Here is a 566,811-nt window from a genome sequence, read left to right as displayed (position 1 = left end):
AAGTCTTTGCTAGACCAAATAGTTGCTAGGTTAGACCCTTCTGGTGGGAATGATATAACGAGGACTATAGAAAGGGCTAATTGCTTCTGAATGCCATGGAGAGTCTATCCAGCAAAATGACAGATCAGGGGCTTCCCTGGCAGTTCCAGTGGTTAAGACTTCACTTTCCAGTGCACAGGGTGCAGGTTCAATCCCTAGACAGAGAGCTAGCATCATACCAAAAAAAAAAAAAGAAGCAATATTGTAACAAATTCAATGAAGACTTTAAAAAATTATTTTTAATTTAAAAAATGAAATAACTTCTCAGAGAACTAGAGAATTTCAAGCTCTATAACTTCTGTAGCTTCAGGGAGAAAGTGAGTGAAGTTGCTCAGTTGTGTCTGACTCTTTGCAACCCCATAGACTGTAGCCTACCAGGCTCCTCCATCCATGGGATTCTCCAGGAAAGAGTACTGGAGTGGGCTGCCATTTCCTTCTCCAGGGGATCTTCCCGACCCAGGGATTGAACCCGAGTCTCTCACGTTGCAGGCAAACGCTTTACCCTCTGAGCCACCACAAATCAGACTCACTGTTTGATCCTCCTGATTACCAAATTATCATAAAAGTTGAATTCACAGCTTTATTAGGGCTCATATGTGAAAGTTTGGGATTAATTTAAAACCCCAAGATTTGGAATGGGGACATCGTGGTAATTTGGGTTGAATTTGATTATCTTAAACCCTCAAATCCCACTGAGTCCCCTTTGCCACCTGAAACACTCCCTTCTCCCCTCTTTGAGATGCTGGCAATTCCTTGCCTCCCTTGCCTTCCCTTGCTTGAAGATTCTGTAATGGCTTCAGTAAAAAATCAACCTTACAGAGGTATGCCAATGCTTCTTTACCTCTAGATCCACAGGGAGAGTCAGATTGCAACATACTCTAGGAAGGTGAGTAAGGTGTCTGACACCAGAGGAGACACTTACGCAGGGAAACAGTCGTAAGACATTGCCAAAGTACATTAGTGTTGGAGGATTTCTCTGTAGCGGTGAGTTCTAGACCAAAGAAGAAGGAATATAAAATCTAAATTATTCGTGTGTTTGCAGCACTAGATATCCTGGATTTAGTGTATTAATTCAATCAGTTAGGAGTGGCTCTAAGGGTCTGCTGAGTTCATTGACTGAAATCGGGCTCAAATTATTATTGTTGTTGTTTAGTCGATGAGTCGATGTCCAACTCTTTTGCAACCCCAGGGATGGTAGGACTCAACACTCCTCTGTCCATGGGATTTCCCAGGCAAGAATACTGGACTGGGTTGCCATTTTCTTCCCTAAGGGATCTTCCTGACCCAAGGATCTAACCTGAGCCTCCTGCATCAGTAGGCAGGTGTTTTTTTTGTTTGTTTTTTGTTTTTTTTTTTTTACCATTGAGCCACCAAGGAACTCAATTATGGCCTTCATTAAATTGGATTAAGATACTAGAACTTTCTTGGCTTAATAGAGAAGAAAGGATCCAAAGACATCAGAAAAGGGAACTCCCTGGCGGTCCTGTAATTAGGACACTGCGCTTTCACTGCTGAGGATGTAGGTTCAGTCCCTGGTTGGGGAATTAAGATCCCACAAGCTTCATGGCCAAAAAAGAAAAACTGGATAACTACATGTAAAAGAATGAAATTAGAATACTCCCTAACACCATACACAAAAATACCCCCCCCCCAAAATAAATAAACCCAAACGAATTAAAAATCTAAATGTGAGGCTGGTCACTATAAAACTCTAAAAGGAAAATATAGGCAGAACATTCTTTGACATAAATTGTAGCAAGATCTTTTTTGACTCATCTCTTATAGTAATGAAAATAAAAACAAAGATAAACAAATGGGACTTAATTAAACTTAAGAACTTTTGCACAGCAAAGGAAACCATAAACAAGATGAAAAGACAACCCTCAGAATGTGAGAAAATATTTGCAAATGAAGCAGCAGACAAGGGATTAATCTACAAAATATACAAACAACTCACGCAGCTCAAAAAAAAAAAAAACACACAATCAAAAAATGGGCAGAAGACCTAACTACACATTTCTCTGAAGAGGACATACAGATGACTAAGAGGCACCTGAGAAGATGCTCAATATCACTAATTATTATTGTTCAGTCACTAGGTCATGTCTGACTCTGCGACCCCGTGGACTGCAGCATGCTAACAACCTTCCTGTTCTTCACTATCTCCCAGAGTTTGCTCAACTCCATTGAGTCGGTGATGCCATCCAACCATCTCATCCTCTGTCATCCCCTTCTCCCCTTGCCCTCAATCTTTCCCAGCATTAAGGTCTTTTCCAATGAGTCAGTTCTTCACATCAGGTGGCCAAAGTATTGGAACTTCAGCTTCAGCATCAGTCCTTCCAATGAATACTCAGGGTTGATTTCCTCTAGGATTAACTAGTCTGATCTCCTTGATGTCCAAGGGACTCTCAAGAGTCTTCTCCAACACCACAGTTCAAAAGCATCAGTTATTTGGCGCTCAGCTTTCTTCACAGTCCAACTCTCACATCCATACATGACTACTGGAAAAACCATAGCTTTGACTAAATGGACCTTTGTCGGCAAAGTAATATTTCTGCTTTTTAATATGTTATCTAGGTTTGTCATAGCTTTTCTTGCAAACAGCAAGTGTGTTTTAATTTCATGGCTGCAGTCACCATCTGTGGTGATTTTGGAGCCCCGTCTGCCACCGTTCCCACTGTTTCCCCATCTATTTGCCATGAAGTGATGGGACCGAATGCCAAGATCTTAGTTTTTTGAATGCTGAGTTTTAAGCCAGCTTTTTCACTCTCCTCTTTCACCTTCATCAAGAGGCTCTTTAGTTCTTCTTTGCTTTTGGCCATAAGGGTGGTGTCATCTGCACATCTGAGGTTATTGATATTTCTCCTGGCAATCTTGATTCCAGCTTGTGATTCATCCAGCCTGGCATTTCACATGATATACTCTGCATATAAATTAAATACGCAGGATGATAGTATACAGCCTTGACATACTTCTTTCCCAATTTGGAACCAGTAAATTGTTCTGTGTCCGGTTCTAACTGTTGCTTATTGGCCTGCACCCTGGTTTCTCAGGAGACAGGTAAAGTGGTCTGGTATTTTCATCTCTTAGGGAAATGCAAATCAAAACTACAATGAAGTATCACCCCACATGGGTGAATAGCCATCATTTAAGAAAAAAAATCTGCAAACAATAAATGCTGGAGAGGGTGTGGAGAATTGGGAACCCTCTTGCACTGTTGATTGGACTGTAAATTGATACATCCACTATGGAGAACAGAATGTAGGTTTCTTAAAAAACTAAAACTAGAACTACCATATGACCCAGCAATGCCACTCCTGGGCATACACCTGGAGAAAACCATAATTCCAATATACATACACCCCAATGTTTATTGCAGCAATATTTACTATCATAGCCCAGACTTTGAAGCACCCTAAATGTCCATCAGCAGAGGCATGGATAAAAAAGATGTGGAACATGTATACAATGGAAAATTACTCGGTCATTAAAAGGAACAAAACTGCCATTTGCAGAGACATGGATGTACCTAGAGACTGTCATATAGAGTGAGATAAGTCAGAAAGAGAAAAATCTCATATATTAATGCATACATGTGGAATCTGGAAAAATGGTACAGATGAACTTATTTGCAAAGCAGGGACGAAGATGTAGAGAACAAACATATGAACCTAACATGGAGAAGGGAAAGGGAGGGTGGGATGATGAATTGGGAGACTGGGACTGACATATATACACTACTGTGTATAAAACAGGCTTCCCAACAGATAACTAATGAATACCTGCCATATAGCACAGGGAACTCAGTGCTCAGTGGAGACCTAAATGGGAAGGAAATCCAAAAAAGAGGGGATATATGTATATGTACATCTGATTCACTCCACTGTACAGCATAAAATAACACAACATTGTAAAGCAATTCTACTCCAATAAAAATTCAAACAAAAACAAAGACTTGGTGAGATAAGAGTGTTGGATTCATCAAGTGCAATGTACTCTTCAACCCTTTCAGTGTACTCCTCAGTAAGGCATAGGGGACAATAACTTTACCTAAAGAAATCCATTGGTTCAAGAGGAGCAGCCTTATTCTTGAAAAGTTCTGTACTTCCTGTGTCCGCACATCTTGAGATGATGGTGGAAGATGTCACTTTTGAAATGGGCCCCCTGACTTCAATGATAATGATGGAGGTAGAGAGCTAATCAGACTTGGTCCACAGGGATCTTTGGTGTTCACTAATTAATGAGCAGTCTATGAAAATCTTAATCTGGTGAACCAAAATTTGATATGTCACCCAAATAAGCAACCTAGACTCTCAACTAGTTCTCTTACTTTAGTTGGTTTTGTAGACCCAGAGCATCTTAGATGATGAGGATCTTAAGAAAGAATCCTTGAGAAAAGACTTTCTGACCCTGCTATAAGTATATACTGTAAGTCTTCCTCCTAAACTCCTCCAAAGATAGCTGTGGCCGTTTTCCAAGTGTAATGGTTAATCTTATATACGAATTTTTCCTGGGCCACAGTGCCCAGATATGTGGTCAAACATTATTCTAGATGTTTCCATGAGAATGCTTTTGGATAAGTTAATGATTTAAATCAACTGACTGCGTAAAGCAGATTGCCTGCCATAAAGTGAGTGGGCATAAACTAATCAGCTGAAACCCTGAACAGAATGTAAGATGTATCTCTCTGAGCAAGGGGGAATTATGCAGAAGACAGCCTTTGGATTTGAACTGCAACATTGGCTCCATCCTGATAGCCTTTGGACTTGAGCAGTGGCTCTTCCCTAAGTCAGCAGCCTACAAGCCTGCTAGGGCAGATTTTGGACTCACCAGCCTCTGTAATATCATGAACCATTCCTGGTTATATATATATATATTCTCTTCCTCTCTCTCTCTTTCTCTCTCTCTCTCTCTCTATATATATATATATATAGATAGATAGATAGATAGATAGATATTCAATGGGCATGAACTTGGGCAAACTCCAGGAGATGGTGAGAGACAGGGAGGCCTGGCATGCTGCAGTCAATGACGTAGCGAAGAACTGGACACAACTGGGTGACTGAAGAACATCAATGTGTATATACATGCATATGAAATTGATTCTGTTTCTCCAGAGAACTCTGACTAATAAGTCAAAGAATGGAAAATCCCCAGACTTTGGGTGGATTATAAGAACTTTGTTCTAAGATAATGCTAAGCCTTGCAGTGGAGAAGGAAATGGTAACCCACTCCAGTATTCTTGCCTAGGAAATCCCATGGACAGAGGGGCCTGGTGGGCTACTTTTTGCCTGGGGTTGCAAAAAGTCGGACATGACTTAGTGACTAAACAACAACAACAAACCTTACAGATCCAAACCAAATCACTCTAGTTCACACATCACAGTGAGATGTTATGAAAGTTAGATTATAAATGGAGATTTGGGATTTCCGGTTTCAGTTCCACTGTATAAAGAGCACGGAAGTCAAGCCTCCTGTTCTTACAACAAGAAAAAGGTAAACAAACTAACTTTTGGACACATCTGAAAACTGACACTTCAGGGCAAAAATGCCACTGTGAAATCTGATGAGCAGACTCATACAGAGAAACACAGCCAAGATCTGATTACCTGGAGCAGAAGCCACCGGAACTTTAAACTGGTAGAAACATGTAATGGCAATTATCATGAATTGTTGAAGGCTAAGTGTGGATTGATTTAAAAGGGACTAATTTAAAACTCTTGGGAACTACAGTCTTAGTGGAGCTCTCACACTTTCATAGGTTTTACTTCCAGGAGTCCCACCACCATGTGTATGGTGGAAATCAAAGAAATATCTCCTCATAGCACTGGTAGGGGAAAAGGAAGAGTAATCAGTGTGCCATATACCTAGATCCACCTTTATGACGAAGACCTACTCTCCAAAGTAAAGGACTTTACTAGAGCTTTTATCCTGGCTGGGGAAGGGAATTCCTTCCACTCCAGCCCCCTCCAGCCTTCTGGCCTTACAAAATGAGAGGGGGAGAAAAAAGTCAAAAGAGTTTACTGCTTCAAGGAAATAGACTTGAAGGCTACAACCCGGGGAAGAAGTATGGGGCAGGGGCATGAGTGAGGAAGCTTTATCACTGGAGAAACACTTGGAAGTTCACAGCCTGAGACACAGGCCTATACAAACACTAATATTTAAGTTTTTTAAATGTTGAGTTTCAAGCTTTTTCACTCTCCCCTTTCACCTCCATCGGCTCTTCAATATGTAGGTAGGTTTGTATTCTTTGCCAAATTTAGGAAATTTTCTGACACTATTTTCTTTCTGTGGCCCTTCCCTCTTTTTATCTTCCCCTTTTGGGACTTCAGTGATGTGAATGTTGGATCTTTTGTTATAGTCTCACCTGTCCCTGAGGCTCTGTTCTTTATATCTCTCATTCAGGTTGAGGATATTCCTTGTTCTTGATGTGACAAGGCATTCTGCATTGTATCCAATACATTTTGAATATTATGAGACTCTGGCTCCTATTTAGATCTTCCATTTTAGAAGACGGCCAAACTGTTTAGGTTCAAAATGCATGTCCTGGCCCAGTTTTGTGGGCTGTGTTTCAAATGTCAATTCATTTTCAAAGCCTTTGCAGTGCTATTCTGGTCTGTCCCACTTGGGTGCAACCCAGAAGCCAATCTGAAACCTGGGCAGTAGTCCACACATAGTTCAGTGTGCTGTGTTGATTATGGTCAACTTCATAGATGGTTTGCTCAAAGGTCTGCCCAGGACTTCATACACAAATTTAAAGACTCCTGCTTTCCAGTTCTCTTTTCTGCTTCTCACCCCATCACCAGTTGTGCAGGAGCAGCACGCTGCCCTTTTTGCAGCTGTTTACTTAGTGTACTGCAGCAATAGTTAACAACGCACACCCTCACAGTCTGTGCAGTGCCAGGTTAGGGGACAGCTGCCTCTGCTGGTGTCAGTGCAGGTGTTGTAGGAGCTCCAGCCCATAGTCTTGGCCAGAAATAGTGACAATGGGGATAGGTGTGTCTTTTTTCATGGTGCTCACCTGGAGTAGGATGGATTTTGTCCCGCTTCTCCCATCCGTTTGGCTAGTGAGAGTAGGATTCTCTTGCACTGAGGCCTGGATACACAGGAGGGAAAATAAAACCTCTTGAAACTCACTGCTGGGCCATTTTTCAAGTCCCAAAGAGCTTGGTCAGGCCACCTTCTTTTCCCCAGCTCTCAGAGTCTTATGATAGTTGCTTTATGTATTTCAGCCAAGGATTTTAGTTATAATTAGAAGAAGAAATAGGTAAAGTACATCCAAATCCATTTTTTTCCAGAAGCATGAGTCTGATACATTTCTCTTTCAAGTCTTCTGCTTGATCTGTGCAGAAAACATAAATTTAGAGATTGATAATTGATTATGAAAATTTATTCAAGCAGAGATTCCAATTAGATCTGCTTTTACTGATTACTAGAGCAGATTAGCATAGCTCCTTGCAACTGGTGAACTGCTGTTAATCTGGGCAGACTATTTTTTCTCTATACCAATTAGTAAAGACCACCAGAAGCACGCTACTTCACCTGTCGGCAGCAGCAGTACATCTACGTCTTCCTACAGGGCTATGTCAGCTCCTCAGCTTTGTATCATGTTCTGATCTGCTAGGACTTTGGTTGTCTTGCTCTTCCATAGGACAAGGTACTTGAAGGACCCAGTAAGGAGCATGTAACAAGTTTGCTTAATGCCTCAGAAGACACATACCAGAAAGTGGGAGATAAACCTCATGAAAATTCAGGAATGCACTACTTCAGTAAAGTTCCTAGGGCTCTAGTGAGGTCAGGAATAATTGCTTTTTCACTGCTGTATCGCTAGTGCTTAGAATGCTGCCTGGCTCCTAGTATGTGCATGTTATATTATATAGACTACAAATTCTGGTAATCAATCTAAAGAGAAACAAAAGTGTTCTGAGAGATATGACAAGGGCAACCTAATTTAGATAGACAATGCAAGAAAGGCTTTGCTGAGGAAGAGATATGTAAACTGAAATCTGAATATCAAATCAGATGACAAGTAGAGGGAAAGGCATTTTCCAGGCAGAGAGAGAACGGCATGGACAAAGGTTCAAAAATTGAAAGAACAGCCATAAATAAGCAGCTAAAAGACTGATATGCCTGGAGCATAGTGAGGGTCGGGAGCAAGACCAGGGAAGCTCATTTAAAATGGCAGGGAACTTTAAATGTTGATTTATAAACAAGTGATTTATTTAAGTCCTTTGGTTCACAGAAGTTACTGAGGGCAAAGAGTGGACTGTTGGATAATTTGTTACAGTAGAAACAGGGCTAAAATACAAGTCTTCTGGTCCTAACTCCTAGGTCCTCTCTATTGGAGGAGGTGGCTTCGTCACTAAACTAGCATATCAAGTCTTGTCAAACCAGTCAAACCAAATCAAACCAGTAGATCCTAAAGGAAATTAATCCCGGCTAGTCACTGGAAGGACAGACACTAAAGCTCCAATACTTTGTCCACCTGATGAGAAAAGCCAACTCATTAGAAAAGACCCTGATGCTGGGAAAGACTGAAGGCAGGAGGAAAAGGCGATGACAGATGATGAGATGATTGGATGGCATTACTGACTCAACAGACATGTGTTTGAGCAAGCTCCAGGAGATGGTGAAGTACAGGAAAGCCTGGGGTGCTGCAGTCCATGGGGTCGCAAAGAGTCTGACACAACCAAGTGACTGAACAACATCATCAAGTCTTGTAAATAGAAAAGATCTTTTAATCACTGCAGTGAATAGCTGAAGTTCCTACCTGAACCACTCTTCTGCTTCTGGTAAGAATATGATGGTTTTCTTTGGGAAAGCATTTCCCCACATTATCAGGCCATGTATTTGGATGGGTTGACCCCACTCCAGGACACAGGTGTGGGTATGGGAGACAGGCCTTGCAAAGAGGAATAGTAAACCCCCTCCAGCCACCCAGCCACATTCATTAGTTTCCATTATCATGTTAGTTTATCAAGCTAAGCTAAGTGAATCAGCCTAGGACTCTGAGAACTGGAGCTGCACATCCGATAGGATTTAGCCTTGGAATACGGAATGAAGCAGGGCAAAGGCTAACAGAATTTAGCCAAGAGAACGCACTGGTCATAGTAAACACCCTCTTCCAACAACACAAGAGAAGACTCTACACAAGGACATCACCAGATGGTCAACACCAAAATCAGATTGATTATATACTTTGCAGCCAAAGATGGAGAAGCTCTATACAGTCAGCAAAAAACAAGACTGGAAGCTGACTATGGCTCAGATCATGAACTCCTTATTGCCAAATTCAGACTTAAATTGAAAAAAGTAGGGAAAACCACTAGACCATTCAGGTATGACCTAAATCAAATCCCTTATATTATACAATGGAAGTGAGAAATAGATTTAAGGGACTAGATCTGATAGAGTGCTTGATGAACTATGGATGAAGGTTCGTGACATTGTACAGGAGACAGGGATCAAGACCATCCCCATGGAAAAGAAATGCAAAAAAGCAAAATGGCTGTCTGGGGAGGCCTCACAAATAGCTGTGAAAAGAAGAGAAGTGAAAAGCAAAGGAGAAAAGGAAAGAGATAAGCATCTGAATGCAGAGTTTCAAAGAATAGCAAGAAGAGATAAGAAAGCCTTCTTCAGTGATCAATGCAAAGAAATAGAGGAAAACAACAGAATGGGAAAGACTAGAGATCTCTTCAAGAAAATCAGAGATACCAAGGGAACATATCATGCAAAGATGGGCTTGATAAAGGACAGAAATGGTATGGACCTAACAGAAGCAGAAGATATTAAGAAGAGGTGGCAAGAATACACAGAAGAACTGTATAAAAAAGATCTTCAAGACCAAGATAATCATGACGGTGTGATCACTCACCTAGAGCCAGACATCCTGGAATGTGAAGTCAAGTGGGCCTTAGAAAGCATCGCTATGAACAAAGCTAGTGGAGGTGATGGAATTCCAGTGGAGCTATTTCAAATCCTGAAAGATGATGCTGTGAAAGTGTTGCACTCAATATGCCAGCAAATTTGGAAAACTCAGCAGTGGCCACAGGACCGGAAAGGGTCAGTTTTCATTCCAATCCCAAAGAAAGGCAATGCCAAAGAATGCTCAAACCGCCGCACAATTGTACTCATCTCACATGCTAGTAAAGTAATGCTCAAAATTCTCCAAGCCAGCCTTCAGCAATACATGAACCGTGCTAACTTCCAGATGTTCAAGCAGATTTTAGAAAAGGCAGAGAAACCAGAGATCAAATTGCCAACATCCTCTGGATCATGGAAAAAGCAAGAGAGTTCCAGAAAAACATCTATTTCTGCTTTATTGCCTATGCCAAAGCCTTTGTGTGGATCACAATAAACTGTGGAAAATTCTGAAAGAGATGGGAATATCAGACCACCTGACCTGCCTCTTGAGAAACCCTATATGCAGGTCAGGAAGCAACAGTTAGAACTGGACATGGAACAACAGACTGGTTCCAAATAGGAAAAGGAGTACGTCAGGCTGTATATTGTCACTGTGCTTATTTAACGTATATGCAGAGTACATCATGAGAAACGCTGTGCTGGGAGAAGCACAAGCTGGAATCAAGATTGCCAGGAGAAATATCAATAACCTCAGATATGCAGATGACACCACCCTTATGGCAGAAAGTGAAGAGGAACATAAAGCCTCTTGATAAAAGTGAAAATGGCATCTGGTCCCATCACTTCATGGCAAATAGATGGGGAAACAGTTGAAACAGTGTCAGACTTTATTTTCTTGGGCTCCAAAATCACTGCAGATGGTGACTGCAGCCATGAAATTAAAAGACGCTTACTCCTTGCAAGGAAAGTTATGACCAACTTAGATAGCATATTGAAAAGCAGAGACATTACTTTGCCAACAAAGGTCCGTCTAGTAAAGGCTATGGTTTTTCCACTGGTCATGTATGGAAGCGAGAGTTGGACTGTGAAGAAAGCTGAGTGCCGAAGAATTGATGCTTCTGAACTGTGGTGTTGGAGAAGACTCTTGAGAGTCCCTTGGACTGCAAGGACATCCAACCAGTCCATTCTGAAGGAGATCAGCCCTGGGATTTCTTTGGAAGGAATGATGCTAAAGCTGAAACTCCAGTACTTTGGCCACCTCATGCAAAGAGTTGACTCATTGGAAAAGACTCTGATGCTGGGAGGGATTGGGGGCAGGAGGAGAAGGGGACGACAGAGGATGAGATGGCTGGATGGCATCACTGACTCGATGGATGTGAGTCTGAGTGAACTGTGGGAGTTGGTGATGGACAGGGAGGCCTGGCGTGCTGCGATTCATGGGGTCACAAAGAGTCGGACATGACTGAGCGACTGAACTGAACTGAACTGATACACCAACCTCCTCCAAAGTGGTTTAATCACACAGAAATGAACATATAAAAGGAAATATCCAGTTCTAATTACATAATTTGGGAACCTGGGACCGTCATGGTCACCTGAGGGCATCCATGTAGAAATAGAAAAGGAGTGCACTGCTTAGGCTTGAGGGGTTTACAGAGAAGCATCTGGGGAAATGCTTTTAAAATGTTTCTTTTCCTCCTTTCATCCACCGCATTATACTTTTTTCTCAAATCCATAGAAACCATAAAGCAGAATAAATGCAGAGCAGAATCTTAAACATGCCTAATCTGGAGCCTGGCACATGATCAACATTCAGTAAACATCCTTCAAGCCCTAAGGATGCTTAAACTACAAATATCATATGTTTGGACCATGTTCTGGATTTGCTCTGCAACCAGAACTAAATGACATCCAGGTTTAGCAACTAATATCTTGTTTGAAACTACCCCCAAATCTCCGCCTTTTGCAATATGTTGCTGCTGCTTCTGCTAAGTCGCTTCAGTCGTGTCCGACTCTGTGCAACCCCAGAGACGGCACCCCACCAGGCTCCCCCGTCCCTGGGGTTCTCCAGGCAAGAATACTGGAGTGGGTTGCCATTTCCTTTGCAATACAGAGAGATCTTATTATTTAGGATTAGATTAGGTCATGAAAAGAAAAGTGAAAGTGGTCTCTCACTAGTGTCCGACTCTTTGCGACCCCAGGCTCCTCTGTCCATGTGATTCTCCAGGCGAGAATCCTGGAGTCCAGGGGATCTTCTAACCTGGCTCTCCCACATTGTAGGCAGATGCTTTAACCTCTGAGCCACCAGGGAGACACATTAGGTCATAAGTGACAGGAAACCTGTGGCGTATTTCTGTCATCTAAACAAGGTCTAGATAATGGCACTGTGAATGCTGACATTGTGGTATTGGGTTTAATGCTGTGCTGTGAAATCCAAGGCTCTTTTACTTAAGATAGGATTAGGACATATATATTCTACTGATAGATTCCCAGTAAGAAAGCCAAGCAGGCCTCGCTCACAAGATCCCAGGAGATGCTTGCTTTGTGTGCTGGCCCCACCCCCACCCCCACCCCCACCACATGATGCTTTGTTGTCCAAGAGAAGCAGAAATGACAATGGATTTAGATGCAAAGTTAGCACCTGAATTTTCTTTCCTGGCTGACTAAACGTGGGGTGGAGGAACAGAGGACAGAGGAATACTGGTGGCCCCTGTCCAAAAATAACCCTTCCCACTATACACCAACTAGGGATACATCTGCGTAAAGGAGTTTCTCCTTTAAAAGCAATTACTGCCATGCCAAGCCTCATTAACAACCCAGTGTGAATTCCTTTTAACAGAAAATCCACTCAGCTCTCAGCTGAGGTCCTGCAAGTGTCCGGAAGTGATTTTTCTGGACAAACTGCTGAAATTCCTCTTTATCATTACTACACAAGCCAGAACAGTGGGAATTTTATTTTTAATGATTAAAAACAGCTATAAAACAATGAACTTTTATGTTTGTATCAAATAACTAACTTTATTCATATGTATTTTATGTCTGCCTTCATAATAATGGAAATCTTTCTATGACAGGCTTTCCCTAAGTTACAATGATCTGCTTTCCTTTTCTCTAGGGTCTGATGTGAGGCCAGTCCATTTCACACTCAGTGGTGACTGACCCTCTGTGACCTCATGGACTATAGCCTGCCAGGCTCCTCTGTCCCTGGGATTTCCTAGGCAAGAATACTGGAGTGGGTTGCCATTTCCTTCTCCAGGGTATCTTCCGGACCCCTAAGTAAAACATGGGAGAGGAGCAACAAAAAGGGTGGAGAATTCCTGGTTTTCATCAGTTTGTGACTCACGTAGCTACACGCCACTGCTGCACCATTGCCCATCCCTCCTCTTCCTGGGGAGAACAAGCAGGGCAGGATGATGTTTCTTCTAGTGGGACGCAGTTTTGTTTTTTTTATTTGGCTGTGCTGGGTCTTCGTAGCTTTGCAGAAGCTTTCTCTAGTTGTGGTAAGCAGGGCCTACTCTTTGATGGAGCGCATGTTGTAGGTGCATGGGCTTCAGTCATTGCAGCATGGGGTCTTGGGTAGTTGCGGCTCGAGGGAACTAGAACTCTGGCTCAGTAGTTGTGGCATATGGGCTTAGCTGCTCTGCAGCACGTGGAATCTTCCTGGACCAGGGATCAAACTTGTGTCCCCTGCATTGGTAGGCAGATTCTTATCCACTGCATCACCAGGAAAGTCCAGAGACTCTTTTTCTTTTTCTTTTGATTGAGATAAAGTTCACATAACATAAAATTAACCATTTTAACGTGAACAATTCAGTGGCATTGAGTACACTCACAATGTTTACAAATGCTACCACCAAGTAGATCCAAAACATGGTTATCGCTTCAAAAGGAGAATCCATACCCTTGAAGCAGCTACTTCTCCTTCCCACCTCCCCTGCTTGAGGATATTATGTTAAGTGAAATAAGTCAGAGAAAGACAAATGCCATATAATCTCACTAATAAGGGGAATCCTCAAAAAACTGGACTCATAGATACAGAGAATAGATTGGTGGTTGCCAGAAGTGGGGGTAGGTAAGTGGGAGAAATGGGTAAAGGTGGTCAAAAGACATAAACTTCCAGTTATAAGACAAGTAAGTCTTGGGGATATAATGTAAAGCATGGTGATGATAGTTAACAATTTGTATATTTTAAAATTTCTAAGAAAGTAGATCTTAAAGTTTCTCATCATAAGAAAAAAAAGTATAATTATGTCTGGTGATAGATCTTAGCTAAATTTATTGTGGTGATTGCTTCACAGTATATACATATACCAAGTCATTATGTTGTACAATTAAAATTAATATAATGTATGTCATTACACCTCAATTAAAAAAAAAGAAAATCTGGAAATTGGATTACGAAATTGAGTCATCATATATTTAAAGCCGTACCTAATAGATGAGTCAGCAGACTTCCTCTTAAATCTTATTGGTCAGACTCAATCTCATGGCACTTCTGCATACTGGGAAGGCACTGCTTTTCCAGCTTTGTGTTTGTAGAAAAGAAGAGAAGAGATTTGAGACATCCTTACAGTCAAAATAAAAAGTACATAAGGTTATATTTAAATGCTAATAATCCAATCATTGAAAAAGGAGACATTGACCCTGTAATAAAGTAAGTACATATAATTGTACCTAATATTAGTGTAGGGGGATTATGGTGGCAAAACACACTTTTGAAAATATTTAAACCTTTTTCTAACACAAAAATAGTATTTGATATCATTAAGATATAAGGAAGTCCCTTACAATTTGTAGGTAAGGGACAGGAGAAAAAGAATAAAAGGTTGCTCCCAAGTTTTGGGTCTAGAAAATGGGAGGATGTTGGCAGACATAATGGGAAAAGGGCTGTTCAAGGGAAAAGCGAGTTCAGGGGCTAGGAAGCTGACTTTGCCTTTAAGTTTGAGGGGTGGGGGGTACTCAAGAAAAGGACACAGCAGGTCAGTGATAATGTAGGATCAGAGGTCACATCTAGGGATCTGGACCTACTTCAGGTGCAGGGGGATATATTAAAATATCATGTCCAAGTAAGCTCTCTGGGAAGAGGTTTTACCAAGATTGTTTTACCAAACAAATCTTGAGGGTCATATTTGAGGAAAGAAAGCAAAGACTCTGAAGGAAGCAAGGAAATGTCTTGAGAAAGAGGAAGGAGACACAGGTTGGCCTAGTCTTGGAGACCAGAGAGGAAAAAACATTAGACACATCAGGGGTACTGTGCTTAGATGCCCCAGGGAGGTCAGGGGCGAGGGAACGGGAGAAAGATCCGCTGGAGCTGGCACAGAGGAGACCCCTGTGACCGCTGAGAGGCAGTTACCCCATGTTGAGAGCCTGTCTATGCAGGGCTGAAGTTGGGAGGTACATGGGAAGGTATGGCACAGATTCCAATCATCTGCTTGAGATCTTTGAGGATAAAGGGGAGGAAAAATCCCAGGGTGGCTTTAGGGAACAGTGACAGAGAAAGTTTTAAAAGTCAGCTGACTTTGACCCTTCTGGCACCGAATGACACATTCACATGGGTTTCCCTGGCCACTGCTGACCTCAGTGGTGCAATCCAGCACTCTCTGTTCAGAGTTTTACACCAACAGGTATCACAGAGTCAATTCCAAAGTCCACTTGGTGGTCAGCTTAGCTTGTGAAAAGAGCAAATAAATCATGGGTCATTTTCTTTTTTTCCCCTCAAATCTCAGTATCTCCAGAGAAAATGACCAGAGATAGTATATAGAATCTCCTCTATCCATTTTGAAAAGCAAGTACAACGGATATATAAAGATACTATATTTGGAGATTAACAGCTCATCCATAGGTCTGAAGAAGTTAGAGCCCATACAAATACAGTTCTCAGAAAAAAGAAAAGGTGGGGGTGGTATTGGAGACTGGGACCAGCTGCTGGTGGGTGGTAGTGCTTCCCGAGGAGGGGACTTGGAGAACTTGTGGGATGGGAAGGGTCAGGGGTCAGTTCACAGTTCAGGGGGTGACACAGAATGGGAATGCAGAGCCTTCAGGAGATTGGAATCTGAGAGGTTCAGCTGTTTAGCAATAGCCACTGTGGGGTGGGGAGAGGATCTTTCACCACCAGCAGCCAGAGCTTGACCTCAATTAACTTTTTTTGTTTTAAGGCTATTAGCAGGCAGAAGTTCTAGCAAGCAGTAACTCCAAAGAAAGGCCCAGTCACTTAGATTTGAGGATAAACTCCAATAATGCAAGGAATCAGCGAGGCCATAGAAACACTGAGGTGAGGTGAGGTGAAGTCGCTCAGTCGTGTCCGACTCTTTGTGACCCCATAGATTGTAGCCTACCAGGCTCCTCCGTCCATGGGATTTTCCAGGCAAGAGTACTGGAGTGGGGTGCCATTTCCTTCTCCAGAGGATCTTCCCAACCCAGGGATCGAACCCGGGTCTCCCACATTGTAGGCAGACGCTTCACCGTCTGAGCCACCAGGGAAGCCTATATAGGCACCAGGGGAACAAAAAAATCGACTTAGAACTTAAGGTAGTTTGGGTGTCATGGTCATTGAATGATACAGAGTGCCTGTTACTAAAACTCCAGTTAAAATCCCAATTACTAAAACCAGGGAATAAGATCCAGGTAAATCACCACCCATACCCACCCTAGGCCGAGCAGAAAACTAACCTGCTGAGTATTTTCCCATTTTAGAGACCAGAGCAGTGAATTACTCCAGAATCTGGGCTAGGTCAAGGCCTGTAGCAGGGGATGAGGTGAGAGGGACTTGGGGCCAGAGCCAGGTCAATCATTGCCAAAGCTCCGTGATCAGTTCAGCTATGGCCATTGACTCCGACAGTGTTTTCCAATACCATCAAGCAATTCTCCAATCTTCAGGGGATACCAACTGAATGTCCTACAATTTAATTCTGGGAGTATCTACCTGAAGATAGCATCATATCCCACAAGTTAAGGGCTCAGCCCCCACAAGACTGCCTCCACTTCAGATGCCAATTGCAAGTCCAGGTTATCTATCTCCTGTGTTTCTGACTGACCAGCTATATGGTGAAGGTTCCCATGACCCCCTCCTCGAGTTCAATTAGTTTGCTAGAGTAGCTCACAGAACTCAAGAGAAACATAAATTATAAGAAAATGATACATATGTATTACTGGTATTTAGGAAATACACTAATAGCATACTTATATTTGTTGTTTAGTCACGAAGTTGTGTCTGACTCTTATGACCGCATGGACTATAGCCCAACCAGGCTTCTCTGTCCATGGAACTTCCCAAGCAAGAATACTGGAGTGGGTTGCCATATCCTTCTGCAGGGGAAATTCCTGACTCAGGGATTGAACTTGAGTCTCCTGCGTTGGCAGGTGGGTTCTTTACCACTGAGCCACCTGGGAAGCCCTGATATTTATATTAAACATTTTTTAAGTGCTTTATTAAAGTCCTGTTTGGCACTGTTTTATTTATTTTTTTGGCCATAACACATGGCATGTGGGATTTAACTTCCTCAACCAGGGATCGAAACCACACCCCCTGCAGTAGAGGAGCAGAGTCTTAACCACTAGACCATCAGGGTCTAGTTTGGTAGTGTTTAATACAATTAGCAGATGTATTGAAATATGTCAGATTATACCACTCCTCAACTCAGAACCTTCAGTAGGACTACATATTTAGGACAAAACCTGCTGAGGACAACTAGAAAAATGGGAGAAAAATATTTTTGGAATGTGCTTTAAGGTTTTGGAGAGCTAACAAAACAGGTTAGGGGAGGGCAGAAATTCAGTGAGCTAAAAGCCCAGTGTTCGACATGAGAATGAGCATGAACAAACAAGTCTGTATGGAACAACATGGATGAATCTCACAAACATGTTTAGTGGAAGCAGCTAGACACAAAAACTATGTACTATGATTCTATTTTACATAAAATTGAAGGAAAACTGAAAACTAGGCAGTTCTGAATTAGAGTTTGTATGAATGCATGTTTAAGTGTTAATGGTTTAAAGTAAAGGAAGGAAGTGATTACCAAGTCTGGATATTGGTTACTTTTACGGCAGGGGTGAGGGCATATTGATCAGGAGAGACCTGTTGAGGACTTTTGGTACTGATACTTTCTAACTGAGTGGTAAATTTCCCAAATGTTTAACTTTGTGATATTATTGTGATGAGCATTTTTGGTTTTGGTATTTCTCTCTAATGTATGATAATTCATAATGTGCATGTGTGTTGCTCAGTTTTGTCTGACTCTTTGTGACCACAGGGATTTCAGCTTGTCAGGCTCTGTCTGTGGGATTTTTCCTGGAAAGAATACTGAAGTATTCTACTCCAGTAGGTTGCCATTTCCTACTCCAGGGGATCTTCCCAATCCAGGGACTGAACCCATGTCTCTCAAGTCTCCTGCGTTGCAGGCAAATTCTTTGTCCCCAGGGAAAACCATAATTCATAACAGAAAGGGTTAAAAAAATTTAAGACTTTCTAGATGACTCCACATACATGAATTGGTGAAAATGCCAGAGTCTTCATGGTGGTTTTCAAAGCCCTATAAATCTGACCTCCTATTTCATCTGTTACCATCTTTACCACTTCTTCCCCCATTCCACTCCATTCCATCTGCACAAGTTTCTTCGATGTTCTTTGAACATGCCAGAAATGCTGCTAGGACAGGGTCTTTCTATTGCTCTGTTTCCTTCAATACTTTTCTCAAGAAGCACAGGGAAAACTGTTTAATACTACATCCTTTCCCCATATACCCTCTTCTCTGTAATTGCTTTCTTACTTATTTGTAGCACTTACCAACTTTCAATGTAATATTATACAATTTTTTAAACTTGTCAGTCTTTTAACCCTTGGACTGCAAGGAGATCCAACCAGTCCATTCTGAAGGAGATCAACCCTGGGATTTCTTTGGAAGGAATTATGCTGAAGCTGAAACTCCAGTACTTTGGCCACCCCATGAGAAGAGTTGACTCATTGGAAAAGACTGATGCTGGGAGGGATTGGGGGCAGGAGGAGAAGGGGACGACAGAGGATGAGATGGCTAGATGGCATCACTGACTCGATGGACGTGAGTCTGAGTGAACTCCGGGAGATGGTGACGAACAGGGAGGCCTGGCGTGCTGCGATTCATGGGGTCGCAAAGAGTCGGACACAACTGAGCGACTGAACTGAACTGAAGGCAGGGATACAGCTGGGGATTTGGGCATGTTTCAGTACCTGCAGTAACCTCAGTGCCTAGAGCAGTATCTGGTGAATAGTGGGTGCCTGAAAGACTTTTGAGATAGGGATGAATGAATGAATTTCAGTCTAGACAATCGGTCAGTCAGCTCAGTCGTGTCTGACTATTTTCAATACCACGGACTGCAGCACGCTAGCCTTCCTTGTCCATCACAATTCCCGGGGCTTGCTCAAACTCATGTCCATCCAGTTGGTGATACCATCCAACCATCTCATCCTCTGTCATCCCCTTCTCCTGCCTTCAATCTTTCCCAGCATCAGGGGTTTTCCAATGAGTCAGCTCTTCACATCAGGTGGCCAAAGTATTGGAACTTCAGCTTTAGCATCAGTTCTTTCAATGAATATTCAGGACTGACTTCCTTCAGGATTGACTGGTTTGATCTCCTTGCAGTCCAAGGGACTTTCAAGAGTCTTCTCCAACACCACAGTTCAAAAACATCAACTCTTTGGCGCTCAAGTTTCTTTACAGTCCAACTCTCACATACATATATGACTACTGGAAAAATCATAGCTTTGACTAGATGGGCCTTTGTTGGCAAAGTAATATTTCTGCTTTTAATATGCTGTCTAGGTTTGTCATAGCTTTTCTTCCAAGGGGCAAGTGTCTTTTGATTTCATGGCTGCAGTCATCATCTGCAGTGATTGTAGAGCCCAAGAAAATAAAGTTTCTCACTGTTGCCACTGTTTCCCCATTTATTTGCCATGAAGTGATGAGACCAGATGCCAAGATCTTAGTTTTTTGAATGTTGAGTTTTAAGCCCAGCTTTTTCACTCTTCTTTCTCACATTCATCAAAAGGCTCTTTAGTTCTTCTTCACTTTCTGCCATAAGGGTGGTGTCATCTGTGTATCAGAGGTCACTGATATTTCTCTTGACAATCTTGATTCCAGCTGGAGCTTCATCCAGCCCGAGCTTCATCCAGCCCAGGATTTTGCTTAATGTACTGTGCATGTAAGTTAAATAAGCAGGGAGACAGTATACAGCCTTAATATACTCCTTTCCCAATTTTGACCCAGGCTGTTGTTCCATGACCGGTTCTAACTGTTGCTTCTTGACCTGCATACAGATTTCTCAGGAGGTAGGTCAGGTGGTCTCGGATTTCCATCTCTTTAAGAATTTTCCAGTTTGTCATGATCCATATAGTCAAAGGCTTTGGCGCAGTCAATAAAGCAGAAATAGGTGTTTTTCTGGAACTCTCTTGCTTTTTTGATGATCCAGTGGATGCTGGCAACTTGATCTCTGGTTCCTCTGTCTTTTCTAAATCCAGCTTGAACATCAGGAAGTTCATAGTTCACATACTGTTGAAGCCTGGCTTAGAAAATTTTGAGTATTACTTTGCTAGCATGTGAGATGAGTACAATTGTGCAGTAGCTTGAACACTCTTTGGCATTACCTTTTTTTGGGATTTGAATGAAAACTGACCTTTTCCAGTCCTGTGGCCACTGCTGAGTTTTCCAATTTGCTGGCATATTGACAGCAACACTTTAACAGCCTCATCTTTTAGGATTTGAAAGAGCTCAACTGGAATTCCATCTCCTCCACTGGCTTCATTTGTACTGATGCTTCCTAAGGCCCACTTGACTTCACATTCCAGGATGTCTGGCTCTAGGTGAGTGATCACACCATTGTGATTATCTGGGTCATTAAGATCTTTTCTGATAGTTCTTCTGTGTATTCTTGCCACCTTTTCTTTTAATATCTTCTGCTTCTACTAGGTTCAAACCATTTCTGTCCTTTATTGTGCCCATCTTTGCATGAAATGTTTCCTTGGTATCTCTAATTTCTTGAAGGAATCTCTAGTCTTTCCCATTCTATTGTTTTTCTCCACTTTTTTTGCATTGATCACTGAGGAAGGCTTTCTTATCTCTCCTTGATATTCTTTAGAACTCTGCATTTTAGTAGGTATATCTTTCCTTTGCTCCTTTGCCTTTTGCTTCTCTTCTTTTTAAAGCTATTTTAAGGCCTCCTCAGACAATCATTTTGCCTTTTTGTGTTTCTCTTCCTTGGGGATGGTCTTGATCACTACCTCTTGTACAATGTCATGAACCTCTGTCTATAGTTCATCAGGCACTCTATCAGATCTAATCCCTTGAATTTATTTGACATTTCCATTGTATAATCATAAGGGATTTGATTTAGGTCATACCTGAATGGTCTAGTGGCTTTTCCTACTTTCTTCAAGTCTGAATTTGGCAATAAGGCATTCATGATCTGAGCCACAGTCAGCTCCCGGTCTTGTTTTTTGCTGACTGTATAGAACTTCTCCATCTTCGGCTGCAATGAATATAATTAATTTTGATATTGACCAGCTGGTGGTATTCATGTGTAGAGTCTTCTCTTGTATTGTTGGAAGAGGGTGTTTGCTATGACCAGTGAGTTCTCTTGACAAAATTCTATTAGCCTTTGCCCTGTTTCATTTGCCTTTGCCTTCACTTCATGTGATCAGTTTGATTAGTTTTCTGTGATTGTGACTTTCATTCTGTCTGCCTTCTGATGGATAAGGATAAATGGCTTATGGAAGCTTCCTGATGGGAGAGACTCACTGTGGGGGAGAGTCTAGACAGCAGTCCAAAGAAATAATGATCATTGCTATCTATCTTTGCCATTTCTTTGTTATCTAAAATAATGTCTAGTTTGATTACTAAAACTGAAGAATAAACAGAATTCCTGATTATCTAGCTTATTTAGGAGAAAAATAAAATCTGTAGTATAATATTGATATTTCAAACAGTTTAATTATTAATACTTCATATGTTTACCAGCTTATTATAAAGGATATTATAAAAGATACAGATGAACACCCAGATGAAAGGGTCCACAGGGCAAGGTCCAGAAGGGCTCTGAGCACAGAAGTTTCTGTCCCTGGAACCACGGGGCACCCTTCTCCCTGCACATGAATGCGTTCACCAACCCAGAAGCTCACCAAACCAAATAAAAATTCAAGAATTTTCATAGAGCTTAATCTATAGCTTCCCTCTGCCTTCCCCTCCTGAAGGTCAGTGGGTGGGGTTGAAAGTTTCCGCCCTCTAATCACTTGGTCTTTCTGGTGACTAACCCCATCCCAGGGCTATCTAGGAACTCCACCTTAGGTTAGCATTAACTCTGGTATGAATAACTTTAAAAAGACACTCCTCCAAAGTTTTAAGAGCTTTATGCCAGTAACTGAGGCATATTTCTTAATATATCACAGCTCCTCACATGGAATCCGAGTGGGCCATGTCACAGGTGGCCCTGTGACTCAACATTCTGACTCAACATCTTGCTGGGAGTCCTTGGAGAGCCCTGGCCTCTGATTGTCCTCATCCTGTTACTGAGTCCAAGCTTGCTCTGCTCACCACATGACAGGCCAAATAAATGTGACAGTCGAGGTGTTGAGGCAAGGAGTACCACTTTATTCAGAAAGCAGGCAGACTGTGAAGAGAGCGGACAAATGGTTCAAAATTACCATCTTGTTGAGGTCTGGATGCCAGGTTCTTTTATAGAACCTCAGAGAAAAGTGGTGAGGAACTAAAGTCAAAAGGCAAAATAGAGAGGAAGAGGCAATTGTTAGGCAGGGTGGTCGGCTCAATGAAGTGCATAACAGCGCCGGGGACCTGAGTCATGTTTCCTGTTTTCTTGAAGAACATTCCTTAACCAAATAAGGAAAATTTTCTATATGCGATAGCATAAGGAAGGCGTTGCATGAGCTCATTCTGCCTGTCCAATCAGGTATCGCCAAGTACCCTGTAACTGAGACAAAGAACTGACTGTATATAAACCGCCATACTGCTTTGTTCGAGGCTCTCGTCTGATTCCGCTGCGTCGGATGAGGCTTGAGCCCTAGCACACTAGAAATAAAAATTCCCTTCTTGCCTTTGCATTACCACGGTGGACTTGTTCACTCTCTCGGTTGGTTTGGAGATACGGGCTCGGTGCATAACATTTGGGGGCTCGTCCGGGATCTCCGGCCTACCGGGGAGGACAACTCTCCTGGTAGAAGGGAATAATCTCGTTAGGAGTTGAGAGCTCTGAGCACCGGTGCTAGCAGTGCAGAGGCCTAGATTAAGTCCGGGGCCCTGTATCGCACTGGGGAGGCATCTAGGTGTAAGGTGAAGAGGCAAGCCCAGCGTAAGACCGGGTCCCTGGTAGCGAACCGGGAGGGCAGCTGGCACTGAGGACGTCCTGACGGTAAGAAACTTGCAAGTAGAGAAGGGGTCTCTAGTGCTATAAAGGAGACTGAAAGTAATATCGAGAGTTGGAATCTGTTTGTTGTGTCATTTTTGTGACTCTGTGTGCTGGCACTGTCCGTGTGAGTCTTGTTGTCATTGTCCATGTTCTCTGTACCCATGGGGCAATCTACTTCTACTCCGCTGTCTCTGATGACTGACCATTTTTCTGATTTTAAGTCTAGAGCTCAGAATCTTTCGTTACTGGTAAAGAAGAGCAAACTGGTGACTTTCTGTTCCACCGAGTGGCCCACCTTTGACGTCAGATGGCCACAAGAGGGAACCTTCAATCCCCAAATTATCCAGGCAGTTAAAGAGAGGGTGCTTACCCCTAGTCCTGCCAAGCACCCAGACCAGACTCCCTACATTCTGGTCTGGCAGGATCTAGTGAGAAACCCGCCGGAATGGCTTAAACCCTTTGTTCTCACTCCTTCTAAACCTCCTAAACCTCCCCGTCCCTCTTCCCCGACTCCAACCTCGCTAAACCCACAGGTGCTAGTCATGAAAGCTTCTGAAGAAAAAGAAGAAAAACAGGATGAAAAATGACCTAAGCCGGTGTTCCAGGAATCTTCTCTGTATCCTAATCTGATTGACCTGGAAACCGAGTTGTTCCCACCCCCATACACGGATCCACATCCACCCTTGCTTCCACAGGTTCCACAAGTTTCATCGGGAGAAGCCTGGAGGAGGGCCAAGCCCTCGGCTCCTCCTAGAGAAGGGGGCCCCGCCCAGGGAACTCGGGGAAGAGCAAGGGAAATGGCCAGCGCAGCGGAAGAAGAAGGCCTGGAAATTCCCTCCTCCACTGTTCACGCGTTTCCGGTCCGGGCGGGGCCAGCCAGAGAGGGCGGGGAACGGACAAATCAGTACTGGCCCTTTTCCACTAGTGATTTGTACAATTGGAAAAACTCAGACTCCCTCTTTCTCTGAGAAACCACAGGGTCTTATTGATCTTTTAGAATCTATCCTCTTTACTCACAACCCCACTTGGGATGATTGTCAGCAACTGTTACAGGTGCTTTTTACTACAGAAGGCCGCGAATGGATCCTGTCAGAAGCCCGGAAAAATGTGCCAGGGGTGGATGGGAGGCCCACAATACAGCCTCACCTCACTGAAGAGGGGTACTCCTTGGTGCGACCCAACTGGGACTTCGAACGCGCTGAAGGTAGGGATTGTCTCCGAGTGTACCATCAGACTCTCATGGCTGGCCTTAGAGCGGCCGCCAGAAAGCCAACTAATTTGGCCAAGGTAAATTCAGTGAGGCAAGAGCCAAATGAGAGCCCGGCAGCCTTCCTTGAAAGGATAATGGAAGCTTTTAGACAGTATACTCCTATGGACCCGCAGGCAGATGAGTCTCGAGCAGCAGTCATGCTAGCATTTGTGAATCAGGCAGCCCCTGATATTAGCAGAAAGTTACAAAAGATAGAGAGGCTGGGTGACCAGTCCCTGCAAGATCTAGTGAGGGCGGCAGAGAGAGTTTTCAATCATAGGGAGACCCCAGAGGAGAGGGAGGACCGCATTAGAGGGAAGAAAGAGAATTTAGAGCTGAAGAAAACCGTAAGAACCAAAAAGAGCTGGCTCAGATATTTTTCACCAGAGTTGAAAACAAAAATAGGTTCCAGAAAGGGAAAAAGCTAGACTCAAAGACTGAGGAAAAACCTGCAAGGCGCAAGCTTGAAAAAAACCAATGTGCATTTTGTAAGGAGATTGGACATTGGAAAGATAAATGCCCCAAGAAAAACCTAAAAGGGGGCCCCCAAATCCCAAGAATGAGACTCCCTCTCCAGACCGTCATATCCTCTACGCGGGTGAGGACAGTGACTAGGGGGGTCAGGGCTTGACGCCCCTCCCCGAGTCCTGGGTAACTATAAATGTGGAGGGGAAACTGGTTGGCTTCATGGTGGATACGGGAGCTCAATACTCCGTCTTAAACCAAAGAGATGGACCCATGTCTAAGAAAAGTAGCTGGGTGCAGGGAGCAACCAGGACTAAGCGATATGGATGGACTACAAAACGGCATGTGAACTTGGGGGTCCACCAAGTGACCCATTCCTTTCTGGTGATACCTGAGTGTCCAGCGTCCTTGCTGGGAAGAGATTTACTGTCTAAAGTAAATGCCCAAATTCATTTCAACCACGGGCAAGTGTCAGTTTTAGATGGAATCGGGCATCCTCTTCAGGTCTTGTCTCTGGCATTAAAGGATGAATACAGACTGTACTTGCCAGAGGCCCCAGCGACAATAAGTCCCGAAGTACAGCCATGGGTTCGGAGATACCCCCAGGCCTGGGCTGAAACAGCAGGAATGGGACTGGCCAAACAGAGGCCCCCTGTTATTGTGGAACTGAAAGCCAGTGCCACACCGGTGAGAGTGCGGCAGTATCCCATGAGTCAAGAGGCTCGGCAAGGAATTACTCCTCACACACAACGCCTCATAGACGCTGGGGTCTTGAGAAAGTGCCGGTCCCCATGGAACACTCCCCTGCTTCCCGTAAAGAAGCCTGGGGGAACTGATTTTAGACCAGTTCAAGACCTGCGAGAAGTCAACAAACGGGTGAGTGACATTCATCCTATGGTTCCTAACCCTTATACATTGCTAAGCAGCTTGCCACCAAGCTATGTTTGGTATACTGTTTTAGATTTAAAAGATGCCTTTTTCAGTCTGCCTCTTGCCCTTGCAAGCCAAGAGATCTTCGCCTTCGAATGGCAGGAAGACGGTGGTCAGACTCCTGTGCAGCTGACGTGGACTTGCTTACCACAGGGTTTCAAAAACTCACCCACGTTGTTCAACGAGGCCTTGGATGAAGACCTCCGTGAGTATCGGGTTGAACACCCTACCATTGTTTTATTACAATATGTTGATGACCTTATGCTGGCAGCTACTACGGAAAAAGAGTGCCAAGAGGCAACAGGTGAGCTTCTCCAAACCTTGGGGACTTTAGGTTACAGGTCCAGTGCCAAAAAGGCCCAGATTGCCAAGCAAGAGGTTACATACCTCCGTTATAAGATAAAACAGGGCCAGAGGTGGCTAACACAGGCTATGAAAGAAACCATCCTCCAGATCCCTGAGCCGGCCAACCCTAGACAAGTGAGAGAATTTCTGGAACTGTGGGATATTGCCGATTATGGATCTTGGGGTTTGCAGAAAAGGCCAGGCCCCTGTATGAAGGGACCAAAGAAAACAAAGACTGGAAATGGACTGAGTCAATGAAAATGGCCTTTCAGGAGCTCAGGCGTGCCTTGCTGGAAGCTCCTGCCCTTGCCCTTCCTGACCCATCTAAGCCTTTCCAATTATTTATAGATGAAAGGTGAGGGATAGGAAAAGGGGTACTAACACAGAAGTGGGGACCTTGGAAGCGTCCCATAGCTTACCTTTCCAAGAAATTGGACCCAGTGGCAGCCGGACGGCCACCTTGCCTCCAAATCATTGCGGCCACCGCGCTCCTAGTCCATGATGCTGATAAGCTGACTTATGGACAGAGACTCTTGGTCTACACTCCTCATGCTATAGAGAGAGTTCTGAAACAACCCCCGGGTAAATGGATTTCCAATGCCCGCTTGACACACTACCAGGCCTTGCTACTTGACACCTCACGGATTCATTTTCAAATGCCCTGCACTCTAAACCCGGCTACTCTTTTGCCCAACCCGGAGGGGAATAGCCCCCTCCACGATTGCGATGAGATACTGGCCGGGGTAACGGCAATACGGAAGGACTTAACAGATACGCCACTGGATAACAGTGAGCTAATATGGTTTACAGATGGAAGCAGTTATGTAAAAGATGGAGAGAGACAGGCGGGGGCCGCAGTGGTAGATGATTCTGGACGGACGATATGGGCGGAGACTCTTTCCCCAGACACCTCACCACAAAGAGCAGAGTTAATTGCCCTGATTCAAGCATTAGAGAGAGCTAAAGGAAAAAGAATAACTATTTTTACTGACAGTCGCTATGCTTTTGGCACGGTACACATCCAGGGCCCGATATATCGGGAACGGGGGTTTTTGACAGCTGAAGGAAAAGAGATTAAAACTTGCCAGAAATCCGTCGACTTCTGGAGGCTGTGCAGTTGCCTCGGGCTGTGTCAATAGTACATGTACCTGGACATCTAAAAGGGGACAGCCCCACGGCACGAGGAAATCGTGCCGCAAATCTGGCGGCTCGAAAAGCGGCTAATGAAGATTTTATCGCTCCGGTGTTGGCGATCGGACTTCCACCCCCAGGTATGGGAACTTTGCCCCCAACCCCTGAGTATTCATCCACAGACCTTGCCTGGATCCAGGAACGTCCCAACCTCCAACAAGGAGAGGATGGATGGTACCGAGACTCCGATGGTTACTTGATACTCCCTGCTCAATTGGGACGGCAACTGTGTGAGCATCTACACTCGTCTACTCATCTGGGAGAGAAAAAGACTCTGATGCTTTTTCATACTGCGTGCCTGAAATTCCCCCGGCACCAAACAACTGTGAAGAACATAGTACATGCTTGTAAGGCATGTCAACAGATGAGGCCAGGAAAGAGGCAACACGCAGGACTGAGGTATCGGGGAGAAGGGCCAGGGCAGCACTGGGAAATAGATTTCACCGAGGTAAGGTCAGGCAAGTATGGTTACCGGTACTTGTTAGTGTTGGTAGATACCTTCTCAGGGTGGGTAGAAGCTTTTCCTACTAAGGGAGAAACTGCAATGGTAGTGGCTAAAAAGATTTTAGAAGAAATAGTTCCCAGGTTTGGCCTGCCGGTGACTATTGGCTCTGATAATGGACCTGCTTTTGTGAGCCAAATAGTTCAGAACCTTGCCCGGGCTCTAGCGACCAAATGGAAATTACATTGTGAATACAGCCCACAGAGCTTGGGGCAAGTTGAAAGAATGAATTGGCCCCTAAAAGAAACTTTGACTCTCCTTCCCTTCACCCTCTTTCGCGCACGTAATACTCCTTATCAGCTTAATCTGACCCCATTTGAAATTCTGTATGGGCGATCTCCCCCTGTATGTCCAATATTTGAAGGAAAGAAACTTCCACCTCCTACTTTGGAACAATTCCAGGAGGCTTTGATGGCTTTGGGCAAAGTGCATTCTTGCGTCTGGAAACTGCTCCGGGAAATACATGAGGGTCGAAACAAGGGGACTATCCCCTCACATAACATCGGCCCCAGAGATTGGGTGTGGGTCAAAAGGCACCACACCAAGGCACTAGAACCTAAATGGAAGGGTCCTTATGTTGTTCTTCTTACCACCCCAACTGCCCTAAAGGTCGACGGTATCGGGCCTTGGGTGCATTGCAACCACGTACACCCAGCTACTTCAGCAGAGCAGGAAGACGCTAAAAAAGAATGGGAAGCGTCTCTGCACCCGACCAACCCCCTGAGGCTGAAGCTCCGGCGTCGTCAACAGGACCAAGGCAACTCGTCTGGACCATCTTATGGATGACCATGTTACTCTGCTGCGAAGCTGCCAGCGTGAACCCACACCAATCCGTCAAAATCACCTGGAAACTGCAAAATGGACTAACACGTGAGATGCTTAACTCCACCACCGCAATACATCCACCAAATACTTGGTGGCCAGACTTATACTTTGACCTTAAGCCAGTGGTAAATGTACCTTGGAAAAGGGGCTACCTCTGGAATCATGCATTCTGGGCATGTCCAGGTGCACCCAGGCACAACTGGAAGATCTGTGGGGGGATACAGGACTCTTATTGTAAATCTTGGGACTGCATAACTTCTAATGATGGGTCGGAGACTCCAGGGTATAGACGGTGGGATGTAGGAAATCGGGACTTGTTAACTTCTCATTTGTAGGACCCGTACCTCCGTACTCCGATTGGGAAAAGGATCATAACTTTGCCCAGGTAAAAATAAGGTTTAACATTGACAAAGCAAAAAAAAGAGAAGGCCTGGGTCAACGGGATATCATGGGGACTTCAGACCAGAAATGACCTGACTACTTATAATGGGATCATTGTTGTGAGTCAAGTTTTAGAAACAGTACAAATGTATAGTATCGGTCCAAACCCCGTTGAACAGGTCCATGCAACTCTCTACCCGACAACCTCCCTACCTACATCCCAAGGACCAACAAAAGACCCAGAGACGGGCCCCCTTGCTAAACTTGGACAAACAGATCCACTATGGAAATTAGTAAGGCAGCTTATGCTACCTTAAATCAAACCCATCCTGAGGCAACTAAATCCTGTTGGGAATTACAACTTAATTCCCCCTTATTATGAGGCAGTAGGCCTCAACGCCTCTTACGACCTGGCCAACGGCACTGATCCTCCCCAATGTCGATGGGGAGAACGAAAAGTAGGCCTTACAGTGAGAGAAGTGTGGGGAAAGGGACTATGTATGGGCAAAGTGCCGCCAGACAGATCCTCATTGTGTGCCCTTACTGTTGAACTCATGAGTTTGCCGGTAGCCAGGTGGTCGGTTCCACAGATGGGAGGATGGTGGGTGTGCTCTCACACTGGGTTGACTCCCTGTGTACATAGCTCCATTTTTGATCCTAAAAAAGAATTTTGTGTTATGGTGGCTGTGATACCAAAGATACTATATTGACCAGAAGAAGCTGTATATGATTATTGGGCCCACAAATTGACTCTTAATCAACAAGAAAGAGCTTATAAAGTTAAGAGAGAGCCCATTACTGCCATAACCATAGCAACTATGTTTGGTCTGGGAATAGCCGGGGCCGGAACTGGAATAACAGCTTTGTCCATGCAAAGTCAAGGATTTAACTCTTTAAGAGCAGCCATAGATGAAGACATCACTCGTATAGAACAGTCTATTAGCCATTTAGAGTCATCTTTAACTTCCCTGTCTGAAGTAGTTTTGCAAAATAGAAGAGGGCTAGATCTGCTATTTTTGCAACAGGGGGGGACTTTGTGCTGCCCTAGGAGAAGAATGTTGTTTTTATGCAGACCATACTGGAATAGTTAGGGAATCCATGGCCAAAGTGAGAGACGGGCTAGCCCAGCGTAAACGAGAGCGTGAGGCTCAACAGGGGTGGTTTGAGTCCTGGTTTCAACAATCCCCCTGGCTGACTACTTTAATCTCTACCTTGCTAGGACCCCTGATAATCCTTCTAATAATGCTTATGTTCGGCCCTTGTATTATCAATAGACTTGTAGCCTTTGTAAAAGAGCGCATTAATACAGTACAGCTGTTCGTGCTTCGGCAGCAATATCAAACAGTATCTCAGGACCCAGAGGAGGATTCCTCTGTATGATCTAAGAACAGGGGGGAAAGTTAGGCAGGGTGGTCGGCTCAATGAGGTGCATAACAGCGCCGGGGACCTGAGTCATGTTTCCTGTTTTCTTGAAGAACATTCCTTAACCAAATAAGGAAAATTTTCTATATGCAATAGCATAAGGAAGGCGTTGCATGAGCTCATTCTGCCTGTCCAAACAGGTATCGCCAAGTACCCTGTAACTGAGACAAAGAACTGACTGTATATAAACCGCCATACTGCTTTGTTCGAGGCTCTCATCTGATTCCGCTGCGTCGGATGAGGCTTGAGCCCTAGCGCGCTAGAAATAAAAATTCCCTTCTTGCCTTTGCATTACCACGGTGGACTTGTTCACTCTCTCAGTTGGTTTGGAGATATGGGCTCGGTGCATAACAGCAATGAGGGCCATCAGTCTTGCAAAACATCTCTAGGAATGGCCAGCACCAGGGAAGTGAAAAGTGAAAATGAGTGAAACCACTCAGTTGTGTCTATGACAAACCTAGACAGCATATTAAAAAGCAGAGATGACACTTTGCTGACAAAGGTTTGTATAGTCAAAGCTATGGTTTTTCCAATAGTCATGTATGGATGTGAGAGTAGGACCATAAAGCAGACTGAACACTGAAGAATTGATGCTTTTGAACTGTGGTGTTGGAGAAGACTCTTGAGAGTTCCCTGGACAGCAAGGAGATCCAGCCAGTCCATCCTAAAAGCAATCAACCCTAAATATTCATTGGAAGGACTGATGCTGAAACTGAAGTTCCAATACTTTGGCCACCTGAGGCAAAAAGCCAACTCATTGGAAAAGACCCTGATGCTGGGAAAGATTGAGGACAGCAGTAGAAGAGGGCACAGAGGATGAGATGGTTGGATGGCATCACTGACTTGATGGGAATGAGTTTGAGCAAACTCTGGGAGATGGTGAAGGACAGGGAAGCCTGGCGTGCTGCAGTTCATGGGGTCGCAAAGTGTCGGACACGAGTTAGTAACTGAACAACAACAAGAGGGGCAGGGTCCTCTGAGGAAGGCCATTACGTGTGTTTAACAAAATCAGTGAAAAACAAGTCAAAGAAAAAGTTCCAACATGGAGTTAGAATTGGTCCTTCTTTATAACAAGCTCACGGTTCAGATTCTACTTTAGTTCTATAAAGTGGGTCTCAAAGGCAGATGGTGGTTTGGAGGAGAATTGGGCCTGGCTTGGGTTCTCTCCCCCTCAGCTTGGAGGAAAGTGAAAGTGAAGTCGCTCAGTCGTGTCCGACTCTTTGCAACCCCGTGGACTGTAGCCCACTATGCTCCTCTGTCCATGGGATTTTCCAGGCAAGAGTACTGGAGTGGGTTGCCATTTCCCTCTCCAGAGGATCTTCCCTACCCAGGGATCGAACCCAGGTCTCCCACATTGTAAGCAAGACACTTTACCGTCTGAGCCACTAATATGCAAATCTTTGAGGAACTAACGCAAGCCTCCAAGATCACCTCCCCAAGGTCTTCCCTCTGCAGAAACATAGTGAATGTTAGCCTCTGACCTGAGGACAAGGATGACCAGAGCCTGGACACTACAGATCATATCTTCCCTTTTAATTAACATTTCCACGTCCATGCTGCCCAATTTCATTCACTCCTGAGCAGAGTCCTGCTCCTGTAACTTTTTTATTGCCAAGGACTTCATGACTTCCTTATTCAGGGCATACAGTCTTCCCTTTAACCACTCACTCTCCTCTATCTTCTTTGTGTTTATCAACCCAGCATGAAAACAGATTGTGTGAGGGTCAGAGAAACCCAAGGTCAGGAGGAGTTAGGCACTAGTCAGAGGCTGAAGACGGTCCAGAGGAGCCAGAGGCGGAGACCCTGTGCCTTTAGGGGCTTAAGCAGCCTGAGGACTGCTGCTGTTGTTTAGTTGCTCCATTGTGTCTGACTCTGTGACTCCATGGCATGCAGCATGCCAGGCTTCCCTGTCCTTCACCAACTCCTGGAGTTTGCTCAGACTCATGTCCATTGAGTTGATGATGCCATCCAACCATCTCATCCTCTCTTGCCTTCTTGTCCTCCTGCCCTTAATCCTTCCCAGCCTGGGGGTGGGCCCCCATATTTCCCAAAGGACATAGAGACTAAGAAAACCCACAGCACAATGTTGCTGACAACTTGAGCACTTGCCTCTTCAGAGTCTGGGCTCTACTGCTAGGATTTTCACTTTTCTCCTACCTCGTTTCATCAAAGGTGGATCTGAGTCTAAAGTCTATACTTTAACCACTCTGAATGTGCAAGAAAATATAAAGGGAGGAGCCCAATTATGCCCTACCATGCTCTAGGATCTGCCAGTCTAACAGGATTTGGAGGTGAGGACCTGAGGCAGGGACCCAGCATAAGTGCATCTGCACATTCACCTTTCAGGCCAGTGCTTGGCATGAAGGTGGCTTTAGAATGAAGAGATATGTATTGTTGTGAAAAAAGTCAAAACTATTCAAGTGTGGGGACACCAGAATTGATGTCCCTCACCAACCTGAGTTGTGTGGATAAGAATGAGGAAGGCAACAGGGAAAACAAAAACTAGAGCAGAGGTGCTGGGTCAAATAGAGGACTCTCCTAAATGATCCATTTCACTGGTAACTTCCATCCCAGGGCAGATTTCTAAATTCCTTCTTTTCTCCTTCAAAACTGGCACTGTTTATAATCATTCCTATCAGACGGATTATCTGCTATTCCAGCTCCAAATCCTCCAGCTCCTCTGTCTTTGTCCATTCTATTCCTTCAGTTCAGTTCAGTTCAGTCGCTCAGTCCTGTCCAACTCTTTGCAACCCCATGAATCGAAGCACGCCAGGTCTCCCTGTCCATCACCAACTCCTGGAGTTCACTCAGACTCATGTCCATCGAGTCAGTGATGCCATCCAGCCATCTCATCCTCTGTGGTTCCCTTTTCCTCCTGCCCCCAATCCCTCCCAGCATCAGAGTCTTTTCCAATGAGTCATCTCTTCCATGAGGTGGCCAAAGTACTGGAGTTTCAGCTTTAGCATCATTCCTTCCAAAGAAATCCCAGGGTTGATCTCCTTCAGAATGGACTGGTTGGATCTCCTTGCAGTCCAAGGGACTCTCAATAGTCTTCTTCAACACCATAGTTCAAAAGCATCAATTCTTCAGTGCTTGGCTTTCTTCACAGTCCAACTCTCGCATCCATGCATGACCACTGGAAAAACCATAGCCTTGACTAGATGGACCTTTGTTGGCAAAGTAATGTCTCTGCTTTTCAATATGTTATTTAAGTTGGTCATAACTTTCCTTCCAAGGAGTAAGCATCTTTTAATTTCATGGCTGCAGTCACCATCTGCAGTGATTTTGGAGCCCCCAAAAATAAAGTCTGCCAGTTTCCACTGTTTCCCCATCTAGTGATGGGACCAGATGCCATGACGTTTGTTTTCTGAATGTTGAGCTTTAAGCCAACTTTTTCACTCTCCACTTTCACTTTCATCAAGAGGCTTTTTAGTTCCTCTTCACTTTCTGCCATAAGGGTAGTGTCATCTGCATATCTGAGGTTATTGATATTTCTCCCAGCAATCTTGATTCCAGCTTGTGCTTCATCCAGCACAGTGTTTCTCATGATGTACTCTGCATATAAGTTAAATAAGCACGGTGACAATATACAGCCTGATGTACTCCTTTTCCTATTTGGAACCAGTCTGTTGTTCCATGTCCAGTTCTAACTGTTGCTTCCTGACCTGCATATAGGTTTCTCAAGAGGCAGGTCAGGTGGTCTGGTATTCCCATCTCTTTCAGAATTTTCCACAGTTTATTGTGATCCACACAGTCAAAGGCTTTGGCATAGTCAATAAAGCAGAAACAGATCTTTTTCTGGAACTCTCTTGCTTTTTCCATGTTCCAGCAGATGTTGGCAATTTGATCTCTGGTTCCTCTGCCTTTTCTAAAATCTGCTTGAACATCTGGAAGTTAGCACGGTTCATGTATTGCTGAAGGCTGGCTTGGAGAATTTTGAGCATTACTTTACTAGTGTGTGAGATGAGTGCAATTGTGCTGTAGTTTGAGCATTCTTTGGCATTGCCTTTCTTTGGGATTGGAATGAAAACTGACCTTTTCCAGCCCTGTGGCCACTGCTGAGTGTTCCAAATTTGCTGGCGTATTGAGTGCAGCACTTTCACAGCATCATCTTTCAGGATTTGAAATAGTTCCACTGGAATTCCATCACCTCCACTAGCTTTGTTCATAGTGATGCTTTCTAAGGCCCACTTGACTTCACATTCCAGGATATCTGGCTCTAGGTGAGTGATCACACCGTTGTGATTATCTTGGTCTTGAAGATCTTTTTTGTACAGTTCTTCTGTGTATTCTTGCCACATCTTCTTAATATCTTCTGCTTCTGTTAGGTCCATACCATTTCTGTCCTTTATCGAGCCCATCTTTGCATGAAATGTTTCCTTGGTATCTCTAATTTTCTTGAAGAGATCTCTAGTCTTTCCCATTCTGTTGTTTTCCTCTATTTCTTTGCATTGATCGCTGAGGAAGGCTTTCTTCTCTCTCCTTGATATTCTTTGGAACTCTGCATTCAGATGCTTATATCTTTCCTTTTCTCCTTTGCTTTTCACTTCTCTTCTTTTCACAGCTATTTGTGAGGCCTCCCCAGACAGCCATTTTGCTTTTTTGCATTTCTTTTCCATGGGGATGGTCTTGATCCCTGTCTCCTATATAATGTCAGGAACCTCCGTCCATAGTTCATCAGGCACTCTATCAGATCTAGTCCCTTAAATCTATTTCTCACTTCCACTGTATAATCAAAAGGGATTTGATTTAGGTCATACCTGAATGGTCTAGTGGTTTTCCCTACTTTCTTCAATTTAAGTCTGAATTTGGCAATAAGGAGTTCATGATCTGAGCCACAGTCAGCTCCTGGTCTTGTTTTTGTTGACTGTATAGAGCTTCTCCATCTTTGGCTGCAAAGAATATAATCAGTCTGATTTTGGTGTTGACCATCTGGTGATGTCCATGTCTTCTCTTGTGTTGTTGGAAGAGGGTGTTTGCTATGACCAGTGCATTTTCTTGGCAAAACTCTATTAGTTTTTGCCTTGCTTCATTCCATATTCCAAGGCCAAATTTGCCTGTTACTCCAGATGTTTCTTGACTTCCTACTTTTGCATTCCAGTCCCCTATAATGAAAAGGACATCTTTTTTGGGTATTAGTTCTAAAAGGTCTTGTAGGTCTTCATAGAACCGTTCAACTGCAGCTTCTTCAGCGTTACTGGTTGGGGCACAGACTTGGATTACTGTGATACTGAGCAGTGGCTGCACAGACGCAGAAGGGCCTAGAGGAGCTATTCCACGTTCAAGGTCAGGAGGGCCGGCAGTAAGGAGATACCTCTTGTCCAAGGTAAGGAGCAGGGGCTGCACTTTGCTGGAGCAGCCATGAAGAGATACCCCACATCCAAGGTAAGAGAAACCCAAGTAAGACAGTAGTTGTTGCAAGAGGGCATCAGAGGGCAGACACACTGAAACCATAATCACAGAAAACTAGTCAATCTAATCACACTAGGACCACAGCCTTGTCTAACTCAATGAAACTAAGCCATGCCTATGGGGCCCCTCAGGACGGGCGGGTCATGGTGGAGAGGTCTGAGAGAATGTGGTCCACTGGAGAAGGGAATGGCAAACCACTTCAGTATTCTTGCTTTGAGAACCCCATGAACAGTATGAAAAGGCAAAATGATAGGACACTGAAAGAGGAACTCCCCAGGTCAGTAGGTGCCCAATATGCTACTGGAGATCAGTGAAGAAATAACTCCAGAAAGAATGAAGGGATGGAGCCAAAGCAAAAACAACACCAAGTTGTGGATGTGACTGGTGATAGAAGCAAGGTCCAATGCTGTAAAGAGCAATATTGCATAAGAACCTGGAATGTCAGGTCCATGAATCAAGGTAAATTGGAAGTGGTCAAACAAGAGATGGCAAGAGTGAACGTCGACATTCTAGGAATCAGCGAACTAAAATGGACTGGAATGGGTGAATTTAACTCAGACGACCATTATACTTACTACTGTGGACAGGAATCCCTTAGAAGAAATGGACTAGCCATCATGGTCAACAAGAGTCCGAAATGCAGTACTTGGATGCAATCTCAAAAACAACAAAATGATCTCTGTTCGTTTCTAAGGCAAACCATTCTATTCCTAGACCTTCTTCAATCTCCACTTGGCCTGTTAAAACTCTATCATCCTGTAATGCATATCTATCACTTTATACCCTGAAAGATACATCTGTATTCTCTTTTTAAATTGAAACAAACAGCAGCAACTGTTAATTCATTCAAGATGCCTTATTTTATCACTTCCTTTGTGCCCTGGAGGCAGGTTACTTACCCAGCTTAAGACTCAATGTCCTCATCCAAAAATGGAAATATTAACAACCACTTATAAATTAAAAACAAATGGAAGTAAATGTTCATAACTGAAACACTGTATATAAAGTGCCTATCAAGGTCCTGGCATATAGTGTGCTATCAGTAAATATTAATTCTCTGTTTAGCTCTATGCTTATCCCAGTATAAAATGAATCATAGTTCCTTTGCTGCACACTCCACCTTGTTCAGGTGGCGCGAGTGGTAAAGAATCGACCTGACAATGCAGGAGATGAAGAGACAGGGGTTTGATCCCTGAGTTGGGAAGAGCTGTTGGAGAAGGAAAAGGCAACTCATTCCAGTATTCTTACCTGGAAAATCTCACGGACAGAGGAGCCTGGTCCAAGGGATCACAAAGAGATGGACACGACAGCATGCATGCACACACACCACCTTCTTCTACAGTATCAATATACCTGTGTGCTTTCCTTTTCAGTTGGCAGTGCCCTTAAGGGTTAGAGGCTTAATCTTATATGAATTATTTTTCCTTCTTATTTCTGCTGCAAACTGACGCACTTAGTACCTTAAAAACAACATATAAGAAATACTTGTTTTATTATGAGATTTAAATTTTTAAAAGTAATTTTATTTTTAAGCTATTTTTTAAAGTTGACATAAAACTGATTTACAATGTTGTGAGAAATACTTATTTTGTTAAAAACATGAATGAAAGTGATAAAGGAGGAAGGAAGAGACTGATAGAAAACCTACCTGCCCATTACTTTTTCTAAGAAGTTTAAAGGTGGGAGGGGCTTATGGGCTAGAGTTTTGTTTGCCAATTTATTTACTCTTTGTTTTACCTTAAGTGCTTAGAACAGTACCTGGCACAAGTAAATACTATGATGGTGGTGCGGTGGTTTAGTCTCTAAGTTGTGTCCAACTCTTGTGACTCCAAGGACTGTAGCCTACCAGGCTCCTCTGTCCATGGAATTCTCCAGGCAAAAATACTGGAGTGGGTTGCCATTCCGTTTTCTAGAGGATTTTCCCAACCTATGAATCCAACCCGAGTCTGCTGCATTGCAGGGGGATTCTTTACCACTGAGCCACCAGGGAAGTCCAAATACTAAAATAACCTTTTAGTATTGTCAATCCTAAAGGAAATCATTTCTGAATATTCACTGGAAGGACTGATGCTGAAGCTGAAACTCCAATACTTTGACCACCTGATTTGAAGAACTGACTCACTGGAAAAGCCCCTGATGCTGGAAAAGATTGAAGGCAGGAGGAGAAGGGGACAACAGAGGATGAGATGGTTGGATGGTATTACCGACTGAATGGACATGAGTTTGAATAAGCTCCAGGAGTTGGTGATGGACAGGGAAGTATGGCGTGCTGAGGTTCATGGGGTCACAAAGAGTCGGATACAACTAAGCGACTGAACTGAACTGATTATTCCCCTCTCCCAATTCCCCTTCTTTTAATTTAGCTACTGACAAACGACATTCTCAAATACTGTCCCTAGCTAAGGCAAGCTGGAAGATCACTGGGCTTTGGGGTTTTTTAAAGTAATGCTCAAAATTCTCCAAGCCAGACTTCAGCAATACATGAACCGTGAACTCCCTGATGTTCAAGCTGGTTTTAGAAAAGGCAGAGGAACCATAGATCAAATTGCCAACATCCGCTGGATCATGGAAAAAGCAAGAGAGTTCCCGAAAAACATCTATTTCTGCTTTATTGACTATGCCAAAGCCTTTGACTGTGTGGATCACAACAAACTACGGAAAATTCTGAAAGAGATGGGAATACCAGACCACCTATCCTGCCTCTTGAGAAATCTGTATGCAGGTCAGGAATCAACAGTTAGAACTGGATATGGAACAGACTGGTTCCAAATAAGAAAAGGAGTACATCAAGGCTGTATATTGTCACCCTGCTTACTTAACTTCTATGCAGAGTACATCATGAGAAACACTGGACTGGAAGAAACACAAGCTGGAATCAAGATTGCTGGGAGAAATATCAATAACCTCAGATATGCAGATGACACCACCCTTATGGCAGAAAGTGAAGAGGAACTAAAAAGCTTCTTGATGAAAGTGAAAGAGGAGAGTGAAAAAGTTGGCTTAAAGCTCAACATTCAGAAAACGAAGGTGATGGCATCTGGTCCCATCACTTCATGGCAAATAGATGGGGAAACAGTGGAAAGAGTGTCAGACTTTATTTTGGGGGGCTCCAAAATCACTGCAGATGGTGACTGCAGCCATGAAATTAAAAGACGCTTACTCCTTGGAAGGAAAGTTATGATCAACCTAGATAGTATATTCAAAAGCAGAGACATTACTCTGCCGACTAAGGTCAAGGCTATGGTTTTTCCTGTGGTCATGTATGGATGTGAGAGTTGGACTGTGAAGAAGGCTGAGCGCCGAAGAATTGATGCTTTTGAACTGTGGTGTTGGAGAAGACTCTTGAGAGTCCCTTGGACTGCAAGGAGATCCAACCAGTGCATTCTGAAGGAGATCAACCCTGGGATTTCTTTGGAAGGAATGATGCTAAAGCTGAAGCTCTAGTTTGGACACCTAATGCGAAGAGTTGACTCACTGGTGACGACACAGGATGAGATGGTTGGATGGCATCACGGACTCGATGGACGTGAGTCTGCGTGAACTCTGGGAGATGGTGATGGACAGGGAGGCCTGGCGTTTTGCGATCATGGGGTCGCAGAGTTGGACACGACTGAGCGACTGAACTGAACTGAAAATCCTGCTTAAATGCTGCCATCTAGTGTTCACTAGGAGAAGGCAAATGCACCCCACTCCAGTACTCTTGCCTGGAAAATCCATGAACGGAGGAGCCTGGTAGACTGCAGTCCATGGGGTCGATAAGAGTCAGACATGACTGAGCGACTTCACTTTCACTTTTTACTTTCATGTATTGGAGAAGGAAATGGCAACCCACTCCAGTGTTCTTGCCTAGAGAATCCCAGGGACGGGGAAGCCTGGTGGGCTGCCATCTACGGGGTCGCACAGAGTCGGACACAACTGAAGTGACTTAGCAGCAGCGACTGAACTAGTGCCATCTAGTGTTCACTAATGACTCAACTGAACTGAAGTGAGTGTTCACTTTGAAAAGTTAGATGCGGTTCTAGTTAACCCTATCCCCCCTCTTAGCAAAGATCATTGTAACACTGTTTTGTTATTGGAACTCAAGCTTTGGGAAATTATGGTTACCAAAAGTCCAACAGAGCTTTTGGCAGTAATGAGGAGTTAGTTGAGAAACTGGAAAATTTCCTAAAATTCTAACAGAAATGATCCCATAGCAAAGTGATATGATAACAACGAAAATCAAACAAATGAGAGATCTGGGTTATCCTGTGAATAGTCCTTGCTGACACATGTGGTTTCTTTTGCAGAGGGCAGTGAGGAGAACACAACTGTTTATCTGAGTACTTTTCATGCATTAGACTCTTTATACAGGGATACTCTAATTTAGGTTACTCTAATTCATAGCCCTCTGAATTAACATGGCTATTGCTATTTTAAAGGCAGGAAAATAGAGGCCCAGACAATTTTCACTTGTTTTCTTTTCCAAAGCTAGTTGATCAGAGAATTAGGATATGTACCCATGTCTATCAATTTTCAACTCTATGCTTTTTCATCTGTACCCCAGTGCCCCAGGGTTGAGAATGACAAACCAAAAGCTTACACAAAGAAAACCAACAGAAACCAAGTAGTATTTCTAGATTGGGCTTGCAAACACAGGCGGAGGTTAAGAATCTAAAGTAAAGCTGAGAGACTAAACCAGAGTCACAGCACCTCACGAAGTTAGAGTTCTGGACTAGGCCAGTGTTAGAACCAGAGATCTGCTGGTCACAGCAACTGTGAACTTGGGCTGGTCCCTTACACTCCTTGACCCTCAGTTTCCACATTTTACTCATCTTTAACACGGAAAGAGCAATAATGCTTCTCCCTCAAAGTTGTCAGGATTAAATGACTTAATGTAGCTTCCATGCAGAGTAAAGAGAATGGATAGAATGGATGCAAGTAACTGGTAGTTACTGACCAGGAAACCGAGTTTTGTCTAACCAGGGTAGACAGTCGCTGTGCTTTAGCTTCAGACGCTGGAACTAGATAGAGCTCCATCCAAATGGTGGAAAGTGTCTAAATCACACATGGACAGTGTTGACAGTGGTGAGAACCAGAGCATGGAGGTCGGATCACAGAAACCAGGATGACACTTGGGGTCTGTGAAGGGTAAGGGAAAGCACGTAGGAGCAGCCAGGGTCTGAGTCCAGAAAGCAGGTACCCAGACGGAACTCCTTTAACTCCTCTGACTTCCCTAAGCGTCCCCAAAGCTGCATATCTTTTGCTTAGCTCCTTTTACATGATTTTCTTCTCTTTCCTCTCTGACTCTGTGTTTGCCTCTGTTAAGTTTCACAAACACTTTCAATCAGTGTTTACCACTTTCTGGCTAGTAAAGCCTTATCCCAGAGGGAGAATATAAATCTTTGCTTTCCTGGGAGAAGGCAGAGGAATCTAGTTTTCAAGAAAAGCTTGGCAGCTCTCTTGATCATCTCATCACAATTAATACATCCCCATCCCCTAAGGATTCTTCATTTTGAATTTTTGTGTGAGTACATCTCCTTAGATCTTTACTATCACCACGATAGTTTGAAATGTCTTCATCTTATCTTGGACTTCTACAGTCATCTGCTAACCAGAGCTTTCATTTCTACTTGTGTCTGTGCCCATTCTCCATTTGCAGCTAGAATAACACTGTATTCTAAAAGCAAAAATATGATCAAATCTCTTTTCTAGCTTAAAAAAACTTCTACTAGTTCTGTCTACTATCAGGATGAAATCACAATTCTTTAACATTGTCCACAAAACCTTTGTGGCTTCCCAGGTGGCTCAGTGGTAAAGAATCGCCTGACGATGCAGGAAAAGCAGGCTCAATCTCTGGTCCAGGAAGATCCTACATGCTGTGGAGCAACTAAGCCTATGTGCCACAACTATTAAGCCTGTGCTCTAGAGCCCGGGAACCACAACCACTGAGCCCACGAGCCGCAACTACTGAAGCTCACATAAGGCAAGAGCCTGTGCTCCACAAGAGAAGCCGTGGCAATGAGAAGCCTGTGCGAGGCAACTGGAGTACCCCCTGCTTGCAGAACTAGAGAAAAGCCTGGGCAGGAAGAAAGACCCAGCAAAGCCAATAAACACATAAATAAAATTATATATATACGTATAAAAGAATGTAACATTTAGCAAGGTGTCCTGAGATATAAAAGCAAGAAACTAAGGAATGTAATGAAATCTTAAATTTCTACTTCCGGTTATGATGGACTTGGTTATTCATACTAATACACACAGATAATGACTAAAGATGATGGATAAACTATATAAAAAAAGAATCTCAAAAGCATCAAATTACTGAAAGAAGGTAAGGAATTATTGGACCAAAAGGTAAGAGAAATTGGAACCCTAAAGAAGCAAATAAGGCACCAGAGCACAAAAGCTACTTTTGCCCTGAGGACACTTTCTACTCAGGGGATATTTAGCCTTTTTTTTTCCTTTCATTTTTTAGTTGCTTCATTGGACACAGAATAAGGAGCCAAGGTCCAGGACTATTTAAGGGGAAATGGTATTAAGTGATTCTCTGCATATTAAGCTGTAATTTCATAGGCGATACTCTAAGGGGAAGTGTAAACTAGTTCCCTTGAATTTTAGGAGTTTGCTTTTACCTTGACTATAATAGGAGGGAAAAAAAGAAGAGAAAAAAATCCCATCTGTGAGTAGAGGAGGCCATTGGGCAGTTCTTGCTCAGATTTGTAGCCTGGGTTAGCAATGGCCCAAGAAATGTCCACCCAGGAAAACTGGTCTGAGATTAAGACAGCCTCAAGGCACACAGCAGAAACAAACAAAAGTCCTCTTTGAAATAAGCCACAAATACTTTTTCCTCAAATGTGCCCCCCCACCCCCGCCATGGTTATAAAGCAAAGAGACAGAGAAACTAGACACCACAGACCATACACAGCAGACAGTATCAGGCAGCAGCAAAGAATCTGAAAATAATTCAGACATTAAAACTATCATGATACAGGTTACAAAATCACTATGACTACTATGTTTCAAGACATAAAATAATCCAGCTCCAATCAGCAAGATGGGAAGCCCAGGTGGCTCAGTGGTTAAAGCCTGACAATGCAGGAGATGCATATTAAATCCTTGAGTTGGGAAGATCCCCTGGAGGAGGCAATGGCAACTCACTCCAATATTTCTTGCTGGGAGAATCCCATGGACAAAGGAGCCTAGTGGGCTACAGCCTATGGGGTTGCAGAGTCAGACAGGACTGAGCAGGCATGTGTGCACAATTAGCAGGCAACAGAGAGGACAGAGAAATATGCTTAAATGCTCATGTATATGGAATCAGCAAGATCCAGAGTCAAAGGTCCCAGGTTCATCAACAGAACAATGAAAGGAATATAAAGCTTTAAATGTTTTGCAGCTAAAATAGGATGTTTAGTATATGATTTACTGCAGATACCTTTTATTAATTTCCTTTCCATCACTGGCTTTCCATGAGCATTTATCAGGGAGTGTTTGATTCAAATATTTATTCTACAATTACTGAGATATTATCTCCATTAATAAATTAATACTTGAATCCTGATGTTAAAACAATCTAACATGCACATAATGTGTTATTCTCCTTATGTAATTAGGAGCCCAATACTAAATTAGGCTAATATTTAGCTTATCAGTTTTCAAACCTACATTTCTGAGTAAAACTGAAACTGTTATTTTCCTTCAATTTGTTTTCCTTGTCAAGTTTTCCTATCAGAGTTATACTAACCCTCATAAAAAGTATTCCCAGTTTTTGCCCATTTTTCTAGAATTATTTGATTAATGTGGGAGTCAAAGCTATAACAAACTTAGGGTTACCAAAGAGGATGGAGGGGGAGATAAATTAGGAGTCTGGAATTCACATTACCATACATAAAATATATAAACAATAAGGACCTACTGTACGGCACAGCAAACTATTCAATAGTATATAACAATGTACAATTCTTTTCAGAAGCATAGATATAGATGTATAACTGAATCACTTTGCTGGACACCTGAAACTAACACAACATTGTAAATTGACTGTAATTCAATTAAAAAAATTTTTTTATAAAGAAAGAAAACGGGAAATAATTGGGAATTATGTTTTCCTTATAATGTTTGGTTTAACTTGACAAGGAAGCCTGGGTGGGCTGGAGTCTTCTTAGAGGGAAGGCTTTGGACTACTCTTTCAATCTGTTCACTATTTTTTCCCTGCATATGGACAAAGCGGTACCTCCGGAGGACTTCTGTATTCCGGGAAGTAGTCTGCATTCCGGGAAGCAGTCTGCATTCCGGGAAGCAGACTGCGGAGGCCCTCGGCCACAGAACTGAAGCAAAAGCGCACAATATGTGGTCACTGCCGGCCATGGGAGAAACAACATACCACTCGGGGCAGAGTCGGGCCCCCATATCCCCTGCCCTGGAAGCGTGTTCCGAGGTCACCACAAGGCAGCGTCCCCGCAGGACCGCAGCGGAGCCTATTGCACTGTGGGACACGCGTGGCTACTCTCTGGTCATAGAGTGTGGGTGCGGGCTTCCGCTCGCTGCCCTATGCACCTGTTTCTCCCGCCTGCTCAAACATCGTTCCCATTTAGGAAGAGGGGGCATCCCCATCTCCCAGGGGCAAGGAGGATTGAGAGGACGGCGCCAGTTCAGGTACACCTAAAGGTAATGGAAGCTGACCTGAGAACCATCGGAGGCTCATGTGACCGTCTAAGTGTAACTACTGTCCGCCGCCGCCAAGGGATCACGTGCCAGACGGCTGGCTCGGGTGTCACGTGATACCGCGTAGCGCGGACTTTGCGATGGAGAGTGCTACCTCAGGGGTATTTGTGCCTCTGTCTCCGCGCGGCTTTGGGTCCCTTGCTTTGCCGCACGCGCAGCGCAGGATTACGTCCTACGCAGCACACACCAGTCGCCTGCGTTGTCACCCGAACCACACTTCCAGTTCTTTCTCCAGGGTGCAGAGACGGGCGCCCGCCTGTCTGCCTCTCTTGAGCTGCGGAGAAGGTTGTCATGGAACTGGAGGTCAGGGAATCGAATAAGACGTCCTCGCCCGCATCTGCTAAGAGACTATCGTGATCTCCATCCTGAGGGTGGAAGGAAGAGTGCCCTAGGCGGGAGGCACTCCCAGGGTTTCGGGCTTCTGTTCCGTGTTCTCAAGAGAAATGGAGCGGGGAGCGCGCATCCTAGTGACTCCATGCATTCGGCCACGTCACTGTTACTTTCTCTCTCTTTTGGGACTTCCTAGGAGTGAGTCAGAGTCCTAGACACCCTAGGTGTCCCGGGGGCTTACCTCATTCGAAGAACAACCATCTCCCTCTCCTCCGCTAATGTGTTTTGGACTTCACGGGACTTCTTTCTGGATTTCTATCAGTTTCTGCATCCCCCGAGACTTAATTCTAAGCTGATCTTTCACCCGTACTGGACCTGCCCCATGGCCGTTATGTGTATATAAAGTATAAACATAAATTGATCTTTTAGATTTTTAGCTGCTAAGTTTAAAAACAAAAACAAAAAACCCCTGCATAGTCCTTGATTTCCATCCCCACACCATGTTAATAGGACTGATCTTTCACTACCGTCCACTGTTACTTACCGACCCTGGATGCTTATTATTGGACCTGTCACATCCCATCTGCTCCTTTCATGGTATTTGACATAATATTCTCCAGTTATATCTAAATGAATGCTTCCAAAATCTCAAAAAAAAATTATCCTCTGGTTATTAGGTTTGCTGTTTTATTGAAACATATATTAATCTCTATGTTACCTTGGCATTACCAACCGAACAATTCAAACCTGATCCTTCAAGAAGAGTATTTTTTATTAGTAGTAGTCAGCAGACCATTTTAAAGTGAAGTTATCTCTGCTTCAGACATGCAACAGCAAAACTGCTGTTTTAGCAAATAACCATTGAGGCTGTTTGATCATTTCAAATGTCATGAAAAATATTTTTAAGAAAATGCTTAAAAATAAACAAATAATTTCCTGTTTGTCTTTATCTTGTTGCAAATCCTTTTTTGAACCAGTCTAGTTCAGTTCAGTTCAGTTCAGTCGCTCAGTCATGTCCGACTCTTTGCGACCCCATGAATTGCAGCACACCAGGCCTCCCTGTCCCTCACCAACTCCCGGAGTTCACCCAAACTCATGTCCATCGAGTTGGTGATGCCATCCAGCCATCTCATCCTCGGTCGTCCCCTTTTCCTTCTGCCCCCAATCCCTCCCAGCATCAGAGTCTTCCAATGAGTCATCTCTTCGTATGAGGTGGCCAAAGTACTGGAGTTTCAGCCTTAGCATCATTCCTTCCAAAGAAATCCCAGGGCTGATCTCCTTCAGAATGCACTGGTTGGATGTCCTTGCAGTCCAAGGGAGCCTCAAGAGTCTTCTCCAACACCACAGTTCAAAAGCATCAATTCTTCGGCGCTCAGCCTTCTTCACAGTCCAACTCTCTCATCCGTACATGACCACAGGAAAAACCATAGCCTTGACTAGACGGACCTTAGTCGGCAAAGTAATGTCTCTGCTTTTGAATATGCTATCTAGGTTGATCGTAACTTTCCTTCCAAGGAGTAAGCGTCTTTTAATTTCATGGCTGCAGTCACCATCTGCAGTGATTTTGGAGCCCTCCCCCAAATAAAGTCTGACACTTCTTCCACTGTTTCCCCATCTATTTCCCATGAAGTGATGGGACCAGATGCCATGGTCTTAGTTTTCTCAATGTTGAGCTTTAAGCCAACTTTTTCACTCTCCTCTTTCACTTTCATCAAGAGGCTTTTTAGCTCCTCTTCACTTTCTGCCATAAGGGTAGTGTCATCTGCATATCTGAGTGAAGTCGCTTAGTCGTGTCCGACTCTCTGCGACTCCATGGACTGTAGCCTACCAGGCTCCTCTGTCCATGGGATTTTCCAGGCAATAGTACTGGAGTGGATTGCCATTTCCTTCCCCAGGAGATCTTCCCAACCCAGGGATCGAACCCAGGTCTCCCGCATTGTAGACAGACGCTTTATTGTCTGAGCCACCAGGGAAGTTATTGATATTTCTCCCGGCAATCTTGATTCCAGCTTGTGCTTCTTCCAGCCCAGCGTTTCTCATGATGTACTCTGCATATAAGTTAAATAAGCAGGGTGACAATATACAGCCTATGGTGGAATATGTTTTACTGACTGAATGAGTGACTCCTCTATATATGGTTAAAAGATAAAATACACGATTTATCTGTCCAGTACACAGGTTGGTAGCCCTGTGCTCATGCTGTTTGTAGGGCTGCAGTTCAGTGTTCTTCTGTCACTCTGAATCATGGAATAATGTGTTCAATGTACTTCTTATCACATTATTGGAAGATGTTGTAAACGAACCTCCTGCTTTTTCTTCATTGTTGCTGCTGCTGCTGCTGCTAAGTCGCTTCAGTTGTGTCCGACTCTGTGTGATCCCATAGATGGCAGCCCACCAGGCTCCTCCGTCCCTGGGATTCTCCAGGCAAGAACACTGGAGTGGGTTGCCATTTCCTTCTCCAATGCATGAAAGTGAAAGTGAAGTTGCTCAGTCATGTCCGACTCTTAGCGACCCCATGGACTGCAGCCTACCAGGCTCCTCCGTCCATGGGATTTTCCAGGCAAGAGTACTGGAGTGAGGTGCCATTGCCTTCTCTGTTTCTTCATTGTTAAGTGAACTTTATTCTAAGGAATTGCTCTCAGAACTTCTGCTACTAAAGGTAAGAATTATAATGATTTTTAAAAATTTAATCTATTTTTAACCTTTTTGGTAAAAGGTTTTATATTCACATGATTCAAATCTTGAAATGTAAAAATGCATATAGTGAAAAATCTCTTTCACATCCTTATAACCTATTTGCTCTGTTCCCAAGGCACTCTATCCCAGGGATAACTAGTTGGGAAGAAATATAAATACATTTATTTTCCTTTTTCTCCATTTTACACATACAGTACATTTTACACAATGTTCTGTATCCTGCTTTTTTCATTTAAAAACATTTTTGGGATTCATATGAGTATATAATGTTATAATTTTTTGTATTTTTGTATAGTATTCCACGGTATGGATTATGCTATAATTTTTTTTTTTGACAGGAAGTAGGATTTATTTTGGTGAGCATGATTAAGGAGGAGACAGAACCAATGCTCTCATGAATGCAGGGCCTGCCATTTGTCCGTGGAACCACGATTAGGGATGTATTTGACCCCACAGCTATCCAGGCAGAGTAAGCCAATTTTCTGCCACCATGTTTTCAAATTCATCCTCATTAAACTTAGTAAATCCCCACTTCTTGGAGATGTGGATCTTCTGGCAGCCAGGGAATTGAACTTGGCCCTGTAGAGGGCCCCATCACGTGCTCTTTGTTCCATAGGTTGGTGCAAATGGACATTATGACTTGGCCAATGTGGACCCTGGCCATTGTACCCTGGAGCTTTCCAAAGGCACCATGCATACCTGTCTGGAGCCTACCCTGGGGACAGCAGGCCAGTCATGAACGCCCACTAGAAAGAGTTGTCTCCAAGGTCATTTAGGGAAAACTGTACAGGCAACAGGTTGCTTATACTATGAGGAGGCTCATAATTTTTTTTAACCAGTCCCCTATTGATGGGCATTTGGAATCTTTTCAGTCTTTTGCCCATAATGAACAATGCTATAGTGAAAAATAAATTGTTTTTTAACAAGTGTATGATGATATAAATTTCTAGACATTAGTTTCTATGTCAAAAGTTATATACATTTGAGATGTTGATAGGCAAGTGTCAAACTGCTTTCTGTAAGGGTTGTACTAATTTAACTTCCACCAGCAATGAATATATATTTCCCCAGAAACTTATCAACAAAATACTAGCATACTTTTTTTGTCTTTAATGGTTTGATAATATTGTTATCATATCACATAGCAGTTTTAATTTTCATTCATGTTGGGAAATGAGCATCTTATATTTAGCAGCAATTTATATTTTCTTCTCTGGGAACATACTGCAAATCCTTGCTCACTTTCCTATTGATTAATTGTATTCATTAGTTTTAATATCAGTTCAGTTCAGTTCAGTCACTCAGTCATGTCCGATTCTTTGTGACCCCATGAATCGCAGCACACCAGGCCTCCCTGTCCATCACCAACTCTGCTCAACTTTGAGCAGAGTTTACTCAAACTCACATCTATCGAGTCAGTGATACCATCCAGCCATCTCATCCTCTGTCATCCCCTTCTCCTCCTGCCCCCAATCCCTCGCAGCATCAGAGTCTTTCCAATGAGTCAACTCTTCGCATGAGGTGGCCAAAGTATTGGAGTTTTAACATACATCTTTATTAAAAGGACTTGCGGCAGGCAGAAATGTCTTCAGTATGGTTGGGAAAATTGAAAGGAAAATTTTCTTCCAAGTTTAATTCATTTGCTGTGATGGAGTGTATTTCACTGTTGATTTCTGTCAGCCATGGGAAATAAAAGGTGGGTGGTGGGAAGGTTATTTGGCAAAAGGAAATAAATAAGACAGAAAGAGAACCTTAGTGATTGCTAAAAATTCTAAAAGAACTGTAAATCTTAGGGGAAAAAAAATACATCCTTACCCTGATTTTGTTGTGTTTTGTTTTCCCTAGAACAAGAGAAATTGGTAGCAAAATGGAGACAGAATTTCTGATGTTTTGCCCTTGATTTCACCAATGTAACTGTAATTCAAGAGTCCTCTTGTCAGAATGGTAAGAAATGTATCCTCCAAACCAACACAACATACTTATAAGGTTCATTCTCACTTAGATGGCTGGAAAGCTTCTCTAACAAGTCACCTAAAGTACAAATGCTTGTTGTTGTTGTTTAGTTGCTCAGTTGTGTCTGACTCTTTGCGACTCCATGGACTGTAGCCCACCAGGTTCCTCTATCCATGGGATTGTCCAGGCAAGAATACTGGAATGGGCTGCCATTTCCTCCTTCAGAGGATCTTCCCAGTGCAGGGACTGAACCCATGACTTCTGCATTAGCAGGGGGATTCTTTACCACTGAGCCACCTGGGAAGTCCAAGTTAGGTATATAAGCCTCTAACTAGAACCTTTCACTAAGCTGACTACTTCCTTAGCTAGCTCCATTTGTGTATAAATAAACCTTTTACTCTTAGGAATGGTCTTTTGTCGATTTAATTCTCAGGTTCCTCTTCGGAATTTAGGAGGTTTGGTTGAAGGAAAAGTTTTTTCTCACCAGTGGTGGTCAAAGGGACAGCAATTTTTTCAATGAGAAAAACACAAAAAGAGTGGTGAGGGGAACCTCTAACATTTTCTAAAAAGAAGAAATCCATTATCCAAATGGATTTCTTTGTATAAAATAAATTTTAAAAAGTCCTTCAATCTCATAAATATCCAGGAAAACGCAAGTTTAAATCACCCCTTTGATTGACAAATATTAGGAATCTGACAGTAACCAACATTGGTGTGTATGATGAACAATAAGAACACTCAAACACTGCTAGGGAGAGTGTAAATAGATGTATCAACTTACTAAACAGTTTCATGTTGTCTAGAACATTGAAGATCCAGAAACCCTATGACCACCACATTCACTCCCAGCTGTCCACTGAGCCTTGTTACTCAGTTGTGGCCTCTAGACTAGAAACATTATCCTCTCCCAGCAGTTTGTCACTACAGACCTTAAGAACCAGATTTTGCCACTTAACAAAATCCATCAATGATCTATAAGCACCTATTCTCCTGGATATATGGACAAGAACGTTACTGATAGCCCCAGACAGAAACAATCTCATTTTCTGTGAACATGAGATGGGAAAGTATGCTGTAGTCATACAATAGAAAACCATATGTCAATGAATAGGAACAGATTACAGATAAACGCAACATGGATAAATATCACAATGTTGAGGGAAAGAATCAAAACATAAATAAAATATGTAGCATATAAATTTAGGTAGGTAACCCTTGATAACCGGAGAAGGCAATGGCAACCCACTCTAGTACTCTTGCCTGGAAAATCCCATGGACGGAGGGGCCTGGTAGGCTGCAGTCCATGGGGTCGCTAAGAGTCAGGCACGACTGAGCGACTTCCCTTTCACTTTTCACTTTCATGCATTGGAGAAGGAAATGGCAACCCACTCCAGTGTTCTTGCCTGGAGAATCCCAGGGACGGGGGAGCCTGGTGGGCTGTTGTCTATGGGGACACACAGAGTCGGACACGACTGAAGCAACTTAGCAGCAACAGCAGCAACAGCAACCCTTGATAACAGTCAAAACCAAATGTACTGTTAGACATGCATGTTAAGGTAGTGATACTAGAAGTGAAGAGGAGAGGAAAGTAAAACAGGAAAATCAGAGGAAATCAGAGTGGAATTTTTCTCTGGAGGAGAGATGATTGTGATCTTAGGGGGAGTGGGGCAGTTGTGGGACGTTTGCAAAACTAATATAGTTGTGGATACTGTTTAAGGGGTTTTGTTTATGATTCTTTTATTGTTTTATGAATGATTATTTTAATGCTGTATGATGTTCTCTGTAGTTTTTCACATGTGTGTTGTATCTCACATTAGATAAGTAAATGCTATAGACTTATTTCCAATTAGGAAGAAATTACCTATGTTAGAAATCAGTTCTGTAAGTTAACATATGGAAAACTACAGATAGAATTTCTTCTAACCAACACATAGATGAGAAAAATCAAAAAGCAGGAAATAACAGCAAAGTAAATTGGGTCTGACTAGAGAAAAACCAGGGAGGATCCCCTGGAAGAGGACATGGCAACCCACTTCAGTATTCTTGCCTGGAGAATCCCCAAGGACATAGGAGCCTGGTGGGCTGAGTCAGACACGACTGAAGTGACTGAGCTGCAAAGAAAAACCAAGGGCTCCCAGTTTCTATTCTATTAAAAATAAGTCCTTTTCCTTTCCAGTAAAGCTATCTCTATCTCTGCTGTCCATGAGGCAAGTTTAGGCTCAGTGTCCCAGGCCCTTGGAGTGGAAGTGCTCCAGGAGTAGTAGGGCAGGGGAATCAGGAGAGTTGTAGGAAAGAAGGCGATGGCACCCCACTCCAGGACTCCTGCCTGGAGAATCCCATGGACGGAGGAGCCTGGTAGGCTGCGGTCCATGGGGTCGCTAGGAGTCGGACAGGACTGAGCGGCTTCACTTTCACTTTTCACTTTCATGCATTGGAGAAGGAAATGGCAACCCACTCCAGTATTCTTGCTTGGAGAATCCCAGGGACGGGGGAGCCTGGTGGGCTGCTGTCTATGGAGTCACACAGAGTTGGACACGACTGAAGTGACTTGGCAACAGCAGCAGCAGCAGGGAAGAGGCTGTAGGCCATGCCAGGTAGAAGGGAGGTAGGGGCGAAGGAGGCCTAGGCACTTAGAAATCAAAGAAGTGGGCCATATCCTGCAGATCATAGCCTGCCCCCTCTTCTTTCTGCCTACCTCTTTACCTTTGACCCTGAACCCTCACAGGAGTAGAAGTTTTGGAATTCTTTTATGCATCAGACAGTGCGTGGAGAGAAAGGGTGTTTCATGTTAGAATTCACTGTCAAAGCCGCATACCCCAAATTGAGGGTTAAAGTAGATTTGGCCACTAGGGCACCTACACAGAAGTTCAGTCAGTCCAGCTCAGTTCAGTAGCTCAGTCGTGTCTGACTCTTTGCGACTGCATGGACTGCAGCACGCCAGGCTTCCCTGTCTATCACCAACTTCCAGAGCCTACTCAAACTCATGTCCATTGAGTTGGTGATGCCATCCAACCATCTCATCCTCTGTCATCCCCTTCTCTTCATGCCTTCAATCTTTCCCAGCATCAGGGTCCTTTCAAAAGAGTCAGTTCTTCACATCAGGGGGCCAAATTATTGGAGTTTCAGCTTCAGCATCAGTCCTTCCAATGAATATTCAGGAATGATTTCCTTTAGGATGGACTGGTTGGATCCCCTTGCTGTCCAAGGGACTCAAGAGTCTTCTCCAACACTACAGTTCAAAAGCATCAATTCGGTGCTCAGCTTTCTTTAGAGTCCAACTCTCACATCCATACATGCCTACTGGAAAAACCATAGCCTTGATTAGATGGACCTTTTTTGGCAAAGTAATGTCTCTGCTTTTTAATATGCTGTTTAAGTTGGTCATAACTTTTCTTCCAAGGAGCAAGCCTCTTTTAATTTTATGGCTGCAGTCAGCATCTGCAGTGATTTTGTAACACAGAAGTTAGTTGAGGTGAAAAATCCCCAAGAGGGAAACAACTAAGGCTGAGCTTCCTGTAACACTTAACAGCTGGGCCTGACATTCCTGGAGTGGCCTTGAAGCCTCTTGTTACTATGGCTTTATTGCGGTTTGGTGCATATATTATTTTAGTCAGGAGGAAGTTCCTTTCTGTAAAAAGTAGAATATACAAGATAGTGAAACCTCAAATTGTTGAAAATAAACCTCACTTGAAAAAAAAAAAGCAACCAGAAATTCCCAAGGCTGTGTCCAAACATTAGCAGAAGATAACAGGAGCTGAGGAATCTTTCAATTCATGGTCACTTTAGAACACAACTCACTATTCAGAAGGTGGGGCTTAAAATTACAATTAGGGCTCTAATAAAATAGGCAGAAGGCGAAGGGAAATGAATTTAAGATGGACTTTGAGAAAGAAGTAGTGAAGAGATAGGAAAAATATTACAAGTTTCTGAGAAGATAAAACATAAGAAATCAGTACAAATTTGCAGAAATAAAAAGGGTCATTAATGGTCTTAGTCCATTCAGGCTGCCATAACAAAATGCTTCAGATTGGCTAGCTTATAAACAACAGAACTTTATTTCTCACCATTCTGGAGGTTGGGAAGTCCAAGATCAAGGTGCTAAAATGGTTTCTTGGTTCATAGTTATGTCTTCTTATTTTGTTCTCACATAGTTGAGGTAGACAAGCCCTCTGGGGTCTCTCTCTCTCCCCTTGTAAAATACTTATTTATCTGGCCGTGCCAGGTCTTAGTTGCAACATGCAGGATCTTCGATCTTCCTTGCTGCATGTGGGATCTTTCGTTGCAGCATTTGAACTCTTAGTTGCGGCATGTGGGATCTCGTTCCCTGACAGGGTTTGAACCCAGACATCCTGCGTTGGGAGTGTGGAGTCTGAGCCATTGGACCACTTTTATAAGACTAATCTCCTGTCATGCATAAGGGCTCTATCCTCATGACCCAAGCACCTGCCAAGGCTTTCCCTCCTAATACCATCACATCAGGCATTGGGATTTCAACATAGGAATTTTGGCAGGGGACACAAACATTAATACATTAATGAGGCAAAAGTCATTAAGGAGACTACCAGTATGAGCTCTGTTAAGTGCTAGGGAAAAAATTTAGACTTTGGAAAATAGAGCAGTTGCTATAGAAAGTACTATAGAAAGTATAGAGAACCAGAATGAGCTAGCCACATTGAGCTGAGTAAAACTTTTGAATATACTTAAGAGATCTGCAAAAGAAAATGGATAAATCTGTTGATTACAAAGAGAATACCACTTGATATGACTTTGTTTGTGCTGTGGTACCAAAAGTGTGCCTGCCAGAAATTGTACCTTATGTTGATATTTATGTCAATGTCTTATTTCTCCAATGACTGTAGTGGTCTGAAGGATAGGGGGTTGACCTTATCCAAATATATTTTATAATCTACCACCCTCAGCAACAGACTGATGCAAATACCAAGTTGTACACTATAAATATTTAATAAATACTGTAAGATATGAATGAAAGAAAAATAGGTAGAGGGTAGAGAGTTGTTTTTTTTTTAAAGAAAACAATCTGAAAAAAATTACTTGCTGTTGTTACTAAGAACTACATAATGAGTTCTTTAGAACTGATTCAAGAATCTTCCTTACTCACCCTGCTCCACCCTCTACATCACTACAGAAATGAAATCACTTTGTGTTTATTCCTTTAAAAGTCAAGTAAAACATAACAGAGGGAAAGGCTGGCAGGTTAGTTCATGTTGTGGTTTCTCTTTAAAAATTTAATCTTCTCTCTCCAGAAAACTCTACAGATGCTTTCTTTTCTAGATTAGTAACTACTGCTCTGATGGAGGCAAGTAAGAGGGTCCATGGGGAAGTGGGATCCACTGGGGAATAAAGAAATTTGGAAAAGACTTGGCTTGGGTTTTGTCTGGAGGGGAAAGAAAAGAGGGCCATTGACCCAGACGATCTTGTCTGAAAGCTGCCATCTAGTGTTCATTTCTGAGAATACATCCTGAGGTACTAATTCTGTGGTTCTCTATCTCAAGGACTGTTTTTGCTGATATTTTATTATTATGCACCAGATTTTAAGATGATTTGGTTACCAAAAGAAACACAATATAAAAAGAATTATGTTTTTTATCTGTTTAATTGTATACATATAATACTGCCAAACCAAGACTTTGAATAAATATTTCTAAAACAAATGATCCCAAACTGAACTGAGGTAATAGCAGTTAAAAAATAAAAATAATATGCAGGTTATCTTTTCCATCCTATTGTTAGTAAAAGTTACCAGTAGTTTTTATTGCAGAGAGTACAAGGAGAAAATAGCCATTTATTGTGTATCACCAATGTGCCCAATTCTACAAATATTATCTTACATACGTCTTAAAACAGTCCTTTTAGTTAAGTATATTCCCCCTCTCCTTTATCTAGGTATAATTAACAATTAAAACTTGAGTTAAGTCAAATTGCCAACATCCGCTGGATCATTGAAAAAGCAAGAGCATTCCAGAAAAACATCTATTTCTGCTTTATTGATTATGCCAAAGCCTTTGACTGTGTGGATCACAATAAACTGTGGGAAATTCTTCAAGAGATTGGACTACCAGACCACCTGACCTGCCTCTTGAGAAACCTATATGCAGGTCAGGAAGCAACAGTTAGAACTGGACTTGGAACAACAGACTGGTTCCAAATAAGAAAAGGAGTACATTGAGGCTGTATATTGTCACCCTGCTTATTTAACTTACATGCAGAGTACATCATGAGAAACAATGGGCTGGATGAAGCACAAGCTGGAATCAAGATTGCCGGGAGAAATATCAATAACCTCAGATATGCAGATGACACCACCCTTATGGCAGAAAGTGAAGAAGAACCAAAGGGCCTCTTGATGAAAGTTAAAGGAGAGTGAAAAAGTTGGCTTAAAGCTCAACATTCATAAAACTAAGATCATGGCATCTGGTCCCATCACTTCATGACAAATAGATGGGGAAACAGTGGAAACAGTAGTTGACTTTATTTTTTGGGGCTCCAAAATCACTGCAGATGGTGATTGCAGCCATGAAATTAAAAGATGCTTACTCCTTGGAAGAAAAGTTATGACCAACCTAGACAGCATATTAAAAAGCAGAGACATTACTTTGCCAACAAAGACATTACTTTGTCTAGTCAAGGCTATGGTTTTTCCGATAGTCATGTATGGATGAGAGAGTTGGACTGTGAAGAAAGCTGAGCACCGAAGAATTGATGCTTTTGAACTGTGGAGTTGGAGAAGACTCTTGAGAGTCCCTTGGACTGCAAGGAGATCCAACCAGTCCATCCTAAAGGAGATCAGTCCTGGGTGTTCATTGGAAGGACTGATGTTGAAGCTGAAACTCCAATACTTTGGCCACCTGATGTGAAGAGCTGACTCATTTGAAAAGACCCTGATTCTGGGAAAGATTGAAGGCTTGAGGAGAAGGGGACGACAGAGGATGAGATGGTTGGATGGCATCACCGACTCAATGGACATGAGTTTGGGTAAACTCGGAGTTGGTGATGGACGGGGAGGCCTGGCATGCTGCGGTTCATGGGGTTGCAAAGAGTTGGACATGACTGAGTGATTGAACTGAACACTATTTTACAGATGTAAAGTTGAGATGAAGTAACTGGCTTTTATAACAGAGCAAGTTGGATACAGAGTTCACATCTGTCATACTCTCAGTTTATGCACTTTCATCTAAGCGACAGTGCCTAGGAAACTTTTCGAACAGGGGAAGGTTTGCACCCCTACCCCTCTTTACTGTTTTGTAAGCTGTTAGAAGGCCTAGAAGGCCCAAACAACTTCGTTTGGAAATCACTGCCTTAAAAGGACCCTCCAAACCTATTGCTCTGCAGGACCATTTCCTTAAAGCAAATTGTAGTTTTTAAAATTTCTTTTTTTGATTGGAAAGAGATGGATTTATTTAGAGAGAAACACACTCCACAGACAGGACCATCTCAGAAGATGAGAGGCCAAACTGTACTCTTGAGATCTGAACCAAAATATTAAAAATTCTAAGTTAAAAACACTAGAGTAGTTTTATTCTTGAGTTTTACTACAGCAAATATTTAAAATATATGAGATATTTTAGTTATAATCTAATTGTAATACATTTCAACTAAAACTAAACAGGGTTTACATTCAGTTCAGTCTATCACTCAGTCCTGTCCAACTCTTTGTGACCCTGTGGCCAGGCTTCCTCGTCCATCACCAATTCCCAGAGCTTATTCACACTCATGTCCATCGAGTCGGTAATGCCATTCAACCATCTCATCCTCTGTCATCCCCTTCTCCTCCCACCTTCAGTCTTTCCCAGCATCAGTCTTTTTAAATGAGTGAGTTTTTCGCATCAAGAGGCCAAAGTATTGGAGCTTCAGCTTCAGCATCACTCCTTCCAATGAATATTCAGGACTGATTTCCTTTAGGATGGACTGGTTGGATCTCCTTTCAGTCCAAGGGACTCTCACATCTACATTATGTTCATTTACATATATAACATTTACATTATGTTTATTTAAACTTTTAGCTCTGCTTTATTACATCAGGAATTCAAATTCTTATATGGATTCAATAAAATAAGCTAAGCCCCCAAATATCCCAGTTTTGTGTCTAAATAGTATTCATCACAATAGAAAAACATGCATACAATTAATTTCTTAAAGAAAAATATTAAATTTCCTTGGTTCACTATGTAATATATTTAATTACCTCTTTAAGTTGGACAAGTATTTTAATGCAAAATTCCCTAGTTTAGAATAAATATTTTAGAACACCAATATGATTCATTAATGAATCATTTATCAAAGAAAGAACTATTGATTTGACACCTGTCTTCGAGTTCCTGAGCTTTTGTTCTTAGCCAAGATTTTTTTTTTAACTCCTAAGAACAATTCTATAAAGTCTGTAATAATTGTATGCTATCCAGGCAAACTAGTGTTGCAAATAACCCTAAATTTTATGGAATTCAACACAATAAAGTTTGTGGTGTGGGTGTGCAGGCTTCTCATTGTGGTGGCTTTTCTTGTTGCAGAGCATGGGTTCTAGGGTGTGTGGACTTCAGCAGTTGTGTCTCATGGACTTTAGAGCACAGGCTCAGTAGTTAGGGCACATGGGCTTCGTTGCCCTGTAGCATGTGTGATCTTACCAGGCCAGGGATGAAAGTCATGTCCGCTGCATTGGCAGGCTGATTCTTATCCACTGGACCACCAGGGAAGCCCAGGCACGTTAAGATCTTTAAATCCCAACTTTTCCCCCTTTAGCAGTCTGGCTTCAGGTCCCAACGTCTTACCCATTTCTTGCCTGTGATTTGTTCTTATCAATCCAGAGTTAGGTTTCTTTTTTAACTCCTAAGATGTACTTTTATAAAGTTGACTTTAAAAATAATTTAATTTATAGAATGCTCAACATCAGACACAGTTATTCACACTGTCAGGTTGTCTTCTGGCTAATACTCCACGAATACATTCAGGCAAAATATTCAGCAATAAATTCTTCACATTTCATACATTTTTATTAATTGAAACTTCATGAGGGCACTTTTGAAAATATGTGCAAGTGTATATATATGCACACATAGAGAGAGACATATAGATATAAAGATATAGATGTATCTGTATATAAGTGTTTTAATTGATTGACAAATGGGCAGTTGTTCTTGAGACCTTAAATACACACACATATGTATTTATTTTTTCACACATTTATTTGTAATTTAGCAAGCTGTAATACATTTATAGCATTCTGCAATCTTTTCTTTGAGGGGAAAATTTTATTCTCTCATGTTAAAACAGATGTGCTTTCAGTTACACATATTTAAATGTTAATATTTATTCACTGCCTCCAGCTAGACTAGGATTCTTTATTTCAGATACTGTGCTCCCTAACCTTTGGTTTAGGCTTCTTTTGAATAGTGTGAAATTACACTATTATAAGCTTTCCAGGTGTCACTAATTGGTAAAGAACTTGCCTGTCAATGCAGGAGACATAAGAGACTCGGGTTCAATCCCCTGGGTCAGGAAAATCCCTTGGAGGAGGGTGTGGCAACCCACTCCAGTGTTCTTGCCTGGAGAATTCCATGGAGAAAGGAGCCTGGTGGGCTACAGTCCATAGGGTCACAGAGTTGGACACGACAAAGTGATTTAGCATGCAGGCACACGCACACTATTGTAATATATTTACAATTATTGAAAAGTTAGAAAGAAGTTAAATTCATTAAACCACGTGTGGGGAGCAGTCTTGGGTTCATTTAACATGAAGATATGTCTTTCTTTGGAGCACAGATCTTTTGGGGAGTAGCTGATTACTCTAAATATGTCCTTCTTATGGTGTGCCCTCTTAAAGGCTATAGGCTTTTGATGATAATATATCAAGTACTTAGTCATAATTGGTAGAAGATTCCTGCCATCAAATAGTTACTGGCATTCCCAGAGGAAGGAAATATACAGTCTTGTGAGTCCGTACAGGGTGACTTTAAACTAACAGCAGCATAAGGGTTTCCTTTTTTCCCCAATGGCCACGTCTTTACCATGGTCACATTTGTACTCCATGGTCTGTTGGAAAGATGTGGCCTGCTTAGGGCTTTCATAGGTACCCAGCAAGGCAGTATTTATTCTTTGACCTGGGCAAGAGGACCCTGCACTATAGAGGTCACCACATAATCACAAACATGCTAAATTGCTAAGGCCTACAGTGTTCTAGCCTGGAGAATCCCAGGGACGGGGGAGCCTGGTGGGCTGCCGTCTATGGCGTTGCACAGAGTTGGACACAACTGAGGTGACTTAGCAGCAGCAGCAGCAGCAGCAGCATAGAGGAGGGAAGATTTTTCTTTTCCTTCTAGTCATCTGAGGTTCTCTTGCTGGGGCCCTGTAACTTAGACGAGACAGGCTAAGAAGAGAAAAATAGTTTAGTAACATGTGTATTGTGCATACTCAAAGAAATGGTTAAAACTCAGTCTATATAATGTCTTAACCAAAGAACAATAAATTTTAGGTAAATGACAAAGGAAAAGATTTTTAGTTTCTAGGACAACAGATTGTGGGAAGGCTAATGGAAGGTAAAATGTGTTTATGGAGATTCCTCTGGTGCCGTCTCTGGAGCTGAAAAGCATCTAGAGTTGTCTCCAGTAATTAGCTTTTGCCCTTCCTGGTAGAGAGAAGAGGGGCGACACGTTAATGAATTTATGTCCTGCTTTTAGGTACATAGGAGGACAGAAGAAAACCTTCCTTATATCTGCTTCTTCTAAGTTGTCTTAGGCGAAAAGCAGTCCTGATGCCAAAGTGACATATTTTAGGATGGTACATTCTGCTACCTTTCAGGCCCCAGGAGATAAACAACCCAGCATATCTCTAGCTGTTCGTCCTCAAAAGAAAATACAACTCTGTCCAAATGCTATGAAGGCTCCTTGGTTGTATATGACCAACATCGGAGATGGATATTGCTTCAGAGAATGGAAAGGCTTTGAGTAGAAGAAGCACTTAAGTCGGAGCATGTAACAAATTACTTTGTCAAATCCTTTCAGATATCATGAATGCAAGGGATTCTTACAAAGCACAGCTACCTAACAGTGTGGAGCACTGATTTCTTGCTTCTCTTCCTGTTTCAATGAGTGGTTCCAGAATTACTCATGATTTAGCTTATTAGCACACTATTCGAAACTGCTGTGGCTGAGAAACTCTTAGGAGTATCAAACAATTCATATTCTCTTTAAAGTCTTATATATGAATGTCAAGACCTAATATTCATGAAATATGCTAATGACGAAAATTGGCAACTGGATGGACTATGAACACTAAAATCATGTTAGTTTTATTTCCAGGACAATATTTAGTAAGATTTAATTACATTTTCCAAAAATTCTAAAGTCTAAAATCAAAAGTCTAAATAATTTTGACTTAAAGTCTTTATAATCTTTATATTCTTTAATTATAACATATTTTGCCTTTTGATTTTGGAAGATAATTATGAAACTTAGAAGGAAAAATAACTTTTCAAAAGTGCATGACAATAATTTTAAAAGTTTATATAGTAATTTAATTTACTCTTGGGGAAAATATATTACAATCTATACACCTTAGTACACAATTATTAGATTTTATATTTTTAATCATTTAGATCGGGGTTGGCCTAAATGATTAAAATGTTAAGGAATAGACAATAAATAGTATTTTAAACTTTGTGGGTCAGTCTCTAGGACAACTGCTCAACTCTGCTGTTAGAGTTCAAAAGCAACTAAAAACAATACATAAATAAATGGACACAGCTGTACTGCAATAAAACTTTATATTCAAAGAGTAGTAAACCAGATTTGGCCCATGGCTGTTATTTGCTGACCCCTGATTTATATGATTACTGTCAACAAGACCTAAGTAATAGCAAAGTATTAATTATAAATACATAATTAGTAATTTGCTTAAGTTAGGGCAAGAAAAATAATGTTATGGAATAAAAAAATTTATGAATTATGTGTCAGTTGTATGACCCCCTCCAGACATCAGAGGTCCATCAATAGAATACTTAAACAGGTGCAATATTAAAGAAAGTCAGCAAAAATAGACTGAGAAGGAGTAGGAAGTGAAATAGGAGAAAACCAAGAGAATGAGTGTCCTGGAGGTCAAGAAAGCATGTCAGGAAGAAGAAATTGATTTTTTGGATTGATGGAGGGAAAAACCCAGTGAAATGGCTTTGAGGGATCTTGGAAGATGAGTCATTTAGTCAGTGATTGTAGATAATTTATCCATGCTAGCCTCATTATGTTTATCACTCATGTTGCTTTGCCTCCTGAGTTAGAAGCCTGATATTGTACACTGTCTTAGGAATATACCCAATTGTGTGCTAGTCTAGGGCAAATTCAAAAGTTTTGTGTATAAATAATGGTTTTGTCTTAACAGCCATCAATATCATGTTCCTTTATCCTCACTGTACCCTTCAAAACAAAGAAAACATCTGGGACTAGAACCACAGAGGTTTTCAAATAAGCTGAGTTTTGTAGCATTGAAATTGAGTCTTTTCACCAATCAAAGTATAGAATAGCATAGTTTGAAATAGGAAACAGCAATTAAGACTTTGCCCAAGTCCATTGACCAGCATTTAGATTGGGCTAATCCTTCTCAGTTGGCAACACTATAGAAGAACGTCCCACTGGGACTGGCAATGAGATCCTTTCAGGCAGTTAAGAAAATTCAGTTTTCCTTTGCTGAACGTTTGCACATCGTGCCACCTGCCTCTGGCAGCACAGAAGACCTAAACTTGACACCTTGGAGGATGTTGTAAGTGCAGAAACAGGCTGACTTTGATACAGTGAATGGAACAAGGAGGCACCTGCACTTCGAAATTTCTCAATTTCAGCCCAAGATGGGCTTGGTCCAAGTGTTCCTGTAAAAGTTCCTGTTCAGGTTTCCCATCTGAAGGTTCACACCTGTATAGACAGAACATGCTCCACACAGGTGCTTCCAAAACACACCACTTGTGCACCCTGAAGCTCAGGACACAGTCTTTGCTTAAGGGGCCTAGGCAAGTATGTTTGGGCTTTCCTGGTGACTTCGATGGTAAAGAATCTTCCTGCAATGCAGGAGAAGAGGGTTCGATCCCTAGGTCGGTAAGATCCCCTGAGAAGGGAATGGCATCCCACTCCAGTATTCTTGCCTGGAAAATTCCATGGACATAGGAGCCTGGCTGTATAGTCCATGGGTTCGCAAAGAATCGGACATGACTGAGTGACTCACACAACAGGACCTTCCCACTTCACAGAGGCTGTAGGACTTTGAGCTTAGTTAAGGGTGTCCCTTTGCACAGTGCAACCTCTCAGATCCAGTTGAGCACAGAGGCCATGCCTCTGATGTCACTGCTTCAGAGGGCCTGTGGATGGGCGCAGAAACCTATTTCTGAGTGGGCACCCTGACTCCGGAGAGCTCTCTCTAAAGGCATCTCTCGGGTAACTGGGCATTGGTTCCTCCTTCCTGTGAATAGCTCCCCTTTCTGTGAGGATTGAGTCAGTCCTGCTCCAAAGGTGCAAGAAAATCTTAGGCTGTGGATTTAGTCCCTGTGCTGTGCAGAGCGGGCCCGGAAGAACCTGAGTCATGCAGGCAGTCAGTTGACCCAGGTCACTCGCTAGGGCTGGGCTTACTGGTGCTTGCTTTCCTCGGTGGATGCACAATCACAGGAGGCTGTAGGCAGTTCTCTGGAGGTCAGAAGTTGATGGCCCTGCCCAGTGGAGCATTGGTATGGAGGTCTTTCAGTGCCAGACTCGGTCCTGTCCCTCGCCCATTCTGTCCTTTTTCTGAAACCACCATCTCTGGAGTTAGTTCCCCCAGAATATTCTCCAGACCCTGTGACCAGTTTTTTCATTTTCCCCTCCTGTGGCCAATAATCTCTACAGTGTCTATAGCCAAAATATCTCACTACCAGGAGGACCTTCACCACCAAGTGGTCATTGAGAACTCTTCTTCATTTGTGGAAATCCACCGACCTTTTTTCCACTTCTCTTTTCTAGTAGGCTCTCTCTCAGGCTTAAGACAGTGCAGGCCTCCCACCTGTGAAAAATGGGTCATCCAAATGACCCTTGAGACAATACACATTGAACTGACCCCCATGTTTTTTTAGCCCTTTAACCCTTCAGTTTAGCTTGTACTTTCCTCATGGTCCTTGATTACCAATGCATCTTAGGGCCAGAATTAATTCACCTTCATATTTAAAAGGTGAAGTTTGGTTGGCATTCTTTCCTCAGGCTGCCTTGTTAAAACATGTTTCAAAATCAGGTGTAACTTCTCCTGTGGTATTTAGGTTTAACAGTTTTATCAAATAATATTTTTCTCTTTGAGCTGCCCTGGCATCATGCACTTCTGAACAAACAATTCATATCTGATGCTTAGAGCAAAGGAATAGGCTTGCATTAGCTACAGTGTAAGACTACCTCAAAGCCTGTCCTTTTTGAATGTTCCTCCTTGGACTTCAGTTGCTGCTACAAGGAAGTCCAAATAAACCCAGACGGGGAGAACTGAGGCTTTTGGCCAGCAGCCCAAGCTGAGCTTCCAGCTGGCATCTACCAACAGCTGTCAGCCTTGAGATGGAGGTCTGTTGGGCTTTCTTTCTTCTACACTTCTGAGAATGGAGTTATTTTCAAGGTATAGTCTGTGAGTGAGGTTTGGGAAAAACATATTTGTTGGTATGTTGCAGTGGGATGAGAATGAATGGCAAGCATGAGTTGGCAGAAAGGGTAGAAAGACAATGGGATACCCATGATGTAGGCTTCAGACAGTGAGAGGGGTAGGTGTTCCAAGACTTGTGGGGAACAGAGACCCATTATGATAATGTGACAATAAGCACAAATATTGAACTGAGAAGTACTGGAAGGAATAAAGAGCAGGTGACTAAAGTGCAGACCAAATAGAGATGTTTTGTGTCAGAAAAATGAATGCTATCACTTGTAGGTGATTGGTTTAGAAAGATATGCGTCATCTAGATACTGTAATTATATCTTGCCATCTACAAGACAGCAAATAAAAGAATGGTAAACAACACTATTATTAAATTAAAAACAGAGGCTGGAATTCCCTGGTGGTCCAGTGGTTAGGACTCTGCACTTTCATTGCCGAGGGCCCAGTTCAGTCCCTAGACAGGGAACTAAGATTCTGCATGCCTCGAGGTGCAGCCAAAACAAAAACAAAAACAAACAAACGAACTCTTTTATATTAAAAAGTGTGCTTTTCAAAAGTTTACATCATTCACCAAACAGATTCATTCACTCACGGGTAATTTTAATAATTCTAAATTTCCAGTATACGGTTTTTAATATATATATAATTTTATTTATCTATTTATTCTTGCCTGTGCTAGGTCTTCCTTACTGCTTGCAGACTTTTTCTAGTTGTGGCGAGTGGGGGCTACTCTCTAGCTGCGGTGCACAGGCTTCTCACAGCAGTGGCTTTTCTTGTGGAGCACAGGCTCTAGGCTCTTGGCTTCAGCAGGTACAGAGTGTGGGCTCGGTAGTTGCAGTTCCTGGGCTCCAGAGCACAGGCTCAGTAGATGTGGTGCATGGGCTAAGTTGCTCCATGGCATGTGGGATCTTTCCAGATCACGGATTGAACCCATGTGTCTTGCATCGGCAGGCGGATTCTTAATCCACCTAGCCACCAGGGAAGCCCTAAGTATACAGTCTGATATATCATTACCCAGAAATCACACAGAAAAACACACGGAAGTTTAAAGTAAAAGTGAAAAAAAAAAAGTAAAAGTGGCAGCAATGTTTAGGGGATAATTTGGATCATGTTCAAATAGAGCTCTGCAGATTTTTTATTGGACTTTCCTTCACCTATTTGAGAAAGAAACTAGTTAGATGAACGTGAAACAAACCAAAAAACTTGAGCTTCATATAACTTTCACTGGCCCAAATAAATGCATTTAAGAAATTATTCTCAGCACTTTACCTCAATAAATTTTGGTTTATACAAAATAATTTTCTGAATGGCTCCAATGTAGCAGTTATTTCTGAGCATTTACTCCTGGAAATTAACAGAAATGAACAAACTTATTTTGCATGTTGTAGGACTATTGAAAACCATCTTGGCAAAAATGTATAACATAAAATAAAAATGAGTGAGGTAATAATTTCACTATATATACATCAAAATATTGTGTTGTACACCTTAAACCAATACAATGTTATATGTTAACTATGTCTCAATAAAACTAGGGGAAAAATAGGGCTTTGAAGTATAGTTGAAAAACACCAGGAAGATACACAGAATTTTCGGAGCTAGGAGTTGAATCTGTCACAGCATAGGTTGAAACCTCAGTAAAGAGTCGGACACGACTGAGCGACTGAACTGAACTGAACTGAACCTCAGTAAATCATATTCCAAGAATATGGGAGCTAATGGTAAACTGGACTACAAGGAGTTTCCTTACAGATTTTTACCACACCCATTAAAGAGCATCAAACAATTCTGTTTTTCTGGAAATAACAAAAAGTACCATGATGTGTTGAATTTCAATGGAGATTCTTGAAGGCATTTAGAATTTAAATGCACTGGGTCTTTAATGTATTTACATGTATGGAGTTAATGAAGATCATCTCCTCGCGCGAAGGAGACAGTAGGACTCCTCGAGTCCAGAATAAATTACCGCGAGCACTGCACACATCGCGGGCTCTGACGTCGCGCCTCTGACGTCACACGTCACCTCTCTGGGTCGAGGTAGCTATGAGGACGCGTCAGGTCCAGCCCCACGGGAGGCGCCTCCCACAGCTCCCTTCATGTCTGTCCCTCCCTTCTCTTCAGCTCACCTGGTCAGGGCTTCCTGGGCCTCAGGGTGCCGGAAATTAGGCCAAGGGGAGTGCTTGTTTCAGTGAAGCGGAAAGGAGGGAATTGGACGGAGGAACGTGACTGTACCACTCTCTCGGTCATGGACATTCACGTGGCGCCAAGTGTCGGGGTAAGGCACTCTCTGTGGCCGTTGACGGTCAAGTGATTCACCTTTATGCACCTTTCTAGTACACGTCACGTGACGCACAGAACGCTGGGCCTCTGGGGAACGTTTCTGGAACTGACAGCGGTCTGGCGGTTGACACCTTCATTGCCTGTACAATGGTCCACCCACTTTGTTTTAGCTGGGGTCATGATTTGTTCGCCCAGAGAATTGCCACTGCCCTTCACCCCTGTTGGGACTGTCAGCCTGGTGGAGTGAGCTGCCAGCTGAACTTTGCTACTCCTGCTAAGACTTTTTCTGCAGTGCTTCCCGCATGTGATCTTACCACCATCATCTGGTCCGTTTGGCCCACCTCTCAACTAAAGCGGAAACCCCTTTACACTCCCTTTTTTTATTGGGCCCCCTTCAGGCTGATAACTGGTAGGTCCTTCAAATCAGGTGAAAAAGCTGAACTCAAAATTATATTTGGAATATTTCAAGTGTGGTAAAAAATACTAAAGCAATGCAGACAATTTGTGTTGTGAGTGATGGTATTGTTGGTCTTGGTATGCCATACAACAAATATTAATGTCTGAATATATGCTGTGGTTTCCTGATAACTATGCAGTCACAGTTACTAGTGAAAGCTATACACTTATGGACTTTTTGATCCTGCACGGCAAAAAATATTTGGCAGAACAACACCTCAGTTATCCACAAACATATATTTCTAGTCTTTTTCAGTGGTCTTCAGCCTTTATTTGAAAAATGTGAGAGAAAAGTGGATACCTGAGATAATTCACCATTGTTTGAAGACTATTTGTTGGAACCAAAATTGATCTCAGAAATGGGATACCCTCTATTATCGAGAAACTTTTCAAAAACAGAAATGTCTCACTCCTCAGACTGCTGAAATGCCTTTCTGTGACCTGAAGATGCTATCAAATACATGGAGTGTTTCACATTCACACAGAAAAACCTAAAGGATGCATTTGACAAAGCACTAGTGACTGCCTCGGAGACCGTGGAACCAAAGAAAAGCCATAGGTGAGTGTGGCTTCGAACATACCTCCAGAGCTCTTTCTGCATTAGTGGTGGTGTCATCAGAGTAAAAGCAATGTTTAAATTAAATTAAAATCAATTTTTGTAGTTGTAGGGGGAACTGCTCCATGCTAATTCCCCAGTGACCTTGCACCTTGTTACTCTGTCAGCGTTACTTGGCATTCATTCTGGAAGTGGTAAGATTAGGAAGTCTTTCTGGAAGAAAGACGGATAGAGTACATGGGACAGGTTAAGGGCTATAATAAGACTGTCTAGGATCTGGTAGTGCATGCTCTTGCCTAAGTGGTGGACAAGAAGGAGAAGTAAGGTTCTTCCTACTGTCATACTGGAAAACAGACTGTATAGGTTGGCTTAAGTGATCTGAGAAAACTCCTTAGGATCTGATAGTGTATGCTTCTTATTAGTGGATATTTGGGGGCTTACAGAGGTAGGATTGAAGCCAGTTTCCTGAATGGTATCTTAGCTGTTTGTTGAAATTGACCAGACAGCTTCATAAATCTAAAAGTAAGTACAAACCTGTGCTTTCTGTGTGGAGCTGCTCCCATCATACCCTCTGACCTGTCCCTCCCTCCCTGTTAACCTTGACCTCTACAGCTTTAAGAAACTTGCATCCTGCTACTGCTGACCTCCTCTGCTCTGCCCTGAACTCCCTGAAGAAATGACTTGGTCTCTGGGCAGCTGTTATAATCCCTGAAGTATCTGTGTTCAACTCCTCAGTCTTTGTTTCTCTAACCAGTGTCTGAATGGAGTTTAGGCCAAACCAATGAGTGAAGGCTCTGAGCCAAGTTAATGTTACCATTGTAAAAATGTAGAAACTAAATGATATGTTACTTTTTTATGCTATGAATGCTTATAAAGTGTTAGGGGAAAAGTTTTTTCAATGTCCAAAGTGTCCCCTGTGTAAATCGTGTCTGCTGGTTGACAAATCAAAAGTTTCTGATTTGATGTCTTTATTGCAGTGTTAGCAGATGCTTGCCAGCAGGTGTGACTAATAAACATTGACAAAATTTAGAGCCTTCTTGGCAAAAAAAAACTGGGGGCAATGAAAATGAATTTACCACACTGAAGTCCTCCAGCAGTCATAGAAAAAATAATGCCTTTGCTAAGTAAAGGACTATGTTTCTTATAAAGCTACCATGCCCTCTCGGATGTGTAACTCCTGTCAAGAGTTGGCCTGCTTATCTATGGTAAAAGAGGCCCTGGAAACTTACCTGTATTATCTTTTATTCACTGGAAAGCTAACACACCAAAGTGGTTGTACCTGATACCCATGAATGTAATGCGGGAACAGATAGATGTGTTGTGAACATACACTTCTCTTGATTGTTAGGAATGTTCCCAGTGAGGAGACGCCACAAATTAAACAGTGCTATTGGGATGACTACAACTAGGAGCCTCCCTGGCTCTTTCAGCGCAGTTATGTGAAACCAGTAGAGCTGTACAGGCAATTGGAAGAGAGGGGATGAACAGGTTAAGGAAGTGGTAGTAAGAGGATACATAGAAAACCATCTGGTAGGCTATACAGCCTGCCCTCCTGTTGCGACTGGTTAGTTCTAATGAGCCTTTTGAGCTTCAGGTATTGGTGCTTGACAGTTACTAGACTCTTATCTGTGCACTAGGCAGAGATGCCCACTGGGGTTTTGGACACAGCATTTTCCGAACATCACTGCCTGGTATACTCTATTTGAGGGGCTACTATCAGCCTGTTATTGAGTGCTGGTGGACACTGAGAAGCCAACTGAGTAATAACACGATATGTTATTCTCTGACATGCCCATTCTGGAATAGGTCAAAAACTAAAAAATGCCAACAAAGTGGGTATTGCCCAGCAAGCATGCATTAACTGGAAATGGTATTTCCAGAAAAGAAGCAAGATTTGGTGTATTCTTTTCTATTCTGTAACAAAATATCACAAACTTAGTGACTTAAAACAATCTTGTCTTACAGTTCTGAAAGCTAGAAGTTCAAAATGGTGTTCAGTAGACTGGAATAAAGGTGTTAGCATAGTTGCCCTCCCTCTAGAGGGTCTAAGGAAGAATCAGGTTCCTTGTGTTTTCCATTTTCTGGCGGGTTTCCCTAGTCCTTGGCTCATGACCCCTTCCTCAATCATTTCAGCCTCTTGCTTCCATCATTACCTCTCCTGCTTCCTCTTCTAGTCACATCTCCCTCAGGGCTCCTTCTAAAAGGATACCTGTGATTATATTTAGGCCCAGATGGATAATCTTCATCTCAAGATCCCTAACTAAATCACATCTGCAAAATCCCTTTTATCACATAAATTAACATTCACAAATTCCAGGGATTAGGACCTGGAAATCTCTGGGGGCTGTTATTCAACCTATCACACTGGGCATTAATGGAATCTTGTAGGCAGGTAATTACTGTGAAGATGTGGCTATCTTAGATGTGGGGGCTGTGGTGTCACCTTAGGCTTCTTGGGGGCCTGGGTACACTACATCGCCTAAGGATGCCTAAGCCTTATGGATACGCCAGCTAAGTTAAAGGTCAGTGGGGTTGTGTAGGAAAGAGGTAACACAGCAGATCTGAGCCTGCTTATCCTTAGGAAATCCTGCTTACAAGGTTGGCCTTTTGCTGGTGTCTGAGATATGATTGGGGAGGGTTCCCACCATCCACAGAGCTGATGAGTGGCTCACTGTACCTAAAATCTTTGTACAACCAATGTGGATCATGCTGAATACCTTCTTTCCTCCCGGGAGTCTGGATTTGGGTATGTGTTAGGTAGAAGGTGCCTAATGACCAGTGGCCACCCCCCTTCCCTGCCCAGTAAAGTCCTGGCCTCTAATATTCTTGCTCCACGTGCCTTTTCTGTCTGCTGACTTTGTTTTGTATAATTTCGCAGTAATAAATCTTAGCTGTGAGTACAACTATATGCTGAACATTGTCATTCGTCCTAATTAAATCATCAAACCTTGGAGGAGAGTTGTCTCAAGGACCCCTAACTCAGTTGATGTCAGAAATAGGATTTGCTAGCCCAACTCTCAGAGAAGGCAATGGCACCCCACTCCAGTGATCTTGCCTGGTAAATCCCATGGACGGAGGAGCCCGGTAGGCTGCAGTCCGTGGGGTCGCTAGGAGTCGGACACGACTGAGTGACTTCACTTTCACTTTTCACTTTCCTCCATTGGAGAAGGAAATGGCAACCCACTCCAATGTTCTTGCCTGGAGAATCCCAGGGACGGGGGAGCCTGGTGGGCTGCCGTCTCTGGGGTCGCACGGAGTCGGACACGACTGAAGCGACTTAGCAGCAACAGCAGCAGCAGCCCAACTCTGACTCACTGAAGTATGGCAAAAACTATTTGAGAAAAGTAAAGGTGAAAGAGTGAGGGGTAATACAGCTTTAGTATTAGGCTGGCTCTTGAGTCATGCATGGGATGAAACAGCAGTATTTTTTGAGAGGTAGAAGTTACCTACGGAATTTGAAAATGATAGATTCAACTCTAGGAGAGTTGGCTTGCTAAAGCTCCTGGCTATTTTGGGTTGTGCTGGCTAAAGTGAGGGCAGAAAGTGCAGGCTGTATTAAAAAGTGTGGAAGTGCAGCAGTGGGGAAGGGTGATGCCTTTTTGTTCTTCCCTTCATGTGGGAGGAGGAAGGGCCCCCAAATCCCCAAAGGTGAGTTTGGATGACCCAGAAATATTACAAATTCATATGCCTCTTTTTTCCAAGTAGAAGGAACAAATGTTAGCTCAGTTCCAATGGCTAGAGCAAAGTGAACCAGAGAGGGAAAAGGGACAAAATCACTCCGGCCGTTTCTTCAGCCTAGTTACCATCACTGTTACCGTAGTCCTGTCCTTCCTCCCCTGTCCAATTCTAGCTGAGAGTCCTCCTTGGTAGTGCAGATGTTAACCCTGTAAATGTTAAATTTACTGGTAGAGGGTTGAGTAAATTTCTGTTTAAAGGTGAATGGGGGGCATTTAAATTGCTTTATATTTTGTGGCTATTACATCTGGATGTAGGATAAAAATCGATGGAAAAAGTTATATGTTTACATGCTTGGGGCTTCCCAGGTGCCGCTAGGGGTAAAGAACCCCCCTGCCTATGGAGGAGACTTAAGAGATGTGGGTTTGACCCTGGCTCGGGAAGATCCCCTGGAGAAGGAAATAGCAACTAACTCCAGAAAATTCCATGGTCAGAGGAGACTAACCCAGTCCATAGGGTCACAGAGTTGGATATGACTGAAGCAACTTAGCACACATGCATGTTTTTATATGCTTGTAATTTCACAAATGCTAGATGGATCATCCCAGTCAGGGAAAGCTGCAAAGAAAAAGTGTTAGTGGGACACACAAATAAATAATTGCCTTTTGCCACTAGTAGGTGGATTGAATTTTTTTCCCTTTGAGTATTGAAAATAAAATGTCTCTGTTACTAATGGTATTTATTATACATTTTGCTTACTGTAACTTCTGGAAAAAAAGGAAACAACATGAAAAGAGAGGCACTCTTCAGATTGAAATACACTTTTGGAGTTTTACAAAGTGGATTTGAGTAGCTAATGAGTGTTTGTAAAATCAGATGTCTGACCCATTAAGGCTGATGTACCACCAGCCTGATGGGCATATTTGGATGGGTCTTTTTGGACTCCAAGGCTGACAAGATAGAAAGGGTGTCAGAAGTCTCACTTGTCAGTTGGACTTGGAACAGGCTATCTGGCCTTGAGGTATCTGGGCTTTGAATATGCGCTAAAGAAAAGCTGCTGGCTTTTTTGGAATCCTGATGCTTAATTGCCTACACCTGACTCTGAAACCTGGTCTGGGCTATTTCACCCTCAGTAACTGTGACAAGAAGAAGGCAATGGCACCCCACTCCAGTACTCTTGCCTGGAAAATCCCATGGATGGAGGAGCCTGGTGGGCTGCGGTCCATGGGGTCGCTAAGAGTCGGATATAACTGAGTGACTTCACTTTCACTTTTCACTTTCATGCATTGGGGAAGGAAATGGCAACCCACTCCAGTGTTCTTGCCTGGAGAATCCCAGGGATGGGGGAGCCTGGTGGGCTTCCGTCTATGGGGTCGCACAGAGTTGGACACGACTGAAGCGACTTAGCAGCAGCAGCAGCAGCAACTGTGACAGACTAAAAGCTGACAAAGTTCTGCTCAGAAAAGAAAACTCAGATCTGGAATAGTTACACATTTAGGACACTTCTCTGTAGGCTAAATTGTGGAAACATCATGGATCCTTGCTAGACCTTTTCTGTCCACAGAAAAGGGCTTATTTCTGATGGGGCCATCTGAAATTGAGCTGCTGATCAGCTCTATATTTCTGATACAGAGATTCAATGCATTCTTAACATGATTCCTGCAAAAGCTACAAGTTGGGGAAGGGTACATCATAGGGAGTGTGACACCTCCACCCACTACTAAAGGTCAGACTGTGGACCCCATTTCAGCCTGTCTCACTGCTGTTGACTTGTGTTCAGCTTTCTAAATTAGTTGCAGTTTGCAGTGGCAGTCTGATAGCCTGACTCTACTTCCCTCACCTTTCTCCTGGTAAGGAGAAAGGCAGTTTGATTATTAAAAGCAGCTGTCCCCAGAAAGGGATTGACCTTTTCTAGAGTGCTCCCTGGATAAATGATTAGGACAAAAGAAGTGTGAAAGTCACTCAGTTGTGTCCAGCTCTTTGCGAACTCATGGGCTTAACAGTCCATGAAATTTTCCAGGCCAGAATACTGGAGTGGGTAGCCTTTCCCTTCTCCAGGGGATCTTCCCAACCCAGGGATCAAACCCAGGTCTCCTGCATTGCAGGCGGATTCTTTACCCGCTGAGCCATAAAGGATGCCCAAGAATACTGGAGTGAGTAGCCTATCCCTTCTCCAGCAGATCTTCCTGACTCAGGAATCCAACCAGGGTCTCGTGCATCGCAGGCAGATTCTTTACCAACTGAACCACCAGGGAAGCCCATTATAATTATTTTTTAAAAATTCGGGGTTTCAGTCTGACCAATTTGGAGTATGTTGTGCCTTTCTGGTTAAGTTATACAAAAATGTTTTCTGTGAAAATGCTTCTATACCTCTTGCATACAACTGTTCCAGACAAATGGTCTAGCTGAGAGTAGGGGAGAATTGAAAAAATGTTGTTACTCTTGCTGAATAGGACACAATTGATTTTGTAATGATGGAGGGAAAAGTAAAAGCCCAGGCCCTGGGAACAGGGGAGAAGGAAGGGTATTAATGATCTTTGCTTTTCAGAGCTGTTCCTGGAAGTCTTGCCCTTTTCCTAAAGGAATAATTATGTGCTTTTTCAAATATGAACTCTGAATTAAACTGGTTGCTGAGCCAAGGCACTGAACATGAGATGACCCCATGGGGTGACCCCATTGGGGTCACAGGGGGTGACCCCAATGCCAGCACTTTCCTGCAGAACACCTGTAGATGTTGTCCACACTTGTGAAGCTGTTGAACTGATATTATAGACAAGTAAAACTGGAACTGACTGCCTCAGGCCGTCCCTCTGAAACCAAGGACTGAACCGCATCATTTGAACTGGATTGAGAACCCAGAGTGGGAGGTCTTACAGTACAAAGCCACATGGGGGCCCTGATAACCTGTGCTGCCTAACTAATGTATGTCTTGCTCCGCGTGCCCCAGTATTTGTGAACTCCTTGTTCCTCTGGTTACTACGTGCGATCTCTGGGGTTGTGCTTGTCTGTGTGTCCTATCACACTCCCTCAGCTCTGGAAGGACTTCAGGTCAGCTTCAACTTACTAGCTGTGCCTGTATTGCTGCCTTGCACTAGGCAAAAAAAAAAAAAAAGGTTAATTAGAAACTTAGAAACTTAAGGATGAAGTCATCTGGCTTTTTTATGTAGGTCTGTGTGGCTAATGGGACCTGTTTTAACTGGCTAAGTAAAGGTCCCCTAAGGGTGTAACTGAGATCAGTATGGCAGATTGCCCTCACCCTGTTGCAGGAGGTCCTACTGATAATTTTACTATAAAGATGCCTTGGGCAAGGGCCAAGAACTGGCGTATCCTTGGAAAGTCCTACTTATGAGGATATGTTTTGGGGAGAGTTCCCACCATTCACAGAACTGATAAAAGTGGCTCATTGTACTTAAACTGTTTGTAAACCAGTGTGGTTTATGCTGAATACCTGCTTTCCTCCTGGGAGTCTGGAATTTTGGTATGTGTTGGGCAGAAGGTGCCTACATGACCAGCTCCCAGTAACAGCCTTGGACACCATCTCTAACAAGCTTCCTCAGTAGACAATATTCCACCTATACTGGCACAACCTGTCGAGGGGAAATTAAGTGTGTCCTGTATGACTCTATTGGAAGAGGACTCTTGGAAGCTTGTGTCTGGTTTTCTCTACGCTTTGCACCATGCACTTTTTCCATTTGCTGACTTAGTTTTATATCCTTTCACTGTAATAAATCTTAGCTGAGAGAACAACTATGTGCTGAATGTTGTTGTCAGTCTGCCTAGTGAATCATTGAACCCTGGGTGTGGTCTTGGGGCCCCTTACACAGGAGTGTAATAGAATGGCACAGCTGTATGGCTCTAAAGAAAGGTGTGTAAAACTATGCATGGAAAAGGGAACTCTGCCCATTGGGCATAATTGTAAGGAGGGATCTAAAAATGCCTCCCCAGATATGCCTTATTATATTTTCATTGACTCATGGCATTGGGCTATGGGCTAGCAGTGTAGTCTGGTACCTGGCAACAGGAAAACTGGATAATCAAGTCTCAGCTCGGAGGGGCCAAACATGGCATAAGATTGCAGAAGACTCATGCCCTCTGTTTGTGAGCCATATAAATGCCTGTGGAAAAGGACTTTCGGAGGATGAGCATCAATGGAAACAAGCTGATTTGACCTGAGCTTCCCAGGTAAGGACCAGGGCCACCCAAATGCAGTATTGTGCAGGGCATAGCAATTCATCTACAAGTCAGAACTGGGCCTAAAAATAAGCTCCAGTGATTCCAGCATCTGATACCAAGGAAGCCTGGCACACATACCCAAACTGCTAACAATATAGTCAAGTAGCAAAGGGAACTTGGGACACAGTCTGGGGCACTGGACCAGGCTGGTCTTGGCAAATAGACTGTGTAATTAACTCATTCACTCTTTTCCTTCCATGTCTTCCCTCTGGGACTGTGGGCTACTGGAATTTGTGAGTATCAAAGATAAGCCAGGAGGTGGGAGAGTTAACTTGATGTTCTTTTGCTGCCCAGCTAAGCTTTCTAGATTTGGGCCATTACAGATAATGATGATAATGATCAGGGATCTGGGATGACAACTCTTCAGTGCTCCTAGTGTTGTCCGTTTATCAGAGGACCGTAGATTTTCTAGGTGGTAGAAGTTGTATAAGGAAGACTCTACTGAGCCACCTTGGAACAAGTCTGAGTGTGTGGTGTGAATAAGGCAGGGGGAGGACTGGTAAAAGGGTGACATGATTTCTACAGGGACTGATACCAAGCACAGGACAACCTTAACTGCTGGGAAGGGATGGAACTGGGGAAGGTCCATTCATCTCCCTCAGCTCCGGTCTGCAGAGCAGCATCTGGCCAATTTTTAGTGCAGACTGACACCTCCAACTTGACCATTGACCAAAAGGGAATCTTAATCTAAGAATTCTCAGATAACTTTTTAGCAGCTGCTGACTCCAGAAGTTAACAGCTAACACTCCAGACAATAGAACAAGATCAAGTTTCTGGAACCCAATCCAATTTCCTTCTACCTATTCACAGTCCTATTCACAGAGTATAGCAACTGCTGTAAGTTTAACCGATTGTAGTATCTCTGTTGCCTAGGACAGATTAAAAGGATTTGTATAATTAGGATATCTGATTGGGTGGCCTCTGTTTCTGAAGAGAGTTCTTGACTGGTGATGTGAAAGGTAGGGGGTGAAGTTGCAGGGAAACTGCTCTGTGCAGATGTACTTGCAAACATCCATATAGGCCTCATGGACAAGACTTAACCTCAGGAGATCTAAGTCTTGGTAAAAAGCCCCATACTCCTCTCAGAATGTGAGAGAATGGGAGGGTTGGAAGAAGCTGCTACAAGGCCATTTTTCACCCTCTTTATTATCCCTACTGGAGGCTGTTACAAGACATTTTCTTATTGCCTTCCAGGTTCAGGTAAGATGTAAGGGCTTCTGCCTTGAAATGCCCCTCTTCCCCACACTTGAGGGTACAGCTCCATGGTATAAAATTGCTTAGCATGAAATACTCAAAACTGCTTAGTATAAAACTGGATACTCAGAACCAGAGCTCCTTATCACACATGTTGAATTGTTATTGAACCTCTTGCTTTAGTGTGGTCTGGTGGGGCAGAGGACACAGGGAGCTGGCACCTTTGTGGATCTTGCTGTTGTTGCTGGCTATGGAAATAATAAATTGTCTGACCTAAAGAGGACTGTTTCTTTACCAGCTGAATGTCTCAGCCTTGCATGGCAGCAAGGACAAAGTCTCTGCACCCACCCTTGGTCCATACATGTGGATTCCTGCCCTTCTCCACCCAATTCAGTTTAAATATTAGTTAAACTTGAATAACTATGTTAGAAAAGTGATCAGAACTAGTTTTTTTTAATCATTACAAAATTTTTGTGTTTGGAAGTAAGTTGTGCTCATGATGATTCTGTAACAGACATTAATTCTAGGCTTGAACTGTTGAGTCCAGAACCACTGGTTCCTGTCTGGAGAGTAATCTGCTACATCTTAGTGTTTTATTTTTCATTTTTGGCAGTGTGTGAAATTTTTGTTGTTTTTTTAATATGGTTTTTTGGTTACTATTTTTTTTAATTCATTAAAAAGTGAACAGCTTTTGGTGGGATGGGGAGGACAGACTGATTCCACATTCTATTTCCTAGGTCTAGTCTAGAAAACATTGTCCCCACCTGGTGCTCTATAGGAATTTCAAATGCTTCATTTAATAACATACATTTCTTTTAAAATTTTGCCTTTTCTCTTCTACCCCCAAATAGGTCTGGTATTTGATGAAACTCATGAAAATAGGTGGAACCTAAGTCGCCCCTCTTTTGAAGGATGCAGTGAGTACATATCTGACTATGACTTTTCAGTTAATTTCTTTGTCATTTCCTCATTTCTTTAAAGTTAATTTCTAACTCCTTTTATTGATAATGAAGAAAAATAATATACCTTTTGAAATACACCAATGAATTGCGTTCCTAATTTTAAAAGTTTTTCATTATTAAGGAAAATTAGATGTAGCAACCAATTCATATTTCCCATAGATACTTATATTATCATTATCTCCAATTGATAAAGAAGGAATCTGAGGCTTATAGAAGCTCTGTGTGATCACATTTTCATGACTCATAACGGCAGAACTGGGACTTGAACTCAGGTCTGTCTGACATCAAGTCATTCCCTTAACCAGTCTGGTCTACTACAGGAAATTACAAAATGAACTTTAATGGAGCTCATAATTTGACAGGGAATTAGAGGCATAACTATGAAGCAGGGCCTCCTTTTGATTTATATTGGCAATTATGGCCTAGGGCAGGCTTACAGTAGGGGCTCAAAAACTATGTGCTGAAAATAAATGATAGGCATTAGTAACAGTGTTCTGAGGAGCTGGTACATTCACGTCTGAGTGGAGTGGATGTATCCTATGTAGAGGCAGCAGGGAAATCCATAACAGAGGCTCAGGAGAAGCAGGGCACCAAGGTCAGAGAGGGAAATCCTAGAAATAATCTCCTGCACAGGTTGGGTCCCTGTGCAGATTTAAATGCCGTTCCTATCTTTTAAAAATATTTTTAGGTCTGAGAACTTAAGATCAGTCGACAGGTAGCCCTATTCTAGTCTAGTCAGCCTGAGTGCCTAGCATTTCTCTCCCTCCAGCGTCTATGTCTGCGTTGATGCTCTATCTTGCCGGGGTCCAGCCCCCGCAGGATCCAGGGGAACCTGAAGGAAAAACGGCATCGGCGGATGATTTAGAGAGAGATAAGGAAAGAATATTGTAGATAAGAAAATAGAGGAGAGAAAGAGGCTGATATTCCTTGGTTTACATAGAAAGCCAATAAAACTTCGAGACAAGAAGTTTGCCCTGTTCACGGAGGCCACAGGTGCCTTCCTGGTCTCCCAAGGGATTGAAGACGCAGAACGTCTTCCCATTCAGGTCTTAGAAACCCGGGCAGATAAGTGAATGCAGGGAGCCTCTATGCTCCAAGGGATCAGCCTGAAAAAGAAAGTGAGAGAGAAAAAAGAGAAAAAAGAAAAACACGGGGTGACCAAGCTTCTTCAAGTGAGGCCCATTGTTTTTATTTTCAAAAGGGTCTTTTATACCTTTACTTGTACATAGAGGGAAATGAAAGATGCAAAGTCATACAGAGTCAGCCCAAACATTACATCTGTTTTGTCTTTATCGAAACCAGAATTTTTTCTGCAAACCTTTCCCATAAACAATATTGTGTACATTATCTTCTGGCCTTGGGGGCCTGTGAACATTTTATGACCCTCTTTTGATAAAGGCTTCTCAACCAGAAAACGTATTTTCCCTTGAAATGTTTTTTCTTATATTTCTAATCTATGTCAGCCTCAAAAAGTATTAAACAGAGTTACATTCTCAGGAAGCAAAGGTGCAGTGAGTTACAAGAAAGAACCAATTAGCTCAAAAGTCTTATGTAGTTAATTTCAAGGCTACACTTGTTTTTCTTACTTTCCAACTATGTTAACTAATGTACTCCCAGGTACACAGTGGATAAGAGATATGGGAACTTAGCAACAAGCATTGGCCCAATAATGAAATCCTATGCCTAGCACTACTCTAATAACTTTTAACTCTTTGAAAGGCTCTATGTTTTAGGTTTTCCTTGCCTCTCACAGTTGGGAGGCTGTAAATAATCACATGTGTATCTGCAAGAGTCTGGATATATCTGCCAAGCAAGCTAAAATGCTAACAGAGGGGTTTTGATTGGAAATATTCTTCTCATGTCCAGGAGACTTACTAGCTATAGCCCTAAGTTGATTTTCTCCAGAGAAAGGTGGTCAGGAATAGCCCCCTGTTAATGTCAGAGGAGTTGGTGAAAGTCATGAAATAGTAAAACAGACAGATTCTGGTTTTGAGGTAGATGTTCGAGAAAGCCTAGGGAGCCTGTTGAGTTCTGAAGCCTTGCTTAACAGTTCTCTTGCACATGACCTTGTCATGGGTAGGATCTCCCGTGGTGGCTCCCAGCACTACCTGAATGTCTGTTTTCTGCTTTCCAATCTCTTACAGTTCTTCTATCCTGCAGTCCAGAAACATAAAAGTTTCTATTTCTTAAAAGGAAAATAAATCACTTTCAAAACTAAAAGTAGTAACAGATTCTACTTTCTCCCACGTGCTGTCTTTAGAGGCAAACAGACCTGGATTCAGTCCTAGATTTTGCCTGCTTGATGTCTGGAATCTTGCCTTGGTTACTTATCCTCCTTAAGACTCCTTAACTCTCCTGAAAAATGGGTATTTTTTTTTTTAAATCTAACAAGGTAAAAAGTTATATGAAATTAAATCATGCATATTGAGACTTCCTTGGCCATCCAGTAATTAAGACACTGAGCTTCTACTGCAGAGGGTATGGATCAGGGAACTAAGATCCTGTAAGCTGTGAAGTATGGAGAAACAAAACAAAACAAAAAGTAATACATATTGTAAAAGTGGATCTAGATGTTTGAGTTTTAGTGATTGGTATTTGTTCACTCCTTTTGCTTACCTTTCCTAATTTGTCTACCTGGCAACAAGGTTCCCAAATATCTCAACTACCAATATAACTGAACTGTCACCCACAAAGAGGAAATCAGAAGTAAGTATCAAGGACAGCTAAGGACTGTAGAAGAAACTTAGTAATTAGTGACCTAGAAAATCCTGCCTAAAATCTGCCATCTAGTGTGGACTTTATAAAATTACACATTATTGGGCGCATTAATGCTATGATTACCACTAAGGCGTCCCTCAATGGACACTAAGTTGAAATTTTAAATTATCAAACAGAATGATCAAAAGTAGCATTAAATCTGATTTCCCATTTGGTTTTAATCATAGCTAGATACATAGAGAGGTAAAGAGATAAATGCTAGATAGATAAAAAGATATTGATAAGTAAAACAGCTTTTGCTCAGCATGCTAAGGTGGTATTGGAAACCTTTACATATAAGAGCTATCTAATAATGAATTTATATAATTGGCAATAAAAACAAAGAAACATATTCCCCTTGTTTATCCTTATTGTTGGTAGATGTCATTCCTGATAGGAGAGAGTAAGCAAGTATCATTTGCTGGGCACAATCTCTATGCTGGGCTCTTAACCTACTTTGGTGGTATTAGTCGCTAAGTCATGTTCGACTCTTGTGACCCCATGGACTGTAGCCTTCCAGGCTCCTCTGTCCCTGGAATTCTCCAGGCAAGAATAGTGGAGTGTGTTGCTATTTCCTTCTCCAGGGGATCTTCCCAGGGATCTGACCCAGGAATCAAAGTTGGGTCTCCTGCATTGCAGGCAGATTCTTTACTGACTGAGCTATGGAACCTACTTTAATCTCATTTAAATCTTATCTTTTGCTCTTTGAGTTAAAATATTACAGGCTTCCCAGGTGGCTCGGTGGTAAAGAACTCATACAGGAGACACTGGTTTGATCCTGGGTGGGGAAGAGAAGGAAATGGCAACCCACTCCAGTATTCTTGCCTAGAAAACTCATGGACAGAGGAGCCTGGCAGGCTATAGTCCATAGGGTCGCAAAGAGTTGGACACGACTTAGTGACTAAAACAACGACATTTACCAGCCTCATTTTGTATATGAAAGATGAAGGAATTGACTTTCTATCACAACTGGTTAGTAAAGGCACCCAGATTTGTACCCATGTCTGTCAGCTCCAAAGCTCACGCTCTTTCCTCTCCATTCTGCCTTTTATACTTTGAGAGATGCTGGAAATCGTATACCAGCATCTATGGTGGTATTAATACACTATGTAGTATTAATCCCCTCTTTCATTTCTGATATTGGTAATTGATATGTCTTCTCTCTCTTCTCTCTCTTTTTATTGGCCAAGCTGTGCCATATGAGGGATCTTAGTTCACTGACCAAGGATGAAAGCCAGGGCCCCTTCAGTAGAAGCTCAGAGTTGTAACCCCTGGAATGACAGGGAATTCTTTCTTTTTCTTTTCAATCTTGCTAGAGATTTATTAGTGTTTTTTTTTTTAATCTTTTCGAAGACCTACCACCTTTTAGTTTCATTAATTTTCTGTTTTCTTCTGTTTTCAATTTTATCTCTGCTGTTATTATTTCTTCTGATTGTTTTGGTTTTATTTTGTTCTTTTTCTCGTTCCTTTAAGTTTCTTGAGTCTTAGATTGTTGATATGAAAGCTTTCTTCTTTTCTAATATAGGTATTTAATGCTATAAAATTCCCCCTAAACATTACTGTAGCTGAATTTCATCAATTTTGTAATATATTTAGATTTTCATTCAGTTTAAAGTGTTTCCTTCCCAGTTTTATTCAGATTTCATTTTCATTGAAATTAAAATCTTTTCTAATTTGGGATTTCCTTTTTGACGTATGAATTATTTAGAATTATGTTGTTTATATCCATCTGATATTACTTCCCTCACATCTGAATGTTCTTTAGCAATTTTTTAGAGCAGATTTTTTTTTTTTTTTGCAAAAAAATTCTCTAAGTTTCCTTTTATCTGAGCATGTTTTTATTTCATCTCCATTTCTGAACGATTTTTTTTTACTGGATATAGAATTTTGAAATTCTGAGTTGACATCTCTTTTTATTTGGTACTTTAAAATGTTATCCTTCCTTCTGCCTCCACAGTCATTTGAATCTGTTATTCAAATGCATTGTTATTCTCTGGCTGTTTCCAAGATTGTGTTTTGTCTTTTATTTTTGCTTTTTACTTTACTTTATTTTCAGCAATTTGATTGTAATGTATTTTGATTCAAGTTCATTTGTGTTTCTATTTCATGTTTGCTGACCTTCTTAAATCTATAGCTTATTGTTTCTTGCCAAATTTGGTAAATTTTTAGCCATTTTTCAAATATATATATGTGTGTGTGTGTGTGTGTGTGTGTGCGCGCACATACAATAATGCACTCTTTCCTCTCTTTCTGAAACTCCAGTGATGTGAATGTTAGCCCTTATGTATTGTTCACAGATGCATGAGGCTCTGTTCATTTTTGGCAGGGGGAGAATCTTTTTTTTCCTCTGTTCAACTTAGATTGTATCTATCGATCTGCCCTCAAGTTCATGACTCTTCTGTTACATTCTTCTGTAAGGTATTTTTTTGTGTTGTTGTTATATTTTCAGTTCTAAATTTAAAAAAAACACTTTTGCCTAATTTATTTAAAGAACGATACTATATTCTAGCATTTTTTTCTTTTACATTAGTAACTGGGTTGGAAATGCTAATTATTCTTTTTCCCTATATTTTAGAGTCATCTTCACTCCCCAGCTGGGCTGATGGGCAGTTGTTTGCCAGTCACAGCTGGTTTTAGCTATGAAGTTATACACATGTACTTAAACAAAACATCAAATGTAGTAAATAATCTATCTCAGGTTCCCTTTAGTTGTTTAAAATTTCAGTTCTTTTGAGATGCCTACTGGGATATGTTTCTTCTCAAAGTTTAAATCTCCCTTCTAAGATGTTTAAATATATGCATCCCACAAGGGCAATTTAAACTTTAGGGGAAAATGTTTCACTTTTACTTCAGATTTCATTATACATTCTCAGAAGCCTTTAGCTTCATCTTTTTCATATATTATAATTCTTTTTTTTTCTTTTTTTTTAATTTTATTTTTTGTATGCCTTTTTTTTTCAGTTCAGTTCTTTTTGTTTGAATGTTTGGACTGTTGCTCTCTGGGAAATAACTGCTCCCCAAGAGAACCTGATAAAAAGAGCATCTAAAAGTGTCCTCTTCACTTTTTTCTTTCCTTTTTTTTTTTCATAGAGCTATAATTGACACATAACATTGTATTAGTTTAAGGTGTAGATTTGATACACTTAAATATTGCAATATGATTACCACTGTAGCATTAGCTAATACCTCCTTAATGCCACATGATATTCATTTCTTTTTTCTGGGAGAACACCTAAGATCTCGTTCTTAGAAACTTTCAAGTGTGTAATACAGTATTGTTAACTATCGTCACAATGCTGTGTATTCAGTTCCCAGAATTTATCCATCTTCTACCTGCACATTTATGCCCTTTGACCAACATCTTACCGACTGCCTCACCGTCTTCCTAATTTCCCCACCCTAAAACTTCTCTTGGGGTTTTCTTTATATTTTCTATTTCTTTGCTAAGTTTCTATCTTTCCAGTCATTTCAGAGTATTTGCCTTTACTTGGAACTTTTTATTAACAGCTGCTTTAGATTTTTTATCAGACAATTTCAACATCTGTGTGATCTCTGTTTTGACATCTGTTCATTCCCATGTAAACTGGGATTTTCATGTCACCATTTGTGACATAATTTAAATTGTATCCTAGGCATTGGGAATATAATATTGTGAGACTGAATTAAATCCTATGAAGTATTTTGTCTTTGTTGCTTTAGGAGGCAATTAACCCCATTTGATTTTATAGAACGTCCCTCAGTTTGAGCCTGTGTGATATTCTCCAATAGTTTATGCAAAGTCTAGGTATTAAAAAAAGGAAAACAAAGCTGAAATAGCATCAAACGTTAGATATAGATTTCATGAAAATATATTCTTGTGGAAAACATGGTGCTGACAAAAGATTTCCTAATATGAAAATAAAGGATCAAGAAGACTAAACAGTACAGCTGCTAGATAATTAATCCTCTTAAGTACAGCTAATGAAATTAGGTCAATAGAAATCATCGGTGGGGACTCTGGCCTTCTCAGAGGCATCACTGAGGCACTTTATGTAGACAAAGCCATACCTACCTTGTACACAACTATTACCAGCATCTCTGACATTTCAGGGTATGAAGTAGGCACTCAATGAATATCCATTTACTGAGTTACTGAACTACAAGGATTACACACAGTTTGCACCTTTAGTCTCATGGTTATTTTATTTTGTTCTTTTGTTTGCTGTTGTTAAATTACAGGAAGTTAGAACAAGGGAAAATTTTTTCTGCCTTCTATATAGAATCTGCAGCTTATCTTTTTTTTTTTTTTTAAATTGTGCGAGTGGAACTAGTAGCTAAAAGACTCAGTGATGTGAAATCCTTTCCAAGTTTGATCATGTAAAAAAAATAATAATGTCACCTCCAAGAGGAGGGGTAGAGTCGGGCAGGGTGAGGAGGTAGGCTGACTTCTGCAGTCTCATTATGGACAGTCTTTGGAAGAACTTATTTCCAAGCCTGGAAGAACCCAGAATCTAGTTCACACGTGACCTCCTTAAAAAAGTAGTGGGAGTTTAAGGTCTGCCAAGCAACAGGTGAATGGAGAATCTTTGGCAAAAGATATGGCAAATATGAAAAGGGGTGTGGGAAAATGGAAGTAAACTAATGTTAGTCTCTTCTGTAACTGTGGTGTTTCCTTAACAAGAATTAGCTCATAAGCCATTGATAAATAGGCCTATGCCAGTATAACAGTGGAAATATTGCGGGTTCAAGTAGAATTTTCCTCTGTACGTTAATGTTTGGGAGCAGTTGCAGCAGCAGTTTGGGACCCTTCTGCTGGATCAAATGCCCTAAGGAAGGAAAGGGAGTCACAGGAGGGACTTGTCAAAGGAGCATCCCAAGAACTGACAGTTAAGGAAAATTCAGCCTTTCTTAACGGTATGTTCTTTCATACTGTTCTTAAATGTTTTGGTCCTATCACCACCTTAATACTCTTGAAAATTGTCTTTGTGGGTCTACCCACTGTCATTTATTGCTTTTACATCAGGTTTTAAAACAAAAATATTGAAATACAATAATATAGTTGCCTTTCCATTAGCCTTCAGAGCAGTGATGAAATCACTCCTAGTTGTAGCCTCAGAAAACTCCATTGTGAATGACAGCAGAAAAGGCCAATTAAATTTCTGTATTATAATGAAAACAATTTTAACCTTGCCAATTCCTGGAACAAACTTTGAGAACCACTGGTCCAAAAAAAATCACAGCTTAGAAATAGGGACTTCATTTTCTGGAAGGATTTAGACAGGTGCCCTAGGGAACCTAGACCAGGACCTGTGCTGCTGTAGTAAACTAGACAATGACCTGAAGGATTTACAGGGGATGTCCTGGGATGCTGTGCTATTTCCAAAAAGGAACAGAATATACCAAGTAACTAAACATGAATTGCTGAGAAGGATACACTTATTTGAAAGGAAAAAAACCAGAAGCTTCTGAAAAGATACTGGAACATCAATAGTCTCACAAGCTAAGGACTCACTTGAAGAGGACAGCCAACAAAATAGGAATGAAGGGGCTAGATAAAATCAGGAAACATTTAGCAAGTAATCTAAATCCAGTGAACAATATGCTTGTTATGGTGTAAACTAAGACAAAAATATAAAGAAATCTGTACAAAAGTTTTAAATTTATAGAAAAATGCCGAGGAAGAATTTAGTATGCCTTTTAGAGGAGAACTTCCTTGGTGCCTCAGCAGTAAAGAATCTGCCTGCAATGCAAGAGACACAGGAGATGTGGGTTTGATGCCTGGGTTGGGAAAATCTCCTGGAGAAGGAAACGGCAACCCACGCCAGTTTTCTTGCCTGGGGAATCCCATGGACAGAGGAGCCTGGTTTGGCTACGGTTCCTGGAGTGACAGAGTCAGATATGACTAAGCACAAGCTACTTTTAGAAGAGATAAGATATCTCTTAATGAAGGAAAACTACTTAAAGAGAAAGTTAAGTGTATTCTGTCATGTGACAGGAAGAATAAGTTGAAATGAGCAAAGCAGGAAAAACTGAAAGTACATCAGAGGTCTCCAAAAGAGAGGAAAGGATCTCTTGATCAAAAAAGTGACGATGCTAAAGTTTTGAATAATTGTTTTGCACATATCAATTATGTGCCTATCAGTTCTGAAACTGAAGCCAAAAAAAAAGAAAATAAATTGTATTTTCTAAATTAAATAATGGAGGGGCAGAGGATCACCAAGGTGAGAGATTGAAAGAAAAAAATATATACTATCAATTATCTATTGTGGCATAATAAATAACTTCAAAAGTTAGTAGCTTAAAGCAGCAATGATTTAATATTATTTTTAAATGATACTCTGGATGGGTTGACAGTTTATCTGCTGGTTTTACCTGAGTTAATTGGTACAGAAACATTCAGCTGAAAGATGGTTGAACCGAAAGATAATAGGGCTGGAAGATCAAGGTAGCTTCATTTACGTGTCTGACATTTGGTGGTGTCCACTGGGAGCTTAGTTTCTTTCCCTTGTGACCATTATTCTCTAAAAGGTTAGACTGGCTTCTTTTTTTTGATGGTCTCAGGGTAGCAGCATAATAAGGTGAAAGCAGAAGCTGCATTGTCTCTTAAGATCTGGTTTTGGAAGTCACAGAACATCATTTTTGCCACATTCTGCAGATTAAATCAAGTCACAATAAGGGTCCAGATGCAAAGAGTGGGGAAATAGATAACCTCTTGATGGAAGGAAGAGTAGTCATTGCATAGATGCATGGGAGAAATCTGTGGTCATATTTTACAGCTTATTGTAACAGAGAATGAATATGACAAAGATCCAAGCCTCTTTTTTTGAGAGTTGAAGCAATTTCTTTAATTTTGTTGGAATCCAGGACACAACAAGAAAAACACCCAAAAACTATATAGAGACAGAAGACTCCTCCCCAGCTCCCCCAGATCTAGAGTGGGGACAATGTGGGGTGAAGCAGCTGGGGGAGACCTCGAGCCTCAGTCCAGCCCTGCACGCTCCAGGCCTTCGGGAGCGGAGGGTAATGGTGAGGCAGGGCCCAGCCCCCACATCAGAACAGCTGAGGTGAGGCTTCCTCGAGAAAGACTCGTCCCCCTCACCCACACTCCTGCGCGGGGGCAGGGAGCCCACAGCAGCCAGAGGTCGGGCCATGGACACACTCATGATTGAGAAGCAGCTGGAGAGGAGGCAGGAGACAGGATTATCTGGGCAGAATCAGTTGCAGTGGGTGGGAGGTGGGGCCTGGGAGGGCCCCATGGGCCAAACCCTGAGGTCACCAGAGAGGGCCCAAAGCGGTGCTACTGAGTGAGGTCCTGAGTGAGTGGGTCAGCGGCTGGGCCCCTTTCTCCTGCTGCCTATAGCCCCTCCAGTACTGCTGCCGCGGGGAGGGCCCCACCTCCAGGGAAATGGGATAAGAAAGCAGCCCACCCCCTGCGGCAGACAGCCAGGGGGCGGAAACCAGGAAGGAGGGCCTGGCCAGGCTTTGACTTGTCTGCCCCAGAGACCTGTGGGAAGAGGATTGGTCCAGAAAGGTGAGAAAGGGGCTCAACTGGCTCAGATCCAAGATGGTGCCATGCATGCTGAGTCACCCGTTAGCAGGGGGACTGTGCTGGGGGACAGCAACTCTGGTTAGACAGGAGGCAGCAGCTTCTCGAGAAACTCCTTCACAGCTGCCATCTCCTGAGGACAGGGGCTATGCATGACACCTGGGTACGTCTTGAACCGGACCCTGGCAGGTGTGACAATGGACCAGAGCTTCTCGGCTGTCAGGGCCCCAAACCGCACAGGAACCATGGGGTCCAGCTCCCCTTGGCACTGAAGGATGGTCAGGTCCTTGGCACTACCATTGGCTGCCTGGGGGAAGGCCCGATACAAAGGTAGCCAACAGCTCAATGCCAAAATGCCAGCCAGAGGGTGTGGGCAGGTGAGGGCTGTGTAGAGGGATGAAGCTCCACCCTGTGAAAAGCCCAGGAGGATCCGATTGGCAGGGATCCCATTCTTCATCTCATGCTCAATCAAGGCCTTGATGTTCTCTGCTGCTTTCTTGATGCCAGCCTCATCCTCTGGTGTGTCTGGATTCAGCCCCATCAGGTCAAACCAGGAGTGCATGGGGGCAGATGTACTTGAGGTGAGGGAGCCGGATGGTGGAGAGGGCATCAGCCCAGCTGTGCCGTGTCTCCAAGTCCATGTAAAAAAATAACCGCAGCTGTTTCCTGCTCAGCTCCAGACACAGTGGCAGAGTTGGTGAGCAGGGGCACAGACATGGTGTTACCACACATATACTGCAGGGCTCCACGGCTGGGGCCTCCACTCCCTGGGGGTTTCAAGACCTCTAGGGAGATTTTCCTCTTTTTCCAGCACAGACACACAGTCTTTCCCTGTTGGCTGACCCTGCCGGGACCCAAGCGATTTTAACATTAGTTTAAGAAGAGAAACCATTTACAACTTTATCTGAGTTATGAGACATCAGTTATGCATGATTGGAAGAGCACTTAAGGAAGGTGAACAGGATACTTGATCACTGTAGACTGTGCAAAGTCCCTAGGAAATATAAAGCTTCAAGCCAAAAACTGAACTCATTGATCAGACAGAATTTCTTGCTGGAAATATTTGAACATAAAAGAAAGATTAGGAGCAGTCAGGTTCAGAGGAACAGAAATATTAAAATTTAATATTTTAAGTTCAGTGAATTTGATAAAATAGAGGGAAACTATAGAATATGAAAATCCCTTATAAGGCAGAATTTTCTTCTGCAGAAAAAAAGCCTAGGACTTTTTTATCTTTGTGATACTGAAAGCTCTATTGCTGGAGAGATGAAGCAAACCACCTTTCTGAGAGAGAACTTAATAGAGGAATGAGTTTTTAAAAGATTGGTAATGCTAGTAGAAGTGATAGAATTCCAGCTGAGGTATTTAAAATCCTGAAGGATGATGCTGTTAAAGTGCTGCATTCAATACGTGCAGATTTAGAAAACTCATCAGTGGTCACAGGACTGGAAAAGTCAGTTTTCATTTCAGTCACCAAGAAGAGCAATGACAAAGAATGTTCAAACTACTGTACAGTTGTGCTCCTTTCACATCCTGTCTAGGTTATGCTCAAAAACCTTTAAGCTCAGCTTCAGCAGTATGTGAACTGAGAACTTCCAGATGTACCAGGTGAATTTAGAAAAGGCAGAGGAACTGGAGATCAAATGGCTAATATGTATTTCTCCAGAAAAACATCTATTTCTGCTTCATTGACTATGTGAAAGCCTTTGATTATGTGGTTCACAGCAAACTATAGAAAATTCTTACAGAGATGGGAGTACTAGACAACCTTACCTATCTCCTGAGAAACCTGTATGCAGGTCAAGAAGCAACAATTAGAACCAGAGGTGGAACAACTGACTGGTTCCAAATTGGGAAAGGAGTATGACAAGGCTGTATATTGTCACCCTACTTATTTAACGTCTATGCAGAGTTCATCATACAAAATGCCAGATCACAAGCTGGAATCAAGATTGCCAGGAAAAATATCAACAACCTCAGATATGCAGACAATACTGCTCTAATGGCAAAAAGTGAAGAGGAACTAAAGAGCCTCTTTATAAGGGTGAAAGAGGAGAGTGAAAAAGCTGGCTTGAAACTCAGCATTCAAAAAGCTAAGATCATGGCATCCAGTCCTGTCACTTCATGGCAAATAGAAGGGGAAAAGGTGGAAGCAGTGACAGATTTTATTTTCCTGGGCTCCAGAATCACTGTGGACAGTGACTGCAGTCATGAAATTAAAAGATGCTTGCTCCTGAAGAAAAGTTAAAACAAACCTAGACAACATATTGAAAAGCAGAGACATCACTTTGCCAATGAAGGTCCACATAGTCAAAAAGCTATGGTTTTTCCAGTAGTCATGTACAGATGTGAGAGTTGGAGGATAAAGAAGGTTGAGCACTGAAGAATTGATTCTTCTGAATTATGGGGCTGGAGAAGACTCTTGAGAGTTCCTTAGACTTCAAGGAGATATCAAACCAGTCAATCCTAAAGGAAATCAACCCTGAATATTCATTGGAAGAACTGATGCTGAAGCTGAATATCCAACACTTTGGCCACCTGATGTGAAGAGCTGACACATTAGGAAAGACGGAAGGCGTGGTGCTGGGAAAGATGGAAGGCAAAAGGAGAAAGGGGCTTGAGGTTGAGACGGTTAGACAGCATCACCAACTCAATCGACATGAGTTTGAGCAAGCTCTGGGAGATAGTGGAGGACAAAGAAGCCTGGCGTGCTGCAGCCCACAGAGTGGCAAAGAGTTGGACACGACTTAGTGAACAGCAACAATGCTGTGAAAACCAGGGATTGTTAAAGCAACATTTTGTGGTCTCTTCCAAATTAATACACACATTTCATTTCTAAGATGCAGAGCCCTTTAATTTCTATTATAATCAGAGACAGTAGCAGTAGCATATCTGATGTCTCTCTCAATGAAAGGATCTTATAAGTTTATGCCTGAGGGTGGAGGAATACAGTACTCCTTAGTGATTCAGGATATCCTGTGAAATTACAAGTACTTTATGATCATTATGGAAGAGGTGTACTTAGACTGGGACCCTGATATGGTGTCAGTTAATATCCCCCTAAATTCCTCCCCTTTTACCACAGTGATGTCTTTGTTGACTCTGGTACAAATCTTAACCCTTCTCAGGTTCACCCATCACAAGCTTACTACTAGCAGAACTTTTGTCTTTTCCTGGTCGATTTTGACCACATTTTCCCACCACAGGGACTTTATGGGCCTAAAACTTTTCTTCCACCTTTTATTTCTGGCTCCACCTGAGGCCTAGAAGTGTCTTACCTGGCCTCTACATGAAATATATAGCTTGTTCTATGGTTATTAAACCTATAAATCCTGACCTTTACCTTTTATCTTTAGTAATATGATTTTGCTAATTACAAATAATGCTCCTCTTAACATGTATTTTGATCTATATATAGATGCAGACTTAGGGGAGGAGAAATTGCTGGGTCACAGGGTATGCATATGTTCAACTTTAGCAGGCAATGCCAGTTTTCCACAGTGGGAGTGAGCACTTAAAAATATATATAAACAAAAGTCTTTCAATTAAAATTAACTTGCTGAAGATCCCCAAGCATTTTTTTTTTGGTGGAAAGTTAAGTATTAACTTATGATGATACTTAGATCAAATATGTACATGTATTTTTAAAAAAGCAGAATTTGTTTCTGATTTTGTCAGGAATAATTTCTCCATCAAATAGGACATTTTGTTTGTATAATTCATACCAGAGTGCCATTTCCTATAAAGCTTGAATGAGTGAATTAATAGTTCTTCTCCAAGGATTGATTTAATAAATCAGATGCACTCCAGTACATTGGAAATTATATAGTATTTAATGGCTAGATATAAGATAGACTTATTACTCCACATAATTTTTGCTGGGGTTTACAATGTAAAGCAATACACCTTCTTCCATTAAACCTCTGGCTTATACACAAAGCAGTTGATTGACATGCACATGGTATTGTCATATGCTATCAGAAATGGACCTGCTGTTTTCCTTATTAACCAGAAGTGATGTCAACAAACTTAGGAGAAAAAATTTTTAAAATTTTTTTATTTTTAAATCATCCCCCTTTATATTTAAAAATAATTAAAAACACATACCTTGTTCTATTGTGCTTTGTAGATATGCAGTTTTTACAAATTGAAGGTTTGTGGAAACTCTGCATTGAACAAGTCTATGGGTACCATTTTTCCAACAAAATTTGCTCCCTTTGTACCTCTGTGTTGCATGTTGGTGATTCTGACAATATTTTGAATTTTTTTATTTTTGTATTTGTTATGATGATCTGTGATAAGTGATCTTTGATGTTACTGTTATAATTGTTTGGGGGTACCACAAACCACATCCCCATACAGGATGGCAAACAGTTGATAAATGTGTGTGTTCTGACTACTTCACTGTCCTCCCTTCTCTCTTCCTCTCCTTGGGCCTCCCTACTTCCTGAGACAAAACACTGTTCAGATTAGACCAATTAATAACCCTACAATGGCCTTTAAGTATTCAAGTGAAAGGAATAACTGTGTGTCTCTTTAAATAAAAAATTAGAAAAGACTAAGCTCAATGAGGAAGGCATGTCAAAAGCCAAGACAGGCCAAAAGGTAGGACTCTCAAGCAAAGTAGTTAGCCAAGTTGTGAATGCGAAGAAAAAGTTCTTGAAGGAAATTAAAAGTGCTATGCTAGTGAACATGCACATGATAAAGTGAAGTAGCCTTTTCGCTGATATGGAGAAAGTTTGAGTGGTCTGGAAGGAAGATCAAACCAGCCACAATATTCCATTAAACCAGAGCCTAATCCAGAGCAAGGCCCCAACTCTCTTCAATTCCATGAAAGCTGAGAGAGGTGAGAAAGTTATAGCAGAAAAATTTGAAACTAGCAGAGGTTGATTCATGAGGTTTAAGGAAAGAAGTCATCTCATAAAAGTACAAAGTGAAGCAGTAAGTGCTGATGTAGAATCTGCAGCAAGTTACCCAGATCTAGCTAAGATGAAGGTGGTTACACTAAACAACAAATTTTCAAGGTAGATGAAACAGCCTTACAATGGAAAATACCGTCTAGACTTTTATAGCTAATAAGCAGAAGTCAATGGCTGGCTTCAAAGCTTCAAAGGAGAGAATGACTCCCTTAGTAGGAGCTAATGTGGCTGGTAACTTGAACTTAAAGCCAATGCTCAGTTCAGTTCAGTTCAGTCGCTCAGTCGGGTTCGACTCTTTGCGACCCCATGAATCACAGCACGCCAGGCTTCCATGTAGAAAATCCTAGAGCCCTTAAGAATAATGCAAAATCTACTCTGCCTGTGCTGTATAAATGGAAAAGAAAGCCTGGTTGGCAGCCTGTCTGTTTACAAGATGGTTGACTAAATGTTTTAAGCCCACTGTGGAGACCTACTGCTCAGAAAACAGATTACTTTCAGAATATTGTTGCTCATGGACAATGTACCTGAGCACCCAAGAGCTCTGATCCAGGTGTACAACAGGATTAGTGTTGTTTTCATGCCTGCTGACATGACATCTGTCCTGTAGCCCATGGATGAAAGAGTCATTTTGGAGTCATAAGACTTTCAAGTCTTATTATTTAAGAAATACATTTCATAAGCTATTGTGGTAATAGTTATCCTACGATGGATCTGGACAAAGTCCATTGAAAACCTTCTGGAAAAGTTCAAGCATTCTAGATGCCATCAAGAACATTTGAGATTCATGCAAAGAGGTCAAACTATCAGCATTAAGGGAATTTGGAAGAATTTTATTCCACTCCTCATGGATGCCTCTGAGAGGCTCAAGACTTCAGTGGAAGAAGGAGCTGCAGGTGTAGGGAAATAGTAAAGGAACTGAATTAGAAGTGGAGCCTGAAGATGTGGGTGAATTGCTGTGACCTCATGATGAAACTTGAATGGATAAGGAGTCACTTCTTACAGATGGACAAAGAAAGTGGGTTGTTGAGATGGAATCTACTCTGGAGAAAGGTGCTGTGAAGATTGTTAAAATGACAACAAAGGATTTATATTAGTACATCAACTTAGTTGGTAAAGCATTTGTGAGGATTGACTCTAATTTTGAAAGAAGTTCTACTGTGGGTAAAATGCTATCAAAGAGGCTTGCATGCTACAGAGAAATTATTTGTGAAAGGAAGAATCATTTGATCTGGCAAAGTTTATTGTTGTCTTATTTAAAGGAAACACCACAGCCACCCCAACCTTCAGCACTCACCACTCTGATCGGTCAGCAGACATCAACACTGAGGCAAGACCTTCTACCAGTAAAAATTTTACAACTTACTAAAGGCTCAGATGATGGGTACCATTTTTTAGCAATAAAGTATTTTAAAATTAAAGTCTGTACATTTTAAAGACATAATGACATTGCACATTTAATAGACTACAGTATAGTGTAAACATAACTTTTATATACACTAGGAAACCAAAAAATTCATTTGACTCACTTTATTGCAGGCTCTGGAACAGTCCCCACATTTTCTCCAAGGTATGCCTGCATATTGTTTGCCTGCAACTAAAAAGGGTTTGAAATATCAGTATATATAGGGCTGAGATATAATATGGTTGAGAAAACTTAAAAAATTAACATAATTATTGTAATGGAGTATTACATTTCCTAGTGAGTTACTGACAACCTTGATAAAACTACCCGAGTAAAGGAAACAAAAAAAGAGAGAAAACTCCTTCAGTTACAGAGATTCTTAAGGGTCAACTGGACCAAAGGAAAAAGTAGCTCAGTCTCCTTTTCATTTGTTTTTCCCTTCACGTTTTCCTCTTTCTAATCAACAAAAAATTTCATTCAATAGGAAGGGGAAGGTTCAGAAGTTTTACCCTTTGTTTAGCAAGTTAAATCAACCTGGGAAGTCCATTTGTGAAAATGAGCAAGAAAATTGCTATAATAAATACACAAAAATTAAAAAAAATATAAAAATTAACATACTAAATATTTGAAAATATTTACTTTAAATGTCACATATAAAATGCATAAAACAAACCATAAGTGTACAGGTTGATGCATTATACAATTATTATCATCCAGATTAAAAAACAGAACATAAGCAGCACCCCAGAGGTTCCTTTCCCCTCCTCAATTGTTCCACCCCTTTCTTCTCAAAGGTAACCCTTATTTTAACTTCTAACACCATAGAATAGTTTTATCTACTTTTAAATGTTATATAAACACATTTAAAACTAGATGGATGCTTAAAAGTAGAATACATGCTGGAATAACACAGCATGTATTCTTTTGGGTCTGGCTTCTTTCATTTACAATTTTATTTGTGAGATTTAGCCATTCAATTATAGGTAGCAATAATTCATTTATTTTCATTGCTGTATAGTTTTCCATTGTAGAACTGTACTGACATTTATATCTCTACTTAACTGCCAATAGATTTTTGGGTCCCTGCTTGAGCCTCAGGGGTAATGCTATAAAACTTTCTGTGTATGTGTCTGATGCATGAAAGTGAAAGTGAAGTCGCTCATTCATGTCTTGTTCTGTGTGACCCCACAGACTGTAGCCTACCGGGCTCCTCTGTCCATGGGATTTTCCAGGCAAGAATACTGGAGTGGGTTGCCATTTCTTTCTCCAGGGGATCTTCCCAACCCAGGGATCAAACCCAGGTCTCCCGCATTACAGGCAGACGCTTTACCCTCTGAGCCACCGGAGAAGCCAATATGTATGTGTATTTCTACTGGTGTTTCTGTTCCCCCACACTGTTGCCAGTGTTTGTCAGTTTTTATTTTTAGCCATTTTTGTAGATGCATGTTGGTGGTATCTCACTGGCTTTATTGTGTGTTCCATGAGAGGAAGGTCACTTCTGTCCTATTCATAGCTGTATCATTATCCAAAGCCTGTACAAATAACATAGAACAGTACACACAGCAATAATAACAATAATACATAATAAAAAGGATTGACTGAAACTGACAACTATATATATTGAGTTTGCAACTTCAGTTTAGGTATGTAGTTTTATTTTTATTTGGAAAAAGAAATATTTAATTTTTTAATTGTGTTATGATTAGATGTCATAAAATAAGTTCCAGTGTTTTGCTTATTTGTTCCCGCAGTTCCCCACCTTATGAAACACACACAGAACTGGAGGCCTAGGGGAAAAAATGACATATCACCCCCAAACTTTAATTTTATTCAAATATTTAAAAGGAAAATTAAATATTTTAAGTGGTAATTTTAGGTGTCTTTTATTAAGACCTAATGGTATCTGAACTGATGGAATATTTAGCTTATACAGAGGTTTGACTCACTTCAGTGTCTATCCCCACATCCTTGGTCACCGTATTCTTTTTGGCCATTGCGACTCAAGACTGCAAAGCTTTGGTAGTGATGAGAAATTAGTGACGTGTTTCAGCTGGGTGGAATCATGATCCAGTTTTTATTTTAGGAGGATAATTTTGACTTGCAGTACAGAAGATGGGTTGCAGGGGTACGGGATGGGTGGAGAATTCATTGGAAGTAGGGAGATCATTAGGAGACTTCTATAATAATCCTCGTAAGAGATAAATTGGTCTGAGCTTCAGAACACAGGACACAGAGAACAGCTACCAAGATTTCTAATTTTATTAGGTACTCAGGAGCCTGGTAGGCTGCAGTCCATGGGGTTGCAAAGAGTCAGACAGGACTGAGCGACTTCTTTCACTTTTCACTTTCCTGCACTGGAGAAGGAAATGGCAACCCACTCCAGTGTTCTTGCCTGGAGAATCCCAGGGATGGCGGAGCCTGGTGGGCTGCCATCTCTGGGGTCTCACAGGGTCCGACACGACTGAAGGGACTTAGCAGCAGCAGCAGCACTATCATATTCTCTGTAACACTTTAAAAAATCATCTAAACATCTAGTATTGGTTGGTTTGTATTGTACCTGTATAAGTAACTGGCATGTATGTGATAAATAGAAACATTAATGTGTAGTAATTTAATACTTTATATTTTCAAAGGTCTAATGGACTTCAATATATTCAAAATTAGACTATATTATTTAGTAGTGTATCAATTTATCAATTTGCTGCATTATACATATTTTAAAAATTTACTAGTAGTGTCTGAGGTGAACAGTAGTTTACATAACATAAGCTTCAAAGAAAATCTATGTATCCATTATACAAACCCCATCTTATAACTGGCATTTTTAATTTCACCCAAATAAATTAACCTACTATATGGCTAAAATTTTAATATTCATTATAATTTACAATAGAAGTATTTCAGTATAATAAGGATACAACATTGTCTTCTGTGACATGAATCCAGTTGATTTTCTAGTAGGCTGAATTCAATTTCCAAAACTAAAGCGCTTAATATTAATAGATTCAATGCTTTACAGCTTTTGAAGTGTTCTGACATTGTACATTACCTTCTTTAATGTTCAAAAATTCCCAAAATTAGCAAAGCTGGTATGTCACCCTCATTTTTCAGATTAAAAATAGCAGTCTTGATTTACTGTGTTCACCAAATGTTATTTGTGCAATATTACCTGTCTGCAAATTGTGAATGGACTGGAATTCAGGTTTTCAGACTTTTAATTTGGTGTACTAGGTTCCTAGTCCAATGCAGCATATGGCTTCCAAGGACCCCCGGTGTTTAGTAGCTATTTCTTAATCTCAGTTCAGTTTTCATATCTGTAACAAGGAGATAATACCTATTCACTGCATGATTATAAAAATTAATTTTGTTAATATATGTGAAGCTCTTCAAACAAATATGAAGTTCACAGTAAGCCCTAAATGACTGTTATTGTTTTAGCATATACAGTTGACTTTTAAGGAAGGTTGTGGTCCTCATAGTATACACAGTTGGAGAAGTCCCAGTTGAGTTTACATGTTAGGGAAGTTCAGACATGTATCTAGGTGGGTAATGGAGCCTAAACCTTGTTTCTAATTTAATGATTAAACAAACGTGGTAACCCAATAATCCCATTAGCTTTACTTAATCACCCATATTTCACTTGTCTTTGCAGTGCTCCTTCCGGTGAGAAAAAAACTTCCAGGGTGCAGTAAATGCACCTGTTCAGATATTTTAAGAAGCAAAAATCAGTGGATTGCAGTAGAAAACACAGCATATAAGACAGCCCAAGTGTGCTCAGAAGTGTAAGGTTCTGCCCAATCTTAGCTGAGACGTTAGGGGAAACGCCACAAGGGACCCAGCTGGAGTCTCTACAGGAAGTTAAAAAAAAAAAAGTTCAGCTTTGCAAAACACCTGGTACTCAGCCATCTGTCTTTGGTAGTGCAAAGGCTTAAGTAAGGTCTGTGTGGTTCTTCCGCACATTTTGTAAGGCAGAGGTACAGCTCAGGAGTAACAAGTTGTAGCAAGCTAGTTTAACTACTTTCTGAGGGGTCCGGAGGCGCTTGAACTTCCTGTTACAATTCAGGCCATATTGCTGTCATCCCATGTTTTTGAGTGACCTCAGGGACGGGGGAGTCTGGTGGCCTGCCGTCTATGGGGTCGCACAGGGTCGGACACGACTGAAGCGACTTAGCAGCAGCAGCAGCAGCCAGTCCTAATTCCTATTGGGGTCACCTCGGGACTCTTCAACTCAAGAGCACACCTGCGCCGGGTGGGACTTGTTCCGCGTAGGTGACTGAATTACGGGACAGTTTGACTCCTCTCGGCTAATAACAAGCTTCTTGCTTGAGTTACTTGTTAAGGGGTTGGCAGGCAGACACGTTTAGCCTACTTGGACCTCCCATGTCGGTCTAGAGGCTCAGAAGTCTCAGCCATAAAACACTGTCATTGCTGCCCAGCAGGAAGCCGAGACATCCTAGCCAGGCTCCGCTGGGCACTGAGAGACCCCACCCATGGCAACGCCACTCTGACGTCTGCGCGCCGGGGACCGCCATAGGCCCGCGTCGGAGCCCTGGGCGACGTGTGGCGCGTGGACTTCATCAGGTCCAACCCTGCGGGAACCCGGTACGCGCTCCCAGACAAGGTTTTGTGCACCTGTCTCTTCCTTCTGCTCAAGTATCTTCCCCTTCTGGGCAAAAGAGGACGTATCCCTTTCCAGAAAACACGAAGCGCGGCGGCGAGCGAGCCTAGCCTAAGAACTGTGCGAAAGATTAAGCCAAAGCAAGAAGGTGCTTGGCACCTTTAAGCTGTTTGGAAGTTCACGTGACCCACCAAGTGCCAGGCCCCAGCGGTCACGTGACGGCGCGCGCGCCCTCGCGCAGGGAGAGCCGGCTGGCCCCGTGCGCGCGCCTTCGCCGCTGCCTCCCAGCCCTAGACGGGAGGGTGAGGAGCTGCGGAGTGATCGGGCGACTGGGGCCGGGTGCGCGTGCGCAGCGAACAGCTGTCACCCAGTGCGGAACAAGTCTTCCAAATTTCCCAAATCTCCCTGGGCCGGAGGCCACCGTTTTCCTTCTCATCTTCCTCCTCGGGGTCGTGTCCTCGCCCCCGCCCGCGCGCCAGGTAACCGCTTTTCCGGAGTCCGGGGGATGGGGCCGGTGGGGGAGGGGCCCGGGCGGTCTTCCCGGCACTGTCCCGCTCCGCGCGGGGCAGCAGGGGGTGCCGGCGTCTGGCAGAGCGGAGACGCCGGGCCGGAGACGCTCGGTCCGTGGACGCCGTGGCTGTCACGCTGGCGAGAGAGTGGCCGGCCATGGTCGCAGGGCTGGGAAGCGGGAGCCAGTGACAGCCCGCTCCGGCCCTCGCGGAGGTTCGGTCCCCGGGCTCGCCGTTCTCCCGGGGACCGGAGTCGGGGTCGCGCTCGGTGGAGCAGAGGAGCGCGCGGTGGTTCGGGAATGCCGACTCCTTACCTTTCCCCTTCCAGCCCGGTCTGCGGCGGACTCCGGGGAGGCCGGGCCTGGCGCGCCCCTTGGGGCCATTTCTTCCTGGGACTATCTCTACCCGCGACGTGAGGGTGAAGGCTCCTCTCCAGACCACCCCACCGTAGGCAGCTAACCCCTCTCCTGGGTTCGTCCTTAGCCCCTGTGGCTGTCCTTTTGGTTTTTCCGGTGTGGGGCCATTTCTTCCTGCAGTGCTTCTTGCCGTGATGCGTTGTAGACAGTGGGTGCTTAATAAATATAAGTCGGTTCGGGTCGCGTGGAATGCTAGGCATGGCACGTGGCGAGGAGTGGGAATGTGAAGAAAGGAGCCAGGTAGGCTGGGGCTCCCGGCTCGAGCTTGGGGTTTTCCTCTGGGCTCAGCCAATGAAACCAGCAGGGCTCGATTCGGATGCTTTCCGGGTGAACTCGGAGCCAGTCTTCCCTTGAGCTGCAACCACGCACGTCTGCACGGTCTGGCTTTGGTTGTGGGCGATGCCTGGGAGGTTTTTTGTCTGGTTCCTTCTCACTAGAGAAGAGGGGACAAACTTTTTTTTTTAAGCAGTTGGCAAATTACCCTGCGGGATGATTTATCAACCGCTGCTTCGGAAGTATAGGTTAAGTTGCAATCGTTCCGCCCTTATCCTCGTGGAAGTTTCTTGGTAGGGTCGGTTCACCTACGTTCAGACCAAACTTTGTTCCATTTCACCCACTTGAATTTGCAGTATTTTTTTTTTTTTTAATCTCAGGAAACTCAGCTTCACTGTTTCTTTGGCAACAGTTACAAATATTCTACTTTCAAAATGTCGTGGTTGAAAATTAGTGGCTTTAAATATTGAAGATCCATTTTTACTTTTTAGCACTCAGTTCTTTCTGATTTTTAGTCAGTTTCTCCCACCTTGCTAAGTCTTCTCCCAACCCCCCAGGCTTTGTTTTGGAATGTATTTCATGGTAATTCGGGTTTTAAAGGCCCTCTTTCTTCCAATTTAAGGTGCTATGAAAAGTTTGCACATTAGAGCACCCTCACGAACTTGACAGTACAATTTAAATAGTAGAGTTGTTTCATCTTATTAACATACTATAATCTGTTGCTTTTGTAAAGTTAAAAACATACTTTAACATTGCACGTGCACAGATATTTACAACAGGTACAGTCCATTGCTGTCAGTAACATTCTGTGAGAATGCAGATTTTAAGAGACAGGGAACAGGTACTTAAAATTTCTTAGACTTAAATTTTCAATTTAAGGACGAAAATCTGGTATATTGAGTTCCCTTCTGGACATCTTAATCACCCAGGAGTAGGTTAGGTGTCCCTGGGGCACAGTCGGAATTCTTTGCTTTTCTCATTGTTTTCTAATTGCTTGTTGACTGACTTTTCTACTCTAGTAGAAAGGTATAGTCTGAGCACAGGTTTTGTGTGCGATTGAATGTATTTTCTTTGTTCTGTTTCCAGCAGTTTGCCATAGTGCCCCAGGTGCTGCAAATATCCTCTTTCTTATTAAAAGCTTTATTGAGATATAATTCACATACTGTGAAATCCACCTATTTAAAAGTGGATTTTTTTTCCCTTGGTTTTTAGTATTTGCATAGAATTGAGCAACCATTAGCACAATCCATTTTAGACCTTTTTTTTTTTTAAAATCACCTCAGAATTCGTTTCCAATTAGCAGTTATTGTCCATTTCTTCCAAATCCAGTCTCCACCCCAGCCCCTAGGCATTGACTTGTCTGCTTTGTGTCTCAATGACTTGCCTATTCTGGACTTTACATATAAATGTTAGCATATGATACTTGGTCTTTTCTGGCTAGATTTTTTTCGCTTAGCCAAATATTTTCAAAGTTCATCCATGTTATAGCATGTTTCAATACTTTATTCATTTTTATGGCTAATATTCCATTGTATGGATATGTCACATTTTGTCTGTTCATTGGTTGATGGGCATTTGGGTTGTTTCTACATTTTGTCTGTGATAATTAATGCTGTGAACATCCACGAACTGGTTTTTGTATGGATGCATTTTTAAAAAAATTTGTTATTTTACTCTTGGGTATATAGCTAGTAGTGGAATTGCTGGACTAAACATTTTCTCTTGAATGAGTGAATGAGCAGGTAGGGATAGTAGTATTGAGAGCTGCTTTCTCCAAGTCTCTGAGGGTCCTGTTTTGGCTCTTTCCTGTTCTGCCAAGGAAAGACCACTTCTTAAAGGCAGAATTCTCTGTGTGTGGCATCTCCTGAGCTTAGTGCTATGTTTTTCTTGTGTGGATGTCATTAAGATCGTCCCTTTCTGTTAGCCCAGTGTTTTTTTTTTTTTTTTCTATGTAATAGTCATAATGATTATTTCATTGATACTGATGTATTTATAGTATGTTTATTAGAGATATGATAAAATATGTATATCCCATTCTCTTTAAACTCAGTGTCTGATGCAGGGCTTTCAATCTTTTAAAGTTTGTATTTTCTCTTTTTGGTAATATGAATATTTAATGCTTCTTTCCCTGCCTTCATTTCTTTTCTTTTCTATAGACCCTTTTTTATTTCTATGTGAGTTTCTTGGGAGCTGTGACATAGTTAAAGTCACTATATTTTCTTTATCTTTACCAATCCAGAAAGTTTTATGGAGCCTAAAGGATACATTAAAAATGTTGGATTATTATCTTTTTCTCCTTGCAGCTTCACCCGCCTCTCCACTCTTCAAGATTCCCCTGTGTCCCTACCCTTAATACCCTTTGGGAGAAGATGCTGGTCCTCTAAGTCCACACTTGGAGGGCCTAATCCTTTCCCTACCTGAGTAATTGTGACAGTTACTTTGAGAAGTCTATCTACTTTGCTTCCCTTTCAGTGGCCTCACCTGTTCTTTCCCCAGGGATCAAGTCCTCTCCGCTCTAACCAGGCTTTGCCCGGCCAGTCCCCTCCCTCTCCACAGTTCTTGGCTGGCTGGGGCTCATGTTCCCTCTGCTTCCACTATGACTGTAACAGCCCGTGTTCTTTGTCTTCTTAGTTACATCTTATCCTTCAGATAGCTCAGCTCAGTTGTCCCTTTAAGTTAGTCTTTCTTCAGTCCCATACCAGTCATAGCAGTGTTCTGTAATCTCATTTATAGACTTAAACAGTTACACCATTAGTTGTGTATCACTCTTTACTTTCTGTCCCCATGTATGTTAAGAAAAAGTTGCACATGAAATACTGAAAGTGGTTACTTTTGGGCAATGGGAGTATGGTTAATTTGTCTTCTTTGTGTACATGTGCATCTTTGGATTTTTCTCCTATGTATCAATAGGACCTTTATTAATAGAAAAAACCAAATCCATGTTTTTAAGAAAATCTGTTCTCTAATAAACCATGTTCATTATTAGACTTAAGAGGAAAAAGAAAAAGCATCAATAATTGCCATTTTAACTTTTTTTTGATAACCTCGATGAGATTTTACTATAGCTTTTCAACATAGAGCTTTTATTACATTTTGATTCTTTCTATATCTAGGGACATTTAGGGATTGGTGAGGTTGCCTGGGGATGATCTTCCCTAGAAGATTGAAATTAAACTGATTCTTATGAATAGAATCTAGCATCTGTTTGAATATGAGAGCTAAGTTTGTGTTAAAATAACTAATTTCCCTTTTTTCTCCTGAGAAATGCCCTTAATTATACATTTGTATGTTCCATAGTAGTTTTCCCTTGCAGAATTGCTTATTATCTGTGCCATTTGCCTTATTTCTGCTGGATGGTTTATTTTGCCTAGGAGTGGGTGCTTGTCTTCAATAGATAACCTGTATTGTGTGCCATTCACTGTGTTAGATAATGGGCATATTGTAAACACAGTAGAAAAATGATTCCTTACTAATTCATGAAAGAGGATTATTTTGGATGTGACTCTTTAGTTACATTGTTGCTCTATGTTTTCAGATACACAGTGGCTTCAACTACGGTGGTTTTTATGAATTGCTCTTCCATAGAAACTTTAAAACTTTTTAAATCTAATTTTTGCTTTATATTGGATGAACTTGGGCAAACTCTGGGAGGTAGTGAGGGACAGGGAGGCCTGGTGTGCTTGGAGTCCATGGGGTCACAAAGAGTTGGACATGACTTATTGACTGACAACAACAATAAATAGTTGATTTACAGTGTTGTGCTAGTTTCAGGGGTACCGCGAAGTGATTCAGTTATATACATTTATTCTTTTTCAGATTATTTTCACATGTAGGTTATTACAGACTGTTGAGTAGAGTTCTCTGTGCTGTACAGTCATATTCGTATGTGCTCAATTGTGTCCAGCTCTTTGCAACTCTGTGGACTGTAGCCCACCAGGCCCCTCTGTCCATGGAATTCTCCAGTCAAGAATACTGGAGTGGGTTGCATTTCCTACTCAAGTGGAACTTCTGACTCAGGGATTGGACCCAGTCTCTTATGTCTTCTGCATTGGCAGGCAGATTGTTTACCAGCGTGCCACCCGGGAGGCCCTTAAGTCCTTGTTGATCATCTAGTTGATGTATAATAGTGCATGTATGTTAATCCGAACCTCTTAATTCCCATCCCCCCCCCCCGCCCCCGCTCCACTTTCCACCTTTATAAGTTTGTTTTCTAAGGCTGTGAGTCTATTTCTGTGAGTCTTTAAAGTATATTCTAGATTCTTCTAGTTTGTATTATAAGTTACTGTGGGAAAATAAGGAGCAGAATAATGTATCCTCAAATCCTTTTTGGTGATGACTTTATTTTTGTATATTTCTGTCCGGTTTTAGTTGTTAATTTGGTATCTCTACTTGTTCACGACAACAGGCCAAACTGTGATCAGTGATCTTTTCTCTCAGCTCTGCTCCTCTGAGTTTTTCATCCTTCCCACCACATTTTAGCAGTTAACTTGGGAAACCTGAGAGTTATCCCAGACACCTCATGGCTTACTCCTTGCTTTTTTTTTTTTCTCAGTCCTTGGTTTTGTACCATCACCAAACCTTGTCACCTCTGCTTAGATCTTCTAGGGTCTACCTGGTACCACTTCTATATTCACTCCAGCTCCCTTGATATCTCTTCTCTACTCTGTAATCTTTTAAAATGCAAATTGTATCATTCTAATGGCCCTCAGGACATTTAAAATTCCTGCATTATCTCTTCCTGCTCCAAGCTCCTCCCTAAGCCTTATTTAGATGGTTCTGCCTTTCAGCCCACTAGCTTTTCATTTCCCCATTGTACACAGACCTTTGCTGAAAGTGCCATTTTCTTAAAGATTTAGTTAATTAATCAGTTTGGCTGTGGTGCGTGTTTGTTGCTGCACGTGGCTTTCTCTGGTTGCAGAGGGTGGGAGCTCCTCTTCGCTGTGGTTGTGTGGGCTTCTCGTTGGAGTGGCTTCTTGGAGGCACACGGGTTTCACTAGTTGTGGTGCAGTCTTAGTTGCCCTGCAGCATGTGGGATCTTTCCAGACTAGGGATTGAACTGATGTCTCTTGCATTGCAAGGCAGATTCTTATGTGCTGCACCACCAGGGATGTCCCTGATAGTGCCATTTTCTGCCAGACAGATTTTTCCTTCCCACTTCCTTTCCAAGTACATCTTTCTGGGCTGCTTGAGTACAGTTTCTTAAACAGTCCTGACCGGTCACCCTACCTCTTGCTCAATCTAAATCAGCTTCCCTAATGACAACCAATCTTAATTTACTTACCTTTTTCCTTCCATAACATTTAGCAGTATATAATTTTATATTTATGCAATTATTTGATAATTTGATTCTAAACTGAAAGAATTCTACAAGGGCAAGGACCAGGTATTTTTATTTAACTTATATCACACCAGCACTTTGTTGTCTCACAGGCATTATAGTACAGGTGCTCAGTAAACCTTTGTTATACAAATTAATGGTATTTACATATATGACAAAATTCAGGAAATTAAAATCAGGCACATGGTAGGACATACATTTTACCCATCCTGACCCCCTCCGCACGTGTAAAACTGAAACAGAAATTTCCCAGGATAGTACTTTGCCACCTGTACTGTACTCTGATATTTTCTGTTGTTCTGTTTCACATGTAAAAATACTGATAGATATCATCTACTAACTCAGGTAGGCCTGCAGACTGCAGTTTGAATAGCAGAAGTTTAACGCAATCCTAGGGAAATGCTTCATTTCCATTAGCCCCTCCCCACCTTTAAAACACAATTAAGTATTTTCTCAGTCTTGTCTGATGAAGTATAGCTTTAAATACTACCTCCCAACCCCCTCCACACATTTAAAATTAGCTATTGCTGAAAGCTAGTTTTTCTTAGAAGTTCTGGCCTCCCTCATTCTCAGAGGAGGGTTGCTTACGGTCAGATTGAGAACAATCTACACCTGACTTACTTTGGTCTTCTCTTCCAAGTTTTTTCTGGGCCACTAATAGCCAGCACTCTTTCACCCTGCTTCCCTGAGCTCATTAGAGGTGTGTTTTAAGACTGGCCGCTCATTAATTTTGTTTTCTGAATTTCTCACAAACCAACAAAAAAAGATTCCAGAAATGAAAACACAAGGATCAAGGCAAACCAGTAAGTATTTGTGAACGTATGAATTAAGGAGCCTGGCTGGGCACCTGTGTCGCATTCAGCCTATCACTCTTGCTGATTCCTAGGGCTGTGATTCTCGTCTGCTCACTTTTCAAAACCGTGTGGAAAAGGCTTGGTGCTGTTTAGCCCCACCATGAAGTGTTGATCTCCACTCTCTTTTGCTAACTACATACTGGAAATAACCTAAGTGCCAAGCACAGGGATATTTTAACTGAACTCTATGCTGTGACAGCACTTTTGGGGGATTTCATATTCCTGTTCTCATTTGCAGCATTGCAGGTTCAGGAATCTGAACTTTTCCCAGTGATCCAGAGTATGTCAGACATTGGAGGACTAAAGTCCTCAGTGTCACTCCCTTATCAAACTCACAAGAACCGGAACTCAAACCCAAGGCATACATGTTCTTTGTTCTTCAGGGCTCTTTCTGGAAAGTCTGGCCTGTAGGAAACACATTATTTGATGACAGGCAGGTCCTGAAGGTGGATGTGGCAAGGAGGCCTCATCTGGATGGGGTATTTTCTACCTGCTGGGCTTCTCTTGACCCTTAGAAGTACTCACTTCTGTTCATCAGAGCATTCTTCCTGTGGGTCCATTTTTGCTGTTGAAGGAGGTTAAAGAAGAAAGCAAATTCCTTCACTTTGGCTCTCTTTTTATCTCCATCTTTTAACTCTTTTTTTCCACGAGACATTTAACTTATAGTCCTGAGGATATCCCTTTGTTTCTCTGATTGGATGTCAGTCTCTCTGCTTTGATTCTGTTCAGGGAGTCCATCAAGTACTCAGCAAGGTCACAGGCATCCCTTTGACTGGTACTGTTGAGGCTTATTTTTTTTCACCTGCTGGTAGCATATCTCATTCATTTTGCTTTTAATTTTCAAAAGGAAGCCTTATCTAAAATTTGGCCACTTTACTGAGAACTCTCAGTCTACAACATTCAGGCAGCTCTCATTTAGCAGGAAGAATCAGGCTCTGAGATAGGGAAATTCATTTTTCATGCCTTTTTGATAACTTTGTTTTTTTTATTTTTTAAAAATTATTATTTATACTTATGTGTCAAATATTTATTATTTTAATAATAATGCAATGCAAGATATACAACAGTGTATAAAATTAAGAAGGTATAAATGGGTAAAATGTACATATTCTCACCTTTGGCCATCAGATAGGCAGTTTCTTTTTATTGGTTAACCATCGTTAAAACTGTTTCTTTTAGGGCTTTTTAGACATAGTCTAAATATTCTTTATAAGGTATTCTATACAACCATATGGGGCTTCCCAGGTGGCTCAGTAGGTAAAGGATCTACCTGCAGTGCAGAAGACGAAGGAGATGCAGGTTCGATCCCTGGGTCAGGAAGATCCCCTGGAGGAGGGCTTGGCAACCCGCTCCAGTATTTTCGCCTAGGAAATCCCTGGTGAGTTACAGTCCATGGGGTTACAGAGAGTCAGACACAACTTACCGACTAAATAATACAAGCATATATGCATATGTATATCTTTTAATACAAATGGTAGTATCTATACTTATTGTTTTGAATATTTTTCTTTTCATTTAACTGTATACCTTGGATGTGACCATCCCCTCCCACCCAGTTTTATTAAGATATGATTGACATAGAGCGCTGTATAAATTTAAGGTGTACAGCATAATGATTTGACTTAACATACATCATGAAATGATTACAACTATAAATTTGGTGAAATTCTGTCATTTCATACTGATACAACATTAAAAAAATAGAAAAAGAATTTTCCCTGTGGTGAGACTCTTAGGATTTACTCCCTTATCAACTTTCTTATACAATGTATATCAGTGTTAATTATCTTTATCATGTTGTTTGTAATATCCCTAGTACTTATTTATCTTGTAACTGAAAACTTGTACCTTTTGATTATTTTTATCTAATTTCCCCTATCGATCCCCTTGGGAGAGATTTTAAAAACATGAAAAAGCAAAATGGCTGTCTGGGGAGGCCTTACAAATAGCTGTGAAAAGGAGAGAGGCAAAAAGCAAAGGAGAAAAGGAAAGATATAAGCATCTGAATGCAGAGTTCCAAAGAATAGCAAGAAGAGATAAGAAAGCCTTCTTCAGTGATCAATGCAAAGAAATCGAGGAAAACAACAGAATGGGAAAGACTAGAGCTCTCTTCAAGAAAATTAGAGATACCAAGGGAACATTTCATGCAAAGATGGGCTTGATAAAATACAGAAATGGTATGGACCTAACAGAAGCAGAAGATATTAAGAAGAGGTAGCAAGAATACACGGAAGAATGTACAAAAAAGATCTTCATGACCCAGATAATCATGATGATGTGATCACTCATCTAGAGCCAGACATCCTGGAATGTGAAGTCAAGTGGGCCTTAGAAAGCATCACTATGAACAAAGCTAGTGGAGGTGATGGAATTCCAGTGGAGCTATTTCAAATCCTGAAAGATGATGCTGTGAAAGTGCTGCACTCAATATGCCAGCAAATTTGGAAAACTCAGCAGTGGCCACAGGACTGGAAAAGGTCAGTTTTCATTCCAATCCCAAAGAAAGGCAACGCCAAAGAATGCTCAAACTACCACACAATTGCACTCATCTCACATGCTAGTAAAGTAATGCTCAAAATTCTCCAAGCCAGCCTTCAGCAATACGTGAACCGTGAACTTCCTGATGTTCAAGCTGGTTTTAGAAAAGGCAGAGGAACCAGAGATCAAATTGCCAACATCTGCTGGATCATGGAAAAAGGAAGAGAGTTCCAGAAAAACATCTATTTCTGCTTTATTGACTATGCCAAAGCCCTTGACTGTGTGGATCACAAGAAACTGTGGAAAATTCTGAAAGAGATGGGAATACCAGACCACCTAACCTGCCTCTTGAGAAATCTGTATGCAGGTCAGGAAGCAACAGTTAGAACTGGACATGGAACAACAGACTGGTTCCAAATAGGAAAAGGTGTATGTCAAGGCTGTATATGTTGTCACCCTGCTTATTTAACTTCTATGCAGAGTACATCATGAGAAACGCTGGACTGGAAGAAACACAAGCTGGAATCAAGATTGCCGGGAGAAATATCAATAACCTCAGATATGCAGATGACACCATCCTGATGGCAGAAAGTGAAGAGGAGCTACGAAGCCTCTTGATGAAAGTGAAAGAGGAGAGTGAAAAAGTTGGCTTAAAGCTCAACATTCAGAATATGAAGATCATGGCATCCGGTCCCATCACTTCATGGGAAATAGATGGGGAAACAGTGGAAACAGTGTCCGACTTTATTTTTTTGGGCTCCAAAATCACCATAGATGGTGACTGCAGCCATGAAATTAAAAGATGCTTACTCCGTGGAAGAAAAGTTATGACCAACCTAGATAGCATATTCAAAAGCAGGGATATTACTTTGCTGACTAAGGTCCGTCTAGTCAAGGCTATGGTTTTTCCAGTAGTCATGTATGGGTGTGAGAGTTGGACTATGAAGAAGGCTGAGCGCCGAAGAATTGATGCTTTTGAACTGTGGTGTTGGAGAAGACTCTTGAGAGTCCCTTGGACTGCAAGGAGATCGACCTTGGGATTTCTTTGGAGGGAATGATGATGAAGCTGAAACTCCAGTACTTTGGCCACCTCATGCGAAGAGTTGACTCATTGGAAAAGACTCTGATGCTGGGAGGGATTGGGGGCAGTAGGAGAAAGGGACGACCAAGGATGAGATGGCTGGATGGCATCACAGACTCGATGGACGTGAGTCTGAGTGAACTCTGGGAGATGGTGATGAACAGGGAGGCCTGGCGTGCTGCGATTCATGGGGTTGCAGGAAGTCGGACACGACTGAGCAACTGAACTGATATGTTATTGTTCAGTTGCCTGCTGCTGCTAAGTCACTTCAGTCGTGACCGACTCTGTGTGACCCCATAGACAGCAGCCCACCAGGCTCCCTGGTCCCTGGGATTCTCCAGGCAAGAACACTGGAGTGGGTTGCCATTTCCTGCTCCAATGCATGAAAGTGAAAAGTGAAAGTGAAGTCGCTCAGTCGTGTCTGACTCTTTGGGACTGCATAGACTGCAGCACACCAGGCCTCCCTGTTCCTCACCATCTCCTGAAGTTTGCCCAAGTTCATGACCGTTACATTGGTGATGCCATCCAACCATCTTATCCTCTAATGCCCTCTTGTCCTTCTGCCCTCAATCTTTCCCAGCATCAGGAACTTTTCCAGTGAGTTGGTTATTGGCATCAGATGACCAAAATACTGGAGCTTCAGCTTCAGCATCAGTCCTTCCAGTGAGAGTATTCAGTGTTGATTTCATTTAAGATTTACTGGTTTGGTCTCCTTGTTGTCCAAGGGACTCATAGAAGTCTTCTGCAGCTCCACAGTTCGAAGGCATCAATTCTTCGGCATTCTGTCTTGTTTATGGTCCAGCTCTCACAAACGTACATGACCACTGGGAAGACCACAGCCTTGACGATATCGACCTTTGTTGGCAGAGTAATGTTTCTGCGTTTCAACACACTGTCTAGGTTTGTCATAGCTTTCCTGCTGAGAAGCAATCGTCTTCTGATTTCATGGCTACAGTCACCATCTGTGGTGATTTTAGAGCCCAAGAAGAGGAAACCTGTCACTACTTCCACCTTTTCTCCTTCTATGAATATGTATAGAGCTTCTTTTTAAAAATGACTATACAATATTGCATTGTATAATGATAATTGTATATATGATAATTTAACCAGTGCAGTATTGAAAGTCATTTAGGTTCTTATACAATGATCTATTTATGTACCATTACCTCCGTTTAAAAATAAAAAAAACTGATTCGTTTGATTGTGTTGGGTCTTAGTTGCATCATGCAGGATCTTTTCTTGTGGCGCATGAACTCTAGATGTGGCTCGCAGGCTTAGTTACCCTTTGGCATGTGGGATCTTAGTTCCTGGAGCAAGGATTAAACTTGTGTCCTCTCCATTGCAAGGCAGATTCTTAACCACTGGACCACCAGGGAAGTCCCACATCAATGTTTTAATTGTCATAGCTTTATAATATGTGTATATATAAAAGAATCAGATTTTACAGAATATTTTTTAAAATTAATTTTATTTCTTTATTTATGGTTGCACTGGTCTTTGTTGCTGCTCAGACTTTTCTCTAGTTTTGACAAGTGAGGCTATTCTCTAACTAGGTGCTCAGGGTTCTCATTGTGGTGACTTCTCTTGTGAAAGAATTGATGCTTTTGAATTTTGTTGCTGGGGAAGGCTCTTGAGAGTCCCTTGGACTTCAAGGAGATCAAACTGGTTAGTCCTAAAGGAAATCAACCCTGAATATTCATTGGAAGAAGTGATGCTGAAGCTGAATATCCAACACTTTGGCCACCTTATGTGAAGAGCTGACTCATTGGGAAAGACCCTGGTGCTGGGAAAGATGGAAGGCAAAAGGACAAGAGGGTGGCAGAGGATGAGAGGGTTGGATAGCATCCCTAACTCAATGGACATGAGTTTGAGCAAACTCTGGGAGATAGTGAAGGACAGGGAAGTCTGGCCTGTTGCAGTCCATGCAGTGGCAAAGAGTCAGACATGACTTACCCACTGAACAACAAAATTACCCATTTTAGCCTTGTGTCTTAAGGATTTTAAAGCTTGTCCCCCCTACCCCCCACATTGCAATCAGGAGCAGTTTAAGTAACATTGGGTTATGTTTCTTAAAAATTGAGCATAATTCTGTGAAAACATCTGGGCTTGGTGTTGCAGATTTATTCTTAATCTAGTGGGCTTTGTTTGTTTTTGTGGTAGCAGGAGAGCTGAGTGAAGACATCAGTTATGTTTCAGGTCTGAGTCTGGGGTATACTATATGTGCAATCATTGTACCTACTTGCTGTTGGGTTTTAGGATAGGAATTTTTATTTCTGAGCCTTAGTCTCACAATTTCACAGAAAACTTTAAAGAATGGAAATGAGATACTGTATGAAAAAGCACAGTAAAGAACCAAAAAATGCAGGGCTTTTTTGATTTTTCCTTTTAAAGGTTCATTTTAATAAGACAGTGGTATTTAAAGAGTTGTCAGTGAGCATAGTTCTCAGTATCATACTGTTGAGAAGCAGATAGACTGTGCCTCTGCCTCCCCCGAAAGACCAGGCAAATGGAGAAAGACTGGGCACATGGAGACATTTGTTTTGCTGTTAAACAACAAAAATTATGAGTCCAACAACCAAAGGTGGCTCAGCTGAAGTTCTTTTTTTGTAAACATTAATGAAGGTTTGGCCTTATTTATTAAACCATATTTTATAATCAGTAAGAAGCATTGGGTAGCAGATTATGATTTCTTTGTGCTTGTATCATGATTGTGTTTATTATGATTTAAAGATTTGTTATCTTGAAAATTAAACTCATCTAAGACACATGGGAAATATTTTTAGATGCATTTGCATGTCAAGGCAGCCCTGTGCTGGTATCAAGATTAAGAGAATAAATGATTGATAAATATCTGGGCAAGGTACTGTGCCAGACCTGGCGTATAGGATGAAGATCTAGCAAATCCTTCTCCATAGAGGTTGATCTTTCGGATGGGAGTTGCTCCAAAGTGTGCAGATTACCGTAACTCTTTACAGTAGTGTTTCTTCTGCTCATTAACAAATGAAACAAGCAAGGACCATCAGGCTACTGTTTCTGATGTTTTCCAAACTGTTCTCCTCCCACCCCCAGTACAGCCGATATTGCGTGTGGCTTATGTGATTGTGAGTCTTAGGGACTATAATTTCAAAGTTTGCATATGAATATATTTTCAAAAGTTTGCATATAGATATGTTCTCACAATAGTTTAAAATTTGACTTTCATTTTAATATTTGAAATTAAGAACGTAAGAGTAATTTACATGGCCTCCGATGAGTCCTTTTCATAGGCAGTCTCAGATGTAAAGATTACTCGGGCTTCACTGTAGAGTTGGCTGCAACATGTGTTTCACCCGGTGTGTCTACCAGGCTCTGGGATCTGGGCTGGGGCATTGTGGAGGGTGGTGAGGGGCTGGCTCACCTGCTGGCCTGCAGAGGGCGCCAAGAAGCCACAGCAGGTGTGGGGGTCCTAGGCACCCCTGGCCCTTCCTCTCAAGTGGCCCCTCCTCCCTAATTCCCAACGAAGACAATCCAAGCCTAGTCAGCTTTTAGTCAGAGCTCACAATCACATGAAATACAAGTTTTAGAAACTATTGAAATCTCTTAGACAATTATGCTTGTCAATCCTTGTCACCCTGCTGCATAGAAATAGAGATTTAGAAAGTACATCAAGTTTCTAAATTCTTCTTATTCATAGGAGAACAATCCTTTTTTCCCCTTTCAAGCAGAAATATTGGTTGGCATAGATTGCCTAATTTTGGGGGTTTGTCAGGACCTAAATTTTAGTGTAATTTTCCTAAAAATTGGAATTAACAGAGAATTAAGGTTTTTCCCTTAATTCATATGTGTTGAAAATTGCTCAGAATTTCTTTGTTTAGCCTTTTTCATGACAGTCACCGATCTCTCATAATCAGATAGAAGGTCAAGTTTCTATGTTTTAAAAATGGTTTTTCTCCTTAGAAACTTTAAAACACTTTCGTTCCATGTTTAAAGGTTTTATTGATATGCCGATAAGAGATTACTTTGGCTTCAAATTAAAAATAGGTTTGGAAGGAGAGTCCAACAGTAAAGAAAACATTGGTCACTTAATATTTTCTAAATTCTTAAGATAAATTTAATGCTACAATGATACTTTATTTGTCTTGTGATCAGTTTATCATGTACTCTCCTGTTGAAAGAATTTAATTTTTTGCTTTCTTCTAAAAGAGTGTTTAGTACCAAGTCTGCATTTATTGAATATATTTACTGATTTTTTTTCTTTTCTTTGTCTTCTCTGTACCTTTGACAAATTGAATCATAAAATCTGATGACACTTTCCTGCACTGCAGTATAAGAAACTGCTGGCTTTTATGAAACACTGCAAACAACTTCCTAGATAAACAGATTTCTTACTTTGATTTACTGCTGTTTGTAAACTTTCTTTTCCCTTGTCATGATACATTTATGTCAGAATTTCTTACCAGGTTAAAGGGTATTGATACGTGTATACTTCTCATAACTAGAAAATTCTTGTGTTAGCTGCCTCTGCTGTTAACAATGCAGTCTTCTGCTTGTTCCATATTTGGGCATTGCTGAGAGGAATCTTAAGGTGACTTTGTGGTCTGCTTCCATTAACTTTTCTATAGTGGATATGGCTCTTTCAGTAGTCATTGCTTGTGTTTTGCATTTTTGAGATTGCTCTCTTATTTTACCTATCTAACACAAAGTTTTTTCTTCCTTATTATCTCCAGGTCCTTGAAGTTAAATAATTTAAGCAGGCAGATTCTTTGACTAATCTTATTTAGCTATAGAAAGAGTTGTCTTTTGAATAAATAAATGAATGATTTAGGGGGGATAGTTAGAAAAGTCTGAACATTTGTGTGCTTTAGAGGAAAGTAAGATTACTTATCTTAAATGTCAAACTCAAGAATTGGAAATTAAAGTGGTTTGCCAAGCTCAGTCCAGTTGTGTGGCCACGATCTTGTCTAGTGGTTCTTAACTACTTTTTAGTCATGTGTGATGTATTTTGAAAGTGATGGGATCCTCATCTTGGAAGAAAAAATGGAAAAAAACAGTGTTAGGAGTGAAAAGAATACTAAACTATAGATGAGTCCATAAAAACTTCTGCTAATACATTCAAGTGCACAGTTTTCCAGAAAAATATAGATGCTGAAATAGATTCAAGTTATATCATTTAAGAGTTTTTATTCTGTAGTTATATGTCTTACCACAAAGAAATATCAGGTTCAGATAGCTTTTCAAGCTAGTTCTACAAAGCATTTAAATAATATTTAATTTCAGCCCTTAGAAACTCATAGTTTCCCTCTTTCAGGAACATATCCCAACTCATTTTTTCAGGCTAACAGGTCTTCCTACCAGCTTCATTACTAGCCTCACTTATGAAAATAGATAATATTAAATATATTATTAACATAAATAATTCCACAGTGTGCATTCTGACAATACTTCATCATTAGATCAGGTGCAGTCCAGAAATACAGGTTGGCTCAACATTAAAATATTAATCTCAATTGTAAATAAAGGAGAAAACCCATCGTAATAGATGTTGAAAAAGTATTTGATAGAATTCTTTTAAAAGCAAATGAGCCCCACCCAGATAAAATTTAAAAAAAAAACTAGAGAAAGCAATAGAACAGAACTTTTCTAACCCATTAAAGGGTACCTATACTTAGTAAACATTCTGAAGAGGAACGGTTAGAAGCATTCCCTTTATAATAAGACATTTCACTGCCACTCCTCTTTAGCTCTAGGGTGTCTTAGGTCAGGAAGGTGAGAAAGAGAAATAAAAGGAATAAGTATTGTGAAGGAAACAGGGAAAAAAATACTATTCTCAGATAATTTTCACATGATCTATATAGAATCGTAATCTATAGGCGCATTTTCAGAAATGAGATTATTGGCAAGGTAGTCATATGTGAAATCATTAAAAAGTTAACACAAACTGGGGCTGTGGTAACAACCTAGAGGGGTGGGATGGGGAGAGAGGTTGGAGGGAGGTTCAAGAGAGAGGGACCATTGTATATCTATGGCTGATTCATGCTGATATTTGGCAGAAACCAATACAGTACTGTAAAGCAATTATCCTTCAATTAAGAGTAAATAAATTTTAAAAAAGTTAATGGCATTTTTATTTACCAGCAGCAAAAGAAAAAATATACTAAAATGAGAAATGTATTTAAAACATGTTCAAATGTTTAAAATGAAGTGACTGTACTCTTCAAAAATGACAATGTCATTGAAGACAAAGACAGACTCTGGAAGTATTCCAGTTTTAGGGATACTGAGGAGACATGACAGCTACACGCAATACCTAATCCTAGACTGAATTCCCTACTGGAGGGGAAAAATGCTATAAGGGATATTTTTTGGTCACTTGACAAAATTGGAACACAGAAATTAGACATAAATATTATATCTTTGTTAAACTTACTGGAGTTGAGAACTGTTGTATCTGTGTGTAAGAGAAGACTTCGATTCTTAGGAAACGCACACTGAAGTTTTAAGGTGTAAAGGGTCATGATTTATGTAGATTACTTTCAAATAACTCAGAAAAAATACATATATTTGTGAGTGTGTGGAGAGAAGGAAAGCATAAATTTATAAAGCAAACAGGGTAAAATACTGATTTGATGAATCTGACTTAAGTGTATACAGGGCTTCCACATCCCCCCACCCTTTCCTGTAAATTTAGAATTACCTCTAAAGCAGAAGTTAAAGAAATAGTGTTGAGAGAATAAATATGAGAATAAATCCACAGAGCTTTGTGTTTTTCTTTTTTGGACTTCCCTGGTGGCTTAGAGGTTAAAGTGTCTTCCTGGAATGCAGGAGACCTGGGTTCGATCCCTGGGTTGGGAAGATCCCCTGGAGAAAGAAATGGCAACCCACTCCAGTACTCTTGCCTGGAGAATCCCATGGAGGGAGGAGCCTCGTAGGCTACAGTCCATGGGGTCCAAAGAGTCGGACACGACTGAGTGACTTCACTTTAATTCAAATTAAGTTTTCTCATTGATAGGACTTTTTCCTAAGTCAGGGTTGAAGGGCTTGGCACTATGGAAGGGACAAGGGAAAGAGCTGTTTAGCCATAAGGAGAGGCTTTGACAGGTTTTGATCTTGCTTGATTTTTATACCTGTATTATAAAGGCACAGAGTGATTCCCACCCCCCCCCCCCCGCCAACAAGTTATTGTTTTTATTTTAGTTAAGGATGTAAATCAGGAATAAAGATACGGCTATTATTTTATTTCTACTTAAAGCATAAATATACATTCATTTGCTTATCTTTTGTTGTAGGGTAAATCCTTTTCTTTGAGTAAAGGTTCAGTTCAGTCACTCAGTCGTGTCCGACTCTTTGTGACCCCATGAATCGCAGCATGCCAGGCCTCCCTGTCCATCACCAACTCCTGGAATTCAATCAAACTCATGTCCATTGAGTCGGTGATGCCATCCAGCCATCTATCCTCGGTCGTCCCCTTCTCCTCCTGCCCCCAATCCCTCCCAGCATCAGAGTCGTTTCCAAAGTCAACTCTTCGCATGAGGTGGCCAAGGTTGGAGTCCTGCATTTGCTCATTTGCATAAACTGTACACTCCCAACACGGCTTGTACCACTTTCAGTGTCTGGGTTTTTTTTTTTTAACAAGTGAAAGTTAAGACACTTGAAATAATATAAGCTACAATCTGTTTAGATTTTACAAATTCCTTTACCTTCTAGCCTTTTACTGTTAACATTTCTCACTTTTCCTTTGACATTCCTTTGTTTGTTTGTTTTTAAAAATTATCTTTATACTGGTTCTTTCCAAAATACTCAACTTAAATTTTGTAGAAACAATATCATTTTTGTATATCTATTAAAATAATATTTAATCACATCACACAATGGCACAGTTTACATAAACTGGGTTGGGAATAAGCACTGTTTGTTGATTGCTAAGTATGCCTTTTAGTTGATATTTAGAATAGATATAGTCTACAAGTCTTGCCTATGTTGTGGGCAGCAGTGGTGTGTTTTGCAGACACTGCATAATATTTGGTGAATTGGTTTAGCCAAAGGCTATTGAGAGTTTCTACTGTGGAAGACCAGTAAGAGTGAGTAGCTGTAGTGGCTGGCTAGTTTGTTGAATGGCTCAGTAATTTTACTCAACACTGCAAAATGAATTTTGAGTAATTTGAGTTAATTTCTTTAAGATACAGAACTGATTATTATATAGGATTACTGGCAAAAGGCAAATAGGTATGCATAAAACCTTCATTTGATTTATATCTGATATTTTTATTCCATGTTTCTTTCCCAGTTACCATTTTTAGGTTATATTTGATGATTTTATTGGTCATGATTCAAGTACAGTGGACATGTTCTTGGTTAACTTAAGCAGAAAGAAATTTGATACTGGAGTTGTTAAAGGTTGGAGAACAGGTTATTGGCTGGACCACCAGGGACTTAATCTTCTGGGATGTCTCACAAAACACCCTTGCTGATGGGGTCATCGTAGGAACTGCCATTTTTGCCACAAACAGAAAACTGAAGAACCGGTACAGGATCACAGCATCTGGGCTGAGGTCTGAGAGGCAGGAAGTTGCTGCTGCATCTGTTTGTCTGGTGGACCCACCATTCAAGTTGTGGTCCAGGGGTGAGGAGTCATGGCAGAGCTGTTAGATCCAGACTACCTGTGCTAGATCTGATCCAGAGAGAAGGATGCCTTGTGGGTTTCCATCTATTTCCCTTTGCTGCTCAGTTCTGAATTCAAGTGTCTTAATACTGAAATAATTTAAATCATATCTGGAGTACCTATTGCAGTGTAGTCTCTTGAAGATGGAGACTCTTCAGGCATTTCCCTTATGACATATTTTGCCTCAGTGATCAGGCTTAATTTCTTCCCTTTCTTTTATCCCCACCTCAAATCAGTCCATCTGTCTCTCTGCTTCCCCCCACCTTCCTCCCCTCCTCTTCTTTCTGTCATTCTCTGTTAATGCCAAGGGAGGACAGTGGCTGCTACAGCCCCTCATGGCTTCCTCTGTCTCCTAGTTCTGAGTTCTGGGGGCGTGGTTGAGCTAGTTAGGGTCAGTTGTAGTCTGCAGGATTGGCTGCCTGGCTCACTCATAGGTGGGAAAAATTCTTGAGGGGAAAGGAGGAGGATGGTTTCCATGGGCTGGGGGTAGATAAGGGCTTTTTCTGAATGATCTAATTAAAAGGGGTTAGGTACAGACAGTTCTCACTGTTTGTGGTAGATATGTTAAAAGTCACTGTGAATACTGAATTAGTGAATTCTGAACTGTTACTCCTAGGGGAAATGTAAGAATTCTGTGTCTCTAATCTCAGTGCTTGTCAGTTAGTCAGTTTATCACCTTGTGTTGTGTGTGATTTGTTTAAAGACACCTTATTTGATATATAAGTATTCATTCATTAACAATGAACTCATGCCAACAGTGTAACTGATGGCAGAATGAAGCCATGTAATATGTATTTTCATCATAAGGCACATCCTAACTTTCTTGGACTTATAAAATTGTGCTTGGGGACTATTTTAAGTAGCTAGATCACCAGTAAGAAGCACAAAAATATGAAAAACACTGGCCATAAATAGGCTGCAAAAAGGATTGTTTACAATATGGGAACTGAAACAAGAAGGCAAAGCATTGCCCCATTTGACCACAGATGGGAGAGCACATTCACATTTGGGTGATTCACATATTTCACCACTTAGTTCATGTCTGCAAATGGCCATAGGAGTGCCATAATCATTGATTTGAAGGTTAAAATGTTAGCAGATAGGTGAATTTGCAAATGCAGAATGCAGGACAAATGAGGGTTGAGTATAGATTTGGAGTGGGAATCAGGAGAGCATTAAAAAAAAAGTCATTGGTAGTTGGTGGGGAATGTTGTCAGAAAAGACTTCATCATGCAGTCTGCATTTGAGATAAACTTTGAAAGATAGATTATAATCAGAAAGCCAACCAAGGAGAGGCAGAGGACATAGCATAGTAGTTGTGAATGTGATAATAGAATTTTAGATAAGGCTCAGATCACATCCTTAGCTCTTAACTATGGGACTTTGGGCAAGCATTTTAATTTCCATCATTGGTGAAATAGAGATAGTTGTGATCACTCAATGGGGTTAACTTTGGGGTTGAAATAGGAGAGTGCGCATTAATACACTTTGCAGATGTCTAGCTCACAGGAAGTCCTCAGTCATGTCATCTAGGAGATGCTTTTCTGTGTATAGTGCAGCAGAGGAGAGAAATGGCCTGGCACCTATGGGAACTTTAGAATGAAGCAAAGGGTTCAAGTAGGCGAAATGGCTCTTTGAGGCTGTGGGAGAAGGCAGTAGCTGGATTATTGGAAGTAGTTTTCATGCTGAAATGGTTCTGAGCTATTCAAGTGTTTAAAATAAGGATGGCATGATCAGTTTCATTCTTAGCAAGTTTGTCCTGTATTTTTATAGTGTATAGAGGAGAATTGAGGGGTAACTCAGCAGACTCTTGGAGTAGTTTAGGAAAAAAGGGACCAAAATTTCACTTAGGATACTAACACTGGGAATGGAGATTAGAGAACTGACATGAAAGATCAGATGGTTTAAGAAGTCCAAAAGGCAACAGTTGGCATCCATGTAGAAGTGGAGAATGAGGGAGGGCTCAGGATGGCTCCTTGGATTCTGATGTCATTGCAGTGGAGGGTAGGGCTTGTGTAGGAGATGCTCTCCCTTTTCCCTTCCCTCTCTACTCTTGAGCCTGATAAAGATTGGATCCGCCTGTTCTTGTACTAAAGGCTCTCCTGATGCTCTGTGTATCCCTTTTATTGCAGTACCCAGTCTGTGGTATTTTAACCACTTGTATTCCGTTTTACATATAAGCTCTGTTGGTCACTGTTGGTGACCAACAACTATAGGTGGATTGAATGAACGATGATGAAGACTATGGGATAGAGGAGCAAATTTGGGAGGAAAAATTTTTTTTTATCTCTGTTAAGTTTTAGATTCAGTTTTGTGTCTCTGTTGAGTGTGAGAATCATCTCTGAATGGCTATGCCCAGGAGCCACTTTGATTTACTGAGCTTGGATTCAGCTCAGTAAAAGAGGTTCTTGCTGTGTATTTCTGAGGCATTGGTATGGACAGCTGAGGCCGTGTGCACGCACTCATCCATAGTGTCTGTGTCTGGTGGAGAGGGAAGACAACCACAGAAGGAACCTTGCAGTCTATCAGTTATGAGGAGTTTGGCCAAAGAAGAACACAGAAAGGAGTTCCAGAAAGTGGAGTGACCGTAAAAGAGTGAAAAGGGTTTGGTATATGTTGTACCATACCCAGAAGCTGTGGCAGGAGAGGACTTGTCCAGTTTTAAAGACTGCAGAGAGGCTGCTAAGAGGACTAAAAACAACATATTGGAAATGGCAATTGTAAAGTCACTGGTCACTTTCCAGAATGATTTCAGTGTACTAGTGGATGAAGATGTCACATCGCAGTGGGCCTGAAGATTGATTAGATGAATCAGACACATGAGTGTAGACTATTTTCTGCTGAGTTTAATCTGTGAGGGTTGGGGAAAGAATGCTGAAGGTTGTAGCTGAGATCTGTGTAGGAGGGGCCATGGTGAACAGGGAGCCTTTAAAAATTATATGGAAGAGATCTGAGCATGGTTGTGGGCAGTGGTGAAGAAGCTAATAGAAGAGATTGAATAGGTTGGTTTTTGGTTTGTTTTTTTTTTTTTTTTTTTTTGAAGCCAACATCTCTGCCTACTGTAGCCTGGCAGTATGGTATTGTTTTTTGTAACTTTGAATCCCCATTTACAGTGCTATAGGGGAGGTAGTGTTTTCTCATTTGAATGATGGGGAAGCAGGCCTAGTTTTTAAGTAATTTTCTTTCTTTCTTTTTTTTTTTTAATTTTAAAATCTTTAATTCTTACATGTGTTCCCAAACATGAACCCCCCTCCCACCTCCCTCCCCATAACATCTCTGTGGGTCATCCCCATGCACCAGCCCCAAGCATGCTGTATCCTGCGTCAGACATAGACTGGCGATTCAATTCTTACATGATAGTATACATGATAGAATGCCATTCTCCCAAATCATCCCACCCTCTCCCTCTCCCTCTGAGTCCAAAAGTCCGTTATACACAGCTGTGTCTTTTTTCCTGTCTTGCATACAGGGTCGTCATTGCCATCTTTCTAAATTCCATATATATGTGTTAGTATACTGTATTGGTGTTTTTCTTTGTGGCTTACTTCACTCTGTATAATCGGCTCCAGTTTCATCCATCTCATCAGAACTGATTCAAATGAATTCTTTTTAACGGCTGAGTAATACTCCATTAAGTAGTTTTCTTGATGCAGCTGTTAAGTGGAGGAGGTGTGTGCAAGGAATTAGAATCTGGCTGGTTTGGCTCTAAGGTCTGGCCTTGCTTCTTGGTTGCCTTTGAAGTGAAGTCACTCAGTCATGTCCGACTCTTTGTGACCCCATGGACTGTAGCCTACAAGGCTCCTCTGTCCATGGAATTTTCCAGGCAAGAGTACTGGAGTGGGTTGCCATTTCCTTCTCCAGGGGATCTTCCCGACCCAGGGATTGAACCCAGGTCTCCCACATTGCAGGCAGATGCTTTACCATCTGAGCCACCAGGGAAGCCCCACCTTTTAAGTGAAGACAGTCACAATTTGAAAGAAACATACAAAATGATTTAGATCAACTCCCATTGTTACGGTAATTTTTATAAGATGCCATTTTCTTTGGTTGAGATTACCACTGTGATGTCTGTTTAGCTGAATTGTTAGAAGGCAGAGAAACTGTCCCTTGTTATGGTAAACTTTGTGTTTAGTCTGCGTGCTTCCACCTAAGGATTTGGACATGGCCAAATTTGCAGCCATGAAATTAAAAGACGCTTACTCCTTGGAAGGAAAATTATGACCAACCTAGATAGCATATTAAAAAGCAGAGATATTACTTTGCCAACAAAGGTCTGTCTAGTCAAGGCTATGGTTTTTCCAGTGGTCATGTATGGATGTGAGAGTTGGACTGTGAAGAAAGCTGAGTGCTGAAGAATTGATGCTTTTGAACTGTGGTGATGGAGAAGATTCTTGAGAGTCCCATGGAATGCAAGGAGATCCAACTAGTCCCTTCTAAAGGAGATCAGTCCTGAGTGTTCTTTGGAAGGAATGATGCTAAAGCTGAAACTCCAGTACTTTGGCCAACTCAAGCGAAGAGTTGACTCACTGGAAAAGACTGTGATGCTGGGAGGGATTGGGGGCAGGAGGAGAAGGGACGACAGAGGATGAAGATGGCTAGATGGCATCACTGACTCGATGGACGTGAGTCTGAGTGAACTCTGGGAGTTGGTGATGGACAGGGAGGCCTGGCGTGCTGCAATTCATGGGGTTGCAAAGAGTTGGACATGACTGAGCGACTGAACCGAATTTAAATTAATCAACATGGTTCTTGGTCATTGTATTGTTAGCATGAATGGAAACTTTATCCCAAGGGAAAAGGATAATAGGGTTTCTAACAATTAGGTTGTTACTATGTTGCACAACCTGTAACTGAATGGAAGTTTGCCTCCCCTCTCCCATCCATTTTCTAATAATTGCCTACTTAGTGGAATGTGATTGGTGGGTGATAAAGGGTCTCATACTCACTCATCGAACACTGTATAAGTTCAAAGTTACAGGACAGTCAGAAAAAGTATAAGTACTGAATCTAAAAAAAGTGCGTTTTTCTAATTATGCCTTTTAAAAGAGGAATTTTCTAAGGTATTTTCTGGTTTATAACAGAACAGAATGTGTGCATTCTGTAAACATACAAAAGACCCTTTTTGTTCCAGTTGTGCTGTTTCTCTTTTAATCCTATTTTTTCCCCTTAATTCCATCATTCTATTGCTTTTCTATGTGACTGTCTGGTGACCAATATAGTTGATACATACAGTTTTTAAAAAAAATTGTTAGGTTAATTAATGGTTTTTGTTCTAATTTTTATTGGGGTTTAATTGATATACAGTGTTGTATTAATTTCAGGTATACAGCAAAGTGAATCTGATATACACATACATATATCCACTCTTTTTTAGATTCTTTTCCCATATAGGTCATTACAGAGTATTGAGCAGAGTTCCCTGTGCTGTGCAGTAGGTCCTTATTAGTTATGTTTTATACATAGTAGTATAGTGTATATGTGTCAATCCCAATCTTCCAATTTATCCCTACCCCTGTAACCATAAGTTTGTTTTCTACATCTGTAACTATTTGGTTTAAACCAAAATAAGTTAATTTTAGCCTTTTTAAAGATTCCACAAAAAAGTGATATTATGTGATATTTGTGTTTCTCTGTCTTTTTACTTTACTCAGTGTGAGAATCTCTAGGTCCATTCCTCTGTTGATGGACATTTAGGTTGCTTCCACGTCCTGACTATCGTAAATAGTAGTTGCATATAGTTTTTTTCTTTTTTTTTTAAATTTTGTTAGGGTGTGCCGAATCTTAGTTGCTACTTGCAAGATCTTTAGTTGTGGCATGTGAACTCATAGTTGCAGCATGTGGGATCTAGTTTCCTGACAAGGGATCAAATCCGGGCCACCTGCGTTGGGAACATGGTGTCTTAGCCACTAGGCCACCGGGAAGTCCTTAGATGCATATAGTTTTAATTCATATCCATCATGTCTTTTTAATGCTGTAACAGTCCCCTGTTCCCACCCCTGCCACCACCCCTCCTCCCACATTAGCTTTTGGAATATAGACTATCCCACATTCAGTGTTTGACATATTGCTTTCTTACGGTGGTGTTTAGTTTGTTCCACTAGTCCCTGTATTTCCTGACCACTGGTAGTTAAGAGTTAATAGCTCAGTTTAGGTTCAGATTTATTTTCTAGGGAAGTATGATTACTGGGTAATGTTGTGTTTTCCATTGCTTTATATCATGTCTACTTAGTCCACTGATTGTTAGGCTGATTCCTTCATTATAAAGCTTCCTATTGTCACCTCTTGATTTTAACATCTGTTGATGATGTTTCCTCAGATTCTTTATTAGGAATAAAAAAAAAGGCAAATGGTGATCATAGAATTCTGTTTTTTTTTCTACTTTTATTTGTTGAAATGTTTCTATAAAGAACTTTCTACCATCAATTCTTTCCCTACCTTATGTAGGGGCAGAAGAAGTTTCCCTTCTTCCCATCTGGATTCTTTGTTCTAATAATTAATTGATATAAGACAGATTAATGAGAGAAAAGCAATTTTGAAAAATAATAGATTTAATTTTGTAGGTACAGGAACCCCAAAGATATGAGATCCAGGGGCAATTTGGGCAGTTGAGGCTTAAATGAAGCTTGAGCTAAGGGATAGAATTGGGGCCTGGGGTTCATAGGGGAGGAGGGTAAATCACCAGATGAGAAGAAGAACAGATGTTTGATAAGCAGATGTTTGCCCAGTTGTACGGGTAGGTTTTTCAGATAAAAAAAGTTTTCTCTCTGGTAATAGCTCTCTTTCCAGGCTCCCTACGTAAATTCTTCAGGTAGGTAAGGGAGAGGTGGAAGTTTTTCTTGAGTCTGCTGGGTCTTGATTGCCTTCAGCTCAAAATAATTCACCTACCGAAGAGATACATTTTGAGGTCACAGATTCTCCTCCTCACCAAAAATATCATTTGTTCAGGAAAGACAAGGACTTGATTCTTCCTTTTATTTTAAACCTTTGGAGTATTACGTTGAGTATTCCAGTGGTGATTGATTTTTTTTTTAATAAAGGAGTATTATAGACTTACACATTTGCAAATATTTTATAGTTTATTCATTTCACTATAGACTCATGATTTCTTTATTGGCCAATTATGTTATTGCTCAGTCTCTAAGGGTGTCTGACTCTTTGCGACCCCATGGACTCCAGCATGCCAGGCTTCCCTGTCCTTCACTGTCCACTTTGTTCCAGAGTTTGTTCAAATTCATGTCCATTGAGTCAGTGATGCTGTCTAACCATCTCATCCTGTAAGGGTTGATTATGGTCCATTATTGTTGTTTATTTTGATGGCACACTTGCCTCCAGATTTAGTCAGTGGAAGCCCCTTCAAGTTGGCTTTTCTGTCCTTTTGACATGTTACCCTCATTTTTTGAGTATTTCCTTACTTTCTAGCAAGGAAGATATTCCAAGCCTGCTACTGCTGCTAAGTCACTACAGTCGTGTCCGACTCTGTGTGACCCCATAGACGGCAGCCCACCAGGCTCCCCCGTCCCTGGGATTCTCCAGGCAAGAACACTGGAGTGGGTTGCCATTTCCTTCTCCAATGCGTGAAAAGTGAAAGTGAAGTTGCTCAGTCCTGTCCGACTCTTCGTGACCCCATGGACTGCAGCCCACCAGGCTCCTTGTCCATGGGAGTTTCCAGGCAAGAGTACTGGAGTGAGGTGCCATCGCCTTCTCCGATTCCAAGCCTACCTTGTAGTTTTTTTCCCACTTGTCTTGGAATCAGACTTTTATCCAAGAAGTCTTGGTTCCTTTTAGTGGAGAATGGTAATATTTAGCATTGATCAGCTAGGGCTGCAGTAACAAATGACCACAAACTTACGTGGCTCAAAATAAGATTTATTCACTCACAGTTCTGGAGGCTAGAGGGCCAAAATCAAGGTGAGACGGGCCACACGTTCTTTAAAGGATCTGGGAAGAATCTTTCTCATTTCATGTTGTGCTTGCTGGCATCTCTTGATTGCAGCTGCGTGACTCCATTGGTCTTCGTCTTTACATGGTGTTCTTCGCTCTGGGCCTGTCTCCTCCCCTTTTGTAAGGAGATACCAGTCATATTGGACTTGGGTCCCCCCTAATAGAATATGACCTTATCTTAACTTGATTATATGTATAGAAGACCCAGTTTCCAAATAAGGTCTCATTCACAGGTATTGGGGGTTAGTTTTCCACTTGTCTTTTGGGGGATACAGTTCAACCCATAACAGTGTCTGACCAAGGCTGTCCGCAAACAGAAGCTTACATGGCTCCCTGTGGGGTCAAGTTGGTGAGCTGCCACGGTGGGACTGAAAGGCCAGACTTCCAGCTGTCTCAGGTGGCCCCTGTGCCCTGCCTTTCTCCAACCTGGCTCACAGGGGCTGGAGTAGAGCAGAGAGGTAGAACCTGCCCTGTCCAGGCCTTGGCTGCTCAGTTTCTTTTTAAAATCTCACTGTAGGAAAGGAGACAGGAGGACTGGTAAGTATGGCCTCCAGGGTTTGGGCAGGTCCTCGTAAGGAACCAAGGGGAGGCTGGAATAGAGGTCTCTCCAGACACTAACACAGCTGGTAGTTGTCTCTTGGTTCCTTTTCTTTCTAGCCTAAGGCATTACCTGCTTAACTAGTGAGTGCTGTGTCTCCCAGGGGGTGGTGCTTTATAGTAGATCCTCAAGTGTTCTCTTCATTGTAGACCAGTTCTGTGGCAGGCATTGTCTAAGAAACTAGTACTTCGTGGTGAGAGCCATCGGTTTTTACTCTTTTCATAGTAATTGTTTCAACAGCAGGACACAAGTCAGAAATACAGGTGTATATATCAAAAGCAATATGGGCTACAGATTGACATTTAGCAGGAAAACATCAGCTTTAGTTTCTTTTTTTATTAACAAATAGAGATATAGTATGAGAATAAGGAGAGTGGATGTTAAGGTAAAATTTTTCAGGAAAGAGGCTTGGGCCAATTATCCAAGTATGAATTAGTGTTAGAGTTGTTTTTTACTTGATGAGAAGGATCTTTATTTCTTTAAAAAAGTTCTCAGGGTACTTACTATAAATGTGATTATTTGGTTTGATTGATCTTAAAAACAGTGAAGACCAGCTTTGTAGAAGCAAAATAGCAAAGTTATCACAGATACTGTAGTCACTCACTTTGGGGACTCAGTCTCTATAGAGATGTAGCATAAAAAAATGACTATTGCGTCACCTTCAGCAGAAAACCATAGAGATGTTTTTGTAAAATATAAGTCATTCTCCAACTAGGAAGCATTATTGCAAGAGCATTTTAAACCTTTTCTGCCTGGCTCAGAGAAATAAAGGTAAAAGAGAAGAGGGGATTATTTGGTCAATAATATCATGATTTGATTAATAACATTGATTAATAATAACATGATTTAGTTCTAGTAACAATAAGTTTAATAATTATAAAGATGGATTAGAAAAAACTCAAGGAACAGAATATTTATGAACTAACTTTTAAGCTTAATGAATGTATGTAGGCAATCCAAAAATCAACTGAAAATGGTTATACATGTCCAAAAATGATCAATATCACTAGTAATCAAAGAAATGAAACTTAGCAGCAGACTTTTTTAACTGTCATATTAGTAAAAATTTGGGTGGTGAGATTAACATCAAATCTTAAAATAGTTTAATGTTTTAAAGTTTGTCACATCGTATATTTACTCTGTAGACTGAAGAGGTCTAAATGTAGGCTGACTAGGTCTTCTGTATATGTACCTGATTTAGAGGTAGAACTAGTTTTGTGAAGTCAGGAGTAGTGACATTAGAAGGAAGCAAAGTTTATTTCACAGACCAATTAGCAAACTAGGTCAAGGCGGAGGTTTGATTCTGATTGTTACAAACTTGCTGCGCATCTTAACAGTCTCATCGCTTCAGTTTCTTGTCAGAGTCATTCTGTCAAAAATCTTGATTCCTCTGTTTCTTACGTCACGAATTTTGTTCAGAACAGCTCTGCAGTCGAACCACTCCTCACTGCCCACCCCTGGTCCAAGTCACCGTTTTAGTTTGCCTGGGTTCGTGTAAATTGCCTCCATGCTTCCAACCTTGTCCTTTTTTGATACAGCAGCCAGACTCACCTTCTCTGCTTAACATCCTCCAGAGCAGTTATCTTAGAAAGCAGCGTCGTCGTCTTGGTGGGAAAAGCGTGTTAGAGTACCCAGAACATGAGGTATGAGAAGGGGAAGAAGCTCAAGATTACTTTTCATCTCACTTAGTAAACACCAAACTCCTTTTCTCCCCTCTCACGCTTGCCCCCACCACCTCTCTTACCATCTTCTTCCTTGCTTACCACACTCAATTCTTCTTTTTTTAAAACATATTTATTCATTTGGCTGCATAGGAGTCTTAATTGTGGCATGCAGGATCTTTAGTTGCAGCATGTGGTTTCCTGACCAGAGATTGAACCCTGGCCCCCTCCACTGGGAGTGTGGAGTCTTAGCCATTGGGTCACCAGGGGAGTCTCGCCAGGCTACTTCTTGCTGTTCTTTGATGAGCCCAAGAGGCTTCTTACACTTGCCTCAGCCTTAAATGCTCTTCTTCCAGATATCTCATGGTTTATTCCCTCCTTCAGGCCTCTGAAAGGCTTCCCTTGCCCACCCCGTGTGAAGCAGCTACCTCTCCTCTCTGCACTCTGTGCCCCTGCCCTGGTTTACTTCTTCATAGCACTATTACTTATTTATCGTCTGTTTCTCCCCTCTACTACTGTTACGTGTTTTGTTTTGTTTCATTCTATCTTGAATGTCTGCCCACCAGTCAGGCACTTAGTACCTAGTTGAATGATCAGTTGAATTTCCAGTTTCTTCTTTAGCGGTTTCTCAAGCTCTTTGCCTAGAGAAAGAGGCAGGGCTTGTTCTTCATCTGTGGGAAAGTAAGGCTGCCTTCCAAGTGCCAGACGTTTCTACAGAGGTGCTCTAGGGGCTTCTCCTTTCTCACTGCTCAGATTTTTATATTCTATTACTCTTTACCAGTTAAATGATTTCTGTTTTCTAAGTAACTTTTCCACATTAGGGACCAGTGCTTTCCTTTTTCGCACATTTGGTATCATTTAGTGTGAATCCTTTAGTAACATGTTGACATTTATTCCGTCATTCAGCTAGCAAATAGTTATTGCAGCAGATATTACGAGCCAGGCCAGGTACCAGACTAAACGCCAGGGCTTAAAGAGACGGAGAACCTGCCTTCCCCTTGAGGAGCTTGGAGTTCAGTGTGTGGTTGCAGGTGCCATTGGGACAGGCAGCTGATATAAGAGGAATGCTGAGAGGGAGGTCCAGACACACAGGGTTGCTCACCTAGGCCTGCCCCAGAGGGTTGGGAATCTCAGCAGTGGACAGGAGTTTGCCAGGTGCGGAAATAGGTAAACACTGCTCCAACAGGAGGGAATAATTTGGGCAAGGGCATAGCGAGCTGTACTTGTTTCAGTTCAGTTGCTCAGTCGTGTTTGACTCTTTGCGACCTCATGAATCGCAGCACGCCAGGCCTCCCTGTCCATCACCAACTCCCAGAGTTCACTCAAACTCAACATCCATCGAGTTGGTGATGCCATCCAGCCATCTCATCCTCGGTCGTCCCCTTCTCCTCCTGCCCCCACTCCCTCCCAGCATCAGAGTCTTTTCCACTGAGTCAGCTCTTCGCATGAGGTGTCCAAAGTACTGGAGTTTCAGCATTAGCATCATTCCTTCCAAAGAAATCCCAGGGCTGATCTCCTTTAGAATGGACTAGTTGGATCTCCTTGCAATCCAAGGGACTCTCAAGAGTCTTCTCCAACACCACAGTTCAGAAGCATCAATTCTTCGGCACTCAGCTTTCTTCACAGTCCAACTCTCACATCCATACATGACTACTGGAAAAACCACAGCCTTGACTAGACGGACCTTTGTTGGCAAAGTGATGTCTCTGCTTTTCAATATGCTATCTAGGTTTAAGCACAAATCACTGAGTCTTACTGAAGCATACAGTAAAACGTGAGTCTTCCCAAGTGGCTACTGAGCAGGTAAGGAACCCGCCTGCTTATGCAGGAGATGGTAGGTTTGATCCCTGGGTCAAGAAGATCCCCTGGAGAAGGGCATGGCAACCCACTCCATTATCTGTGTCTGGAAAATCCCATGGGCAGAGGAGCCTGACAGGCTACATGGGACTGCATGTAGCCCGTGTAGGCTGCAAAGAGTCAGATATGACTGAAGTGACTTAGCACGCATGCACTGTATAATGCAGGCTGTGACAGTGGACACAGCCATGATAGTTCTTGCAAGGGGCCTGATCTGGATGCTTCTAAAGGGTTCTATGTATCCTATGTAGAGGTGGGACTTTGATCCTGCAGCCCAGGGATTTGGGCCTGTGCACCTGAAGGGATGGGGCTGGTGAGGTGGCCTGAAAGTGAAGTGAAGTCGCTCAGTTGTGTCCAGCTCTTTGTGACCGCATGGACTTTAGCTTGCCAGGCTCCTCTGTCCGTGGGATTCTCCAGGCAATAATACTGGAGTGGGTTGCCACTTCCTTCTCCAGATGAGGTGGCCTGGAAGGCTTTTAAATTGCATGCCTCCTTCCTGGGGCAGGGAGAATACAGGGTATTTTCTGTTAGGTATTAATATATCTCCATGCAGATTATTTTCTAGTTTAGAATATAAATTCCTGAAGGGTGACAGGGTTTAATTCTGGAGTAGCTCATTTCCGTCACATACACTTTGTGAGATGGAGGCTGATTTAAACCTTCAGTGCATGATGATAGTGGAGCCCTGAACTGTTACCACCTCCTGTCCCCTTGCATGCTTCCCCTTTATCTACTGCATCCCTCATTTCCCACCTTCTCTTTTTGTCAGGCAAATTGAATTTATTATAAAAAAAAATGAGAAAAGGAAACTTTTGTTCTGAGAGGATTAGGTGTTTGAGCTGTCAGATGCCAGGCGCTGTCACTGTGTATAGGTGGGATGTGCGGGACTCCTTCCTGAGGCATGCGTGCCCATGCTCCTCATCTCGGCACGTGGTGGGCACATGGTGTTCCCTTGCCCAGCACACAGTAGGTGTTCAGTAGATGTTTGTGGAAGGACTCACCCTGTTCTTTGACAGCAGGATTAAGTCTGCGTTTTCACAGCGTTACTACTACCTACGTTTCTACTTTGATCTCCTGAATCTTTTCTTCCTGAGCTCTAGACTAGCTAACCTCCCTTCTCCGTCCCTGCAGACTTCAAATATTTCCACCACCTCAGACATTCTTTCTCTCATCTGACAAACTTCTCTGCACCTTCTCATAAGGCCCAATTCTGCCCCTTTCCAGGGAAGTCATTGCTGAGTAACTCAGATGAAGTCAGTTACCTCTTCCTGTGTATAGTTTTGTATTGAAGTTTGCGGCCTCCAGACAGTCAGCTTGGAAGACAGCTTTTCTTTACTCTTGTGCTGTATAACCTCCTATACTGTGCCTCCAGCAATTTAGCCTGGTGTCTGGTGGTTTCGCAGATGGGGGCTGGTTTGTAAGTTATTACAGGAAGGCATGTCATGGTGACTAGAAGCACGCCTGAGTAGGCTCTGTGCTGGGGATGTGGAATAGTATCCATTTACCTCTCAGCCTGCACCAGGCCTTTCCATAGGTACATAGATGACCATCTGTTTTAGAGCTGGTTCCGGAAACTTGCAAAGTTAGAAAGTTCATTCTTTCTAGGAAGGACTCTGAGGAGGAGACCAATGTAATTAGGTCAGCAATTTCATGCCAGCAGTAGGAGCTTGGGAGGAGTAACTAGAGGCAGTTTTTCTTTTCAGGAGTCCAGGGAGAGATGAGGGAGTCTCGCTAACAGGGTGGTAGAAAGGAATGGTAAGTAACTAAAAGAGTTTTTGCTGGGGAAGCTTACCCACTATTTGGGAGGAATGACCACTGACCTTACCACACAGAAACTCAGCACTGATGCCCACATCATCTTTTCTGTAGAGACTGCTTCAGCCATCATGGAGGTGGCCGAGGTGGAGAGTCCGCTCAACCCCAGCTGTAAGATCATGACCTTCAGACCCACCATGGAGGAATTCCGGGAGTTCAACAGATACCTCGCATACATGGAATCTAAAGGAGCCCATCGAGCGGGTCTTGCAAAGGTGATTATCTTCAGATGTTTTTAAACCAGAAAATGATCATTTGGCCTTTCAGTTATACTCTTAGTCTTCTTGATGTGGGAACTTGTTTTTTCCAAAGGAAGATACTTGCAAAATCTTTGTTCTTATTAATCCATGTGGAATATTTGATTTCTTCAAAAAATAATTATCTTATTTTTCTTTCAACTATTTGTACTAGGTTACATTCTAGGGCTTTAAGAAAATAACCATACTGAACCAAGAGTGATTCCCAGAAACCAGAGAGACCCATGTAAGGGTTTCAGAAGTGAGAGCATGTTCATAGAGTTCATTAGTTGCTCACAGAGTGCAGGTATTAACCTGAAGCCTGAGTACTGCTCTGCTCCCTCTACCCTTCTCTTCCTCTTTGTCCCTGCTGCTCCCTGCTTTCTCTTCCTCCCTCCCTTCTTCATTCTTTCTGTTTTAAAATGTAACAGATTTATTAGACATGATTCATGTACCATACAATTCACGTACCATATAATTCACCCATTTAAAGTGTGCAATTCAGTGTTGGTGTTTTTTTTTGGAGTGGGGGGTATATTCACAGAGTTGTGCAACTATCATCACTACCTAATTCCAGAACATTTTCACCACTTCTCCCTAAATAAACTGTACCCTTCAGCAGCCATTCTCTATTCCCTGCTATCCCCTACCCCCTGCCTCTTGGCAATCACTAATCCGCTTCCTTTCTCTTTGGATTTGCCTCTTCTATTTTCTTTTTAGTTATTTGTTCATCACATGTGGAGAATGCATACTCTGTGCCAGGCCCTATGTCAGATGCTGGGGTGTGTGTGTGTGTGTGTGTGTGTGTGTGTGTGTGTGTGTGTGTGTGGTGTGTGGTGTGGGGAGGTGAGGGGACAGAACAACTGGAAGCTAATATACTAGTGATAGCATTTTAGGGGTGAGATGGGGGACATCCAAGCAGAGATCTGAAGGATATAAATGAAAGTCTTTTTAAGATGTAGAGTTAGAACGAATATTAAGTCCAGAGCCCTGGAAGCTGACCCGAGCTTCATTACGGCTTGTCCAGTCACAGGAAGGCATGGGTCATTCTATTCCAAGTGCAGTGGGGAGCATTAACAGGCTTAAAGCAGAGGCAGGAGGACCCGGTGGCTGCTTGTTTGCTGGCCGCTCTGTGTGGCTTGCGGGCTCTTAATTCCCTGACCAAGGATGGAACCCAGGATCCTAGCAGTTAAAGTTCTGAGTCCTAACCATTGGACTGCCAGGGAATTCCCTGTTTATTTGTTTTGTTTTGTTATATTATTTTGATAAGATTACAATGGCTTCTACATGAAGAATGAATTTGAGGGGGAGTAGAGCAGAAGCAAGGAGTGCTGTCGGGGGTAGTTGTGACTACCTCAGGATCATAGGCAATGAGGGCTAAGGCACCGAGGATTGCATTGCAGGGTTGCCCTGTAGCTGCAGAGTTAGAACTTCGAAAGAGAGGTTGTCTAGGTTTGACCTTAACCTGAAATTAGTGTATCTTTCTGTGATGGAAATCTATTTCAATGTAAAAATTTCTTCGGAAGAATAGATTTTCTTGGTACTTACTTAATTTTATTATTGTTCTAAACGTTATGTTTATTATTAATGGATTTCTGCGGACTTGTCGACATCACCACATGAATTCCTGAGCTCCAGCAGAGCCTTCCCTGCTGTGGCTCATCGCGGTTCTCCTTGAAGCCCCATCTCCGTGGTGGGCCCAGGAGCGCTGAGAGGGGCTGCAGAACGAGCTTCCAGGCTTGCACGGCTCGGTGTTCAAGTCCTCTTCCTGTATCTGGATGCAGCTGTTTGTAATGCTGGACTGTTCTGGCGTCTGTGCCTTGCAGTCTGTTATTTTTTTCTGTGTAGTTCAAGTCACTGCTGGATAAGGTTTAAAATTCAGGGATATTAAGCTGAGTGGATTAGGGGTGGGTGAGACAGACAAAAAGAAGATAAAAGTTTATAGTGAATTTCTCAGATATGTTATCCTTAGTTTAATCTTTTCATTAGGTTAGCTCTCAAAGATCCCACTTTTGGAACCTTAACACTTGTAGGTTATCTTTGAGGAGAAAAAAAACATGTTTAAGTTGAAGAGAAGAGAATGGTATTTCAGAATCATTTGGCACACAAAATTTTGATCATAAACTTAAAATGAACCAGCTAGCAAGGTTTGGGCTTTATTTGGGCAGCAGGGAGCTGGGGTGGCTGTCCTCTTCTCAGGGCTCTGAATCCAGCCCTTTGTCCTGTAGCTCTCCCTCTTTGTTCCCTGAAAACATATACCTTACTGGGTTTCCTTGGGATTAGTGAACATCCCATGGCTAGGGGCACGTTTAGTAACGTTAGAAAAGAAATTGGCAGCTACCCCCATGAGGGTGCTGGAGTACAGAGAGGACGTCTGTGCCCCTGTGGACATTCTCTGACAGAGCAGGGTTAATGAGAACTACAGTTAATTTTCTGAGTGTTGAACCAGACACCAACCTGAGTCCAGATTCTCTTTATCAAGTGAGATTCATAGACAAAGATGGAGATAGTGATTTGATATTCAGTAATTTCCTTTTTCTTATACTAGGAATACAGTGAACTGTTTTTTAGTCACTTTTGCCATCTTTTACATCAGGTCACAAAGACTCAGTTTCACCTACTTTTTTCACCTCAGTTTCACCCTTCTTTTTCTGGAAGTTGAAGCAATAGCAAATATATAAAACTGCACCAAATAAAATCAAATTGTATACATTAAAACTCCATTAATGTTGCTATTTGTTTTGAGGGCTAGCGCTGGGGAAGAGAGCCGTCTGTGAAATTCTTTGTTAATGCATCATTTAATGAGTTGGTCTTAATTTTTGATTAAGATCAATTTGATTGGTTTGAAGAAAGTGGTTGAATAATAGTGACTTTGACCTCAGATTACAGTCTGCCTTAGTTGGTAACATTTTTTAGATTTATACTTATTTAATGTCCTCCCGACCACCCCCTCACCCCCGAGTGAGAGGTTTGATACTGTGACTTTGTACCTAGAGTTGTTGGTCTAATTGGGAAAGTGAAAAAATGACAGTGTCCTTAAATGTAAGGCTTGTACTTTTTTGTGGAGAAAGGTTATAATGAAACATTATTACATGAGGAATGGCCAAATTCTTCCACAGCAGTATTATGGACATACTCTGTCCTGGACCTGAGGTTATCATCTAGAGTAGAGAGCTTCAAGAGTAGCGTAGAGGTGGCAGATAGCTGTCTGTGTCCACAGGTGCCCAAAGATGGGAGAAGCACTGCCCTTCCTCCTCGTGCTCCTTTCTCAGTTGGTCGGTGGTAGTAATGGCAACAGAGTTCAAGATCAGTAATGCAAATACAGATTTCAGTTAGATAATTTTTACTTGTATAGGGCCCAAGCTGGGGTTGGGGAAATATTAATATAAAACATATATTTCTATTTAGATATAGTCAGGAAGGTAAACTTCAGGAGAAATGGGTTTCCTTTCTTTAGAGTCCTTACAAGTAAAAGTTTAACTTTTGAGTATTTTAAAGTCCTAAGTATTATATATTGTGCTTCCATTTCCTATGTGAGAAAATACAGTGTGTTAAGATTTAAAATTACAGTTGAAAAATAAAAATTTTGTCATAGGCCTGAACTTTCAGATTTTTAAAGTTTTGTCTGAACACTTTAAACTTTAATTGGAGTAAATGAATACAAGTTCAGAATAATTATGAAGATAATATTTAGATTTTTGTAAATGTATTGTGTTATTTAACTTTAGAGAAGAAAATTTGCTACAAAATGTTTTTTGGATGAACAACTGCCTGTTTTTCACAACGCTGGAAAATATTTAACTCTAAACATGATGTTGGTTTTGATTGTAGATATATTTCCAAGCAGGAGCCTGAATAAATATGTGCTTTATTTTTTTGAATAATCACATTCATTTCTGATGAAGAAAAAGTATTTATAAAATTCTTCATTACTATCCTTTGCCCTTTCAGAATATGATCAAGACAGTGTAAGTACGTTTATCCATTTGGTACGGTTGTCCACACTCTTAAAATATTGAGTATGTGTTCTCAGTAGTGTAAAGTGTGAATGTCTCTGGTGCCATTTTAAACCAACATACCTTAGAGAAAAATCAAATGTGTAATATAACCTTATTGCTGATGAAAATTAAATTAAGTTTAGAGTTTAAAGATCCCCCAATCTCTTTTTTGAGTTAATATTCATTTATTGGCAGAAAGTGAAGAGGAACTAAAGAGTCTCTTGATGAAGATGAAAGAGGAGAGTGAGGAAAGTGAAAAAGCTGGCTTAAAACTCAACATTCAGAAAACTAAGGTCATGGCACACAGTCTTATCCCTTCATGGCACAAAGATGGGGAAAATGTGGAAACAGTGTCAGATTTCATTTTCTTGGGCTCCAAAATCAATGTGTATGGTGACTGCAGCCGCGATATTAAAAGACGCTTGCATTTTGGATGAATAGCTATGACAAACCTAGACAGTGTATTAAAAAGCAGAGACATCACTTTGCAGACAAAGGTCTGTATAGTCCAAGCTGTGGTTTTTCCATTAGTCAAGTATGGATGTGAGAGTTGGACCATAAAGAAGGCTGAACACTGAAGAATTGATGCTTTCAAACCATGGTGCTGTAGAAGACTCCTGAGAGTCCCTTGGACTGCAAGGAGATTCAACCAGTCCACCCTAAAGGAAATCAGTCTTGAACATTCATTGAAAGGACTGATGGTAAAACTGAAACTCCAATACTTTGGCCACCTGATGTGTATAGCTGACTCATTGGAAAAGACCCTGATGCTGGGAAAAATTGAGGGCAAGAGGAGAAGGGTGACAGAGCTTGAGATTGTTGGATGACATCACCGACTCAATGGATATGAGTTTGAGCAAACTCAGGGAGGTAGTGTTGGACAGAGAAGCTTACCATGCTGCACTTCATGGGATCACAAAGAGTTGGATCTGACTTAGTGACTGAACAATAACAACAACAAGTCTTTTATCGATTGTGTAACATTGGCCAAGTCACACATTCCCTGACTCCAGGTTTTCTTATCTGATGAAGCCTGACTCAGAACCTTTCACAAAAGTCAGTTGCAGGTGCAGTGTAGATATAAATGTGAAAGACAAAAAATAAAGCTCTTAGAATACAAAATAGAATGTATGCATTCTCTCAAGTAGGGAATTATATTTTTTTAAACAGAAGATCAAGGCAAAAATGAAGAAATTGGATTATATTAAAATGTATGACTCTTTGTGATCCCATGGACTATACAGACCATGGAATTCTCCAGGCCAGAATATTGGAGTGGGTAGCCTTTCCCTTCTCCAAGGGAATCTTCCCAACCCAGGGATCGAACCCAGGTCTCCCGCTTTGCAGGGGGATTCTTACCAGCTGAGCCACGAAGGAAGCCGAAGAATACTGGAGTGGGTAGCCTATCCCTTCTCCAGTGGATCTTCCTGACCCAGGAATTGAACCAGGATCTCCTGCATTGCAGGCAGATTGTTTACCAACTGAGCTATCAGGGAAGCCCATATTAAAATGAAGAACTTATATTTATCAAAAGATACAGTTAAGGAGAACTAAACTAAAGAACTAAAGAGCCTCTTGATGAAGGTGAAAGAGGAGAGTGAAAAAGTTGGCTTAAAACTCAACATTCAGAAAACTAAGATCATGGCATCTTGCCCCATCACTTCGTGGCAAATAGATGGGGAACCAGTGGAAACAGTGACAGACTTTATTTTCTTGGGCTCCAGAATCACTGTAAATGGTGACTGTAGCCATGAAGTTAAAAGGCATTTGCTCCTGGAAAGAAAAGTTATGACCAACCTAGACAGCATATTCAAAAGCAGAGACATTACTTTGCCAACAAAGGTCCGTCTAGTCAAGGCTATGGTTTTTCCAGTAGTCACGTATGGATGTGAGAGTTGGACTATAAAGAAAGCTGAGCGCTGAAGAATTGATGCTTTTTGGAGAAGACTTTTTAGAGTCCCTTGGACTGCAAGGAGATCCAACCAGTCCATCCTAAAGGAAATCAGTCCTGAATATTCATTGGAAGGACTGATGGTGAAACTGAAACTCCAATACTTTGGCCACCTGATATGAAGAACTGACTCACTGGAAAAGACCCTGATGCTGGGAAAGATTGAAGGCAGGAGGAGAAGGGGACGACAAAGGATGAGATGGCTGGATGGCATCACTGACTCAATGGACATGAGTTTGCGTAAACTCTGGCATTTGGTGATGGTCAGGGAGGCCTGGTGTGCTGCAGTCCATGGAGTAGTCACAGAGTCGGACACAACTGAGCGACTGAACTGAACGGAACAGTTAAGGAGGTTGAAGGGCAAGTTTCAGGGTAAGAAAAGATATTTGATATATGTACACACACACATATATATATATAGATACTTGCAAATGTACATACCCAAGAATAACCAGACTCTATGCAGAAGTCTATACATTAATAAAAAAAGGCTGACAATGCAATAGTAAAATGGGCAAGAGGCTTAAATAAATACTTTTTGAAAAAGGGTTTCTATAGGGTCAATGAATATATGAAGAGATTTCTTTAGTTATCGGAAGATGCTAATCAAATACCTACTTGAGTACCTTTACACATCTACCAGATCAGCACTACAAAGCGATGCTGAAGATGTGGAGCAATAGGGACTTCTCACACGTTGCTGGTGGGACTGTGAAATGGTACAGCCACTTTGGCAGGAGTTTGGTAGTAATGATTAAATTTGATCTGTGCATATCCTGTGTCACAGCAATTTCACTGTTAGGATCTCTGCATGGGTGTGTATTTTAGAGAACTGTGTGCTCACATGCTGCAGAAGGTGCATACATCTATATTAATAGCAGTGTTGTTTGCAGTTGCCGATAATTAGAAAAAAACAAGTGATCACGAAATAGTTATCTCTTAACATAAATATTCATACAAAGGCATACTAAATAGGAATGAAAACCAACAAACTTCAGCAACCTCGGTCATTGTGTTTGAATCTCACAAAAACATCGAGTAAAATAGAAAAGATAAGGAGTGTGTGTGTATATATATATACACACACACACATATATATATATGTTTGCTTACATTTCTATACATTTAAAAAACTTGTTAGGGTTGCATACACAGACATCAAACTATAAAACCCAATAAGGAAATGAATACCATAAGTGCCATGATAGTGAACACTGTGAGCAAGAGGGGGATGTGTGTAGAAAAGGGTACCAGGATCTCTGGGGTACAAGCAGTATCCTATTTCTCACATGTGACAGTGGATACTCTGGTGTTTGCTTCATAATAACTCACAGAGATACATATTTGTGATACATATTGTGTACATTTTCTGTATGTGTGCTATCTGTATTTTGCAATTAAATTTTTAAAAACTTTGTCTTAAAAAATTAAGACAACTTCTAAAGGTAGGTAAAAGCTATAAACCATTACTCAATTCAAAACTTTGTTCTTTCTAATTTTTAATCATAGGAATATGTATTTTTGGTCTTATTGTTGATGCTCTTTTCATTGTTAATAATTAAGTGTTTAAATACTCTGGGAAAATGGTGTGCTGAGCTGCTTCATACAGGCACATGAGAATTGAGGGAGCATGTCTCTTTTCAACCTCATATTCAGTGATGTCACATTGCTGAGCTCAAATTTGCCATGGCAGGAGTAGTTACACCATGGAAATAGGCCAAAGCTACAAATCAGGGTTTCCCCCACCTCCCCAGAAAGTTAGTTGTTAAACATTTACTAGCATTCCATTCTCATTTGCTATATTGTATGAGAGGTATTTAAAGAAATGATATTGACTAAGCCCTGCTACTATGCTGTGCTTAGTCACTCAATTGTGACTCTTTGCGACTCCATGGACTGTAGTCTCCCAGCCTGCCATGTGGATTCTCTGGGCAAGAATACTGGAGTGGGTTGCCATGCCTTCCTTCAGGGGATCTTCCCAACCCAGGGATCAAACCCAGGTCTCCTGCATTGCAGGGAAGCCGAAGAATACTGACGTGGGTAGCCTATCCCTTCTTCAGGGGATCTTCCCAACCCAGGAATCAAACTGGGGTCTCCTGCATTGCATGTGGATTCTTTACCAGCTGAACTACTAAGCACAGTACTTATTTTTCTCATGATAATATAAACATCATTTGAACTTTGGCAAGTTATTTTATTTCTGTGTATCTCTCCGTTTTAGCTTGAAAATAGAGAGGTTAACTGTATCAAGTAAAAATAAGTTAATTAATGCAAGTTCAGTATTTGGTATAGTGAGTATTCAGTAAATTTTGTTTAAAAATGTCATAAGGTAAATGTTTGGGAGAGTGAAATCATTTCCTTTAATGTAAATCTCCACAATTCTTTTACACATTTGTCATAGAAAAGATGAGGAATTCTTGTATTCTGCTGGAACATGAGAGCTAAATAACAATGTGGAATGTTTTCCAAATAATTTTGTATTTTACGTTTAGGTGATTCCTCCTAAGGAGTGGAAGCCAAGGCAGTGCTATGATGACATTGACAACTTGCTTATTCCAGCACCAATTCAGCAGATGGTCACAGGGCAGTCAGGACTGTTCACTCAGTACAACATCCAGAAAAAAGCCATGACAGTGAAGGAGTTCAGGCAGCTGGCCAACAGTGGCAAGTGAGTAGATTCAGTGTGCTGTTTTTACTTCTTTCGAAGATGTGGATGAATATGGTAAGAAACCAAGGAGATGGAAGCTTGTGAAGAGCGGGAGCCTTCTGCATAGTCTATTTCGTTTCCCATTTAGCTGTTTCTGTTTTTTAGGTGGTTGTCTGCCTTCTAGAAAAATTGTTCCTCATTTTATCATCTCATTCATAATGTCTGTAAATGAATTTTTGTCCCTGTCTTTTACCTTGAGTTTTTGTTTCTACGCTTGACTCCTCTTTGTTAGGCAGTTTCTTCTGTGTGTGATAATGTTTAAGTCTTGAATGATAAGTTACAGATATTAGAAGAATAATTTAAAAAGAAAGTCCGTGGGGATTTTCCTCCTGGTCTAACGGCTAAGACTGTGCTCTCAATGCTGGGGCCTGGGTTCAATCCCTGGTCAGGGAAGTAGATCCTACATGCTGTAACTAAGGCTGGGCACAGCCAAATAAATGAATAAAATAAATAAATGAAATAGTAAAAAAAAAAAAGAAAGGAAAATCCTTGAATGACTTGAATGGCCACCATTATTGTAGTAGTCACCTGTTCCTATGTAATGAATGACCCCAAACCTTAGTATCTTAGATCAGTAAACATTTAACATCAGTTTCTGAAGGCTGGGAGGCTAAGAGTGGCTTAGCGGGTAGCTGTGGTTTAGGACCTTGCATGAGGTTATAGTCAGGTTGGGTGGGGTTGCTGTCACCTGAAGACTTGACTGTGTCTAGAGGATTTTCTTCCAATATTCCTTCCCTTATGTGGCTGTTGGCTGGAGTCCTGAGTTCCTTGCTGCAATAGCTATTCCTTGTGTTGTGTGGCATCTAACTTCTTCCAAAGCAAGTGATCCAGAAGTTCAGTTCAGTTCAGTCGCTCAGTCGTGTCCGACTCTTTGCGACCCCATGAATTACAGCATGCCAGGCCTCCCTGTCCATCACCAACTCCCGGAGTTCACTCAGACTCGCCTCCATCAAGTCAGTGATTCCATCTAGCCATCTCATCCTCGGTCGTCCCCTTCTCCTCCTGCCCCCAATCCCTGAGTTACCAAGATGGAAAACAGACTGTCTTTTCATTACCTGTTTCTTGACTATCATTTCTGCCATGTTCTATTTGTTATATGCCAAGTGCAGCCCATACTTAAGGGGAGGAGAATTAAGCTGTATATCTTGAAGGGAGATGTATCAAAGAATTTGTGGATATATTTAGAAACTGTCACAGTTATTAAATTACCTTTTAAAAAGACTGTTTTTGATATGGTAGTTAAGGTCTTAGATCAAAACATTAATCTAGAAACACCCCTTCCCCACCAAACCAATCACTATCCAACCTAAAAACATCATTGTTTAAATTCCCTGGATGGGTATGCATGAGATTGAGTCCTTTGGATGATCTTAAAAAAAAAAAACAAACCTGTATTTGACATAGTAAGCACTCGATGGTAGTTGAAGAATCTTTTATTCTATATGAAGTTCCTCTTATGGAGCATAATTGCTATTCCAAAGGAATTAAACATTTGATAGTTAATTCAAGTTTCTCTCGAGTTTTTTTTTGTTGTTGTTGTTAGGCATTGATAAAACCTCATTGTTTCAGATCTCAATTGAGAATGTAAAACTTTAATCATAGACTGGATTGGTTTGCTTTCATATTCTGTAAGAACTCTAATAAAAAGTTCAATGCCAAAACAAGATTGCAGAAGCAGTTTTATCCAATTTCATATAAACTGTTTATTGTATTCTGTTCTCTGTCTTCTAGTGCCTATTTCCAGAGTCATTCTTTTTTTTCTCCTAATTTTTCTTTCCATAGTCATCCTTAAAGTATTAAATAGCTTATTTCATTTATACTAAATTTTAGTGGAATCTCTACTTCATACATTTTAAGTTGTTCAAGTATAGTATAATTGGTTAAAGAGTTTAGAAAATGTTTTGAAAGATAAAATAATGAGTTTTAAGTAATTTTTTGCTTCTGTTGTTGGTACTTTCATGGAAGTATATTTCTTAGTCAAAAAATGAAGTTTTCATATAGAGTTATTTAGGAGAGTTTTGAGAGATCTATGATAAATACATTTACATATTTACTTGTTAGATTTGACAGCATGAGGATGCAGTATTTTCATTTCGATGGAATTTTGTTTAGAAAGTGATGGGCAGGGAAAACCTTAAAATTGTCTTTACTGTTTGTGCTTTGTTTCCTCTCTCTTTTCCAGGTACTGTACCCCGAGATACTTGGATTATGAAGATTTAGAGCGCAAGTACTGGAAGAACTTAACCTTTGTGGCACCTATTTATGGTGCAGACATTAATGGGAGCATATATGATGAGGTACATTTCTATTATAGTGGGTTTTATAAGGTATCATTTCATATCATTGTTTTTGTTACCATTTTAGGTGGTTGAGAAGCAGTTATTTGTTGTGCTTTGTGTGACCCATAACTCCTCATAGGACAAGAGGAAATAAAGACACATCGGTATGATTGCTGCTGCTGCTGAGTTTTAAATTGAAACCAGCTAGTTGTACAAATACCTTAGACTGTTCAACAATAAAATAGTATGTAGTTATCTGGCTAGTCTTTCAGTTACACTCAAAATTTTTAAAAGCAAAAGCACATTATAAAAATACTTGGAAAACAGGAAATATTCATAATAAAGTAAAGTTGCTCAGTCGTGTCTGACTCTTTGCGACCCCATAGCCTGTAGCCTACCAGGCTCTTCTGCCCATGGGATTTTCCAGATGAGAGTACTGGAGTGGGTTGCCATTTCCTTCTCCAGAGGATCTTCCTGACCCAGGGATCGAAACCAGGTCTCCCACATTGTAGGCAGACGCTTTACTGTCTGAGCCACCAGGGAATTAATATGTATTGTGGCTCAGATGGTAAAATGTCTGCAATGCGGGAGACCCAGGTTTCCTTTCCTTTCCTCTAACATGCTTATATTCTCTTTTTTTACTGCCCCCAAATTGTGAGGATTTTTTTTCTTAAAATACACATTGCAGTCTTTCTAGTTATTTTTCCTGAGAACATAATCTGCTTGATATAATGTTATCCTTCTTGCCTCCCCCATACTTAAAATCCTATTAATTTTTTTTACTTTTGAAACCTTTTTTACATTTTCCATTGTTTTATTTCGAAAAATTTCTTGCCTACCAGAAAGTTGAAGTAATGCAGTGAACACTGGATGCCTTCATGTGGATTCATGGGTTGTGAATTTTGCCGCATTTGCTTTTGGTTTCTCTGTCACTCTCTCTTTGTTTCTGTCTCTCTGTCCTTCTGCTGTAACATTTGAAAGTGAGTTACAAACATTATGACAATTCACCCTTAATTATTTCAGCATGAATCTTTCAGTTATAAGGCAATTTAAAATTTATATTGGGCTTCCCTTGTGGCTCAGCTTGTAAGAATCTGCCTGCAATGTGGGAGACCTAGGTTTGATCCCTGGGTTGGGAAGATCCCCTGGAGAAGGGAAAGGCCACTCACTCCAGTATTCTGGCCTGGAGAAATCCATGGACTGTATGGTCCATGGGGTTGCAAAGAGTCGGACACGACCGAGCGACTTCCAACATTTATACAATAGTATCTAATATAGAGACTATTTTCATAGATCCCTAAGTTTCCCAGTAATGTTCTTTATAAACTGCTTTTTCCCCCATATGAAGGATCCAGTCAAGAGTTTCCCTTTGTTTTTTAAAAAATGAATATATTTTTGGCTGTGCTGGGCCTTCTTTGCTGTGTAGGGCTTTCCGTGGTTGCAGAGTGGGGGCTCCTGTCTAGCTGTGGCGCATGGGCCTCTCAATGTGGTGGCTCCTCTTGTTGCAGGGCACAGACTCTTAGCACACAGGCGTCAGTAGCTGGAGCACGCTGGCTCAGTAGCTGTGCTCGTGGGCCCTGCCTAGAGCATGCAGGCTTCAGTAGCTGTGACTCGCAGGCTCTACGAGCGCAGCCTTAGAAGTTGTGGTGCAGGGGCTTAGTTGCTCTGCGCCAGGTGAATCTTTCCAGACTAGGGAGCGAACTCATGTTCCTTGCATTGGCAGGCAGACTCTTGTCCACTGTGCCACCAGGGAAGTCCGAAAGAACCATTGTTATTTTTGAAAATGGGCTGGGTATTAGGTGATACTGTGGAAGTACTGATGTCATATTCAGTGTGATGATGGCATGATGGTTTTGTCATTACTAAAGAATAAATCAATAAGAATATACTTGGAGTACAAATGAATCACTTTGCCATACAGCAGAATTTAACACAACATTGCAAATCAAATATACTTCAATTTTTTAAAAGGAGGGAAAGGGAATATACTTTTTGTATATGTTTTTATTTATGTGTATGTTTTTTTATTTTGTATATGTTTTTATTTTGTGTCTTCTCTGTGGCTTCTTCCCTGTGGTATCCTGGCAAGTTTGCAGGTTTCTGCAAACACACACACACACACACACACACACACACACAAACACTTACATTAATATATATACATAGATATATATACACATGCACATGGACACATATATTTTTCCTTATAAATTGAGAATATACACTGAAAAATATATAGGTGAAATAATATGCACTCTGGAATTTAAAATATCTCAGGAAATAAAGTGGAATGGATATAGTTGAATGAAGACTGGCCAAGTATTGGTAAATGAAGCTAGATGATGGATACATGATGTTTAAAATATGTATGTTTGGAATATTACAAGTTAAAAAAGGGAAAACATTCTTTCTCTTTCTCCCTTTTAGATTTTCACCAGTGTAAATAAACTCCATATTGATAATGTATTGTTAAGTTAGTACATACTTGTATAGAAAAATTTAAAAATAGAGAAAAATATGAAGAAAAGGTTACTTATAAGCTTACCAAACAAGCATAACCTCTGTGATTTCCTTTTGGCCTTTTATGTTAGTGTATATATATGCTTGCATGTGTGTTTGTGTTTCCCCACCTCGAAGGCTGAGGTGCGTTGCTTTAGGAGCATTTTCAGTATTGCTCTCCGGAGGATCATTTTAATATATTCTAGCTCCAGCGGTTTCAGATTGTACCTTATATTAAGTCTTTGCTATGTTTTTTGGTATTTCAATTATATTCTTTTTCCCTCCGTTTAAAAAATTGAAGTATATTTGATTTATAATGTTGTGTTAAATTCTGCTGTATAGCAAAGTGATTCATTTGTATTCCAAGTATATTCTTATTGATTTATTCTTTAGTAACGACAAATCTCTTTTAAGTGTGCGTGTTTTGGTTACTGACATTTAAGAAAATGGGTGCCGTTAGTACTAAATCTTCCTTACAGAAGATAGCATCTTGAAATGGGTGAGGCCAAGCAAATACTGTTGGTATTTTCAGTTGAGGCCCAGTAGTGTTTTCTCAAAGTTACGAGGCTGGTAGGCTGCTAGGTGCCCTTATTCTCCACACCAGTTTTAAGGAAGTAATTATGTAGAGTCAGTCTCACAGTTGTGGAAGTGTATAAAGCTAGGTCTGTGTCACCTACGAATGTCCCCTGAGCTCATGGTTTGTTTTGTGTCTTCTCTGTGGTTTCTTCCCTGTGGTATCCTGGCAAGTTTTCAGGTTTCTGAAAGGAAGATGGCTGAGGAATCATCTGGATTTTGGGCTGAGAGGTTGCGTGTCTTAAGGCTCAAAAATAAAAAACTTAGTCAAGATTTGTTTCTAACCATACCTTGGGATCATTGAGCTCTTTGTTCCTTTTTTGTGAATATAATTAAGGAGTAGAAACAGCATATGATTTTTAGAACAGTTGACATAAAGCTGCCCTGAACTAGCTTTTCATATTTGATAGTAAAATTATATAATTGTTGACATCACGGATGAGGCTGATGGGCTTAGTTTTGTAGTGCTTATTAATTTACTGCTTGTGTTTGAAAACCAGTTACACAATGGCATTGCTTCAAGGGAACATTGACTTTAGACTTCAGATTTGAGTAACTTTAGTTATTAAAATTCGATGAACAAAATTCACTGGTTTGTAAACATGCAGTTTTTAAAGTACCCTTATTATTTACAAGTTTTGGAGACAGAAATCTGTCATTTTGGTAGGATCTACAAGGCATAGTATTTTATGGAATTTCTATAGGGGCATTTAGTAACTCCAGAACTGAGCTGACATTTTCAGCGCTTTTGTAGCATAAAGACAGACATGAGAGATATTGTGAACTGGTACTGGTAAACAAAACCAATCACACTCAAGACAACTAAATTCAAGCAAATGAAAAGTAACTTGTATTTGCCCCCTTGAGGTAGATGGAAAGCAACAAGAGAAAGAGTGCATTAAAGAGAGTAATGAAGAGTGAGCGTAATAATAACTTGTGTCAGGAACATTTGAAGTCATTGTAATGTATGTGCATTGGAAAAAGCTTGTGTGTTGTTTTGCTCTTTCCTATTGTATCTTTGTATTGTTTAACTGCGCAGTTCATTATTTAAATTGTATTGGATGTTGGTTTGTTATGGTTCATGGCATTATTTTGAAAGGGATTATAGTCATCAAGTTGTAGTTCACTTTCCTGCCTAATTTCTAGTTATGGCTATTCCCTTTAATGTTAAAAGAAGGATTCAAAATTCATAACCTTTTATTGGTGGGGATAGGAGTTCCTAGAGAGGGTGGGGGGAAGGTAAGAGAAACAGTTTGTGCAGGGTGCAAAGGTGAATAAAGATCCTGGTTCTCAGGTAATTCACAGACTTGGGGGACAGCTGTGGGGTTCCAGGGAGCCCAGAGAGGCACTTTGAGTAGCTTGGTGTAGAAGGAAGAATTTTTTTTTTTTTTGTAGGAGAGATGAGCTTGGCCTAGATGAGCAAGTTCAAGACAGGTAGAAGGAGGGAGAGAAGAATGGAACAGAAGCTAGGTAAATTGGAGGATAAGATTGCACTTAATAATTTGTCTCTCCCCCTCTTTCTTTTTTTAAAAACTGAATTTGAAGGCTTTTTGGTGAGCTTGGGCTTAAGGAGAGTGAGGCAGACCTGGAATAGTGGCTGTGGGATCTGAGGGAGAGGATCAGCCTGGCGGGAGATGGATTGTATGGGCCCCTCCTGCTTGGATATTTATCTTGTAGCACCAAGCAAGTCTGTTAAGGGACAAAAACGGGTGCCATTGTATTGTTGATCCAGTTGCGGATACAGCATAGGAATTAGGGGTGAGGGTGTTCGTGAAGGACTGGTTGAGGACCATCAGTCTTATAGGAAAGGGACTAGGGTCTGGAGATTCCAGGGGAGAAGTCTTGGTCCCTCTTTCATTCGACTGATGCTTTCAGAGCTTGATTTCCTTAGGATATACTTGAAAATCTGAGCACCATGGGCAGCGGCCTCTGGCACCAGTAACAGTAACATGATTTAAGGAAGCTGCTGTTGTTTAGTTGCTCAGTCATGTCTGACTCTTGTGACCCCATGGACTGTAGCCCGCCAGGCTCCTCTGTCCACGGGATTTCTTAGGCAAGACTACTAGAGTGGGTTGCCATTTCCTTCTCCAGGGGATCTTTCCGATCCAGGGATCAAGTCCTTGTCTCCTGCATTGGCAGGTGGAGTCTTTTACCACTGAGCCACCAGGGAAGCCCTTGAGGTAGTTACTACTTGTTAAACCAAAATGCCAAGCCTATCAAAGGCATGACATGACAAGGCCCAGTCTTTGAATGTATGATGCAAAGCCTTACTTGTCTTTGTAAATGAAGTTTTATTGGAGCATAGCCTTATTGTCCATCTACATATGCTCAAAATTCTCCAAGCCAGACTTCAGCAATACCTGAACTGTGAACTCCCTGACGTTCAAGCTGGTTTTAGAAAAGGCAGAGGAACCAGAGATCAAATTGCCAACATCCGCTGGATCATGGAAAAAGCAAGAGAGTTCCCGAAAAACATCTATTTCTACTTTATTGACTATGCCAAAGCCTTTGACTGTGTGGATCACAATACACTGTGGAAAATTCTGAAAGAGATGGGAATACCCGACCACCTAACCTGCCTCTTGAGAAATCTGTATGCAGGTCAGGAAGCAACAGTTGGACATGGAACAACAGACTGGTTCCAAATAGGAAAAGGAGTATGTCAAGGCTGTATGTTGTCACTCTGCTTATTTAACTTCTATGCAGAGTACATCATGAGAAACGCTGGACTGGAAGAAACACAAGCTGGAATCAAGATTGCTGGGAGAAATATCAATAACCTCAGATATGCGGATGACACCTTATGGCAGCACGCCGTAAGGCAGAAAGTGAAGAGGAGCTAAAAAGCCTCTTGATGAAAGTAAAAGAGGAGAGTGAAAAAGTTGGCTTAAAGCTCAACATTCAGAAAACGAACATCATGGCATGTGGTCCCATCACTTCATGGGAAGTAGATGGGGGAACAGTAGAAACAGTGTCCGACTTTATTTTTTTGGGCTCCAAAATCACTGCAGATGGTGATTGCAGCCATGAAATTAAAAGACGCTTACTCCTTGGAAGAAAAGTGATGACCAACCTAGATAGTATATTCAAAAGCAGAGACGTTACTTTGCCGACTAAGGTCCGTCTAGTCAAGGCTGTGGTTTTTCCTGTGGTCATGTATGGATGTGAGAGTTGGACTGTGAAGAAGGCTGAGCGCCGAAGAATTGATGCGTTTGACCTGTGGTGTTGGAGAAGACTCTTGAGAGTCCCTTGGACTGCAAGGAGATCCAACCAGTCCATTTTGAAGGAGATCAACCCTGGGATTTCTTTGGAAGGAATGATGCTAAAGCTGAAGCTCTAGTACTTTGGCCACCTCATGCGAAGAGTTGACTCATTGGACAAGACTCTGATGCTGGGAGAGATTGGGGGCAGGAGAAGGGGACGACCCAGGATGAGATGGCTGGATGGCATCATGGACTTGATGGACGTGAGTCTGAGTGAACTCCGGGAGATGGTGATGGACAGGAAGGCCTGGCGTGCTGCTGTTCATGGGGTCGCAAAGAGTCGGACACGACTGAGCGATTGAACTGAACTGAGCATATTATATTTGGCTTTTTTGCACTACAGTGGGAGAGTTGAGTCATAGTGACAGATTGTATGGCCCCTTAAAGCTAAGCCCTTTGCAGAAAAGGTTTGCTAACTCCTAATATAGCGGTACAAATTATTTGCTTTTGGGGAAGGATTCTCAAAACTTTTTTAAGATATAGATAAAATTCTGAATGTTTTTAGTTATGACTATGTTGATATTTTGATTATGACTATATTTATATTGATTATGTAAAGATCCTGAAATGAAATTTGGTAATGTCAGGGACCTTCTGTAAGTAAAGAAGTTCCTGAACTTAGAAATAGAGCCACCTGTGTTTTTAGGTGGCCTTTGATGAGTCCTTGGAAACACTAACAGAAACATAAGAGTCCCAGGATCTGAAACTCTTATTTTGGTTATATTTTACTAAGGACTGGTATACTGATAAAGAACGTTTTAATTAGGAAATTCCCTGGTGGTCCAGTGGTTAGGACTCTGTGCTTTCACTGACACAGGTCTGTGTTCGATCCCTGGTTGGGGAACTAAGATCCTGCAAACTGTGCAGCATAGAAGGAAAAGGAAAAAGTTTTAATTAACCTTTGTGCACTGTTCATTTAAAAAAATCAGTTCTCTGTTTATAGAAATATGAGAGTTACTTCACGAAACAAACACAAAAACAACAGATAAAGAGAAAAGATGAACAGGGAGAAAAAGGTGCCATAACTATGTGGGATGATTCATCTTGACTAAGGGACATTAAAATAAACCCATATCTTAAGGGAAAAAAAGAAGATATAATATTTCTGGAATAGCCAATAGCCGTACTTCCACAGACGTTTGAAGACAGAGTGCATCTCTTTGTTCTGTATGTGAGGGCTTAGACTAGGCATTAACATTTTTCACTAACATTAGTACAGTGTTCTGTGCTCATTTGGGCTGTATTTCTACAATTATCATATGTACAGTGGTGATTCTCTTATTGATGATCATTGTTCTTTAAATAGAGGTTTAAAAATGAAGTTCCACGTACTTTCCTTAAGCTGGCTATTATCTTCTTGATAACACTAGAAGGATCTCCAGTAGTATTAATCTGTTTTCAAAACAGTCTTCTTTGCAAGGTTTTCCCTTGGTTGAGTGGTGACAGACACTTCCTTCCCTAAGTTTCACCTGTCTCCTCCATCATCTGGGCTTTCTGATTTGAATACTTCATTCATATCCTAACAGGCGTTGCTGTCAGCAGTGGCCCCTTTGAGATGATGTTTTTCACAGAAGTGCACCAGCAAGGTTCCTATCTCACGGGAGTTTAGCCTTCTTTGGATGCTTAATGTCTAGGTACTTCTTTCTTTTGAATAACCCTGTGGGATGACATGGCGTTATAATTGACTGTTTCCCTTCTGGGGCACTGTCTTTGATGATAGTTTTCAGCAGTTCATTGGCGGAAGATAGCACTTCTCACTGTGAGGGGAGGCCACTTCACCCGTGACCCACAGCGTGCACTGTTTTATCACTGTTCTCCCAGTCTTGCTTTGAAACTCACCTGCTTTGCTGACATCATGTTCCTCCACTTTGCAACTGCCTTGGGCTTCCCCGGTGGCTCAGTGGTAAAGAATCCGCCTGTGATGTGGGTTTGATCCCTGGGTCAGGACAATCCCCCGGAGGAGGAATGGCAACCCACTCCAGTATTCTTGCTTGGGAAAGCCCATGGACAGAGGAGCCTGACAGGCTACAGTCCATGGGGTCACAAAGAGTCGGACACGACTGAGTGACTGAGCATCATATCATTGAAGGTGTCTGTCATCTTCTCCTGTACCAGCCTGGTACTCAGTGGTCTCCTACACTGCGAATGACTTATCAGTCTACTGCACGGGGAGTTTCTCTAGTTTTTTATGTATGGTGTTTGTTTAAGTAACACAGTTCAGCTTCCCAGGAGCAACTTGGGTGTGCTGTGAGGTGTGGACATGCTGAGATCACGTCTTATGCACTTCTCTCCAACACTGTGTGCCATCACCTTCAACTCTCTATGCTCACTTTCTTTCTTCTCAGGTTTTTCCACATTTGAAGAACACATTTTCACCAACAGTGCTTGGAAGATGGTAGCAGTGATGCCCAGTACATTTATGCTGGGCACAAAGCATAATCTTTTAGGGACAAGAACTGAGATAATAACTGAATTGCCGTCTTTGTTACCTTACATAGATTTGTATGCAACTGAAAGCTTTCTGCTGGTGGATGTTCACAGGTCATTATAGAGTTTTTGATTTGGTCAGTGAATTTAGGGTAAAAAAAATATGTTACTGCAGCAGATATTTTGAAAATGAGGACAGAAAATGAAGGATACTTGCATAATTTCTGTTTCTTTCACATAAACTCTTGAGTCCAGTGATGGCAGGTATCATTTCTCATAGACTCTCTTGTAACATCTGCTTCCAAGAACGCACCTAAATAATAGTAGGGTTGATGCATATATGACATTGGTAAAATAGCCTGAGGCCAGATCATGGAGTTTTCTGAAATTTTTTCGTTATCACTCTCTACATCTTGAAGAACTGTTTGAGGTTATTTAATAGGGAAGGGGTAGGATCAGAATCATGCTTTAGAAAGTGTGATCATATAATGGCTTACAAGAGGAACTGGTCATAGCAAGAGGCTTGGAGAGTGCTTTTAGGAAGGAGGGACGAGGGTGGGGTCAGAGTGATCTTGACCCCAGAGTGGTCATGATCCCCATTGGGTGTTTTTCTGAACTAACTGAGATAGCAGTTCTCAAATTTTGGCCTTTTCAGCACCTACAATTACAATTATTCTTGTAATAATTTATTGTGGATCTCAAAGAGCTGTTGTTCATGTGGGTTGTATCTATCCTTGTTTATTGTATTAGAAATGAAAACTGAGAAGGTTTAAAAATATTTAAATCATTAAAAAGAATCTGTTATGTAATATTCATATTTTTCTTAAAAAAATTACTGTATTTTCCTAAACACAAAATTTAGTGAGAGAAGTGGCGTTTTTTAATGGGTTTTTCAAGTCACTAGTGTCTCAGGGTTAACAGTCACTTAGTCATATCCAAGTGACTGTCCTCTTTGTGGCCCATGGACTATATAGCTTGCCAGGCTCCTCTGCCCATGCAGTTCTCACTAATGTCTAGCTTAAATAGAAACCCCTTTCCAGAATCTTGTATCTGCTTTTTGTGTTTAATCTGTTGTGATATCATGTAGCCTTCTGCACACTCTACCTTACACACATGGGAGAATGAGAGTGAACAAGGAGAATAATGTCTTGGTATAGTTGTGATAGTGGCTTTGATGCCACAGACCCAGTGGCCTTTGGACAGCATTGTGAAAGCCTCTGTTGTAAGACATTTAGCAGGAGACTCCTTCCCTGATCTCACTCTATGTAAATGATGCGGGCATCTTAAGGCAAGGTAACAGTTTTCCATTCTTGTTCATATTAGACCTTCGTGTCACTGTGTCCCTGATAGGAACCTCCGAGACCTAATGACATTACGAGACAGTGGTTCTCCAAGAAGTCATGGAGTTATTTGGGGGAGCATCAACCATAAATTCTGACATAAAACTCTGGCAAGATTTTTTAAGCAGAAAATAGACTTGGGGTGTAAACTTAAGTTCCTGCATCTTAAGACATATAAAATATTTTAAAGTGTGTTTGTAAGATTTTCCTTTCATATTAATTTGCTAGTCTATTGTCATCCATGTATTTATTAATAGATAATTGATAGAAAATTCAAAGCTGTTTGAAAAATACGGTGACAAACCTTAAAAAGACAAAAAATTACATCTTTTACTGCATATTTCTTCATGAGAGCTGGGGAATTTTTTCTTTTTTCTGCTATGGATGTACTGGATAGATGGATGTGTGTTTATGTACTCTTTCTAGTTTCCCATTTTTTTTTTAATAGTCTATGATTATAAGTGCATAACTTTTTTAGGTAAAAATTACCTTTTTGTTAATACAAGTATTATAAAAATGATGAAAAGCATCAAATGTCAGAGAAGATTGAAATCACTCATAATCCTGGCATTAGGAAACAAGAGCTGTCCAAAGAGTTTAGTGTCTTCCCTTCCAGTGCCTTTTCTCTGTTTAGTGCTCAGTAGTTCTATTGTTTTGAACAGGTGTGGTATCCTGGTGAACACAGTTTGGTTTTGTCTCTTCTCCCTCTCACTTTAGCACATAGTGAATGCTTTGCCATGATTACAGATGTTCTTCAACGGGATGATTTAACGTTCATTGTATCTCTCATTTTTATTGGTAGGATGATTTTCTTGAGCAGAGGAAGCAGATAAATCTAAGGTGGAGAGGGATGCTGGGGGCCGCAGAGCAAGGAGGGTACGACAGTTCCTAGGGTTAGGGTAGGGTTGGCCCATGATGCACTGAGGGGTGACCAGCTCATCACTAAACCATGAGGCACTTTAACCTCTGTTAACCCACTGCTAACAGAGGCACTTTGCCACCAACATTGCCTCATTTCCTGCCTTTTCTCCACAGAAAAACAGAAAGCGGTATTAAATAGAATAGAATATTTGGCCTATTTACTTATATAATAATCCATGTCTGCCATCCCTAGCTGTGACTTTCAGGAAAACTGTTGTTGCCTTAGAGGCTGTAAAGGGAAAGAATTGAATTAACAGCTCTCTGAGGTTCCTCTCAGCTTAAACGTGTTTGCTTTAAGTAACATTTCTTCAAGAAGGTGAACCAAAGTCTTAGATAAGGAATTTTTTTGAGTTCTAGATTTCTTTTATATTATAACTTTGTCAAGAACCCCTTTAGAAGAATACTAGCTGAAGCATAGGAATCTTTTTATACTAAGATTTTAGTGTTACTGGCATTTAACCTTGCAGATGACTCTTTTATCTTCCTGCAATTCAGTTAATTTGCTCAGTCATGTCCAACTCTCTGCAACCCCATGGACTGCAGCAAGCCAGCCTTCCCTGTCCATCACCAAATCCTGGAGCTTGCTCAAACTCATGTCCACTGAGTCCATGATGGCATCCAACCATCTCATCCTCTGTCGTCCCCTTCTCCTCCTGGCTTCAATCTTTCCCAGATCAGGGTCTTTTCCAATGAGTCAGTTCTTTGCATCAGGTGGCCAAAGTATTGGAGTTTCAGCTTCAGCTTCAGTCCTTCCAATGAATATTCAGGACTGATTTCCTTTAGGATGGACTGGTTGGATCTCCTTGCAGTCCAAGGGATTCTCAAGAGTCTTCTCCAACACCACAGTTCAAAAGGATCAACTCTTCAACGCTCAGCTTTGTGGTCCAGCTCTCAAATGCATACATGACTACTGGAAAAATCATACCTTTGACTAGATGGACCTTTGTCAACCAAGTTATGTCTCTGCTTTTTAATATGCTGTCTAGGTTGGTCATAACTTTTCTTCTAAAGGAGCAAGCATCTTTTAATTTCATGGCTGCAGTCACCATCTCCAGTGATTCTGGAGCCTAAGAAAAGAAAGTCTGTCACTGTTTCCATTGTTTACCCATCTGTTTGCCATGAAGTGATGGGACTGGATGCCATGATCTTAGTTTTTTATATGTTGAGTTTTAAGCCAACTTTTTCACTCTCTTCTTTCACTTTCATCAAGAGGCTCTTTAGTTCTTCACTTTCTGCCATAAGGGTGGTATCATCTGCATATCTGAGGTTATTGATATTTCTCTTGGCAGTTTTGATTCCAGCTTGTTCTTCATCCAGCACGGCATTTCGCATGATGTACTATGCATATAAGTTACATAAGGAGGGTGACAATATACAGCCTTGATGTACTCCTTTCCCAGTTTTGAACCAGTCTGTGGTTCCATGTCCAGTTCTAGCTGCTGAATCTTGACTTGCATACAAATTTCTCAAGAGGCAGGTCAGGTGGTCTGGTATTCCCAGCTCTTTCAGAATTTTCTGCGGTTTGTTGTGCTCCACACAGTCAAAGGCTTTGGTGTAGTCAATAAAGCAGAAGTAGATGTTTTTTTTAGAACTCTCTTGCTTTTTAGTTAATCCGCAGATGTTGGCAATTTGATCTGTGGTTCCTCTGCCTTTTCTAAATCGAGCTTGAACATCTGGAAATTCTCGGTTCATGTGCTGTTGAAGCCTTGCTTGGAGAATTTTGAGCATTACTTTGCTAGCGTGTGAGATGAGTTCAATTGTGCAGTAGTTTGAGCATTCTTTGGCATTGCCTTTCTTTGAGATTGGAATGAAAGCTGACTTTTTCCAGTCGTGTGGCCACTGCTGAGTTTTCCAAATTTGCTGGCATATTGAGAGCAGCACTTTAATAGCATCATCCTTTAGGACTTGAAATAGCTGAGCTGGAATTCTGTCACCTCCACTAGCTTTGTTTGTAGTGATGCTTCCTAAGACCCACTTGACCTCGCACTCCAGGATATCTGGCTCTAGGTGAGTGGTTACACCATTGTGGTTATCTGGGTCATTTAGATCTTTTTTTTTTGTATAGTTCTGTAGTGCCACCTCTTAATATCTTCTGCTTCTGTTAGGTCCATACCATTTCTGTCCTTTATTGTGCCCATCTTTGAATGAAATGTTCCCTTGGTATCACTAATTTTCTTAAAGAGATCTCTAGTCTTTCCCATTCTATTGTTTTCCTCTGTCTTTGCATTGATCACTGAGGAAGCCTTTCTTACCTCTACTTGCTATTCTTTGGAACTCTGCATTCAGATAGGTATATCTTTCCTTTTTTCCTTTGCCTTTAGCTGCTTTTTTTTTTCACAGCTATTTATAAGGCCTCCTCAGACAACTATTTTACAATCGTTTTGCCTTTTTTGCATTTCTTTTTCTTGAAAATGGTCTTGATCACTGCCTCTTTACAATGTCACGAACCTGCAGTGGGGTGGCTTAAATATGTTCATCCACCAGATGGTGCTGTTGGACAACAGATTTTTCTAAGGCTGCAGGTTTCTAAAATATTAAATATTTTAGATAAAATATTTAAACTGAGTCACCAGTGTCCTTTCCATTTTGTATTTTTATCATGTTAGGATATGAATTATTCTGAAATAAGGACTATTTTGAAGCCAAAACACTAGCAGTATGTGTAATTTTCACATCCAAGGGAAAATACTGTCATTCGAGACATGCCTTCATGCTAAGAGAGAGCTGTTGGCCTTGGATTATACCTTTTAGGTTTTCATTTTGTGTTAAAGCTTCTATTTAATAAGAAATCATTATCTTCCAGCATATTATGGCTTATCTTTAGTGAATGAAGTCTTAGCCTGATGATCTCAAGTTATGCCATCCAGATGGGGGGGGTGTGTGTGTGTGTGTGTATGTGTAAAACAGTACTTCTATTCATTTGTCACATTGCATGTAGAATGTTCTATCAGTTGTGGAAGCTGTATTTTAAGAAGAGTATTGGTAGAGAATTGTTGATAGAAGAAGATTGAGCTGATTTGCCGGCTGACCTCAGAGTATGTGACTGCTGACTCAAAGTGTCTGTCTTGCACATGAGAGAGTTAGGTGGGATCACTGTGGGGAGAAGCAGTTTTGGCTGTGGAAGTGCTAAATTGATGGAGACACACATGAGTCCCACATAGAGTTCCATGCCTGAGGGGGAAAAGGGTGACAAGTCTGGTTGAGATGGAGAGTTTGGGTAGTTGCTTGCCCTTGCCAGCTTCTTAGGATTGGTTTCTCAAAATAAATCACCACCTGTCCGTGGGCTTTTGGTGTCACTGGGACAGTTTGTGTCATGAGTCCCAGGAGTATGATTCTAATTATGTTCTAAATAGGATTTTTTTTAAAAAAGAGCTATCACTAAAATTATAAAATGATTTTATTTAGTTTCTAGGTTTATACATTTAATTTTTTAAAAAACTATGTTTTGTATTTTCTAAATTAGAAAATATAGTTTAATATTCTGGCAAATTGTTAGTATTTTCTTTTTCGTTGAAGGAATAATGTTGAGCTTATGTATATGATATAGATTTTTTTTCACTTACGAAAATGAAAATGAGACCATTGGCAATACCTTAGGTTGTTTTTCTTCATGAAGAATAGAAGGGTGTTATTTGAGCCCTCTGCCAGGTGTTATTCGAGCGTGTAAAATTTAAGATTGCTTTAAGTGCGAAACAGCATTATAACAGCTAGAAGAAACAGGAAAAAGTAGATAAAGTCCTGTTGGAATAGGGAGAAACAGATATATTCTTTATGTTAATTGTAATTGTCCTGGCATTAATAGTTGTGAAGAGGCTCAAGCCCTGCCCACATTTTGGTACTTTTCAGAAGCTAAGTGGCTTAACTACTTCTTTAGTAGGATCACATTAACATCACAGACTCTGATAATGATATTACTTTCTTTCTTAGATCCATCAGAGAATGGGACAAGTTGGGGACCTGTGCATTTGATTACTAAGGAGGAAACGTATTAGACATTATTTTACTGTCAGTAGTAGTTCAGTTCAGTTGCTCAGTCAAGTCCGACTCTTTGCAACCCCATGGACTGCAGCACACCAGGCTTCCCTGTCCATCACCAAATCCTGGAGCTTACTCAAACTCATGTCTGTCAAGTGGGTGATGCCATCCAACCATCTCATCCTCTGTCATCCCCTTCTCCTCCTGGCGTCAGTCTTTCCCAGCATCAGGGTCTTTTCCAATGAGTCAGTTCTTCACATCAGGTGGTCAAAGTATTGGAGTTTCAGCTTCAGCTTCAGTCCTTCCAATGAATAGTCAGAACTGATTGCCTTTAGGGTGGACTGGTTGGATCTCCTTGCAGTCCAAGGGATTCTCAAGAGTCTTCTCCAACACCACAGTTCAAAAGGATCAGTTCTTCAATGCTCAGCTTTCTTTATAGTCCAGCTCTCAAATCCGTACATGACTACTGGAAACACCATAGCCTTGACTAGACGGACCTTTGTGGACAAAGTAATGTCTCTGCTTTTTTGTTTGTTTGTTTTTAAAACAAGCTCTGGCCAGTTTTATTAAAGAAAAATTGTACATGATTTACTTTTCACCAGTCTGGTCTGGCATGCTTCGGATAATATCAGAATCACCTGGATCAATGAGAGCCAGTGTGCATACTCTGTAGTATTTTCCACATGCTGTGCCCAATTCAATATTATTGCCACTGTAGTGATGGACACCAGTTTTGGCCAACATGGCGTAATACTCTATTTCAGATTTCCTCAAGGCTGGGCAGTTGTTGGCGAGGATGACCAGTTTCGTTTTGCTTTGTCTGATCATTTTCAGAGTCTGTTTGTACCCCAGCACATACTTTCCACTTTTCATAACCAGCTGGAGCCTAGAGTTGATCGACTCCAGTGACTTTTTCGTCTTCTTTTCGGCCACCATCTTCCTGCCTTAGATGCGGGACGCCCCCAACCAAGAGCAGCCGCCAAGATGGCCGGGGAGCGAGAAAGGAAAGAATCTGTCTCTGCTTTTTAATATGCTGTCTAGGTTGGTCATAACTTTCCTTCCAAGGAGGAAGCATCTTTTAATTTCATGTCCGCAGTTACTATCTGCAGTGATTTTTGGAGCCCAAGAAAATAAAGTCTCTCATGGTTTCCATTGTTTTCCCATCTGTTTGCCATGAAGTGATCAGACCGGATGTCATGATCTTAGTTTTCTGAATGTTGAGCTTTAAGCCAGCTTTTCACTCTCACTTTCATCAAGAGGCTCTTTAGTTCTTCTTTGCTTTCTGCCATAAGGGTGGTGTCATCTGCGTATCTGAGATTATTGATATTTCTCCCAGAGATCTTGAGATTCCAGCTTGTGCTTCATCCAGCCCAGCGTTTCTCATGATGTACTTTGCATAGAAGTTAAATAATCAGGGTGACAGTATACAGCCTTGACGTACTCCTTTCCAGATTTGGAAATAGTCTGTTGTTCCATGTCTAGTTGTAACCGTTGCTTGTTGATTTCTCAGGAGGCAGGTCAGGTGGTCTGGTATTCCCATCTCTTTCAGAATTTTCCACAGTTTATTGTGATCCACACAGTTAGAGGCTTTGGCATAGTCAATAAAGTAGAAATAGATGTTTTTCTGGAACTCTCTTGCTTTTTCGATGATCCAGTGGATGTTGGTAATTTGATTTCTGGTTCTTCTGCCTTTTGTAAATCCAGCTTGAACATCTGGAAGTTCATAGTTGATGTACTGTTGAAGCCTTGCTTGGAGAATTTTGAGCATTACTTTGCTAGTGTGTGAGATGAGTTCAATTGTGTGGTAGTTTCAGCATTCTTTGGCATTGCCTTTCTTTGGGATTGGAATCAAAACAGACCTTTCTGAGTCCTGTGGCCACTGCTCAATTTTCCAAATTTGCTGGTGTATTGAGTGCAGCACTTTCACAGCATCATCTTTTAGGATTTGAAATAGCTCAACTGAAATTGCATCACCTCTACAAGCTTTGTTTGTAGTGATGCTTCCTAAGGCCCACTTGACCTCACATTCCTGAATGTCTGACTCTAGGTAAGTGATCACATCATCATAGTTATCTGGGTTCTGAAGATCTGTTTTGTATAGTTCTTATGTGCATTCTTGCCACCTCCTCTTAATAGCTTGTGCTTCTGTTAAGTCCATGCCATTTCTGTCCTTTATTGTGCCCATCTTTGCATGAAATATTCCCTTGGTATGTTTAATTTTCTTGAAGAGATCCTAGACTTTCCCATTCTATTGTTTTCCTCTGTTTCTTTGCATTGATCACTGAGGAACGCTTTCTTATCTCTCCTTGCTGTTCTTTCAAACTCTGCCTCCATATCGGTATCGTTTTATTCTTTGCCTTTTGCATTAGGCAAAGGAGTCAGTAGTAGAGACCTTACCACAAATGGCGAACAAATTGTTTAGTTTTCATTAAAAATTTGAGGCAGGTGGTCTAGGGCCATGTTGCTTCTGTGATGCCATCAGAGACATGCACTCCTAGCAGTTACTTTTGCCACCTTCACTGTGACATACTTACCCTCGTGCTCTTGTGGTTGCTGCTCATTGTGTCTGAATGTCTGGTGAGGGAAAAAGGGCACAGGATTTGAGCCTGCTTAGACAGCCTCCTCAAAGCTTTCTCCTGGAACTCCTGCCCTGTTATTACCAGTTACATCTCATTGGCCAGAACCATGCATAACTAGCCTTAGTTGTAACTACTTTGTTCTTTCAGTTAAGTGAGGTTCTATTAGTAAAGAAGGTAAAAATAGATACTACAAACATAGGCAATCTCTGTTGTAAAAGTGTATTAAGACAATGATTTTGAAGTACTGTGTTACACTGCAGTATAATACACTTCCAAGAGTTGAATTAGACAAAGGGCTTAGTAGTCTAGAAAATATGAATGAAAGTGAAAGTGTTAGTTTCTCAGTTGTGTCTAACTCTTTGCAGTCCTATGGAGTGTAGCCACTAGGCTCCTCTGTCCATGGGGCTCTCTAGGCAAGAATGCTGGAGTGGGTTGCCATTTCCTTCTCCAGGGGATCTTCCCAACCCAGATCTTCAGCACTGCAGACAGATTTGCTGTCTGAGCCACCTCGGAAACCTTAGTCTAGAAAATATGAATACATCAGTAAAAGTTGTAGAGTTTTAAATTTCCTGTATTTACAAAGAACTTGTCAGTGTCTGGGTTTGGAATTTTAGTATTTTCTTAAATGTTGAGATAATTGATCCTCTTTAAAGGAGAACAAGGCTTTTATGGTTCAGATTCCTTTTAGGATTTTCTGCAAGAGTCCTGTGTAGATGTATAAAATAAAGTCAACAAGTTATATTTATTATTTCTGTAAGTTTCTTTCTTTTTTTTTTTTAATAGAATGCATGTCTGAGTGAATCCCTGAATCCTGCTCTTGGCCTCATGCCGTTTTTTTTGAAATAATCTTTTAGATTGGTAGTCCTTAAAAAAAAAAAGGGAAATAGCAAATATAATGAACAAATTATTAACTTTCCCTTCCAGTCATTGGGGGATTGAGGGAAGTCTTTCCCTCCTTGATTATATAAAAGTTTAGAATTGATTTTCTGGCTCATTGATTGGCTGTGAGGCTTCGGGCACAGTAATGCCAGCTCGGGTTAGAGTTTTCCATTGTCACCCTTGAATTCTGGTTACCCAGTAGTGAGCTGTGAGATCTTGGGTGAGTTATCTGACTTCTCCCAGGGCAGCTGTCTCATCTATAAAATGGCACTAATAATAGATCGTAGTTCTATTTATCACCTCATAGGGTAAAATGAGATGAATAAGTAAAACACCCAGGGCAAGGCCTGCTCTGTATTATGTGCTGAAGAACAGCTGCAGCTGGCGGCAATAGTAAAGCAAAATGGGACAAAAATCCTGAAGCCCTAATGAAATGTTCACTAGCTGTTTCTACCAAGAGAATTATGAAGAATGCTGTTCTGCAATATTCATTTACTTAGAAGTCCAACCCACGGCCCAGCAGTTTATTCTTTCTACCATCTGTCGAAGCCTGTCATTTCAGAGCAGTGAAGGATATTTGTTTAGGGGTTACTACTAAAGAAAATGTGCCTGCTCTTTTCACGAGATACACTGCTATCCTCTTATCACTAAGACAAGGTGCCAGGGCAGAAATGGTACCTGGGATGTGACTCAGGACGTGTTCTCTTTTTCATGACTTTTTCTTTATCATATTTTTAGAATGTATTATCTCATTTTATATGTGAAACTTACATTTTAAAGCACAGTGATACATTGAGTACCCCAAACCCACTATGCAGTCCCATAGCTAAAACATTACTGTTGTGCTGCTCATGGGATGCTCAGTCTACAGTCCGTCTTTGCTATCCCATCCCATCACCATGAGTGGCCCTAACTTTGTGTTTGGTATCTTGCCTAAAAAAAAACCCAAAAGCAAATTTTGTTGTTGTTGAAATAGTTGATTTAGAATGTTTTTTTAGTTTCAGGTGTACAGCAGAGTGATTCAGTTATATATGTATCTATTCTTTTCCAAATTCTTTTGCATTTAATTGGTTACAGAATACTGAGCAGAGTTTCCTGTGCTCCACAGTAGGTCCTTGTTGGTTGTCTGTTTTATTGGTAAATATAGCACTGTGTACATGTCAATCCCAAACTTCCTAATTACCTCTCCCACCCACCCTTGCCCTCTAGTAACCATAAGTTTGTTCTCTAAGTCTCTGAATCTGTTTCTGTTTTGTAAATAAGTTCATTTGTATCATTTTTTTTTTAAGATTCCACATGTAAGTGGTACTGTATATTTGTCTTTCTCAGTCTTACTTCACTCGGTATGACAGTCTGTAAGTCCATCCACGTTGCTGCAAATAAGATTTTATTCTTTTTGATGGCTGAGTAGTATTCCATTTAATGTATGTATGACATTTTAGAAAATAATTCGTTAAATATACTTTTGGCTGTGTTGGGTCTGTGTTGCTGTGCGTGTGGGCTTTCTCTAGTTGCAGGGAGAGGGGTTTGCCCTCTGGTTGTGGTACATGGGCTTCTCACTGTGGTGGCTTTTCTTGTTGTGAAGCATGGGTTCTCGGTGCACGGGGTTCAGTAATTGTGACACGGGAGCTCAGTAGTTGTGGCTCCTGGGCTCTAGGACGCAAGCTCAGTAGTTGTGGTGCATGGGCTTAGTTGCTTTGCAGCACGACGGATCTTCCCTGCTCAGGTAGCCCATGTCTCCTGGATTGGCAGGTGGATTCTTTATCAGGGAACCACCAGGGAAGCCCCCTCATCGTCCTTATCTATTCCTCTGTTGATGGACATGTGGATTGCTTCCATGTCTTGGCTATTGGAAACAGTGCTGCAGTGAACATGGGGTGCATGTATCCTTTGGACCATGTTTTTCTCCAGTTGTATACCCAGGAGTGGGATTGCAGGATCATCTGGTAGCTCTGTTTTTAGACAGATGCATATTTGTAAACAACATATTTAGTTTAGCTTATTTTTGACTGTGTTAAAAGTAGTATCACTTTGTTAGTCTTCTGAGACTATCCCAAACACTAAGTTTTCTGAGTTTATTCATGTTATTTGTGTGCTATTGTTCAGTCATTTCCATTGCTGAATGGCATTCCATTTTGTGAGTATATATTTTATTTTTTATTATCCTGTTGGGATATTTTCTTTTTCTTTCGTCTTAAATATTGCTTCTATGAACCCATTCCTGTATATGATTTCTGGTGTACTATATATAGGTACTCTGAAGCACTTATCTAGGAATGAAAGTGCTGCCTCAGAGAGTATTCAGCTTGGTCAGATATTGTTGCCTTGTTTCTCAAAATCTTTGTAGCAAAGTCTCCCCTTGCACTGTATAAGACAGCTTTACTGAGGTATAACTTGCATACCACAAAATCCACCCATGTTGAATGAATAATTCAATGATTTTTGTGTAACCATCACCACAGTCCAGGTTTAGAACACTTCTGTCACCTTCAAAAGCTTCCTCATGCTGACAGTATTCACTTGATCCTGTTCATCTTATTACTTACCAACCTTTGACTTTGTAAGTCTTGTGGCTTTACAATATCTTGTTTGTGAATTTGCCTTTCTCTGACTATAAATAACTTAGAATATCTTGTCTTGTCTTTATTGATCATTTGTCTTCTTGTTTTTTCCTCTACTTATTTTTCTGTTAGATTGTTTGATTTTTATTTTCTTTTTATATGGAGTTTTTAATGTATTCTGGATACCAAAACCATGCCAGTTACATTTGTGGAATTATTTGCTTATTTGCTTCAATTTTGTCTTGATCTTCCCAGACTTTTTTGTTTCTTTCATTTTTCCCTCTCTCTCTCTCTCTCTCTCTCTCTCTCTCTCTCTGTGTGTGTGTGTGTGTGAGAGAGAGAGAGAGAGAAAGAGAGAGAGAGAGAGGTAACAGGTTAATAATTTTAATTCTGCCATCTAAAGCTATATAATGGTATATCAGATTCATGGAACTATTGTAGACATTCAGTAAAGTGATAACTGTGCAATACCACTTAGTATCTCAGAATCAGGAATATACAATTTTGAATAGTTTAAACACAATCCACAGTCTTTAAAATCAGAAACCATCTGAAGTTATATAATTGTCAATTAAATGTTACCACTTAATAGTTGATATAGTAGTCTATATCTAGTAGGGAATGTTGAAAGCAATTTTAGAGTCTCATCTTGTTGGACTCTGTTGGGAATGTTTCTTGAATAGATATGTGACTGGCCAAGATGGATAAACACAAGACAAGAACAAGTAAAGTTCTACCACGATTTCAGTAGTGTTCACTGTTTTCTTTGTCAGTTAAAAGTGAACAGCCAGAATTACCAACTTTACATATGTACAAGGTGTGCTGTAAAAGGATGTTTGTTTACAGGCATGTAAAAGTACTTTGTAACTAGTGTGATAAAATAATGTATAAAGATAAATAGCAGAAACAGTAATCGTCTGTGAATTTGCAGAATCAATTCCCTATTTTATATTACATGAAATAAAAGCAGTTTTAGTTTTCTTGAACTGCTTTTCTAGAAATACTTGAAAAGGAATACAGACAGAAATTATTATTTTTACCCTTGGACATGGCTGTAAAAATAGTTAGAAAATAAACCAAGGGGATTTCTCTGGTGGTCCAGTGGTTAGGAATCTGCCTTGCAATTTGGAGGATGCAGGCTTGGAATCTGGCCTGGGAACTAAGATCCCACATGCCACCGAGCAGCTAAGTTTGTGCCTCCACAACTAGAGAATCCGTGTGCCACAACGGAAGATCCTTCATTATGCAACTAAGACCTGATGCAGCCAAATAAATAAGTAAATATTCAAGGGGAAAAGAAAACCACAACCAAGAATACTGGAATGCCTGAGTCCAGAATGAACCCAAATATTTGGCCATATAGAATATTATTGACTTCAAGAGTAGGAATAATAATGAAGGATTTATAAGCAGTTGTTAACCAATAAACATAAGAGGCATTTTGATGATTTTGCCACCGGAAAACAAAAGCTGTAGCATCACTAAAAGTTCTGAGAAGTCTGTTTTATATAGCTTCAACTCAGTTGAAAGTGTATTTATTTATATTTATTTAAGGTAACTAAAATTGGCATCAAATATATTTATAGATGGTATTTATAGTGTCTTAATGAACAGAGATTTAAATTTTAATGTCATTGGTTTCATCAGTGTTCTCTTTTAGTGACTTTATTTAGTTTTGTATTTTTCTCACTCCTGGGACTCTGAATACATGAACTATAGATGTTCCGTCCTAAGTATTGCTTAACTTTAGTTTGCAGATACTTGGTCTCATCTTTCTGTGCTGTACTGTGTGTTTATGTCTTAAATTTTCTCTTCTAGATAAGTACTTCTCTTGTTTAATCCCTTCAGTCAGTTTTTAGTTTAATGATATATAAATGAAATGGTGTATCAGTGATATACTAGTGAAATGATATATTTCATTTGTAGAAGTCTGCCGTGTCTTTGTGATTCCATTTTTAAATTTCTTTAAGCATTTCAAGTTCTTAAGCCTGTGAAAATTCTGATACCAGCAGTCCTTGGGGTGTGGAAGGGCCAGTTGTTTTTGTTAGCTTTCTCCCATGAGGTCTTACCTCCCTGTATTTGTGGTGATCTTCAGTTTTATGCTTTGGCTTGATCCTGATTTGTGGAAAATCTGTAAGTCAAAATGGAGGATGCTTTTCTCCCAGAAGGACTGGAGTTGTTTTTGCCTGGAACCAGAGATTTAAATAACTTCAAGGTCTCAGTGGTCCAAACTCAAGGCAGGGGCCCCAAGCTCTCTATAATCTTTTATTTGGTTGAGCACTTTCCTTCTTTTCTTCTCCATATTCTTTCTTGTCATACTCATAGTTACATTTTTAAAGTGAGAGTCTTTTTTTTTATTATCATGTAGTACTTTTTGTTGCAGAAATTTTTTGTTTCTTCAAAACTTGTTCTACATTGGTTATTGACTAGACTTTCAGAAAGAAAAGAAAGCACTGCTGTAAAATTTTGTAGGTATTTTGGTGTATAAAAATGCAAAAAGGAAAAGAGGTCTGTTTTTAAAGTAAAAAGTTTGGAGAATGTGAGATATTTTCATGGAAAGGAAGCAGCAAAAAGAGCTATCGTGTCACACATTGTAATTAACTTTAAAGCAAAATGAATTTCACATGAGTCTAATTTTGTTCTTTTGTGTAAAGATCCTAAGGAAACCCTCTATTTTAAATGTGACCAAGGCTCTCATTTTAGTTATTGAAAGATTCAGTTTTCCCACATTACTGTGTGAAATGGATTGAATTTTGAAGTCTTTAGAACAACCAAGTTTTATTTTTCTTTCCTCACGTGTATTACCTTTGAAACTTCAAGGGCTTATTGCAGCGTTATGAATTGGTGGCAGTAATTTACATTAGCCTATCTTTAAAGTAAGTTGAAATTTGGAAGAAGGTCTCCTATTTGGATCATGTTACTCTATTAGGTGTTAGCTGGGCTGCAGGAAGGGTCATAGAAAGGGATGGTGAAAGCCAAATGAGGACAAGCGTAATCTTGTAAAAAGTGATAAATAAAAGTATCTGAAAATTTTAGTGAGAAACTTTAATAATTTCTTTTAGTGTTTTCTCAGAGTTTTATAACACCTGGGAGGTGACTCTTTTTCTTATTAATGATTAGCTTTTTAAATGAAAATTTTTTCATAAATTTATTTATTTCAGAAATTTTTTGGGGGTCACTTTGGGTCCAGCTTAGAGCTGGGCATGTGGCAGTGAAACTCAGGAGAGAGATGAAGGCTCAAAGCATTGTTTGGAAAGAGCTGTGTGGGGATAACGTTGTAGGTGCTGAGGATGATGGCAGGTGGGGTGGGGAGGAGAAACATGTGGGTTGGATGGGGACATTGTTGAGGAAAGATATTAATGTCTTATGTAAACAAGGTCTTGTGATCAAGTAACATTTGGGAAATCTAGAGTTAAAGCAGAGTTAAACAGGCTTCCTTATAGCATGACCTCTTAGAAACTTCAGAGTACCTGCTGGCACTGTGACTTTATAAGAGGAGGAGAAAAGGAGACCAACATTTTTTGACCATAGCCTCTTGTAGGAGTAATGTTCATTAGAAATATTTTAGGGAGAACTAGTTTGCTGTGATTTTTGCAATATTTCTCTGTATTAGATGGGAGGGCTCCTTACTGATTTGGTTTCTAATGTGGCATATTGCTTCCCTGTGTTGCTTCAATTTCCTAGTGACCTAGCACAGTCATTGTAGAGCATTCTAGATGCTCATAGTCCCAAAAAGAAGGACCTCCTTGGCCTGGATGTGCCCTGTGTAGTGACCCAGGCCCAGAGCTCAAGGGTGTGAATTCAGACTTAGCACGGTCTTTCTATGTAGGTTTATAGAGGCATCGTTCATGCTAATGCTAGCATGGGGGTACTTACTTCCTCTGTGAAGTCCAAAACCTGATCCTAAAACAGATCCTGAGTGGCTATCAGTTCAGTTCCGTTCAGTTTAGTCGCTCAGTCGTGTCCGACTCTTTGCGACCCCATGAATCACAGCACGCCAGGCCTCCCTGTCCATCACCAACTCCCGGAGTTCATTCAGACTCGCGTCCATTGAGTCAGTGATGCCATCCAGCCATCTCATCCTTGGTCGTCCCCTTTTTCTTCTGCCCCCAATCCCTCCCAGCATCAAAGTCTTTTCCAGTGAGTCAACTCTTTGCATGAGGTGGCCAAAATACTGGCGTTTCAGCTTTATCATCATTCCTTCCAAAGAAATCCCAGGGTTGATCTCTTTCAGAATGGGCTGGTTGGATGTCCTTGCAGTCCAAGGGACTCTCAAGAGTCTTCTCCAACACCACAGTTCAAAAGCATCAACTATTTGGTGCTCAGCCTTCTTCACAGTCCAACTCTCACATCCATACATGACTACTGGAAAAACCATAGCCTTGACTAGATGGACCTTAGTCGGCAAAGTAATGTCTCTGCTTTTGAATATGCTATCTAGGTTGCTCATAACTTTTCTTCCAAGGAGTAAGCATCTTTTAATTTCATGGCTGCAATCACCATGGTAATGAAAATTTAGGAGTTCTTTCAGATTACTGTCTGATTCTTGTTAAATTGATGATACAGAGATGGAAAAGAAGGATCCTTGATAAACTTCTCATTTACACATATGTGCACAGATTATGGTCCAATGGTGAATTATTTCAGTAAACCAGGCAGAGACAGGGTAAATAGACACAACAGAGCAGGGCATGTCTAGAATGCACTGGGTTATTGGGGTGAAGGGAAATGGGGACCAGGGAGGAAACATTTGCTCAGTGGAGGTCAGGTGAGTTGCAAATACTGCTCAAGCACCTGTTGGACATTGTATGCTGCTGCTGCTAAGTTGCTGCCGTCGTGTCCGACTCTGTGCAACCCCATAGAGCCAGCCCACCAGGCTCCCCCGTCCCTGGGATTCTCCAGGCAAGAACACTGGAGTGGGTTGCCATTTCCTTTTCCAGTGCATGAAAGTGAAAAGTGAAAGTGAAGTTGCTCAGTCATGTCCGACTCTTCGTGACCCCATGGACTGCAGCCAGCAGGCTTCTCCGTCCATGGGATTTTCCAGGCAAGAGTACTGGAGTGGGGTGCCATTGCCTTCTCCATGGACACTGTATGGAAGAGCCTTATTCGAGGGGATGGAGTCTGGGAAGAGGCATTTTTCTGTGAACGTGCATTGGTGTATAGACTTTCTGAAGAGACTTGATGGCTTTAAGCTTTGAATGGTTTGGCAGATTTCCAGCCTGTCATTGTGGGGCTTGTTTGTAGTTGGTGTCTTTCTGGAGACTACTTTTACACTAAATCAGTTCTGTCCCCAACCCTGAAGTGAAGCAACTTTTATTAGAAGCTTTGCCAGTGTTTGTGTAGGGTGACTGTATGCCTGGGTGGGAAGAATGTAGCAGTTTTATATGTTTGCCTGTCATAAATTTTAGCTCCTTGGATCTTTGTTGATTTTTAGTGCTGAGAGAAGAGGATGGTATATTGCATTTTCACATGATCAGAACTGAAAGCATAGAGTTGATAAGTGAAGGCCTAGAGTCAGAAAGATTCAGGCTTATCTTTGCCACCCACTGCTCTAGGAGTACTAGGTTTTCCATTTGTTCATTTGGGTATGACATTGCTTATGTTACAGGATTATTTTGAGTTGATGTAGGCTGCCGTCTCTGGGGTTGCACAGAGTCGGACACGACTAAAGCGACTTAGCAGCAGTGTACATGTATGTGCAGTATAATGAGATAGACTGTGGTGTCACACTTCTCCCCAGTGACAAATGAGGTGTCCTCCTCGTCTGAATCTCTGAAGGAGACCTGGTGCTCTTTAGAGTTTGAGTAGAACCTGTCCTTCTAGGCAGCTAGCGAGTTCAGTCAGTAGTAGAGAGCAGACATTGGAGAAGGAATTTGGAAACACTAGGATTTATTCTCAGCCCCTTGTTATACCTGTTATTCTTAATATTTTAATAACCTCTTTTATTGAAATTATGTGACTTTTTATTTTAGCAAAAGAAATTAAGTTTTTACATCATGGCAACCTTGGCCCTTGCCCCTTGCCCAGAAGAAACTGATGCCAACATATTATTAATATTTGCCCATTAATGGGAAGAATTTCAGTAGTGAATTTCATAGGACCTTTTTTTTTTTTTCTATCAGTTTATCACGTGTTTGGCTTTTGTTTTGTTTCCAGTAAGATTTACTGGAGAATAGTGGAAACATTTATTTTGTCAGTTCTAAAATATAAGTTTTATTTTCTAAAGGTTTTTATGTCTTTTATCCTATTTAGTCCTCTTAGCAGCTCTGGGTGGGTACCTCATGCTTTCCCAAAGAAAGAATGGGAGCTCTGGAAATCGCAGTGATTTTTGCCCTCGGCAGTGGCAGAGCTGGAGCCATAATCTGGGTCATCTGCCATCACTCTTTATTCTCTTCCCTCATCCCTTTAGACCCACAGGTCTAGTCATGTCAAGGGATTCAGCCTGAGCTATTTCTGAAAGGTAATATCAGTCAGAAACAAAGATGAGACTTCTTCAAATGTAGGAATTTCAGAAGAATAGTTTGTTCCTAAATTTGCAAGCTCATTCAATTTAAAAATGATTCCTATAATATGGTGCTCATTTATTACTTCAGATTCATTGCCTCAATAATGACTTTTAAATAGGAGGACTCTATTATTAGAGTGATTGGACTGAAGTCTGATTGGACTAGGGTTAAGAGATTGCATCACTATAAATAGAGAGATAAAATATTTTACATAACTTGAACTTTTATGAGGTCTCATAAGTTGGGACCTAGGATCTTTTCTAGAAGGATACTTAACTTTGAACAATTTCCAAATAGCAAGCTTCCTGCTGTAGGTTTTAAGTTATAGAATGGCTGTCTTGGGGAGTTTTGGAATTAAGTGATTTCCCCCGATACTTTTCAGTTATATTACCTGAGGCACAACTTCATTAACTGCCCCATCAAAAATTTTCCTGACCCAAAAGCTCAAGTAAGTAAACGATCAGTACATTGATTATATTGTCATCTAAAGACTATAATGAAAACAGAATAATGAAAATACTAGGCATGGTTATCTATGAGGCCTTGGCATAATTACTGGGGAGGGCCTTTTTGGTATACATAAATAAATTTAATGTCCCATGAGGAAGTTGAAATGGATTTAAAGACACTGCCATTTCATCGTGATTGCAAAAATGTGGGTCCAATCACTGATATTTAGTATTTTATTATGAGAAAAGTTCATGAGAAATAGTTTGTAAAAATTATAAACAGTTGTGAATTAGACTGCCTTAATAAGTGATTGGTAAGTTTTAATAAAACTGGAATCTTTTCCTGTCATTTTAACTTTTATCCCAGTGACTCAACTTTTTCTGTTTCTGTTACCAGCCATGTGGTGTTACTGTTATAAAACTATATTATTCCAACAATTTTACCAAAGTTTGGATAAATATTTTTAGCTGTTATTCTTTGTTTAAAATTCCCCATCAGCATAAGAGGTTGATATTTAGTTGAAGAAGCAGTAGAAGCACAATGATCTGTGACTTAGAATAACGCTAAGGATTTTTCCAAAATTAGAGTTGGGTTTTCAGGAAATGATGTATCACATGCCAAAACTGAATGGGGCTGAAAGAGGGATGACAGAAGATACATTTTGTTAGTGGTGTCTTGAGATGATGGCTGATGTTTAATGACTTAAGTAATGTGCAAATAAACAAGCTAAAAACCAGAAACCCCCCCAAACTAAATAGTGTTCCAAGGATGGAAAGCATGCTGCAGATCATATGCTTTGAATCAATGATGTTTTTTTTTCACTAACAGCTGATGGGAGTAGGTCCTTAATTCTCTGTCATTTGGCATAATTTTATACTAATATTTATATAGAACCACATTTTGCTGGTATTAATCTTGGATAATTAATCATGGATCTGTATAAATATATCTATGTGTGTGTGTATGTGCCTTGGATACTTATTGCTTTATTTTTTTAATTTCTAAGCGAGTTAAAATATACAGTAATAATTTTGGCAGATGATGGTTTGATCAGTAGATGTTATCTTTATGAGTTTATTAATGTTTGTCTTTTTTCCCCCTTCTCTCTCTTCCCTGTTTTTAGGGTGTGGATGAATGGAACATAGCTCGCCTAAACACGGTCTTGGATGTGGTTGAGGAAGAGTGTGGTATTTCTATTGAGGGTGTAAACACCCCTTATCTATATTTTGGCATGTGGAAAACCACATTTGCATGGCACACCGAGGATATGGACCTCTACAGCATTAATTATCTCCACTTTGGAGAGCCCAAGTCTTGGCAAGTTGCATGTTTAATATTCATTTGCTTTGGAATTGTGAGATCTGGGCAATAGGAACCCGTTGAAGATGATTTTTTTTCCCCCTTTTCTGGCAGATTCAGATTTATATGAGCTGTAAGAAAGTTCTTGACCATAACAATTAATTATTGAAGAGTCTTCCACTCTGCCTAGGGTTTTGCTCAAAACCATAAAGCTAATGGTGATTTGTATATCCAAATTTGGCCTACAGACGATTTTGTGGGTCATGGATTGATATGTATTTTAGTCTCAAAGAATTTGGCATCTTGAACTTCTCTGAGCATTTGCTGGAAGGTATGGGGAACCTAAGTTAGGAGTGAAAATTCACTTCCTGGATGTACCTAGTGATTTTCTGGTCTAATCTCTGAATCAATGACAGATTCCATTTAGTATGTGGTGAGTAGAGGGATAGGAGGCATGAATCAGGAGACCTGTTACCACTTTTTTGGTGGTGGAAATGGGGAGAAAAATAAGAATGTGAATGTGTGTTCTTAACTTGCAATTACCTGTGTCATCTTTCTGAGCAATGATTTTAAGATTTATTGTTCTGTAGAATGCATCATATAGTACTCAGCACAAATTTGTGATTGTTATTCTGTCAGTCACCCTGGAGTTCTTTGTGGTCAGCCAGTTTCATATTTGAACTTATTTTTGTCAGTTTTAGTCTTAGGAAGGGCTTTCCAGGTGGCTCAGTGGTAAAGAATCCACCTGCCAATGCAGGAGACACGGGTTCAATCCCTGGGTTAGGAAGATCCCTGGAGAAGGAAATGGCAACCCACTCCTGTATTCTTGCTTGGGAAATTGCGTGGCCAGAGGAGCCTGGAGGGCTATGTTTCATGGGGTCACAAGAGTCAGACACGCCTGAGTGACTGAGCACAGTCTTAGGAGAGCTTAAATATCAGTTCTATTTTTTTTTATAATACACATATGTGGAGAATAATTCACAGACAAAAGCATACGAGGTATCAACTTGACAAGCCAGGAAATACTGAATATGCTCTTTCTGCTGGTTACGAACATGATAGGATGCTCTTCAGGTGCTTGTGTCAGCCCAGTAGCTTTCTCGCCTCCAATTTAAAGGTAATGGCCTCTTTTTAAGTTCTCCTGCTGATCAGGTTTTGAGTGCAATGTATAATTTCTGTCTGCATCTTGCTATTACTTGCCCTTGAGGTTTCATCATTTGGTGAAGTGTGAAGTTGTAAGCTTTCTCCAGCAAATTCAAATACAGCAAAAGTTCATAATGATCAAAAATGACATTTAATCAGCAGGAAAGCTTTTGGTGGAAGGGCAAAGCTCTTAGGACCCAGAAAAAAAATCCAGACGTTTTCTGGTTTGCGATGGAGTTTTATGATCTGAGAAAAATTTAGTGATAAGTTTTGTAACTCATTTTTAATAGTGCTTTACTTACACATTTTGTTTGGAAAATTTTTAGCATTCTGCTCTCTTAATGGAATAAATAAAATGTAAACATTTCTAATAGGTGGTCTAGGAACTAGACTTTGACAGAATGGGATGGAAAGGTGATTTCTTACACAAGTGTTTGTTGGGGACCAGCTTGTGAGCACACGCTCTAGGCCTGTGTCTCTCGTCTTTCTTCAGCACCACGGTAGAGTCTTTTGGAGTGTCATCTTTCAGTACTTTTGGGAATCAACTTTGAGAGACTCAGAGAAATATTTTAAACAATGTGTAGGCTCCTGGGCAGTTTCTTAGCTGCATAGTTATTCCCATGATCTTTCTTTTACTCACTTTTGTTGTGAGTAAAATAGGCAAAATTGGTAAATTCAGCGTGTTGTATATAAGGCAATTATATACTTCCCTTAAGAAATCTGGTTAGGGGTTTCCTTGGTGGTCCAGTGGTTAGGACTCTGTGCTTCCACTGCAGGGGGCACAGATTGCGTCCCTGGTTAGGGAACTAAGATCTTGCAAGCCTCATGGTATGGCAGAAAAACAAAAAACAAAAAACAAAAAAAACCCCAACAAACCCTGAAAAGTTAGTAAAAGTTAGCAAAACTTTTCCGTAGATTTGGAGAAATTCATAACAATCATGACAATGCCTGGGACATTTTAGTATTCGAGGAGTTGAAATGAAGTCTCTGCTTTCTTATTAAGAAAAGGGGTTTTTTTCCCCTTCTCTCTTGGGCCAAGACTTATCTCCTAAAGATTGCTTGGGCATCTTTGGTGGCTCAGATGATAAAGAATCTGCCTGCAATGCAGGAGATGCAGGTTTGCTCCCTGAGTTAGGAAGATCCCCTGGAGAAGGAAATGGTGACCCACTTCAGTATCCTTGCCTGGGAAATTCCATGGATAGAGGAGTCTGGTGGGTTATAGTGCATGGGTAGCAAAGAGTCGGACACAGTGGTGATTAAACAACAACAAAGATTTCTTAGAGTAGAATATTCTGTTAGGGATATGACTGATTCTAGAGTCTTGTCTTTGGGAGAGGGCCACGCTCTTCATGAGTGAGGATAAGTATACTGGATTCCAAAGTATTTCTCTCAGAATATCTCTTTCTCTCTAAATACAGAAAAGGTATTTTCTGTATTAAGTTATTCTATTTGTTTGTAACATATAGACTCCATTATATGCATTAAGAATAGATTTATACTCTCACTATTACCTTTAACCTTGGCCATTATTTATAATGGTAAAATAATAAAACATAGCAGTGAATTATGACAGTTAATCTACATTCCATTTTCTAAGATAGCTACTGTAGGAAAAGAGCGATATAAATGACTCTAAGGATATTCCCCAGTATGCTTATGAATGGTTATATTAGCTCGGCATAAATAATTTTGAGGTAAACTTTATTATTATCATAAAGTTTCCCTGGTGGCTCAGATGGTAAAGAGTCTGCCTGCAATGCAGGAGACCCAGGTTTGGTCCCTGGGTTGGGAAAATCCCCTGGAGAAGGAAATGGCAGCCCACTCCAGTATCCTTGCCTGGAGAATATTTTGGACAGAAGAGCCTGGCGGGTTACAGTCTACGGGGTCACAAAGAGTCCAACACAATTGAGCTGCTAACACTTTCACTTTTCTTATTATTAACATTCACCTCAGTAACCATCATAATATATTTAAAGTAAGCTTTGAAAGGTGATAGAAGCATACAAATTCATGTAAATATTGGAAGTGGGCAGTTGTGTGGCAGACTCAGACTCAAGCAACAGCAGACAGGGCTGTGGTCCTCACTCTGCTACTGATACGTGTGGCTTTGGGCAAAGAGCTTACTTCTGTGGACCAATTTCCTCACCTAGAAAATGACAAGGCTAATCAGGATGCACTCCAGTGCTCTAATTCTGTAATTTGTGATAAAAAGGACACGGGTATTTTTACCCAACGTACAGAACGAGAGGATGCGGAGGTGACATGAAGTTGGGGGTGTGTGTGTGCACGTGCACGTGCATGCACGTACCCTCGCTGGTTTCCTTCTCTGGTGTCCTCCCCTTGTTGGGTTGCCTTTCCTCTCCTTCAGGGGTGCCCTGTTCACGCTTGACATCTCTGCTCCGGGCAGTGTGTCTTCCTCCTGTCTGGTCTTATTGCCTGGCGTTCAGTTTCAGTGACCTTCTCTTCTTCAGTTTTTTCCTTAGGCACCAAGTTCTGGTTAGAGGTATTATAAAGACTGCCTAAAATTCTCTCCTTACTTCCATGACTGTGCTTGCTACTCTTCTTTGCCCTTGTGTTCCTTAAATTTTGCCTCAAGGCTTTCTGGACCATGTGTTGCCCCACCTTAGGCTTCTGTCTTTGCACCTTTCAAGTGATTGTGTGACCATTTCTGCTGCCCCTTTCCTATGCTTGCTTTGAAGTTTGGGGGCTGTGTTTTTCTCTTTGAAATGGTCAGCACTTAACACAGATCTGGCTAGAGGTTTGATGCTCTGTCAAGTAGTTCTCATTTTGAATCAAGAGAGTATTAAATTGTTTTGGATCAGTCTGTTCAAGAGTAGACAGGATAATATGTAAAATGTTTTATAAAGATTCTTGACTCCAGTGTAATTATTAAGAACACCAAGCTTCCAGAGATTTCTGAGTAGCTGCTGATAGGCCTGGCTCCAGGTAGAAGCCATGAGACATGGTTTACTGGGTACAACATGTAGCAGATTTTGCTGAGTAAGTGTTCATGAACACAAGTATGTACTGAAGAGACTTTAGAGGAGCTAATTATTTATTTAAACATTTCTAGCATGAAGGTTTAAGGAAAAAGAGAAAGCTTAAAGTAGGCAGATAGAAAACTGCTATGGCAGTCAGTGGTAGCGTATTTATTTTCTTGGAATTAATATTGACTTTGGAGCCAGAAGACCTGTTTTAAAAATCCCAATTTGTCACTTGCCAGCAGAATGACTTAGGGCAAATCACCATACTCTATTCATCATGAATTTCTCTAACTGCCAAACAGAGACGTGATTTATTTTCTGTCTTAATAGTATTGCTTAGAGGGTCCTGGGAAATACATTGTATAAAGGTGTCTTACAAATTGTAAAAGAACTATTCAAATATTAGTAGTTAGTGTTATCTTAATAACTTTATAAAAATAAGTAATTTTTTGGTCATAGTAATTACTTAGAGCTTGAACTTGGAGTGATGTGTTTCTGTGTATGATTGAGTGGGCATTTCAAGGATCAGTAAAATAAAAGTTTCTTTCCCAAGCATCATGTATGATAGTGGTTAATTCCTGTGAGATACAGAATTTAGATGGTGACTTGAATCTCTGTCTTTGAGAAACTGTGTCCAAATACAGCAAATAAGATAGTTTCAGATTTACTCTGTTGAGAATGAGAGAGGTAAAGTTTAGGGGGGCTTGCCTTAAACTATGAAAAGTTCTCAAGTCAGGAGAGAAGTTTCTCTTGGAAGTTTTTTGAAAAATTAAGGATGGGCTGAAGCATTTTGGACTTGGCTAAATTTTACTCAGTAAACTGTGCAGTTTTGTTAAATGTAGCAATAAGAAAGTGTCAGATTATTCAGTGTGATATATCTTAATTCCTTGCTTTTTCTTTAGATCAATTTGTTTAGTGCTGTGTAGTATTTTAAGTACGCAGATTTTTGCCCCAGAGTCTTGTGTTTTGAGTTCTGGCATTGCTTTTTACTGAGAATATCACCAAGGGAAATTATTGCATAACCCTATGCCTCCTTTTTCTTATTTTATTTTAAAATTTTATTTATTTATTTGATTGCCCTAGTTCTTAGTTATGTTACATGGGATCTTTGATCTTCGTTGCAGCATAAGAGATCTTCAGTTGTGGCATGTGGGATCTTTATAAGTATTTATAAATTGAAGTGTTAATAAAATTAACTGCATAAGTTTATTCTGATCATTTAGGCATATCTATGTTATATATTTTTAGATAATATTTTAAAAGATTTAAAGAATTGGAACTATACCCCCCAGATATGGTATTAATTTTGTACTCAGCTGCTATCTGTATTTGTAGAGAGTCAGAGATAACAGGAAGCAAATATTTTTATTGGTCAAAAGGATGATATTTTAGTTAAACCTCAGCCTGACTTGGAGATAAACATAGCCACACTGGTGTACACACATACATCTCTGCAGTCCAGACAGTGAGTCCCAAAGACCCCTGCTTAACATCGAGTTCTCTGAGGAGAGTGTCAAGGAGGTCTGGTGCTTGTGATTTTGAAGGTAGATCTCAACGCGTTTTCCTGAAGTGATGAGATGCAGTGTCTTGTCACTCACTGACTGATGACTGTGGGTTCTCATACAGGAACTCTAAACTTGTATTAAGTACCTTTGATACCCCTGATAAGCATAGCAGGAGCTTGTAAATTCCTTCAGGATTCTTATTTCCTTGTAACTACTTTTTCACTTAAAGCCACCACCATCACCACCTACAAGATCTCCAGTAAACCATTTAAATGAAAAGAGACTGTTGAATCAAATCCTAACTCTTAGGGAAAAATCAAAAGGTTAATGCAAATTTATTTACTGTGTAGTTCATGGAAAACAAGGATTAGTGATGCTGCTGCTGCTGCTGCTAAGTCGCTTCAGTCGTGTCCGACTCTGTGTGAACCCATAGACGGCAGCCCACTGGGCTCCCCCATCCCTGGAACTTTCCAGGCAAGAACACTGGAGTGGGTTGCCGTTTCCTTCTCCAGTGCATGAAAGTGAAAAGTCAAAGGGAAGTCGCTCAGTCGTGTCCGACTCTCAGTGACCCCATGGACTGTGGCCTACCAGACACCTCCGTCCATGGGATTCTCCAGGCAAGAGCACTGGAGTGGGGTGCCATTGCCTTCTCCATTAGTGATGCTAGCCTTGCTAATTACTCTACCGGATATAGTGGTTCACAAATGTTACCTAACTTACTTATCTTTATTCCTCTGTATTTCTCTTCATCCTCTTCAGACTGTTTAGTTTAGAAACCACTTTGTAGAAAATATATGTTACTTAATATTTGTGTAATAAAAATTTTTCTTTGACTTGAGCATATAGGAAAGCAGCTTTTTTTTTTTAAATTGCACTTCTGCAAGTAGGCTGGCAAATAACTGTTACTTCTGTGACACCGAATGTGTTCATTGCTTGTAAGCTTACTTTTTAAGGTGTAGAGCTTGACTAGGATGATGAAGTATGTTCTCTATCTTTGGTGACTGCAGTTCATTTCATGTGTGCCTCTTTTTGTGTGCCAGGAATTGTGCTAATCAGTTTAAGAAATCATCTCAGGTAAGCCAGACAACAGGTGTTTCAGGTAGGTGTTTTTTTGCCCCATTTTTAAACTGAGGACTCTCAAACTGACTTTCAGAGCCTTAACTTCTTTATCTGGGGGACTAGTGAGTCTTGCAGCTGGGATTTTAACTTGATTTAATAAAATCTTCCCATTGATTTAAAGTGAAAAGTGAACAGTGAAGATGAAGGAATATGCAAGAAGAAAGAGTACTTGTTTATTTTTTATTTTTTATTTTATAGCACCAGCTTTCTTTTAATGGGATTTTCTGCAGAACCAAAAGAGAAACCAGCCTCTTACATTTTGGGAGAAAACTATGGCATAAGAGAGATTTTCAGAAGGGTAAAATGTGGCTGGATTCCAATCATGTGATAATTCGTAGCAGTTATTCAGTTGGGAGGACCATTGTAGGTGAGAGTGGGAGAAGCCACTGGCCCAGCTTTATTTGCTTCAGATTTGTTCTCTAGATAGCTTTTGGAAATCTGCTTGAAATTAGAAAATCCCACATTTTAGAAAGAATGTGTTTTACCTTGAGGATTTTGTCTTCCTCAGGGAATGAGTGATAATTTTTATTTAAATGTCTGTTCACATTCAGTTCCCTCAAATGAAGCTTTGGAAAAAAAGCTAGTTTGTCCCTGTTGAGAGCTAAGAGTGCTTTGTCTATCAGACCTTTCCAGTGAAGTGGATGAACTTAGAGTCTGTTTTACAGAGTGAAGTAAGTCAGGAAGAGAAAAACAAATACCATATGTTAAAGTATATACATGGAATCTAGAAAAATGGTACTGATGAACCTGTTTGTAGGGCAGCAGTAGAGATGCAGACATAGAAAACAGATTTGTAGACATGGGGTGGGAGTGGGAAAGAGAGGGTGGAACGAATGGAGAGAGTAGCATGGAAACATCTACATTACCGTATGTAACATAGATAGCTATATGAGGCAGGGAGCTCAACTTGGCGCAGTGTGACAACCTGGAGGGGTGGGATGAGGTAGGAGGGGGGTTCAAGAGGGAGGGGACATATGTATACCTATGACTGATTCATCCTGATGTATGGCAGAAACCAGTACAACAGTGTAAAGCAGTTATCCTACAATTAAAAATAAATGGAAAAATAAAGCCTATCGGATAAGAACTGCCAGGATGAGGACCAGCCTAACTCCTGAAGGCTATAACACGGTCCTCTTTACTCTTTCTAGTACTCTTGGTCAGCTAGTTTTTATACTTCATAAATTTCTTCATGTTGTTTGGATTCCTTTTTACATAAAAATATAGTAATGTCTGCATTGAATTTCTTTGGATTGAGAAGGTTTTGTTGAAATTGTCTTGGCTACTAGAAATATAAACTAAAAGTTAGGTTAGCCAAAAAGGAGAATTTAGTTGACTCATGCATTCACGAATGGACAGAAACAGCTGGAACCCTTAGAAGTTGCCAGGCTATGTTGGATCCTGGGCCCCACTTCTCCTTGTGTGTTGCCTTCAGTTTTCTCCCTGGCTTCTGTATTCCTCCCTGTGTCACCAGGCATGAAAGCTGCCCCATCGGGGAGGGCCGTGAATTTTCCTGGCATGGATTCTCTTCCAGTCTCTTGTGTAATCACTGAGGCTCAGGCCAAGGGTTGGAAAGTATTATGATTGTCCTGGCTTGGTCACAGGCCTGCCTCTGTGGTGGTGAGGGCAGAGACATGAAAAATGGCAGCCCCCATCAGAATTCCATGTTTGTGTTTGGAGGAGAGGGTGGATGCTCTTACCTGAATTTTGCTGCACAACGGGAGTAAAACCCAGTCTCCTACAGTTAACAGACAAAGAAAAGTCCCAAATAACTTCAGATATTTGCTTAAAAATCTTAGGAAAACTGGTTCAATTAACTTCAGTTCAGTTCAGTTCAGTCGCGTCTGACTCTTTGCAACCCTATGAATTGCAGCACACCAGGCCTCCCTGTCCATCACCAACTCCCAGAGTTCACTCAGACTCACGTCCATCGAGTCGGTGATGCCATCCAGTCATCTCATCCTCTGTCATCCCCTTCTCCTCCTGCCCCCAATCCCTCCCAGCATGAGAGTCTTTTCAACTCTTCACATGAGGTGGCCAAAGTACTGGAGTTTCAGCTTTAGCATCATTCCTTCCAAAGAACACCCAGGACTGATGGAGCTCTTAATTTATTTTCTATGAGATTTGAAAAGATGTCCTTTGGGGTATTTCCTTAAGATGAAATAATATATATATATTTAGGATATTAAAGTTATTAAAATGTATGCTTGTTTAACTTATTGTAAAAGCTTTCTAGCAATTGATCACTGACTTTTACTTGAAGCAGAGGCAGTTGATACAGTCCTCTTTATATACACTGAACTGAAAACTAAAGAATATATAGTTTATAAGTTTCTTTTTCTGATGACTTGAACCAACGTTGCCCTCTTTTCTTATGATTTATATATTAAATATCTTAACAGTCAGTTTTACCACTTTGTTATGTCCTGTTCTTTTAGAACTTTTTTTTTTTCATTGATTTGTGTGTTTTGATCTAGTCTCTTCAAGGAGACTTTTGGCTTCTTGAGAGCAGCCCCACAGCACCTTGGTAAGGCTCATCACCACAGGCTCTTCAGTTCAGTTCAGTTCAGTCGCTCAGACTCTTTGCGACCCCATGAATCGCAGCACGCCAGGCCTCCCTGTCCATCACCAACTCCTGGAGTTCACTCAGACTCACGTCCATTGAGTCAGTGATGCCATCCAGCCATCTCATCCTCTGTCATCCCCTTCTCCTCCTGCCCCCAATTCCTCCCAGCATCAGAGTCTTGTCCAATGAGTCAACTCTTTGCATGAGGTGGCCAGAGTACTGGAGTTTCAGCTTTAGCATCATCCCTCCAAAGAAATCCCAGGGCTGATCTCCTTCAGAGTGGACTGATTGGATCTCCTTGTAGTCCAAGGGACTCTCAAGAGTCTTCTCCAGCACCACAGTTCAAAAGCATCAATTCTTTGGCGCTCAGCTTTCTTCACAGTCCAACTCTCGCTTCCATACATGACCAGTGGAAAAACCATAGCCTTGACTAGACTGACCTTTGTTGGCAAAGTAATGTCTCTGCTTTTGAATATACTATCTAGGTTGGTCATAACTTTTCTTCCAAGGAGTAAGCGTCTGTTAATTTCATGGCTGCAGTCACCATCTGCAGTGATTTTGGAGCCCCCCAAAATAAAGTCTGACACTGTTTCCACTGTTTCCTCATTTATTTCCCATGAAGTGATGGGACCGGATGTCATGATATTTGTTTTCTGAGTGTTGAGCTTTAAGCCAACTTTTTCACTCTCCTCTTCCACTTTCATCCACAGGCTCATAGACATGTTTAATTGCTGAAGCAGGTTTTTTGGGGGATCTGCTCCCTTGTGTGTCATACGTGTACAGCACCATGCTGCTTTCAGGCTTTATTGATCTTTTTATAATATTCTTTTTGGTTTCTTATGGGTAAATATTATAAAATTAACCTATAAAATAATGCAGTCATGTATCCTGTGTGATGTCTTGAATACAGTCAACCTGATACATAGGAAATTTTTAGACAGTAACAAAAAACTGTTAGAAACTTTTAGACATTTTACTACATTTTGATTTTCAGTGATAATAACAGATTTGATAGCTTACCAGAGAGAAATCCACAGATAGTACACACCAAGTTTAATACAGCTAGTTACAAATCCAGCCTCCTTTCCTTCCTCGAAGTGACTAATATGAGGCTTCATGCATGATGCTTCCAGAATGTTATTTTATAATGTATATTTCTGAGTGTACAATGCATGTAGTCATGTGATGTTTGAAATGATCTGACCAGAGACAAAATAGGCCCATTTAACAATCTTCCTTGAAGTGTGGTTAAAAAACAGTGAATGTTCTTTGAGAAGGCATTATACATCAACAAGGGCTTGAGTTAGATGAGTTGCTGTCCTCTAAGTTACTTGCTCCTCTAAGTTACCTCTCAGCCCACTTGAGTGAAGAAGGTTAATATAATATAGGGAATGTCAGGTGTTGGCAGAAACATGTGGCCATTTGCTATCCCTCTTTTCCTAATTTTACTGAGACACAATTGACATACATCATTCTGTAGGTTTAAATCATTCAATGCAATGGTTTGATTTACATATATTGTGACGTGATTGCCACAGTCAATTCAGGTCAATTCAGTCGTTCAGTCATGTCTAACTCTTTGTGACCCCATGGACTGCAGCATGCCAGGCCTCCCTGTCTATTACCACCTCCTGGAGTTTACTCAAACTTACGTCTGTTGAGTTGGTGATGCCATCCAACAATCTCATCCTTTGTTGTCCCCTTCTCCTTCCGTCTTCAATCTTTCCCAGCATCAGGATCTTTTCAAATGAGTCAGCTCTTCGCATCAGGTGGCCAAAGTATTGGAGTTTCAGCTTCAACAACAGTCCTTCCAGTAAATATTCAGGACTGATCTCCTTTAGGATGGACTGGTTGGATCTCCTTGTAGTCCAAGGGACTCTCAAGGGTCTTCTCCAACAACACAGTTCAGAAGCATCAATTCTTTGGCGCTCAGCTTTCTTCACAGTCCAACTCTCGCATCCATACATGACTACTGGAAAAACCATAGCCGTGACTAGACGGACCTCTGTTGGCAAAGTAATGTCTCTGCTTTTTAATATGCTGTGTAGGTTGGTCATAACTTTCCTTCCAAGGAGCAAGCGTCTTTTAATTTCATGGCTGCCGTCACCATCTGCTGTGATTTTGGAGCCCCCCAAAATAAAGTCTGACACTGTTTCAACTGTTTCCCCATCTATTTCCCATGAGGTGATGGAACCAGATGCCATGATCTTAGTTTTCTGAATGTTGAGTTTTAAGCCAACTTTTTCAATCCTCTTTCACTTTCATCAAGAGGCTCTTTATTTCTTCTTCACTTTCTGCCATAAGGGTGGTGTCATCTGCATATCTGAGGTTATTGATATTTCTCCCAGAAATCTTGATTCTTGGTTGTGCTTCATCCAGCGTGGCATTTCACATGATGTACTCTGCATATAAGTTAAATAAGCAGGGTGACAATATATAGCCTTGCTGTACTCCTTTCCTGATTTGGAAGCAGTCTCTTGTTCCATGTCCAGTTCTAACTGTTGCTTCCTGACCTGCATACAGATTTCTCAAGAGGCAGGTCAGGTGGTCTGGTGTTCCCATCTCTTTAAGGATTTTCCACAATTTGTTGTGATCCACACAGTCAAAGGTGTGGACTTAGTCAATAAAGCAGAAGTAGATGTTTTTCTGGAACTCTCTTGCTTTTTCCATGATCCAGCAGATGTTGGCAATTTGATCTCTGGTTCCTCTGCCTTTTCTAAATCCAGCTTGAACATCTAGAAGTTCATGGTTTACGTATTGTTGAAGCCTGGCTTGGAAAATTTTGAGCATTACTTTACTAGCGTGTGAGAGGAGTGCAGTTGTGCGGTAGTTTGAGCATTCTTTGGCATTGCCTTTCTTTGGGATTGGAATGAAAACTGGCCTTTTCCAGTCCCGTAGCCACTGCTGAGTTTTCCAAATTTGCTTGCATATTGAGTGCAGCACCTTCACAGCATCACCTTTTAGGACTTGAAATAGCTCAACTGGAATTCCATCACCTCCACTAGCTTTGTCCATAGTGATTGCCACAGTAGGTTCAGCTAATATTTGTTTTCGCATATAGATACAATAAAAAGAAAAAAGGAAAAAGAAAAATAATTCTTCTTACACTCTAATAAGAACTCTTAGGATTAACTCTCTTAACTTTCCTGTATATCATACAGCATTGTTGTTACAGTTGTCATGTTGTTCATTGCATCCCATGTACTTATTTATCTTATAACTGAAAGTTTGTATCTTTGGACCATTTTCCTCCAATTCTGCCTCTCCTCACCTTCTGCCTCTGGTAACCACAAGTCTGATCTCCTTTTCTGTGAACTGGTGTCTTTTAAAAAAAAGAAAAAAAAATCCCCATGTAAGTGAATACTTCTTTTTTTGAAATTTAAGGCTGTGTACTTTTTTTTGGTTTGTTTGTTTTAAATATTACTTGAGTTATCGTTGGGTAGCTTGGTTGCTTTGGGTAATGTGCACTTTTGAAAGCCTCTCAATTTTCAAAGACGTTTCCAACTGTAAAGTAGCTGTGTAGGTAATTTTCCCTTGAAGATTAAACTTCAATCACAAGAAATCTCCTTGAAAATGCTTCAGTACTTTGTTGGAGTTAATTGTGTTAAAACTCTTTAAGCCAATTGTAGTGAAACTCTTTAAGCTAGTGATACTTTTTCTTATGGATGAAATAATTATCCTTTGAATAAATGATCACTTCCAAAATATACCATCCTCTGAAGATTTCCATATATGGTAAGATTGTTTTTCCTTGGGAAAACACTGGTTTTGGTAAATTTTTGATAGGAACAAATAATTTCATGTCGGCATGTTTTTTATTACCAATTTTTGAAGTTACTATTTTTTTATTCTTCTTGAAATGGCATTTTGTTTCTGTTATATTAATGCTTGATTCTGCAAAACACTACATCTGTGTTTGGTGATTTTTGGTTTTGTTTGTTGGTTTGTTTCCTGTTTGTTCGTTAAATATTTATGGAGTCACCCACTGGTCAGATACTGGTTTTGGTGAATAAGACAGAATGGTCTTTAGGAAACTTAACAGTTTATAAGCATAGCTTTTAGTACCCCCACACTCCATTTTATTTTCCAGCAGTAGCATAACACTTGTTCTTAGGAAAATTTTATTGCATTCCTAGTCTTACGTGAATCAAATTCTTACTCTTGAGTATTCATGTGTAAACCAGAAAGAATTTTCCTGTGATGAGTTCTCACTTTGGAAAACACTGGCCTAGCATGGAGGTTCTCAAACTTTCCATAAATGAAAATTTCTTCAGAAGGTCAAATTATATAAAATTTGAAAATAAAGGCAGAGATGACCTGCCTGAAATGTGTGTCATGAAACTCTCCCTCAGCAACTCCTTCCTTCAGGTCCCCTTGGGAAACCCTGATGCCCTGTGGGATGCCGCAGAAAACAGGAAATCAGTCATCTCGTACTCAAAATCCACATCACTACTGAATGTATTGTTTGTTGAGTACTTTGAAGAGATCAGTATTAAAACGTAAAGATTTCTTTACTATTGTCTATAGTTGATATCAACTAATACTTTTTAATACCTTTTTCTCGATGCAGTTGTCTCACTTATGACGGCCTACACATGTGGCTGCTAGATATTATTTTTTCTATCTAATTGTTCTGTCAGGAAATGGGCCACAGATGGCATAGGGTGAGACGAAGCTCTGGCTGAATTCCTTTCCTCAGGGGCTTTATATCTTGTCCCTTAGGGCCTCAGGTCAAACACCTCATCCTCCAGGTCATAGTTAGAGATGCCCAGCTTGCATTTGCAGGTCGAATGCTTAAGTGACACCTCCTTAGAAACACGTGCATTGTAATTGTTTGTTGTAGCTTGTGTTGCTCAGGAAACCCATTTTGAGACTCATGTGTGTGTGCTGGCGGTGTCTAGGATAGTGCTCTGTAAGCAGCCGCTGTGGAGAGGGAGGACGGCAGGACTGGGCAGAAGGGAAAGTTGACTGCCTTCAAACCCTGGGCAGATTCCAGAGGCAGCTCTGGCCCTGACAGGGCCTCAGGGTCCCAAATGGAGGCAAGAGGGTCAGGGCGCAATACTCCGGCTAGGAGCATTCATTACGTATGGGCTACCATTCCCTCCCTCTCCGGGGAGCATGGTCATGAAGAAGGGAACTAGACCCTCGGTGAGTGTCATGTGGGGACAAGGAGCATCCCTTTGCTGAAGGTGCTGAGGGCCTCGTCCAGCAGTGGGGGTAGGGCGTGGTTACCACCAAAGCACCCCTTGTAGTCACACTTTCTGTTTCTCACATTTGTCTATTTTCATTTAAGAACTGCAAAGAAGTAAGCAGTGTTCTGTTTTCCACAGGTAGCTAACGAGATTTCATAATAAAAAATATTAATGCTTAAACTTTAATAAATGAATAAATGGTGAATCTTGTTAACATCATCAGTAATGTGAAAATGTAACATAATCACACATATAAAAATCTATAGTTCAACCTTCTTTTTGACACAATTAGGAATAGGCCTTAATTAAAAAGTATACTATAAATTACTTCAGAAATATTGAGTTTTGTGAAATATAATTTAGGCACTTTTTGATTCATGAAGCTTTTTGTAACAAGAACCAAAGAAAAGTTTTGAGTAGTGATTTGATGGCTTTGTTTTTTGTAATTGCACTTTATTTAAAATGTCATTATCATTTGCCTGGTATATACTATTACTTTAGTTTCAAAGGTAGTGATTTTTTTCAATTGCGAATTTTAAAAGTGGGTAATCTAAGAAAGGTAGCGGGGAGAAGTATTCTGTGTGAATATTGGATTTTGGCCTGTTAGCAGGCATAAAACTTTTACTTCCAAAAGTTGGCTCACTCTGCAGTAATTGCAGTGATCATTGAAAATGGTGTGGGTTTTCCTTGGGAGGGATGGGCTAGGTAGCCCCTGTCACTTCCTTCCTCTTGGCATGTTGGTGTGACTGATCAGGAAACAGGATTGGATATGGGGCTGGAGAGCACATCCTGGGCTCTAGACTCAGATCTCAGCTTGGGTACCAGTCTATCATCAATCTTGCCTAACAAAATTAATCCCTCTAAGCCTTAGTTTCATCATCAGTTAAAATGGAGGTGTTAGTAAGAGAACTTTGATCAGAGGATCTTAGCACGAGGTTTGGCATATTATAAGTGCTTGATAATGGTAGCTGTGATGAGCGATATAATTTTATTGGTCAGTTTTTCTTTTCACTCAGCTTTCAACACTTTAGTAACTATTGAAAGTATAACTTGCTTATGGTCGTAAAAGAAGGAAGGGCAATTTAGAGTTGTCTGTTAGAAAACTAATCTTTGGGGACTTGAGCCTGAATCTTCATGTGAGATGACAGAGTGAAACAGCAGGAAGAAGAGGAAATATATGCAAAGGGCAGGGCGACTTCACCCATAGCCTCCATCAGGGGAAGGGAGCTGAGGTCTGTGCTGTTTCAGGACTGACCTGCCTGAGTGTGGCCTGGACCTGGAAATGGAGCTCCTCTTGGTGGCCTTTGGCTTGGTGAAACTGCCCTTGATGGTTTCCTGAGAGAAATTAGGGGGACATCGGGGATTATCAGAGAAATGGGAGTTACCCTCTGAGTAGTGCTGGTAACCATTTCTGATGGACTAACAGTGTGAACATATCTTGAAATGAGCAATACAGAGACCACTTCATAGAGAAAGCCTAAATCAAAGAAATAGATCTAGTACCAATTGAAAAACAGTTTCACCTGCTGACAGTTTGAAATGTCAGCCTGATACTATTCAGTTAAAGATAATGTGTGTAAGTTACAGCCACCAAGATAACATCACTTTAGGTCTATTCTTTGAGTAAACCACCCAAAGACGTGCTTAGAAGGATTATTCTGTTTTCCTTGGCCTTCAGATTAGATCTCTCCTTCTTCCAATTCATAAAAGATGCTAATTTTAAACAAAATATCTAATTAGTATGTCACTAGTTTGTTAGTGATTCATGGTTTCTTAATGTTAGCAGAACTGTTTGTCATACTCACTATGTCTGAAACAAATACACTGTTCTAAAGGTTAAATGGACAGTTAGTAATTTCAGCAAACCAATATGCATGTGTGGGTATGCATTGGTAGACATCATATATGGTGGTTTCCAAAGGATACAGAGAAGTATAAAACATACTTATATCTTCAAAGAATTAAGAATTAGTTGCCTAACTGAGCAGTGGTGGCACAAAGTACCCAGTTGTGAAGCCGGCACTCTCACTGTACTAGGTAGGTTAAAAGAGATAATTTATTTGAAAATTTCTGTGTGGTGATAGGTGTTCTGTCAGAGAACATGGTGCCTATCCACACAAAAGTGATTTATTCACACCGCACAACAGCTAGCTGTGGAAAGCAGTAGATGATAAACACTATGTAAGAAGTATAATGGAAGGTCTCTGGAAGGTGTCAAAGAAGTAGCATTGCTGAGGTTTCCACTGGTCAAAGAAAGCTTCATCAAGGAGGTGGAATCTGGGCAGGGATTGGGTGGTTGAGTTTTGAAGCAGAAAGGAGGGGCCGTTTGTGGTGAGAAGTGAGGTCAAAACCCCTGCGAGGGAGGGAATAATTCATAGTCCAGACTGTTGGGAGTGGACTGCTGATATTTGTGGCTGTGGCTAAATTGTGTTTGGGGGTCGGCATCTTGAAAGCCAAGCAGTAAGGAAGAAAGGTTTTTATGCTAAGATAGTGATAACAGGTCTGTAGCTGCCCAAGGAGATATTTTAGTGATGGTAATGGTCTACTGAGGGCAGACTCAGCTATTTCCATGCCATTTAAGTGGAAATTAGGTCCCCCAGTCTTGCCTACCTACTGTGAGCACACTTTGTCCTTCACAGTCCATGGATTTTCTATGCACTAGAGCCCTGGATGAGATCCATAGGGGATGAAGAAAAGGGAAGGCAAAATGGGGAGTCCACACTGAAAGTACAGAGTCCTGGGAGAAAGATTTGATTGAATTAGACATTTGAATGAATTGGGAAATTGAAACTGGTAGAGTTGTCCTGAGTATGCCAGGCTGATCCTGTATTTAGGAAATGATGTATTGGCTTATATAATTTCTTACCTGTTCTTCTAGTTTCTCACTTTGATGATTTTTTTCTTCTTCCTGTATTCTTCCTCTCCTTCCACATCTTCCATCCTTCTGCATCTTCCATCCTACCTTCCACATGTTTCATCAGGAACATGATTCATCATTTGAGAGCCCACAAAAGTCAGCAAACACTTTCTGAGCATCTGCTTTTCTGGTGCTCTGTTCCAGAAGAGACACTGGTCCTTGCCCCTAGTGAGTTTGAAGGGAGAAAAGGAGACAGAAAAGTAAAAAAACATTAAATTCTGAGTTCCGTGATGGAAGGCTATCTGCTGTGTGGTTGATAGAGTGAAAGGAGGAGTGTGGGTCTCTCCCTGGGGGTGACTAAAGCTGGGTGAGAAAAATAAGTGGTGGTTTTGTTGGCTGGACAGGGATAGTAAGGGTATACAAAGCCCAGAAATAGGGTATGGAAAGTAGTGGAGGTATGAAGTAACAAAGGCACTAGAAGTGGCTTCTTTGGTAAAGCCAAAGGCCAGGATTTGATTGGGACATTGATCAGTAGATGCAGCTGAAGAGGTGTTAGGACTGCAGCAGGTCTGTGCGCCCTGCAAAATGCTCAGCTTCTGTCCTTCAGGTAAGTCAGCCATGGAAGACCCATGGCTTTGTCGTGGTCATATCTGTAGTTTGCAGAGATGACTTGGGCACATCACGGAGGGTAGGTTTGGAAGGGTACATCACAAACTGAGGTTCCACCTGTAATGGTCAATTATACCTTAGTGACCCAAGCTGCATTGAGGAGACATACTCAGTGTGTGTCTAATTTAAAGAATTTTTGATACATGTATAGTATATGGCAAAAATCTTTCTGGTGATTAACCTCCAGAGAATTTTTACTATAATCCTTTTTAGAGATGTGATGGCTGTGTGTCGGCCATGTGATTTTTGTCAGAGTTGTGAGGACCAATTGAAAGACTATGTCAAGGGTATTTTTTATCCTTATATTTATGTTTATATATACATTTATATTTACTTATACTTAACATTTTCTGGGAGCAGATGGTTGAATTTTAGACTAATGAACTGTAACTTTGATATCATTTTTTAGGAAGAGTGAATCTGGATATATAAATATAAATATCTCCATGTCCAACCCTTACATGAGTGCATGCCTATGTGTGTATACATGTGCATGTCTTAGCATGTATGTTTTGCTTGTCTGTGGTGTGTGTGTCCCCCTTTCTGGGTATATTTGATAGTGTAAACCAGGGATTAAACATTGTTAAGAAATGACTACTGTATAAATATATTGAGTGATTATCATTTAGTTATGCTAAAATTTTTATCTTCCAGTTCAGTTGGAATACTTTTATTAACAGTGCCTTAAGCAATAGGATATATGGTTGAATTTTCTTTTAGAGAATTGCCTAGTTACATCAGATCCAATTAAGTTTTGCATATGTTATCAGTGGCATTAAATGCAACCAAGTGTGGTGTTAAGTAAAATGAGAAAAGTTATTTTAGTAAAAACCTAACTTGTACTTAATATATCTTGAGCTAGTAAACAGCAAATGTAGGTCTGAAGAATAACATTTTTATTTAAAACATGAAATGATCATTTAACTTAAGATTATTATTTTAAAATTTGTTAGTAAGTTCACAGTAAAAAAACTCAAGTATTTAACTTTTTAAAACACCAAACTAGAAATGAGTAATACTTGAAGAATTTCTGTTCTCCAAGGATGAACAATTCCTTTTTTTCAAACAGGGATCCTTCTTGTACTCTGGCAGTGAGAGTGCCGAGTCCCAACCGTTGGAGTGCCAGGGAATTCCCAACGATTCTTTTTCTATATATCAAGACTTTAAAAGTCACATAATTGTGAAGTAAATAAAAGCAACCTTTTTTATGGTTGGTAAACTTGTATTTAAAAACTATTTGTAAAGTACAATATTCTTAGAAAGGTTTGGTGGAGATACAAACATTGCTGTAATAGTTTATTTTCTGTCCTGCTTGTCAGTAAAAGTTTTTAAAAAAGAACTCTGCTTAAAAATGAAGGCCAAACTAATCAACCTTGAAACAAAAAACATAAAACCCAAAATAGCCCTGGATTGCTATGGTGTTGTGATTGTTACAAGGGAGGTTCTAATCTCCATGTTGTGGCCAGGTGCCGCCTTGTCCAAGTTGTTTGGTGGCTTGGGGCCTTTGTTCCCTAATGTGTAAAATGTGGTTGGAATGGTGATCTGGAGCATTGAAATAGATGATTTAAGTTTATTTTTCCTCTGATTAGTGTTCAAGAGATACAACTCTGTGTTTGGTTCTCTAATATCTGCTTAGTTCATCTATGTGGAGTTTGGGGTTGACTTTTTTTTTGCATGAAATTATTTAGAAATACACATCCTTAGGATACGAGTTGAACAATTACAAACCTAAAGCTGTTATTTGTGTTTAAAATTTTAGGTATGCAATACCCCCGGAACATGGGAAACGACTGGAAAGACTAGCTCAAGGTAAGCTTGCTATCTGTTATCTACACGATAGGTTCTCTGTTTCTGAGGTATTTTTACCTCAGAGTAGAATATCACTATATTAATGTTATTCTTTTCAAGTTATTGGCTTCTAAGTATTTTTCTCATTGAGTAATTTTAATTTTTTCCATATTGCATAATCATCATGATTATTTTAGTTGGCTGCTTTGTTTTTTGTCAGCTGATTTCACTTAACCTATTTTAGTTATTTCTAGTTTTTTTCTCCTTTATATAATGTACTTAACATCACTGTGTCAATAAAATTTTTATTTCCTTTAGTTGTACCATTGAGATAAATTCCGAGAAGTACTGATACTGGATCTTGGGCTTCTAGGATGTTTTATGGGTACTTTTCATGTTGCCATATCATTTCACCAGAGAGTTGTGTTAAATCCCCCTCCCCTGGGCCTGAGAGTGCTTGAAGTATGAAGTTGAATGTTTCTAGGTGATGGGACAGGCATAATATTGTATGCCTTCTTAGACTAGTAAAATTAAGCGTACTTTACGGATCTTGAAATTTGTTTTTTTTTTTTAAGACTTTGTCCCTCTTTGTTTTCTTTATTCTTCCAGTTTAATTGAGATGCACTTGACATACAACATGTTATAAGTTTAAGCTGTTCAGCATAATGATTTGACTTGCATCATGAAATGATTGTCACAGTAGGTTTAGTGAACATCCATTATCTCATATGAATATCAAAATAAATAGAAAAACATCTCCCCTTATGATGAAAACTCTTAGAATTTACTCTTTTAACAGCTTTCACATATAACACTCAGCAATGTTAATTATATTTATCATGTTATTTGTTATATTTCTAGTACTTATTTATCTTATAATTAGAAGTTTGTACCTTTTGACTACCTACCTTCATTCAGTTGTGCCTCCCTTGACCTTGTCCATCTTCTTCTTCTCTCACTTTTTTAGTTTTAGCTGCCATTTTTATTAATTTTTTAAAATTAATTTTAAAAATTAATATACTGGAATATAGATGCTTTACAATTTGTGTTCCTGCTATATTGCAAAGTGAATCAGCTATAGGTATACATATATCCACTCTGTTTCGGATTGCCTTCCTGTTTACGTCACCATGGAGATTGAGTAGAGTTCCCTCTGCTATATAGTAGGTTCTCATTACCTGCCCGTCTACCAGTATATCTACTACTGTGGACAAGAATTCCTTAGAAGAAACGGAGTAGCCATCATAGTCAACAAAAGAGTCTGAAATGCAGTACTTGGATGCAATTCCAAAAACACAGAATGGTCTGTGTTGATTTCCAAAGCAAACCTTTCAATATCACAGTAATCTAAGTCTATATCTGGACCAGTAATGCTGAAGAAGCTGAAGTTGAATGGTTCTATGAAGACCTACAAGACCTTTTAGATCTAACACCCAAAAAAGATGTCCTTTTCATTATAAGGGACTGGAATGCAAAATTAGGAAATCAAGAGATACCTCAAGTAACAGGCAAATTTGGCCTTGGAGTACAAAAAAAAGTAGGACAAAGGCAAACAGAGTTTTGTCAAGAGAACAGACTAGTCATAGCAAACACTCTCTTCCAACAACACAAGAGAAGACTCTACACATGGACATCACCAGATGGTCAATACCAAAATCAGATTGATTATATTCTTTGCAGCCAAAGATGGAGAAGCTGTATACAGTCAGCAAAAACAAGACGGGAGCTGACTTTGGCTCAGATCATGAACTCCTTATTGCCAATCAAACTTAAATTGAAGAAAGTAGGGAAAACCACTAGACCATTCAGGTATGACCGAAATAAAATCCCTTATGATTATACAGTGGAAGTGAGAAATAGATTCAAGGAATTAGATCTGATAGAGTACCTGAAGAACTATGGATGGAGGATCGTGACATTGTACAGGAGGCAGTGAGGAAGACCATCCCCAACAAAAAGAAATGCAAAAAGGCAAATGGTTGTCTGAAGAGGGCTTACAAATAGCTGGGAAAAGAAGAGAAGCGAAAGGCAAAGGAGAAAAGGAAAGATACACCCATTTGATTGCAGAGTTCCCAAGAATAGCAAGGAGAGATAAGAAAGCCTTCCTCAGTGATCAGTGCAAAGAAATAGAGGAATACAATAGAATGGGAAAGACTAGAGATTTCTTCTGGAGAAGGCAATGGCACCCCACTCCAGTACTCTTGCCTGGCAAATCCCATGGACAAAGGAGCCTGGTGGGCTGCAGTCCATAGGGTCGCGTGAGCGACTTCACTTTCACTTTTCACTTTGATGCATTGGAGAAGGAAATGGCAACCCACTCCAGTGTTCTTGCCTGGAGAATCCCAGGGATGGGGTAGCCTGGTGGGCTGCCATCTATGGGGTCGCACAGAGTTGGACATGACTGAAGCAACTTAGCCGCAGCAGCAGCAGAGATGTCTTCAAGAAAATTAGAGATACCAAGGGAACATTTCATGCAAAGATGGGCACAATAAAGGACAGAAATGATATGGACCTAAAAGAAGCAGAAGATATTAAGAAGACGTGGCAAGAATACATAGAAGAACTATATAAAAAAGATCTTCATGACCCAGATAACCATGATGGTGTGATCACTCACCTAGAGCCAGATATCCTGGAATGCAAAGTCAATTGGGCCTTAGGAAGCATCACTATGAACAAAGCTAGTGGAGGCAATGGAATTCTAGTTATTTCAAATCCTAAAAGATGATGCTGTGAAAGTGCTGCACTCAGTATGCTAGCAAATTGGAAAAACTCAGCAGTGGCAACAGGACTGGAAAAGGTCAGTTTTCATTAATCCCAAAGAAAGGCAATGCCTAAGAATGTTCAAACTACCGCACAATTGAATTCATCTCACATGCTAGCCAAGTAATTCTCAAAATTCTCCAAGCCAGGCTTCAGTAGTACATGAATGTGAACTTCCAGGTGTTCAAACTGGATTTAGAAAAGGCAGAGGAACCAGAGATCAAATTGCCAACATCTGCTGGATCATTGAAAAAGCAAGAGAATTCCAGAAGAACATCTGCTTTATCGAGCATACCAAAGCCATTGACTGTGTGGATCACAACAAATTGTGGAAAATTCTGAAAGAAAAGAGAATACCAGACCACTTGACCTGCCTCCTGAGAAATCTGTATGCAGGTCAAGAAGCAACAGTTTGAACTGGTCATGGAACAACAGACTGGTTCCAAATTGGGAAAGGAGTATGTCAAGGCTTTATATGTCACCTTGTCTCTTTAACTTACATGCAGAGTATATCATACAAAATGCTGGGCTGGATGAAGCACAAACTGGAATCAAGATTGCTGGGAAAAGTATCAATAACCTCAGATATGCAGGTGATACCACCCTTATTGCAGAAAGTGAAAAAGAACTAAAGAGCCTGTAGATGAAAGTGAGAAAGGAGAGTGAAAAAGCTGGGCTTAAAATTCACCATTCTAAAAACTAAGATCATGGCATCCATCTGGTCCCATCACCTCGTGGCAGTAGACGGGGAAACAATGGAAACAGTACAGACTTTATTTTGGGGGGCTCCAAAATCACTGCAGATGGTGACTTCAGCCATGAAATTAAAAGATGCTTGCTCCTTGGAAGAAAAGCTATTACCAACCTAGACAACATATTTAAAAGCAGAGCGATTACTTTGCCAACAAAGGTCCATCTAGTCAAAGCTGTAGTTTTTCCCATAGTTGTGTATGGATGTGAGAGTTGGACTATAAAGAAAGCTGAACACCAAAGAACTGACGCTTTTGAACTGTGTTGTTGGAGAAGACTCTTGAGAGTTCCTTGGACTGCAAGGAGATCTGACCAGTCCATCCTAAAGGAAATCAATCCTGGATATTCACTGTAAGGACTGATGCTGAAGCTGAAACTCCAATACTTTTTGCCACCTGATGTGAAGAGCTGACTCATTTGAAAAGACCCTGATGCTGGGAAAGATTGAAGGCAGCAGGAGTAGGGGACGACAGAGGATGAGATGGTTGGATGGCATCACTGACTCGATGGACATGAGTTTGGGTAAGCTCCAAGAGTTGGTGTGGACAGGGAAGCCTGGTGTGCTGCAGTCCATGGGGTCGCAAAGAATTGGAAATGATTGAGTGACCGAACTGAGCTTGTCCATCTTTAAGGGCCAGATTGAGCCATTCTTTTGGGAAATTCTATCAGTATCTTTCACTCTGTGCCCACTTGTATCTACTGAGAGTGCCATTTACTTTTATTCCTTCCCTTAAAGATATGCCAGGCAACCTTACTCTTATTTCTCTCACACGGGGGGAGAATCATATTCACCCCCTTCTGTTTTGCTAATCACCCTAACTTAGGATGATGTAGACTACTAGTGACTTATTTCCAGAGGAAAGTGGAGTTCCGTTGAGTGACAACTAGAGATAAGACATTCTGCTTTTATTCTCAATTGAATCCTCAGGGAGCACTGTTCTTTCAATCAGGTGCCAATCTAAGATTCATTGGTATGTTAGATTTGCCTTCTAGTAGAAAAGGGATTTTGTCCCCGCATTATGTATGCTTTCATTTAATAATAAAATGGGGACACTGACTTGACAGCTCTGAACAGATATTGTTAAAGACATCTAAAAGTTGCTTTCCTCCAAATTATGGAAGAATATTAGAAAGAATAGTTAGGGTATCATGTTTGTTAAAAGCATTATTATAATTTTGGCAGCCTAATAACTATAAAGCCTTGGTGTTTTTATAATGTAATACATTACAGTAATAATAGCAATGTAATTGTAATCTTGAACTTCGTTATGGACTATTTTCATGAATATTAAGTGGATGGATCCTTGTTCTGGATAATAGATTATAGCACAGCTTAGAATATGATTACCATAATCCTTAAATACACAGGCAGTGAACTTTGTGCTAAATCTATATGCTGTGGACTCTTCTGTTCTCTGTGATAATAATTCTACCATTTTCTGTTCACCTCACTGCCCCAGAATTTTTAAACTGGAGCAATGTAAACTTTGCTATACGGAATCACATGTTAAATTTTTTGCTATAAACTGTCTGTATACACTTTGATATAAACTGCCTGAAAATGACATTCAGGAAAAATGGATGCCATTAGCTTAATCAGTAAGAGATTAATAAACTTGAAGGTTGAAAAGGAACTTTAAACTCAGTTGCGTGTTTATTGAAAATTTTTTGCAGCATTATTTTGAGAAATGATTCAAGGGAAAGACCCTATAAGACAGTGGAGGATTTCTATCTTCTGAGCAGATGTCAGGCAAATTAATTGAATTCTGCTAAACAATTAAAATGATAAAATAATGCAGTAAATGTGAGGGAGCCTTATAGGATGTCTAGGTCAAGGCAGCACTTGATACATAATATGAAAAGCAGCCTCGGATATTTTCCATTATCTTGTCTGCACATCATAATTATCACAGTTGCCTTTTATGCATGAATGCTTTCATCTTTGGTTTCTATTGAAATCTTGATTGACGGTGGCACCTGCAAATATTTTATCTGAAAACCGTTAGGTCTGCATCTAATAAAGCCAGGAGTTCGATTTTGCCCTTCAGTTGCTTTCTCATTTATACAGTTTTTTTCTAATATCATGTAGATATAAAAGTAATAAAAAATCTCAAGTGAATTGTTGCAGTTTTTATACTTGTTATGTTTGCCTATAATGCCATTGCATTCTTTTTAATTTTTGACCCGATACAATTGAATGGGAAGTAAAAAGGATACTAGAGATACATCATGAATGACAGTTTTGAAGATTTTCAGTTTTAAGAATGTCTAAATCTCATCTATTTTAGAAATTAGACAATATCTTAGTGGTTCTATTAAGTTAAGCAAAATATGGATTAAAGTAAGTTGGGAGCAGCTGATGTGTATATGTGTGTGTGTATGTGTGAATGACTTTTTCATTGGTCTCTCATTGTGAATAAAGTGCTAATAGTTTTTAAAAAATTAAAGAGGACTCACTTTGGTCAAAATTTTGGTTACTGGAAAAAGAATATGTGAGTTAGGACTTTATGCAGCAGATTTTGTAAGTGTGAATGATTAGCAGGAATTTTGTTTTAAGTGACAGTATGGTAGAGTTCAGTATACTGGTTCTTTTGTAGTCTTATATTTACTTGTAGCAAGTGTTTTTGTTTTTACCTATTAAAGTGACACTCAAAAAGGAATGAATGAATCATTGTTATGAGGGATTAATTTAGTTCAGATTTCTTTAAGCAGTCAATTTTGGTGTGTGTGTGTCTTTAAATGACTAGTCATCTTGAGTTTAAGCCTGTGAAGCAGAATCTTAGCCTGATTAGCAGGGATCCCTGTTCCAGGAGGAGGGCATGGCAGTTCCAGGGCACTCGAGTATACTTGCCTGAAGAATCCCCATGGACAGGGAAGCCTGGTGAACTACAGTTCGTGAAGTTGCAAAGAGTTGGACACAATTGAGCAACTAAGTACATTCTGTTCAAGGAGGTGGACAAAGGGTCTGTAGGCTGGATGCAGGCAGCGTGTGGACTTTCTGAAATTATGTTCAATATTGGGCATATATGTGGATTTCTGGGAAGCTAACCCATCATCAGATCCATCAAGGTGGTTTGGTCCAAAAGCGATTATGAACCACTGCTGTTTAAAGACTGAAAGAGTAGCAATAAATAACAAGTCATTTCAATTTTATAAATGTTCCAAATTGACCCTTTCTCTTACCTTTGACTTGAAATTAGGAAAGTGAACTTTTATTAGCTCTCAAAATGATAAATACATAATTCCCTTAAACATTCATTTACATGATGGCCTGAAAATATTACATTAAAATGCTTGGTTTTGAAAGGCTAATAAATTAAATGCCCTTGATTATGAACAATCAATTTTAAGTGACTCCCTAAGACAAAAAATGAAGAAGTTCAGTGATACATCCTCTGCCTTCATTCCTAACTCATGCTTTAGGAATGGAGATCAATGTATGATGTGTCATGGTATGTTTATTTTCATCATACTATCACTTGTTATATTAGAATTGGTGAAGCAGTCCCTGAATTTAATTTCCTCGTGTGTGTGTGTTAGTCACTCAGTCATGTCTGACTCTTTGCAACCCCATGGACCATAGCTGCCAGGCTCCTCTGTCCATGGGGATTCTCCAGGCAGGAATACTGTAATGGGTTGCCATGCTTGTCTCCAGGGGACCTTTTTGATGTCAAATATCCCAATTTGTTCGACATGAATTTGAGCAATCTCTGGGAGATAGTGGAGTACAGAGGAGTCTGGCATGCTGTTGTCCATGGATTGTAGAGTTGGATATGACTTAGTGATTGAATAACAGTCACAGTCTGTGTTGAATTTTAAAACTGTGTACCCAGCCATGTTCCTAGTAGGATTTTAAACATTGAACCATAATACATAACATACACATGCTACAATAATTAGAATGTGGGGTGAAAGACAATTCTGAGAAATGAGAGGTAGGGAATGGGAGGAAGAATTCAGGAAAGGAATGCCAGCGAGCAGGGAAAAATTACTATGGAGGAGAATTAAGAATTCTTTGATTCTGTCGGGTGGAAGTTGAGCCAGAAAACCTGGTTAGCTTGACTGACTAACTTGTGCCAAAGTCCTTGGCCTGAGGAGTCCTGGTGACCTGTGCATGTGTGATCCATATGTCGTGTCAAGGTGGGAAAAAGCTGGAGCTGAAACAAAGTGGTCTCAAGAATGCAGTAAAAAACTATGTGTAATGGTCTATATACCTGTTAAATTAGGTGAAAGTTTTATAAGTGTTCTGCAAGCCAGTTTAAAATAGAAAAGCTTTCCTGTTATTTGCTGCACTATGTTCAGGAGATAAAAATAAGGCAATTATTCAGGAGAACTACCATGCTCCTCTATATAATCAGTATGAATTTCTTCTGGCTCTCCTCTTGGAGAGCTCCATGAGGCTTTGTCTCTACAGTAGAGATGTTGATGGATTATTGGACATGTGGAGCAGAGTGAAACCTGCAATGTGATAACTTTCTACCCAACCATTAATTGCTCAAAATGGGGTAGGAAGAACAGAGAGGTCAACTATAGCCTAAACCTCTAATGTTGACCTCTTAACTAAGAATGTGGGTAAAAATGATCAAGTGTCACCCCACATAATATAGTTCATTGGTTCTTTTCACTAATAAGCATGTTAAGAAATTTCACACGTGAATCAAATTGCTGTTCATTGTTCATTCGCTGTCATGTCTACAGCATTTTCTACAGAAACATACTTGTATATCCTTTTCCTTTGTCCTTTTCCTTACCATCTGTTTATATGGCTGTTGTACTTTTAAAGCATCATGTCAGTCATATGAATATTGTAAAAGCCATTACAAGCCTACATCATTTTGTTGTGCTTCACTTTATTGTGAGTTGCAGAAAATGCATTTTTTTTTCTTGCAAATTGATTGTGGCAGCCCTATGTTGAGCAAGTCTGTTGGTACCATTTTCCCAATAGTATTTGCTCACTTATCATCTCTCTGTCACATTTTGGTAATTCTCACATCTCAAACTTTTTCACTATTATGTTTGTTTTATGATCTGTGAATTGCAACAATTACAGCTCATGGAAGGGTTAGATGATGATTAGCATTTCTAGCAATAAAGTATTTTAAAATTAAGGTATGTACTTTTGGGGGGCACAATTCTATTGCACACTTAAGAGATTATAGTATAGTATAAACATAATTATAAATGCACTAGGAAACCAAAAATTCTTGTGACTTGCTTTACTGTAATGCTTGCTTTATTGTAGTCATCTAGAAGAGAGCCTGCAACATCTCTGAGGTATGCTTGTATAAAACTCTGTCAAAGCATACTTGGGTAAATTTCAGTTAAGTTGTCTTAATCAAATCTATTGCTAGTGTGAACATACAGTCTATAGGTCTGGTTTCTCATCTTTCCCCTCTCCTTCCCTTTCTTATTTCTTTCTTTCCTAAGTGATTAATAACTAATGTCAGTTTCTTCAGACTAGTGTTTGTATATAGGAAATTTGATGTTTTTAAGCTTTGATTTTTAAATTTTTACCATGGCTAAAACTTCGTTGATTTAATAGTAGCAGCATGTGTTTGTCATGTGAGATTGGGATTTAGAGTACATCTGCTCTGTTTCTAAAACAATTTAAAAACATCTAATGATATTTTAGGTCAGATAGAGGTAAAATGCACTTATAGTAAAAGCCACCTGTTAAAACATAAAGTTTAGTGAGTTTTGACAGATATATACAGTGGTGTAATTACGACTACTCTCAAGATAGAGAACATTTCCAGTAGGCCCCAGAAATTCTCTTGTGCCCTTTTCTAATTACTTCTCCCTACCAGCAACCACTAACCAGATTTCTGTCTCTAGAATGTTATTAACATGGAATTGTGCAATGTGTAGACTCTTCTCTGTTAGAATAGTGCTTCTCGCATCTGATCACTTTTATGTTGTACAGGGTGTCCTTGGATGTGTATAGCACCTGGGAAATCCCATGAACAGAGGAGCCTGGCAGGTTACATTCCATTGGGTCACCAAGAGTCAGACATGACTTCGCGACTAAATAACAGAAACGATATTCACAAAACATAAGCCATTAACCATTTTGAAGTGTACAATATGGTTACTTTTAATATATTTGTATTGTGTAACCATCACCTCTGTCTAGTTCCAATAGATTTTCATCATCCTGTAAGGAAACCTTGTATTTTTTATTCAGTCATACTGTATTTCCCCTTACCCCTTCTTAGCCCCTGGAAATTAATAGTCTGCTTTCTGTCTAGGTATTTACATATTCTGGATGTCTCATATGCATGAAATCATTTAAATGTGACTTTTGTGCCTGACATCTTTTATGTAGCATGTTTTCTATGTTATATCTTATATCTGTACCTCACTCTTTTTTATAGCTAAGTAATATTTCATTGTGAAGATATACTACATTTTGCACTTCCGTTTACCAGTTGATGGACATTAGGTTGTTTCCATTTTCTTATAATGGCTTAAGATTTTTGTGCCTTATATCACTGGCTTCCCATAAGGATCCACCCAGCAAGTATAGCCACTATGGAAAACAGTATGAATGTTCCTCAAAAAATTGAAAATAGAACTAATATATTATACAGCAGTTCTGCTTCTAGGTATGTATTTGAGGGAAATGAAATCACTGTCTTCAAGATATATCTATTACCTCAAATGTTCATTGCAGCATTATTTACAGTAGCCACGATATGGAAACCACCTGTGTGTCCATTGACAGGTGAACGAATAAAGCAAAGTGTTATATGCATACAGTAGACTATCATTCAGGCATAAGAAAGCAGGAAATCCTGTCATTTCCTTCAACATGGAAGAATCTTGAGTCCATTATGCTAAGTTAAAAAAGTCAGGCAGAAACAAACAAATGCTGTATGATCTTATTTATATGTGAGAATTATAAAAACCAAACCTACAGGTAGAAACAACAGTTTGGTGACTGCCAGAGGCAGGGGGTGGTGGAATTGGGTGAAGATTGTCCCAAAGTTTTGACTTCAGTATGAGTAGGTTCTGGGGATGTACTGTATTATATGGTAACTACAGTGAACAATACTGTATTGAAAGTTTCTAAGAGAGTAGATCTTAAAACTTCTCATCACCCAAAAAGTAACTATTTTTAGGTGATGAATGTGCACTAAACTTACTGTGGTAATCATTTCACAATATGTACATATAGGCAACCATTACCCTGTGTATTTTAAACTTATGCAATGTTATTTGTCAATTATATCTTGATATTGGGGGAAAAAAAGAACCCACTGAGGAAGATAAAATAGCATCCTGATTATGTGGATGGGGAAATTGAGGAGCTGAGAGATTGTGGAAATAGTTGAGGCTATATGAGTTGTTGGACTTGTGTTAGAAATCAGTGTGTCTGTTCTGTTAACTATATGGATAAGATAAGAGTGACTTCAAATAATTCAAACAATTAGGTTTTTGATCTAAAATTTATTTCTTCTATTAATAGCACTGTTAAAGTATGTGTTTATTGTGAGCAGTGATGGAGAGAGGAAAGTTGGTCCTCAGGTAATCTTGTGTTAAGTGCCTATAAGAGGAGATTAAAATTTATCAAAATCCCATAGCATAGTTTATACCTCACCGTATGCTGTCTCTCAAGTGAGGGGAGTGAAACGCTAGGACTCCACAATACGCATGCAGATTTTGCATCTTGCTCCCTTATTATGTTTGTTTGTATGCAAACATAAACTAAATGATCTAACGTGACAAAAGTAAGTGCTGCAGAAAGATGTGCCAGTTTTATTCTGTGTGTTGTTCTACGCCTGTCATATTTCCTAATGGTCATGGGATATGTGAGATGCTAGCTGCTATTTCCACTACTAGGTACTTGAGGGGTCAGTGTAGCTCTGTTTCTTTATTGGAACTTCTTGGTCTTCAAGACTGTGAAAGACTGGACCTCTCCCATTGTGTGACTGGTAAGTTGGAAAATCTTATGGAATGCTGCAGTAGTAACATTCAAATATGGTAACTTTTGGAGAAGAATTCTTCCAAATATATTATTGAAAACTTGGAATAAACTGATCAAGAAAGTAAACATAAGAATAGAAAATAAAAAGATTCTGAAAGGCATGTATTAAAGAACTTACTTCCAAAACTTTGAACACATACCTTGTTTTCTGTTTGTTTAGTGACTTTCAGAAAACTCTGATAGTCTTCAGTTGAATTTTTAGTTAAATATTTTCTTTTCTATCAGATCTATTTTGGTATATTTCATACATGTGATTGTTTCTAAATTTATTTTCTTCACTTACTATGTAGATAGCCCAGGGCTGAAATAGTTCTGAGTTTTTTTAAAAATTACCATTTTGTATCAAATAGTATTCTGGTTATGTTGGCTGGCTTAAATATTGAATAAAATATTTTTCATAAATGCTGGAGTGAGGGGTGAGTGTGAACCATGTACTCCTGCAGGTATTTTGAGGTAAAATTCATTTTGAAATAGGTACTTTGTGTCATAACTTGTGGTTTATCAGGTGTTTTCCAGGGCAATGTAAAATATAATTCTGATAGCCTATTGAAAATATAAATTCTGAACCAGCATGAAGTTCTTAATATATTACAAATTGCCTTCCTTCAGTGGTTTTCCAATTTAAATTAACTTATGACCAGTCACCACATTGTTCAAGTCCTGATTACAAATCCATATCAAAAGGAAATTAAATAGACTCCTCTTTCTTCATTGATTTTAATTTAAAGTTTAATTTGTGCAGTGCTGAGCAGAGGTACAGATTTGAAAAGTTTGATAGATCCATTTAATTTGTATTGTTAAAACTTTTCCATGGGTTGTGTGTTTGGGGATCTCTGCTGTGCTCTACTGAGTGGTGTAGGTTCAGGACAGCTTATTATGTAGACTCATCATTTTCATTACATTATGTGGTTCTTTCTCACCATTCACTGGAGTCTGCATTTTTTTCACAGGTTGTTTATTTCTATTTATGTATTATGAATACTAACCGTAGACAGAGAGCTGTATCAGATGACCAGATAGGGCATGATTATTCCTTTTATTCCCACAGGTATTGTAGAGAATGATGGTATTTCTGATGTTTCTGTTGGATGTATGTTTTCAGTTCAATTCAGTTCCTTTCAGTCACTTAGTTGTGCCCGACTCTTTGCAACCCCATGAACTGCAGCATGCCAGGTCTCCCTGTCCATCACCAACTCCCAGAGTTTATCCAGACTCATGTCCATTGAGTCTGTGATGCCATTCAACCATCTCATCCTCTTTCGTCCCCTTCTCCTCCTGCCATCAATCTTTGCCAGCATCAGGGTCTTTTCAAAGGAGTCAGCTCTTCACATCATGTGGCCAAAGTATTGGAGTTTCAGCTTCAACATCAGTCCTTCCAATGAACACTCAGGACTTAGCTCCTTTAGGATGGACTGGTTGGATCTCCTGCAGTCCAAGGGACTCTCAAGAGTCTTCTCCAACACCACAGTTCAAAAACACCAATTCTTTGGCACTCAGCTTTCTTTATAGTCCAACTCTCACATCCATACATGACTACTGGAAAAACCATAGCCGTGACTAGATGGACCTTTGTTGGCAAAGTAACGTGTCTGCTTTTTAATATGCTGTCTAGGTTGGTCATAACTTTTCTTCACAGGAGCAAGCATCTTTTAATTTCATGGCTGCAGTCACCATCTGCAGTGATTTTTGAGACTGAAAAAAATAAAGTCTGTCACTGTTTCCACTGTTTCCCCGTATATTTGCCATTAAGTAATGGGACCAGATACCATGATCTTAGTTTTCTGAATGTTGGGCTTTAAGTCAACTTTTTCACTGTCCTCTTTCACTTTCATCAAAAGGCTGTTTAGTTCTTCTTCACTTTCTGCCATAAGGGTGGGTGTCATCTGCATATCTGAGGTTATTGATATTTCTCCCAGCAATCTTGATTTCAGCTTGTGCTTCATCCAGCCTGGCATTTCGCATGATGTACTCCGCATAGAAGTTAAATAAGCAGGGTGGCAGTATACAGCCTCGACGTACTCCTTTTCCAATTTGGAATCAGTCTGTTGTTCCATGTCCAGTTCTAACTGTTGCTTCCTGACCTGGATACAGATTTCTCAGGAGGCAGTTCAGGTGGTCTGGTATTCCCATCTCTTTCAGAATTTTCCACGGTTTATTGTGATCCACACAGTCAAAGGCTTTGGCATAGTCAATAAAGCAGAAATAGCTGTTTTTCTGGAACTCTCTTGCTTTTTCCATGATCCAGCAGATGTTGGCAATTTGATCTCTGGTTCCTCTGCCTTTTCTAAATCCAGCTTGAACATCTGGAAATTCATCATTCACGTACTGTTGAAACTTGGCTTGGAGAATTTTGAGCATTACTGTACTAGCATGTGAGATGAGAGCAAATGTGTGGTAGTTTGAGCATTCTTTGGCATTGCCTTTCTTTGGGATTGGAGTGAAAACTGACCTTTTCCAGTCCTGTGGCCACTGCTGAGTTTTCCAAGTTTGTTGGCATATTGAGTGCAGCACTTTCACAGCATCATCTTTCAGGATTTGAAACAGCTCAACTGGAATTCCATCACCTCCACTAGCTTTGTTCATAGTGATGCTTCCTAAGGCCCACTTGACTTCACCTTCCAGGATGTCTGGCTCTAGGTGAGTGATCATAGCATCATGATTATCTGGGTCATGAAGATCTTTTTGTATAGTTCTCTGAATTCTTGCCACTTCTATTTAATACCATCTGCTTCTGTTAGATCTATAGCATTTATTTCTTTTATTGAGCCCATCTTTGCATGAAATGTTCCCTTGGTATCTCTAATTTTCTTGAAGAGATCTCTAGTCTTTCCCATTCTGTTGTTTTCCTCTAATTCTTTGCACTGATCACTGAGGAAGGCTTTCTTATCTCTTCTTGCTATTCTTTGGAACTTTGCTTTCAAATGGGTATAATCTTTCCTTTTCTCCTTTGCTTTTTGCTTCTCTTCTTTTCACAGGTATTTGTAAGGCCTCCTCAGACAGCCATTTTGCTTTTTTGCATGTCTTTTTCTTGGGGATGGTCTTGATCCTGGTCTCCTGTACAGTGTCACGAATTTCCATCCATAGTTCATCAGGCACTTTGTCTTTCAGATCTAGTCCCTTAAATCTATTTATCACTTCCACTTTATATTTGTAAGGGATTTGATTTAGGTCATACCTGAATGGTCTAGTGGTTTTAAAATATTTCTGTTTTTAACAATCCAGGTGTAGGTGCTTAAGCAGATGTGCTGTTCTTTGCAGGTAGTTCTTTATATCCTAATAGCTTCTTTTTTTTGTTTTTAGATGTCTGCTTTTTCTCCTTCTGATGATCTATGGCCTCACATGCTCCATGGTGGCATCCATAAAGGCTTATTTGCTTTAAAACTATTATTGTAAAACTCTCTATTCTATGAGGTTAAAGTTATTCTCAGTTAGGTAATGAGTGTTGATAATTCTTTCGTCAGATTGGTCCTGTTCTTGAGCTGTTTATATGTAGTGAGCCACAGAGTGAGATAAGTAACGTTTCCAATGGCCTTATCTTCATTTTGGCCATGGAGTTAAAGAACATCTGTGCTTTTTTCTGCTTTACCCAGATACACAGCACATGCTTTCCCGGTGAGTTCTCTGTTCAGGGCTTGTCTCTGTGGTTCTCCTCTGTCCCATCCACATTTCTCTTGACTTTCTCATCTTGCTTTCCTGCTCTCAGTGTGGTGGTTTTTCCCTCTGAGTGCGGAAGGTGAAGACTAGGACATCAAGTACGTGTGTTTTTTCTAGCTTATATAACCGAGTTAATGAGAGTTTTTCTCAGACAGACTGCAGTGTTGAAGGCAGAGATGGAGAGAAACAACTGGGTTTCAGTGCATCATGTACTGTTGAATGAATAAGTTGCTGTGTGTTTAACTTCTTCACCTAAAGGCCTCTTCAAGACACTGGTCCCATATAGGCTGGTGAGACAGACAGGTTTCCATGCTCTTGAGTGGTCCTGGCTGGGAGTTAGTTCCAGGAATGAGTAGCAGTTAAAGTCCTGAATATTCATTGGAAGGACTGAAACTCCAATATTTGGCCACCTGATGCGAAGAACTGACTCTTGAAAAGACCCTGATCCTGGGAACGATTGAAGGTGGGAGGAGAAGGGGATGACAGAGAATGAGATGGTTGGATGGCATCACCAACTCAATGGACATGAGTCTGAGTAAACTCTGTGAGTTGGTGATGGACAGGGAAGCCTGGTATGCTGCAGTCCATGGGGTTGCAAAGAGTTGGACATGACTGAGTGACTGAACTGAGCTGAAACTATATGAAATTGATCAGAAAGAAACAGATAGGAAATAGCTGTGTGTCTACTGTATGTTGGGCATTGGGACAAGTGCTTCTAGAATGGTTGCTTTTAGGAGTCTAAAGTAAGAGATTTCTGTGTTAAAATTGCAGATTTTCCTCTTCTAACCTCCCTTAATATTTTATCCACTTATCAGATAATAGGTAGACTGAGTTTAACTTTGTTGCAAATTTTTAAAGTTGCAGTTCAGTCGCTCAGTCGTGTCCAGCTCTTTGTGACCCCATGAATTGCAGCACGTCAGGCCTCCCTGTCCATCAGCAACTCCCGGAGTCTACTGAAACTCATGTCTATCGAGTCGGTGATGCCATCCAGCCATCTCATCCTTTGTCATCCCCTTCTCCTCCTGCCCCCAATCCCTCCCAGCATTAGGGTCTTTTCCAATGAGTCAACTCTTCACATGAGATGGCCAAAGTATTTGAGTTTTAAGGTTTAGTCATTTTGTATTATGCAGACAACTCTTGGCAGATCTTTTTGTAAAAAAGATCAGCCTTTGGTGATAAAAATATGTATTGTTTAGTTTTTAAGAATTCTGACTCTAGTTTTTAGCACCATGATTTTTGATGATGGACTTGGTCTATAGTTGTATAAAGCCGTCATTATATAAGAATACTAGAACATAAACTTAAAAATTGATTTGAAATTATATCTTAATTAATGCATTACTGCTTGTATTTACTGTTTCCATTTAGGTTTTTTCCCAAGCAGTTCTCAAGGGTGTGATGCATTTCTTCGCCACAAGATGACACTGATATCTCCCTCAGTATTAAAGAAATATGGCATTCCCTTTGACAAGGTACATTAGTGTTACTCTTTAACAGAATCATTTCATATGTGTAAAATTTGTGTTTAAGACAAATTCAGCCTAAACTAATATATCTTTGACTTCCAGTAGGATTTTTAGGGTATGAGGAGAAATATTCAGATTCATGCTTTACTTAAGGTAACAATTATTTACCTACGTACTGATTTGAAATTACTTTTATTTGTTGTTGTTTTTTTAAAGACCCAATTGACTTTAATTCCACTTTTGTTAAAATTATAGTTAAAATAGTTAACTGTATTAGAAAAGTACTAATGAAAGTATGAATTAGAAATTAGAAAAGTACTAATTAGAAAAGTACTAATGAAAGATGTGAAGTAAGAAAAGCTCTTGACATGTGTTTTTTTTCCTTTTTTTTCATTTGCATGTATCTATTCTTTTTCAAATTCTGAAATTGCATATTTTTTTGAAATTAATTTCAGGTTATATTTACTTGAGAGTTCATGCACTTCTAGTTCACTTGTAACAATACTGAAAGTAAAATGTAGCACATTCGACATGTAGTAATTCTCTTTCACTGACGTCTTTTGTGTGAGCAACAGAATTTATGTTAACGCCATCTATTTTTTTTTTTAAATAAATCAGAGCAGCTTTTATTAGCAGTTTGATTGGTTAGAATCAGTGATTATGGTGTCAGTATGTTATTTCTAAACACATTCAGACATAATACAATTGAGATTTCATTATGGATAGAATTGCCTGATGATTTAATAATCAGATATTGCTTCTTTGGAATATTTCTGAAGATTAAGTTTTGTAAGACTCTTTACATGCTAGATCACTCTTTCTTTGTGTCCATGGATCAGTATTGGGTCAGAATTATTACAGAGGATGAGTGTTTTTATGTGAAGAAGCTGAAATGAAAAAAAACTTTCGACCAGATAAATAAGAGCTCTCTCTCAGTTGGAGGAGGATTAAGTCTTTAGTTGCAGAAAAATTAAAAAATATCTCTGCTCTCTTTATCACTTTTTATTTGACTGTCTTCCCATAATCCTCTCTGTTTTCCACTTTAAAAACTTTTCACTTGTGACTAAGTCTTTCCCTCTTCTTTATTTCAGGCCCTTAAAATCCGGTCTTCCACCTATCTTCCCCAACCCCTCACCCCTGGGGCCCCGTTCCCACCAGTCTAGGCTTTGTTGGAAGTAGAATTTTTGCAAGGACTGGGAAACATTCTCCACCTTGGGGTGGTCCTGCTCACTCTTGAACAGTCTCTGTGGCAGTCACGCATGAGACACACTGTCTCATGTCCATGATGAGAACACTCTCACTACTTGTTGAGTTACATACTTCTCCCCATGACAGAAAGTGTGCCTTCGCGCACTATGGATAATGTCCACAGGTGTGGGTGGGCTGCAGCACTGCCGCAGGTACAGAAGTCACAGGCTGTGCCCCGCCCCCAGTGGGGCCACTCCTTCTGGGGGCATTGTCTTCCTTGCAGACGCCTCTAAGCACCAGGCTTTCCAGTCTCAGACCTGTGTCATCAGTGCACTTTCTCTGAGGTGGTTGTCATAAGCCTGATTAAGTCCTTTTATTTAAGTTGGAATATTAGAAGGTAGAGAAGGAGCAGAATAGAGTCCTCCAAGACAGGAAAAGCTCTGAGAGTTTAGGGCTGGTGATGGCAATTGTTGTTCTTTGGAGGGGGGTTATGTGAAATAGCAGGGCTGCAGGATTGGCTCATTCACCCAAGATGGAGGTTGTAGTAGCTTCTAGCTTCTTTGTAATATTTGGGGAACAGGTGCCTCGCACCCTTTTCTGGGCTGAGGCTCTCCAGGTACTATTTGGTAGCTCACCAGATGCACCATGTTCTTATCCAGTCTTTTGAGGATGGGACATTTTGTGGCTCCTGTGGGAAGTAGAATGGTGAGTGCTTGTCCACAGCTGGTGAGACACCAGCCATTTAGAGGGCTGATTGGTGGCTGCAGTTTTCATATGAAATATTGCCATCTCCCCTTCTACCTTGATGAAGGATGTGTGATGACAGTGTGCTCCTCGAGGAGCTTATTCTCCAGTGATGATAATGTAACCTTGGACAGAGTAGCAGACTTTGGAATGACATTGATTCTTCCCAAGTTCATTTCTGATTCTGCCACTTGGGTAAATTACATCATTTTTGTGAGCTTCAATCTCTTCAACTGGAAAATGGAGATAATAAGAGTACCATTTAATAGGGCCATTATGAGGATGAAAAGAGATTATCTATTTGAAGCACTTTGCATAGTATAGGTAATATAATAATGCACTCTTCCTCCTCAGTTCAACCTTTACTCTTTAGGCAATCATTTCCCAGTTGGACTAACATTTATTTCTTTTTCTTTCAGTATATTTATGCATATTCTCATATGTGTATATGTATATGTATGTATGAAAAAGTATGTTTGCCAAATAGCTACTGTCTGCTTTTCAATTATGTGCACTACCCTTTCCACCATTTTTTGCTGTGTGGAATTATGATGCTTGGTTAGTCTTAAAAATAACTTGTACTTTTCTGTCTCTATACCCTTCTTTTAAAAAAAAATCAGTTTATTTCATTGAGGCAGTAAATTAGCCTTATAATTTAGCTAATTGGGACTGACCTGTTTCTAGAAACTATATATAGGCATAATATTTAGGGTCCCATTTAATGGGAATAGGTACTTTTCAGCATGGCAAGAAAGGAGTTTTCCAGATAGAGTAAGGAAGAACTATAGTTGGGATTCAGTGGAGCTATGAAGCTTGCTTCCTTATCCCAATGACAGCAGTCTTACCCTCTTTCCCCCAACTCCCCTTTATAGTGCTAGTGACAGCTGAGCAAAGTAAGTTTTATTTTATCACATGGTGCAAGGAAATGCCTTATTTCCAAGCACAGTTATAATTAATGAGATTCAGTGAGACTAGAAAAGGAGAGAATCAGGCTATATTCTCACGTGGCTTGAACTGATGGAACTGGAACCATGTTGAACCCTGATAAGCCATTCTCTGCCTGCCAGGTGGCAGCTGAATTGCTGCTCATTGCAATGGAACACCTGCTGGGGTGTCACAGGGGCAGGGGTGATGAGCTAAATTTTAGAATTGTTGGGAAGGAAAGTACTTCCACACACAACATTTTAGCATTCCTGTAATGGTTACTGAGTGCAGTGTGTGCACATGTATTTATGCAATGTGTCTCTTATATGTGTCCACATAGGTGCGTACTTACATATTTATTTCTCGAACCAAGGTGACTGAACGAATCAGTGAGTTACAGATTTGATACTCTAGTATTGAGCAGACAAGTTTTAAAAAACATTGATATATTTAGCTTCACTATTCTTCCATAGTTCCTGGTGTGTTTTGTATGTTTTGGTGATTGTAGGAAAAAAAAAAGCAGATTTCTTTAAAAGATAGGAATGGACTGAATACATTTTTATCTTTGCTTTTAGGTTGATGGCTGATTGACCCAAGCTATTTTAATTATATTTGCAAATGCACTCACTCACACATACATACCTACATGCTGTAGATATATTTGAATAATTATTTGATAGAAATTTTACTGTTAAATGAAATAGTTAATTGAATGTTTTCTAAGTATAATGAAAGGACAATTTATTGAATACAGTCAACTCTTAAGCAACAAGAATCCATAACATTCAGTGTGTGTTGCCAAAATTTTTATAACTATAACTTGAAAAATATCAGTTGTGATATGTCCTGTTTTATAATTACAGTAATGTGAATTTTTAAGTATTAAAATGTATTGAATGCTATTATGAACACTTTTTTGAATAGCATAAAGCAGACATCTTCAAATAAAATGTAATTTCTCTGCTAATGGGCTAAATGATTGACTATTGGCAGAGGGTCATCTGTTTAGAAAAGTTTTTAAAGTCTCCTGAAAAACTATTAAAGAATTAAGTGAAGAATCTGGGGGCACTTCTTTTATACTAGTATAGCTTGGACATCATAACATTTTTTTTTCTTTTTTTAAATAGGAAATATATTTTAACTGTATTTGCAATTTGGGATGCCTTATAATTGGGAAATATTATATGTCCTCTACCCTGCAGATCACCCAGGAAGCTGGAGAATTTATGATCACTTTCCCATATGGCTACCATGCTGGTTTTAATCATGGTTTCAACTGTGCAGAATCTACAAATTTTGCTACTGTCAGATGGATTGACTATGGGAAAGTTGCTAAATTGGTAAGTTATGCTTCAAAAAATAAAGCATAAATTAAACGTGTATACTGGTTATTATAGTGGGAAAGCTAAGATCACATGCAGCATTTATTTTTCTCCTCAGTGATGTTGTGTGCCTGTGACTGTAGTAATTTATTCGAGACAGATATATTTATTTTATATAGGCTATGTTAATATTTGTAGCAACATTTGTTTGTTTTGAAATTAATGTGGAGCAGTTTACTTTGAGAGGTAATTTTATGCAACCGAGGCTTGCTTGCTTTCTTAAGGCCATCTTGCATGATTGTATTTCTGTGAGATTTTACAGTGGCTTCCTGTGATTCCAGATTAGGTAGACTTGGCACCTTCCATGTTAGAGTTCAGTCCATGGCTTAGAAAACAGCTATTTACAGAGGAAAGTGTCTGGTAAAATTGTAACAAGATGTTAAGGAAAGATGGTAAGAAGAAATGATTAAAACTGCCCTTAGCACAGAAATGAATTTCTTGAAAGTAATAATATAGAACATACTTTAACAAGAAATAGATCTTCATGTTAAATTTGGTATAAAAATTTGTGTCTCTTAGTATATTTAATTTAGTTCATAAACTGTGTATTTTCATTCACAAGCAACTGGGTTAAATTTTATTAATTGCCCTCCTGCAGAGTTAAATAGAGGGCATTTTCAAAGTGACAATAGCTTCTTTTAGGTTGCTTCGTTTCCTGTGGATTTTAAGGCAGAGGTGCATGCTGGCAGAGGGTAGGTTCTTAATGAAACTATGTGTTTTACAGAGTATGCAGAATTGCCCTATAATTAGTAGATAATAGCACGTATAGTCTATGTGGCCTATTGTTGGCCCCTGCATGGTCCAGGCAAATATTATTCATTCTACATGATAAAACTTGCGTGTGGAACCATTGAGTGAACGTGGATAGAAATATATTCAGGGAGGACAACTCTAGGTTTATTTTACATGCACATTTAGAAAATTGCATAATATTTTAAAATAAGAATATAGCCCTTTGGCAGCTCAAGCTTTTGAGTGAATTCATAACATAAAAGAAAGCTCCTGCTATTAGAAGACTTTCTCTGTTCTGAGTAATTTTTATTTATGAGGGGTAATTTAGAAAGGAGTAGAACTGAACTACTTCTTTCACATCCTTCTTATTACAATAAACCTAATTAAAAAAAAAAAAAAACAGAAAGCTCAGTGTATGTACCTTGGCCAGCTACTGCCGTTATTTTGCAGAAAAGTAATGCCTATGTCTACATCGAAATAGTGTCATAACCCTGAGGTTATAAAAAGGTATGCTCTTTTATGGTTTGCATCTTTAATCATTGACATAATAAGTCAACTATCCCAGCTGTTCAATCACCAGCAAAATCAGTTTGTGCTTGTTTACTGAAGCTTTCAGTTTCATCAGTAGTTCTGAGTATTGGCTTCTCCCCAAGTCTAAAATATCCTGCGTGTGTTTCCGCTTTTCCATGTGGAGAGAGTAGGAGTGGAGTGTGACCTCGTAAGAGAAGTTGATAGTGAACCTCTCTGAAGTCTCAGCTGATAAGCCCAGAGCTGTATGGGATTGTTCAGGAAGCAGAGCGCCATAGTGGGGGAGGCAGGGATCTGAAGCCCAGCCTCCCCCACTATCAGGAAAGTCATTTCTTCTTTTTGTTTCTATCTATAAACTAAAAATACCTCTTTACCCCGTAGATTTGTTGTGGGGGTGGGGGTGCAAAGCTTAGGTATGTAGATAGCCACTCATGCTGTGTTGATTTATATCATTCAGTGTAGTCAGAGGATATGACAAAATGTTCAGTGGCTATAATGCAGTGTTGGACAGTTAATTTAAAACTCGTCATAGTTACATGTGTTGGAGATGATTTTAGATGTTGTCTCCACCCTTTTCTTACTCTTGGTGAGGTGGTGCTACTCACCTAAATAATAATAATGTATTAATTTTTTATTGCAGCTGTAGTAAGTTCCCATAAAATTACCATAAAATTAGTGGCTTAAAACAATACTCTTTTTACTGTTTTGAAGTCCTGTAGGTTGTATGTTTAACATTGGTTTCACCAGCAAAGTCAATGTGTTTGCACGGCTGCATTCCTTATTGGAGATTCTGGTGGAGAATCTGCTTCTTACTCAGTGGGATTGTTGGCCGTTAGTTCCTTGTGGTTGTAGGACTGAGTTCCTATTTCCTTGTTGTTGTCAGCTGGGTCTTTGCTCCTAGAGGCCTCTCTCAGGTCCCTTGTTGTGGTCCCCTACATTTCAGAGCAAACAACTTTTGTCATAAAAGATAGCATATTCACAGATTGCAGGGTCTAGGATACAGATATCTTTGCTGTTAGGGGTGGGACCAAATGGGGTGTGGGAGTGTGGGGGCCAGCATTCTGCCTACATCAGAGATTTTCAGTTAATAATTGACATGGTGATATATATTGATTTTTTTCAAGTATATTTCTATAGGCAACCTTACAGATTTACTGTGGTGTATGTGTGGGTATGTGTATGAACGTGTAATTTCCTAAGATTAGGAAAATTTGTAAACAGTTTTTGTGTTTTGTTGGAGAAAAATATAATGTATAGTAAATTAATTGTGAATTGTATTAAAAGACAAATTTTAGCTTTGAGAGTGACCATATTTGTTTGTCTTAATCCTTTGTGTTTTTTTATTCATTCTAAATGATAACTGTTTAAAAAACAGTTCACAAGTGATAATGAGTTATACATTTAGGGGGATAATTTTTTTTTAAATGGCGTACTTTTTTGTAGTTGAAGCACTGGGAAATGACTGCTGCTTTACCTGTCACATGTTGATTTGTCTGTGTAAAAGCATCTGATAAAGTGTCTGGTGCAGCACTAATTAACATGGGGTAGAGTGAAGAATCTCAACTGATAATATTTTGTATGTTACAAACCAATGTTTCTGTTTCCATAACTTAGAAAAGAGCTGTTACAGGAGGTTACTTTTTAATTAAAAAAATAATTTTGAAAAGATAACCCCACATTCACCAATAATTTTGGTGGTCTTTGTTTAGCAGCCAACAGGCTTTGGTTAGGGACCTTTTAAGCCATTCAAGTGACTTAATATGGATGGGGAGAGAGTTCTGTTTTTTCAGGTAGAGCTTGTCTGTTGTCTGCCAGGCCCTGTGTATGTTTCTGTGAATTCATCCCTTGGAGGCTGAATTGTTTGATGGGAGCCAGAGGTGAGAGTAATGTTAGCACTGTGGAGCATCCAGGACTGCTTCCTTTGCTCTTGGCTGCTTCACCACTGGTGGCATCGCTGGAGCAGGATGGGAGATGGGGTTTCTGTGGATTTCCTTTGAATGTATTACTGATCTCTTGGTATGTGGTATTTGTTCATGAAACCTTCCTTGCATTTAAGATATAGCTAACATTGACTAAAAAGAACATCCATCCCAGTATTTGTGCTGTTCGCAAATACTCATCTTCCAAATTTCAGCAGATTCTTTAACCTTTGATGTTCTCAACTAAATAATAATAGCAACAACAATAGTTATTTTATGTGGATATTCCATTGCCTGTCAGTGTATTCCCCATTTTTCAGCACTTAATTCACATGGCCCTTTATTATAGTATCTACTCAAACTCCCTCATCTCTTATATAAGACTTCTTTTGTGCATAGATTGTAGAACAGGTCTTCAGAAAATGGGTATAGGTGTGAGCAATGACAGTAACTTAATTTGACTATCCTTGTTTCTAAAAATTTTTGCTAATGCCCCCAACTTTGGCGTTCCTCTTGTTCCTGTCTTTCCATCTCTTTTCACGATCATTCAGCTCTTTTTTGCCTTGACCTGCCAAATATAGCAAACCAAATCCTGCATAATACTGCAGAAAACAGCCTTGCCTTAAGAGGACCCACCTACCTAAGAAAGTGGTTCTGTAATTCTTTCTCCTCATTTCATTTATCAGAATTAAGGTTTTCATTGAAGAAAAAAAAGGAATGTTCTAGGTGGCCTTGTGCCCATATGCCTGCTGTCAGGCAGAGTTCAGCTTTGGTGAGTGCCCCGTGAGTTTCTTCTCTGAAATATGAATTGTGCTACACGCTTGTACGAAAGGAATTGTTTCTTTGTCTTCAAAGAGCTTTCATAATGAGCAGAAGGGCTTTTAATAAACCTCTTTTGCAGAGCTGTAATATGAGTGGAACAAATCATCCAGTTATTTTAGGCATCTTTCTAGCTTTGAATCTCAGAGTAATCTAGAGTGGAATACTGTATACTTTTTTTCTAGTAGAGATTTAAAAATGTCCACCAGATTGCACAGCAGTTGAACTAAGATATTTGTGCATATTCGAGGTGAATGTTTTCTGCTTCTGGAGCGTTCTTTCTTTCTGTGGTGAGACGGAGTCCGTGGTTACTTATGCTCAGCAGCTGTGGTGGCATTCACAGGTCTGCTTCCTGGCTAGGTTGGATCAAAGAGCTGGCCTGCAGGTTGTATTTCATTTTTCCGTTTGGTGGGATGAAGTGCAGTTGTTTTGATGTTAGGTTTGATGGATTTGTTTGCCACTGCATTCATTAGCTTCACATCAAAAAACTGACAGGCTGTTAAATGAAACTTTGGCTTAGATTTTCAGCTTGACTGTTTGGAGACATTTGTGAGGATATTTTGTTTTTGTGTTGCAGCAGCCTCCAGCACTGTGATTGTCTCTAAGGGAAGAAAAGTTATTTACTGTACTGATTTTCTTGAGTTAAAAAGAATCATTGTCTGGGGGACAGTCATATCTAGGCTACACCATCAGAAGCAGTGTATTTATGACAGTATGTGCAATGTGAGAGACTTATCTACAGCACAGTAAATAACGTTATCTTCTTGGAAGGAAAGGTAATAGTTGGTGACTCCAGAATGATATCTCTTATTTTGCATTAATTTTACTTTAAGTGATAATCTATTAACATGATATGCTAGAAAGTTGAAAAATTGCACTGCAAAGCTGAGAATGTTCTCTTATGAACTCCAAGAGAGTTACTTCACCATCTTAACTTGAAAGCATTCTGATATTTGAATCCTCAAACTTTTGAACAAGTTTAAAAAGAGACGGTAGAATGTTGAAATTGATTTCTTTTTAATCTGATAGGAATTTCAACTATTAAATTGTCTTGCATATAAGAACCATGATATGGGTTTATCTTTTTTAATATTTCAATCATTTTCTAAAATTAAATTTGTTTTTTCCTAAATTAGGTAGCATTCATCCAAAAAACTCTTTAATCTTGGGGTGGTCTTTGTTAAAACAATCAGGAACCATTTTAACAGTGAGTCTCTAGGTTATATTTTAATATGCCTTAGATCACAGCATACTGGTACAGTGACATTTCTCTATTCTTACAGCTTGTGAAGTAAAGTAAATGTGGACTGTTGAACATTGCGCATTTAACAGTTCTTGGCACTCTAATTTTAATTTCTGGTATGGCACATAAAATATGAACTTCGAGAGTTAAGTGGTTTCATATTCTTCATTTTATCTTTTTACCTTCACTTGGCTTCTGTTACTTGGATCCTGGTGCTACAACACAGCAGTGCTGATCAGTGGTTGTCCTCTGCCTTTTTTTTTTTTTTAAACAAGAGTGTAAAGGGAAGAAGAAAAAATACCATATAGAGAAAAAGAAGCATATGAAGTCATGTCCTTAGGAGTTTGTACTCAAACTGGGGAGTTTGTATTTATGTATTTAGAAGAGATTAGGGTTAGGTTCACATTATGTCCCCATTTTATTCTAATAAAGTATTGTTGGATTCAGAAAATCTGAGACGTCAAGTAGTGTACCAGGAAAGCCAAGTGACTAATATAGATTGTGTCTGCAGGAGAGACGTTTGGGGTTTGAGTCCTCAGGAATGGGGAGCCTGATTTCATTTAGTGCTAATTTATTAATAAATTTGCTGGACTGTAGGATTTGAGTGGAACTAGGTAAATAATCGGAGAAGGCAATGGCACCCCACTCCAGTACTCTTGCTTGGAAAATCCTATGGACAGAGGAGCCTGGAAGGCTGTAGTCCATGGGGTCGCTGAGGGTCGGACATGACTGAGCGGCTTCACTTTCACTTTTCACTTTCATGCATTGGAGAAGGAAATGGCAACCCACTCCAGTGTTCTTGCCTGGAGAATCCCAGGGATGGGGGAGCCTGGTGGACTGCCGTCTATGGGGTCGCACAGAGTCGGACACAACTGAAGTGACTTAGCAGCAGCAGCAGCAGGTAAATAATTTCAGAGAAGGCAATGGCAACCCACTCCAGTACTCTTGCCTGGAAAATCCCATGGACGGAGGAGCCTGGTAGGCTGCAGTCCATGGGGTCGCGAAGAGTTGGACACCACTGAAGCGACTTAGCAGCAGCAGCAAGTATATAATTTATGATACTGATTTCTAATCACTAACTCGAAATCAAAGTAATATCTGTTTTTGAGGCTTTAGTTAACTGTATACCTTAAAAAGTAAGTTGACATTTTGAATAACATATTCACTGTACTGAGAAAAATTAGTTTTTAAATCATTCTACTATCATATGGTCTGATAGTAGTAGGATCAGACATTGATTGTTCACAGTGTCCCAGTCCTGATGTAGGGCACTTTATATATGTTACTTCTTGCCATCTGTGCTGGTCCAGAGATAACTGGATATCTTCTGTCCTCTACTGGGCTTCCCCAGTGGCTCAGTGGTAAAAGAATCCACCTGCAGTGCAAGAGATGCAGGAGACATGGGTTCATTCCCTAGGTCGGGAAAATCCCCTGGAGGAGGACCTGGTAACCCAGTGCAATATTCTTCCTGTGAAAATACTGTGGACAGAGGAGCCTGGCGGGCTACAATCCATGTGGTCATAAAGAGTCAGACACACCTGAAGCGACTCAGCATGCACTGTCCTCTGCTAGCCCCCTTTCTCAAACCAAGTAGTTGGGATGATGCATAAAATGAGAATGGTGAGGCTGAGATTGGATGCAGAAGGTTGGCCCCCTAGTACCCTGTACCCTTCTGGACTCATTTCATTGGATGTGGTGGATTATTTAGGTGCCAGCCACATAGTGCTTTTTCTTTCTCAGTGAAAGAGCTAAGTGTGAATTTTCAGACTTCTTAAATAAGGCATGCCAACCAAGGTTACTGTTCCCTTTCCTTCAGGATATACATTCTTTGCTGACAGAACAAAGGTGACATGTATATGCCCAGTTTGAAGTTTGTTGTGCGAATCTTGCTTCTATGATCATTTGATATGACCTCTTTGAATCAAAAGAAAGCTTTAATGGAATTTCTCTGAGGTCAGTGGCTATAATTAGACTTAAATCTGTGGATCCATAGCCTGTCCTCCCTCTGCTCCGAGCAAGATGATAGGAAGTGTGAACACACCCCTCTTCGTAACTGCTTGTCAGAGTTATAGCCCGAAAATTCTCATGGGGTCTGTAGCCCTGGAGCTCTCTCTCATGCCAGGACCCCTCCTTAAGCAGAAGGTTGAAAGTAGTGAAGGTAACAGCTGAATAGGGTGTTGATGTTTAAATATCAAAGGTAATAAAGAATGGGTGAAGAAACCCTTGATCTCTTAAGATTAAGAAACCCTTAATCTCTATTACTGTTTTAATAATTCTACACCTTGGCAATTATAAGAATCAGAGTGTTAGCCAATTCGAAGAGGAAGGATGTCCCTGTTTGGCAGATCCTGAAAACGTCCGATACAATAAAGAAGCCCAGTGCTTGGTTCTCTCCCTCTTTCAGCCATGCTTAGTATTTTAAATTTACTCTGCTTTTATTCCCTACAAACTGTGCCTAGTAATATATTTTTTTGCCTCTTTTTAAAACAAAAAAGGTAAAACCAGAGTGTCTTCTGAACTGTCCAGATACTCTGGAGGGATGATTTCCAACGTGATAGCTTAGAGCACTGATTGATTCTCTGTGGCGCTGTTTGTGAAAGTTAGTGCTCACAGCTAATTCTGTCCATTATTTTTGTTTTTCATTTGTATTGATCTGTTTGCATTTTTCCAAGTGCTGTCCTTAAGTGAGAACAGTGTCAATATTTGTATGCCTCTTGCTTATAATGCTGAGTGTAGTTTTTATGATTGCCTTATGTCTCCCTTATTGTTTGATATTTTGATTTTTATCACACTTGAGTATGACAAATGAGTAAGTAGTTGAGTAAGGGAAGTTTCAACTTCATGTTGTAATGTCATTAAACATATAAAGAAATGTTAATCTTGGGGAGTGTCTTTTTTGTAATCATAAATAAGTATTTATGTTAAATAAGAGCCAAGGATTGTATGTATGTATTTTACCATTATTGCTGTTATTTTGTAGTCTTTTTGGAAAAGGCTAGAAAAACATTAAGGATGAAAAATTTAGCATGCTTAATATTCCATTTGTAATATCAAAGTTAGTCTTATAAAATTAATTATATCTTGCATTTCCCTTCAAGATGCTTCATGAGAAATAAAGCTCAAGTAGTTACTGAGGTTCCATGGTCTGCTTAGTGTTTGGGTCACTCAAGGGATGACACAGGGTGATGGAGGTGGTTGATGCTCCAGAGAGTAACAGACTGTCTTGAGTCCCTTTCAGGTTGCCTGCCATTCTGCTGAGCTTCATTTTCCTCATGTACTAGGGAAGCATTGTTGTGCAGCGGTAAAGGCGGATAAGTTCAAGGGTTGGCCAGGCTCTGACTTGAATTCTTCCTTTTCCTTTTACTAACTGTGTGATTGGAGCAAGTACTTAATTGACCTCCTTGAGGAAGACAGAGGATGAGATGGTTGGATGGCATCACTGACTCGATGGACATGAGTTTGGGTAAACTCTGGGAGTTGGTGATGGACAGGGAGGCCTGGCATGCTGTGGTCTATGGGGTCGCAAAGAGTTGAACACAACTGAGCGACTGAACTGAATTGAATGTTAAAAATACCTTTTCCCCATATGTAAAATGGAGATTATAGCTTCTTCAGAGTTGTGCTGAAGAATAACTGAAGTTAAATCTATAAGGAGTCTGGCACAGTTGGGGTGGGGACTGGAGAGATGTGTGGTGGGTTAGGTTGTGCATCTTTCTTTCAGAATTCCAGTTTGGGGAACTGACCTTTGCTCAGAGGTGGGCCTGGCAGGTCTAAGAGAACTCCCACTTCCTTTTCCAGCGATGATGGATCAGATTAGTGGGCCGATCTTGGCCACATAGAAAGGAGGGTATGGTTAGTGGAACCATAGAGGAAAACTCCAGCTTGCCCTCAGAGAGTAACAGGAGGCTTGTCTCTCTAGAAGCGGACAAGGAAGCAATGAGGTCACCAGCCTATGATCATAAGGGGACCAGACCTAGTTTAAAGCCCATGCTTTGGACACAGAGACCAGATTAGAGATCAGAAGTATTCTGTTCAAATTCAAAGCCTAGAGAAAAGCCAGTGTTTTATTTTTCATAACTCTGTCAGAAATACAAGTGTTCATTGCTCCATTTCCAGAGTATTTCTTTCCTTTCTAAAAGTGTTTTGGTGGCTAATTTGAGTGCAAGCAAGCAAAAACCCAATCACATAGGCCTGTATTAGAATTCTGGTTCTGTGTGGGGTGCTTGGATAACCTGCCTCTGTAGCCATAGTTTCCTACCTGTAGAGAAGGCTTTAACTGGTGCCTCACCAGGATGGGGGCCACAGGGGGTCAGGCACCTAGCAGCATGCCTCTCTCACTGGGCACATTTTGAAAGCCATTCCTCGTGGGCCATTTCTAAGTCAGGGAACTCTTTGACACTGTGTGGGGAAGCCTGGTGGAGTTCAGGCCCGAGGTGCTCAGCAGCAGTGGCTGTGGGGATAGTATTTGTAGCAGACGTGCTCACAGCAGGCCTGGCAGATGGATTGCTTTATATATTACCACTGAATTCTCACATCCGTTCACTTTTACTTTCTGCCAAACTGAGGGCATCTGAAAAGAAGTGACATCAACTGATAGTATTTGGGGTTCTGTAGGCCAGATTGCTGGGAGGAGGAATTTGAAGGAGCTGTTGCTTATGTGTTCACAGACATACTGTGGCTCTCAGGCTCTGTGTTGAATTTGAAAGACCATGTGTTATAAATCCTTGGAAAGAAAACCATCATGAGTGTTGTAGATTCCTATGCTAAGTTTGACTCCAGTTCACATGTGACTTTTACATACTTCTTACGTACTTGAATTAAGATAAAAGAATAGGTTGTTTCCAGCAGTATTCTAAATTTTCATCAACTATACTTTTTATAGCCTAAAAATAAATTTTCAGTGTTTCTTGTATTCCTTGTATTCTCTCAGTAGTGTATATTCTGTCCTTTAATTTTAAGCATTAATTAACATAAAATTGGACGATTCTGATGATTGTTGAAATAGTGTGAGAACCTGTTTCTTTGGAAATTGAAAAATCCTTCAGACTTCAGTAGTATTCCAAGTAATAGTGAAAGATTTCTTTTTCTTATCATATTAGTAAAGACCAAAGGACAATTTTTATTACTCATGAGAATGTACTTGTTAGAGTGAGCACTCTGCTTTTCTGCTGGCTGTGGTATGATTGTGATATGCATCCTGAAAAGCAGGTAGGTGATGTTTATCAGTAACCTTTAACGTCTTTAAGCCCTTTGAGCCATTTCTTACACTCCTAAGAAATAATTGGGAAAAGTACGTTTACAAAAACAAAAGTACACTTACTGAGGTGATTGTTGCAGTGCTAGATTTATCAGCAAAAATTGAATTATAACTAATATGTCCAATGATGGGGAAATCATTGAGAAAATTATGATGTGCCCATGTACTAAAATCCTTTCACAGAAAATTATTTGAAAGGAAATCACAATGGCTCTTAAGTATGTTATCCCTTGTGGAAATGTATTAAAAATTAATGTATGTCCATGGCTAAAAAAATTAAAGCACAGAAAAATATGTAATGGCACCCTTTTCAGTCCTTTCCTTAAAGGTAAAACCTTTTTTAACTCCTTATATATACTTTCAAAACTATTAGCATATGTCTGCATCTTTTAAAAAATCTACACAGTTAATATTGTTCACATTGTTTTTCAGTGTCTTTTTTTTAAAAAAAACATCTTTCCTTTTAATGCATCTTTCGTTTATGGTAAGTAAAACAGTTTTACAGTATAGATTTTTACTAGAAACATCTCTCTTATCCCAATGGAGTATGACAGGTGGTTGCCATGGATTTTTTCTGAGGGTCTCCATAGAACCACAGTAGTACGTACGAGTTCATTGCACAGATCTTGTTAACAAGTTAGGACTTAGAAAACAAACACCTTAGTTCACTGCTGTGTTTCTCTTCCCCCTACACCGAGCAGATGGCTAGGTGGACCTGGTGCACTCGCACGTTTCCAGTCCTGTCTTTGTTGACAGGCCCTGCATGCACCAGCATCTCGGCTTATTCCACCCCAGTCAATACTGGAAGATAATGCCATCGAAGTTTCTGTTTTATTGAATGACAGCATTTCTAACCGTGTCCTCATATTTGAAGGATTGGATTGGTTAAATAAATTTTAATAAGTTCCTTTAGAATTGCATTTCTCTGTCCTCATAAAGGATTAGCCCAGTGAATTTGGACGACATGACAGAAAAAAGTAACAGAATGACTTTTGTCAACAGTTCTGTGATAATGGGAAATTGAAATAGGAATGGCACAAAGAGGGGATAAAACCAAGCCTGGTTGCTCAGTACAGATATAGGCAAGAAGGGCTACATAAAATAAGAAAATGCCAACTGCAATAATCATAAAGGATACTCTAGATTTAAAACACGTACATGAAGTAAGACAATCAGGAAATTATTGCCCATTGTTGCAAGAGAGCAGATGGTGCTTAAAATATCCCTTAATTTTATGTCATTCTTAAAATCAAACAACCAAAGAGCATATACCATCTATGTTAAAAAAGTTAACTTGCAAACTTTTCTATTTTGGGAGGATGCTAGAGTAGAGTTGAAAAAGAATACAAACAGCATTACTCTGCCAGTAAAGAAACAAACTGGAGGCTGTCTTTGCAGGGGATTGAAGGCATAGACGAGAGATTTATCAAGAAAGCGGTGTTCCAAACCCCGCTCAACTTCTGTGTGAGACTCTTCTTTGTTACTCATTTTCCTCCTCATTGGTTCTAGAAGTGACTTGATGGTAAATGTTTAATTTTTGAAGTGTCTAGATTATGTCTCTAAAACCACATCCATTTAGGTACATGGTCATAATTTTTGGAAAGTGTAGCTTCATGCTTTAGTATTTCACATTTGATTAGAGAAAATTTTAGAGAAGTTTTTTGCATGTTGATACTATTTACACTCAGGACCTTCCAAATTACAGCTGGATCCTAGATACTAAAACATTTAATTTGAATAAGCATGACTAAGACCTCTTAATAGATTAACTGCTGATCTCAGATTTGTGCACAGGTTTACACTATAGCAATGTGTCTTAAAACGCATTTCTGTAGTGTAGGTGCCTTATGGTCAATTCATGGTACTTTTTCTCTCAGTTACTACACAGATGTATTTGCTGGTGTTATTGCAAGGGACTATGTCTGTGGCAAAGTCAAGTCAGTCTGTGATGTCCTCGGCCAATCGGGGCTGGACTGAGAAGCGTTGGTGCTGAACACAGATTCCTTTACAGGTCCTATTAGCACTTTACCGTTTGTTTTTATTGGTGATCTCACCTAGTAGATGGAGAAGGCAATGGCACCCCACTGGTGAACTCTTGCCTGGAAAATCCCATGGATGGAGGAGCCTGGTAGGCTGCAGTCCATGAGGTCACTAAGAGTTGGACACGACTGAGCAACTTCACTTTCACTTTTCACTTTCCTGCATTGGAGAAGGAAATGGCAACCCACTCCAGTGTTCTTGCCTGGAGAATCCCAGGGACAGGGGAGCCTGGTGGGCTGCCATGGGTGGGGTTGCACAGAGTCGGACATGCCTGAAGTGACTTAGCAGCAGCAGCAGCAGCACCTGGTAGAGCAGCCTAAGTGAACATGGAGACAGGGAATTGGAAACTCAGGTCCGTATTTCTAGAAGGATCTGCTCTTTGAGTTGTGCAGTGGGGAACTTGAAGTCCATCCTCAGTCACTGAATAACTGATGTAGCTACTTACCAGGAAAATTGGGGTGATGCAATTCACTGTGTTTTAGAAGAAACATTTTGAGGTCGGGTAGTTTACAAAACCTAGAATTTCAATAGGCATATGTATAGTTAAATATTTTTTAGATTGGTAAGATGCAATTTGGGTTGATTACATTATGTGAGCATCCCTTCTACCCCTGTCTTACCTTTTGGAAATGATTGACATAATAGTGGATTGATTGAATCAGACTTTATGAATCTTGTTGTTGTTCAGTCACTCAGTTGTGTCCAACTCTTTGTGAACCCATTGATTACAGCATGCTAGGCTTCCGTGTCCTTCCCTTACCTCCAGGAATTTGTTCAAGGCATGACTATTGAGTTGATGATGCCATCCAACCATCTCATCCTCTGTCGCCCCCTTCTCCTCCTGCTCTCAATCTTTCTCAGCATCAGAGTCTTTTCCAATGAGTCAACTATTCGCATCAAAGTCTTAGAGCTTCAGCATTAGTCCCTCCAATGAATAGTCAGGGTTGATTTCCTTTAGGATTGACCGGTTTGATCTCCTTGCAGTCCAAGGGACTCTCAAGAGTCTTCTCCAACACCTCAGTTTGAAAAGCATCACTTCTTTGGCACTCAGGCATCTCTATGGTCCAGCTCTCATATCCATACGTTACTACTGGAAAAACCATCAGTTCAGTTCAGTCGCTCAGTCGTGTCCAACTCTTTGCGACCCCATGGACTGCAGCATGCCAGGCCTCCCTGTCCATCACCAACTCCCGGAGTTTAGTCAAACTCATGTCCTTTGAGTTGGTGATGCCATCCAACCATCTCATCCTCTGTTGTCCCCTTCTCCTCTTGCCTTCAATCTTTCCCAGCATCAGGGTCTTTTCAAATGAGTCAGTTCTTCACATCAGGTGACGAAAGTATTGGAGTTTCAGCTTCAGAATCAGTCCTTCCAATGAATATTCAGGACTGATTTCCTTTAGGATGGACTGGTTGGATCTCCTTGCTGTCCAAGGGACTCTCAAGAGTCTTCTCCAACACCACAGTTCAAAAGCATCAATTCTTCGGCACTTGGCTTTCTTTATAGTCCAACTCTTACATCCATATATGACTGCTGGAAAGACCATAGCTTTGACTATATGGCCCTTTATCGACAAAGTGATGTTTCTGTTTTTTAATGACACTGTCTAGGTTTGTCATAGCTTTTCCTCCATGGAGCAAGGGTCCTTTCAATTTCATGGCTGCAGTAACCATCCACAGTGGTTTTGGAGGCCAAGAAAATAAAGTCTGTCACTGTTTCCATTGTTTCTCGTTTATTGCCATGAATAGACCAAATGCCATGATTTTCATTTTTTCAGTGTTGGGTTTTAATCCAGTTTTTCACTGTCCTCTTTCATCTTCATCAAGAGGATCTTTAGTTCTTCTTTGCTTACTGCCATTAGGGTGGTGTCCATCTGCATATCTGAGGTTATTGATACTTCTCCTGGCAGTCTTGATTCCAGCTTGAGTTTTATCCAGCCCGGCATTTCGCATGATGTACTCTGCATTTAAGTTAAATAAGCAGGGAGACAGTATACAGCTTTGACACTTGACTCTCCCAATTTGGACCAGTCTGTTGTTCCATATCTGGTTTGAACTGTTGCTTCTTGACCTGCATGCAGGTTTCTCAGTAGGCAGGTAAAGTGGTCGGTATTCCCATCTCTGTAAGAATTTTCCACAGTTTGTTGTGATCCACACAGTGAAAGGCCTTAGCATTGTCAGTGCAGCAGAAGTAGATGTTTTTCTGAAATTTCCTTGCTTTTTCTGTGATCCAACGGATGTTGGCAATTTGATCTTTGATTCCTCTGCCTTGTCTAAATCCCGAAGCTTGTACATCCGGAAGTTCTTGGCTCATGTATCGTTGAAGCCTAGCTTGAAGCATTTAGAGCACTACCTTGGAAGCATGTGAAACGAGCGCAGTTGTACAGTAGTTTGAACACTCTTTGGCATTGTCCTTCTTTGAGATTGGAATGGAAACTGACCTTTTCCAGTCCCATGGCCAGTGATGGGTTTTCCAAATTTGCTGACATATTGAATGCAGCACTTTAACAGTATTATCTTTTAGGATTTGAATTCCAGCTCAGCTGGAATTCTGTCACTTCCACTAGCTTTGCTTGTAGTGATGCTTCCTAAGGCCCACTTGACTTCACACTCCAGGATGTTAGCTCTAGATGAATGACCACACCATTGTGGTTATCTGGGTTATTAAAGACCTTTTTTGTACAGTTCTTCTGTGTATTCCTGCCACCTCTTCTTAATCTTTTCTGCTTCTTTTAGGTTAATACCATTTCTGTCCTTTATTGTGCCCATCATTGCATGAAATGCCTCCTTTAGACTATGTTTATTAAGGTTTTAAGTAAATGGTATTTCTTATTTAAGGAAATTCCACAAGATAAAGCCAAACAGGTGTCACTATGGGAGGAGTTGTCTTCAGTGGATGTCGTGTGTCCACCTCCCAGCTGCTTATTGTCTCAGTCACTCAATAGGATCTGTGGACAAAGATGCCAGTGTAACAGTGGATCTGGCCCCTCGGCTCCAGTGCATTTGTGTCTGAAACAGAATCGTTGTCCACCAGATTTATTAAGAGACTGGCGTTCAGTTTAATTCAACATCTGTTAGTTACTTGCTGTGGAATGACCTGTGATGGACTTTTGGGAGGAGGCACCAGACCTGTTTTCTAGTTTATCTTGAACTGTGGATGCAGAGTTGATTTGATGAGATCTTGGACCCACTGCCCTAAGCTAAGCTTTTTGTCATGCATATAAGAATATGTTTTAAAAAATGGAGTATTATCAGATATATAATTTTACATTTTGCCTGTATCTTTATCATTTCTAAATATTTTCTCATACCACTTCAGAATTCTCAAAAATACAGTTTAAAATAGCTGAGCATTTAATCATATGAATGTACCCTAACTTAACTGTTTGCTTGTTGTTGTGAAGTTGGGTTATTTACTAGTTGCAGTATTACAGATTATACTGTAGTAAAGAGCTTTATGCATGAACTGCTGTTCAACTTCCTTTTTTCTCAAGACATATGATTTTAGAAGTGTAATTATTGAATCAAATAGTATTTGTATACATGGTGTCAGATTGTTTTCAGAATTTGTATTCACTCAAGTAACACAAAAATGATTTTTTGCCAACACTGAGATTGTTATTAAAATAATTTTCCTTTTTTAAAGAAGTAGTATAATCTTATTTTTTATTTTCATTTTAAAAATTACCAAAGAATTTGAATAATTTTAATTGCTTATATTTTCTGAAAATATTATTAGGACTGTTATTATAAATTAAGGACAAAAACTTTGGCTTTATTTTCCCCAAATGTTATTCCCAGTTTGTTTGCTTTTAAATTGTACTGGAGTGTTTTTTGTGTTTTTATTTACAGGAGTCAGTGTTTGCTAATGACCAAAGATTGAGCCTGTGTCCTTTTTTTCTTCTTAGCTGCCACTATGCACTGGCCTGCTTTTCTTCCAGATACTGACCATGAAACAGATGTAACCTTCCTCATTCCCACTGTTCTACAGGAAACTGTAGATGTCCTTTTCATCGAGACTTACACTGCTAGTGACTTCAGGGAAACGAGACTGAGAGTCACACTCTGTGGGAGTCTCAGAGGTTTTAGGTGGGATGAGTTTGAGTGAACTCTGGGAGTTGGTGATGGACAGGGAGGCCTGGCATGCTGCAGTTCATGGGGTTGCAAAGAGTTGGACACGACTGAGCGACTGAACTGAACTGAACTGACGTCATATCTGCCTTGTCAGGGGATAAGGATATTTTGCCCCTGGTGCCTCTGTCCAGGCAGTTGAACAAGGAGGCCTTTACTGTTTCCAGATTCTTGACCTGTTCTTTTGCCCACTGTTTACCCTCTTATGCTTCAGTTTTACTTTATTGTGTTGTTCCCTAAACAGGTTTACATTCTGTATGTTATTGATTACATGTATGTAAAGGAACTGAACTGAAAAATGTCTTGAGAAAGCTTCAGAAAGAAACTAGCATCCTTCAAAGTTCAGCTTAGTTCCCTTCTCTCCCATGAAACCCTATCTTTCTTGGGGCAGCTGTATTCCTTTAATTGTGTCCTTGCTTATCTCTGTTCCCTGGACCTACTACAGTTAAATTGATGCTTTTTATTGGATTCATCTTTGCAGAACAGGACATGTTATCATGTCTGAAGGTGTTCCTTTGCCTACTGTTCCCAGATTCAGTGACTATGAAACCAAACCCAGTCCAAACAATGGTATTGACTTGAGATAAAAGCTGGGAAAGCGAACAGTGACGAAATTACAGTTTGGGGGAATCAGAAATAGGACATAGAAGGAAATGGATATTGAGTGTAGTCAAAACACAATTATAAATGTTCCTGCATTCACTAAGCTGTACAGTTAACAGAGGATGATAAACTCTTTGGGACTGGGCAGTTTGCAAGAGGGGAAAACTTGTTAAAGATCAGTTCCAGTCTCTAGACGTGTGGTTTTACAAAGCCTATATAGTGTTTCTGTAAATTTAATAGGAGTAGCCTGATGACAGCTTGGGTATTTGTGACTGTGCTATTGACTAATAAACCTTCAAAGTAAATTTATAGCTAAGTGAAAGGAGGCGAAAGCTAGCCTATTTTATGCCGTTTGTATGTTTTGATGTAAGTTGCAGAGCAGAACTAATGACTGGAGTTGTATGGATTACTGAATAAAGATAAGGAAGTTTGAACTTCAAGGAAAGATGATATTTATAGAGTTACTTGTGTTTTCAGTTGGGGATTTTAGCTGTGGTGTAAAATGAAGGCATATAATGAAGAAAGATCATTGGGATGCTATATGGTTATAAAAGAATATTATTCTTAGGCTCATTATTTTTATGAGATTTTGATAGTTCTAAGTGCTGGGCTTAGTTGCCCAGTTGTGTCTGACTCTTTGTGATCCCATGGATTGTAGCCCATCAGGCTTCTCTGTCCATGGGGATTCTCCAGGCAAGAGTACTGGAATGGGTTGCCATGCCTTCCTCCAGGGGATCTTCCCAACCCAGGGATTGAACCCAGGTCTCCCACATTGCAGGTGGATTCTTTACCATCTGAGCCACTAGGGAAGCCTGAATACTTTTCAAAATAATTATATTTATTTATTTTTAATTGATTGATGATTGCTTTACAATATTGGTTTGATTTCTGCCGTACATCAACATGAATTAGCCACAGGTATATATATGTCCCCTCCCTCCAACTTAATACCCTTTCTCACCCCTCTAGGTTTTACAGAGCCCAGTTTGAGTCCCCTGAGAAATACAGTAAATTTCCATTGGCTATCTATTTTACATATGATATGCTTCCACGCTACTCTCTCCATTCAGTTCACCCTCTCCTTCCTTTCCGTGCTGCAATTTCATCAGTATCATCTTTATAGATTCCATATGTATGCGTTAATATACGATATTTGTTTTTCTCTTTCTGACTTATTCACTCTATATAATAGGCTCTAGGTTCATCCACCTCATTAGAACTGACAAATGCATTCCTTTTTATGGCTGAGTAGTATTTCATTTTATATATATATATACACACACACACACACATACATAGACATATATACCACAGCTTCTTTATCCATTCATCTGTCAGTGGACATCTGGTTGCCTTCATATCCTAGCTTTTGTATATAGTTCTGCAGTGAACATTGGGGTATATGTGTCTTTTTCAGTTTTGGTTTCCTCAGGATATATGTGTAAGGCAAATACTTATAAATAGTAAAAAAATTAAAAAAAAAAAACAAGAACCATGAATACTTGGTGTCATTCACAAAAGAATGATGTGCATTTGCCCTCTGTATTGGTACACCTTTTGGTTTTAAAGATTTTTCCTTGAGTCACTGAAAAGGGTTGGCATTCCAAGTTTTCATGTAGATAGTTGTGTACAGTTGTAGGCTCAAATGAGTTTTAAAATAAGGTTGCTTCTACATGTTTGGCAAAAATACAAAGTGCCCTGCATTTGTACTATGCCCCTGCTAAACGCAGTGGAATACCTCTGTATGTAGTGATATGACTAAGAACTTCAAAATATATCATTAAGTAAAAAGCAGAAAGCTAGTTAATGTGTACTTGGTATAGTATGAAGCTATAAAAGAAATGAAAGGATTCATATGGTTAATTATAGGGGCCTTTGGCCTGTGGAATGAATTTGAGGTGTGAATGGTCAGGGACCTTCATCTTTTATGTGCTCTACTTCTGTGTTTTTGGAGATTTTTTCCCCTCTATTTTTTAAACAAGGCTGCTTTCATATATTATTTTGTGCTATTTACAAAATATCCAATACAGTTATTTCTTACAGATTTCAGAGGTATCTTAATATGGAGAGCCATAATGTTTAAAGTAATGTCTAAATGTGTCTCATAGGTGCATAGTAGAGATGTTCTGAAATCTGTGTGTTTCAGGATATTTAGCTTGTGACCAAAATTTCACTGTGAAGGAGGAAGTGATAAATATATGTGTCTCTGCATGCTCCTAGTAATTTTAAAATGTTTAAAACTTTATCCTATAGTTACTGATTAGGATGATATTCCTCATTGATTGAAAAATGTAAATAAACAACATTGATACACATTATTTAAACAGTTGTTGAAAGAAAGTAGAATTTGCTCAGAGACTTATTTTCAGATAGTGTTCTGTATTTGTTGTTGTAAAAAAGCCTGAAATTGCATAGACTTTTTCTAAGACATATAGCTTGAGTGTATTTGTCATTCCCATATAATCCAAACTCACTAGTATATTCTGTAAATTGTATCTTGGACAATGGTGCTTAAAAATAATACTGTATTTATTTCCTTTTGTTTTCTAAGAGTTGTGGACAGTGTGTATCATTCACCAGCAGAGGGCAGTGTCTCGCCACAATTTTTTTTTTCTGGAAGTCCTTTGAAATGAATGGATTTCCCTTGTAGTATTTCACCCAGTTTGACATATAGAGACAAAGAAGATATTTACTGCTTATGAATTTGTAATGAATATATTTTATATGGATGAGAAGATGATTAAAGAAATGTAACTTTATATTGTTGTTAAGTTGCTAAGTCATGTCCAGCTGTTTGCAGCTTCATGGACTGCAGGCTTCCCTGTCCTTCAGCATCTCCTGGAGCTTTCTCAAACTCAGGTCCACAGAGTCTGTGATGCCATCCAACCATCTCATCCTCTGTTGTCCCCTTCTCCTCCTGCCTTAAGTCTTTTCCAGCCTCAGGGTCTTTTCTGATGAGTTGGCTCTTTGCAGGAAAGAATATTTATAATCTTGTTTATATACCTTCTAGATTAGTTGGTCCTTAAAAGAAATGCTCATTTTATGTGTAGGAAGCATTTAGCTTAAAATGTCATAAAATTGAAGTGCTTTCTTTTGTGAAATGAGGTTATAATTCCTCCAAATCTGTTGTGAGCTGTTCACGGATTTGGTCCCTATGTGTTGTTGGCTGCTGTGCAAAGGGGTAGTGCTTGACCCCCTCTCCCCAACACTCAGTATAAACATATTTATTATTTGGAGGAAACGTATGTGGTAATTTGTGGGGGAAAATGGGGGGAAAGTTACATCAGGATATATTTTTATGTTTTAAAATAAATTACAGAAATTTACATTACATTTTAACATCATCCTCTTTGATGGCATTTTGTTGCTGTTGCTGTTGTTTGTTTGATTTTTTGGGGCCACTCTGTGGGGCATGCAGAATTTTATCTCCTTAAGCAGTGATCACACCCATATTCCCTGCAATAGAAGCATGAAATCCTAATCACTGGACTGCCAGGAAATTCCCAGGTGGTATTGTAATTTTCTTTATTATGTTTCCAAAGCAGTCAATTATTATATGTGCAATTAAAAAAATTAAAGTTTGTTTTTAAAAAGAACTACCTCATTGTATTTTATATATAAAAATAGACTTTAAAATATTCAACTTATTTAAAAACTAAATATTGGTAAAGTACTTTTAAAAATGGAAGTGTAAAGACAAGAATGGTAGCTTAAGAAAATATCAGAAATGAAGAAACTGGTAAATCAGTGGTTACATCACTTGCTAGATTTGAGGCTTTGGGTAAGTTACTTGTTTTCAGTTTCAAACAGAAATATAAATATAAAGAATCCCTGAGTGCATTTAACTGTATCTAATATTTCTAGAGATAACTGTGAGCTGGTAGTTAGTGATTTTGATGTATTGCATACCCTGGTAAAGGAAGCAAGCAAGTACATTAGGAACTGATGAAATTAATAGTGTTAAATAGTGGAAATTCATCCCCACCTTTCTCAGGGTGTATTTCACTTCCTACATGTGCTAGGTAAATCAGGCTTGTTTAATAATGTTAGCAGTTTTATACAAATGTTTATATTTCATGCAAAAGGGAGGGATTTGACTAATCTCTGGGATCTCTAAAATTGATTTTATCTGGAATCCTAATTTTTTTTTGGTTGTGGAACTTTTTTGGAGATATTTGAAAGGGGTGTTTGTGAACCTGTATTTATGGATGTAGCTGGCTGCCTCTGGTCCTGCAGTGGATCCTAGGTGCCGAGGGACGGAGGTGGCAGGGGCCAGACACTCTCCACTGAGAGAAGTGCAGAGCCCACCCATCTCTTGGGTCTTAGTAATGAGACTCTTCTTCAGGTTCTCACCCTTGCTTACGTCTGGAATTCTGGGTTAGGTTCCTAGTTTAAATGTCTGTGTGTGAGTAAGTTAGGAACCTATTTCTGAAACTTGTTGCCAGTCATTCCATCTCTAAGGTTTCTCCCTGGAAGTTGCATCAGACAGGTAGATGGAAGGTGACTTTTGAAAACAGGTTTTTTCAAGGTGCAGGCAGAGCCAAGGAGGGGCCTGCAAGGGGCCCTCCTGCGACGTGACCTGCCTGCCCTGTTCTTCCTCCACTGCACTCCAGCTCTTCCATTCTTGCCATCCTGTACTGCTTTACAGCCGCTTTGTGGGAATGGTACTGCTCCCTCCCTGTCTAATGAACCCTCACTGCAAGTCTCAACGTTGCTGTCACTTCTTGCAGGCGGAAGTCCTGACCTCGGGAGCAGGATAATAGGGCTTCTGTCTGTCTATAGCGTTGTTCTGCAGGTTACATGAGAAAGTGTGTGCGCAGAGCTGTGTTTCTGGCGGTTCTTACTTACAGGAGCCCTCTCAGTCCTGCAGAAGGAACTCAGCCAAACACAGTGGATCAAAAGAAAGGTGCTGTAACACATGTGAAATAAAGTAAGTCTAAGGTACAGAAATTGATCAGTGCAAAGAAATGGAGAATAGGAAAACAGTAGAATGGGGAAGACTATAGAGATCTCTTCAAAAAAATTAGAGATACCAAGGGAACATTTCATGCAAAGATGGGTGCAGTAAAGGACAGAAATGGTATGGACCTAACAGAAGCAGAAGATATTAAGAAAAGGTGGTAAAAATACACAGAAGAACTATGCAAAAAAGATCTTCATGACCCAGATAACTGTGATGATGTGATCACTCACCTAGAACCCGACATCCTGGAGTGCAAGGTCAAGTAGTCCTTAGGAAGTACCACTGCAAACAAAACTAATGGAGGTGATGAAATTCCAGCTGAACTATTTCAAAGCCTAGAAGATGACACTGTGAAAGTGCTGAAGTCAATATGCCAGCACATTTTGAAAACGCCACAGTGACCACAGGACTGTAAAAAGTCACTTTTCATTCTAATCCCAAAGAAAGGCAATGCCAAAGAATGTTCAAACTGCCACACAGTTATACTCATCTCAAAAGTAAAGTAATGAGTAAAGTAATGCTCAAAATTCTCCAAGCCTGGCTTCAGCAGTACATGAACCGAGAACATCCAGCTGTTCAAGCTGGATTTAGAAAAGGCAGAGAGGAACCAGAGATCAAATTGCCGACATCCGTTGGATTATCAAAAAGGCAAGATAATTCCAGAAGAACATCTACTTCTGCTTTACTGACTACGCTAAAGCCTTTGACTCTGTGGATCACAACAAACTGTGGAAAATTCTGAAAGAAATGGGAATCCCAGACCACCTTATCTGCCTCCTGAGAAATCTGTATGCAGATCAAGAAACAACAGTTAGAACTGGTCATGGAACAAACTGGTTGTAATTGGTTCCAAATTGGGAAAGGAGTACATCAAGGCTCCTTGCTTATGATCACCTTGCTTATTTAACTTCTATGTAGAGTACATCATGTGAAATGCCAGGCTGGATGAAGCACAAGCTGAAATCAAGACTGCCAGGAGAACTATCAATAACGTCAGATATGCAGATGACACCACCCTTATGGCAGAAAGCAAAGGGGAACTAAAGAGCCTCTTGATGAAAGTGAAGGAGGAGAGTGAAAAAGTTGGCTTACTCAACATTCAGAAAAGGAAGATCATGGTATCTGGTCCCTTCAGTTCATGGCAAATAGATGGAAACAGGGGAGACAATGGAAACAGTGAGAGACTTTATTTTCTTGGGCTCCAAAAATCACTGAAGATGGTGACTGCAGCCATGGAATTTAAAGACACTTGCTCCTTGGAAGAAAAGCTGTGACAAACCTATTAAAAGCAGATATATTGCTTTACTGACAAAGGTCTGTCTAGTCAAAGCATGGTTTTTCCGGTAGTCGTGTATGGATGTGAGAGTTGGTCCATAAAGAAAGCTGAGCACTGAAGAATGGATGCTTTTTAACTGTGGTGTTGGAGAAGACTCTTGAGAGTCCCTTGGACTGCAAGGGAATTCAACCAGTCAATCCTAAGGGAAATCAATTGTGAATATTTGTTGGAAGGACTGATGCTGAAGCTGAAGTTCTAATACTTTGGCCACCTGATTTGAAGAACTGACTCATTTGAAAAGACCCTGATGCTGGGAAAGATTGAGGGCAGGGTGAGAAGGGAACAACAGAGGATGAGATGGTTGGATAACGTCACCAACTCGATGGACATGAATTTGAGCAGGCTCTGGAAATTGGTGATGGACAGGGAAGCCTGGCGTGCTGCAGTCCATGGGTTTGCAAAGTGTTGGACACAAGTAAGTGACTGAATTGAAGGTATAGACAACTTATTTACAAAATTGTTCATTTTTCTGTCTGAAGGGCAGTATGCCTGGACTTAACATTTTCAGTAGTGTGTGGTGAGATTCACAGCTTCATGTGTTAACTGATTTTTATGTTGTATTCTGAAGACATTTCCTTTTGTTTTATACATATATATGTTTCCTTTTTCAGATTCTTCCCATTATAGATTATTACAAGATATTGAATATAGTTCCCTGTTTTATACAGTAGCTCCCTGTTTTATATCTTTTTAGTGTATAGTTGTGTGTATCTATTAATTCCAAACTCCTAATTTATTCCGCGCTGCCCCCCCACCCCCCCCACACCCGCCCCCAGCATCCCCTTGTAACTGTAAGTTTACTTTCTGTGTCTGTGAATCTGCTTGTAAAGAAGTTCGTTTGTATCATGTTTCAAGATTCCACATATAATTGATAGCATATGATATTGGTCTTTCTCTGACTTAACTTCCCTAGACATTTCTGTTTAGATTAAGAGGTATTTCTTTCTCCAGTTACTGGATTCCAGCCAGAACAGCAGGTACTAGTGTCTTCTGAACCTCCAGTTGCTCCCAGAGAAGTGTGTGCTTCCTGTGAGTTTCAACAGGATGTTTTCCCTTTCTTTTCATACTTATTTTGTTGTTGAGAAAAGAAGGAAAAGAATACATTTTCTCAGTAATGTTTCTACTGTTGATGTTTCAAGAATTGTGATATTCTATTCTTGGAGTTTTCTTCATATGGTAACTTTTCCATATTACTGCAGACCAGTGGGTATTTACCGTATGTTGAGAAAGTTAACAGAACAAAAATACACAGCGAGCAGAAACACTGACTGCTTCTGTGCTTCCTCTTGAAAGAAATGGGACATGAAGACTGAAGCGCTTGAGACACAGCCTTACTTCAGCCACTGGCAGTTTCGGTTCTGTCAGGTGTTTGTTTTCAGATAGACAAACACCAGCCCTCACACGGGGAAAGACAATGTTCAGTTGTTATTTTTTTTCTAGGTGATATAATTTGATTGTATTCTTTTAAAATTAGCTGCCCAGGGATAGGGATTGAAAAATAAAATTCCTGCATAAAAATGTTTCCCCAGTATTAAAATTTAAATGCAGGCAAATGAGTTTAAAACTTAAACAAAACAGGTTGAGGTGTTCTTGAAGCATATGGTGAAGCAAACACATTTGTTGTAATGTAATGCACCATTTAGGGAACCTAATACACTGTTGTAGGCTCAGGTTTGTAAAATGGATTTTTATGGAGTATATCTTTCTTTAGTCCCCGCCTAGTGCCCGCTGAGGAAGAATCCACGTCACATTCTCAGTGCTTCCCCAGTGGGATTGGGGAGAGGCAGAGAGAGGAATGTGACTGGCCACCTCCTCTTGGAGGTATGGGGCCCTGGGCTTTACCTTCCTTCCTGCCCTGGGGCTGGGCTTGGCCAAGGCCCCTCTGGAGTGCTTTCAGCTCTGCAGGATGCCTGGACAGCCCGTCCGCTTGCCTGCTTTGCGTCTCTTGCTTTATTCTCTTCTCTTCTTATCAGCAAAGCTAGCACTTGGGAAAAATTGAACAGGCTTTACTTTATTATGAGAATACATATAAGCAGAATTGAAACCTCTCAGATAAAAGTTCATACAGTTACTAAAAACAAACAGCTGTATTTGATATCTCTTGAGGCCAACTGATGTCAGAGTTTCTGACACTTTGTGCAATTTTAATTGAAACATACTACTTTTAATATAGAAGAAAAAGATCTCATGACAAGTGTCTTGTGTGCAGGTAGTAAATTAAGAATTACAACTCTAAAACTCTTTTAGGAGCATCATGCTTTCTGCTTTCCTTTCCATTTGAGTTTCGTTCCATTGTCCTGGTTTGTGGTTTAGAGCCCAGTTCTGATCTTTGTTGATATGACTTCTTATTTTTCCATTCAAACTAGGATTGTTATTTCCTGGCCACTTGTGGAAATACCGTTTTGTTATGCTGCATACTTTTGGTAAAATGAGTGTGTATAATGAAGGATGCAGAAGTATAGGGCCCATTTATGATATTCCTTGACATGAAAAAAAATTTCTTCCTGTGACTTTTTTATTTTGCTACTGATTTTTCTGTTTTAAGGATTGTGTTAGGCACCTTACAGGAATGGGCTACAAATATGAAATTCTGGAGTTAATTTAACTTTGTTTTCAGAATGAATATTCTGAAAGCATCTCAGTCAGTTCAGTTCAGTCACTCAGTCGTGTCCGACTCTTTGTGACCCCATGAATCGCAGCACGCCAGGCCTCCCTGTCCATCACCACCTCCCAGAGTTCACTCAGAATGATACTTTTTTTTTTTTAATGAGGTGCTTTTTAGCTTGGGAAAGTTTCTTCACCACTTTTAAGATTTATCATCTTATTAATTTGCTAGAAGGCATCATACTTTTATTTTTTTCTCATGGTAGAAATTTGTAGGAAGCAAATCTGTACCTGCTGTTTAGATATGCAAAATGGTTGTTTCATGTACCTACTAGCATTTGTCTTAGGGTCTTCACATTTCCTTGAGGAGGTTAGGGGGTTGCATGGTAAAAAAGATAGAAAACAAAAAGAAATTGACCTTTCTCTGAAGCAGTCATGTTCCGTGCATTCTTTTCTAACTACCACCATGATGAGAAATTGGAGATGCCTGACATTTTGATATTGGAGGTTAAATTCCCTTTCAATTCAAAAGAGACAAAAATGATTGTTATAGTCCAGTCATTAAGAAGTCATTGTCCTTCTTGTACTTGGCACTTTTTATACTATTCCACTGCCAAGATTTGATTGTTTTTAACCCCTTAGAAAGAGAATAAGAGTTTGAGGGGAATATCCATTTGTCTGTCTCAAGAATAAAGAGACATCTTGGTTTGGTTTTCCTTTCCTTGAATGGTCTAGCAATTTATACATCTTCGACTTGGACCTTGTAGCTTTAATCCTGGTGAGTATACATTTCATCTAAGGTATAGTTTTAGAAAAACAAGGAAAGGGCCATTTAAATGCTTTCAGTTTTCATTGAATTTAGTCCCTTGATAGAATTAACATCAGCTTGTGGTAGTGGAAGGACCTATGCTGGGTATGAAAAGTTCACTAAGAGAGTTTTCTTTGGCACTTTAATATGTAAGAGGCTAGTCTATTATCACTGATAAATACTGTAGCAAAGGTACAAGATAATACAGGAGTATAGGATGGGGAGAGATTAATTCCAACTCGGCAGGGATCAGAAACTTTTTTTTTTTGTTTGAGAAGTCTGATACTTGAGCTAGTGAAGGTTAGATGGGATTTTGGTGGTTTGAAAGTGTGTGTCTGAAAGGGGATCAGCAGCAGCATGAGAGAAGTCTTGGAGGCAAGATGTGGAAGGAAGTTTTTGACAATTATCTCTGTGTGCTTCGAGAGTACGTTTAAAATGGTGGGTAGAACCAGGCTACGGAACACCTTGAATGTTAGGCAGAGGCATTTGGACGTTTTAATTCTGTGTGATGGGCAGCCAGTGACCATTTTAGAAAAGAGTTTCAATATAAACTTTTTATAAGGCACAGAAGTGGAAATACAGTAGATATGTTTGCAATTTAAATTTTGATCGCCTTTTAATATTTTCATTTTGGGCAAGCGACTTTCAGAGCAGCAGAACTGTGCTTGTGTGGATGGCCAAGTGACTGCAGGATCACAGTGGAAACAACCTAGTTCCACTTTTTTCTCTGAATTTTAAGAAAGATATAATTGGAGAGGGGTTCATTGTCCATCCCTTAAAGATTATTCAGGTCATCAGGTTTTTTAATTTAAGTGCAAGAGTGAAAAAGATTAAATCATTTACACAAGTATGAATTATTTTCATTGGCAGGCTTAGAGCAGGGGTCCCCAACCTCTGGGCCATGGACCAGAAGAATGTCAGATCAGTGGTGGCATTAGATTCTCACAGGAGCATAAACCCTACTGTGAACTTTGCTTGTGAGGGATCTAGGTTGTGGGCTCCTTAGGAGATTCTAATGCCTGATGATCTGAGGTGGAACTGAGGTGGTGCTAGCACTGGGGAGTGACTGCAAATATAGATTATCATTAGCAGAGAGGTTTCACTGTACAGAGACAATGATAAATCAGTTGCTTGCAGACTCATATCAAAACCCTATCAGTGAGTGGCAAGTGACAATTAACCGCATCGTGTGGCAGGCTCTGTAGTGGTAAATGAGATGATACACTTCAGTTGTACAGCTGCATCTGGCGTTGGGCTTTACGTCAGAATCTGACGCTTACTTTAGTCTATGTGTAGCCCACTCAGTATTGTATTTACCTCTAGGTCTTGTAACTTTAAATGTCATCTATATACTGCTGACTGCTAACTAATAAGTTTCTATCTTTAGCTGGGACTTCTCTTTGAACCTGCAAACTCCTGCTGGGTAATCCAGACTGATTATTTGGCATCTTCACTTGGATGTCTGATAAGTTTTGCAAACTTTTAACAAGTTCAGTAACTGCTCTTCCAGGTTTCTTCATCTCGTTTAATAGCAGTTCTGTTACTACAGTTGTGCAGACCAAAAACTCTGGAGTTTTCCTTGATATCTCTCTTTCTCTTTAATTACACATCAGTTCTGTCCACAGTTCTCCACTTTCCAAATCTATCTGAAGTGACCACTTCTCACCACACTCACTATTGCTACTCGGGTTCAACCAGTGTCTCTGGTCTGAATTATCCTAATGCTTCCCAAAGTCTCCCTGCTTCTGTCTATTCTTTATTCAGAGGCCAGAGTGATGCTTTAAAAACCTTCATTCAGAGTGTACACTTCCCTGCCCCAAATACCCCTTCTGTGGCGTCCCATCTCACTCATTACAATCTAACGTTCTTCCTAGGTATGCAAATGCTGCATGGCCACTCTGTAGCCAACACCCACCATCTCCAGACATAGAGACTCCACCCCTCTGGCTTCCTCTGCTGCCTCCATGCTCCTGACCCACTTGGCTACAACATGTGCCCCGACCCTTATGTCCCAATAACCCTGGATTCCACGATCCCTTTGCTGCATTCCCCTCACCCCGGCCCACCTCCTGTAGCTTGTTCTCTCACTTCCTCTCTTGTGTCACCTTTTCACTGAGACTTTTCCTTAATTTAAATTGGAACCTTTTCCACAATGCCTGGGTCAGAAAGATCCCTTGGTGAAGGAAATGGCAACCCACTCCAGTATTCTTGCCTGGGAAATCCCATGCACAGAGGAGCATGGTGGCCTACAGTCCGTGGGATTGCAAAAGAGTTGGTCATGACTTAGCAACTAAACAGTAGCAGCAACTACCACAACCCTACAGTCCCTTCCCAGTGTAATTTTTTCCCATAGTGCTGACCATTTGACATGTCCTTCAGCTTGACTTCCCTGGTGGCTCAGACACTAAGGCGTCTGCCTGCAATGCAGGAGACCCGGGTTCAATCCCTGGGTCGGGAATGTCTCCTGGAGTAGAAAATGGCAGCCCACTCCAGTATTTTTGCCTGGAAAATCCCTTGGACGGAGGAACCTGGTAGGCTACAGTCCATGGGGTCGCAAAGAGTCAGACACGACTGAGCGACTTCACTTTCACTTTCAGCTTGTTTATTGTCTATCTTCTCCAAATTGCAAGTAAGCTCTATTAAAATAGGAATTTTTGTGTAACTTATTCCCACCTGTATCCCCAGTACCTAGTGTCATAATTTGTACGTAAGTATTACTTCATAAATGGCTATGGAATGAGTGAGTACAGTGACAGAATGAAGAATATAAACTTAAATCTGGCACAGTTTAGCCCAAGCTTAGCTGATGTTGGTAAGTTTTTGTGAATTTCTATCCAGTCTTCACTTTTACTTTTTATTTTATAGCTATTAATAACACTGAACATTTCTCATTTCTGAGTGCCCTTTGCCAGTGTCCAGGTTCATATTACTGTAGTTGTAATCATAAATAAGACAACTCTTTTAACACTGTTCCCTACAAGTTCCACATTACATTTATCAAAGTACAGCTCCCACTTTCCATGAAAAAAAGAGGTGGAATTCCTGGAAATAGCTCACATCTAAAACAAACAGCTTCCCCTACTTCCAGAGGAGTGAAATTAAAAATGATCGCTGGATCATTTCATCGGCAGTAATCACTGAAGTTCAGCCTGAAGTCAGTGATGGGATGCTTGGCTCTCCCTCCCTGCCTCTAATGTTTTAACTGTGCATTTGCTACAGAAATGAATGGCATGTTGGATTTATTTCCACAGTGATATTTAATTTTAACTTGACAGTTTCATAAGGAGTTTTCTCAATAAATTGCATTATTTCTTGGTTTGTCATATGCTTTAGCTTCTCAGGTGTGAATTTTCTTCTTTCTGAATGTGTCTTTTTTAGGATATTTATTTGATAAAGCCTGTATGATTTAATATTTGTACTCTACTGGATTTGGCAGACCCCTCCCTTTCTACCTTTTGGCCCAGACTATGGTTACATGCTAGCTCTTTTATTGTCATAGAGCATTTGAATTAGATAGATTCTTATACTGTTCAAAAAATTCTCCTTTAAAAATGTTGCACTGGTGTTGCACCTGACTCTCCTTTCTGATTAACGTGACTGAAAGTTGGGCCACTAATATGGTTCATGTTTGTGGTTTTTCTTGGAGTGTTTTTTTTTTTTTTTCCTTTGTGATGCTGAATCATTTTATACTGACCTTATGTTTTTTTGTTTTTCTTTTCTTGAGTGGCTAGCTTACAAATGCAGTTGAGATCTTTAGAGTCCATAGTGACCACAGTTTAAGTTTAGTGTGAATGTACATTGCAAGTGAATTATATTCTTCTGTTTATTTGAATGAGTGAATGAATGAATGAACAATTGCTGTGACAGAAGAAAGGATGAAAATGTTAACCTTCCACTGAATCCAAGAAATGTCTTCTTAAATGTATGTGCTTAGGCCCATTGAGTGACAGAATATGGAATAGCCAAATGTAGTAAGCAAGTTCTGAGTCTGTGGGGTTTGATATCTGGCCTACTTGTTTATAATTAAATGATCAAAGACAAAGATTATGTTTTTAGGGGCAGAGAATCAAAGGGGTACCACTTTGTGGGCATATCAGTTTCTGTCTTCACCAGTAGTTAAAGGAGCAGAGTCTGAGGAGATACTGGCGCTTCTGGGAGCTCTAGCCTTGCAGGTGGGGCATCTGACTCCTTTTTTTCCTCTGATATTTGGAAATTCCTTGGTAATTTTGGGAAACATTTCTCAGCCTGTCTCTCTGAGGTGCTTTAGGCAAGAAAGTATTTACTTCTTAAAAACCTGAAGTATGGTAATCCAGAATCTTCTTTCACACAGCTGCTGACATTCTCTCTCTCTCTTTTTTTGGTTTCAGCTCACTGAGAGTGTGGGCTAGTTAACTATACTGTAACAGGATTCCTGCCTCCAGGTGTGCTTTGCCCAGGTAGCCACCCTGCTGGCAAGTGTGGCCCACAACAGACTCAAATTCCAAGAGCCCTTTGGTTCCTAGTTGGAGGCAGGCAGTGGGAGCAGGCAGGAGACTGGGGCGAGGGGAGGCGAGGGTGGCCCCCACTCAGCGTTGCCTCAGGCCCTCCTCTAGGGACTCTCCTGGATTCTGAAAATTGCTCCCTCAGGCCTTTTAGACTGAACTTCAGTGAAAACTTGGCTGTTAGCAGGCCCAGGGTACTACTCTTGTCTCTCTTGTTCCTTTATACCCTGCCTCTACCTGTAATGTCCGTTCATTCAAATTCTTCCAAAGTTTCATTTTAGTCTATTTTCTGCTGGGACCCAGACTTACACAGGAAACTCCTGTGGATTTTGGCTGAGGAGTTTTTATTAAATTAAACATAAAAACTGTAAATGTTGAAGGTCATTCTTCATAAAAATCTGTTCTTTCCTTTGGTCTCTGGATTCCGCTTTGCTATTGATATGGACACAGAATAGGTTCCTGTATGTATTTGTTTAATTTAAAAATTAAGGATGGTAGAAAATCCTGTTGCCTTCAGATATAATAATATATTCTTTCTTTCTTTCTTAAAAACACGTTTTGGTACGAAAGCTAGACTGTTGACACTTTGCGGTTAGTAAGGCTTAATCTTCTTGATTTGAGGTTTTGAAAGGAACCGTGTATATGACAGAGAACATTCAGGGAAACTTATATCCTTTTAACTGTTTAACATTCTAAACCATTTTTGAGAGCTCAGTATGCCATTTGAAGCTTGCAAAGCATGGGTTCTTAATTTTGGATGCTTTTGTGGGTGCCTAAGGTGTGCTTTGTTGGGACTTGTTAAGATCATATGAAAATATTCCAGGGCTGCCACTGCTGCTGACAGGTCTCAGCCAACATTGTGGAGGAGCTTCTGATGGAATAATTATTATATGAACAACGTTGTAGGTGGCTGTTACCATAGAAAAACATGGTATGGATCAAATAAAAGAGTCACAAACTTTGATAAATTGATTGATCTTGCTTGCTTTTTTTTTTTGCCCAGGATAAAGGAATTGTCCTGGCCTGGTGTAGTGCAATGATGGTTTACATTCTTCACAGGCTTCTTCACTGTTTTTGAAAAATACTGTTATGAACAGATTTTTAAGGAGTTTTTTTTTTTTTACAGTGAGTTATCAGTTTCATTTCTCTGTCCATCTTTACCACCATCCCCATCGGCCTCAATTAGCATGTTAGTTACTTAAATTTTTAGATTTGATGTTCAGGAGAATGAATGAAGTTCAAATCTCAATCAAGATTCAAGTGTTTTTCTCTTGAGATTCAGTTCAAAGACAAGTTTTGTTTTTGTTTTTGATGGTAGCTGAAATGATGTAGTATGCCACCTTTTGAGAAGTCTAAAGTTATATTTTAAAAGAGCATTGGGATATGAAAAGGTGCCGTTTTGTGTGTGTGTGTATTGAGCTGCAGTTTAGCCTAGGTTCCTGGGATTACCAGAGATCTGGAGCAGATCTTTGCAGATGGATCCTTCAGTTCGGTTCAGTTAGGTCTCTCAGACATGTTCGACTCTTTGCGACTCTGTGGACTGCAGCAAGCCAGGCTTCCCTGTCCGTCAGCAACTCCTGGAGCTTTCTCAAATTCATGTACATTGAATCAGTGATACCATCCAACCATCTCATCTTCTGTTGCCCCCTTCTCCTGTCTTCAGTCTTTCCCAGCATCAGAGTCTTTTCCAAGGAGTCAGTTCTTCACATCAGGTGGCCAGAGTATTAGAGTTTCAGCCTCAGCATCAGTCTTTCCAGTTCAGGACTGGCTTCCTTTAGGATTGACTGGTTTGATCTCCTTGCACACCAAGGGCCTGTCAGTAGTCTTCTCCAATACCACAGTTCAAAAGCATTGATTCTTTGGTGCTCAGCTTTCTTTATAGTCCAACTGTCACATCCATACATGAGTACCTTAATGGACCCTAAATTCCCCTTCCTTGCATTACTAGAGAACAGCTTTCTGAGAACAGCCATTGTGAGCAACAAAAGCTGTGGTCAGAGACATCCTATATGGGTATCATGACTTCAGTTTGCTCTTAGTGACTAGCTGGTGACAGTGAAAATACAGCCCTCCTCCCCACTTTTGGATGGTGCTTTGTTGATGAACCAGATTTCTCCTCTTGGTGAGCAGATTATCCAGTGCATTGGTAAGTGGGTGTCAGGCATTGGATCTTATGAGAAAACATTGCTGAAGCCATGGGCTCAGTGGGAGAGGCATCTATGGTGCTAATGACAAGGAAATAAAACTGGCCTTCTTGGAATTTGATCGATTGTCCCACTCAGGTCTTTGTGCTTCGTTCAGTTTTACCATTGCTCGTATGAGAATGTCTGTAAAATGTGTTGGTATGAGGATTAAACTCTAAGGGAGTTTGTAAATGTAAACAAGTATGACATGGTGTTAGAGAAGCAAATGTAAAGAGAAAATCTGCAACTGAGAGATGAAAATAAAAACGAAGGAGAGAGAAATATTAGGTGAAGGTAGAATATTATTCTCTGAGAGCTTGTTTTGATTTTTGCCTTGATAAGATTTTGTAGCCATATTCAGTTCTTTTTACATAATCCAAATTATTTCCTGTGACTGCCAGTTACAATATAAAACTGATTATATTGTGAAAAGAACTGACTCATTTGAAAAGACCCTTATGCTAGGAAGGATTGAAGGCGGGAGGAGAAGGGAACGACAGAGGATAAGATGGTTGGATGGTATCACTGACTCAGTGGACATGAATTTGAATAAACTCCGGGAGTTGGTGATGGACACGGAGGCCTGGTGTGCCTGCAGTCCATGGGATCACAGAGTCGGACATGACTGAGCAACTGAACTGAATTGATTGTGAGAAGCCACAGGAACTTTCTCTTATCTCATTTTACACTCTCGGTTGAATAAGACTGTTGCTAAGAATGTACACTGGGGAAAACAAATGCCTCCCAATGCTGCTTATCACAGATATGGAATGCAGAAATGAGTGTTCAAAATTCCAAAATGACAAGAATATATTCAGTAGTTTACAAATTATTAAAAGGTCTTCCTGATGTTTTGACTTGTCGTGGAGACTCTGTATTATGGGGGTTTAAAACTTGTAGTTTGGCATTGCAGATTCTATTCTGATGATCTGATCATTCTCAGTGGCATTGCTGCCTTTAAACTACTGCTCTCTTTAATATTCATAATTGTACCAATATTATTGATATGTGCAAAAAAATATAGGTGTTCAGTTGTCTTAATGCTTGTTTATGTGATTGGTAAAAAAATGTATTAAATGACTATAGCTTTTTGGTAAAAATTAGTGTAGACTTTTTACCATTGTTACTAGAAGAAAGTAAATTATTTAGGGCTTTATACTTAGTGATGTCTTTGATCATTTTGACCTAGACTCTAAAGTGATGGCAGTAAAGGAACTGATGAGAAACAGCTTTAATTAAAGTATTAGCTGTATCATATTTACCTCCCAAGTCAAGAAGCTTCCCTTTAAGGTGATCATCTGTTCTGTGTGTATAGGCTTCTGGTCCTTTCAGGGCACTCATCATCCTTTAGTCTGTCTACTCCAATTGCTTGCAGCATTGGCCTGTACCTTGAAAGTGAAAAGTATTAGTAAAAGTGAAAAGTCATGTCTGACTCTTTGTGACCCCATGGTCTGTCCATGAATTCTCCAGGCAAGGATACTGGACTGAGTTGCCATTCCCTTCTCCAGGGGATCTTCCCAATCCAGGGATAGAACCCGGGTTTCCTGCGTGGCCTGGATCTTATCACACCTCAACAATTCAGCCTTTTTTTAAAAAAATCTTATTTGAGCTTTTGGTAGCAGGGGGCTCTTCTTGAAAAACTTTTTAATCTTGTCTCCTACCCTCTCACACTCTTGGAAGGAGTCACACTGTCTAATTGCTTCTTTAGCACACTCATACTGAACTGTCACAACACCCTCTTTGAAGGTCATCTCTGGGCCAAAGCCAGTAGCAGTGTTCCATCCTCACTTTGCTTAGCCCCTCAGCCTCTCCAGTCTTGAACCACTGTCTTCTTTTCTACCCATATCACCATACTCACCTGTTTTTCTTCTAACTCTATGTCTGTTTCTCAGCCTTCTTCATCAGCCTTCCAAATATTAGAAGGCCATAGAGCTGTCTGCTTGGCCCTCTTCTCTGTCTTCAGGTTCTTTATCAATTTGGTTTTGTCTTCCCTACCCAAGGATGTAAGTCCCTTGGGAGCAGGCACTTTGATCTGTCTTGTTTGTGCTGGTGCCCAGAGCAGAGCTCTGCAGGTGCTGCTGACAGCACGGCCCTTAGCCATTCTTCTCATTACTTGGATCTGTGTGTCCTCGTTCCCAGTAGTTTTACAGAGATTGTAGTCAGTGGTTCTGTGATCACCTTGAACTTTACTTTAGTGTCATGGGATACAGTTTATATAGTTTATTACTTCACTTGACCTATGTCTTCTTTTTCCAATAATGGTACTGCCACTTTGTGACAGGTTAAAGTTGAGGCCTTTTGCTGTGTTATTGATGCCGCTCTCATTTTTTATCCCCTGTGGTCAATTCCTTTACTTACTGCATTGTTACCCACATGTTTCTTTTCAAACTTTTATTTTTTAACAACCTTAGAGGTTGATGGTTAGTTACACTTTGTCTCTGCTGCTGCTGCTGCTGCTAAGCCGCTTCAGTTGTGTCTGACTCTGTGCAACCCTATAGACGGCAGCCCACCAAACTCCTCTGTCCCTTGGATTCTCCAGGCAAGAACACTGGTGTGGGTTGCCATTTCCTTCTCCAGTGCATGAAAGTGAAAAGTGAAAGTGAAGTTGCTCAGTCATGTCCAACTCTCAGCGACCCCATGGGCTGTGGCCCACCAGGCTCCTCCGTCCACGGGATCTTCTAGGCAAGAGCACTGGAGTGGGGTGCCATTGCCTTCTCCACTTTGTCTCTACGCTCCCTACTAAGATCTGTCAGATTATCCCCGAATGCAAAACTCTGAAATTCCTTTAGGAAAGAAAGAATTTTGAGCAGGAGCGGCAGTTGCCAGTGTTCTGAGTCTCAGCTTCCTTACACAGATATTCAGTTGCCCTCTATAGCTTGTCTGTACCATGTTTTCCAGTCTGTCAGCCCAGCACTACCTATATCCTGTGCTTTAGCAAGACTGAGTTACCTTGTACCTCACACCTGTGTTTCTTCATTTCTCTGCTTTGCCTTGTGCTGTTACCTGGAATATGATCTTTATCCAAACTCCATACATACTGCAAAGCCATTTCAACTGTTTTCTCCTTTGTGAAGATCTGTCTGCTCATCCTAAGCTTGAAATATTCTCTCTCTATTGTGAACTCTCTAGGTATCTTTACCTTAATTATAGTGCTTAGACTTCTCTTTTTCTGTGTTTGCTTATGTTTCATATCTTGTAGGTCACTGAAGACAAATGCTTAGCTCTTGCCTTTTGTTCAATAAATATTGAAGGAATAAAAGAGACTTGAACTCATGTAAAGAAAACTAAGTGCCCTTTTGCTATTTACTTACCTATCCTGGGTGTCAGTTCTCTTTAAATTATGTTTATTCTTCCATTTCCAAGTTAATAACAGCTAACATTGAGTGAAGTGCTTCACTTTTCACAAAACTTTGCACATTTATCCTGCCTGACTACTCCCCGCCTCCAGTAGTTCAGTAAGGAGATGGCGTATGTAAACCGTAAAGTGAGGTACAGATGCTCTTTCTCTGGTTAAGTGTTACTGTTCTCCAGTCACTGGTCTGTGAACTTTTCCTCTGCTGTTGAGCAGCCCATTTCCCCCTCTAATTATTGAGGTGTAACTGATTAATGATATTATCGAAGTTTCAGGTGTACATCAAAGTGATTCACGATTTTAAAAGATTATGCTCCTTTTATAGTTGTAAAATATTGGCTATATTCCCTGTGCCGTACAGTATACCCTTGTAGCTTTTTTATTTTATACACAGTAGTATAGCTGCCCTAACTGGTTCTTCAGTCAGGTTTCCAACTCAGGTATATTCTCTTGGGATATGGGAGAAAGAGAAATATTTTGTGCCAGAAGAGAATATTTAAGAAGGAGAAATTGTAGAGATTTTCTCTCAGATGTTTTCTTTGATTCTTAAGGATTAAAATAGACTTGATTTCTACAACCCTCTGCCACTTCTTTCTTTTATGGCTCATAAGAGTCTCATTTCTGAAATGTCATTAATTTTATTGGTCCCTGAAGGATGTTACTCATGCTTGATGAGTCCTGAGGGTCTTTGGGATATTAGTCTCATTTTAACTCTTCCTGGTGTAATTGGATCAGTGTGGTGCTTTTGACTTACTTGGTTAGAGTTTGTCAGAGGAGAAAGACATTCTCCTTGGTGCAGTGCTAAAGTGTCTGTGTTCCCAAGACTCCCGACAGAAATGACATTGTTCAGTGTCAGCAGCTCTTGGGATTCTTGAGGTGAGATGCAGCCACTGATGGGAGATTCCTCGGGCAGCCACAGGTAGGTTTTTAGGGGTATGCGTATTGAACTCTCACATCCTCAAAATAACTTCTGTCCCATCTGTCAATATTTATAGAATTATCAGTACGAGTTGCTTTGCTTTGACATCCCAGGTGGCAATAGTGGTAAAGAATCTGCCTGCCAGTGCAGGTTAGATGTAAGAGACACAGGTTTGATCCTTGGGTTGGGAAGATCCCCTGGAGGAGAGCATGGCAACCACCAACTCCAGCATTCCTGCCTGGAGAATCCCATGGACAGAGGAGCCTGGCAGGCTGCAGTCCATAGCATCATACAGAGTTGGACACGACTGAAGTAACTTAGCATACATGCAAACATTTTGCTTTTATAAATTCCCTCTGTAATCTTTTCATATAAATCCCATTTTTTAAATTTAGCAACTACTATGGAGAATGCATAAAAAATAAAGCAGTTGTTGAACTTATTTAAAAGTATATTTTCAAAGGCTCTCCATGGCATACTTCCTTCTTAGCTCTTAACTAAATCAGTATTTCTCTGAATAATCTCTTGGACTTTCCTGGCAGTCCAGTGGTTAAAACTCCAGGTTTCCAATGCAGGAAGCATGGGTTTGATCTACAGGAGACATGGGTTTGGTCCCTGGACAAGGAACTGAGATTCTACATGCTATGCAGTGCAGCTAAAAAAAAACAAACAAAACCAGAATGATCTCACTAACCATGTAGTCCTCTCACTTTGGTGTACATAGGAAAGCTGGAGAACTTGTGAAAAATATGGAGGCTGGTTTTACTCTTCCTCCATTTTGCAGGAAGCACCTCAGAGAATTCTGATGCCTGTGCTCCTCCGAGTACATGTTGAAGGTACAGTACTAAAGTCTCACCTTTCTTTGCCTGTGACTACTGTTTTCTTTTGCCAGCATCCTTCGGGACAACACTGACATTTACGTAGAATTGCTTCACTTCTTGACGCTTGGGTGTTTGAAGGACTGTGTCTCCCACATCCCCACGCACACCTTAGGCATTGATCCCTTGTCATGAGTGCAGCAGGCATTGTTGAATATTCCCCTTGTTTTTTCACCTGGGGAACCCTCACCCCACTGGCATACACACTGTGTAAAACTACCATCACCTCACTTCAGTAGGTTTATAGTTGTTTAAAGGGATGAATATTGAACAAAATAATTTAGTGAGAAATATTAGTTAACTACTACGTGCACAACAAATAGAGTTGCTAAATTTAAAAGTTTTAAGGTCGCAGTGATAGTGTTTTCTTAATATTCTTTGATTAGTAGGGGTACTTTCTGTACTCAATTGATGGCTCTCAACTAAAAGTCATGCTTAATAATAATTCCCTCCACATTTGTGTGAATATTATTCTTGAACTTTAGTCTTCTTGGGGCTGTGGTTGTCAGTAAGCACTGGTCATATCTTAATGGCCATGTTATCTGAGAAAGGAGCTTACTGTGTAGCTCTGTGTAAGACGTATACCAACTTATAAGAACATTGATTTCCATTCTCTAAGCTAGCTGTACAGTTAAAAAGAAATCTTAAGTAATAATGTGACTGGGTCTCTGGCTAGGCCCTGCAGGATAGACAGAGGAGCAAGAATAGAAAAGGCACCAGAGGTTTAGTAGGGAAATGAGTCTGATGGACTGTATCCATCATGGAGTCATTCATGCCCTGAAGAGTGCACGTACTAGGAGAGAGATTTCACCATAATGCGTAGTGAGAGAGAGAGATGATTCAGGTGCCATCAGGAAAATGCTTTATGAAAAATGCTGGAATCTAGCAGGTGTGTATGTACACCTGTGATGGAGTTATATTCCCCATCAGACAAGTCAGAGCTGGCGTACAGAGCAGGGAAGGTATGTGATGTGTTTCAGTGACCAAGAGATCATCCTTGTTCTCTGATGCATAGATTATGGTAGGTAGTAGGATTTGGGATCATATACTTGAGTCAGCAAGCCTGAGCTTTTAGGAGAGCTCTTTAAGTAATCCATAAACCTAGTAATGCCCTTCCCCCTTAAAAATTCCTTAGTTTTATATCATAAAGAAAACTTTCTTTGGAAAGTACATATTTGTAGCTTAGGGAGTCAGAAGTAGTGTTCTTGTGTGTGCGCTCGGTTGTGTCTGAGTCTTTGAGGCCCCCTGACCTGTAGCCTGCCAGACTCCTCTGTCTGTGGAATTTTCCAGGCAAGAATATTGGAGTGGGTAGCCATTCCCTGCTCCAGGGGATCTTTCCAACCCAGGAATCAAACCTTATCTCCTGCATCGGCGGGCAAATTCTTTACCTGGGAAGCCTAAGAAGTAGAGAGAGATGCTACAAAATATACAGTCAAAACAGTCCTAGCAGTGGTCAGTTCTTTTCTCCTTTAATCCTTACCAGTTATTTGAGGGAGGATAGATTGAGGCAGAGGTGACATGTCTCTCCTTAGTGCACACAAAGGAGCACAGACTGCACCCTGCATGTGGCCATCTCCACTAGTCTTTCAGTTCTGAACTCTGGGATGATCTTGGCCCCAGGGAACATTTGACAGTGTCCGGGGACATTTTTGATTGTCATGATTGGGCTGCTTGCATCTAGTGAATGGCAGTCATAGGTGCTGCTGATGCACAATGCATAGGACAGTGCCCCACAAAGAATTACCTGCACTCAAATGTCAGTTGTGTGGAGATGGCACTAACGATACTACCAGAGAGATGGTCATCACTGTTTGTGTAGGCCTCTGTCAAGTTTTCCTTTAAGCTGCAGAGCTAATTTAAGAGAAAAAGTTTGTTTTTTGATTGTGCAAGAGGAATAGTGAGTTCATACATACGCCTGTGGTAGTAAAATCTTAAAGTGTTTTAGTTCCGTGAGAATTTGTATCTCCTTTACTAACTAATATTGTATTTTAATGGCATCAAATAGATGATCAGCATACATTGAATCAGCTTTTCTAAAGCACATTCTGGAATTCTCCTGTGGGGGCAGTAAGTATTAGGGTGTTAACTTTAGAAAGCTTCTAGTAGATTCTGACAGGTAATTATGCCTACAGTTTTCAAATCCCTTGGTTTCTTTAATTCTGCATGAGATGCTGTTTGCTAAGGGAAAGATAAATACCAGCATTTCCTGCCTATCTGAAGCAGATCCTAGTTATCTGCTGCATGCACTGCTGGTTGAGGAGCATTGCTCCCAGTGGTTGAAATGAAACGGATTTAGGGAAGGAATGTCTTGGGCCACATTCAGGGTTGACTTTCCTTATGGAAAAAAGCAATCCTGATGATCAGTGATGTTCCCCTGGGAATCTGACTCTACAAATAACTTTCAGGCTAAAATTTTATATATAATTTAAGACAATATTATATAGTAAACTTAAAAAGGGCAAATAAAAGACCCGACAGTACAATTGAATTTGGTGGTAATTTGATTAAGATTTTCCCTATATATATAATTTTAATATACATCTAAGACAATGTAAATAAAAAAGAATAAACATTTTAAATTTTTCATATTTTTATTTTATAAAAATAAAAATGTTTATTCAAAAAGAATAAACATTGGAGTTAAGAACATAAGAGGCTTGACAGTCAAATAAGGAATACAATATGATGGTAAGGATTTTGGGATGTTTGTTTCTGAAATGAAAAAAAATAGTTGTTTGAATTATAATTTTTCTATATCTTCCACATTGTAGAGTTTATTATCAACATTAGAGTTGGATAATTTTTCCAACTGACAGAATTAAATTTCTAAAGTATCTTATACAAGATGATTCTTTTTTTAAAACTTAAAGTCTTGGATATACACTGTTTGTTGTTGTTTAGTTGCTAAGTCATGTCTGACTTTTTGTGACCCCATGGACTGTAGCCTGCCAGGCTCCTCTGCGCATGGGATTTCCCAGGCAAGAATAGTAGTGTGGGTTGCTATTTCCTTCTCCAAGGGATCTTTCCGACTCAGGGATCAAACCCACGCCTCTTGCAGTGGCAGGTGGATTCCTTACCAGAGTCACCTGGGAAGTCCATATATACACTCTGCTGTGGTGTGCTTAGTTGCTCAGTCATGTCTGACTCTTTGTGACCCCATGGACTATAGCCTGCCAGTCTCCTCTGTTCATGGGGATTCTCTAGGCAAGAATACTGGAGTGGGTTGCCATGCCCTTTACTACATACAAAATAGATAACTAATGAGAACCTACTGCATAGCATGCTCTGTGGTGACCTAAATGGTAAGCACATCTGAAAAAGAGCAGATATATGTTTATGTATACCTGATTCACTTTGCTGCACAGCAGAAACCAACACAACGTTATATAGCAACTATACCCCAATAAAAATTAATTAAAAAATAGAACATTAGGAGAATGGTGTAAGGGATACAAGAGATTTTTTTTTTTGCTATTTTTGCAACTTTTCTTCAGACTAGTTTAAAATGAAAAGCTAAGAAAAGAGCAATATGGAAGATCACTGATCACAGATCACCATAACAAACATGTTAATAATAATAATAATAATAAAGTTTGAAATATTATGAGAATCACCAAAATGTGAAACAGACATGACACAAGTAAATGATGTTCGAAAAATGGTGCCAGTAAACTTGCTCAAGGCAGGATTGCCGCAAATCTTCCATGTGTAAAAAGTGAAGCGCAATAAAATGAGGCATGTGTATATAAATATTGTTGCTTTATTTGGACTTGATTTGCCTAGCAAATCAGTACATAGATACATTTATCCACAGATAACAGGGCTTGAGCAAAGAACTTTGACATTGTATATTTAATATTTTCACTCTTCATTTCAATGAAGCCATCATCTCTTTTGATAGTCCAGTAAATTAGATAATACTATCTTATGATAAATGAAGGTTTCCCAGTGGAAATTGTTCAGTCCATTGGTTGAGCTTTCTGGGTTGCTCCTGGTGCTATAGTTGACTGGTTCAGGTTGACTACTCAAGCATTCTGATAAGAGAGAATGACCTTTGCTTTAATTATTTATAAAATGGAAGTGTTTGTTCTCTGGGAGCCAATGTGTAGAATGGATCCCATGTGGGAATAGTATTTTGAGAGGTACTAAGTATAGTGGTTATAAGCAAAGGAAATGGAGTAACAGCCTTTAACTCTTATTTCTGCCAATTAATAACTGTATGCTCTCATTCAAGGTCCTTACCTCCTCTGTTCTTTAGTTTCCTCATCTGAGATAATACCTACCTGGTAAAGTTATTCTGAAAGTTACCTTATGTAAGGATTTTAGCACAGTGCCTAGTGCTTAACACTGAGGAAATGTTAGTTAAATGTTTGTTATTATTGACCTGGTTTCAGGTACTGATTCTAAAACCAGAAACATGTAATTTCTTAACATCGTTTGGCTGTTGTACTATGAAGACTGTGTGGAAATCATAGACACTTTTGTCAGAGAAATAGAAGAAGGAGAAAATTACAACTACTTTATTGTTGCAGTCAATAGGTAAGACCCAAAGGAAAAGTTCATTGGTATTTCCCTTGTTCATCATATTTACGAGACTTAACGGTCTCTTTACATTACTTTATAGCAGATAGATGCGGAAACAGTGGAAACAGGGATGGACTATTTTTGGGGGCTCCAAAATCACAGCAGATTGTGATTGCACCCATGAAATTAAAAGATGCTTACTCCTTGGGAGAAAAGCTATGACTAACCTAGACAGCATATTTAAAAGCAGAGACATTACTTTGCCAACAAAGGTCCATCTAGTCAAGGCTATGGTTTTTCCAGTAATCATGTACGGATGTGAGAGTTGGACTATAATGAAAGCTGAGCACCGAAGAAGTGATGCTTTTGAACTGTGGTGTTGGTGAAGACTCTTGAGAGTCTCTTGGACTACAAGGAGATCCAACCAGTCCATCCTAAAGGAAATCAGTCCTGAATATTCATTGGAAGGACTGATTCTGAAGCTGAAACTCCAGTACTTTGGCTACCTGATGTGAAGAACTGACTCATTGGAAAAGACCCTGATGCTGGGAGGGATTGGGGGCAGGAGGAAAAGGGGACGACAGAGGATGAGATGGTTGGGTGGCATCACCAACTCGATGGACATGAGTTTGAGTAAGCTCCAGGAGTTGGTGATGGACAGGAAGGTCTGGTGTGCTGCAGTCCATGGGGTTGTAGAGAGTCGGACATGACTGAGTGACCGAACTGAATGGTCACTTTACTATATAGCTTAAATGATTTTAAAAAAGGAACTGTACAGCTTTCCAGGTTTTAAAAACAAAACATCATCATTATCATTAAAAGTTATTCATATAAAAGCAGTAGCATCTATAATTTCTATCAAAGACTTTTGCTAGCTTCATGGTTCAGCACCTTGTAGAAGGATACTCTTTATAGCTATATTGTAAGCTCCATGTACTTTCAGGATTTAAACGCTGATCAGTAAAAATAGATTTTAAGTGGAAGAATGTAACCCTGATTTTGTGTTTCTAATGTTAAAATGCATTTGTTTTACTTAGAAATTCTGTATTAGTAATTGAGAATATCACTTGTGTGTATATGTTTGTGTGTGCGTATGTATTGAATCTTAACATGAGAGTTCCAATTAGACTGCTGTCATGGAGGAATAACTTTAGAGCCTGAGATGTTGATGTGAGGTGAGTAGGAAAGACTCCATAAAAAAGAGCAAAAAAGGATCAGATCAGGATGTATAGTATAGTTTTCTAAGGAAGTTAGAACTGGCCATCTATACACAGCCTTTCCTATTTCCTCTCATTGTTTTTCTTGCAAAACTAAAGTTTAAGAGTGAAAGTTAAAAGTTAAACTCTGCAAACAGAAAATATGGATCAGATTTTTTAAATGGATGGCTGTGTGGTTTGATTAGTTGAAAGGTGCATGTTAGATCCTCCTGTGGATTGTATGGGGCAGTGTACCCTTTAGGAGACCATTTCCCTTAGAAGTGTCTTCATCCTATTAGCGTGAGCTTTGGGGATAATGCCATGTGTTCAGTCTTTGTATTCATAAATAGTAAAGTGATTCTTGTGACTGAAAACAATCTTTTCTGCAATACTGTATATTACTGGGTATTGACCTCTCTTGCAGCAGAGGGAGCAGTTCTTGCCTCTTGTGCCTGTGTAGCTCTCCCTTGCTAAGAGTCTTCCTGGCCAACTGAGATACAGGATAGTATACATTGTCTCCTCAGCTCTGGGAACACCCCTCCCCACCTTTCTTCTCTTCTACAGAATACATGTTTTAAATTTATTAATGTCATCTTAGACAATTTCTTTCAACATTACCAGCAATTGATGACATATCTAAATTGGACAAAACAGAGTAATATAATATTTATATACAAAGGTATTCTCCAGATCTCCTCCACTTCTTTTCTCAGTCAACAGTTTCCATGTTTGCACACATGTTGTGTACATGTGTGTATATATATATAATTTAATATGTATTGCTATATCACATTGAATATGTCATATTTATATATTTGATATATGTATTAGATATATTTATTTCATAGCTTCATTCCCATGTCATAACACCCTCTTTAAGAGGGTTGCTTGTGATCATCCAGAGAATATTCCATCTGGATAAGTAAGGTGATGGATTTACAAAATGAGTAAACTCAGGTCTAAAACTTTTTTTCAGGAAAACACAAAGAAACAGTAAATCTTTTGTTTTCTTTTAAAGGGATTAATATTTTCTTTGCTACTCCTGTGTAAAGGCTGAAAAGGTAGCTTAATAGTGTGAAAGAAAGAGACAGTTGAAACCAAGCATATAAATCTGTTTTTGGAAGATGCCTTATTTTACTAATCATTATATTTTAATCAGTTAAAGAAATGCAAAAAAGCAAAATGGCTGTCTGAGGAGGCCTTACAAATATCTGCGAAAAAAAGAAGTGAAAAGCAAAGGAGAAAAGGAAAGATAAATCCATTTGAATGCAAAGTTCCAAAGAACAGGGAAGAGATAAGAAAGCCTTCCTCAGTGATCAGTGCAAAGAAATAGAGGAGAACAATAGAATGAGAAAGACTAGAGATGTCTTCAAGAAAATTAGATTCCAAGAAAACATTTCATGCAAAGATGGGCACAGTAAAGGACAGAAATGGTACGCACCTAACAGAAGCAGATGGTATTAAGAAGAGATGGCAAGAATACACAGAAGAACTATCCAAAAAAGATCTTCATTACACAGATAACCACAATGGTATGATCACTCACCTAGAGCCAGACATACTGGGATGCGAAGTCAAGTGGGTCTTGCTGCTACTGCTAAGTCACTTCAGTCGTGTCCGACTCTGTGCGACCCCAGAGATGACAGCCCACCAGACTCCGCCGTCCCTGGGGTTCTGCAGGCAAGAACACTGGAGTGGGTTGCCATTTCCTTCTCCAATGCATGAAAGTGAAAAGTGAAAGTGAAGTCGCTCAGTTGTGCGCGACTCTTAGTGACCCTGTGGACTGCAGCCTACCAGGCTCCTTCATCCGTGGGATTTTCCAGGCAAGAGTACTGGAGAGGGTTGCCATTGCCTTCTCTGAAGTGGGCCTTAGGAAGCATCATATGAACAAAACTAGGGGAGGTGATGGAATTCCAGTTGAGCTATTTCAAATCCTAAAAGATGATGCTGTGGAAGTGCTGCACTCAATATGCCAGCAAATTTGGAAAACTCAGCAGTGGCCACCAGACTGGAAAAGGTCAGTTTTTCATTCTAATCCCAAAGAAAGGCAGTGCCAAAGAATGTTCACACTACTGCACAATTGCACTCATCTCACAAGCTAGTTAAGTAATGCTCAAAATTCTGCAAGCAAGGCTTCAACAGTACGCGAACTGTGAACTTCCGGATGTTCAAACTGGATTTAGAAAAGGCAGAGGAACTGGAGATCAAATTGCCAACATTGATTGGATCATCGAAAGTGCAAGAGAATTCCAGAAAAACATCTATTTCTGCTTTATTGACTATGCCAAAGCTTTTGACTGTGTGGGTCACAACAAACTGTGGGAAATTCTTAAAGAGATGGGAATACCAGGCCTCCTGAGAAATCTGTATGCAGGTCAGGAAGCAACAATTAGAACTGGACATGGAACAACAGACTGGTTCAGATTGGGAAAGGAGTACGTCAAGGCTGTATATTGTCACCCTGCTTATTTAACTTCTATGCAGAGTACATCATGCAAAATGCTGGGCTGGATGAAGCACAAGCTAGAATCAAGATTGCTGGGAGATACATCAATAATCTCAGATATGCAGGTGACACCACCCTAATGGCAGAAAGTGAAGAACTAAAGAGCCTCTTGATGAAAGTGAAAGAAGAGAGTGAAAAAGTTGGCTTAAAACTCAACATTCAGAAAACTAAGATCGTGGCATCTGATCCCATCACTTCATGGCAAATAGATGGAGAAACAGAGACTTTATTTTGTGAGGCTCCAAAATCACTGCAGATAGTGACTGCAGCCATGATATTAAACGACGCTTGCTTCTTGAAAGAAAAGCTATGACCAACCTAGACAGAGACATTAAAAAGCAGAGACATTAAAAAGCAGAGACATTACTTTGCGAATAAAGGTCTCTCTAGTAAAAGCTATGGTTTTTCCAGTATCATGTATGGATGTGAGAGTTGGCCTATAAAGAGAGATGAGTGCCAAAGAAGTGATACTTTTGAACTGTAGAGTTGGAGAAGACTCTTGAGAGTCCCTTGGACAGCAAGGAGATCCAACCAGTCCATCCTAAAGAAAATCAGTCCTGAATGTTCATTGGAAGGACTGATGTTGAAACTGAAACTCCAATACTTTGGCCACCTGATGCGAAGAGGTGACTCATTTGAAAAGACAGTGATGCTGGGAAAGATTGAAGGTAGGATAAGGGGATGACAGAGGATGGTTGGATGGCATCACCGACTCAAAGGACATGAGTTTGATTAAACTCCTGGAGTTAGTGATGGACAGGGAGGCTTGGTGTGCTGCATTCCATGTGGTTATAAAGAGTTGGGCTCTACTGAGTGAATGAACTGAACTGGATCAGTTATATGTAACACATCCCCTCCCTCTTCAGCATCCCCCCACAATCCCACCCCTCTAGGTCATCACAGAGCACTAAGCTGCATGCCCTGTTATACAGAAGCTGCTTCCCACCAGCGGTCTGTTTTACAGGATAGTGGATACATGTCAGTGCTACTCTGTCAGTTTGGCCACACCCCGCTCCCTGCCGCCCCCCCACCCATCTCGAAGATACTTTAAATGAGAACAGTCTTTGGAAACAGCTGGCTATTTCGTTGACTAAGCTATCTGTTTGGTCTTTCAGCTGGTACTGTCTTCAGCCTCTGTGACTTTTATAGCTTCCCCTTGGGAAACCACTCATCACAGCATTGCAGCGCCCTTCAAAGAGCTGTGTGTGACTTCAGAAGATTGTGTGTTAGTCTTCCTTTATAAATTCTGAATGGCTTTTACTTCTGTGAAATTTGTGGTTTTGTGAATTTTGGCAAGAAAGAGATTCTGAGGAAAGAAGTATAGCTTTTCTTATATAAGCATTTATTGTTCAGATATACCAGTAATAAAATGGTAACTCTTTCATTGAGGTTAACACACTCATGTTTCATTTAATGCAGATGCATAAATCTGTTAATCCAAGTAAAATTATTTTAGATTTTTCAGTTCAACTATTTAGTTATTTTCATTCTTAGCTGAGATTCAGTGATTTTATAGTTTTATTGCAAACATTCCTTAAAGGGTGTTGATGTTAAATTTCTTTCTACCTCATTACATTGATTACAGTTTCTTAGAACTACAGAATGGATTGTAAAAAATTGGTGCATAGGCATCAGTGTGTTTTTAATGAATGCGTTTGTTTTAAAAGTTAATCATATCTGTAAGGATACATTTTAATGTCATCATACGGTGATCAACAAGTGACTTCCACCATCTCTTGTAGCTCACTTTCTCTCTCATATGTGTGTGTATGTGTAGATATATGGATACATACACAGGTAATGTATTTTGACAGAGAAAATAATTGGCAAAGAGTTACATGTTATCCTGTGTGTAGAGATCACATTTCTTGTTCATGTCACACATGCTCTAAGCAGAGATAACAGTTTTCAACCTATTTTCATTTGAGCTTCCAAATATGAACAGTTCCTACACATTATCGTCACTACTGTAGAGAGCAAGACGAGTACAGTTTTTCAGAAGTCTTTGTGGAAATCATGACCATTCTCAATTCCAGTTACAAAGTGGAAGTGGAAGTGATGTCACTCGTCGTGTCCGACTCTTTGCGACCCCATGGACTGTAGCCCACCAGGCTCCTCTGTCCATGGGATTTCCCAGGCAAGAATACTGGAGTGGGTTGCCATTTCCTTCTCCAGGGGATCTTCCCAACCCGGGGATCGAACCCAAGTCTCTTATGTTGCAGGCAGACAGTTTAACCTCTGAGCCACCAGGAAAGCCCTAATAGGCCTGAAATGTTAGGGGATTAATACTAATGCAGATAAATACTTGAATTTGAAGGACTCACAATCATCCACAAGGCAGCAATAGTCTTTAAAGTCATGTCAGCTCTAAAATTTCATACTTATATTGAAATATTGGGAGAAAACATTTACACAATTTAAGTTTTCATTTCCATTATATATTTCATTTGCTTTGTATTTGAACCAAATGCTCATATCAGTAGATACCACCTTCCATCCCCAGTAACTAATTGCTTCATAGGGTGAGCTTTATAAAATATTTATTGTTTTACTTGGTTGTGAAACCTCAAAGTGTCCTTCCTTCTTAGATGGCTCTTGCTATCTCCTCACAGAAATTAGATTGCCAAATAAAAACTTTTTAGACAAATGTTATAGACTATCTTGATATATCGAGGGTAAAAGTGCTTTTCCTTTCTCTTTTGAAAAACAGTGCTCAATAACTCGTAAGACTTAATAAAAAGTAAAATCTAGTAAAGATGTGAATATTGATTTTATTCTTCTTTCCTTGATAAATGGTGTCATGGGCAGCTAAGAAAATACATTTTTCTTAGATGAGACTAATGGCTGGTGAAGGATGAAATTACTGTATTTGTACAAATTTTATCCTAAAATATAGGTTGGGTGTAATTTTCTGTTCCATGAACAGACTCTTAAAGAAGGAATCTTATTTATTTTGTTGTAAGTCAACATATGTGAAATTTTACTATTTTGGTCTATCATGGACCAAGCATAGGATATTGGATGCATTTTGTTTATTCCATTTGCAATTTCTGCTGTTAGAAATTAACTTGTTTTGTTTGGCAGTAATTATTATTTTTTTTAATTGAAGTATAGTTGATTTACAATGTGGTCTTAGTTTCACATGTACAGCAGAGTGATTCAGTTATACGTACATACCTCTGTATATCTGTTCTTTTTTAAAGATTCTTTTCCCTTATAGATTATTACAAAACATTGAATATAGTTCTCTGTGCCATATAGTAGGTCTTTATTGGTTATCTGTTTTATAGACAGGGGTTCAGTTCAGTCGCTCAGTCGTGTGTGACTCTTTGCGACCCCATGAATTGTAGCATTCCAGGCCTCCCTGTCCATCACCAACTCCCGGAGTTCACTCAAACTCACGTCCGAGTCAGTGATGCCATCCAGCCATCTCATCCTATGTCGTCCCCTTCTCCTCCTGCCCCTAATCCCTCCCAGCATGAGTCTTTACCAATGAATCAACTCTTCGCATGAAGTGGCCAAAGTATTGGAGTTTCAACTTTAGCATCAGTCCTTCCAAAGAACACCCAGGACTGATCTCCTTTAGAATGGACTGGTTGGATCTATTTGCAGCCCGAGGGACTCTAAAGAGTCTTCTCTAACACCACAGTTCAAATGCATCAATTCTTCAGCACTCAGCTTTCTTCATAGTCCAGCTCTCACATGCATATATGACCAACTGGAAAAACCGTAGCCTTGACTAGATGGACCTTTGTTGGCAAAGTAATGTCTCTGCTTATGAATATGTTATCTAGGATGGTCATAACTTTCCTTCTAAGAAGTAAGCGTCTTTTAATTTCATGGCTGCAATCACCATCTGCAGTTATTTTGGAGCCCCCCAAAATAAAGTCTGACACTATTTTCACTGTTTCCCCATCTATTTCTATTTCCCATGAAGTGATGGGACCAGATGCCATGATCTTAGTTTTCTGAATGTTGAGCTTTAAGCCAACTTTTTCATTCTCCTCTTTCATTTTCATCAAGAGGCTTTTTAGTTCCTCTTCACTTTCTGCCATAAGGGTGGTCTCATCTGCATATTTGAGATTATTGATATTTCTCCCAGCAGTCTTGATTCCAGCTTGTGCTTCTTCCAGCACAGCGTTTCTCATGATGTACTCTGCATAGAAGTTAAATAAGCAGGGTGACAATATACAGCCTTGACGTACTCCTTTTCCTATTTGGAACCAGTCTGTTGTTCCATGTCCCATTCTAACTGCTGCTTCCTGACCTGCATATAGGTTTCTCAAGAGGCAGGCCAGGTGATCTGGTATTCCCATCTCTTTCAGAATTTTCCACAGTTTATTGTGATCCACACAGTCAAAGGCTTTGGCATAGTCAATAAAGCAGAAATAGATGTTTTTCTGGAACTCTCTTGCTTTTTCCATGATCCAGCGGATGTTGGCAATTTGATCTCTGGTTCCTCTGCCTTTTCTAAAACCAGCTTGAAAATGTGGAATTTGAGAATTTTGAGCATTACTTCACTAGCGTGTGAGATGAGTGCAATTGTGCAGTAGTTTGAGCATTCTTTGGCATTGCGTTTTTTGGGGATTGGAATGAAAACTGATCTTTTCCAGTCCTGTGGCCACTGCTGAGTTTTCCAAATTTGCTGGCATATTGAGTGCAGCACTTTCACAGCATCATCTTTCAGGATTTGAAATAGCTCAACTGGAATTCCATCACCTCCACTAGCATTGTTCATAGTGATGCTTTCTAAGGCCCACTTGACTTCACATTCCAGGATGTCTGGCTCTAGGTGAGTGATCACACCATCGTGATTGCCTTGGTCGTGAGGATATTTTTTGTACAGTTCTTCTGTGTATTCTTGCCACCTCTCCTTAATATCTTCTGCTTCTGTTAGGTCCATGCCATTTCTGTCCTTTATCGAGCCTATCTTTGCATGAAATGTTCCCTTGATGTCTCTAATTTTCTTGAAGAGATCTCTAGCCTTTCCCATTCTGTTGTTTACCTAGATAGTGATATGTATATGTTAACCCTAAACCCTTCCCTGCCTTTCCACCTTTGGTAATCGTTAAGTTTGTTTTCTATGTCTGTGGGTCTATTTCTGTTTTGTATACAAGTTCGCTTGTGTACTTTTGTGTTATTTTTTCGATTCCACATATAAATGCTATCATGTGGTAATTGTCTTTGTCTGGCTTATTTCACTTTGTGTTATTATCTCTAGGTCCTTCCATGTTGCTGCAAAAGGTATTATTTTACTCTTTGATGCCTGAGTAATACTCCATTGTGTATTTGTATAGCATATCTTCTTTATCCATTGCTCTGTTGATCGACATTTAGGTTGCTTTCACATCTTGGCTGTTGTAAATAGTGCTGCAGTGAATTTGGGGTCCATATACCTTTTTGAATCATGGTTTTCTCCAGATAGATGCCCAGGAGTGGGATTGTAGGATCATATAGCAGGTCTAGTTTTAGTTTTTTAAGGAACCTCCTTAATGTTCTCTGTGGCTATACCAATTTACATTACCAGTGTAGGAGGGTTCCTTTGGCAATTAATTTTGCCTCTGCTTATAAAATTATAATTTTGCCTCTGTGTATAAAATATCTTTATTCTGTCTTCTGGAATAGGTTTTCTCTGATTCCTGTGGCTTACTATCATAAAGGATTATTTTCTAAAGCATTATATTTTTAGAAGTGAATGCACAATAGCCCTCAAATTATATGAAACAAATTTATTCTGAGATTATTAATAGAATATATTCATGAAACAATGCAATGTAAAAGCTAAAAAACAAAAATACACCTGTTTCCCTTGAGTGTTACCAGAACAGAGCATGCTTGTAGCCAGAGAAGCAAGAGAAAGAAAATGGAATGACTTGTTTGTTATCACATGCATCATCAATATCTTCGTACTTTTCTTCATAGCAACAGAGCCAGTGATGACTGTCAACTCCATCACCCTGCTTTAAAAAAAAAAAAATTATTTTCGGTTGCACTGTGTCTTTGTTGCTGAGGGCTTTCTCCAGTTTCTGTGAGAAGGGGCTACTCTCTAGTTGTGATGCGTGGGCTTCTCATTGCGGTGGCTTTTCTTGTTTCAGAGCACAGGCTCTTGGTCCTGGGTTCAATAGTCGTGGTGCACAGGCCTAGCCACCTCGGGGGAATGTGGGATCTTCCTGGACCAGGGATCAAACCTGTGTCCCCTGCATTGCAAGGTGGATTCTCAGCCATTTGACCACCAGGGAAGCCCACAAGGAGCCCTTTGAAGGGGATTGTGGATGTTAATTGACAATACAGTTGTTCTGCTTCTGTCTTCTTTAGGAGAGGTTTTACCATATTGAGTTTGGAGGAAAATGTAATTGCCTAAGAGTTTCAGGGAAGCAGTAGAGTGATTCTTTAAGGTGAAAACTGGTTTATCTTTTACTTTTTTAGAAGTACGTTTGATGTACCATGTTATGTTAATTTCCTCTGTATAGCAATGTGATTCAGTTTTACATATATACATATATATTTTTAAAAAATATTCTTTTCCATTATGGTTTATCACAGGAGATTGACTATAGTTCTCTGTGTTTTCTTTAGGACTTTGTTGTTTATCCATTCTATATTTAATAGTTTGTATCTGCTATCCCAGTCTCCCAATGCATCCATCCCCTCCCGACCCTACCCCTTGGCAACCACAAGTCTTTTCTCTGTGTCTGTGAGTGTGAAACTGGTTTGTTTAAATTATCAAATGCATACATCCATTTGGTTTCCTTTGCTCTTCTTTTTTATTGTCTGTTTTGCCGTGTCTGTGTTTCTGTTTCAGTCATCAGAACATTTTTTCCCTCTCTGTAATTATTCTCAAACCTAGTAGCCACTAACACTTGTTATTTAAGTGGTTATGTTCTGAATCTTATGGCTATTGCTTTTACACGAGACGGCGCCCACTAGTGTTCTATAGCATGTCAGGAACAAAGCTAGTGGAAGTGATGGAATTCCCGCTGATCTATTTCAAATCCTGAAAGATAATGCTGTTGAAGTGCTGAACTCAATATGCCAGAAAATTTGGAAAACTCAGCAGTGGCCATGGGACAGGAAAAAGGTCAGTTTTCATTCCCGTCCCAAAGAAGGGCAATGCCAAAGAATGTCCAAACTACCGCCCAGTTGTACTCATTTCACATGCTCAAAATTCTCCAAGCTTGGCTTCAACAGTACGTGAACTGAGAACTCCCAGATGTTCAAGCTGGTTTTAGAAAAGGCAGAGAAACCAGAGATCAAATTTCCAACATCCATTGGATCACTGAAAAAGGAAGAGAATTCCAGAAAAACATTTACTTCTGCTTCATTGTCTACGCTAAAGCCTTTAACTGTGTGGATCACAACGAACTGTGGGAAAGTCTTAAAGAGATGGGAATACCAGCCACATTACCTACTTCCTGAGAAACGTGTATGGAGGTCAAGAAACAGCTGTTAGAACTGGACATAGAATGATGGACTGGTTCCAAAGTGGGAAAGGAGTACGTCAAGGCTGTATATTTTCACCCTGCTTATTTAACTTATATGCACAGTACATCATGAGCAATGCTGGGCTGGAAGACGCACAAGCTGGAATTAGGATTGCCAGGAGAAATATCAGTAACTTCACATATGCAGATGAGACCACCCTTACGGCAGAAAGTGAAGAGGAACTAAAAAGCCTCTTGACGAAAGTGAAAGAGGAGAGTGAAAAAGTTGGCTTAAAGCTCAACATTCAGAAAACTAAGATCATGGCATCTGGTCCCATCACTTCATGGGAAATAGATGGGGAAACAGTGAAAATAGTGTCAGACTTTATTTTTGGGAGCTCCAAAATCACTGCAGATGGTGATTGCAGCCATGAAATTAAAAGACGCTTACTCCTTAGAAGGAAATTTATGACCAACCTAGATAGCATATTCAAAAGCAGAGACATTACTTTGCCCAGAAAGGTCTGTCTAGTCAAGGCTGTGGTTTTTCCAGTGGTCATATGTGCATGTGAGAGTTGGACTATGAAGAAAGCTGAGCGCCGAAGAGTTGATGCTTTTGAACTGTGGTGTTTGAGAAGGCTTTTGAGAGTCCCTTGGACTGCAAGGAGATCCAACCAGTCCATCTTAAAGGAGATCAGTCCTGGGTGTTCACTGGAAGGACTGATGCTGAAGCTGAAACTCCAGTACTTTGGCTGCTTCATGTGAAGAGTTGACTCATTGGAAAAGACCCTGATGCTGTGAGGGATTGGGGGCAGGAGGAGAAGGGGACAGCAGAGGATGAGATGGCTGGATGGCGTCACTGACTTGAAGGACGCGAGTCTGAGTGAACTCCAGGAGTTGGTGATGGACAGGGAGGCCTAGCGTGCTGAGACTCATGGGGTCGCAAGGGGTCGCAAGAGTCGGACACGACGGAGCGACTGAACTGAACTGAACTGGGTGTGTGAACTGTTTATTTGTATTTTTCCCAAGCTTGTCAGAAAATTGTAATATGTATGAGATCTGAGAGGGTAATATGTATCAGATTTGAGATGATAATATTTATCAGATCTGAGAGGGTAATATGTATCAGCACTGAGATGGTATTGTGTATTAGATCTAATAGGGTAATATGTATCAGATCTGAGAAGGTAATATTATCAGCTCTGAGAGGTAATAGTATCAGATCTGAAAGGGTAATATATATCAGATCTGAGAGGGTAATATATATCAGATCTGAGAGGCACTGCTGTAAACACTCAGAATCATTTGCATTTGTCCCTGAGTTTTCATTTTGTTTTTATTGGTCTCTTCATCACATAGTTGTTTCTTATTCATATAGCTTTGCTCATTAATAGGCCTCCAAATGTAACTTGATTTTCTTTTTATTCTGGGAGAGATGCTGTATTTCCTTTATTCAGTTGAGTTTCAGTCTAGCAGTATAAATTGAATTCTCATTTTGTTTACTTCTGAAAGGAAATAAAGTTACCTTATATTAACTGTAATATCACTCTTTTTAATTTGTAGTTTTAAGAGTTATTAACTAGTTGCTAACTAGTTACTAGAACTAGTAACTAGTTAATAACTAGTTGTTTACCACTGAACCACTTGGGACGCCCTAAAAATTGACAATCTTTTCTGATACTTTGGAGAAGGCAATGTTACCCCACTCCTGTACTCTTGCCTGGAAAATCCCATGGACGGAGGAGCCTGGTAGGCTGCAGTCCATGGGGTCACTAAGAGTTGGACACGACCGAAGAACTTCACTTTCACTTTTCACTTTCATGCATTGGAGAAGGAAATGGCAACCCACTCCAGTGTTCTTGCCTGCAGAATCCCAGGGGCGGGGGAGCCTGCTGGGCTGCCGTCTATGGGGTCGCACAGTTGGACACAACTGAAGCCACTTAGCAGCAGCAACTAGTTGCATTAAAGCAAAAGTTTACTTTTTTGTGGTTTATGCAAAAATTGATTTTTTTCTGCCTAAAGTATTAAAAAATTTCTTCCATTTTTATTGAGATGTAATTAACTTTAAACACTACATAAGCTTAAGGTATTCACATGATGATTTGATTAGCATACATCATGAAATGCTTACCATAATAAATTTAGTGAACATCTATTACATCATGCAGATATAAAATTAAAGATATAGAAAAAAAAGTTTCTCCTCATGGTGAGAATTCTTAGGATTTACTCTTCAGATGTGATGGCAGTGTTAGTTATATTTATCATACATAGTTCACGTTACATCCATAGTACTTACTTATCTTATAACTGGAAGTTTGTACTTTTTAATTACCTTCACCTAATTCCGCTTGCCTAAACCTTGGCTCTGGTAACCACAAATCTTATCTCTTATTTTTCATGAGTTGTTTCTGAAGTGTAACTGAATTAACTATGTTAATTCTTTTTGCACTGCATAATGGTTCAGTATTTCTATACATTTCAAAATGATCAACCACAGTAAGTCTATATAAGATCAAAGATATTACATAATTTGATTTCTTTTTAATATGAATAACTTTGCAAAGCTGCCTAAATTCTACAGGAATTATTAGGTAGCATTTATTAGTTTCAGTTAACTCCTTAGCAGAGACACAGCAGTAGTGGTAATTCATTGTACCAGATATTTGATACATGTGAACAAAAGAATTAGGGTCTGAGATACATATATATATAATTTCATATAGATATAAATATATATCATGCATATCATGTATCATATATAATATACAATAAACCTTGTAGAAACATAAATGGTAATAATAATGGAGATGGTATATATGACTTTTCCATTTTTTTCAATCCTAACTTTTTTAGAGTGAAGGAGTGAGATCAGTGTTATAAACTGCTGTTCTTTTTGGATTTTGAGATATTGTATTCAACTCTGTATTAATGGGTTAAAGGGAAAGCAGAGGTATTTTGTACTTTTATTCTCTCAGTATATTACATTTCAGTTAACATGCCATTCTCAAACAGGTTCTAGGTATGTTTGGCTTTTTCTAGCGTAGAGGATTCACATTTCTTGATAGTTAATTTTTCAACTTCCAAGGCCGCCTTTGAGCTATAAATTAAAAACCCACAATGTAACCTGTTTTTTGGACTCAGAAGTCCTATAGTAGTTCCTTGCAGCTACAGTCTTACTATATTCAGTTTCTCATAGGGAGATTGATACAGCCTGACATTTGGGCAGCACTTATTGCATCTTGTTTGTTCTTGGGAGTTGCCTTTCTAAGCAATTGAGGAATGTCTTATGAACTGGCATCAAGAATGCCTACATATGATGGAGGCTGTTAAGTATTTCCTTTAACTAGAATTGACTTATTGACTATTTTAGCTATGCAACTTATAGATCAGTATAATAGGACAGCAGCTTATAGGTATAATGACATTGAGAAAAATACTACATTGAGAATTTGACTATTATTTACATATTTTTAAATACATTTAAGTATAAAATAAGTATGCAGCACAGAGATATTCAAATTAACTATCAAATAAGAGAAATCTGTGTGATTTAATTTAGTACTTTGTTAGTAAATTGGGTGTAAAATCATACTAGCAGTAACTAGCAATACTATTTAAAGACTTGTGTTATTCATATACAGTTTATGAAAATTGAGATGTTTTTGTCAATTTCAGTGTATTTAGATGTCTTCTCCTCTGCGTTCTTTTTATTTTATTTTTTTAACGTGGGCAAACTTTTTTATAAAAAGGATTTATTTTTGGCTGTGCTGGGTCTTCATTGCTACTCTCTAGTTGCGGCAAGCAGGGCTTGCTCTCGAGTTGCCAGGAGTGGGCTTTTCAGCGTGGTGGCTTCTCCTGTTGGGAGCATGGGCTCTAGGGCCCCTGGGCTTCAGCAGATGCAGCGCACCGGCTCCGTAACTGTGCCTTCCGGGCTCTAGAGCACAGGCTCAGTAGTTGCGGCGTACGGGCCTATTCGCTCCGCAGCATGCAGGATCTTCCTGAACCAGGGATTGAACCCATTTCTCCTGCATTAGCAGGCACATTCTTTACCACTGAGCCACCAGAGAAGCTCTCTTTGTTCTTTAAATATTAGGAGCAGAATAATAAAAATTTTGAAAATTTGCCTTGCTTTGCTGTCATTTCGTTCATAATTTAAGAAATATAACAACTAGAGATTATAAGAATGAACTTGACTTGACTTCAGACATATTGCTGGTGACACATAATGTGTCTTTATGAAAGAAAAGTCACAAAAATGTCTGAAAAACTTTAAAAAGTTTGCATATCCCATGATCTGGCATTTTACTTCTAAGAATTTTATCTAGGGAAATAATTACACATGCAAGATTTTATTTGTAAAGATGTTCAGCTCATCTTTATTTGTAACAGTAAAATAAAACAGAAACCTGACAGCACTGCTGCAGGTAACGGTAGAGGATTAGTAACATAAAGCAGGGCTTTGTTACTTAAAATACAGCTGGCCCTCCCTATCTGTGGCTTCAGCATCCATGGGTTCAACTCACTACAAGTCAAAAATATTTGGAAAAAGAACCCAGAAATTTCCAAAAGCAAAACTTGAATTTGCTGGGGCATTTACATTGTGTTAGGTATTATTAGTAATCTAGACATGGTTTAAACTATATAGGAGGATGTGTGTAAGTTATATGTAAGTACTTTAAGAAAAAATACCCCATTTTTAAAAAGGGACTTGCACTTCTGTGAATTTTGATACCCATGGTGTTGGAGGTGGGGTGGGGTTCCTGGAAGGAGAGAGTACAGTGGAGACTGAGAGATGTACTGTGGAACTGTTGTAAAAGAAGCACCAGATGCGATATTATTCTAGTGACATAAGTGCTTTTGTAAAGGTGAATGCAAGAAAACCACATTCAGTGGTTATATAGTTCTCGCCAGGTATTTACTGTTTTCCTTATGGTATTTTTTGTCACTTTTCAGCATTACTCCAGTGAGTTTTAACCTTGCAGTTGGTGTGGGGAGGCCCAACACATATTTTTTTAAAGGTTTTACTTCTTGAGAAGACTAGTACTTGCATTTTTATGTGATTTTTTTTTTAAATGGCTGAAGATATGACTATGATAATATGTAATGAAATTTAACATGTTATCTGAGCCATTTTCATGATTAATTGATACTTTTCTATTTTAGGTGTTACAAAGTTTCTTGCCAACTTTTCTCTGTGAAATAGCTGGACTTGGCAATAGATCTTTTTTATTCATTTCAGCACATTTTGTGAATGGATATTTATTATGAAAAGCATCAAGCATCTTCCTTTCACTAAGACAACCAAAGAGTTCTCACTTGAATGAGCTGATGGCTTATAATAGTCTGTTTATTTAATCACTTTTGCTTGCTCAGTAACTTTGATCCACAATGGAGTAAAGGCTCTCCCAGCCTTTATTTTTTGAAGATAAAATTGAAAGATTTCAACATGATTTATTCTGCTTTGACCTATGGTTTGAATTAACTTGGCTGTTTGCATTCATTTTTAAGAGAAACAGTTAATCCTTCCAAAGCAATAATCTAATCAGCTCCTTTGTTTTTCAAATTGCTCTGGAGACAGTCCTAAGATGCCTAGATTACAAAGCATTCTTTTATTAGAGTATGAAATACAAAATTGACTTTGATAGCTCATTTGGAAAACTGTGTTTAAGAGAGTAACAAATAAGTCTCACTGTACGATGCTGTACAAACATTTCCCCAATTCATGCTGACCTTTTCCTGCTGATCCTCAGGTATGAATAGTGAACTTTGAGAGAACTAAGGATTTTTTTTTTCCCAAGTGCTGTTATGGAATTAATTCTGGGTGATAGTAGTAAATACATTGATTTTCCTAATGTTCTACTATCTCATTGGGTATCACATCACATACTTTCAAGTGTAGTTGTTGGGGTATCAGTAAACAAGATTTCCCACAGAGGCTGTCTGTGCTCTTTAACTCCATTCTCAAATATTATCTTTTATTCTGTATCCACATTGACGGACCAGGCAGTACCCTTTCTCACTGAACCTCCCTACCCTTCCATCCTTTCACTGTCTAGCAGTTTTGATCCTGTGTATCTTTCAGTGTCTGCTTCAGCTCAAATGAGCCCCCTTCCCCATGAAGTATGACTTGTTCCTGGGACTGTTTGAGTATGTACAGTAATTAGTTATATAAATGCCTTTGTTGTTCATTAGTTTTTATGCTCTTAGAAGAATGGGGCTGTGCTTCTATTAACTCTGGGCTTTCTTAGAACCCTGCAGAATTCCTCCACATATAAGCCCTCAATGTTTGTTATATTGAGTACAATTATAGATTTTATGTGATAATGAACTATTCTGGCAGCCACACTTGCCAAGTAAGTTAGACAAAATGCACAGGACATGATCTTCACTCTTCCTTTCAGAAGCATTTACCCTGGGGTCCAAGGAGAGACCTTAGCGTTTTGTGAAACCTATAAAATTCTATGAAAAATCCTTGTATAGCTCCTATGTATATTTTTCTAAAGTTCAGATTCATAGCTTTTTATCTCATTGTAAACAATAACTTTTACCAGGTTAAGAACAGCTACTTTAAATGATTTAGACTTCTAAGTAATTTCTCAAAAGCATATGAGCCCCACAAGGAAAATCAAAGCCAGCGATTCTTGTTAGGTAGTTCATTCAAAATCTCATATATATTCTCCATATTTCATAGATTTTAGAACTTGAAAAAAATTAAAAAATTCTTACTCAGTTCAGTTTGAGGTTAAGTAAGTTGATCAGGAACAGAATATGGCAGCTTAAGAATTGAAGGCTGAATTCTGGTTCTAATCACTTTACTTCCATCTCTAGTAACTCCAGAGGCATCAGGGAATTTCTCTTGAAAGCATGGGAACTCTTGGTTAATGTGAGCAATCATACACTCGTGGTGGTTCAGCACTTGATCACTGGGCCTCCTCTTTATAAACAGGTGAGTATAGTAGGAGTTTAAAGGGCACAGTGCTGGTAACTGGATGATCAGTGTGTCAGGACTTACAGTGTAGAGCTTATGTCTGGGTGCCTCTCTATGTTTTAGCAGAAATTCTAGTATGGGTTGAAAGGAGTGGATACAACTTTAAGGAGATAATTTTTTGATCAGTGTTGTGTCTGAACATCATTGATTACAAGAGCAATCAATCATTAGGTGGGATAAAGCATCCATGTGCAGCTGTCCTTGTCAGTAGGTTTTTGCTGTTCATTTCGAATGGAGACAGAGCTGTTGGCTATTTTGTTCCTTGCCCTTGGTTCGCTCTTTCTTCCTCATGGAGGGCAGTGGACCATGGGGGATGTCCCTGGTGGCTCAGTGGTAAAGAGCCTGCCTGCCAGTGCAGGAGATGTGGATTTGATCCCTGGTTGGGAAGTCCCCTGGAGATGGAAATGGCAACACACTCCAGTATTCTTGTCTGGGAAATCTCATGCACAGAGGAGCCTAGTGGACTACCGTCCATGGGATTGCAAAGAGTTGGACACAATGACTAAACACCAACACTGGACCATGACTCAGGCCCCACAGAGCCAGTGTAGTGGCTTCTTCTCCAGGAGCTGAGCAGGAATTCCTTGACTCGGATTCAGGTAAACTTTTGGCTCTCCCATATTTGGAGATGACATGCTGGCATGTTTGCATGGAATTTGTGCTGCAGCCTTATCAAGTGTGCCTCCTGGAAAGGAAGTGTGACCAGTTTGTAGTTAATGGCATGATCACGATGACTTTCAAAACTGGGAACTTGGAAAATTTTCAGCTTCCTTCGTTTTGATTTGTGAGATAGTTACAGTCTTTTGGCTTTCCACATTTACCTTACCAGTCAGTAACAAGTTGGTTAACTCAGTTGTAGAGAAAATTACTGTTTTTATATCAAAGTGTCTCATAATTTGATGTATTAACTTTAATTTCCATGGCAAGTCATTAGCCTCAGATGGCATATATGGCTACATTATTATCTAATACAAAATTATTCTCAGTCTTTATGACATGACTAAAAGAGCACCTGGCAGCCAGTTGCCTGTAGCTCAGGTTGGAATAGACCAGAGCTGTACCACCTCACCTCTCTCTGTGCCTCATTTCTAGAGCCTTCTTTAGTTCTTTCAGAAATGGCGATGTGGGAGCTGATAACTCCCTGTCTCTTGATTATGTGTTGGCTGCCCATTCAAAGAGTCAAGTGCCACCTCATCTGTTTCTCTGAAACTCCATTTTTTTCCCAAGTCAAAGGTTGGCAACCTATGATCTCCTGCCATTTTTGTGATGCAGTTGTGTTGGAACACAGCCGTGCTCATTTGTTTGTGTATTACCTGTGGCTGCTTTTGTATGACAATGGCAGACTTGAGCAGTGTGACCAAGATCATATGGTTTACAGAGCTTAAAATAGTTACTGCCTGGAATTTTTCAGAAAACGATGGCTGTCCCCTTCTCTGTGGGATCTGATTGGGTTCAAATCTTGCATATTCAGATGTTGTCTACATAGCTCAGGTAAAGTACCTTCTGGCCTGCTTTATGTTATTGGTAGCAGGGCATGCATAGTGGTATCCTGTTAGTTGGCCTAAGAATCCAGCTGGGGCTCTGTAATGCTCTGTGGCAGTGTTCCTCATCTAGCCACAGCCTTTCCCGACACAGTCAAGCTTGGCTGTGTTTCTGAAAAGGTATCTTAAGGGCCAGGCTGTTTTGAGGGACACTTCCTCACCATGAACTTTGCACTCTTACACTTGCTTAAGACAGAGAAGGGACCTGCTGGCTTTGCTGACTCATTTCACCTTAAGGCTGATCAGCATGAAGCATAACTCTTGTTCGTGATATTTTTCAGGCTGCAGCGTACAGAGGTAGAAAATAATGGCCTTGGCACAAGCCCTTTTATTTGTACTACCCTGCAAACACGTGTACAATTCTCCCTGGCACACAGCTGCTGAGAAAGATTATACTCTACCTAATGCCACCCGTCATCACCTTTGATACTTGTTTCTATCATAAATCCTTTACTGTGTTTTATAATAAACCTATCACTCATTTTCTTTACCAAATGAGTACTTGGAAGACTGAAGTGTCTTAGCTTTCATGGAGGTTTTTGCCATTTGCCTCTCCATTCTTCGTTGAAACCTTTCTTAGGGGACTTTATTCCCTCCAGGCAAAAGAGAGCTGCATTATGGCCCATTTGCTGCTGCTGCTGCTGCTTAGTCGCTTCAGTCGTGTCCAACTCTGTGCAACCCCATAGACAGCAGCCCACCAGGCTCCCTGTCCCTGGGATTCTCCAGGCGAGAACACTGGAGTGAGTTGCCATTTCCTTCAATGCATGAAAGTGAAAAGTGAAAGGGAAGTCACTCAGTCGTGTCCGACTCTTAGTGACCCCATGGACTGCAGCCTACCAGGCTCCTCTGTCCATGGGATTTTCCAGGCAAGAGTACTGGAGTGGGGTGCCATTGCCTTCTCCACGGCCCATTTAGACCTGGTCAAAACCGTAATGAAATTAGAGGAAACTTTTTTCCTTGGTGGTAATGGCACCCGTGTAGCAGTGGTAGTCATGTCATCAAAGAATGTTTGTGGATGTTTATCCTACCACCATAATAAGAGATGAAGCACAGACACTGTTGATTCTCAAAAGGGTATACCATTCCATTTTTCTGTGCACAGAGCCACTGTTCCCTCCTGGAAGGATGGTATTTGCAGAGGATCCCTGTCGTACGTACCTCTGTGCCCCAGTGTTCAGTCTCACAAACTTGGTGCTGTGGGGTGGGTATTGTCTAACAGAGATACAACTTTATTGTCTGTGCAGTGGAACCAGAAGTGGGTAGGGCCCCTGTTACAGAGGAGACATGTCATGCAAGGCAGGGTAATGACAGGGTGCTGTGTGCTCATGTTTGGAGTCAGAGCTCAGCCTCCACACTGGCTCCACTATTTATTAGCTACATTACCTTGCACAAACCACCTACCCCTTCTCACTCTCACATTCATCTACAGTAAAGTGCATACAATCAGTATATATGTTCATGGTGGCAATAGTAAAAAGTACTACCATCGGAAACTTACAGAATCCATGTTCTGGGTCACAGAGATGTTGGATGGTGTAACTTTCAAGTATATCACTCATCCTAGGAAAAGAGAACAGTGGTAAAAACACAAGCATTAGTGGCATTCAGCTAAACCTGATTTTGCAACCACCATTTGGGCCTTTGCTTTATCAGAGTAGCCATTTGGTTTCTTTTTACTTGTTTGTAGAGTTTCCTTTCATTGTAGAGCAAAGCATGATTTTGTCCATCTGGGTGTTTCCAAAACTGATTCATAATGCTGTCCTTACCCTGTCAGGTCCATAGTCTTGCCAGACGATTAACAATAACAACAAAATAACTAGAAAAAAAATAAAAGTGTGTTTTTAGTAGAAATCATTTATTGTGACAGCAGTCAGGGACAAATAATAATATTGCTCTGAGTAAGAAATCATTATTTCTTTTCCTGATTGGTTCAGCTATGAAGTTTAGGATACATTTACCTTCCTCCATGTGTAAGTTTATGATAACATGTTCGTAGGAGAGAGGAAATGATAGGGATTTAGTAGAAGATTTTGTAGAGTCCCAAAGGGAAATCATAGGATCCCTCTGATGCCTTGCTTTCAAAGCCTAGAGCCTGGAATAAAACATTTACAGTCATTCTCATACTTTGTCTTCCCTTTCTTGAGATATCTAGGAATGCAAAGACCAGATGAGTCAGCTTGATATAGTCCTACCCTAAAGTCTTTCTCTAAGAGAAGAAAGTGAGACAAGAGCTGGGGAGCCCCAAGCTTTCTTCCTGGTTTTACAGTCCTTTAAAATACTCTCCTGTCTCGGACTGTTCCTCCTGATGGGGGCACAGACAGAGGACAGGGTGTCAATTGCCTCTTCTTTATTCAAAATGTTGGTCTGTTTGTTTGCATCATTGTCATTTTCTCTTGGATTTTAGGCTATAATGTCTGTCAGGGGTTTTTGGAGACTGTTGTGTATTGTTATTTTTTAACTTTTCTTTGCTTAATAAATGTTAAGTGTTGTGACTATAACTTGCCTGTGGTTACCGTAGCACAGTTGGACCTGATGTAACATCTCTACTTTGAACAACTTGAAAAACCATTTAGTGTTGTTTTTTTTTTTTTAATACTGGTCAGATTTACTGAGGATGTATGCAGCTTCTATCGTTCTTTAGATTTGTTTCAATTTATGAGTTTCTATTATAGTTCATAAGACAAGCTCAGAGAGTGTATGTGATATGTAATTTATAGCTATGATATGTTAATTCTGTGAAATTGTAGTCAAGCTATGCTTTACGAATTATGATGGCACTTATAAGTTGTTTACATGAAACAACAGGATAGATATGTGTCTTCCTTTGAATAGTAATAAAAAGAAATGCCTGTCAATTTAATTTATCACCAGACATGTTCATGTTTAAAGCCCTTTATAGTGAAATAAAAGCTTGACCTAAAGATTATGGCTACTGCAGACTTGCCAGCAGCTGTGACTGTGGCATAAAATACTGTAAGGGCCTCAACTGCCATAATAAAAGCTGGGTAGCTTCGTGTGAAAAGCTGTTACAGGAGGTGAATGTTCTTGGATAGAGAAACAATCAAAGTAATCCTTCCAGTCGGAGATTTTAAAGGTCATCTGGTTCGAGTCCCAGGAGGTCCACATCAGGTGCAGAGCTTCCCTGCTGCGGCCACCCCCCCTCAGCCCAACCTCTCTGTTTCAGGGCAGAACTGCAGACCTGACATTCTCACAGATGATCACTGCCTCATTCTATACCTCTCTGAGGCAGTAGAAGGAAGAAAAAATGCCAGAAGGTCTTTAAAGAGTTTCATAGGGTGAAAGTTAGCTTTAAATTCACACTGACATGAATTTTCATGTACACAGTAGTTCATTTGTCCCATACTTGGCCGCCTGCCTGGTGCCCAGCAGCAGGGTGAAGCAGAATGATGCAGGCACCATTCTCACATAGCTTAGACTTGGGCACGGTTTCTTGTGCAGGGTTTTGAGTATTACCTTACAAGTTTATCACCTAGTATTTATTATTAATGACATACTAGGTTTATCTATTGAAAGTTATCCACCTACTTTTCATAAGAGATAGAAGTGATTGTACAAACTGTCAACAAAAAAAAGTTTCTTTTTCTGTAAGAAATCACATTTTAACTATTATCAGAAAGAATGTAACATTTATAGATAGCATAATTCATTGTTATTTCATTAACTGTCTTCTCATATCTTCTTATATCTTAAACTGTTACTTAAGTGAAAAGTTATAGTAGTGATGTTCATCATTAGAATTCAAATTTGCAGTTGTTATGTGCAAAGATTTGTGTCCCTCTCAAACCAAAATAGAAATAAAAACTAGTAACCTCTTTGGTGATATTTAACATTGTTATTTTCTGTTATCTGTTCACTGCCATAGTTATTTTTCCATGTAATTGCTTTTCCCACGTAGAAGTTGCTGTCATATGCTTTTTCCCCTACTGGCCCATGGTGTTTGAAGGCTGTTGTAGATGCAGCGTTTGTGCAGTACTGAATGCATGCATTAATCAGAGAATATGAAATACTCATTCTCTCAAGTTCATTTTATAAATCATCATAAATCATAACCAACCTACTGGCTAGGTTTTGTTTGCTAATATTCACTTAGTTAATATACTTACGTCTGTGTGGTGGGGAACTGTGGAGTCAAGGTGGGATACATGACAAGCGTGGGTAGCTCCATGGGATATGATTTTGAAGAAAATGAAATAAATTGATGAAAACAAGAATAGGACCGATGGTGATGAAATGTCTTGTACCCAGTAAACACTCAGCGGAACCTGTGTCAGCTGACTCTGAATTGGAGGCCTTTACATCATAGCCTAAGCGCCTTTCCTATGGCACTGTTTGCTCCAGTTAGAAGTGTTACCCCCTAAACGTCATTCTACTCGCCTGACTGCAGTAAAACCAACGTAGTGATGCCAGGCTGTGGTGAAGAGAAGTGTAGCATTTCCTGCAGGGTGCTGAGTCAGGAGTCCAGGTGGCTGATGTTCAGAAAGCCAGAACTCCCCCATGGCCTTCAGGGCAAGGTTCTTAAAGACAGGGTGAGAGCAGGGGAGTGTGAGCTATGTGATCAACCTGGGGACATTCTTCTGACTGGTTGGTGGTGAGGTGATCCAGAGTCAACAACGTCAACATTCTAGTTCCAGCTGGTCTGGAGTCTACGTGCCCGTGGGCAGCATACCGTTAACCTCTTCTGGTAGGGGTTTCAGTATCTGCAGACAACTCAAAGGATATGGCTACAAATGTTATCTGTAGTTGTTGAGGAGGAACTAAATGTCTTTAAATTTGTGTAATGGCTAACCTGTCTTACTTGACTGTTTCCCTTTTCACATTTTTCTCACTTCACTAATATATTCTTTGGAACTTGGGAAAGACCTGGGAGCTAAAGTTTTTGTACAAACAAGAGACAGGCGGAGGATGGGATGTTGTAGGAGTGAGGGTGAGGGGGTGGAGGGGTGGAGCAGTCGGGAGTGGATAGGGAAGGTCTGTCCCAGGAAATCTCCTTGGAGTCCTGCACAGTTAGAGAAGTAAAGTAAAATTTGTATTTAATGCATTTGAAGACCAGATGTTGATAACCCATTCAGTTTTCTAGTTTCAGAAATACAAACTGACCTTTAGGTACCAAACCTAAGTTCAGATGATTTAAGGATAATTGAGATTTTTCAACTTTCGTGGTAATCACGTAGACAATATGAAGCCTTCTTTTTAAGAGGTGTGGTTTCTTTTTTAAACAAAGTATGTACAATTATCACTTTAATTGGTCTGATTTTATTAAAGGAAAAAGATGTACTATAAATGCTTTTAGCATTTACCTTTTGGCATAATAAATCTTTGATAGTCAGCATGAGAGATTCAGTAAAATAAGATGATTATTTCTTTGTTCCATTAAAGAGGTGGGGGAAAAAAGGACTTCAACATAAACAACTATCTCAGCCCTGATGTAGATTTATTTCTAGTTCAGTGAATCCTCTGGGCATTAGCATTGTACTATGTACAAAGGAGTAGATAATGTGAAGAATTTATGTTTCTTAAAATCTGGAGTAATATTTTCATTACTAAAAACAAGGAAGAGCTCAGCATTGAGAATCAGTTACTTATATTTTCCTAATTCACTGTACATATAAGAGACTTTCAGAGCTAAAACGTGAAATCCCAGACCACTTATATATTTTACAGGATACAAGTAGCCTTTAACAGGCACTGTTTTCCTAGCAGTGTCTTGAAATTAATTAGCAATGGTGTGGTGAACCGGGCTGTTTGAGTTTGAATCTTGACTTCACTAAAGACCTTGGGCAGACTAAACTTCTGTGTGTTGGTTTTCTCATTAGTTAAATGGGCAAAATAAGTATGCCAGCCTTGTGCTTAGAACAGTGCCTGACACTCTGCAAGTACCAAATAAGTAAATAAGTGTAGACAAATGCTTTTTTTTAGTGTTAATTTATTGTTGAAAATATATCTAAAGACGCATTTTTTTCTTTCAGTTTATTAATTCATGCAAAAAGTATTTATTGACTCCTGCCCCCTCAACCCCTTGGTTGAAAGGCGCAGTTTTAAGCAAGATAAACATGATCTTTGTCCTCTTACAAATAAGACTTAGAGACTGACTTTTATAAAATAATTACACAACTACTTAATTATGTCATTTGTGTCACATATTCAGGGTGTGGAGTTATTTTGTAGCAGGGGGAACTGACCTAGTCTGTGTGCAATTAAGGTAAAATAGGAAGGATATTACCTAGGTAAGTATGCTTGGTTATAGCTGGAGAATGAGATTGTTTCTAGTATGGGCAGCAGTCCATGGGGAGATTCATAATGTAACATAGGAATAACAGTAAGAGCAAAATGATAAAACCAGAGTTGACAAAGGTGTTTTCATTGCGTCTTAAATTCGTAAGATCTGCTCTTTGCCCTGTTAGGTGCCCTGCTGTCTGTCCGCCTGCATGTTCTTCCAGAGCTGCATCCTCTTTTCTGCCTTCAGTCTTTCTCGCTGGCTCAAGACTTCCCCCTCCCCCAAGCAGAGTCTGTACATTCTTCTATTTCATGGTGCTGCCATCATCCTGTTCTTTCCTTTTTTATCCTGCTGTTCTTGCTCTCACTTTTTTAGCTATTTCTAGGTCAGCTACTTACTCCTCAGTCCAAAAGAGTATTTGAATGTTTGAAAAATGGGTAAAAAGAAGCTTCTTTTGCAATCTATTGGAGCTAATAATATAGACTCTTTGGACAACAAGAACATAAATCTGATGGTATTTTATTGACTGAGGAAGTCTTAGTTTTTTGCTTATGACCTAAGAAATACTGTAGTTCAGAATTTTTTATTTTTTTTTTATTCCTGGTCATTGAAGGACTAGCTTAAGTTAACTTCTGCTTGCATTATTCTTCTAAATGGGTTTTTAAAAAAGAATGTCTATCTACATTTATGGGGCTTCCTTGGTGGCTCAGTGGTAAAGAAACCGCCTGCCAGTGTAGGAGATGTGAGTTTGATCCCTAAATCATTCCCCTGGAGAAGGAAGTGGCAACCCACTCCAGTGTTTTTGTCTGGAAAATCCCATGGACAGAGGAGCCTGGCAGGCTACAGTCCATGGGGTTGCAAAAGAGTCAGATATAACTTAGCAACTGAACAACAACAGTCCACATTTTTTAATCTTTTGATCATTGTTTCTCAAATGACAAATCTCAGAAAAATGGGGATTTTTAAGAGACTTTTTTATATGGTTTGTTTCTCCATTGCTGCATCTTAGGAATTATTTTAATGAAATAAGATTATTTCCTAATTATTTTAGGAAATAAAAGAAAAAGGTGGTTCTGACTATGTAAGCCTAGGAATGTGTGAACTTCATTAAAGGCAATTTGCAGGGAAATACCTAAAACCACGTACCAGTTTCATGTTTCTTTTTTGGTGGGGGTGGGGAGGATTGAGGTGGAGAAATGAAAAACCAAGAGTCTAAAGGCTCAGAGTACCATAGCTTCTCTAGTTGGAGTTTGTAAATAGAGAATAGGTTGAATTTAGGCAATCCAAATATGAGAGTAAAAAGGCATCCACACTAGGCTTTTAATCTGCCAGCTTCGAGATCTTCATGGGTTTTTAAGTCTTTAAATTATGTGCTAAAATAGCCATACTTCAAAGAGCAATAAGGCAAATTGTATAATCATTATTCCAAAAGTTGGAATGATGGTGTAGGCATGCATAGTATAATTTAGTTACAATGTGTGATACTGTTCCTATTATATAAACATATTAACTTATTCTTTCCTACCTATCTATATACTCAACCAAGTTTTAGTTGAAAAAGAAACCATTCTTGTACCACTGCTGGTAGTTGACAATAGCCCTTGATAGTAGTTTTTATTCTGCTGTAGAAATTATCCTTGAACTGGAAAAATAAGTCCACAATACAGTGTCTAGTCATTAAACACTATCATATTTGTGAAGAGCCTCTTCCAACCAGTTTTACATTTCTTAACAGATACGTGTTATAGCTGAACTCTGGTAAAGTGAGGTAATTGATGACTAAGTGTTATTTATCTCTAGAACGCAGGTGTACTACTCAGGTTTCTACAGAGCCAATGGGAGATGTATATATTTATTATAAGCAATTGGTTCTAATTAATGGAAGCTGAAGTATCCCAGGATCTGTAGTCAGCAATCTGGACACCCAAGAAGAGCTGATGTTTTGGTTCTAGTGCAGAGGCAGTACAAAACCCTTGTCCCAGCTCAATCGGACAAGCAGCGGGAGTTCCCTCTTCTTTGTTCTATTCAGGCTTTCCGCTGATTGGACTGAGCCTGCCCACATTAGGGACAGTAGTCTGCTTTATTCATTGTACTGATTCAGATGGTCATTTTATCATAGAAACACTCTCACAGACACACCCAGAATAATGTTTGACCAAATATCTGAGCATCCCATGGCCAAATCAAGTTGATATGTGAAGGCAACTATCAGGAATAATTTTGGTTTAACTTTTAAAAATCAATCAATTTAATCCTTCACATTAACAGAATAAAAGAGAAAATATTATTTTACCAAATATAGAAAAAGCAACACTTATTTCAGATACAAATGCTCAGAGGGAAGTTTGTCAATAAAGTAACTATAAGAAACCTGTAGTGAATATCAAACAGTGTGGTGAAATATTAAACAGTTCCTCCCTAAGATTTTATGCAAAGTGAGAGCTTTCATTCTTAACCACTGCTGTTTGTTACTTCACTGAAGACTCTGGCCTCTGAAGTAAGTCAAGAAAAAGAAGTCAGGGGTATGAAGAATAGAAAAGAAGTAAAACTTTGGAGATGATTGTTTATGAAGACTATACCTACCTGAAGATCTAGATATTCTTCAGTAGAAGAGAAGAGAGAACCCAGAATATACCCGCACTTACATGGCATTTAATTTTTGTCAATGGAATCAAAGTGATCCAGTGGGGGAGAAAAGGAGTCTTCTATATTTGTGGGGGGAAAAAAAATGAACCTTGAGCCCCACCACATAAAAATGCTAATTCAAGATAGATCCTAAACCTGAAAGAGAAGATTGAAGTATGAAGCATTTGGAAGAAAGTACAGGAGAATATATTTATAACTTGAAGATAGCAAAAGGTTCCTTAAGTCATAGAAAGCAATGATTATAAAAGACAGTTATTGGTGAGTTAGACTTCATTAAAGTTAAAAACCTCCACTCAGTAAAAGACATCATTAAAAAGACACCAGTTAGGAGAAGCATATATATGTTGCAAAACATATAATATCTGAAAAATGACTGGTATCTGGGATATGTAAAGAACTGGGACAACTCAATAACAAAACAAAACTATGTCAATAAAGAGTGGGCCAAAAATGTAACAGACTCTTGGCAAAGGGACGATATATAAAATTAAAGCATGTTCATCATGAATGTACAGTTAATTGTTCCCAATAGTTTCACTCCTTATAGGAGCTAGGCTGCAACACTGTTAAAGGACAGGAGGAGTGAATGGTTGTCTAGGGAAGCTTTGTTGCCCCAGTGTTCCTCAGCCCAGGCCTGGTGCTGCTGCTTTCCCAGCAGCCTGCTGCTGAAGTCTTTCCTGCCTTGTAATCTGCATGTCTCCTTAATATCAGAACCAAGTCAGAACTCTTTTGGCACAGGACAGCTCCATACAGGGAAGCAGTCAGAAGGACTGGGATGGTGGGGAGCATCAGTGCTCTGTATTCTTTTCTCTACATAGAGTCTGTTTTTAGGAGCACTGATATGGATGACAAAATGATAGAGGCTCAGGTCATTATTCTGTCACTTAATTAATTCATGACCTTTGGCAGATTATTGATTCTCTGTATCTTACATTAGTAAAACAGGGATATTAATAGTTTCTCATAGGGCTGTGAAGATTGAGTAAGAGAATACAAGCACTGATGCAGTGAGAAAATGCTTTGCTTTTAGCACTGTGCCTGGCACATAGTAAGCACACAGGAAGTGAGAGATGTTTGCTATTATAACCATCAGCTTGAATTCTTTTTAATGATAATCAATTAAAACCTTTTTTAAAAAAACAAGAAATGGTATTTAAGATGTCTTATACTCAAGAACTTAGGAGACTAGACAAAATGAAAAAAATATCACAAGTAACTTGCCCTTGGACACAGAAAGCCATGTGTACCATTGCTGTATTTAACTGATCATGCTCTTGGTGAGACAGTTCTTCCTGCGGGATCCACTGTAGGAACTTCATGCTGTGTTCAGGCAGGCCTTCTCAGGGTCAGGACCTCTGCTCTGTGATTGACAAGATTCTCGGATTTTGCTATTTGCCAAATGATAATTAAGTTAAACTGTTTCATTAAAAATATAAAAAGAAAGTAGTTGAATATTAAAAAAGAAAGGAAAAAAATTACACATTTACTTTGAACTGCTGGAAGAAGTCGAGAGTAAAATTTCTTTTTTAAATTTGGTATTCCAATAACCTTTGCAGTTCAATACCAATAAATTAGTATTATCTTTTGAAATATATCATTCATTTTCAGGCAGCTAGTAATTTTATATCTTTATGGTTACAGGCTGCCTTATTTCTGATGTTTTATTATTAGATCTTTATTTTATTATTATTTATCTTTATTATTAGATCTGAGTATTAAAGTGAAGTTTTATATTAGACTAGGCTTTTTTTTTTTTTTTAGTTTTTTGAATGTTGAGTTTATTTATTTATTTTTCCTTTAAAAAAAAATTTTTTTTTTTTTAGTTTATTTTACTTTACAATACTGTACTGGTTTTGCCATACATTGACATGAATCCACCACGGGTGTACATGCGTTCCCAAACATGAACCCCCCTCCCACCTCCCTACCCATAACATCTCTCTGGGTCATCACCATGCACCAGCCCCAAGCATGCTGTATCCAGCGTCGGAAATAGACTGGCGATTCGATTCTTAAATGATAGTATACCTGTTACAATGCTATTCTAGACTAGGCTTTTAAAATAATATATTTTACATTGGGTTTTGAAAATTTTACATTGGTCCTGGAACATTGGAATATGTAACTTCTGTTGGTTGAACAATACTTAATTGCTATTTTGGTGTTTCTTGATGTTACAGAGACAGAAATGTATTTATACAAGTATAAACTTTTCCTGTTGAAGGCTCTTTTGTGAATTGTGACTGGCATTTAAAATCTTAACTGGTTTTAATAGCCATATGGATTCAAGTCTCCAGATTAAAAACATGGGGCTAATTTATCTGTTTATCCCTTAGGCCTGATATTCTAAACATGCTAATTGACCTTAATTGTTTTGAACATATGTAAAAGTGGAAATTTGAACTAGTCTTCTCCTCTGGCAAGTTCTTATATATATATATATATATATATAATTTTCTGTACTAATTTTCTTGTTAATTTGAATTTTATGATTTGTTTCTGGTTCATAGTATATGTCTGTCTTATCTGATAACCCATGTCATTTCATTCTGACTGTAAAATCATTTTCTTGTAAGTCAGATTAATCACTAATGCTCTGGTTTCAACTGTAAATACATTTCCAGCAACAATCTAGAAAAGATTCAAAAATTCTTCCTATGCTCATAAGTAATTTTTACTTTTCTTCCGAGTGCATCATGTATTTAGTTAAGTGTGTATATTCTGTCTTAAGATAGTCTCAATGAGTCAGCATTCTCAAAAGTTACAGCCTTCTACCTCCTTTTGGTGCAGAAAGAAAAATAGACTGCCTCCTTGATGTGTATCTCCAGATATCTGTCTGATTCCTCTTACCCCACTTTCTTCTGTCTGGTTCTTCTATCATACTTGACTTCCTTCTGAGGCTTTTGTTTTCCATGTTGTGGTATAGAGGACTGTTGGCTTTTCTAGGCTAATAGACTAGGACCAAGTCCTGGGAATTAGTCCTCTCTGCCTACCTGGGTCACATGCCCAACCCTGACCCAGTCACTGTTGTCTTTGGAATGAAATGTTTGATTGGCTAGTCCAGCCTCACCTAAAACACAAGGCCTGGGCCTGGGAGAGAATCGTTTCCAGAATTCCTTTTAGTCTGAAATTATCCTTGTGAAGAAAAGTCTTAGCAGTGCATCATGTAATAAAAATATAGTGGTTTAATTCTGCTACATCAATTTCAATAAAATATTTGAACAAACTAATAAATAGTAAATTATAAATAAAAACAGTCCTGTTCAGTTCCACAAAACTTAACCAATGTTGAGAATTGCAAACTTTTCTCAAATTTCTGCCTTCCTTCATGTAGCTGCTTATTTATGAAGTCTGGTCACTATAGTCATACCTCTTTGCTCATGTTAGACATCAGAATGTTTGTAGAATGAATGGTGTCATAGCTTGTTACTCTGACATTATTGCAGGAGCACAAGCATTGGATTGAGAATAGATGTAATTTAATATTTGATTAAAGGACTGGGCCTTCTGTTAGTTTTCTTTTCCATATATGTTTCACAGAGAGGGAAAACAAAAACCTGTGGTGGGATAGGCTTCATGATTTTGCACTTGAAAGGGAAATCTTGCCAGTTACAATCTTGGGCCAGAGATTGTATAGATCAGGTGGTCTATTTGTAGCAGAATGGATTTCCCAAAGAGGATAGTGGGAAGCCATTTTCAACTTATTTCTTAGTCCTTGGACAAAGTAAAAAGGCAACGGATGAGCAGATATGGTATATGAAAATTATTTATTGCTATAAAAATTCCTCTCTGACTGTTACCCTACTCTGTCTTCTAGAAGACCTCAGCAGTAGTTCTTGAAATGCAAAATGGACCAAAACTGAAGTGATTACTATTGTTTTTAACTATGCTGTCCCTAGGGCTTTACCTTCCTCCTCCATTTAGTCAGATCACTCCAACCCCATGAGGTTTTCCCATTTTGATTTAAAGGATCACTGCTCCAGCTTGTGTTTATTTACTAGTGAAGGAGGAACATTCCTGATTTTTTTATTTCTTGACAGTTGATGGATTGTAGTAGGCAATCACATCTGAGGAAATAAGTGAAACTACTACCCTGAAATTTCTTATTACACATACGGATGCTGCTGGTGCTCCTGCTGCTGCTAAGTCACTTTAGTTGTGTCCGACTCTGTGGGAACCCATAGACAGCAGCCCACCAGGCTCCTCTGTCCCTGGGATTCTCCAGGCAAGAATACTGGAGTGATTTGCCATTTCCTTTTCCAATGCATGAATGCATGCGAAGTTGCTTCCGTCGTGTCCAACTCTGTGCGACCCCACAGACAGCAGCCCACCAGGCTCCTCTGTCCATGGAATTCCCTAGGCAGAAATACTGGGATGGGTTGCCATTTCCTTCTCCTCGCATCTGGATGAGTAATCTTTATTCTGATTATTGTATAAGTTGTGTAAGTAGGGGATAAGGGGCTGTTTGTTCTTGTTCTTGTTTTTTTTTTTTTTGGCACCAGAAACATTGTTGGATGGAAGTGTTTTAAAGTGGTCTTGATTAGTTGGCAGGATTTGAGGCTGATATCGGCTATATTTATGATTACTTTCTGGACTCAATCCAGTTTGAATTTAAATACATTAAAAGTGTACGTGAATGTGAGGGAATGTAGATCATTAAAACTGTATTTATTATGTAGCCTTTTTTTTTCAATGTCTAGAGTGATTTATGAGTTTCTTTAGAGTAAAAATAGAGCATACCCTACCCAATCACTTTCTAGATTTTATTCAGTGGACCCATTGCCCCTGGGTTAGTGTAGGACTTCTCTTGTCCAGAGCTTGTTAATGATTGTTACAACAATGACAGTTCTACATTTTATTTGTAATAACTAAATTCTTAGCAAGTGGGTATGAATTTAGAAATCTAAGTTGTAGTTTGTACCTGTGTGTCATTTGCTAGACCAAAAAAAAAGCATTCCTTAATGTTTGTGACATGTTTCCATTAATTAAAGTAGAATCCCCATATTTGCCAGTGAAAGACTTGCTGCTGCTGCTGCTAAGTGACTTCAGTCGTGTCCGACTCTGTGCGACCCCATAGATGGCAGCCCACCAGGCTCCCCCGTCCCTGGGATTCTCCAGGCAAGAGTACTGGAGTGGGACTTTGAGGTCTTCTAATCAAAGGCTCTACGTAGTGAAAGTTGGGCTTCCCTTGTGGCTCAACTGGTAAAGAATCTGCCTGCAATGTGAGAAACCTGGGTTTGATCCATGGGTTGGGAAGATCCCCTGGAGAAGGGAAAGGCTACCCACTCTGGTATTCTGGCCTAGAGAATTTCATGGATTGTATAGTCCATGGAGTTGCATGGGATCCATGGGGTCTTCTAATCAAAGGTTCTGCATAATGATCAAGTAATTCAGTTTTTAAATAAATTAGGTAAATAGAAATAAAGCAAGTAAACAATTCAGATACAGTAAGGTCAACATTAGATTGCATTTTCATTTTCATCTTACTTTACAGGCAATATTCTAGTGTTTGGTAGTAATTCAGTTAGTATTTATGGAGTACGTGCTATGTGTTGGTAAAAACAGATCTGAGCCCTGTCCTCACAGAATGTAGGTTCTAGGGCAGGAAATCGACATTAACCAAGTAGACATATAAACATATGACTAAAATTTTTATAAGTGACCTGAGAGAAAAGAACTAGGTGCTTGGGATGAAACACTTTTGGTTTGGATAAATATAGAGAGATCAAGAGTTGAGAGAGAGAAATTGCCTCTTAAGGAAGGGATTCATCTGTTTATGGATATTTCCACTAGAGTATAGGGCTTTAGTCCAAGTAACCTTCTCATGCCATGCCCACTTCTAGTTGTGCCCACCACCTCCATCCCCACAGCTCTCCCCAAAATCAGATTTAAGGAACTGGATCTGTCTCTCACATGTGTATGTGTATTATATGTAGATAAACCATATATGTTACATGTATAATCACATATAACCTGTTTTATCCACCTATAGAGTGTACTTTCCCATATCTCTATAAATGCTTTCCCATAAGTTATACTATGTGTTTTTAAAGCAATACTCTATTGTTTCTAGAATTTTTTTTAATATTTTTTAGATCTTTGATGAACATTCTTAAATATAAGCTAGTACTTTAATAATTTATTTTCTTAGGATAATTTCTTAGTTGTTAATTTACTGGCACAGATTATTCATATTTTAAAAGGTTTATTACATATTTAAAAGTTCTGTGTTGCTAAGTTTTTGGCTTGATTTATTCTTAACATGTCACAGATTGATTTAATACAGCTTCATTTTTGCTATTTTGAGTCTAAAGTCAAGCAACTAATAGTAACAGTCATGGAAGTTAGTTCTGCATGTTGGATCCTTGTTGGCCTTAAACTGATTTAAATCCTGTTTTCCCCATCTTAATTTCTTAAAGAATAATAAATCCTCTTATAGGAAATGTTTTTCCATTGATTTCCCTATTTATGGTGTTCTAAATTTGGCCAGAGAGAAATTGAAGAAATACTTAAAAAATGCATGGTTGTTTTTCTATCTTCTATTTGTTTTCCTACTTGTTCATATAGAATATATATCTACCTTTTCCCCTTGCTTTAAATAATTTCACAAGATTAATAACAGAGGAAAGATAGTAGCCATGCCAGACATATTCTCACACTTGAGTGGGAATGCAGGAATTGCCAGACAAAATGAATCTGAGATGCTGCATTATTTACTTATAGTGCTGTGGGGTTTTCTAAGGAAGTGTTGCTGAAAAGCTATCTGTTGTTAATCAGTTGAAAAACTTATTTCCTCAAAATTGTTTTTCTTTTATTATGTAATGTTAAATTTCTGACCATATTGTTAGTATTAGAAAGCCTGAAATAAATTATACTTCTTCCTAAAGGCATTGATTGTTTTTATCTAGTTAGCTTTCATCTGGTTGTCTCGTGTTTTAGGAATAGTGCCAGAGGATTTTTTATGTGGCAAGAGATGTGTGATCAGATTGCCATGAGTGTGGGATACTGTTTATGACAGGACTGTTGAATAAATAAAGGTTTTATTTTTTTCTTAAAAAATAGATTAAAAATTCAGTATGGCATATAAGATTTATAATATGTTAACTTAGAATTTATTTGAAAAATAGCAAGTTATTTTTGTTTCTATCAAGTATGAGCACCCTTAATATATATAGTCAGCTCTCTGATTCCTTGGGTTCTACATCTGTGGGTTCAACCAACTGTGAATTGAAAAGATAAGGAAAAAAAAATTCTATAAGTTTCTTTTTTGGCAACTATTTATATAACATTTATATTATAACTATTTCCAGAGTATCTACATTGTTTTAGGTATTATAAGTAATCTACAAATAATTTAAAGTGTGTGGGAAGATGTGCATAGGTTATATGCAAATACCACCCCATTTTATACTAGGGACTTGAGCATCTATACATTTTGGTATCTGAGGGCAGTCCTGGAGCCAGTCCACTAAGGATACTGAGGAACGATGAAACTCTATAGTGCTTCCATTCTGGGGATTACATTATGCATACATGGCTGTTTCATTGATATTTTTCCTAAGTTGTTCCTGTCTTTCCCCTTTAGAAAAATGATAGTACTTTTGAAATCATATTTCCTACATTGGTATTAATGTTTGAACTATACAGAAAGAGATGGAAGAGGGTTAGAGGTTGTTGGCTTCATCTCCAGCTCCTCAGAAGTGAGGAGGTGAACATCTCCAGCATTAGTCAGATGCTGTTTTACCACGGCTAGTAGTCTATCATGAAACCTGGGAAATGGCTAATTTCACAATCAGCCCCTTGAATTACTCAGTGTGTTCCTGTGAGCTTAGTAGTTGCTCAGTGAATGGGAAGTTGAAAATACCAGAGATGATGGTTGGTAGGATATTGAAATCTTGCATCACTTGGAACTTTTTTCCCACTCACTGTCCTTGTGACTGGCCTCCCTGGTGGTGCTAGTTGTAAAGAATCCACCTGCCAGTGCAGGAGATGTAAGAGATGTAGGTTTGATCCCTGGGTCAGGAAGATTCCCAGGAGAAAGGAATGGCAAGCCACTCCAGTATTCTTGCCTGGAAAATCCCATGGACAGACGAGCCTGCTGGGTGACAGTCTGTTGGGTCACAAAGAGTTGGATGTGACTGAAGTGACTTAGCACTCATGCATTCTTATGACATCTTGCAAGTCACTTAGTGTTTTTGTGCCTCAGTTTGTCATGCATGAATTATGATGATTGGAGTGGAAGATTTATTTCCTAAGGTTCATTCCACTCCAGTCATCATAATTCATACATGACAAACTGAGGCACAAAAACACTAAGTGACTTGCAAGATGTCATAAGAACGCATGAGAGAACTTCTAATTGTGTCCAATTAGTCATTAAAAATATTTAAAATATTCAAAAGTCAGTGTATCTGAACATCATAGAAAGGTTATCTGCTGTATACTTCCATGTCATTTCTGTCGGCTCTCTCACGTATGATTTTATAGACTCTTAGGAGCAAATCTTTATATTCATAAAATACTTAGATCCCTAAGATTTTGCAGAGCCCTATTTTTATCTCATCTTGCCCACATTTATCCCCCATATAAAGTGTGACATACAACGCATGAATTCAGAACAAAGTAATTTCATCTCTTCCCCAGTACTAAAGAGTTCAGTTTCATGCTGTGTTTTACATGGCACAGTGAAAGTGGATTGTTTAATATCTGTAACTCTGCACTTCCTTAACCTTTCTATGAGAATACTTAGGTAAGTGTTGAGAAACAGAGATTCTAAAAATAATTCCTACAGAATTTTTGAGAGACCCCTGGAGCAAGCTATTTGAATCCATTTCCCTTCTTTCTATATAGTTTTTCTTTGTTTGAGCAGTGTTCCCATAGGTCAGAAAGATAGAGTTTCTAGCCCCATACCTTAAATTGCTTTATAATTGCCTTACTTTATAAGGGAGACATATCCTGGCATGGTAGAGCCTGAAAATATTCAGAAGAAATGAATCTGAACCTATTAAAAGCAGACGGAGAAGAGGAAACATATTTGGGAAAGTTGTTAGCTAGACTGGATATACTGTGTTAACACGGCATGATGTCATGCATAAAAAGCAAAAATAATGGGACCCAGGCATTTGTTCTCAACTGTAATTTCAACTTGGTTATGGGTCATAGAAAAAGAAGTTTAGAATGGAAAAATATGGCCCACATTTAAATTAAAAACTATTTAAAATGTGTTAAATATGGTTTGGTTTTGAATATCCACAGTAGATTGGTTAAGAGTATGGGACTTTTTCTAGATTGGAATCTGGTAAGCATCACATTACTTGTTAGTAGTTTGACATTGGGCACATTGAATGCTCTGAGCCTCTGTTTCCTCATATATTTATAAAAGGTTATTTATTAAAAAAATATTTTTAGGTGCCTCTAATCCTCTAGGCACCTAGAATGTACTTCTTGAAAAGATACAATGTATATTTTCATAATTTAAAATAGACTGTAAGAGGAAGGTCAGATATGGCAAAGGTATCTGAAACAGTTCACAATAATGATTTATTAAAATGAGAATAAGAAATTCAGTTCTGGTATCCTACTTTCTTACTATGGACTATGATTATCTTTTTGGCCTTTAAGGGTATTTTAGAGCTACTTTCTTTCCCATGTCCATGAAAACAGAACATTTAGACTTTTTCTCTGGGTATGTATGCTAGGATTCCCAGAGCCTCTTAGTGTTTTGTACAGTTTGACAAAATCAGAGTTCTGGAAACTCTGCAGACCAGTATGGGGAAAACAAGGAATGTTCAGGTCTTCTGCAGCACTTGCTTCATTAATGGATATTAAGGACAAAGGAAATGACCTTTGCATTCTTTTTATAGTGGGTTTGCTGATTAATATTGATCTCAAAGTTATTTCTTTTCTCTCCCTGCTCAGTCAGTATAAATGTAATTATATAGTTTACTTTTCATGTGATCTGGTGAAATGGCCTTTTACTTTGTCTTTGACTAATATTAAAAGAAATGTTACTCAAAAAATCAAAATCAAAGTGCTGTTCAAATATTACTTTTATCTTTAGTTCAGTTCAGTCTCTCAGTTATGTCCGACTCTTTGTGACCCCATGAATCACAGCATGCCAGGCCTCCTTGTCCATCACCAGCTCCTGGAGTTCACTCAAACTCATGTCCATCGAGTCCGTGATGCCATCTAGCCATCTCATCCTCTGTCGTCCCTTTCTTCTCCTGCCCCCAATCCTTCCCAGCATCAGGGTCTTTTCCAATGAGTCAACTCTTCGCATGAGGTGGCCAAAATATTGGAGTTTCAGCTTCAACATCAGTCCTTCCAATGAACTCCTTTAGGATGGACTGATCTCCTTTAGGATGGACTGGTTGGATGTCCTTGTAGTCCAAGGGACTCTCAAGAGTCTTCTCCAACACCACAGTTCAAAAGCATCAATTCTTCGGCACTCAGCTTTCTTCACAGTCCAACTCTCACATCCATACATGACCACAGGAAAAACCATAGCCTTGACTAGACGGACCTTTATTGGCAAAGTAATATCTCTGCTTTTTAATATGCTATCTATCTTTTATCTTAATTAATTCTAAATATTTAAAAACTTTCTTATATTGAAATAATAAATTATAAAGTAATTATAATAATTTTCTCCAAAAATTATTTGTTAAAAGGGTACATGTACAAATGAGCAATGAGTGAATAAGTGTACAGATGAAGTAAATCCGTATTATAATGGATATTACATATGACCAAGGGGAGAAGCCCATTTGGGTATATAGTGATGGGTACCTAAAGATTTCCATAGATAGAAACGGGCAGGAGGCCTTTTCTGTGCTACTCTTACGTTGGTTTCATGCATTTGAAGAATGAGCTCAAGAATCATGTGGCTCTACTATCTTTGAAAATCTGTTCTGTAAAACATAAGTGTTTGAGTCCAGACTTAAACTTTAAAACATTACATTGCTTTACAACAGCATTTTGAGTCTTTTAGTTTTTTTGCGGGGAAGAGAGTTGGGGAGATCATAATCATAATCTTTTTTTAAAGAGCTCAAGTTGATCCTAGTGTATTAACACACTTAAAAATTTTTGAACCCCCTGTGAGAGAGCCAGGAGAACATTTTTATGTGAGAGAGATGATGCAGAGCTCAAGGTTTACCCAGTTTTACTCAGCTAATAAACAGAAGAGCTATAGTTAGTTTCAACAACTCTAGCTGTAGTCAGTTAGAGCAGTGTGGCTACTCCTTATCCATTATATTAAACACAGTTCTATTCATTAATCAGGTGGAATAATCACCAGTGTGAACTTTTTAAATACCTGATTTCTTTAGCTTAGCATAATGTATATTATATTTATCTGTATTTGTTATACTGATTCTGAATTCCCCCTTTTCTAATGTAATTCAGTTTTGAGCTAGCTAATAGTTGGTCTGTTTGGAGTACTCCAAGAAGGGTGAAATTCTGTTAAGATTTGTAACTGTCAATGAAAATTTTATGATAATAGAAAGAATGGACTACAGAAGAAGAAGATTTTACTTATTTTTGAAATTTATTTGGAATAATTTCAATGTAAATAGGTTCCATTACATTTTTACAGTTAATCAGCCCATTAAATACAATAAAAGTATGTAACTGTAAATAATAAATACATATATGCTCTTAACTTTATGGTGAACATAAAAAGAACAAAACTTCCTTCAGAAATTTTTGTTGTATCTCAATAGGCTAGATACTTCTACAAATAGCAGAATAATATCCTGTCAATAGACATTGGCTTCATTAACTGTATAATTCATGTGTTTTCTAAAATTATTGTATTTAATGATTAACAGCCATTTAAATTCACCATCTTTCTGTTAAAATAATCAGTTGGTTTCATAAGAACTGAGTGACTGTTCTTATGTTCATTATGTTTGGAACGTAATGCCAGAAAATACTGATCAGAAGTACTGTCTTAAAAATTTGAGTGGATATTGGAAAATATTGCTCTCCATTCCTATTTGAAATGAGAAAAAACTAAGCATAAGTGTACAGGAAAAAGTCTGGGGTTCCTGGAATCCTGCAAATATAATGAGTTAGTATTGTGACAGTTTTACAAAGAGCTGGCCTTTCTCTCCTTTAAGTTTGGTATGATTCAGTGGAAACCCACTTCATTTGTATTGATGGGTATATGTTTATGTAGTTGTGAGATGAAGGTGAAGATTCTGGAGTGCTAGTGGATTGATAGAAGCGTAGTTTGTTTCAATGATGGCTATTTTTTACATGTAGGGGGATTGGAGAGTTTTTAGGCTTTGGACATGACTAAGTTGAAAACAGATAAAAGGGTTAAAAACAGAAAAGAAAAAAGATAAAAGCATTAAAAAATAGGAAGGAATGAAAGAGGTATAAGCCTAGTAGAATGAAGGATAAATTTTTGATCAGCTGGTTAAAATATTTGGTTAAGAAAGATTCTCCCTTTCCATTGTATACCCACGTTCTATAGTTCAGGATTTCTCTTAATACTCTAGCCTTAAAATTGTCTGAATTAAAAAAAAAATTTAAATACACTTTTTATTTAACCTAAAACATATATGAAAAAAAAATATATATATATATTAATTTATATATGGTGGTGGTGGTGAAGTTGCTCTGTTGTATCCAACTCTGCGACCCCGTGGACTGTAACCTACTAGGCTTCTCCATCCATGGGATTCTCCAGGCAAGAATACTGGCGTGGATAAATAGATTCATTTGTACATTTCAATATGTAATGTGAAAAATTATTGACATACCTTATATCCTTTTTTTTCCTTTTAAGTCTTTGAAATCTGGTGTATAATTTTAACACACAACACATCTTGATTCATACTAGGCATATTTCCAGTGCTCATGGCCACGTTACCTAATGACAGCAGAGACTTGGATGTGAGGTTACACCAATCTCAGTTACTCATTTCTGTGATAATGTTTGGCACTCACTAAATGGACGGTAAATGTTTAAAGAAAAAACAGGAAGCAAAGAAATGTAATAGCATGCATTTGTAGTCAGACCTGTGTGTATTGTATATTCACTTACTAGTTGGATGATCTTTGTTGGCCCCAGTGTCCTTTTATGGGAATGAGATACTTGTTTCTACCTTTCAGAATTATTGTGACGAGTTGATAAACATTTTCCCCCCAATGAATTATATGAACATACTGAGTATTAAATTATCTGTTACTATAAAAGGTAGTTTTGTGGTTTCGAATATAATTGTTTCAGGCTAGTTACTGGTTTTAACTCTAAATTAGTTATTGTCATCTGTTACTTTCTTGGTTAAAAAGAGGTCGTTATCCCTAATACTTTACTCTAAGTAGTATCTTTGTGACTACTTAAACAGTAATGAATTGTTGTATCTCATTATGTTAATAACATTCTTAATTCTTATTGTCATGACTAAGCACAGTGTGTTGTTAGAAATCAACGAAATTGAGACTGTTTCTCTTCCCTTTATTCTTTATTTATGAAGTTCTTTTAAACGGCAAGTTGTAGTGTACAAACTTCAGGGCTCTCAAAGTAAGTTAATGGTGATTCCACTGAATGTTTGGCACTTTCCCATTTGAAACACAGTCCCCTATTTTCAGAGCTTCTGTGTTTGGAGATGTAAGACAGTTTTGCTGAATGTTGTAAACTAAATTAAAAGATGCTTACTCCTTGGAAGATAAGTGATGACCAACCTAGATAGTATATTCAAAAGCAGAGACATTACTTTGCCGACTAAGGTCCGTCTGATCAAGGCTGTGGTTTTTCCTGTGGTCATGTATGGATGTGAGAGTTGGACTGTGAAGAAGGCTGAGCGCCGAAGAATTGATGCGTTTGAACTGTGGTATTGGAGAAAACTCTTGAGAGTCCCTTGGACTGCAAGGAGATCCAACCAGTCCATTCTGAAGGAGATCAACCCTGGGATTTCTTTGGAAGGAATGATGCTAAAGCTGAAGCTCCAGTACTTTGGCCACCTCATGTGAAGAGTTGACTCATTGAAAAGACTCTGATGCTGGGAGGGATTGGGGGCAGGAGGTGAAGGGGACGACCGAGGATGAGATGGCTGGATGGCATCACGGACTCAATGGATGTGAGTCTGAGTGAACTCCAGGAATTGGTGATGGACAGGGAGGCCTGGCGTGCTGTGATTCATGGGGTCTCAAAGAGTCGGACACAACTGAGCAACTGAAATGAATGAATGAATGAATGTAGTAATTTGGTTGTGCCTTGAAGATAACCATTAACCTTCAAAAACATTAATTTTCTGGGGGAGACTAGATTTTGATGAAAACCTAACTTTTCCAGTTGTTGATTTGAATTTTTGAAGGAAATAAGTATTGATGTGCTATTTGTGTTTTTAAAATATGAGTCATTTTCAATTCTCACGGGCACATGTTACTATAATGACTGCACCGACCGGGATTTGTAGTTGTTCAGTGCAATCAGACAGTTTCTTACAGTGCTCTTTGGTTTTAAGATACACCAACTACTCATGTGTCAGTAGAAGACTGCAATATATGAGTCAGTTCTTCATACCAGGTGGCCAAAATATTGGCATTTCAGCTTCAGCATCAGTCCTTCCAATGCATATTCAGGATTGATTTCCTTTAGTATGGACTGGTTGGATCTCCTTCCAGTTCAAGGGATTCTCCCAAGAGTAGATTCTCTCTGGTGTAGTCAATAAAGCAGAAGTAGATGTTTCTCTGGAACTCTCTTGCTTTTTCAGTGATTCAGTGGATGTTGGCAATTTGATCTCTGGTTCCTCTGACTTTTTGAAATCCAGCTTGAACATCTGGAAGTTCACAGTACACATACTGTTGAAGCCTGGTTTGGAGAATTTTGAGCATTACTTTGCTAGTGTTTGAGATGATTGCAATTGTGTGGTATTTTGACCATTCTTTGGCATTACCTTTCTTTGGGATTGGAATGAAAACTGACCTTTTCAAGTCCTGTGGCCAGTGCTGAGTTTTCCAAATTTGCTGGCGTATTGAGTGCAGCACTTTCACAGCATTATCTTCCAGGATTTGAAATAGTTCAAATGAAATTCCATCACCTCCACTAGCTTTGTTCGTAGTGATGCTTCCTAAGGCCCAGTTGACTTTACATTCCTGGATGTCTGGCTGTAGGTGAGTGATCACACCATTGTGGTTATCTGGGTCATCAAGATCTTTTTTATATAGTTCTTCTGTGTATTCTTGCCACCTCTTCTTAATATCTTCTGCTTCTATTAGGTCCATACCATTTCTGTCCTTTATTATGCTCATCTTTGCATGAATTGTTCCCTGGGTATCTCTAATTTTCTTGAAGATAGTTCTACTCTTTCCCATCCTGTTGTTTTCCTCTATTTCCTTGCATTGATCACAGAGGAAGGCTTTCTTATCTCTCTTTGCTATTCTTTGGAACTCTGCATTCAAATGGGTGTATCTTTCCTTTTCTCCTTTGCCTTTAGCTTCTCTTCTTTTCTCAGCTATTCGTAAGGCCTCCCCAGACAGCCATTTTGCCTTTTTGCATTTCTTTCTCTTGGGGATGATCTTGATCACTGTCTGCTGTACAATGTCAGGAACCTCTGTCCATAGTTCTTCAGGCACTCTGTCGATCAGATCTAATCCCTTGAATCTGTTTGTTACTTCCACTGTACGGGATTTGATTTAGGTCATACCTGAATGGTCTAGTGGTTTTCCCTACTTTCTTCAATTTAAGTCTGAATTTGGCAATAAGGAGTTCATGATCTGAGCCACAGTCAACTTCTGGTCTTGTCTTTGCTGACTGTATAGAGCTTCTCCATCTTTGACTGCAAATAATATAATCAGTCTGATTTTGGTATTGGCCATCTGTAGAGTCTTCTGTGGTGTCCATGTGTAGAGTCTTCTCTTGTGTTGGTGGAAGAGGGTGTTGGCTATGACTAGTGCATTCTCTTGGCAAAACTCTGCTAACCTTTGCCCTACTTTATTTTGTACTCCAAGGCCAAGTTTGCCTGTTACTCCAGGTATCTCTTGACTTCCTACTTATACATTCCAGTCCCCTGTAATGAAAAGGACATCTTTTTTGGGTGTTGGTTCTATAAAGTCTTGTAGGTCTTCATAGAACCATTCAACTTCAACTTCTTTGGCATTACTGGTCGGGTCATAGACTTGGATTACTGTGATATTGCATGGTTTGCATTGGAAACAGAGGTCATTTTGTCATTTTTGAGACTGCATCCAAGTACTGCATTTCGGACTCTTCTGTTGACCATGTTGGCTACTCCATTTCTTCTAAGGGATTCTTTCCCACAGTAGTAGATATAATGGTCATCTGAGGTAAATTCGCCCATTCCAGTCCACTTTAGTTCACTGATTCCTAAAATGTCAGTGTTTATTTTTGCCATCACCTGTTTGACCACTTTCAATTTGCCTTGATTTATGTAGCTAAGATTCCAGTCTCCTATGCAATATTGTTCTTTACAGCATCAGACTTTATTTGCATCACCAGTCACATCCACTGCTGGGCGTTGTTTTCGCTTTGGCTCCGTCTCTTCATTCTTCCTGGTATTATGTCTCCACTCTTCTCCAGTGGCATATTGGACACCTACTGGCCTGGGGAATTCATCTTTCAGTGTCCTATCTTTTTGCCTTTTCATATTCTTCATGGGGTTGTCAAGGCAAGGTACTAAAGTGGCAAGGCTCTTGGTAAGTGCAAACTTGTACCTGACAATAGTCTATTTTACAGATACAAAAAGCTAAGTCCTTGTGAGGTAGTTACCATTATTATGCTCTGTTTTTCAAATGAGAAAGTTTTTCAAATGAGATAGCTGAGGCACAGAGACATTTAATAATTTTATCCAGGTTACATGGCTGGTTAGTGTTGAAGCTGGAATTTGGTCCAAGTTTTAAGTGTCAGAGTATGCTGCATTGTGGGTTTGTAGTTTCTCAACAAACTGTTGTCATATTTCCTTTTTCTCCTCTTCCAAGGCATTATAATCCCATGTAGAATTTTAAAAGAAATAATGTTATTTTTATGTATTATCTAGCATATTGTTGGTTGGATAGTAATAATTTGTGGGTTTATGTCATTCAGAAAAATTTAACATGAATGGGTTTACTGCTTTATTGAATACTTCCATTATGCATGCTTAGTTGCTCAGTTGTATCTGACTCTGTGTGACCCCATGGACTGTAGCCCACCAGGCTCCTCTGTCCATGGAATTTTTGAGGCAAGAATACTTGAGTGGGGGGAGCGAGGGTTAAAAAAGAAAAAGGAAAGAATACTGGAGTGTGTTGCCATTTCCTCCCCAGGGGATCTTCCCAATGCAGGGATCGAACCCCTATCTCCTGTGTCTCCTCCATTGCAGGTGGGCCTCCATTAATATATCTTAAATAAAACATATGGCAGCATTTTTCTATATGTTCCATATAAGAGGTTTTCTGCAGCTGTAACAGATGTTACAGAGGACTGTTGGCTCAGTCCTCTTCCTTGTGAGTTGTCCTGTTAGTCATTATTCATTCATTTCATCCTGTCTTTGTCATTTTCAATTCAGGCTGGCATTATTTCTTCTAACATAAAGCCCTCACAAACTTGGTTGATCTTCTTTGCACCTCAGGGGTATCCAAGCCATCACACAAGAGTATCCTCCACAGGCCTTTCCTGGATAATCACATCTCCATTCCTGGCTTCTGCTGAGATGGCTGATCTGATCCATGACTCACATGCCTAATCTCTTTATTTATTTATTTTTAATTTAAATTTATTTGTTTTAATTGGGGGCTAATTGCTTTACAATATTGTATTGGTTTTGCCATACATCAACATGAATCTGTCATGGGTGTACATGTGTTCCCCATTGTGAACCCCCCTCCCACCTCCCTCTCCCTACCATCCCTCTGGGTCATCCCAGTGCACCAGCACAGAGCATCCTGTATCTTGCATCTAACCTGGACTGGCGATTCATTTCTTATATGATATTATACATGTTTCAGTGTCATTCTCCCAAATCATCCCACCCTCTCCCTCTCCCACAGAGTCCAAAGACTGTTCTATACATCTCAAATGTTTAACCAGCCAAACCACTGGCCCAGTGTCCAGAATATACTCTGTGGATAGGCTGAGAGTTTTCCAAACTGGTTTTTTTCTTGCTTAGCAGTTCCTTCCTCAGTTTCTTTCTTTCTTCTCCTGTCTTACAGTAAGCAGACAAGGCAAGCAAAGCTGAACTTTCCATACTTTCATTGGAAATCTCAATTTCCAAGTTTGTAATTTTTAAGTTCTACCTTTCACCCAACATAACACGGCTTTTCCACTTTTCACAACAGGGATCACCTTTCCTCCAGTGTCCAATACTATACTCCTTATTTACCTCCGAGACCTTGCCAGAAGCACATCTAGCACATGTCGCAATACTCTGTTCTTCATTATATATATATATATATATAATATAATACGTATATATAGTCTGTGATGATGAAAGCCTTCTCTATGCTATTCCTCCCCAAAGCCGCTCTGCATTTTAAGCTGGTTGCTATAGAAGTGCTGCACTTCCTAGTTCCAAAATTTTGTATTAATTAGTTCCCTTGGACTGCTGTAATAGAGCCACCAACTGGGTGAATTACAACAACAGAAATTTGTTGCCTCAGGGTTCTGGAGGCCAAAAGTCCAAAATCAAGGTACCTGTAGTCGTCTCCTCCCTCTGAGACCCTCCCAGGCTTCTTCCTGGTGGCAGAGTTAATCCTTGATGGCCCTTGCCTTGGAGATGCATTACTCCAATCTGTGCCTCCATCTTTACATGGCCTTCTTCCCTGCGTGTCTGTGCCTCTTCTTTTGTGATATGGACACCAGTCCTACTGGATTAAGGGCCCACTCTACTCAGTAACACCATATGTAATTACTTCTGCCTTAACCCTGTCTCCAAAGTAGGTCTGTATTCTGGTGTACTGGGGTTAGAACTTCAACATCCCTTTTGGGGGTGGAAGGGAGATACAATTAAACCCATAACAGCCACATCAAGTGGCTTACCAGGTTTGGTATCTTAGTTTAAGTTATTCTTGCCTTAGTACCTTTTTCATTGTTTAATATTTATTTTTTATTTACTTATTTGGCTCCCCTGGGTCTTTGCTGTGGCATGCAAACTCATAGGTGTGGCATGTGGCATCCAGTTCCCTGACCAGGGGGATCAGTCTGGGCCCCCTGCATTGGAAGTGCGAAATCGTAGCCACTGGGCCACCAGGGAATTCCCTTTCCTCAGTTCCTTCTTAATTACCGTTTAATTATTATAAATAGACTGGAAAGCAGGATAATTTCAGATGTTTGCATACCTTCAAAGTCTTCCTTATCAGATATTTGCTTGTGAAAGTTCCTCCCCGCCCTCCCCCCGTTAGCCATACTGTGTGTCACAAAGAAAGTATGTTCAAATAATACCTTAGTTTGGGTTTTTTTTAAATTAAGCCTCAGCTTCTTATTTTATTAATCTTATCTTGTGGTTATATGAAATTTCCAATTCTACAATTCAGATGACTAGCTTAGTATTTGCTGCCTTAGAAAGTTGCTGATTTTTAGAAACATTTTCATCTTGAAATTAGATTGCTGGTTTTCAGTGTAAATAACAGCATGAATTCAACTTCCCGGGAGACAGGAACGAATAATCATCTTTCTGTGTAACAGGTCTTAGAGTAGTGAAATATGGAAGAGTTCTGTGGTTATAGACTCCTGACAACTCCCTTTAAATATGAACTTAGCATTGCATACATTACATATTGTATAAACAATAGGTATACTCTTAAACAGTAAAAAAAGCCTTCTGTATTAGTGTTTTGAATTCATATCCAAAATACCTTGCTTGAGAGTTATTACCTGTTACTGCTTTTTGTACCAATATGTAGTCTGTAATTTCTTGGTTCCTAAATGGGATTGTTAATGTCTTCCATGCTAGTAAAGTCACATTGCACATTCTATTAAATGTTCTTAATAATCTTTAGGGCTTTAGATGAATGTGTTAATTGTCACTACTGACAAAAGTAGATTTTCTCTGTGCTTTTAAAGTTTCCTTTAACTATTTTTGGACTTCCCTGGTGGCTCAGACGGTAAAGCATCTGTCTACAATGCAAGAGACCTGGGTTCGATCCCTGGGTTGGGAAGATTCCCTGGAGAAGGAAATGGCAACCCACTCCAGTACTCTTGCCTTGAAAATCCCGTGGATGGAGAAGCTTGGTGCAGGCTACTGCCCTTGGAGTCACAAAGAGTCGGGCAGGACTGAGCACCTTCACTTTCACTTCCAATTATTTTTGACTCTGGCATTGTTCCCTTGCATTATTTTGGGTATTTTATGCCTGCATTTCTGATATTTAAAATTGAAGGTTAAACATATATACATATATATGTATGTTTTTAAGGAAGTCTTGGGGTTTATTTTTTTCTTAACTGTTTTATCTTTAGATAATTGTAGATTCATATCCAGTTGCTAAAAATAAGACACATAGATCCTGTGTATCCTTTACCCTGTTACTCTGATGGTAATTTCTTGCATAAATTATAGTACAGTATAGGAAAAGAGGATATTGAAAATGATGGAGTCAAGATACAAAATATTTCCACCACTGCAAGGATCCCTCACATTGCCTTGTATACCTGAACCCACCTGCTTCCCTCTCACTGTCATTTCTTCCCTTAACCCTGGCAACCATTAATTTCTTCTCTGTTTCTATAACTTAGGACATAAATTCTTGTACTGAGTCAGAGAATCAGTTGACCAATGGATCGTGTGTACATAATTCAAGACTTTTAGGAGAGAGGGATAGGAAATTAAAATGTAACACAAAATTCTTTGATGCCAGGGCAACTTATAGTATCTATATTATCCACTTCTTTTTTTTTCACAAAGCAAATATTAGTAACACTGTACTCAAATAAGAGAGTTTCTGCAGGTGAGTCTAAATTCATTTCTTCCTTTTAGTGAAAGGTTGCATCTTAAAGCAAAATATCTTCAGATATCTAATGATCCTCATTTTCCATATTTCTGAGTTAGGACGACTTAAAAATGACTCAAAACTCTCTTTTTACAGGCATGCCTCAGAGATTGGGGATTCAGTTCCTTTCCCCAGAAAAAGCGAGTCACACAAATTATTTGGTTCCCCAGTGCATATAAAAGTTATGTTTACACTATATTGCAGTCTATTATGTGCAATAGTTTTATGTCTAGAAAAAAGTATATATTTTAATTAGAAATATTCTATTGCTAAAAAGTTAACCATCATTTGAACCTTCAGCAAGTTTTATTCTTTTTGCAATAGTAACATCAATAATCACTGATGACAGATCACCCTAATAATGAAAAAGTTTGAAATGTTGAGAATTACCAAAATGTAACACAGAGATATGAAGAGAGCAACCGCTGTTGGAAAATGCTGTAGGAAAAATTGATTGACTTGATGCATAGTTGCCACCAACCTTCAATTTGTCAAAAGCACTTTATCTGCAAAGTATGTTAGAGGAAAGTGCAATAAAGCAATGTGTAATAGAATGAAGTCTGCCTGTACTTAACTAATGATAGAAAGCAGTGATGTAGATAAATAGTACTCCATTCAGAAGGATAATTGGTACAATTTGCATTCAGTGTTTAGGATGAATTTTCTTTGAATGGCAGAATGGTGAGCTGGAAGGCTTTGTGGTAGGATCAGAAGTACTGAGGTAAGGAGGCTCACGGTGACTCTGCTTTGTGGTTGAATAGGAATATTCATTTGACTTGCAGTGGAAGAGAAACCTGGATGTCTCACTAGTGGAGATAAAGCTTAAGAGGCCTTGAATGCCAGGCTCAGAACATTAGACTTTATTTTAAAGGCAGAGCAGAATACTATACGTATTGAACTTGGAAATGAAAGATTAAGAGATATTTGAGAGAGAGTAAAGTGACAGCTATGAAGATGAATTGGAGCTCGAAGAGACTGTAGGCAGGGAAATCAGTTAGCTTTGTTATACTAAGTTTCAGAGTCTGACAGTGAAGGTGTCCTGGTAAAACGATTAATGCAGGTAGGTGAAGAGCTAATTGTAGATGATGATGGATTTCTAGGGGTGGAAGGGAAGGGAGGGATTAGGAAATATTGATTGTGAATATAGGAGAAAAGAAGGATTATCATAACATAGAATAACCACAGAATATTTTTAGAAGTTGGAGAAGTTGCTTTTCAGCATATTAGACTACTAGCCATGTCCTGAAATGTTCTGTTTTTTCCTTTTTCTTGAACTTTCAAGTCAAGATTGGAACTCTGTAGAGGAAGTTTTGGTCAGGAGGTTATTAAGAAAGTTTAAATTAATTTGCATAGAGATGATAATTGTTTTCCCAAAGTATTGAAAGATTTACAGTTTCAAGTCGGTTGTTGAGTCAACCAGTCTGTTGCCAGGTGTGTTAGGGATGAGAAGAGTTGACTCATTGGAAAAAACTCTGATGCTGGGAGGGATTGGGAGCAGGAGGAGAAGGGGACGACAGAGGATGAGATGGCTGGATGGTATCACGGACTCGATGGACATGAGTCTGAATGAACTCTGGGAGATGGTGATGAACAGGGAGGCCTGGCGTGCTGCGATTCATGGGGTCGCAAAGAGTCGGCCATGACTGAGCGACTGAACTGAACTGAACTGAAGGTATGTTAGTTACATCTTTGAGACTACCTCTGTTGCGCTGTTTAGATTCTGCCTGCCTGGAGTATTAGTCTGGACACACTTTAACCTGTGTGAGGTCTTTATAGGAAACGTTCTAATGACTGCTAACTATGTATTCATGAGAATGGAAGTTCTAGTGGGTTCAAAATAATCTTTTCTTTGAACTTCTTACCTTAATACTGTTCTTCCTAATGGATATGATTGTAGAGATGATGCTGGGTGTTTCATGTGATATGATGTAGAAGAGACTGTTTATTTGCTCCTAATTGTTGGTTACTTTGTGAGAGTATATTTGTTAATAAACATTAAGGTGATTAATGTGTGTCTTGGAGAAAATTTATTTCAATCTATTGGTTAAATTATTTTAACCACACATTTAGTAGCTACTTTTATTCATTGCCAACCTAGATTTTCTTCTTAATGATAATCAGTGCAGCGATGCATCCTTGTGCTGGAAGGGTATTCCTTCTTTGCAGATATGCTTTCAAATATGTGCTCTCTCCTTTCAGTTATTCTTGATACACTTTGCAATGCATTTTAACATCTTGCTCTCATTTATAGATGTGAGTATACAGATTGTCACCTCCATTCAGGAGAAATTGAATTTGTTACTCAATGAATGTTTGAAAATATAAAACATTATTTTTAATTATGTAGTGACTAAGTATTCTTGTATGGTACACTCAAAGAACAACTCAGTGTGACTTTATGTAGTTAGCAAAGTGTCTAAAGCACTCCAACCCTATTGTGTTTCAGTGCACTTGCAGGAAAGACATGGTGAAAATTTCTATGGATATCTTTGTGAGGAAATTTCAACCAGACAGATACCAGCTTTGGAAACAAGGAAAGGATATATATACCATTGATCACACAAAACCTACTCCAGAATCCACCCCTGAAGTCAAAGCATGGCTGCAGAGGAGGAGGAAAGTAAGAAAAGCATCCAGGAGGTAATGATCTTGCCCCCACCCCATCCCACTTGTGGTTACTCAGTTAAAATGGGTCCTTGAGCATAACGTTCTTAAAGACTATTTATTTGCTTTTCTTCTGTTTATTCATTGTATGTTTATTTACTATCTTACTGAAAATTTGAGGCAAAGTATTTGTAATTCTTTGGAAGTACAATAAATAAATAGAGTGCAATAAATAAATAAACGTAAAAAGAGAGGTCTGTTGTGTTGGGAGTGCATGAGAAATAGAACAGTTGTGGAACTTCTAAACCCCTTACACGAATGTATTTAAAGTCTTACGGGTGCTGTCTACTCATATCCTTATTTTTGTCAGCTTCAATAACTTGGTTTCCAACTTTTTAATTTGGCTATTGATTTTGACTTTTGTAGTTCTCTTCTTCATTTGTCAAACATCTCGTATTACTTTTCTCGTTGGGGAGCATCCATCTTGCTGCATTATGCACACCCGGCTTTGTGCTTTCACCAGATGTCAGAGCCTGTGGTATTTCTGTAACGTGGCTGTCTCTCTGTAATGTATCCTACGTTCCATTTTTGTGGCCAGGGCCATCTCAGAAGCCTTTAGGCCTGTCGTGGTCATCTTGCTGTTTTAAAACACATTAAACAGGGAGTGTGTTTTGTCGCTCAGGTCCTCAGGCAACCTTTTTTAGGTTCTTGTTTTCCAGGTTTGTGTTGTATTTTTACTCTCCAATATTACTCATTGTTTTTCTTTCAGATTGTAAAAGTAATATTTGTGCATTGGAGAAAATTTGTAAAATAAGGAAAAGAATAATGAAGGAATCCCAAATCACCCATTACCTCACAATCCAGAGATAACCAGTGTTAACATTTTGTATATATCCTTTACATATATATTTCTTATTTATTATATTATATACCTTTCCAAAATTGGGGCCATGCTCTATTAGTAATTTGACCAGTTTTGTGTTTTTTCATGTAATTGAATGATTTGCTACAGAATTTTTAATGCCTGCATGTATTTTATCTAATCTCCTATAGTTGGACCTGTAGCTTCTTGCCAGTTTTTAGCTACTAACCAAAAAGCACTGTAATTTTAAATCTTTGCCCACACTTCTGATGTTTATTTTCTGACTCTTTCTCTGTCTCTCTCTCTTATTTTTCTCCCTGACAATTTATTTTCTGCTATTTTAGAATGCTAGTGAGTTAAGGAACCTTAAGAACATGGAATCAAACCAGCATTTTATAAGAGATATACTTGAGGCACAGAATTAGTAGCAGAATTACAACCCAGATGTTCTTATTTCACCCTATAGTCTACAGCAGGAGTTTTCAAACTGTCACTTTTCAAATCAATTTAATAGGTTAGGAACAGCATTTTAAAGTTAGGAAGTTAAAGAGAGTAAAATGTATCATAGTCCTTCCCATGAGGTGATGGTCAGTATTGATTTATGACATGTGCCAGCATCAGTGTATGTGTGTATCATGTCATCATCTGAAGTATATAACTCACTGTGGGTTGCACTCTGAAAAGTTTGGGAAAGACTGATTTGGAGACTAAAGGTGCTAATCCACATTGCCAAAAAAATATTTGCTGCAGGAGACAGTAGTCAATCTGTCAGTGGCCAGTAGAACATCTTGAGGATTATTCTTTAATGGACAGAAAACACAACACTCTAATTTAGGTGTTTAATCTGGTCTCTTAGTTACTAATCACAGTGGTCCTTGTTGGTTGACATCGAACATACATATGACATCGAACAGATGTGAAGTGTCTTTCAGCAGGTTAAAATAATCAGTGGTCTTTACTTACCCAGTTAGAAAGCCTAGTGTTGAGGGGCTTATTATGCTCACCTTTGTGGCTTGATCATTGAGTTTGCTGATCTCCCTTAAGTAATATACTGTATTTAAGGAAATCTAACGAAGGGAATGATTCATTGAAATCTCAAAAAGATGTTAACCTTTTAATTTTATGCGTGCTGTGCTATTCATAATGTAAAATATTCCACATAGACCACTGCATGGGTTTCAGTAAAAGTGATGATGATATCAGTACTGTTACTTCTAGCCAATTTACCAAAGCCAGGTTATCCCTGGCTACTCCCTTTATCTTATGGGGACTTCCTATAGAAAGTGAAAGTGAAGTCGCTCAGTCGTGTCCGACTCTTTGCGACCCCATGGACTGCAGCCTACCGGGCTTCTCCGTCCATGGGATTCTCCAGGCAAGAATACTGGAATGGGTTACCATTTCCTTCTCCAGGGGATCTTCCTGACCCAGGGATCGAACCCGAGTCTGCCGCATTGGAGGCAGACACTTTAACCTCTGAGACACCAGCGAATGTCGTGTGTGTGTGTGTGTGTGTGTGTGTGTGTGTGTACATACTCTGAAATATATGTTGATTTAGTTTGAGTTATAGCTATTCTCAAATGAAAGTGTTAGAAATGTTGTGTCATATACAGAAGGCATCTACAATAAACCTATGAAGTGACCTGCTGAAAAATACTAGAAGTGGAATAATATAAAAATGGTGTCCACTCTGAAAATAAATAGTACATTGATATAAGATGTTAAATACATGTGGTTAGCCTTCTTCGTCTCTTAATTTCTTCAGCTAATGATAATTTGACAATTAATCTTAATGATTTTCATGCATATTTCAGAATTATATGAAACTCAGGCAAATACAGTCACCAAGTCACCTTGGAATGTAAATAATCTACTAAAATTTTAACAACAGCTTTAAGGAGTCACCTTGTTTCTTTTTTCTTTATTATCTAAATAATGTTTGATTTTATCCCTGTGTCATGATTTTTCACTTTAGTTTTTATATTAAGCTTTCTTTTAATATTGTTATAAAGTTTTGTTGTTTTGTTGCTCAGTCTTGTCCAACTCTTTGAGACCCCCATGGACTGTATGTAGCCCACCAGGCTCTCTGTCCATGGGATTTTCCAGGCAGGAATACAGGAGTAGGTTGCCATTTCCTTCTCCATATAAAGTTTCAACAGTGACTTTTTCCCAATAATGTTTTAATAATCAGTTATTTAGCATTGTTTTAGTTTTAATTTTTAGTAAATTGTTATTAAAACTGTTAATATTTCAATTTCAAATTTGATATATTAATCATGACGATTATCTTTGTATCTTATGATTAGAAACCAGTTTTTTATTGTTTTTTCAATAAGTGAAAATAATGCTTATGTATATATTTTTTGCTGTCCTTTGCCCACATTGTGTTCTGACTACAGCTTTTCTTGTTAATAGCTTCCAGTGTACTAGTTCTCACTCTAAGAGGCCTAAGAATGAGGAGGATGAGAAACTGTCAGCTATAGTTGGTGGGGCAGAAGGACCCACTCCTGACCCGGATCCAGGTGATCTCAAGGATGATGGAAAGCCAGAAGAAGCAGTGAGTCTAGTGAAAACAGAAGCACCTTCAGAGAAAGAGGCCTCTGTTAGCAGGATGCAGCTGGATCATAATTTGTCAGATAATATCAGATTCTCAGGTGAGAAACTAGCTGATTATGTTTCACGTATTAGTAGTAGGTAGTTGCTGATCTTCCTTAAGTCTGTGTTTTCTAGGACAGATACCTTACTTTTCCACAGAGCTTAACCAGTAAGCTATCTAAAGCTATGAGGTAACTAAATTAGAAGGCCAAGGGAGTGTTAGAAAAGCCAGAAGTACCACTGTTCTGGGTAATGAAATTTTAAGACAAATAGCCAGCAGTACCTATTTCATATAATAAAAAAGAAGATTCTAAAATGGAAAAAAATTTTTTTTGATGCAACTCAATTTACAATATATAATACATTTTTGGAAATCTTCTCTTGAATTCCCATGGAATAGAGAAAACCAATTATAGATAATTCTTTGCAGATTCTTAGCTTTCAGATTAATTTTAAGAAGAAAATAAAGATTAAGATTTTACAAAGTAACATCAAAAATCATTCAGTCCTGTGAAATGGCATATATAGCCCCCTGGCTGTTTCTCTGTGCCAAAGCCATCATTTGTAAATCTCAACTGATTTGCTTTTCCCCTTTTTTGTAGCATGTTTCTTTGAAACTGTTTTTATGCTTTGCCTCTTTAATACTTGTGGGAGATTTTGCCCTTTTTCTAATGGAGCTTATTGGTAATCCCTGTCTCACTCTTATTCCCCTCATCTATTCTCTCTTTATGTTGTGGGGCTCTCCCAAATCCAGACATCCCCCTGCTTCCTCTACATTCAAGATGTGTTATCTTTGTCTGGACTGTTGTAGAAGGTGCCCCCTTCTTGTTTTTCCAGTGTCCACTCTAGTCACCCCTACTAGTCAGATCTCCATTTGGCAATTGTAGTGATTCTTTTAAAAGACTCAGCTTAGGTCTTGGCCCTGCCATTTTCTTGTTTTTATTCCACTTAGAGTAAAAGAAAAGTCCTGGTCATTGTTCTAATTAATCAGTCCTTGGCTTCTTCTCCATTCTTATTTCCTTTTGCACTTGAAATGTCTGTGTTAATAGAGTTTAAATCATGGATATTTCCCCAGTGAATTTGTATTCAATTGGATATCTAGACAAATAAATATGTAATTCCTATCTAGTGTGCCAAGTACCACTATAGAGATGGCGTACCAAGGAAAGACCCAAAATAGACAGGAGGCTGAACTGGCAAGGTTTCTGGGAGTAGGTGATAGCTGAACTGATTTGTAATCAATGTATGGAAGACAGAAAGTGAAGAAGGTAGGCAAGTGCAGAGACCAGTTATGCACTATACACATGCTCAGTCGCTGAGTTCTATCCAACTCTTTTGCAATCCTGTGAACTGTAGCCCACAGGCTCCTCTGTCCTGGGATTTCTCAGGCAAGGATACTGGAGTAGGTTGCCATTTCCTTCTCTAGGGAATTTTTCCAGCCCAGTGGGTGAACCTTCATCTTCTGCATTGGCAGGCAGATTCTTTACTTCTGACCACCAAGGAATCCCTAGTTATGTAATGTATACAGATATTTCTTTGCTGTCCCTCACCATGGTTTTTTTTTTTTTTTTAAGTACCCTGGGTTAAATTAATTACTCTACGAACTACTGAGTGGTTTAAGCCAAGCGTACACAGCTTTATTTGTTCTCTTGCTACCTAGTTTCTTGCATTTTGACTTCTGGGTTTTAAGACCTGCTGCTGCTGCTGCTAAGTCACTTCAGTCGTGTCCGACTCTGTGTGATCCCATAGATGGCAGCCCACCAGGCTCCCCCATCCCTGGGATTCTCCAGGCAAGAACACTGGAGTGGGTTGCCATTTCCTTCTCCAATGCATGAAAGTGAAAAGTGAAAGGGAAGTCGCTCAGTCGTGTCTGACTCTTCGCGACCCCATGGATTGCAGCCTTTCAGGCTCCTCCATCCATGGGATTTTTCAGGCAAGGGTACTGGAGTGGGGTGCCTTCACCTTCTCCGTTTAAGACCTGACAGAGCATTTAATAGAAGATTTGGCATGTTGCAGTGTTTGAGCTACTATGCGATAGGTGAATAAAATGAGGCACACTTGTGTATGCATAAGAGAGGGAGCAAGCTACAGAAGTAAACTGTGTGTGATATTCCTTTCATTTCTGTGCTGTCCTTGTACTGTGCAGGATTAGTTTAAGAAATCATTTTTATAGGACCTGCACAGTTTTACATGTGTTTTACATGGGTTTGTACAGTTTTACATCTTCTTGAGTTGGAATGTTTCATCAGTAACATATATTGGAACCAAATTCTTATTTTTTAGAAGATCTCAAATTGCTATTGCTTATGTAAGTATTGTTACTGCCCTGGCTTTGGACACTGGTTTACAGTGGAACCTCTTTTTAATCCCTCATTTTGTCAGTAAATATATTATTTTGCTGCCTTAGCAACTATAAAGGCTGCATAGTGCTTTAGTGACCTTTTCCACTTGGATCTTCAGTAGAAATTTAGAGGGGATGTTTGATGATAGACATTTAGTTGAGAACAGTTTAACAATCCTTAGCAATAATATATTGTAACATTTATTAACAGGCTTTTGTTTTACTCCTTAGGAAACATCTGCCTAAACACATCTGTAACAGAGAAGATCAAAGCTGAGGCTGACCATACTTGTTCTGCAGTTCCACCTTCAAATCCCAGTGAGGCTGACGAGTCCATATTTAGTGGCCAAGTCACATCCGAGGAATCAGAGCCACGCAAGCTTCCATGGCCAAAGTCACCTGAGTCATACTCCTCTGTGGCAGAGAGTAGCAGTGCTTTGACTGAGGGAGAAGAGAGTGATGTGGAAAGCCGTGGGAGTGGCCTTGAACCTGGGGAAGTCCCAGCGGTTCCCAGTGGCCAGAGAAATGGCTTCAAAGTCCCCAGTGTATGTGACAGTGTCAATTTTTACCATATATATTGTGTTGTCAAGGCTCTTTCTGAAAACAGCATGCTATGCATGGAAATCTTACTGTAGGGGAGAAATAGCATCTCACATTTATAGGTCTTAATCTATTTCCTTCAGTGACTGGGAGGTAAGCTTTCTGTGAGCTCTGGCTAACCTGGTGATAATTCAGAGAACATGGAACTTTTGGCCACGTGTTGGAGTTTAATTTTCTTTCTTTTTTAGTTTTTCGAACATTAAACTCTTTGTTTTGAGATCTTTGTAGATTTATATACAGTGGTAAGAAGTAGTGTAGCAAGATCTAATATACCCAGTTTCCCCCAGTAGAACCTCCTTGGAAAACTAGGATAGGATAGCACAGTGATACTGACATTGATATAGTCAAGACATAGAATGGTTCTGTCACCTGCAATATTAGCCAGACTGGAAATAATTCACCTTCAAGACTCTCACCTCTTTCTGCCAGAGCTTAATACCTCTGGGTCCTAGGCTTCTCTCAACCTCTATTTTAACATTAGGGCTCTTCTGGTTATGCTTTTTCCTGACTCTAGCCGCATGGACTCTGAATCTAGGACCAGGCTGAACCTTCTGTCTCTACCCATGCTGGAACCAGGCCTTCTGCCACTTGGAAAACTCAAGATCCCTCTTGATTTCCAACTTCCTCATTCTAACCCTTTGCAGAAGGCGTCCCTGTTTCTCCTATGTTCTTGTATGATGTTAATACCATATGCTTTCAGCATAAACTGATTGTGAGTATATCAGCCAAGCTACAATTGCGTGTTGTTATTGTCATAATTTAGTAACCTCTTTTGACCTGAACAGCTTGGTAAAGGAGTTCGGGTGGATGAATAAGCGAAGCCTCAAATGTTTGAGCTGATAAATTGTGCTGGCTGCCGCTGAACAGACCCAGTTCTGGATTGCTCCTGCTCATTTTAGCTCAGAAGAAATCTTTTGTATCTTCGAGTAGCAAGAGAGAGTAAATAAAGACATCAATTTGGAATGCCCTATTTATAAGTAGTTTTAAAATGTCCAATAAAATGTAGATAATTTCCTGCTGCTGCTGCTGCTGCTAAGTTGCTTTGTCGTGTCCGACTCCGTGCGACCCCAGAGATGGCAGGCCACCAGGCTCCCCCGTCCCTGGGATTCTCCAGGCAAGAACACTGGAGTGGGTTGCCATTTCCTTCTCCAGTGCATGAAATTGAAAAGTGAAAGTGAAGTCGCTCAGTCGTGTCCGACCCTCAGCGACCCCATGGATTGCAGCCTTCCAGGCTCCTCCATCCATGGGATTTTTCAGGCAAGAGTACTGGAGTGGGGTGCCATTCCCTTCTCCGAAATAATTTCCTAATTTCCCCCAATAACTTTTTACCATTTTTCTATCTATGATTGTCCTACTGAAGTATAAAATATTTCTCAGAAACACCTGAGAAACAGAAAGTTATGATCTAATTTATTTGAAAAGGTAGCTAAGAAATTCGAACATAGTATTCACATAGCAGTAAACAAAATTTACAACTTAGTTTCACTTAGGGATTATTTGTAGCTGGACAGATACTGGGATTCAGGACTGGTGAATAAGTCAAATGCCTGTTTTTATTTGGTCTGATTCTTTAAACTAGAATGGAACTGAAAATAACTTTTCTGTTCACCTTCATCTTTATCATTTCACTGAGCCAAGTCTGACTGGCCAGGAAGGCAAGTGCTGTTGTTGAGGGCTGAGGACTTGGTTTGCACTTGTCAGAAACAGCTGTGTGGTGTTCTCTTCTTATCCCATTTTGTCAGACTTCTAAGTCCTTCTAAGCCACAGAGGCATGGTTCATTTTTGTGTAGTGTGGCCAGTGTTTCTTAGTTTTGAGTGTAATACTGTGTGTTTGCTGATAGCAGTCAGCTTCAGTCATCCTTCTCAGGAAGCATTAAGGGAACCAAACATGTTCACACATGACACACTATTCCTGCTGTCCAAGATGCTCCTCTCCCAGAGGGCTAAGTGTCATTGCTCTCGAGACTCCACTCAGATGTCTTCACATCAGAAAAGCCTTCTCTGATGATCCCACATAAAATTACCTCCTCCCCATCTCTTTCTATTCTTTGCCATGCTTTTTTTAAAAAAATTATTATTATTACTGCATATTTACTTAATAGAACCTGATATTTATGGGCTTCCACAGTGTCTCAGCGGTAAAAGAATCCGCCTGGCAAGCAGGAGATGCTGGTTTGATCCCTGGGTCAGGAAGATCCCCTGGAAAAGGAAATGGCAACCCATTTCCTTTTAGGGAAATTTTTCCCTTTAGGGAAATTTATGAGACTCCTTTCTTTTACATGAATCACCGATGCAAACACACTGGATTTGAACTCTTTCTTTAACTAGCAACTCTGCCACTTTTTTTTCTTTTTTTTTGATTGTATGGATGAGAAAGCTTGTAAACAGAGTCTCTCTGAAAGATGTCAGGATGCAAATGACTTTTTCCTCTACCTTTGAAAGAAAACTGTAGTCTAGGCAGCTCATGACAAAAGATTTTACATAGAATGTTAGTGGTTTCAGGATGACAGTTATGTGCCATATTAAACAACAACAGCGTTTGATTTCCTGTTTGGTCCTCAGAGAAGTGAGGACTCTTTTTCCAGTGGAAGAAAGAGGATAGGTTTACTGTGGCTGTATTGCCTCCTGAAGACAGAAAGCAAAATAGCCTGCTGTACAGTTACATGTGACCAAATGCCATGGTCCTGGATTGTTATGAATATGTAATCCTAAATTCAGATTATCTTTGAAGGACTTTTGAAAACTCTCTAACATCTGAGTTTATTATAGGTTTGCAAAGAGTACCCTGCACTACAGATAGTGCTTTAATATGAAATGGAAGGATAGTTCAGTGATTCCTCTGGCAGTAAAATTACTAACAGAATGGCTCCTATTTCTGTTGATTTTGCCATTTAAATTTCTTTGAAAACCTTAATTTCTCAGGTGGTAAAATAAGTACAAGAGTTCTTTATAATTTATTTGTGGTAAGTCATTGTAATGATAGTTTTTTGTTTTAAAACAAGTCTTTGATGGTGAATATTTTTCCCCTATGCATGTTCTGTAACCAGAGAACAGAAGGTGAAACCAAAACTGCTAAAAGTTGGCGCCACCCACTTAGTAAGCCTCCGGCGAGATCTCCAATGACCCTGGTGAAGCAGCAGGCAACGAGTGATGAAGGTGAGCTTGGATGTTTTTCAGTATTTATTCCATGTAAACTGTATAATATTCAGAATTTATTCTGTCAGTTTGTTGTAACAGACTTTTTTAAAAAAAAAAAAAAAAAAACTGCCTGGTAGAGAAGAAATCTGACCAAGTGGCAAATACATACCTTAAGGAGATCCTGAGTGACACACAGTTTATTTAGAACTTAGATTTTAGGGATACGCACTTGTTTCACGTAATCAAGCAGTGTTAAAGTCTTCCTTTTTTATTTGATGGGTAAATTGGTTGTTTCTGACATTTGTCTTAAGACCCTCCAGAAGAAGTTGACGTCCTTTCTCTCAGACTATCATATCATGGAATTAACATGCTTTGTATTGCGTCTGATTTTAACTTGACTCCTTTAAATTTATCCACATCATCTGAGTCAGAAACTACATGCAGGACTTCTGCATCCTGTTACACCCGCTGTGTCATGGAACACCCTTCCTCTTTGACTATGTGAATGAGGCTTGGCATGAAATCATTTTATTTACAACCAGCTGCTATTCTTAGATGTAACATTTGTCTGTGTGGTTTACCTGGTTGCCCTCTTTGCCTCTCTTTCTCTCTTTTTCCAAAAATTTTTTTTCTTTTTCTTCAGTCAGACCACTGACCAACTGTTTATTCCTTCCAATGTCTCATAGCTTCATAAGGTGTATTTTTTTTTTTCATCTCTAAAAGAATCAGTTGAAGCAGGTGTTCTGTAAAAAGCCCTTCTTTGAGATGTTATCCTTTACTGGTAGAAACTGTTAATTAAGGTACTTGTCTGTAGGGATGCTGTCAAGGGAATAACATGAATCTTGGGTTCAGACTTCCATCTAGTTTAAATCCAGTTTATCAGAGTACATATCCTTAGCAGATTTCCTTTCCCATTTATTCACTGTTTTCTTTTATGCCTCATGTTTAGTTAGGAAAAAAAAGTTCATCAGTGTAGGGATCAGATAATGATGGTAGCAGTGTCTATAACACCAGTTCAGGATGGAATTCCGCCTTGAACAATAAAAGTAATTAAACACGTTTGCCTTTAGTTCCATATGTCATCATGTTCAGTTTTTATTTCTCCAACTTTATTGTATCCAACACAAACCATTTTCTCTTTTTTGTCAAAATAAAAAATTGTTCTGTATAAAGTAATTAATATTCACTGTGCATTACTCATCAATTTTCATGACCTTTCCCCATTATAGCCTATAGCAACAGCAGAGCTTCTTGGAAGGGAATGTCCTGTCCTGATACATAAGGAAAACTGCCTTCTCCTATTTCTTTATCGTCCTGGAAAGTTTATTTCCATGTGGATCATCATAAATTCGTCCAGAGTTTCTCCTTGGAAAGCAGTTCTGATTTTGATCACTATAGCTTGCAAAATTTCTAACTGGATTGGTTTAACAGGGAGATCTCAAAGGTCTGAGGTTAAATATCTTGCTGATACACTGGTGATTGCAGCTTTTGCAGCAGTTTCACCCTCTATTTTTATATGTTAAGAACTCCTGGGTCCTCTGGGGATTTCTGAGAATTGAAAGGAAAAATCAGAGAATTATAGTGAAGATTTTTTACAAGCTTCTAAATTGAGAATGGAGAGTATTCTGTGTTCTGGGGCAAATTATTTTTTGGAAACTTGAATGTTTTTCCCTTAGCCATCTCCCTTTGTGTCTTGTACAACTGGGAGTGTCATTATTAGAAAGTGATGAAGAGTGGGATGAGTGCTCATTGGGAGCACACAACTATAAATCTAGCCTCTTTTGGAAATTTCCTACCCTAACTACTGGACTCTTTCTGCACTCCTCTTACAGAAGTAGGTATGTATGCCAGGCAGGAGCATGAGTAGATCTAGATTGGAGCATCTGAGAAATTGCATCTCCGAACAGCAGTGTTCCTTGTTGGTGAGTGAACCCTTCTTTGGGGCTGGCATTTGACTCCAGAAAAGCAACAGAGGGGAAGGATACTGACCCAGCACCTCTGGGAGCTTATGGGCAGCTGAGAGATGAGTCCCCTCTCAGCTGCACCTTTCAAAAGACAGGGCAGTGGTTCTTTGATACTCAAATGGCCTGGAACTGAAGAAATCATCCTAATTGGTGGCAGATCCAGTAATTACTAGGATCAGCAAGGATTTCCTGACTCTCATCCTCTTCTTTCCTAGAAGAAGCTTTTCCATACTTAGCAGAAAAACATGAGGGCCTGAACAGAGGGGGATACCTAAGAAAGGAATGATGTTTTAGAATGTAAAATTTTTACATAAACTAGTATTCAGTTTTGTTTTTTTTGAGGGGAGTAGTGAAAAATTATCTTAACTGTATACCACATATATATTATTTATAGTTTAAAAGCAGTTACTAATCTGTCTCTAGTTTTCTTTTAACTGTTTTTCTTTTACCTTTTTCCTTAAGTCAGGCAGCTGCACAAGGTAATCCTGAAACATGGATTGATAGTCTCTGTGTTTTCCTGCTTTTTAAGCTAATTATACAATGTTGAATTGAAACAGCCTTGAAAGAGAAGTGCTTGGCTGGGTAGGTTTAGTTTCGATACATTCTGGATATGTACCCATTCTCCCCTTGTGATATAACAGTACTGATAATGGTATATTCCTGTAGTCTGGTCTCAGAGCTTTGTGGTTGAATGTCTGTAGGAAGAGGGGTGTGTGTCTCCAGCATAGGTGAGTCAGGGAGCTCTGAGAACAGTGCTCTACCCTGGCCTCAGAAGACGCTGAGAGTGAGGATGGACCCTGGGGATGGGGCTGGGAGGGCAGCTTAGAAATCTGCCACAGTGATGTTTTTCTTGGGTTGCTAAAGACACCAGCTCAAATCTCACGCATTTCCCTTAATGTTACAGCTTCGATACAGGATAAATGACTTGAAGGCTGCTCATAATCCACGACCGACTTCTTACTGCCTTCGTTTCCCTCCACTATTCAGTGTGGAACCTCTTTTCCATCCATTCACATAACTTTTTTTTTTTTCCCCTCCTGAGTATCTGGTGCTGCTTTATGCTTCCGTGCACTTCTTGAACTGTTGCTTTACCTGTGATGCCCTTTCCATCTTGGCACCATTCTCACGTGTTTCTGAGCAGTTTTTCCTCATTTTTTACTTCTCTTCTACTGTCCTATTCCATCTATGCTTACTTAGCTCTAGCATACGCCTTGTCACCTTACATTGTATTTCATTATTTGTCTGTGTGTCTGTTTCCTCACTCTCACGCCTTTGCTCTTGTCTCTGCACTCTGGGTCCAAGGTGAGTGTGTGGCTTAACCCACCTGTGGGTCCAAAAGTAGGAAGTCCCAGGTGATTAGTAACCTTGAAATCAACCATTATAAAAGACTGTGAAATACTGTGATGTAATATGTGCTGTCATGTTAAAAGGAAAACCGAAATTCTTGTCCAGGAAATATTCTCTATATAAGTAGATAGAAAAACATACTGTTTTAATTAGCTGGGACCATAACCTGATTCAGTCAGGTCCTCAAAGTTAGTATGAAGCTGACATGGCATTTAGATGTGGTTAGTGCTTTGGGGACCTGAGGGCCCCCAGAGGAATGATACCCTGTTGGGACAGTTGCTTAGCTAGCATCTCAGCCAGTGTGTATGTAGATGTGCGTGTGTGTGCACTTACGTGTATTTCATTCCCAGTTTAAAGGCATTTTTATTCAATTCCTTTTCACTCATACATGCTTTTTCTGACTAGAGTTTTCATCAGCAACCCTTTGTGCTGACACAAACTCAGGGCTTTTCCTAAACTGATGTTAGGCTAATAAACTTTGTACATTGACGTCCATATTCTGACCATGCATTTTATTAATATCCATCCCCCTGCCTTACCCTTCATGGTTCCTTGTTTGGTCTTTAAAGTTCCCTTCCTGCACACATGTATGCATTAAAAAAGAAACTGAAGTATAGTTGATTTACAATTTTCAGGTATCATGTATGTGTTTATTTTCCACTTAAATTTTTTTCTAACTACTTTGCAACATAAAGTTTCCAACTTTCTTTGCTTTTGACTTACAGTATATTCACTGCTTTTGTACTTACTGTGCACATAATCCCCTTGGTGAAGTGATAAGGCTAATGTTGTTTCTAAAGCAACTGTAAAGGACAAAGCTCACAAATACCAGGAAAGCTTATGAATGTGGCCGTGGCAGATGCAGTAATCTCCACGTCTATTGGTGGTGATTTGAGTTAACATACTCATGCTGTCTATGGAGATTCTGCTGAAGATTTAGAAAGTTAAGTTGAAAGTTTATAGGAAAATATACAAGATTGTTATTAGTGATTTTAGTTCTCTTTTGTATGCTGATAACTTTTCAAGTTTTTATAGTAAACACATTTATATTTGGGCAAAAATATATATTAAAGAGACAGAATATGAACGTGATGAACTGGATTACCAGATAATTCACCAGTTATATAACACAGAGAAACAACTGATAAATTAGGCCGTCTAGAAAATTAGAGATACCAAGGGAACATTTCATGCAAGGATGGGCTCGATAAAGGACAGAAATGGTCTGGACCTAACAGAAGCAGAAGATATTAAGAAGAGGTGGCAAGAATACATGGAAGAACTGTACAAAAAAGATCTTCACGACCCAGATATTCATGATGATGTGATCACTCATCTAGAGCCAGACATCTTGGAAAGTGAAGTCAAGTGTGCCTTAGGAAGCATCACTAGTGGAGGTGATGGAATTCCAGTTGAGCTGTTTCAAATCCTGAAAGATGATGCTGTGAAAGTGCTGCACTCAATATGCCAGCAAATTTGGAAAACTCAGCAGTGGCCACAGAACTGGAAAAGGTCAGTTTTCATTCCAATTCCAAAGAAAGGCAATGCCAAAGAATGCTCAAACTACCGCACAGTTGCATTCATCTCACATGCTAGTAAAGTAATGCTCAAAATTCTCCAAGCCAGACTTCAGCAATACGTGAACCGTGAACTCCCTGATGTTTAAGCTGGTTTTAGAAAAGGCAGAAGAACCAGAGATCAAATTGCCAACATCCGCTGGATCATGGAAAAAGCAAGAGAGTTCCAGAAAAACATCTATTTCTGCTTTATTGACTATGCCAAAGCCTTTGACTGTGTGGATCACAATAAACTGTGGAAAATTCTGAAATAGATGGGAATACCAGACCACCTGACCTGCCTCTTGAGAAATCTGTATGCAGGTCAGGAAGCAACAGTTAGAACGGGACATGGAACAACAGACTGGTTCCAAATAGGAAAAGGAGTACGTCAAGGCTGTATATTGTCACCCTGCTTATTTAACTTCTATGCAGAGTACATCATGAGAAACGCTGGGCTGGAAGAAACACAAGCTGGAATCAAGATTGCCGGGAGAAATATCAATAACCTCAGATATGCAAATGACACCACCCTGATGGCAGAAAGTGAAGAGGAGCTTAAAAGCCTCTTGATGAAAGTGAAAGTGGAGAGCGAAAAAGTTGGCTTAAAGCTCAACATTCAGAAAACGAAGATTTTTGGCATCTGGTCCCATCACTTCATGGGAAATAGATGGGGAAACAGTGGAAACAGTGTCAGACTTTATTTTTTGGGTCTCCAAAATCACTGCAGATGGTGATTGCAGCCATGAAATTAAAAGATGCTTACTCCTTGGAAGAAGTTATGACCAACCTAGATAGCATATTCAAAAGCAGAGACATTACTTTGCCGACTAAGGTCCGTCTAGTCAAGGCTATGGTTTTTCCTGTGGTCATGTATGGATGTGAGAGTTGGACTGTGAAGAAGGCTGAGCACCGAAGAATTGATGCTTTTGAACTGTAGTGTTGGAGAAGACTCTTAGAGAGTCCCTTGGACTGCAAGGAGATCCAACCAGTCCATTCTGATGGAGATCAACCCTGGGATTTCTTTGGAAGGAATGATGCTGACGCTGAAGCACAGTACTTTGGCCACCTCATGTGAAGAGTTGACTCATTGGAAAAGACTCTGATGCTGGGAGGGATTGGGGGGAGGAGGAGAAGGGGACGACCGAGGATGAGATGGCTGAATGGCATCATGGACTCGATGGAAGTGAGTCTGAGTGAACTCCGGGAGATGGTGATGAACAGGGAGGCCTGGCGTGCTGCGATTCATGGGGTTGCAAAGAGTCAGACACGACTGAGCGACTGAACTGAACTGAACTGAATTGAACCTCTATACTTGCACGGAGAGGCAAAATCCCATGAAGGGTTGTTTGTCTCCATGTCTGTGATCATAGTCAACCGACTCTAGTGTTGGGTTAACTGTGTGACCCTCCATGCTTCGGGACCTGTGCTTACAAGTAGGGATTACAGCGGCACTTCCCGCATGGAGCTCCTGGGAGGTTAGAAGAACTCGGGTAAGGCGCTCATGTGTTTGGCACATGATGGATGTTTGTTGTCCTCATTGTAATATGATTAGGAGGAGAAGGAGGAGGGTGATGTCTGAGCTTTCAAGAAAAGAGAGAAATCCGGAGGGGATTCAGGGTGAAAGGCCATTCTGATGGGTAGGAGAGAGTGAATGTTGCACTCTTTGGGGGCAGTATGCCAGGACTAGAGTGGAGGCTGGGAAGTCAGAGCTAAGACCTCATAGGATCCCCCAGACACATAAAACTGAACTCTTAAAAGCCTAAGCCCTTAGTGAAGGGTGTGCTAGGGAAAAACTAAAAACCAAAACTCACCATTGCCCCAGGCAGAGGACAAGAGATCCTGCTGCCTGGGTCTTGGCCTGGGTGGGGAAAGAGGATAGGATAAGAGAAAGGTACCCTAACACTCCTTAACATAGGACTGCTGTCATATTTATGCCTCTTATGCCAATCAGAATGGCAACCCACTCCAGTACTCTTGCCTGGAAAATTCCATGGATAGAGGAGCCTTGTAGGCTACAGTCCATGAGGTCGCAAAGAGTCGGACATGATTGAGTGACTTCACTTCTTCTTCTATGCCTCTAGAGCATCAAAAGCAGAAACAATTACAAAATCTTTTAAACCCACTCTGAGAAGGAGTTTAGCTGACTAAGAGACAGTAGATGCTGACTGGAGCCCTGGCTTTGTCCCTTAGAAGTTTTTTAACTTCTGTCAAGTCTTCTCTCTGGCCTCAATTTCCTTTTGTGTAAAAAATGAGCCTTGGCTTTGAGTAATTAGGGCTTTTAACCTACAGGTACATGAATGGATTTTTGACATTTCAAATATCCTGAAGTAACATGGTGATACCTTGAGCTCATCACCTTTGGATCAAATTTTTATTTGTAATTCTTCAATTGTAATTTTATACAGAAAGATTGAAAGATGCAGATACCCATCTATACTGTGTTTACCCAGTGCAGAGGTGACCCCACCTACACATCTGAATACTGACAAGATTCAGATTAAAACCCTGGTTGTGGCTCTGAATTTCTCTAATCTGAACTGTCTGGATTGCTCTTCCTAAATCATCAGTTCAGCAAGTTCGGTACTGTAAGGAGCTGTTAAGGATCTTTTTGAAATTAAAAACAGCTTAGACCCTGATCCCTATCTCTGTATTGTCTGCATGCCTTGAGGGTTAGATTAAAAGTGTATTTCAGGCAGTGTTACAGCAATTTATTTTTTTGGACAGTCTGTCTATGTTAATATTATAATTCATTTTGTAATGGATTAAATATTTAAATACAGAGTTGGAAGAGGTGGAAACTGCTGCATTAATTAGAGATTATTCTTGATGTTTGACCATAAAGTAACACATTTAACCTAGATTTTCAGTTATTGTGAAGAATAAAGTGTGTACATTTAAGTACATTTAAGTAAGGAAAATCTCAGGAACTCACATCTGACAAAATCTGATTACTTCCTCAAATGTTTTTTGGTTTCACACTCATTTTGTGAAAACACTTGTGTTTATAATGCAATTGAATGATAAATTGGTCCTCAACATGTTTTCCCAAGAACATGTTTTCACTTTATTAGAGATTTTTATCTTTTTCTGGGGTATCCTGATATTTCCTGGATATTTTATGAACTTCACACTGTGTCATACAGTAACTGTTAGTACTGTTGGTGCAAAAGCTAGCTTTTGGGTGCTTTGCAATTATCTGTCAAATAAGGAACATTATTTAGAATTGGCTGTTATGCTTTCTCTTTGGCAGACAGATATTTTAAAAGAAGATTATGTCCTTCTGCCCCTGGCATGCTGTAGCTCCCTGCTTTATAAGAGCATTAGTATAGGTTTGGTGGTGGCTTAGTCACTAAGTTGTGTCTGACTCTTGGGACCCCATGGACTGTAGCCCACCAGGCTCCTTTGTTTGTGGGACTTCCTAGGCAAGAATACTGAAGTGGGTTGCCATTTCCTCCTCCAGAGAATCTTGCTGACCCAGGGATTGAACCCGCATCTCCTGCCTTGCAGGCAGTATCCTGCCTTGCAGCCAGATTCTTTACTGACTGTGCCACAGGGAAACCCCCAGTACAAGTTTGCCAATCTTCATTTTGTTAAAAAAATTTTATTTCAAAGATTTAAGTGGATATATTGACCAAATATAATGATTTTTTTTTATTGATTCACATTTAAAAAATGTTATTTAAAGTATCAGATTAAATTAAAATTATTTTTAATAGCAAAAATGTTAATTTGTTTGCTTTGGCAGATAATACCTGACTTTGTTTATGGTTAGCAATCTGAGCTCTGCTTTCTAGTCTTTCTGGCAGTTACTGACTGTATGACCATGGAGAACTAAGTCATGTATAAGGCTCATCATATGTCTACTCTTATATGTATATGATGAAATCGTTAGATTAGTGATCCCAGAGTTTCACTCAAACTGTAAAGTTCTTTAATTCTATCAAAATATAATAGGAAGAAACCAACATAATATTTTAAGTCATCTATAAGGTCCAGCATTCTAACATATATATATAAAATATGGGGAGGATACTGTATAGTCCCCTTGTTTCATGCTGTGCTTTCATGGAAAAGCAAAATAGTGCAGTGTAAGAGTATTCCTTACCAACAGAGTTTCCGCTCTGTAAAAAGAAATCGTTTTCTGTGCCAGTTTTGAAAAACAAATGCTGTTGTATGATTGTTGCATGTCATACTCTAAATGTTACTAATTTGTACATAAAGATCTCTTCTTTGTTCCATCAGTTCTTATTAGCTTGAGGTAATGCTATACTTTCATAATAAGCATAGTTATATTTCTGTCTGTTTAAGCAAGAAAACAGCAACTTCAGCAGATTTTTAAGCAGGTTGTTTTGGGATGTTTGTTGCTAGGTCACAGCCAGTGTTTTCTGCATTATGGGGACATAAAACAGTAGATATTGTTGGCACTCAGATTTAATGGATATTTTATCTAGCACTCAGCTGTATAATATATGGGCATTCTCTGTATTACTTGATTTCTCTGTTAGTGAATTCCACTGGAGTCTGAAGAGCCCTGACTTTTTCTGCACTATAGGGAATAAAAATAAAAAACACCTTGCCCTTATCATGCTAGTGATTTAGACAAAACCATGCTGGCTTTTTAACTTATGTTACATGGTTGCTTTCTGTACTTCTGTGAGTCAATCTTGAAACTAATGGTTGTTATTGAAGTCTTATGATCAGATGTCTGTAAGTGCTGACAGCATTAGTATTGTAAAATGATAGTCAAGGCTAATTTATTTAAATTCATGTGTGCCTTGTTACTCTTAAAGTCTTGTAGAAAATATCTTAGGAACAGCCTTTGATAGTATGTTTCATTCCCTTCTTTAGAAAAATGAGTTATTGTATTAGGTTGAAATGTATGAAATTGCTGATATTTGATTTTCATGTATCTTCATATATAACTTTATGTTTTCTTAAACTTGTACACAAGTACAAGTTTAAACTTGTACACCCCCTTTCCTTGGAGACAATGATGTCTTAATGATACAGGCCATTGAATTACCTTGTATTTTGTTCCACATTTTCTGCATTTTTAGTTTCATCTTTAGTTTGGTTATGAAACTATGAATATTGAGAATAAGCATGTTTACAAAATTAATGTAGCTTTAAAAATTTAATTTTGTAATTACTTATGATTTTCATTTGCTTTGTTTTGTCCCAATTAAAAACTTAGTTCTGGGCTGTCAGTTCTGCAGGCTGACATTTGGGGACCATTGTCATGGATTTTAGAAAAAAGAGTTTTCACTGCTGAGAGGGTTGTTAAGTAATATGTGTAAGGCTCCCAGTCAGTTGTTAGAAAGTGGCTCACTTTATCATCATTTAAATTCTATATGGCATTGTTTTATTCATTTTCTTTTTTCTGGTTCTGTGTTTCCAGCTTTAGGGAAATGATGAGGTGGCTTTTTTCTAAGTACATATCATATGGATCTCTTAAGTCTACACTGATGTTGCATTGTTTTACGTTGAGGTTTGGTTTGGTTTTGTTACGGGTAAACATTCTCAAGATTGAAAAGTGTAGAGTTTTTTGTTTTGCTGATAGAAAAGTAGAAACCAAAGGCAAAAAGGTTTGTGATGATATATGAACATTTTGAGTATTACTCATCTATTTCTATGGTTCTTAAGGTCTTTTCTTGAGGAAAGATACTTTATAATGACTTTAAGTGAATTAACCCAGGATCTGGGGTGAGAATCTTCTTGGGAGAGAACAGTGAGTACAGAGGCCCCGAGGAAGGCAGTTAGTGTGGCATATTTGAGGAGCAGCAGGAAGAACCAAAAGCTGGTGGCTTTGGACATTGAACTGCAGAGTGAACGCTCCGCCTTGTCCTCTTCTTGTTTCCAAACATCCTCTTGTGTGGCCCACGCCCTGTTACTCTAGTTTCTGGCATTGTGGCTGCTCTGCACAAAGTCCTCTGTCTTCTTAGCGACTGTTTTGTGTGATCTGCCAGGTGATACCCTGTTAGTTCTTGGGTTAAAATGTCCAAGGATTCTGCTGTGCTTAATATAGATGACCGATGTTGGCTTTTAGCTAAGAGAAACTTTCTAATTTCTAAATTTTCTTTATGTATTGGCAGGTAAACTGCAACATATGCTAGTTGTTCTTTGCTTAGTGATTTTGTTTTGGCCATTTTAAAAGTTTCTAATAGAGGTGTTGTTAATGAAATAGTTTAAGAAACCAGTTCTTTTACCCGTGGGAAGTTTTGAACTCCTTGAAGGCAAAGCACTGTTTATTTTTGTTTCTTATCTCTAGCATCTGTCGTATTGCCCAGTACACAATGAGTTTCACATGCTGTCTTTCACCTATCTTTTATTTGCTGCTCGGGATAAATTCTTTTTGGTGCCACGTTGGCTGCTAGTTTCACAAAGATATGTGAGCTTTCTTTAAAGGAGTTTTCAAAATATCAATAACCTCAGATATGCAGATGACACCACCCTTATGGCAGAAAACAAAGAGGAACTAAAAAGCCTCTTGATGAAGGTGAAAGAGGAGAGTTGAAAAAGCTGGTTTAAAACTCAGCATTCAAAGAACTGAGATCATGGCATCCAGTCCCATCATCTCATGGCAAATAGATGAGGAAACAGGAAACAATGAGAGACTTTTATTTTCTTGGGCTCCAAAATCACTGCAGATGGTGACTGCAGCCATGAAATTAAAAGATGCTTCCTCCTTGGAAGAAAAGCTATGACACACCTGGACAGCACATTAAAAAGCAGAGACATTATTCTGTCAACAAAGGTCCATATAGTCAAAGCTATGGTTTTTCCAGTAGTCATGTATAGATGTGAGAGTTGGGCCATAAAGAAGGCTGAGCACCGAAGAACTGATGCTTTTGAATTGTGGTGTTGGAGAAGACTCTTGAGAGTCCCTTGGACTGCAAGGAGATCCAACCAGTCCATCCTAAAGAAGATCAGTCCTGAATATTCATTGGAAGGACACAAGCTGAAGCTGAAACTAATACTTTGGTCACCTGATGTGAAGAGCCAACTCATTAGAAAAGACCCTGATGTTGGGAAAGATTGAAGGCAGGAGAAAAAGGGGACAACGTAGGATGAGATGGTTGGATGGCATCACTGACTCAGTGAACATGAGCAAGCTCCAGGAGATGGTAAAGGACAGGGAAGCCTGGGATGCTGCAGTCCATGGAACTGCCAAGAGTTGGACACGACTGAGCGACTGAACAACAACATCCTCACCGTAATATGACAGTTGAGTATGCTGCTTTCTATTATGTACATTATTAGCAATTATTATTTATAATTATTTAAGATAGGTAGAGTTGTCATTTTTTCTGATGAGGAAACTGAAGCTCAGAGACACTAATTCACTTCATAAGGTCACAAGGCTGGCAATTGGTAGAAAACAGGCTGTAAATTCTGCTTGATTCCCAAAGTTCCACTCTTGCTACATTATCACACTAGCAACCCTCCAATAATAGCCCCAGTACTCATAAAAGAAGTTGAAGTAAACACATATAAATTTTTCTGATAGGAACCAGCCTTCTTTATTGATGGAGTTGATCATTCACAGTGATCCTTGTTATCCACCTGTGTTGTGAGAATATATGCATATATGAAATATGAACTAGTGTTCTTTCAGAATTTAAGTAACGCCAAAGTTCTTGAAAAAGTTCTCCCCAGGGGTACACTAAGTATCATTGACAAGTATTTTCAAGATTGAAAAGTGTGCTGTAAGTATCAGAATACTTTTGTGTATTAGGAGTTTTGAAGGAGTGTGCTTTGGAATATTATGGCTGTTTAAAGTAGTATATTGAATGGGTTGGGATGTATCCTTTTGAAATGATTTTACATCTTAGTTATTGTAACGGTATGTACAAAGAGTAAAACTGTGTCTCCTCATTTAAGTGCTTTAGGCCTTAAACAGTGGAATTCTCTGTTATCCAGGATTACATTAGCATTTTTCTGGTACCATAATACAGAATTAAATTTCCCATAATGTCATCTCTTCCCAGTAAAATTAGACCTAAAAGACTTGTCACTTTTTTTCTATTTTGTACTTTTGAACACAACTTCAGAAACCTTTGAAGTTTAGAAATTCATAAAATCATCGAATATGGTTTGCACTCAGATTTTACAATAGTTTGTATGGAGCAATAGTTTCCAACTTTGAATTTCTTGGCTCATTCATGCCTGGTTCCTCTCCTCTCACCCTTTTCTCCCTCAATTTCCTCCAGGACATCTGAAACTGTATATAATGCCTCCCAGGACTGAGATTTTGCTCAAGTACCTGAAAGATAACAGATGCTGTCTTGCTCTTCATAGCAGAGAATAGTGCTATATGAGCCAAAACCCATCATTGGAGCAAAACCCCAGCAGCAGAATCATTGTGGGGACTCATAGAGGGAAATTTGCTGGAGCAGTGTCAATGGCTTTTCCCATCTGCTGGGTCCTGTCAGCAAGTCCTGGCCTTTCCACAGTGGCCCAAATGTTTTTCTGCTGAGAACTCCACTTGCACTTACTAAGCAAAAGTTGTTCAGAAAGACTGTACTGTGGAGAGAGTAAATCCAACATATGTCTGCTTTTAAGCTAAGGTTTCTCTGGGTTTGTAGGACCTACCTAATATTTTTTAACTACATTATTTTTTCAACTTTAAAAACTGCATATTTTTATAACTGTAAAAACTTGTCTTCCTTTTACTTTATTCCAGATTTTTAAACATATTTGTTACAGAACTGACATCATCCCCAGTATTCAGTTTTGTTTGCTGAGTTTTCATCTGTTAATGTAATATTTATATCGCTTAATATTATATGTTATAGTGTATATATTCACATTATATCATATCCATTACTGTTCTTCAAAAGCACCTTTTCAATGCTGGCATAATATGGTCATGCCATAATTTTATTTACATATTTTTAAATGAGCACTTTCTTTTGAATACTCTTGTAAAAGGCATTAATCTTTTTTATTATCATAAATTTACTCAGTGATGTTTTTGACAGAATGGGAGAATAAAGCCTTTTTTTTTCTCCTGAAAGGATAAATCTTGAAATGTTTTTATATAAAAGATAACTGGGTGTGTGTCTAGATTGGCTCTTTCTGTTCTAACCTGTCTTGTCATGTCAAAAGTTAAGTTTTTAGGCATACATTTTAAGTAATTTACTGGGTGATCTTTGCAGAAATTTTCTGGAGACCTAGAAGGAAAGGAACTATAATCTATGGAAGCCCTACATCTCGCTTACTGATGAACAGCTGCTGTACTGCTGGTAGCTCATATATTGCAGATGAAAAAATTGAGGTTTAGACTTAAAACCAAACATTAAGACCGCATATATTACATGAGTGAAACACTGTGTTAATTTACTTTAATTTTTTGGATCAGACAGCTACTCTTGTAGCCAGGCTTAACTGAGAATAGTTGAATATCAACTGTTGTAGCCCACAAAGTCAGAGCCTTTATTACATTTCTTTTCTAATTTATTACTTCGTTTAACTGTACGATATTAGCAATAGATTTAATTTTGTGATCACTTACACTGATATCTTAAAATATTTTATAGTTTCAATCTTACATAAGCTTTTAAAAAACTTACTTATGATACTTTTATATGATAAGCAGTGTAAAGTGCTTTATATAGAAAGTAAAAGAAATGAACACTTAGTCATTAAACTTTAAAGTGTACGTCTATAGTAATCCCTGAAGTCACTTCTTAGTTGGGCCTTCACTGCCCTTTGGGCAGTTTTATTAATTGAAGGAGAAAGTTGCTGTCCAAACAGTGGGCTATGCCTTCAGATTAGCATAAGTAGCAATCTTAAGAAGCTCCTTTGAACATTGTAAGATCCTAAAGCACATTGCAGCAAGCCTGACTTTCTTTTCAGAATCAGTTGTGTTTTGCTTTTTGGTTTTTTTTTGCTGCACTGGGGCTTCATTGTGGTGTGCAGGTTTCCTCCAGTTGGTGAGAATGCGGTGGCTTCTCTTGTGGTGGATCACAGGTTCTAGAGTGTATGGGCTCAGCAGTTGTGGAGCATGGGCTTCCTTGCCTAGTGGCATGTGGGATCTTAGTTCCCCAACCAAAGATCAAACTCATGTCCTCTGAATTGGAAGGTGGATTTTAAACCACTGGACCACCAGGAAAGTCCCACCAGAAAGTTTTCGGAAATTCCCTGAGCTCCCAACTTTCTGGGAACCTGCTCCTCCTCTTCATATGCTCTGCAGAATTGAATATTTCCCTTGTAGTACCTTTGTTGGGCTTCCCAGGTGGTACTAGTGGTAAAGAACCCACCTGCCAATGCAGGAGATAAGAGATGCGGGTTCAATCCCTGAGTCAGGAAGATCCCTAGAAGAAGATCATGGCAGCCCACTCTAGTATTCTTGCGTGGAGAAGAATTGTAGCCTGGCGGGCTACAATCCATCAGGTCACACAGAGTCAGACAAGACTGAAGCAACTTAGCACACATGCACCTTTGTTACTGCTGTGGAGTCTCTGGGTCAGCATGGGATGTACTGATGACTTTCAGACTTCATAGTTACATATGGACAGGACATTTTTACTTATCCCTTGAGACTGATTGATCTTTAGAAAAATAGAATTTTCATGGTCTTGAGGAGAGGGTGGATCCTGCAAGTGAGAATACTTCTGACAGCAAAGATGTGGCTTACTTTTCCCAAACCAAGCAATTCACTAGCTATCAGGTGGATGTCCTACAATTTAATTTAATTTCTTTCTGACACTAATGACTCAGAGTTAGCAGATTCAGAGTTACCTCACAGATTAAGGATTCAGTCTAGTCTCATGGGTTGTCCCCACTTCAGATGCCAATTGCAAGTCCTTACACCTGACCAATAGGCTATAAAGTCTGGGGGCTTCCTACAACTCCCTCCTCAGGTTTGATAATTTTCTAGAGTGGCTCATAGAAGTCAGGAAAACAGCCAAAAAGAAGGGATGAACAGGGCAAGGTAGAAAGTGGGTAGGTGTCTGCAGAACTTGTGTTCCCTCTGCAGGTACATTGACCCTGGACTCTGTCTAAACCCTGTTTTAGGGTTTTTGTGGATGCCTCGTAATGTTTACGTGATTGATTCCATCAGGGTCTATTGGTGATTGACTGAGTCTCCAGCCCCTCCCTTGATGTGAGGCTAAAGTGCTAATGCTGTAGTCATGAATTGACTCTGTAGTTATGCATTGGTCTTTCTGGTGACGAGCCTTCATCCTGAAACTATCTAGGTGCCTCCTGTTATCTCTTTAGCAGATAGAAGACACTTTTCAGTTCTGAGTTTCCAAAGGTCTTAGAAGCTCTTGTGTCAGGAACTAGGGACTAAGACCAGGTATTTTAAACAGTGATGTTCCTCTTACCCATATCATTCAGAATATTCCAAGGGTTTTAGAAGCAGTATGCCAGAAACCAGGACAAAGACTGAATATGTGTTTCTTTTTATATCACAGTATCACAATGAGTATGATCTAAATAGTAAGCAGGGAGAGGATCATTTTGGAGAAGTATTTAAAACACATTGGAAGATTGAGGGAAGCTGTAAGCAGGCTGCCCGTGAGGGGCTCCTTACTGTGATTTATCTGCAAGTAACTATAGAGGCACAAGTTGTGGTTGACCTTTCAGTACCCAGCTGTCACGTGTATAGATCAGATACCGTGGTTTAACTTTTATTTCTCCTTGAGCTCTCTTGTTGGATTCTATATGCATATCTATTCCCACTGCCCTTTTCCAAGAGCTTTTCTACTTCAGAAATATTCAAAGTTGGAGGCAAAGCTTGGTTTCCTAGGTATAAGCATATTTTTAATAGTGAAAACCAACAGGTTTGGTATATTGTGCGTATGTTCCAGGAGTTTGGTGCTTGCTCTGTAGGCAGGCAAATTCTGTAGAATAAAACAACTGATTGTTTTTTTGGTGATGTAGTGATTGAAAACTTTCAAAGCAACTATTGAAGGTGCAGCTTGTCTGATAGCAGTGTTTTCAGCTAATGTTTCTATATTCAGAACATTCCTGACAACATGGTGTCCAGAGCTGTATTGTAACCTGCTTCTGTGAATTTAGAAGAGCTCATATAGATTTAAGGAGCTGCTCTGTGTTTAGGGGCATGATTTTCTTAATTCTGCTGTACTTGCTACAGAGTAATGGGCGTGCTTCTGTAAAAAATAGTAGTCTAGGAATCTAGATTTCTGCTGTTAGGTAAGAGGCTCATCAAGAAAAAAGATAACCAAGCATTGTTGGCATAGAATTTTTTTTCCCTGCTGTAGCTGGCAAACCTTGCAGACCTTAATGAAAGAAAAGGGAGAAAAGGCCTTGCAGTATTGGTTGTTTTGTTTTTGGTTTAGTGTTACTCGTTAGTTGAGGAAAGTAGTTTATGACATTCTTGCTTGACTGTGAGAACACAGTCTACACCAGCTTTATTAGTGCTGTATTGCTCAACAATGACTGTGATACTAGTACTTTTGGGTGAAAATGCACATATATTCTTCAGTGATTCTCAGTCTTTTTCTCAGGACAACTTATGCTTACAAACATTTTGAGGACCCCAAAAAGGGTTTCAGCTCCTTTCCTTTCTGTAACGTCCTCCCCTCCCTTCCCCTTCCCTTCTTTCCCAACCCCAACCCCTTTCCCTCCCTATAGGTTTGTCTTGATGGTACTTATTTGCTGAAAGTTAAAACATGGGAAAATTTAAAGTAGCAATAATAAGTGCATAAGCATTTGTTTTCATAAAAAATAATACTTTTCCCAAACCATAAAAATAAAGAAAAAAATGGCATTGTTTTACATTTTTTGCAGAGCTCTTTAACATTGAGTTTAATGAAAATTGGATTATCATGTCTACTTTTGCATTCAGTCTATTAGGCCTCTCTGTTCTGGTTGAAGTATACTGAAAAAAGTCCAACTTCCCAGAGATACATGGTTAGAAGGAATACAGTATTTTAGTACCATTTAAAAATTTTTTTATTTGTTCTTGCCTCCTTTGTCAAAGATAAGGTGTCCATAGGTGCATGGATTTATCTCTGGGCTTTGTGATTTGTTCTGTTGATCTATATTTCTGTCTTTATGCCAGTACCATGCTGTCTTGATGACTGTTGCTTTGTAGTATAGCCTGAAGTCAGGCAGGTTGATTCCTCTAGTTCCATTCTTCTTTCTCAAGATTGCTTTGGCTATTTGAAGTTTTTTTGTATTTCCATACAAATTGTGAAATTATATGTTCTAGGTCTCTGAAAAATACCGTTGGTAGCTTGATAGGGATTGCATTGAATCTATAGATTGCTTTGGGTAGTATACTTGTTTTCACTATATTGATTCTTCTGATCCATGAACATGGTATATTTCTCCATATGGGGGTGAAGGTGGTCATTTATTTAGGCTGACTTTTCAATTGTGCTGCAGGGAGGGAGGAACACTGCAAACAAATATCACTGGCGTGTGTAGGGAGTGCTCACAGTTCGTGGGCCACACTGGGTTTGCCCTGGCTCAAGGCATGTGTGCTTTCTTGGTCTACACTGCTCAAGCTCCAGGTTGCTCTGCAGGGGAACTGTCTAAGGCGGGCCCTGGGTTGCGTGCACTTCCCATTTCTAAGCCGTTCAGGTTTTTAGGTACTCCACAATGGTACAGACTCGGTTGGGCCTGTGTTTTGTGTCCTTCCCAGGTCCAACCAGCTCAGGTGGATCAGGTGCTTGGGGAGCGCACTCTCCCCAGGTGGGGCGGTGCGTCTTATCACCTCCCCTGTCCCAGCCACTCAGTTTCCTGGGTGCGCAGCAGGAGTGCCGTCTCAGGTGTGCTGTGTGCTCCTCTGGGAAGCTGATCTCTGGATGTGACTCTCCTGGTGGATGTCAACCATCCAGGATCCCAGGAAGACTTGGTTAGCAACTGGGAGCTTGCTTGCAGTTTGGTAGAGAATGCCCCTTGCCTTCTGGCTCTGGCTGTCACCTGCCTGTCTCCCTGCCTCTGGCAGGAGATGAGCCAGTCTGCTGCCGGCTAGCTCTCCTCTGTGGGGTCGCACAGAGTTGGACACAACTATAGTGACCTTAGCAGCAGCAGCAGCTCTCCTCTGGTATTTGCACAGTCCTTTGTTCTTTGAGTGGGCTTGGCAGTGCCTTAGGTTAGAGTTTTTTGCAGGAAAGTACTCTCTCTCTCTTTCCTGTTTTTTTTCTTTCTCTCTCTGGCATTCCCATGGTTTGGGTTGCTGTCTCAGGTTAGCTCCCTCAGATGGCCCTCAGGGCATTCAGGCCCGGTCCTTACCCTAAGCATGCAGCCTGCGCCTTCCTGTTCAGTCCCTGCTTGCTGGTGGTGGATGCGAGTGTCTGGGCTACTTCTCTGCTGGGAGTTGCAGTTAAGTGTGTAATCTGTGGGTTTTATTTATTTATTTTTTCCTCCCAGTTATGTTGCCCTCTGAGATTCCAAAACTCCCCACAGACCTGCCGGTGAGAGGGTTTCCTGATGTTTGGAAACTTCTCTTTTAGGACTCCCTCCCTGGGAAGGGTCTCCATCCCTAACTCTTTTGTCTCTCTTTTTATCTTTTATATTTTGTCGTACCTTCTTTCGAAGACAATGGGCTGCCTTTCTGGGTGCCTGGTGTCCTCCGCAAGCATTCAGAAGTTGTTTTGTGGTATTTGCTCAGCGTTCAAATGGTCTTTCAATGAATTTGTGGGGGAAAAACTGGTCTCCCTGTCCTATTCCTCTGCCATCTTAGGACTGCCCACCATTTTAATATGTGTATTCTTTGACACTACACAAAATTTGACACAAGGTGGCTTTTTAAAGACTAGTTGCAACATGCAATCTGAATCCCATCAGTGATCCTTTTGTTCTCTTTTAAACTGAAAATTTATTGATCTCTCTTGCACTTTGGCTCTTCTACATGTCTGTGATTTTGTAATGTCATATATTGGTAAACAAAGATATGTGTCATATAGGTATTTTTATACTATAAAAAAGTATATGTTATCATTACCATCAATTCCATAAGAAATAGCTTTAATTATTGGGAAGTTGTCTAGCTCACATAAGTGGATACACATTTTTGGAAGTTATAATTTTGACTTAGAAGCTTTAATTTCACCATTGTCAAAAAATACTGTCAGTAGTTTTTTTTTTTTTTTTTCAAATTAAATTGACAGCTTTCTTTGTTCACTTTCATGAAAATTCTTCCAGATACCGAAATCTGAATTACCATAGTTTGTCTGTTAATCATTTGTTCAAGTAAAAATGGTATTTCATGAAAAAGGCAGGTCATTCAGTGTGTGATTCAATTATTTGTCCATTTCCTTTTCCCATGATAACCATTGAACTACATTATACAGCAGAAGTACTTTATGCATACATCCCATTTTATCACAAATTTAATAAAATTGATAGATATATTTTTTTCTTCATCAAGACATTGTTATGAGAACTTCTCACTCTCAACTGCAAATTTGAGATAATCAAGTATATCATGACTGCATTGGAGCCCCTGCCTTAACTCAGGCTAAGCCACCAACAGTTTTACCCTTCATTGCTCCTGTGTCACCATTAAAAAAATCATCAGGGTGACACATGCAAATAACATGTTCTGTTATTGTGCAAGTATTTTTGACTGTACAGACCACATGGAATTGTGCTATGTATCTCCTAGACCTTGCTGTGAGAACTGCCGTTACTCTTTTAGCTCTTCTTTTGTTCTTGTTGAGAATACAGTTGGGAAAGAAAGGAGTCTTATGCTGATAACATTTTCACAGGTTTCGCAAACTTTGATGCATTTGCACCAAGGGATCTTTCCTTTGCCCTACTCTTTTTGTTTCTACAGCAAACTGTGGCTTTCAACATGAGACTCAGAGCTTCTGAATGTTGCTATGCTGGTATATATGCGTATGTTAAAAAAGAGGTAATTATGGTAATAAAAAACATTGGATTCATTAAATGTGTATAGTGTCCATGTCCTTGTATGTTAAATATCTGCCCTGTTGTGAGAAGTAATTTGATATTTTAAAAACCTAAAGATCTGTGAAACTGTACAGTCTATTTTCATTGCCTGACATCTTATAGTGCCTCATATAGTGAGGTAAATATTAATATATACAAGTGAGATTACAGTGTAACTTTAGAGGTTCATTAGCCAATTATAGTTGAAGATGAGGAAGAGGAAAGGAAATTCCTAGGCGTATGATGCCAAATGATCAGACTATTTAAAAACTACAATGGAAAAAACATTCTCCCACTTGTGTATATTGAAAGATAAGAAGTATCTTTTTTAAAAAGCAAGTGGATGAAGGTGCACTAAAAAGAGACCAGAAATAGGAGCGGTGTTTAGAGACTGAAAGGGAAGAGTTTCATTTGGAATTGTGTGATGATGAGAGTATTTAAATATCCTGAAGGTACTTTTACCCCCAGAATATTTAAGGCTTTCCTCCCCAGAATATTTATGAATGTCATGAGTCTGGGAAAGGCAAGAATCAAGGTTAGTCTCTGTTTGAACAATGCCTTGGTTCAAAGGTAGGCGAGAATTCTTAGAGATAGAAGAGGGATGAATAATTTGATGAGGTAATTTCAGGAAGATAAAATACTTACCTTCAAGAATATGCCAATGTGTTTGACTTTTAAAACTAAGTTAAAATTTGTATAGTCATCATCATGTACTTATGATTAAGTGTAGTCTCTTTTTCACCCCTCTCATAAAATATTGCAGGATAGAGTTAACAAACAGATCATATGAAAAATAAGATGATTGGATGGATTATATATAATATATGTGTTATATATCATGGTAAAGTTTATAAAGAATTTTAATACTTTTGGAGCTTAAAAAGAAAGTTTACTTTCTCTATTTCATTTCAGTATTAAAAAGAAAAAATAAAAACCTGATGTAGGTGAGAAAGCCATGATCACCATGAGAATCTACTTTACAGAAAGCCACAGCCCTTATGAATCGGAGTTTCAATTTCAAGTTAGGTCTCTGAGGAGTTCCCTGGTGGTCCGGTGGTTAGGACTTGGCTCTTTCACTGCTGGGTTCCTGGGTCCTTGGGTCCAATCCCTGGCCAATGAACTAAGATCCCGCAAGACTCATGGCGTGTCCTTAAACAAACAAACAATCAAACCGAAACGAAGTCTCTGAACTGACAGTTCCTGTATTGGGGGCTGCATAGTGTCATTGCCAGGCAGCTTTTAATTCACAGGATTCCATAGTCATGGTGTTCCCTGCATACTCTGGCCCAGAGAGCATCCAAACAGAAGACAGATGCTCTCTGGGCCAGAGTATGGCCTCATATGGGAGATGGACAGCTGTCGAGCAGGGTCTTCCACCAGGTCAGTTTGAGGTTTGAGGACAAGCTCAAGATGTGTCAGGCTGTCCTAGGTCAAGTCTTGCCAGAGACAGTGGCGCACACACTCCTGTTCTCTGGCTCCGCTGTTGAGAATTGTTCTTCTCTCCTACTTCTTGTTCATTTTCCCAAGGCTTTTAGGAATTAAATAGTATTTTCTTCATCCCTAAAACTATTTTGAGAACTCATCACGTCAACCAAGTCCAACTGAATGCATAAGAGCATCATTCATCTTGTTAGTTTTGGTCTTTTGTAATGAAACAAGCGATGTGATAAATTTATCGTGAACCAATAAGTGGAATCCAAGTTATTCAAGCCCAAGGATTCTGCTTGTTTGTTTAGCTCTCACGTTTAGTGTATATTAGTCATTAAATGCAATGTTATTTCAAGTTCCTAGTTAACTTTTACTCACATCTTTGATTTGTCAAAGTTTACTCTTCACAGTAAGTCTGCTGTTATATATTATAAGGAAACAGAGGTGGAAACATTTAGCATCAGATTACTTTTATTTCAAATGTAGACAAAGGTTCTTAGCTTTTGTTTTGTTTCAAACATGGTCCCTGACTGAATGTTAAACATTTCTATTGTATATAATAGTAATAATAAGGATAATACCATCACCACCACCACAGAAACAGGAACAAGATTGTTCCCTTTTGTTTCAGTTGGCATTTGATATTTTTAGAGTTATTTTTAGTCTCATTTAACCCTTCCTACTTTTCCACTTCAGCAAATCCACTTTGACTTTTTTTTTTTTTAACACAGGTAAGTCACCAGGGCAAGGGCAGGAGCTCTTTAGATCATGGGTATACCCCTTCTGGGACTTGAAGACATTGCTTTACAGTATTTATTAGTAGCACTGAGACAGCTACTAGAGAGGAAGTTTAGAGTGTGTCACAGCTGTGAACATTAAGAACTGGATGTAGCTGTGGTTGCTGCCATTGTTTTGATATACTGTCCTCTGCTATAAGCATGAGGAATTTTTTTCTCATAACCTATTATATCTTTTTGTATTTTTCTGGCCTTCTATAAAATTTTGTAAAATGACATTTTTGTGGAATGGATCTCTGTCCCTTTCATGTTAACAGATACATATACTTAAAGAGATTTGACCCTCTGGGGAATCATATTGAACAAATGAGATTTGGCTTAGGTATTATCTTTTATATCCATGTAATGATACTATATTGCTTGGCACATAATGGCCAGTCTATAAATGGTATTTGTCATGAATTTTGAATAAAAGTTAATTAATGAAATAAAATTAATAATTTTAAATTAAATCATCTGCTGTATTAGGCCAGGGAACTAAAAATATAGGTAAGGCAGATAGTGGCTAGTGAATTCCTGTGCTAGCTGAAAGATAATCTTGCACATACTAAAACTCTTACCCTGGGAGGTATCGGGATAGCACGAGAAACAAGAAGTCATGGAGTTGAGAGGAGGGGTGAGGATAGGGAAGGTGTGGAAAGTGGGTTGGTTTGTCTGGCTCTCAAATCAGAGGTAGCGCTCGATGATGAGGATGATGCCAATTTCGTTTCTGGTTTCCACTCCGACATTAATATCACAGGTACTTGGAATGTGTGCATCTTTTATGATCATGGTAATTGTTTTTCCCTGAGTACCCTGCTCACAGTTCATTGCTGCAGCCTGGATTGGAGAATTTTGAGCATTAGTTTACTAGTGTGTGTGATGAGTGCAATTGTGCGGTAGTGTGAGCATTCTTTGGCATTGCTTTTCTTTGGGACTGGAATGAAAACTGACCTTTTCCAGTCCTGTGGCCACTGCTGAGTTTTCCAAATTTGCTGACATATTGAATGTAGCACTTTAACAGCATCATCTTTTAGGATTTGAAATAGCTCAACTGGAATTCCATCACCTCCACTAGCTTTGTTCGTAGTGATGCTTCCTAAGGCACACTTGACTTCACAAGTCAAATTGCCAACATCCGCTGGATCATTGAAAAAGCCAGCGAGTTCCAGAAAAAGATCTATTTCTGCTTTATTGACTATGCCAAAGCTTTTAACTGTGTGGATCACAAAAAACTGTAGAAAATTATGAAGGAGATGGGAATACCAGACTACCTGACCTGCCTCTTGAGAAACCTGTATGCAGGTGAGGAAGCAACAGTTAGAACTGCACATGGAACAACAGGCTGGTTCCAAATAGGAAAAGGAGTGAGTCAAGGCTGTATATTGTCACCCTGCTTATTTAACTTAAATGCAGAGTACATCATGAGAAACGCTAGACTGGAAGAAACACAAGCTGGAATCAAGATAGCTGGGAGAAATATCAATAACCTCAAATATGCAGATGATACCACCCTTATGGCAGAAAGTGAAGAAGAACTAAAGAGCCTCTTGATGAAAGTGAAAGAGGAGTGTGAAAAAATTGACTTAAAGCTCAACACTCAGAAAACTAAGATCATGGCATCCAGTCCCATTCATGGGAAATAGATGGGGAAACAGTGGAAACAGTGTCAGACTTTATTTTTTTGGGCTCCAAAATCACTGCAGATGGTGATTGCAGCCATGAAATTAAAAGACGCTTAGTCCTTGGAAGCAAAGTTATGACCAACCTAGACAGCATATTAAAAAGCAGAGACATTAGTTTGTCAACAAAGTCTGTCTAGTCAGTGCTATGGTTTTTACAGTAGTCACGTATGCATGTGAGAGTTGGACTATAAGGAAAGCTGAGCGCTGAAGAATTGATGCTTTTGAACTGTGGTGTTGGAGAAGACTCTTGAGAGTCCCTTGGACTGCAAGGAGATCCAACCAGTCCATCCTAAAGGAGATCAGTCCTGGGTGTTCATTGGAAGGACTGATGTTGAAGCTGAAACGCCAGTATGTTGGCCACCTGATGTGAAGAGCTGACTCACTGGAAAAGACCCTGATGCTGGGGAAAATTGAGGGCAGGAGGAGAAGGGGATGACAGAGGATGAGATGGTTGGATGGCATCACCAACTCAATGGACATGGGTTTGGGTAGACTCCAGGAGTTGGTGATGGACAGGGAGGCCTGTTGTGCTGCGGTTCATGGGGTTGCAAAAGAGTCAGACACGACTGAGTGACTGAACCAAACTGAACTGACCCTGCTCACTGTGTTTGCATGCCCTTTCTCTTCAGAGTTGCCTGAAGTTCCATTGATTGAGGAAGAAGTGGAAGAAACTGAGTCTTGGGCAAAGCCTCTGGTTCACCTTTGGCAGACGAAGTCCCCAAACTTTGTGGCTGAGCAAGAGTATAACACAGCCATGGGCAGAATGGAGCCATACTGTGCCATTTGTGCTCTGCTCATGCCCTACTACAAGGTAGCTGGTGGGAGGGGCCCCTGCCCACGTTTCCTTTCGCTATAACACTTTCTGTGTGGCTCTAAAAACACAGGTGAGTCATTGTACAGTTAGTATGCACATGGTGAAGAAAACATTAGTTTTTTTGTAGCTAATGACCATCATAGAGCAGCAAACAGAATTCCTGCGTGCCACTTGAGAGACTTTTCTTTAACAGTGCTTTATCATTTTTTAATGTCTTAATTTATTTCAGTCAGCCGTTAATTCCAACCTTCCTTCTACCCACTTCACCAAGAAACACAGACCTTAAAGCTTCAAAATAGTAGAAGCTTGCAAAGAGAGAACTTAGACCTAGTCTCTGCTTTATGTTTGAAAATATTACTCTCAATCATATAAATGTCAGCTCTGGGCTCACATTTGAAATATCTCTCTTCTTCTTTCCATGTAGAACATGCAAAAGACACAGCAGGACTCAATGCAAACCAAATTGTCCAGTTTATCCCATCAGCCAGCTATTCATGGATTTATTTTCAGATGTCATGTCATATATTTTATGCCAAAAGCATCTTAGATCACAGAGGGCCAACATTGTTCAGCACTAACACAAACAAAATGATCTTTAGGAATCTGGTAAGGGTAGAACTACTAGGTCTGTTTTAAGATACAATATTATAAAGTGCACTGATGTGAATATTGTGTTCTGGGTTATATTTTCACTAATAGAATCAGAAATACTGTATTCAAGATCACATTGTTCTTAAAGTTCTACATGAAGTAATTCTGTTCAGACATTTCAGAGCATAAAAATGCGTAATGTGCCACATTCTCAGAAGTTTGTAAATAGAGGAAATAGTTCATTCATTCATGTGAATGTGACTTTAGGGAGTGATTAACTTTATTTTTATTTCCTATTTATCATTAAATTTCTATGTTTTCTTGAAAAATTTACCTTTGTTTTGATTCTTATTTCTGTATCATAATCTGCCTGCATATTTCCCTAATGATTAAAAAATCCCAACTGAAATTACAAGTTTTGGGGAAATTTATTAACATAAGGTTTCTGGGGATAAGATAGTTCATTAGTTATATTCAAATAAACAATGAATATCTTATATTTTGATGAGAGATGACAATTTTGTTTGCATATTATGCCTTGTTATCTAATGTCATTTGCTAGATCTTTCTGTCTTGCTGTTTTAAAACTTTTTGATGAGACAAAAACCTTCAAAAACTCTAAATACTGTCATACAAATTAAAACTGAGGTCTTTGAAGATTCTCCTTCAGGTGTAACCAGATGAGATTCTTCAGTTAATGAAACCAGGTCTATTAATCTAGTGCAAATAAAGAAGCAAAAAAAGTTCATTGGAAGGATCATTGCTTCTCATCAGCTTTGTCTGAAAGAACATAATTTTAGTAGCTCATCCCTTTCTATAACAGTGGGCGTATAGAATCTCCTCTTGTTCCTTCAGCTTAACTTCTGTATGGGAACCTGGGGAGCAGAGCTGATAGTTGGAGGACAAGGACAAGAAGAAACAATACAGAAGTGGAAAATTAGTAAATGAAATAGCTGTTTGTGGATCTGTCCAAAGCAAGTGATTCCAGCTCTTTTCCATATTTTTTGCTCATTTGCAAATATTGTGTTTTTCAGCCAGATAGCAGCAATGAAGAAAATGATTCTAGATGGGAGACAAAATTAGATGAAGTGGTGACTTCAGGAGGAAAGACTAAGCCCCTCATTCCAGAGATGTGTTTTATTTATAGTGAAGAAAATATAGAATATTCTCCTCCTAACGCCTTCCTGGAAGAGGATGGAACAAGCCTCCTGATTTCCTGTGCAAAGTGCCGCGTACGGGTTCATGCAAGTAAATGAGTCTATCAGTCATTCATCACTGGCTTTTTAGTGCTTCACATAGTCTTTATTTCTCACCCCTCTGCAGCCTGTCAAATCTATCACAGTGAACTGTTGGCATAATTAATGATTAGGTCATTCTTCCTCATATTTCTTCTAATGAAAGTATGAAAGGTATATTCGTCCTTTCTTGTATTTTACGTGGTATCAGTGGAGAACAGGTCTGATGGTTTGTTTCTTTGGGGTCCCCATGTGGAGTCATCATGGGACTCCTTTCACATGCTTGAATTTTACTTAAGATATAGTTTATAAAGCCTTAATTTTATAAGGTTGATTCTTATGTTGATTCATCACTATTTTCCTTTGTATGTTTTAAAAAGAACGAATATTCTTTTGGTGATTTGGGGAATTGTTGTTAAATTTAATTCCTGAGTTAAAATTTTATTCTTTGTAAGAGTAGGGAGATCTTCATTGCCTTTTGGGGAAAACAGTCCTTCGAGTTGTTTTCCCCCAGGACTGAGATGGTTAGGCTCTATACCTGTCTCAATTTGCTATTTTTACATAATTGTGTTAATGGCAAATACATTTTTATAGATTAATCTGTCATCTAAACCCTCTAAAATGTGTAAAATGAATCAGTTATACATTGCAATTGTATTTTAAAGCATTTTAATATTCAAGCTCTTACCAAGTCACATGTTTTATTAACATTCTTAGGTATAGTGTGAGTCTGTCAATGTGGTATGAACGGTTTACAATATATGTATTACATTCTGTATTTATCCCACAGTAATACCAGTCTTATATTAAGGTTGAAATTGCCTAGCTATCAAGCATTTATTTATTAGATACTTTCAGCTTCCCCAAGGGATTTGAACATGTGTTTGAAATATAATTATATAAAACTTCTTATTTACTTCATCAATCTGTAAGAGACTCAGTACACGCGCGCGCACACACACACACATACACACTCACTCTACACGGTTATATGTATATGAGAGGCACAGCATCATTTTACAAACAAGTTAGGATTTAATCTTGACTACAGAATGCACTAACTGTGCAACTTAGCCATAATATTTTATGAACATGTGCTTGAACTAAACATTTTATGATCTCGGTTAACTATTATAGGCTTATCTTTGGGTAATTACATTTCTATTATTTTCCCTTCCCAAGACAAATTTTATAGAAATTTTATATTAAAAATTACTTCTTTAAATTCTACTCATTTAAATCTTTCAAAGCCCTCTTTTTTCAGGAAGCCAGAGTAACACATGTTTGTTCGAGCCATATAATTGCTACATATATCATGTATTTACATCATCAGCCATCTCTTTAAATTGTTGAGTCAGGCATGTACTGAATAGACAAGTAAAATTGAACATGTCTCTTCATCACCAACCATGAATTGTGTATCCTTTGTTCGTATCACTGAAATTAAAGCTAATTAAATGTAATTTTTGAAGTGTAGTTTTAAATTACATTAATTTTATGCATATACTTCTATGTTCAGAAATATTTTGTTAAAGTTTATTTACTGTACCATTTTAAAACTTCTCCAAACTTTGCTTCATGAATTGCAGCTTATTTTGAAATATGTTTTATGTGAGTAAAGGACTAGACCTGAAAGTTTAGAGATTTTATTATTGCCCATTCAAGTATTATCATTAATATTCTTTATGATAACTAATGTGAGCACTGGTAACTGTTAAGATGCCCACTCTCATGCTTCCTGGCAGTGATACCCTGTTAGGTATAAGGTGTGAGAACCAAAAGTGTCTCTGAGCCAGCCTTGTTTATGTTTTGTTATAAGGAGTGAGAATCAAAAATGGTATGGTAGGTTGTTGCTCTGATTTGATTTATTCAGTGGCTAAAATGTGTCATATTCTCAAAATACAAAAGGCTTAATTAATGAATCCATACTATTATTTCATAGGTTGTTATGGAATCCCTTCTCATGAGATCTGTGATGGATGGCTATGTGCCCGGTGCAAAAGAAATGCATGGACAGCAGTAAGTGGCTTATTCATTCCATCCATTGTGGGTCCGTTTAAATCTAGTGATACATGTACTTTTGTGTGCAGTTTCACCCTTCCCTGTTTTTCTAGTCTTCTCTTTCCAAATCATCCTTCTGAGTATCCCTGTATCTACTGTGGAAATGTTAAATACATTTCTAGACATCACCCTCTGCTCAGGAACCTACAGAGACTAGCAGCTTTTTAGAGCATGTCCAAAATACTGATTCACATTCTTTCCCAGCAGTTCTAGAAAATAAGTATTCTGAGTGACAGTGAAGATGGGAATCTCTAGGGACCTCTGAGGAAACCATGCTCATTCACAGCTATTCCACTAGCATGAGCTCTTCGCTGTTTATTCATTTATACTTTCATACTTTAGCAAATTTTAAAGTGTTCTGTGCTAAGCATTGCTGTGAACTTGAGACAGAAACTAGAACAAATTATTCCCCGTTTGGGAAACACAGATTTCTCTTCACCTAAACTGTTTTCCCTGAAGATACTATAGAAGCTTTAGCTTATACCCAAGTGTTGCACTCCATTCCATTAATCTACCAGTTTACTCATTTTACAGTTTGATTATGTGTTGCCTTAATTTTAAAAAATTCTCTTTCAAGAGCTATCAGAACGTTGCTGAAAGTGGAGACCGGTCAGATCTCAAGACTGTGTCCCTCATTTTTGATCTCAGAACAGATGCTCAGCTTCATTTTGATTATAATAGTAGCCTTTGCTTTATTCCTTAATGATCTCTAATGACAATGGGTTAAATTTCCTTGCAGCCAAAGTTAAAACCCTGAGGCGCAATGTAAGGACCATGCTCTGCATGATGAAAATTTATGTCATGATTATATATGTTTAGCTCTCAGTGTGGAAATAGACATATGGTAACTATAAATTAAAGGCATCTATAAGAATGACTTTCTGTATGATTTTATTGCTGGCATTCACTTTGGATAGTGAGGGGAAAGCAGGGAAAAATATGGACCACCTTTATAGTCCAAATAATCTGATCTATATAATATTAGAGGTAATATCTCCAGCTTAAGAATTCTTTCCATTAGTGGGCCCAGATAACATTTTGATACTTCATTTGGTTGATCATCACATTAACAAAAACTGTGTAACTGCACAGCATCTTTAAAACAGCCAGGAAGTCCTGCTGTAATATATATATTCAGCTCTTGTTTACCATGCTGGTTCTATTCCTATTATATGAGCCAAAGCAAAGTCTTGTAGAGTCAGTTTTATTGATGATGTCTCCTCTTTCACCCTGAAGTGTAGGTTTAGAATTTAGAGCTACTCTAATTCAGTGCACCAAGGCATGAAGAATTCTCTGTTCCATCTGCAGTTACTGCTTGGCTCCCATGCTCACACACTGAGCAGTCCTGTTACCCCAAGTTACCACTGTCCTTTGCATGGCAGTGCCAGGGTTAGGCCTCAGTCAGCCACTCTGATTCCAAGGCTGCTTCTTATCAATTATGTTGTTTTCCTTTAGCATGTCTTCAGAAGGAAATACGTAGGTTAATCACTCTATGCAACTGATTTAAAGCATATTTCTATTAATCTTAACCTCTGATTTAAAGCATATTTCTATTAATCTTAACCTCTCTGCACCCTGAGAAAATACAGTGTGCCTTTTGTATTTTAATATTGACACCATGTAAATCTCTCTTAATTTGCGATAAAGACAGGAGCTCTTGAATACAACTTTGCATTGATTTTTTTCAGACCTACATAATTTCTTAGCTCTAATTGGAAATGATCTAAATTCACAGTGGGCCAATTATTATTTTTTTTTTTTCAGTTTATCTATTCTGAGTGAACTTTGTCCATGAAAGCTCTATTTTTAAATTTTTCTCTTAAGAAATAATTGAATTTCATTTTAAGCATTGCAGAGAAGTAACTGATAATAGTTTGGCTTTAACACCCTTATTTAGTATAGCATTGAGTGTTGCAATATTTATATTTTACTAAGCACTTAAGTATGATTCTTTGGATTTTGTGGCTGGAATGGTTGCATTTGGGAAGTACACTTAGACTTGTCTTCTTAGGAAGCAATCTCATACTGTCAGTTTTAGGTTCCAGGGGAGCACTGGATCTCCTTTTGGATGGAAGCTCTAAAAGAATCTAATGGAAATCTAACAGTGTGGCTGAAGTCAAATGATATTTCAATGCTGGCTTTTAGTTCATTGACTCTGATTACTAAGTATTTCCTGGGATTTTCTGTTTTAAACATAGTTTGTGAAAGTAAGGCTTATTCATCATGAATACAAAAGGTTCCAGTAGCGTACTTTGCTTGAGATATATGTTTATACAACAAATGTGATTGTTTCAGTTAATTATATTTCCTTTAATGATTATTGCTTTGAAAATCTTACAGGTAAGAAGAGGGTACCTGAAACACCTTGTATTTATTTTCATAAGGTGTGTGTGAGAATCGTATGCTGTAGTTCTATTTTTTAAAGATCAAAAAATAAAAATTAAAGATTAAAAAGAGCACCTGTGGATGAACAAATGGATTAAAAAAAGTGTCTCTATACACACACACACACAAACACATTCACACATGCACACATATGTACAGTGATTATTATTCAGCCATAAAAAAAGAAGGAAATTCTCTTGTTTTGTTATAACTTGGGTGAAACTGGAGGGTCTTATGCTAAGTGGAATAAGTCAGAAAAAGACAAATAATGAATGCTTTCATTTGCATGTGGAATAAAAAAAAAAGCAACAACAGAAATACAAACCTGAACTCATAGGTACAGAGCATAGATTGGTAGTTGCCATGGGCTGGGGGAATGAGGGAAATGAGTGGAAGGTGTCAAAGAGTATATACTTCAATTAAAAGTACATTCTGATGGTGTAATGTACAGCATGATGACTGTAGTTAACAGTGCTTTATTAGATACTTGAAAGTGGCCAAGAAAGTAGATCTTAAATGTTCTCACCACACACACACACATACAAAGGTATTTAATGTGAGGTGATGGATGTGTTAACTAACCTTATTATGGTGATGATTTCTCAATATAGAGATATATCATGTTATCACATTGTACAACTTCAACTTATACAATAAGTCAATTATATTTCAATGAAACAGGAGAAAAAGAGGGAAACTGTAATAGTAACTATATCATATAAGTAAGTATCAATTATTTACATTTTTGAAGTAAAGGCATCATAAGGTTTATTTCAACAAATCCAGGCCATAAATAAATGAATTAACTAGCTAATTAACTGAAGTCATACATTAACAGGTAGTTGGGCTTGGTAGTTGCAGATGTGCTGGAATTGGTGGTCACAGACCAGCTGTCTTTTTATTTACCAGTTCTAAGGAGTGGAAGTCATGTGGGCCAAACTGCCCTGCTAGCTTTTCAGTAACTAACTGAAGGCCAGAACTTTGTCTCATTTCTCTATAATACTCCTAATACCTGGTGTACTGTTGGATCATTTCTGAACTTATGGAGCTTTTATCTGTGACCTTCAGCATTCTCATCATTTCCAGAAGTCTTGGTTTAGTCCTCAGTATATCTGCTTTTGCTTTTTTTTTTCTTTACTTTATCCACTTTTATCAATTAAAATGAGCAACAAAAGGCTATATTGCAGCCTTAACTGTATAGTAAAGAAAGAGATGACTTACAAATTTTGAATTACACCCTAACTTGGATTCTAGAATCCTGGCTCTATGCCCAAATTCAAGTGAAACGAAATGAAACAGTTAAGAAATTCCCCAACTACCTGTCTTTTGTAACATAAGGTTATAGCTCTCATAGTTCTAATTAAATATCATTGCTCTGTGCCTGTTTGTCTTGCTTCAGTACTGCTCAGATAAATAGACCTGTATGAGAGCTGTACCTGCATTTATGTACTAAATGTTACATTTATGTACTAAATGTTAAGCTTATAACCCAGCTTTATTAGAATGCTTTATTTTCAGCTCTGTTTTGTCTTCAGCTCTTTTGTGACTATGTGATTCATTTTGGAGGAGTTTGTACTCCTTCATGATAGTAGCACTTTAGAGCATATTCTGAACATTACCAAGTTCTGTTTTTAGGTGTTGAATGTCAACAGTCTGATTCTGGAATGTGTTTCTAGTTATTTTGAGTCTTAATTTGTATCTATTTACTTTTGACCTAAATCACTAGAGTTTATGTCTAATCTGTTCATCAGTTTCCGTTTTATAATTACTAAGTTACTGCTAATTAAAAACATAATACAATATTCACACTGTAAAAATGCTGAATATCTATTGCTTTCTTTCAAGTTTTTTCCCCCCACCATTTTCTTTTTTATTCCTACTTGGAAAAATTATTTTTAATTCTGAGTATTTCTGTGAAATACCTGAACTCTGTGTTAGAGCTTCACTTCTAATTATGAAGGAGGATGTTAGTTAAATGTATGGATTGAACTGATAACCTGAATGCTTTTATCCTAAACAGTAATAATTCATGTGCTTAATACTCTGTAGAGTATTAAAAGGTAGTATGCTAATAACCACAGAAGGATTTCCTATGCTATCTTATAAAGGATTTATATTATTGAATTCTAAAAACAAAATAAAAGCAGGTTAAGAGGTTAAACTTTAGGGATAGTAGAACTCTTTGGTGGTTGTTTCTCTTCAGGAAATTTGGATGTTTCTTTTGAGGTAGGAGGAATATGAGGCTTTGTTTTAGTGGTGTGAATGGGAGTGGAAATTGCGTGGGAAGATTGGTAATTTATATCATGGAAAGTTGTGTCATACTCAGGTTTATGACTTTGACAAATCATGAGTTGTCAATCTTCTGTCCATGGTAGCTTGAAGCCGGTGCTATTGTTTTTCAATGTCAGTGAAAACTTCCAGTGTCTTTTGTGCTATGTCTTACTAGGGAACTTTTTAAATTACCTTATATAATTCTTGCAGGGCAAGGCAGGGTAGGCATAGTAACTCACATACCTGAAATCTAAAATCTTAATTAGAGGAAGATTTAAAAGCAATGTAATGAGAAGGTTCGATTAGAGACGACTATCTAAGGCCTCTTCTGACCCTGAAATCCTTTGATTCTGTGTTGTTTTGTATTTCCATTTTGCTTTAATTAGTTTTCCTTAAGAATTGGGCACCTTCATGAAATCTAAATTTATTTCTGTACTTCTTAATCTGGTCAAAGGTGATGAGTTTCAGAAAAGTACAGGAGTTGAAGTGACATTGGTAATTATTGGCTGGATCAGTGTAATTTTTATATGCTCAAGGAAACTTTAATTTTTTTAAAAAAAAAGTGACTTCAAGGCCTTACTGTAGTTTTATTTGGATTTTTTTAAATTAAATTTTTATTTTTACTTTATTTTACTTTACTGTATTGGTTTTGCCATACATTGACATGAATACACCACGGGTGTACATGTGTTCCCAAATATGAACCCCCCTCCCACCTCCCTCCCCATAACATCTCTCTGGGTCATCCCCGTGCACCAGCCCCAAGTATCCTGTATCCTGCATCGGACATAGACTGACGATTCGTTTCTTACATGATAGTATACATGTTTCAATGCCATTCTCCCAAATCATCCCACCCTCTCCCTCTCCCTCAGAGTCCAAAAGTCCGCTCTACACATCTATGTCTCTTTTGCTGTCTCGCATACAGGGTCATCATTGCCATCTTTCTAAATTCCATATATATGTGTTAGTATACTGTACTGCTGTTTTTCTTTCTGGCTTACTTCACTCTGTATAATCGGCTCCAGTTTCATCCACCTCATTAGAACTGATTCAAATGTATTCTTTTAAATGGCTGAGTAATACTCCATTGTGTATATGTACCACAGCTTTCTTGTCCATGGACACCTAGGTTGCTTCCATGTCCTGGCTATTATAAACAGTGCTGCAATGAACATTGGGGTACCTGTGTCTCTTTCAATTCTGATTTCCTCGGTGTGTATGCCCAGCAGTGGGATTGCTGGGTCATAAGGCAGTTCTATTTGCAGTTTTTTAAGGAATCTTCACACTGTTCTCCATAGTGGCTGTACTAGTTTGCATTCCCACCAACAGTGTAGGAGGGTTCCCTTTTCTCCACACCCTCTCCAGCATTTATTGCTTGTAGACTTTTGGATCGCAGCCATTCTGACTGGTGTGAAGTGGTACCTCATGTGGTTTTGATTTGCATTTCTCTAATAATGAGTGATGTTGAGCATCTTTTCATGTGTTTGTTAGCCATCCGTATGTCTTCTTCGAAGAAATGTCTATTTAGTTCTTTGGCCCATTTTTTGATTGGGTTGTTTATTTTTCTGGAATTGAGCTGCATAAATTGCTTGTATATTTTTGAGATTAGTTGTTTGTCAGTTGCTTCATTTGCTATTATTTTCTCCCATTCAGAAGGCTGTCTTTTCACCTTGCTTATATTTTCCTTTTTTGTGCAGAAGCGTTTAAGTTTAATTAGATCCCATTTGTTTATTTTTGTTTTTATTTCCAGAATTCTGGGGGGTGAATCATAGAGGATCCTGCTGTGATTTATGTTGGAGAGTGTTTTGCCTATGTTCTCCTCTAGGAGTTTTATAGTTTCTGGTCTTACATTTAGATCTTTAATCCATTTTGAGTTTATTTTTGTGTGTGGTGTTAGAAAGTGATCTAGTTTCATTCTTTTACAAGTGGTTGACCAGTTTTCCCAGCACCACTTGTTAAAGAGATTGTCTTTACTCCATTGTATATTCTTGCCTCCTTTGTCAAAGATAAGGTGTCCATATGTGTGTGGGTTTATCTCTGGGCTTTCTATTTTGTTCCATTGATCTATATTTCTGTCTTTGTGCCAGTACCATACTGTCTTGATGACTGTGGCTTTGTAGTAGAGCCTGAAGTCAGGCAAGTTGATTCTTCCAGTTCCATTCTTCTTTCTCAAGATTGCTTTGGCTATTTCAAGATTTGTATGGAAATACAAAAAACCTCGAATAACCAAAGCAATCTTGAGAAAGAAGAATGGAACTGGAGGAGTCAACTTGCCTGACTTCAGACTCTACTATTTGGATTTTATATGCATTATGTATTTCTTGATTTCTTTTTATTTCAATATATCCCTTTACTCTTAATATAGAAGAATTTGTTTAAATGTTTTTATTTGAATGTAATACAGCAGAATGCACAGTTGCATATTATATTCTTGAATAGATATTGCCATGCTATGAAAAGGTACGATTTTGAAATGAAAAAGTTAAACAAAAAAACGTAAAAAAAATTCTGTAGAATGAAATAGTAAACCAGGTTGCTGTTGTTGTGTAGTCATTTAGTCATGTCCAACTCTTTGCCACCCCATGTAATTAGGGCTTCCCTATCCAAGATGTACTCTGGGCTTCCCTGTCCTTCAGTGTCTCCTGCAGTGTGCTCAAACTCATGTCCATTGAGTCAGTGATGTCATCCAACCATCTCATCCTCTGTCACCTCTTTCTCCTCCTGCCCTCAATCTTTCCCAGCATCAGGGTCTTTTCCAGTGAGTTGGCTCTTTGCATCAGGTGGCTAAGGTACTGGAACTTCAGCTTCAGCATCAGTCCTTCCAATGAATATTCAGGACTGATCTCCTTTAGGATGGACTGATTTGATCTCCTTGCTGTCCAAGGGACTCTCAAGAGTCCTTTCCACAACCACAGTTCAAAAGCATCAGTTCTTCGGTGCTCAGTCTTCTTTATTATGGTCTAACTCTTACCTCCATACGTGACCAGTGGAAAAACCATAGCTTTGACTGTATGGACCTTTGTCATACAATCTTGACTCCAGCTTGTGCTTCACCCAGCCCAGAATTTTGCTTGATGTACTCTGCATATAAATTAAATAAGCAGATGACAATGTATAGCCTTGACGTACTCCTTTCCCAGTTTTGAACCAGTCTTTTGTTCCATGTCTGGTTCTAACTATTGCCTCTTGATCTGTATACAGATTTCTCAGGAGACAGGTAACGTGGTCTGTTATACCTATCTGTTTAAGAATTTTCCATAGATTATTGTAATCCGCACAATAAAAATCTTTATTGTAGTCAGTGAAGCAGAGGTAGATGTTTTTCTAAAATTCCCTTACTTTTTCTGTGATCCAGTGGATGTTGGCAATTTGATCTCTGGTTCCTCTGACTTTTCTAAATCAAGCTTGTACATCTGGAAGTTGTTGGTTCATGTCCTGTTGAAGCCTAGCTTGAAGGATTTTGAGCATTACCTTGCTAACATGTGAAATGACCTCTACTGTACGGCAGATTGAACATTCTTTGGCCTTGCCCTTCTTGGGATTGGAATGAAAACTGACCTTTTCCAATGATATGGTGGTCACTGTTGAGTTTCCAAATTTGCTGGCACATTGAGTGCAGCACTTTAGCAGCATCATTTTTAGCATTTGAAATAGCTCATCTGGGATTCCACCACCCTCACTAGCTTTCTTTGTGGCCATGCTTCCTAAGGCTCACTTGACTTCACCCTCCAGGATTTCTGGCTGTAGGTGAGTGATCACACCATTGTGGTTATCCGGGTCATTAAGACCGTCTTGTACAGTATTTCTATGTATTCTTGTCACACATTTATTATTTATTTAAGAGCATTTATTCTCTGTACAATAACAAAGTTGCATTATATATTATAAGCAGCATAGATAGCATTCTGCTTTTTTTTCTTCAAAGTAGTTTTATGAAATCAAAAAGTAAATATGAAATAAAGTTTTCACCTTGGTCACACATCTGTTCACTTATTTTGCTTATTTGTTTATTTGTTTTTTTAATGGACTAAAAGATATAAGCAAGCTGTACCTTGATGATCATTTCATGTTAGCATTTTCTTTCCTCTTACAAAGAGTGGAATATGCAATTGCAGTGATTAAAAACATTTTAGTGTCTGTTTATTTATTCTTATTGCTTGATTGTAAATAAGTGGCATCTATAGATTGAGTTATGGTTGCCATTCATGCCCCTCAAGGCTTAGACATAGCTGTCGTTTTGGCTTTTGAAAGAAAGTGAAGTGTTTTCTCTTCATGAGTCATAATCACAAAATTAAAATCTGGAAGTACCTGAGGTAGTGGTCTTAAACCACCCACCCCCATAATGTTGCTAAAGCTTGTGAACTAAAAAAAGTCTTTTTCACTTGTTCAAAAGTATTTGTTTATCTGAACTCTTAGTCTTGGAAAATACTGTAGTCTTAAATGTCAACTGCTAAGGCTCAGGTAAAAACGATCAACTTCTTAGAAAGTTCCTAAGTTATCTTTGAGACCCATGAAGTCCCTCTGTTAAATCTGAAGGCAGTACTTTCTCTTCTGTCTCTCTGATACGGGAGTTCTCTTAGGGTAGTGATCATTAAAGAAAATATATGTAGTTGAGAATTACCATATTCCATAATACAACCATTATTTCTCCTGTCCAACTCCTTAGATAAGATTAGTGTTATAGGAACTTGACCTGGCTGTCCAGTGATTGACTCCATGCTCCCAATGCAGGGAGCATGGGTTCAATCCCTGGTTGGGGAACTAAGATCCCACATCCCACATGCCACACAGCACTGCCAAAAAAAAAGAAAAAATGGTGGTACTGATAATAGATGTTAGAATTGTCTATCATTTGGCTCTTAGATGTCTTGCATTTAAAAAAAAAACTTCCATTTAAAAATTTTTGACTTACAGATTCAGAATAGTTGTTGGTTTAAATATAATCTACTCTAAGTAGCAAGGATACTAGCTTCCAGTTTTCCTAGCTTCCAAAAAAATTTAATGCTGACAGAGACTGCACGTTTCTCCATCTATCTCAGAAGTCTCATTTTACAGATACTAAGTCAGTGGTTTGAGAGAGTAAGCCCTTTGCCCAGGCTCTCCATTCTATATGGTAAGAGAGCCCAGACTCAGGGCGGTACTCATGCCTCTAGATTCCCAGGCCCAGAATCATTTTTGTTTTTCCTCAGTTGCTTGTTTTTAGAGTGGAAAGAAGGCTGAATAACTGACCTAATTTTGAACCATGTATTTGAATGATTTCAGTTTGTTTACTTTGAAAATGAAGTCAACACTAATAGTGTATTTATTTGGTCATATACTTAGTATGGAATAATTGGTGTTACTGGGCAGTTGAGCAGAGAAGTGCCCTTACTGTTTCATATCAACTCTAGTTTCTTCCTGGAGGACATTTTCCAGAGTTGAATGATCTCCTGGATCTAGTTTCCCAACTGACAACCGAGTTGACATTTTTCTTTATCAAAGACCTCTGAAGTAGCTTTGTAGATTGGAGCCACTGATTTTTAGATCTTATTGGCTCATGTCCTTGAGAAGTCATGGCAGCACTCCTGCACCCTGTGATGTGTTTTATGCTTTTTTTATTTTTTCATTTCATGGACTCCTGTCAAGACCACGTGGTGAGAGGCTGTCTTTGATCCTCACGCATAGTAAAAACAGTGAAAAAGCAAGAAAAGGAAGACTGTGTTCTTGTCAGAGACCATGGCTCTGTGTAGCCACGTGTCTGCTTGTGCCATTGCTCCTCTCTAGTGAGGTGTCTCTGGAAGCTGCCTGCCAGACCACACTCTCACATTCGAGCTAACACGTTTGAGTTCAGAATCACCTTCTGCCTCCAAGGGAGGCAGATTATTCTGAACAGCTGCAAACTTAAACCTTGGCTCACAAAGGCCAGAGTGGTAATAATTATTTTACTTTAACCAAACAGAACAGCACGTTGGAGGATATCAATTTTCTTGACAGCATAGTTATGATGTGGAGGCTTTTCTGTTAGGGACTGCTTATAGGCTAAAAAAGTCAACAATCTTTTTTTTTTCCCCTCTCCTGTTCATTCTTCTCCCTTTGGCTCAATAAACAGCGTCCCCTCCCTACCAGCCCTCCCACCCCCCTGGAAGTGCAGAGAAAGAAAGAGAAGTCTACATAGCTTATTGTAACTGGAACTATATTCATAAACAGCTTCTTGATTGAGAACAAATGCCTCATTAATCTTAAGTGCTTCAACCAGAGAGCACAAGTAAAGTCAAGAAGAATAATGACTGACATTATGGGGAGCATAGCATACTGTACTGCACACCAGGGTGTGCATGCCCCGAGGTCACTGGGCTGCCCGGTGCATCTCCTTAGCAATGAGGAAAGAGATCCTCAGGAAGCATGGAGTGGGAAAAATGCCTTGCATGCATTTCTCATGAATGGCAAAAACTAGTCCAGTGGCAGGATGAAGGAATCATGTATTTTGCTGTTTGTTACTGAAGGTCGTGGTGGGAAGAAAGAATAAACCAGGTGGATTTTTACTTGAAAGCCAAGTGTTGTATAATTTTAAGTACTTTGCTCAGGATCCTGGAAATACTATTAGGTAAATACTGTGAAGTTCCATGTAGATTACTTTGGCCAGTCTTAAATTATCAGAGTACTTCTTCCTAACATTGAACCATTGTGTGCCTGGTCTTCTATCAGATAAATGCTCTGTACACTTCAAGGTAATTTTTACACTGCAGTAAGGAATGGCATCAGAAAGAAAAAAGGTGGAAGAGATGTAATTTGAAACATAGACTATGATTTCCTGTTCTTCCATAATTGTCCTTTCATACAAATGGCTATATGCTTGCATTTTAATAGTTAAAATGTAGTGAGGTCCCTGTCCCCTCCCAGCATGTCCACATCCTAATCCCTTGATCCTGTATGTTACACTGCATGAAAAGGGAATTATGGTAGCAGATGGCATTAAGGTTGCTGACCAACTGACTTTAGAATAGGGATATTATTCTGTTTACCTGGTTGCATGCAGTGTAGTCAGAAGGGTCCTATAAGTGAAGAAAAGGGGGACAGAAAAGGGCAGAGTGATGGATGTGTTGTGAGAAGTGCTTGGCCTGTTCTGGCTGGCTTTGGAGGTAGAGGAGGAGGGCCAAGGACTAGGCACACAGGCTCTCCTTAAAGCTGGAGAGGCAAAGAAATGAATTCTCCCCAAGAGCTTCCAGAAGGGAGTGACCTGGCTGACACCTTGATTTTAGCCCAGTGAGACCCATTTTGGAATTCTGACCTACTGAACTTTGTGTTGTTTTAAGTCACTGCATTTGAGGTAATTTGTTATTGCAGTAATAGAGAAATAAAGGACGTATCATAGTCTTTTGAAACACTCTCAACTGTTCAGCATTCCACTAGGCATGTTGTATTTTCAGTGTCAGCTTTCTCTGACTACCTTCTGTGTCTCTAGTCCACACCCTCTGGTTCCAGGCCTCTAGCAATCCTTTCACCTCACTGTGACCCGTGATTCAGTGAAGCTCCCAGCTTTTCACAGTCTCTCCCTCCCGTCTTATCATTACTTCCGTTTAAGCTGCTATATTTTTTTTACACATATTCTCAGCTCCCTTGCCACTCTCTGACTTTGTTACTGTACATTGGTATAACTCAACCCTGGTAAATCCAACCCTACTCTGTACCCGTACCCCGTAGCTGAATAGCTGTGGAGAAACACCCAATATGCAGATTGCTCTTGCTTTCAGTTGTAATTGGAGGTAGGTCTTCACTGGTGTGGATAATTCATGTTGCATTCTCATCATGCATTCTCTCTACCCCTTTCTTGGCTGACTGGTTCATATCTTCATATTTCCCCCATCCTCACCCTCACCTCATCAAGTCTCTTCATATTCATAGAGAAATGGGAAGACAGCAGTAGAGACCTTAAGGTTTCAACCTGCTTCATAGCTGTAATGTCTCTGCTTCTCTCTAACACCATCTTCTCTTTTATACACAGGATCATAATTCCAGTAATTCATCCCTTTCTCACCCACCTCTCTTCTCCAGATGATTTTCATTATCATCCACACAAGTTGTTATTTCTTCCATCTTCAAGCAAACCAAAAAACCCTCTCTTTCTTCCTACAAGCTCCACCCTGTTTCTCCATGCCTCTGTAACTATAGTAAAACTCCTGAGAGGCTTATCTTTATTCACTCTCTCCAATTCTTCTCCCCCACTTCTTTCTTAAATTTATTTCAGTCATAGATTTTGCCCTGTGTTTCCTTCGACACTTCTGTTGACCACGGCTTCCTGTTTGGAGCAGTCTTCAGTTGACCTGTAGGATCCTGCCCTCCTGCTTTTCCTCTTCACTGGTCACTTCCTCTCACTCCCCAGAATTCAAAATGTGGGTTTCTTTTCCACACTAATGCATCTGGTCATCTCATCGCATCTCATAGCTTTAATAGTTGTACACAGCGTCTAGTCATTGGTGGCTTGGGCATTCCTGTGTCCAGCTCAGTCTCATCTACGTGGCCAACTTTAGACAGCATCTCCTGTCATATGTCCATCAGCTCAAATTCACCCTTCCTGAACTGAATTCCAGGTCTTCTTTTGTAGCCTTTCTTGTTTCCAGGCCTTCTAGCCGCTGAGGCCAAAAACTTGACAGAGTTGGACTTGATGCTTTCTTTTTCTCATACTCCACATCTGTTTGACAGTAAATCTATCATGTCTACTTTTATTTTTATTTATTTATTTATTTTAATTTTTATTTTTACTTTATTTTACTTTACAATACTGTATTGGTTTTGCTATACATTCATGTCTACTTTTAAAATGAATCTTGAATCCTGGCCACTTCTGGCCACTTCTTGGTCACCTCAGCTGACATAATGCAGACTTAATCTACTCATGAACTTTTTCCTGGGTATGGTGGAAATCTGCTAGCTTCTCTTCTCACTTCTACCCTTGAATCACTATTGTCTGCTGTCAGCACAGCAATTGGGATTTAACATGTAAGTTAACATTTTACAGTTAACATGTAAGTCAGGTTATGTCCTTGGTGTGCTCAGACTGTCCAGTGGCCTCAAGCTATCACCTTTTAAAGGGCCTATGAAGCTTTATGAAGGGCTTCCTAGGTGGTGCAATGGTAAAGAATTCACCTACCGGTGCAGAAGATGAAAGAGACACAGGTTCAATGCCTGAGTCAGAAAGATCCCCTGGAGGAGGAAATGACAACCTGCTTCACTATTTTTGCCTGGAAAATTCCATGGACAGAGGAGCTTGGAAGGCTACCGTCCATGGGATCACAGAATCAGATATGAATGAGTGACTGACTGGGCACCATGTAGCTTTATCAGATTTTCTTCCTGTTACTTGCTGACGACCTTTGCCATTAGAAAAGGCCATCTGCTGCCAACACCTTTTCCTGGAGAACTCCATGGCCCACTCTCATGATGCTTAACATCCTCTACCATATAAATAATGTACTGATTTAGTGTGTCTGCTCTTCCAGCCAGAGTGTATCTTTCATAGCTTTTGCCCAGTGTCTAGGACATAACATGGTGATTAACTAGTATTTGTTGATTATGTTTTCACTTGTAATACAAATTAGGTGTGAGCATCTAAGTTAAGGAACTCACTTGCTTGTATAAAATTCATTGGAGCCTGTGAAATTTCCTTTCAGAAGATTACTGCAAGAAAGTTTTTCATTCATTCATTTCATTCATTCAGTTTCCTAGTCACTCAGAATTCATGCCAGCTCTGTCCTAACATGGATTCCAGCCTCTCTCCAAGCCTGATAAATGAGCCCCATCTTCAGAAATGGTTCTTCCATGTTTTGTTGATCAGCATTTTGTAAGCTAGTTTTCCGTTAATGTGATTAATTACTCTTTGTTTTCCGAGCTTAGACAGCCCTATTTTATGGTTGTGCACTTCTGTTATGAGCATGTCAGATAAATAAGGGTGTGGGGAGATACTTCAATCTTGTAATTTTTCTATAGCACTGAAAATTGACTTTGGTGTCACTTATGGATATGTCAGCTAAAATGAGAGTTCCTTACGAGGCAGCTTGAGAATGTTTGTATTGGCATTTCTTTAACTGATGTTTTATAGAAGAGCCATTGGAACATGATTTCCCTCTAGGACAAATAATGAACGACTGTGATAGTCATATTCTAACAGTGCCTTTCCCACCATTGTTGTTAATGTTGTGTCAGCACTTTGATTATAAACACTCTTTTTCATGGTTTAATAACTGAGCTGTACAGAAACCACTCCATGTTGTAAATTGATATACTCTCTGTTCATCTCAGTGGTGATTTTTTTATGAAACCAAAATTTAAAAGTACCTTGGCATTGCTAAAAGGGGATTTTGTGAATGGTATTAGGTGAGGGAAAAGGCTCTAAGCAGGAAAGGTACCATATCAGAATATGGTCTAAAGTCACACTCTTTCATCCAGCTTTTAGCTGCTCTGGGGTGGGATACACAACAGAATAGCTCTTTCAGTGCTGTACTTGGGAGGCAGGAGGAGCAGCCACTATTGGAGTAATCATTTTGTAATAGAAATTTCAGCATTTTTTGGTTTGGTTTCAGGAAACATTAGTTGACTAGCAATATATCTGTACCTTTATAATAGTGAGTCATTTTACAATGGGTGTTATTGTTCCTACAAAAGCCATGCTCATAAACATTAGATAAAACAGGGCTGGCAATGAGCATTCACTGTGGAGCTGTATTTATTTATTTTGTTCTGCAAGGCTAAACAATTTTAGTATCTTTTCAGGTTAGGTTGGAAGGAAGTTCGGGTACACTAAAAGACTAGTAGAAATCATAGATGCCCTTTTAAAATATTCATTCAAGTAAAAAAAAAAGTAGAGAATTTTAAATTACACATATTTGATGGAAAAAGTTTTAATTTCTTTGTGTGTCTGTGGGTTTTTTTTTTTTTAATGTAAAAGTAAGTATTGTTAGGAAAGTTTCCCATTCCCATCACTCTCAAAGTCTCAGATCTCATTGTTAATAGAAAACTACTCCTACTGTTTTGTCATTCAGCCTTTCAGATATTTTCTGTGCATAAACTAATACTGTATTTTGTTGTTCTTAAGAGACCCAAATGGTGTCACAGTTTATTTAATGTCTTAGTGTTTTCATTTGATATTACATTGTATAATTTTTAATAACTTATTGTTGGATTTGCCATATGTTGTTCATCACTTTTAAATTTTAAACCTGAAGCTAATTTAAAAATTCAGACATTACAAGTAAATCTAAGTAACTGACCATTCCAGCTCCTCCCAGAGGTAACTGTTTTCTCTATTATGAACAGAAATGAAATAGTAGTCATTGTACATTCCTACTTCTGCATAGATATAAATGTTTACCTAAGGTAGATTCCAAGAAGGTAGCTTGCTTGTCATAATTTACGTTCATTTAAAATTTTGATTGATAATGCCAAATTATTGTCCAAAGCCACTGTTACAACTCACACACCCCCAAAACTAGACTTCCTGATTTAAAAACCTGAGGCTAATGCTCATTATTTCATTTTTCATTTCCTTATTCTTGAAATTGGGTATCTTTTGTATATTTATTGGCAATGAAGATTATTTGAATTTTTTGCCTGTTTTTCAAAAGTATAGATTTTTAAGAATTATTTTTTGGATAATAATCTTTGTTTTATATTGGAAATTTTAAAATTGTTTTATGTTAATTTATTTAGTATTTTATCCTTTAGAATTTTAAAACTTTGATACAGTCAAAATTTATCTCTTCTACCTGCCTTTTGTTTTTTTAAATGTTATGTTAACAAGCCATTTATCCTAAATTCATCAATATTTTTGCCTACAATTTCTTTTACAACTTCTGTTTTTGAGTATAAGTCTGTAAATAAATTTATTTTATATTAGCCCATTTTAGGTGTTCTTCATTCCTTCCTGCCACGTCTGGTTCAGCCTGGTGCCATTTTCCTTCATTTGGAAGATTTTTTTTTTTTTAACAGTTGTATAGTGTGGATTCTTAGGAGACAAATTCTCTTAGATTTTTGTCTCTATAAGATTATTTTTATCTTTATTTTCAAAGGATATTTTCCCTGGAAATAGAATTCTAGTTTGCCAGCTTTTTTCTTTGAATATTTTATGGATATTGTTTCATTGCCATTTGCTGCCAATGTTTCTGGTTGGATTTCAGATGGAATTCATATACTTGTTTACTGAATATGTCTTTTTTTTCTTCTGCTTTTAAGATATGTTCTTCATATTTGGTTTTCAGAGTTTTGACTGTTAAGTATTTAGGTATGTTTCATCTGGTTGCAGTTTTCTAGGCATCTTGATTCTGTGGATGTCTTTTATCAGCTTTGGAAAGTTCTCGATTATCTCTACAAGTATATATATTTTTTCATCTATTCTTGTTTCCCTCTTCTTGGAATCCAATTATAAGTAAATTGAATAGGTTGTTATTTTCTCTTTGTTGCTGCTGTTTAGTTGCTAAGTTGTGTCGGACTCTTTTTCAACCTTATCCAATAATTCTAATACCTTGTTTGTCTTGCTTCTAATTTTATTGATTACTTTCTTGGTCATGTTATGTTTTCTTGCTTTTAGTATACTTTGTACTCTTTTTGATTGTGTGGTGAAGATTTTGAAAAGCAAAGGAGAAAAAGGAAAGATATAAGCATCTGAATACAGAGTCCAAAGAGTAGCAAGAAGAGATAAGAAACCCTTCCCCAGTGATCAATGCAAAGAAGTAGAGGAAAGCAATAGAATGGGAAAGACTAGAGATCTCTTCAAGAAAATTAGAGATACCAAGGGAACATTTCATGCAAAGATGGGCTCGATAAAGGACAGAAATGGTGTGGACATAACAGAAGCAGAAGATAAAAAGAAGAGGTGGCAAGAATACACAGAAGAACTATAGAAAGATCTTTACAACCAAGCTAATCACAATGGTGTGATGACTCACCTAGAGCCAGACATCCTGGAATGTGAAGTCAAGTGGACCTTAGAAAGCATCACTACGAACAAAGCTAGTGGAAGTGATGGAATTCCAGTTGAGTTATTTCAAGTCCTGAAGATGATGCTGTGAAAGTGCTGCACTCATTATGCCAGCAAATTTGGAAAACTCAGCAGTGGCCACAGGACTGGAAAAGGTCAGTATTCATTCCAGTCCCAAAGAAAGGCAATGCCAAAGAATGCTCAAACTACCGCACAATTGCACTCATTTCACACACTACTAATGTAATGCTCAAAATTCTCCAAGCCAGGCTTCAGCAATACATGAAACCGTGAACTTCCAGATGTTCAAGCTGGTTTTAGAAAAGGCAGAGGAACCAGAGATCAAATTGCCAACATCCGCTGGATCATGGAAAAAGCAAGAGAGTGCCAGAAAAACATCTATTTCTGCTTTATTGACTATGCCAAAGCCTTTGACTGTATGGATCACAATAAACTGTGGAGAATTCTTTAAGAGATGAGAATACCAGACCACCTGACCTATCTCTTGAGAAACCTATGTGCAGGTCAGGAAGCAACAGTTAGAACTGGACATGGAACAACAGACTGGTTCCAAATAGGAAAAGGAGTACGTCAAGGCTGTATATTGTCACCCTGCTTATTTAACTTCTATACAGAGTACATCATGAGAAACGCTGGATTGGAAAAAGCACAAGCTGGAATCAAGATTGCCGGGAGAAATATCAATAACCTCAGAGATGCAGATGACACCACCCTTATGGCAGAAAGTGAAGAGGAACTAAAAAGCCTCTTGATGAAAGTGAAAGAGGAGAGTGAAAAAGTTGGCTTAAAGCTCAACATTCAGAAAACGAAGATCATGGAATCAGGTCCCATCACTTCATGGGAAATAGATGGGGAAACAGTGGAAACAGTGTCAGACTTTATTTTCTTGGGCTCCCAAATCACTGCATATGGTGATTGAAGCCATGAACTTAAAAGACGCTTACTCCTTGGAAGGAAAGTTATGACCAACCTAGACAGCATATTCAAAAGCAGAGACATTATTTTTCCAACAAAGTTCTGTCTAGTCAAGGCTGGTTTTTCCAGTGGTCATGTATGGATGTGAGAGTTGGACTATGAAGAAGACTGAGCACTGAAGAATTGATGCTTTAGAACTGTGCTGTTGGAGAAGACTCTTGAGAGTCCCTTGGACTGCAAGGAGATCCAACCAGTCTATCCTAAAGGAGATCAGCCCTGGGATTTCTTTGGAAGGAGTGATGCTGAAGCTGAAACTCCAGTACTTTGGCCACCTCATGTGAAGAGTTGACTCATTGGAAAAGACTGATGCTGGGAGGGATTGGGGGCAAGAGGAGAAGGGGACGACCGAGGATGAGATAGCTGGATGGCATCACGGACTCGATGGACATGAGTTTGAGTAAACTCTGGGAGTTGGTGATGGACAGGGAGGCCTGGCGTGCTGCAATTCATGAGGTCGCAGAGTCAGACACGACTGAATAACTGAACGGAACTGAAGGTACATGGTTTCTGGCATGTTTTTTGAAATGAATCAGGCCTTTAATATCGTCTCCATTCTTCTAATGGAAGCCTTTCATTATTGATAACCAATTCACTGACTTAATGTCCTGATGGACACTATCACTTCCTACTTCCTCATTCAATTCTTTCACTTCATTTGAAGATGTTCAATACTTAATACGATTAGTATATTTGGTCAGTGCCAACCTTGCTGTATATCAGACATTGTACAGATTCTTAAGAAAACTCGAGCTGCTTTTCAGGCAACAGTTAACCTATTTAATTTTAGACTGACCAGTTTTCTTTTCTGACAATAAAGTATTATTTAAACAAAGAAAAGGTAAAAATTGACCTGTCTGATCTTGTCTTCTACTGAGCTATTAACATAGGCAAAGGCTGCTCTTGGAGGAGAAGCAAGGAAGGCTTCCTGGAGGAAATTATATTTTGGAAGAAACCTGAAGAATCAGTTCACTTCAGTTGAGTTGCTCAGTCGTGTTCGACTCTTTGCAACCCCATGAATCTCAGCACGCCAGGCCTCCCTGTCCATCACCAACTCCTGGAGTTCACTCTGACTCGCGTCCATCGAGTCAGTGATGCCATCCAGCCATCTCATCCTCGGTCGTCCCCTTCTCCTCTTGCCCCCAATCCCTCCTAGCATCAGAGTCTTCCAATGAGTCAACTCTTCGCATGAGGTGGCCAAAGTATTGGAGTTTCAGCTTTAGCATCATTCCTTCCAAAGAAATCCCAGGGCTGATCTCCTTCAGAATGGACTGGCTGGATCTCCTGGCAGTCCAAGGGACTCTCAAGAGTCTTCTCCAACACCACAGTTCAAAAGCATCAATTTTTCGGCACTCAGCTTTCTTCATAGTCCAACTCTCACATCCATACATGACCACTGGAAAAACCATAGCCTTGACTAGAGGGAACTTTTTTGGCAAAATAATGTCTCTGCTTTTGAATATGCTGTCTAGGTTGGTCATAACTTTCCTTCCAAGGAGTAAGTGTCTTTTAATTTCATGGCTGCAGTCACCATCTGCAGTGATTTTGGAGCCCAGAAAAATAAAGTCTGACACTGTTTCCACTGTTTCCCCATCTATTTCCCATGAAGTGATGGGACCTGATTCCATGATCTTCGTTTTCTGAATGTTGAGCTTTAAGCCAACTTTTTCAGTCTCCTCTTTCACTTTCATCAAGAGGCTTTTTAGTTCCTCTTCACTTTCTGCCATAGGGGTGGTGTCATCTGCATCTCTGAGGTTATTGATATTTCTCCCGGCAATCTTGATTCCAGCTTGTGTTTCTTCCAGTCCAGCGTTTCTCATGATGTACTCTGCATAGAAGTTAAATAAACAGGGTGACAATATACAGCCTTGACGTACTCCTTTTCCTATTTGGAACCAGTCTGTTGTTCCATGTCCAGTTCTAACTGTTGCTTCCTGACCTGCACATAGGTTTCTCAAGAGACGGGTCAGGTAGTCTGGTATTCTCATCTCTTAAAGAATTCTCCACAGTTTATTGTGATCCATACAGTCAAAGGCTTTGGCATAGTCAATAAAGCAGAAATAGATGTTTTTCTGGCACTCTCTTGCTTTTTCCATGATCTGGCGGATGTTGGCAATTTGATCTCTGGTTCCTCTGCCTTTTCTAAAACCAGCTTGAACATCTGGAAGTTCACGGTTCACGTATTGCTGAAGCCTGGCTTGGAGAATTTTGAGCATTACTTTACTAGCATGTGAAATGAGTGCAATTGTGCGGTAGTTTGAGCATTCTTTGGCATTGCCTTTCTTTGGGACTGGAATGAATACTGACCTTTTCCAGTCCTGTGGCCACTGCTGAGTTTTCCAAATTTGCTGGCATAATGAGTGCAGCACTTTCACAGCATTATCTTCTGGTATTTGAAATAGCTCAACTGGAATTCCATCACCTCCACTTGCTGAATAAATAGTAGTAAACGAAGTGAAAGTGAAAGTCACTCAGTGGTATCCAACTCTTTGCAACCCCATGGAGTATAGTCCATAGAATTCTCTAGGCCAGAATACTGGAGTAAGTACCCTTTCCCCTCTGCAGGGGATCTTCCCAACCCAGGTCCCTTCTGCAGTGGATCTTGCAGACCCAGGAATTGAACCTGGGTTTCCTGCTTTGCAAGTGAATTGTTTACCAACTGAGGTATCAGTGAAGCCCTAGTTCAAATTAATTTACAAATGAATGACTTGACAGTTTGACATCTTTGTGTTTCTACCAGACCAGCTTGTTTGACCTACGTGAGGTATAGTGAGTCAAAAAAAGAAAAATGGTATAAGTGAACATGATTTTATTCTTTCCTACTTATTTTTTTCAAATTAAGTGAATTAAACAGAAACCATGTTATCATGTAGATCAAAATAGCTTTACTTGGCCACAGATTTTTTTTTTGTCCTTCACTAAGAAATATGATTTCTACTCAAGCAAATCATGGCGAAAATAACTCTATGTCGAATCAGTGTTTCTTAACTCCATGTTAAGTCACTGGAGCCTGAAGTTTTCTTTCCTTAGTACTCCCACAAGTATGGGAACACAATCTTTGCAGTTCTGTGATGCTTTGATGATTTTCAGGATTTTCACTCTGCCTATTTTGGCGTATTTTCTCGTTTATTTAACAAATTCTTATGGAGGGTGCTCTCTCTATTGGGTGTCGTTATAAAGAGTCACCTAAGGAATTTCTGCCAGCCACTCACTAAGCTAACAGTTTAGTGAAGACAGGAGAAGGAATTCAACAAATAGTTAACAAGAGTAACAAGACGGAAGTAACTGAGCAGGGGATTAGGAGACCGCTCCTTGAGGAATCAGCATTTACGTGGAAATGTCAAGGATGTGTTCAGTTTAGAGGGAAACTCATGGAAGGTGGGAGTTACAGAATTCAATTGATTCAATCTCAGATGAGAGGAAGATTATACCGTCTAACCTGAGCTAGAATGGCTGGTTGATGCCACTGCTGGGAAGGTGAAGGAGTACAGGTTTGGGAAGAAGACATGAGTTCAGTCTTGCACATATGTTTGAGATTACTGTGGATTGTCAGACATGACAGAAGTTAAATATTTGAGTCAGTGACCTTCTAAGCATGAAGGTAGTGCATCAGATGCCCAGCAAACAGGTATGGAGAGAGGAGTGAATAGGCCCTACTACAGAAATTACAGTGTTTAAGGAGTGTGAAAAAGATGCCTGTGAAAGAAAGCTAAGGATCAGCTTTGAGGTGGAGGACAATGAGGAGACTGTCCGGTTATAGAAACCACAGGAAGAAGCTGTTTTAGGCGCAATCAGTTATGTTGAATGCAGCCAGGAGGTTAGGCGAACCAAGGACTTTGAATTGTCCATTAGATTTTGTGAGAGGGAGGTATCGAAAGAACAAGCTTCATGTTGTGGCAGGTGAGAGTCTTCTCAACTCCACTTAACGTCTTGCGTCTGCAGGTTCCACTTTACAGGATGTTCTTCCTGTTGTAGTCTTCTCTGCAGCACATGGACCTGTTTGTGATCCTAATCAGGTGCATGGAGCAGCCTCCATGCTGCTTTGCTGTTTTTACCTCTGCCACCTCTTCCCTTTAGGCTTCTTCTCACTACTAATTTCATTAATCAGACAACTAATTCTCTCAGTGTCTGTACTCCTCACAGTCTACAGCTCTCCTTTCCCACATTCCCACTTCATACTCACATCTTTTTATATTGAATGAAAGTATCTGACCTTGTGTTTTGTTTTATTTTCATTCTGTCTCTGTAGAAAGTGTGTTGAATTACTGGAAAAATACTGAAAGTCAAAAACATTTTATGAAATAGTTACTGAATAATTTGGATGTTATTGAATAATTCAATTGTTCTATTTTTCATTTTCAATATTTTGAGTGTGAAATTTTCCTTTCATTCTGTATTTCATCAAAACCAGTTCTTTGAAAGGCCCCTGGAATATGGCTTTACACTAAAGAATGTTCCCCATTAAGTTCTTGAGCTGGGTTTGTGATGTAGTCAAATGGATGTCCACAGGGCAGCTACTGTGGACCTTTTGCTACTGTGAGCCTTTAATAATCACCGGGGAAATTTCAAATCAATGTGTAGAGACTTCCCAGACAAATAAAACCATTGAACATTTCTGGTATTTTCTTTCTTTTTTTTTTGCTCCCTATTAAGAGTTCTGTAGATATGTTGATCCTCCTCAGTAGTTTTGGTGTTATTCTCAGAAAAATAAATTCTGCAGAGTTTGACACCCCATTATTATTAGATAAGTTAAAGGGATCTAATCTTCACAGGCTTGGGCAAAGCTGTCAAAATCATTTAAAGGAGATCACCTGGGAGAATAGATAAAGAAATTTTATATAGACAGCTTGACGGAAAAAAAAAAAACCCACCAAATAACCTGTAACTATTGAAAAAAAGATACTAGTGCAGTAAACTGGGAGTACAAGCTTGAGGTTGAAAATAAAAATGTTGCTTAGCTATTTAGTTAAAAATTCTAGGCCAACAGAAGTCATTGCATTACTCTTTGGCCATGTTTTCTTATGGAGTTTTTCATAAAATTGTAATGAGAAGTGATAAGTATATCTTTATTATGTAAAGGGGGTCATCTTGGAGTGAAAAGTATATGCCAATCTAAGACACATAAAAATGCCAAAAATAGAGGGCTTTCCCTGGTAGCTCAGTGGTAAAGAGTCCACCTCCCAATTCAGATGACTCAGGTTCGATAGCTGGTCTAGGAAGATCCCACATGACACAGAGGAATTAAGCGTGTGTGCCACGACTGTTGAGCCTGTGTGCTAGAGCCTAGTAGCTGCAACTACTGAGCCCACCTGCAGTAACCACTGAGGCCAGCATGGCCTAGACCCGTGTTCCGCAACAAGAGAAGCCACAGCAGTGAGAAGCCCTTGCACCACAACTAGAGAGTAGCCCTAGCTCGCCACAGTAAAGACCCAGTGCAGCCCAAAATAAAGACATAAATGCAGTTACTTTTTAACGTGCCAAATATATAGTCTATGTGGGGAAGATAAAGGAATACATTTTACGGCACTGTTTTCTGTTTTTCTGGAAGGCCAGCATTTATCAGAATAATTTTTCCAACACTATTTGCCCGTAGAAAGACCCAAGTGATACTTTTGTGAAGAGTGTTCTTATAAAGAGCTTCCTGCTTATCCCTGTATTAGAACAAAGCCTGCCATTACTCTGTTTTCAGCCATCCTGTATACAGGAATGGATTCCTAGAACTCAAGGGAACCGAGTTGCGTGTGTGTGCCTCTGTTGTGGAATTCTAGTCCCTACCTCTCCACACACCAGTTTCTGCGACACAGGTTCCCCCAGCAGTGGCGTTCTTGATGCAAGGATAATGACAGTTCCCTCCAGGAGATGCACACACCCAGAACACTTTTGGGTGTGTGTCTCTCACCTTCCCATCTCTCTTGAACTGTTAAAGAGATAGTCCTTCATGAAGTTCCTGATAGTTTTAATTTAAAATAAAAAAATAGACTGTATGGGGATATTTAGATAAATAGTGCTGACTTTTATTACATGACTGTAATAATTGTGTGACATTTGTTTCTGCCCTAGGAGTGCTGTCTCTGCAATTTGAGAGGGGGTGCTCTTAAGGAAACTAAGAACAATAAGTAAGTAGTGCGTTAACTGTGTAGAATTTCATCATTTCCTTCTCCTCTGTTGAGTGTTGAACTTCTTGGTTTATAGCGTGCTTTGCTTCTCATTGTTGTACACATTTGTTCCACAGCTTTGTTTTTATTAATAAGTTAAAATATTTGATCTTTTTAAAATAATTTTTAATTGGAGGATAATTGCTTTACAATGTTGTGTTGGTTTCTGCCATAAAACAGCATAAGTCAACCATAAGTATACATATGTCCCCTTCTCCTGAACATGCCTCCCACCCTCTTCCACAGCTCTTGCTGTTCAGGTGCAAGGTAGAGATTTTGTACATGTTTCCAGAAACCATTACTGACAGCACATTCACCTCTGCTGGGGAAAGGTGTTCTCAGTCTGCGTCTGTTCTGTGTTTGACATCATAAGGAGTAACCCCTCTTTCACTAACAGAGCTTGAAGACAGCCCGTATTCTTGTGCCATTGGAATTCTTGTTTTTAATTTGATGAATGCTGTTGTAATAAAAGCAGAATATGCCTGAAAACAGTGAAATCTGTTATCTTCAGATAAATGAAATCAATTATAATCATAGTATTAGAACAAAACCATTTACTTTTAACACCAGTAAATTAACAAGAAAATGTATATTCTAAAATAGAAACACAGGGAGAAAAGATCGATTTTACAGTTTAAAGGGGACAGTTGGAAAATATAAGAGATTCATAAGTGAACAAAAAAGATGGGTAATGTTTCTATGGCAGCAGCTGAAATGTATTTTTGCTTGAATTTTATCTTTATGACCCAATTTAATCATTTAAGATGGGGCCAAAGCAAATTATAGGTTCCTATAAATTAGAAACTTGTAGAAATGATTTAGGTATAGGTTGTATTTTGGCACTTGGGAGCCACATCCAGCCCCAAGATATGTTTTACTTGACACCATTTTATGAATTTAATTCAGATTTTAAAAGTTGAGAGTTATATAAAAATTCAGATTTTCATCTTTACTGGATAAATAATTGTGCATCTTTATATGACAGTAACCAGTTAGGATGAGAACTTGGCCTAAAGAGAGTAGACCTTCTCTAGGTTACCATGCTTTACCAGTATATGTTTTTTGGTTTCATCCTGCCTGGCCCCATGGACACTGGAGTTGAGACTCCTGGAGTAATGTAATGTCATGTAATCATGTGCATGCAGACATGTTTCTGACCGATTATAAGGGAGAATAAAAGCATTCATCATTTCTATGTTGGTAAAGTTTAGTCTAAGAGACTGTGTGTGCTCAATTTTGGATGTTCATCTCTTAGTCTTGGTTAATGTGATTGACACTATGCTAAAAACTATTGACTGGTTCTGGGACTGTTCCATGAGTGGTGCAGACTGCCAGATGATTTAGGCAGTTCCTGCAAAGATGGAGGCAGTAAGGACTTCTCTTCCTTCCCTTGGACTAGGACAAAAAGAAGTAATGTTTGCTATAAATTATAGCATTTATGTAGATATGAAAGAGTGCCATGTTGGGATTGATGCTTATTCTGTCTCCTGGTGGTCTTAAAAGCAGGATGGAGTCTTATGTTATGTGAGTGAAATAACATGCTTTGACTTAAAAATAAGTTGACAAATTTGATAATTCTTTCAAAATCTCTTTAAACTCGAGTCTTTATGTTTGTTTGAGGCATAAGATTTATGAGAAACTTAATAGTGTTAATGAGGACGTTGTCATTTTTCTGAAGTGATTCAGAATTTGAAAGGAGATACACAAGGTTTTGAGTAACCTCCAGGAGTTGGTGATGGACAGGGAAGCCTGGTGTGCTAGTCCATCGGGTTGCAAAGAGTCGGACATGACTGAGCAACTGAACTGAACTGAACTGAGCACAAGGGTTTTAGCAGGAAACAAGGGAACAAGTTAAGTTTCATTTCCCCTTATCTCTTGGTTCCTCTGATTATAGTAGGATTGCAATAAGAAACAATTTAATGAAAGACTTAATCTGTATTAATTTTTTTAGAGAATTTTTGCTGTTTGTTCTGGTTTGCTTCATGACATCAGAATTACGTAAAAAGATTATGTGGTATACTCATTTCATTTTCATACCTTTTATTAATTGAACTAATCTTTTGCCACATATTAATTATCTTAAGTATATTAAACACTTCTATAATTCATGTCAAGTGAAATAGCAGACATGCATCTCAGTATTTTCCAGGTCACATGTAGAAATGTATAAATACAATGATAGTAATTCTTTGGTCTTCACCTAGTTGTTCTTGTCACCGTGGTGGGCAGGTGTGGCACTGAATCTATCCAGGTATCATCCAATAGCTTTAAAATTCAGAGAGTCTGTTTGTGATGGACATAGGTGCTCTGGGCTTGCTTTCTCATCTGTGTGTTTCTCATGCATGTGAATTGTTACCTCCTGGTGAAGTACAGGCCGTGTTAAGTTTAGGGAACATTTGTTTACATTTCTGTCTCGTTTCCTGTAGGTGGGCCCATGTCATGTGCGCCGTTGCAGTCCCAGAAGTCCGGTTTACTAATGTCCCAGAAAGGACACAGATAGATGTAGGCAGAATACCTTTACAGAGGTTAAAATTGGTGAGTGCCAATACTTTTTTTTTCCTCATAAATTAGTGTTAATTTCAAGTTCTGAATATGTCTATTCATGCACATACTTTTTTCTTAGCTTCATTGAATTATTCTACATTTTTTATCCTTTTAGCCTAAATTACTTAGCTGCACGTATTCTTTTTCTGTTGTATTGTAAGTATGCATATAGCTTTCTACGAATTATGTCTTCAGTGAGGCAAAGGAATACTGCATTTCATGAATTAATGTGACTTTTCAATCTCAAGGCTTTCGGTGAAGTTTGTTAGTAACTGACCCAAATTATCCAAATATCTCTGTTTGAATTGCTTAGTCTTTCTGTCTCTTGCCTGTCTTTGGTTGGCCTTGACTTAAAAAAATGAATCTAACTTGATTTCATCATCTCTTCACCAAGAAGAGACTTGCAGAGAAAATTTGATTATTCCCGAGGGATTTTCTCACCAACAGATAAAGTTCATTTAAATTGCCCAACTCTCTGGCTGGTTATCTTCTCATTGTTTCTCTTTGTTAGATTGTTTTTGTTTTGTTTTTCTCTTTTTTCTTGGAAAGGTAGGCCTTTAATGTCCTCCACACTAAAGTTATCTTGGAGTTCTGTTAAATTGTGAGCCAGCAGATTACTAGTTCAGGCTCTTAATATTTCATATTTAATGAGAATTTTTCCTACAGGTAGATTGCATGACTTTCAGATGCTGAAGCGTGTCTTCCAAGTGGACTTAATACCCTGCAGTTTCTTTAGTCCCTGTTACTTCTGGTTGGGGTCTTCCCACTGTTTCCGACACTGAGCTGTGCCTCTCCACCTGAGCGTTTCTCTCTGTCATCAGTAGTCTCTCCACCACTGCATAGCAGCGTGTTTTGTCTCTGGACTTCTGTCTCAGGAACTTAGACTCTATTCTACTGTCTTTCAGCGAACCCTGTTATTTTCCACTGTAGCTCCATTAAGAATTTCACATTGCTAGAAAATATGTGGCCCTTTCCACGCCCAATGATTGCTGTTGGCAGATATGAGATCATCTGCCAGCATGATCAGAGTGTGGTAATGGAAGTTTTGAGAATGAGATGGGAATAACTGGGACATTTAAATGGCCCTTCAAAGTTGATGGTGACTATCAGAAGAGAGTAAGGTTGTTCAGCTCATGAACTTCGAAAGGAAAATGTTTACAACCTTATATCTTGATCACCAGTTTAAAAAGAAAAACTAACCTTGCCATGAGAGAGAGGCAGAAGTAGTGTCTTCTGTGACTTTGCCAACTGCTGTGTTTCTGCTTGATTTCAAGAAATCTCATATGTAGCCTTAATTTTGTCCTCTCTCTTGTCTTACTGTGCTGATACTTTGTTTATAAGTGCAGTTTGAATGCAAAAATTTTAACACCCCAAAGGCTGAAAATTGGTACAGAAAAAAGAAAAAATACAATAAATCCTATATCACATTACATTTTATGTGCAAACTGCTTTTCTTCTATTGCTTTTTACTTATATAAACTTGTTTTCATTATTCAATTGATACATATTATATCTGTGGATATTGCTTGGGTCTTTATGATTAGGACAGAATGCATTAGTTTTGTCCATTAAAAATTATAAAAAATATCTTTCATTGGAGGAAAAACAACCTACCAATAAGAAAGAAATAAAAAAATTGCCAGAATTAGGATTGTAAGGCAGGTTATAAAGAAAAATGTTGAGTTCATTACATACTATAAAATGTAATGCTTAGTGTGACAAATAATAACAAATGTCTTACATATTAATTTTTTTTTATTTACAAGTAATATGTATTTGTAGAAATTCCAACACTGCATTTAACACCCACCTTTGGGTCTCTTTCCTAAAAGATGGTTCCTGTTATCACATTAAGGCCCCTTGGAATAAGTGGTCACTGCTCTTGATGCTTCCCTTTAAGGACTTGTGTACTGGCTACTCTTCTCTACAGATCGTCCTTAGTGATCTGTTTTCACCAGTACCAGTCTCAGAGGGGTTTTAATGGAACAACAGGGAGGGCCAGCATGGATCATTTCAGTGCCAGCCAAGAAACTGTATCTAGAAATCTGAAATCTGATGATGGCCTCCAAAAATGGCAAAGGTTGCCACCTTGACTGTGTATGTTGCATATTCTTTTGAAGTTTAATTAATCGAATAAGTGTACATCCAGCCAGAAGTAGGAGCAGTAGTTTCATGTAGTATTTCGTCTCAGCTGACCTAAGTCTAGATGGAGTATTTTACTATGTCTGTTTAGTGAATGTATGTGTGTCTGCTCGTGTCCGTTTCCCTTTTTTTCTGGAGCTATAGCCAGCCCTTTTCTGGATACTAAATTGTTCATCTTCTTTTCTTATTCACACAGATGAGGGGGTAGGGATAGGAATTAGATATTTGTGTCTGTGTATTTCACCAAACAGTTATTACCTGACCTCACCAAATACTTGGGGTACATTTTTGAGTAAGATTTTTATTCCTGTCTTCTATCATCTCATAGTCTAGACTGGGCTTTTTTTGGCTTTGGCTCTGTTGATCTTTTAGGTAAATTAATTGTTGTAGATGGCTGTCGTGTGTATCATAGATCGCAGCATCCCTGACCAAACAGGTGAAGCCAAAAGGTATAAACTTGTAGTTATAAGGTAAGTAATTACTATGGATGTAATGGACAACATCATGACTATAGCTGAGACTGCTGTGTATTGTGTAGGAAAGTTCCTAAGAGAGTAAATCCCATGAGTTCTCATCATAGGAATAATTTTTTTCCCTTCTTAAATTTCTTTTTGTTGTATCTATATGGGAAGATGGATGTTAGCTAGACATACTGTGGTATTCATTCATAATATATGTAAATCAAACCATCATGCAGTATGCCTTAAACTTATACAGTGATGTATGTCAGTTACTTCTCAACAAAACTGGAAAGAAACTAAGCAATGCCACCTATATCCTGGGAGGTAAAATCACCCTCCTGGGTGAGAACCTCCTGGTCCACAGAGAAGGCATACACATGATGAGAAAATTTTTGTCATTTTCAGGAAGATAATATCTTTGTTGAAAGAAGTAAGTGGCAGTCTGGCAAAATAGAAATTCTGAATTGCTTTTAAAAAGCATCCCTAGAGGTTTTTTTTCTTTTGGCTGATTGTTTAAATTTCTTATTTGTGAATAATGCAATAACATTTGGCAACGTATATTTGCTACTGTACAATTATTAATTTTATGATCCAATTTAGTATTTTAACTTTACCTGTTCTTGTAGACGAAGAAGGAAATGGCAACCCACTCCAGTATTCTTGCCTAGGGAATCCCGTGGACAGAGGAGCCTGGTGGGCTGCTGTCTATAGGGTCGCCCAGAGTCGGACACGACTGAAGCAACTTAGCATGCGTGCATGCACTGGAGAAGGAAATGGCAACCCACTCCAGTGTTCTTGCCTGGAGAATCCCAGGGACAGAGGAGCCTGGTGGGCTGCTGTCTATGGGGTTACACAGAGTCGGACACAACTGAAGTGACTGAACTGCAGCAGCAGTTCTTAGAGAAAATGAGCAACCTTGATTGCTTTTTCCCCCCCAAACTTTAAACTTTTTATTTTGAATTGGGTTATAGCCAATTAACAATGTTGTGATTGTTATTGCTGTTCAGTCTCCAAGTCATGTCCAACTCTTTGTGATGCCATGGTCTGCACCATGCCTGGCTTTCCTGTCCTTCACTATGTCCCGGAGTTTGCTCAAACTCATGTTCGTTGAGTCTTATCCTCTGTCACCCCTTACCTTCTTGTCACCCTCGTCTTCTCCTACTTGCAATCTTTCCCAGAATCAAAGTCTTTTCCAGTGAGTTGGCTCTTTGGAAATGAGTCATCCAGCCCAGCATTTCACATGATATATTCTGCATAGAAGTTAAATAAGCAGAGTAACAGTATACAGCCTTGATGTACGCTTTTCCCAATTTTGAACAAGTTTGTTATTCCATGTTTGGTTCTAACTGTTGCTGCTTAATACAGGTTTCTTAGGAGACCGGTAAGGTGATCTGGTAATCGCATTTCTTTAAGAATTTTCCACAGTTTTTTGTGATCTACACAGTCAAAGGTTTTAGTATAGTCAATGAAACAGAAATAGATGTTTTTCGAGAATCTCCTTGCTTTTTCTGCGATCCAGTGAATGTTGGCAATTTAATCTCTGGTTCTTCTGCCTTTTCTAAATTTAGCTTGTATATCTGGTGTTTCTTAATTCATATACTGTTGAAGCCTAGCTTGAAGGAGGTTGAGCATTGCCTTGGTAGCATGTGAAATGAGAGCAGTTGTACAGTAGTTTGAACACTCTTTGCCATTGCCTTTCTTTGGGATTGGAATGAAAACTGACCTTTTCCAGTCCTCTGGGCACTGCTGAATTTTCTAAATTTGCTGGCATATTGAGTGCAGAATTTTAACAGCATCATCTTTTACACTTTGAAATAGCTCAGCTGGAATTCCATCACCTCCACTAGCTTTGTTTGTAATAATGTTTCCTAAGGCCCACTTGACTTCACACTTTAGAATGTCTGGCTCTAGGTGAGCGACCATACCATTGGGGTTATCTGGGTCATTTCAGGTGAACAGTGAAGGGACTCAGCCATAAACATACATGTATCCATTCTCTCCCAAATCTCCCTTCCATCCAGGCTAGCACATAACATTGAGCAGAGTCCCATGTGCTATGGATTAAGTCCTTGTTGGTCATCCATTTTAAATATAACAGTGAGAACAACCTTGGTTACTAATCAAGTATCATAGATTAAAATTTTGTGGTATGTATGTGTGTATGTGCATACATATGGTAGTTACTGAATAAATATTCATGAAATGAATAAAAAGGCAGCAACATTTTACTTACTCTTTATGCTTCTGACATAAAATTATTGTGGCTGAAGGATTTGATCAGACAATATGAAATGACTTGTCCTTTATGTTTTTTTTTTAAAAAGGAAAAATCCTTTAAAAGTCATGGTGCTAAATTCATGCACATCTCTTCCACAAGCAGTTTTAAAACAAGGCACTGGTTACCTTATCTGCATCAGTGGGTACATACGATTAGGCCACGGAGCCTAGCAGTAATTTGGAGTCTCTGAATACGCATGGAGCAGTTTCCCTGTTGTCTCAGAGTTCTCATCTTGGAACCTCTGGTCAGCTGGGGATTGAAACCTAGAGTAGTGACCTGAGTGAAGCAGAGGCAAGGGAACTCTGAGCCTCTCTCCAGTGCCCACTAGGTGGTGCTGCTGTTCCAATTTAGTATCCAGTTGCCCTTAAATCACCTCATTGAGAAAGTGCCTAATCTGAGCCTGGCCCAATTTTAGAGGGGGGTGTGTAGGTGTGTCTGTGTATGTGTTTTTGTGTGTGTGTGGGAGAGACAGACAGACAGACAGACAGAGAAGTGATGCATGCTGGGGTGCTTTCACCCAAGGAGGGCTTTCACTGACAGCAGGGCAGAAAAAGTGCTGCCTGCTGTGCATTCCAAGTGCTGAATTCCAGAGGGTGGCTTTAGTGTTCAGGTTTTCATTTAGCCATATAAAAAGAGCTGCTCTTCCCTTGGGGCAAGTTAGTGTTTTTCTGTATCAGTAATAAGCAACACTAGTAAGGGCTAGTAACTGTAAGAAGCTTAAAGAACAGTTTATGGCAAACAAGTTTAAAACGTCTTCTGAAGTATGAAAGCTATATATAAAAAATGCTTATTGTTAGTAGTAGTCTTTTTAGAATACAGAATATTGGAGTTTATGCAGAGCTATTTGACTATTTTGGTAATACTGTTGTTAGCCTTTTATTTATTCATAGATTCAACTTGTGGTTTTTGCAGTATTCCTCTGCACAATTATTTGTGTAGGAAGATTCTTGTAGAGGATGTAAGAAAGGATTTGTTTGCTATAGCAGATTTTTCCTCTTATAATGACCATTAAAAAAGGGAGACAACGAATGGAACACAACTCTTTCAGTGCTCTTCAGGGGATTATGTTGATCCTAAAATAGTGTGTGTTTTGTGAAGAACCTTTATCTCATCCAGCCTCCTTGTTTGCTAATATCACAGGTGTGGCCTCTTTCAAGTCCCATAATTAAATGGATGGCACTGGAGTTATTTTCAAGACATTGTATTTTATTTATGTGGCTGTTAATTTAAATGCTTTAATAAAATTCATTATTCATTTTAAACAAAATACCACAAAAATATATTTGGCTACAGTGGTATTTATCCAATTAGTTTGCCCCCCCCCCTTTTCTTTCTTGAACAATATTTATCTTCTGTGTAGAATAATTGTCTTGGGGGCTAATAAAGTAATGGCTGCACCATCTTAAAAATGCTACCGGTGGCTTTCTGGAAATACCAGGTTATTAGGCAGAATCACCCCTTTAACAAGAAAGAAGTGGCTGAATGTTACCTGAATAGTCTGTATGTCCAAGCCATGTTCAAAAGGGAGAACCATTTTCTCTGTGAGCTTAAGCCTTCTTCTCATTATTAACACAGGTTCTAGATTACTGAGCATTTTCTTATCTACTCATTTAGAACGGATTCCTTTGGTTCGGAACGACTTTGAGTTTGGGAAAAATTATCCTCGTGATGAGTCCTATCGTTCCCACCCCCCTTGCCCATGTCCTCCGGTACCTTCTCTGCTTATCCAGAGGGTGTCAGAGCACTGGCACCTGGTAGGGAAAAGAATGGAGCAGATGCCAGGAATGTCTCCTACTCCCCACTTGAATGTGTGCTCAGGGTAGGCACTCTTGGGATTGGTATGCCTGAGGATGAGAAGAAAAAATTGCTCCCACATGGTATAGACTTTAGAATTTACTCAGTCATTTCCTTTTCTTGTTTCCTTCTGTCTTGTTTTCTCTACTAATATGATTGGTTGGCCACAGTCATAATTGAATTTCTGGTCATAATTAAATCTTTGAAAAATTGTGCAAAGAAGATGACAACAAAAAAGGAAGTAGAGAGATATAAAACACAAGTGAAGTTAGAATGTCTTTTTTTAGAAAATTTTTCATAATAGAAAATATAGGGTAAAAATTATCAGGAACAATTAAGAACAGGAAATTAGAGAGGGCAAAGCTTTTATAGTATGATCACACAGAAGACAGCAGCATGGTCAGGAAACAGATCACCAATCTTAAATCTGATTATAAAATTTAAGGGAAGAACATTTAATAAAAAAAGAGTAAATCAGCACAAAATTATGGTATTTGTTACATATTTAACTGTGAATGTCTACTACACACATCAATCACTTCTTGAAGATTGAATTAATTAAATATTCATTGAATTTATATAAGTAAAACAAGAGGGCAAGCTTGGGAGTTATAAGAAATCTTGGAAAATTGCAGCAGACCCCAGATGTAACAAAGTTTTAAAATGGTTTTCCCTTTTGGAGAGAAAGTTCTCGAATAGAAGTCTTAATGACATTATTGAAATATTCAGTTGCATGTATTGAAGAAAATCTCATATGCTGTCATTGCATAGAGAACTTGGTGGTATTTGTGGACCATGCACCTTCCTCACAGTGGCATAGTGACTACCTCTGGTTTCTATGTCTGCAGACATTCCTATGAGTTTTGAAATTTTATTTCTGCAGCCAAATAGAGGGAGAAATGATTTTTGAAATAGCTGAAGTTGCCCCCAGGCTTTTGATGACCTCCACCTTGTATTTGACAAGTGAACCAAGCACAGGCACAAGTGTTCTCCGAGTGAAGAACATTATTTTGAAAAGGAATTTATACTGCAGTGATGACGGAGCTCCAAACCTTTCAGTATCTGGCTGAGGCCAACTATTCTGCTTAGAAGGCTCTATACATTTTAAAATTTGTACCTGAAGGCATATAATAGTGAACTTGAAAGCCAAAGATTATAGTTTTGAAAGGTACATCAATTCTGAAAATAGAGTAGTTTCACTGTGGTATTCCATCTGAAGAGTTGAATCAAGGATGTAAAAAAAAAAAAAAAAAATTCAGCTTTCTTATTTCCTAAAGGAAGACTCTTATTCTCTTGCTAACTGGCTTATATTATCAGATGCATTGAATACTAAAAATAGAATTACTGATGGGGTCTGCCTCTCGTGCTGTAAGATCACTCTGAGTCCTATTTAGTGAACGTTTCAGAAGTGTGAGAAAGCAGCTTCACTTTCTTTCTAGAGGAAATCATAGTTGTTTTCAACAGAGCCTCTATTAGTGCAGTTCGGAGAATGCAAAGACATATTGATTATATTTCATCACTTTAAAAGAAAAAAATGTGTTGTAAAGGCAATCAGTAAAAGTCATTATGTTTCACATAAACTCATGTACTGATTTATTCACATCTTCTGTTATTTTTAAAGATGAGAAATTCTAAGAAGATAATAAACATTGACAATGATGAGCAAGTTTATTGTTTAAAATGCAGTTGAGGAAAAATTTGGTTGTAATAGGGAATTACTGAAAGGGGAATAAGTGATACTACAAATGGCAAAATTGTGGTGTGGTGTGTAGGGTCCTGTTATTTAATATGCTCAATATAAAATTTATTACCTCATTAAGAACATTCTTCAGGATTTCAACATATGCATGTCTCCAACTTTGCAAGATTTTTAAGTAAGTGTAGTGTAAAAAAAAGTACATTAGTAGCTGTATAGTACTTAACTGTCAGAATGATTTGCTACAGGGACTAGATCCTATTGCAAGCTGTCAAATTTGTATATTGCTGTAATACCAAACCATAAAATCTTTTGAGTAAAATGGAAAATGTCAGATGGGCATGACTACAAATAATATACTTTCTGAAGGCTTTAGATGTCTATAGGAGAAAATGTGTAAATGCATGAAATGTTATCTTGTTACTATGGATTTTTCTTTATCTGTTAAAAGACAAGTGTGAGGCAAAAGGAAATTGATTGGAGCCTTTAAATTTTTCAGTTTTGAACTCATTTTTTTCCTGAGGACTAATTTTAAAAACATTATTAAACAGATGGGTAGAACTTCAGATAATTCATGATTAAAGAGTATTGTGAGAGAGTCATCTTATCTTTTGACTTACATTGCTGAATGTTTCATTTTTTCCCCTGATCTTGTCTGTGTGAGTAGTGATTACTGATGGATCTTTTAATTGAGTGAGTGAGTTGGGGTCAGGGTTCCAGAGATGGAGTCACCCCTTTCACTCCAACATCAACTGATTCAATACCTACAGACACTTGCCAAACTGAGGTAGCTGCTGGATGGCTTTAAACAACCCATAGGGTTTTGCTTGGTCAACAGTGATTAACAGAAGAAAGGTTATAGATTTTGAAAGGTACAGTCATTATTGTAAAGCAATGGATCCATTATTATTTATTTTTCCACTGTTTTAGTATAAATTATTCCTTTGGAAGGGGCTCTTAAAAATCAATGAAAAATTATAAACTGCTTCTTATGTAAAGTGACAATCTTCTCACGCTTGTCATTAATTTAATGTAAGTCAGTGTGGTCTATTTTAGGCATTTTCTCACAATTTAGGAATGTCATTTTTTAAGACGAGCTCATAAGTACAGGTAGCAGCCCAGTTTGCATTTATTGATTTAAATATCAACGGTTCTGTGCATTTATCTGCATTGCCATTTGGATGATGCAATTCTCAGCCTCTGTTACATTGAGACTGAGCATGTAGGCTCTGGGCTGAGATTGTTTTGAGTTCCATGTCCACCACCTAAGCAACCTTGGCCATACAGTTTAACCTCTCAGAATCTTGTCTGTAAACCGGGGTTGTTGTGTGAATGACGTGAGGTAGTGAAGGACCTGACATGTTGCTACACTCAAAAGTTAGTCACTGCTTATGGTAGCTGATGTAACCCCTTGCTGTCTAAATCTCTGTGAACTGCCTTTTAGCCAATCAGAATCAAAGCAGATAAATATTTATAAGGAGAAAGTAGGTTCCTGGTACGCTCTCATTTATTTATTCATCTGTCTAGTAAATATCTCTTTAGGACTTGTTGTGGGGTTAGATGATAAATATACATCATTTCTGCTTTTATAGATATTACAGGGTAATGGGAAGTTACTGAAAATTCAACAAGTGATTACAAAGCAGCATGAAAAGTTCTTTTGTAGTAAAAGTCCAGAATGCAGTGAAGGACCTTACTGAATTGGGGGCACAAGGGTTGGCAGTCAAGAGGTGTGGAGAAGCTTGCTGGAAGAAGCAGTGCCTCATAATGCCTCGTTTGAGCCCTGAAGGATGAGAAGAGGTGCACTGAAGAAAAGGTCAGGAGAAGGGACAGGACATTTGGTACCCTGGAAGTGGGAGGGAACTGTGTAAGGTCTAGGAAATGACATTTCAGCAGAGCCAGAGTGTGAGGTGTGAGGAGGGAAAGATGTGTCTTGAGAAAGGGAAGCCTCAGATGATGTAGCACTGTGCTCTCCAGTTTAGTAGCCTCTGGACACTCTCAGCTACTGGACACTTAGAACATGGTGAGTGTTACAGAGCTGAACTTTAGATTGTATCTAATTTAAAAGTTAAAAAATGAAAGCAGCATAAACACATGAAATACAACTGTAATTTTGGTAGGTCCACATTTTACATTTCAAACACCCTTGAAAATTTAGTGTCCAAACAGATGTGTGTAAATACACAGCTGACTTCAAAGACTTAGTATGAAAAAAAAGAATGTGAAATATCTCATTAATAATTATTTTTATATTGGTTATATGTTAAAATGATAATAGTTTGGATTTATTAAGATCCATTTGTTAGTTTGTATTAGTAAAATTAATTTCATCGGCCTTTTCATTGCAGTCACATATACTTAACATGTGTCCCCTGGTAGCTCAGACAATAAAGAGTTTACCTGTAATGCGGGAGACCCGGGTTTGATCCCTGGGTCAGAAAGATACCCTGAAGAAGGAAATGGCAACCCACTCCAGTATTCTTGCCTAGAAAATCCCATGGATGGAGGAGCCTGACAGGCTATGTACCATCGGATCTCAACTTTCACTTTTCAACATAACATGTAGAGCTTCCCTGTTGGCTCAGATGGTAAAGAATCTGCCTGCCATGCCAGAAACCCTGTTTGATCCCTGGGTCAAGAAGATCCCCTAGAGAAGGGAATGGCAACCCACTCAAGTATTCTTGCCTGGAGAATTCCATGGACAGAAAGCCTGGCAGGCTACAGTCCATGGGGTTGCAAAGAGTTGGACACAACTGAGTGACTAATACTTTCACTTTTTTCAACCTAACACTTATCATTTTAACTATTTTTAGGTGTATAGCTCTGTGGCATACATGGCGTTAAGTATATGCACATTGTTGTACAACCACCATGCCCTGCTATCTCCAGAACATTTTTGTCTTCCCAAGCAGAAGCTCTGTACTCATTGAACAATAACCCCTCATTCTCTTCTTCCTCACTTGTTTTTTTTTTTTAATAAATTGTTCATTTATTTAGTGTGTATTATTTATCACCTACTGTAGTAAGCTGAATAATGTTCACCCAAAGATATTAGATCTTAATCCCTGGAACATGTGAAATGTCACACCTTATTTGGAAAAGGGACTTTTACAAATGTGATTTAAGGATTTTGAGATGAAGTTATTTTGGGATTATCTGGGTGGGTCCAAAATGCCATCACACCTGTCCTTTAAGGAGAGGTAAAGGGAAATTACACACGGAAATCAGCCATGTGATAGAAGCAGAGTCTCACTTATATTTTTGATGTGGCTCCTAAAACATTAAATATTATATATCTGGCTCAAATTTTACTCCTACTGGGTTTTGTACATTTTCCTGAACACATTGAAGAACCTTTGATGCTGAGTAAGAAGTGAAATAATAGACCATGATTGTGTTTCAGATGGGTATTCTGCTTCTGATGGGGAGAATATGTTCGAGAGAACAGGACTGGGGCCAGAGAGGCCAGTTTCAGTGATCATGTGAAAGATGATTTAAGTGTAAAGCTGAGATGGAGATGAATGAATTGATTGCAGGTGGGGTTGGCTTAGACTAGGTGTGGAGGAGGCTAGGGTTCTGGATAAGCAGCTAGGAGACTAGTCACGCTATGCAAAGGGCTTGTTCTTACCAGAAGGGCATGGGGTTGAGGAGGAAGTATGTTTGGGCATATTTGATTTGAGGTCCATGTATTCCAACTAGGTTGACCACAGGAGAAACATATGCTAGAATTCTACTTCTCATGGGTATGTAAATGTTTACCAGCTGCTCCTAGATTGTCACATGAAGTTCAATAACTATTCAGTTCAGTCAGTTCAGTTCAGTCGCTCAGTCGTGTCCAACTCTTTGCGACCCCATGAATCGCAGCACGCCAGGCCTCCCTGTCCATCACTATCTCCCAGAGTTCACTCAGACTCACGTCCATAGAGTCGGTGATGCCATCCAGCCATCTCATCCTCGGTCGTCCCCTTCTCCTCCTGCCCCTAATCCCTCCCAGCATCAGAGTCTTTTCCAATGAGTCAACTCTTTGCATGAGGTGGCCAAAGTACTGGAGTTTCAGCTTCAGCATCATTCCTTCCAAAGAACACCCAGGACTGATCTCCTCTAGAATGGACTGGTTGGATCTCCTTGCAGTCCAAGGGACTCTCAAGAGTCTTCTCCAACACCACAGTTCAAAAACATCAATTCTTCGGCGCTCAGCCTTCTTCACAATCCAACTCTCACATCCATACATGACCACTGGAAAAACATAGCCTTGACTAGACGGACCTTTTTTGGCAAAGTAATGTCTCTGCTTTTTAATATGCTGTCTAGGTTGGTCATAACTTTTCTTCCAAGGAGTAAGCGTCTTTTAATTTCATGGCTGCAGTCACCATCTGCAGTGATTTTGGAACCCCCCAAAATAAAGTCTGACACTGTTCCCACTGTTTCCCCATCTATTTCCCATGAAGTGATGGGACCAGATGCCATGATCTTCGTTTTCTGAATGTTGAGCTTTAAGCCAACTTTTTCACTCTCCTCTTTCACTTTCATCAAGAGGCTTTTGAGTTCCTCTTCACTTTCTGCCATAAGGGTGGTGTCATCTGCATATCTGAGGTTATTGATATTTCTCCCAGCAATCTTGATTCCAGCTTGTGCTTCTTCCAGCGCAGCGTTTCTCATGATGTACTCTGCATAGAAGTTAAATAAGCAGGGTAACAGTATACAGCCTTGACGTACTCCTTTTCCTGTTACTCGTTAGTAATTCAGAAACAGTGTCAATAACCTGAGATATGCAGATGACACCACCCTTATGGCAGAAAGTGAGGAGCAACTAAAGAGCCTTTTGATAAAAGTAAAAGAGGAGGGTGAAAAAGCAAGCTTAAAACTCAACATTCAAAAAACTAAGATCATGGCATCCAGTGTGATCACTTCATGGCAAATAGATGGTAAAACAATGGAAAAAGGGACAGACTTTATTTTCTTGGGCTCCAAAAGCACTGCAGATGATGACTGCAGCCATGAAATTAAAAGACGCTTACTCCTTGGAAGAAAAGGTATGATAAACCTAGACAGCATATTAAAAAGAAGAGACATTACTTTGCCAACAAAAGTCCATCTAGTCAAAGCTTTGGTTTTTCCAGTAGTCATGTATGGATGTGAGAGCTGGACCACAAAGAAAGCTGAGCACCGAAGAATTGATGTTTTTGAGCTGTGATGTTGGAGAAGACTCTTAGGAGTCCCTTGGACTGCAAGGAGATCAAGCCAGTCAATCCTAAAGGAAATGAGTCCTGAATATTCATTGGAAGGACTGATGTTGAAGCTGAAGCTCTAATACTTTGGCCACCTGATGCGAAGAACTAACTCATTGGAAAAGGCCCTGATCCTGGGGAAGATTGAAGGTGGGAGGAGAAGGGGACGACAGAGGATGAGATGGGTGGATGGTATCACCAACTCAGTGGGTGTGAGTTTGAGCAGACTCTGGGAGTGGTGATGAACAGGGAAGCCTGGCATGCTGCAGTCCATCGAGTCACAAAGAGTCGAACACGACTGAGCAACTGAACTGAACTGGCTGAGCAGCTGTGCTTTGTGTGGATGTGAATTCGATTCATGATAATATTGTATCTGCTTCTCTATACACTAAGTCCCCTACATACAAACAAGTTCTGTTCTGAACACACATTTGTAAATTCAGTATGTTTGTAAGTCTAACAGAGTTACCGTAGGTACCCAACTAACACAATCTTCTGGATAGTACTTTACTACAACAGGTTTATAATACTTCTCACACAAATAATATGTACACAGAAAAACAAAAAATGAAAAGATTTTTAATCTTACAGTACCTTGAAAAGTACACCTAGTACAGTACAGCAGCTGGCTTACAGCATGCATGTTCACATCTTTGAAAGTTTGGAACTTGATGGTTCATATGTAGAGGACTTACTGTACTCTTTCTGAAGTATAATAAACAGGTAAGACAGTGTCAGCCTTGCGAGTTTCATTTATGTCTTCCACAGTGAAAGAAATGAAGAACATTGAAAATGGAGGAAAAACCTGTAGAAATGAAAAAGTTTGATTTGCAAAAAAATGAGTATTCTCATGAAAGATAAATGTTTTCATGAAAGATAAATGTGTCCACAATCAGTAACGACAGTGTGTATGGGGATTGCCAGGATGAGTGCCTACACGTGAAAGGGGATTTGCAGTAAGAATTGCAAGGGTTTGCACAGGCTCACGAGAAGCTATTCATTTCAGAATGGCTTAGAGTTTAATTTCAGTTTTAGTTTAAAAGCATGTTTTCATTAATAGTTTTTTAGGATCAAATTTTAAATCATAGTTTGTTTTTTTCTGTTCAGAGTATAAAATACATTCCACCTTTCTTTAGGAGCAAAATATTTTACTTTAAATAAATGGAAAAAACAGATAGCTTAATTATAGGAATCATGCTTAAGTTTAATTAAAACTTGCAAGATTTTTTTTTTTCTTACAGCCATCTGTTCATAATTGGTTTTTTAAAATTCATCAGTTTTAAACACTTCATTCTTTGGACAAAGCAAAAAAATATTGTGAAATCTTTCCACTAAATGGCAGATATTTCTCAGTAAAAGAATCATGACATCCTGGCAAAGGTATAATTTTAGTAGACTAATGAGCTTTCTGACCAGAGCCGACTGAGCCTCGTCTGATTTTTACAATGATAAATTGACTGTGTCAAAATTCGCAATCTAGTCTGGTGAAATATTTTACTATGAAAGTTTAATTCTCATTTTTTATTTATGAAAGCAGTGGTAGTGTCACAGTAGCTTATAATATGCTGGCCGTTTGGTATGATTTATTTCAATGAGTGTCACTTGTTGATGTGTTTAATGATTGTTGACCCATATTTAATTCTAAAAACTCTTAAGTGGTGAGAAATGTAATAAGTCAGCCACTGTAGTTAAAAGAAAAAAATCACTATCCACAGATCTATTCAGTTGCCTTTCTCCAGCTTCAGTGATGTCACGGCTTTATATTTGACAGCTGTTGATTGGGGGCACTGAATACTTAACAGCTTTCTTTACAGTTGTGGGAATCTACTTAGATAATTTGTACCAGAAACACGTACTTGAAGTGTAATAAAATCATTTTTCATTACTTAATCTGGGGATTCCACCCTACTGTCATTTTAAAGGTTTTGAGGAAAATTGTGGAATAATGAGCATTTCTTTCATTTTTCAGTCTTTTGATAAAAAACACTTATTGAGGTGATCATAGTGTCTAGTGCTTGGTGACAGGTGGCATGAGATGGACAGGGTCATCTGTCTCGTGAGGTTTGCATTCTGGAAGGATTTAGATATATTGATCTTCTGAGGATGTCTTTTTTTTTTTTTTTTCTTTTTGGTAGTTTCAGAAGGCAGATGGAAAGGGCTAGGTTAACACATTCTTCTAAGGTATTTCTTTACAGAGAGGTGTAGTAAGTATTCCTGTCTCATACGTCAGGATACTTATCTAGTGTAGATAATTTCTAACAAATAGGTAAAAATATCAAAAGAGTTTTTTTTAGATATTATGATATTAGTTTGAGATCATTTTAGAAACAATAAGTATCTTAAACAAAAAATTTAAAACGGTGGTATATTGTTAACATAAAGCTTCAAATTATTCATAGCTTACAACAAAAGGAAATACCTTATGAATTATGAAACAGTCGTAGTAGTGAAACATTCTTAACAATATGTATTGTTCAAAAGACCACAATGTCTTGAATTTTTTAAAAGGAGAATTGAAGTGTTAAGTTGTTGTTGTTACTTTGTTTATAGTACATAGTAAAAGGCATAAACACTATTGGTGCAGAAATTTGTTTTAAAATTTCTCTAGGAAGAGGCCATCCAGAGAAAATTATCCTTTGCTATTTTCTTTTGTCTATTAAAGGAGTTTATAAGTATTTTTCAAATAATAATGTCACATTACAGAGCATTTTAGTTGGCAGGTCAGCTTAGAACTGAGGGGGTGGGGAGATCAGTGGCCCAAATGTTTTTAGAAACAACAACCAAATTTAAATACTTCTAATTCTCAGGTACTATTTCTCTAAGAATCCCTTTTTATAATTAGAAAATGAAGAAGCCAGTGACACAAAAATCAGTCCTTTTCCCCGCAGACCCAGAAGCTAACATATTGTCCATTTTTAGGCTTCTCATTTTGACAGGGGCAATCACCATTTAATTTCAGAATTCCATTTATCTCAGTGATAGCCCTAGAACCATCGAGTCTCCGTTTCCCGTCTGTGACAGTATTACTGTCTCCGTGTTCTTTGCCACACACTGATTTGGGGAGCCCTGCCCCGTAGCTGTGGCACCTAACACCACCACGGTGTACATTTTGCATAGATAAGACATGACAGCCTTTTAACCTAAGCTTGCTGTGCATGCAGAGGGCGACAGCCCACCTGCACCAGGGAAAGCAAGCAAGCATGTGTGATGCGCTCATCGTAATCACATTCCATTTCTCTCAGAGACGTTCCAAGAAAATGACAGGCCAAGCTCAGAGTTCAGGTTATCAGCCTGAGACATCTGAAGCACAGGGCATCTCCACAACAGATAAGGCTAAACTGTACTACTGAACTTTGACTTGTTGATTTAATGTTAGAATTTTAATATATACATCCTATAAGGTTATTTTCACTATAAAAGCAATGTCTGTCATCAAAAAAAATTTTTTTTAACTGAAGTGTATAAAATACAAAATGAAATCATCTCTAGCTTTGTGCCAGTCCACAGCAGTAATCACATTTAACTTAAGGCAGTAATGATTCCTGACTCTTTTCTATGGAGGAAACAGCTTAGAAGGATATGGTGCTTCACCTTACTGTGTTATACTTGAGAGTGTTTCAGTAGCATACTATATACGTATGGAACATAAATCTGTTTTATAAAAATATCAACCCTCTCTTAAGGGTAGTCACGTTTTTCCTTTCTTTCCTCTGGTTCTTCTTATGAACCTACCAGCATTCATGATGCTTCATACTCTTGGCACCTGTCATTTACTCAGAAACTTTCCAGGCTGCATTTTTAAGATTTTTGTTTTTAATAGAACTTAACCACCTCGATTGCCTAAAGGTAGTCCTGAGTGGTCCTCAGTTGTGCCATTTGCTGCAAGTGTAAAAGCATCTGAATGCGATAATAAAGCATATGAATATTGGGCCCGACTGCATGGGTTCCTGTCTCAGCTCTGCCACATACCAGTTACTTCAGATCATGTCATTCTCCTTGGAAGCCTGTCCTTGATTCCATGACAGCTGTCCTTGGTTTTCCTTCTCTCTCTTTGGCCTTTAGGTCTCAGGTTTCTTTGCAGGTTCCTCTTCCTCTGTCCATCTCTTGAATGTTTATGTTCTCCTAGTTTCGTCTGAAGCTTTTTTCTCACTCTTTTCATCTTCAGTAACAGCTTGTAAAATTGGAATCACAGTAATAGCACTTTCTTTCATTGTTGTGAGTATCAATATAAGGCATCTAGCATACTTTGCCCAGTGTCTGGCCATAGTTAAGTGCTCAATAAATACTCCTTCTTACTGTTGTTATTATATTACCTTAGTAATACCATTATAGTAACAGTGAAATAAGAATAAAATAATAATGTATATGTAGTCAGTAAATTGATAAATGATATTGTTTTTTTTATCACTTGGAACATTTTATCATACATAAAATAATACACTAATAATAATAATAATAATAATAATAGTAATACACTATAATAATAATACACTAGTAATAATAATAATACTTCACTGATTGTCAGTGAAGTTCACAAATATTTAATTAAAAATAAACTTCTTTAATTTTAAATAATTACAGATTCACTGTAAGTTGTAAAGATAATATAGAGATTCTTGTGTGTCCTTCATCCAGCTTCCCTTATCAGTTGCATGATATATAAGTGTAAAACAATATCAAAATGAGAAATTGACATTGGTATAATATATGCACTTAGTTCTGTGTTGGAGAAGGAAATGGCAACCCACTCCAATGTTCTTGCCTAGAGTATCCCATGAACAGAAGAGCCTGGTGGGTGGCTGTCCATGGGGTTGCACAGAGTCGGACACGACTGAAGCGCCTTAGCAAGCAAGTTCTGTGTAACTTTATCACATTTATCGCTGTCGTTTTATTAGAAGGAAGTGTAGCTCTGCAGAAGTGGTTAAAAGGGAGGTAAAACAAAAATAATAGCAGTGCATTGTGGTTTATAACATATGAGAAAGTATAAAGAGCTCTTGACCCTTGACATAAAACAACTCTATTAAGATTGTGTAAAAATTTATGGGAGGGAGGTTCAAGAAGGAAGGGATGTATGTATACCTATGGCTGATTCATGTTGATGTTTCTCAGAAACCAACAAAATTCTGTAAAGCAGTTATCCTTCAATTAAAAAATAAATTTTTAAAAAGATGTGAAACAAAAATTAGGCAAAGATTTGGTCTTACTCTTCACCAGAGGACAAAATGCTTAATGACGTTATCCATTAGGCAAAGCAAATAAAACCACAATGTGATGCCACTACGTATCTGTGGAGTAGTTAAAATCAATAAAACAATACCAATGCTAATATATAGCAACTAGAACCCTCCTCCATTGCTGGTGGCAATGCAAAATGGTAGAACCATGTTGGGACACAATCTTGTTATTTCTTGTTAAATGAAACATACAATTGACCATACCATCCAGCAAGGCCACGCTGCTAGGAATTCATCTCAGGAGTGAAAATTTACATTCACACAAAAACCTGTGAGTAATAGTTATAGTGGCTTTTTCATAATCATCAAAAATCTGGAAACAACTCAGTGCTTTTCAACTGGTGGTTGAATTATCAAACCATGGTACATCCATACAGTGATACTTCTCAGTAGCATCAATCAACTTAGGTGACTTCTGAATGCATTATGCAGGTGAAAGAAGCCTGGCTCAAAGGGCTCCATAATATATAACTCCATTCATACTGCACTCTGGTGGAAAATAAACCTTTGAGGGTAGAAACCAGATTAGTGGCAGTGACGATGCCTGGTGGAGAGGTTGACTGCAGAGGGCACAAGGAAATGGTTTGTGTTTGTGGAACTGTTGTATGTCTTGATTGTGGCAGAAGTTGCATGACTCTGTTCTTTTGTTGAAATTTGTGGAAATGTACACATTAAAGGGTGACTTTTATTACATATCCGCTGTGCAAGAAATTTTCCAGGCAATACTGGAGTGGGTTGCCATATTCTAAGTATAAAACCATATTTTAAATGTTACTGGATTGATTAATGATAAATCCACGGTATTTATCATTACCATGGATTTATCATTACCACAGGGTGAGGAGAAGTGTGGCAAAGAAAACTAGAGGAGAGGAAATGAAAGAATGTGGGCGATGTAGCAAGGTGTATGTCTGGGGAAGTGAGAGCTGGAGTCCAGGACGACCCATATCTCAGGCAACAGAAAGTGTCCGTGCCTTCCCCTCTGAAGGCTTTTCGCGTAAGTCTCCCTCGATTCAGAAAGTACTGATCTCAGATAGCTATTTCCATGGCTTAAATATCACTCCCAGAATCACTCTCGTAAAGGTGTTAATTTTAGTTTCTGCTGCTTCATCATAATCATTACCTGATTGAGGGTTAAATGAGATATTTGTTATAATACATTTGCACAGTGGCTGGCACAGAATTCATTTCCATAGTTAACTCATGAAGTGATGATGTCAAGTTTTATTTAATAGATGAGAAATCAGAGGTTTAAGGTGGTTATTGTTTTAGTCGCTAAGTCGTATCCGACTCTTTGTGACTGCATGGACTGCAGCCTGCCAGGCTCCTTTGTCTGTGGGGTTTTCCAGGCAAGAATACTGGAGTGGGTTGCCATTGCCTTCTCCAGAGGACCTTCCCAACCCAGGGATCAAACCCGTGTCTCCTCATTGGCAGGCAGATTCTTCACCACTGAGCCACCAGTTAATAGTGGAAGAGCCGTGCTACCCTGGCCTCCAGACCCAATTCCCATGTTCTTTCCTACTGAGTTATATTCACCTTGGTGTCAGGTAGCTTTCTGATCTTCTGAAAGGCTGAAAACAAACACTTTTGTGCAGAAGTTAATTGTTTCCAGGGTTTTACATTAAAACCATCTTCTCAGTTCAGGTATATTATCTGATTTTTGTTTTTGTTTTATTTTCCATTTCAGAGAACTTCAGATTTGTGCAGTGGTATAAAGTAATGTCTGGGTTATTTAAGTTCTTGAGAGAAATAGGTTGCAAGGGAACGGGGGAAGTATTCTTAAATTAAGTTTAAAAATATCCTCGCACACTGTCATTAGCCTTGCAGGGCCCGTCAACCTCCAGTTCACTCTTTCCTGGTGTCAGACGTATTGGAAAGCTTTGACAAACAGTTGGTATGCCAGAGACATCTGAAAGCCTCCGAGAGGTGCATAGAGACACGTAAATCTATCATCTAAATAAACTCCACTAGTGGCAGGTGTCTCAGAAATCTAACTCACAGTGATGTGGGCACATGGGTTTTGTTAACCAGAAACAGCATTTTAACACTGACAGCTTCTAAAGAAGACAGCTCCAGACAGGAATTCACTGTCTGTAGAACTGCAAACTAATCTTGCCTTCAAATGAAAAGATTGTAGTGCGGCTTACTGTATATAGCAGAGAAAGCTGTCATTGTTGGGTTTATTTCCTAACATCTGAATCTTCGATGCATAAGCAGTTTTTCTATCAGCCATTCTTGAAACTTGACCAGAATGAAAATTTTGGTTTTGAAAATTTTTGTACAATTAAAGTTTGACCGCTTTATTTTTATGCTTGTGAGCAAGTCTTGGAAAAGTCCACATTGTTGTTATTGTTGTTTTAGGTTGATTGGTTTTTAAAAATGTTTTCATAAATTTCTTTTTTATCTCTATTTTCTTTTTTTTATGGAAAGGCATTTTATTTTAAATATAGCAGTGTGTACATGTCAATCCCAAACTCCCAGTGAATTCCTCCTCCCCTGCCGTCCCCCCCAGTAACTGTAAGTTTGTTCTCTAAGTCTGTGAATCAGTTTCTATTTTGTAAATAAGTTCACATGAATTATTTTTTTAAAAAGATTCCACATATAAATAATTATTTCCTTTTTATTATAAAACAGTTTTGGTTCTTTTGAAGTATGCCAGGTATGCAACATGAACATTTCCAGTTCAGTTCAGTCGCTCAGTCTACATGTCGATGATAGCCTGCCTGGCTCACTTGCTAATGCCTTAGAGAGTAGCCACAGGAGGCTCAGCAAAACTAACTACAACGATCTGGGCTTTTACAGTTATTCTCAAATAATTAATACTACAAATAGGAATATGAACATTTTACCTGCCTACTATTTGTAATATTAAAGGAATATGAACATTTTACCTGTCCACTATTTGTAATATTAAAGGAATATGAACATTTTACCTGTCCACTATTTGTAATATTAATTATTTGAGAATAACTGTAAAAGCCCACATCGTTGTAGTTAGTTTTGCTGAGCCTTCTGTGGCTGCTATCTAAGGCATTAGCAAGTGAGCCTACCTGACTGACTGTCATCGACACATAGATGCGGCTTGTTGCCTCTGTATGTCAGAACACATGTACATGGAAGGTATGTGCTCTGTGGCTTCTTACAAATTTGGGAGTTGACAGAGGTCTTAGGACGTCTGACAGAGTCATATACCATATATGGTGAATGGGTGATTTGCACCCTTGAGAATGATGTTCTCCTTCCGTTTTTGTATATGAAGTGGTGAAAAGAATTCCCTCTTTCTTGAGCAAAGAAAGGATATGAAACAATTTTTTTCTTCAAGTAGACCCAGGAGGAAGGCACCCCATCTGTGATGGGTGAGCGTGATATAAAAAAGGAGCAGATCGTCAGCCAAACAATTCTGCATCCAGGTGCCTTGTCAGTGTCCTGCGAGCAGATCCCAGGGCTTCATTCCTTTTTGCAAATAGTGACTTAGTTATCATTCTTTCCGTGTATGCTGAGTTGTTTTAATACTTTTAAAAAAGATTCAACTGACCGGTTAAGTTGGTTTGATCTTGCTTATCAGGAAGCTAGATGGTGGAGAAACAAAAGAGATAACCTTTCTCTTAGATATTTTATTTATTTTTTTTGAAAGATTTTTATTTGGGGGATAAAGTAAGTCTTGGGTGCAATGATTTGTCTTGTTAGTGTTAAAATAAGTCAGCTCTCACCTGTCCCCACTCACGGAAAGGTACAGTAGCAACACAGCCTGCGGGAGGGAACAGATGTTTACCGTGTGTATGCCCTGCACTGGGTGCTGTGCCCCTGCTTGATATGCATCACCCTTGTGGTCCTCAGCAGTTCTGGATGCATTCAGGATTTCAGTTCCCTCTTTGCTAAGCCCTTTGAGGGCACCCTACTCTAATGAAACAAAAGTAAAAACAGTAACAATGAAAGCCCAAAGTTCTTGTTTTCATAACATTTTATGCTCAGCATTATTGCAGCCCAATTTTTACTGGAAATTCAGATGGCTTTAAAGAAATGAAGATATATGACTATTCATTTAAGATATAAGGGAAATTGTTGAACTGGGATTTAATTGATCTGTATCACTCTAAATCTCTTATATTTGTGCTAAAATTCATTAATGTATGGCATGTTAGACTTTTGAAACTTACATTGACTCTTTTAGGGTAGGCTAGAAATCTAGGCACAGAACTACACCAACAATAATAATGAAGTCTCCCTGTGAAAACGGCAGTTCAGTAGGAATTGGAAAGTTGAATAGGCCCCCACCTCCCCCATCACACAAAATCTTGTTTAAGACACTGTACTCATCCTAGATAGGAATAGTCAGTGTCATCTCTAGGAGGGGGACACAGTAGTCTGAGTTCCTGCTGGTGTCAATCCATGGAGTTTTCCTAAAATGTTACCTGTCATTTTCCCCTGGAACTTTAGGACTTTGCAGTTATTTTATGTTTTGTTTGTTTCCCTAATGTGTGGATAAAGCTAATTCTTTTGACCAGTGTACTTTCCCTATCCTGAAATTTCTCTCCTTTTGCAGTTGAGTCTAGCATATATCCTACTACAGTTTCACAAATAGTGACTCGCATAGAAATCTTCCCAAGGTGCATCATGTTAATGGTTTTGGTATATCCCGGGGTCACCTCCCGAAGCATGGAGGCATTTTAAAAGGACTCTCAAAAGTTGAGCTGTTAATCCTGCAGAACAGCACAGGCCAGAGGCTTGTTTCCTGGGGAATCAGCTTTGTATCTCCCAGCCTGACTCCTGCCTTCCTGCAGCACATCAAAGCAGCTGAACACATTTTGAGTTTTGGGGCAACTTTCACTCATTCATCAAAGTTCCATCTGAGTGATACATGTTTTTGAAAACAGATGTGGAAACGGAGCTGACAGATGTTGAGAATGGCCCTAGTGTTGAAGCCCATGTTGTTGCACATGCTGTAGGAAGGCAGGTCGTTAGCATTCAGAGTGGCGCACCTACAATCTGTGAATTCATCAAGTTGTTTGCATAGCTCCTGGATTAGTCTTTGTGGTTTGATTTGCGTTGCTTTGGAGGTAATTAAAAGCTGTCCTCGCCCCCACCCCCTGCACATGTGCTAAAATATAATAAACATGAAATACATAGCTTACTATGTATTTTAGTGGTTGGCAAGATAGACTAATGTTCTTGTGTTGAATGTGCTTTTTCATTTTGGCTGCTCTGTGCCAGGCATTGCTGGGTGACACTCCAATAAGGCTTTGAAGTTGATACAATTTTTCCCATTTTATATTTGGTAAAACTGAGGCTAAGAGGAGTTTGATCATTTGAACTTGTCCAGCTGCTAAACAGTAGAACTCCTTCATAGGAGGAGTTCTCCTATTTAAAGTCCCAAGTCCTCCTCCTTAATAGGATAACACCCACTATGCTGCCTGTACCGCCTCTGGAGTATGATGGGGAGCAAAGTACAAAATGGAGAAACTAATGCTCTGTGACTCAGAGAAACACCTTTACCCTGCATCACGATTCCTGCGTCTCTCAGTAGTGTCTGGGACCCCAGCTGTGTGAGAAGTCAGCTCATCAAGGCAACACCGTGCGTGGTCCACATTTCCTGCCAGACCAGTCACTCTAGGGAGAAAGCATCTGTACGCAGTGTTCAGTTCTGTGTCTTGGTCATGTTTCATCCTGAGCCAGGGCAGCATGTGGCCATGTTCTTACCTTGGGTTTCTCAGGTTCTAGGCAAATACTTGGATTCAGAGATGTGTGAGTATCTTCAATACACTTAAAGGGAAAAAAAAAAGTTCTTCAACATGGATATTTAATCCATGTTACTAATAATTTTTCCTAAACCATGCTTTGATGAGGAAAAAATTTAAGAGAAATAGTACATACAGAATGTTCCCAATTATTATTTTTTTAATGAACAGGGAAATGACTTGAATGCCATATTGTGGTTGCTGGTGGATAGCAGGATATTGGGTGATTAAAGAAAGTAATTTTTTACATACATTTGTGTAATTTGGAGCTTTCTAAATACAAGAAACTTCATATTACTTGTAAAAATCAAAGGAAATAAAGTAAAATATAAAATTAGGTAAAACATTATTTGAACACCTTGGTCTTCTTTATGACTTTTTGTATAGTGGCCCTTGTAGGAGGGATATGGGACCAGCTTAGAGCAGAGAGTATCCAGGGGTTTCCTCCCTTTGCCTTCAACAGAAACTCCCTGAGACATCTTTTCTTTTTTCTTTATAGTTTCAATTCTGGACACTTTTTTTCTTATTAATGTTCAGAATTCCATACTTATCTTCTTAATGGTTTAACATGAAGGTTCCTTTGTGATGTCTTTAGTAGTAATTTTCAGGAAATCCTTGTTTTACTTGCTAAGACCAAGATCTGTATTTTAATTTATTTTCATTTGTCATTTGAAAAGTATATAGCTTAAGTCTAGTATAATTGCCTTCACCTTTGTCTGAAGTTTCCATACCCAAAAAAGAAATTTAAAATATACTGAAATTTTTTCATTGCTTCCTGTTTTCTTAATATCCTGAAATCAATGTCTTCTTTAAAAAAAAAATTTTTTTTTTTTTGGCTGCGTTGGGTCTTAGTTGTGGCATGTGGGCTCCCTAGTTGAGGTGCATGGGCTCAATACTTGTGCCTGGGCTTAATTGGTCTGTGGCCTGTGGGATCCTAGTTCCTTGACCAGGGATCGAACCCACGTCCTTTGCATTGGAAGGTGGATTCTTAACCCCTGGGCCACCAAAGGAGTCCCAGAAATCAATATATTCTTGTCTGTCAAATGTAATTTCCATGTGGGTTCAGTGATTCACCAGGAAAACTCACTGGACTCAGCTTGTAATTGTTCTCACAGCTGTAATTACAATAGAAGGACACCAAGCAGACTCAGCAAAAGAAAAAGGCACAAAAGGGGGAGACTGGAGAAAATCAGCAGCAAGCTTCCAGAGTTCTTGTCCAGTGGAGTCACACAGGACTCCTTAATTCCCCGGAAACAAGTTGCGACAACACCTGTAAATATTGCCAACCAGAGAGGCTGGTTAGAGAATGGGTGCCCAGAATTTTTACTCAGAACTGATCACATTGGGACCCTCTGCTTAGCATGTACCAAAATTCCAGGCTCCCAAAGGGAGACAAGCATTTGGGTTGTTACTGTGCAGTTTAGGCATTGTGAGCCTTTCTTTTCAGGAAACAGTGGGAACTCTTTGGAAATTCAAGTTTTCAGACTCCTGCCAGGGGCCACCCTTGTCAAAACTTTCAAAGGATAGCAGTCTCAGGCCTGCTCTGTTAGTTCTTTCTACACAACATGGAATAGAAACCTAGAAATACCCATTTACACCAAAGGAGAAAATAAATTTGCTGAGTAAAGAGTATGTGCATTAACTACTTTAAGAGTGACTTCTTGGACATCTCTCTAGCTCAGTTTTCACCTCTGTAAAATGCAGTAGTACTCTGCACTTTAAAATCCTGTGTTCTTGTATGTTTTGTGATGCTTTTTACATCTGCTGTTCTCAGACTGGGGTCCATGTACCCTAGGGTCATGTGAAGACTGTCTCAGAGGAACAATGCATGCATAGTTCTGAGAGAATCAGTGTTCAGATCCTCAGCTTTTTATGCACTCTTTCCTCATCTTGGTGTGGAGGAGAGAGAAGCTTGGGAGGAGCTGCTGGCTCTCTTCCCTCCCACCCCCGCCCCCTTTGCTTTACAGAATAAATGCATTGCTCTCAGGTGAGTAAACAGCAGGACAGATTCTGAGGCCAAGTGTTCAGAGAGCAAAGCAAAGGTAGATTAGGCAATGAATACTGAAGAGAGCAACACATTATTTTGCTTGGGCCATAAATGTATTGCAAAGGTTGTAACCTTATTTACTAGCTACTCACTGAAAACCATAGTCTTCACTTCCTTGGGCCCCGTCTAGTCCACATCACTCAGCTGCCCGTGCAGGGAGGAGCTCAGCCAAAGGTATGGGAAGAAAGTGATGAGTGACTCCCATGCTTGACTTCTGAATACTCCCGTCTGTCCTCTTCCTCACTTTTTTTCTGGAAGGGAGTTGACCCAGAGAGAGACCCCAGAACCCAAATGTTGAGATGGCAAGCACTTTTGTCCCTGAATGACTGTGAAGATTGTTACCTCATTGAACTGTTTTCTAGCTCAGTACTGTTATGTGAGCCAGAAAATGAATTTGTTATGTTTAAGTCATTGTGCAGTTGGACCTATATTTTACCCTAATGCATTCATGATTTACCTCTTAGAATTCAGAAATGAGGTGCTTTGTATGGGGATGCATATTAATGTATTTATTTTAAAAAGTGAATTCAGTCTTTTTCCGGTAGAAATTGAATCTGTTTGGTAATGAGGATAAGAACCCCCTTTGTCTATTGATCATATATATGGCTGACATTTCACATAAATTCAGCTTAATTTGCAGTCCCAAAGTTTGACAGAAATATATTTAAAGCACATGTATAATTGTATCTTGGAATTCTATGCTGGAAAAGAGTATCCTTTACTTTTTTCCCCAAATCTTAAAATTAAAAGATAAAATTTATACGGGTTAACTTTAACACATACAAGGAAAGATATAGTTTTCTGAAACTCTTGGAGAAATTGTAAGCAAAAACAATTGAAGACTGCTAATATATAGGAGGACTGTTAGCAAGTAGTTTAAATGAGTCTTGGTTGATCTGATTAATAAACAGGCAGTTAGTTATTCACTTGTGCAAGTGAGCTAATGTTCAGGGCAAACCTAAGGCAAATGACAGAGAGTAATGCTACAGCTTGAACAACTTGGACTGTTGTATGTCTTCCAAATTACCCTCTTAAAATATTTGTATGGATCTCATCAGGCAGGTGAATGGAAAGGTTGAGTAAGTGGTCTTCCTGTGAGAAAAGTGTACACATAGGGGGATTACTTCACTTAGTGCTGCCAGTAAACCTGAAATTTTATTGTTCCTTCTCCTTTCCTGAATCTCTTTTATGTGCTGAGGAGACACATAGATATGGGATGAACCTCGGGACCTGGGCCAAGTGTTTGTAGGAAAGAAATTGAAGAATAACTGGGTGACTAAAATGCTAAGGGAAGGACTTCGTCTAACAGGATGCAATTTCCTCAAATTTATAGATTTGGCGAGCTTGGCACCCACAGCATCTTAAATAACGTAAGGGCAATGTTCCTACTCGTGCCCCACATAGCATAGCGAGCTCACTGCAGGCGAGGAGCAGCAGAGGGCAGCCTGACCACGCGTCCTCCAGGTGGGTAAGCTGGAAAGGATCAGAGGCCTTCATCAGGAGTCGCAGGCAGCATTACTGAAAGCATCTCTAAGAGTGTATCTCTGGCAACCATCCACTCTGAAGATGTTGGCAGTCATAAATGCCAGAGTCACACCTGGCATTTTTGATGAAAAACACTGAACACCCCATGGGTCCAGAGCCTGCAGGGCTGCTGGAGAAATCTGGGAAGTAGAATAATTGCTCTGCATAGAGCAGGATGCAGACAGACCTCGTATTGATGGAAGGAATCCTTTGGGTTTCCAGTGTCTGCAAAACAAGCATCTGAAGCCCTGGAGATGAATTCAGAGGGGCAAACAGTAGAAGGTAGGCCAGGTGCTAGTAAGGAATCGCATGTGTTCCCTCAGAAACTCAAGGGACAGGCTGAACATCCTACATTTCTCACACTTCTTGAGAAATTGCGTGTGAGAAGGAACCTAGAGAGCTAATTGCTGGCTAAAAGGATCTGCGGGGGGAAGGTATTTGGATGGATGATGTTTAGACACCAGGTGCCTTCCATTTGGTCTGGGCTGTTTCCCGTTGTCAAAGCAATATTCCTGAGACCTCCTCCTGGAGACTCTGTGACTCCTCCAGGGCAGAGATGGTGACCTCTTCTGCTTTGTGTCACCATGGCCTCATGTGGGGCCAGATTCCATATCCAGGAAGGGTTTAAGTGATGAATGAATGTTCAGGTTATGAGGTTTCCCTCCAGCCTCACCCACTAGAATGGAACAAAGGGAGGGACTCAGACCAACATCCCATTAGGACTAGTGTGTGCTCACCTGAGTTACATTTTAGCCTCCCTGGCAGGTGAGATTCAGGAGGAGTCAGTCAGGAGGAGGGCCGAGTCAGGCATTGTCACTGATACCCTGATCCAGATAAAACACTAGCGTGCGTGTCAGTCACCAAGTCATGTCCAACTCTTTGTAATCGCATGGACTGTAGCCCACCAGGCTCCTCTGTCCATATGATTTCCCAGGCAAGAATGCTGGAGTGGGTTGTCATTTCATTCTCCAGAGGATCTCCCTAACCCAGGGATTGAATCCATGTCTCCTGCATTGCAGGTGGATTCTTTACCACTGAGCCACCAGGGAAGCCCTGTGACACCTGAGGCATCTCACTTAGAGCAGCTCACTGGATCTTCCAGAGCCTCTCTGTGGGTGATGATGGAAAGGATAGTACTTCTTGTGTAGCCATTTGTGGAGACAGAGCTCTGACTGCTTCCTGTCTGCGGGCCCCAGGGAGTCTCCCGAAGATGCGGGCAGTCCTTGCCCTGTGAGCGTCTCCTCGCTTCTGCAGCCTGCATTGACTGCTGACTTGACGCTTCATCTCTGGGTTGGCATGCTCGGTTCGCGCTCGCACTGCTTTAGAGCTGCTTCCTTGAGGGCAGGAAGATCCATAGGGAATAAAAATGAAACGGGCTATTTTGCCAAGGATTTGCAGTAGCAAACCAGAGAACTGACAGTAGGATCTTATGTCTGTTGCTCAACAGAGTGAATGAATGATCAAGTGATGCACAATAAAAGGAAAGTGTCAGTTAGGAGAAATGGTAAAAATAGAGCACCAAACGTTAAGGGCTCCTTTGTTATTTAACATTTATATTCCTAGCCATTGTTAGGATTCAGTCTCAGGCAGGGATGAGACCTGAAGTTCCCTATTGTTTATTTTCCTGAAGGAGTGTGCACAGTATTTAATAATTTATCAGATAAGTAGAGTTCTCTCAATTCAACAGCTAGCATATCCTCAACAGTTCAGGAACATTGCCCCGCCACCCCCCAACCCCCATTCTCAGTTGGTGTTTTTATATGTATGTGTTTTATAAAACACATACACATGTAAAATAAATTTAGTATCTGTGGATGTATTCATTTGTGTATGTCAGGGGAGAGAGGAGTTGATGTTTACTCTGGCTTTGTCTTAACTTGAGCGCAAAATCATCAGAAAGCCTAGATGAACATTTCTCGGCCAAGGGCAGAACATCCGGAGGGATCTTTTCCTAGTTCTGCTGTTGGCTACGAAACCTTCGGCAAGGAGTTTAGTCTCCAGGTGTCTAATATTATTTGCTGCCTGTAAAATGAAATAATCATATCTAACATCCAGAGACAGAACAAATCATGAATCACTGCATGTAAAGTGCCCGAGGCAAATGGAAGTTGAGTTCTTTTTGAGACAGGATGGTAGCATTTAAACAGTAATGTTGGGGGGCAGTCTGTATTCCTTCCACATCATCCCTTCTCTCAGAGGAAAGATAGGAGAGGTCTGTCCACTGTATCGCTATGAGAGTTTGGGTTCAGATCCTCAAGAGGGTTTTTGTTTGGGAGAAGATTGAATAAGTAAAAGCGTTTTAAGAAGAGAAGACTAAAAAGCTACAGAGAATTGTAGGAAGGATTCAACTGATAGCACATGCCTTGCCACGGCGAAGAGCTACTCAGATGATCACCTTCAGATACCTGTAAACAAGTGTCTCGAGGTGGCAAGGCTCTGAGGGATGAGGTGTTTGCTGCCATGGAACACTTTGGTGAAGATGAGGATCTGAATGAAGGTAGACGGTTGCTTCTAATGTGCTGGAGAACTTGGAGGAAGAAGAAAATGAGCTTGGGGCTTTTAATTTACTGTGAGTGGTAATGACCCAGGCTGCTGCTGGCTGAAGCTCTCGGAGCCTCTGTGTGGTACCACCATTCCTCTGTTCCCATCTGTGAGACTGGTGTGGTTCAGGCAGGGGCACCCCTCCAGCCTGGGGCCCAGATTAAAAGGCCTGCAGCAGAGTCACAGCCAGCATGCAGCACGCACAAGGAACAAACATTTCATGAAGCTTTTGAGATTGTTGCCGATGGAGCATGAAAGATGATTAATACAGAGTCTGTTACCATATGCTTTGGGAAAATGCTCTCACAGTGTCCTGTATCAGGGCCCACTGTGCTCATAGTTTGTTCTTTAAAAATTGTTCCAAATGTTAAGTTGTTACACGGGTCTCTATGACCCTTTATAAAGCAACCACCATAAGTTATCCCGAGGGCCACAACCATTATGAGCTGTATGATTTTGGTGAAGTTTCTGAACTGCCCTGTGCCTCAGTTTCTACATCTGTAAAATAGGAATATTACTATTGCCTATCTCATGGAGTTTAGAGGAATAAATTAAGTAAATAATGAATAGAATATATATTACCCTCAGAGCAGTTTCTGATATGTAGTAAATACTTATTAAATTTATTTTCAAATATTTAATGAGTGTTTACCATCTTCCAGGTCCCAAGCAGTTACTTATAAGGGCTTATACATAAGGATGTATAAAGATGAACCAGAACATGTTGGTTTCAATATTCTTGCAGCTCTTAGATCTAAGAAGAGATATGTTAAAAAATGACTGCTTAGAAGAGGTGTAGTTCCTTGAGAATGTCCTTATGGAGACTAACCTAACTTGGAGAATAAAAAATGGATGATCCCAAAGGGAAGGCATTTAAGAACTGAAGGTGATTAGATGTAGCCAAGATGAAGCCAGGGATAGTGAGGGGGGGTTATGCAGATTAAGGGAGTGGTATATTCAAGGTCCCTGAAGCTGGAAGGAAGAGAGTCAGAGAAGAGAGAGAAGTCAGTGGGGCAGGAGCTGTGGAGGGCAGAGCTCTGAGCTGTGTGGTGAAGAGAACCCTGTCTTTGGGGACTTCTTGGCCCTGGGTGTGTGACCTTGGCCAGGCTCATCTGCTTCAGGCCTCAGTTTCTTCATTTCTAAGATAAAGGATCCTTTCAGTTCTAAAATTCCCATTCCAGAATTTTTCTTACCTTTTCCTTTCCTGGTGCCAAAAGAGACAATGAGGCTGTGCTGAAAGTTGTTTCTAATAAAGTCTAGTTGTTTAGAGAGAACTAAGGGGAACAACCAAACAGGGAGGGAGGGGGGCGGGTAGGCTCTTTCCGATCCGATGCTTAACCCGACTTTTACACTGTAAAATGTGGACTCCTGGTGGCTGACCCTCCAGCAGCTCCGGGTCCTCGGATGACATTTAGTTTTGTCTGAAGATGGCATCGTAGTGAAAGCTCCTGCTAGAGGCAGACAGGCAGACCTTAGGGTTATGGTCCCACTTCCTCTTCTGCTCATAGGAGTGTGGGCTTAAACACTTTTTTTCTGCTGTGTTTTTCCTCTCAGACTGCATGGTGAGATAATTTTAGCATTTATAGAAAACGTACTCCCCACCGGGCTTATACATTAACCCGTCCTGAAGTGAATAGCGCATGCAGTGGAGGAACTTGGTTTTTTTTTCTCTTTTACTTTCTTTTAATACTTTTCATTTAGAAACATTCACATCTAGTACATTTGAACCCAAGAACAAGCAGAAACGTTTTAAAAACTGGTAGATTTTTTTTTTCCTGTATTTCAAAACTCCACTAGCCCTAATTGTGAATTTCTGAGTTAGGTCACACAGGATTTTTGGTTGTGTGTCCTCTTACATACATTGATTGCTGCAGCCCTGGCATCAGAGTAGTTATCACTCTGTTGAGTAAATATGCCTCTGTCACAGATGGGAACAATTTCATCCACAGTCTGTGCTATGTTTCTCAGAGGTAGTGAGGCTGGAGGAGATGGGGAAGTTGGGAGAATGTACTTTGGAATAGGCTGTTATGAGAGAGACACTCATCCTACTTCTCAGCTCTGGTCCCTTCCTGAGCCAGCCTCCATGTGGCCCCGGGGAAATAAAAGCTGCTCTGGGCCCTGCCCTCTCTGCCCTTGCTCCTGACCAAGCTGTTGCAGGGTGCTGTTCACCTTGGATAACTCTATAGCTGTTACCAGAAGACCCCTGGTATCATGAACTGCAAGATCACCTGGCAGGTGCCCACATCCCCACGTATCCTTTTTAAGAACATGTACAGGGATAATTCACACTTTAATTTGAAGTTGATCTGCTCCAGGATAGACCTGTAGACCCTGCCACCTACACATCTGCAGAGTCTCTGGTCCTTCTTATAGCCCATCTCTTCCTCGGCTCGCATCCGTCTCTGATCTTAAACTACGGTACTTCGCTTGTGTTGAGAGACCTCTGGCATGCTAAACAGAGGAATGATGTAGAACACTGGTCTTAGTAAATCTGATAAAGGGAATGAACGTAATGACTGGGTAACGAGTACTTATTTGCAACTCAGGTAGCTAGCTCCCTTTCTCTGCTTTTGACAAAGTTGAAGGACTCCCCGGAGGAAGTCAGCTGATAGTGATGAATGCTATCTAAGAAAGAGTTCATAAGAACTGAGAAACACTGCTGCGACAAAACTCCAGTCCTATCCACTTATTAAGGTGAAATTTTTAAAAGACAAGTATAATTAAAAATGATACTGGCAGTGTATCACTAGCAGTGTGTGATATTATCTGTATTTATACAAGCTAACTTAAAAAGACTTCATTTATAGACCTGGTTAGGAACTACATATCCAATAAAATTTTACTTTTTTACTTTAGTAATTATAATTACCACATTGTAGTATATGTAGCTCTAATTAGCTGTAAACTGAAAATAAGTGTAATTATTCAGTCAGATTTTTTAAGCTTAAAACCTGTCATAGGAAATTTTTAAAAAAGAAACTTTAATTAATATGCATTTTTTTTCCTGCAGAATTATGGTGGAGTGGTCAATAAAAGGGTTTTGAACTTAAATGTATCTTGTCTTCAGATAAAATTCTGTGGGGAAAGTGGAATAGAGGTAATATAAGTTTAAAGAGAATAAGTAATGCTATAAAATCTGTTCAGAAAGAGCCTGTTCTTTTATTTTTTAAAATGGTTGATGGAGGCATCAAATCACCATAGTATTTAGAGGTGTGCATTTTATTTCTAAATGTCAGTGTTTAAATCACAGAATTGTAACGTTCACACTGAAAGTTACAATGAGAAATTTTTTGTGTCTACTTAAAATTATGAAGGGGAGCACATAGATTTTCAAGAATTATTTGCTTCTAGTTCCAGAAGGATTGGGAATATTACAGTGATTTCCTTCTCTGGCTTGGGAGTGTATATGAAAAATACAGGTTTCTGGACTCTTTTTCAGACCTATGAATTGGAAGATCCAGTTGTAGGGAGGGTGGGCCCTTATTTTTAACACAATCCACTGATTCCCAGTGATGCTGGTGCAGCCAATCCCAGGACCAGTGTTTGGCACCTGTATCCACTTGCTTTTACTTCCAGGCCTGAAGCCCCTGGCCTGTCCTTCTTGGAGCGACTCCTGAAGCTGTGGAAGCGGAGCAGTGGCAGAGACTCAGGTGGGAGGGAACCACGAAGCTAGAAGTTCTCGGGTTCAGCCATGGAATGGGGACCTAGAACCAAGGCCGTTCTGTCTGTTCACGTTCAGGGACTGTTCACATTGTCTTCTTAAATCACCTTTGCCTAGCTCATCCTAAGGTGTGCCACGTTTGAGCCCTCTTTAAGAGCTTTCAGTGCTTTATTGCAGTTTTCTAGATTCATTAAGCAGAATTAATATTGGCCCCACATCTACCTGGGATCGGTGAAAAACTATTGGACTTAACAAAATTTGACTCCATCAAAAACTCAGAAGCAGTCAGTGATTTTTAGCCATTCTTCTGGATCTTTTGATTGTTGAAAAAAAAGTCCCTCAGAATATGAGATGTGGCTATTATTAGGCAGTATGGAATATTCTGAAGGGTTTGACTTAATGGACTGAATTTGCTACACATTGCTAGGGTTGCATTGTCTTTCTCTAGCCTTTCTTCTATGTGAGAAATTTGTTGCCACTTCCTGTGTCTCAGCAAGATAAATGAACTAATTTAAAATATTTTCCACGCCTCATCTGTCCACTCCACAAGCTGTCAGTGAGTTTGGATTGGAAGTTTGCGTGCCAGCAGTTCTCAGCTGGGAGGACTGTTATTGTGAAAAAAGAATGTCGTTTCCATAGCAGTTTGGAACGCCTTTGCAAGTGTGCTTTCACATTCTTGCAGGAAGGATAAGAAGGTACATACATGTGAGCTTCCTAAAGCTCGTCTGCTTGACTTAAAGGAAGTCATTGTTATTATTATTTTAATAGAAGAAGCAGCAGAAATTTTTCAAGAATTAATGAAGGGGAAACAATTTGACATGAGTTAAAAACCAAAATAAAAAGGAAAAAGAAAAATATTGGAGTTGTTAAAATTTCAGATTATAAAAATTGAAGTGGGAAAAAGTTACTGTTTTTCTTCAAAATAATGTTTCTAATTTAACATACTTTATTTTGTGGGTTGAATAACTTAAAAAATATCATGGCCCGTTCACAGTTTATTATTTTTTATAGTCCCTGGAATTCATCATATATTCCTTAGTAACACATTTAAAGAAAAAATCATATGCAGAGCATCATAGTTGCTCTTTAAGGCATTTTTCATCCTCTTTTGCATCAGGATCGAGTTCTTCACAGTATTTACTGAGTGGTATTTGTAGAGGAGGTAGAGTGAAAGAAGTGATAAGTTGGAAAGAATTTTTACAGTTTCTAAGATAGTACAGATGGGTTCCTTTTGGATTTTCTAAACTCTTTTCCTACTCAATAATACATTTTAATGAGTCTTTGGGGGAAGTCATAACTTTGCTACATTGCTTATCTCTGCCGTCCGCTCACATGACACAATACTCTTGTGAGGTATAGTATTAAAATCTTCTCTGGCTAAAAGTGGATTTTGGCTTTTAGCCTAACACTGAGCAAATAACCTTTCCAGTCCAAGTTAAATGTTCCCATAGGCTCCTTAAAACCAAATTTTCCTTGTTAAAATAAAGTTACCTAATATAATTCCCAAAGGGTAGGATATGGAAGCTATTTAAATGAGACTTAAAAAAATGCTTCCCATGTTGTGCTGGCTTGGTCTTCCTTTTGCTAATATTTGATGGGTGCTTCTTTGCTAGGTTTGGAGTGAGAGGTCAGAATTCTCATAAGGGAGTTTGCTGGTCCATCACATGGGTTCATTTCCTTAGTTTTAACCGTGGCTTAAAGCAGAATGCAGCTGCCATCACCAGTATGCCTTCACTGGGTAATCACTGCAGAAACTCTGTCATGCCCCATCTTTGTACTTGATAGTGACCTCATTATTGTCCAGAACTCTAAATCTCCAGCTCCCTTATAGCACAAGGCCAGGCTTTCTGTGGTTTCCCTAGTAGGTTAGCCCCAAGGTAGATGAAAATTTGATAGATGTACTTATAACCTGGAGTTTTCTGTAGGAACTTGACAAGTAGATTCTTTCTACTAAATATTTTAACACACAGCGTTTAAAATGACATTTACCTCTTCTTACAACCATTTTTTGACAGTGGCATGTAGTAGTTTTATTTTTATTTTATTTGAAAAACATCATTTGGGGTTTTATAGAAAAAAAAAATTTATCTCCACAGCCTGTTATCAGCAGGAAGGATAGGCATTCTTGGATGGATGGAAGGTTTATTGGTGGAAAGATTCAAGAAGCTATTTTGTGATAAAGGATTTCTTAGCATTTTTCCTCTAGTCAAGTAAATTGCTTGTGGGTTCTTGCTAGGAAAAAATAATCCCTCGGGTGCTGCTTTTAATTTGATCAGGTTTAAAATGTTTTCAGAAGAGTTAAGCTTTCTTTGCATTAATGTCTGATGAGGTCAAATGGAGAATGGCTTTGGAAAGGACTTTCTTATGGTGTTCTTTTCAACCGTACCACAGGAGGTTCAGTACAGTGGGCCATTTTCACTTGACTTTGAGATGTGTGGTGTGTCCACTTTCCCCCAACAGATATAAGTTCGTAAGCGTATTTTTCTTTGACTTACTGGTAAAGGGTTCATGTTTCCTGTGATTCATATCCAGTGTGCCCTACTGTCACTTCCAAAAAAATAGGCATGATATTAACCCAGCGTCATAATTTTATATGGCTCCTGATAACTACACTTGACCTGCAAGGGAAAGAATTAACTGTGCCTCTTCTTATTCATTAGGTAAAAGTTTGCAAGATAAGCTATAATTCTGGTAGGACATAGAAGCATTTTTACGAGCAGGTGGGCTGAGTTGTGAAAAGACTGTCATAGAGCTTAAAACATGAGGAAAAAACCAAAAGCTCTACTGCTTGGGGGCTCTGTTTTTAGTCTCATCCTCTGCTGAGTTCGTGAATATTTCAAGGGAACCTGAACAGATGACTCTTCCCTGTGGGTTCTTGGTCAGTTTTCAATGGAAACATGCAGTTTGTCAATTTCATAGGGATGGTTTTAACCCAATGTAAGTCCAAAGTAGAGGTCAGAATTCACTTAAGCGGAATAGGGAGGACTAGTAATAGAATAGAATGAATTTCCTACTCCTCTGACGCAGATGTTGTTGAGTTCTGTTTGTTTTCCTAAAAAATGTAAGATCATTTTAAAAAAAAGTTTTCCCTCAGGAAGAAATATATGCTCCCTGTATTTGAAGAAGTCTGTGAGTCTAGGTGTCTAGTTTTTTATATTTTGATGACTACTGAATAGATACATGATTTAAAAAACTGTTGACTAAACATGGCTGTTGCAGAAAAAAAAATGAAGAAAATACTTCAAGTCCTGGATGAAAACCTTCAATCTTATAAGATGATTCTGTGCCCCCCACCCCCCACCCCATAAATCTGAAAAGCACCTTCTGGTGATAAAGAGTTAAGCTGTGGTCATCACACTTACCATTGAAATGGGAAGCCAGGATTGAAGAATCAACATGTTGTTTCACAACTGGGACGACATGGGCAGGAAAATACAGTCATGTGGTGCTGTGAGAGGCTGAACAGAGAACTTGGTGAAGACTGGTTTGAGAAGAGTTGTTGATGTTTGTCCTGACATAGGGCTGAGCCAGAGGCTCAGCAAATGGTGCTACATCTTCTGTGGCGATTTGTTTAAAAATCACTTTTTGTTCCTCAGTGGTGTAATCCCCTGATTACTGGTGCGATTTGCTTTTCTGCCTGTTTGCATCACACATTCAAGCTTTTGTGCCTTTTGCTGTGGGAACCTGCAAAGGAACTGATACCTTGTCACATTCTACTATTTCTTTTTTCTTCCCCCCACCCCTCCTCTTTTAAAGGGAATAGTAACAATGGCCATGTTACGAAGCCTTTTGTGTTCAGAAAGCACTTTTGTATCCATTACCCCCTTAATTCCCAAGATAATCCTGTGAAACGGCTGTAGGAACAGGCTCAAAGGCAGGTGGGAACCCACCTAGGTATCCTGTCTCCTAGTGGGGGAACTGGAGCTCAAACTGCAGTCTCCCTTAGTGCCTCTCCTCTCGCAGGGAGCAGGACGGGTGTGAGCCTGAAACAAGCCCCAAATCTTACCTTTAGTACAAGAAAACTAGAGGCCTTGAACTGTTCTTTGTGCTTCCTCATTTTGCATTAATTTGACCAGAGTCATTTGAAGGGGATTCTAAAGAATAAATTTTTTAAAAAAATAATTTACCTTTGGAAAGCACCACTTTGGACTCAGAACTGTAGCACTGTAATTTATGTGTATATACCATTAGACAAAAGCGGTTTATCTTTTACTCCCTGAAGCTCGATGGGATCTTGTTGCATGGAGCAGTGGAGGAGCTCTGTTTTCATACAAGGAAGGAAATGGAGGTATGAATTTCAGGATGAACTGGTTTATCCTCATCTTTTAAAAAAGTGATAGATAGAAGATGACCACGCTTTGGTTTTACGATTGCCAGGGAGCCCTAATAGAAGCAGTGAATGTCTCAGAGTTCTTTCACACATCTGCTTTGGTAATTCACTGTCCTGTTTGAAAGGATCTCACAGAAATGGAATTTTTAAATATTGAGAAAATTCCATTAAGAAATAGAGGGAGAATGAAAAGCTCATTATAAAAGCTATGCCAAGAATAAGCAAGATGTGGCCCACATCTGAAAAATGTTTACTTTGAATTGCAATGTACTTTTCAGAGTACATTCAAGTTAACATTCAAGTTAATGTTCCCACACTTTGGTTGAAGAGTTAATTGCTGGGCCAGTCTTAATACCCGTTTGCAGTTGATCAGCCAGTTTTTCATGACAGAACCATTGTAGATAATGTAGAGAAGGTATTGCTATTTTCATGAAGACGGTCTGCATGAGTAGAATTACTTTATTCCTCTGTTGCAGCTGTGTCCCTTTTTATGACCCATTCATGGTTAGTTGCAAAGACAGGGAAACTGAAGGTCACACACAGTGTCACAGCGTCTTTGGTTCACTGTGGGAGCAAATCTGCCAGTTCTGATTTTGAAATGTTAGGAGACAAAAAGTTGAACTCTTTTTCCTATTATTATTTTTTATTACTCTAAAAACAGTAAAACAATAATAACAAAAAGAAAAACGTAGGATTCCAATAATTATAATGTTCTCCATTTTTGCTTATTCACTGAAATATGTGGTGATTATAATCACTGTGCTCATTCATGATGATCTTGGTTTTTTTTGTTTGTTTGTTTCAACTGTCACTTTATTGTTAAGATGGCTGAATTAATTACAAATTTAAACTATAACTTTGGTAATTTTTAGCCAGGTACCAAATTTTATTCAAAGAAACTGCTTATTTAAAAGTGATCACAGGACAACTCAAAATGTACAGCAAGATGAATTAGAGAAAGATCTTACTGGCCAATAGATTGTTTCAATTCTCTCACCGTATCAGACTCAAAACTTTTCATTTATAGGAAAGGTAAACTGTAACCTCAGTAGATACCAATACAGAAAGATAAAATCACACTGACTGGTTTCCATTTAGTCGGTCAACTGTTTCTAGCTGTCTCAATAGGGACGGATGTGTCTACATAACTGGCTGAGCTTGCGCCTTCTTTGCGAGCAGCTTTAGATCTGCGATGCACTTGGCGATTGTTTCCTTCTCCTGCTGTGCAGAGATGCTCTGCACCACATGCTTCTCCACCCAGTTTATCATGTGCTCTTGTTCCTTCTGACGCATCATATTCTGCACAGAGATTTGATAGTCCAGGCGATTCTTTACCTCCCTGTATACTCTATGCAGCCGTTCCCGGTAAGTAACCTCCAAGGCCATAGCAATGTTATTCCTTTGAACATCAAAAAGGTAATGGCGCTTTTGAACCAGTGCCTGCTGTGACTTCTCCGTATCAACAGCATCCTGGATTTGTTTGATGGACGCCTGTTTCACCTCTTCCAGTTGGGCAATTTTTTGCTCATTGAGTTTATCAGCAAATTCCCCAACAGAGGCACCATATTTTTTAACTACATAGACAAGGAACCCTATTGTTGATATGGCAGAGAAGGTCTCTGGAGTTTTCACGTATATTTCTTTGGAGAGTAAATATAAGATAAGCCCAGTTCCAAGCACATAGGGTCCTGTTACACCCGTTTTAGGATAAAGGAACTGGAAGAATTCCTCAGGGATCAGCCCAAAACGAACTTTCCCTCCATGTTCAGGAAGAGGTGGTACAGGGGCAAGACTTGGCTTCCCTGTGTGAAAGATCCTCGTTGCCTGCAATACCCCTGGACCGAGGAAGGCTGCGTTCTTCAGAGACGGGGCTGCTGCGGTGGCGGCAGAAAGTACCACCCGGGACAGCATTGTCAGGTAGCGTTCGCACAGCAATCTTCCTGCCCCAGTGACCCCGACAGCTGATCTTGGTTTTTAATTGTTCTGGGTCAAGGGCTTTTCCGGCAGGTTTTGGTAAAGATTGTGGATATTTCTTCAGAAAAATGTTTTAAAATATTAAAAATACATAGGATTTCAGAGTAAACAATATATTGAAGTACACATTAAAATATTTCAAAGTTAGTTTGTAATATGATAATTGATTTTTTTAATCAGTGCATTAAATAATAATATGTGGCAGATCTGTAGTTATTTAGTGTCGAAACGATTGTGAGCATCGGTATTTTGAAATTGAAGATGAAGGGGCGGACCGGGCAGTTGAGGAACTTAATGCCTTGTGGTCCCTGCTATCTGGGTGAAGGAAGAGGCTCAGTTGTCTTTAGACTGTGAAGCTTTGGGCTGGGATTCAAGAGTAGTAAGGTTTGGGAACAGATGGAGTAGCCTTGCTTAGCTCTTACTATGTCCTGGGGACTGAGAGATCTTTTGTAAATGTTATTCCTTTGAACCCTGAGAATAGCTTCATGAGGAGTGGTTATTGTCCCCTTTACTCGAGCAGTAAAACAGCTAAGCTTGAAGAGATTACCCACAAATAGGTCACTTAAAAAGATATTGACCATTTACTAGTCCTCAGAGGAAGTCTGGGCTTCCCTGGTGGCTCAGACAGTGAAGAATCCACTTATAATGCAGGAGACCTGGGTTTGATCCCTGAGTCAGGAGGATCTCCTGGAGAAAGGAATGGCTACCCACTCCAATATTCTTTCCTGAGGAATTTCATAGGTAGAGGAGCCTGGCGGGCTACAGACCATGGGATCTCAAAGGTCAGACATGACTGCGACTGACACTTCAGAGGAAGTCTATCTAAATAACCAGAAGCAATATCCTGATTAGTAAATCAGCACAAGGCCACAGTGGGTGCAAGGTTAGGATTCAGTCCTAAACCTTTGACCAGAGCCTGTTTTACTGCCTTTTGTCCATTATTCCTTCAACTGGCCACTTGAGATTGAAATCCCACATTTGTCTAATCACTGCGAGGCAATTTCTCATCCAGGAGCAGAAGAGATGGGCTCGGGAGGGACAGTGTTCACACAGGGGGCTGTCCCCTGACCTGGCTCTTTTCAGAGCTGCAGTTTTCCACACCAGAGAGGGAGAGGGTCTTTCTGAGAAAGTCCACCCATGACACGTCTACTCCACCTTGACCTAATAGCTTTTCATCACCACTTCCTTCCTCAGCTTTATTTGGAGACATGGTTCCGGGGTATTTTAACTTAAGCGTAAATTTTCTCACTGTGGTCTGCTTCTGCTATAATTGAAAGACTAGAGGCAAAGAGGTTGGGGCAGGGCACAGACAGAACAGTTCTTGGGTGACAGTTCCTAACAAGGGTCAGATGTATTCAGGGGCGTTGGGGCAGCTTCTGGTGTTCAGGGCAGAAAGCATACCCCAGCGTCTCGTCTTGTGTAGTGATCAAAGAAAAATCATGAGATCTCTTTATTTTTCCTTTTCCCAACCGTTGAAATAAGTACCATTCACCAAGATAAGTATATTCAGCAGGACTATATATAAATGTTCATTTAAACTGTTAAAAAGTGCCTGTGGGAAGTCAGATGAGAGAGGCAGTTGAAACATGGCTTGTGGGACCCAGTTCCTTCATTGCAGATTAGTGAATGGAGGATGGCTTTACTGTTTCCTATCAGACCTCACCAATGAACACAATTGCAGTAGATACACAGAAAACAGGCATTTCAGACACATACACACACCTCTCTCACAAAAACCTTGAACAAAACAACCCTGCAACCTTTCATAGTGTTGAATGTTTGCACTGTCTCAAAACAAATATTGCTAAGGATAATTAGTCTTTATCTTTTATTTATTTATTTATTTATTTTCCTGTCAGCTATCTTTAGGCCTTCAGGCTTAGGGCCAGAAATAAATAGAAAATATGTCCTAGTCCTTGATTTGATAATGCCAATAGCAAGTCATATCTGATATTCATAATAAATAAAGTTTTTTTTTAGTCTGTCCTTGGAACAGCAGGAAGCTTGTAAAAACCAGCCTTCCTAAATTGTATCAAACAGGAAATTTGTATTTCTTTTTAGATTTAACACGGAGAAGTAAATGATTAATTTATTACCATTTCCAAAGTTAATTCAGGGTGATCTATAAAGATTCCCCTAAGTCACAGGCAACCTCACAAATTTGTGTAGATTTTTATAGGGTGGAGAGGACACATCAGTGACTAAGCAGGACCCCGTTGTACCACAAAGAGCAGTGCCTTTTTTTTTTTAAGAATATAATTCAGTAATTTTGAGTTCAATTAAATGCTTTATTCGAGGAGAGTAAGAATTTGTCTGATCTCCTGCAAACAATAATTTCAAATAATGAAATTTCCTCTAGGAAACAGGTGCTCTTTCATATTAACATGAAAATAAATAGAAATGCAAATACGAAAGTACTTACACAATGTTGATTTTGTGGTTTAGGAGGCTTGCTTTCCCCTCCCGTCAGCTGAAAGATGTTTAGTGACAATAAGTACTCAGAATAAGATTTGTTCTAAAGCTCTTTATATGCTATAATTGTATGCCCTCTTTGCCCTTTAAATCTGAAATAAACTTGAAGTATGGAGCTCAGACTGTTAGAGAAGTAGAAATGATAAGTGATTGATTTTTCTCAGCATAGATAACATTGCCTATGCTGTGATTCAGCAAATGCTGCTTTATGAGATTGTGATGTTACCTTTAATATTTAATTTACTTGCAATGCTGCTTATAGGTCTGGCTTTTCTACACTACCCAGGTAGTAAGTGCAGAGGGGAAGCTCTGTTTTCTGCTGCAGGGATGTTGGGGAAAAGGTCGGGAGACCTTCAGGGACATAACTTCTCATCCCTCCACTTCAGTTTGTTCAGGCCATGTTATTTTTGTCGTTCTTGTGACTAGCCCTTGTGCCTATGCTGAGCTAGATTCAAAACCAGGTCTGTCTGACTTCCTGGTGTGTGCTTCTAATTACTGTGAAATACTGCCCACATAGGGAAGACAGGAGAGTGTGGTGTTTGGTCAAGGCACTCCCCAGATTTAGTCTGTATGCATGCCAGGTGCCGTTGATAACAAGACGAGTATGATTTGTCCAACCCCCAGCAAGCGAAAGATGGATGAAGAGTCATGCCTGGGCAACAGGCATTCTTAATGCCCAGGGTTGTTCAGACTCCTTGGGTGGGCTGGCCTGGAGACTTGCTTGGTTGCTAAAGCCACACAGAGAACTGTAAAAAATAGTAGTCGTCCTATTTTCCATCTAAAAAGTAGCTTCCACTACTAAGCCACAATCATTCTCTCACCTTGGCAAGTAACAGTGCAGTTTATGTCAGGGTACCGTCCAAGACCCTCTGAGATTGTGCCTTTCCAGTCGTCATCCTTTAGCTGTGCTCACACTTCTCAACTCAGTTTTGCTTCATATTCTCCCTGCTTCTTAGCTTTGTGACATTTGTCTAGAACATCCTCCCCTCTTCTCCATCCCATCGCATGTGGACTGGCTGAAACCTGCTGGTCTTTCAAGGCAAGCTCAAAGTCCACCTGCTCTTGCTGACTTCTCCAGTTCTCTGAAACCCACTGGACAGTTTCTCAGAGCCATGTGGGGAACCCCATGTCCCCGCTGCATCTGCAGGCTCAGACAGCATGCAGCACGTCCTCCACACCTCCAAGACAGCATCTGACCTACTACTGCAGAAGCATTGCACTGAGCCTCTGAAATTAATTACAGGGAACTTCTCACTTGGGAGAAACCCACTTTGTACTTTGTTACAAGTTTCCAGGAGCCAACCTGAGGAACTGATCCAGTGGTGCCTGGACTTGGTGACTTGTGGCCATCGGTTGAGAGTGGTGCACAGGTCACCTGTGTGAGCCTCCTGCCACCTGGCCTGAGCCATCCAAGCAGAATCGCACCACCTCCCTTGTCCTGTGTGTGTGTGTGCCTCTGCGGCTGTGAAGTCCCTCCTCCATTACGCCTTGTTCTTAGTAAGAGAGTGTTGTGAGGGGCAGGGGTGCAGGCAGCTAACTGCTCAGGTGCACATGCTGGCCTCACCTTTGTTCTGCTAGTCCAGCCACATCTCCTTCCAGGCTCCTTCATCTTGCTTATTTTGATGACCCTGGCAATACTTTTGGCCAGTTCTTTCTTAAAAACTTTGAATTTTGTATTAGGATATAGCCAATGAACAATGCTATAATATTTCAGGTGAACAGTGAAGGGACTCAGCCATACATACACATGTATCCATTCTCCCCCCACACTCCCCTTCCATACAAGATGTCACTTAACACTGAGTAGCTATGCTGTACAGTAGGTCCTTGTTGGTTATCCATTCTAAATATAGCAGTGTGTTCATGTCCATCCCAAAAGCACTCACTATCCTTTCCCCCATCCTTCCCTTTGGCAACCATAAATTTGTTCTATAACTCTGTCAGTAAAGAGAGAACTAAAGAAGAACTAAAGAGCCTCTTGATGAGAGTGAAAGAGGTGAGTGAAAAAGTTGGCTTAAAGCTCAACATTCAGAAAACTAAGATCATGGCATCTGGTCCCATCACTTCATGGTAAATAGATGGGGAAACAGTGGAAACAGTGGCTGACTTTATTTTGAGGGGCTCCAAAATCACTGCAGATGGTGACTGCAGCCATGAAATTAAAAGACACTTACTCCTTGGAAGAAACATTATGACCAACCTAGAAAAACAGCATATTCAAAAGCAGAGACATTACTTTGCCAACAAAGGTCCGTCTAGTTAAGGCTATGGTTTTTCCAGTGGTCATGTTATGGATGTGAGAGTTGGACTGTAAAGAAAGCTGAGCACCAAAGAACGATGCTTTTGAACTGTGGTGTTGGAGAAGACTCTTGAGAGTCCCTTGGACTGCAAGGAGATCCAACCAGTCCATTCTAAAGGAGATCAGCCCTGGGATTTCTTTGGAAGGAATGATGCTAAAGCTGAAACTCCAGTACTTTGGCCACCTCATGTGAAGAGTTGACTCATTGGAAAAGACTCTGATGCTGGGAGGGATTAGGGGCAGGAGGAAAAGGGGATGACAGAGGATGAGATGGCTGGGTGGCATCACTGACTCAATGGACATGAGTTTGAGTAAACTCCAGGAGTTGGTGATGGACAGGGAAGCCTGGCATGCTGCGGTCCATGGGGTCGCAAAGAGTTGGACACAACTGAGCGACTGAACTGAACTCTATCACAGCTCTTTTTGTATGCCAAATTAAGCTTCTTGAATACTCAGAGAACATTTTTTTCATTTATGTACCTCCTTTTGCATTTTTCAAAATGCTTTTTATATAAAAGACATTTAGTAGATATTGAGATAGCTAAAAGAATGAATTGGCATGTTATATATGAGGAAGTATGACAGGGTTGTCTATTTGTTTAACCTATATACTGAGCACATCATGAGAAATGCCGGGCTAGATGAGTTACAAGCTTGAATCAAGATAGGCGGGAGAAACATCAACATCCTCAGATATGTGGGTGATACCACTCTAATTGCAGAAAGCAAAGATCAGCTAAAGAACCTCTTGCTGAGGGTGAGGGAGGAGAGCTTAAGGCCAAATAGTAAAAAAAACTAAGATCATGGTATCTGGCCCCCTCACAGCATGACACATAGAAGGGGAAAGTGACAGAAGTGGTGACAGATTTCTTTCACTTGGGCTCTAAAATCACTGCGGATGATGACAGCAGACATGAAGTTAGAAGGTGGATCCTTCTTGGCAAGAAAGTGATGGCAAACTCAGTGTGCTGAAAAGCAGAGGTTACGCTGCCACCAGAGGTCCATATAGTCAAGGCTACGATCTTCTCACTGGTCACGTGTGTTGGTGAGTACTGGAAAGAACTGGACCATAAAGAAGGCAGAATGCCAAAGAATTGATGCCTTCAAACTGTGGCGCTGCAGAAGACTCCTGAGAGTCCCTTGGACAGCAAGGAGATCAAACCAGTCAATCTTAAGGGAGTTGAGCCCTGAATATTCACTGGAAGGACTGATGCTGAAGCTGAAGTTCCAATATTTTGGTCATCTGATACGAACAGACAGCTCGTTGGAAAAGTCCCTGATGCTGGGAAAGATTGAGAACAGAAACAGAAGAGGATGTCAGAGGGTGAGATGGCTGGATGGCATCACCAGTGCAGTGAATGTGAACTTGGGCAAACTCTGAGAGATGGTGAGGGACAGGGAGGCCTGGTGTGCTGCAGTCCATGGGGTCACAAAGAGTTGGACATGACTGGGTGACTGAACAGCAGCAACTACAGTATAATAAGGACACAACCTTTCATTTAATCAGTGGATCTTTATTGAGCACCTACTATGTGCTGTCAGTGTTCTAGGACTGGGATTAAAAGATGCTTCTGAAAGATTCGTGTTGAGTGATCTTTGGTGTTTCTGCTGATCCAAAAAAATTTTTTTAAAAGAAGTGTGACTGGGCTGTTGACATAATACTTTTAAGAGTCATCTGTTAATTTGTCAGTTTGTATCTGAACTGCTGTGGCCTTTCAGTTGTAGAATCCTTTTGTGATTCTTATTTAATGTTTCCTGGGGCCAACAATGCCTCCCTTGCTTATTTTCAGTGAGTGCAGCCTCTGTCTGATCCCCGCCACCTCTGCCTGCTTTTCTAGCTCCATCTCTTGGCCTGGCTGAACTCACCCTCTGTCTCTTCCCCTCCTGCCTGCTCTTGCCTTTTTCTTAGCATCTCACTTTTTGTGGGGTGAATCTCAAAAACTAAACGCAATGAGATAAATGGCTTCTGAAACATATCATAAATAAGGATTTAATTCAACACACTTGACAAATTGTGAGCCATTTATTTTAATGTTCTAAACTTCAAGAGTAGAAATAACTTTTCTTGATGGGGGTGTGGCGAGGCAGAGTAGTCGCCATGTTATGAGCTGATGCACGAGTATTCAGAATTGAGTTTTATTGTATCAATTCATGGTGTCTGCCGGTTGTATTAATAACATCCTTAGACTGCTGAAAGCAGCACAGTTCTGTGTGGCCCAAGTGGCGTGAGACTGCATGTGAATTGCTGCCCCTCACTATAGCAGCCCACGCCTGCAGTGTGAGTTCACCGTGGAGACCTCGGTTTTCAACCTTACCCACTCCTTCCTTCCCCAACCACTCTTTAGTTCTCTGGGTAAACTGATTTCTCTCAGTAACAATCTACTCCTCTCTCTGCCCCTTCTGAATCTTGCTTTCATGTGACAGTTCTTACATTCTGCTTTTCCTTCTGCTTGAGTTGTTTACTTGTCTGTCTCCTTCCCTGGATTGCAAGCTCCCTGCTGGAGATCTTTAGGCTTCATTCTACAGTGTTCCCCCAGTGCTGGCCATTGTTGGTGCATGAGTGGTTGACTTAATGAGTCCTAATGAGCAGAGCATGCATTTTACAGGTAGAATAAAAAGAAAAGGAAGTTTCTGTTTTAAAGTATATATGTAAGGATGTGGAGTACAATCAAAGTTTCAACCTCAGTCCTCTGACTTGCCTGCGACAATAGTGATATCCATTGAGTCCAACTTGATTCCCTGTTGGAACTGGAAATGTTAGCTTGCCATGGAGTTACCTGGCAAAAGTATCTTTGGAAAGCAAAAGAAAAAAGAAATTAGGTAATATCAGCTTGATACGTGCCTGATTAGGAAATACTAATTAGAAGTACTTGTGCCTCTTTTGGAGGCTTATTTATGGAAGCAAAACGATCGCAAAGTTGACAAAACAACAGTGAAATCATATTACAAATCAGATTAAAAAAGAAAGGGAAGAGGATGTGCTTTGAACCTCTGACTCCTTCACAGCTCATCATTTTTTGATGCCCTTTGCCAGGCTGTGCACGCTAAGAATCTAATGATACACAAAGCCTTATTGCCGGATACTTCATTAATTCTTCAACCCATTAGGAGCCTTAATAGCCTATGCCATTGGAATAAGTATGGAAATCCTGTCCCCCAAGAAAAGTACAGTGCTCTATAAATCATACTCGCCTGAGGATTCTCTCAGCCCTTGACACAGCAGAATAGATGGAAAAATATTGTACCTCCTGAATTTCCTTATACTAAAGGCTCTCGGAATAATCGGCACCCCTTAACCCTTTAACCCTCCAGCCCAGTGTGTGATCCCTGGGTCAGCAGCATCAGTATCAGTGGCAACTTGTCAGAAATGCAGATTCAATAGCCCCAGCCCAGACACACTGACACTCTGAGGGTGGGGCCCATGATCTGTGTTTTAGGCAGGCCTCTCAGTGACTCTGAAGTTCTCTGACATCTCTGGTGGCATAGTTATGTGTAGAATCTTTTTTCGCTGATGAGGAAACAGGTGAGCAAGTTTATGACTTGATCAAAATGTACTTGCTGAGATTTAGTTGATTTCAACAAACATTGAGCAGCTCTTATGCCCCAGGCATCCTTTCTAGAAAACCGTAAAGGCGGATGACACCTTATCGTTGTCACTCTGTAGGGTCCTCTGTGTCAGCACTTTCCTGCTATGCTGTGTTGGTCTCCCTTGGACATCAGCATCTCCGCTGCTTGTTCAGGAGCACTCCAAGTGATGGCCCTCTAGGCTGCGTCATTGAATTTCTCAAATCTCTTAGTAATTGTTTTCCAGAAATTGGTTCCTCATTCCTTTCCCAGTGGGTCACTGCCATCTCAAAGAGGAACTGCAGGAAGAATGGCCCTGTCTTTCCAAACATTCTGTGCTTTTAAGTGCCCAATCTTACTGTTCACAAGTTCTCTTCAATCCCCATCCCTCTAGAAATTGGTGTCACCTCAACCTTCTTCTATTTCGAGACATAAGCAAATGATAGAGAGGTTCTTTCCCACAGCAGACAGTGTCCAGCCCTGGCCTTGTGTGAGTAGCTCTGTTTAAAGGAGGATATAGAATCTCTGTCAACAAAGGATAAGAGTAAAAAACACTTAACATTTAGCTTCCTCTTAATAGCCACTTGCCTAGTCCATGTCCTTATCATCCTGTGGTTTCATAAGAGTATCTTTCTCCACCAGTCTGTTCTTTATCCACCTTGCTGTTAGAATCCATGAAGTTGCTCAGTCGTGTCCAACTCTTTGCGACCCCGTGAACTATAGCCCACCAGGCTCCTCCATCCATGGGATTTTCTAGGGAAGAATACTGGAGTGGGTTGCCATTTCCTTCTCCAGGGGATCCTCCCTACCCGGGGATCAAACCCGGGTCTCCCGCATTGAGGGAAGGCGCTTTACCGTCTGAGCTACCAGGTAATCAAATAATAATTCTGTCATTTCACAGCTCATTTCAAATATGTGCCTGTGGCCTATTGCAGGGGTCAGACAGTAGGGCCTGTGCTTGTTGTAAATAAAATTTTATTGGAACACGACCATGCCCATCAGTTCAGTTCAGTTGCTCAGTCGTGTCCTACTCTTTCGACCCCGTGAACTGCAGCACAACCATGCCCATCATTTGTGGATTATCTGTGGCTGCTTTTACACTACAGCTGACCCTTGAACAACATGGGTTTGAACTGCGTAGTCCATGTATCTGTGGATTTTTTTTCAGTACAGGTATTGTAAAAATTTTTGGAGATTTGCATCAATTTGAAAAAACTTGCAGATGAACCACATAGTTTAGAAATATGGGGAAAAATTAAGGAAATGTTAGGTATGTCGTGAATGCATAAACGATCACAGATGCTAGTAGATACTAGTCTATTTTATCATTTACTACCATTAAATATACAGAAATCTATTATAAAAAGTTAACATTTTTCATATGTTACACAAACAGACCAAACACAAACCCCATGCATTATACTAGGGTGTCATAAAGCAATGATATTACTGCTTCTTCATTATTAACGCGTGAATCATTATACTTGTAAATAAATATGAATTTTTAAAACATTGTCTTTTAATTTTTGATGCCTAGTGTTAGTGATACGATTAACATCTACAGTGTTTCATATCATAGGAGACAATTTGGTGTAGGTACTAACAAACAATTTATCTTATTAACAGATGACATAATCTTAAATATGGATAGAGTACAGTACTGTAAATGTATTTTGTCTTCTTTATGAGTATTTTAATAATGTTTTCTCTAGTTTATTTTAAGAATATATAAACATATAACATACCAGATAGGTGTTAATCAACTATTTATGTTATCACTAAGGCTTCAGTAAGTTATTATTAGTTCAGTTTTGGGTGAGTCGAAAGTTACTTGATTTTTGACTGTGCAGAGGTTGGGGGTGTCCCTGATCCCCATATTGCTCAGTTCAAGTACACAGTGCAGAGTTGAGTAGTTGCAGCTGACACTGGCACACAAGCCTAAAATATTTATCTGGCACTTTAAGAAAAAGTTCACTACCCTAGTCTGTAAGATAAAATTTAGTCTGTTTACACTTAACATACTGAATGATTTGGGTTTAGTTCTGCGAATTTCTAGTGTGTTTTTTTCCTTTGCTTCCACCCATTCTGTGTTTCTGTTTCTTTCTTTTCATGTCTTTGTTTGAATTTATTATTTTTCCTTATTCTGTTTTTTTTCCCACTTTTGGCGCTTTTAATCTTTTTCCAGTCAATTCAGGAACATTAGAACATTTAATGTTTATTTAACTTCATTTTTACCACTTTTGCCATACATGCAAATTGTCATCTATTCAAATTCTCTTTGTATTTCAAACCCAGAGGACATTACTATTATTGTTTATAAAGTGCATATTCATTTAGATTTATCCACATATTTAGCTTCTTGGTTAATCTTTAGTTCTTCTTGCATACTTCTGATCCTTGACTGTGGGAAAAAAAAATCTGTTTGCCCTAATGTTTGAAAGAAAATTAGGCTGGATGTAGACCTAATTTAATTTTCCTCTATAAATTGGAAAACATTGTTTCATTGTCTTTTAGCACTTGCTGTTGGAGACTAGAGATCTAATGGTAATCTGATTTTTCTCTTTTATTCTTTGGAAGATTTGGGAATTTTCTCTCTTTATTTGGAAATCTAAGATGTGTTTAGGTTATTTAAAAAAATCAGTCCTACTTGTTGGGTCTTTCTTCAGGTCACGATTTTTTCTGTTATTTTCTCTTTTTCTTTTCATCTAGAATGCCTCTTAGAGAGACAGTAGGACATCTGGGTCTCTTCCATACTCCGTAGCCTCTGTGTTTCATTTTCCTCCTTTTTGATCTTTTCTTCTGTGTTCTGTGCAATCTCTGGGCTCCATCTTTCAGTTGCTAATTTGATCTTCATTGGGATCCATTCCAGAACTTGACACATCTTGTTTTTTTTTAACAATAATATTTTTAATTTTAGAACTGTGACTTGTTTTTGTTTTTTAGTTGATGGCATATAGTTTGGAATATCTATCAAAATGTGTATATCTCTTTTAACTAATTGTCTGTTTCCCATTACCTGATTCCTTAGGCCAACTTTTCTGTAAGTATAGCACTTCTTGTTCATGGCATTGTTTTCCTTCAAGTGTTCGTGATTTTTAAAGTATATGATTGTATTCTGGTTGCGTCCTTGGGTGCACTTTTTTCTCTTAGCCCAAATGAGAATCCACTTGTCCTGCTGGCGAATGATAGCTCAGCTCACAGTACTCGGGTTCAGATCAGATCCGTTTACTTCACCTGCTGGTGATGAGTGGGGGCAGGGTGGACCATAGAGCTGGCTTGGCAATGGGTCACTTGTCTTTTTTTTTTTTTTTTTAACCCATTGGGAAAGATTTTATTTATTTAAATTTTTAATAAATTTTAATTATTTGCTTTTACTCTTGGCATTGGCCTTGCCAGAACTGCCTCCACAGAGATACCTAGGAATAGTTTTTACTGAGGCTCTTGTCCCTGAAATTAAGTGCTCCATTTTTTGTTAGTTAGTGCTGTTGTGGTTTCATTCTTTTTCATATCTCTTTATTTAGTTAGGGTTTGGGAATGGAGAGTTTACAGCAGGGGCTAAGTCTGCTATCTTGATCTAGTCAGTGTTTCATTTCTTTAAAGCCTTTTTCCTTCTGTTGCCCCCAAGCATACCCTCGTTGCACTGGTCATTCTAGTTCCATATAGCATTTTATTTCTACTTCTTTCATAGTACTTAATTTTATTCTAATTTGCAACATTCTAGGAAGTGTTGTGTGTCTTTATCTTTACCCTATTGAGTTAAATCCCATAGCCCATCAGTGTAGGTGTCAAATTGCCACAGATGCTCCAGCCAGGGTGAAGCACAGTTGGTTTAGTAGCAAGCAAGCGAAACTGTGATGTTGGAGAGGACTCTTGAGAGTCCCTTGGACTGCAAGGAGATCAAACCAGTCCATCCTAAAGGAAATCAGTCCTGAATATTCATTGGAAGGACTGATGCTAAAGCTGAAGCTCCAGTACTTTGGCCACCTGATGCAAAGAACGGACTCGTTAGAAAAGACCCTGATGCTGGGAAAGATTGAGGACAGGAGGTGAAGGGGACAACGGAGGACCAGATGGTTGGATGGCATCACTGACTCAATGGACATGAGTTTGAGCAAGCTCTGGGAGATGGTGAAGGACAGGGAAGCCTGGAGTGCTGCAGTTCATGGAGTCGCAAAGAGTTGGACACCACTGAACGACTGAACAACAACAAAAGTGAAACAGGGGTTCGGAAGTGCTATGTTGACTGTACTACAGCATACAAAATGGCTCCTCTACCAAGTTTTGCAGAATTCTCTGTCTCTGCAAGAACTTCGTTAATGTTTAGGTCAATTTTCCCAACTCCAGGAAATAAACATCTTCTAAAGCATGGTATTACAATAGCCTGCAGTTGGGATGACTTTCTAAGGATTATGGATCTATCCTTAGAAATCACCCCATCCGGTCTTCCTGGGAAAGGAGGCATTTCCCTTACAAAATTCCAAGGATTGAGTTAAATGTATACTGAGCTTAAATGTATACTGTCTGTCTCCTTCCTTCTTTCTGGAGTTGCTGTTTATTGAGGAAGTTAATTTTAGAAGAGGCTGAGAAGCTTGGAGTTATCAATTCATTAATTAGCTAAGTCATAATACTCTTCCTTATTCTTGATTCTATTTAATTAGTAAAATAGGAAACGATTTCTCCTTTCATACATCTGTCAATATCTGAATTTATTCAAACACTGACCTCACTGTGGTATGATTAGGCTCTTAAAAGATTATCTGATTATGCCTGGGGTTTCTGATATGAGGTCTTGCTGCTTTACCTGTCATCATATTTTGAATGGTTGGAGTTGAGAAAAAAGATACCAGAATACTAAGAATTACCAGGAATATACTGAACCTAATACCAAGAATTTGCCACAGAGATATCAAGATGTTAAATAATGCTTTTATTCATATTATAATGGGTCTTATTTTAGTTATTTGGGAAGATGAATCAAAATGACATGAAATAAAAGAAGAGATCCAGTTGGAGGCCATTATTACACTGGGCAAGACACCATGGACCAAGATCGTGGCAGCTGGTGTAGATGAGTAGAGTGAAAGCAGAATAAGCTTAAGGTGCAGAATTTATAAGACTGAAGATGCTGATCAGATGTGAGGGCAAAGAAGAGTTAGAAGTTTAGCGCATACTGTTTCATGCAAGTTTTTGATAAAATGTTACGGTCCTCTAAGGGCATTGAGTGCAAGTATCTTTTTTTGTCTCAGGAAGGAAAAGGTACCTATAAAAGAAAAGCATTTTCACCAACAATTGGTCAGCTTGCAGACGTTATCCTTAGAAAAGAGAATTTGAGCTTTTTGATCATTCTGTTTCTTTTGCTTTCTGAACCTGATCCTACATTGTCCTACAACTCTCTTTTCCTAATCGTCAAGTATTAGTTCACAAATCTTGTATTTAGTAAAGCTGTTGGATTTTTTTTTTCCATCTCTCATAACAAATGTACTGATAATGTTTAGGGCTAATTGTATGCAATTTAATTTTCAGATTGTGGTAATTATTATTGCTGTTTTTATTTCCATTCTTTCTTTCCCAGGCATAGTCAGCTGTAGATATTCAACAAAATTATGCCCTTTGGGGTGATTTCCAATTTTCTCACTTTGGGAAGCATATTTTTGTTTCAGTCATGAAGGGTTCAGATTTGGATTATTAAACACTTGAGCCATAGTTTCCACAGTGGCCCATTTAACATTTTACATTTCCTTGTAGATAGAAACCTTAGCCCATCTGTGTGCTATTTGGGTATTTTTGAAGACCTCATCTAATTTAGGAGAATATGTGCCTGTCTGATGTACAGAAAAGCCCGCCATGCAGGCGGTAAAAGAGAAATAGCTTCAGTGTTCATGGATGACTTACAGGAGCAACCAGGGGGCCTTTCCGTCAGTTCTATGCATGGAGAAGCATGTGCAGAAGGGCTTGGCTTTCCTAACCGCAAGGAGTGTTCCAGCATATGTCTTGTAAGATGTGGCCATACTGGCATGTTTCCTTGAAGGTATGTGGCTTGTATTGCCATAGTCAGTCTCACCACTAGGGCCCCTGGAGATCAGGCCTTGCTGATATCATCAGTGTTCTTCCTCTCTAAAAGTTGTTATGCTGTGAAATGTGGGAATTCGCTGAGTTAACAGAGTTTCAATTGACAGTCTTCTTTGTTTTAATCCTCCAGAAGTGCATGTTCTGCAGACACCGGGTTAAGAAGGTCTCTGGAGCCTGCATCCAGTGTTCCTACGGGCGTTGCCCAGCCTCCTTCCACGTCACGTGTGCTCATGCTGCTGGGGTGCTGATGGAGCCTGATGATTGGCCATATGTGGTGAACATCACGTGCTTCCGACATAAGGTCAACCCACACGTGGTAAGGCCTGCTGTCCCTTTGCTGATGCCAAGACTGCATGTGAATCCCCTCCTGTATATCCCCCAAGTCTAGCATGCTCTGCTCCGTAACGTTACTACTCATTGATGATGTGTTTAGCATGTAAGTCTCTTGAAGACAGGGATTATACGTTACTATTTACTAGTATTTGTCCAAGACCCATTAGTGTCTGGCACATGCTAGATGCAGCACATATTTATGAGCTGAATGAGTGAATGAACAGATGAATGGATAAAAGTCTTTGTGGCTGTTCTGGTTTGGGGTCTGTATACAGGGCTGCCGAGTATGGTTGTACAGATTATCCACTGCACATATCCAGAATGAGGGGGAGAGCATTTCTGGGAAGAGACTGATGTGAAAACATCTCCTGAGATCCTGCAGTGTTTAATTCAGACACTTGTATACTCTGGTCTTGGGGGTTTATTTCCTCTCTTCTAGAAAAAAACAAAGAGCAGTAACACAGTAAGGGGAGGGAGAGGGTGGTCACGAACATTGAAGGACATGCTGCCTGAGATGGGATAAGCTAGAGGCAGTGCAGAGGCACCAGCAGGAGTAAGGACAAGCTCAGAAAAGCAGAAATGGAGAAGAGAAGTACACACGTCAGCATTTTCTGCCTTTTCCATTTCACTCAGGATTGAACCTGTTTCTAGGAAAAGAATGTTTGCAACAAACTAACATGTGAATTCAACTGTAATTCAGTTTACCTGTCCTTGGTGAATGGACTCTTTCCTCTGTTTCAAAGGCTTAGAATCATTCAGACAGTGCAGATGGTTGCTATGCCTTGGTTAGCTTTCCTGATCACCATCATTGTCTGTGGCTTTCAGTGAAGAGGCTGAAACATCCTGTTGACCCTCAGTTTCACTAATGTGCTGAAGGTCCCAGGAAGCTTGGCCACAGACTATTTGCAGCCTCACATGCTTGTCCCATGTCTCTAATTACCTCCTATGAGCAGCCTGCCAGGTCACTACCGTGGGCTGGGGAGCTATGACCCCTATACAATACATCTCTCAGCTTTTTGATTCCAGCAGCTTCTTCTGGTGTCTTGAGAAATACTTGATGTTTGTGGGTTGGGTCTTTGTGTGGATGCATGTGAATGTGTAAATGTAGAAAATGACATCACAAACTGTCATGTCTAATTTAAAGTTATTTTCCATTGTCGTAGGTCTCAAGTTACATATTCATTGGTGTTTTTTCCTTAATTTCTTGAGTTGATAGGCTCTTGCTAAGAATAGTACATGTACTCAGCAGAAAGCCCACTTTAGCAACTTTAAAAAATTACACTAATAACACATTGCATTACTGGCACTTTGCCATTTACAGGGCAGTTGCTAACATTACCTCGTCAGACGACTCATGAGGATACATTTTGAGATGTGAACCAGGTCACAGCCTCTGGAGTCAGATGTTGCTGTTCACACTTACATTCTGCCAGGAGCACACGTACAGCCGTGTGTGAGTTCTTCTCGCTGAGCCTCGGCTTCCTCATCTACAATGGCATGCCCACCTCATCGTGTGGTTTTCAGTTCACCTCACACTGTAAGCCCTCAGAAGATGAAAGCTGTGTTACTGCTCTCTCTTTTTTATTACTTCCACTGCCACTGTTGCTGCTCCATTCCTTTGTGAACTGGGCCACATGAGTAATGCTATCCGTACTTCAAGGATAGGAAGCCCAAGTTCAGAGAGGTTCAGTTTTTTGCCCAAATATTCAGTTAATGAGCGACAGGTGCTGGAATGTAAATATGTTTTCAGCCCATAGTCTACTATTTGTTGAATTCCACACCCCAAACCTCAAGTGGCGCTAGAGGTGTTCATTTGAACCTTTGCTTGGGATCGTATATTCCCTTTTTAATATTTCAGAGCTCTGTGGTTACTGACGATTATATTGAAGTTGCTGTTAAAGAGATCCAGGTGTTTAATCAGGACTTCATTCCTCTTAACTCTGATGTGTTTGGTTCAGTCAGGTTTATGTTACTAATGTGTTTCATAAATGATGATGAAAGAGAAAATATTTGACTTTGAGATGATTTAGAAACTATTCTTCCCTACAGACCACTTCAGAACTTGGTATACTTTGTAAAGGGTTGGGAGGAAATCATATAATTTACAGCATTACATGTGGTGGGCTTTCTCTATGAGGAAAACATTTTAGTGTTCATAAATTGCCTTTGCAAAATTCTCTAGGCTGAAGCACTGTGAACACTGGATTTCTGAAATACATTCCTGGTAGCTAATACTTATCCATTATTCTTAATTAGACTTCAGATATGGATTCCTCCCCAAAATGTTTGATAACTAACTTGAGGGAATCTGTAGAATCTGGGAACTTTGGTTAAGAGCATTGTAATTACCCTTATTGCATTAAATGTTCTTTCCTTTTTGAAGCGTAAAAAAATTGAACTTCACTCAAGTATCCCTCTTTGTGTAAGCTGTGAATGCCAGGGATACACTCCCCAGAGGCAGAAGTGTAGTTTGTCTGTGTTCTCGACCATGCTGAGATGGTTCGGTAGTAATAGGCAACTGCTGAATCATAGCAGTGAAAAAACTCGTGAGATGAAGTCCAGGCTAACTTGGCAACCCATCACAGGCGTTTCTGAGAGTAGAGGATGCTTGACTAATTTAGGTGAAATGAAGTATAAAACTACAGTTACTTCAGTACTCCAGTTTTACTTTTTTTTTTTGCTTTTTCCATTATTTGCTTTTTGCATCTATAAGGACCATTTTAAAGTAAATTCTACTTCTCCTTTAATGCCATAAATTATTTTAAATACACTAGCTTATTCAGTGTTGTTGATCTTTGGGTATAAAATCACTCTGGATAATGGTACAGAAATTTCATCTGATTTATTATAATGCACTTTTCCATTGGACAATAAGCATACTCTGTGGTTAGAATGATGGTATTTGGGAAAACAGGTAGCTTTCAAATTCTTTATTATTATTTACTTACGGCCGTACTGGATCTTCATTGCCGCTTAGGCTCGAAGGTGCGAGGGCTTCAGTACTTGCAGCGTGTGAGCTCAGCAGTTGTGCATCCGGGCTTAGTTGCTCCGTGGCACGTGGCATCTTCCTGGGCCAGGGGTTGAATCCTTGTCCCCTGCATCGACAGGTGGGTTCTTAACAAATGGACCACCAAGGAGTCCAGCTTTCAAATTGTTGAAGTAGAAAGGAGCATGTTATAGTAAGTGCACCGCTAGCCACCCCCACCCCCACCCCCTGTTATTTTAACCTAAATTTTAATACAGAGTTTTCAGTATTTTTGTCAAACATATGTTTTTTGACTGGTACCTGCTTTCTTGCAAGTATGAGGTTTTATTCATATGTGCTTGTGTATGTGCACATGTGATAATGTCAGTAGTGTTGTGATACTTGACCATCCTTTGCCAGGATCCACTGTGGCCTCTTTCTGGGCTCTATTTCTGAAGGTTCCATTGGATGTATTCCTAACCCACTTGCATGCATGTTGAATGGAAGTTTGTAAGGAAAAGGCAGAGAACACACTATGGTAAAAGTGGTTTTGAAACTGGGAGCTTTGGAAGCATTTCTTACTCAAAGCAAACCATGAACTACTCACAAAGTTTATACTTCCTGCAAAGTGCAGCCACTGACTGCCTCCCCACACCTGAGTGAACTAGACAGGTGTCCAGTGGAAGAGATGCCTGAATAACGGAAGGCAGCAGAGCTGAGAAAGATGGCGTGCACAGATTTTTTTCAAGCAAATTACTTCAATAAACTTTCATATTAGATTATAGTGTTTGTTCCATGTATGCAGTATTGGAGCTCCAGAATTCCTTGTACGTTATGCATTAATACATTGTAAAAAGCAGGGCCCCTCTAACACACAGTCTTATATAAGGTACATCGTTTTTGTCTTAATACCCTCTCCTGTCAAAGACATTTGAGAAATTTATTTCCTTTATCATTTTCTAAGTTGTGGCTGCTAATACGGGGATAGACACCTATTCAAAAAAAGAGGAAGAATTTGAGTAGAGAAAATGTCTTAGTGGTCAACTTTTTTTTCCTGCTGTTTGGTATATTTTTTCATTTTTTCTATTATTTTAACTAGATCATTATATTTAGTAGATTTAACCAATATTTTATCTTTTAAATTCAGTTCATTTCAGTCCAGTCGCTCAGTCATGCCTGACTCTTTGCAACCCCATGAATCGCAGCACGCCAGGCCTCCCTGTCCATCACCAACTCCCAGAGTTCACTCAGACTCACATCCATCAAGTCAGTGATGCCATCCAGTCATCTCATCCTCGGTTGTCCCCTTCTCCTCCTGCTTCCAATCCCTCCTAGCATCAGAGTCTTTTCCAATGAGTCAACTCTTCGCATGAGGTAGCCAAAGTACTGGAGCTTCAGCTTTAGCATCATTCCTTCCAAAGAAATCCCAGGGTTGATCTCCTTCAGAATGGACTGGTTGGATCTCCTTGCAGTCCAAGAGACTCTCAAGAGTCTTCTCCAACACCACAGTTCAAAAGCATCAATTCTTCGGTGCTCAGCCTTCTTCACAGTCCAACTCTCACATCCATACATGAGTACTCAGCGATCCATAGAAGCTGCTTGGTATAAATTTGTTGAAATAGCTCTCTAATGCTAGGGAATGAGCTTAGTGGACACAAGAGAGGTAGTATTTATTGAGTATCTTTTTATCAAGCATGTGTTACACATTTGGTTATGTTGGCTTCTGTATCGGCTCCTCCCACTCTGAAAGGTTCTCTTGTCTCTTTAGCTCACCTTCATGATCTATTCTTTTTTTTTTTTAATCTTATTTATTTATTTATTTATTTATTTTCACTTTTTAAAATTTATTTATTTATTTATTTTTTTAATTTTAAAATCTTTAATTCTTACATGTGTTCCCAAACATGAACCCCCCATAACATCTCTGTGGGTCATCCCCATGCACCAACCCCAAGCATGCTGTATCCTGCGTCAGACATGGATTGGCGATTCAATTCTTACATGATAGTATACATGTTACAATGCCATTCTCCAAAATCATCCCACCCTCTCCCTCTCCCTCTGAGTCCAAAAGTCCATTATACACAGCTGTGTCTTTTTTCCTGTCTTGCATACAGGGTCGTCATTGCCATCTTTCTAGATTCCATATATATGTGTTAGTATACTGTATTGGTGTTTTTCTTTCTGGCTTACTTCACTCTGTATAATCGGCTCCAGTTTCATCCATCTCATCAGAACTGATTCAAATGAATTCTTTTTAACGGCTGAGTAATACTCCATTGTGTATATGTACCACAGCTTTCTTATCCATTCATCTGCTGATGGACATCTAGGTTGTTTCCATGTCCTGGCTATTATAAACAGTGCTGCGATGAACATTGGGGTACATGTGTCTCTTTCAATTCTGGTTTCCTCGGTGTGTATGCCCAGCAGTGGGATTGCTGGGTCATAAGGTAGTTCTATTTGCAATTTTTTAAGGAATCTCCACACTGTTCTCCATAGTGGCTGTACTAGTTTGCATTCCCACCAACAGTGTAGGAGGGTTCCCTTTTCTCCACACCCTCTCCAGCATTTATTGCTTGCAGATTTTTGGATCGCAGCCATTCTGACTGGTGTGAAGTGGTACCTCATTGTGGTTTTGATTTGCATTTCTCTGATAATGAGTGATGTTGAGCATCTTTTCATGTGTTTGTTAGCCATCTGTATGTCTTCTTTGGAGAAATGTCTATTTAGTTCTTTGGCCCATTTTTTGATTGGGTCATTTATTTTTCTGGAATTGAGCTGCATAAGTTGCTTGTATATTTTTGAGATTAGTTGTTTGTCAGTTGCTTCATTTGCTATTATTTTCTCCCATTCAGAAGGCTGTCTTTTCACCTTGCTTATAGTTTCCTATGTAGCATTCATCTTTGTTATAGAACTTGAATCCTTGCTCAACACTTGCTGACTTCTTTCCCTGCTTGTGTCTTCAGGTCAGCAGCCCAGGCAAGTTTCACTAACTCCTTCCCTGCCCATCACTGCATGGCTCAGGACAGGATGGGACACCTGCATTGCCCAGGATTTGGTGAAGGACTTGGAGCAAGGCAGCCCTTCTGGTTAATCCATGCTTGTGTAACTAACCTTTGGGTGGTAATGGGGTGAGAATATCTGTCAGCACTAACAATACCTTCCTTGGTGTGCAGAAACAGTTCTTACCTTGCCAGTATGTGGAGCACCAGGTGATCAAGGCCCCTAAATTCTAAACCCTAAAATATTGTATAGCATATTATACTTTCAGTATTGGTTATTGAGAAAACACCAAATGATAAAAAATATTAAGAAATCGGGAACACTTTTATATGAATTCATTAATTACAAAAAGGGTCTGCAGTGTTTCAGGTTGATTATAGATTGATACAGAGAGACCTCACTCACTCACTCCCACTGTAAATTCCCACTGATGCTTTTGGACATCTTCATGGGTTCTAGCCTTTTACAGATCCAGCAGGTACCAGTTGACTGTAATTTTCTTCTTGGTACTTCTGTCACTCTGTGAACATGCAGAGTCAAAACCAAGCACTCTGATGTAGAAGCTAGGCTCTTAGCTGCTGTGCTCTATTCCCTAAGAAGATAGGCTAAATAAAGATACGAGTAAAATGTTTTGAGAGTCCTTGGAAGGAAGTCACTAATTCTATCTGGGGCAGTCAGGTGGCATTCACAGAGGAGGTAGCATTTGTGCTGGTTCTAAAAGAGAAAAGTTTGAGTTTGCTAAGTTGATGTGTCAACTGCATTCGAGCCGGCATTGGAAGGCCACAGTGAAAGGAAACCAAACTCTCAGTTAGTTATTAGTTCTCAATAATCATCTGGTTGTCTCTTGATTCAACCCATGGTATGAATCCATCATCTTTAGTTCTCAATAATCATCTGGTTGTCTCTTGATTCAACCCATGGTATGAATCCATCATCTTTTGTTTTTTTCTTTTCCCTCCTTAAGTTTAGAGTTCCATCCTATGGCTTGACTCTGTCCCCTTCATGCTTTTAAGAAAGAGAACCAGAATTTATTGGAGAAGGAAATGGCAACCCACTACAGTATTCTTGCTTGGAGAATCCCATGGACAGAGGAGCCTGTTGGGCTGTAGTCCATGGGGTCGCAAAGAGTTGGACACAACTGAGCAACTAACGCTAACACTCATCCAACAATGATCTGAATGTTTTCATTTCCATAAACCCTCTTCGTCACCCTGATCTGCGTGTCTTTGTGATTAACAGGGTTTGGTGATGTTTTTTCTGTAACAGTTGAGGTATTGCTAACCCCCTTTCTGTTCAGTTAGTAAAGTTTGTCATGACCAAAAAACAAACTCTTCTTAGACTTGTGCATAATAATCTGATATTTGTATATGGTTTTTCTATGTAAGTTGTTTTTGAAACATCCGTCTCAATTTGTACTGTTATTGAATAGCAGAAAGCGTTCTGACCAAAGCAAAGGTCTGGTGTAAAAAATTCTTAGCAAGGGTTTAAAAAAACAAACAAATAATATAGTGATTTAGGGGTGAGTGTGTTCAATCTTTCTAAATCAGATATACGTTTCAAAAAGAAATCCCTCACCCTTTTATCAGTAGTAGTGTTTTGCTGAGCTCTCAATCCATGTATCCTAGATGACAGAAAGTTAAGGCCAGATTTGCCTGGGAGAAGAAGTACTTAACACAGACATTTTAGAATATTTACAGTTGGAACCAATTTTTCCCTTGTTCACTTTATTAACTAAAAACACTATTAAGTGTTTTTCTTAATTTTATCAAGAAAATTAAGCATATCCCACTTCAAACTTCTGCATTCTATTAATAACCCTCATTTTAATTTCCTGCTGCTATTTCTATAGACATTTCCTAGGGAAGGGCAAGGTCAGTGATCATGGAGCTCTTCTCCTTCGGGCTTCCAGTAAGTAGAAGTGCTTCAGAGTCTCTGGCCCTGGGTTTCTACTGTCTTTCCATCATACCTGGTGTAGTTAGGGAAACCTAGGGAATCTGTTCGGCGAAGACAATGGCACCCCACTCCAGTACTCTTACCTGGACGGAGGAGCCTGGTGGGCTGCAGTCCATGGGGTCTCGAAGAGTCGCACATGACTGAGCGACTTCACTTTGACTTTTCACTTTCATGCATTGGAGAACGAAATGGCAACCCACTCCAGTGTTCTTGCCTGGAGAATCCCAGGGACGGGGGAGCCTGGTGGGCTGCCGTCTATGGGGTCGCACGGAGTCGGACACGACTGAAGCGACCTAGCAGCAGCAGCAGGGAGTCTGTTGGAGGGACGTCATACCTTCTACTGGGCCTGGTTGTGGCGCATAGAGGAAAATTCCACTAACACTGTCCCCACAAGCTCCCCACAGTGACTTCATGGTCCCAGGCAGAGGCTCTTCTGCCCCCATGGAACCATCTTTACCTTACCCTTCTGTCCCTCCATTTTCCAGTCCCTTTTCAGTCTAGTCACTTGGTAAGGGTCTTTGTGCTGGTCCCCGCTTGGGCACCAGCTGCAGAGACTCCAGACCCATTTCTGATGCTAATTAAAGTGTTTCAGGGGGAATTCTGAATTTGCGGGAAGAGATAACAGATGCCTCCATTTCAGATTCTAATTTTAATTCAGTCAAGGGTACAGAAACTAATCAGAAGGGGGAGACCATGCAGGCAGGGGAGGGCTGAGTGCCTCGATGTGGCACCTCTCCAGCACACCGTTCCCTAGAGGGCTGCCCCGTTGTGACTGGCTGCTGCTGTATTGAAGCAGAACTGTGGTTTGCCACCACATAGTTGCTCTATGTAAGGGGTTTACATTTCCATTCTGGAAGGATTTACTTGTAACAGTCTGGGCCTTTCCATTTAAGGAAAAGTGTGCACGCACCTGGCTCTTGAATCAGACTCATGATCAACAAGGCCACACTGTCATCTGGGGGCAGAAAGCAGAGTCGGTTCCCAGTGACTCAGAACAATATCTCTGCCTTTAAGTATAGCATTTCTCCAGACTCTGATTTCTTGTCCTTTATCCTTTAATCTGGTTGAGTTAAAAAACAAACAAACATTATTTCAAATTTCCTGGAAGCATCCAAAGGCATTTGAAAAATGTTAGGACATAAGTTATATGGGATGCCTTATTTATTTTACAAATAGACAGTGCTTGCTCCTAAGGGCCCAGAGAGCCCCTGAAATAACTCTGAAGCCATGTTGGCTGCTGAGGCCTTAAGTGTATTGATGTGAATGTTAGCAGTCACCCTCTGTGGAGCCCTGATTTCCAGGAGATCTCTTGTTCAACAGCCTTGGCTATCTTCTCTCTCAAAAATGTGGAAAGGAAAATTTTGCCTAAACTTTTTATTTAGCTTTGTAAAACTGCAAAATAATCCTGACTTTAAAAAGAAAAATTTAGGAAAAATCTGCATCTTGGTTACAGGAGTTTTTTGGTGTTTATCACTAAAGCAGATTCATCAGAACCCCCAGGAAGTACTTGTCATGTTGTATTTCCTACTTGGCCATCTTATCCCCACCCCCTGCCCCGAAGTGCATCATGGGACCAGGGACCAGTCAGCCAATCTACTGCAGGAGAGGCAAGCGCAGGAAGGACTGTTTACATGGGACCGTTGATACTTGACAACTTCACGGACCACACATACTTAGGGAAATCAAGTCTTGCACTCTTAAGAAACACTTATCTGGTTACATTTTTTAGCATAGGTAAGGTGTGTGTCTATATGAAACACTTGCTTTGCTTTTCACAGAATTATTTCCTCCGGAAATTTTAAGCTTTTCAGCAATTTAATACTCTTTTTTTAAAAAAAAAATGATTAGGGCATGCATTATTGTCTGATAGCTTGTTAAGAAAATTAAGTAGTGACACTAATCCCATATTTTAACATTGGTATTACAGTGAAGCACTGTGGATACAGTAGAGAAATATAAATGGAATGTGTCAGCAGACACACAACAGCAAAGAGAATTTGACATTCCAACATCTTGTAAAGCATAAGAGGCAGGATTTTCAATTCCTTCATGTAGAAAACAGTAATTAGATGCCATAGTCATAATGAAATCCATAGATACTGACACAGTGTAATGAAACTATAGTTTAATGAGACTATTAACTGCAAGCAGTGGAAAAGGCACTTACATAAGTTTCATCATTTTTTATCTAAAGGGCTACTCTAGGTCTGTGTTCTTTGTCCACATTCACCGAGCAGGATGTGTAAAGCTCTAAATTAACTAGAAGGGCCTCTTGAGGTCTCTTGGCAGGAAGCCAGTCAGCCTGGGGTTACCCCATCTCTCTGTCCCACCCTTCCACAGACTGTTGGTAGCCATCTTGGGATCTGAGCCGTTTTTCACATGCAAATCAATACTTCTTCCCTTTCTAGGTAAAAGGGATGGTTTCTTGGCCATTGCTTATCTGAAGCTGACTTTGTTTTCTCAGTGAGATTGCATGCATCTCTCTGTCTTCTCCCACACTGGGTGTAGTGGATCTGTGAAATTATAGAGTAGTATATGAAGGAACATAAGAGATTTCTTTTTCTACAATTTTTTTTCAATAGAATATTCTTTTAGTTTTTCTTTCAGCCATTCCTGTGCTGACCTGGCACTCAGAAGCTTTTTCTTGGGGCAAGAGGGAGGGTTGAAATGAAACCTCATTTCTTTGTGGGCATCGAATGTCCTTGTGAGTTGTTTTCCATTGTGTTTGTCTCTCCTTGAGTGTTATGTAGGCCTTTTCGTCAGGTTTGTCCCCATTTTCTCATATATTTCTCAAGAATTGGAAGAAAATTAACAATTTGCAAACCCTTACATTAAACAACTTTTAACTGTATCTTAAAATCTGTTGTATTGTATCTTTATCGTGTATTTGGAGTAAAGAAGAGCATCCTTAATAGATGCTAAGAAGCAGCTTTGGCTGAGGCTGCAGGAACCACAGAGGTTAGCATTAGATGTTGTTGGATGGGACACGAGGGCCATAGGCAGGGGGCTGGGAAGGAAGGGTTGCTGCCCTGGAGCCTCTCAGTCTTTCCCCTCCCAATCCTGCCTCCACTGGAGCCCACATAGCACTCTTTCAAGCACAGTGCTGGGCACAGAGAGACATTTAATTAACACTTGATAGACTGACAGATGGATATTAGCTTGCTTAATTAATAGTGGATGTTAAAGGCCTTGTGGATTTGTCCCCTTTGATTAACATCCTTGAGCCCACGTGGCAGAATCTGCACTGCTCCTGCTGCGGTTGTGATGAGCGGTAGGAAGCTTTTGGCTGACTTCTCCACTGCTCCTCTGGCTGTTTCTCCTGCGATTTTCAAGGAAGCTTAGGAAGCTTGCACATGTTCATTCGCAACCTCTCTCTACCTCTTTCTCTCTCTCCCTCCCTTTCTGTCTGATGCTCATGGAAGTAGTGTGCCTGTATAGAGTCAGAATTGACTATGCCACCCTGATTTTCTCTTGTGTTCAAGGTGACTGTCATTTTTCGTTCAGAGCAGCATATTGAGGTAGATGAGGTAAATAAAACTAATAGTAGCTAATATTGTTATAATGCCTATTATAGTTTATTGAACACTTTCACTGGTAGCGCGTTGCCTCTTTTGGTCCACACCATAACCCTTTGTTGCAGGTTTTTCTAATTGTATCCATTCTACAGGCGATGAAATGGAACTTCACAGAGGTTCAGCAGTCGTTAAAGTTCCAGAACTTCCCTGTCTCCAAAGTCAGAGCACGTGATGCGTCATTGAGATGGTGCTGATTTGGCTACACGTTTCCAGTTTGAGATCTTGGCTTGAATTAGCTTACATGGCTTCATTATTTACCTAGGCTTCCTTCTTGGTGACACAGAACAATTATTAAGCCCTTTAATTAATCTCTTTGCTTTAGGTCACCTTGTTAAGAAAATCTTTTCATCTCTTTTAGTTATTTTTAACCCAGTTACCCACTGTAATTGAGATCCAAAAATCTTTATGGGTAGGAGGACTGTGTAGTAATACCCCATGTCCCTTGCTTCTCTCTGTTGAAAACATCCCATCTGAGGTTTTTTTAAAAGTTACAGTACCTTATAAATGAATGAATACCTTCTCCTCATTTCTCCTAAATTATAATTCATTCCAACATTGTTTATATATTTTAGGTTCTTTGCATTTTCACATAGAATTTAAACACACACATAGCCTACTATGAATGATTGAGAGTTTGTTGAATCTATAGTCCCCTCCCCAACCCCCTAGTTTTATAGTCAGACCCAAGGAGCCTGAAGAGCATGTGAAATATAAAAGCCCAAGGCAGAGCTTCTGGCGCCAGGCATCCAGGGACTCACATACTCTCTAGCAGCTAATGAGATTGGAAATGAGTTAGCAAGAGCTCACATCAGATTCCATCTCAGTGGTAGACGCTCCACCTCCAGCTCCACCAGTCCAACTGATGGGAACTTTCCTCTCTGCTCTTTATAAAGTACATTATTGAAACTATTCAGAGTGGAAAGCAGGTGTTGCCTGCCTGTTGAGAGTTTCCTACATTAACACAATGAAGCCTCTGAAGATGTTTCTCCCATCCCAGTCCCCTTCACTTAGCTCCTGAACAAGACTACCACCTCTGAGGTGAGCTAATGACTCAAACGGAAAATAATTCATGTTTGTTTTTTTTTCCCCTCCGTTTCTTCCACAGCCTGTTAGTTATAACTTCTACAGACGTTAAACTGAATAAGGCCTTAAATCTGCTGGGAAACTGCTTACCACCATTTCCCACTGTATTATATGTTGTACTTAAAAACCCATGAGGAATCAAGTACATGTGAACAAATAGACATATCGAGAATTAAATACTTGTGACATTTTTATGAGCCTGCATGTGCATTTGTGCTATAAGAGCAATTATTTCTTCATGAAGCTCCAGGGAGTTAGGTTTTTCTGGGTTAAATATTTTTACCTAGCTCTTGTAATTTTACAAAGAAACTTTTCACTGTTACAAGGCACATTTAGATGAGTGATTTTTGCTTTGTAAGTTTGGTGAAAGAATAATAGTTTGTATTAATTTATTACTCTGATAACTGTAGGACTTTTTATAAAATGGATACCTTGAAAAAATATAATAACATCTCACATGTTATTAATTCATAGAAATTAGGGAGTAATAATAAAGTTGAGAAGGTAAAAGGGTTATTGGATATACATGGAAATGTGCATTTTGGCCTGTTCATGGAATAGGTTGCTAAGCTTTTTCCTTCACCTCTCCAGTCTTACTGATTGAATGATGGATATTCCTTGAGAGGTACCTCTGTGTACCTCTACATATACTATTTTATTTGGATTTGTACCCTTTATTAACATCATTATACAGATGGCGGACAAACCTAGGGATTTTCCTAAGATGACATTCCTGCCCGTGACTCATCTCATCACATGGATGGTGGGTGACCCTCCTTCAGGGTGTGAACACACATCCACCTTCCCAGGTCCGATAAGAGAAGACCTTGCCAAGGATAGAAATCTTCCTTCCTCTACCACACAGGACTCCTTGCCAAGCGATCACTGCAAAGGTCATATTTGAACTAACTCCTCTCTGCTCTCTGTCAGAAACTCACTGGGGAGAAATGATATTGACTATTGGAGAATACAGTATATATTCCAATGTCAGTACTTAAGTTAGATTCCTGTTCCAGTTTAGGTCACCCCAAAATTACTCATTTTAGGGTCCATAACTTCAGTCTTCACAGAGATGTCTTCATGGTGTTTCATTTTACTGCTATATCCATTTATTGACAGTTTATACAAGCAGCATATATAATAATGTTTTATAAGGTTGTTGTTAAAAGGTTGAGATAAAATCCTTTGAACAGTTTAGTATCAAGAGAAATTTGTCTGTGAGAGCATGTGGGGAAAAATTGAAAATTTCTTTCTAAATTCTAGCTCCAGTTTAATGATGCTATCAGTTTTGAGCATAGGCAGAGGTGGATTAGCAGTTTCTGTGACTCTGTCCACAATGGAAATCACATTACCTTTGGGAGAGAGATCTCAAAATATTACTTATGCCCATTGCATCTTTGAAATTAGGATATTAATAGTTGTTATTTGACCTGCCACTAGGTATTAGAATTTAATACATTGTTAAAGAAGTATATATACCACAAATTTGTTTTTTCAGTATTATTTCAGTGTAATTGGGGGGGGGGTGGCTAATCTTGTGTTTTATTTTATGCATTTAAGAATATTATTCTGAGTAGGGATCCATAGGTTCACAAGTTAACTGAGGGGGTCCATGGCAGCAAACACGCCATTTGCAGCGGCCTTCTGGGCACGTGTGTATATGGGGCCTCCTGGCCCCCTTAGGCCTGGTTCAGATGATCAAAAGGCTGTGGTGATAATTATAAGAAATACAGTTGACTCTTGAACAACATAAGTTTGAACTGTGCAGGTCCACTTATATGTGGATTTTTTTTCAGTAAGTATAATACCTGTCTTTTCATTTTATAGATCTTTAAATTAACTAAATGTGGAGAAAAGTTTGTGTTTGATTAGAGATCTCTGTATATGGCATCAAGAGTCCTCATTCTGTCCAAACTGTTTCAGCTTCCTGCTCTTGGTTGAGTCATGTATTAATTCCTTCATTTTTGAGGCAGAGAGAACAATGTGCAATTTTTTGACTGTGCAGGGGATGGAGGTGCCCCTAACCCCTGTGTTGTTCAAGGGACAACTGTATATAACAGAAACTACAAAGAGGTATGTAAAGAACCAAACAGATAAAATCCCATTATCTAGGGTTATATATAGCCAACAGTTTAGTGTATTATTTTCTTAGTAGATTTGATCCTGCATGGGTCCACTTATACATGGATTTTTTTTTCCGTCAGTACGTATTGAATTCTATACAGTCCATAATTGGTCAAATCTGTAGACATGAGTGCTGACTGTAAAGTTATATATATGAGTTTTCAACTGTGTGTGAGGGGGTCAGCACCTCTAACCTTGAGGTTGTTCAAGTGTCACTCTATTCTTTTTTCTTAGTTGTGTGTGTGACAAACCATCACAAAACTTAGTGGCTTTAAGCAACAACTCTTCAGCTACTGATTCTGCTTTTTTTGTTGTTAAGTCATGTCTAACTCTTTGCAACCCCATGGGCTGCAGCATGCCAGGCTTCCCTGTCCTTCACTATCTCCTGGAGTTCACTCAAACTCATGTCCATTGAGTCGACGATGCCGTCCAACCATCTCATCCTCTTTTGTCCCTGTTTCCTCATGCCCTCCATCTTTCCCAGCATCAGCTGTCATCAGTGAAGGCTGGACTCAGCTGGGGAGTTCTTCTGTTTCAGACTAGTTGCCTCATCCATCTGTGGTCAGCTGAAGAACTGCTTGTCTTCTTTTGGCTGGGTTCTCTCATATGTGTAGGGCCTCATCTCTGGTCAGGGTGGTCTCTCATCAGCCAGCAGGAGGGTAACTCGAGTTTCTTCATAGGACAGAATCTGTGGAGAGGGCAGGCATGTGAAGAGGCTTTGAATATGCATACCATTACTTCTGTTGTATTCTTTTGGCCAAAGCAGTTTAAGCCAGAAGACGAGCTGAGATCTGAGGGTTGGGGAAGTAGACTCCAGCCTTTGGTGGGAGGAGCTGCAAAGTCACATTTCAGAGGATGTGTGCAAACAGGAAGGAGTGAAGGTTTCTGAGCGTTTTTGCAATTTGTTGCAGTGTATATATGTGATTGCTTATTTGACTCTGTGATTATACTGGGGAGATTAAGCAAAGTGTCTCAAATGGTATGTAGAACAGAAGAGGCAGTCAATAAATAAATTAGAAAAGAACAGAAGGAAATGTAACTTCTTTAGGCAACTGCTCGAATTCCTTTCCTGTCACTTCCTGGTTGGTTTTATTTCTCCTCTGATGTCTTTCCACGTGTATTCCCCTGGTTGATGATACCGACACATGTACTCGTGATGGGAGAGCACCTGGTTCTGGGCCCCTCTTCAGCCTCTCACCAGCTTTGAGATCTTGGAAAAGTCACTCAACCTGTACCTCAGTGACTTCATCTATTTAATGAGAATGGTGATGGACAAGGAGTCCTGGCGTGCTGCGATTCATGGGGTCGCAAAGAGTCAGACACGACTGAGCGACTGAACTGAACTGAACAACTACAGAGTTATTGCGAGAGTTTAATTAAGTCATGAGTGTGGACGTGTGTTGGTAACATATCTGTGTTTTTTGCCCTAGTAACTCTTTGATGCTTTTGTAGAATGTCTATAACAATTTCTTAGTTAACATTTTCTTTTCACGTCCCTAGAATTTTGAACTGTTTCTATCTTTTTAAAAAGAGAAGTTGAGTTTTTTTCCAATTAAAGCACTATTCATTTCTGCATAGTGTATGTTAAAGAAAATTTGACTTTAACAATCTTAGCCTGTGCAGTTATCTTCAAACACCATAATCTGATGGAGCCCCTTGCATAATGTCCATCTTCTCCGATGAGAAATGACATTCTTAACATCAATAGATTCTTAGGCTTTTCTGACAGGAAGTAATTTTGAGTATGTATAATCAGTTATAGGATATGCTTGTCAATAAATTTTTCCTGCAAAAATAAATCAGAAGTCATATCAAAATAGCATTATGAAAAAAAATGTGTTTTCTTTAATACTTCCCATGAAATGGTCAGTCATGCTTGAGGCTTAAAAATTTTTTTATTTAGATGAAGGCAGTTTATTTAATTTGTGTGCTGGCCATCTTTCCAGCTAGCCAGTTTGCATAAATTTCATGTCCTAGCAGGAAAAAAAAAAATTGTTGTGGTCTAGAATCAACCTTTTCTCTGTCAAGTCTCTAATTTTTCTTTACCCTTGATTGGCTGCTTCCACTTCCCAGACCCTGTGAATTTCACCATAAACCTTTATTACCACCCCCTACCCACACACATGCCTAGCTACCCTAACAAAGAGGAACTTCTTCCTAAAACTCCCCTGTGTTTCTTTTTGCTCTTCTCTGGACAGTGAGTAATTAGAATCAATCTTATCCCATTTAAAAAATATGTCTGTACCTGTCCTCGTAGATCATTTATTTAGTTTTTCTTTCCTGTCTATTTATTTTTCCATTCGTTCATTCATTGTTTATCTGGCAGCAACAGTGTTGCATGCCATGGATAAAAAGACAAATCGGTCCTGGCGCTGACCCATGGATTTTGCCCTGTTACAGGAGGGATAGTCGGTAAAAGTGACATTTGACCAGAGCCTTAAGAGAGTTGTAAACAAAGGCTTTGAGGGTCTTGAGGGTGGAGGGAGGAGACCACATTATTTATGCCTTCCTTCCTAAGGACCATAGCCATGTGCCCCCTTTTGACAAGAATTAGAGTCATAAGAGGATGAGGCGAAGAGCAGAGCAGTGATGATTTAGAGCTGGCTTGAGCCTTGTCATGAGGAACCGTGCACTGTCATGCATGCCAGTTACCGGGGTACTGTAGGGAAAAGTGGTTTATTTACCTGGGGCTAGGGTCTCGTATATAGTCTCTTATAATGAAGCCGCTTAACAGTTGCTGAGAACTACTTGCTTGTGAGTCTAGACATTTTATGTACTTCATATTATTTTATAGCAGATCTTTAATGTAAGTATTTACTGTTCCTTCTGCAGATGAGCAAACTGAGGCTGATAAAGGTTATGTAACATCCCTATGATCACATAGTTAGTATGAAGCTGAGCTTATAATTCAGATCCAAAACATTCTTTCCTTAGAGCGTGAGTTCCAATTTTAATAAAATATGCATGCACAAAGAAACTAATATAGTAAATTACACTGCATGCCATTCTGACTATGAGTGTTTTTAAGGCCGTTTGACAAAGAGGGACAGTGTTTGAAAAAAATACACTGCCAACATTAAGCCCCCTTTGGCCTTAATCCAGGTCACTCAGAGCCACTGTGTTATGAACTTCACCTCCTACAGGCAGTTATAACCAATACAATTTTAGGAAGCATTCATAGGCTTAATTTCAGAGTTCCAGAATTCTACAAACTGTGCCTTCACTCAAATTTATTATTACATCTAAGTTGCTTTCTTGCTTTGAAAGGTTAGATATATTTAAAATGGTTGGACAGAGGAATGAAGTGAAACTAGGGAGTTATTTTGGCATACGTAAGGTACTGTGGCCCAGCTGTTAAAGATTTCTGCTTCAAGCACAGTGTGTTTAAATCACTACAGGCTCCTTCCTCTTGTGCTTTGGCAAAACGTTTACACACCTAACTACACCTAAAGTCAGAGAAAAATTTTCCAGGCAACCTAGCAATCAGTAGGGAATGATTTCAGGGAAGAAAAATATCCTTTTATTTGATTAGGCATGTGAGAAACTAGATGGCAGAGCTCACTCTGCAAAGAGGGGACCTTTAGGAACCTGTCTGGGAGAGTTAGCCTTCGGTCCAAACCATGAGCATCTTTGTCTGTAGTTCTGTACTCCAGGCCCTCATCTCCCACCTGGACATGGCCCTTCTCCCCTTGGAGTCACCTGGACCTGGATCATTTTTCTTCTGTACTTAAACCTCTCAGTGGCTCCCTTAGGCCCACAGGGTAATGTCCAAACGTCTTAGAATGGTGTGAGCTGCCCTACTTCCCCCTCTGCCCCATAGCCTGACCTCTCGGCCACAGGCCATTTCTAAACTCTTCTTTCTCCTGCTTCCCCTCCCATACAAGGCAGGATCTCCTGCAGTTCTCAGAATAGAGTGGGCTGTTTCCTGCTTCTAGGCTTTTGCTAACGCCCTTACTCGTTCCCTAATTCTGCCTGTGAGTATGAAGACATGCTAGAATATCATCAGTCTTGAGTCGTGCCACCTGTAAGATGACTTTATAGCACATACCTGTGTAGGCCTGTTCCGGGGAATGGGAATCAAGTCTTAGTGGTTTTGGTTGGAGTCCAGAGCACCAGGGGAGGTGCTTGGTGTCCACTGAACAGCAGCATGACTGTTGAAGGAACCAGTGAGTCAGTGACTCTCTGGGCATTTCTTCTTTAGTTTCCAGAAGGAAACGTTTAAGCATAGCACTTTATCTGTTTCCTACAAGGTGTTTTAGCTTTTTTTGAAATTCAAGGAAAAAAAAAAGTAAAGGCTCTAATTAAACCAAGATTCTGAATTGACACTTTATCTCCCAGTGATGTTATAAATAGCCCTGCCAGAAGACACTGGGTTAATGAATCCTGGCTTTCTGTAGGTTATGGATGACATGTCAGACTACTGTTGGTATCTTGGGGATTATGAGACTGTGCCTTCTAGGGCCCATTTAGCAACGGTGCTGGGCCTTCCCAAGTGCCTGATTCAGGAGCCCCCTAGTGAGTCAGAGCTTGTGGCATCAACAGTCAGGTTGATGAATGAGACTTGGAGATAGGGAGTAAAAGGGACTGAGCAGACCTCCTTGTAAGATGGTGACTCCCCTCTGCACCTGGCAGGAATGAGGTTTTTGTGAGTTTCTAACGGGAGCAACAGCCTTATTCTGAAAAATAAATTGCAAACAAATAGAAAGCCCCAAATACAGCAAGCTAAAATGTCTGGAGTGCTTACCATGAGCCTAGAATTTTGCCAAGCATTTTCCCGAAGCATTTATCCTGAAGTCTTCTACTTCATAGCATGGTATATACTGAGACCTAGTCCCTGGTTTTTCTTGGTTATATGTATGTACATGTATGTATGTATGTATGTATGTTTGTATGTATGAAAGTGTGTGCGTGTGTATGTATGTGTGTATGTATGTATATATATTTACACACATCCACACATTTCTTTGCTCTGACTTCGGAAGGGGTCAAGAAGCACAGATGCCTTTGTAGTAATAAGCACACCTAAGCACCTGGATCTTATCCTCTAATATCACTGCCCACAAAAATGACCCACGTTCCTCTGGGAAATGCTAATTCCAGGGCTGAGGCAAGATGATCTTGAGACTCTTATGAGGCCAGAAAGGAAGGAACTGCTAAAATATAAAAGGATGTCTTAAGGGACATAGGAAACAGATTGAAGAGGCTTCTTCTGGCCAAATCTGGGATAATCTGAGCACTGAAATAATTGACTGTAGTATGAATTACAAACAGTTGTGAAGGAGGAGTTAATAATCCCATACTGATGACGGATGGATGGATGGATGTGGGGAGAGTAGGAGGTTTTTGCTTAATAACTACCAGGCGCCAACCAGTAAACGTGGAGGGAGTACTGGAGCAGGAAAAGTCAGCATATCATCCCCATCATAGTAAAACTGGATCATGCAAGATTCATCAATGGATGCTATCTAAGCAGAAGTGTGGAGGAGCAGGATATTTGTGTGCCATTTAAGGCTCTCCCACAGATTGCTTATTAGCTAGAAGGGAAAAGTAGTGATTACAAAGTGGAAAAATTGGACTGCTCTTTGACCAGGATCAAAGTTAATATCACCATTGAAAGGCAGATAAACATCTGCCTCCAGATGTGGTTTCTTGAGAAGATGACAGCGTTGTCTGTGTGGTATTCTGGTCAGGAATGTATATCAGACTCTAATCATGAGGAAACATCAGCCAGATGCTCTGTTGAAAAAACAGGGGCAGAAGAGCTGGATCCTTCAAAAGTATCATGATCATATAAAGGCTGTGGAGATGTTCCAGGTTACAGGGGGTCAAAAGGACTTGGCAGCTAAATGCAGTACCTGATTTGAGACTGGATCCTGTACATAAAGAAATATTGGAATATGCGTCATCAATTAAAGGGTGGCATCCATGTTAAATTTATTAAAGTTAGTAACTGTGCTGTGGTTATGTAAAGGAAAATCTCTGTATAAAATACACTCTGATGTATTTAGGCATAAAAGCCCATGATTTAAGGTTTGGGCATAAATGCGTACACACATACAATAATATATATATATCACACATACAGTTATAAAATATATATATAATTGTATGTGTGTATGCATTTAAGCATATATATATATGCATATATGTGTATGCATATATATATATATAAAAACACATATGTATTTATATGTGTGTGTATATACACTTTAATTTACATATATAGAAGGAAATGGCAACCCACTCCAGTATTCTTGCCTGGAAAACCCCTTGAACAGAGTATCCTGTTGGGCTACAGTCCATGGGGTCACAAAGAGTCGGACATGACTTACAAACTAAAACAACAACATACACACTTTAATATGCATATATAAAGATATATGTATATATACACACATATAAGATAGAGAATGTGCAAAAACATGGGAAATGTTAAAATGTTAAAAATAACAATAAATAACCACAGATGTCAAAGAGTATGTTTATGTTTTGTTTTCATATTCTTACAACTTTTAAGTTTGAAATTATCCCCCAGTAAAAGGTCTAAAAGTTAAAAGTATATATCATGATCATACTAATGATTATCTTCTAAATAAATATTTCGTCTATTTGCTGTCCTCTCTGTTTCTTTTCTCTCCTCTTCTTCTGCTCCATCCTTAGAAATCCAAGGCTGGTGAGAAGGGCATCTCTGTGGGGCAGACGGTCATCACAAAGCATCGGAACACCCGGTACTACAGCTGCAGGGTTATCGCCGTGACGGCGCAGACCTTCTATGAGGTCGTATTTGATGATGGCTCCTTCAGCAGGGACACCTTCCCTGAGGATATTGTGGTGAGTAAGGCTCTGGGTGCCTGCTCCCCAGCTTGTTTTCTGCATAACTAAACTAGCTGAACCTCTCAGGAATCTTCATCTTGGTTCTTGGTGTAGCTCACTTCATTTAGTATTCAGTTCAGGTGTTCTCTTCTCCCACCACAATCCTTAGAAGTGTTGTTTTCTAGGAGGTTCCTTAGCCATCATTATTCTAAATAGTAGGTGAATTTAGACTCATCTTCCCAGATTCTTTTAACTGAATGAGAAGCGTATGTGGCCAGAAACAAAATGTGAATTCACCTGTTCTTATCTGTTATGGAGTTTGTATATTTAAATTCCTTTATTACTTTTTTTTCTTTATGCTTGGCTGGAGAATATGGCTTTTATTAATCTGACCTGACAGTGACATCTGTAATCTGACAGAAACATCTGTGCATGTTTCATATGGGAATAACAAAAATCACACAAGCAAAAGGCTCTTTTATTGAGTTTCTTAACTGTGGTCTGAAAGGCGACCCATATGTGCCTGTCTGTCTGTCTCCTTCCTCTGGCCCCTCAGTGAACACCTTGGGTCTTGTTCAGAGGAACTCTGAATGTGTCTCAGGGTCTTGCTTTTGAGCAGGATGTTTCACAAGCAAAGCAGTTTCAGCAGAAGGTTTTTTGAAACGGAGATCAGGGTTAGGCTTCCAGCCATCTTGTTATCCCTTGTTTATTTACGGCAAGTATCCATTTGAGGAGCCAGGCCTCAATAATGTAGTTGTAACTTCTGCCTTGTTCTCAGTCTGTGATGCTTTGCCCTTGTTTGTATTTGGAAATATGTTACTCTTTAAGAGTAATAAGTATGTATTTTGCATAACTGATAATTAAATATAACCTTTTGAGATTGCTCATAAACATTTCCAGAATATTGGTCTCCTGGGGCAGCAGAAACATTGATTCAGTCAGCTCTTTGTTAAGCTTACTTCTCTATGCCTTTAAGAGGGACAAGTATGTAAACAAAAGTTACCTTATTTGAAAGATTTCACAGCAAATGATTTAAAGAAATTAAAAATCCCAGGACTTGACCCTACACCCTAAGGGTGAATTGTGGGTTGTTTTTTTTTTGCAGAATTCTCCCTGGAGCTTTGCTGCACTGATGTTGCTCTTCATAAGCAGCAGCAGCCATTAGGTCACACGCTTGCCTTGCTAGCCTAGGCCCTCCCGTCAAGTGCGCAGTCCCCAGACACAGTATCTGCTGTGTACTAAGCATTGCACTGGGTGCTGGCAAAAAGAAGGTGTGATACCTTTTCAGTCTGGAGGGATGTGGGCTGGTAAATGCGTGCTTTCCAGACAGCACAGTAAATGCTATAGACGAGTCTGAAGCAGCTTCCCCACTGTGGGGATCAGGAGACTGAGTCCGAGATTCTACAGGGTCAGTAGGGCTGGCACTGATGGAGATGCATCACGTGCCAGGTTTGCTTCAGGAGCTTGACACACGGGAATCATTTCACCCTCACAGTCTTGCGTGCTGGTTACTACTGTTTTCTACATTTGGCTGCTGAAAAAAACTGAGTCACAAAGCAGTAAATAACTTTCTCACAGTGATATGCAGCTAGTAAGTGTCAGAAAGAGTGTTCAGTCCAGGAGATTGGCTCCAGAGCCTCTGTTCTTAACCTCTGGGAAGAAAAAGGACTTTCAAAGTGGGAGAGGGCGAGAGAGGTACTGAAACACACAAGCAACTCAAGCCCCTCGGTGCTTGTCAGACCTGCCCAGTTACACACTTATCTCAGAATCTGCCTTCTTTTGTGCAGGCTGACAATATTGAGCTGGCCAAAGACAGAAAACTTTGCTGGGGAGCCTGCAGGGGATAGAGCAAAAGAGTTGTGAGCACTCACCCCCAAACCTGAGCAAATAGTTAGGTCTTTATCCATGATAGTATGTAGTGAATCCTAAATTTCCTTTCACGTCACAAGCCTCCACACACCCAGTCAGTCGTAAGCTTTCTTGGAAGGTCTTCAGCTTGAGCATTGGAAAAGAGTGGCTGTGATCCTGGGAGTTTTCTGAATCCACAAGTCTTTCCTTTGATACCTTTAGCCCCTACTCTCTGTGAACCCAATCAAGTTTGGTTTGAAGTATTTGTGGGTGTTATGAGAACAAAAATTTGTAAGGTAGTTCAGAAACACCTTGGCATTTAAATCAACAAGAATAAAAAAGCAGAAATTCTTTACAACTCGATTAGCTATTACTTAGCATACATGATAAAGGCTTGAGGTTTAGCAGTTGGGGTGTGTGTGTACATGTGCGTGTCCCCAGCTCTAGCCTTGGAGGGAGTGGCAGTGCTCACAGTGGTATGAGTTAGCGGAGATTGGAGCAGGGGCTGCTGTATGAATTTGCATGAAGGATAATTTTTTCAGGGAAAAAGCAACTCATCTTTGAGCAGGTCTTCTCTCTTTGATCCAGCCTTTCCTCCCTTGACAACTCCCTACCATCCTTTCCCATCTGGTACATTTTTGGTTACCTGTTCCAGGCCTCTTAGACCAACCAAGTAGGAACATTTTAGTGATGCTGTATTTTCAAGTTATACACACTTTCTCATAACGTCACTGTTTGTTGGCTGCTGTGGCCTCTTCCGCTTTGTTCTCTTAGTGCTGAAAGAGACATCTCCAGATGTCTTTATTTGGTTGCTCCATAGGGAAGGTTTTATTTTTCCTTATAATATGGTATTAGAGTTCTCTGGAGAAATAGACCCTTAAATAAGAGGCTTGTGTGTGTTTAATATATTACAAGTAAGTATATGTAATATAAATGATTTCTGATAAGGGTATTGGCTCATTTGATTATGGAAGCCAAGAAGTCCCAGGATCTGTAGTCAGCAGACTGGAGACAGGAGAGGCTCAAGACCCAGGAAGAGCATCAAGTCCAAAGTCAGGAAAAAGCTGAGTCCCAGCTCAAAGCCAGTCAGGCAGGAGGAATTCCCCCTTATTTGGAAAAGGGTCAGCCTTTTTGTTCTCTGACTGAATGGGTCCTAGGGAGGATCGTCTGTTTTGTCTGTCAATTCAGTCACTAAAGTCATCCAATAACATCCTCAGAGACTCACCTAGAATAATATTTGACCAAATACCAAACATGTGGGCACCCATGGCCCTGCCAAGTTGATGCATAAAATTAAACACCACAAATACGTTGTCCTGGGGTGTTTAAGGAGACTGTTCACCTTGTGTTGCCGGAAGCTCTGAGTTGGAGGCAGAGTGTAACTTCCCTTTCTGTGAGGCCACCACAGTTTGGCTGGTTTGCAGCACTCTGCAGATCAACTCCACTAGCTATGTGCTCTGTCCTGGTCATCATCCAGATTCCCAAAAGACAATGTCATGGATTTTCTGAAGCAAGCTTTTTAAATTTAAAGAACTTCTGGGGATTGTTTGGGATCTGTGTTTCTGACTTACATTAATGAAAGCTGCCTGATTAAATGCCCTCATAGTATGTCAACTAGACTTCAGTTTGGTATGGGGAATTTGATGTTGTATTTCAAAACATAATGTGTGTAATGAAGTGTGTTGTAAATATACTCACATATTTATTATTTATTCCCATATATGATATTATGTAAATACATTTATATCTCCATTTTTCAGCCCATGCGGATTAATTCTTATGATCATCCCACTTCCACTTTTGCTATCCATTGACATCAGCGCTGTCTTCTGGGAGGTGGGAACCCCACTTAGGACCCTAACGTGGAGATAATCAGGAGATAAGAAAAATGCGACCAGCTTTGTTTCTGTCTCAGCATCTTGCAGATCATGGCAGAGTAGTTATTTGGGTAGAAACATAGTCCATATTCCTCAGAGAAACCTCGTTTTTTTAAGATGATATTCCTGTGCCGCCTGAAACTGGAGGTAGAAGATGATTTTCTCTTCTGTTTGTCTGAAAGCTCTCTAATCTGCCCGATATGCTTATCGAGTGTGAGTGCCGCTGGGAAGGCCCTTTCATCAAATGCAACTAAATGTCAGTGTGACTGGCTAGTGAAGAACTAGACTCTCTGAGCTGTGGGTACTTGCCAGCTAGAACTGCCATGAAGGTGAAACACAATTTCAGTTTCTTAACTATAAAAATAAAATCTAGAACAACGAGCTTAATTATCCCAAACTGTTTATTTACATAGAAATACAGGGAGGCCTGGCGTGCTGCAATTCATGGGGCTGCAAAGAGTCGGACACGACTGAGCGACTGAACTGATAGTCCTTTATGAAGCCTGATGCTTTAGTAAAGAAATACATTCCCTTATTTTTTGAATCACTTTATCATCCCTCCAGAAGAGAAACATTTAATGCAGGCTTGTCTATTCATGTTTGAAAATTAATTTACTGTGCATTAAAATACCTTTGTTAGGGTTATGTGACTAGAAGGGAGTGTTTGAAACTGTAGGGAGAAACATTCTTTGGACTACCTGAAAATTTCTTTCCAGACCTAGGTGCTTTATTTCTGTGATAGCCAGAAAAATGTCCCAAATATTTTGTCTCAACAGTACACCTGCAGAATGTGTGTATCAGTCCCGTTAAACTCAGCATGCAATCTGTAGCTGTCAGGGTAAGTAATAAAAGATGTATTGCTACATGCCTCCGTCAGTCTATGAAATTGCAACACACTTCCTGATGAATTTTTTTTGTCTCCTACTATTTTGATGGGAACGAAAGTTGCCCACTGAAGAGAATTCAATGAGCAAAGCAATTCCAGGGCCCCCTGTTCACCTTTGCTAGAACTTGAGATCCTCTGGCATGCCCGTGATGACACTAGAATGATGGCTGCTTGCTTTCGTCTGCACTTGGAACTCATTTCAGGGGAGGAGGATGGTGCAATGTGATCTGGATGGTTTTAGGACCAGCACTTAACATTCACCACTTGGCTTGAGAAGAGAAACAGGACCATTTAGAAATTTGACAGCAGGAGTCCATCACTGAAATTTCCATGAGGACTTGCTACATTTTTCAGCATCCGTTGAAATGTGAAAAAAAGCACAAGAACTATACTCTTCAAGATATGAGGGATGGATTGTCATGGCCTTTAGTTTCTGTGGGCTGTACAGTGGAAACCAAAATTCTTAAAGCTAATTTTTTTCTCAGTTATAGACAAGTTGCTCAAACTTTCAAGCCTCAGTGTTTTTGTTTCCCCACTAAAAAGGGAATAATTTATACCTTCTGAGATTATTGAAAGGACTAAATGAGCTAAATGTCTTTTTCCTCTCCCATCTAGTTTATGCTGCCCTTTCTGGTCTTGATGAAATTTGGTTAGAAGATGTGTACTTAGTACTTTGTTCCAACTTATTAGGTTAAATGAGTGTCTGTATAGGTGAGACTTCAGCTTATTTTTTCCACTTGTAAAGCAGTCCTGGTGTCTTTAGACTTTATAATAAATTTGTGCATGTATTTTTGCATTTATTCTTTGCATTTATGCATGTATTTTTCAGCATGTTTAAAGTGCTATTAATATTTATTGACTTTCCATGACAAACCTTGCTCTAGAGTAAGTTTGTGCTCAGTTCATAGATGTGATACTTGCCAGGTTACAAAACCTTTTGATTTGTGTGAGCTCCCCAAACTAGGGGTGGCAAGAGTCAGGACCAGAATGCAGGCTGATCCCCTGCCTTCCACTGTTTGTTGCCTCCATGCTCTCTGTGACTTAGCGTTGCGGTCATAGAAGACCCTGTACCTAACTGCTCAGGGTTCAGCACCCCCACAAGTCCCCACTTGGCAAGTGTAGGTGTAGGGGTAACTCTGGATGCTCAGGAGGCAAAGGAATATGTTGGGGTGGGGAGTGAGAAGCTAAGAAAATGTTTTCCTGAAAACTCTGTGCTATAGGGTCCTGGGAAGTGTTTTTTAATTCCTATTGGCACATAGATTTTAAAGTAACCTGGATTTTTAAGTTAGGTGAAAGGCATACCCAACCCCAGCCCATCTGTGTTACGTATGCTCCAGACTAATTGTCACTCACCAGTCCTAGTTCTTCTAGAATGAATGGAAATTTGCCAGAAAAGGCTCCAGGGACTTTTATCGGTTTAGGATTCTATAGGTGTGACCCATGGGGCATTTAACTGCTTGAGAGGGACACCCTTGCTTCTCTTTCCTGGCTGTAGAGTTGAGAGTCTGCCAAGTTCCTATTGATTTTTATATCCTTGCCTTTTATACATATTTAAAAAAAATCTGTTATTACCTTGATTTTAATCAACAGTTTAAAACTTACTTTTTTTAAGCCTTCAAATTCAGCTAACAAATTGTGTTATTTATGCATATAATGATTTTTTTACATAAACATTTAGAACAAAGTCATTTGTTTCTTGATTAATATTTTATAATGTATAAATGAACTGATGAAATTCTCACCACTTTACATTTAAGTAATCAAATTTCCTTGTACATCTTGACTGTGTTTATAGATTTAATATATAAAGTTCTCACAAATGTTATAATTTTTTTAACTCACTCAATGCCCATAATGCTGATAAGTCTAACATTAATTTAGTAGTTCAAATTCTATTTCAAAAAGCAAACAACACATACAGCAGTACAATATTTACAAAACATTTTACTGTGCCTTTATATAAATACAATTTACATTGGGTAATCTATTAAATATAATATGTATTTAAATACATTTTAATTGATATATAAGTAAATAGAATTCTCTGCCCACCAAGAGGGAATAATATTAGTATATTGGCTAGAAGTTGACTAAAAAAAACTAAAGAACCTCAGGCCATTCAGAGGCATAGAGTCTGGTTATATCTTTGAAGACTGAACCTGCAGTTGCTGGGCTGGGGCTTCTAAGTAAGGTCAGCTTTCATCTGATTCTTCAACTCTAAATTGTGTGCTCTTCACTGAGGCTCTGATTAGTTTTATAAGTTTCATGAACTGTCTCAAGTTGGTGGAGGTGGGTACTTACCAATCCCTAGAATTTTATTCTCTTTTGTCATTCTTGGGTGGCTTTTTGCCTTAAAGCCAGGGCATACTAATGAAATGTTGAAGTCCTTATTTGTGCTGGACTCCCTTTGTCTTTTATAAATTGTATGCATCTCTACCCTTGATTCTGTAGCCATCATACTGACAGTGTCCATTTAGCACTGGTGAACCTCTGAAGAAAAGTATGTCATTGCCCTGATACTCCACTCAAGAGACTGACAAGGTGTCTTCAGGGAAACTATTATGTTTTTCTTCAAATACATACCTCTTTCACTTGGCGGTATTTCTCTTTTGGCAATATCTCAAGGGGATTGGTTTGAGGAACTTCTCCCCAGGAGACAATTCTTTCCCATCCTTGTCTTTCCAAGGGAACTTAAAGGTATATAGCATTCCATCTTCACTCTAACAAAATCACAATAACTACCTTGAACTTGAGGGCACTGTTGCTAATTTCCAGGACTTTATCATCTCTTCTCAGTGGGCTTCCCAGGTGGTGCTAGTGGTAAAGAACCCTCCTGCCAGTGCAGGAGATGTGAGAGACACAGGTTCAATCCCTGGGTTGGGAAGATCTCCTGAAGAAGGAAATGGCAACCCACTCCAGTATTCTTGCCTGTAGAATCCCATGGACAGAGGAGCCTGGCTGGCTATAGCCCATAGGGTTAAAGAGTCGGACACAACTGAAGCAACTTAGCACGTCACATCTCAGTTCAGGGTTTAACCCCAAGGGTGGCATGATCCAAATCTATCTGTGTTTGGGAATATCCAATCATATCATTCTTTTTGACCTATATATTCAGTGCTATTTTAGGTACCATAGGGGATTCAGGATGTATAAGCATAGGTGAAGAAGTGATTCTGGGTATTTTGGAGGCAAAATAAAGTACCCAAGTGGGTTTGAAACACTAAAAAACAATTATCAGAAATATTCTATACCATGGAATTCTGGGAAGCTCATGGATTTTTCAAGTTTCTAAAAAATTTTATTGAAGTATAGGTGTCTTACAATGTGGTGTTAATTTCTGCTGTACAGCAAAGTGATTGAATATATAGATAGATAGATAGACCCATAGATATATTCTTTTATATATTCTTTCCATTACGGTTTATCACAGGATACTGAATACAGTTCCCTGTGATACACAGTAGGACCTTGTTGTTTATCCATTCTATATATAATAGTTTGTGTCTCCTGATCCCTAACTCCCAATCCATCTGTTCCACACTTGCTTCCCTCTTGGCAACCATAAGTCTGTTCTCTATTTCTTCGAGTCCATTTCTATTGTATAAATAAGTTAATTTGTGTCATATTTTAGATTCCACATATGCTTGATATCATATGGCATTTGTCTTTCTTTCTGACTTACTTCACTTAGTATAATAATCTCTGGGTTCATCCATGTTGCTACAAGTGGCATTCTTTCCTTCCTTTTTATGGCTGAGTAGTGTTACATTATATGTATATTACATCTTCTTTTTCCATTCATCTATTAATGGACATTTAGATTATTTCCATGCCTTGACTATTGTTAATAGTGCTGCTATGAGCATAGGGGTACATGCATCTTTTTGAATTATAGTTTTGTTTTTTCAGTTTTTAGGGGAATTTCCATACTGTTTTCCATAGTGACTTCACCAGTTTACACTCCCACCAACAGCAGAGGAGGGTTCCCTTTTTTCTATACTCTCTCCAACATTTGTTATTTGTAGATTTTTAAATGATGGCCATTCTAACTGCTGTGAAGTGATACCTTGTTATAGTTTAGATTTGCATTTCTCTACTTATTAGCGAAGATGAGCATCTTTTCATGTGCCTATTGGCCACCTGATGTTGTCTTTGGAGAAATGACTATTTAGATCTTATGCACATTTTTTGATTGAGTTGTTTCTTTTTTGATACTAAATTGTATAAGCTCTCTGTATATTTTGGAAATTAAGCCTTGTTGGTCATATCATTTACAGATATTTTCTCCCAGTCCGTAGGTTGTCTTTTCATTTTTATTATAGTTTCCTTTGTCATGCAAAAGCTAATAGGTTTGATTGTGTCCCGTTAGTTTATTTTTTCTTGTATTTCTGTTGCCTTGGGAGACAGGCCTAAAAAAACATTGCTTTGATTTATGTCAGAGAATGTTTTGCCTGTGTTCTCTTCTGGGATTTTTATGGTGTCCTCTTTTAAATTTAAGTCTTTAAGCCATTTTGAGCTTATTTTTGTGTATGATGTGAAGGTTTGTTCTCATTTCATTGATTCACATGGGACTCTGCAACTTATGACTCCATGGACTGTAGCCCACCAGGCTCCTTTATCCCTGGAATTTTCCAGTCAAGAGTACTGGAATGGGTTGCCATTTCCTGCTCCAAGGGATATTTCTGACCCAGGGATCAAACCTGGATCTATTTAATCTCAAGGATTATAGGCAGGTTCTTTACCAACTGAGCCCCCAGGAGAGCCCTAACTTACCCAACACCACTTGCTAAAGAGACTATCTTTTGTTGATTGTATATTCTTGCCTCCTTTGTCAAAAATTAATTGATTGTAGATATTTGGCTTTATTTCTGGGCTCTCTGTTCTTTTCCATTGATCCATATGTCCGTTTATGTGCCAATACCCCACTATTGATTACTGGAGCTTTGTAGTAGTGTCTGAAGTTTGGGACGGTTATGCCTCTTGCTTTCTTTTTCCTCAAGATTTCTTTGACAATTCTAGGTCTTTTATGGTTCCCTATAAGTCAGTCTCAAAAACGACAGTATGATCTCTGTTCATTTCCAAGGCAAACCATTCAATATCACAGTAATGCAAATTTATGCCCTGACCAGTAATGCTAAAGAAGCTGAAGTTGAACAGTTCTATGAAGACATACATGACCTTTTAGAACTAACACCCCCAAAAAATGTCCTTTTCATTGTAGGAGACTGGAATGCAAAAGTAGGAAGTCAAGAAATACCTGGAGTAATAGGCAAATTTGGTCTTGGAGTACAGAATAAAGCAGGGCAAAGGCTAATAGAGTTTTTCCAAGAGAACACACTTGTCATAGAGCAAACACCCTCTTTGAACAACACAAGAGAAGACTCTACACATGGACATCACCAGATGGTCAACACCAAAATCAGATTGATTATATTCTTTGCAGCCAAAGATGGAGAAGCTCTATACAGTCAGCAAAAACAAGATCAGGAGCTGACTGTGCCTCAGATCATGAACTCCTTATTGCCAAATTCAAACTTAAATTGGAGAAAGTAGGGAAAACCACTAGACCATTCAGGTATGACCTAAATAAAATCCCTTATGATAGTGAGAAATAGATTCAAGGGATTTGATCTGACAGACAGAGTGCCTGACGAGCTATGGATGGAGGTTCATGACATTGTACCGGACACGGGGATCAAGACCAGACCCAAGAAAAAGAAATGCAAAAAAGCAAAAAGGCTGTCTGAGGAGGCCTTACAAATAGCTGTGAAAAGAAGAGAAGAGAAAAAGCAAAGGAGAAAAGGAAAGATATACCATTTGAATGCAGAGTTCCAAAGAATAGCAAGGAGAGATAAGAAAGCCTTCCTCAGCGATCAGTGCAAAGAATTAGAGAAAAACAATAGAATAGGAAGACTAGAGATCTCTTTAAGAAAATTAGAGATACCAAGGGAACATTTCATACAAAGATGGACTTGATAAAGGACAGAAATGGTATGGACCTACTAGAAGCAGAAGATACTAAGAAGAGGTGGCAAGAATACACAGAAGAACTATACAAAAAAGATCTTCACGACCCAGATAATCATGATGGTATGATCACTCACCTAGAGCCAGACGTCCTGGAGGGCAGTCAAGTGGGCCTTAGGAATTCTCACTATGAACAAAGCTAGTAGAGGTGATGGAATTCCAATTTAGCTATTTCAGATCCTAAAAGATAATGCTGTGAAAGTGCTGCACTCAATATGTCAGCAAATTTGGAAAACTCAGGTTTGTTTTCATTCCAGTCCCAAAGAAAGGCAATGCCAAAGATGCTCAAACTACCACACAATTGCATTCATCTCACACGCTAGTAAAGTAATGCTCAAAATTCTCCAAGCCAGGCTTCAGCAGTACGTGAACCTTGAACTTCCAGATGTTCAAGCTGGTTTTAGAAAAGGCAGAGGAACCAGAGATCAACTGGCCAACATTTGCTGGATCATGGAAAAAGCAAGAGAGTTCCAAAAAAACATCTATTTCTGCTTTATTGACGATGCCAAAGCCTTTGACTGTGTGGATCACAATACACTGTGGAAAATTCTGAAAGAGATGGGAATACCAGACCACCTGACCTGCCTCTTGAGAAGCCTGTATGCAGGTCAGGAAGCAACAGTTAGAACTGGATATGGAACAACAGACTGCTTCCAGATAGGAAAAGGAATACGTCAAGGCTGTATATTGTCACCCTACTCATTTAAATTATATACAGAGTACATCATGAGAAACGCTGGGCTGGAGAAAGCACAAGCTGGAATCAGGATTGCCAGGAGAAATATCAATAACCTCAGATATGCAGATGACACCACCCTTATGGCAGAAAGTGAAGAGAAACTAACAAGCCTCTTGATGAAAGTGAAAGAGGAGAGTGAAAAAGTTGGCTTAAAGTTCAACATTCAGAAAACTAAGATCATGGCATCTGGTCCCATCACTTCATGGCAAATAGATGGGGAAACAGTGTCAGACTTTATTTTTGGGGGCTCCAAAATCACTGCAGATGGTGATGGCAGCCATGAAATTAAAGGACGCTTACTCCTTGGAAGGAAAGGTATGACCAACCTAAACAGCATATTAAAAAGCAGAGACATTACTTTGTCCACAAAGTTCCGTCTAGTCAAGGCTATGGTTTTTCCAGTAGTCATTTATGGATGTGAGACTTGGACTATATAGAAAGCTGAGTGCTGAAGAATTGATGCTTTTGAACTGTGGTGTTAGAGAAGACTTTTGAGAGTCCCTTGGACTGCAAGGAGATCCAGCTAGTCTATCCTAAAGGAAATCAGTCCTGGCTGTTTATTGGAAGGACTGATGTTGAAGCTGAAACTCCAGTATTGTGGCTACCTGATGCAAAGAGCTGACTCATTTGAAAAGACCCTGATGTTGGGAAAGATTGAAGACAGGAGGAGAAGGGGACGACAGAGGATGAGATGGTTGGATGGCATCACCGACTCAATGCACATGAGTTTGGGTAAACTCTGGGGGTTGGCAATGGACAGGGAGGCCTGGTGTTCTGAGGTTCATGGAGTTGCAGAGTCAGACACGAGGAGTGACTGAACTTAAACCTGTTAAGTCAACATTTTTTTTCTAGTTCTGTGAAAAATGTGGATAATTTGATAGGGATTGCATGAACTCTGCATTGCTTTGGGTAGCATGACCATTTTAACAATATTAATTCTTCTAATCCAAGAGCATAGGATATCTTTTCATTGTTTGGAATCATCTTCAGTTTCTGTTATCAATATTTTATAGTTCTCAGTATATGTCTTTCATCTCCTTGATCGGGTTTACTCCTAAGTATTTCAGTTTTTTTGGATGTGATTTTTAAAGGGATTTTAAAAATCATTCCCTTTCTGATATTTCATTGTTAAAGAAATGCAGCTGATTTCTATATGTTAATCTTATATCCGGCTTCCTTGATGAATTTGTTTCTCAGTTCTAGTAGTTTTTGTGTGGAATCTTTAGGGTTTTCTATATTTAGTATCTGTATATAATGAAAATTTTACCTCTTGGGAAGCTCCTGGATTTCCAAGTCAAGTGGCCACAGAGACGTTACAGTGTTAGAGACCAAGTTGATGAAGAGACGCCTCTTGCTTTGAGGCCACCTCAGCTTTGGGAATTCACACCCCATCCCAGCCCATTTGTGTTATATTTTCATCACTGATGCTCCTTATATCCTCTCACCCTAACTAGGAGCTGATCTGAAAGATGTTATAAGAAAATTACCCAGTGAAGGTTATTGAATGCAAGTCCAGAAATGGAAGTAATTGATGATGGACCAGAGATTGAAGGAAGTCACATCAAGGGAAAAGTGATAAGCTGGTTTACTGACTTGTAAAAGTTCTTTGTGAATTTTAGGTACAAGTCCTTTCCTGGCTATTTAGCATTTTTTTCTCCCGGTCTGAATAATATTCCACAGTGTGACTATAACACTTTGTTTAGCCATTTGCCAGTTGATGGTTGTAAATCCAGTTTATTAGTATATCTAGTTTGGGGCTGTTACAAATAATGCTTCTATGAACCTTTGCTTTCAAGTTTTTGTGTAGATATTTGTTTTTATTTCTCTGTGATAAACATCTAGGAGTGAGATTACCGAGTTATATGGTAAATATATGATTGGCTTTTTGTAAAGCCAGTCTACCAAACTGTTTTCTGAGATGACTCTACCATTTTGCATTGGTACATTGTATTGTCAGTCTTTTAGATAATAACCATCCTTGTGGGTGTGTGGTAGTATCTCAGTGTGATTTTAATTTTTATTTCTTTGATGACTGGTGATTTTCAGCATCTTTTCAAGTGCTTATTAGCTAATCATACATCACCTTTGTTGAAAAGCCTATTCAGATATTTCACTTATTTTTTAAATTGTGTATCAAGTATTTAAAATATTCTATGTATGAATTCTTTGTCAGATATATGATTTACAAATATTTTCTCCTGAGTTTATATCTTGTCCTCACTTTATTAACACTGTTTGAAGAACAAAAGTTTTAAATTTTAATGAAGCTTCTTGTATCAATTTGTTCTTTATGGATCATGCTTTTGTTGTCATGTTTTAAGAAGTCTTTGTTGAACTCAGGGCCACAGAGATTTTTGTCTTATGTTCTCTTCTGGAAGTTTTATAGTTTTAGGTCTTAAATTTAAAGCTATGATCCATTTTGTGTTAATTTTTGTGTGTGGTGTGGGGTCAGAGTCCAAGTTCTGTAAAATGGAAACCATACAACCTAACTTAATGGATTAGTTGTAAGGGTTAATTGAGAGAATGTTTAGAATCATCATAGTGCAGTACCTGACATGCAGTAGATGTTTAAAAAAGAATTGTTTTTCTCTTTTACTTAATTTTCTCAAAACTGCACAACAGAAGGGGAAATTATTACAATTTTTTTAAATATTTGGAACTTCTAAAGCCACATGGGTGGCACATTTGCACATCTACTTAATGTCAGGAATATTTTGGAAATATGTATTGAATAAATTCAAAAGTTTAGTTTCAAGATAATTTCTGTACCTGTAGGAAAAGAAGAGCAGAAAGGACTAGATAAAAGAGTGGTTCCATCTGCAAAGACGGCTGAAATATGGTTAATATGCTTAGACCTAAGAAAATACTTGACATGCTTTAGATTAGTCCAAGATCATACTTCAGACCGGGACATGTTTTAGTTTTCCAAAGAAAGAAAGAAGGAAGGAAGGGAAAAACGAAGGTGTTTTTTTTTGTTTTGTTTTGTTTTGTTTTTTTTAGTAATAAAAGGGAAACTAATGAAGAAGTGCTTACTTAAAGAAGAAATTAAATTCCAGATTTTCCATCTTAACTTGAACTTGTTTGTCATAAGGCTTATCTCAGTTGATATATGATACCATTAACCTCTGAGCTTCTTGAAAACAACGACCGTGTCTGTTTGAATTACTGTTATGTACCTAGTTCTCAATACAGAGTCTGGTTTATAGCAAGTGGCTAATAAATAGTTGTTGAATTAAAGAGTAGATAAATTAATAATCATCACATATTCAAGTAGTAAATTTGTTATTTTAAGTCATACCTTAGACAATTAGTATCTTATTTTAACATCCACAGTCAATATCAAGAATTGTTTTAAATTTTGAGTTCAAATTCATACTGTTAAGTTTCATGTCCTTTCCAAGTAAAGAACATCTATCCTTAGAGCAGGGCTATGCTTTGGCACTAGCTCCTGGGAAAACCCAAGCCTTCAGTGTTTGGTTTCCACCTAAGATTTCTTTAAAGAAGAAGGTCTCTAGCCCTGAAAAAATTAGAAACCACTGGTTCAGATGAAGTGAATTTTTAGGTGCTGCTACAGTGCCATCAGAGTGAGGAATCTGTTATGAAGAGAGGGCCGAGGGACTCATGGCATCAGTACTGCTGCTGGTACCTGTGTGTGCTTGAGGGCAGGACTGCTGGGAAAAGTCAGCAGTGGTCTGAGCAGCCTCCAACCATGAATGCTTGCCTCCAGACTGTGAATATCAGTGACATCATTTTTAAATCTCAGAGTAGAGCTGAATCAACCTCCGTTTAACTGAAAATATGAACATAGTGGGAATTCTTTATTCCTTCTAGTAAACACATGGCCGAGGTCACATCATAGCATCAGAATGTCGGTGTTCATTATTGACTCTTCATGAAAATGGCCCACTAGCTGTCTTAATTGCATGGTTCCAAACTTTTAAATCTTTGCTCCCACTTCATTTTGATCTCAAACCTAGAAAGTGTAACCCTGAGTGTGGTATAATCATGCATATTTCATAAGTGCCTTAAATTTTCCAGAGTTGACTCTTCCTGTAGCACATTTGTAAGCACACTGTTCTTCATGTAGTTTCTGAAATATATAGCCAACACGGAGAGCTTCCTGAGACAAGTAGTCAACAGGGAGCTGCCTGTTTGCAAGCCTTTTCACATTATCTCTCACCTCTATCCAACCCCAGGTGCAGACACACTGGGACATAACACATAAATTGGTGACACATCCCAGAAGATATTGGGCTCATAAATCAATAGAGTTTAAGTTCCTATTTGACCACGGGGTTTAAATTATTTTGGTCACAGAATGAACTTAGATTATTGTCTGATAAGTATATCCAGAAGAAGTCAGTACTGTCTATTTATTCATAGACTAGCACTGCCTTCATTCTACTATTTCCTTTTCATACTTTGTTTGAAAGCAGTTAGCTGATTTTCATGGTTGAGAGAGAACCAGTAATAAATCTTGCTTTTGTTTCGTTAAATGAATTATATTTTGAGGTCAGGCTGTGTGCGTAAAGGGAGAAGACGAAATGTGGAGAGAGAACAGAGTGAGTGAGAATTTTTCTTTCTATTTCTATTTAATGTTTCCCCTAGTCAGAAAAGGTTCTCTGCTAAGAAGTGAGTAAAAAACCTGGAAGCTGTGACCTGCTGTAGTCTGTTGGTTGTATGTTTCTGCAGATACCTGCCTTGCACCATCTGATTTCTTAGCTTCTGTGAAATGGAAGATGTTATGTTTGCATGTCTTCCATGCTTAGATATTTGATCCAGTGCCATTAAACATAAAGAATATTTTAACTTTTTCTAAATGTTATAATGGTGGGATATGTTGAATAATGTTTTATACATGGCTTTTCAGATCCAAGTAGGGTTTCCCACTACTTGGAAATGTTCATAATTGATGCTGCTATGATCTATGCCTGAAAAAAGATGCCTTTTGCAGACTAATGGCTAACAATTCAAATTGGAGAGTAAAATTGTGTGTATTTCCAGTAGTATAGGTTTAAGATTATACTTACGTTATTGTTTTTAAAACAAGCCTGATATTTACCATTTTTAGGCTTTCATTAAAAATAATCTGACTGAATGATTCTATTAAATGTGATATTCTCTTTCTTGAATGACAGATAACACTGAATCTTCTAAAGCGGTTTATCTGATTTATACCATAAAAATAGTGACTAGCTCAAAACACATCAGGCTGTGCTCATTGCATTCTAGGCGGCCAATATCTGAAGCCCTTTTAAAATAGAGGCTATAAGAGAACTCATATGAAATTTAATATTTTATTTACAGTTTTAAAGTGTATTTCAATATCAGTGAAACACCTTTCCTATATTTATGTTAAAACTCTGCCCTGTTTCATGACAAGTTATGTTTCTACAGGGTTTTGTTTGTGTTTTTGTTTTTGTTTGCAGGAAGTTGGAAGGGCAAACATCTAACTGGTATCTGAGAGTAGGCAGCAGGTTCCCTGCAGGAAAAGTCTAATGAGGCTGAGAAGCAGTGTGTGCAATGCACAGATCCTCTTTCTTCTTCAAGAGTGAGAATCTCAGATCAGTGTGGAAGGCTGATGCTTCCTCAGGAGGCCTTCCTCTTGTAGAAAAAGGAACCCCTGCAGAGCCAGGCCTTTAATAAGCCACGTCTGGGTCCCTGCATGGGTGATTTATGGATTCTTCAGCCAAGGGTTATCTTACACTTCAATAAGTGGAGTCTCACTAAAAATATTGCTTCCCGTGAGCCCCTGCTACATGCCAGGCATTGTGCTGGGCCCTGGAAATATGATCATGAGAAATAAAATTGAAATGGTTTTTGCTCTCATAGAATTTATAATCTAGTGGGAAAGAGTAACAAATGACTGTCACACTAATAAAAATGTACTTCAAATTGAGATAAGTCCTGGAGTGATAGAAATGTAATCCTCTAAGAATAGGTAACAACAAAAACCTTCTGTAGAGATGTGATCAATGTGACCTGAGCAGAGATCTCCAGGATGCGTTACTGTGGCAGAGAATGGTGTCCCAGAAAAGCATGTGCAAAGGCTGTTGTTGGAAGCAACAACCTGCAGGAAGGAGCAACCTGCTTAGGTTGCTGAAAGAAGGCAGGATGCGTCTGCTGGGGGAGGCAGATGGGAGGTCCAGAGAAGAAAGAAAGGGGCAGGTGAAGCTACACCTTGAAGACCATCTTATAGGGTTAGATCTTTATTCCAGGAGCAGTGGGAAGCCGCTGATAGTCCCAAGGAGAAGTCAACAGGAGAAAATTTGTTATGAAGCATTTTGTTTGGCTGTGGTGGAGAAGATGAATTGGGGAGTAGGCTACTGTGTATGCTGGGGGACCAGTTTGGAGGGCATGGCTGTGGATCAGAGCAGAAGTGATGTGATTTGAACTAGGGAGCAGTGGAAGGATCTAAAATACATTTACGAGGTGAAATCAAGAGGAGTCAGTGGTAGACCCATACTGGGGCTGAGGAAGAAAGAGGTGTCAAGATGACAGCGTGCCTTGCAGGATTCAGCTCACTCAGCTGAGTGGAAGGAAGCCCACGTTTCAGGACAAGATTAATGAGTCTACTGTTGGCTATGCTGAGGTTTCCTCTCTTCTTCCCCACTTTTCCCACCTTAAGCAGTCAACTGCATTTACAGCCATCCCAGGGCCCTGGGGCTGCAAAGCATAGGATTGCTTTGTTTTGTTTCAACTCCTGCAGAGCTGAAGGGACACTGAAAGACTCCTTGTCACAGTGTAAAACAGATATCACATTTCAGAAATGGCATAGACTTTCACTTCATTTTCATCTCTAAGTGGACATATCACAACGTACACACTATTCAGTTCAGTTCAGTCGCTCAGTCGTCTCCGACTCTTTGCGACCCCATGAATGGCAGCACGCCAGGCCTCCCTGTCCATCACCAACTCCCGGAGTTCCCTCAGACTCACTTCCTTCGAGTCCGTGATGCCATCTAGCCATCTCATCCTCTGTCGTCCCCTTTTTCTCCTGCCCCCAATCCCTCCCAGCATCAGAGTCTTTTCCAGTGAGTCAACTCTTCGCATGAGGTGGCTAAAGTACTGCAGTTTCAGCTTCAGCATCATTCCTTCCAAAGAACACCCAGGGCTGATCTCCTTTAGAATGGACTGGTTGGATCTCCTTGCAGTCCAAGGGACTCTCAAGAGTCTTCTCCAACACCACACTTCAAAAGCATCAATTCTTCAGCACTCAGCTTTCTTCACAGTCCCACTCTTATATCCATACATGATCACTGGAAAAACCATAGCCTTGACTAGATGGAACTTTGTTGGCAAAGTAATGTCTCTGCTTTTTAATATGCTATCTAGGTTGGTCATAACTTTCCTTCCAAGGAGCAAGCGTCTTTTTAATTTCATGGCTGCCATCACCATCTGCAGTGATTTTGGAGCCCCCCAAAATATAAAGTCTGACACTGTTTCCACTGTTTCCCCATATATTTCCCATGAAGTGATGGGACTGGATGCCATGATCTTCATTTTCTGAATGTTGAGCTTTAAGCCAACCTTTTTACTCTCCCCTTTCACTTTCATCAAGAGGCTTTTTAGTTCCTCTTCACTTTCTGCCATAAGGGTGGTGTCATCTGCATATCTGAGGTTGTTGATATTTCCCCCGGCAATCTTGATTCCAGCCTGTGCTTCTTCCAGTCCAGCGTTTCTCATGATGTACTCTGCATAGAAGTTGAATAAGCAGGGTGACAATATACAGCCTTGACGTACTCCTTTTCCTATTTGGAAGCAGTCTGTTGTTCCATGTCCAGTTCTAACTATTGCCTCCTGACCTGCATATAGGTTTCTCAAGAGGCAGGTCAGGTGGTCTGGTATTCCCATCTCTTTCAGAATTTTCCACAGTTTATTGTGATCCACACAGTCAAAGGCTTTGGCATAGTCAATAAAGCAGAAATAGATGTTTTTCTTGAACTCTCTTCCTTTTTTTGATGATCCGGCAGATGTTGGCAATTTGATCTCTGGTTCCTCTGCCTTTTCTAAAACAGCTTGAACATCTGGAAGTTCGTGGTTCACGTATTACACACTATTAGCTAACTCTAATCCATTTGATAAAATAGTATTTGACCAAGTAATTCTTCAGTGTGACGGTATGGCCACCCAAATTGATGAGTCCTATTCACCTTTTATGGGTTTGCATCTTGACACACAGACATTTAAATGGAGCATCATTGCCCATCTGTAGTCTGCCTTACTCTACAGTTCATCCTAACTTTCCTTACTCCAAGTTCTCTTCAGCACTCATTTCCATGACTTGACCCATACTCCCCATCCATCCGCCAATGACCCCAGCCCCATTTCTGTACACATAGCCTGCAGGCTCCCCTCTGGGACTTTTACTTCCACCCTTCTTCCATGTTCCCTCCCCAGGGCTGTTTCACTGAGGCCTCTGGGAATCCGAGTTCTCATTTTCTGAAGGAGGTGGATCTTCCATGTCCTGCGTATCCTCACTTTTGAGATTTATGCTGCTGCTGCTAAGTCGCTTCAGTCGTGTCTGACTCTGTGCGACCCCATAGACGGCAGCCCACCAGGCTCCCCGGTCCCTGGGATTCTCCAGGCAAGAACACTGGAGTGGGTTGCCATTTCCTTCTCCAATGCATGAAAGTGAAAGTGAAGTCGCTCAGTCGTGTCTGATTCTTCACCACCCCATGGACTTCAGCCTACCAGGCTCCTCCGTCCATGGGATTTTCCAGGCAAGGGTACTGGAGTGGGGTGCCATTGCCTTCTCCGTTTGAGATTTATATACCACTCTTAAAAGGAAAGGATCAGTGACTTACTTTGGTACATGAAATGTTGTGCTTAGCAGTAATAATAAGAAAGCAAAGATTTAACCATCACGTGTGCCCAGTGTTTTGCCTTATATTCCCATGGTTGGCTAAACTTCAAGCAATATAGGTAGACATGAGATGAACAGTGCAAGTCTCCGTAGCAGTGTCCATCTGGGTGCAGTCCCTCCTGCTGCTTATGTATCCTGCCAGGGTTTTAAAGGTGCATATACAATCCTTACGTGTGTGTATGAGCATGTAGATCTTTATTCGAATCCATCTGGCATCATATTGACTTGATAGAAGCTAGGAATCGCATCCTAGCTTTACTGTTAGGTAGTTACTGCTGATTGGTATTTACGATGGACATTTAAAACCGGTTGCTGGCAAAGCCATCTCCTTTTACCCCTTATCTTCCTCTGTCTTCATTTCTCTTTTCCTATAGTATCATCCCTGAGGTCTTCTTTCTTCCTTCTTAGTTTAACCTATAAAAGCCAGGTTCAGCTGTTCTGGCTCCAGCATCGCCTGCACTGACCCCCCTTTACAGATGCCTGTGTATCCTGGGAGTCTCCTTTTGGCATGTTTTTGGTTCACAGTTGCCAGTATATGCCAGTCTACATCAATTCAAAACAGTGGGTGTCTGTTTCAAGGAAAGTAACTGAGGATGCTAACAAAACCTTGTTTTTTGGAGGGAGATGGGAAAAAAAGACCATATCATAATTGAAATATTAATTGGCTGACTGCTTAGTTTTCCTTAAGCAAGTCAGATATTAGCAAAAATCAGGCTTCAAATAAAAATTAATATCCAGCGTGAAAAGAGCAGAGAGGTTCCTACTTCAAAGGTTCATTAACTAGCAGAAAAGGGGCACAACATAATCCTCTACTGAACCATGCATTCCAGGCTTGAGTGTGATCAGTAAAAGCTACATTTGCTGCCCTCCTCTAATGTGTTTTTAAGCCTTTGGATTAAAAGCTCTGGTTCTGATGAATATGACAATAGCATGTTATCTATATATCATTTTTATTTTTTTTTTCCTGGAACCTACAAACTGCAAAATTCTCCTTAATTTCACGTTGAGATTATTTTGATTTGACAGTCTTTTGACAACATAAGCATCATTTGGGGAATTTCTGAAATTTCTGACTTTAAGGGAAACAGTGTTGAGTAGATCGATTGATTCATTATCCTCTCCTCAACCATCTTATTTATCTGTCTGCAATTTGTGACAGACTGGCCTCTGTGGGAACAGGCTGGTAGTAATCACACAAGTCCTATTCTTCATAAGACAGTCTGTTGTGAACATGATTGTGTAAGTTTACGCATTTGCATTAAATCTGAGAAGGACATGTTAAATTAACAGAGACTGAAGCAGTAAGTTCCATGGGAAACTTTCGTAGAATGAGTTGTTCGTATCTTATTGCTATGTTCAGGCATATTTGTAACTTGGAGGAAGTTCTGGATTACTTCATTTGTACATATATTCATTTTAGTATTCTTCTTGTTCTGAATTTAACATGATACAGGCTGACATTTTTTGACAAATCATATTCTCACAAATCCTTAAGTTTGTCTTCACTCCTTCCTGGTTATCCTTTTAAATCCTCTGTTTAACATCCTCCCCAGGTGTTACTCATTTGCTCAAAATCTTGCACAACTGAGCTGTGAAATGCAAGGTTAAACTAAATAATAGTCACCTCTTGGTGAGTTGTGACTCTAGGCAAGTCATTTTAGTATTCAACCCATGTCTTTAAAATGAGACATCGGCCTGGAAAATCTCATAGTCTTCTTCTGATTCTGGCATGGGAAGAAACACATTGGGTCAATTATAATCATCTCTGTGAGCATTAGAGTGTGCCCGGCCTAGCAGTCCACTCATTTAAACACACACATGCCCCTTTCCCAAGTCCAGCTCTTGGTGAACAGCTACCTATGTGGTTATGTGCAGGAGCCCTTGCTGGGCCAGCTTGGGCAAGGCCGTTTGTTTGGGCACATGGCCCCAGCTGACAGTGCGGCATGCTACTTGTATAGTGTAGGGTCATTTGGACACTCGAAGGCCAAGATCTTCTTCGGCCACACCACAAGAGTAATCAATCCTTGACATATTTTTATACACCACAGTGTCTTTTTGCAGTTGTACATTTAACCTCCGAAGCTTCATCAAAGCCTTTTCCACAGCAGCAGGTGGAGGTCTCACTCCTCTTTTGTCACTTCTATGCTTTTGCTTCACCTGCTCGTGAGCTTCCTAGTTGTTAGGTTAGAACAGACCTTCTGTGTGTCCACCAGAGATCGAGACAGTCCTGCATAAATCGGTCCTCTCCTTGGGGTGTTGATGCTCCCTTTTTTTGGCCATAGAGGAAGCTGATATTATATAAGGAGCTCTAGGAGTGTAGCCAGAGAGTGACTGGGATTAGATTAAAGGAAAAGATTATTTTCCACCTACGTCAGATTTTTCTTTTTGTTTTTTGCATTCTCTGTTCCCAGCACTTTGGTGAAGGAGGGAGGGCACTAGACAGGGGCTTGAGAAATTTGGGAACCATAATCCTAGCTCTGCCTGTAACTTCCAGTGAGACTTGGACAGACTATTCAATGAGAAAATCTTAGACAGCGGGTCTCTTGTGTAAAAGTTCTGAGTAACCCTGGCTCAGTTCAGGACTGCTGCCTAAGTAAGACAAGCTAATGGCTAAGTGTGTAATCCCTTCCCCCTATAGCCTCTAAACCAACCTAACCCTCCTCTGTGACTCCCTCAGACTCCAGGCTCTGCAGCAAGTATGCATGACCTTAACCCCTGTACAGTGGTTCTCAAGTCTGGTATTGAATACTTCCAAGCTGCAGGGACTCACTACCAGTTTGCTGCTGTTAGGAGGCGTGAGCTTCTTTGTGTGGAGTCTCAATGATGCCTCTGAAACACCCCTAAGATCCAGTCAGTTCTTAACCTTTAGACCAAAACTGAATACCCTTCATCCTCTCTTTCTGGCAGCTTTTACATGCTATCAGGTTCCTCATGAGTCTTCTCAAATTCACAAAACAGTCTTCCTGCCTTAGTCACTTAATGCATATTTGTTGTGGGAAGGAATGAATGATTTAATGAATATAAAGTGATTTTCAGAGTGTTCTCTCTTCAGGACACTTTCAGGATGAAATTTTTTTAGGACAGTGTTCCACTCAAAATTCTGGTCTCGAGTGTATGAACACAGTGCCCGAAAATCAAACTGGTGATGCAAGCGTGACAACTCATTGTTGCTTTAATGTGGACATTGAACACTTAGCAGTACGGCTAAAGTTAAATGAATTATTTATGCTGCTATTAAAAATCAGGTTTTCAAAGGCTATTTAATGGCACTGTGTAATAAATGGAGAAATCAGGCTCAAAAATTGTATATACAGCATGATCCCAATTATATACAAAAATATAAATATGCAAAGGAAAAATTCTCAAAGAAAATGCATCAAAATGTTACTGATTATCTCTGGAGAGTGTAATCATAGGTGATTATGATTTTCAACTTTATCCCCTTCTTATATCTTCCATATAAGCATGTTTTATAATCAGGAAAACAAGTTATTTCTTTAAAAAGATCTGAACCCTTCTGAGAAACTTTATATCATGACTTGTGTTTCCTGATTTTCCTTATCTGGATTCTTTCAGAATCTTGTGTCAAAATTTCATCTTAGTTCTCCCACCTCTCGGGGCATCTTGAGGCTCTCTGGGATATAATAACCATGTAATGTGGCAATAATCCCTCAGTTACATGCTTCTGCTTTACCCTGTGAGTTCTATGATATCATTCTTACACTTACCTTTATTATTATTTTAGTTTAATGCCTGCATTTTCCACTAAAGAGTTGCATGAGGTTTAAGAGAAAAAAACTTTTTCTCACTACCAATTCCACTATTCCTAGAACATAAGAGATGCTTGAAAATTACGTGTTGAGTGCAAGGTCACCCCACTTGTCTACTTACTAGCTGTGTGAGCGGGTGCAGGACACTGTGCTTCTTTGCCTGTCTGGAAGATGACTCCTGCTTTCCTCCTCTACTGGGCTTTTTGGATTTCAACGAGGCTAACATTGTCTAATCATCTTTGATAGTAGGCTCTTGGCTTCTCAGTGCATCCTCTTTCATGATTTCAAATGCCGAGAATCACCTTCTCCCAGGGCTTTTTGTCCTCTCCCTAGCATACTCCATGTTCCCTGTTGATGTGAAGTAAATCCAGTGACAGATCACTTCTGACTCACCAGCTGCCAGCCACTGTGCTTTGTTTTCCTCTCATTTTAAATATTTATTAGCTCTGATTTGCCTATCAGCTCTGCAAGGTTGTATTATTATCTCCATTTTATTGCTGAGGAAGCCAGGACATAAAGTTGGTCATGCACAGTAGCAGCTCTTTGACACCAAGCAGTGTTACCGCAAGACTGCCAGTCATGTCTGTGGGCCCAGGCGGGTGCTCTCGGGAACAGCACAGCCTGCGGGGCAGCGGGGAGTGGGCAGAAGCCAGCGTGGGTGAGTAGAGCCCCCAGCATGAGATGTGAGCACTGGACAGCCTTTTCTCCCCACGATGCTTACCTTTATCCTTCCTTTCATCTGTCTGTTTTCAGGTTTTAGATCTGACGTTTATTTTTAGAAACCACTACAGAGAAATTCGAGGCTTCTCAGGTGACTTGGTGGTAAAGTATCTGCCTGCGGAATGCAGGACACTTGGGTTCAATCCCTGGGTCAGGAAGATCCCCTGGAGAAAGGAATAGCAACCCACTCCAGTATTCTTGCCTAGGAGAATCCCATGGACAGAGGAGCCTGGTGGGCTACAGTCCACGGGGATCACAAAGAGTCGGATGTGACTTAGACACTGAGCAACAGCAACACAGAGAAATTGACCTCACGCCCTCCATTTCTTGGTTTTGCAACATAACTTTTATTGACGTGATAAAATATTTTGTTCCCCTCATGTATTTAGCCTCTACCCACAACTATTCATATAAAAAGGGTGAAAGACTTGTCCCCTAGAGATGGGAATTGCCCACCCTTTCTGAGTGTGAGGAGTTCAGTTCTGGGGTGCTTCTGCATTAGTGTCTGCAGGGAGCATGGCAGGAGGGTGCAGCCAGCCCAGTTGGCTGAGTCTTCAAGGCGGGAAGAGCTGGATGTGTGGCAGACAGACCTAGTGTTCATCTCTGCTCTGTAACCACCCATGCAATCCAGGGCAAGGAAATGACACCAGCTACCTTATCCATAAAATGTGGAGATAATATTAAATGCACAGGTTTTAATTTTTGAAACATATTGTATGAAGCAGCCTGGCGTCCAGCACATAATCTACATTAGGAAATGGCAACCCACTCACTATTCTTGCCTGAAAAACTACCTGGACAGAAGAGCCTGGAGGGCCGCAGTCCATGGGGTCGCAGAGTCAGACACAGCTGAGTGACTGAGCATGCATTCACGCACCAGCACTTAAACACTCAGGTAGTGTTTATGATTATGCTGGCAGTTATTATTATTGGTGGTGAAGGCTAGTAATTTTTAGTCAACTCATTGGTCAAGAGAGTCCCTAAGCACAAAATTCCCAGTAATATCTTCCATACCTTTATAAAAGGAGGATTGCAGAAGAAGTATCAGAAAGATTTCAACATACTGACCCCATTTTCAAGTAGTTTATATATATGGGGTTTTTAGGAGTTGAACTGGAAGGATTTCCTGCATTGACTCCTGGTTTGATGGGAGTCAGCCCAGGGATCATTGGTGTGATTATTCGAGAACACTCCTGAGGGGGTAGAGAAAGGGTCAGCCTACAGCTCTGTGCTTTTGACCTGGCCACACGCACCCCTCAACAGTCAGTGTGATTGTCTGACCAGCTATGGAGCCCTGATAAAATCAGGCTGCTACACCACAGCCTCCATCAGTGATCCCCACAAAGTGCTGGGGGAGCTGCCAGCTCCATCTGGTGTCTGCCTCTAAGGGCTACATCACTGCTGTCTACCCATCTTACAGCATTCACATGGACCAAGCCAGATGAGTGCAGGAGAGTCCTGAAGAGACGCTCTGACTCATTCACTCATGTGGCCGAGGATATACCACTGAGGGGAAGGCCTGAGAAATTAGGTTGATCATGAGGAGAAGGGCCTTGACACAGCTGATGTCACGGGATCCATGAACACAGAGTCCCCACTTCTCTGCCCATTCACCTGTGATCACATGCAGTGCATCATATTGTAGGCATTCATGTATATATTTGAGTCCCCATCTGGATTTTGAATTATTTGAAAGAAAGCACTCTGAGAGGACTGTTTTTGTCTCTGCCTTCCAATGCCGAGTCAGTGCCAGGCACCAGGAGACACAGTGTATGCCAGGGAGGGAGAAGAGGCAGGGAGGAGGGGCCTCTCCCCAAGGCAGGGAGAAGAGAATAAATGGCCCTTTCGGTTCCATTCATACTCTGCAATTCCAGGGATACAGAGAACCCCTGGCCAGCACTTCAGAGCCACTTTGCTTAGCCCCACACGTTCCAGATGCTCCCCGTGTCCCTCTCACAGGCCTTTGCAGTCAGGTCAGCTCCCCAATGTCACCCCTGATTCTAGTTACTGACTTTTCTTATGCTTCCTCCCTACAAAAGAGCCAAAAAGATCATTCCAAAAGAAATTGCTTAGCTTTGTATTTTCTATGATTTTAGAAGCTTTTTCATGCCAGCATCTCACCTAGTTGTAATAGCAAAAATGTGACTTCTTTTAGCACTGTACTTTCTGAGGCTTAATGCTATAGTAACTTTCAGAAGAATAAATCTCCTGCATCTCTGGGGCCTCAGAACTTTTACCAGGAATTGCTTTTACTCTTGGCTTATAGCAAAAGGGGAAGTGTGTACTAACCAACTAATTGGCCCCCAGAAGTTTACCAAGTAAGTGTCAGTACTGTTCTTTCTGTAAAGAAGATCCTGTCCTTTAGAAGATGGGTATGGTTAAGTGTCAGGGCAGTGGAGAAATGTGGCTGCTGGAAAGGAATTTGGCTGTTTGAGGGAATAAGGAGGCATCACTCCAAGAGATAACCAGAGTATCAGTATACAGAAAGGGAATGTGTCCATGTGTGTCCCTTATAAAAGATTTTAAAATCGCTTACACAGGAAAACTGGGCATCAGACATGGAATTTTCCCAGAATGATGAGTGTCAGTGTGGAGGTAGGTTGGCTTGAATTCATTGGCCCACAGGCTGAAATGACAGTGTTTCACACCTAGTGCAGAGCATAGAGAAGAGGTCTGTTGGCAGGCTGCCACTGTGGAAGGAACCAGCATGGAATCAGTCTTCCTGTGTACGCACGAGGTGTGGGCTGTGCTGGGAGAGAATCTTCTTGAGTGTTGGTTCTCAGTGTGGCTCAGAGGAGGGATTGGGAGGTCATTTAGCCTGGACTCCACCTTGGACTGACTGAAGCAGAATTTTGTCGAGTGGCTAAAAATAGACTTACTGCACTAGTGAAGTAAGTCTGATGGTGAATGTTTCAAAACTGATGAATTTAACTTTATAGTTCATAGACCTTTTCACCAAGTAATTCTGGTTCTACAAGTCTATTCTAAGAAAACAGTCATAATTTGGACAAAGATTTATGGAGAAAAATATAGAATAGTATTATAGATGGTATGAGAAAAATCGAATGACCTATATATCTCACAATAGGCGAATGCTTAAATTAATTGTGGAATATCCATAAATGTTGCGTATATTCAGTAAAATGGAGTTTTTAAAGGATAATTAATAACTAAGAAGATCCTCTTAATTATAGGTGATCAGTAGCAAGGTACAAAGTCATCCAAGTATGTAAAAGGGAAAATATGTGATTTCACTTATGAGGTGCTTACAAATAGCCAGATTCTATTTCAAATCCTAAAAGATGATGCTGTGAAAGTTCTGCACTCAATATGCCAGCCTCCTGAGAAATCTGTATGCAGGTCAAGAAGCAACAATGAGAACTGGACATGGAACAACAGACTGGTTCCAAATCAGGAAGGCTTTCCAATGGTGGTTACCTGGGACTGGAGGACCGGAAATGGAGAGCTATTTTTTTATATTTATTTGTAACTGATTGATTGCTTTACAACATTGGTTTGATTCCTGTCATACATCAACATGAATTAACCATAGCAGCACATATGTCCCTTCCGTACCCCACCCCTCTAGGTTGCTACATCGCCTCAGTTTGAGTTCCCTGAGTCAAAAAGCAAATTTCCATTGGCTGTCTTTTCACATATGGTAGTGTATATGCTTCCATGCTACTCTCTCCATTCATCTCACCCTCTCCTTCCTCTCCCCTGCCCTTTTCCACAAGTCTGTTCTCTATGTCTGTCTCTGTTGCTGCTCTCTGAATAGGTTCATCAGTACCATCTTTCTTGAGTCCATAAATATGCATTAATATATGATATTTGTTTTTCTCTTTCTTACTTCATTCTATATAATAGGCTCTAGGTTCATCTGCAGGAGGTGGAAAGTTATTGTTTAATGGGTGCGGAGTTTCAGTTTGGGATGATGAAAATCTGGGAAGGAGAGTGGTGGTGAGTGTATAACATTGTGAATATACTTAAGGCCACTAAAATGTATACTTGAAAATGGTTAAAGCGGCAAGGTTTATGTTTTTTCTGTTTTACCATGGTAGAAAGACCCTTCCCCCTCAAGTGCTGTGGGGTGTGTGAGGACCACAGTGAGGTCTTCACGGCTGCAGCCAGGCCTGCTTCTTTAGGAAGAGGACAGCTGTATTCTCACATGAAAGAAAATAAAGGCTGTAGCTATGAGAGAAGACGTTTTATCTGTACAGGAGGTCTGAATTTTTTCTTCTTTTTTTAATGCATGGAAGCATAGAGAAGAATCAACATTGTAACAGGATTTATATGTAGGTGATGAAAATATGGGTTGTTTTTCCATCTTTAAAATAAAAAATCTATAATTTACCCCAAAGGATATAGAGTAGAAGCTCAGAACAAAAGTTATTTGGAAACTACAAAAATCATACTGATGTTTGTCAAGTCTATGCCTAGCTAAATAAAGTACTTGAAACTGTTCCAGTGGGGGTGGGGGGAAGAAAAATAATTTAAAAATGTTTTCTATCTTTGTTATTAGAATGAGAGTTGTTAGTAAATTATTGTGACTTATATACAACAAGCAGTGCAAAATTTAATCCACATAATATGGTACGTCCCTTTGGAAGTCATCTCCTTGAGAACCCCCTCTAAAGGGCTACCACTGCAGAGAGCACGTCTTCAGACTGCAGAGTACATCAGAAACTTGGTTATTGTTGTTTAGTTGCTAAGTAGTGTCCAACTCTTTGCAATCCCATGGACTGCAGTATGCCTGGCTTCTCGTCCTTCACTACCCACCTGGAGCTTGCTCAAACTCATGTCCATTGAGTCCATGATACCATCCAACCATCTCATCCTCTGTAGTCTCCTCCTCCTGCCTTCAATCTTTCCTAGCATCAGGGTCTTTTCGAATGAGTCAGTTCTTCGCATCAGGTAGCCAAAGTATTGGAGCTTCAGCATCAGTCCTTCCAATGAATATTCAGAATTGATTTCCTTTAGGATCAACTGGTTTGATCTCCTTGCAGTCCACTGGGCTTTCAAGAGTTTTCTCCAGCAGCACAGTTAGAAAGCATCAATTCTTCAGCACTCAGCCTTCTTTATGGTCCAACTCTCACATCCATACATGACTACTGGAAAAGCCAGAGGTTTGACTAAATGGACTTTTGTCGGCAAAGTGATACCTCTGCTTTTTAATACACTGCTTGGGTTTGTCATAGCTTTTCTTCCAAGGAGCAAGCATCTTTTAATTTCATGGCTGCAGTCACTGTCTGCAGTGATTTTGGAGTCCAAGAAAGTACAACTCGGAGGCAGTCACGAATCATCTAGGGCCATGTCTTGTGAACAGGTGGGTGGTGCCATGAATATGTTCCCTTCCTTTTTGAGGGATGGTTTTCCTCATAGGTCCTTTGAATGAGGATTAGGTGGTGTGGGAAACCTTCCATTTTTATTTCCACTGTTAAAGGCTCTTTCCCCATGTTGTGAGAAGGGAACTGCCACCACCCAAACCTGCCATTACTTATCTGTCAAGGTCGTTAGCAGCAAGCAACAAAAACTAACTGGAACTCAGAGATTCCCTGGTAGTCCAGTGGTTAGGCCTCTTCACTTTGATTGCCAGACCTGGGTTCAATCCCCAGTCACAGAACTAAGATCCCACAAGCTGCACAGTGCAGCCAAAAACAAAACAAAAAACTTACTGTAAAGTAATTTAGGCACTACAGAAACTTAGTGGAAAGTTATTAGGACATCCACGGGATATCCAAGGAGTCAGAAAAACAAGGTCAAACAATAGGTGAGAAAGGGAGGCTGCTCAGCTGGGAGGTGAATAGGACCAGGTCACTTCCCCTTCCAGGGCCCTGGAGCAGGGCTCTGCCATCAACACATGCAAGCTGCTGCTGCCTTTGAGGGCATCCTCTTCCACTGTTTCTCTGCATCTCTGGTCACAGGTTCTACATCCTGGGCAGGTGGAGCGAAAATTGGCCTGGCTCAGTCTGTACCTGCTGCCAGGGACCCTGGGCCAGGGCGTATCTGGCATCTTTCAGCATTTGTAATGGCATGTGAGCTCTGCCTTCCATTGAGACTTCAAAAGGGAGAAGGGGTTTCAGAGGCTGAGGAGCCAAACCGATGACAGATAGCCAGGTTGATGAGCACATGCCTATCATTTTGTTAATCCCTGCCCGAGTCCAGTAATGAGCTGGTGATTATCCCTCAATGCAGCGAGTGGCCATCAGTTTACTCTCAGTCATTTAAGCATTTTCTGCATGGGGGATTGTCTGAGGTTCCAAACTATGTGCTGATGAATTACTGGGATTTCATGTATCGTGTCTTCATCTGGTGTAATCAGACTGGTAGATGAGGCTGCTTGCCCTGTGGATTATACTTAGTATAGTAGAGGTGGAGAGTGGGAGAGAGAGTAAGGTAGGCAGCATGCAAGGACAGCTGCTGCCTCTAGAGGTCCCTTTTAAAGGGCCTAGTAGAGTTCCAAAAACACAGTGACTTTGGAATTCCGATAATCAGACTGGCTGTTGGGCTTTTCCCTTTTGTTAGTAGAGAAGGTACAGGGGTTTGGCATGACTTTGGCAAGAATGTGATATGACACCGTCCTGTCACTGGATTGTGGCTCATCTCAGTCCTCTAATCATAGGCAGAAGTCTACTCTTGAGTGTGATGACTACTTCTGTCTTTCGTTTTCACGTCACTTGTGCAGTACTCTAGCTGCAGGCCGACTGACAGCTCCAGACACCAGTGTCCCTGGGGACAGAGCACTGGCAGACTTCAGGGGAGTTCACACATCCCTGGAGGCAGTACAGCAGAGGGTAAACAGGTGTTCATGGCAGGTGAAGGCAGACTTCTTCTGAGAGTCTAGACAGCAGGTGGGAGAAACGCATTAGTCAAGGTTTTTAATGCATATACTTTTCCAGCAGAGGTGTTCACTTGTTCCAGCAACACACTAAGAACTGCATCAGGAGGTCCATTCTGTAATGCTGAAAAACCATCCCAGTCACGTAGAGTGGTGGGCAGTGGCAGCTGGAACCTCCAGTTGTGATGTGTGTCCCCAGTGGTTCAGACTACACTTGGAGAAGCTCTGCTTTGTTTGATTCCTCACGCACAGCAGGGACCTTTTATTTTTAACAGAAACCTTTTTTTTTTCCCTCCCCTGCATGAAGTCTTACTCAGAAACCCAATCTATGAATCAAATACAAATTCTGTTCTGGTGGCTGAAGCTCACGCACTCCACATGGATTCCAGCCCTTGCAGGGACCCCTGAGCCCCCACCCTACAGCAGTGCGGCTCAGTGTGACAGCCCTCCAGGCATGGGCGTGACACCCACTGTCTGTCTCTGCCTCGAAGAGCTGGACACCGTTGACTCCTCTAGTGTCTCACACAGGTGGTCAGTAAATAGATACCAGATTAGTGACTGTGACAGTTTGAAGGAACATCCAGCAGCTTCTGCACTGGAGGAGTCAGGGAAGCATAAACCCGTGTACTCCTAATCCCATTCCTGTTTAAATGCTTTATATACACCGTGTAGTCATAGGAAGTTTCTGGCATACTCAAGATTTGAGACCATTTATCTATGGAGGAGACTAGGTGTTACAGAAATAAACTCTTTTTGTGTTTTACTGTGAGCTGCTTTAAGCCCATTTGGAAGGTAGCTGGGGTGTAAATAATGCTACTCACTAAATGAAGTTATATTCAAATCTGAGTATATCCTCTTCTACCTGAAGGAGCTAGCAAAGGGTGGGAAGCTTCACATCATGACTGAGAATCGTGCCGCCTGGTGGGGAAGGAGGAAGGGAAACTCTCAAAACAGCCTTATGTTCTTGTGTTCTTCTGTGCAGCCTTATGTTCAATTTGGTTGGTTATTCTTCTTTATTCTTCTACTATGAATAAAGGAAAAAGTTCTGAAAGCAAGAAATTGAAGAAAGCAAGCAAGATTATCTCCCCTAGATTTTGACGTGAAAGAGAGTGTAGTGACGGTGACTGATACATAGCAGTTAGATTTAATTCCGGACACCTTTTCAAAAAAGAATTATTCCTCACTCTAAGGTTGCATACATTTTAGTTTACTAACAAGGTTGTATGTTTATGATAAATGCCTTGAGTATCCTTTATACATGGAGAGTGAAAAAGTTGGCTTAAAGCTCAACATTCAGAAAATGAAGATCATGGCATCCGGTCACATCACTTCATGGGAAATAGATGGGGAAACAGTGTCAGACTTTATTTTTTTGGGCTCCAAAATCACTGCAGATGGTGATTGCAGCCATGAAATTAAAGGACACTTACTCCTTGGAAGGAAAGGTATGACCAACCTAGATAGTATATTCAAAAGCAGAGACATTACTTTGCCGACTAAGGTCTGTCTAGTCAAGGCTATGGTTTCTCCTGTGGTCATGTATGGATGTGAGAGTTGGACTGTGAAGAAAGCTGAGCGCTGAAGAATTGATGCGTTTGAACTGTGGTATTGGAGAAGACTCTTGAGAGTCCTTTGGACTGCAAGGAGATCCAACCAGTCCATTCTGAAGGAGATCAGCCCTGGGTGTTCTTTGGAAAGAATGATGCTAAAGCTGAAACTGCAGTACTTTGGCCACCTCATGTGAAGAGTTGACTCACTGGAAGACTCTGATGCTGGGAGGGATTGAGGGCAGCAGGAGAAGGGGACGTCAGAGGATGAGATGGCTGGATGGCATCACTGCTTTGATAGACGTGAGTCTGAGTGAACTCCGGGAGTTGGTGATGGACAGGGAGGCCTGGTGTGCTGCGATTCATGGGGTCGCAAAGAGTCGGACATGACTGAGCGAATGAACTGAACTGAACAGGCCATATCTCTGTGGCCATTGGCAACACCTTGGTGATATGGTCCCGGGAATTGCAGCTCAGGATTGGTTTGAGGTAGTTATTCTAAAGGTTAGTAAACCTGTGTTGAAGGTCAAATCTGTAAAACTAAGGGATAACTTCCCCGCTTGGAGGTGGCTTGTGGTGGGTGAGTAGGTAGGACTGTGGCTTCATATCCATCAAGGCCTTGACTTGCCTCTATTGGGATTGAAGAAGGGCCAATTGAAAGGGCCTGAGGGCAAGCAGTTAGAGAGAGAAGGAAGTCAGGGTTTGAAAACTTAAAATACCTCCTTTATTTGTAATAAAGCAGTCGGTGGAGAGTGTGGCTTACATCTGTGGGCAAAGGATTCTCCTGATACACTGGACCTGAGAATTAGGCCTTCTAGTGACCTGTGGTGCAGGACACCACCCATTCCCTCTGTGGAAGGATCAGAGCAGCTCCGCAGAAAGAAAGAAAGTGAGGGGCAAACCAGAAGTTACCAGCCTCCAGATTACCCCAGCTCTGCTTTTCTTCCTTAAGAGTGCTTTGGCTATTCAGGGTCTTCTGTGTTTCCATACAAATTGTAAAATTGTCCTAATTCTGTGAAAAATGTCATTGGTAATTTGATAGGGATTGCATTGAATCAGTAGATTGCTTTGGCAGAGGAGGGATAAATTGGGAGATTGGGATTGACATATATAGACTACTGTATATAAAATAAATGACTAATAAGGATTTACTGTATAGTACAGGGATTATATGGGAAAAGAATCTAAAAAGAGTAGATACGTGTGTGTGTCTGTGTATTATAAAACTGATTCATTTTGCTGTGTACCTGAAACTAATACACTGTAAATCAACTATACTCCAATAAGAATTAAATTTTTAAAAGTGAATTAAAAAAAAGCCAGGAGTTATTACCCCCAATAGTGCTTCCTCCACATGGAAAAAATCTTTAGATGAAGGAAGAAACATACTCTTGTTCTCCCTCTGCCCTCATCACCAAAGCATCTGGGTTTTAGCTCAGTTATCCCAGAGCTGATGTAGCTTCCTAACCCAGGAGACCAGACAGTGTCTATTTAGAGGCAAGCTACACCTTCCAATGTTCTTAGTACCAGGTTCATTTTGGGAAGGGAAGGGAAATGAAAAGTGATATGATAACCCTGGGGGCTTATACAGAATACAGTTCATCTTACCTTTTCAATTCTGCATTGCCTGAGGTCAAATATTATGAAAGCCAGTAAGAAACTTATTTTCATATGACTAAGTTTGATGCAAACTGTCAACTCTGCAGAGCCTCTTCTTTTGTTTGTGTGCCTATAGCTTTAAGTGGAACCACAGTCTGCAGTGAGAAAGTATACATACTTGCCTCATATACTCTTGAATCCAGCAATAACTCAGGAATTGAACCCAGGTCTCCCACCTTGCAGGCAGATTCTTTGCCATCTGAACCACCAAGGAAGCCCAGTAAAAGGACCACTCCTTTATGAAGCAAACTTTCTGTTAATAATGAAAAGTAATATAGGGTGGGTTTCTAATCATAAACCACTAAATATTTCCTGTGTGTGCCTCTCATTTAAACCACAGGATCATTCCTAGTCTGCATTTATAACTTGACTGGTCAAGTGTGCATTTCAGTCAGTGAGATGGGCCTCATCAGTAAAACACTAGGATTAGCAAAACATGAATTGTTAAATGTGCAGAAAGTTTATCAAAGTAGTCAAGTATTTAATTCCTTTGTGTTAAAATTTTATTGTCATACTCAATACATACAAATTTAAGTTTGCAAACTGTATCTGTAAACTAACTCTGTGCCCCACAAAAAAGGATTTTCCAGGATGAACTTCTGGGGATTTACTTAGGAGTTGCTGCCTGAGGAGGAGGTGGAGTAGAGTGGAAGAAGTCAAGTGAGAAGACTGGTCATAGGTGTCCCCATGATCACCCATGAAAGGAGCGGCTAGTCAGTGAATGAGAGATGCAGGCAGAAGAAGGCCTGTTGAGGCAGGCCCAGGGTTCTTCAGAAAAGGGCTGCTAAACAGGACAGCACCTCCCAGCCTCAGCTGACACGCTGTGGATGTTCCTGGCACTTTCCCCTTGCTGCTGCTTCAAGACCTGCCAACTCCAGTGATGGTCTGCTTCTCTTCTGGCCTCGCCGTCCTCAGTTCTTTGTCTCTTACACAGCTTTATTTCTCCAGAGCTTGCTTGGAGGCTCAGTTCCCTTGTCAGTAAAGTGGGGGCAATTCATAGTCTCTGCCTACTTCATGGAATGATTGTGGGGATCAGATGAGATGTATGTTGAAGCATTTTGTTGACTGCCAGATGCTGTATAAATGTCAGGTGTTATAAATCATTAACCAGTCTATTTTTCAGCCAAAGCAGTTTCTATGCACATTTTACTTGCCCTCTGAACAATTCTCTGTCAAATAGCAAATATAAATGCCGATGTTTCTTCCTTCTTGGATTATGGTGGTTCCTTTGCAACTTTATGATCTAGGCTGAATCTTTAAGTACTCCTTTGGCTCATAACTCTTCCCCTGAACACCCATGCAAGATCATAATCCATAAAACACAGAGGCAATAACTCCTTTTAATTGCCAGGAGTTCATCGTTTGCTAAGTTCTAAATGCAGTCACTTAGACATTTGCCTTGAAAAGCCCGACTCCGTTTATTCTGCAGAGCCGAGACTGTGTGAAACTAGGCCCTCCTGCCGAGGGAGAAGTCGTCCAAGTCAAGTGGCCTGATGGCAAACTCTACGGGGCCAAGTATCTTGGATCAAATGTTGCCCACATGTACCAGGTGAGTGCTGCCCTGGGTCTGATGCTTGCTGAGATAGACAGGAGAAGCCAGAGGGCAGATGGTATATCCAGTGTATTATGGGTCAAGAAGCTAGAATTTAGAACACCTGCTGTTTTATAAAAAAGGCAAAGTTTCAAAGACTGTTGACCCAGTTAATAGAGTTTTATTCTGGGGATAATAAAGTTCAATACTGGGAAACTGACAACATTTGATAAATGGATTAATAGTCAGGAATATAGTTAGGTCAAAAAGATGACCGACTGGACAGTAGGCTGCTTTCTTGTGTTTCTGTTATATGGGAAAAGAATAAGTGGCTGGATTACCTAACTAAGCCAAGTCAGTGATGGCTGTTCATCACCCAGCAGCCCCTGAATGGGTGGCTTTTCCCCGACAGACGTCATCCCTGTTGACATTTCAGCAAACCTAAACCAGTGATGCCTCAGCACAGATGGAGCCATTTGTGCACCCAGGCGTGCATGCGTGCTAAGTCACTTCAGTCGTGTCTGACTGCAACCCAATGGACTGTAGCCTGCCCAGGCTCCTCTGTCCATGCAGATTCTCCAAGCAAGAATACTGGAGTGGGTTGCCATGTCCTCCTCCAAGGGATCTTCCTGACCCAGGGATCAAACCTGCATCTCTTAGGTCTCCTGCATTGGCAGGCAGGTTTCTTTATAGGATGCTTTTTTGATGAAAAGTACAGTTGTCAGTTGGGAAGTCTGTTCACTGAACAACGGTATATATTATTTTAAAATACGGATACAATTAAAAGGTCTTCCCTGGTGTCTCAAGACAGTAAAGAAGATTCCTGCATTGCAGGAGACTGGGGTTTGATCCATGGGTCGGGAATATCCCCTGGAGAAGGAAATGGCAACTCTCCAGTTTTCTTGCCTGGAGAATTGCATGGACAGAAGTGCCTTGCAGGCTACAGTCTGTGGAGGCACAGAGTCAGACACAACTGAGTGACTAACACTTATACAATTAAAAAATGAACTATATCCCTATTAGAAATGAGGATGAGTTAAGCTCTAATAAGAAAAACAACATGGATGGCACATATGTGTTTCTATTCCTTCAGAAAGACTTTTTAAAAGGAAAAGATTTATTAGAACCAATACATTATAGTACTCCTAGTAATGTGATGGCAGAAATCAACATTCTCAAGCACTAGTGTAAAAACAGGAAGACTGAAGTAAAGGGAGAAAAAGCAAGAAGGTTCAGGCCTGTTAAGTTAAAAACAGCTTGAGAATGATAAGACTTCCAGTTTCCTCAGAGAAATTGTTCAAAGACTGATAAGGGGCTTGGGCTTAAATGGAAAAGAACATTAAAAGACTGAACCAAAAACTGGAGCACAGTGTAATTAGCAGTGTTCAAAGACATTTGGAAAACTTAGGGAAGGACATTTTTAAGGTGCAGAAAAAGCCAAGGGGAATGTGTGTTGTGTACACTTAAAGGCCATTTCCCCCTCTATACTGGTGACAGTGTTACGTTGCAGATTGAGGTCATTTACAGCAGGTTAGATGTTGGAGCGTTTTTGTATCAGAATGTCCCAAATCAGGCAAAAATTAGAAGACAGGCTGGTAATACCAGAGTCTCCTAGAAAAAAGCTTTACTACATCATTCAAAAGAAAATAATTACATTTAATTAAACAATACATGCAAAAGTGAAGCATCTTACATGTAGCAAAGCCATTAGCTACATGAAAAGTATCATAATGAGGACATGTTGAAATTCTGGCTAATTAGTAATCAGTGTGTTAACTTCAGTCGAATTTATGATGGCCTATCAACATAGAACAGTGAGCATATTTATAGACTCAATGAAAAAGTTAAGACTAATATTAAAATTGTCTCTCAAGTACAAGTACTTTAAAATTCTTCATTAAACCAAGTGGCCTTTTGAGGTCATTTTGTATTTTGTGTCTAATTATTCAGCCTCACCATTGACTAAGCAAAGACATTTATAAAAATTGAACCAAAATACCTGTTGCACAGTGCCAAGTATCCTAGGTATATGCATTTGGGGGTCCTCATAGTAACTCTCCAAGATAGGGTTTTTGAATCTTATTTTACAAATGAGGGGAGGAAAGGCTCAGCAAATTTGATGATTTGTCCAAGTGCACAGAGCTGGTAAAGGGAAGAGCCAGAATTTACTCTCTGCTCTGTCCAAACTCTGGTGAACAACCATCCCAGCCTTTGAGGGACTGTCCTGGATTTTAGCACTGAAAATCTTGCATCCTGCAAGACTCCTCAGTCCTGGACAAACTGGGTTGGTTGGTCACCATACCATAATTCCTCTGTTTTAAAACTGACTTTTTCTCTTTTAGAATTCTCAAATGATTGGCAACAGAAGAAAGGTAGGCACAGGTAGTTCTAGCTATGCGATCAAACTGTATAAATGGGATGACACCTTGGCCTAATTAAATGTTAAAGAAACCATTCTGTTGAAACAAGGCCAGGAAGAAAAGCCTTCCCATCTCAGCCTTCTGTGAACTAGCATGGAGATGGCCCCTGTGACCAAGACCTAATTCTGCCCCATTGTTTGAGCTCAGTCAAATGGGAGCAGTACATGGATGATACAAAGTTTAACTATATATTTTATCTTTAGTAGCTTTTTAAACTTCAGCAGATTGTTTTCATTAACATGGCACAGCTACATGATTTAACTCACCTTTTAACTAGAAGTGCAAGCATACATTTATTTCTTAAAAGAATTCAGGCAGATGATTTAGAAACTTGAAAAATACCATAAATGGTTCAGAGTTAAGAACATATTAGAATTAGATATTCTACCTCGATTGCATCCCCTTCGTTGTTTTCTTCTGGGAGAGTTCATGTGGGAGTAAGCCTGGATCGGGATCTCTTTGAATAGGGTGTTTGATGAAGTTCCCAGATTACGTTTCTGTTATTCAGTGTCACTTACTTTTTCTCTAACAAAACAGCATAAAATATTGAAAAAAAAAAAAGATAATGAAAATACTTACTTCCATTTGAGTAGCTTGGAAAAACAAGTTTTAAACATTTTCATTTAGATGGTTATGTATTTTCACCCATTGACATGGTTGACACATGAGGTTGAGGGGAACCTGAGATTTTTCTGGCCTTTTGGTTGAATTTAACAAAAGTGAGTTTTGAAAGTTAAAGTTCTATAAGAACTTGAGAAATTATTTTATCTGGGAGGATTATAAGGGTAAAATATGTCATCACTTTTTTCTCAAAGAGAAACACCCTCCCTCTTAAGTCATCAGAGCATCTTAAACAAAGAGCACGGACAGGCTCCACCAGCCTTAGTGCTAAACTGGCCACAGTCTGCTGTTCTGAGAAATCATCTGAGCAGCAGTTCTTTTTCTTTTTTTTTTTTTTGCTTTGGGGGCATAAAGTTTTCATATCACACATTCCAGGACACTCATTTTCAAGAATTTTGGCCTGTTTGAAACATACTTTGTTCTTGGTCTGATAAGGGAAAGAGCTTTTCTCCCTTCCTTGGCTGTTGGCTAGCTCTCTTGTTTGTTCTGTTTGAATCCTTTTTCTCTTTTTTGGTTTGTGTAGCTAATTGGAACCCTGAAGAAAATGGTGAATGCTTCTTGCTTTTTAAAAAATATACCATGCTCAATGCTTTATTTTGCATTAGGTTGAATTTGAAGATGGATCCCAGATAGCAATGAAGAGAGAGGACATCTACACTTTAGATGAAGAGTTACCTAAGAGAGTGAAAGCTCGATTTGTAAGTACCGGATAATCTCTCTGAGGGGTCTGCCCTGTGAATCCCTCCTCTAGCACTGTTTCCTGAGCCCAGCAGAAACACACTCAGGCCTTTAGACTGATTTTTTAGGAAGCCAATGCATCTTTTCCATTATTGAAATCTGTTTAATCCAAAGCAAATATATTTGATCAGAAACAGGGAAACCAGTACAAGTTCATTTTTCTTTCTAATGAGGTCAAATGATGCTTCTTTATGTTAACATCTGTTGGCATACAAAAAGTTACTGAGTACATATTCTGTGCAAGAGAACTGGGAACATACAAAGATACCATCAAGACATTTACAATCTTGTTAGTGGAAGCCATGTTAAAAGAAGCCTTTCAGTAGGAGATTAATGGAGACTCAGTGTAGCAAACATCTAGCCTTATCATATACAGTGCAGCCTTGAGCAGTGTGGGGAGTGGGGGTGCTGACTCTCCACACACTCACATATGGCTTGTATAGTCAGATCCTTTCTGTTCACGGTTCCACATCCATGAATTCAACCAGCTGTGGATCGTATAGTACCATCAGGTTTACTATGAAAAAAATTTGTGTATAAGTGGACCCATGTGGTTCAAACCCATGTTTTCAAGGTCGACTATATTGATGAACTTCTGTCTCTCTGAAGCTTATTAATGGTTGTGTCAATTCATAATTAAATGAAACTCTCACTTTCATAAAAGAAGGAATAAACAAAGCCCAAATACTAGTTGTGGGAATAGTAAAGTGGTGTTTTTTTGTTTTTTGTTTTTTAAAGAAAGCATTATTAGTTTCAAGCCCTGTACATACCATTAAAAGACAAACATGGACAAATAATCAAAATTGAAGTTGTTGAAAAATATAATTCACAATAACTTAGTTTTCATTGTTGTATCATAAAATATTTTCTGGACCCTGAAATGAAGCCAGTTTTACTCATTTAGAATTACATCTAGTGCATTTGTGAAATGATAAACACTAAAGTAGGAGAAGGGAATGAGGGGCTTTTTCTGACTGAAATGAATTTTTTTTCTGAATAAATGATATCCTGCATTTTCATTGCATGCTAGTAATATACTTTTAGGCAATGATAGAGTTATCCTAGATTAGTTTGGAAAAACCATGTGTTTGCTTAAACGTTCACCTGTATATTCAGCCCCTCTCCTGTCAGGTGGGGTCCCGAGTAAACCACATCAGGGGTAAGCTGAGTTTCTTCTCAGCTGCATCCTGAGGGGAAGGTCCTTCACAGTAAAGCAATCGAGAGACGAGAGACAGTGCTGCCCACCCAGTGAGGAAGCGTGACATGTAGGGAACCACGTGCTGAAAATAGCTTAACTCTCAGATAATAAACAGCAGGGAAAGGGAGGATGAAGTGTTCCTAGAGTAAAGACATCTATAAAACCTTAAAAGAGACCTAAAACCCTGGGTAATTCGTCAGTGTTCTAGGTCTGGAAACCTCTAAAGAACAACTTTCCAGGTTGCTCGAGATGACTGCCTCTCATCCTGTTGCTTGTATTTTCCTTGGATTCTCCATCCCCTTCCCTTTCCTTTTCCTTTTTCAAATCACCTGGAGATTTAGAGGTTGGGAAATGGAGTAGGGAGCCCTCTGGAAGTCCCTCAGGTCTTTGATGTTCTAATTCATGTATGATTAAGCATCCTACCAGCTGGGTCTTGTAGATTTCAAATACCATTTCTTAATCACATTAAAAGAAAGCTGCTCTGATCACAATCTCTTTGTTCCACAGTAGAATTGGCTCTGTCAGTGTGCTTTCCCATGTAGCTTTACTTGAGCACAGCTTCTGAGTTTTCTAAGATCCATTTCTCAGAGCAGTCACACCAAATTGAACTTTTATTTTTAACTTTCAGAGAAAAAAAATTTTAATTAAAAATATATAAATCACATAGATATTCTGAATCTAACCTGTTACGAGCCTAGTAGAAAACCTCTTCAGGGACAAAATCTAGTTTGCTCACAGTCACTAAATCCAGTTTGCCACCTCTGATTTTAGTGAATCAAAGACTTAACGTGCTTCTGTTGTAACAAACCAGCTTTTCCTTCAGGTTTGTGTATAACCCTCTGGCCCTTGGCTAGCCTATGAATGCTTTTTTTTTTCCACTTGGTGAAACAAATCTAATTGGAAAACTTGTTGATGGAAGATACTTTATAATTAGAGGGGTTTTGTTGTTGTTGTTGTTTTAAGGAAGGGCAGGTTGCAGCCCTCACTGGGAGGCCTTCATGTTTTAATGACTTCTGCTCACCCAGACACATGCTGACTTGGGGAGAAATTTTTCAAGAGAGTCAGCAGTCCACCTCGGTGATTGTGCTGGGTTCCTTCCCACTAACTTCAGAAACGGCCCCATTACCTTTTATTGTCTCACAGAATAACCATAGCAATGCTGCATAATTAACTGGCGCTGCTGGTAAATCGGTTTTATTATTAATTTGAGAGGCTGACTTTGGCTTTCTTCACACAGTGGCAACACTTTCATAGATGTTTCATTTTCTTCTTTTAACTGTAGCACTTATAAAACGGAAAGATTACTCAGAGGAAATGCTTTGCCAAGAGTGAATGAACCAAAACTGTTTTCTTCCAACGACAGAGAGTGCCCAGCCCATCCACAGTCTCTTACTTTGCTTCCTGGGTGAAGCTACAGAGGGAGCCTGTCACCCTGGAGGACTGTCTCTGAACTGGCAGGGAACATGCTCGGCGTTTAACCTGTGCCTGGTTTTAGTTTTCAAGCGTCTTTGTTCCATTGTTTGTCTCTTCTTCATGACTGATCACCTGTTTTCAAGCCTTCAAATCTAGGCTCTGCCTCTGTCCACCACCAGGGGAGGGGGCCTCCGTGACATAATGGGGTATACTGTACATTGGTGGCATCTCAATAAAAACCAGTTGGGAACACATTCAAGGGGAAAATACAGGGAATTAGGAAGGAAAAATAGTGCTTTAAAGAAAGCTTTACGGGAAGGAGGAGTCCAGATGGCAGAGGAGCAGGACATGGCTCTCACCCCCTCCCACAGATACGTCCAGAACACACTTACACATGGAACGGTTTGCACAGAATATCTACTGAATACTGGCAGAAGACCTCAGACTTCTGACAGGGCAAGGAAACCTCCACATAATCGGTTAGGGTGAAAGAAAAGAGAGAGAGAGAGAAAGGAGTGGTAACAAGACCTGTGCCCCAGGGAGGGGGCTGTGAAGGAGGAAAGGTCCCCTCAATGGACAGGTGCAAAGCTTCAGAGGAGAGTGCAGCAACCAGCTTCTGGAAGGCAAAACAGAGAGTGACCCACACTCCCTGGCAGTAGATGCTTATGCGCTGGCCCAGGCAGGGGCTGGGTGCTAAAGCTTGGGCGTCAGAGGTCATACCCAGGGAGAAGAGTGGAGTTGGCTACACGCAGACAACCTGTAGAGGCTGGGATATTGCGACTGAAGCTGCACAGGGAAGAAGGCTGGGCCCTCAGGAGGCAAGGACCCATTGTTGAGCGCCACGCAAGGAGAGTGGCAGGAACCACCAATGGAACTCCTTTCCCTGCTCATGCTCTCAGGCAGCAGGATGCCACCTAAAAATTCCGGGGGTAGGCATGAGCCAGCACCACCATTGTGAGCTTCAGAGGTGGGCATGGACCACTGAGAGAGCCGGGAGCAGATGCCAGTCACTGCCCCTGACATCCAGGGAGCATGTGTGGGCAGCGTGCAGGGGCCAATCACTGCGCCTGCTGTTCCGGAGTCTCAGGGGCTGCTGCTGGGAGACCCACAAGCCGGTGCCGATTGCTACCCCGGTGTACTCGAGCTGGTGCTAGGAGACCCACAAGCCGGTGCCGACTGCTACCCTGGTGTACTTGGAGTGAGTGTGGGCTGCCAAACCTTTGTTGTTGTTGTTCAGTCACCAATTCATGTCTGACTCTCTGCAACCCCGTGGACTGCAACACGCCAGCCTTCCCTGTCCTTCACTATCTCCCGGAATTTGCTCAAATCCAAGTCCATTGAGTCGTTGATGCTGTCTAACCACCTCGTCCTCTGCCATCCCCTTCTCCTTTTCCCTTCAGTCTTTCCCTGTGTCAGGGTCTTTTCCCATGATTGGCTATTTGCCTCAGGTGGCCAAAGTATTGGCATACCCCACATGAAGGGTATAAGAGCCAGCCCACGCTGAGGAAGGAGACAGAAGCATCCAAACTAAAAGCAGCCCCTCGATTCCAGACAAGACAGCAGAGTAGAAGGACTCCAGCTCCTGTCCTGTCATGAAAACACCAAAATCACAACTAAGTGCTGAACAACCATCAGCAAAAAAGACTGGAACCTCCCAAAAGAGATATTTTACATCCAGAGACAAAGCCACAACAAGATGGAGCGAGAGTCCAGAGCCCCAGGTCAGGCTCCCCAGCCTAACAGTCTGGCATCAGGAGGAAAAGTCCTCAGAGCATTTGGCTTTGAAGGCTGCTGGGGCTTGAGGGCAGGAGCTCCACAGGACAGGGGCAAAGAGACTCCACTCTTGGGGTGCACACAAGACTTCACATGCACTGGGACCCATGGCAAAGCAGTAACTCATAGGAGCCTGGACTAGGCCTACCTGTGTGGGTCTTGGAGGGTCTTCTGGAGAGGAGGGGGTCCACTGTGGCTCACTATTGGGGCAGGGACACTGGTGGTGGAGGCCCCAGGGAATATTGATCACTGTGAGCTTTCTTGGAGGTTGCATTTTTAGCACCAAGATCTGACCCTGCCTAACAGCCTGCCCGCTCCAGTGCTGAGGCGCCTCAGGCCAAACAGCCAGCAAAGGGGAACACGGCCCCGCCCATCAGCAGACAGACTGCCTAAACTTATACTGACCTCATAGGCATCTCTAAACACACCCTTTGACACATCTGAGTGAGGTACCACCTCACAAAGGTCAGAAGGGTCATCATCAAAAAATCTACAATCAATGCTGGAGAGGGGATAGAGAAAAGGGAACCCTCCTACACTGTTAGTGGAAACGTAAATCCGTACACCACTGTGAACAGTATGGAAATTCTTTAAAAAACATAAGATAGAGCTACCATGTGACCCAGAAATCCTACTCCTGGTATATATCTGGAGAAAACTGTAATCCAAAAAGATAGATGCACCCCCACTGTTCACTGCAGCGCTGTTTACAATAGCCAAGTCATGGAAGCAACCTAAATGTCCATCAGCAGAGGAATGGGTAAAGAAGACGTGGGGGCTGTGTGTGTGTGTGTACATACTGGAACGTTACCATAGGAAGATGAAATAATTCCACTTGGAGCAACATGGATGGACCTACAGATTATAATAGTAAGAAGACAAAGATCATATGATACCACTTATAAGATAATTTAAATGAACTTATTTACAAAACAGAAACAGACTTCAAAAACAACAGTATGGTTACCAAAGGAGAAATAGAGGGAGAAAGGATAAATTAAGAGTTTGGAATTAACATATACGCACCTACTACATATAAAATAGATGATAAACTAGGACCTACTGTATAGCACAGGGGATACTACTCAATATTCTGTAATGACCTACATGGAAAAAAGGATGGGTATATGTATATGTGTAACTGAATCACTCAGCTGGGCACCTGAAACCAACACAGTGTTATAAATCAACGACCCTCCAATATAAAATAAAGGTTAAATTTTTTTTTTTAAGTAAACTTTACTGGAGCATAACAGAAAAAGCCCACATTCCTTTGCCTAGCTAACACTTACTAAGCAGTGACTGTGGCAGAGTACATTGCTTACTGTGGGAGCACATGTAAAATTCATTTTATAGTCCCTAATATTCTCACCTTCAAGGGGTCCAAGGAACCCCTGATGGCCCAACACCTAACCCCTCATCTTGGCCCATGCCTTCATTCTACTACATTGACATGTAATGTGTTCCAGGAATCCAAAAAACGGAACCTCATTCTTGTCAGTCACAGAGAAGACAGGATATCTTCTGTGCAAAAGAAACAGTACATTTAAAGACAGAGGCTGGAGACAATCAAGTGTGACCAGGAAATGCAAATAAGTCAGTCTAATCCAAGCATGGGGTAGGATTATGTTCGGTTATATACATCCAGCCTAGAAAGTATAGCCGTGATCTTGAAGGCAGTGAGGCTACTGAAGACCATAAGCAGGGGTGTCGTGTAGTGAGAGAGTATAGAGACATTTCTTCTAGTAGTTCTGTGAGACATGGACTAGGGCGTAGCACTGTTACAGTGAGTGGTTTAGCAGAGGAAATGAGGGCCTGCACCATGGGGTCAGTAGGGTTAAAGAAGAAAGGAGGGAGGGCTTCGGGGTCCACGTAGGAGGGGTCCTGGACAGGATGGGGACAAGGGGAAGTTTACAAAGACCTTTAGGTTTCTGATCAACGTAGTTAGATTTGATGGGGGTAGTGCTGCCATTTATGGAATTTAGGAAGGACAGCAATGGAGAAAGAAGATTTGTTCACTCTAGGATAGGAAGATTCTAAGTGCTTCCAGGATAAACATTCTGAGATGCTGCTGGGTAGTTGGACATGCAGGCTTGAGCACAGGGGGAGGTCTGAACCAGAGTAAGACATGTGAGCATCTTAATTGATGTCAAAATTGAAGTTGAGTGTGGCTAGGTAGGCCCGGGGAGCCTGTGTAGAGAGGAAAAGTCCACACACAAAGCCTCAGGGCCATCAGAGTTGAGCAAATAGTTAAGGGGAGCCCCCTGACACATGAACAGCGAGCCGCCAGAGGACGAGGAAGAGGGCTTACAAAATGACAGCTTCATGCAAGAGTGAGGTGACAGAGAAATCATACATTTAGGGTAGAGGCTCCTAGGAACCAGAACAGTTGCAGGGAAGTGGTGGGAACAGAGACCCAGAGGTAAGTAGGAATAGGAGTGAATTAGAGCCGACTGTGGACAAGTCAGTCACGTAGCCGGTCGGGCAGGGGCATGAATAGTCAGGGAGACCTAAATGAGAAGACTTTAGTTCTGCTTGTGTTGAGGAAAGTCCCCGAGGGCTGGAGATCCCGAAGGAAATGAGGCTAAATGGAAGCAGATGGGGGTGGGGAGGCACTCATGACCCCTGGGTGCGTCCTTCTCCTAAGGGGCCTCAGCCCCCTCCCCACCCCTGACTGAGCCAGGCCTTTGTTCCTGTGATGTCAAATGCCTGCTCTTCTGCCCAGTAACGCTGGCTGTTCTTAGTCCACAGCTTCTGACATGCGATTTGAAGACACGTTTTATGGAACAGACATAATCCAAGGGGAGAAAAAGAGACAGAGAGTGCTGAGCTCCAGATTCAAGAATGAATATGTGGATGACCCCGTCTACCGCACTTTCTTGAAGAGCTCTTTCCAGAAGAAGTGTCAGAAGAGGCAGTAGTCTACCTACATTGCTCTGCAGGCCACAGAATGACTTGGGCAGAAGCGGACCGAGGAAGGACAGCCTGGGGCTGTGCCGTGTGTTTCACTGGGGTAGGTGACAGGCTGTGTCTCTGACAGTGGAAAATCAAGCTCCCCAGAGTGTGGTCACCGGAACCACAAAATACACACTATTAATTGGATACCACAGTCTGAAGCTGTCTCCTAGTCTTGCTTTCACTTGTTAGCAGCTGTCTCCTTTGATCCCAAAGAATCTTTCTAAGTGAAGGAAATCACTCACCAAAAAAAGCCACTGCCAGAGGAGGTGGATCCCCACGCACAGCTTTTAGGCCTAAGAACGAACAGAGACCGCTCTCCTCCCTGAGCAAGTGGGGGCCTCCAGGCCCAGGTGGGAGGGTAGTAACATATTTTCCACAGTCAGGGAAGGACTCTCACTTATTTGTTTTAAATGGCAGTTTTTATAAAACATTTTTAAAACACAAATGGCATGTATGGTAATGAGGTTTACCCGTGTGCTACCTGTATTCCCTTGTACAGAACTTTTACATTTTTTTTATATCCCTTTTACTTTGGATTGTGTCTGATGAGAACTGAGTTGTTGGCCTCTGTGAAATTTTTGGCTCTTGAGAAAGAATCCTTATGAATTGTCTGGGAATTTTATATATTTAAAGAGGGAGATCTGGGGCTGTTATTTTTAAACACTTTTTTTTTCATAATACATATTCTGAGTAGATATTTATAAAATATGTTTCTTTCATTATGTGTTTGTAAGATTAGAGTTAAAAATAAATATGCCTCGATGCATAGTTTTGAGGTAATATGATTTTTCCTTTTTAAAACAGCTTGAAAATGTACTAGTGTTTAAAAATAAAGATTTCCATTTTCTCCAGTTCTGTCTTCTAACTTGCTTGTTTGTCTAGGTTTAAACCTATAGAAAACAAGTTTTGTTTGTGAGCTGACTATGAAGACATTCTGGGGCCCCAGCTGCAGACCCTTCTTCCCTCACTGACTTTGTCCATAACTGTGGACACACCGCCAGACATTTATAGCTGTACTGCTGGGGATAAAGTCTCCTCTCCCTGCTCATGGTGCCTGCTGAAGTATTTTCCTCAGCTCCTCCTTTGGGCCTGGAAGAAACCTGAGCATCTGGAATCTCAAACTCTTTTCATTGTGGGTCTCTCGGTCCTCAGCTTCACTGGAAGAAGCTTTATGGATCCTCCAATCCCTCCCATCACTTTGTAGATGGGGGTGGAGGAGAGACAGGGAGAGGGCTTGCCCACGGTCACACAGTGATGTTTCGGTCAACTGTGGCCACAGTGATACAGTATAACCAACAACTGTAAGATCCCAGTACCCTGTGGCGAGACACACTGCTTTTGGTTATAAGCCTGCAGATAGACTGATCAAGGCTGAGCTTGGCTGTGCAGCTGTGCGGACCTCAGCTTGGGCCAACTCACACGTCCGCTCCACGTGTCCCCATCAGCCCATTGGACCTAGTGGGCTAGCCCAGATTTGATCTTCTCTGGTCACTGGCAGAGGCAGAGAGGCCAACCAAATAAGCGAATTTTAGGTCTGATGTTGGTTAACATCCTGTGGCCCAAAGCCCAGAGCCAGGGATTAGAGGGCATTTCAGAGTTTCATGGCAAAACGTGTGGATGTATTGTTACTGGGTAGAGAGTAGAGAACTGAAGCAATGACAGCCACAGCTGAAGCTCAGCTCTGCAGACCTCTAGCTGGCTGACGTTCTGTTTTCCAGAGTGCCTCGTGGCTGAACTCTGAGCTGGGGAAGAGCCCATCAGCCATATTTTTACAAGGACTGAGCACTCCATATTCTCTGCCAGTATAGTCATATATTTTATCAAGTAATCAAGCTTGCCTTTTGTATCTCCACATTGTGAATGGAACTGACCTGCTCTCTCCACAATATGCCAGGAAAGTAGGCCTGTGTAAAGCATTAAGAGGAATTAATCTAAATAGGATCATTCATTTTGTACAAGTTTGCCTGTCAGCAAGATTTCTGATTGGTTGCCACAGGGAGAAAATGTGCAGAGTCCTATGTGATCTCAAATACAGCTGTTTTTTATGGTCTCACTTAACTAATGTTCTTATAATCAAGTACAGCTGTATATGGCCTAAGCAAAATAGTGTCGGCCACAAATACACTCTGGCTCTTGAGAAAGACACCTTTGTTTCACTGCATTCTGCATGAAGTCATTATTAGCTCTCTGACCAGACAAATCAGTAAAGCTTTTTCCCTTACTGTGACACCTCAATTGTCATTTTAATTTCTTTGCGTTACACTAACTGCATTTTTAGTGTGCACATGTAGCGTGAAATCAGTTGAAGTCCTTCTAGTATTAAAAAAAAAAACAAAAAACTGCTGGCTGTGACAATTCTAATGTAATTCTAATTATAAACCCTTTCTCTGGAGGTTAGAGGATTAGTAAAACTGCCTGGCATATTTCACAACATTTTAGTTCCTTTATGTGTGTTTGAAATGAGAACAATGTGATCCCTGTCAATTTACTTTTATTAAAGTACTTTTGTTTAGTTCATCTAAAGAGAAATTGAGAAGTATCTACTAAAATACCACATGACTTCACAAATGCATTATAAATTGCTCCTGGGTAATGGCATGTGAATATGTGAAGACGCAGAATACAAAAACACACAGGAGTGAATGGATCTGCCACTTCTCCCTGTACCCGTCCAATGTGAAGCAAGGCTGAAACATGTTTGTTCCTGTAAATGACCCGGAGGTCTTACAAGTAATCATACTAGAGGAGCATATGCTGCAAGATAATGTGTTTTATTTTTGCCTTTAAGTAAAAAGGATCTGAAATGAAACAATCTTCATTTTACATACTAATCAGCCCCCCAAACTTGAAGCAAACTAGAAATTCTGAGACATACTCATTACATGAGTAACTGGTTGGTTGCAAAGACTCAATTTTACAACAAACTGCTGCTGAGAATTCATATGTGCATCATGGGAAGTATTTTGAATTCTCTCACCCAGTATATTGTTGAGACACACAGCACTGAGTGGCCTCTGAGGAGCCTGAACTGTCCAGCAAGTGTGCTGAAGACTCAGAAACCCCATGCTCCATCCTCAGAAGGTACAGTCCCACTTGAAATGGAAGTTCATCAATGATATTAATGATGTACTGAGCATCTATTGTTATACACTGCCTGGTAGGCTTCTTAGTGGCATTTATCTTACTTAGTCTCCCCAAAAAATCAGCAAAGGAAATACTCTCCTCTTTCATGGAGGGAAACTAAGGTTCAGAAGGGTGAAGTAGCTTTTGAATCACTTGACCTCGATGCATGAAGAAAAGTGAGGCTTCTAAACCTGACACAATCAAGTAACACTGGACAGATGACTCTGAGCTCAAAGACAAATTAGCACTAGAGATACAAGTAAGGAAGTCATCATCTTCATTTTCTTTAAAAATAATATGAAATTTACCTTCTGGTAAAGGCAAAACTATAGGATAAGAAAAGAGATCTCTTGTTGCCAAGGACTGGAAGTGAAGTAGGAAACTGACAACAGAGGCTCAGCTTGAGGAAACTTTTTGGGATGATAGCAATATTCTTTATCTTGACTGAGGTGGTGGTAATAGGATTGTATGTTGAAATTCACAGAACTGAACACAAGAGATAGATATTACTATGTGTAAATATCACCTCAGTAAACTTGCCTTAAATAAATAAAATCTAGTGGAATGGTGGTCAAGTAACTTGGGAGAGAACATGCTGAATGAGATGAGAACAAGACATGAAAAGAAACCAAGAACCCTGGGAAAGAACTACATATAGCTGAGTTGTGAATGAGCACTGAAAGGGGCCAAGAAATGGGAAACCAGGATGCTGTGATGTCGTGGACATCAACAGAAGATGGTATTGCAAAAAGGAGAGGGGTCAACAGGGAAAACGCTACAGAGTCCTAGATCACGTAGTTGTCCATTAGGAGAACACTGGTGTCTTTCATGACAGCATGTCACATGGTGTCAGATGAGAAGCCTAGTAATATTCAAATGGGTGAGAGGAGATCAAGATGGTGGAATAGATGGATGTGGAGCTCACCACTTCCCACAAATAGATCAAAATTACATGTGGAACAATTCTCACAGAATACCCACTGAATGCTGGCAGAAGAGTTGATAACAACCAAAACACAAGAAAAATTACCATGTAACTGGGTAAAGATAAAAGTTTTTTAAAAAAGATAGCATCTGTGCCTCTGGGAGGGAGCTGTGAAAGTGGAGGGGTTCCCCCACTCTGGGAGCCTCCTTCACAATGGGGAGAGATCAGTGGGGACAGACAGGGAGCTTCAGAGGAGAGTGCAGCAACTAGCTTGCAGGAGGCAGAATGGAGAGATACCAGAACACCTGGTTCTGACCACCTCCATGCTCTACCCTACACTCACTGCCTCGACTGTCCTCAGTGTGCACTGGCCATTATCCCCCTGATGGGGGGCATGATTGGTGTGGCAGTGACCAGAGCCTGCACTGGATGTTCAGCAGGACCTCCTCTTTGGCATCACAGCCTTGTTTGGCATCACAGACCCTTCTGCTCCCAGTTGGAATAGATGCTCCCTGATCTATTTCTGAGCTGTTGGTTGGGGTAGATGGGATGGGAGCACGTATGCTGGTAGAGGAGCCAGTGAGTATTCCTCCACAGGAGGTGTCCATCAGCAAGAGCTCATCTGCTGGTGCGAGTGGGGGCTGGGTGCCAAAAGTCAGGCTTCAGTGGACACCTGATGAGAGGGGTGGAGTTGGCTGTACAGAGTCAGCCTGAAGGGGCTAGGGTGTGGCCCAGACCAAAACTGGGAGGAGTGTGCAAAATGGAGCCCAGGTCCACCACAGAAGCCCCACTGTTACCACACACATGTGAGGAAGAGCCAGGGCCCCACCACAGCCGCCGCCTCCTCAGCAAGCTCACCGTGGGCAGGGCTCCACCTCTGCAACTACTGGGAACAAGAAAGCAGTTGCCCCAAACGTGGAGGCAGGGCTGAATCTGAGCCCTGTCTTGTGACTTTGTGATGTTGGTGGATTTACGCTGTTAGTGCCTTTGTAAGTTCAGTGCCTGTGGGACATCCAAGAAGATTAATGTTCCTGTGGCTGTTCCTGTAAGTGAGGTGGGTCTGGAGTTGGCAGCTGTGGACACTGGGGCCATGTGCCCAGGGAGGCCAGGCTGGGGCCTCTGGTAAATGTTTAGCTCCTGTGACATGTGCAGTTGAGTGACTATGTGACTGCTAGTACCTGGTACGCAGATCTGTGCCTATGCATCTGTGCTGGTGGCTTTCTGAGGGACATAGGGGCCAATTCCTTGGATTCCCATGGCTGAGGCGGGACTGATGGCAGTGCCAAGAATAGGGTATTTTGTGGGCCCACACAATGGGTGACAGACAACATCACAGACTCAGAAGGAAAGGATTGCAGATGGCTTTTGGAAGGTAGGAAAGGCAAGGAAATATTCTCCTCTGAAACTTCTGCTAAAGCATTTGACTATGGATCACAACAAACAGGAAAATTCTAAAAGAAATGGGAATACGAGACTACCTTACCTGCCTCCTGAGAAACCTATATGCAGGTCAAGAAGCAACAGTTAGAACCAGATACAGAACAACAGACTGGTTCAAATTTAAGAATGGAGTATGACAAGACAATTTATTGTCACCCTGCTTATTTAACTATATCCAGAGTATCTCATGCAAAAGCCAGGCTGTATGAAGCATAAGATACAATCAAGCTTACCCAGAGAAATATTAACAACCTAAGATGTATAGATGATACCACCCTTATGGCAGAAAGTGAAGAGAAACTAAGGACCCTCTTGAAGAAAGTGAAAGAGGAGAGTGAAAAAGCTGGCTTAAAACTCAACATCAAAAAACTAAGATCATGGCATCCATTTCCATCACTTCATGGCAAATAGATGGGGGAGAAAATAGAAACAGTGGCAGATTTTATTTTCTTGGGCTCCAAAATGACTCCAGATATTGTCTGCAGTCATGAAATTAAAAGATACTTGCTCCTTGGAAGAAAAGCTATGACAAACCTAGATGGCATATTAAAACACAGAGACATCACTGTGCTGACAAAGATCCATCTAGTCAAAGTTACGGTTTCTCCAGTAGTTATAAAGAAGGCTGAGTATCAAAGAATTCATCCTTTAGAACTGTGGTGCTAGAGAAGACTCTTGAGAGTCCCTTGACAGCAAGGAGATTCAGCCAGTCAATCCTAAAGGAGATCAACACTGAATAATCATTGGAATGACTGATGCTGAAGCTCCAATACTTTGGCCACCTGATGCAAAGAGCTGACTCTTTGGTAAAGACCCTGATGCTGGCAATGATTGAGGGCAGGAGGAGAAGAGGGTGACAGAATAAGGTGGCTGGATGGAATCCTTGAGTCAAAGGACATGAATTTGAGCAAACTCCGGAAGATAGTGAAAGACAAGAAAGCCTGGGGTGCTGCAGTCCACCCAGGGGTTGCAAAGAGTCAGACACAACTAAGCAACTGAACAGCAGCAACAAGAACAAAACCTCTACAAGGGAGCATCCCTGCTGAAACTCTGTGACTGTTGTTTCAAACCACTAAGCAAGTAATGTAGACAAGAGGTCAACAGATATTTAATTCAGATGACCATTATATCTACTACTGTGGGAAGAATTCTTTAGGAAAAATGGGGTAGCCCTCATAGTCAACAAGAGTCCAAAATGCAGTATTAGGTGTAACCTCAAAAACAACATAATGATCGTGATTTGTTTGCAAGGCAAACCATCCAACACTGCAGGAATCCAAGTCCATGCCCCAACCGCTAATGCTGAAGAAGATGCAGGTGAATGGTTCTATGAAGACTTACAAGACCTTCTAAAACTAACACCAAAAAGAGATGTCCTTTTCCTCTTAGGGGACCGGAAAGCAAAACACGGAAGTCCAGAGGACCTGGAGAAAAATCAAGTTTGGCCTCGGTGTACAAAATGAAGCAGGGCAAATGCTAACAGAATTTTGCCAAGAGAATGCATTGTCATAGCAAACACCCTCTTCCAACAACACAAAAGATGACTCTACACATCAGTTCAGTTCAGTCGCTCAATTGTGTCTGACTCTTTGCGACCCCATGAATCGCAGCACGCCAGGCCTCCCTGTCCATCACCATCTCCCGGAGTTCACTCAGACTCACGTCCATTGAGTCAGTGATGCCATCCAGCCATCTCATCCTCGGTCGTCCCCTTCTCCTCCTGCCCCCAATCCCTCCCAGCATCAGTCTTTTCCAATGAGTCAACTCTTTGCATGAGGTGGCCAAAGTACTGCAGTTTCAGCTTCAGCATCATTCCTTCCAAAGAAATCCCAGGGCTGATCTCCTTCAGAATGGACTGGTTGGATCTCCTTGCAGTCCAAAGGACTCTCAAGAGTCTTCTCCAACACCACGGTTCAAACGCATCAATTCTTCGGCACTCTGCTTTCTTGACTCTACACATGGACATCACCAAATAGTCAATACTGAAATCAGACTGAATATATTCTTTGCAGCTGAAAATGGAGAAGCTCTGTATCATTAACAAAAACAAGACTGGAAGCTAATTATGGCTCAGATCATGAACTCCTTATTCCAAAATTTATGCTTAAATTGAAGAAAGTAGGGAAGACTGACAAATTCAAGGGATTAGATCTGATAGAGTGCCTGAAGAACTATGGATGGAGATTTGTAACATTGTACAAGAGGCAGTGAACAAAATCATCCCCAAGAAAAAGAAATGCAACAAGGCAAAATGGTTGTCTGAGGAGGCCTTACTAATACCCGAGCAAAGAAGAGAAGTGAAAGACAAAGGAGAAAAGGAAAGATAGGCCCATCTGAATGTAGAGTTCCAAAGAACAGCAAAGAGACATAAAAAAGCCTACTTAAGTGAACAATACAAAAAAATAGAAAAAACAATAGAAAAGACTAGAGACCTCTTCAAGAAAATTAGAGATACCAAGGGAACATTTCATGCAAAGATGAGCACAATAAAGGACAGACGGTATGGAACTAACAGAAGCAGAAGATACTAAGAACAGATGGCAAGAATGCACAGAACTATACAACAAAGGTCTCAGTGACCCAGATAACCACAAATTTCTGATCGCTCACCTAGAGTCAGACATCCTAGAGTGTGAAGTCCAGTGGGCCTTAGGAAGCATTACTACAAATAAAGTTAGCGGAGGTGATGGAATTCCAGCTGAGCTATTTCAAATTCTAAAAGTTAATGCTGTTGAAATGCTGCATTCAATATAGTAGCACATTTGTAACACTCAGCAGTGGCCACAGGACTAGAAAAGTTTTCATTCCAATCCCAAAAAAGGGCAATGTGACAGAATTCTTAAACTGTCACACAACTGCACTCATTTCACATGCTAGCAAGGTCATGCTGAAAAACCTTTAAGCAAGGCTTAAACAATACATGAACCAAGAACTTCCAGATATACAAGCAGGATTTAGACAAAGGAGAAGAACCAGAGATCAAATTGCCATATCATTGGATCATAGAAAAAGCAAGGGAATTCCAGCAAAACATCTACTACTGCTTAATTGACTACTCTAAAGCCTTTGATTGTGTGGATCACACAAACTGGAAAATTCTAAACAAAAAGGGAATACCACAACACCTGCATCCTGAGAAGCCTGTATGCAAGTCAAGCAGCAGCAGTTAAAACCGGACATGGAACAACGGACTGGTTCAAAATTGGGAAGGGAGTACATCAAGGTGGTATATTGTCACCATGCTTGTTTAACTTCTATACAGAGTACATTATGCAAAATGCCAGGTTGGATGAAGCATAAGCTGGAGTCAATATTGCCTGGAGAAAAATCAATAAACTTAGATATGCAGATAACATCACCCTAATCACAGAAAATGAAGAGGAACTAACAAGGCTCTTGATGAAGGTAAAAGAGGAGAGTAAAGAGGCAGGCTTAAAACTCAATATTCAAATGACTAAGATCATGGTATGTGGTCCCCTGACTTCATGACAAATTGATGGGGACAGAATGGAAACAATGACAGACTTCATTTCTTTGGAGGCTCCAAAATCATTGCTGATGGTGACTGCAGCCATGAAATTAAAAGATGCTCGCTCCTTGGAAGAAAAGCTGTGACAATCCTAGACAGTGTATTAAAAAGCAGAGACATCCCTTTGCTGATGAAGGTCCATCTAGTCAAAGCTATGGTTTTTCCAGTAGTCATTTAAAGATTTGAGGGTTGGACACACAAAAAAGGCTGAGGACCAAAGAATTGATGCTTTCGAATTGTGATGCTGGAGAAGACTCTTGGACACCAAGGAGATCAAACCAGTCACTCCTAAAGGAAATCAATCCTGAATATTCGTTGGAAGGACTGATGCTGATGGCTGACGCTGAGACTCCCAATGCTTTGGCCACCTAATGAGAAGAACTAACTCATTGGAAAAGCCCCTGACGCTGGTAAAGATTGAGGGCAGGAGGAAAAGGTGGGGGGGGGGGGGGTAGGGGTGACATAGGATGAGATGTTGGATGGCATCATCAACTCAATGGAACAAGAGTTTGAGCAAACTCTGGGAGACTGTAAAGGAGAGGGATGCCTAGTGTTCTGTCATGCAAGGGTGGCAAAGATTTGGACTTGACTGAGGGACTGAATATCAACCTCAAGTTGGCACTTGCCAAGAGCATTTGTGAACAGCTAAACAACAATAAGAACAGGGTAGTAAGAGAAACCCAACTAGGATGGTAGGTGTTGCAAGAGGGCATCAGAGGGCAGACACACTGAAACCAACTCACAGAAAACTAGTCAATCTAATCACACTAGACCACAGCCTTGTCTAACTCAATGAAACTAAGCCATGCCCACAGGGAAACCCAAGACAGGTGGGTCATGGTGGAGAGGTCTGACAGAATGTGGTCAACTGGAGAAGGGAATTGCAAACCACTTCAGTATTCTTGCCTTGAGAACCCCATGAATAGTATGAAGAGGCAAAATGATAGGATACTGAAAGAGGAACTCCCCAGGTCAGTAGGTGCTACTGGAGATCAGTGGAGAGATAACTCCAGAAAGAATGAAGGGATGGAGCCAAAGCAAAAACAATACCCAGCTGTGGATGTGACTGGTGATAGAAGCAAGGTCTGATGCTGTAAAGAGCAATATTGCATAGGAACCTGGAATGTCAGGTCCATGAATCAAGGCAAATTGGAAGTGGTCAAACAGGAGATGGCAAGAGTGAACATCGACATTCTAGAAATCAGCGAACTAAAATGGACTGGAATGGGTAAACTTAACTCAGATGACCATTATATCTACTACTGTGGGGAGGAATCCCTCAGAAGAAATGGAGTAGCCATCATGGTCAACAAAAGAGTCCGAAATGCAGTACTTGGATGCAATCTCAAAAAGACAGAATGATCTCTGTTCATTTCCAAGGGAAACCATTCAATATCACAGTAATCCAAGCCTATGCCCCAACCAGTAACGCTGAAGAAGCTGAAGTTGAACGGTTCTATGAAGACCTACAAGATCTTTTGGAACTAACACCCAAAAAACATGTCCTTTTCATTATAGGGGACTGGAATGCAAAAGTAGGAAGTCAAGAAACACCTGGAGAAACAGGCAAATTTGGCCTTGGAGTATGGAATGAAGCAGGTCAAAGGCTAATAGAGTTTGCCAAGAGAACGCACTAGTCATAGCAAACACCCTCTTCCAACAACACAAGAGAAGACTCTACACATGGACATCACCAGATGGTCAACACCGAAATCAGATTGATTAGATTCTTTGCAGCCAAAGATGGAGAAGCTCTATACAGTGAGCAAAAATAAGACCAGGAGCTGAGTGTGGCTCAGATCATGAACTCCTTATTGCCAAATTCAGACTTAAATTGAAGAAAGTAGGAAAAACCGCTAGACCATTCAGGTGTGACCGAAATCAAATCCCTTATGATTATACAGTGGAAGTGAGAAATAGATTTAAGGGCCTAGACCTGATAGATAGAATGCCTGATGAACTATGGAATGAGGTTCATGACACTGTACAGGAGACAGGGATCAAGACCATCCCCATGGAAAAGAAATGCAAAAAAACAAAATGGCTGTCTGGGGAGGCCTTACAAATAGCTGTGAAAAGAAGAGAAGCGAAAAGCAAAGGAGAAAGGGAAAGATATAAGCATCTGAATGCAGAGTTCCAGAGAATAGCAAGAAGAGATAAGAAAGCCTTCCTCAGCTATCCATGCAAAGAAATAGAGAAAACAACAGAATGGGAAAGACTAGAGATCTCTTCAAGAAAATTAGAGACACCAAGGGAACATTTCATGCAAAGATGGGCTCGATAAAGGACAGAAATGGTATGGACCTACTAGAAGCAGAAGATATTAAGAAGAGGTGGCAAGAATACACAGAAGAACTGTCCAAAAATATCTTCATGACCCGGATAATCATGATGGTGTGATCACTCACCTAGAGCCAGACATCCTGGAATGTGAAGTGAAGTGGGCCTTAGAAAGCATCACTATGAACAAAGCTAGTAGAGGTGATGGAATTCCAGTTGAGCTATTTCAAATCCTGAAAGATGATGCTGTGAAAGTGCTGCACTCAATATGCCAGCAAATTTGGAAAACTCAGCAGTGGCCACAGAACTGGAAAAGGTCAGCTTGCATTCCAATCCCAAAGAAAGACAATGCCAAAGAATGCTCAAACTACCACACAATTGCACTCATCTCACATGCTAGTAAAGTAATGCTCAAAATTCTCCAAGCCAGGCTTCAGCAATACGTGAACTGTGAACTTCCTGATGTTCAAGCTGGTTTTAGAAAAGGCAGAGGAACCAGAGATCAAATTGCCAACATCCGCTGGATCATGGAAAAAGCAAGAGAGTTCCAGAAAAACATCTATTTCTGCTTTATTGACTATGCCAAAGCCTTTGACTGTGTGGATCACAATACACTGTGGAAAATTCTGAAAGAGATAGGAATACCAGACCACCTGACCTGGCTCTTGAGATATCTGTATGTAAGTCAGGAAGCAACAGTCAGAACTGGACATGGAACAACAGACTGGTTCCAAATAGGAAAAGGAGTATGTCAAGGCTGTATATTGTCACCCTGCTTATTTAACTTATATGCAGAGTACATCATGAGAAATGCTGGACTGGAAGAAACACAAGCTGGAATCAAGATTGCCGGGAGAAATCTCGATAACCTCAGATATGCAGATGACACTACCCTTATGGCAGAAAGTGAAGAGGAACTAAAAAGCTTGATGAAAGTGAAAGTGGAGAGTGAAAAAGTTGGCCTAAAGCTCAACATTCAGAAAACGAAGATCATGGCATCAGGTCCCATCACTTCATGGGAAATAGATGGGGAAACAGTGTCAGACTTTATTTTTGGGGGGCTCCAAAATCACTGCAGATGGTGACTGCAGCCATGAAATTAAAAGACGCTTACTCCTTGGAAGAAAAGTTATGACCAACCTAGATAGCATATACAAAAGCAGAGCCATTACTTTGTCCACAAAGTTCCGTCTAGTCAAGGCTATGGTTTTTCCAGTAGTCATTTATGGATGTGAGAGTTGGACTATATAGAAAGCTGAGTGCTGAAGAATTGATGCTTTTGAACTATGGTATTGGAGAAGACTCTTGAGAGTCCCTTGGACTGCAAGGAAATCCAACCAATCCATTCTGAAGGAGATCAGCCCTGGGATTTCTTTGGAAGGAATGATGCTAAAGCTGAAACTCCAGTACTTTGGCCACCTCATGTGAAGAGTTGACTCATTGGAGAAGACTCTGATGCTGGGAGGGATTGGGGGCAGGAGGAGAAGGGGACAACCGAGGATGAGATGACTGGATGGCATCACTGACTCGATGGACTTGAGTCTGAGTGAACTCCAGGAGATGGAGATGGACAGGGAGGCCTGACGTGCTGCGATTCATGGGGTCACAAAGAGTCGGACACGACTGAGCGACTGAACTGAACTGAACTCTGTGGAGATTGAACCCTGTGCTGCTGTAGCTGTTGACCTTCAACACTCCCCGAGGGAGTTCACAGTGGAGTGAGACACTCTGTGCTCCTGGGAATCTGGTGGGACAGATCTTTAGGTAGTTGGATATTTTTAGGAATACATTTTATGATCCCAATCCCTGTTTCTCATCTGAAACAGCACTAAATCCATTCATGGTGACATCAGATCCTAGGAGAAAAACCTCATATAAAGTAAGTGCTTGATTGCATTGAACTCCCCCTTCACCAGAACCTTATATATTGACCTTCCCCCCAATACCTGACAGCTCAGAGGGTAAAGCATCTGCCTGCAATGCAGGAGACCTGGGTTCAATCCCTGGGTCAGGAAGATCCCCTGGAGAAGGCAATGGCACCCCACGGCAGTACTCTTGCCTGGAAAATCCCATGGACAGAGAAGCCTGGTAGACTACAGTCCATGGGATCGCAGAGTCGGACATGACTGAGCAACCTCACCACTACCTCTTGGGAGCAATCTCTCAGAGCTATCTGTTTGCTGTCTCCCTGGCTTCAGTCCTCATTTTGCCACAAAATAAAACTTAACTTGCAACTCTCAAGTTGTGCGTCTTTTTTAGTAGACAATAACAACAGTATCACATTGATAAACTTGCCTCAAATAAATAAAATCTAGTGGAATGCAACAGGAAGTGCTCTCAAGATGGCGGAGTAGAAGAATGTACACTCATCTTCTTCTGTCAGAACACCAAAATCACAACTAGTTGCTAAGCAACCATTGGCAGGAGTATGTTGGATCCCACCATAAAAAGATACTCTGTGTCCAAGGGCAAAGGAGAAGCCCCAACAAGACAGTAGGAGGGGTGCAGTTGCATGTTAAATCAAATCTCAGACTACCAAAGACACTCGGAGGGCCCAAACAAAATGTTGGTGCACAAGGACCAAGGGAAAGGAGCAGTGATTCCCCACAAGAGATTGAGCCAGATCTGCCTTTGAGTGTCTCCTGCAGAGGCATGAGGCATGGGTCAGCGGTGACCTGCCTTGGGGACAGGGCCTCTGGCTGCAGCAGAACTGGAGGTGCAGCTTGTGGCCTTAAGTCCTCTTGGAGGAGGTCACCATTAGCTCCACTATAAACTGCCAAGTAGATGACTTACAAACTAGAGAACAATTATACCAAAGAAGTTCTCACAGTGTTGCAAAAGCTCTAGGGCCCACAACAGATTTCCCAACCTGGGGATCCAGCAATAGGACTGAGAACCTCCAGGGAAACAGACTTGGAGGCCACAACAAAACCTTGTGGGCACCAGGACTCAGGAGAAAGGAGCAGTGACCCCACAAGAGACGGAGCGAGACTTGCCTCTGAATGTCCAGGAGTCTCTGGTGGAGGTGTGGGCTGACAGTGGTCTGCTGCTGGGTATGGGGCACTGGCTACAACAGTCCTGGGAGGTGCAGAGTGCTGGCATACTTTTGATGGAGGTCCCATTACTGCCATTATCCCTACCATAGTTTGGCCTCGGGTCAAACTACAGGGAGGGAACACAGCCCCACCCATCAGCAGAAAATTGGATTAAAGATTCACTAAGCATGGCCTTGCCCATCAGACCAAGACCCAATTTTACTCACAGCCAGTCCCTCCCACCAGGAAGCTTCCATAAACCTCTTACCTTCATCTATCAGAGGGCAGACAGAATGAAAACCACAGTCACAGAAAACTAACCAAACTGATCACATGGATTGCAACCTTGTCTAACTCAGTGCAACTAAGATTCATGCCGTGTGTGACAGATGGCTTATGGTGGAGAGTTCTCACAAAATGTGGTCCACTGGAGAAGGGAATGGCAAACCACTTAAGCATTCTTGCCTTGATAACCTCATGAACAGTATGAAAGACAAAAAGATATGACACTGAAAGATGAACTCCCCAGGTCGGTAGTTGCCCAATATGCTACTGGAGAAAAGTGGAGAGCAAGCTCCAGAAGGAATGAAGAGGCTGAGCCAAAGCAGAAACAACACCCCACCGTGGATGTATCTGATGGTGAAAGTAAAGTCCGAAGCAGTAAATAACAATATTGCACAGAAACCTGGAATGTTAAGTCCATGAATCAAGGTAAATTGGAAGTGGTCAAACAGGAGATGGCGACGGCAAGAGTGAATATCGACATTTTAGGAATCAATGAACTAAAATGGACCAGAATGGGAAAATTTAGTTCAGATGACCATTACATCTACTACTGACAGGCAAGAATCCCTTAGAAGAAATGGAATAGCTCTCATAGTCAACAAAAGAGTCCAAAATACAAACTCAAAAATGACAGAATGATCTGTTCCTTTCCAACGCAAACCATTCAGTACCATAATCAAGTCTATGCCCCAACCACTCATGTTGAGATAGCTGAAGTTGAATGGTTCTATGAAGACCCACAAGACCTAGACCTAAGAAAAAAGATGTCCTTTTCATCATAGGGGACTGGAATGCAAAAGTAAGGAAGTCAGATACCTAGAGTAACAGGCAAGTTTAGCCTTGGAGTACAAAATGAAGCAAGGCAAAGGCTAAGAGAGCTTTGTCAAGAGAACTCACTGATCATAGCAAATACCCTCTTCCAACAACTGAAGAGACAACTCTACACATAGCTATCACTAGATGGCCAACACCAAAATCATATTAACTATATTCTTTGCAGCCGAAGATGGAGAAGCTGTATATAGGCAGCAAAAACAAGACTGGGAGCTGACTGTGGCCCAGATCATGAACTCCTTATTGCAAAACTCAGACTTAAATTGAAGAAAGTAGAGAAAATTATGAGGCCATTCAGGTATGACCTAAATCAAATCCCTTACAATTAAACAGTGGAAGTGACAAATAGTTTCAAGGGATTAGATCTAATAAACAGACTGTCTGAAGAACTTTGGATGGAGGTTTGTAACACTGTACAGGAGGCAGTGATCAAAACCATCCCCAAGAAAAAGAAAGGCAAAATGGTTGTCTAAGGAAGAAGAGAAGGAAAAGGCAGAGGCAAAAAGGAAAGATATACCCATCTGAATGCATAGTTCCAAAGAAAGCAAGGAGAGATAAGAAAGCCTTCCTAAGTGAACAATGCAAAGAAATCAAGGAAAACAATAGAATGGGAAAGACTAGAGATCTCTTCAAGAAAATTAGAGATACCTAGGGAACATTTCATGCAAAGATGGGCACAATAAAGGACACTAATGATATGGGCCTAACAGATGCAGAAGATATTAAGATCAGCTGACAAGAATACACAGAAGAATTATTAAATATATATATATATATATTAATGACCCAAATAGCCATGATGTTGTGATCACTCCCTTAGAACCACACATCTTGGAGAGTGAAGTCAAGTGGACCTGAGGAAGCATCACACCAAAAAATTAATGGAGGTGATGAAATTCCAGCTGAGTTATTTCAAATACTAAAACATGATGCTGTCAAAGTGCTGCACTCAGTATGCCAGCAAATTTGGAAAACTTAGCAGTGGCCACAGGACTGGAAAAGGTCAGTTTTCATTCCAATCCCAAAGAAAGGCAATGCCAAAGAATGTTCAAACTATCACACAATTGCACTCATCTCACACACTAGCAAAGTAATGCTCAAAATTCTCCAAGGCAGACTTCAACAGTACATGAACTGAGAACTTCCAGATTTTCAAGCTGGATTTTTAAAAGGCAGAGGAACCAGAGATCAAGTTGCCAACATCCATTAGATCAGAGAAAAAAAAAACAGAATTCTAGAAGAACATCTACTTCTGCTTTATTGACAATGCTAAAGCCTTTGTGTAGATCACAATAAACTGTGGAAAATTTTTAAAGAGATGGGAATACCAGACCACCTTACCTGCCTCCTAAGAAATCTATAGGCTGGTCAAGAAGAAACAGATACAACTGGACATGGAACAACGGATTGGTTCAAAATTGGGAAAGGAGTACGTCAAGGCTGTATATTGTCACCCTGCTTATTTAACGTTTATGTAGAGTGCATCATGTGAAATGTGGGGCTGGATGAAGCACAAGCTGGAATCAAGACTGCCAGCAGAAATATCAATAACCTCTGATATGCAGATGACTCCACCCTAATGGCAGAAAGCAAAGAGGAACCATAGAGCCCCTTGATGAAGGTGAAAAAGGTGAGTGAAAAAGCTAGCTTAATCTCAGAATTCAAAAAAACTGAGATCATGGCATCCAGTCCCATCACTTCATGGCAAATTGATGGGGAAACAATGGAAACAGTGAGAGACTTTATTTTCTTGGACTCCAAAAATCACTGTGGATGGTACTGCAGCCATGAAATAAAAAGATGCTTGCTCCTTGGAAGAAAGCTATGACAAACCTAGACAGTGTATTAAAAGCAGAGACTTTACTTTGCTGACAAAGGTCTGGCTAGTCAAAACTATGGTTTTTCCAGTAGTCATGTATGGTTGTGATAGTTGGACCATAAAGAAGGCTGAGCACCAAAGAATTGATGCTTTTGAACTGTGGTGTTGGAGAAGACTCTTGAGAGTCCCTTGGACTACAAGGAGATCAAAACAGTCAATCCTAAAGGAAATCAATCCTGAATATTCATTGGAAGCACTGATACTGAAGTTGAAGCTCCAATATTTTCACCACCTGATGTGAAGAGCTCATTGATTTGAAAAGACCCTGATGCTGGAAAAAATTGAAGGTAGGAGGAAAAGGGGACGACAGAGGATGAGATGATTGGATGGGATCAATGACTCAGTGGAAATGAGTTAAGCAAAAGCTCCAGGAGATAGTGAAGGACAGGGAAGGCTGGCGTGCTACAGTCCATGGCTTGCAAAGAGTCAGACATGACTGTGACTGAACAACAACAAGAAGTGGAATGGTGGTCAAGTAACTCAGGGAGAGAACATATTGCATGAGAGAAGAGCAAGATGTGAAAAGAAATAAAAAACCCTGGGAAAGAGCTATACATAGTTGAGTTGTGAATGAGCACTGAAAAGGGCCAAGAAATGGGAAACCACGATTTGTAATGTCACAGACATCAACAGAAGACAGTATTCCAAAAAGGTGGAGGGATCAATAGAGAGAAAATGTTTTACATCCCAGATCATATAGTTGTTCATTAGGAGGACACTGGTGTTGTTCATGAGAGCATTTCACATGGTTTCAGATGACAAACCTATTAATATTCAAATGTGTGAGAGGAGATCAAGATGGCAGAAAAGATGGATGTGGAGCTCATCTCTTTCAACAAATAGATTAAAATTACATTTACAGATGGAACAATTCTCACAGAATAACCACGCAACTCTGGCAGAAGATTTCATACGACCAAAACACGAGAAAGACCACGATGTAACTGGGTAGGATAAAAGTAAAAACAATAGCAACAACAAAACTAGGATGGGATCTGTGCCCCTGGGAGGGAGCTGTGAATGAGAAGAGGTTCCCTGGTAGCTCGGCTGGCAAAGAATCTGCCTGCAATGCAGGAGACTCTGGTATGATTCCTGGGTTGGAAAGATCTGCTGGAGATGGGATAGTCTACCCACTCCAGTATCCTTGGGCTTCCCTGGTGGCTCAGACAGTACAGAATCCCCCTTCAATGTGGGAGACCTGGGTTCAATCCCTGGATTGAGAAGATTGCCTGGAGAAGGGAACAGCTGCCCACTTCAGTATTCTGGATTGGAGAAGTCCATGGACAGAGGAGCCTGGCATGCTACAGTCCATGGGGTTTCAAAGAGTCAGACATGACTGAGCAACTTTTAATTCACTTCCCTTGCCTTCACAGATGAAGGAGCCTCCTTCATCTGTAGCGAAATGAGCTGGGACAGACAGGGATCTTTGGAGGAGAGTATAGCAAGTAGCTTGCAGGAGGCAGAATGGAGAGATACCAGCATACCTGGTTCTGACCACCTCCATGCTTTACCCTGCACTCACTGCCTCGACTGTCCTCAGAGTGTGCTGATAATCTGCACTGGATGTTGAGTAGGGCCTCCTCTTTGGCATCACAGCCCTGGGTCTGCTCCCAGTTGTTGGGAGTAGAAGCCCCTGATCTGTTTCTGAGCTGCAGAGTTGGGTAGGTGGGTTGGGAGCATTTCCTGAGAGAGGAACCACTGAGTATTGCTACATAGTAGCCATCTATCAGCAAGAGCGTATCTACTGGTTTGTGGGAGCTGGGTGCTGAACAGCTTCAGTAGTCAAATGGGAGAAAGCTGGGGTTGGCTGCACAGAGACAGCCTGAAGGGACTAGGGTGTGGCCCAGACCAAAACTGGGAGGAGTGTGCAAAATGGAGCCCAGGTTCACCACAGAAGCCCACTGTTACCACACACATGTGAAGAGAGGGCCCCTGGCACCGCCACAGCCGCCTCCTTCTCAGCAAGCTCACCGTGGTCAGGGCTCCACCTCTGCAACTACTGGGAACAAGAAAGCAGTTGCCCCAAACGTGGAGGCAGGGCTGAATCTGAGCCCTGTCTTGTGACTTTGTGATGTTGGTGGATTTACGCTGTTAGTGCCTTGGTAAGTTCAGTGCCTGTGGGACATCCAAGAAGATTAATGTTCCTGTGGGTGAGGTGGGTCTGGAGTTGGCAGCTGTGAACATTGGGGCCATGTGCCCAGGGAGGCCAGGCTGGGGCCTCTGCTAAATGTTTAGCTCCTGTGACATGTCCAATTGAGTGACTATGTGACTGCTAGTACCTGGTACGCAGATCTGTGCCTATGCATCTGTGCTGATGGCTTTCTGAGGGACATATGGGCCAATTCCTTGGATTCCCATGGCTGAGGCAGGACTGATGGCAGTGCCAAGAATAGGGTATTTTGTGGGCCCACACAATGGGTGACAGACAACGTCACAGACTCAGAAGGAAAGGATCACAGATGGCTTTTGGAAGGTAGGAAAGGCAAGGAAATATTCTCCTCTGAAACCTCTGCTAAAGCATTTGACTATGGATCACAACAAACAGGAAAATTCTAAAAGAAATGGGAATATGAGACTATCTTACCTGCCTCCTGAGAAACCTGTATGCAGGTCAAGAAGCAACAGAACTGGACATGAAACACTGGACTGGTTCAAACTTAGGAAAGGTCTATAACACAGCTGTTTATTGTAGTCCTGCTTCTTTAACTTCTATGCAGAGTACATTATGTGAAATGCCAGGCTGGATGAATCACAAGCTGGAATCAAGATTGTTGGAAGAAATAACAACCTCAGATATGCAGATAATATCACCATAATGGCAAAAAAAAGCAAAGAGGAACTAAAGAGCCTCTTGATGAAGGTGAAAAGGGAGAATGAAAAAGCTGGCTTAAAACTCAGCATTCAAAAAACTAAGATCATGGCATCTGTTCCCATCACTTCATAGCAAATAGAAGGGGGAAAAAATGGAAACAATGGCAGATTTTATTTTCTTGGGCTCTAAAATCACTGCATATGGTGACTACAGCCATGAAATTAAAAGACATTTCTCCTTGGAAGGAAAACTATTAAAAATCTAGACAGCATATCAAAAACTAGAGATATCACTTGATGGACAAAGGTCTACATAGTCAAAGCTAAAGTTTTTTCAGTAGTCATGTACAGATTTGAGAACTGGATCATAAAGAAGGCTAAGCGCCAAAGTACTGATGCTTTCCAAGTATGGGGCTGGAGAAGACTCTTGAGACTCCTTTGGACAGCAAGGAGATCAAAGCAGTCAGTCCTAAAGGAGATTAACCCTGAATATTCATTGGAAGAACTGATTCTGACGCTCCAATACTTTAGTCACCTGATGGGAAGAGCCGACTCACTGGAAAAGACCTGATGGGAAAGATTGAAGGCAAGATGGATGGCATTTTTAACAAACTCTGGAAGATAATGAAGGGCAGGGAAGCCAGCTGCAGTTCCTGGGGTTGCAAAGAGTAGCAACTGAAGAACAACTAAACCACTTCAAGGGATCAGCCCTGCTGAAACTTTGTTGTTTAAACCACTAAGGAAGGAACTAAACAGATAGAGCAGTTGGGAGGGTGAGAGGAGGCATTCAGTGGTCAGAGGTATTAGTGTAAGATTCCTGTAGTTGAGATTGTGTTGATGAGATTTAGGGTGTGGTCCTCAGAGTAGGATGGAGGTGAAAGTCATTTCACCCAATTAACTTATTTGGTTTTTTTTAAAATAATCCATATGGCATAAAATTCACCCTTTTAAAATGTACAATCCAGTGGTTTATATATATTCACAACACTGTGCAGCCATGACTACTATCCAGTTCTAGAATTAAATACATAGATTTGATTGACTAGTTTTGCCCTCATATACTATAGCACTTTAAAAAAATGCTCCATTTGCTTCTGCTGCAGCTCTTAGAGACTGAGAGGCATAAGGAAAATTTTCATGAGAAAATATTGAGTATGAAGAATTCTTCTGAACATATTTATTATACTTGATGCACTTGGCCAAATGGAGACGTGCCTCCTGTCGATTCACCAGGTTTGTGACTGTGGTGCTGTGAACCCTTTCAGTGGAAGGCAGAGGACAAAGTAGGAAGACACACCCTGGCTCCCTAGCAGAACTTCCCTTGAAGATCGGGGCCAGGAGACTAGGAGTTGGGGGAGTGTGGCCCTCAGCTTCAGCAGTCCCCAGGAATGCTAGGGCACAGCCCTTCTGCAGCAGGTCTTTGGGGACAGATAAACCCCTGACACCACACTCAGCGATGGGCCTGTCTCACCCTCCTGGTAGGAGTCCCAGTGGAGGTCACCTCTCTCATGCACTGCACCTGTTCCCTTCCAGGAGGACCATGGATGGACTAGTCTTCTCCCTCTTCCCTCCTGGGTGCGGGGGGCTCTCCTCCTCTGGGCAAGTGTTCGTTTGCTCCCAGAAGACTTCCTATAACTCATAAATTATTTAGAAGCAAATGTGACCTACCCTGAGCTGATTTGAGGTTGTTTATATTCTTTAACTCATTTGGTGTGAATATTCAAACATATCACAGTAGAAGTTTTGCATTGGGTGTTAGGCAGTATATGATAATTGGCATGAAATTGCCTTTCTGAAAATCCTGAAAATTCTGCTCTTATGCACAGTAAATCTAGCCCCAAGAATTTTGGATAAGGGAGTGTGTTAAGTTGCTCATTCATGTTCAACTCTTTGTGACCCCATGGACTGTAGCCCACCGGGCTTCTTTGTCCATGGGATTCTCCAGGCAAGAATACTAGAGTGGGTTGCCATTCCCTTCTCCAGGGGATCCTCCTGACCCAGGGATCGAACCTGTGTCTCCTGCATTGCAGGCAGATTCTATACCATCTGAGTGGCCCACTTATTTTATAGCCACTGCTCACTGGGTAGTACTCACTACGTACAGGGCCTTACTTATTTCCATATTCCCTATGATGCTCTGCATGTCACAGGCCCTCACTGAGCCTGACTGAATGCCACTCTGACGTGTGCTCTCACTGGGCTAGGGATTGATGACATTTGTCTTAGCTTGGGCACTGAATTAACATCACCAGGCTTGAAAGTCACAGTATTGCTTACCAGGGAAAGACACTCTGCCAACTGTGGCTAACTGTGAGCACAGCAGGGCCCTGAGGAAGAAACGGTGGCCTCATGCCATTCTGGCTATTCATGGAAAGGGCCAGGTGTCACCAGAAGGTGGGAAAGCTCGTTCGCCAAGGCCAGCTCATGCTACCTAGATGGACTATTCCTTGCCTCCATGATTCAAAAGAGAATAAACCAATTCTTCCTTGAGGCCACGAAATGGCATGAACAGGCTGTGTAGGTAGAAGCATTTCTTGTTTACCCTGAAACAGAGATTTGGGCTCTAGGGTAGAGACTGAAGCCTACAAAGCTGGAAATTGAAATGTCTGCTTAGTCCATAGAATGCCCTGCATCAAGGCTTTGGGGCCACCCCCTATGGACTCTCCATGTGTGACTTTAATGTGATATGATTATGAAACTATCTCTAGCTTCCCCTGCTCCCCAAATCAAAGCCACAATGAATAAAAGGACCCCATAATAATTTCTGTATATTTTGGTAACAAAGGAAATGACTGTTGATGATAATAAAAACTGCTATTCATAAATTCGCACCCTTTGTTGCCATTTATAAAAGAGACCTTTTATTGTAAGCTCATTAGTAGCTGAACTTTATTTTGTCAAAATAAATGGAGTCAAGAGAGATGATGTTTCATCTTTAATATGGCCGTTCAACAACAGTGCCACTATCCTGAGTTTCAGATGAATTTAATTGAAACATAATGAACAAAATTAGTTGTTTTATGCAATTAGAATCCTATTTAAATAGGTTAGAAATTGAATAGGATGAGAAATGTGTTTGACTTGAGTTTCCTCAAGATGGACTCTCTAGGCCGCCTCTGCCTCCTGGTTTTCTCTCCTCACTGAATAAGACACTAATATTTTTGGAATTCAAGTATAATTTTGACTTGCCAAGTTTCCCCCCCAGGCAATAGAAAGGGCAGTGGGAACCAGTCACAGAGAACTAAGGGAGAAAACATTCTTCTAGCTCAATGAGGAACAGTCCCTTGCACATCTGAACTCCCTTCCCTTCTGAGGTAAGAAAGAGGTTATTATTGAGCAGTGTCTAACCAAAGGTAAGGAGTGATGATATGAATACAGATCTTCCCTCTGCACCTTAATAACTTTGTGACTTGGTATGTATCTCTTGACATTTGGACCTCAGTTTCTCCATCAGTACAACGAGAATAATAAAATCCATTTTTTGAGACTGATGGTGGGACTTCCCTGGTAGGCGAGGGATGCAGGTGTGATCCCTGTTCGGGGAACTAAGATCACGCATGCTGTGGGGCAACTAAGCCGGAGCCGCAACTAGAGAGCTGCGCACTCTAGAGCCTGCATGCCACAACTAGTGAGCCCATGGACTCTCCATGTGTGACTCTCCGTGTGTGACGAGCCCTGGGGTTGCAACAGGACAGTCCACGCACCACAACGAGAAGCCCTGGCACCACCACAAAGAGCCTGCCTGCCACAGTGAAGACCCAACACAGCCAAAATTTTAAAAAATAATAATAATAAAAAGAGTGCTGCTAAGTGTGGCATAAATGTATATAAGGTATTTGGCATATTGCCCTGCTCAAAAAGTGGGAACTGCTGCTGCTATTACTGATCTTCTTTACCATCATCAACATCGTCATCTTCATCTTGATCGTCAGTCTTCCAGCTTCTGGGACCTTGATGTGTTGAAGACCATCAACACCTCTAATTCATATTGGTATACATAGGCTTTCCAGGTATTACCCTACTTAACTGGAAGAAAGAGATGAGATCACAAGGCTAATTCACTCAGGGGGGTGGAAGGGTTGGCACTCTTCTTGGGGAGAGTGACAGTAGCTGCTAAGTCTTGATATTGGGGAAGAGCAGCACAATGTGAAACCCCTGCAGAGGGTCACATAAAATTCTCATCAGTTCCCCCATCTGTGATGTGAGGGAATTAGGCCATCCCCATGGACCTTTCCAGCTCTGAAGTGCTTATGATTCTACAACTACTGCGGCTCTTCTGCCTAATGGAGCACATTCCAGTGAGCCAGCCGTTGCCAGGAAAGTGTTCCGACCTGCATCAGAGCTGCTGAAGCTTCCTGCTGAGTGTTCCCTTCCAGCATCACTGTTGACTCAATGCTAGAATGTGGCTTCCTGAGTAACAGCGGAGGTGAGAATACAGACAAATGAGATTTGGCACAGCCTTGGTAAACAGAGCCTTCCCTGTTTAGAACAGCTCTGACTGAGAGGAGACCAGGGAAAATTAAAAAAAAAAAAATTACTCATTTTGCCATGGTCTCATCAGCTTGAAGGTTTAAATGGATTCTCAGTGAAAAAAGTAAAATTGGTATTACTTTTAACTACAAGATGCTATTGCAATGTTCCAGTCTCCTACTATTTCTGAGAGTCCCAAGGGATATCTCAGATGCACTTGTAAATAAATCTTGGTGTCCCATGGTGACTGTCATTTGTTCTATTTCTTCTTAGGAATGTCAGTTCCTCAGGTGTCACTGCCTGCAGGTTTCTGTAGCTACTGACGATGCCGAAGCTGTCCCACATCATACCCAGAAAGCAGTGTGGACGCTGCCACTGTTGTAATGCTAAAGATGGATTGAGGTGCTGCTGGCCCCAGCACTAGCCGAATTTGGGGATCTCAGGGCCAGGACAGACACCGCCATTCTTAGCTGAGGGTGACTCCCACCAACACCCTGCTCCAGCCCTGCACTTCCCCAAAGCAGGAGGAACTGTCATCCTGCCCTTCATCCCTCCTTTTGTGGCTCTCTGGCCCCCAGAGTAGTGCAACTTCATGCTCTTAACCTCCCAAGGACACTGTTTCTATACACTGCCTTTTGGGGTTTTGTTTATAACAGTCCTTGCTCTCATGAGGGGCTAGGGTGCCACAAGGCTGGCTGTTGGAGACTCTGAAGGATGTGAAGAACAAAAATTCACTCATATTACTTCCGCACTGGTGGTCTTATTGCAGGGATAAGAAGATGCAAAACTCAGTCATGGGGCTGGGCCTCACAGGGCTCCAGGAAGAATCTGGCCTCATGGAAATGAATGTGACTGGCAACAGAAATGTTTTTCTTGGGACCTGATTATCATATTGTGCCCCCACCCTCAGTTCAGTTTGCCTTCCTCACTTTTTCTCTCATCAGCAAGCAGCTCCCTGACCCTTCCTCTGCTGCCATTCTGTCTTTGCTGTTGGCCTGTGATTTTTTTAGCTTCTGCTCCCAATACCACTGATTCTCTGCAAGGGTCCAGGCCAAAATCATTACTAGGAAATAAGTTTTATGAGGACATGGATTTTGGTTTTTTTTGTTTATCTCTAGTACTTAAAAAAGCAGCTCTACCACTTCATAAATGTGTAGCCTTGGGGCAACTTACTTAGGCATTCTGTGCCTTGCTTTTTTCTAACCTTCAAAATGTGGACAAAAATAGCAATGCATTTATTGGGTTGTTTTAAGAATTAAATAGATTAAATACTTGTAAAGTACTTGTATTAGTGTCTGGCACAGACTATGTTCAGTAGAAGCATTTGTTAAATAAATTTAAAAATAAGGCATCTACACACAGTTGGCACTCAGTGAGTATTTGATGAATAAATTAAGCACATTCCTTGAAGAATCAGATTGACTTAATTGCCCTTGTTCAAGTGCTCTTGTTCCAGGCTGGCTCATATAGTCCCTTAGCCTCTATTGACCACCTCTGGGTCAGCTTTGCCTTCCAAGCCATTTGCTGGGCCAGGAGTTTGGGTTCATGCTACCAACAAAATGATATATGTAGAAGGAACCCCTTCAAAAGGGTTTTGGAAGTGACAGATAGGCTGGGCATGCCTATCTGGTTCACTGTAAAGACTTTACCCTATAGTCAAAACTGTTCCTCCACTCAAATGGCTAAGTTACTTACATATTCTTACTCTGGTGGCTCAGATGGTATAGAATCCACCAGTGATACAGGAGACCAGGGTTCGATCCCTGGGTCAGGAAGATCCCCAGGAGAAGGGAACAGCTAACCACTCTAGTATTCTTGCCTGGAGAATCCCTGGACAGAGGAGACTGGCAGGCTATAGTCTATGGGATCACAAACAGTTGGACAGGACTGAGTGACTAAATGCACACACAATATGCGTGCACCCAATTACTTCCTTCAGGCAACTCTTTCCCAGAAGGGTACTCCGTCTCCCTGGCTAAGATGCCCATGGTGCTCTCCTTGGCCTGCCAATGGGCTCTGTCTTCTCTTTCACTCAGTGCTGAATTGACCACTGAGCCTCTTGTGATATAGCTCCTTCCTTTTGTCTGTCATTCTTTAAACTTCTTTAGCTCAGGGACCTTCAGGGTCTAGAAGAGAGACCTCTTCTACTGTGCACTACTGTGCATTCATATGCATATACGTGCATTTTGATGCCAAGATGCTCCCTCTCTGATCCAAAGGAACTTGGATTTTATATTTTCCAGCTTGGAAGCCACCTGAGAGCTGGAGATAACATTTGTGGGGCTGCCAATCAGATAATGAGCAGAGCGCTTTATTATTCTTGCCCTCTGGCTCCTAAGAGAGCTGAGTTCCACAAGAGGTCCTAAGTTATCAGGGAGGAAGTTTTTCAATTTAATTTTTTCAGGGAGTTGAGTCCCTGAAGTCTCACAAGCTGAAATGGAGCACTGGAGGGAGCTGGCAAGGGAGTCTCCATTATGTGAATGGGCAGGACAGGTAATGAGAGCAGAAGTGAGCTCTACAGAGGGCCACAGGGAGGGGCGGGAGGGAAGAAGCTATTAGCTTTGACTGTGGCATCCTGGAATGACTGCTATCTGGATGGCTAAATTGTTGCTTTCTGGAAATTGGCATTTAATCATCTATGACTTGAAGCCTAGGGGACCCCACCAGACCACTTCCAGGTCCCTTAGGGCAATGGTTCCCCATCAATCTACATGCCAGTATCATCTAGGGGGTTATTTTATTTTATTTTATTTTATTTTTTAGGGGGTTATTTTAAAATAGATACTTGGTTCACACTCCAAACCTTACGTGCAAATCATAATCTCCTGGAGTTGGGGTCCAGGAATCTTCTGATTCTTTAATCTACCACAGCTGGTCCCAGTGTAGACCATCATGGGCCAATCTGGGAACTTTGCAGAAAATGGATATTGACACTTGGAAAAAGCATGGACCAAAGGAAAAGCATCAGCTATGGTAGTCCAAGACTTGGGATAAGTCATTCAATCCCTATGAGCTTTACTTTCCTCTGTTGTCAAATGAGAATAGTACCACTTGCCTTGTCTATTTCACAGAGTTGTTTCAACGAGGGCAGATAAATACATGGAAGAGAACTGAAAAACAGAATCCAAATCTATGGCATAAAGCTCATAAAGTTACTTGTGTGCTCTTGATAAATTTGTGATGAATCCTATGAAACAAATAATCCTGTGAGAATGCCTCCTCTGATCCTGCCCCAGGTACAAAAAAAATGCATAAGCAAGACAAGTTTAGTTAAACTCTATGCTTCTCTGATCCCACCATTAAGAAGCAGTTACCTCTAAGATGAAGATGGAAGAAATGAACATATACTTTTACCTCTATCCTAACCCTAAAGCTTACTAAAATTACGATAAAATGTTTTTCTTTAGTGACAAAAAATAATAATGACAAAGAAGTTGAGAGAGAAAATAATATTAAAAATAGACACTAGAAAGCCAAGGGATGGCCAAATATTTGGTAGATTTGAAGGAGCTGAGTCCTAAGCTGGCAGTAGGGGAAAGCCAAGAAGAAATGCAACTTAACACATAGAATCTTTCTATTCCCACAAGGCTCAGAAAGGAATGATTCCGTGTACATCTAAAAGTAGGGATGTGGGTGGAGTAAAAATAGAAAAATTGTTTAAGTAAAAATTAAGAATGCAATGAACACTCCTGAATTCTCCTCAAAGACTCAGAAACTGCTGATTCCATGTTTGTGTAGAAGTATAAGTGAAGGCAGAACTAAAAATAGGATAACTGCTCAGAGATTAAGGAGACCCTTTTCCAGTTTCTTACAGACAGACAGTCTCGTTTCTGCTCCAAGGAAAGATTGGAAATATGATTTCTGAAGAGCATAAAACAGAATGGTGGGCTAGAGGACAAGAGACATTACTGAGAACAGAAACATGTTGGAAACAAGGGGATTAAGTAGAAGTGATAAACTGACTAAGACTCTGCCTTATTCCTTCACTTAGTTCTCAACATGCCGGAAATTCAACTTAAGTTCTACAGCCAGGAGAGTAAACTGTAACCCAACAGAAGAGAGCTCAAGATTAAGACACTGGAGACTTCTCCCCAAATGGCCAAGACATTTAACCCAACAGGAAAGCCCAGAGTTGCCAATCCCTTCCCCGGTACACTCAGCTTTCAAACTGTTTTTTGTTTTCTGTGTGTGTGTGCACACATGTGTGTGTGAGGGAACACCAGAGCATGCCTATCTGGTTCACTGTAAGGACAAAATGTGGCCCACTGGAGGAGGGAATGGCAAACGACCCCAGGATACTTGCTGCTAGAACCACGTGCACTGTATCAATAGGTCAAAAGATATTACACTGAAAGATGAGTCCCCCAGGTTGGAGGGTGTCTAATATGCTACTGGGGAAGAGTGGAGGGCAGTCCATGAATCAAAATAAATTGGACATGATCAAGCAAGAAATAGCAAGAGCAAACATAAAAATCTTAGAGTCAGTGAACTAAAATGGATGGGAATGGGTGAATTCAGATAACCATTATATAATTAAAATGACCATTATATCTACTACTGAGGGCAAAAACCCCATAGAAGAAATGAAGTAGCCCTCATAATCAACAAGAGTCCAAAATGCAGTACTTGGGTGCAACCTCAAAAATGACAGAATGATCTTGGTTCATTTCCAAGGCAAACCATTCAACACCATGTAACTCAAGTCTGTGCTCCAACCACTGATGCCAAAGAAGCTGAAGTTGAACAGTTCTATGAAGACCTACAAGACCTTCTAAAATTAACACCAAAAAAGACGTCCTTTTCATCATAGGGGATTGGAATGCAAAAGTAGGAAGTCAAGAGATACCTGGAGTAACAGGTAAGTTTGGCCTTGGAATACAAAATGAAGCAGGGTAAAGGCTAACAGAATGCTGCCAAGAGAATACACTAGTTGTAGCAAACACTGTTTATCAACAACACAAAAGACGATTTCACACGTGGACATCAGCAAATGGCCAATACTGACATCAGATTGATTGCATTCTTTGTAGCCAAAGAAGGAGACGCTGTATTCAATAAGCAAAAATAAGACCTGGAGCTAACTGTGGCTCAGATCATCAGCTTCTCATAGCAAAATTCAGGCTTAAACTAAAGAAAGTGAGAAAAACCACTAGGCCAGTCAGGTATGACTTAAATCCCCTGTGAATATACAGTGGCGGTGATAAATAGATTCAAGGGATTAGATCAATAAACAGACTGCCTGAAGAACTATGAACGGAGGTTCAATATTATATAGGAAGCAGCAAACAAAACCATCCAAAAGAAAAAGCAAGAAGGCAAAGTGATTGTCTGAGGAGGCTTTACAAATAGCTGAGGAAAGAAAAGAAGCAAAAAGCAAGGGAGAAAAGGAAAGGTACACCCAACTAAATGCAGAGTTCCAGAGAATAGTGAGGAGAGACAAAAAGGCCTTCAGTGAAGAGTGCAAAGGAATAGAGGAAAACAGGAGAAAGACTAGAGATCTCTTCAAGAAAATTGGATATATCAAAGGAGTATTTCATCCAAAGATGGGCACAATAATGGACAGAAATGGCAAAGCTCTAATAGCAGCAGAAGATATCAGGAAGAGATGGAAAGACTACACAGAAGAGATGTACAAAAAAATGTCTTGATGACCACGATCCTGTGGTCAGTCACCCAGAGCCAGACATTCTGGACTGTGAAGTCAAGTGGGCCTTAGGCAGCACTGCTGTCAGTAAAGCTAGTGGGAGTGATGGAATTCCAGCAGAGCTATTTAAAATTCTATAAGATGATGCTATCAAAGTGCTGCACTCAATATGTCAGCAAATTTGGAAAACCCAGCAGTGGCCACAGGACTAGAAAAGATCAATCCTCATCCCAAGTCCTAAGAAGGGCAGTACTAAAGAATGTCCAAAACACCAGACAATTGCACCCATCTCCCATGCTAGTAAGGTTATGCTCAAAATCCTGCATGCTAATCTTCAGCATTACGTGAATTGAGAACTTTCAGACATTCAAGCTGGGTTTAGAAAGGCAGAGGAACCAGAGATCAAATTGTCAACATTTGCTGGATCATAGAGAAAGCAGGGGTATTCCAGAAAAACATCTTCCTCTGTTTTACTGACTACACTAAAGCCTTTTCCTGTGTGGATCATAACAAACTGTGGAAACTCTTAAAGAGATAGGAGTACCAGACCATCTTATCTGTCTCCTGAGAAACCTGTATGCAGGTCAAGAAGCAACAGTTAGAACTGGACATGGAACAACTGACAGGCTCAGGATTGAGAAAGGAGTACAACAAAGCTGTTTATTATCACCCTGTTTATTTAACTTCTATGGAGTGTACATCATGTGAGATGCTGGGCTGATTGAATTGCAAGCTGAAATCAAGATTGCAAAGAGAAATATCAACAACCTCAGGTATGTGGATGATACCACTCTAATGGCAGAAAGCAAAGAGCAACTAAAGAGCCTCTTGATGAGGGTGAAGGAGGAGAGTGAAAAAGCCAGCTTAAAACTCAGTGTTAGAAAAACTAAGATCACAGCATCCAGTCCCATCACTTCATGGCAAACAGAGAGGGAAAACGCGGAAGCAGTGACAGATTTCTTCTTCTTGGGCTCTAAAATCACTTCGAATAGGGACTGCAGCCATGAAATTAGAAGATGATTGCTTCTTGGCAGGAAAGAGCAAATGCACCACTTTACCGACAAAGGTCCATATAGTCACAGTTACGATCTTTCTGGTAGTCATGTATGGATGTGAGAGCTGGACCAGTAAGAAGTCAGAGCATCGAAGAACTGATGCTTTCAAACTGTGGTGCTGGAGAAGACTCTTGAGAGTCCCTTGGTCAGCAAAGATATCAAACTAGTCTCAAAGGAAATCAGCCCTGAATCCTCACTGGAAGGACTGATGTTGAAACTCCAATACTTTTGCCACCTGATGTGAAGAGCCAACTCACTGGAAAAGACCCTGATGCTGGGAAAGACTGAAGGCAGAAGTAAAGAGGGCAACAGAGGATAAGATGGTTGGATGGTATCACTGATTCAATGGACATGAACTTGGGCAAACTCCAGGAGATGGTGAGGGACAGGGAAGGCTGGCATGCTGCAGTCCACAGGGTTGCAAAGAGTCAGACATGACTTGGCAACTGAGCGACAAGAGAAAGTTAAAAACAAACCTCTCACTCCCCAATAAAAACTACCACTAATAGCCTCAGGAAAATAAGAACAAGAGGCTACGAAAAGGAACATTCAAAGAACCTAAGAAAGTTCTTGAAAATTGGTACGAATTTAACTAAATCTCTTAAAAAAAAAAAAAACAATATAAAGGAAAGAAAAAAAAAAAAAAAAACACGAAAAGAAAGAACCAGTCCTGGAGTTTAAGCACTCACGCAATTGAAGTTCCAGAAAGAGAAAACAGAGGTGAAGAAATCAATAGGAAAATGATTCTAGAAAATTGTCTATAACTTATAAACAGGAATTTTAAATTGTATGGGCAGACTGAGTACCCAACACTAAAGACACATGCAAGTTATTTTAGAATTTCAGAACTGTGGGTACAAAAACTGACTTGAAGCTTCAGTATTTTATACAGAGTCAACCAGAAGAATGGCAGGAAACTTCTCACTAGCAATAACAGGGTCTAAAGTGCAAGAGAGTAAAAAAATTATTTCCAATCTTGAATATCAAACCAAACTACCAATTTAGTTTGATATAGAAAGATATTTTTCAGACTTACAAAAACTTAATTAATTTACCTCTGTTGTGCCCTTTGTAATAAAGTTACTGGAGAAGGGGTTCTATAGAAATAAGAGAGTTACCCAAAAAGAGAAAGACAAGGTTTGTGAGTATTCTTTGTTGCTTCTTCAGTTTATTCTCCATCTATCCACAAGAGACTGGCCACTGTGGGCTACATGACCTGAGCTCTCTTGCCACTGATTTGCAACTGGACTTGAGCAATAGGGGCTCCCAGGTGACGCTAGTAGTAAAGAACCGGTCTGCCAATGCAGGAGACATAAGAGACGCGGATTTGACCCCTGGGTCAGGAAGAGTCTCTGCAGGAGGATATGGTAACCCATCCCAGTATTCTTGCCTAGAGAATCCCCATGGACAGAGTAGCAAGGACAGGCTTAGTCCACAGGATCGCAAAGAGTTGCGTATGACTGAAGTGACTGGGCATGCACACACGTACTTGACCAATAGAGGGCTTCCCTGGTGGCTCAGTTGATAAAGAATCCACCTGCAAGTCAGGAGGCCCAGGTTCGGTTCCTGGATTGGGAAGATCTCCTGGAGAATGGACAGCAACTCACTCTCATATTATACCAGACTCCAGAGCACAGGCTCTGTTGTGGCGCACAGTTGCTCCATCACATGTAGGATCTTCCCAGACCAGGGATCCAACCCATGTCTCCTACGTTGGCAGCCAGATTCTTTACCACTGAGCAACCAGTGGAGCCCCTGGATTTAGCTTTTTAACAAGACATAGAGAACTACTGTCTCAATTATGATCATGTGGACTTGTGATAAAAAACTGATTTTTCTTTTAAAAGGGGGGAAAGTAAATTTCTAATTCTCTCTTTGCATTCCCATCTCAAATACTATAATAAAACTCCCTAAATCCTCATGCTGCCTTTCAGAAGAACAGAACTCAAAACAAAAAAAATCTAGGAGGCAGGAGGTAGAGGACAGGAAGACTTTATTTTGGGGTGGCTGAAGACCCTCCAGTGACAGAGTGGGGGAGCAGATAGAATCTGCACCCAAGGAAGCTCAAAGTAGAAATAATCAAAGACCCAAACAAAACAGGCTGAACTGTTCTAGACATCAAGAGGTAACCCCATAGGAAGGAGCCCTGGATTGTACAGAGTCAGGTTCCTTTAGTTCGGCCTCAAACCTGCTGCCAAGCTCTTGGCAACTAAAAACCCAAACTGGGACAAGAACTGTTACATAGTCCTTATGATCAGAGAGAATTATGGAAAGTTCCTCAGGGGAGGCAGAAGAGCTTTTCTTAGCAGTAAAATCTCAAAGAAATATCTCATGTGGGGCTTTTAGAGGAGACACTCAGTGATGTTGGTGACAGACAAGACACTGGGAAGTATAGGGAAGAGTTGCCTGGGGCTTCCTTTGACTAAAGCCTGAGGCAGAGAGCTCTGCAGGGGTTAAGTAGCCTGGACGTGGAGTTTGATCAGAGAGGTGCCCAAGGATAGCTATGGGGTTGACTAATATCAAAGACAGAAGAATATGTTTTTTAAAATCTGAGAAACATGAAGACTGGTGAGAACAGCAAATGAAGCAGATTTTGGGAGCAGCTTTAAAGCTAGAAAAGTAAAGCAAGAAAGTGAGAGGAGCATCCTGTGGGTTTTAGGACAACCAGGCTGAGGAATTGATCTATAGTTTAGAAAGAGCTCTGCTTCCCCAAGGACTAGAGAAAGACAAGCAAAGCCCCAGGTAACCAGGAACTAGTCACTGAAGGCTTGAGCCTGCTGTCTTGGGAATAAAGCACAAGGCTCAGGGTAGCTTAATTGTGTCCTGCGTGCCTTCTCAGTGTATTATTATGCCCAGAGTTTCTAAGCTTGGCAGAAAAGTTGTCATGCCTTTGATATGCTTGCATTTTAAAGGAAGATTTGAGAAAACAGAGAGCCTTAATCTTACAGGTGCTGTGGAAGCTAAGAGGAGGCCAAGTTTTATCCTAGTTTGGAGATCAGAGAGGCTTTTGGATTTAAGGCTTCAATGAGGTGAAGGATGTCAACACTGATGGTGGCACAGACAGTCAAGGATTTGGGGACAGGAAAGGTTACAGTGGGAGCATGGTCAGGTATGGCCAGAGCATCAGCTGTTTGAAGGAAGTTGAGAGATAAGAATAGAAACCAAAGGCATGCTTTGGAGGGTTTTGAATGCCAGACCAGAGAGCAGCAGGTATCTGGTGGCTGGGCCAGCCTTCAGGGACCAGGGTAAGGCTGTAAATTCAAAAGTAGGGTGGTAGTGGTGGTATATGTGTGTTAAGAACGAGACTTCTCTCTCCTCCTTTCCATTGCCTAAATACCAAGTCTAATGTCTTGAGTAGCCCTACCACAATCTCCTTAACAGCTGTTAACACTGCTGGAACTCACACTATGAGTCCAGGCACTGTACTGGGTGCTTTACATTTCTTATCTTTTGTCAATGAAATGGGTATTGTTTTCTTACAATTTTATAGGAAATGAAGGCTAATAAAATTTGGGCATTTTGCTCAAGGTCACAGAGCTATAATGATGAAACTAGGTTCAAAACCCAGCCCCTTGCTTTCCGTTCATTATTAGCACTTTAATGGCTTCCTTAGAGCCAGAACCAACTATTTTTTTATTTTTATTTTTTTAGTATTCTCACTGAAGCTGAAGATCAGTTCAGAGAAAGTCCTCAAAATATTCCTCTTGGGCCTCTGACTGCCACAGTAGGATACTAGGAAGACTGGCTTGGCTCAGGTAAGAGGGACTACTTCCCTGGAGACAGGATGGGGCTCAGTTGTGAGGAGTCTCCCCATCTGCCACTCATGTCTCCCCATCTGTTTCTCTGCCCCTTCCTAGGCCCAGGAAGCTCAACAAGGACCCTTTGAAGTCTTTCTTCTGGGGTCAGGGCTTAGAAAGGCAGGTGAGTGACTGCCTGCTTCCTGGTGGGAGTGTGGGAAGGAGCCCAGCTCTGTTCTTGGCTTCTAGACCTCTAGTTAGAGCAGAGACTAGGCCATTATAGTGCACTTTAACTTCCCTGGTGGCTCAGATGGTAAAGAATCTGCCTCCAATGAAGGAGATCTGGGTTCAATCCCTGGATTGGGAAGATCCCCTGGAGAAGGGAATGGCAACCCACTCCAGTATCCTTACCTGGACAATTCCTTGGACAGAGCAGCCTGGTGGGCTACAGTCCATAGGGTTGCAAAGAGTTGGACATGACTGAAGGTGGTTAACACTTTCACTTTCATAGTTGATTTGCAATAATTTATTAGGTTTGGATATGGAGCATAGGGATTCAAAATTTTGAGATTATTCTCTACTTAAAGTTACTATTAAATATTGGCTATATTATCTATACTGTACAATATATCCTTATATCCTACATATTATTTTTATATAGTAGTTTGTTTTTTAACTCTTGAGGGCAGTGAGAGAACTGTGACCTCCATGGTGCTAAGTTGACGCGGCTGAGATTTTTGGCACAAAGGTGTCTATCAGTGGAGGCATGAGTGCTGGAATGTTCTGCTTTTAGTTCCTGAGTTAGGATGGGGGTGGGAGTTAGTGGTGCAGAGTTCTCAGGATAATTCCTACTCCCTTGTAGGAAGCCTGGCCACTGGGCTAGCCTGAAGTCAGAGAGTAGGCAATTACACATGTTTTCTCCCTACCTTTTATTATGGTGTCTAAAATTTCATTATTAGAAGTCTATATACTTTTTACCTTTTGAATGTCCTATTAAAATGCAGCTCCCCATGGCAAAGACTATATATATGTTAAATACCTATTAACTGACTTCTCAGCTAGGAATATCTGAGAGAAATAATTATGGGAAACTAGAGTAACAGCTTTAAGGGGAAAGGATGGAGGTGGGCTTGAAGAATCAGGTTACTAACAGCAACAGAGGTGGAAACATATTGAATGAAGAGTTTCAAGGCACTTAGTGACAGCCATGTCAGCGAGGACAGGTTCTAGAGTTTAAATAGAACAAAATGCATTCATCAAAACAGTTTTTTTTTTGTTTTTTTTTTTTTAAGCCAGGGATATCTAGGGAATCATTTACCCATCCATCCACCCATACTTCAAGCCTTTAACAAGGGCTTACTTTATGCCAGTATTGGGCCTGTTGCTCAAAGAGCTATTTAGATGATTTAGACATGATCTCTTTCCTCTAAGAGTTTCAAGTCTGATAGCAGAAGAGATATATGTAAAAATGATCTCTAAACAAGATAGTGTTAAGGCTCACAAAACAGAGACAGCTAAAGCACTCCAGGAATTGTGAGGTGGGCAAGCCCAGCCACACTTGGCAAAACTTCCTACAGGAGGTGGCATCTGAGCCAGACCTTGAAGAGTGGGTGGGATCCTAGAATGTGGAGGTCAGTGAAGGACATCCAGACATAGGAAGGACATGAAGAAAGAAAAGGAGACAGGAAATGTCAGGGCATACTGGGGGGCTGGGAAGTGCCTATGTGACTTCACAGAGCTTTTGAAAGGAAGATCAGAGATAAAGCTGGAAGGACCTTAGCCTTGACTCTAAGGGACATAGAAGTTTGGTTCAGGATGGACTGTGTTCCCAGGAAGGGGCTGTGTTGCTGTTAGGCCTGGGGAAGGTTGAGAAGGGCTAGTGATGGTGGCAGGAATTTGTGAGATAGAGAGTACAATGAAAGGGAGAAAGGAAGGATGCTTAGAGTTATACAGCCCCCAGTGGAATTCCCTGCTTGTATTTTTGCTTTGCTGAGAAATTTGGAGCAAGCTATTTAGTCTGCTGTATCTTCACTTTTCCCATCTCTAAATCTTTCTCTTAAAAAGAAAATGTTTAACATAACTAGCCCTAAAACATTTCCAGAACTTCTCAGGCTGAAGGCTATGGCTCTGTGTATGTGTGTGCACATGTGTAAGTCGTTCAATCATGTCTGATTCTTTGTGACCCCATGGAGTGTAGCTTGCCAGGCTGCTCTGTCCATGGGGTTCTTCAGGCAAGAATACTGGAGGAGGTGCTATTCCCATTTCCAGGTTATCTTCTCGACCCAGGGGTTGAATCCAGGTCTCCTGCATTGGAGGCAGATTCTTTTATCATCTGAACCACTGCTCTGTGGCACTCTTCAAATTTATTAGCACTGTGAGTCCCACAGGGGGCAGAAGCAGTGTCAATTTCAACTCTGCTGGGCCCTGTCTGCCAGATAATGGGCACATCTCTCTGGGTGGTAGAAGTGACATGATTAGCAGGGGACAAAGTCATTTTTCCCACTCATGCTTTAGATCTTGAATATATAGCAAAGTTCTGGTCTTAGAGTGGGGACTGAGCCTGGGCAGAGCTCAGTTGGTAAAGATTCCACCTGCACAAATAGATGGAAAAATATACCCAAGTTAATGGATTGGAAGAATCAATATAGTGAAAATGAGTATACTACACAAAGCAATCTATAGATTCAATGCAATCCCTATCAAGCCACCAATGGTATTTTTTACAGAACTAGAACAAATAATTTCACAATTTGTATAGAAATACAAAAAGCCTCAAATAGCCAAAGCAATCTTGAGAAAGAAGAATGGAACTGGAGGAATCAACCTGCCTGAATTCAGGCTTTACTACAAAGCCACAGTCATCAAAACAGTATGGTACTGGCACAAAGACAGAAATATAGATCAATGGAACAAAACAGAAAGCCCAGAGATAAATCCATGTACCTATGGAGAAGGAAATGGCAACCCACTCCAGTGTTCTTGCCTGGAGAATCCCAGGGACGGCGGAGCCTGGTGGGCTACTGTCTATGGGGTCACACAGAGTCGGACACGACTGAAGTGACTTAGCAGCAGTAGCAGCAGCATGGACACCTATCTTCGACAAAAGAGGCAAGAATATACAATGGAGATAAGATAATCTCTTTAACAAGTGGTGCTGGGAAAACTAGTCAACCACTTGTAAAAGAATGAAACTAGAACACTTTCTAACACCATACACAAAAATAAACTCAAAATGGATTAAAGATCTAAACGTAAGACCAGAAACTATAAAACTCCTAGAGGCAAACATAGGTAAAACATTCTCCGACATAAATCACAGCAGGATCCTCTATGACCCACCTCCCAGAATATTGGAAATAAAAGCAAAAATAAACAAATGGGACCTAATTAAACTTAAAAGCTTTTGCACAACAAAGGAAACTATAAGCAAGGTGAAAAGACAGCCTTCAGAATGGGAGAAAATAATAGAAAATGAAGCAAATGACAAAGAATTAATCTCAAAAATATACAAGCAACTCCTGTAGCTCAATTCCAGAAAAACAAACGACCCAATCAAAAAATGGGCCAAAGAACTAAACAGACATTTCTCCAAAGAAGACATACAGATGGCTAACAAACACATGAAAAGATGCTCAACATCACTCATTATCAGAGAAATGTAAATCAAAACCACAATGAGGTACCATTTCATGCCAGTCAGAATGGCTGCTATCCAAAAGTCTACAAGCAATAAATGCTGGAGAGAGTGTGGAGAAAAGGGAACCCTCTTACACTATTGGTGGGAATGCAAACTAGTACAGCCACTATGGAGAACAGTGTGGAGATTCCTTAAAAAACTGGAAATTGAACTGCCTTATGACCCAGCAATCCCACTGGTGGACATACACACGGAGGAAAGCAGAATTGAAAGAGACACGTGTACCCCAATGTTCATTGCAGCACTGTTTATAATGGCCAGGACATGGAAGTAACCTAGATGTCCATCAGCAGACGAATGGATAAGAGAGCTGTGGTACATATACACAATGGAATATTACTCAGCCATTATAAAGAATACATTTGAATCAGTTCTAATGAGGTGAATGAAACTGGAGCCTATTATACAGAGTGAAGTAAGCCAGAAAGAAAAACACCAATACAGTATACTAACACATATATATGGAATTTAGAAAGATAGTAATGATAAACCTATATGTGAGACAGAAAAAGAGACACAGATGTATAGAACAGTCTTTTGGACTCTGTGGAAGAAGGTGAGGGTGGGTGATCTGAGAGAATAGCACTGAAACATGTATATTATCATATGTGAAACAGATCACCAGTCCAGGTTTGATGCATGAGACAGGTGCTCAGGGCTGGTGCACTGGGATGACCCAGAGGGATGGGATGGGGAGGGAGGTGGGAGGGGGGTTCCGGATGGGGAACACAAGTAAACCCATGGCTGATTCATATCAATGTATGGCAAAAACCACTACAATATTGTAAAGTAATTAGCCTCCAACTAGAATAAATAAATAAATAAAAAGAATCCACCTGCAATGCAGGAGACCCCGGTTCAATTCCTGGTTCAGGAAGATTCCCCTGGAGAAGGGATAGGCTACCCCCTCTGGTATTCTTGGGCTTCCTTTGTGGCTCAGCTGGTAAAGAACCCGCCTGCAATGCAGGAGGCCTGGGTTCGATCCCTGGGTTGGGAAGAGCCCTTGGAGAAGGGAAAGGCTACCCACTCTAGTATTCTGGCCTGAAGAATTTCATGGACTGTAGAGTCCATGAGGTCGCAAAGAGTCGGACACAACTGAGCGACTTTCACTTTGAACCTGGTCAGGGGAAGGCTCGGGCTGAAGCATGCAGTCAGAGTACCAGAGGTTAGGGGCCTTGTTCATCTTTGTTTCTAACTGACAGATTGGAAAAAACCCTAAACGTCCAAGAAGAAGAAATTAATAAAGTAAATTATGGAAGAGGTAGGCTCTGAAATATTGAGACCATGGTATTGATCTATGTTTATTTATGAAGTAATATAATTTTAATAGATTCAATTAAGATTTTAATACAGCATGTCCCAGATGGCACTAGTGGTAAAGAACCCGCCTGCCAGTGCAGGAGACAAAAAGAGACACGGGTTCGATCCTTGGGTTCAGAAGATCCCCTGAACAATCCACTTCAGTATCCTTGCCTGGAGAATCCCATGAACAGAGGAGCCTGTGGGCTACAGTCCATAGGATCACAAAGAGTCAGACACGACTAGAAGTGATTTAACATGCAAACAGGTACAGTATAAGCTCATTACCGATATCTGTATGTTATTTTCTATTACAATTAATCTAAAGAAGGAAATGGCAACCTACTCCAGTATTCATGCCTGAAAACCTCAGGTACAGAAGAAGCTAGTGGGCTACTGTCTATGGGGTCACAAAGAGTCGAACATAACTTACGAACTAAAACAACAACGAAACTGCAGTTAATACAGGTTTATTATCTTAGAAAAGATGCATTGCTCTACTTGTGTAAAGAATCCTGTTCATTCTACCTCCTCTAGGGCATGGATCCAGTCATTCTGTCCTCTTTCACCATTATCCTTTCCCCTTTTCCTCTGGATAATTACCATCACCTTAAAGATGTTCCATACTCTGACTTAGCCAGAAAACTAAAAAGAATATAAAAAATTTCTTGACTTCTCCATTTCCTACCAGTTAGCATGTCGTGTCTCTACTTCCCTTCATAACAAAACTTTTTGAAACATTTATATTTGCCTCTGTGTCCCTTCTACTGCTTTCTTAAATTTCTGACCATGTTTTTGAGCCTACTCTTGTGAAGTCATCAATGCCAAATCTGGCTGTACTTCATCAATCAAATGCTGAGTTTCCTCTCCTCATATTTAACCTTTCAGCAGCCTTGTTCCAGCTGATCACCACTGTTAACAACACTTCCCTTATTTGGCTTCTGGAACAACAATCCCTCCTGGTTTTCCCCTCACCTCTCTGGTGTTTCTTTCTTGGATGAATTTTCAGATTCCCCTAATTTTACTCACTTTTTGTTGTACTTTTATATTGTTTTGCTCCAGGGTTTAGTCCCAGAAAATTTTCTCTTTTATATACTTTCTATAAGTGATTTCATCCAGGTCTATGGTTTAAATATCAACTATATATAGTGAATTTCAAAATGATAATTCCAGTCTCAACACAGCACTGCTTGCATGCTTAAGAGGCATCTGAAGAAATCAGCTGGGGCTGGACCAGATGGTGGAATAGAAGGACATGTGCTTATCTTCTCCTGCCAGAGCACCAAACTTGAAACTAGCTATTGAACAACTGTCAACAGGAAGACACTGGAACTAGCCAAAAAAAGATACTCCACATCCAAGGACAAAGCAGAAGCCACAACAAAACAATAGGAGGGGTACTATTATGATAAAATCAAATTCTATACCTGCCAGGTGGGCAACTCACAAACTGGACAACAATAATATCAAAGCAGTTCTTGCACTGTTGTGAAGGTTCTAGGCCCCACATCAGGCTCCTCAGCCTGGGGATCCAGCCAAGGACTGGGAATCCCCAGGGAATCTGACTTGGAAGGCCAGCAGGATTTGATTACAGAGCTTCCATAGGACTGGGGAAAACAGACTCTTGGAGGGTACAAATAAAATTTTATGCATGCCAGGACTCAGGGGAAAGGAACAGTGACACCACAGGAGACTGAGGCAGACCAACCTGTGAGTGTTTGGGGGTCTCCTGCAGAGGCATGGGTTAGCAGTGGCCTGCCATGGGGACAGGGGCACTGCCAGCAGAGCTCATGGGAGATGCATCTCTTAGAGTTCACCAATAGCCCTACTGTAGAAGCCTGTAGATTCCAGGACTTGGTCATCTCAGGCTAAACAACTAACAGGGAGGGAGCACAGCCCCACCTGTCAGCAGATAATTGGACTGAAGTTTTATTAGGAACTTTATTCGGAAGACCCGGGTTTGATCCCTGGGTCGGGAAGATCCCCTGGAGAAGGAAATGGCAACCCACTCCAGTACTCTTGCTTGGAGAATCCCATGGAGGGAGGAGCCTGGTGGGCTACAGTCCATGGGGTTGCAAAGAGTTGGACACAACTGAGCGACTTCACTTTCACAGCCCTGACAGAATGATCTCTGTTCCTTTCCAAGGGAAACCATTCAATATCACAGTAATCCAAGCCTATGCCCCAACCAGTAATTCTGAAGAAGCTGAACTTGAACGGTTCTATGAAGACCTACAAGATCTTTTAGAACTAACACCCAAAAAAGATGTCCTTTTCATTATAGGGGACTGGAATGCAAAAGTAGGAAGTCGAGAAACATCTGAAGAAACAGGCAAATTTGGCCTTGGAGTATGGAATGAAGCAGGTCAAAGGCTAATAGAGTTTGCCAAGAGAACGCACTGGTCATAGCAAACACCCTCTTCCAACAACATAAGAGAAGACTCTACACATGGACATCACCAGATGGTCAACACCAACATCAGATTGATTATATTCTTTGCAGCCAAAGATGGAGAAGCTCTATACAGTGAGCAAAAATAAGACCAGGAGCTGACTGTGGCTCAGATCATGAACTCCTTATTACCAAATTCAGACTCAAATTGAAGAAAGTAGGGAAAACCGCTAGACCATTCAGGTATGACCTAAATCAAATCCCTCATGATTATACAGTGGAAGTGAGAAATAGATTTAAGGGACTGATAGAATGAGTGCCTGATGAACTATGGACAGAGGTTTGTGACATTGTACAGGAGACAGAGATCAAGACCATCTCCATGGAAAAGAAATGCAAAAAAGCAAAATGGCTATCTGAGGAGGCCTTACAAATAGCTGTGAAAAGAAGAGAAGCGAAAAGCAAAGGAGAAAAGGAAAGATATGCCCATTTGAATGCAGAGTTCCAAAGAATAGCAAGGAGAGATAAGAAAGCCTTCCTCAGCGATCCATGCAAAGAAATAGAGAAAACAACAGAATGGGAAAGACTAGAGATCTCTTCAAGAAAATTAGAGACACCAAGGGAACATTTCATGCAAAGATGGGCTCGATAAAGGACAGAAATGGTATGGACCTACTAGAAGCAGAAGATATTAAGAAGAGGTGGCAAGAATACACAGAAGAACTGCGCAAAAAAGATTTTCATGACCAAGATAATCGCGATGGTGTGATCACTCACCTAGGGCCAGACATCTTGGAATGAGAAGTTAAGTGGGCCTTAGAAAGCATCACTATGAACAAAGCTAGTGGAGGTGATGGAATTCCAGTTGAGCTATTTCAAATCCTGAAAGATGATGCTGTGAAAGTGTTGCCCTGAATATGCCAGCAAATTTGGAAAACTCAGCAGTGGCCACAGGACTGGAAAAGGTTAGTTTTCATTCCAATCCCAAAGAAAGGCAATGCCAAAGAATGCTCAAACTACTGCACAATTGCACTCATCTCACATGCTAGTAAAGTAATGCTCAAAATTCTCCAAGCCAGGCTTCAGCAATACATGAACTGTGAACTTCCAAATGTTCAAGCTGGTTTTAGAAAAAGCAGAGGAATCAGAGATCAAATTGCCAACGTCCACTGGATCATGGAAAAAGCAAGAAAGTTCCAGAAAAACATCTATATCTGCATTATTGCTTATTGACTTTAAGGCCAAAGCCTTTGACTGTGTAGAACACAAGGCTGCTGCTGCTGCCGCTAAGTCACTTCAGTATTGTCTGACTCTGTGTGACCCCATAGATGGCAGCCCACCAGGCTCCCCCATCCCTGGGATTCTCCAAGCAAGAACACTGGAGTGGGTTGCCATTTCCTTCCCTCCAATGCATGAAAGTAAAAGGTGAAAGTGAAGTCGCTTAGTCATGTCTCTTAGTGACCCCATGGAGCTACCAGGCTCCTCTGTCCATAGGATTTTCCAAGAAAGAGTACTGGAGTGGGGTGCCATTGCCTTCTCTGTGGATCACAATAAACTGTGGAGAATTCTGAAAGAGATGGGAATACCAGACCACCTGACCTGCCTCTTGAGAAACCTGTATGCAGGTCAGGAAGCAACAGTTAGAACTGGACCTGAAACAACAGACTGGTTCCAAATAGGAAAAGGAGTATGTCAAAGCTGTATATTGTCACCCAGCTTATTTAAATTATATGCAGAGTACATCATGAGAAATGCTGGGCTGGAGGAAGCACAAGCTGGAATCAAGATTGCCAGGATAAATATCAATAAACTCAGATACGCAGATGACACCACCCTTAGGCAGAAAGTGAAGAGGAACTAAAAAGCCTCTTGAAAGTGAAAGAGGTGAGTGAAAACGTTGGCTTAAAGCTCAACATTCAGAAAACTAAGATCATGGCATCTGGTCCCATCAGTTCATGGGAAATAGATGGGGAAACAGTGGAAACAGTGTCTGACTTTATTTTGCGGGGCTCCAAAATTACTGCAGGTGGTGATTACAATCATGAAATTAGAAGACTCTTACTCCTTGAAAGGAAAGTTATGACCAACCTGCTGCTGCTGCTGCTAAGTCGCTTCAGTCATGTCCGATCTGTGCGATCCGAGAGACGGCAGCCCACCAGGCTCCCCTGTCCCTGGGATTCTCCAGGCAAGAACACTGGAGTGGGTTGCCATTTCCTTCTCCAATGCATGAAAGTGAAAAGTGAAAGTGAAGTCACTCAGTCATGTCTGACTCCTAGTGACCCCATGGACTGCAGCCTACAAGGCTCCTCCATCCATGGGATTTTCCAGGCAAGAAAATCCAGGAGTGGGTTGCCATTGCCTTCTCCATGACCAACCTAGATAGCATATTAAAAAGCAGAGATATTACTTTGCCAACAAAGATTCGTCTAGTCAAGGCTATGGTTTTTCCAGTGGTCATGTATGGATGTGAGAGTTGGACTGTGAAGAAAGCTGAGCACTGAAGAATTGATGCTTTTGAACTTGGTGTTGGAGAAGACTCTTGAGAGTCTCTTGGACTGCAAGGAGGTCCAACCAGTCCATCCTAAAGGAGATCAGTCCTGGGTGTTCATTGGAAGGACTGATGCTAAAGCTGAAACTCCAATAGTTTGGCCACCTCATGTGGAGTTGACTCATTGGAAAAGACCCTGATGCTGGGAGGGATTGGGGGCAGGAGGAGAAGGGGACAACAGAGGATGAGATGGCTGGATGGCATCACTGACTCGATGGACATGAGTTTGAGTAAACTCCAGGAGTTGGTGGTGGACAGGGAGGCCTGGCATGCTGCAGTTAATGGGGTCACAAAGAATCGGACAGGACTGAGTGATGGAACTGAACTGCTCACCAGAATAAGACCCAGTTTTCCCCACAGCCAGTCCCTCCCATCTAGATGCTTTCACAAGCCTTTTATGCTTATCCATCAGAAGGCAGACAAAAGAAATAAGAACTACTATCTTATCAGCCTACAGAACTAATACCACAATCACAGAAAACTTCCAAAAATGAAAAGAAATAGGATTATGTTCCAGATGAAGGAATAAGATAAATCTCCAGAAAAACAATTAAATGAAGTAGAGATAGGCAGCCAACCAGAAAAAGAATTTAAAATAATGATAGTGAATATGATTCAGGATCTCTAAAAAGGAATGGAGGCAAAGACTTGAGAAGATGCAACAAATGGTAGCTAAAGACCTAGAAGAAGTAAAGAACAAACAGAGATGAACAATACATAGGAGGAGTCAATAGCATAATCACTGAGGCAGAAGAATGGATAAGTGACCCAGAAGACAGAATACTGGAAATCAATGCTGCAAAACAGAATATTTAAAAAAAGGATGAAAAGAAATGAAGACAGCCTAACAGACCTCTGATACAACATTGAAAAAGTAAAAGTGAAAGTGAAGTCGCTCAGTCGTGTCTGACTCTGTGATCCCATGGACTTTAGCCTACCAGGCTTCTCAGTCCATGGGATTTTCCAGGCAAGAGTACTGGAGTGGGCTGCCATTTCCTTCTCCAGGGGATCTTCCCGACCCAGGGATCAAACCTGGGTCTCCCTCATTGTAGGCAGACGCTTTTACCTTCTGAGCCACCGGGGAAGCCCCGATACAAAATTAAATACACCAATATTTACATTATAGAGGTCCCAGAAGGAGAAGAGAGAGAGAAAGGACTTGATAAAATATTTGAAGAGATAATAGCTGAAAAGTTCCCCAACATGGGAAAGGAAATAGTTAACCAAGTCCAGGAAGCACAGAAAGTCCCAGGCAGGATAAACCCAAGGAGGAACACACTGAGACACATGTAATAAATGGCAAAAATTAAAGACAAATTATTAAAAGCAACAAGGGAAAAAAGACTACAAGGGAAAACCCATAAAGTTATTGGCCGATTTCTCAACAGAAACTCTATAAGCCAGAAGGCAATCGCATAATATATTCCAAGTGATGTAAGGGAAGAACCAACAACCAGGAATACTCTACCCAGCAAGACTCTCATTCTAATTTGATGCCGAAATCAAAAGCTTTCCAGACAAGCAAAAGTTAAGAGAATTCAGCACTGCTAAACCAGTTTTAGGGCTTCCCTGGTGGCTCAGAGGTTAAAGCGTCTGCCTGCAATGTGGGAGACCCGGGTTCGATCCCTGGGTCGGGAAGATCCTCTGGAGAAGGAAATGGCAGCCCACTCCAGTATTCTTGCCTGGAGAATCCCATGGATGGAGGAGCCTGGTAGGCTACAGTCCACGGGGTTGCGAAGAGTCGGACACGACTGAGCGACCTCACTTTCACTTTCAAACCAGTTTTACAACAAATGATAAAGGAACTTCTTTAGGCAGGAAACACAAGAGAAGGAAACGATCTACAAAAAATAAACCCCAAACAATTAACAAAATGGTAATGGGATCATACATATTGATAATTATCTTAAATGTAAATGGATTAAATACACCAACCAAAAGACATAGACTGGCTGCATGGATTTAAAAACAAGACCCATATATATGTTGTCTGCAAGAGACCTACTTCATACCTATGGACACTTACAAACTGAAAGTAAGGGGACAGCAGAAGGCATTTCAAACAAATGGAAATCATAAGAAAACTGGAGTAGCAATATTCACATCAGACAAAACAGACTTTAAAACAAAGATTGTTTTAAAAGACAAAGAAGGACACTACATAATGATTGTGGGTTCAATCCAAGAAGAAGATATATGCACCCAACATAGGAGCACCTCAGTATGTAAGCAAATACTAACAATCATAAAGGGAGAAACTGACAGTAACATAATAATAGCGAGGGACTTTAATACCCCACTTTCATCAATGGACATATCATCCAGACAGAAAATCAATAAGGAACCATAGGCCTTAAACGACACTTTAGACAATTGCACTTGATTGATAATTATAGAGCAGTTCATCCAAAGGCAGCAGACTACACATTTTTCTCAAGTGCACACAAAACATTCTCCAGGACTGCTCACATCCTGGGTGACAAGTCTAGTCTTTGTAAATTTCAGAAAATCAAAATCACATCAAGCATCTCTTCTGATTACAATGTAAGGAGATTAGAAATGAACTACAAGGAAAAACTTTAAGAAACACAAACATAGAGTGGCTAAACAATATGCTACTAAGCAACCATTGGATCACTGAAGAAATCAAAGATGAAATAAAAAAAATACCTCAAGACAAGTGAAAATGAAAGTACAATAGTCCAAAACTTATGGGATGTAGCAAAAGCAGTTCTAAGAGGGAAGTTTATAGCAATACAATCTTACTTCAAGAAACGAGAAAACTCAGATAAGCAACCTAACCTTATACCTAAAACAACTAGATAAAGAACAAAAAACCCTAAGCTAGTAGAAGGAAGGAAATCATAAAGATCAGAGCAGAAATAAATGAAATAGAGATAAAGAAAACAATTGCAAAGATCAATGAAACTAAAAGCTGATTCTTTGAAAAGATAAACAAGATTGATAAACCTTTAGCTGGACTCATCAAGAAAAAAAAAAAAGGAGAGGACTCAAATCAGTAAAATTAGAAATGAAAAATAAATTACAACTGACTCCACAGAAATTTCAAGAATCATAAAAGACTACTGTGAACAACTGTATGCCAATAAAATAGACAACCTGGAAGAAATGGACAAACTCTTAGAAAGATACAGTCTCCCTAGACTGAACTGGGAAGAAATAGAAAGTATGAACAGACCAGTCACAAGCACTGAAATTGAAACTGTGATTAAAAAATCTCTCAAGAAACAAAAGTCCAGGGCCTGATGGATTCACAGGTAAATTTTATCAAACATCTAGAGAAGAGTTAACACCTATCCTTTTGAATCTGTTCCAAATAATCACAGAGGAAGGAAAACTTCTCAACTCATTTTATGAGGCCACCATCACCCTGCTACCAAAACCAGACAAAGATACCACAAAAAAAGAAAATTACAGACCAGTATTACTGATGAACACAGATGCAAAACTGCTCAATAAAATACTAGCAATCTGTATCCAAACAATACATTAGAAAGATCATACATCATGATCAAGTGGGATTCATCCTAGGGATGCAAGGATTTTTCACCATCGTTAAATCAATCAATATGATACACTGTATCAACAAACTGAAGAATTAAAAACCATATGATCATCTCAATAGATGCAGAAAAGGCTTTTGACAAAATTCAGCACCAATTTATAATAAAAACTCTCCAGAAAGGGGGCATAGAGGATACATACCTCAATGTAATAAAGGTCATATATGACAGACCTACAGCTAGCATCATACTCGATGGTGAAAAGCTGAAAGCATTCCCTCTAAGATTAGGAGCAAGATAATGATGTCCATTCTTACCACTTTTATTCAACATAGTTTTGGAAGTCCTAGCTACAGCAATCAGAGAAGAAAAAGAAGGTAATCCATACTGCAGAAGAAGAAGTTAAACTGTCACTGTTTGCAGATGACATGATACTATACACAGATCTTAAAGATGCCACCAGAGAACTACTAGAACTCAATGAATTTGGTAAAGTTGCAGGTTCAGTCAGATCAGTTCAGTCGCTCTGTCATGTCCGACTCTTTGCGACCCCATGAATCACAGCACACCAGGCCTCCCTGTCCATCACCAACTCCCGGAGTTCACTCAGACTCATGTCCATTGAGTCAGTGATGCCATCCAGCCATCTCATCCTCTGACGTCCCCTTCTCCTCCTGCCCTCAGTCCCTCCCAGCATCAGAGTCTTTTCCAATGAGTCAACTCTTCGCATGAGGTGGCCAAAGTACTGGAGTTTCAGCTTTAGCATCATTCCTTCCAAAGAAATCCCAGGGCTGATCTCCTTCAGAATGGATTGGTTGGATCTCCTTGCAGTCCAAGGGACTCTCAAAAGTCTTCTCCAACACCACAGTTCAAAAGCATCAAGTTGCGGGTTACAAAATTAATAAACAGAAATCTGTTGCATTTCTATACACTGACAATGAAAGTTCAGAAAGATAAATTCAAGAAGCAATTCCAATTACCAGTGCATCAAAAATAATAAAATACCTAGGAATAAATCTAGCTATGCATGTGAAAGATCTGTACTCCAAAAACTGTAAGATGCTGATGAAAGAAATTAAAGAAGACATAAACAGATGGAAAGGTATACCACACATTCATGGATTGGAAGAATCAATGTTGTTAAAAGGACTATATCACCCAAAACAATCTACAGATTCAACGCAATGTCTATCAAATTAGCAACATCATTTTTCACAGAACTAGAACAACAACAAAAAATCTCAAAATTTGTATGGAGATACAAAAGACTCCAAATAGCCAAAGCATCTTGAAAAAGGAAAACAGAGCTGGAGGAATCAAGCTCCCTGACTTCAGACTATATTACAAAACTACAGTCATCAAAACAGTATGGTCCTGGCTATTACAAATAATAGATTAATGAAACAGGATAGAAAACCCAGAAATGAGCCCATGTACCTATAGTGAATTCATCAGTGACAAAGGAGGCAAGACTACACAACCTTGGGAAGACAGTCTCTTCAACAAATGGTGCTGGGAAAACTGGTCAGCCACATGTTCAAACATGAAATTAAATCATTACTTAACTCCACACACAAAAATAAGCTCAAAATTGCTGGGAGCCAGCGTGAGGAATCCCACCCATGACAAGGTCATGTGGCAGAGATCTGATGGCCAAGGTAGAGTCAGATCTCAGGTTTTCCCCCTGGTGTTTCCTGAGCATGTACCCCAAAAAACCAAAGTCTGCCAGCCTTTGTACTCTGCTTTCCCACTCTCCTGACACACTCTGGAAAAAGCCATCTCAAGGCTTTAGCCTTCTGCATTTGAAAGGGTGTTTCAATCCAGAAACCCCTCTGATGGCTTTCTAGCCTGCCTGCAGGACTCGTACAGCTGCACATGTGATTGTTTGAGGCCTCCTGACCGCGGGAGGCACAGGAAGCTTAAAACATCCTAGGAATGTAGGGGCTTCCGAGGAGTCAAAATCATTAGAATAGGACTGATTAAAGGTTTCATTTGTTGAGCCAATACTTTCTGCCAAATTTTTGTATCTTTTATTTGTAGAGATAGTTGGTATATAGAAAACAGGTAGTAGACCTGGTATTAGCAACATTAGATCTTTGAGTTAAGCACTTTCTTTGTTATAACCCACTGCACCTTTGTTCTACAGGAATGTAACTTTATTTAGTACTTTGAGGGTGATGCAGAGTAAAGAAAAAACACTTCTAGGGAAAAGGAGTTTTCTGGTTGATAGACAATTATCCAGGAAGAGAGCCATAAAAATGTGAACAGGCCTCTTGGCCTGTAAGATAATGTAAACCACCTGGGACCTTTTGTATACGGGAGGGTATGCAAAAAGAAAGCCTGGTCTCAATGAGGGTCAGGACTGCTGCCCCTGCATAACTCTGCATATTCCATTATTTCTTTATGTACAACTTGGGGTATATAGGCTGATTTTGAAAGTGGAGTCTTTGGAGTCTTGCACCGATGCCGGGCTTCCCCATGTCTTTCTTTTCTCCCCTTTTTCGGCTGAATTCCCATCTGGAGTGGGGATGCTCATCACGTCTACTTACTTGCCCTGGCTGCTAAGATCCACGTGAAAGGGAGCGTAAGGCGGGGTACCCTTCGATATTCAAGTGGGTGCTGGTAGCCTAACGTAGATGGTGCAAACCTCTTGTCTCGAGGTTTTATTGGTTTTCCCCGTAAACCAAGTTATTCAGCCTCTTTTTCTCCACCTAAATTCCTACTCTACTATTTCTTCCTAATCTAATCTTATATTTTCTAAATACATAAGTTTTCCTCGCCCATCCGTCTCCCCTTCGAATTACCCTGGATGCACCTAAATGTTACTCTGGACACTATAACACTCTTAGAGGAAAACATAGGCAGAACACTCTCTGCCATAAATCACAGCAACATCTTTTTTCAATCCATCTCCCAGAATAATGGGGGGGAAAACCAAAAATAAACAAATGGGACCTACTTAAACTCAAAAGGCAATGCTAAAGAATGTTCAAACTACTGCACAATTGCACTCATCTCACACGTTAGTGAAGTAATGCTCAAAATTCTCCAAGCCATGCTTCAGCAATATAAGAACCGTGAAATTCCAGATGTTCAAGCTGGTTTTAGAAAAGGCAGAGGAACCAGAGAACAAATTGCCAACATCCACTGGATCATCGAAAAAGCAAGAGAGTTCCAGAAAAACATCTATTTCTGCTTTATTGACTAAGCCAAAGCCTTTGACTGTGTGGATTACAATAAACTGTGGAGAATTCTGAAAGAGATAGGAATACCAGACCACCTGATCTGCCTCTTGAGAAACCTGTATGTAGGTCAGGAAGCAATAGTTAGAACTGGACATGGAACAACAGACTAGTTCCAAATAGGAAAAGGAGTATGTCAAGGCTGTATATTGTCACCCTGCTTATTGAAGTTATATGCAGACTACATCATGAGAAATGCTGGGCTGGAGGAAGCACAAGCTGGAATCAAGATTGCTGGGAGAAATATCAATAACCTCACGACTGAGCGACTGCCCTTTGACTTTTCACTTTCATGCATTGGAGAAGGAAATGGCAACCCACTCCAGTGTTCTTGCCTGGAGAATCCCAGGGACGGGGGAGCCTGGTGGGCTGCTGTCTATGGGATCACACAGAGTCGGACACGACTGAAGTGACTTAGCAGCAGCAGCATATATGCAGAAGACACCACCTTTATGTCAGAAAGTGAAGAAGAACTAAAGAGCCTCTTGTTGAAAGTGAAAGAAGAGAGTGAAAAGTTAGCTTAAAGCTCAACATTCAGAAAATGAAGATCATGGCATCTGGTCCCATCACTTCATGGCAAATAGATGGGGAAACAGTGGAAACAGTGGCTGACTTTATTTTGGGGGGCTCCAAAATCACTGCAGACGGTGACTGTAGCCATGAAATTAAAGGACGCTTACTCCTTGGAAGGAAAGTTATGACCAACCTGACAGCATATTAAAAAGCAGAGACATTACTTTGTCAACAAAGGTCTGTCTAGTCAAGGCTATGGCTTTTCCTGTGGTCATGTACGGATGTAAGAGTTGAACTATAAAGAAAGCTGAGTGCTGAAGAATTGATGCTTTTGAACTGTGGTGTTGGAGAAGACTCTTGAAAGAGTCCCTTGGACTGCAAGGACATCCAACAAGTACATCCTAAAGGAGATCAGTCCTGGGTGTTCATTGGAAGGATTGATGTTGAAGCTGAAACTCCAATACTTTGGCCGCCTGATGCGAAGAGCTGACTCATTTAAAAAGACCCTGATGCTGGGAAAGATTGAGGACAGGAGGAGAAGGGGACGACAGAGGATGAGACGGTTGGATGGCATCACCAACTCAATGGACATGGGTTTGGGTAGACTCCAGGAGTTGGTGATGGACAGGGAGGCCTGGCGTGCTGTGGTTCATGGGGTCGCAAAGAGTTGGACACGACTGAGTGACTGAACTGACTAACTAAACTCAAAAGCTTTTGCACAGCAAAGGGAACAACAAAACAAAAAGACAACCTACAGACTGGGAGAAAATATTTGCAAATAATGTGACTGACAAGCAATTAGTCTCCAAAATTTACAAACAGCTCATGATGCTTAATAGCATGAAAACAAACAACCCACTCAAAAAAATGGGCAGAAGACCTGAATAGATATTTCTCTAAAGAGGACATACAGATGGCCAACAGGCACATGAAAAGATGTCGTTATTAGAGAAATGCAAATCAAAACTACAATGAGATATCACCTCACACCAGTCAGTCTGGCTGTCTTCAAAAAATCCATAGACGACAAATACTGGAGATGGTGTGGAGAGAAAGGAACCCTCCTGCACTGTTGATGGGAATGTAAATTGCTATACCCACTATGGAGAACAGTATGGAGGTTCCATAAAAACTAAAAATAGAGCTACCATATAACCCTGCAATCCCTCTCCTGGGCATATATCAAGAGAAAAACATGGCCTGTAAAGATACATGCACCCCAGTGTTCACTGCAGCAGCAGCACTGCTTACAATAGCCAAGACATGGAAACAATTTAGTTGTCCATCAACAGAGGAATGGATAAAGAAGATATGCTACATATATACAATGGAATATCACTCAGCCATTAAAAAAAAGGAAATAAGGCCAATTGTAGCAACATGGATAGAGTGTCATACTGAATGAAGTAGGTCAGACAAAGAAATATCATATGACATCCCTTATATGTGGAATCTAGAAAGAAATGATACAAATGAATTTACGTATAAAACAGATTCACAGGCTTAGAAAATGAACTCATGGTTTTGCTGTGGGGGAAAGGATAGTTAAGGACTTTGGGAAGGTCATGTACACATTGCTAGATTTAAAATGGATAACTAACAAGGACCTACTGTATAGCACATGGAACTCTACTCAATGTTATGTGCCAGCCTGGATAGGTAGGGGGTTTGGGGGAGAATGGATACATGTATCATATGGCTGAGTCCCTTCCCTGATCACCTGAAACTACCACAGCATTCTTAATCGGCTATACCCCAATACAAAATATTTTTGGTTTTAAAAATATAAAATTAAAAAATGTTTTTCAAAAAGAAAAAAATAACAATAAAAAAAGAGGCCTCTGAAAACTAAATTCCCGAAATGGAATCTTTGCATTTCCCTGGACCTGCTCCTCTTATGCTCTACAACCCATAAAACATTCCTCTATCCACTCAGGTCATCTGCACTCCTAGGTTTCTCTAATATTCCACAGCAGAGCATCAGTAAATCTTGCTGGTACTATCTGAAATCTCCAAATGCCAGCAACATCTTAGAACACTTCCTGAATCTGAATATTTCTTCCTAAATATTTCTCATCACTCCACAACTCTCATCTTATCTAAGCTACCAATATGATTCTACATGATTGCACTGCCTCCTCTTTCACTTTCCCTGTAAAGCAAACATACTCATTCTTTTAAGACATTCAGCTCTACTTAGAACTCCCCAGTGGCTTTTATCACAAAGGATAAAATCTAAAGTCCTTATCATACTCACAAGACGCTGTCATCTGGCCCCTGCTGCTTCTCTGACCTCAACTCCCACCCTTTTCCTCTGAATCACTGCTTTCCACCTGTACTAGCCTCTTGTCTGTTCCTTGATCATGCCCAGAAAACGTATGCATTAGGATTTGTGCATTTGCTATTTCCTTTCTTCTCTCAGATTCCTACTGAGCTTGTTCTCTCTTTTTTAGGTAATTCTCAAATATTGCTTAATCAAAGAGGTATTCTCTGACCTCTCATTCATAACATAATATTTCTCCTTTATGCTGCTTTATGTCTCATATCAGTATCCATTATGTGTGGGTTAGGAGTTGTGCCTAACTCTTGAGGAGATCATTCACCTCTGTGACAGTGTAATTAGCTCCCCCAGTGGTCAGTAGTATACAACCTACATAGCCATATATGACATACATGCTAGTATACAGTAGAGTGGGGACTGACTGATTTATTTTCTGATTCCCCCACTATAAGGTAAGTTTCTCTAGGATGGGGTCTTGGGAGCACCCCTGCATGTAGAACAGTATCTACAACATAGCAGATGCTCAAGAGTTCTTTGACATATGAGCTGATATATGCTTCATGTGGATGCACGGGGGGAAAGATCTAAAAAGAAACACACCAAATGTTAGAAGTGATTATATCTGAGCAGTGGAATTACATGTGATTTTCCCACTGTCTTCTTTATCCTTTCCTAGGGCATGGATATTTTAATAAGAATATATTATTTTTTTACAAAGATGAAGGTATTTTGGAAGCAGATAAACCTGAGATTGACTCTTGGTTTCACTCTTTTTTTGTTGTGTAACCTTGGGCAAACTTATTACCATCTTGTGTCTCTTTAAAATGGAGATACTATTTAGATTATTGGGTTATTGTGAGAATTAAGTAAAATATGATGTCAAAGCTTGGCATAGCATCTGCCTGAATTTAAGACTGTAGTAAAGAGTATTCTCTCTCTTCCTCTGAATTATGATTGTTTTTATTATTATTTTAGGGGAGCAGATCACTGAGATGTACACATGAGCCCCAAACCCTGAGGAACTACTGGGTCTATGTTTAACCCCAAGTGTCCTTCCCTGTGGCTGATGGGAGACATTAAAATAGATTGACACCCAAGGCAGTGCAATGTGGTGAGTTAATGAAAGAATAACCAGGTTGGTGCTATTTGTATCTCAATGAAGACTCAGCATTAACAGGATTTTAAATCTTTTTAGACTTCTATCCAAAATCTTTTTTTCAGTCCACAAATCTTTTCTTGTGGATAGTGGTAGTAAGATGGGCTGGAAGACATGGGAGGGATTCTATCCTCTGTTCTTCACAGGGCCTGGGAATACTCGAAGGCCAGGTGAAAGAATGACTGAAGTACTGGGAGAAAACCACATGAGTTCTAATGTCTGCTGGAGGGAAGACAAGCTGCAAGGGAGCCTGTCAGCAGCCCAATGTGCCCATCTTGGGTCAAGAGCCAGAGCCAGGAGAGCTTATCTAACTTGGCCCAGAGACTTAGGGACACAAGTTCCAGTCTCATCATGCCATGCTATGTGTGTGTGCTCAGTCGTGTTTGACTCTTTGTGAACCAATGGACTATAGCCTGCCAGGCTCTTCTGTCCATGGATTCTCCAGGCAAGAATACTGGAGTCAGTTGCCATTTCCTCATGCAGGGGATCTTCACGACCCAGGCATCAAACCCACATTTCTTGCATCTCCTGCATTGGGAGGTGAGTTCTTTACCACTAGTGCCACCTGGGAAACCCATCCTTTAGTTCAAACAGCAGAAGGGAGATGTGTCATTAATAAATTTATGGTGATATTTAACTTGGTTACAACTCATGCCTATGTCCATTACAGCCATGACCTTCACTGCTCACCTGCTGGATTTTTGGAGAGGCCATGAGAGAATGTATCAGCCAACAGCTCAGCAGTTAACTCTGGCCACACTTCTGGCCTGAATCCTGCTAACTCCCACCATGGGAAGCTTGGTTACACTAATTTAGAGTAAAAGACTTTAAGGTCCTGTTTCCTCTCTCCTTTAAAACTGGAACAAACCTTAAGCAGGGCCCCTCCCTTTGTCCTCTGGCCCATCTTCATTCCCATGGGATTTCCAGAGCCATTCTAAGCAGAGTATGTTCCAAGCCCTTAAGATTAACAACAAGAAGAATTAGAAAAAGAATAAACAAAACCTAAATTCAGCAGAAGGAAGGAGATAATAGAGATCAGAGAGGAAACAAAACAGATTTTTAAAAAATAGAAAAAAATCAATAAAATCAAGAGCTGGTTCTTTGAAGGGGTAAACAAAGTTGACAAACCTCTGGCCAGGCTCATAAAGAAGAAGAGAGAGAAGACCCAAATAAACAAAATAAGAAATAAAGAAGAAGAAATCACAAAAGATACTGCTGAAATATAAAAAGCAATAAGAAGATATTATGAACAATTATATGCCAACAAATTGGATAGTCTGTAAGAAATGGACAACTTGCCAGAAATTTATAGTCCACCAAAACTGAATCAAGAAGAAATAGATAACTTGAATAGACCAATCACTAAAAATGAAATATAATCTGTAATAATAATGATAAAAAATTCCCTACAAACAAAAGTCCACGACTAGATGGCTCCACTGGGGAATTCTACCAACTATACAAAGAACTTATAATGATCATCCTGAAACTCTTCCAAAAGATTTAAGAGGAGGGAACACACCCAAAGACATTCTGTGGAGCCACAATCACCCCAATAACAAAACCAAAGACACTATTAAAAGAGAAAGTTACAGGTCAGTATCTTTGGTGAATATAGATGCAAAAATTCTCAACAAAATATTAGCAAACTGAACCTAACAACACACAAAAAGATCAGATCATACACCATGATGAAGTGGGATTCATCCCAGGGTCACAAACATGGTTTACCAAATTCAATCAATCAGTGTGGTATGCCACATCAACAAAAGAAAGGACAAAACCCATATGATCATCTAAATAGATGCAGAAAAAGCATTTGATAAAATTTAACATCCAATCATGATAAAAAATCCTTATGAAAGTAGGTATAGAGGGAACATACCTCAACATCAGAAAAGCTATGACAGTTCAGTTCAGTCGCTCAGGCGTGTCCAACTCTTTGCGACCCCATGAATCGCAGCACGCCAGGCCTCCCTGTCCATCACCAACTTCCAGAGTTCACTCAGACTCATGTCCATCGAGTCAGTGATGCCATCCAGCCATCTCATCCTCTGTTGTCCCCTTCTCCTCCTGCCCCCAATCCCTCCCAGCATCAGTCTTTTCCAATGAGTCAACTCTTCGCATGAGGTGGCCAAAGTATTGGAGTTTCAGCTTTAGCATCATTCTTTCCAAAGAAATCCCAGGGCTGATCTCCTTCGGAATGGACTGGTTGGATCTCCTTGCAGTCCAAGGGACTCTGAAGAGTCTTCTCCAACACCGCAGTTCAAAACAAACAATATATATTATCAGCTACTATAGTACTCAACAGTAAAAAGCTGAAAGACTTCCTGCTAAAACCTAGAACAAGACAAGGATGCCCACTCTCACCACACCACTTCTCTTCAACATATTATTAGAAGTCTTGGTTATAGCAATCAGATAAAAAAAAAAAGTGTTCAGATTGAAAGGGAAGAGGTAAACGTTATTCTATGCAGATGATATGATAACTATGTAGAAAACTCTAAAGACTCCACATGAAAACCATTAGAACTGATAAATGAATTCAGAAATGTAGCAAGATACAAGATCAACATACAGAAATCTGCTGTGTTTCTTTACACTAACAGTGAAAGGTCAGAATGGGCATGTAATCTAACAATCTCTTTTTAAATCGTTATCAAAAAAATAGAAATAAACCAAAGGAAGTGAAAGACTTATATGTTGAGAACTACAAAACATTAATAAAGGAAATTAAAGATGATTCAAAGAAATGGAAAGATATATACCACGTTCTTGAATTGGAAGAATTAATATTGTTAAAATGGCAATTCTACTCAAAATAATCCACAGGTTTATTGTGATCCCTATCAGATTGCCCATGAAATTTTTCACAGAACTGGTACAAATAATCCTATAATTTATGTGGAACCATAAAAGATGCAAAATTTCCAAAGCAATCTTGAGAAAAAGAACAAATCAGGAGGCATAATCCTCCCAGATTTCAGACAATACTACAAAGCTTACAGTAATCAAAACAGTGTGGTATTGGCAAAAAAAACAAGACATATGGATCAATGGAACAGAATAGAAAACCCAGGGAAAAAACCCAGATACCTATGGTTAATTAATCTTTGACAAAGGAGACAAGAATATAAAATGGGAAAAAGACAGTCTCTTCAGCAAGTGGTGAGAGAGTCAGTTCCTAGGCAGGTGGATAAGAAGTCCGGGGTTCCCGAGGAGGAGAAAGGGGTCTGGGGCTCTTGAAGTGGAGATAGGGGTCTGGAATTCTCAAGGAGGAGGAAAGGACAAACATCTTTTTTTCTCCACATTCCTTAGTCTTAGCCCGGAACTGATGATTGTACAACAAACAACTCAGTTTAAACTCTGTACTAAGGATTATATAACAACAATGTATAGTGTTTGAGGACAGTTTCTCCTTCCTGAAAACTTTCTGGCTAATCCTGTTATCTTAAAACGTAAATTATGGGAGTGGGTCTGGTAAAATTTTCACAAACTTGAGACATTCCTTTGATTTATTGTAATAACTAATTAAAAAGTATATAACTCCCTTGCTAACTAGCAAGGGGGGCATTCTCCATCCCCCTTCTGATGTCTATGTCAGAAGCTTTCTCTGTCCCTTTTTATACTTTAATAAAACTCTGCTACACAAAAGCTCTTGAGTGATCAAGCCTGGTCCCTGGTCCCAAAGTTAAATCTTCTTCAGAAATCAGCAATCTGACACAGTTTACCTTAAGCTATCAGTGGTGCTGGGAAAGTTGGACAGTCACATATAAATCAGTGAAGTTAGAACACACCCTTACACCATGTACAAAAATAAACTCAAAATGACTTAAAGACTAAAACATAAGTTATGACACAATAAAACTCCTAGAAGAAAACATAGGCAAAATATTCTCTGACATAAATTGTACCAGTGTTTTCTTAGGTCAGTCTCCCTAGGCAATAGAAATAAATGCAAAAAATAAACAAATGGAACCTAATCAGATTTACAAACTTTTGCACAGCAAAGGAAACCATAAACAAAATGATATGACAACCTAGGAATGGGATAAAATATTTGCAAAAGATGTGACAAACAAGAGCTTAATTTCCAAAATATACAAAGAGCACTTAAAACCCAACAAAAAAAACCCACACAATCAAAAAGTGACAGAAGACCTAAATAGACATTTCTCCAAGGAAGACATACAGATGACCAATCAGCACACGAAAAGATGTTCAACACTGCTAATTATTAGAGAAATGAAATCAAAACTACAATGAGGGTACCACTTCACATCACTCAGAATGCCATCATTAAAAAAGTCTACAAACCACAAATGCTGGAGAGGGTGTAAAGAAAAGGAGCCCTCTTATACTGTTGGTGGACATATAAGTTGGTGAGACCACTATGGAAAACAGTATGGAGCTTCCTCAAAAAACTAAAAATAGAGTTGCCTTATGATCCAGCACTCTCACTCCCAGACAAAACTATAATTCAAAAAGATACATGCACCCCAATATTCATAGCAGCACTATGTACAATAACCCAGACAAGGAGACAACCTAACTGTCCACTGACAGATGAATGGGCAAGAAGATGTGGCGGGTGTGTATGTGTGTGTATACACATACAATGGATATTACACATACACATACAATGGATATTACTCAGCTGTCGAAAGAATAAAATAATGCCGTCTGCAGCAACATGGATGGACCTTGAGATCATCATACTAAGCAAAAGCAAATGAGAAAGAGAAAGATAAATACCATATGATATCAATCCACATATCAATTATGTGGAATCTAAAATGTGATACAAATCAACATATCTATGAAACAAAAACAAACTCACAGATATAGAGAATAGACTCGTGGTTGCCAAGCAGGGATGGATTAGGGGAGGGAGGGAATGGGATTAGCAGAGGTCAGCTATAGGATGGATAAACAACAAGGTCCTACCGCATAACACAGGCAACTATACTCATCTTGTGAAAAACTATAATGAAAAAGAATATATATATATATATAACTGAGTTGCTCTGCTGTACAGAAAAAAATTAACACAACATTGAAAATAAACTATACTTCATAAATTTTTTTTAAAAAAAGAGTAGCAAGAAGAAGGGCTTCCCTGGTGGCTCAGAGGTTAAAGCGTCTGCCTGCAATGCAGGAGACCTGGGTTTGATCACTGGGTTGGGAAGATCCCCTGGAGAAGGAAATGGCAACCCACTCCAGTATTCTTGCCTGGAGAATCCCATGGACAGAGGAGCCTGGTGGGCTACAGTCCACGGGGTCGCAAAGAGTTGGACACAACTGAGCGACTACAAAGATGGACATTGGCCTAAATTTCCAATTAAACAAGTATTTTCAAATGCAAGAGGTATCTCATTGAAAGGCTTGAGTTCACAAATGTCCTTCCCTGGGATAATTAAAGGCACACAAAGAAGTCTTTGTTTCTGGTTCACCTAGAGATGCTCCCAAAGACACCATTTCCTAGTCTTTTGAATGCTCTTCTTAAGGACAAGGAGAGAGACAAGAAATGAGTTTGTCCTTCCTTGGTCCCTAAGCCAGGTGTACCAGAAATGCCCATCATGATTTCTGGCATATTCAGAGCTCTTTCTAAAAGAAACTGCCCTACCTTAGTACCATGTTTGTTGTTTAGTCACTAAGTTGTGTCCCACTCTTTGTGACCCCCATGGACTGTAGCCAGCCAGGCTCCTCTGTCCATGGGATTCCCTAGGCAAGAATACTGGGTTGCCATTTCCTTTTCCAAGTGATCTTCCCCACCCGGGGATCAAACCTGCATCTCCTGTTTGGCAGGTGGATTCTTTACCACTGAGCCACCTCTGCTACAGCTGATTGGACTGGGAGCGGGGGATCTGACCCAAGGGCAGGTAAAACATTGGCTGGCCAGTGGTCCATGAAGTAGTGTGGGGCTAGAAACTGTTTCAATAGGAAAGAGCAGGGACAGTGGAATTTTTTCCCCTAGGAATTTGAAATGGAAAAGACCTAAGGTGGAAAGCATGCATCTCCAAACCAAGAGGGATCATTAACCAGGTGAAGTTGGGATAAACCAAAATTATGAGAAAGCAAAAAGCACAGTGCAGAGAAGATATATATGAAAGGTTTTGAGGCAGTTGCTGGGTTGTTAGATGAAATGTGGGCATAAGTAGACACAAACACAGTTACTAGGAATCAGTTGTCCTCAGAGGAAATGTTTGTGCATTTGATAGTTAAACGGTCATAACTTAAAGTAACTCCATAAATTATAGGAGAAAGACTGAAGCTAGTTTTGCCAGATCTTTTATTTTTTTCCCCTCAGTAAATAGAAAAGGTGGTATCAGTGTTCCCCTGGGTCTTCAGTCTTCCAGAAAACATCACTAGCACATTCTTAGTGTTCAAAATCTGTCTTGGCAGCCTTGCTCTTTTCTGACCACCATTGGCCATCCATAAAGCTAATTTCCATCAAGCTCCTTTGAGTCTCGCGTGAAGGTGACATGAGAGGTGGTTTCCATTTTTCTTCTGTTTGGCTCCATGAGCACATTTGGTCTGTGTTGAGTCGCAGCCCTACAATCAGGCCTTCCTTCATGTGTTCCCACATTCCTCCAGGGAAAGCCCCAGTGGATTCACAGCCCAGCCAAGTACATTTTACATTCGGTAATAGAGCCCCCAGAGATTATGTGTGAAGAAAGTATGCGACAGAGATCAAATCTCCTCAGACACTTTGCTTTTTATTTTAAAGCTTGGTTTTGCCTTAGTTCCTCTATTTTTCCTTTAATTATGTCCACAGAATAACTCCAGATGTGGTAATCAACGAGGAGATCAAGAGGATAATCGGAGGTCATTTTATTTCCTAAAAGAAGCTTAGCCCTAACTGGGAAGAGGTGAAAAGATCCTAGAATTCCCTCCAATTCAAAGGTTTTCAAGGATACTCATGAAAACAATTTGAATTTTCTAAAAGCTAAAGAAATGCAAAATTCAGTCAATATAGAAGCTTGAGTAGATGTAGTAAATTTGCTGAAGAGATGAAAGAATTGCGAAAGGGTCCCTGCCATAGACAATTGGGAATCTAAGTGTCCCATCAGTATTGTAGCAAAAATTTAGTCATCATGCCACCACAAGGAACTTTTCTGTACTTCATAAATCACAGCACAAAGAGATGGCAAGTCCAGAAATATTTGGAAAGATAATCTCAAAATAGTTTGGGATTTTATAATTAGCTCCTTTTAACCTCAGATATATAATTAAGAATAGAATTTTTAAAGAAAGCTAAATATACATTATTATTTTTGCATTAAGGAATCTGTGAATATTTTGTTATTTGCAAAAGTTAAAAATAATTTACCCTGTTAGAATAAAGGCATGTCTGGTAATTCTAATTTCATATATATGCTTCAGTTAATTTATTTAAATTAATGATCTTAAGTTTAAGTTACTTTATAAATAGTATTGGAACATGTAAAATTAAGATTCACTGAATTTGTGAATTTGGTTGATAGCTTTACAAGGGTTGAGTTTGATTGATACCTTTACAAGGGTTGAGTTTGACTGATAGCTTTACAAGGATTAAGTAGTTTTATAAGCTAAGTCAGACAATTGATAGCTTGAAAAGGCTATAGGATGGTAATATAGGTGGATATAATACTCACATAACTTCTCCCTTACTTGAAGCTGCACTAAAACAATAGCAAAGGGATCATCTTTTTTTTTTTTTTTTAATAGAGAACCTCAAAAGGATGGAGAAAAAAGGCAAGGAGACAATGTCAATAAATTTTGGAAGCTAAAAAGCAGATGATGACCCTTAATTTACTTAGCAGATGTACAAAACCTGAATCTTAAATCTGAAATGGAGATTGCCAAGAATATCCTGATCTAAACCACAGAACCCTCAAAAGACTCAGAGCAGAAACTGGGGAGGGAGGTGGGACATAGCTGCCAAAAAAGGAGCACTGGTTAAAAGTAGTTGGAACCCTAGATCTTACCCCCAACCTCAGCCCTGAAAGCCTCTAGGGGAGTGCCTCTCTCCATTCCTGGCAGAATAAATGTGGAGGTTTCTTCTCCGAGCAGAATCAGAGGGTCTCCAGGCTGGAGGACACCAAGCCTTAAGTGACAGTATGAGCACTGTGCTGAAGAAAGGAGAGGAAATGAATATATGTGTGGCATGCTGAGTGCTAAGACCCTCACAACATCACTACTTCCCCAGCCCCCATCCCAGTCTTTCTCATTCACTTCCAAGAACCACTGAGCACTAAGCCTCTATCGATCAGTCAGGAAACTGGGAAATCACACAAATTCCAGAGGAAAGACCCCTAGAGATAGCAGCATCAGAGATTCCTCATTAACAGCCCAGCTAGAACCATCTAAGTGAAGCTCAAAGTTGACAGACCCCACCGATATCCTCAGGACTTCCAGTTTTCTCTTTTATTCACTTTACACATGAGCAGAGAAACAAGGTTTGCCAGACATCTGAGAAAATGCTTTAACACGGAAGACAGAGATCAAAACTGACAAACTAGTGAGTAGCAGCAGGGGAAGGAAACTTAAATAATAATCAGAAATAAGCACAGATATTGCAGCCATGAAAGAAGAACAAGGTGGGATAAGAGTAACAATCAGGGAACGAAATAAAGCTCTTGGAAATGAAAAACATGACAGCACAAGTGAAAGAAAACCAAAGAATTAGGAAATAGATGAAGAATTCCTCCAGTTAATAAGCAAAATGATAGAGATGGAAGAAGATAAAAGAAAAATAAAAAGGGGCAAATGTGGGACAAGAAACATTCAAATAATGGGAGTTCTAGAAAGAGAAAAATGGAAATAAAGTATAAAAACTTAACTGAGTTAATCAAAGAAATAATTAAGAAAAATTTCCAGATCTGTAAGACAGTTCTATTAAAAGAACTCATCAGGTTCCCAGCATGATACTTGAAAATAATACACATCAAGCCACAGCATTGTAGAATATCACAATTCAATTGTGGAGATAGGTAGCTGCTAGGAAGAAATAAAGTTCCTAGAATTGATATTTGAAATGGGATGAAAGTTTCCAAAAACCATAAAATAGGAACTATAAGACACCTCAACAATGACTTCAAACTTTGGGAGTGAAATAATTTCCAACCTATACTTTCCTACCAATACAAACCACAATTAGATGTAAGGGTAGAAAAATGGTATTTTCAGGAACAGAAATATCAAAACATTAAGCTTTCATGCACACATGCTCAGGAAGCTAGTGGAGGATGTACATTATCAAAACAAGGGAATTAGTTCACCCTATCGAGAAATAACTGGGAATTTTGAGTTCCTATATTTTTACTTCTTTTAGGATGAGAAAGCAGGTCACTCAGCTCTATGTTAGAATGTGGATAATTTAGTAATGATTATGTAGATGATATTACCCTAATGGTGGAAAACAAAGAAAACTAAAGAGCCTCTTGATAAAGGTGAAAGAAGAGAATGAAAAAATCGGCTTAAAACTTGACATTCAGAGTCACCAAGTTACTGGACAATGGATCATGTGTTTCGGGGGAGCCAGCTGGCGTTGCCGGCACCAAGGAGTCACCTTTTAGTCTGGGACTCCTTCACCGGCCAGATGAAGACTGGGATTCTGCCCTGTTTGCTGAACTTGGCTATTTCACAGACACTGATGACCTGCAATTGGATGCAGCAAATGAAACTTATATATTAAAACAGAACCTCAGCCACTTTTGCCAGCCTCCTCAAGTTGTTCAATCTCATCTCCTAAATCAGTGGACTCTTACTCAGCAACTCAGCATGTTCCTGAGGAGTTGGATTTGTCTTCTACTTCTCAGATGTCTCCTCTTTCCTTATATGGTGAAAGCTCTAATAACCCCTCCTCAGCAGAGCCACTGAAGGAAGACAAGCCCATCATTGGTCCTAAGAGCAAAACCGAAAATGGACTGACTCCAAAGAAAAAAATTCAAATAAATTCAAAACCTTCAATTCAGCCCAAGCCTTTATTACTTCCAGCAGCACCCAAGACTCAAACAAACCCCAGCGCTGCAGCAAAAACCATCATTATTCAGACACTACCAACACTTATGCCATTGGCAAAGCAGCAACCAATTATCAGTATACATCTTGCACCCACTAAAGGTCAGACCATGGTGCTCTCTCAGCCTACCGTGGTTCAGCTCCAGGCACCTGGAGTTCTGCCCTCTCCTCAACCAGTCCTTGCTGTTGCTGGGGGAACCACACAGCTACCTAATCACGTGGTGAATGTGGTACCAGCCCCTGTGGCAAACAGCCCAGCAAATAGGAAACATTCTGTGACTAAACCTGTCCTACAAAGTACGATGAAAAATGTGGGTTCCAATATTGCTGTGTTAAGGAGACAGCAACGTATGATTAAAAATCGAGAGTCAGCTTGTCAGTCCCTCAAGAAGAAGAAAGAATACATGCTAGGCTTAGAGGCAAGGTTAAAGACAGCCCTTTTGGAGAATGAGAAGCTGAAGAAAGAGAATGGTTCACTGAAGCGGCAACTGGATGAAGTTGTATCAGACAACCAGAGGCTTAAAGTTCCTAGTCCGAAGCGAAGAGCTATCTGTGTGATGATAGTTTTGGCATTTGTAATACTGAACTATGGACCCATGAGGGGACTGGAATGCAAAAGCAGGAAGTCAAGAAACACCTGAAGTAACAGGCAAATTTGGCCTTGGAGTACAGAATGAAGCAGGGCAAAAGCTAATAGAGTTTTGCCAAGAGAATGCACTGGTCATAGCAAACACCCTCTTCCAACAACACAAGAGAAGACTCTACACATGGACGTCACCAGATGGTCAACACTGAAATCAGATTGATTATATTCTTTGCAGCCAAAGATAGAGAAGCTCTATAAGTCAGCAAAAACAAGACCAGGAGCTGACTGTGGCTCAGATCATGAACTCCTTATTGCCAAATTCAGACTTAAATTGAAGAAAGTAGGGAAAACCACTAGACCATTCAGGTATGACCTAAATCAAATCCCTTATGATTATACAGTGGAAGTGCAAAATAGATTTAAGGGAATAGATCTGATTGACAGAGTGCCTGATGAACTATGGATGGAGGTACGTGACATTGTACAGGAGACAGAGATCAAGACCATCCCCAAGGAAAAGAAATGCAAAAAAGCAAAATGGCTATCTGAGGCGGCCTTACAAATAGCTGTGAAAACAAGAGAAGTGAAAAGCAGAGGAGAAAAGGAAAGATATAAGCATCTGAATGCAGTGTTCCAAAGAATAGCAAGGAGAGATAAGAAAGCCTTCCTCAGCTATCCATGCAAAGAAATAGAGGAAAACAACAGAATGGGAAAGACTAGAGATCTCTTCAAGAAAATTAGAGATATCAAGGGAATATTTCATGCAAAGATGGGCTAGATAAAGCACAGAAATGGTATGGACCTAGCAGAAGCAGAAGATATTAAGAAGAGGTGGCAAGAGTAACAGGAGAACTGTACAAAAAAGAGCTTCATGACCAAGATAATCACGATGGTGTGATCACTCACCTAGAGCCAGACATCCTGGAATGTGAAGTCAAGTGGGCCTTAGAAAGCATCACTACGTACAAAGCTAGTGGAGGTGATGGAATTCCAGTTGAGTTATTTCAAATCCTGAAAGATGATGCTGTGAAAGTGCTGCACTCAATATGCCAGCAAATTTGGAAAACTCAGCAGTGGCCACAGAACTGGAAAAGGTCAGTTTTCATACCAATCCCAAAGAAAGGCAATGCAAAAGAA

The 566,811-nt window shown here is 40.2% G+C and overlaps 1 protein-coding gene and 4 pseudogenes across 1 annotated transcript; 2 read left to right on the top strand and 3 right to left on the bottom strand.

Annotated features, from left to right (window-relative positions):
* Positions 1-88,063: 88,063 nt before the first annotated feature.
* On the bottom strand, positions 88,064-88,713 carry LOC138081386 (acyl-protein thioesterase 2 pseudogene; annotated as a pseudogene).
* A 10,600-nt stretch (positions 88,714-99,313) lies between these two features.
* Positions 99,314-499,818, top strand: KDM4C (lysine demethylase 4C). Its single transcript, XM_068973756.1, has 22 exons — positions 99,314-99,399; positions 132,434-132,594; positions 141,057-141,232; positions 143,454-143,568; positions 172,647-172,840; positions 192,617-192,666; positions 209,168-209,271; positions 213,324-213,461; positions 308,731-308,924; positions 312,163-312,401; positions 314,915-315,228; positions 318,331-318,439; positions 343,683-343,864; positions 345,493-345,706; positions 347,636-347,712; positions 372,416-372,471; positions 374,937-375,045; positions 430,234-430,419; positions 451,803-451,973; positions 488,162-488,281; positions 491,910-492,002; positions 499,171-499,818. Exons 2-22 carry the CDS (start codon positions 132,451-132,453, stop codon positions 499,345-499,347), a joined length of 3,162 nt encoding a protein of 1,053 aa, XP_068829857.1. The 5' UTR covers positions 99,314-99,399; positions 132,434-132,450; the 3' UTR covers positions 499,348-499,818.
* Positions 159,137-159,527, bottom strand: LOC138081388 (large ribosomal subunit protein eL30 pseudogene; annotated as a pseudogene).
* Positions 414,548-415,680, bottom strand: LOC138081301 (ATP synthase F(0) complex subunit B1, mitochondrial pseudogene; annotated as a pseudogene).
* A 23,930-nt stretch (positions 499,819-523,748) lies between the features above and the next one.
* LOC138080699 (cyclic AMP-dependent transcription factor ATF-6 alpha pseudogene) lies at positions 523,749-565,729 on the top strand (annotated as a pseudogene).
* Positions 565,730-566,811: the final 1,082 nt, after the last annotated feature.

This window comes from Capricornis sumatraensis, chromosome 6 (genome assembly GCF_032405125.1).
Source record: "Capricornis sumatraensis isolate serow.1 chromosome 6, serow.2, whole genome shotgun sequence".
Classification (NCBI taxonomy): domain Eukaryota; kingdom Metazoa; phylum Chordata; class Mammalia; order Artiodactyla; family Bovidae; genus Capricornis; species Capricornis sumatraensis.
The sequence above is the reverse complement of the archived record's forward strand: the minus strand, read 5'-3'. Positions and strand labels throughout refer to the sequence as shown.

Bases quoted from the DNA above. Each gene is read 5' to 3' on its own strand.
- KDM4C (XM_068973756.1), top strand. From the start codon at position 132,451: ATGGAGGTGGCCGAGGTGGAGAGTCCGCTCAACCCCAGCTGTAAGATC. The intron at 141,233-143,453 runs GTGAGTAGATTC...TCTCTTTTCCAG, and splicing joins CAGCTGGCCAACAGTGGCAA to GTACTGTACCCCGAGATACT. The intron at 315,229-318,330 runs GTATGTGACAGT...TTCTGTAACCAG, and splicing joins ATGGCTTCAAAGTCCCCAGT to AGAACAGAAGGTGAAACCAA.